A 492,702-nucleotide genomic window follows, 5' to 3' on the forward strand; every position below is an offset into this window, starting at 1 on the left:
GTCCTTGTTTATTTGGTTTCACTGTACACACTAATCTATTGTTCACCCCCAGTGTACTCAATCTATCGGGTTGGGCGATATGCCTCCCCTCACTTTATTTACTTTATTCAGCGATTCTATCACCTCCTGCACTGTTAATTTCGATTAACCCATTTATGTATAGACAATCCTCATACCTAATTAATTCACTCCTCTACAGAGGTCCTTTGGAATTTCTCCACATGGTCACTCTGGGATTACAGTGCTTTAGAGCTCGTCACCCTCGATTAACTGTGGTGCCCTATGGTCCTTGAGATTTCTGCCTCAGCTCCGGAGAAGACTTGTCCTCATAGCGTCCTTATTTGCTAATGGTTTTATCTCATTAAGTTACATTCTCATTGTAGGTAAGAGTGTTTGGGGGAGCTGAGTTTCTCCCCCCCTCTGTTCCTCTGCCCTTTTATGCTTTTCCTGTTTGATCCTCATGCGTTTATTTATCTCTTTGTAGATAATTTTAACCCCCGGAATTGCTCCTGATGAGTGGATGAATTCCACGAAACGCGTAGAGCGCTTTTATGCTACGATCTGCAAGCATCTGTCTGAAATTTCCCCTCCCCTTATTTTATCTACAATGTCATATGCTTCAATTAATGGCAGACTATTCTTGTTCTTTTTACAATTATGGATTTCATCAAGATGTTGATTACTATTGTAAATTATGTTGCAATATGCGCTTGTATATATACCTATATGTAAATATAACCTATTGATACTTACTGTTTATGATGTTATTAATTCAAACTTTCTGAATCTTATAACTAAACCAATCAATTTCAGACATGTCCTTGCATACCCACTGTGCAGCTATGCTTCATTTAAAGTCCCAACATAAAATATTCTTTTTTTATATTGAACCAGGGATGGAGGTAGTTGAATTGTTATATTCAATGCCTCATTTAAAGTCCCAACTTTTCCCCTCCCCCTCTCTGTTTTTCTAATTGCACTACTGTACACACAAGGAGACACTGATGCCCTGTACACACGACCCGTTTACCCGTCGGAATAAACTCTGAAGGTTTTTCCGACGGAATTTCGCTGAAACTGTCTTGCATACACACGATCACACCAATGTCCCATCGTCAAGAACACGGTGACGTACAGCACATATGACGGGACTAGAAAAAGGAAGTTCAATAGCCAGTAGCCAATAGCTTCAATCTCGTACTTGCTTCCCGATAGGAATTGGTTCCGTCTGAAATATTTAGAACATGTTCTATTTCTAGGACCGTCAGAATTTTGAAAAAAAAAAGTCTGATGAGGCATACACACAATCGGAATATAGGATGAAAAGCATCCATCTGACTTTTTCTGTCAGACATTCCGCTCGTGTGTAGGTGGCATGTGAGGAAGGAGAAAAGCCTGTATTTCCCAGATTGCAAACCAAGGAGCTTCCTCTTTTGTTGCATGGAGAACAGAGAGAGCACACCTGCTTTTTCTGGGTGTGAACTAGAGATCAGGGTGTCCTGTGGGTTGGGGACCAGTGAGAGGCAATTAGAAGTGTGCAGAGGCTGAGGACTGAGCTATTAGCTGAACACAGATCTTTGCATACTGGAAGTGTATGGGGTGTTGGGTTGAGTGGACCTACCTAGTGCGGGGACTGTATTTATGTACACTGCCATAAAGAGACTGGGCCCCATCATTAGCCGGCTGAAGAAATTAGGGCAAAGGACTGTTTTGTTAGATAGCTGCTGTATTTGGACTTCATTTGCTGCCATAAGTAAGGGGAGACTTCTACCATAACGCAGTATAGTTATGGTATTTCCAGAGTGCACTCTAACAGCATAGTAGCTGGCAGGAAAGGGGGAGAATTCCTCCATTCACATTGGTTGCTGGCTGAATGAAAAATCGACCTTTCTACGGCTAGCTTTAGACTGTCTGTGAATGGTTTATTCTCCTCTGTAAAGTCCCTTGCCAGTTCTTTATAAATTAGTAAAATAGATATATTCACTTTCAAAATTATTTATGTAAATCCCTTTAATTTTATATGCTCAAAATGCCCTACACACCAGCTATAACTGTACACATAATGGCTTCTGCCCAATAATAACTTACAATCAAGGTTACACAAATGAACAACTCTGGACTGGTTCTTACCTGGGATCTTCCAAATACAGGTATATCCTTATTCATAACAAATAGTAGCCATAAAAATAGCCAAGAAAAACCTAAATGGGGAAGGGAAAGAGATGGCTGATACATTTCACACTATATTAGTGCTTCCTCATATCTCCAAGCAGAGTCTTGTGTTTTGTGCCTCCTCGGAGCAGCAGGTTTGTGTTAATTATAATCAAGGTTAGTCTGCACTATTCAGACACCTTGGAGGATTCTGTAGATGAAAATGTTCAGATCTTTATTTTACCTTGTGTTTTACATCCTTTAACATGACTTGTGTTACTTTGGGAATTAGGGAATTGAAAATAAAATACTGAGAATTATCCAGGACACAGCAAGAAAACAATCAATTGCACACTGTGAACTCCTTCCAGGAGAAGCCTTCAGGCGCAACTGTTCAGTGTACCACAAGTACTGCAGCCTAATCATGTACTATATTTATTCCTTGCCCTTATCTTGTCTGATTGCAGCTTCAAATCAGAGGTAATGCCCTTTATTTGTGTTCTATTTATTTAAAGTCGAATTCTTTAATTAAGTTTGCTGTTTAAAGTTACATCTTGCTGAGAATCATGGAATGTACAATATTCTGGGTATAAGTCCATAGTGCAACTCATAGGACAGGCATCTAGGATGAGAGGCTAAACATTTCTAATGCATGGGAATCAAAAGTTTGCATGCTTGACTACTTTAAAATGAAACTATTGTATGATAGTATCTATTCCGTAAGAAATATTTAAATATTGGTAATCCTAATTGGTATTTTTTTTTTCATTTTGGATAGAGTGAATCTTGGTTTATACTGCTGTGACATGGCATCCAACTTGTGAGACCCCAAGTTGCATGACATGTCAAATTCAATGTTTCCCTATGAGAGCTGTCTTAACTGATACTACAGTCACTCTGATTTTAGAAAAGGTTCCTGCACTATTTTGGTCTGACTTGGGTGTGATTTCAGCCCCTGTACAAGCTCCGAAATAGAATCCAAGTCAGAAGGAAGTTGTATGACTTTGCCGTCGCAGCAGTGTGCACCGAGCCTAAGAAAGGTTATCAGATTTTTCGCCATCTGTGTCCCATTGAGGAAATTTCTCTCCACTCCCTGTCCCATAACCAAAGAGAAAGTGAGAGGAAATCCCTGCAAAGGGAGGAAACCTTGATGTGTCACCAGGATCACCAGAACTAGTGTCCCCTTTAGAAGATTGGGTTGTTCTTATATTAACCCAGCTTTTGGGATTTTCTTTTATTTTCACTTTTGATGATAAGCAGGACAGATAGAGTCCAATCACACAGGGGCAACTTTGGATCCGACTTGAAGTCCTCCCAAGTTGCCTCAAGTCGCGAGACATGATAAAATCAATGTAAGTGAATGAGAGCAGTCTTAATGTACACTACTGAAGTCGCTACGATTTGAGAAAAGGTTCCTGTACTACTTCAATCCGACTTCTAGGCTACTTGTACCCATTGATTTCAATGGAAGTTGCCTCCAAGTCGGATCCCCTGTCTTAACTAAAGCAACTTTCCAGGAGGTAAAAATAGTTTTCTAGGCAAACCCCTCCCTCCCACAGAGCTGATTATTATGTGATTGGCCACTGGCAAAGTCCCCTGTCCTGGAGGCAACTTCAAGTTGCCTTGTAAGCAACAAGTTGCCTTGTAAGTTGCCTCAAGTCGTGCTGTGATTCACACTCAAGTCGTGTCCAAATTGCCTCCCAAAGTCTCCCTGGAAGCCGTGTTGCCCCTGTGTGACTGGACCGATAAAGAGGGTGACTCTCCCTAATAGGGGCACAGGCAGCAATAAAAGCTGAGGTTTTTCTAATCCCTCTCCACTCTACCCAAAACAAAAAAAGTTTTGCCTTTAGTCACACGTTAATATTTTAACTCTTCTATGAATTATTATTAGACTTCAGCTTTGCAAAGCATTCTTTCCCATTACACATATTTTTTCTGTGTTGTATTGAATTGCATCACATTACTTTTGTTTTGTAGAATGTTGATGTCTAGTGGCAATTAAGAGCCACTGCAACTTGTTTAAGTATGTGATTTGGTATTTTCCTCTGTCCTCCTCTCCTGTTTAGTGCTATTTAGTTTAGTCCTAGCTAGACCCTCTCTGTTAATTCTATATTCTATGTTCACTCAGTCAGTGCTGCTAGTACATCACAGAGACAAGGCTTAATCTTATTACACTTCAAAGGACTGGAAAAACTTCTTCTGTACTGCAATTAGCTGAAGTAAAATTGCATTGGATTCAACTTATGCATCTTATTAAAGAGTTAAGCTGCCTGTGGATGGTGCCAGGTCAGCAGGTGGCCATATTGTCCAGACAGACAGGAGGTATAAGTTGGTATTTGAAAAAGAACACACAGAGTAGCTTGAGATAAGGAACTTTTCACAACCCTGCAGGTGAATAGAGAGTAAAAACAAATCCAAAACATAAGTTTAGTACCTATTATAAAAAGCCTTAATAAATAGATAGCGATGTGGAATTGTATTTGTTTTGTATACCTCGTATTGGGATTTTCAAGGCAATTTAAACAGAACTAATTATTGTTCACACAAATGCCTTTCATTGTTTTTTGTACATATGTTTATATACAGTACCCATATTGATGTTCTCATGTACTGGTCCAAGTGCTCTCCTAGATTCAGATCCCCCAGATCTATGTGTTCTCGTGTACATACCTGAAACAGACAGGCCTCTACAATCCTGTTTGGGAGCCTACCTTTCTCTCCAAAATGTACTGAGGGCAATGGAAGATTTTTCCGTACTCCTACACTGGAGATACTCTGTGTCGGCGACTTTTTGTCCCCAATATGACCGTTATACCCATGTCTGGATTTTGTCATCTCAGGGACAGGATATGATGCGGCAACACGTGACGTCACCACAATGCGCATGCGCAATATAGAGGGACGCCAGGGATTGCTGTTGGATTATTCATGATACTTATTTCCCTTTTTTTGCCTGTTTTTTCTTCTCTACTCCCCATCCATAAATCTTTTTTGGTGCTCAAGCTTTGAATATTTATCCAGCAGTCCTTGTATTAGATGAAGAATAAGCCATATAAGATGTGGGAGTTTATTTTGGAGAGCACTCTAGCCGAGGTTGGAATGTAATGTAAGTGTAACATGCATTTATTGTCATTAAAACTTTATGCATAAATTCAAGAAGCATTGATGCTAAAATACAATTACTATGTATTTCAGAAGTGGTAATTCCCTGAAGAAGAATCTGTTTATGCTTACACTTTGAAACGCGTTGGACATCACCTACTGGAAAACATCTCTATTTGATGGCGGAACAACAAGTAGCTGGGGAATACCACTTCAACATGCTCTGATACTTTCATAAATGTAGCAATACTATACAATGTGATGAAATACTTTGCAAAGATGGTTTACTTTTTTTAACAACATCTTATTAAAATTCTTTTTAATTAACAATGAAGGACATTTGTGTAAACAATAATTCATTCTGTTTAACCACTTGCCAACCGCTGCACGCTGATATACGTCAACACAATGGCAGCGGTGGGCAAATGGGTGTACCTGTACGTCCCCTTTAATTGGCGGGGCTAGTGGGTGTGCGCTCCCTCGCTGCGTACAGTGTGACCGTGCCCGTGGTTCCCGCGGACTCCATGTCTGCCTGTGTCCAGCGTTCAGGCCACTAAGCCACAGAACGGGGAGATGCCTATGTAAACAAGGCATTTCCCCATTCTGCCTAGTGACATGACAGGGATCTACTTCTTCCTGTCATCAGGAGCAGTGATCGCTCTCATGTCAGTGGTAGCCCATCCCCCACAGTTAGAATCACTCTCTAATACACACGTAACCCCTTGATCGCCCCCTAGTGTTTAACCCCCTTCCCTGTCAGTGTCATTTACACAGTAATCAGTGCATTTTTATAGCAGTGATCACTGTATAAATGAAAATGGTCTCAAAATAGTGTGAAAAGTGTCCGATGTGTCCACCATAATGTCGCAGTCATGATAAAAATCGCATATAGCCACCATTACTAATAAAAAATAATAATAATACAATGCCATAAATGTATCCCCTATTTTGTAGACACTACTAAATCAATCAATATACACTTATTTTATGTAGATATGTAGAATACATATCGGCCTAAACTGAGGGGAAAAAAACATTTTTTTTATATGTTTTTTGGGTATATTTATTATAGCAAAAAGTAAAAAATATTGCCTTTGTTTCAAAATTGTCACTCTTTTTTTGTTTATAGCGCAAAAAATAAACACTGCAGAGGTGATCAAATACCACCAAAAGAAAGCTCTATTTGTGGAAAAAAAAGGACGTCAATTTTGTTTTGGTGTAACGTCGCACGGCTGTGCAATTGTCAGTTAAAGCGACGCAATGCTGAATCGCAAAAAGTGCTCTGGTCAGGAAGGGGGGTAAAATTTTTCGGGGCTGAAGCAGTTAAATTGCCTTTAAAATCCCAACACGAGGTTTACAAAATAAATACATTCAAAGTGATGATGGAAATCACACACTCAATCACACAAGTCTCTTTTTGGGATGTGAAATTGTTGTCCACAGCCAACACTGATGTTAATGTATAATGCATACATTGTAGGCTACACAGCAAAAGCAGAATCCCAGTGTGAATACTAATGAACTCATTTTCTCCACATATTTTGAAGTGATTCCTCATTGTTTAATGTAATGTGTATTATGGGCTATGCTCCATGCTGTCAATATTCTTTGTAGTAAGAACACAGTCTAAGTAACCTTAGAGAGACCAGATGTCTGTAAATACCAATTATCGAGAATTGCAATAAGATCAAGCCATTGCTCTAATGTAAAAATGGTCCCAGGGTCTTCCAGTTTGTTAGAACACTTTTAATGTACACAGAGACTAGAAAATCGTGATTTAAGAAAGCTTCCTTTAATCAATAAACAAGACTGATACACAATATTCCCTTCACTGTTGTAATAAAGATGCCTAATGGGTCAGCACTTATACCTTGCAAGCACTGGGGTCCTTGGTTCCCACCAAGATGCTATGGACAGGACACAACATATATGGAGATTGCACGTTCTCCCTGTGCTTATGTATGTTTTCTGAGGGTACTTTGGTTTCCCCCTAAACTCCAAACTCATGCTGGTAGGTTAACTGGCTGCTAATCTGACTCTAGCATGTGTGTATGTGAGATAAGGACCTTAAATGGTAAGCTCCTCCATGGCAGGGACTGATGTGAATATATAGTATGTAAAGAGCTATGTAAATTGATGGTGCTTTACCGTATAAAATACCTGTCAGGCCGTGTACACACGGGCGGATTGTCTGTCCAACTTAGTCCGCTGAACCGTGTTTCAGTGGACAATCCGCTCGTGTGTGGGCTTCAGCGGACTTTTTCAGCAGACAGTCTGACGAACAAAGTCTTACGGAATTTCCGTAAGACAGTCCGTTCAAACTTGGTTTTGTCCGTCCAAACTTGGTTTTGTCCGTCCAAACTTGGTTTCAGCGGACAGTCCGCTCGTGTGTAGGCAAGTTGGACGGACTAAGTATGGCGCATGCTCAGAAAGGATTTACACGGCCGAAGGTTGCATTGCAGTGTATAGGACGTCGTTTTTCTAGTCCCATCGTACGTGCTGTACACGTCATCGCGCACGCTTTCAGCGGACTGTCTGCTCATCGTGTGTGGTCAAGTCCGTTCATGCAAATTTTGAACGGACTGTCTGTCGGATTGTCTGACGAACTTAGTTGGGCAGACAATCCGCCCGTGTGTACGCGGCCTAATAGTAAAACCACAAGGTAGTCCTCAAATAATATAACAATAAGCACATATTTAAACCATTAAGACGTGGCACCATATCTGTATCACTACATACCGCAAACTGAATGGTATGTGCTTCCTTAGTTGATGCTCCCTAATACAGTGGATATAGAAAAGAATGACCTCCCTTTCAAATATTTGTGTGATGTTGCTTTGCAGCCTAAAATTAAGACAGACAGAGTTTTTCTTTTATCCAGCTATATTTACTCAGTGCAACCTATAACATCCAAGTGCAAGATATAACACCAAAATGTCAGAATAAACAATAAAAAAAATAAAAAACAGAATTACTAAATTGGAAAAAGGATCACCCCCTGGTGTCAGTCTTTTGTTGAATCACCTTTTTTGCTTTAATTATAGCCTTTAGTCTGTTGGAATATGTCTACTAACATTGCACATCTTGAGTTTGTAATATATGCCCACTCTTCTTTGCAGAACTGCTGAAGTTTAGTTAAATTTGATGGTGACCGTTTGTGGACTGCAGTCTTCAAGTCATTCCACATATTTTCAATGGGGATTGATGGCGACCGTTTGTGGACTGCAGTCTTCAAGTCATTCCACATATTTTCAATGGGGATTGATGGCGACCGTTTGTGGACTGCAGTCTTCAAGTCATTCCACATATTTTCAATGGGGATTGATGGCGACCGTTTGTGGACTGCAGTCTTCAAGTCATTCCACAGATTTTCAATGGAGTACACACGGTACTAGGTACATCTGACTAGGCCATGCAAGGACATTCACCTTTTTCTTCTTCAACCACTGTGTGGTATTTTTTTGCTGTGTGCTTTGGGTTATTTTCATATTGGAAGGTAAACCTTGTTCCCATTGACAAGTTTCTGGAAGAGGGCAGCAGATTTTCCTCAAGAATTATTTTGCTCCATCTATTTCTCCTTCTATCCTGACAAGTGATCCAATCCCTGCTGCAAAGAAACACCCTTATAACAGGATATTACCAACTCCATGCTTAAGGCCGCGTACACACGCGCGGACTGTTTGCCCAACCTTGTTCGTCAAACAGTTTCGTCAAACAGTCCGCTCAAAATTTGCATGAGCGGACTTGCCCACACACGAGCGGACTGTTTCAGCGAACTGTTTGCCAAACAGTTCGCTCAACTTTTGAAATGAACGGACTCGCCCACGTAAGGAGGAGGCAAATCCGCCCATTTCGAGCGCGTGTACAGGTAGGCGGGGCCCGCGAAGGAGACGTCGCGGGCTCCGCCGCCTGGAATGGGCTTAAAGGGGAACCCCAACGCCGAAAAAAATCGGCGTGGGGGTTCCCCCAAAGTCCACACCAGACCCTTGTCCGAGCACGCTACCCGGCCGGCCAGGAAAGGGGGGCGAGCGAGCGCGGCCCCCCCTCCTGAGCCGTACCAGGCCGCGTGCCCTCAACATGGGGGGGCCTTGGGGAAGGGGGGGCCGCGCGGCCCCCCCACCCCAAAGCACCTTGTCCCCATGTTGATGAGGACAAGGGCCTCTTCCCGACAACCCTGGCCGTTGGTTGTCGGGGTCTGCGGGCGGGGGGCTTATCGGAATCCGGGAGCCCCCTTTAAGAAGGGGGCCCCCGGATACCGGCCCCCCACCCTATGTGAATGAGTATGGGGTACAATGTACCCCTACCCATTCACCTGTGAAATAAAGTACAAAAAAAAACACAACACAGGGAAAAAATATTTTATTGCACAGCTCCGGGGGTCTTCCGTCTTTGGGGGTCTTCTCGCCGGACTCCTCCGCTATCTGTGTGTAGCTCTTTTACTAGCGGAGGAGTCCGGCTTTCTTCCTCCCCGCCGCCGGCCTCTTCTCCCGACTTCGGGGGTCTTGTCCCCCTCTTCGGTTCTTCTGCCGGGCCACCGCGCCTTCTTGTAGCTCTTTTGCAGGCGGTGGCCCGGTCTTCTGTCGCCGCTGCCTTCCGTTCTTCTGTCGCCGCCTTCGGTTCTTCTGCCGGGCCACCGCGCCTTCTTGTAGCTCTTTTACAGGCGGTGGCCCGGTCTTCTGTCGCCGCTGTCGTCGCCGCCGCCGCCTTCCGTTCTTGTTCTTCTTCTTGTTCTTCTTCTTCTTCTCCTGGAGATGTTTACTCGACGAGCTCTCCGGCCGGAATGCCAGAGCCGCGCTGTGCGGTCACTTATATAGTGACAATGGTGACCCCGCCCCCTTACGATGTCATAGTCCCCATGTGACATCAACCCATGTGACCAACCCATGTGACATATACCATGTGACACCGCCCCATTGTCACTATATAAGTGACCGCACAGCGCGGCTCTGGCATTCCGGCCGGAGAGCTCGTCGAGTCAACATCTCCAGGAGAAGAAGAAGAAGAACAAGAACAAGAACGGAAGGCGACGACAGCGGCGACAGAAGACCGGGCCACCGCCTGTAAAAGAGCTACAAGAAGGCGCGGTGGCCCGGCAGAAGAACCGAAGAGGGGGACAAGACCCCCGAAGTCGGGAGAAGAGGCCGGCGGCGGGGAGGAAGAAAGCCGGACTCCTCCGCTAGTAAAAGAGCTACACACAGATAGCGGAGGAGTCCGGCGAGAAGACCCCCGAAGACGGAAGACCCCCGGAGCTGTGCAATAAAATATTTTTTCCCTGTGTTGTGTTTTTTTTGTACTTTATTTCACAGGTGAATGGGTAGGGGTACATTGTACCCCATACTCATTCACATAGGGTGGGGGGCCGGTATCCGGGGGCCCCCTTCTTAAAGGGGGCTCCCGGATTCCGATAAGCCCCCCGCCCGCAGACCCCGACAACCAACGGCCAGGGTTGTCGGGAAGAGGCCCTTGTCCTCATCAACATGGGGACAAGGTGCTTTGGGGTGGGGGGGCCGCGCGGCCCCCCCTTCCCCAAGGCACCCCCCCATGTTGAGGGCACGCGGCCTGGTACGGCTCAGGAGGGGGGGCCGCGCTCGCTCGCCCCCCTTTCCTGGCCGGCCGGGTAGCGTGCTCGGACAAGGGTCTGGTGTGGACTTTGGGGGAACCCCCACGCCGATTTTTTTCGGCGTTGGGGTTCCCCTTTAAGCCCATTCCAGGCGGCGGAGCCCGCGACGTCTCCTTCGCGGGCCCCGCCTACCTGTACACGCGCTCGAAATGGGCGGACTTTCCGAGCGGGAACAGTTTGCTCATTTCGAAAGTAGCCTACACACGGGCGGACTGTTCGCTCAAACACAGTTTCAGCGGACAGTTTTTCGGAATTTCCGAAAGACTTTGTCCGTCCAACTGTCCGCTGAAACTGTCCGCTGAAAGCCCACACACGGGCGGACTGTCCGCCCAAACACTGTTCAGCGGACAAGGTTGGGCGAACAGTCCGCCCGTGTGTACGCGGCCTTACTGTTGGAATGCTGTTATTTGGATGGTGAGCTGTATTTGGATTTCTGCCAGACTGATTGTTTGGTGTTATGGGCAAAAAATTCAATTTCAGTCTCATTTGACCATAAAACTTTTTTCCATGTGGCCTCAGAATCTTCAAGGTGTGTTTTAGCAAAGCTCAGTCGTAACTGCGTGTGGTCTTTCTTGAGGAACGTTTTTTTCTTGTAACCCTCCCATGCAAGCCACATTTTGTGGAGAATTTGTAATATTGTTGTCAAATGCACACGACAACTCTTTGTCATAAATACCTCCAACTGCTTCAGAGCTGCTATAGGCCTCTTGGTAGCCTCTCTGGCCAGTTTCCTCCTGATTTTTTCATCCAGTTTGGAGCAATGTCCTGATCTAGTGAGGGTCTGAGATCTTTTGACAGTGCCTTACCACCCATAGTTGATTGTTTGCTTCAGTTGCACTACCAGGGCCTGAAATGCTCCAGGAAAGCTATTTTCATGCTGAGCTAATCAAAATGAGCAACAACAGATGATTTTATTAACCACTTGCCTACTAGGCACTTTAAGCCCCTTCCTGCCCAGGCCAATTTTCAGCTTTCATCGATGTCACAATTTGAATGGCAATTGCTCGGTCATGCAATACTGTACCCAAATTTTATTTTTTTATTTTTTCACACATGTAGAATTTTCTTTTGGTGGTATTTAATCACTGCTGTGTTTTTAAATTTTTGCTAAAAAAAAAAAAAAAGTTTAATAGTTTGTTACAAAATTTTGAAAGCGAGTAATTTTTCTTCTTCATTAATGTACGCTGATGCGACTGCACTGATGGGCACTGATAGGCTGTACTAATAGGCTGTACTGATAGGCACTGATAAGGTGGCATTGATGGGCACTGAAGGGCATTGATAGGTGGCATTGCTAGTTGACACTGATAGGCAGAACTGATCAGTGGCACTGATGATGAGGCACTAATGGGCATTGATTGGCAGCACTGGTGGGCATTGATAGGTGGCACTGTGGGCCCTGGTACTGTAGGTGGCACTGGTGGGTACTGATAGCTGGCACTGGTGGGCACAGAGAAGGCAGCGGCTGTCTGTGTGAGGGACCCATGACCCTCTGACACAAGCCATTGATCAGCTATTAGCGTGAGGAAAAAAAAAAGATTACCGATCTTCTGTTTACAACACGTGATCAGGGGGGATTGGCCTCTTACTCCGATCTGTGATCAGCCGAGTCTCATAGACTCAGTGATCACAGAGTGCGCTGAGGGCACCCTGCAGGGACGTATGCGCATGCTCGGTAGGATATCTATTGACAGCCTCCCAGCAATTAAGGCACACACTGTAGCAGTCATTCTGCTATAGCGCAGGCGGGAGGTGGTTAACCGGTTCCCGACCAGCGCATGCCGATGTACGTCGACAGAATGGCACGGGCAAGCGTATTGGCATACAGTTCAATGCCGCGCTGCCATCGGAAGCGCGCCGCCGGCGGCGCGCTCCAGCGCTGGTCGGGCCCCCCGTGAGTCCGGTCGCGGGACCCGCGGACTCGATCGCCACGGGCATACCCGCGATCGTCTCACGGGACGGCTGAATGGAGGAAATGCCGTGCCATTTCTCCATTCTGCCTAGCAACTAGTGACGCTGATCTCTGCTCCATGTGATTAGAGCAGAGATCAGTGTTCACTAAATGAAAGCCCAACCCCCCCACAGTTAGTAACACACCCCTAGGAACACTTAACCCCTACACTGCCACCCACTGGTTAACCCCTTCACTGCCAGTGTCATTTACACAGGAATCACTGCATTTATATTACAAAAATGTGTCAAAAATGTCCGATGTGTCCCCCACAATGTCGCAGTCACAATAAAAATCGATGATCGCCGGCATTACTAGTAAAAAAAAAAATAATAAAAAATTATTAATAAAAATGCTGTAAAACTATCCCTATTTTGTAAATGCTATAACTTTTGCGCAAACCAATCAATAATCGCTTATTGCTACTTTTTTTACCAAAAATATGTAGAAGAATACGTATCGGCCTAAACTGAGGGAAAAAAATGTTTTTTTATATATTTTTAGGGGATATTTATTATAACAAAAAGTAAAAAATAATGCGTTTTTTTTCAAAATTGTCGCTCTATTTTTGTTTATAGCGCAAAAAATAAAAACCGCAGGGGTGATCAAATACCACCAAAAGAAAGTTCTATTTGTGGGAAAAAAAGGACATCAATCTTGTTTGGTAACCACGTCGCACGACCGCGCAATTGTCAGTTAAAGCAACGCAGTGCCAAATCGCAAAAAGTGGTCTGGTCTTTGACCAGCAAAATGGTCCGGTCTGTAAGTGGTTAAAGGAGGTGATTCTTTTCTATACCTACTGTATCTGGTAGGATGACCACCACTACAATACTCTCTAAAAGATGATTTGCTGGCCAGGTATATTTTTACATAGATACAGTATCTCACAAAAGTGAGTATACCCCTCACATTTTCCTAAATATTTTACTATATCTTTTCATGTGACAATACTGAAGAAATTACACTTTGCTACAATATAAAGTAGTGACTGTGCAGGTTGTATAACAGTGTAAATGTGTTGTCCCCTGAAAATAACTCAACACACAGCCATTAATGTCTAAAGTGCTGGCAACAAAAGTGAGTACACCCCTAAGTGTCAATATTGTGTGTCGCCACCATTATTTTCCAGCACTGCCTTAACCCTCTTGGGCATGGAGTTCACCAGAGCTTCACAGGTTGCCACTGGAGTCCTCTTCCACTCCTCCATAATGACATCACGGTGCTGGTGGATGTTAGAGACCTTGCGCTCCTCCACCTTCCGTTTGAGGACGCCCCACAGATGAGCAATAGGGTTTAGGTCCTGGAGGTGTGTTTGGGGTTGTTATGTTGGAATACTGCCCTGCAGCCCAGTCTCCAAAGGAAGGGGATCATGCTCTGCTTCAGTATGTCACAGTACAAGTTGGCATTCATGGTTCCCTCAATGAACTGTAGCTCCTCAGTGCCAGCAGCACTCATGCAGCCCCAGACCATGACACTCCCACCACCATGCTTGACTGTAGGCAAGACACACTTGTCTTTGTACTCCTCACCTGGTTGCCACCACACACGCTTGATGCCATCTGAACCAAATATGTTTATTTTGGTCTCATCAGAGCACAGGACATGGTTCCAGTAATCCATGTCCTTCGTCTGCTTGTCTTCAGCAAACTGTTTGTGGGCTTTCTTTTGCATCATCTTTAGAAGAGGCTTCCTTCTGGGATGACAGCCATGCAGATCAATTTGATGTAGTGTGTGGCGTATGTTCTGAACACTGATAGGCTGAACCCCCCACCCCTTCAACCTCTGCAGAAATGCTGGCAGCACTCATACGTCTATTTCCCAAAGACAACCTCTGGATATGACGCTGAGCACGTACACTCAATTTCTTTGGTCGACCATGGCGAGCCTGTTCTGAGTGGAACTTGTCCTGTTATATGGCTGTTTGGTCTTGGTCCCCGTGCTGCAGCTCAGTTTCAGGGTCTTGGCAATCCTCTTATAGCCTAATCCATCTTTATGCAGAGCAACCATTATTTTTTTCAGATCCTCAGAGAGTTCTTTGCCATAAGATGCCATGTTAAACTTCCTGTGAATAGTATGAGAGAGTGAGAGTGATAACACCAAATTTAACACACCTGCTCCCCGTTTACACATGAGACGTTGTAACACTATCGAGTCACATGACACTGGGAAGTAAAAATGGCTGATTGGGCCCAATTTGGACATTTTCACTTAGGGGTGTACTCACTTTTGTTGCCAGCAGTTTAGACATTAATGGCTGTGTGTTGAGTTATTTTGAGGGGACAGCAAATTGACACTGTTATACAAGCTGTACACTAACTACTTTATATTGTAGCAAAGTGTCATTTCTTCAGTGTTGTCACATGAAAAGATATAATAAAATATTTACAAAAATGTGAGGAGTGTACTCACTTTTGTGAGATACTGTACATTGTTCCAGCTTGGACCAATGTGACTATGGATATACAGTACCATACCTGATTTATACTAGAAAATACTGAAGTAGACAGTGGAGAGTATGAAGTCACCGCCCTGCCTCTCCACCATGTCCAATAAGAGAACATGTTTCATTTATTCAGAAAATGCATTCTCTGAATGGCACCCATGCTGAGTGGCTGTCATTCTGTGTTTGTAATGTATCAGCCAGCCATCGGATCTGAAGGCAAGTGGAGATCATTGGAGTAGTGGTGGTGTCTACTTCCAGGGCATCGGCCAGGTATAGCACATACATAGTTACATTGATCAAGGCTAGACTAATGTAACTATGTAAAAATATACCATGCCTGGGCATGTTGAAAGGAGATATGTCATACCTTAATAAGTAGCACCATTTATGGCATATTGTGGGGTTTACAGAAAAAAAAAACAATTCAAATGAATAAAATATAGTATATTAATTTGTATTTAGAAGGAATATAAAGGTGACATTTCAGACCCCTTGTAGACAATCACCTAAAACTGTACTGGATACAGAGAAAAATTATTTACAGAGAAATTCCCATTTTTCATCTTGTGTTTCCATGCCAATTGTTGACACATACTATTAACCATAGCACAATATTCACTGGTAGACAGGCAGATAAACAGGATAACGTTTTTTTGTTTTTTTTTCTTAGAAATGAATATGACTGTCCAATGTATAAAAGATGTCTCTGTTCTGATCTCCTTCTGCTATCTGTTCTATACATTTCATGGCAGACATAAATCATTCCTGTAGTGACTTATAAGGAAGTTCATCAGTAATGTAAAGCAGAAGCATCACATAATACTGTAGAACACATTTTAAGCAATTTGTGTGGAAATGTAAAGTGACGTATAGTGGAATGAGTGAAAGCAGAACCCAGTTTCAGTAAAGATTGCACAGTGCCTGAACAGACTAACGACAAGTCTGACAGGTCAGACGTATGACAGGTCTGAAATATGGGATGTGTGTCCCTATTTATTCAAATACTCACCTTGAGAATGTTAGTATTTGCAGAGTAATTCCTGCTGCTCTGGTGGCCCAATACATAGAGACTTTAAGGCACACTATATTGTCCCGGAATGAATGTGCCCGGGAAACAAATATGAATTGAGGGACAATCCCGGGAAATCCGGGACAGGTGGGCACCCTACTGTGGGCGGCGGGCCCCATTCAGCTGCAATAATTCCGCCACTGCTCACAATTACTGGGGAGAAGCAGTCATGACTGCAACCTACCTACAGAACAGACTACCCTCAAAAGCCATTAATAATACTCGAAATGTGGCATGGATCAAAGCCTAGCATAGGGCACATCAGAGTGTTTGGCTGTAAAGTGTATGCCAATATTCCAAGTGAACCAAGCTGGAGAACAGAGCCATAGAGGGCATTCTAGTAGGCTGCAGTGAGCAAACTAAGGGTTATAGAATCCTACACCCAAAGACTGACAAAGTGACAATAAGTTGTAGTGTTTTTTTTGTTTTGTTTTTTATGAGAGCCCATCACCAGAAACACAGATCCTAGAGAGCTGTGAAGTATATATATCAAACAAACCAGAAGAAAAGGTTAACCAATGCGAACCTTTGCTGGAGTCAGAACAAGAGTTTGAACTCACATCTCCTAAATCAAGTTCCCCACCAGATCTTGCTGAACTGCCTGAAATCAGAAGATCCATTTGGATTATAAAGGGGATACCATCGTGCAAGCTGTCATACACTTTCATAAACTGTCAAAACACACAGCATACTTGAAGCAACATCCTGGGAAGAATTAAAGTCACTTCAAGAAAATAAAGCCTGGACACTCATGGAGCTCCCTCCTAACTGCAAAACTATAGGAAGTAAGTAGACTTTCAAAGTAAAGTCAGATGCAGAAATGAAATATCCTCACATACAAAGCCACACCAGTTGCCAAGGGCTACTTCCAGAAATTCAGTGAAGACTACGTTGAAACATTTATTGCCATTGTAAAACACTCCGCCATCAGAGCGGTTCTTAGCGTTGCAGCCGGGAAGGGCATGCATGTGAAACACCTAGACATTAAAACTGCTTTCCTATATGGAGACATTAAGGAAGATCTCTACATGGAGGAACCACCAGGGTTTGAGCAAGGAGACAACCTTGTGTGTAAATGTCAGAAGAGCATCTACGGTCTTAAGCAATCTTCAAAGATGTGTAATGAGAAAGTGAACAAAGTACTTACCAGAGAGGGATTCTCAAGAAATAAAACAGACCCCTGTCTCTACTCCAGGAACCATGAAGATGGAAGGATATCGTTTGATGGCGGCAGAATGGCTCCCCAATGTGAATCGTGGTAGCTGTGCGGTGGCCGCTTTAAAGGATATAGGTGCGCACGCCCACCGCGTCACAGAGGAGCCGATGCGCATGCCCAGCGGCCGCGATGTCCGCCGGGCACCCACGTTCCCTCCTGACAGTGCCAGAACAGGGATATGTGTGTGTAAACGCACACCCCAGTTCTGGCAGGGGAGAGGAGACAGATCGAGTGTTGCTAGTATATAGGAGCAACGATCGATCTCCTCCCGTAGGCAGTCCCATCCCCCCTAGATTTAGAACACAATCAGGGAACTCATTTAACCTTTTGATTGTCCCCTAGTGTTAATTCCTTCCCTATTTTTAGCTCTATAAATGTCAATGGTCCCAAAAAAGTGTCAAATGTGTCCGATCTGTCCGATGCAATGTCACAGTCCCAATAAAAATCGCACATCATCGCCATTACTAGTAAAAAAAATAATAATAAAAATGCCATAAATCCATCCCTTATTTTGTAGACGCTATAACTTTTGCGCAAACCAATCAATATACACTTATTGCGATTTTTTACCAAAAATATGAAGAGGAATATATATTGGCCTAAACTGAGGAAGAAATTTGTTTTTTTCTTTAAAAAATTTGGATATTTATTATAGCAAAAAGTAAACAATAATGTGTTTTTTTCAAAATTGTCTGCCTTTTTTTGTTTATAGTGCAAAAAATAAAAACCACAGAGGTGATCAAATACCACCAAAAGAAAGCTCTATTTGTGGGGGAAAAAAAAGGACATACATTTTGTTTGGGTACAATGTCATGCGAACGTGTAATTGTCAGTTAAATCAACGCAGTGCTGTATCGCAAAAAAATGGTAAATTCTTCCGGAGGCTGAAGTGGCTATATAGTAAAACCTTGGATTGCAAGCAGAATTTGTTCCAGAAACATGCTTGTAATCCAAAGCACTTGTATATTAAAGGGAATTTCCACATAAGAAATAATGGAAATTCAGGTGATTCGTACCACAACCATTAATTCATAAGTCCTTCAGTTTATAGTCCATATAAAAAGATTATAGCAATGTAATAGGTTGTATAACCATAAAATGTCCATTCACAAACGGTAGCCTCCAGAAGGGGATTAGAAGCAAAATCCAGCAGGAGTGACAGAGTGTAAAAGAGAAGAGAGGCATCTCTAAGTGTAGCAATAAGGTTACATTTAATGAAGGTGCAACATTTAGCAACTCACATGGTTGATGATTAAAACAAGCATATCTAAGTATGCAGGCATCTGGGGTAAAGCTGTTCACATTGACCATCCTCTTCACCGCCGGATTCACACAGACCATCCTCTGCACCGCCGTCTCTCACCGATGTCAGTCTGCAATTGTGACCGGGAAGACTACCCTGAAAGTGAGGCTTGAAGTGCTCGTGGAGCGTAGCATGGAGGGGATGACAATGATGGCGGTGCAGAGGATGGTCTATGTGGACAGCTTTACCCGAAAGCCTGCATACTTAGATGTGCCTATTTTAATCATCAATCATGTTAGTTGCTAAATGTTATACCTTTATTAAATGTAACCATATTGCTACACTTGGAGACACCTCTCTTCTCTTGTGACAGTTGTGACACGATGTTACTTGTATATCAAGACATCGCTTGTATATCAAGTTAAAATGTATTAAAAATGTTCGCTTATCTTGCAAAAAGCTCTCAAACCAAGTTACTCTCAAACCAAGGTTTTACTGTACATCCTTATCTATGTTGATGACATTATAACCTGTTTTGACCAAGAAGGGGATTATAATCAGATAGTTAACAAGCTGAAAGAAAATTTTTAAATCAAAGAGCTTGGGAACATTAGTTATTATCTGGGAATCCAAATAGAGTGAGAAGATGGAAATTATCTTCTCAACCAATCTCAGAAAACTCCAAAATCTTGAAACAATTCCATATGAAAGATGCAAAAGGAAGTGAAAACTCCTATGGAACCAGGCTATCAAAAGAGCAATAAAATAGAAAACTTGCTACCCAACAATGACATGTATCGCAGAGTAATCCGTAAGATGCTATATGTTGCCACTGTGACAAGACCAGACATACCTGAAGTAGTGTACATACTATGCAGGAAAGTTTCCGCTCCCTGTCAGTGTGACTGGAACACAGTAAAAAGAGTGATACAATACCTCAAAGGAACAATTCAGATGAAGTTATGGTTACCAGCAACATCACATTCAAAATTGGTCGAATCTGTGGATGCTGATTGGGTTGGGGTCTGCACAGACCACAAATCCACAAGTGGATTCATCTTCCAGTGTGGGGAAGGAACCATAAGTTGGTCTAGTCAAAAGCAACTGCCGCTCTATCTTCAACTGAAGCAGAGTACATTGCAGCAGCACATGCATGTAAAGAAGCAATATGGATTTGTCAACTTTTTGTGGACATTGGAACAGACCAATTCCCATTTTTGAAGACAACCAGGGATGTATATTACGCAACCAGAAAGGGTCAATCCTAGGACCAAACACATTGACGTCAAGTATCACCTTCTGAGGGACAATCAAGAGCAAGGCGTTATTGACATAAAATTTTCCCCTACAGAAGAGATGACTGCTGATGCACTCGCCAAGCCTTTGTTGAAGGAACGTCATAAGTAATTATTTCCAGAAGAAGCTGAATATAATTTGACAAAGCACATGCTATTGAGAAGGGGTGTTGGAAAAGTACAACAGCAAAGTTGCTTATAAACTGTTATATATATATATATATATATATATATATATATATATATATATATATATATATATATATATATACCGTATTTGCCGGCGTATAAGACGATAGGGCGTATAAGACGACCCCCAACTTTTCCAGTTAAAATGTAGTGTTTGGGATATACTCTCCGTATAAGACTACCCCTCTGGTACTGTACTGTAGATACTGCTGTACTGTAGATACTGGTGCACTGTATATACAGGTATACCGGTAGATATTTTACTGGTACTGTATGTGGTATAACAGCCACCTTACCAGCGATTTGCTGGTTGCTTTAAACAAATGATAGTCTGGTAAGCTCTCCCTGCCTGCCCAGCCCTCCCTGTCTCCAAGACTAATGCAAAACACGCCCCTTTCACTTGTCTGGCCCGCCCTTGTATCCTATTACCGTACATCTGCCTCTCAGAACTAGCACATGAGCGCCTGCTCCTCTTCGCTCCAGTCCTCAGGAGCGAAAGCTCGTCAGAGAAGAGGTATGGTAATAGGATAGAAGGGCGGGCCAGATGGGTGAAAGAGGCGTGTTTTGCCGCTGTATGTCTTTTTTTTTTTCGGCATCCCAGACGCCTGCAGCTTGTAGCTTGCATACAGGGCGGATGTCACGGCGGCCGCGGTATTTTGGAGCTCCCTCCACGGCGATCGCAGAAGTTTCCTATAAGACGACCCCCGGCGTATAAGACGACCCCGACTTTTGAGAAGATTTTAATGGGTTAAAAAGTCATCTTATACGCCGGAAAATACGGTATATATAATATGCATTATACCTATTTATGCCAGCATGTGGTGCTGTAGTATTATAGCTTTTAGCTCATCTATTCTATGATATGAGAGGAAGTACCCTCTATATCTAAGTATGCACATGTTTGTGTTCTCTTCCTGTTCTATGATAAAAAGCATGTAATGTATTTATCCATGAAAGTAACGCTAATTGCTGAAACAAGAAGCTTCCAGCTCATAATTATTCAATAACCTGCTAATATCAAGTAGGGTAGGAGACTTACATGGAGGGCCACACATGAAGTGAAGGAGGGAGACATTATACATGTAACAACTTCGAAGCCTAGCACATTTCACACATCCCCATGAGCTTCTGGGCTACACAATCTACAGGCACGGACTGGACTTCACTATATTAAAAGGCCTCATAACTCTATATCAGGGAGTCCTCTCAACTTTGACTCCTCATACTGGGCTGATTCTTTGAAAGCACCACTGGAGACTAGAGATGCATACATTTAATTGAATGAGAAGGAACATTTACCAAAAACTTCTCAACTGTTGAACATAACAACATCTCGATCAGCAGATCTGGCTCTAACTTGAGCAGGAACATTGTTACTCAACTTTAAGTGTTTTTTAAAAAACAAGACTGTCTCAAACATGCCAAAATCCAGAGAATTCTGGAGAAGGCAGACCAGAGTGCCTCCAGCACACAAACAAAGGAACTTAAAAGGAGAGAAGCTGCGCTAGAGAGTCTCAATCAATCAAGTCAAGGCATATAAAGTCCATAATAAATCACTATTTCTTCTTAATGGCATCACAGTGATTATACACAAACAGGAGAGTGCCCAACCACCGTAATAAAGGCCTGCTTACCTAGATGCACCACTTCCCCAAATTCTGGAAACATTTTAAATGCGAAGTAGAAAATGGGAGTTTTTATGTCCAAAAATGTTTCATTTAAAAATGCATAAGTTATAAATAAAGCATAAGCCATACATAAGTAAACAGTAGTATATGTGCAAAGGAATTGAAACTATTTATAGCTATGACAGATAGAAACAAGAACAGAGGCCTTTGGTCAGTTCCGGATCTTTGGTGATGATCAGCTGTCAGTATATATTTAGAAAAACTAAGTAAAGCTGGTGTCGGGTTTCACTCCCCCCCAACACCCCAAGTGGGATCTAACTGTGCTGAAGGGGGGATCCCAGACCCTCCCATTGTTCCAAACCCCTTCGTCCAGGAAGAGGCCTTTACCGGATCTTGAACGTCAGAACATAATAAAATGAATGAATACTCAGACTCTACCTATGATCTTAAACAATAAACCTCTAAACTAATGAAAACTTGAGTAGAGAAAAGAGTGGAAAGAAAGGTGTAGAGGCTCAGAGCGTGCAGAAAGGAGAAAGAAAGAAGAGCGTAGATGAGGAGCATCACCTGAAACACTGAGAGTGTACAATACCCCAGGAGGATGCCCATCTGTTGGGCCCATAGTTCCCATACTGTTTCAAAATTGTTAGTTGTGTTTAGCAATATACTAGATCGTTTTTCTTGCAACATTATCCAGGATATTTTCTTTTTAGCCACAGGAAATTAGACTTTTGGTTGTTTCCAGGCCTTAGCCACTGTGAGCTTTGCACCTAACAATATTAAATTAATTAACCTCCAGGAGAGTTTGGAAAGCATTGGGATCTGTGCATTTAAGAGAGCAATCGTCACGGTCCTGCGGATCAGACTTCCAACCATCCTGTCGATTAAGTTAAAAATGTTCATCCAGAAGGTGCGTGTTCTAGGGCAGTGGTCATCAACCCTGTCCTCAGGGCCCACTAACAGGCCAGGTTTGCAAGATAACTGAAATACATCACAGGTGATATCATTTGCTGCTCAGTGATTGTAGTATTCTAGTCTGCATCTCCCCAAGGTAATACATAAAACCTGGCCTGTTAGTGGGCCCTGAGGACAGGGTTGATGACCACTATTCTAGGGCATTCCCACCATATGTGGGCCATTGTGCCTATCGAGGACCGTCTGGAAGGGGTATAATACCACAGAGAAATCACTTTCAGGCTGGCCTCCATCAGTGCAGTGTTGAGGATACCTTTAAAAGACCTGCAGTAGGAAGCCTGCCAGTTTTCCAGGTCCCACTGGAATTGGAAGTCAGACTAGTGACGAGTAGATCATGAGATCCCCCCCTCTGGTCCATGGCTTGACCACACCACAACTCGTAGTGGGTAAACTTTGGTGGGAGAGGTTTTTCCTTCCAGAGAGAATGTAGAAAGTGTTATTTGGCCAAACCTGAATCACTCTGAGTTAGAAGATCTAGCTTTTTGATACATTGTTTAAGGGTGAAGGGGCCTGCTGCTGTGAGGAATTGACCAATTCGGTAAAGTCCCTTCTCCAACCACCATTTGAATGCTAAGATATTTTACCCAGGGGGGTTGTTGAAGAGATGAGTTAAGGTTCTATATGATGATACTAAAGCAGTTGACGAGCCTTTCGTATCCCCTAGGGGGAAGGAGTGGGACAGCTTGGGGCTAAAATCAGGGGTCTGTCTTTCGGGGGAACTCCAAAGTAGGAAGTCCAGCGTGAAACGAGGTACGGCCTGTTTTTCTATATGTATCCGGTCTGTCTTTTCGAATCTTGAATCAACTATTGACAGCTGAGCTAATCTGGCTGCCTGGTAGTACTTGTGGAGGTGGAGGCTCCACCGGCATTCCTTAGACCATGCCCGGGGAGAGCACACATATATGCTTTGCAAGATGGATGGGTAAGAACGGACATCAGTGTGCTGCTGGGTTTCATTATTGAGAAAATCTATAACTGACTAGTCTATTACAAATCTCTTCAATACAGATGCAGTATTTATACTCTTCTGATCTGAACACACAATTATTTCAACAACGCAATAAGGTATTAATTATTATTTTATTTTTAATCTCTTTTTTTATTTTTTGTTTATGTAATACATGGTCACTCCATAGCACTCTTTGTAATGCTCACCTTCACCTGGCAACCTCTCGCCCTTTTTTTTTGGATGCATTAGTATCACATCACGTATTTTGTTTCATTCATTGTAAACCTTATTGAATACAATACACTTGTACATTTTTGTCACCTTTTAATATTCCTGTTTTATTTATTTTTATTTTTCACTTTTGTTTGCCTGTGTTGTGGTTTGGGCATGAATTGTTTACGTGCACACCCTCAACATATATTTGATTTAACACACATATATTTTCTATTACACTTTTTTTATGACATGAATTTTTCAAATGGATTACACTCATTTGGCCGCCATAAGCGGTAACCACACACACATGCACCTATTTTCAATATCATTGTGTCACTCCCTACTGTTTATAACATACCCAGGTCATTTGTTGTATGTCAAATACTAAGATGATTGTGAGAACAACGCACAATTCACCATCGCAACTAAATAGAAAATGATAAACCATGTACGGTGTGACATGGTTTCTCTTATATAGGGATAGGACATAAACTTCCCAACCACCCTACGGAGAAAAAAACCTAAATGATATACTTATCATTGAAACAACCCTGGCAGCGCACAGAGGGGGACTCCTTTCATTAAGATTCTGCCCCTCTCACAATGTCCTAAAAAACTACCCTTACCTCTTTGGTATGCTAATTATATATAATTACAATTTTCAGGTGCTCCTGCCCATTTGATTCCCCGTTGGGGGGCCGTTAAACATGTGACCACTTGTAAGCCTCACAGATCAGGGTCGCCCCTTGGGTTGAGGGCATAGCCAGGCTCTCAGTGGGTCCAGGATCGCACTTATCTTAGGATTATCTGGTTTTAAAGAAGTCTCTGGTTAAGCAAGCTTTCCTGGCAGAAAGGGTAAATACACTGTGATTACATAAATTAAACACGAAACAATGTATATGTAATAAATGAGACTGTATTGGATAGTAAATGACATGACAATTATAATATTGAAATCTGTGCTCTAGATGTATGACCCCCTGTAGAAGACCATAACCTTTGAGGTCGAAATGCATTGGGGCAATTCCAAGTGTAACAATGTATCACCCTTGATGTATAACCTTTCCTAGCCTAATTTGTCTCGCCTTGTATATACCAGAGCTCATATTTTAATTAATTTTTTATATATGTTTTGTGTCTAACCATCCTTTGAAATAAAAAATCTGTGATTTTTTTTACAAAATATTTGACTCCTATTTGCTGCTAAAAAGCCCAGTGGGGAACGTTCCACTTTTTTCTTTTCAAAGACTTCAATTGGGGTGTGCAGCCCTCTCAGACTCTCATACATGTGTCGCTCTATGATATAGTACTTGTGGAGTTGGGGCAAGCCAAGACTCCCCTTCCTTATATGAAGGTATAGAGCTTTTTGTGGTATCCTATTCCCCGTCTTTCCCCAGGTCAATCTCAGTATTTTACTTTGGAATGATTTAATGTGGTCCTTCCGTATGGGTATGGGGAGAGAGCGAAAGAGGTATAATAACTGTGGGAGTAACATCATTTTTATGGAGTTTACCCTTCCCAACCATGACAGTTTATATTTAGATCAAGTAATTAGGTCTGTTTTTAGCTTTTGGTACAGAGGGGGGTAATTATTCGCATAGATGTCAAGTTGATGCCCAAGTACCTATTGGAGGAATCACTCCAAGCAAATTTGAAGGATTGTTTTAGGAGAGACACTGTGTCATTCTGTAGTGAGATATTCAGGGCTTGGGATTTTGTGTAATTCACCTGTAGACCTGATATCGAAGTAATCTAATGTTTTACATAAGTTTGGAAGGGAGGTGATGGGGGAGGTGACAAACAGCAAAATGTCATCCACAAAAAGGCTGCATTTATGTGTTTGGGGGCCACAGGAGACACCCTTTATGTTCAGATTTTGGCGAATCGCGGTGGCCAGTGTCTCAATGGCTATCGCAAAAATGAGCGGGGATAAAGGGTAGCATTGTCTAGCCCCTTTCTTTATAGGGATGGACTTGGAGTAACAGCCCTGGAGTCTGATATGTGCTGTAGGGTTAGAGTATAATGTGTGCATCAGGCCTAAGAAACGCGTGCCGAAACCCCAGCGTTCCAAAAAGATATAAGGCCAGGACACTGAGTCAAAAGGCCTTGTGTAGGTCCAGAGAGAGGAGCATCCACGATTGCTTAGGACCCCCCACCAAATTTGTTTGGAGAATGGAAACTATATCTATCGCCCGCCATATCTGATTGGGGCCCTGCCTTCCTGGGATAAATCCCACTTGATTCTTGTGTATATACGTGCTAATGAATGAAGCTAAATGGTTCACTAGTATTTTACTAAGATTTTTAAGTCACTGTTAATAAGATAAATGGTCAGTAATTGCCAATCTCTTCCGGATTCTTGTCCGGCTTGGGAATAACTGCAATATACGCTGTGTTGAGCTGAGGATCAAGTGGATCTTCCTGTGTCTTTGCATTTATGAATTTTGTTAGATGCGGGGCCAGGGTTTCGGCAAACGTTTTATAATAGGAATTCGAGAGCCCATCTGGCCCCGGGGCTGATCCCGTCTTTAGGTCCTTAATCCCCCCTAATACCTCTCCATCAGTAAAGGGTGCTTTGAGCTCCCCTTTGTGCTCCAGGGAGGGTGACAGTAAGGGAAGGCTATCCAGGGATTTGTGTAAGAAAGCGTCATTGTCGCATGTGTGGGGACTATAGAGACTATAGAGAAACTAGTCTTGCATACACACGGTCGGACAAAGTTGTTGGAAAATCTGATCGTTCGGAACGTGATGATGTTATTTCGTTACGACGGGACTACGTTCAGGCTAGTAGCCAATAGCTTTGGTCTAGGAATTTGATCTGAGCATGTGTGGCACTTTGTCCGATCAGATCATGTTGTCGGAAAGTTTTATAGCCCAGCTCTAAAACTTTGTCCGTCGGATATTCCGACGGAAACAGTCCGATGGAGCCCACACACAGTCGGATTATCCAACAACACGGTCCGATTGGACATTTTCCGTCGGAATGTCCGACCGTATGTACAAGGGCTAAGAGATAGAATGGTCAGGTGATGCTCAAAAGAGGATAGAATAGAGAGAAAGGGAGATAGAAAAGACAGTACAGAAGGAGGTTCTCCCCCTCCCGACAGGTAAACAAACTCAGCGGAAGAGAAAAGATCCTAAGGATCATCTCACAAAAAGATGTGGGAAAAAATTAGGTAGTCCAAATCTATCCCTCAGAGACCAACTGGAGTCTAAGGCATAGGACAAGGCACATGGGAGCCACCCCAGAGCAGGGCGCCCTGTAAAATTGTACAAATAGGCTCCTAGAGCAACGTGATCAAAAATTTGATCAATTACATTTAGTAAATATGTAAATAAGAATGAGTTGGAGAACCCCCTGACCGCTCCTCAGTGGTGCCCCCCACTCCGCCCACATGTGCCAGGTTATCTTCAAACACCTGTGAGGCAGATCCAGTCACTTTACTGCGGGAAAGAGTCTATAGTTCCTCCCTCGCCACCTGGACGGGGTAAGTGCAGTTAGGGAATCAATTTCTAGAAGCAACAGAGGAAAAAGTATCAAGTAATACAAAATTGTCAATGAACAAAGAAAGAACACCGGAGGATACGATTCCTGGAATCTTAAGAGAGTCAGTCTCTTAGGAAAAGAGAAAAGTCTGATGCGGGTGCATCAGAATATTTAGGACCCGGACTATGCAATAGACAGAGGTTCATGTAGGATCTTTGTGCGAAGATCTTCGGGCCTTGGGTTTGTTCCATAGGGGATCCAGCGGACTAGGCGTTTGTTTGGTCCCGAGGACAATGACGATATCTCCATTTCCATCTCCTGGGAAATAATCTTCAGACTGAAAAGCCCCTTTTCTCCCATGGCGAAGTTGGAGAAGGCTTGGTTTTGGCCTTTGTAGGTGAATTTCACTGCGAAGGGGAAGGCCCATCTGTATCTGACCTCTTTCTGGGTCAGAGCATTCAGTAGCGGTTTCAGGGTCCATCTGTGCTGTATGGTGGATGGAGATCCACATAAATTTGCACCGGGTGCCCATGGCAGATCACTTGGGGTATTGAGCGGGCTTGTCTCATGATCGACTCCTTGACAGCGTAGAAGTAGGGCTTTGCAATAATGTCTGGGAGAGCCATCTTTCCTAGGGGGTCCCAGCGCTTTATGAGCTTTTTCAAAGGCAGTCAGTAACGGCATCCCTCATATTTTTCTTACGAAAACGCTTAGTTTAAAGCTGGTTAAGGTTTTTTTTTTTTTTTTTATCTTGGGATACAGCACCAAACATATTGTGTGTAAAGGTGTTTATTCCATCACCTTTATGTGACCACTTCTGGTAAAAATCTTCCCTGCTGTGCCTCCTTCACAGATGTGCAAAAAAACAAAAAACAAAGTGTATACCGCGCTAAGGTATGGACATTTCTGTAAAGACAAAGCTGCAACATACTACGTGATATTAACATAGTGTAAGAATTATATTCAAAAAATGCTGTGCTAATATATCCATATAAACAAGTGACAGTATCACAAATGCCATATGTGAAATTCACAAGTATGAAAGAAAACATGAAAAAAAAAAAAAAAGAAGAAAAAAGTCCTATGAACACCACAAAATAAATGAAAAAAAGTGCTGTCCAAACGGTGATCAGTAAATGTGTGGCTCAGGTCACTATAGATTGCTGTTCAATCCTCCACCCAATGACACTATGCAATGTTTGTCATAAAAATTTACCATCCGTTACAGATAGGTTCATTTAGGCATGAGGTATGAGGTATATAGGCATCATCTATATCTTCATATGGTAGTCATCAATATAGGTTACAAATGCTACAACCTCACACCAAAGTTCACTCGAAGAACAATATGTTTAGAGATAAATGAGGAGACCCCCATAGTGTACACTGTGTTTCTTTATTATTTAAAAAAGTAATGCACTCACATGTCATCTGGTACAAATGTGCTTATTTCAATAAAACTTAAATGGGTATACTAAAAATGGCTTCCTGGTGACTTCCCGAAAAAACGTGGTGACGTCACAGCAGGCTCCGCTCTATGCATTTCGTCATATCTGCCGTCATCTAGGGCACCACGGTATCCTTCACATATGCAGTATGTTGTGCTGAGTGGATATCTTCATGTGTTTTAAAGGTTAAGAGCTGCTGTTTTTACTGAGAAAAGTTACACCACTTGTGAACCCCCCTCTACCTTCTCCGCCATTCAAAGTGCTCAAATTGCTATTTTCCCACAATACGTAGTGTTCTGTGAATGGGTGGAGATCTTGTCATTCAAATGGTTTTCCTCCATTCACAAAATACAATGTCCTGTGGAATTTAATAGTGGGGGTTCTGTGAGTGGTGGGTGTGTGGTGCAACGTTTCTCAGAAGCAGCAGCTTAACCCCCACATCGCTCAGGACAGTATCCAGCAGCTGTGAAGACAGACCATGCAAGGAAGCAGCTGCCTGCCGGTAATGAGACCCAACCTAATGTGTATGGGGCCATATCCAAAATAAAGAAATTAACTTCAGCTTTAAAGACATCAATGAAGAGCATTCAGAACTGAATACTGTTTAGATTGAATGGACTTCAGTTGCCCTTTCTATACATTGCATATGTTCTGTTAGTGTGGCACAGGAATACAGGCATATTTTGAGAGTCAGTTGTCACAAAGCCTTTATTGTCACTGGTGGGAAAATGAAAAGCGTTTGAAAAGAAATAGCCTGCCAGCATCTGCTGGGGTTTTGCCAGCTTTGCTTTGTAAAAGTGATAAATAATATATTGCTGTCACAACAGAGAAACATTAACATGCTCACTTTACAACCAGAAGACAAAGAGAAATAAAAACCACTTTGAAAAGTGCCAGCACAAATATTGAGGTATATATTTGGACCCAGATCATTTTGTACTTCCATTTCAAACCAGTATGCAATTTAACACAATAACACTGTGCCCATTAAATGTAATATACTTTGTTTTTATGCTGAAGAAAGTGCCTCCTGACACTTACAATATCCACCTTCAGCTTTTTATACTTCAAAGATAGGTAAGAAATGTGTGACTTTTAAGATTATATAAATCTTCACTCCAGACAGATTCCTATGAGTTAGGTATTCATTAACAAATGTTTAAATGTATGTATAAATGCAAGCAATGACTTGGTAATAGCTGTTTGCAATGCATGTACAACATAAAGTGGGGAAGGGAAAGCCAGCACAAGGATACAGACAGCATGAGATGAGCTCATTGGTGTGTTCTCTCTCCTTTTACTGTTCAGTCACAGGGGGGTGGTGAGAAGGAGGCATGTAAAGCTGACCATAGATGATATGTTTCCTTGTGGATGAAAAAAAAGACAAATTGGGGTTGATTTACTAAAGGCAAAAAGACTGTGCACTTTGCAAAGTGCAGTTGCGCCAGAGCTTAGTGAATGAGCAGAAGCTCTGCTGACTTCCGTCATCCAGTCATGTGCAAGCAAAAATGCAGTTTTTTCATTTTCCTTCCTTCCTGCTGAACCAGCAAATCTTCAATCCATCTATGGCCAGCTTTAGTCTTAAGCCTCGTACACACGATTGGATTTTCTGCAGACAAAGCGTCAGACTTTTGTCCGAAGGGCATGTGCCTGGATTTTGTCTTGCATACAAACAGTACACAATTGTCGGGCAACATACATGAACGTAGTGACGTACTAGACATACTACGAGCCGATAAAGAGGAAGTTCAATTGTCAGGCGCCACCCTTTAGGCACTTTCTGCTAATTTTGTGTTCGTACAAGTTTGGTGAGTGTTGATTTGTGCTTTTCATTTCATGTTTTTTCAGTTTGTTTCTGAACGGCTGTTCATCAACCAGACATGCGGAATCGGAGGAGATAATGTGTTATTTATTATTGGACTTGGAGTTATTGCTTTGACCCAAGTCCAGTCCAGAAACAGGAGAAGGAGGATTTCTTGGACCAAAAATTGGTTGCTTTAATAATCGTGACCAATTATGTCATAAGGCTTTGCTGCGGGAGCTCCAAGAGAATAATCCAGATGATTTCCGGAATTATCTCCGGATGACAGACCCCTGCTTTCACCAATTCTTGGCATTGTTGACCCCTTATATTAAGAAGCAGGACACATGCATGAGGCTTTTATTTTATTTTTTGGTTGAATAATAATTATTTGATTTGGTATATTTTCTATATTTTTGGATGCATAGAATGCACTTTTTGGTTAAGTTCTATTGGCAAATAGCATGTCTAATTTTATTTGTTTTCTTTTTTTAATGCACAATAAAAAAATTGTGGAAAATAATATTTGGCTATGTATTTTACTTCAAATGACAGTTTGGGAGTAGGCAGTTACATTTAAAAAAATACAATGTACATTGACAAGGGACACCAACATAGTTGTATCTTTTGATCTTAAAAACAACAGGATAAGAGTGGTGTGGTAACTTGCCCAAAAAAAAAAACAAGCATAATAATATTATTCTTGACATCACTAGAAAATAAAAGCCTTTTAAAATACGTTTGGCAGAACTCCATCAGTATCACCAGCAAAGCAGCATCATTATTATTCCATTAAATAAAGAAGAAGAGAATGTGCGCTGCATTTCGAGATTTCATAATTTGCCATGTCACAAATGTTAATTCTCCATTGCGAATGCTAGTTTACAAGACCGACCGCTTCTGGCTCGTTCTTGCTTCCGAGCATGTGTGTTTGTACTTTGGACTTTTGTCTGGCGGACTTGTGTACACATCAGAAAATCTGACAACAGACATTTGTCCACGGAAAATTTATAAGCCTGCCATCCAACGAAATCTGACAATTGTCCAATGGAGCATACAAACAGTCAGGTTTTCTGCCAACAGTCTGTCATCACACAATTCCCAGCAGAAAATCTGATCGCGTGTACGAGGCTTATGGCCGGGTTGACACTGATGCGAATTGGATGTGGATTTCCTTGCATCCAATTCGCATGACAGGAGAGTGTGCCTGGATCTCAATGGAGCCGGTTCACACAGCTCCGGGGCAGCCACGCTCCATAATAGAAAAGGGTCCTGGGCATCTTTGGCTTTGTTTCAGGTCCGAATAAGGGCAAAAATTTCAGACCTGATTTGTTCCTGAAATGGGGAACAGGGACGCGCCGGACCCCCTGCTACAAGCTGTGCTGCAGATAGAGTGAAGCCGGTCTTATTGAACTTCTGTAGCAGAGAAGATCTAATTTCCTCCCCTACCAGAAAGAACTGTGTAAATCTCAGCATGGATAGGCAGAAATACAAATCCACTGGCAGGTAAAACAATTTCCCTATATGTATTTCATCTGTGTATTTAGCTGTTTGTGTGCACAGAAATAAGGAAGCTGCCATTACTGCATTGTTTGTTAGAGGAGCAGGCTCTGGGGTTCTCACCATGTACCCTGCTTCACTTTTTAACCACTTCACATCCAGGGCAATTTTTAACATTTTCAAACAATTTAAAATCTGCATTTTCCTTGAAAATGACTTAAAACCCCCAAAAAGAGCATCTTTACTGAAAGGAGAGACTATTTAAGAAAAACAAAATGCCAGTTGCAATTTTTTTATGTTGCACAATATTTATGCAAATATTTTTAAAATCGATATTTCCAGGAGAAAATATACTAAATTAAATTTCAGTGCACACAAACACAATATAATACCCAGTTTGTTGGTAAAATATAAAAGATGGGGTTGCAGCAAGTAAATTGTTACCAAACTTGCCTAGTCTTAAAATTGTGCATTCCTGTAAATTGGTCTGTGAAAGAAACTATGGTATCTCAAATTGTCCACAGGCAAAGATTTAAAATTACAGGTTATCAATTCAGAGTTAACCCAGATTTATGGCCCTAGAATTATTGCTCATGCTCTGCCATTTGTGGTGCAATTGCTATGTATATGCATGTGCTTGCACGCTTTGCACAGCTAGATGAGATTGCTTTGACATTTTTTATTAAATTATAATTAACTTTTTTTTTACATTTAACTTAATTGCGATCATATTTGGGCTAAAAATTGATAGCAATGGCAAGTGACAGGTTGTCTTTATTGAGAGATCAGGGAAATCAGCCAGGGAATGACAGCACTAAACCCAAAAGTGATTAAATGCCTCCAGGTTCATTAGTTGCAGCAGAGATCAGGAAGCAGATGTTCCTTGAGCTCCTATCCTTCTATATCAGTGGTTCTCGACTCCTGTTCTGTCCTGACCTTGGGAAGATGCAGACTAGAATACTGCAATCACTGAGCAGCAAATGATATCACCTGTGATGTATTTCAGTTATCTTGCAAACCTGGCCTGTTAGTGGGCCCTGAGGACAGGAGTTGAGAACCACTGCTCTACATCCTGACACAGTTTACAGGGGTCCTGCGGTTTCCCACTGCAACAATGGCACACAGTGGGGATGATTTACTAAAACTGGAGAGTGCAATATCTGGTGCAATCAGCTTATAACGTCAGCAATATCTGGTGCAATAGTGGGGATGATTTACTAAAACTGGAGAGTGCAATATCTGGTCAGCAATCAGCTTGTTCAATTAAAGCTTTGGAAATAAAACCTGAAAGTGGATTGGTTTCTATGCAGAGCTGCACCAGATTTAGTAGTCTCCAGTTTTAGTAAATCAACATCAACACAGCTGTGCCGTAGACAGCGGTGCCTGTCTTTCGGCAAATATCTCCTAAACCATGTAGGTTTATTTCTTGGACCTACAGGTAAGCCTTAATCTAGGCTTACCTGTAGGTCAAAGTGGCTTGTAAGGGTTTACAACCACTTTAAGGGTTTACATTTGCATTCATACAAAATCTAAAATGTATGCCATTAACACTTCAATTCCCACAATGTTCTTCTTAACCCCTATATGACCATTCAACATATATACACTCTATTGTCAGTATTGGGCCACCTGCCTGGCTTTGTTAAAGCTCTCTGAATGCTAGTCAAAGTTGCTGTCACTAAATAAAATGGTTAGTTTACAGTCCTGTTTACGCCTTGCTTTTGTTTTGTGTCAAAAATTATACCCTGTGTAGCTTTAATGGTGCATCAAAGCTTCCATAGAAGTCTATGGCAAAGCTCGCTTGAAGCCCTACTGAAGCCTCATCGAAGCCCCACGAAACCTCACCGAAGCCCCATCGAAGCCTCATCAAAGCCCCACCGAAACCTCATCAAAGCCCCATGAAGCCTCCCCAAAGCCCAATAGAAGCACCAAGCAAAAGCTAGGTGTAAACAGGACTGTAAGCTAACCATTTTATTTAGCGACTGGGGCTTTGACTGGCATTCAGAGAGCTTTAACAAAGCCTGTCCAAAGCCACGTTTTGAAGCAAGTGTAAACTAGCCCTAATTCTGTGATGTTGTTTCAATGTATAATTCTCACAAGATATTTCTACTTTTCAGTTACATCTGTAGACAATTCCCTAAAGTTTGTTTGGGGCAGAATGGTCCGGAACAATACTTGATTAAAATCAGCTCATCAGTTACCAAAACAATCAGTGGGGCATAGTGATAGAATTCATTCGGTGTACAATGTACTTGCTGGCTAAACACTGAAGAATAACTGGCTCCACTTTGGATAATTTACACAAACAATTTTCTAGACTCTGGGTTGTGGATGGAAGTACAAATGATGTATGAAGCATATTACAAACAATTACTCCATTTGAGATGAACAGCTGCAGATACATTCAGTGCCAAGGATGATGAGAAGACAGCTCTCCATAGGATTTGCATCCATCTCTCCCGCAGTACTGTCGCCCGTGGGTTAGAAGCCCCAGACACAGCATCTGTGTATGAAGATTTCGGTTGTTAACTGTGTGTACACACGAATAAACAAAGTGCCCATTATTTCAACTTATTTCCAATTCTTATGATGGATGTAACTAGTTCTTGCAGATGTTTGCAGAGCGATTCCACTTGTAATCCGTAATTTCTCTGGTTAGCTGTGCTTCTGTTAAGAAAGAAAAAATCCCCAGTGAGCCTTGTTATTTTATGTGACTCGTACACTCAACTGGAAAGCAAAAGGTAACAAAATACAATTAATCAAAAGAAAGAGGACCGGCAAACAAACTGTATTTTTGAACAGCAAAACCAAACATCCACCTCAAAGCCACTCTGATAACCTTAGCTGTTTATTAAACCTAAGGGGGCTGACTAGCGTGGCTAGGGTAAAACAAGTCAGCAAAGACAAATAATTTGCATGGTGTTCAAATGTAGTGCAATAAATCTGAACGGTTGATAACAGATTTGGCAAAACAATCAAATTGGGCATTGAGTGAGGGGGACATAGTTGGCATGGGTAAGCTACGAGTGAAAGATAGGAAAGCTGGTCAGGTGTGGTGGGAAAAATCAATTGTACAGGGTTGATGGATCGCATTTTTACATGTAAATGGCTGGTAAGTGATTCACAAGGGCGCAAAAAAAAAAAAAAAAATGCCATCGGCCCTGAATGATTGATATCGGATTTGATCATTTTGTCAAATCAGACATGGATTGTTAAGCTTTATCGCACCATGTATGGCCACCATTACAGGAGTCAGAAAGTGGATGAAGTCTCTCTAATATCTGCTGATTCTGCCAACTGGTCTGTTATGTGCCAGCTTTATTTTACACTGGGATATCCAACCCACAGCCCAAGATGGCTACGAATGCAGCCCAACACAAAATTGTAAACTGATTTAAAAATTTTGATTTTTTTTTTTGTAAAACTGTGTTTACACTATGCAAACCGGTGCAGCCGAATAACAATTTGACAGTGTATCTCTAATGGAATTTCATAAGTTTTATTTTCCCAATCTTCACAATCAAGCCGTATTCATGTCATCAGTTTTCAGCAACACCAATGTTTGTCGCCAACTATTTTCAAGGATGAAGCACCTGAAGGGCAAAATTATAACCAAAATATCTGATGAGCACCTTGAGAATTGCTACTACATCCATCAAACCAGATATTGATGTGTTAGTTTATCAAAAATAGTGTCAACTATTGCAACTAGTTTTATATGGTGCCCTCTTTTACAATAAAAACTAAATTACAAAGAAAATGAAGTTGTATTACTCAGATAGGTACATTATTTAGATCAGTGATTGTTAACTTGTGATCTGCTCGACTTTTTCTGCACATCAGCTATCCTTACTGTTTGTGTATTTTATGTGTGGCCCAAGACAATTCCTCTTCTTCCAACGTGGCCCACGAAGGTCAAAGGGTTGAACACCCCTGCTTTAACAGGATGACAATGATGTCCGATGCTTCTTTGGAAGTGAAATGGAACAGTAGCATTACCCAGAGCCATAGCACCTCTCAAGACTTGCAGCTCCTGCCACACACGAAAAACACGGGTGCTGGCCCTCATAGCCCTTCTCCACTCTCCATCAAAAGATAAACAGCAGCATTCCGATCTTAGCTCTTCTTTCTGTGTTTAAGTGTCATCAACGTGACTGCATACATTTCTCCACCCTAAAATCAACCTTTCTTGGCACCTTTCACCACTCCCAACTTGCCCAGAAGGATAAGGGAAGTCTTCCCCTATCCCTGTGAGCAATCCTGGGGAATTTTTATTTTCCTGGGAGCTAACAGCATCCCTGTAGTTATGCATGCCCATGTTCTGCCACAGAAGAAAATGGCTGTATTCATCTCCATTGTAAATGAGTCTGAGGTCTGTGTTCACATTTATGCATTTACTGAGATGGGGAGGGGGGTAGGGCAAACTGAAAATGTAATTTAAGGCTGAATTTTCTGTGATGCATGCTTACCATGGCCCAGTTGGCACACTGTAGATTTCCATAGCTCATACCTGATGGGCCACTGGAGAGGCTTAAAATCACTCAGTATTACAACTATGATGACTGCAATCTTCTGGCTCCTGCTTGGATTCTGTGCAAGACCCTCTGACCATTGGGGGGGGGGGGGGGTACTCACTCAGTCTTGTATTTTTTTCAATGAATTCACTGGATTAGATGAGTTAAAGATTGTGATGTCGTGGTCCCTTAACGCCATCTCATTCAATCATAGAAAACATTGTGTATTGATTGAAAAAAAAAAAGAGGTCAATGTGCAGAGGGTATGATGCTTGCACAGAACCTGAGCTCACAGCTATCCCTTTAGTAGCAGCAACTACTACAGTGGTCTGCAGCTTACCCAGCAGCCCATCAGGTATGAGAAATGTACTGTATAGTCACATTGTACCAAGCTAGACTAATGTAAGTAGGCATTACAAATAAATCCTAAAACTTTAAATGTACACATACTGAATACACACTTTACATAATTCAATACAATATTTTCACAGGGATAAGCCTGCCACGTAAACATTTTTTTCCCTGTATCACATGTTGCAATCCATAAAATAAATACAGTGAGCTCAGAAGATATAAATTCTGTAAATATCTTTTCTAAAATGCAAGTTTAAATATAATCACATTTTTCATAGATTTCTGCCTGGAACTGGTTCAGTTTCTGTATATTCATGCCTATATCTCAGATCCTTGGCTACAATTAAATGTGTAATTAGATACAAAAGAATCTTAATATAGAATAACAAGAGGCTGGCTAAAATCGGAACAAGATCATACAAATTTCCATAGACATTTCCATAAACAGTAACAAAAGATGAGATAAAATATAGCTGAGATCTGACTTATAGTGTATGTCAATAACCAAGTCTTTCCTTCTGTATAATGTTTATTTATTATACAGTATCTCTACACAACATCTTGACAAGATGAATGGCTTGCCTTGAGTCCTAATGATCCACATTATTGTACACTTCCTTAACACAGTACAGAGACAGGCCTGTCTATATCAAACTTGCCAACTAGGCGACAACTTACAAGGGTTCTAAATCATGACAATGACTGAACCGAGTTATAGATCCATAGGCAAGTAGAACTGTTTATATAATTTTATTTATTATTTTTTTCATTTTGCCTGGAGCTCTCACTTTAAGTATTTAAGTGAAAGCTTCAGGCAAAATGCAAAATCCAAAAAAAAAATAATAATAATAATATAAGCAGTTCTACTTGCCTACAGATCTATAACTAGGTTCAGACATTGTCATGATTTAGAACTCTCTGCCCCACTGCATGGCCACTATTTATTGGTTTGGCTTTATAACTGAACAATAGAAACAAACTCCTGTGCGCAAATGTGGTGCTCAGAGCCTGATAGGTTTCCACTCTTCCAGTTTATAACTATGGCTCCATCATGCTTTGCTGCCCTCTTGGGACTGCGGTTATCCCTTCATATGCGGCAATAAAAAAGAAAAACAAGGTGCACCAGCCTAGCGCATTACCTCGACACACTGTTTATTAATCCATAAAATACAATTTTATACTCTATACCTGTAATATTATACTTTAACTACCTGTGTCACCACTGTTCTTGGCAGTTCTATGAATAGTAAAAAAAAAAACCTCCTTAGCGGTAACCCCGAGCCACACTTGGGATAGCATCGCAGGATCCTGGAAGAGGTGACTTACCTTGTCCCTGGGATCTTGCGATGTACTCCCGCTGTGTACAGTGACTGGACCTTCCGCCTGATGCTCTGTGTGTTCCGGCTTCCCTTCCTTGTGAACGTTGCGTCACAGGGGGGTGGAACTGGCGGCAGATTCAAAAAGTGTAAACCACAACACACACAATACATTGTAATCTTATTGGATTACATTACTGTATAAAATAATTTGACCTCAGTTTGCCCCCCCCCCCCAGTGCTTTGTCCAGTGCCCTTGCCTGCAGTTTTACTGTACTTTCTGCCTGGAAACTGGGAACGACCATGGCATCAAAAAAGTGCGCTCTACCTCAAAAGTGGTTTATGATGTGCTGGAAAACAGTGATAGCTATACAGAATCCCTTTCAGAATTGAGTGATAGTGATTCGTGGGGAAATTCATCATCAGACACAGAAAGTGATTTCAGTGACGATCCTGTGACTGACCTCGGTGATGTCCGGACTTGGTGCTTTATTGACTGCAGTACGGATCACGCAGCACCCCCAAGATTCCCATTTACTGGAGCACCTGGTATCAAAGTGGATGCTGAAGATGACAACCCCTTGGCATACCTCCAACTATTTTTGACTGATGAGGTTATTGAAAAAATAGTTACGGAGACAAACCAGTGCCAGGAGAAACAAGCCGCTATGCATCTGAGGCTTTGAAGAAGCATAAAGTGGGAACCAGTGACCAAAGAGGACATTTGGAAATTTCTGGGCCTAATAATTTTTCAGGGAGTGATAGAGAAACACCCGCAGAAGTGGTATTGGACAACTAATAAATTACTAGCCGCTCCACTCTTTGGCATGGTCATGTCGGAGTACAAATATCCCTGATAATGAAGTATTTGCACTTTGTAAATAATGAAGATTTTGATGAAACTACTCATCCAGCACCCAAACTCAAGAAGATTTGGGAGCTATATCAAATGATTCAGAAAAATTTCCAACAGAGCTATGTGCCAGATAGAGACATCAACATAGACGAAAATGTCTAATGGCCTACAAGGGAAGACTCAAAGAGAGCATGATTTGGCATCAAATCTTTCATGCTACTGTATGTGAATCGAGCACTGGTTACATTTGGAATTCTGTTCTTTACACTGGGAAAGGAACCAAATTCAAACAAAAATACAGTAATTATGGAATAGCAACATCTTGAGTTCTTTCATTAATTGAGCCATTGCTAAATCAGGGCTATTGTGTAACTACAGACAATATTTACATATCTCCTGAACTCTATGCATAGACTACAACAACATCATGGGAGGTGTTGACAGAGCTGACCAGGCAATGACATTTTATCCAACAATGAGAAAACAACAAAAAAAAGTATTACAAGTAGATCTTCAGTCATCTTCTTGAGCAAGGCTTGTGGAATGCATTCATTCTGCTAAAAAAAAAAGTGACAAGCCTGTGGTTCATGCTGACTTTGTTTGGAAAGTTGCCTAACCTAGCTTTCTGAACCACCAAACACCAACGGCTGTATATAGAGCTGGACGTCGTGCTGCTGGTGTTGTTAACCCAGAACACCTGACTGGCCATCACTTCATGGACCACATCCCACAAACTGAAAAAAGTCAGCACCCACAAGGATGTGCGTGGTTTGTTGCTCAAACCGTGATGACACTGGAAGGAAAATCCGAAAGGAAACCAGGTTCTATTGTCCTGATTGTGACCCTGGATTTTGTGCAGTCCCATGTTTCAAAGTTTACCATACCCGGGATGTTTACTGAAGCAATATGACTAGTAATATTGCACCCTTGTTTGGCCCCAAAAACATTTCAGTGTTTTTGATTTGATTATATTATTGAATAAAATGTATTATTATTATTTGCTATTATTTATATTATAATTTATGATTTTGTGTTTCAAACTTTATCATACCCAGGATGTCTACTAGACTCTGGTTTGGGCAGATATAAGTGAGTTATTCCTAAGAATTACAGGCCTACACTATAAAATGCCAAATTTCCATGCAAAATAACTGTACTGCTTTCAGCATCAAAAATCATACCGCCAGGGAGGTTAAAAAGAAATAAAAATCAAGCATAATCAAGCATATATTCTTAGATCAAAGAAATACCTTCTATTGCTCTCTGCTAACTCCAAAATTCATTATTTTTTTATTGCTGCTGTGATCTGACTTCCTCATGGAGGGTGGCTACTTTCATTCTATATGTATGTAGGATCATAGCCACCCTTCACTTGCTTTGATGGACTAGGGACTCTAAGATTTGTATTGTGCACAGAGCAGTTCACATGATCACAACTAATGTGCACTGCTTTCTTAAAATATTGAAAGTGAGGAGTCAAAGGAGAGGTTTAGGAGGTCACGGAAGACATAATAAAGAGGCAGAAAAACACAGTAAGAAACAATTTAATGAAAAATAGATTGCAGGGCCATTATAGTATATGTTAACCCAATCCATTCAGTTTAAAATGGAAATGAAAGAACATCTGTGCATATACAGTTTACAAAAACATTATAAACACCTTTTGCTTTCTTTTTTTAAAAGTGACCACATAATCTCTGTTCTCAGCTGCATAATAGGCTTAGAGAGGTGGGGGTGAAGAAACAGCAATACCTTGATGCTTATGTTCTCAGTAAATGGCTGTGTATGGGGGGGGGGGGGGGGGGTCTCGGCACAAGTCTAAGCCCCTGTACACACGGTCGGAGATTCTGCCAACCAAATCCGTCGGATTTTGTCCGTCGGATTTAGTCCGACGGATTGTGTCCGAAACTGTTGCATACACACGGTCGGGCCAAGTTGTCTGATTTAGTGGTTGCCAAGAACGCTGTGACGTAAGCCGTGTACGGCGGGACTAGAAAAAGGAAGTTTAGCACCACGTCCGGCACCCTTTGGGCTCCTTCTGCTGATCTCGTGTTTTAGTAGAAGTTTGGTGAGAGACGATTCGCGCTTTTCAGAGTAGTGATTCAGATCGCTACTGCTCTTCAGTTTGTGCTTGTCTTTGCGTATCTGATAATCAGTGCGTGCAGTCATTAAGTATTTGCTTTTCATTGTGGACTATATCTTGGTGTAGTACGCTTTGAAAGGCATTATTGTCTGCTTGCTTCTGCTATTCAGGTCGTCCTTTCAGGCCTTGCTGTTTATCGGTGCTTTCTGGTGTCCGTTCTGACCAGCCGACCATTTTCCAAACATGTTTCGTCTACGTACTCATCATACAGTTTGTGCTGTGCAGGGGCTTCATGTTGGGGTTCTTACTTTGACTTTGACACAAGCCCGGTCCATGAACAGGGAGGGGAGGCGTTTGTGGACCTTGAATTGGTTGCGCCAGCGTCACCAGTTCTCCCACATGCCTTTGCTCCGTGAGATCCGCGAGAATAATCCTGATCATTTCTGGATTTTTCTCAGGATGACGGACCCCGTTTTTCACCGTCTGCTGGCTTTACTGACCCCTTATATCACCAGGCAGGATACCTGCATGTGGCAAGCCATCACTCCGGAGCAGAGGCTCATCGCCACGTTGCGCTACTTGGCGACTGGAAGAAGCCTTCAGGACCTCAAGTTCTCTACAGGCATCTCCCCCCAGGCTCTGGGGATCATTATTCCAGAGACCTGTTCTGCCATCATTCAGCTCCTGCAGAAGGACTATATTATGATAAGTTTTATCCTTAAACATCACATTCTATGTATTTCATGATTGCTAATGTCTTGCATTTCTTTCCTCATTCCCTAATTACCATCATTGCAATATGCTCTAATTCATATGCTCTGCCCCTTTGTCCTCATGCATATTTGCCTCACTAACTTCCCCACCATGCTCTTCTTGGCCCCTAAAACTATAGTCTAGTCACTTAACAATGTCTTTTGGCAGCTCCATAGTATTGCTTTCCCCTAAACACCCCCTAAAATCTCTACAAATGTGATGTGTGTGCTTCAATTCATGCAAAGTGACCTTTTTTGGATTTTTGGAGTTGTGCCAAACTCATTAGTAACCCCCCTCTCCTCAACTGCTAGCTCAGCTGATAGCAATCTTCTATCTGATGACTTGACCCAACCCAATACACACTCTAAATACCTTTTTCATGATCACATTTATGGACAAATTCACCAAAGCATGTAGTGTAAGGCTCGGTTCACACAGGGGGCGATGCGAGGCGGCACGACTTGCCGCGCCGCGACCTGCCGCGACCTCAGCGGCAACTTGCAAATGACTTCTGTATAGAAGTCAATGCAAGTCGCCCCGAGGTCGCCCAAAAGTAGTACAGGAACCTTTTTTCTAAGTCGGAGCGACTCGAGTCGCTCCTCATAGAACGGTTCCGTAGTACAGAACGGGTCGACTTGTCAGGTCGCGGCACGGCAAGTCGTGTCGTCTCGCATCGCCCCCTGTGTGAACCGAGCCTAAGGGCCTGCCTCAATACTTTCAAATGCTATTTTGATTTTTTCAACACATTAATTTTCTTGCTATGTAATAGCAGAATGTCAAAATGTGCTTCCATTTTGTTATTATGACACTTCTTACCTGTCGGATGGGCTGCCAATAGTGTAACTAAGGAGGGGCTTCCCAAAGTATCACACATTATTTAGGCATACAGCTCTCAATCAAGTGGAGAGGGTTACCTGTCCTAAACATCCCCCCTCATTTTTTAGCAAGGGCCCATCAGATGGGGGGGGGGATGGGGGGGTTATGACTCTCATAAGGGGACCTTATACTTTAGGCTTTAAATACTCAGTTAAAAAAATGTTATACTAATTTTGTCCAAAAATGTGGGTGTCTAATCTGCATGCAATGTTGATTTGTCAAATTATTAGTTTTTGTTCTTGTGTCACTACACAGTGTCCTTCAAGCCACAGGAATGGCAGACTGTGGCCTCTCACTTTGCCAGTTTTATTAAAGTTGTGCCTTTTTCACCAACAGTGCAAACCCAAGTTCAGAGCGAGATGAGGGGACAGTCTCTTCTTCAGATAATCTTATTATGTTGTGGGTCTGCTACACACACACACACCTTCTTTTTGTTAACTAATGTATGTAGTACATTACTGATCAAAATCATGCTCATTTTCAGCACCATGGCAGGAAAATAGCATGATTGTACAAATTTACACCTCACTGTGGGTGCTTTTTACTAAAGGCTCATCCACTATGCACTACAAGTGCACTGCAAAAGTACACCTGAAACTGCACTTGGAGTGCAAAGTGGAGTTACCTTTAGTAAATCGCACTCCTTCTCAGCACAAACTCAAATTTGACTACAAATACATTTTAGGACCAATGAAAAAGGAAGCCACACATTGTTGACAATTCAACTTTTTAATACAAGCACATTCATATGTGCGTTTATTAAAGGTTTTTACAACAAACCAAGAGATTTTGTGTATCCAAAACAGAGTTTAATCATATTTTTTTTACTTGTTTTTTTTGTGTAAACAGGCATGTATCAAACCGTAAAATACAGAACACAGGAACTTACAAAGTTCAACTTTGAAAAGTGAAGACAATATCAGACATGAGTATGTACAAACTGGGCTGATATTGCCTTCATCACATGGGGTGTGACCCCTGAAAAATCCAAATTTGGAAGATGCACACAGTGTGTCAACATGTGCTATCTCCCATCATGAGGGATCAATGTACATGCTTTGGGGCTGCAACCCCTTCATCTCAGACACTTTACACAAAACACGTACATTGATCCCTCATGATGGGACATAGTGCATGTTTACACACTCTGTGCATCTTCCAAATTTTTAATTTTGCAAAATACAAAATTTTTATGTTAAAAATAAAAAATAAAACCCTATCTAGTTTTTTAGTTTTCACACTCTCCCCAAAACATCAATGATGTTCTTCATTTTATTTTTAACATCATTGATGTTTTGTTGTACAATTTCCAAATCCCGATTGCTCCCCATTATCTCCCCGATCAAGATCTGGGCACTTTCACTGGTAAAACGGGAATCTTCTTCCACATCACCTAGAAAACAAAGCAAACAAACACACCATGTAATCCAAATATGGTGATATACATTGATGAGCTTACCGGAAGCTGTGTTCTCCGACACTCACCTGTTGTGGTGACAATTTGTCCAACCTCCACAATCTCTCCTTCCTCCTCCTGCTCCTGCTCTTGCTCCTCTGTTTCTGCTTTTGGAAGTTGCCCTTCATTGGGAGGGGTGTGGTCCCTGGTGTCCTCATACTTGCCGAGTCTTCTCTCCCCTATGAGAATGTAAACAAAGATTAATTAGTAGTGATGGACGAACGTTTCGCCCGGCGGTCGTTTCGCGGCGAATTTCCGACATTCGCGGTCCGCACGTTCGAACGCCTTTTTCCGTCGTTCGCCGCGGCGGACTTACGTGTTTAATGTATACAAGAACTTTAACCTTTGGTGACACGTTTATCATGTGATACAGGACAGCCAATTGAGACATGACAGCACATGGACACTTGTACATTCCCCCTAACCTATAAATACACCCGATCCGGTGGCCATTTTACATTCTTTCTTCTGTTACGATAGGGACAGGTTCCTGTGTGGAGTAGGGAGAGATAAACCACTAGCTATTTGGTACACAAAAGTTCTTTTCAGGACTGGTATAGGTGTTAGGTGTTGATAGGTTTGCTGTGCTGCTGATTCTTGCAGCAGCCTGAGTGTCTTTTGTTAGTTTAGAGAAAGGGAAAGGACGGTGTATGCTACAGGGACAGCCAGATTAGTCTTTCATCATCATCATCATCATCATCATCATTAGCTGTTACTATCAAGGTCCACAAAAGAGCTGTTCCAGTAACCACTAATCGTTCTCTTTTTTTGCCAATTTGTATAGGGACAGGAAGGAAGCAGTGTTGTCAGGCAGTGAGGGTAATTTTAAAGACTTGCTGTTATTATTAGTTCCACAAAGGTTCTTTTCAGGACTGGTATCAGTGGTACAGTAATAGGCTTGTACATGTATAATATTCTTTCTTCCAAATATAGAAAGGATATTATACTTGACTGCTGCCCTTCTGCTGCAGTCTGCTAAACATTCACAACTCACTTGTTCCACAAAAGTTCTTATAAGGACTGGTAACTTGGTATAGGGTGCTACGGTACATAGGCTTGAGTGCGGTACAGTCTGCTGTTCTGTAAGGACCGCTATCGGTCCACAATAGATAGGGTTGACGTGCACCACTGCTGACCGCTGCCCTATACTGCAGCAGTCCTTCAGCGGTATAGGGACTGACGTACAGTCTGCTAATCACTAACACACAACCTGCTTGTTCCACAAAAGTTCTTATAAGGACTGGTAACTTGGTATAGGGTGCTACGGTACATAGGCTTGAGTGCGGTACAGTCTGCTGTTCTGTAAGGACCGCTATCGGTCCACAATAGATAGGGTTGACGTGCACCACTGCTGACCGCTGCCCTATACTGCAGCAGTCCTTCAGCGGTATAGGGACTGACGTACAGTCTGCTAAACACTAATACACAACCTGCTTGGTCCACAAAAGTTCTTATAAGGACTGGTAACTTGGTATAGGGTGCTACGGTACATAGGCTTGAGTGCGGTACAGTCTGCTGTTCTGTAAGGACCGCTATCGGTCCACAATAGATAGGGTTGACGTGCACCACTGCTGACCGCTCACCTATACTGCAGCAGTCCTTCAGCGGTATAGGGACTGACGTACAGTCTGCTAATCACTAACACACAACCTGCTTGTTCCACAAAAGTTCTTATAAGGACTGGTAACTTGGTATAGGGTGCTACGGTACATAGGCTTGAGTGCGGTACAGTCTGCTGTTCTGTAAGGACCGCTATCGGTCCACAATAGATAGGGTTGACGTGCACCACTGCTGACCGCTGCCCTATACTGCAGCAGTCCTTCAGCGGTATAGGGACTGACGTACAGTCTGCTAAACACTAATACACAACCTGCTTGGTCCACAAAAGTTCTTATAAGGACTGGTAACTTGGTATAGGGTGCTACGGTACATAGGCTTGAGTGCGGTACAGTCTGCTGTTCTGTAAGGACCGCTATCGGTCCACAATAGATAGGGTTGACGTGCACCACTGCTGACCGCTGCCCTATACTGCAGCAGTCCTTCAGCGGTATAGGGACTGACGTACAGTCTGCTAAACACTAATACACAACCTGCTTGGTCCACAAAAGTTCTTATAAGGACTGGTAACTTGGTATAGGGTGCTACGGTACATAGGCTTGAGTGCGGTACAGTCTGCTGTTCTGTAAGGACCGCTATCGGTCCACAATAGATAGGGTTGACGTGCACCACTGCTGACCGCTGCCCTATACTGCAGCAGTCCTTCAGCGGTATAGGGACTGACGTACAGTCTGCTAAACACTAATACACAACCTGCTTGGTCCACAAAAGTTCTTATAAGGACTGGTAACTTGGTATAGGGTGCTACGGTACATAGGCTTGAGTGCGGTACAGTCTGCTGTTCTGTAAGGACCGCTATCGGTCCACAATAGATAGGGTTGACGTGCACCACTGCTGACCGCTGCCCTATACTGCAGCAGTCCTTCATCGGTATAGGGACTAAGAGTTTTGTCACAGGGTCATTTAAAAAATGACAGGCAGAGGAAGAGGCAGGCCCTTCCGCAGGGGTGGTAGGGGTAGGGCAGGAGCAACAGGCTTGAGCCAAAGTGGGAAGTTGCAGAAGGTGCGTTCAATTACTTTAAAGGATGCACCAGACTTGGTTGAGTGGCTCGCTCAGCCTTACTCTTCTGCACCCTCCTCATCCTCTCGATCTGCACCCTCTTCTTCACTCTCTGCTATGTGCACCCCCAAAGACACTACCACCAACAACACGACCACCACCACCACCACCACATACCTTCCGCTTGAGTCACTGGAATTATTTTCCGATCCATATCAAGAGGACATTTCTGATGCGCAGCCACTCTTGGTATTGGATCAGGAAGAGGAGGTAGCAACAAGCGCTACTCAGCAGTCTGACGCCAGTACCCAGATCAGCCCAAGGAGGAGGTTGGTCCCCGGTGTTGCTGCCTACTCCGAGATCTCTACTTATAGCGGTGGGGAAGGTGACGTTGATGATGACGTGTCTAGTGATGTCACGTGGGTGCCCACAAGAGAGGAAGAGGAGGGGAGTTCAGAGGGAGATATGGACCAGCAGATAGGGAGGAGAAGCAGCAATGACTTACATTGCACAGCAGGGACAAAGCAGACTGCAAATGTATCAGGAGCGAGTCATCGACCATGTACGGTCACATCTGGCGCTCCCAGGACACCGGCACATGGCTCCGCAGTGTGGGCTTTTTTTAACGTGTCCGCTGCTGACAATAGCGTTGCCATCTGCAATCTTTGCAGTCAACGCGTTAGTCGCGGTAAGCCCAATACTCACCTAGGGACGACCGCCTTAAGAAGGCACATGAGCAGCCATCACCGAGCCCAGTGGGAGCAACGGAACACACAAAGCCACACTGCAGGCTCTCACCGTCCAGCCTCGTCTTCTACTTCTCCTTCTCCTCTCTCCTCACAATTGTCCTCCACTCCACCTTCCATCACGCCAAGCTCACATTTTTCTGCAAAAAGGCAGGCTTCCGTGGGCCTAATGTTTGAGCGTAAAAAAATGATGACGCCGGATAACCCTCTTGCCCAACGGTTGGCGGCTGGCTTGTCAGAACTCATAGCCCGCCAACTACTGCCATATAAACTGGTGGACTCGGAGGCCTTTCGCAAATTTGTGGCCATTGGAACACCACAATGGAAGGTCCCAGGAAGGAAGTATTTCTCACAGAAGGGCATCCCAGAGCTATATGGCCATGTTCAGCGGCAAGTGAATGTATCTCTGGCACACAGTGTCGGTGCCAAGATACATCTGACCACAGACACGTGGTCTAGCAAACACGGGCAGGGAAGGTATATCAGTTTTACTGCCCACTGGGTGAACCTTCTGACGGCCGTCAAGCATGTAACCCGTGGCACCCGTGTAGATTTGGTTTTACCGCCACGGATTGCATGCAGGCCTGACTCTTCTTCTCCTCCTCCTACTCCATCCTCCTCCCTCTCCTCCTCAGCTGCCTCCTCCTTTTCCGCTGCTAGCGTCTCTTCCACTGCACCGCCCAAGCTCCCCAGAACCTATTCCACATGCCAGGTGAGACGTTGCCATGCCGTGCTGCGTCTGTTGTGCCTGGAAGCAAAGAGCCACACTGGCCCGGCACTCCTTTCAGCTTTGCGTTCACAGGCAGATGAGTGGCTAACACCGCTCAATTTGACAGTTGGTAAAGTGGTGTGTGACAACGGTGCCAATCTGCTTAGCGCATTGAAACAGGGCAAAATCACGCACGTGCCGTGCATGGCACACGTCTTAAACTTGGTCGTGCAGCGATTCCTTGTCAAATACCCTGGGGTCCAGGACATCTTGCGGCAGGCAAGGAAAATCTCGGCCCATTTCAGAAGATCTTACACGGCCATGGCTCGCCTTGCTGACATTCAGCGGCGACACCATCTGCCGGTCAGACGTCTTATTTGCGATTGCCCGACGCGATGGAACTCAACCTTCTATATGCTTGATAGGCTGCTCCAGCAGAAACGTGCAGTTAACGTCTACCTGTATGAACTCTGCGAAAGAAACGGTTCTGGGGAGCTGGGTTTTTTTTCACCGCGCCAGTGGCTGCTCATGCGCGACACATGCAGACTTCTGCGGCCATTTGAGGAGATCACCAAACTGGTCAGTCGCAGCCATGGCGCCATCAGTGACATGGTACCTTATGCCTTCTTTCTGGAGCGTGCATTGCGTCGTGTCATTGATCAGGCTGTGGAGGAGCAGGAGCGGGAAGATGAGGAAGTCGCAATGCTGGATGAATTCCCAGGGGGGGCTACTCTATCTGAGACAAGTCAACAACAGGAGTCTGATGAGGAGTCAGAGGAGGATGGTGCCGGGGCGGATGAGCAGGAGCAAGAAGAGCATGCTTTAAACCTTTCTGGGATCCCTGTTGTGCGAGGATGGGGAGAGGAGAATGAAGAGGACGACATTATCCTGGATGATGAGCAGGAGCCAGGCCACCACACCGCTTCCACTTTAGTGCAAATGGGGGCCTTCATGCTCCAGTGTTTTAATAGGGACCCCCGTATAAAAAGCATGAGGGTCAAGGACCAGTACTGGGTGGCAACGTACTTAGACCCCCGGTACAAACACAAAATGGCGGAAATGTTACCGCCGTCGCAGAGGGCTGTCAGAATGCAGCACTTCCAGGCCTTGCTTCGAGAAATGCTGCATTCTGCTTTTGCGTGCGCTGGCAGAGGAGCAATTCCCACTCCCAGAGAAGGATTTGCGGGTACCAATCCAACAGCGCCTGCAAGAAGAGGCCGGTTTGAAGATGTGTTGGTGACTTCGGATATGAGGTCATTCTTTCAGCCGACCCATCGACAGGTGTCATCCGGATCCAGCATCAGGGAACGCCTAGACCGTCAGGTGTCCGACTACATTGGGTTAACGGCCGATGTGGACGCTCTGAGGAGTGATGAACCCCTAGACTACTGGGTGGGCAGGCTTGACCTCTGGCCAGAGCTTGCCCAATTTGCAATCGAACTGTTGGCTTGCCCCTCATCCAGTGTCCTGTCCGAAAGGACGTTCAGCGCAGCAGGGGGGATTGTGACCGATAAGCGTACTCGCCTAGCTCACGACAGTGTTAACTACCTCACATTTCTAAAAATGAATGAGGCATGGATCTCGGAGGAATTCAACACATGTGACCAGTAGACCATGTATATGTCTATAAACTATTTTTTTAATCAAGCACACAGACCTTCTTAATTCATTTGGCTCACTTCCTTGACCCAAAAAAGCACACCGTACTATATGCCCCTACCCTCCTCTTTGAAGAGGTTGAGCGGTGTCATATTTCTACTGGGGCTGCTTATGATATCCCTGTGCTGTGCTGACTTCCTCCTGGGGGTTCTTATTATGAAGGGATCACACTATCCCTGTGCTGTGCTGACTTCCTCCTGGGGGTTCTTATTATGAGGGGATCACACCATCCCTGTGCTGTGCTGACTTCCTCCTGGGGCTGCTTACGGTGCTGCTGTCAGTGCTGTATGTCACGGTGCTGCTGTCAGCGCTGTATGTCACGGTGCTGCTGTCAGCGCTGTATGTCACGGTGCTGCTGTCAGCGCTGTATGTCACGGTGCTGCTGTCAGCGCTGTATGTCACGGTGCTGCTGTCAGCGCTGTATGTCACGGTGCTGCTGTCAGCGCTGTATGTCACGGTGCTGCTGTCAGCGCTGTATGTCACGGTGCTGCTGTCAGCGCTGTATGTCACGGTGCTGCTGTCAGCGCTGTATGTCACGGTGCTGCTGTCAGCGCTGTATGTCACGGTGCTGCTGTCAGCGCTGTATGTCACGGTGCTGCTGTCAGCGCTGTATGTCACGGTGCTGCTGTCAGCGCTGTATGTCACGGTGCTGCTGTCAGCGCTGTATGTCACGGTGCTGCTGTCAGCGCTGTATGTCACGGTGCTGCTGTCAGCGCTGTATGTCACGGTGCTGCTGTCAGTGCTCTGTATTACGGTGCTGCTGTCAGATGCCTCTATCACGGTGCATGTGTCATTCCGGTATGTCACGCTGCTGGTGATCATCTCCTGCACCCTCTTCTTTGCCTACCCTGGTCCCTGACCTTCCCTCTCCTCCATTGCCTTCATTAGCTCCATAGTCCTGAATTGTTAGAACAATTTCCCAAATAAAATAAAAATGCTTGTAGTTATCGATCCCAAATTCACCTCATACATGTATTATGTCATTGTCCAGATGGTGGGACTACGTTTTACCCCCTAATAATTACCACGTGGCCGCAAATTCGACATGAAGGTTTGCAAAGTTCGCCTCCCATTGAAGTCAATGGGGCCCGCGGCGAACGTTCGGTTTCGCGAACGTTTGGGTCCGTTCGCATTTCGCGTTCGCGAAACGTCCCGTCGGAAGTTCGTCCATCACTATTAATTAGCACACAGAGGGCAGAAATAGAAATATGAAACATTGCTTGGAAGTGTTGCACAATTGTGTTTTTGGGCCGAGTTACAAGGTGAGAACATTATTGGGGACACTTTGTTAAGCTGGAATACTTCCCTGCAGAACGATGTTTCATACAAACGAACGAAACCATGACCTTGAAAGTGGCCATTTTAAAATGCACAACATGAAATCAAAGCAAAATGAAAATAGGTAAATAAGATTGCGCTATGGACAGATATAATGCCTATACACTGCAAAACTGAAAGAAAAACAGGTGAAAATAAAAATAAGATAAAAAGTAAACTCGAGAGGTTGAAGCTGCCTGTGCTTAGAATCTACCCCTTAAAATAAAGGAGTAGGTCAGAGATAAAGTATGAATTAAGCTGTGGCGCTAAAACCTTTTCTAACAGATATCCTGGTGTCAAAAAGGTGTGTAGAGATCTAATCAGTGTAATAAATAGATGGCCCTGTTTATTGCCCCGGAAAATAATATAAATAAATACTGTGAATTGATGTGAAATGTGTGGTCTCCTGAGGACCACCTTATAGGTGGTACCTACCAAATATTATATATATACTTCTTATAAATGCGTGTTGTGTAGAAAGGACAATTTTTCCTGTTGGCATGCAACTCAAAAAGTACACATGTGTTATAACCAAAGAATAGTGAAAATATTTCATAAAAATGTAAATAAATAAACCATATATGCTAAGTGAGAGAGATCATATGCAAACCACAAGCCACTATATTAGTGGTCTGTAAACTGTGCTCTATATTATGAGTCCCAAGAGTGACAGTCCAAGAACAGCAAAAACAAAAAGAATTCTTTCAATGCCCAAACAAACTTTTTCAAATCGCATCACACAGTTGCTCGAAAAAACGCATAAAGTCTCTTCAAGTAAAAAGGGTAGACCAAAGTGACTAGTGCAGAAAGGTTAGGAACAATCTTCTCCGGTGCGCCACTCAGTGTCAGAGAAATAATTGCGCTCACCAGACAGAGAACCCTGAAAGGGTTAGCCGAGCAGTCACAGTATAAGCCACTGTGCAGCTTTCCTTGGGCTCTGCTCCTGCTGTGCTGGGGGAATGTTCGCTCGGCTTCTTCATACATTCTCCATCCTGACAGATGTGGGACAAGAGGGAGCCAAGGGAGGACACGGGAGCTTAAAATGAAGCCTTCCAGCGTCTTTATTATAAGCTTAACTGTGGATGTGGCTGGTCACACTGACACCGTGCTTCTACTGCAACAAGCCACTCATGAAGCTGGCTTGTTGCAGTAGAAGCACGGTGTCAGTGTGACCAGCCACATCCACAGTTAAGCTTATAATAAAGACGCTGGAAGGCTTCATTTTAAGCTCCCGTGTCCTCCCTTGGCTCCCTCTTGTCCCACATCTGTCAGGATGGAGAATGTATGAAGAAGCCGAGCGAACATTCCCCCAGCACAGCAGGAGCAGAGCCCAAGGAAAGCTGCACAGTGGCTTATACTGTGACTGCTCGGCTAACCCTTTCAGGGTTCTCTGTCTGGTGAGCGCAATTATTTCTCTGACACTGAGTGGCGCACCGGAGAAGATTGTTCCTAACCTTTCTGCACTAGTCACTTTGGTCTACCCTTTTTACTTGAAGAGACTTTATGCGTTTTTTCGAGCAACTGTGTGATGCGATTTGAAAAAGTTTGTTTGGGCATTGAAAGAATTCTTTTTGTTTTTGCTGTTCTTGGACTGTCACTCTTGGGACTCATAATATAGAGCACAGTTTACAGACCACTAATATAGTGGCTTGTGGTTTGCATATGATCTCTCTCACTTAGCATATATGGTTTATTTATTTACATTTTTATGAAATATTTTCACTATTCTTTGGTTATAACACATGTGTACTTTTTGAGTTGCATGCCAACAGGAAAAATTGTCCTTTCTACACAACACGCATTTATAAGAAGTATATATATAATATTTGGTAGGTACCACCTATAAGGTGGTCCTCAGGAGACCACACATTTCACATCAATTCACAGTATTTATTTATATTATTTTCCGGGGCAATAAACAGGGCCATCTATTTATTACACTGATTAGATCTCTACACACCTTTTTGACACCAGGATATCTGTTAGAAAAGGTTTTAGCGCCACAGCTTAATTCATACTTTATGAAATCAAAGCACATGGAGCATGTATGCAATCAAGAATAATCATATGAACACATGACAACTACTTACTTTTTTTAAGAACACGCTTGATCCTTAGGTACTGCTTGTGCTCCCTCAGTTTCAGGTCTGACCAGCATTTTCTCAGTTGATCCTTGGATCGGCGTACCCCAAACTTCTTCAGAAGACTCTTCACAACTTTATTCATGATCTTGGCCTTTCTGATATTTGGGTTTGGGTAAGGTCCATACTTCCCATCATAGTCGGTCCTGTTCAATATGTCGACCATCTCCAACATCTCTCCAAAAGACATATTTGAGGCCTTAAATCTTGTCTTCCTGGATCAGGACGTTTCAGGCTCCGGGCTTTCCTCACCCTCCTTATCGTTAGTGGAACTATTAGTGCGCACCTGCGTTCTCTCCACCATGTGCTCTCCCCACTGTGCGGGAAGCGAAGGGGCGGGGAATAGTCTGGAAAGAACGTCAGGGGCGGGTGGAGTTTCAAACATGCGCACTGTATATAAAACGCAACACGTGTGTATCGTCCGTACGATCTGGGAGGAGAGTGTGAGGCACGGACGCGACGAACGTGGAAACGAAGGTAACATTTTTAACTTGGTGCTTCACTAGACTAGACTGCTTCTATCTAGGTCGATGGTGGGACAAGATTAGGAGGGATTTTAATTGCATTATTAGTATTTGAGGGTTTGTCTTGTGTTGTGTCTTGCAGACAATATGGATCCATTCACCAATGCCAACTTTATGGGGCTATTCATAGAACTGAACATGGAGATGCCCTGCCTGTGGCAGTTCCACAACAAGTTTTATAATGACAGATCAAAGAGGAACGCAGCACTGGAGAAACTGCTTGCTTTGTTGCGGATCATGGTCCCCACGGCAGACATGACCTATCTGAATCGCAAAATTGTGGCCATGAAGCTTACATATTTCAGGGAGAGAAAGAAGCACCTGGAGTCCTTGAGAGCAGGTACAGATGCTGTTTATTACCCCAGGATGGTGCACTTTGACAGGCTGCATTTTCTGGTAGACCAAGGGGTACCCAGGCCACCACTCTCCAGGCTTCCTCCAAGGCATCCTTCACCCCAGCTGAGGCTTCTGATGTCCAACCTGGGCCTTCCAGGCAGCACCATGTGGTGGGGCCCAGCTTGAGACAGGTATTGCATTGTTGAACATATTTCTTGTGTTACATTTAATGATGTTAACTAGATGTTCTTATTGATCAGTAAGTTGAGATTTCTCCAAGTGGTTTACATCTCAAGAGACAGTAGTGACCAAAATTGTTTGGGGCGGGAAAGAAAAATGCTGGTGTCAGAATGATAGTCTGTTCTATTTGGTAACATTCAATTAGCAAAAGCCAGGAGCACAAAATGGTGTGATTGATGATCAAAAAACTAAAACTATGTCCCCTTTTCATACACAGGATGACCTCAGATGGGGGGAGACTGTGGCAAGTGGCAGCCAGGAGGTTGACCATCGCCCTCCTCCTCCTGCCCCAGCTACAGGAGCCCAGCCACAGCCTGGGAGGATGCCTGGTGGGAAGTCCCAAAGGAAGACCAGAGAGTGATGGCCTGGGTTGAGTCTGGTGTGCCAGAAGATGCAGCCTCTTGAAGATCCACATCTTGGGGACAGAAATGGCATCTGAATTTCCTGCTCTCTAGGACTTCAGGACCAGACTTCTCTCCCTGAGATATCTACTCCTCAGGTCACCAATTTTTTAATATCTAATTAAGTCATGTCTGCCCTGGGGGCCAAAGGCTGCACCAAAGTTAAGAAGTTTCTCCAGTGCTGCGTTCCTATTTTTAGTTTCTAGCGAACAAAATAAATTTTTTTTTGTTTGATGAAATACTTGTGTAATGTGTTTTCCTTCAAAAAGTACAGTTTATTTGTGAGCAGGCAGGTACATTTCAAAAATACAAAGTGAACTAAATAACAAGGGGTAACAACACTAAACAACCTCCTGTAGATTAAAAAAGAAAAAGAAAATATAAAAAATACAATAATGTTGTTGTAAGTTTACACACAAAAAAAAATAAAAATAAATAAGGAGAAATGAGCAAAGTGTCTTTAAAGGAGATTTTTAGGGAATTCCCCCCCCCCCCCCAAAAACATCAAAAAAATAAAAAACCAAAGCAAAAATTGTGTAGATGTGACGCAAACTAAAATTGTATTGCTGAAATGGTTAAAAAAGAGTAATGAAATCCGTTCGGGAGAAGTGTGTGTGACTATGAGCATCAAAAGAAGTTCGTTCTTGCAGCATTGTAAAGAACAAGAGAATGCGCTTGATGAAAGAATTTTTAACATTGCAGCGTGACGAATGTGCTATATCGCTTACGAGCAGTAGTTTTACCTGAACGAGCGCTTCCGTGTCGGAATTTGAATGTGAGCATGCGTGGCACTTGGTCCGATCTAAATGCTCTACACATGATCGGATTAGGTCCGACCGGCCCAGTTGGTCGGGAAATATTTCCAACATGTTGGAAAATTGGGTCCGACGGAGATTCGGATGGAATCAGTCCGATGCATACCACACACAGTCGGATTATCTGATGACACGGTCCGATAGGACACATTCCCGACGGATTCTCCGACCGTGTGTACAAGGCTTAAGCCTTTGGAGGACAGGAAGTCTGTGCTTCCAGCCCAGCTAGAAAACTAACCACATTGTGATGCATGGTCAGTTTTTGATAGGAAAACAGAGGGACTGGCAGGATCACTTGTATTTCATACAAAGGAAGCAATAGAAAGAGAACAGAATACTTTTTAACCCTTTCATGACTAAGCCTATTTTTGACATTTGGTGCTATATATATATATATATATATATATATATATATATATATATATATATATATATATATTTTAGCAGAGACTCTAGAGAATAAAACGGCGACTGTTGCAATATTTTATTTCACACGGTATTTGCGCAGCGGTGTTTTAAACGCCACTTTTTGGGAAAAGGGACACTTTCATGAATTTTAAAAAAATGAAACAGTAAAATTAGCCCAATTTTTTTTGCATAATGTGAAAGATAATGTTATGCTAAGTAAATAGATACCAAACATGTCACACTTTATAATTGCATGCACTCGTGGAATGACGACAAACTACGGTACCTAAAAATCTCAATAGGTGACGCTTTAAAAAATGTTTCCGGTTACCAGGTTAGAGTTACAGAGGAGTGCTAGAATGATTGCTCTCGCTCTGACGATCGTGGCGATACCTCACATGTGTGATCTGAACACTGTTTACATATGCGACTTCCGTATGTGTGTTTTCTTTGCTGCATGAGCTCGCGGCAACGGGGGGGGGGGGCGCTTTAAAAAAATAAAAAATTCTCTTATCACTTTTATTGCTGTCACGAGGAATGTCCTGGATTGTGGTGATCTCCCTTTCTTAGCCCCAGTATAGCTGCATCAGGGGTCCGGGCGTTAGAAATCTCTGCAGGAGGGACGTTTCGAAGCATTCTAATAGGTCGGCGCCATCACATCACATGGCGTGGCACTGAGCAATCACAACCCGCATAGCCCATCCTCTGTCAGTGGGGAAGAAGATGCATGAATGCTGATGCGGCTATAGTGGGGCTCGGAACAGGAGATCACCGCACAACAGGTCACCGGGACTGGGGGGGTGGGGGTGAGGAGGGGGTTCTGTGCAAGTTTACCTTACAGAGTTTTCTGCAAAAGGTGAACTTACACTTTAAGTAGTAGATGTGTAATGATTACGTTTGGAGAATAGGAATATGATTTAGTGTCACTTTAACCCTTTCGCTGCCAGACCCTGTGCTCCATTTTGTACACTCAGGTGGCCAGACCATTTTTTTTATTTTTCACTTATAGCTTTCAGAATTTGTGACAGACCCACCCAAACCATATATTTTCTGCACATCAGTAGAATAAAAAGAAGGTGCTACTGATGTTTTAGACCCCGTTGTGTTTATCAAACCAATATATTTGCAAAAAACACAATAAAACCATTATTAGCAGATAAAAACACAGCCAATTTTACAAAATTCTTAATAAATAACAAATATTTGTAACTTTTAAATTGCTCCTTTTTGCGAAATGGTGAAAACTGAACAGACACAAAAATTTAAATATCCAATTTCTTAAACAATCTGAAGGTTTTCCTTTTTCCCTTACAGCTTTCAGAATTTGTGAAAGACCCCCAAAACCATATATTTTCTGAAAGCACATGACCTCTAGAATAAAAAGATTTTTTAGACCCCGCTGTATTTGCGCAAATGTTTATAGAACCAATATATTGGCCAAAAATATACTAAAACCATTATTAGCAGATAAAAACACAGCTAATTTCACAAAATTCCTGCTAAATCCCTACTAAATATAAAAGCTTAATCTGTATGGAGTTAATAAATAACAAATATTTATAAATTTTAAATTGCGCCTTTTTTGCAAAATGGTGAAAATCTAACGTACCCAAACATTTCTCTAAAAATCTGGAGGTTTTTTATTTTTTCACTTATAGCTTTCAGAATATGAAATGACCCCTCAACCTAGACATTTTCTAAAAGTACATGACCTGTAGAATAAAATAAAGTGCTACTGATCTTTTGAGCCCCACAATAATTGGGCAAATGTTCACCATATCGCTATTTTCACTAAAATCATTAATATTGCACATAAACACAATGTAACTCACATAATTCCTGCTAAATTAGTACTAAAGCCTCATTCACATGTGGCATACTAAAGTGTACGCCCATGGAGGGGCCATGTTTACCCACACAGGGATGCACGGGTGTACCGTACATCCCCGTACAAGCAATCCAAAGTCAATTGGGATGAAATGGCTGCATAGGCATAGCTGCTGTTCCCAATCTGACATCCGTGTGGGTGTGGGTACATGACCCCGAATGCAGGCAGTGTAAGCTCCGGGACATACATGCGGACCAACATGGATGTAAAATTGGGAGCAATGGCTCTGTTGGTGCAAGTGTTACATCCCAAATGACATCAATGGGACTGCCTGCACAGAGATGCATGGAAGACCTGTGCATCACTGTAAAGGTACTTTGTGTATGCCCTATGTGAACAAGGCCTTAGGCCACTGAGGCTCTAATTGGATTGGAAAAGGTTGGGCTAGGGGGGTGCAGAGCATTGCACCCCGAATCCACCCACTTGTGACAATAGCGAATTAATATTTGCCATCGTCTTCCGGCTTCTCCACCTGGCCAATCAGCACAGATCAGGTTGGCTGGGAGGAGAAGCTGAGGTATCCGTGGAGGGGTGAGTGGGGGGGGTGACTGTCACCTTGGAGGGGTTAGTGCCAGTGGACATGGGGGGGTCTTACTATGTATTTTTTTTACTCTTTACATTTTTTTTTTCGTTTTTTGGGGAGGGCAGCTCTGAGGAAGGAGGTGCGCCTCAAGATGCGTCAGCTGTACCCTGTGTTCTGTGCATATCTATGCATTGTTTTTAAGGCCAGCCTAGCTCTGAGGAAGGGGGTGCACCCCAAAACGCGTCGGCTGTACCCCATGTTCTGTGCATGTCAATGCAGTGCTTTTATGGCCTTTTGTCAGTTGCATTTTGTGAGTACCCACTTTTATATAAAATATTTTTATTATTAAATTATCTTTGGTAATGTACTAGGTGTGCGCGCCTTCCATTTCTTGGGTGGGGGAGTCTTTGGTGAGATATCAGAGGTCTAAACAGACCTCCATATCTCTTTTTTTGAGCCAGAGAAAGGGACTAAAGATGGTCCCTTTTCTCTGTATCACTTTACTTGAATGAATGAGGAATCTGTATAGAGATTCCATTCATTCAGAAAATGACAGTCTGATACATTGTAACACTCGCAGTTACAATATATCAGCTGTCAGTGTCAGTGGGCACATAGCAGTGATCGATGCATATGCCCTCTCTTCTACAAGGCGGAGTTTAGTAAACACATGTTTACTAAGCCCCCCCAAGCCCCTACTTCACCCTCACCCACCCCGGCCCCCTCCCAAGCCTCTACTTCACCCCTACACACCCCGCCCCCCCCCCCCAGCCACAATCTCCAGCCTGACAGATCATAGGAGATCTGTGCAGGGAGATGCTGCAGGTGGAGGGAGGGGAATGAGAGATGCCGCTCGGAGCGGCCATGGATTGGGGGTATGGGGGCATTTGGGGGTTGATCTGACTGGGGGGGAACACATCTGGACCTCCAAAGCCCCATGCAGAACCTGAAGCCAGCAGAAGTGGAAGAGGAGGGAATGCCAGCTAATGATGGTGGTTGCAGGGAGCGGGTTTTCAGGGGTGGGTTGGATCGGGTGGAGGGGGGTAATTTAGTGCTGGGGGGGAGAAGGGGGATGAAGAGGATAGGAGAGTGGGGGGGGCAGTTTTATATGGAAGGGTGCAGCGGGGGTGGAGAGGCAGGGGGCAGGAAAGCTGTGGCGGCCATGGATTGGGGGTGTGCGGGCATTTGGGGGGTGATCTGAATGGCGGGGGGACACATCTGGGCCCCCCAAGCCCCATGCAGCACCTGAAGCCAGTGGAAGTGGAAAAGGAGGGAATGCCGGCTAACGATGGTGGCTGCGGGGAGCGGGTTTGCAGGGGGGGTTGGATCGGGTGGAGGAGGGGGTGAAGGGGATAGGAGAGTATATATAAAATATTTTTATTATTAAATTATCTTTGGTAATGTACTAGGTGTGCGCGCCTTCCATTTCTTGGGTGGGGGAGTCTTTGGTGAGATATCAGAGGTCTAAACAGACCCCCATATCTCTTTTTTTGAGCCAGAGAAAGGGACTAAAGATGGTCCCTTTTCTCTGTATCACTTTACTTGAATGAATGAGGAATCTGTATAGAGATTCCATTCATTCAGAAAATGACAGTCTGATACATTGTAACACTCGCAGTTACAATATATCAGCTGTCAGTGTCAGTGGGCACATAGCAGTGATCGATGCATATGCCCTCTCTTCTACAAGTCGGAGTTTAGTAAACACATGTTTACTAAGCCCCCCAAGGCCCCTACTTCACCCTCACCCACCCCAGCCCCCTCCCAAGCCTCTACTTCACCCCTACACACCCCGCCCCCCCAGCCACAATCTCCAGCCTGACAGATCATAGGAGATCTGTGCAGGGAGATGCTGCAGGTGGAGGGAGGGGAATGAGAGATGCCGCTCGGAGCGGCCATGGATTGGGGGTTTGGGGGCATTTGGGGGTTGATCTGACTGGGGGGGGGAACACATCTGGACCTCCAAAGCCCCATGCAGAACCTGAAGCCAGCATAAGTGGAAGAGGAGGGAATGCCAGCTAATGATGGTGGTTGCAGGGAGCGGGTTTTCAGGGGTGGGTCGGATCGGGTGGAGGGGGGTAATTTAGTGCTGGGGGAGAGAAGGGGGATGAAGGGGATAGGAGAGTGGGGGGGCAGTTTTATATGGAAAGGTGCAGCGGGGGTGGAGAGGCAGGGGGCAGGAAAGCTGTGGCGGCCATGGATTGGGGGTGTGCGGGCATTTGGGGGGTGATCTGAATGGCAGGGGGAAAAATCTGGGCCCCCCAAGCCCCATGCAGCACCTGAAGCCAGTGGAAGTGGAAAAGGAGGGAATGCCGACTAAAGATGGTGGCTGCGGGGAGCGGGTTTGCAGGGGGGGTTGGATCGGGTGGAGGAGGGGGTGAAGGGGATAGGAGAGTGGGGGGGGCAGTTTTAGATGGAAGGGTGAAGAAGGGATGGAGAAGCAGGGAAGCGGTGGCATGGGTGGGAGATGGGACGGTCAAATTAGGGGATAATAACTCTGATCAACGGGTTGTAATCCGCTGATCAAAGTTATAGAATTGTTCAGCAGAGTCTGCTGAACAATTCTAATATAAGCTTATGGTCATTGAATTGGAGAGGGAGAAAGGAGGTCCATATGTCGTACAGACCTAGCCACCGACGGGCACTTTTGTAGGTCCGTAAGGTGTACGGACTTGGCAGTGAAAGGGTTAATCCTCATTTACATAAACACTTAACATAACTTATCCCCTTAAATTTGCCATTAACACTTAAATTCACCCAACACTATGCATTTAACCTATAATCTCCTACTTAACACTTAACTCCCTCAACTGTATCACTTAAAGAGTGTCAGGAACCATGAAACAGACTGAGACAGAAGTACAATCAAATCACACTTGTTTATTAATAAAAATAAAAAGGAAAATGGAAAAAAGCGTAGTCAAGCATTGCCAGAGTCCAGTAGCCAGATCGGGTAGTCAGCCAGTCCAAAGTTCAAAAAACCAGATCGGGTAATCAGCCAGTGCAGAAGTCAGGGATCCAAGGAGAGCAACTGCAAGCAAGATAAGAAGCCAGGAGGGATGTCAGCAAGCCAGTCTTGAAACAAACAGCAGGAGATGGTTCCTTGTGATGTGACCAACGCGAAGGCAAAGGAAAGAGTGAGCTGGAAGGCTTTAAATAGGCAGGTCAGACGAGCATCATCAGGAACAGCTGGTTACTGTGGAAAAAGAAGAGAGCTGGCAATTATCCGACAGCTGAACGGCCAACCCAGAGGAGGAAGGGCTAAGCCAGCCCTGACAAAGAGGAAGTGAATCCTGGACTTTTATTTTTTTGAAAATATTATGATCCAACAATGTATTTGTAAGCCTTACACATTGAAAGGTGACTAAAAAAAAGTTTTGTTTTTTAGCTTTTGTAAAAATTCTCTTCTTCTGGGTATCAACTGTGCCATCTTTACTAGTGATTGCTGGCTTTTGTGTGGACGTAATTTCTGCCCTTTCTTTCCTTCCCTGTCTAAATTTTACGCATGTGCGATCGCGAACACGTCTAAACCAAGCCTCTATCTCGATGTATGGAAGTCTCTGTGCTGCTATGTAATATAGACAAAAACTCACCCAAGCTCTAACGCAAGGTTACAGGATGATGAGCTGAATAATGGTGCTCAGGCCATTGCGTCCAGTACATCAAAATGGCAAAAAGAAAGTTCATAAACCAGATCGGGTAATCAGCCAGTCCAGAAGTCAGGGATCCAAGGAGAGCAACTGCAAGCAAGATAAGAAGCCAGGAGCGATGTCAGCAAGCCAGTCTTGAAACAAACTGCAGGAGATGGTTCCTTGTGATGTGACCAACGCAAAGGCAAAGGAAAGAGTGAGCTGGAAGGCTTTAAATAGGCAGGTCAGACGAGCATCATGGGGAACAGCTGGTAACTGTGGAAAGAGAAGAGAGCTGGGAATTAGCTGACAGCTGAATGGCCAGCCCAGAGGAGGAAGGGCTAAGCCAGCCCTGACAGTACCCCCCCCCCCAATGACCCCTCTCCCTCGGAGGGCCACCGGGCTTGAGGGGAAACCATCTATGGAACTCGCGGAGGAGGACAGGTGCATGTACGTCAGAGGATGAAACCCAGGAGCGTTCCTCTGGACCGTACCCCTTCCAATGCACCAGGTACTGTATGCGCCCACAGAACCTACGGGAGTCAACAATGGATTGTACCTCATACTCCTCATGGTTCTCAACCTAAATAGGGTGAGGACATGCCACCGAGGTGGTAAATCAGTTACAGACCAACGGTTCCAAAAAAGGAGACATGAAACACTTTAGAGATGCGCATACTAGGAGGGAGGTCCAACGCGTAAGCTACTGGGTTAATCCTGCGAAGGATATGGAAAGGCCCAATAAACTGAGGTGAAAACTTCAGTGAGGGAACACAAAGCCGGAGGTTGCGAAATGACAGCCAGACCCTATCCCCAACCTGGTAGGAAGGCGCAGGCAGGCGTCTGCAGTCAGCATGGAGTCTGTACCTATCATTAGCATGACGCAAAGCCTCCTGAACTTGTACCCAAATTCGCCATAAATGGAGACAATCGGGAGGCAGAATTCAAGGCACTGTTGTGAGCAAACTCTGCCCAAGGTAATAGGTCAGACCAGTTGTTATGATGGTCAGAAATATAGCAACGTAGGAATTGCTCCAAGGACTGATTGGCTCATTCTGCGGCCCCCTTAGACTGTGGGTGATACACAGAAGAGAACGCAAGCTGGATTCCCAACTGTGCACAAAAGTCTCACCAGAACCGGAAGACAAACTGACTGCCCCTATCCGAGACAATCGCCTTGGGTAGCCCATTTAAGCGAAAGATCTCCCGAGCAAACATGGAAGCCAGTTCCTTAGAGGTGGGCAACTTCTTAAGTGGAATACAATGACACATCTTTGAGAACCGGTCAACCACCATAAGGATAACAGTGTTGCCTTGGGAGTTGGGCAATTCCACAATGAAATCCATAGACAGGTGAGTCCAGGGCCTCTCTCCATTGGGTATGGGTTGTAGGAGGCCCACTGGAAGGTGTCGTGGAGTCTTACTCTGAGCACACACGGGACAGGCAGCAACAAAGGCAGTAAAATCAGCCCGTAGACTAGGCCACCAGAATTTTTGGGAGATGGCCCAAATGGGTTGATTCTTCCTAGGATGTTCAGCTGCCTTGGGAGAATGGTAAGTCTGGAGCACTGCAGTACGGAGACTCTTTGGGACAAAGCAGCGGTCACAAAGCTTATCAGGAGGAGCATGGACCTGAGCAGCAAGAATTTTGTCACCCAAAGGAGAAGTAAGACTGGTGTGAACTGTAGCCAAGATATGATCAGGAGGAATCATAGGAACCGGAACCGACTCCGACTTGGAAGTGGAGCAAAATTGTCGTGACAAGGCATCAGCCCTTACAATCTTAGTACCGGTTAAGAATGAGACAATGTAATTAAAACTAGACAAGAAAACAGCCCATCGCGCCCTTCTGGGGGAGTCGCTTAGCCTCAGACAAGAATGTAAGATTCTTATGGTCAGTAAGAATAAGAACGGGCACAGTGGTACCTTCAAGGAGATGTCTCCATTCTTTCAGGGCTAAAACGATCGCCAACAGCTCTCTGTCACCAATCTCATAATTGCATTCAGCAGGTGACAATTTCTTGGAAAAGTAACCCCACGGATGCATAGCACTCTCAGAGTTAGGACGTTGAGACAGAAGGGCGCAAACTCCAGTCTCAGAAGCATCAACTTCTAGGATAAAAGGCAACGTAGGATCAGGATGTGCCAACACAGGAGCAGAAACAAAGGCAGCCTTGAGAGTCTCAAAGGCCTTAATGGACTCCGGAGACAAACTCTGTGGGTTACCGTCCTTTCTGGTCATATCAGTCAGAGGCTTGACCAGAGACGAGAAGTTACGAATAAACTTCCGATAGTAGTTGACAAAGCCTAGGAAACGCTGCAGAGGATGTAAACCCACGGGTTGAGGCCACTGTAGGACTGCCAACAGTTTCTCTGGGTCCATCAAAAAACCAGCAGTGGAAATGACATGATCCAACAATGTATTTGTAAGCCTTACACATTGAAAGGTGACTAAAACAAAGTTTTGTTTTTTAGCTTTTGTAAAAATTCTCTTCTTCTGGGTATCAACTGTGCCATCTTTACTAGTGATTGCTGGCTTTTGTGTGGACGTAATTTCTGCCCTTTCTTTCCTTCTCCGTCTACATTTTGCGCATGTGCGATCGCGAACACGTCTAAACCAAGCCTCTATCTCGATGTATGGAAGTCTCTGTGCTGCTATGTAAAATAGACAAAAACTCACCCAAGCTCTAACGCAAGGTTACAGGATGATGAGCTGAATAATGGTGCTCAGGCCATTGTGTCCAGTACATCAAAATGGCAGAAAGAATTCCGGCAACTCGATTGCTTCTTCTTAATTCTTTATTGATCACAAACAGCAGTGCGACGTCAAAACACTAACATGTTTCGGCAAAAGCCTTCCTCAATGAGGATGGAAGGCTTTTGCCGAAACATGTTAGCATTTTGATGTGCCACTGCTGTTTGTGCTCAGTAAAGAATTAAGAAGAAGCAATCGAGTTTCCGGCATTCTTTTTGCAATTCTGTGCTGCTATGGTTCATTCCCCTTGTGTGACGTCTTATACAGTCACAAGGGGAGAACCAGGAAGGAGAGGAGGAATAGCACAGCATCGCGAGGCTTGCTCTGTGATGTTCTCAATGACAGTCAATGACCTGGCATGCAGAAAATAGTGAAACGGCGCACACATAGCGTGCCGTTAAAGAAGCTATGGACAGCGCAAGCGCCGCTGACATCACTAGAGATTGCAGGGCGGATTATAAGGAAACAGAAAGAGTAAGTGAAATTTCACAGGCAGTGATCAGCTGTCTGTTATATATAGATTACAATGAGCTAAAGTGAAAGTGGAGGGTTTGCAACCACTTTAAAGTTTATATAAACCCTTAGCAAATAAATATACTATTCTCACCCCTATATCTTCAATTAAGAATGCTATAGTATTAAAATATGAAAAAATTCACCTAAAAAAAACTTTTGGATTTGAACTGTTTATCGCTACATGAACAAGTGCCTATTGAAGTTACAGATGTTTGTTTTAGGGTGGAATAATGATATTGCAATGAATTTAATTTATCTTGTATTTTTTACTATTTATTTTCAATAAACAGAGTTAAAAAAATAGGATTCATTTACAGTGGACATGTAACTTTTATCATTCTTGCTGAGCTCAAAAGGCTGAGGGCGGAGACTCTTGCCTGATTAGATCACCGCTTCCTGGATAAACTAGCTAACAGAACAGTGCTAAAATTGTTTTAGAAAAAGAAAGCAAATACAATAGGAGGTAGAAGTCTAACCCCTTTTAAAGTGATTGTAAAGGCAGAAGATGTTTTTATCATAATGCATTATATGCATTAAGATAAAAAGCTTCTCCAGTCCCTCTAATACTTACCTGAGCCCCATCTCTATCCAGCGATATACAAGCGTACGTTGGTCACCCTTTCCCTCCTTATTGGCTGAGACACATCAGCTGTGCCATTGGCTCCCGCTACTGTCAATCAAACTCAGTTAGCCAATCAGGAGAGAGAGGGTGGCGGGCCGAAACCACAGTTCCGTGTCTGAATGGATACACAGAGCTGCAGCTCGGCTCAGGTGCCCCCATAGCAAGCAGCTTGTTTTGGAGGCACTCAACAGTAGGGAGGGGCCAAAAGCTCCAGCCTGAGTAGAGGAGGATCCGGGCTGCGAAATCACTGCACAGGGCAGGTAAGTATGACATGTTTGTTATTTTATAAGAAAAAAATACAAGACTTTACAATCACTGGGGTAATCAAAACTTTGGTGGCCAGTCTGCATTAAGTTACAAGACAGATTTTAGACATTCAGTGCAATAGTAATGTAATTGTTGGTGAAATAGTTACCAAGGGTTAAGCACTTTGTTCATAGGAACAGAGAAAGTGAGCTACCGTATCTAATTAACAAAGAAGCAATCACTTCCATTCAGAATATGTGATCAGTCTGGTGAAACAAAGAGTTATTTCTTCAGAGCATGGAAAAGTAGGAATCTGCTACAAATTTTGTTGCAATCTCTGTGATTTATATTGTTTTTCTTTTAAAATGTAGAAGAAAAAAAATGATCTTTTTTTTCCGCACTGCATAGTTCCCATCACAGAGATATCCTTTTCTTACAACTGATGCTGCTTAAAGCAGAGAAAACCTACTACAATGTAACAAGCAGGTGAAACTGAAGGCACTTTAATTAACGCCCTCCCAACACGGGGAACTTGCCGGGAGGATGTTAATTTACAGTTTGGGGGGGGGGGGGGGAGTTGTGAAAGGTTAAAGCAATTTGCTGATGTGTTGATTCATTCCAGGGAGGGACTGGCTCCCTACAGAAGCCAATGTTAATCAAAGACCTCATGTAGACATGGAGGCATGCCCGGTGATGACACAGGCTGCCTAATGGAGCGCTGTCCATTAGCATGGGGTCCTGTAGTTAATAGTGCGAGTGTGTATGTTAAACCTACAACAGGAATCTGACCCTGTGGTGGTCTGCGTTGCCACCCACTACACAGAGGAGGAATATGCTGGTAGAATCAAAAGGGATTTTTACATACTTGTTAAAGAAAAATTGCAAAAAATTATAGATAGTTACATTAGGAATGACGAGAAAAACTATTTAAACAGTAATTACCTGTAACATAAACTCTAGACAGCTAAAAAAAAAAACACAACATTTGGAGCCCAATTGAAATTTCAGTGTAAATCAGCTAAATACATTCCAGTTACATCAATGCAAAATGTGTTCAGTCTTACAGCTTTATTAGACTAGAGTAGAAAAGCCTGTCTTTTGCCAGAATGTTGAGGAGGAGGGCTTTTGTTCTCTGCGTGGAAGCAGTGATCTTTCTGCAGAATTAGATCCTATAGCTATGCCATAAACAAACAACATGCTCCCTGCTGAATGGGGAGCTCTATCTCCGACTCAGCTGGAAGGGAATGATAGGTATAAGACATTCGTAGAGAGACCACTGCTTCCGCACAAGAGTGCTTCCAAGAGCATGAGACCTTCTCTGCGATATACTGGTAGAGGATAGTCTTTTCAACCAGTGGCATCACTAGGGTTGGTGTCACAACATGGTGTCACCCCCCCTTCTGTCTAGCCTGTCTAGCAGGCAGCACACAGTCATGGGACACACCCCAAACCAGACCCTGTAAATCATAGTATAGGTTGGTATAGTGGCAGGCTAGGGTTGTATAGTGGCAGGTTGGGGTGGTATAGTGGCAGGTTGGGGTGGTATAGTGGCAAGTTTGGGTGGTATAAAGGCAGGTTAGGGGGGTCTAGGGCAGGTGGGGTGGTATAGGGCAGGTTAGGGTGTATAGTGGCAGGTTAGGATGATATAAAGCAGGTTGGGGTGATATAGTGGTAGGTTAGGGTGGTATAGTGGCAGGTTAGGGTGGTATAGGGCAGATTAGGGTGGTATAGTGGCAAGTTGGGGTGGTGGTATAGTGTCAGGTTGGGGTGGTATAGTGGCATATTATGGTAGTATAGGGAAGGTTGGGGTGGTATATGGCAGGGTAGGACTCTACGTAGTGACAGTGTGCTCAGTCACTTACAGCATGCCTTGAGATGAAGACACCCGGGGCTGCTATGTCCTCGCCTCTTTCTCCTTCTTCAGCTGAGGGACCAGCCATAGTGAAGCAGTCTGTGGGAGGCAGCCCCATCCTCAGCTCCACCCACCAACTCCAGCTGCCTTGTGAGATATTAGAGATCCCTGAGGGACAGCTTAACCGGATTTAATGACTGGAGAGTGTTACAGGTAGCCTCCCCCCGCACGGCTGGGTGCCCTGCTCGCACTGAAGCTCTGCAAGTAATATAGTACAGTGTGTAGAGGTGGCCCTGTTATCACCCGTTTGGCGAATGACACTGATGCGGGCCGTACCCCCCGCACCCCCATAGTGACATCACTGTTTTCAACCCAGGCTGGGACTGCTTTCTAAAGGAGAAGAGGAGACTTGGGAAATGCTTCCTCCAGCTTGCAGCAGACTGATTAAATCATCTAGCCTAAGCAAAATCACTTAACTGCAGCTGAAGGCCTGCTTCTTAATGTTAAAAAGTAGAACTTAAAAAAATTATAAATCTTACCATTACTGTATATTGTAACACATTAAGAATTAATTCATGCAGACTTTAAAGTTGCTGAAAGGTCTACATTAATTACAGCTCTGACAATATAAAGAAACAGTTGCTCTGATTTAATTATACAACATATATACAAGTAAGCAAAACAAAGCTATTCTGATTAATTCGAAAACAGAGGACGCTGATGACAACTGATCAGCTTAATATTTTATTTAGAAAGCCAAGTATGAACAAAAAAAAAGAAAGAATCTCCCACTCTCCCCGCTGTTTACCAAGTGGAGACCTTTAATTGCTTATTTTGGGAATGGTTGGAGGAATGGCCTCAGGCCCACTAAAGCCCGGAAGTGACTACTCCCACATTGATATAAATAATTTAAGGCTTTATTAGGATTTAACAAAAACTTTGTACAGTAATTGACCAGAACTGTCAAATAACTTTATTTTTCCTCTACTGCACTGAGAACTTTGCACCGAGAACTCACAATGTACAAAGAGGAACTTTTCATACCCTTGAGCGTCCAACCACCCACCTGATATCATTAATAATGCTTGTACAAACTATAAAGGAAAGGGATTAGAAATGACTGGCTCAGGAAAATGCTGAATATTTCTGTGTAGTTGTTTCATCATGCAATTTAAGAAAAGAGACATTCACGATTGATGTATATTTGTAACAATTATAATGTTATAAACGTATGATTCTTCTCAGAGTGGACAATCTGCATGCACATATTCAGACTATAATAACAAGTTGCATTTCACTGTTTTCAAGCTAATTTATTTGTCACTTAAAATGAACCTAAAATGAAGATTTACTATCTTACAGTGAAAATTTTGAAACCAGATATAAAACAATCCTACATAGAATGCATTTGCAGTTTTTGGACCCAGTTTTATCATTGCCCTATCAATAATCCTTATCTTATTAATGTCCTGCACATTACAAGTATTTTACATGAATTAAAGTGGTATTAAACCCAAAACCAAAAATGTAATATATTGCCGTTTACTAAGCCTTGGATGTGGTGGCTGCATTTTTACCCCCTGTTATCACCTGGTGATCTGTCCAGTAACACCCCACCTGTTTTACTGCACCCTGTTCTGAATGATGGAGCACAGGGGGCACAGCAGACAGCAGCATTGTCAGTTTAGAGCACAGGTGTCAAACTGGCGGCCCTCCAGCTGTTGCAGAACTACAATTCCCATGAGGCAATGCAAGGCTGACAGGAACAAGCATGACTCCCACAGGCAGAGGCATGATGGGACTTGTAGTTCTGCAACCAATGGAGGGCCGCCAATTTGACACCCCTGGTCTAGAGGAAAGGGATATTTACCAGCAGATTCTGAGACACTAACAAATTGAAGCCAAACTCCAGCTTATACTTTTTAAGCAGTTACAGCAAACATATTTTTTTTCCTTTTGGGAGAGAGAGTTCACACCAATAAAATAAAATCCATTGTAAGCACCCCTGCTAGTGTTAAATGGTTTGTCTCATCTCTGTAACTGATAAATTCTGATAGAGAGCTTGTTCTTTTAAAAAAAAAAACAACAGAAATACTGGCAGGATCACCAGATGAAAATAAAGGAAAGGAAGCCTAAAGAAAATGAATGCAGCCACCACATCTAAGAAATTGTAATATATTAATATATATACATATATATATATATATATATATATATATATATATATATATATATATATATACACTAAATGTTTGCTTTTGGGTTTATTACTGCTTTAATGGAAATATATCAGCAATTTATGTTAGCTAAAATTTATGAAAAGGAAAATCAAAGCTACTGTGTATAAAATGTTTAGGACAAATAAAATTACAAGAGATGATGAATGCAGCAACAGTATGAGGATCTAAAAACTGATATTATATTAGCTTTAAAGGACAACTCAGTCCCAACACCTGGACACACATTAAAGCAGACCTCTAGCCAAAGGGGGAGCCCTGCTTGTTTGCACCCCCCCCCTCCAGTGCCACATTTGGCACTTTTTGGGGGAGGAGCGGGTGCCTAGTTTTGACAGGTCCATGCTCCCATTTCCAGCTCTGAGCGCAGTGGCGATTTACAAGCATATTCACCCCCTCCTCCCTCCCCCCGTAGTTTTCTGGGACACACACAGGTCCCAGAAGACTGTGGGACCATTCACAAAGTGCAGTGCGACTCGCGTATGCACAGTAGGAAACTGGCTGTGAAGCTAGAAGGCTTCACTGCCAGTTTCCCTTACTAACAATACTGGAGCCTGCACCCGAAGCCGATTAAAGAATCAGCTCGGGTGAGGACATTGCGGGCTCCCTGGACAGGTAAGTGTCCTTAAAATAAAAGTCATCAGCCACTATTTTTTTGGTAGTCTGGAGCTTCTCTGTCTAGTAATGCACTTGCTCTAGTGAGCAACTTATCCCAGATGTGCTATATGTCTTAAAAAACAATAAAGAGAGTGACAACATGTTCAGAGGCTGAAGCTCTGTAGACTCTCTGGGGTTGATTTACTAAAACTAGAGTGCCAAATCTGGTGCAGCTGTGCATGGTAGCCAATCAGCTTCTAACGTCAGCTAATTTAATTAAGTTTTGACAAAAAAAAAAAAAAGAAAAGAAAAAAAATGATTGGTTTCTATGCAGAGCTGCACCAGATTTTGCAATCAACCGCTGTGTCACTATCTCTTGGCTGACCACTAGACTACTGGTGGTGAAAATCAGTGTGGTGATATTTACTGTGAATTATCTTTTTCCTGTAGGCCACTCTATATACGGTACCTTCCCTTCTTTTCAACTCTAAAGATGAACTATTCCAACTACAAGTCTGATTTCAGATTTCAGATGGTTTTTGACTAATCCTTATAAAGGCATTTAAATAATACACACTAGAAAAATGAAAAAAATTATTGAAAATGGGAACCCCACCCATTTATTTCTTGTTTGGGATAGAATCGGTGAAGGCTAGAAACTATGGTAAACTTGTATTGCTGTCTCATGGGCGGAAGGTTCATCCCTACCTGTCCAGGATCTTTGGAGCAGAAAGTTATGGGAAACCCCCCCCCCCCCCCCATTTGGGACACAAACTATAAAAACAAAGAAAATGTTTAATGACTTTGTCAGGACTACATAAACAGGCTAGAAGTCAATGAACATAACATATAGAGTGGTGTCAAGGTGACATCATTATGATGGGAGGAGCCTGAGAATGCGCTTTAAGTACCAACAGGGGTTGCATCTTTGTTTGAACTTGGTCCCACCTGTATAGCGCAAGATTTGTTAAGCATGAGTAAAATGCACATTAGAAAGTGAGTTTTTTTAATGATTTTTATTATGTTATAAAAAGATAGCACTATGGAATTTCCTTTATTTGCCATACAAGCTGTCCTCTCAAGCCGCTTCTTTTAGAGCTTTGCAATTTCTTGTGCTGCCCTCTCTACAAAAAAATAAAAGCAACTGTGTGCAGTATGCTCTCTCCTTCTCTAGCTGAGCTTGTCTCCAGCTTGGAGAAGCCGCTTATGAGCTTAGCTGGAGAAAGAGAGTGCACTGCGCATGCGTGCAGTTTGAATGGCCCACAGCACCCACTAAGAAGCAAACAGGAGGAGTATTGGCCTGTAATTTTTGTGGAGAGACCACCCCAAACCTATGTGTAAAGGAAGGAATAACAGCATTTAGGAGCGCTTTATGGGAAATCTTGCTGGAGGTGAACTTACACAAATTATTAAAATTAAATATAAAACAATTGAAAGTGTAAAAAAAATCCCCTCTGGGTGATCCATGTAAATTTCAAAGATTTAAAAAAAAACCTTTGTTGCAGATTCCTAACTTTTGTTATTCTGAAGAAATCCCTGTGTGTTTGTCTGTATCCATGTGGGAAAGTGAGTCTAATGGGAGTTGTTTCATAATTATCATAAGCTGCTGCACCTGCAGGGCTCTAATGAGGAAAGCCGTGATTTCCTAATGAAAGTATCTCACCAAAAATGCCATTTTTTTTTGCAGGGGATGCCTGAAATCTGACTTGTATCTTAGTGCAGGTTTCTCTGAGAATCAGTAAGCCAAACACACAGGCAGGAAATTATTTTTCGGAGGGGCGTTCTGTACACATTCTGTACAGAACACTTCCAGTATGCCATATGGCATTTTCAGAAAATTACAGAGCTGCAGATTGAAAAGAAAAGGGGATTTTTATTAAAATTTATTTACAATATGACATGCGTTGTGATTGTATACGCTATATTATTTTTTCTTTATTCGCTACTTTTTTTCCCGACGAAAGTGAAGTTACCCTTTAAAGCAAAAAGGTATCCTGGTCTCCATTTCGTTTACATTATACAATCGCAGATGTCTAACAAAGGACACACAAGGTGTGCCAAAACACATGTGGCAGGTATATTAGACAGGATATGTACTGTAAATTGTGGGGTTGATTTACTAATACTGGAGAGTGCAAAATCTGGTGCAGCTCTGCACAGAAACCAATCAGCTTCCAGTTTTTTTTTTTTTGTCAAAGCTTAATTGAGCAAGCTGAAGTTAAGTTGGCTATACACTATAAGAAAATTGGGTGAGCGATTGTTTCACAGCAAGTGGGAACCGAAGAATGACATAATGTACAAAAATTCTTGTTACAAAGGCTTTTTTTTGTTGTTTATTGTTTCTGACCATGAGCAATCTTTCTCTTCTGATTTTTCTTGTATGAAAACCAAATGAAAACGGTACACATTAAACGAAAATCATTCGTTTGGCCCCCGTATGAGAACATTTTTGGCATTTGCCCCTCAGAAATGTTTGTTTTGGATTGTCAGAAACTATCAGAAAATTGTACAATCATTCCTAGGATGACAATGTTTGCCCAATTTTCTTAGGCCCCTTTCACACTGGGGCGGTGCGGTCATTTTAGCGGTGGTCTGCGGGCGCTAGCGGGGTGGTTTTAACCCCCTCTAGCAGCCGAAAAAGGGTTAAAACCGCCCACGAGGCGCTTTGCAGACGGTATAGCCGTGCTGTCCCATTGATTTCAATGGGTAGAAGTGGTTTAGGAGCAGTATTCACCGCTCCTTCACCACTCCAAAGATGCGGCTAGCAGGACTTTTTTTACCGTCCTGCTAGCGCACTGCTCCAGTGTGAAAGCCCTCGGGCTTTCACACTGGAGTGAAAGGGGCTGGTTTTTTCAGGCGCTATTTTCAGCTATGTTGCGCCTGAAAACCGCCCCAATGTAAAAGGGGCCTTATAGTGTGTACAAGGCTTTAGCAGCTGATTGGCTACCATGCACAGCTGCACCAGATTTTGCACTCTCTAGTTTTAGCAAATCAACCCCAGTGTGTCTATTACCTGTTTGCTACAATGTATAAAATGTATCTGAAACTTGCTGTCCCCATAGTCTATTATGGAAAACTGAAGCCTGTTCTTGTGAAGTGTACTGTATGTGCAGGATCTGACATTTGCTTGGTTCTTTAGGGCATTTCAAAAACCATTGACTAGTAATAAAAAGTCCTTAACATTGTGTTAGGCTTCATGCACACGAGACGCAGATGCAAACGCTGCTGGACACATGTTGAAACCGGCGTTTAGAAATGCGCGGTTTGCCGCGATTTTACCGCGATTTAGCGGCGTTTTACCGCGTTTGCGTCTAGAAGCGTTTAGTTAAGCTAACATCATAGACCCTCCCCAGCTCAAAAAAACAGTATTATTAACTATTTCAGCAATTTTGTAAGACCAGAGTGAGTAGCAGCAGCTGTGAGAGCTGCAGTGTACTTGTATTTAGCGTGTCACTTGCCCCGGCACCTGCCACACGTTGTGGATTGTCTACTTGCCACGTGACTTGCCACGTCACTTGCCATGTCATCTGCCACAAGTTGTGGATTGTCCAACTGCCACATCACCTGCCACAAGTTGTGGATTGTCCACTTGCCACGTGACTTGCCACATCACCTGCCACGTCACTTGCCACAAGTTTTGGATTGTCCACTTGCCACGTCACTTGCCACAAGTTGGGGATTGTCCACTTGCCACATCACCTGCCACGTCACCTGGCACAAGTTGTGGATTGTCCACTTGCCACGTCACTTGCCACATCACCTGCCACGTCACTTGCCACGAGATGTGGATTGTCCACTTTCCACGTCATCTGCCATGCCACCTGCCACAAGCTGTGGATTGTCCACTTGCCACGTCACCGGCCACATCACCTGCCACAAGTTGTGGATTGTCCACTTGCCACGTGACTTGCCACCTCACCTGCCACGTCACTTGCCACATCACCTGCCACAAGTTGTGGATTGTCTACTTGCCACGTCACTTGCCACATCCCCTGCCACGTCACTTGCCACGTCACCTGCCACAAGTTGGGGATTGTCCACTTGCCACGTCACCTGCCACAAGTTGTGGATTGTCCACTTGCCACGTCACCTGCCACAAGTTGGGGATTGTCCACATCACCTGCCACGTCACTTGCCACATCACCTGCCACAAGTTGTGGATTGTCCACTTGCCACGTGACTTGCCACATCACCTGCCACGTCACTTGCCACATCACCTGCCACAAGTTGTGGATTGTCTACTTGCCAAGTCACTTGCCACATCACCTGCCACGTCACCTGCCACAAGTTGTGGATTGTCCACTTGCCACGTCACCTGCCACGTCACTTGCCACAAGTTGTGGATTGTCCACTTGCCACGTCACCTGCCACCTCACTTGCCACGTCACCTGCCACAAGTTGGGGATTGTCCACTTGCCACGTCACTTGCCACGTCACCTGCCACAAGTTGGGGATTGTCCACATCACCTGCCACGTCACTTGCCACATCACCTGCCACAAGTTGTGGATTGTCCACTTGCCACGTCACTTGCCACAAGATGTGGATTGTCCACTTTCCATGTCACCTGCCATGCCACCTGCCACAAGTTGTGGATTGTCCACTTGCCACGTCACCAGCCACATCACCTGCCACAAGTTGTGAATTGTCCACTTGCCACGTGACTTGCCACATCACCTGCCACATCACTTGCCACGTCACCTGTCACAAGTTGTGGATTGTCCACTTGCCACATCACTTGCCACCTGCCATGTCACTTGCCACAAGCTGTGGATTGTCCACTTGCCACGTCACTTGCCACGTCACCTGCCACAAGTTTTGGATTGTCCACTTGCCACGTCACTTGCCACGTCAGCTGCCACGTCACTTGCCACAAGATGTGGATTGTCCACTTGTCACATCACCTGCCACGTCACCTGCCACAAGTTGTGGATTGTCCACTTGCCACGTCACTTGCCACATCACCTGCCACGTCACTTGCCACAAGATGTGGATTGTCCACTTTCCACGTCACCTGCCATGCCACCTGCCACAAGTTGTGGATTGTCCACTTGCCACGTCACCAGCCACATCACCTGCCACAAGTTGTGGATTGTCCACTTGCCACACCACTTTCCACGTCACCTGCCACAAGATGTGGATTGTCCACTTGCCACGTCACCAGCCACATCACCTGCCACAAGTTGTGGATTGTCCACTTGCCACATCACTTTCCACGTCACCTGCCACGTCACCTGCCACAAGTTGTGGATTGTCCACTTGCCACGCCCCTTGCCACGTCCCCTGCCACGTCACCTGCCACATGTGGATTGTCCACTTGCCACATCACTTGCCACATCACCTGCCACAAGTTGTGGATTTAAAAATAGAAAAATAAGATTGCGCTATGGACAAATTATACAAAACCTATTAGCTCCTTGGGGAAAAAAGTAGTGAAAAAATAATAAAAAATAAAAATAAAAATAAACAAACTCAAAAGGTTAGAGCTGCCTGTGCTTAGAACCTGCCCCTTAGGATACAGGAGTAGGTGAAAAGTGTACAATATAAGAAATATAAGCTTTGGCGCTAAAACCTTACCTAACGTGCACCTTGGTGCCAAAAAATTTAAATGTGCAGTGTTCTAATCAATATTATTAATAGGCGGCCTTAAAAATAAAATAAATAAATAATGTGAACTAATATGAAATATTAGTGGTATCTACCAAATACCATATGTATACCCCTGATAAATACAGTGGTGTGAAAAAGTGTTTGCCCCCTTCCTCATTTCCTGTTCCTTTGCATGTTTGTCACACTTAAGTGTTTCGGAACATCAAACCAATTTAAACAATAGTCAAGGACAACACAAGTAAACACAAAATGCAATTTGTAAATGAAGGTGTTTATTATTAAAGGTGAAAAAAAATCCAAACCATCATGGCCCTGTGTGAAAAAGTGATTGCCCCCTAAACCTAATAACTGGTTGGGCCACCCTTAGCAGCAACAACTGCAACCAAGCGTTTGCGATAACGTGCAATGAGGCTTTTACAGCGTCCTGGAGGAATTTTGGCCCACTCATCTTTGCAGAATTGTCCTAATTCAGTTACATTAGAGGGTTTTCGAGCATGAACGGCCTTTTTAAGGTCATACCACAACATCTCAATAGGATTCAGGTCAGGACTTTGGCTAGGCCACTCCAAAGTCTTCATTTTGTTTTTCTTCAGCCATTCGGTGATGGACTTGCTGGTGTGTTTAGGATCATTGTCCTGCTGCAGAACCCAAGTTCGTTTCAGCTTGAGTACACGAACAGATGGTCGGACATTCTCCTTCAGGATCTCTTGGTAGACAGCAGAATTCATAGTTCCTTTTATCACGGCAAGTCTTCCAGGTCCTGAAGCAGCAAAACAGCCCCAGACCATCACACTACCACCACCATATTTTACTGTTGGTATAATGTTCTTTTTATGAAATGCAGTGTTCCTTCTACGCCAGATATACTTGGACACACACCTTCCAAAGAGTTCCACTTTTGTCTCATCGGTCCACAGAATGTTGTCCCAAAAGTCTTGGGGATCATCAAGATGTGTTGTGGAGAAATTGAGACGAGCTTTGATGTTCTTTTTGCTCAGCAGTGGTTTTCTCCTTGGAACTCTGCCATGCAGGCCATTTTTGCCCAGTCTTTTCCTGATGGTGGAGGCATGAACTCTGACCTTAACTGAGGCAAGTGAGGCCTGCAGTTCCTTGGACGTTGTTGTGGGGTCTTTTGTGACCTCTTGGATGAGTCGTCGCTGCGCTCTTGGGGTAATTTTGGGCGGCCGGCCACTCCTGGGAAGGTTCACCACTGTTCCATGTCTTCGCCATTTGTGGATAATGGCTCTCACTGTGGTTCGCTGGATTCCCAAAGCTTTGGAAATGGCTTTATAACCCTTTCCAGACTGATAGATCTCAATTACTTTCTTTCTCAATTGTTCCTGAATTTCTTTGGGTCTCGGCATGATGTGTAGCTTTTAAGGATCTTCTGGTGGACCTTACTGTGTCAAGCAGCTCCTATTTAAGTGATGCCTTGATTGTGAACAGGTGTGGCAATAATCAGGCCTGGGTGTGGCTAGAGAAATTGAACTCAGGTGTGGACAACCACAGTTATAGTATGTTTTAACAAGGGGGGCAATCACTTTTTCACACAGGGCCATGATGGTTTGGATTTTTTTTCACCTTTAATAATAAACACCTTCATTTACAAATTGCATTTTGTGTTTACTTGTGTTGTCCTTGACTATTGTTTAAATTGGTTTGATGTTCTGAAACACTTAAGTGTGACAAACATGCAAAGGAACAGGAAATGAGGAAGGGGCAAACACTTTTTCACACCACTGTACGTGTTAATATAAATAAATAAATGACGGTTAAAATGAAGATTAAAAAATAAAGATTGAAAAATGCCCGTTGGCGTGCAACTCAAAAGTGCACATGTGCTATAAAAAGTGAAAATCATGCAAAAATATAAAAATATAAAAAGTGAAAATCATACAAAAATATAGAAATAAAAATTAATGCATATGTGTTACATGTGAAGGATCATATACAAACCACAAGCATCAATAATAAAAATCCATAAACTGTGTTCTATACTGTAAGTCCCAAGAGTGATAGTCCAAAATGATCGTAAAAATAACAAGAAAAAATATGTCAAAAGGAATTCTTTCAATGCCCAAACAAATTTTTTAGAATCGCATCACTCAAATTGCTGGAAAAACGCATAAGATCTCTTCAAGTAACAAAGGATAGAGTAAGGTGACTAGTGCAGAAAGGGTTAAGGAACATTCCTCTCCGGTGCGCCACTCAGTGTCAGGAGAATGATTGCGCTCACCAGACAAAGAACCCTCAAAGGGTTAGCCGAGCAGTCACAGTATGAGCCACTGTGCAGCTTTCCTTTGGACTCTGTTCCTGCTGTGCTGGGGGAATGTTCGCCCTTTTACTTCCTCAAATAGTCCGTTTATCAAGTGCATAGGAGAGGAAACAGAAATACATCCATAGTGCAACACTATTTTTTAAAACGGTTTATTTGTTTAAAATCCAAATTACTCACAATCTCCAAAGTAACAATTCGCCTTTCAAATAGCTGCGCCGGCGTTGTTATCTGTATGCCAATGTAAGGTGCACGTCCTAGGCCACGCCCTACGCGTTTCGTCAGCACGACGTCATCTGGAGCGGCCATGTTGGTGCACCTTCTCATTTATATAGGGTGCAGCGCTTGCGCAATGAATCCGCGCCATTTTGACTATGGGAATGCCCTAACCGTATCGCTACGGGTCCCACTGCGTGCTATATGTTCCCTTCTGGCAGCACAGGTGTGGGAAAAAGTCAGTTTTTCCCATCTCCGCTGCGGGCACAGGGCATAATGATTGTTATGTTATTATATTGAACTATGGAGCACTGCAACCCACATGTTTGACACAGGCACTCAGAACCAAGGCAGACAATGGTAAAAGACTGATAAAACGCAATACACACAAATATGGGTAATAGAATGCATAAAAAAATTTAAACAATATGTGTGCAATCCACTGACAGATTGCCCCATATATATGACCTAAAATACGAAAATAAAATTAAATTAAGATTACAAAAACCAATCTATGTAGTCACTCCCTAGGGAATGAATATAATGGCATTCTAATGAACAGAGAATAAGGAAAAAAGGGGAAGAAAAAGTGAAACAAAAAAAGAGGCTTATAAATATATGTATACACACTTCTTTGTACACATATATGTGTATAAAGTTGCCAACACTATTGTAAATATATTATAAAATTATAAGCATTATTAATACAAATCCATTTAATCAATCAGTTGGTATGGAATAAGGTAGTGTGCAAAGTGTACCTTCAGGTGAAAATAGCTTTACGAGGGAAGTGTATAATGAAGGAGTGTCGGTATGTTTCCTTTTAGGGGAATATTGACTCCCAAGGGTGAAAAGTATGGGAAAGAGCAACAGAATGTAAAAGATTTTTTTTGAATGAAAAAGGGGGGTATCTATATGTGAATCCCTTATTGAAAGGTGGTACCTGATGTCTAATCTATTATCAACCCACTCTTTTTATTCTTTTGAGTGCATATGTGTGTATACTGCCCCCAATTGGGGACATATGTGTATGGTCCTTTGTTTGGGCCCCGATATATATATGTCCCTATCTTAGAATGGGTCCTTTTTTCTATACTGCTATAGCTCATTAATCAATCGATTAAAAAGAGAACCTACCTAGTTTGTATATGGGTCGAATGTTATGCTTAATATGGCGTCGAAAAAACTGTCCAACTGCATCTAAACGCGCGTTTAACTGCGTCTCGTGTGCATGAGGCCTTAAGGTTACAGCAAAAAAACAAAAACAAAGATGACTGAATGTAAGTTGCCATTGTGCAGAGTTTCAAAGCCAAACAAGCTGAATTGTATGAAAATTATGAAAAAAAAATTTTAATTATACAAAATATACACAGAAAGCTAAAGCACAAGAAAGCATCTCACATTTTGTAAACCATGTTATCTTAAAGTGGAACTATACTCAAAAATAGGGATGAGCCGAACACCCCCCGGTTCGGTTCGCACCAGAACTTGCGAACGACACCCGCGTTCGGTACGAACGTTAGAACCCCATTGAAGTCTATGGGACTCGAACGTTCGAATTGGAAAGTGCTCATTTTAACGGCTAATATGCAAGATAGTGTCCTAAAAAGGGTTTGGCGACCTGCCTCCTGCCTCAGGGGACATGGGTCACTGCAAAAAAAAGTTTTAAAAACTACCGTTTTGGCGGGAGCACTGATTTTAATGACGATTAAAGTGAAAAAAAAAAGTGAAATATTCCTTTAAATATGGTGCCTGGGGGGTGTCTGTAGTATGCCTGTGAAGTGCCATGTGTTTCCCGTGTTTAGAACAGTCCCTGCACAAAATGACATTAAACGGAAATAACACCATTTAAAACTGCTTGCGGTTTTAATGTTATATCTGGTTCCTGCAATATGGTTGAAAATCATTGAGAAACATGGCATGGGTAGCCCTCCCTGCCCATTACCAGCCTATTTGGGTCTTGTACGCATATTAAGGGGAACCCCGTACCCATATTAAAAAAAGGAAATGCGTGTGGCCCCCAGGCCCTATATACTCAGAACAGCAGTATACAGGCGGTGCAAACAAGACAGGGACTGTGTAGGTTTGTTGTGTTAAGTTGAATCTGTTTGTCATTTTCAACCGGTACATTTTTAAAGTGTAGCTCCAGTCAAAAAAACTATCTTTAAGCTTTTTGGAAAACATAGGGAAGGGTTATCACCCCTGTATAATTTGTTTTGTCGTCCATCTTTTTTCATCTCACTTGCTGCTGTCTCCTTGCGTTTGCAAGTAGGAGATGTTTGTAAGTTGGATGTTTGAAAGTAGGGGCCTGCCCTATATTATAGCGGTATGTACTGGGTACAGAGCACGCAGACAGCACGCACTATCTCCTAACACTACTGACTGCAAGCTCTATTATTAACCACTTGTTAGCCCAATGTTTGCATAAAGTGAAAGATGAAGTTATGCTGAGTAAATAGATATCAAACATGTCACTCTTCAAAATTGCACATGCCCGTTGAATGGCGCCAAACGTCGCTACTTAAAAAATCCCCATAGGCGACGCTTTAAATATTTTTTTACTGGTTACATGTTTTGAGTTGCAGAGGAGGTCTAGGACTAGAATTATTGCTCTCGCTCTAACATTCTCGGCGATACCTCACATGTGTGGCACATGCGAGCACATGGGGACATGGGCGCTTTAATTTTTATTTTATTTTTTTATTGTTCATTTTACTTTATTTATTTTAGTTTGACATTTTTTTTCCCAAAAATATATTTTTGATCACTTTTATTCCTATTACAAGAAATGTAAACATCCCTTGTAATAGGAATATGGGGTGACAGGTCCGCTTTACAGTGAAATCTGGGGGGTCAATATGACCCCACATCTCACCTCTAGGCTGGGAAGCCTGAAATAAAAAATAAAAAAAAGATTCTGGCTTTGATCGTACTGGCGAGTTGGTAGAAGCACCGGAGGGCGGTGAGGGGTGGGGGGCGTCTATGGCTGGGTATTTCAGGGTATCACCGAGTATGGCTGGGTATCTCTGAGTATGGCTGGGTATGGCAATTTATGGCAGGGTATTACAGAGTATTGGCGGGGTATTGGCGGGGTACTACAGAGTAATAGCAGGGTACTGCACTGCAGAGTAATGGCAGGGTACTGCACTGCAGAGTAATGGCGGGGTACTGCACTGCAGAGTAATGGCAGGGTACTGCACTGCAGAGTAATGGCGGGGTACTGCAGAGTAATGGCGGGGTACTGCACTGCAGAGTAATGGCAGGGTACTGCACTGCAGAGTAATGGCGGGGTACTGCAGAGTAATGGCGGGGTACTGCACTGCAGAGTAATGGCAGGGTACTGCACTGCAGAGTAATGGCAGGGTACTGCACTGCAGAGTAATGGCGGGGTACTGCAGAGTAATGGCGGGGTACTGCAGAGTAATGGCGGGGTACTGCACTGCAGAGTAATGGCAGGGTACTGCACTGCAGAGTAATGGCTGGGTACTGCACTGCAGAGTAATGGCAGGGTACTGCACTGCAGAGTAATGGCGGGGTACTGCACTGCAGAGTAATGGCGGGGTACTGCACTGCAGAGTAATGGCGGGGTACTACAGAGTAATGGCAGGGTACTGCACTGCAGAGTAATGGCAGGGTACTGCACTGCAGAGTAATGGCGGGGTACTGCACTGCAGAGTAATGGCGGGGTACTGCAGAGTAATGGCGGGGTACTGCAGAGTAATGGCAGGGTACTGCAGAGTATGCACTGGTATTGCAGAGTATTGGCAGGGAATTGAGGGGTTAAATTCGGTGAGCAGCGATGTGGGCACTGCAGATGCAGCCCACATCGCTGCTGACACCGATCTCTTTCCCCTCCGCTGTACCGATCGGTACAGAAAGGGGAGGGAGGAACAGGCGTCATAACATGACGCCGGTTTGTTTCCAAGTGATCACTCCGTCATTTGACGGAGCAATCACGTGGTAAACGGCCGCTATGAGCGGCCGTTTACCGTGATGCGCCGGGTCCTATGGACCCGGCGGTCACGGATGCTCTCGAGTGCGCACACCTCGGGGCACGCGAGAGCAGAATTCTGGGAGGCCGTTAATTAACGGCCTCTCTGAGTTAAACAACCGCCCTGAAGCCGTTAATCGGCAATGGGCAGTTGTTAAGTGGTTAAAGCTAGATCACTAGCTATATAGGTGAGGTGAATATAGTGGTGTATACTGCAGTCAGGGCACAGACAACAACCACTACACAGCAGCAAGATAGGAAATCAGCCAAAAACGATTGGTGTGTACTGTGTTGAAGGTACACAGAACACCCACTGCTTCAGATGCAAAGTAACACACTACAGGAGGCCGCCTTAAATAGTGTGGGGCGTGCACTACACAGCCTGAGCTATGATTGGCCACAGGCAGGATGCCTGTGGCCAATCATGGCTCTCCTCGCTGCCGGCGCTGCGATTGGCCAAGCATGCGGGGTCACAGTGCATGCTTGGCCAATCATCGGGCAGCAATGCACTGCGCCAACGCAGTGCATTGTGGTCCGCGCGTGCGTCACTCGAATTTTGACGCGAACGGCCAAAACATTCGGAATTCGCCGAACGGCCAATTTTCGAGTCGAACGTACGTTCGACTCGAACACGAAGCTCATCCCTACTCAAAAATGAAAATCTTCAGTCTTTAACGTGAATGTATCTCTTCTGATCAGCAGGGGATCCATAAACAAGTCCCCCTGCTGTGTCGGAGCAAACCGGAGATGCCATTTATGTGACATTTGTGTTCGTTACATTTTTTTTTCTTTGAAGCTGAACAGACTCATGCTAGGTTTATGAGCGGAAAGGATGTAAATGGCATGTGGCCATTTACCTCTGTTACCTAAGTTACCTCTGATCCGTCATGTCCCGCAAACGGGACTCAGATGTAGTTGGATGTAAATGGGTGCATATCATTTTACCTCTGCCTGTCCTTAGACTAACATTGAGCTTTTGTTTAGATACACCTGAAAAACTGAGAGGCAGATCTGATTAGAACGCTGGTCTGAAAGACAATATTTGGCACTATATACTAAAGACTCAAATTTTTTCTTTTTTTTTTTTACAAAAATAAACATGTTATACTTACCTGCTCTGTGCAGTGGTTTCGCACAGTGCAGCCCTGATCCTCCTCTTTTCAGGTTCCCCGCCATCTCTATGGGCTTCCCCCCCCCCCCGGCGGAGTGCCCCCATACCAATCCACAAGCTATGGGGCACTTGTGCAGGCTTACTTCTGACCCCCGCTCTGTGTGTCCATAAGACTTTTTTAGGTGTGATGTGGTGCATTAAGCAACCCAATACAATTTATTGGGCTTTCTTAACGTATTATGCGTCCACCTAACCCCACCTCCCAGAAAAATCTGTACCAAGTTTTATTCTCATCTGTCTTCAAGCCTTAGGGAGCATCACTGTGTAGTTTGTTTAGTGCCACACAATTACAACAGCAGAATCTGCAGTCTGGGCTCTTATTAATTTTTATGGAGAGGTCATCCATTAAGTATTCCAAAGGTGAAAAGCATGTTTCAGAGAAAGAAGGAGAGCCCTCATTGCAAGAATCGAGATGTGGGGGAATACAAGAAGAGACGAAAGAAAAGTTATTTGAAGGCTAGTTCCAGGTCTATGTTTACCAGGGTACAAGATATAAGAAACCCTGGGGGATGGTATATAGATGGGAGGAAGGTTCCTTTTCTTTTATATATATATATATATATATATATATATATATATATATATATATATATATATATATATATATATATATATATATACACATATACGCATACACAAAGATGAAAATGGGAAGTTTGAACCTCTTGCTGTCCATTATGGCACCACTTAATAGCACATAATGTTCGGGGGTTAAATACCCCAGCAAAAAGACACAAGATTTTGAAAAAATACACCATAACACTGTAAATGTGATATTTACACAAGAAACATACATCTCACATGACTCTGATGTTAAACTGTACTCAAAATACTACCTAACATGGCTTTATACGACGAAACAGCAAGAGGGGTGGAACCAGGTACAATGTATACCATAAAAGAGCAAATGGTTAACCCAGAAGGTCGTTTTTTTCTTTGTGAAATGGTTATTTTATAACCACTTGAAGACCAAGGTTTTCTGGCACATTTTGTTTAAATCAGTTTTTTCTTTGGTATAAAATGACATATAACGTCCATACATTATATATATATTTTTTTTTTAGCAGAAACCCTAGAGAATAAAATGGTGAGCATTGCAATTTTTTTATGTCTCAGCGTATCTACGCAGCAGTTTTTAAAACGCATTTTTTTGCGTTTTATTAAAAAAACAAAAAACAAAAAAAAAAACACAGTATATACCCCAATTTTTTTGTAAATTATGAGATTACGCAAGTAAATAGGTATCTTTAAAAATGTTTACAGGTTACCAGTTTAGAGATACAGAGGTGGTCTTGCACTAGAATTATTTCTCTCACTCTAATGTTCGTGGCTATACCACATGTGTGGTGCAAAAACTGTTTACATATGAGTGCGCAACTTATGTATGTGTTCGCTTCTGTGCACGGATGGATGGGGCACTTTAAACTTTATTTATTTACTTGGATCACTTTTATTCCTATTACAAGGAATGTAAACATCCCTTGTATAAGTAATCAGGTTGACAGGTCCTCTTTTTGGAAAGGTCAAAAATCCCCCAGATCTCTTCTTTACCTTTAAAAGGAAAAAATTTAAATAAATAAATAAAAATACAAACATTTTGATCTTTTGCTTAAAAAAAATTATAATAATGTTTTACTTCTGTCCTAAACCTGCGGCATGATGACCCTCTGGTCCTCTAAGGCCTTAGATCAGGGGTCTCAAACTGACGGCCCTCCAGCTGTTGTGAAACTACAAGTCCCATCATGTCTCTGCCTGTGGGAGTCATGCTTGTAACTGCCAGCCTTGCAATGCCTCATGGGACTTGTAGTTTCGCAACAGCTGGAGGGTCGTCAGTTTGAGACCCCTGCCTTAGATGATCAGAGACGATCTGGTCTTTTTCACCTCTGAGACCAGCTGGCCGCACCATAAGATGGTTTCTCAGGAGGTCCCCTCCCATCGCTTTTGAAAGCATTCCAGTGGCTAATGAGCTGCTCGGACTGCTTTAATGAGAAAGCCATCTGCCGGCTGAAAAAAAGAGATACCGGGCTATGACTGACAGCTTCAACCATAACCCCGGTAAACCACGTGCAAATCATCATGTATATATACGTATTGCAGTCAGCAAGTAGATAATATGGAATGTACGTTAGAAAATATCCATTGCCCCAGTAAGAATCAAATAGTATATTTAAAATGGGTGTAAACTCCCATGATTGTTTTTCTACCAGTAAATATCTCCTAAACATACACCGATATTTACATGTGAAGGCGCCGGTGATGTCACCGGTGCTTGCGCTCCGAAGTAATGAAATACCTGTGCTGTTCCTTCAGAGCCCTGTGCTATTAACAGTGGCTCCCATCATTGTGGTTCATCCAATCAAAGGTCCAGAGCCCGCCAACACGGAAGGAAGATCGGGTAAAGATGGAAGCCCTGTCAGCAGTGACAGTTCACCACTGGAGGGCTTTGTTTTAAGGTAAGTTTCACATAATGTGCTTGTGGTGCTGGGAGAACATCAGCTAATGGAATGCCTAATAAAACCATCTATTACAGTAATTTCACGATCTGATCACACCCCAGTAATGATGAGCATACATTTAGTAAATGAGAAGAACAGAATAAGCTCATGGAAACTAAATGAAGCTTTGATACAGGGTCAGAAGGAAATAATGATGGAAATAGAGAACTTCTTTCTGCTGAATGAGTCCCAGGAAATATCGCAAGCCACCATATGGGAAACCCAAAAGGCTTATATAAGGGTATCCTGATATCTATAGCGGCACAGAATAATAAAGAATGGATAACTAAAATATGAATATTATTGAAAGAAATATACAAGTTGGCGCAATTACATAAAAGGAACGTAGGGTCAGATACACAACAAGCATTAGTTTCAAAGCGAGATGAGATGATTGCCTTAATGGAACAAGAAACAAAACAAGCTTTAAACATGGTGTCTAAAGAAAGATACCAGTGGGGAAATAAATCTGAAAAGTACTTAGCAAGGAAACTAAGGGCAAAAAAATCTTTAAATTATATAGCTAACTTAAAATTAAGTCTGGGGAACTGGTATATAAAACTTTGGAGATAGCAAAAGCCTTTCAAAAATATTATAGTGCATTATATTCAGTAAAACCAACAGTAAAGGCAGTAGGAGATATAACTAGAAGGAATGGAAAGGATATAATCTTATTTAAAGGATACTAGACTAACTAAAAGAAAAGGCATATTAGAAGATGTACTGCAATCCTAAGAGAGACCAATAAAACAAGAAGAAAATGAAGCAGCGATAAAAGATACAGCAACAGGGAAAAGCCTAGGCCAGGACTGGTAATCTTTAGGATATTATAAGAATTTCAAAGGACAGTTTCTGCCTAAATTTTGCTCATATGTGAATTTTACATGAAGGGACTGGTATGAGGAAATGAGGAATGAGTCGTTGCTTATGTACATCACAATTCTACCAAAGGAGGGGGAAGATTCTACGTTATGTTCTAGTCATGGAACAATATTATTAAAAGTAGATACAAAGTTATATGCAAAGGTTTTAGTCACCAGGTTAAAGAGCTTAGTGGAGTCATACTGACCAGGTGGGGTTTATCCCAGGACAATGGCTTGAGTTCATTGTTCCTTCTACATAGAAGCTGAAAAAGCATTTCATAGTGTAGACTGGGGATTTATGTTAGCTACACTGGAGGTACCCTAAATAGGTCCAAGGATGTGCCAATGGATAAAGGCCCTATATGGGCATCCTAGAGCAGCAGTGAGGGTAAATGGCAGCTTATCGCAACAATTTGAATTATTTAATGGAACAAGTCAGGGTTGTCTTCTTTCACCCCTGTTATTTGTACGATCATTGGAACCCCTCTTGGCCACCATTTGGGCTAACGTTGATAAAGTGAGGATTGGCAAGGAGGAACATAAGGTAGTAGCATATCATTAACCACTTCCCCACCGGCGCATGACGATGTACGTCGGCAGAATGGCACGGGCAGGCAAACTGGCGTACAGGTACGTCCATTTGTAATTGTCACCCTGCCATTGCGTGCGCGCCGGTCGGGACCCCCGTGAGTCCGATACCCGCGATCGTCTCACGGGGAGGCTGAACGGGGAGATGCCGATGTAAACAGCATCTCCTCGCTCCGCCTAGCAACAAGTGACACTGATCTCTGCTCCCTGTGATTGGAGCAGAGGTCAGTGTTCACTAACACACAGCCACGCCCCCACAATTAGTAACACGCCCCTAGGACACACTTAACCCCTACACTGCCACCCCCTGGTTAACCTCTTCACTGACAGTGTCATTTACACAGGAATCAGTGCATTTGTATAGCGCCAATGACAATGGTCCCAAAAATGTGTCAAAAACATCCGATGTCTCCGCCATAATGTCGCAGTGACAATAAAAATCGCTGATCGCTGCCATTACTAGTAAAAAAAAAAAGATTAATAAAAATGCCATAAAACTATCCTCTATTGTGTAAATTTTGCGCAAACCAATCAATAATCGCTTATTGCGATTTTTTTACCAAAAATATGTAGAAGAATACATATCGGCCTAAACTGAGGAAAAAAAAGTTTTTTATATATTTTTGGAGGATATTTATTATAACTAAAAGTAAAAAATAATGCGTTTTTTTCAAAATTGTCGCTCTATTTTTGTTTAGAACGCAAAAAATAAAAACCGCAGGGGTGATCAAATACTACCAAAAGAAAGCTCTATCTGTGGGAAAGAAAGGACGTCAATTTTGTTTGGGAGCCACGTTGCGCAACTGCGCAATTGTCAGTTAAAGCGACGCTGTGCCGAATCACAAAAAGTGGTCTGGTCTTAAGCCAGCAAAATGGTCCGGACTGAAAGTGGTTAAGCACATCTGAATGTGTGAAACGCATCTACCAGGCATTCTGGTCCAGTGGTGTTATTTGGGATGTCCAATAAAAGATCTTTACTGTGGTGTGGAGCCGTTTCTTTATATTTATTGTCTGCGGAGGCGAGCCGGGGCGGGCACCCACCACTTCCGATGAGGTGGCACTGATATGCGACACTGATGGGCACTCATAAGTAGCACAGATGGGCACTCCTAGGCGGCACAGATGGGCACTTATGGGTGACACTGATAGGTGGCACGGATGGGTGGGCACCGATAGGTGGCACTGATGACACTTATGAGTGGCACTGATTGGCATCACTGATTAGGAGGCACTGGCAGGTATTGCTGGTGGGCACTGATTGGCTCATGTGTGGGCACACATTGGCATCATGTGTGGGCACAAATTGCCACCCATGGCCATCAGGGATGCCATCCCTGGTGGTCCTGGTGGCATCCGTGATTTTCCTGGGTGGGCATCCGAAGGGGGGCTGCGCTGATAAACAATCAGCGCAGACCCCCCTATCAGGAGAGCCGCTAATCAGCTCTCCTGTATTCATGTTTGTAAGAAGCGAGTGAGGAAAAGGCGATAAATGGCGCTTCCTGTTTACATCGTGATCAGCCGTGATTGGACGTGGCTGATCACGTGGTAAAGAGTTTCCGTCAGAGACTCGTTACCTAGATCGGAGTTGCAGCATACCAGACTGACAAATGATTAAAAAAAATAAAAAATAATTATCATATCACCCTTCTTTTGCACACTTATTTTCACAGAGTGTTAGCATAAATATTTAAATTACAACCATTTATAAATAGGGAGAGGGGGTGGTGTTGCGCTCCTATTTGGTATGTTGGATACAATTATAACAAAATAGTGCAATTGGCTACATATCGCAATGATAGATAAAGTGCAAGACAAATTTCATTCATAAATAAATATATATAAAAACCTAAATTAATTATGCCACTTGTGCGAAAATAAATAAAACAATTATTGGGTGATATAAAAAAATAAATAAATCCACATTAAAAGGTGCAACTGTAGGTGATTATATCACTGTGCAAAATATATACGTGAATGATTCATATAGTGACTGGTATAGAAAAATATATGAAATAAAATTGACAATAGATTTAAACTAACAAAAAATAGTGGTTTCAGATCTTCTAGCTAAACAAATAGCCAGTGCGGTATGGACTTTTTTTATTATTTTTTTTTTTTAAATAGTCCAATGTGCAATATAGGTGCAGACGTGCAAAGTGTTGCGCTGAAACGCTGTGTATCGCTGTCTTTAACTTATAGGTGACACTGTGCCTTTAAGTGCAAATACACAAGAAAATCTTCAGCGTCACTGACACCCGTGGTAAAATTGAATGGTTACCTTACTGCTGTAAGGCAGACAGCATATAGCAGATAAAGGAGGGGGGTAAGGTTCCCTTCAACTTGGTCCTTTCCTGGATGTCCGTTCTCACTCTTAAGTGCAGACAGGGGAGGTAGGGGAAGGAGGTAAGGGTAATCCTTGTTTTCCTCTCTTTCCACTGGGTGCTTCAAATGGTGTAGTTCTCAGTGTGCATTAAAAAGATATAAAGGAGGTCCACCATAGTGTAGTATTTTAAAATCAAGATCAATACTTTAATTTAACATAAGGAAAAGCACTCACATTTTTTCAGGGGGTTGCAGTACTATTAAAAAACGAGCGCCGAGCTCGTGTCACTGCCTGAGCGTTTGTTCCGTTCTGTTCTCTGAATAGCCGCGGAGGCTATTCAGAGAACAGAACGGAACAAACGCTCAGGCAGTGACACGAGCTCGGCGCTCGTTTTTTAATAGTACTGCAACCCCCTGAAAAAATGTGAGTGCTTTTCCTTATGTTAAATTAAAGTATTGATCTTGATTTTAAAATACTACACTATGGTGGACCTCCTTTATATCTTTTTAATGCACACTGAGAACTACACCATTTGAAGCACCCAGTGGAAAGAGAGGAAAACAAGGATTACCCTTACCTCCTTCCCCTACCTCCCCTGTCTGCACTTAAGAGTGAGAACGGACATCCAGGAAAGGACCAAGTTGAAGGGAACCTTACCCCCCTCCTTTATCTGCTATATGCTGTCTGCCTTACAGCAGTAAGGTAACCATTCAATTTTACCACGGGTGTCAGTGACGCTGAAGATTTTCTTGTGTATTTGCACTTAAAGGCACAGTGTCACCTAAAAGTTAAAGACAGCGATACACAGCGTTTCAGCGCAACACTTTGCACGTCTGCACCTATATTGCACATTGGACTATTTTAAAAAAAAATAATAATAAAAAAAGTCCATACCGCACTGGCTATTTGTTTAGCTACAAGATCTGAAACCACTATTTTTTGTTAGTTTAAATCTATTGTCAATTTTATTTCATATATTTTTCTATACCAGTCACTATATGAATCATTCACGTATATATTTTGCACAGTGATATAATCACCTACAGTTGCACCTTTTAATGTGGATTTATTTATTTTTTTATATCACCCAATAATTGTTTTATTTATTTTCGCACAAGTGGCATAATTAATTTAGGTTTTTATATATATTTATTTATGAATGAAATTTGTCTTGCACTTTATCTATCATTGCGATATGTAGCCAATTGCACTATTTTGTTATAATTGTATCCAACATACCAAATAGGAGCGCAACACCACCCCCTCTCCCTTTTATAGTGTACACAATTTGGACGTGAGTTTGGTCCATACGGTGTATGCAGCACCTGTTTCTTTGTTACTCACAAATCCATTTTAGCGCAGGAGTACTCACTTTTACATTTATAAATAGGAGTCTGCTCTGCTTCCCCGGAGAGGACTGGGAGGTAAACCCCACAGGCTCTCCAGGCTTCCTCCTCCATTGGACCAACACGTCAAGTCTAAAGGTCTATAAAGGTAAATAGATTAATTAATTCAGTATAAATTCATATTATAGGTTTTATAATTAACTTTTCAACTGTCCTGGTTTGCCTTTGGTTTATGAGATATTGCTGGACATCAAATAAACCGTATACAATCCTTTTCTGTCAAAGAGTTTTATGTGCTATATTATTCTCATTAGAATACTGTTTGGGCAATTGTGAATGCCCCATAAACAAACACTGTTTTAGAAATTTCATATAAAGAATGTTAATACTGTCTTATAACTTTGTCAATATTGCATTCCTAGGTTACTATAATAATTTAATTGTACTCGTGCTATTCTAAGGCCCTGACGAAGTGGGCTTTCCCGTGAAATGCGTAGGCTATAGACTTGATCCATCGTACCAGGATCAGCACGTCCTGGACCAACATAACAGTAACTGTATCTTTACAACTGTAACGTGTTCTTAATTAATAGATGAAAAATAAGGTTTAAATACATATTTTAAATTTGTAGTATATATGTCTTTATTCAAACCCTACAGAGGTACACTCATGTCTCCTCCAGGCTTGAAAGACAGAGATTTAAAAAAAAAAATGAACTGTCTCTGCCTTTCCAGCCAAGTCCCTGGCTTTGTTTACATCCGCTGGTCCGGATGTGATGTGCCAGGGTCTCCGAGGGTCATAGAGATTGACTGGGGACCATCTGGTCACCAGAAATCTCCATGATCAATTTCTGGCGGCGAGCAAATCGTTTTCTGCCCAGAAAAGCACCGGAGGGTGGCAGGAGGGGGGGGCTGTTGAGTTTTTCTTTGAGTGAACAACAGAAGTAAAAAGAGTTAAAACTGGTATGTGGTCCATCAATAGACATAAACACGACAGAGATTAATTTTAAATGTTTGGAAGATGGCACATCACACCCACTAGAGCACATAAATATCAATGTTATGTAATGCACAGGGAACATGTGGCACACATTTGGTGGGAGTGTACAAGAATACAGCAATTGTGGAAGAGCATTGCACAGATAATAAGGGATATAATCAAAAGATAAGGATACAGATGGGGTTAGTCTCCCTAAAGATCCATGGACTTATTTATTTCATAGCACTGGGTACTTAATAACACAATATAAGAACTCACGTATCCCTCATATACTGAATGCAGGAAAGAGGCTTATTCCAAGGTTGCGGCAGTCACAGGAGATTCCATCAGTTAAAGGTTTAGTAAAGTAGAGTATATCTGTTTTATGGAAGAACTTTATCATTCATGTGAGGATAGGATAGAAAAATCTGTAGAGACATGGGACGGTTGGTTTGAGCGTAAAAGGTCAGTAGTATATGTAGAGTTGATGGGAGTATAGGAGAAAAAATAAAGTATGGAAAGATAAAGTGTTTGAAATAGGGGGTTAATTATAGAACGAAAGGGGTAACAAATTCAGAATATGTGTATAATGGGGGGGGGGGGTGTTGTTGTAACTAATATAGAATGTTAAGATAATGCGTATATTTATTGTTCGAAGCAAGAAAATTAACAAAGAAAAATGAAAAAAAAAAGGAAAGCCTGACGAGAAGATCCCAGAACAGAACAGATCTCCAAAGAGCAGGGACAGGCGGGTACCTTTAGAGACTGCCGGGGGTCATTTAAAGCTGTATTTGTGTACATTTTTTATATACATAGCAAAATAAAAAACATAAAACTACAGTTTCCATTTAAAAGAGAAGTACAGCCAAAGCTTGCTTGGCTGGACTTCCCCTATCACAGGATTGCAGTTCGTTCTGCACTCCTGTGACCCGTTTTCAGCAGACAGCGGGCTGAAGTCCGATCTCTGCTGACATCACAGAGTCAGTCCAGGCTCAAAGTCATCACAACCATGGAGTCATGATCCTCCCACATCCCTGGATCGACACCCGGCTCAGCCTCTCAGCAAGCCGCTGAGAGCCTGAGGTAGGAGCTCCGCCCCCTTCACAGCCCACCTCTTCGGTGAGCAAGGAGGGAGCAGAGCAGAGAGCCGTGACTGAAAGCGCAGTTTGACATGCAAGGATCAGTGTAATAATGAATGACAAAGTAAGGTGATCTAGCAAAATAGAGATAGCATAACACAAAAGCTTATTTATTAACCAATGTCTACATATCTTACTTCTGCACAAACGGCAATTCTGCACTTAAATACATCATATACGTGGCTAAGATAAAAACACAAAATTCCATACCATGAAAGGACTATTGCCAAATGAGGATACAACAGCCACCATTTATACATGAATAAGAATCAAAATAATTATTGCATCACAAACCTATACACAAATACATCAGCCTCCCTTAAGAAAGGCATTATTTTAACATCTTTATCTGTGGTGCTATTAAAGGTTGTTGTGTCTCTGACAGAGTATATTAAAAGATATGTAAATGCTATATTATTGTACTTGTTTTTCTATGTAGAAATTGTTGTGCTGACAAAATCAAATTGAAATCAAAGTGGACATGCACTATATTATCAAAAGTATTGTGACACCTGTCTTTACACACACTTGAACTTTAATGGCATCCCAGTATTAGTCTGTAGGGTTCAATATTGAGTTGGTCTACCCTTTGCAGCTATAACAGCTTCAACTGTTCTGGGAAGGATGTCCACAAGGTTTAGGAGTGTGTCTATGGGAATGTTTGAACATTCTTCCAGAAGTGCATTTGTGAGGTCAGGCACTGATGTAGACGAGAAGGCCTGGCTCACAGTCTCTATTCTAATTCATCCCAAAGGTGTTCTATCTGGTTGAGGTCAGGATTCTGTGCAGGCCAGTCAAGTTCCTCCACCCCAAAATCGCTCATCCATGTCTTTATGGACCTTGTTTCGACTCTGGTGTGCAGTCATGTTGGAACAGGAAGACGCCATCCCCAAACTGTTCTCACAAAGCTGGGAGTATGAAATTGGGCAAAATGTCTAGCTATGCTGATGCCTTAAGAGTTCCCTTCACTGGAACTAAAGGGCCAAGTCCAACTCCTGAAAAACAACCCCACACCATAATCCCCCCTCCACCAATTGATTTGGACCAGTGCACAAAGCAAGGTCCATACAGACATGGATGAGCGAGTTTGGGGTGGAGGAACTTGGCTACCCTGTACAGAGTCCTGACCTCAACCCAATAGAACACCTTTGGGATGAATTACAGCGGAGACTGTGAGTCTGGCCTTCTCATCCACATCAGAGTGTGACCTCACAAATGTGCTTTTAGAAGAATGGTCAAACATTCCCATAGATACACTCCTAAACCTTATGGACAGCCTTCCCAGAAACGTTCAAACTGTTATAGCTGCAAAGGGTGTGCCAACTCGATATTGAAACCTATGGACTAACAATGGAATGCCATTAAAGTTCATGTGCGTGTAAAGGCAGGCACCACAATACTTGTGACAATATAGTGAATGTTCACTTACATCCGACTACCTCTTATACATCATGTGTATGTTTGAAAAGTGAAAAAAGTTGCAAACCTTTGCAGCTTTTTTTTTTTTTTCAAATCTGAATATCTCTAGAGCGTAGTAAAACAGGTGACGCTTTGCTGCCCATCACCATCCAATCATGTGCATGCATAAATGCTGCTTTTTTTTTAATTTTCTATGATTGGCTATTCTTTGCAAAGTTATATCTCACAACATTCATTATGCTCTAGGGAAATTTCCCTTGCAAAGTGAACAGCCTATTTGCCTTTAGTAAATCAATGTCTCCTTTTTTTGAGCAGAGAAATATAAAATTTTATAAAGATTACCTACTTCACCCACCAGTTACATGATTAAAAAAAGAAACATGTTGTATTTTTATTTATGGTACAACTCAAGGATGCAACACCTGGCAGTGTAACAGACAATTTTGGTGAGTGTGCCATGAACATTATCAGTCATTAGTGTGATAGCAATTTCATTTACCTTATATTCAAGCTTCACAATCTACTAAATGCAGCTAATTTTCTGAGCAGCTGTCTTCACTGACGTCACTGTAGCTGTTCCTGTAAAATAATAAGTATGTCATTTGGAGCTGTTGATATTTTATTAGGGTTAGTTTAGCTATGGCGATCTTATATTAAAGAGACCCTGAGACCAAACTAAAAGTCTAATTAAATGCAGTGGCTGTAGAGCAGGAAATATTATATATATATATATTTAACTCCCTTCCACTAATACTGAAGAGGAATTGACGGTGACAGTTGCTTCTGAAACAGACACTTCCAAGAGTGTCAGTCTTCCTTTGTCTCTTGCATAGGGGGAGGTTAAAGGGATATTAAAGTCTTGTTTTTTTTTTCCCTTTAAAATAACAAACATGTTATACTTACCTGCTCTGTGCAATAGTTTTGCACAGAGCAGCCCGGATCCTCCTCTTTTATTGTCCCACATTGGCGCTCCTGGCCACTCCTTCCTGCAGGGTGCCCCCACAGCAAGCAGCTTGCTCTGGGGGCACCCAAGCAGGCGTGCTCCAGACCCGTGGCTTTGTGTATCCATTCACACAGGAAGCCACAACTCGGCCCCACTCCCTCTGTCTCCTGATTGGCTCACTGGCATTGATTGACAGCAGCAGGGGCCAAGAGATGAGAGACAAAGCTCTCGTGGACATCACTGGATCAAGAGGGGGCTCAGGTAAGTATAAGGGGGGGGGGGCATCTGCACACAGAAGGTTTTTTACCTGCATGCATTGAATGCATGAAGGTAAAAAAACCTTGTGCCTTTACAACCACTTTCACTAATACTTGAGTGCGCAAAATTTGGTGCAGCTCTGCATAGAAACCAGCTCCCAGGTTTTATTGTCAAAGCTTAATTGAACAATAATAAGTGGCAGAAGTTTTTTTTTTTTTACCTTACTGCATTCTAGGGGTGGGATTCCTAGCCCTCGACTAAGTAGTCCAGAAATGTTGTCCAGAAACTTCAGAAATGTTGCTAGGTTGAGAATGCTGTGACAAAAGTATTTTTTTTTTTAGCACCTCCTTTTACTGCGAGTATGAATGTCATTGTTACACTAGGGGTATATTTATTAAGAATTTGCAGAGCTGTCCATCCTGTGAAACTGATTGTATATTTGTTCTGTGAAGATGGGTGAAAAACTAATGTTACTAAACTGATTTCTTTACAGATTGACTGTTGTTCATTCATACAGAAAGAGTGAATCAGGGAAATACTGCATTATAGCCAGTAGATGGAGCTGATGATCAGAATAAATACATTTTGTTTCCTGGAAAATAAGCCTGGGTTTTATATTAACTTTAGCAACAAAAGACACAGTAGGGCTTATTTTTGGGGTAGGCCTGATCATGCTATGTGCTGTCTTCTCCCCCCTCTTCCTCCCTGCCTGTGGAACCATGTAAAAGTGCTTGTAAAATACTAGAATCCACTCTATTACAGTATTATATAATGTAAACTGTGTATGTTTCTGTAATCTAATTGTGCCACATACCTTTTTATAGTGCCACTGGGCGCTTCTGTGACCCACCGGAGCTCTGCATAGGGAGGGGGGGCCCGATATCCCCCGCTGACAGCTTAGAGAAGAGGAGAGCAGTGTAAGATCAGCGCTTCCATGGCCACCCGGAGCTCTCTTCCCCGCTCCAAGAACTGCAAGGGCGAGGAGAAATCCCATGCTGACAGCTGGGAGGGGAGGAAGAGAGCAGCAGGAGATCAGCTGAGAGCCGAGCTGTAAACCCTTGTACACACGGTCGGACATTCCGATGGACAATGTCTGATAGGACCGTGTTGTCGGATAATCCGACAGTGTGTGGGCTCCATCGGACTGTTTCCGTCGGAGTATCCGACGGACCAAGTTTTCCAGCTGGGCTATAAAATTTTCCGACAACATGATCTGATTGGACTTTGTCCGATCATGTGCAGAGAATTCCAATCGGACAAAGTGCCACGCATGGTCAGATCAAATTCCTAGACCAAAGCTATTGGCTACTAGCCTGAACGGAGTCCCGTCCTAACAAAATAACGTCATCACGTTAAGTACGATCGGATTTTCTGACAACTTTGTCCGACTGTGTGTATGCAACAGTTTCGGACAAAATCTGTCGGACAAAATCCGATGGATTTGGTTGTCGGAATGTCCGACCATGTGTACAAGGGCTAAGAAGGTATGTGGCACAATTAGATTACATAAACATACACCGTTTACATTATCTACTACTGTAATAGAGTGGATTCTAGTATTTTACCAGCACTTTAAACTAGGGCTTATTTTTGGGGTAGGGCTTATATTGCAGCCCTTCCCGAAAATCACAGTATGTTTTATTTTCAGCATAGGTCAAGGTCTTTTTTTTTCAGGGAAACATGAAAAAAATCTTTGATTGTCAGCTCCATCTAGTGGCCATACTGAAGCATTTTTCTGATTCATTCTGTTGCTTTTTAAAGAAAAAACATCCAAGTCGTATTAAAAATAGCCATAACAACATGTTCTTGTTCTTCCAATACACAAAGATTGTACATGCAATTTTACAGGCTGATTAGCTCTTCAGTTTTTTTTTATTACTACACCCCTAGGTTTAGGTTTCATTAATTGCATGCTTGGGTAACAAAATCACAGAAATAGTTGGGCAGTCTTACATTTTCTGATACCTTCCATTGTTGTAGTATCTCCATGTTCCTGTTACAGCAATTATACAGGGAGTCTAAATATGACTGTGCAGTCCAATGGGAACCAGAGTTAAGCTGGCCATACAATATATATGAAAAATCAGCCGAAATTTGGTCATTTAGACAGTTTGTTCATTTTTCAGACAGTTAATGGGCACAAAATTGATAATTGGGACGTTTTTGAGCCCAAAAAAAAATGAAGGACAGGTTTGGAAATTTTCTGATAAATTGAAAGGTTAATCATTTTCTGATTAATTGAAAGGTTCTCATCTGAACTGTCTGCACTAGGTATATGTGAAAAAATTGACAAAAAATGCATTCATTTATGTCCACTGAACAATTTATCGGTCATTACATGATGGCACTATTGTTTGCGCTCATGGCCGAATGTTTGTTTTTTCGAAAATGGGTTTGGCCGATTTTTGGTATATTGTATGGCCAGCATTAGTCCCAGTGCTCTCAGTAACCAGCACACACTACCAGACCTGATCTGACATTGACACCTATGAAACCTTCATAATGTAAATAAAGTGCAGCGCAAAAAATAACAAATAAAAAGTGACAATGGTTAATAACATAAGTGAGGGGAATAATGAAATCCTCATTCATGTACACAAGTAAGCACAAATGGTGAAAACAATAATGAAAATGAAAAAAAAAATAGGTCCATAAAGCAAAATCCAACAATCAAAGAACGTTCTCCTCTGTGCTCCGTGATAGATGGCAGACAGGTGTAGAAAACTGTGATGCTGATCCAGATTGGCAGCAAAGAGAAACCATAATCCACAAGCCAGACAGATTATTGAAGCTGCTTACCAGAATACACTCACCACTAAATCACAGCTGGTCAGAACAAGCCCGAGGAATTAAGGTCTCCCTCCAACCATAAATAGTTCATAATGTTCCAAGAGAACACTCAAAAACAAGAGAAGCGCTCTCATAGTGCAATATGATCTAAAATGCTTTATTGGTAAGGTAAAAAGAGGCACTTACAAGATTCCAGGATAAAAAAGCTCAGCAAGTGTCCAAAAATGGCTCCCCTCTAGGCATAGATTAAGCCGACCAATCAGGGATGAACAATGTAATGACGTCACCATCATGGGCCCCACCCTACGCGTTTCATCATAGATGACGTTCTCTGGGGATGGGCCTTCTATGATAAAACGTAGGGTGAGGCCTACAACTGAGACATTTTCATGTTGCTCATCCTTCAACACTTGCTGAGCTTTTTAATCCTGGAATCGTGAAAGTGGCTCTTTTTATCTTCGCCAATAAAACGTTTTTTATATCATACTGGCGTTGGAACATCATGAACCATTTATGCTTGGAGGGAGACCTTTATTCCCTGTGCTTGTTCTGACCAGCTGTGATTTAGTGGTGAGTGTATTCTGGTAAGCAGCTTCAAGAATCTGGCTGGCTTGTGGATTATGGTTTCTCTTTGCTGCCAATCTGGATCAGCATCACAGATTTCTTCACCTCTCTGCCATCTATCCGGGAGCACAGAGGAGAACATTCTTTGATGATTTGGCTTTATGGACTTCTGTTTCATTTTCATTATTGTTTTCCCCATTAGTGTTTACTTGTATACATGAATGAGGGTTTCATTATTCCCCTCTCTTATGCTACCATTGTCACTTTGTATTCATTATTTTTAGCGCTGCACCTTATTTAAATTATTTTGATTGGAGTTTTTTTGTATCTTGATTCTTGGTGCTGGCGGCTTTAAATTATCTTTTTTTTTAGCGCAGTGTTTTTCTCCTTTTTTTGACCTATGAAACCTTTGCTGAATCCTGGCTGCAAGGAATTAAAGCACATAAAAGAGAGATTACTGGTAATTTGGGAAGACCTTCTGACACCGCTACAGTGTTTCTAGATAGCTTTTGTAGTCCATAGATTGATTTGACTTGACCAATACCTAGTTAATTCAGAGCTTTCACAAACAATTAAGGTACAAAACCACAAATTTATGCTTATAATGCTTTCCTTATTGATCGCTGTAACATTCTTTCTCTATTTGCACTTTAGTGGATTTTCTTTTTTTTTTTTTTACAGTCTATACATTTTTAGGTCTTGATTTCTTTTTCCTGAACAGACTTCTCTTATATAGATACGTCATTAAATGTGAATTTTGTGGCACATCTCTTTTCTCCATTAGAAAGAATGTATCCACCTTCATCTATAACTTAGAAGCCTTTATGAACGCCATTAAAGCCGTTTTATACTGAGGCAGCATGACTTACAGTGCGACTGCCTCAGGCGACCTGCACACGACAGCAGCGGCGACTTGCAAAACTACTTCTATATAGCAGTCAATGCCAGTCGCCTCAAGTCGCCCCCAAAGTAGTACAGGAACCTTTTTCTAAGTCGGAGTGACTTGAGGCGCTCCTATTAGAACGGTTCCATTGTACAGAACGGAGAGCAAATTGTCAGGCAGCTAAGTCGCCTGACAAGTCGTCCCAGTGTGAACCGGCTCTTAAGGATTATTCTCCAGAAATAAAAATGATGCCCGATGACCGCGATTTAAAATAGATCTTAAAGTTGTTGTAATCCTCAGACATGAAATATAAACAAAGCATATACCTCTATAGTGTATACTTGTCTCAATCCAGAGCACTAAGTGTAATTTCTGTCTGCTGCTTTGTTCCTCTGCTATCAGCATGAGTTACTACTGACAAGTTTTCCTGATACCAAGAAGAAAAGGTGACAGAGGAGGGATTTTGAGGAGACATCCTGTAATTGACAGCCTCACCGCCGTTCCTGTGGGCTGTGGGGGGGGGGGGGTGTCCCTTCCTTCCAATTATCTCTCAGAATTCTCCTCAGTGAGCTCTGCAGAGTGTAAGATTAGCTTTCATTTTCAGAGCTCTTGTTTAGACGAGCTATATATATCTATATATACGTGATCCTGCACTTCCGTGTTCCACTTGCGGCTCACTCCTGCTATGATTCTACATGGCTGGAGCTGAGATCAGTGGATCCCGTGGACCTGATGTCTTCCAGCATCTGCTGATCATTCTGTACACAGGCAGATCAGCAGTCTGCCTATGTACACAAGGCAGATTGCCATTCTGTCAGTACAGAATGCATGGATCCTGTGTTTCTGTAAAGCAGGAAACCCGCTCCATGCCTTCCACTAGTAAAAGCACCTCCTCCACTGTTAGAAAACACAATTTAGGCACACAGTTAACCCTTGGATTGCCCCTGATGTTAACCCCTTCCCAGTCAGTGTTATTAGTACAGTGACAGTGCATATTTTTAGCACTGATCTGGGAAACAGTTCATTTCAAAATAATTATCTGTGCTGCAATGGCCCATCCCACAAAATGCTGGCATCTTCTCCCCAGGCTCTTCCTTTGGCCATCTTAATTTGGCCAGTGCAGGATAGTGTTTCTCTCACACATGCACAGGAGTGCAGTCATCCCGGCACTCTTTTTATTTTAGACTTTTGTTCAATTTTAAATCAGTGGTTTAGTTCTGCTTATTTAGCAAAATATTCACTCATCATCTCTTATCAGCTGCTATCATCTTTTACCCAGACTGCTTCTGGGTTCAGGTTTTCAGCCTCAGGCAATGATGTGATCCCATGCACATGGGCGCCTGTCATTACAGCACATGCCAGGAATGCATGCAGAGCTGCACATGCGCAGCTCAGTGTACGTTCACTAAAAGACTGTGAGAAGACAGGTAAGTATATCTTACAGCATGGCATTTCTCCAATAAACAGCTGCCTACTCCTAATTTTTTTAAAAACATAAGGTTTAGTTCTGCTTTAAACTGGAGGGTTTAGTTCCACTTTAAATGATTGTGGCCATGTTTACCATTACATACCTAGACTGAGTAGCAGGAGTGAGAGGACCAGCACCAAATACAACGACTACATTTTTAGACATAAGGTCCAGCAGCAAAAGTTGAAATGGGTGTTGGATCCATTTAGAGGAGTCAGCAGACTCTCCATAGATCACCTAACACTAAGTCATTTCATCTTTTTCAATTCAGAAAGACAAAAAAAGATTGACTCTTGGAGGTCTACATATGTATCAAACTATATCATACCAAAATTAGAACATTCTGGTTTTAAAACAAATATTTCTGTCTGTGTTGCAGTTGGATACTTTCCATACTTTTGTTCACTTCCTCTTTGGTGTAACTGTTGTCACTATAAGAGGAAGTGATGAGAAATCTTGCTACTTGAGCCCCAAATAGCAGTAAAAGAGACAGGGATTCTAAGCCATCCCTACTCCCTGCTTAAAATAAAACAAATAAAAAAACTGACTGGGCATACACTTTCATTTGTTTTAAATCAAAATAAAATTATGTTCTACATACAAATTTACATGTGCTCTATAATTATAGTAATTATTTCCTAAGTATAAAAGCTTCGCTATGACAGAGGCAACTCGGGGAACAAGAGTGAAGTCACTAACAATATATTAACCAGCTTTTTCAAAAAGGCAGTGTAAACAGCACAGTGCTCAGGCCACGTTCATACGCGTTTTATCCCAAAAATGTATACTAGAAAATCCAAAAATAATCAAATAAAAAATATATAAAAATTAATTGGAAATAAAAAAAATCACCCAACTGCTCCTACACAACAAATCAAATAAAAATGATATAAAAATAATTCAAAGTCAAATATATAACTAATGTTTATTTATAAATACATTTATAATAATTTAAAAATAATCAAACACATAACTAGCTGTTGTTAATAAATTAATTTACAAATGCATAATTAGCTATTATTAATAAATTGATTAACATCCCACTCAATAATAAGTCCAGGAGGGGAAAAAACATGCAAATTGAATATCTAACTGGTCTTAAGTCTAGTTATGCCCCTTTTTACAGAATTATCCCTCTAGTGGGGATCTGTCAGGAACCATGAAACAGACAGAGACAGAAGTTCAATCAAATCACACTTATTTATTAATAAAAATAAAAGGTAAATAGGAAAAAGTGTAGTCAAGCAAGCCAGAGTCCAATAGCCAGATCGGGTAGTCAGCCAGTCCAAAGTTCATAAACCAGATCGGGTAATCAGCCGGTCCAGAAGTCAGGGATCCAGGGAGAGCAACTGCAAGCAGGTTGGAAGCCAGGAGTCTTGAAACAACAGCAGGACATGGTTCCCAGTGATGTGACCAAACGTAAAGGCAAAGGAGAAATGAGCTGGAAGATTTATATATAGGCAGACCAGACGAGCATCATCGGAAACAGCTGGTAACTGAAGAGAGATAAGAGAGCTGGCAATTAGCCAACAGCTGAGTGGCTAGCCCAGAGAAGGAAGGGCTAAGTCAGCCCTGACAGTACCCCCCCCCCCCCAATGACTCCTCTCCCTCAGAGGGCCACCGGGCTTGAGGGGAAACAGTCTATGGAACTCGCGGAGGAGGACAGGGGCATGTACGTTAGAGGATGAAACCCAGGAGCGTTCCTCCGGACCGTACCCCCTCCAATACACCAGGTACTGTATGCGCCCACGGAACCTATGGGAGTCAACAATGGATTGTACCTCATACTCCTCATGGTTCTCAACCTGAATAGGGTGAGGACGTGGCACCAGGATGGTAAATCGGTTACAGACCAACGGTTTCAATAAGGGAGACATGAAACACATTTGAGATGCGCATACTAGGAGGAAGTTCCAGCGCGTAAGCTACTGGGTTAATCCTGCCAAGGATACGAAAAGGCCCAATAAACCGAGGTTCAAACTTCAGTGAGGGAACACAAAGCCAGAGGTTGCAAGATGACAGCCAGACCCTGTCCTCAGGCGCTGGCAGGCGTCTGTGGTCAGTATGGAGTCTGTACCTATCATTAGCATGACGCAAAGCCTCCTGGACTTGTACCCAAGTGGAACGAAAACAACAGAGATGCTCCTCTAACGTAGGAATACTCCGCGGAACAAACGAGTCAGGCAACATGGAAGGTTGGAAACCATAATTCGCCATAAATGGAGACAATCGGGAGGCAGAATTCAAGGCACTGTTGTGAGCAAACTCTGCCCAAGGTAATAGGTCAGACCAGTTGTTATGATGGTCAGAAATATAGCAACGTAGGAATTGCTCCAAGGACTGATTGGCTCGTTCTGTGTCTGTCAGGAACCATGAAACAGACCAGGGATCCAGGGAGAGCAACTGCAAGCAGGTTGGAAGCCAGGAGTCTTGAAACAACAGCAAGAGATGGTTCCTAGTGATGTGACCAAACGAGAAGGCAAAGGAGAAATGAGCTGGAAGACTTATATATAGGCAGACCAGACGAGCATCATCGGAAACAGCTGGTAACTGAAGAGAGCTGGCAATTAGCCGACAGCTGAGCGGCCAGCCCAGAGGAGGAAGGGCTAAGCCAGCCCTGACAGTGGCCCCATTAGACTGCGGGTGATACGCAGAAGAGAACGCAAGCTGGATTCCCAACTGTGCACAAAAGGCTCGCCAGAACCGGGAGACAAACTGACTGCCCCTATCCGAGACAATCACCTTGGGTAGCCCATGTAAGCGAAAGATCTCCCAAGAAAAAATGGAAGCCAGTTCCTTAGAGGTGGGCAACTTCTTAAGTGGAATACAATGACACATCTTTGAAAATCGGTCAACCACCATAAGGATAACAGTGTTGCCTTGGGAGTTGGGCAATTCCACAATGAAATCCATAGACAGGTGAGTCCAGGGCCTCTCTCCATTGGGTATGGGTTGTAGGAGGCCCACTGGAAGGTGTCGTGGAGTCTTACTCTGAGCACACACGGGACAGGCAGCTACGAAAGCAGTAACATCAGCCCGTAGACTAGGCCACCAGAATTGTTGGGAGATGGCCCAAATGAGTTGATTCTTCCCAGGATGGCCAGCTGCCTTGGGAGAATGATAAGTCTGGAGCACTGCACTACGGAGACTCTCTGGGACAAAGCACAGGGTTTATCAGGAGAAGCATGGACCTGAGCAGCAAGAATTTTGTCACCCAAAGGAGAAGTAAGACTGGTGCGAACCGTAGCGAAGATACGATCAGGAGGAATCATAGGAACTGGAACCGACTCCGACTTGGAAGTGGAGGAAAATTGTCGTGACAAGACATCAGCCCTTACATTCTTAGTACCGGGTAAGAATGAGACAATGTAATTAAAGCTCGACAAGAAAAGAGCCCATCACGCCCTTCTGGGAGAGAGTCACTTAGCCTCAGACAGGAATGTAAGATTCTTATGGTCAGTAAAAATAAGAACGGGCACAGTGGTACCTTCAAGGAGATGTCTCCATTCTTTCAGGGCTAAAATGATCATCAACAGCTCTCTGTCACCAATCTCATAATTGCACTCAGCAGGTGACAATTTCTTGGAAAAGTAGCCACACGGATGCATAGCGCTCTCAGAGTTAGGACGTTGAGACAGAAGGGCGCCAACTCCAGTCTCAGAAGCATCAACTTCTAGGATAAAAGGCAACATAGGATCAGGATGTGCCAACACAGGAGCAGAAACAAAGGCAGCCTTGAGAGTCTCAAAGGCCTTAATGGACTCCGAAGACCAACTCTGTGGGTTACCGTCCTTTCTGGTCCTATCAGTCAGAGGCTTGACCAGAGACGAGAAGTTACGAATAAACTTCCGATAGAAGTTGGCAAAGACCAGGAAACACTGCAGAGGACGTAAACCCATGGGTCGAGGCCACTGTATGACTGCCAAAAGTTTCTCTGGGTCCATTGAAAAACCAGCAGTGGAAATGACATAGCCCAGGAATGTAACCTGTTCACGATGGAACTCGCACTTCTCCAGTTTACAATAGAGATTGTTCTCTCTTAGTTTCTGAAGTACACGACAGACATCTGTGTGGTGGCTCTCCAGGGACTTGGAAAAAATGAGGATATCATCGAGATAAACCACCACACACAACTGCAACAAATATCGGAGGACATTGGTAATAAATTCCTGGAAAACTGCCGGGGCGTTACAAAGGCCAAAAGGCATTACCAGGTATTCATAATGACCTGTTCTAGTATTAAACGCAGTCTTCCACTCGTCGCCCTCCTTAATGCGCACGAGATTGTATGCCCCTCTCAGGTCAAGCTTCGTGAAAACCGTTGCTCCCTTGAGGCGGTCAAATAACTCAGTAATCAATGGAATCTGGTAGGCATTCTTAATCGTGACACGATTGAGACCCTTATAATCTATACAAGGTCTCAGTTCACCGCTCTTCTTTTTCACAAAGAAGAAACCAGCACCAGCAGGAGACGAGGATTTGCGGATGAAACCTCGAGAAAGTGCGTCAGCAACATACTCCTCCACGGCCTTATCCTCCAAGACCGACAAAGGGTAAACCCGGCCACGAGGAGGTATGGCACCAAGGTCAATTGTGCAATCATAAGGGTGGTGTGGAGGCAAACTAGATCGCCCCCAAATCACTGGGGAAGCGGAGCAGAACCAGACATACCTCTTATAGAGGTAATACTCGAGGCGGGTGCCTGCACAGAGACTGGCGCAGCAGCAGGGACGGCCTGTGACTCAGGTTGTACCGGAGCAGCCACCGTGGGGGATTTCAGGTGAGCCGTGCGATTCAGGAGCGTTTGTAATGCCAAGGCAAACTGATCCATGCAGTGATCTTGCTCATCCAATCTGGAAAAAATATTACCAACAAGTGGATTGACTGTATCTTCTGAATTCATGACCTTCACGTACTGTCAGGAACCATGAAATAGACAGAGACAGAAGTACAATCTAATCACACTTGTTTATTAATAAAAAATAAAAGGTAAATAGGAAAAAGCGTAGTCAAGCAAGCCAGAGACCAGTAGCCAGATCGGGTAGTCAGCCAGTCCAAAGTTCATAAACCAGATCAGGCAATCAGCCAGTCCAGATGTCAGGGATCCAAGGAGAGCAACTGCAAGCAGGATAGAAGCCATGTTAGCAAGCCAGTCTTGAAACAACAGCAGGAGATGGTTCCTAGTGATGTGACCAAATGTGAAGGCAATGGAGAAATTAGCTGGAAGACTTTAAATAGGCAGGCCAGACGAGCATCATCAGAAATGGATGGTAAGAGGTAAGAGAGCTGGCAATTAGCAGACAGCTGAGCAGCCAGCCCAGAGGAGGAAGGGCTAAGCCAGCCCTGACAGGATCATATTTATCAGTTCCTAAAAAGAGGGTCCCAGATGGGTTCTTATTATGGCACAGCACAACATCTTTAGATACCCTATGCTCCCTGTAACCCCTTTAAAGATTCCCAACAGGTTTCTTCAATCTTACCTGCAGTGCCCTCGTGGTCCTTCCCACATACTGTAAACCACAAGGGCACTGCAGCCGGTAAATAAGAATAAATGTCCCCACATCACACTCCGGAAGTACTGGACTGAAATTACAGAATATTTCAACCCTTAAATAATGTTTACAGACCTTAATCTTTTTACATGGATAGAATCCCCAGAGATTGTAAAAAACAATGGGTCTAATCAGTGGTTCTATAACATTCGGTGCAATTTGATTACTAATAGAAGGGGCTCCTTTAAAAATCACACTCAGATGGTTAGGTAAAACAGACCCAAGGATCCTATTATTCATCATGGATGATAAGATCCTTGGGCCTGTTTTACCTGACCATCTTTATTGCATCAAATGGTATTCAGTTGGGCTGATGTTTGGCTTGTTTTTTTCACCCTGCTTCTCCAAATACTAGATCTGTACTTGGCAAACAAAGTTTCGGTGGTCTCCTGAAGACGTCACAATTTGACGAAAAGTGGCTTGAGTGCAATGAGATTACATACAGCAGTTCTTGCTGGAAGCGGCTGGACTAATGAGATGCGTTCTTTCCATTCTTTTCTATGTGAGTGTTTTTAACATTTATAATGAATGTTTATAATACGGTTTACCACTATTGTGGGCGCATTTGTTTTTACGCATCTTGGGCATTACTTTGGAGCAGAACTGATCCAGTGTTTGAATACTGGAGAAGAGCCAAGGAAGCTGTTTTACATATGCATGCTTACCATGAACACTCAATTCCAGAGGGTCATGGAGTTCTGGTAAGCCTCCATCCAGGTAGGTGAATGGTGACACTTTGCACAGTAGAGAAGCAGGGCCATCTTTTCACATTGGGCAGGCTGGGCATTTGCCTGGGGGCCCCACTTGCCTGGGGGGGGGCCCACCTGCCCAGTGGCCCCACCCAAGCATCATTCACATGTCACAAATTTTGCTGCCACATTGTGGCAGTGCTGTGCGGTTCCTGCCTCCCTCCCAGAGACAGAGTGCCACGCGATCAGTCCCAATATCAGTCAGCGACTCAGCAGCAGGCAGTGTGCAGTGTGAGTCAGCTGTCACTGTGAAGAACGGAGCCAATGCTTTCTATGTAGTTTCAGCTCTTCACAGGTGGATTGATATGAAATGCACTCCGCCTGTGACAAATACAGGAAGCATCGGCTCTGCTCTCTACTGCAGCCGCATGCTGCAGCTTCCTGTCACACTTCTGTGCCTCAGAGGAGCCAGGCAGCAGTACACATGCCAGTATTAATACCCACCAGCACCAGCAGTACCCACGCCAGCATTAATACCCACCAGGCAACACAAGAGTGTGAACATTTATATATATTTATTTCATTTTTTGGCCCAACCAAGTTTTGACTGTAATATCTTATGTGTCCCCCTTATATATCAATCTTAGAGTTGCCGCTATTTGGAAGTGTAAGAAAGGTGAGGGAAAAGAAACTTTATTACGTGTTGGTGAAAATAACCTTTAGAGCAGAAATTAAACATAATGTTTTGAGTGGAGCACAGAAGATGAAAAAGGCTGCAGGGGAGAAAGAGAAAATATGCAAACTTTGCTCAATCGTGCGTGATTGTGTAGACAGGGCCCCAGTGCACTGTATTGCTTGGGGGCCTATAATGCTCTTAAGATGGCACTGTAGATGAGTATGGTGTAAATGCATAGAACAGTTGAGCATGGTCAATTAGAAGCTTTGTTCCTAAAGTTCAGTGACACAAAGCAATCAATCAGAGAAGTGAACATGTAGTTAGCTTAGTAAAAAAAAGTTCCTGATTGGTGGCTATGGGCTACATTATTGCACAATTTATCCCAGTATATGTTTTTTTTTCTTGGTGGACAGATTGTGTACATCTTGTCTGTAAAAAAATAAAAAAATAAAGAAAGCTCCTTTCCCTAACACATTTTTTTTGAACATTGCCTAGCATTTATCATGTCTGTCATATGCTGAATAGTAGAGCCAAATGCTCGGATGGTGCACTCCATCTTTTTTTTTTTTCGCTTTCTGACACAAGGGTGGTTGATTTACTAAAGGCAACTCCACTTTGCACTACAAGTGCACTGAAGGTGCACTTGGAAGTGCAGTTGGAAGTGCAGTCGCTGTAGATCCGAGGGGGACATGCAAGGAAAATAAAAAACAGCATTTATGCTTGTACATGATTGGATGATAAAATCAGCAGAGCTTCCCCTGATTTCAGATCTTCCCCTCAGATTTACAATAACTGTCCTTCCAAGTGCACTTTTAAGTGCACTTGTAGTGCAGAGTGGATTTGCCTTTAGTAAATCAACCCTATAGTGTATTCATAACAAAATCTGCATATCTGTTCAACCTTCGAAACTGCATGCAAATTCCATCTCTGCAAACAAGGCAACAATGAATGTTCTCAAGCTGTAGTCTCTGCAGTTTGAATGTGTGAATGAGAAAAATAAGGTTTTACTGAATTTATGGCCACTAGATGGAGCTGAGGAGCATACTTTTTCTAATGATAGTCAGCACCAGCTAGTGGCCATAATACAATATTTTCCCCATTCACACAATTGATGTGCAGAGAATATAGCCTGGGAACATTCGATTTTGCCCATTCACACAGAACAATTTCCCATTGAAACTGTGGAAATCAATAGTAATTGGATGAAAAAATATCCAACATGTCAGATTTTTATATCCCTTTCCCCCCTAAATTGGTTACCAAAGGGGGCCTTAATTGGTTTTCTAGTACCCGCGCACACACACACATACAACTGTCACCCTATCTTTTCAATGCTTTGCTTATCCTGTGTATTGCTAAAACACACACAAGCGAGCTCAAAAAATCAATAACAAAGTTAATGGAAATAATAGATTTTATGTGTACTGTATGTAGAATGGAATGATTTGGTTCTCTTATATCCTTATGTCTCTAAAGACATTGAAGGCCTCTTTGTGTACCAGAGATATGCACAAATCTAACACATAACATGCCCACACAAACAAAGAAACTTTTATTTTCTATAACAGCATACCACAACATAATGCACTTACCAAGATGGCACATCTCCCTGGAAGGTCACTATTTAAACATTGATGTGTCCTGATGACTACATCAGATTTTCTGTCCATTTTTCATTATTATTTAGATTTTTTGTTACTTATGTACAGTTTCAGGAAAATACCAACCACCACACATAAAATACATGTATTACCTAATAAAACTGTGCTGGTGCAGAGATCTTTGGTGTTAATGTTGGCATAATAAACGTTTCTTGGGGGCATACAGTTGAAATCGCACCTTGCATTAAATAACTAAGAAATGTTAACCACTTCAGCCCCGGACCAATTGTCAGCCTAAGGACCAAAGGTCTTTTTACAATTTCGCACTGCACTGCTTTAACTGGTAATTGCGCGGTCATGTAATGTTGTACCCAAACAAACTTTGCGTCCTTTTCTTCCCACAAATAGAGCTTTCTTTTGATGGTATTTGATTGTCTCTGCGATTTTTATTTTTTGCGATATAAATGGAAAAAGACCGAAAATTTCGAGAAAAAATTATATTTTCTACTTTTTGTTATAAGAAAAATCAAATAAACTCAATTTTAGTCATACATTTAGGGCAAAATTTATTGAGCCACATGTCTTTAGTAAAAAAAAAGTCAATAAGCGTATATTTATTGGTTTGCGCAAAAGTTATAGCGTCTACAAACTAGAGTACATTTTCTGGAATTTACACAGATTTTAATTTATGACTGCCTATCTCATTTCTTGAGGTGCTAAAATGGTAGGGCAGTACAAACCCCCCCCCCCCAAATGACCCCATTTTGGAAAGTAGACACCCCAAGGAAATTGCTGAGGGGCATGTTGAGCCCATTGAATATTTTTTCATTTTTTTGTCCCAAGTGATTGAATAATGACACAAAAAAAAAGTTGTCACTAAATGATATATTGCTCACACATGCCATAGTTATATGTGGAATTGCACCCCAAAATATATTCTGCTGCTTCTCCTGAGTACGGGAATACCACATATGTGGGACTTTTTGGGAGTCTAGCCGCGTACGGCACCCCGAAAACCAATCACTGCCTTCAGGATTTCTAAGGGTGCAAATTTTTGATTTCACTCCTCACTACCTATCACAGTTTCGAAGGCCATAAAATGCCAAAATAGCACAAACCCCCCCTCCCCAAATGACCCCATTTTGGAAAGTAGACACCCCAAGAAAATTGCTGAGGAGCATGTTGAGCCCATTGAATATTTTTTTTGTCCCAAGGGATTGAATAATGACACACAAAAAAAAAAAAGTTTACAAAAAGTTGTCACTAAATGATATATTGCTCACACATGCCATAGTTATATGTGGAATTGCACCCCAAAATATATTCTGCTGCTTCTCCTGAGTACGAGGATATTACATATGTGGGACTTTTTGGGAGTCTAGCCACGTACGGCACCCCGAAAACCAATCACTGCCTTCAGGATTTCTAAGGGTGCATATTTTTGATTTCACTCCTCACTACCTATCACAGTTTCGAAGGCCATAAAATGCCAAAATAGCACAAAACCCCCCCAAATGACCCCATTTTGGAAAGTAGACACCCCAAGCTATTTACTGAGAGGCATGTTGAGTCCATGAAATATTTTATATTTTGCCACAAGTTGTAGGAATATACAATTTTTTTTTTTGCACAAAGTTTTCACTAAATGATATGACGCTCACACATGCTATGAGTATAAGTGAAATTACACCCCAAAATAAATTCTGCTGCTTCTCCCGAGTACGGGGATACCACATGTGGGGGACTTTTTGGGAGCCTAGCCACGTACGGGACCCCAAAAACCAAGCACTGCCTTCCGGATTTAAATATAAAACACTACCAAAAAAAACTGTTAGCGATCGCAGGGATCAGGCATGACTCTGAGAACGCTGCAGTTATGTGTTTAGTGTTTTGTAAGTGTCAGTGATCGATCGATACTGCACTTGGATGGGCTGGGCGGAGGGGCAAAACGCAGGTGCTAGCAGGTATCTGGGCTGATCCGCTAACAATGCGTTTTTTTGGAACCCTAAACTGCTGGGGACGCTAGTATAGATCTGATCAGTCAGATATTGAACTGTTCAGATTCTATACCACTAGGGGAGGTTTATGCTTTGCGCATGGGTGTTAGCGGTACTGGCCCTAACCTAGCGCTGCCTGGGGCGACGCAGACCCTGACCCTAAAACCTAATTGATATCACCCTGGGGTTGATCAGGGGGTTAAACCTTTATTGGGTAATAAATGGTGGGTGCCCTGATGCTATAAAAAGCAAACTAACTAACCAGAGTCACCCATAACACTTATATGGTGATCACTGGTGAAAGGGTTAACTAGGGGCAATCAGGGGGTTCAAATTTATATTAGGTAGTATATGGGGGTCCCTTACGCTATATAAAAACCTGACGGGGAACCTAAATAACGAACTGGCTAACCAGCGTCACCAGTGACACGTATACGGTAATCGCTGGGGAAAGGGTTAACTAGGGGCAATCAGGGGGTTAAAACCATTATTGGGTAGTATATCGGGGTACCTAGAGCTATAAAAACCTGGCAGTGAACCTAAAAAAATAACTAGCTACCTAACAGCACCAGTGACACTAATGCAGCGATCAGAAAAACGATCGCATAGTGATACTGGCAAAAGGGGGTGAAAGGGTTAACTAGGGGCAATCAGGGGGTTAAAACCATTATTGGGTAGTATATCGGGGTACCTAGCGCTATAAAAACCTGGCAGTGAACCTAAAAAAATAACTAGCTACCTAGCGACACCAGTGACACTAATGCAGCGATCAGAAAAATGATTGCTTAGTGACACTGGCAAAAGCGGGTGAAAGGGTTAACTAGGGGCAATCAGGGGGTTAAAACCATTATTGGGTAGTATATCGGGGTACCTAGCACTATAAAAACCTGGCGGTGAACCTAAAAAATAACTAGCTACTTAGCGGCACCAGTGACACTAATGCCGTGATTAGAAAAACGATTGCTTAGTGATACTGGCAAAAGGGGGTGAAAGGGTTAACTAGGGGCAATCAGGGGGTTAAAACCATTATTGGGTAGTATACCAGGGTACCTAGCACTATAAAAACCTGGCGGTGAACCTTAAAAAATAACTAGCTACTTAGCGGCACCAGTGACACTAATGCAGCGATCAGAAAAACGATCGCTTAGTGACACTGGCAAAAGGGGGTGAAAGGGTTAACTCTAGGGGCAATCAGGGGGTTAAACCTTTATTGGGGGGGTAGGGGGCTACCCTGGACCTAACACTAACTGCCCTGACAGTTTTTACTGTCACAACTGACACTAAATGCAGTGATCAGTAAATAAATGATCACTGCAATCAGTGACACTGTGACTGGGAGGGGGAGGGGGAGGGGGGTTGTGTGCCTATGTGTACCTACATGTCAGTGTAGTGTTGGTGCACACTTACTTTCAGTGTTCTCCTCGTAGTCCGGTCAAAAAGACGCCCCGAGGAGAATGACATCACTTCCTCCCTGCCTGTGTTTACTATATACAGCGGGGGAAGCTTCTCATTCGCCAGGAGCGATCGAGAGGGGATGGCCAGAAATCAATGGCCATCCCCTCACCCCGCCTCGCTCCTGCAGCGAAACAGACCGCCGCATCCAGCGGGAGGGGGTCTGATCGGACCCCCCCACCCGCTGGAAGGCGAGCACGTACATGTACGTGCTTGTGCCTGTCAGTGCCATTGCACCGACGTACATTGCCATGCGGCGGTCCTTAAGTGGTTAAGTATGATTTTTTTATTTTTATTTAGCTTATTTAAAAGTTTTGAACATCAGTCTCCAGCAAAGGTGCTGTAACATGCAGTCATTTAAGAAGTAGATATACATTGCAGCTGTATTTACCCCACAAATTTAATAAATTGCAGCTTGCCAATTCTTAGTTGTAGTGGCTGCAATATTTTCCTTTTTTAGGCTTTTTTCCCCTCTTTTCACACGGTGATCCAGCCAGTAAGTCTGCTGTTTTTCCTCTTCCTTTAACAGAACAAGATGTCCAGACAAAGTGGCAGTTAGGGGGTTGGGACAAACTATTTACCACTGATAGTGGTTCCTATAACATTCAGGTTTTAATCATTTATGTGAAACCTTTATCCCAAATGGAAAAAAAACTGCTTTTATAACTGCTTGTTAGTCAAGTCCATCTAAACTTTCTGGGGTATCTAAACACAGCAGTACAATCTGACTGTACAATAGATCTACCAAAAACTATATAGGGCAAGGAGATGTCTGATGGGATACAGTTTGATTGGCACAACTGAGCACAATTATTGCCAGCCCCTCTGTTATAACAAGCTATACTACACAGTGTTTTTTTTTATTCTGCAGCTAAATAACTTTTTTCACATTTCACCGCTTGCCTTCCCCGATCTAAGGACTACAGTGGGAGGGGCGGAGTTTCGCCTCTGAGGTCAGCCGGACAGTCATGTGACCACACACCGACAATGGTATTTAGCTGCAAAATTTAGAAAAAAACACATACGATGTGTAGTATTTCTTGCTATAACAGAGGGCCTGACAGTAATTGTGATCACTAACTGCAACACGGGGTAGCGGCAGGAGGGGTGGGGCAGGTTTGGAGCTCAGTTCACACACTAGGAAGTTACAAGCAGAGGGGGAGGAGGAGAGGGGGAGAAGGAGAGACTCTTAACACAGGGGGATGACGGGGATACATAAACTGACCACAGTATCATGGATCAGCAGCCATGATTACAGTGGTCAGCACACCTAGGGGGACAAAGGAATAGACAGGATCAGCCAGGTATTTTACAGCACAGAAGGGGACAAATTACACTGCATAAGCACTATGTGGTTTAACATACTTTAAAGGAACAGGATTATTATTATTTTTTTTAAGGATCACAACCTCTTTATGGGCATCCACCACATTTCAAGCTGCAATATATTACATTTTTGTATTTGGGTTTAGTACTGCTTTAGCAAAAATTTATTAACATGGAAAAGTGCAGATATGAACTGTAACATAATGATATTGTGTTTCATTAAGATGAAAAAAAAAACATGCCAGAACTGTAACATGCAACCCAACACCACCATTCCAATTTAAAAAGCTTTCCATAAGCGAGGTTTGATGGACCAACACTGATTGCTTACCATAAAATATGATTATTTCAGGAATTGTGCAAAAAACCTATCATGTGACATACTTGTAGTTTCCACTTGTAGTGCAAAGTGGAGTTGCCTTTAGTAAATAACACCCAATATCTTTTACTTTTTACAAAAAATAAATACAATATTTAAAAAAAAAAAAAAGTTTCCTCAGATTAGGCTATGTAATCTTCTACATATTTTTGGTAAAAAAAAACAAAAAAAAAAACTCGCAATAAGTGTATATTGATTAGTTTTTGCAAAAGTTATAGCATCTACAAAATAGGGGAAAGACTTATGACATTTTTATTATTTTTTTATTTTATTTTAGTAATGGTGGTGATCTGTGATTTTTATTGGGACTGCAATATTGTGGCGGACAAATTGGACACTTTTGATACATTTTTGAGACCACTGGAAAATATACAATACGATCAGTGCTATAAAAATGCTGTATGAAAGTCACTGGTGAGGAAGGGGTTAACACTAGGGGAAGATCAAGGGGTTAACTGTGTTCCCTGGGTGTGTTCTAACTGTAGGGGGGATGGGACTGACTAGGGGAGGAGAAATATCGGTGTTCATACTTAGTATGAACACCCGTTCTCGCTCCTCTCCCCTGAGAGAACTGGGCTTTGTGTGCTTTCACACACAGATCCTGGTTCTTGCTCTGTCACGAGCGATCGCAGGTACCCAGCGGGCATACTTGCATCGGATCCGGGCACAAGCTGTGGGTGCCTCCTACAATGTCTTAAAGGGCAGACATACAGTTACGGTGGCTCACCCAGGGGAGCCATTCTGCCGCAGTATAACTGCGGTGGCCGGTCAAACCTGTTAATGTATTACAGGTATCTCTAATACTGTAGCTCCAACAAATTATGCAGCACTTTACATATTGTACATTGACAAGAGCCCCTTCCTCCAAGGTGCCATATACAATACATGCCAATTATCCTACTAGCATATTTTTTGGAATGTGTTTGTAACCCAAAGAATTGTACCTAGATGAACTTGTGTCTTTTTCAACCTGACTAGGTAACTGGAGGAAACCCAAACATGCACAGGGAGAACATGCAATCTCTACGCAGGTAGTTTTCTGATTGGGATTAGAACTAAGGACCCCAGTGCTGCAAGTCACTGTGCTGGCCTATTATTTCAATGAAAATAGGCACATCGTTTTAACAAAAGCATGAATATGTTATAATAATGTGTTACTATAACAACTTGGCATATCCAGTATAAGTATTGTGCAAAAAACCCATGCAGTACAAAAATAAGAAGAAGATGGGAACCCAATGTACTTACTTTCTTCAAGGACATCCGATGGAAGCATTAAAATACAGGTAAAAATAAATTAGACAGTTCAATACTTGCAATCCAACAGCTACATTAAGCCTCCTATACAGAGCATATCTCTAGCAGTCATTATATGGGAATTTACAGCATTCACAGCAAAAAACAGAATGTAACGTGAAATGGAAAACGTAAGTACCTTATAGTAAAGAAGAATACAATCAATACCTGTGACTAGAAAGTGTATTATAAATATAAAACAGGCTAAAAGCATGAGAAAAATACGTGAATTCAAGAACTGATACATCTTCACAGCTTCTCTGTATTGTGTTGAGTTATCCTTTTAACTCTGCTAATGGAGTCTATTGTAGTATTTTATCCCATCCATCGCAGGTAGAACAAAATGCTGGCAATCATCTCATTCAGCAGAGACGAACAATCTTCATCCTTTTAAAAGCATTAGTGCCGCTGGCTTTTTAATTAATGCAAAACTTTACAGTATGATATGGGAAAAGCCTAATGGAAAAACCCACGTGCATAACTATGTTATAGGCATTTTCAATGCCAATTTTATCTGAAATAGGGAAATATTTTACTATATGCTTTTCATTAAACAACTTACCCCCAGGAAAATTTTGACATTTCTGTTATGCATGTACACATTTTCATTTTTTATTTATTTTTTTGCTAGAAAGTTACTTAGAACCCCCAAACATTATATATTTTTTGAAAGTAGAGATGCTGGAGAAGAAAATGGTGCTTGCTGCAATTTTTTATGTCCCATCATATTTGCACAGCCGTTTTTAAAACCCAATGTTTTAGGAAAAATACACTTTAATAAACTTTAGTGCAACCAAATACAATATAATACACATTTTTTTGGTAAAATATAAAAGCTGATGTTATGCTGAGTAAATACCCAACATGCCACACTTTATAATTGCGTACACCCGGTATCTAAAAATCTCCATGCTTTAAAAATCTTTATAGGTTACCAGTGTAGAGGTACACAGGAGGTCTAGCACTAAAATGAGAGCTCTCGCTCTGATGTTCAGGATGATACCCCACTTGTGCGGTGCAAGCACCATTTACATATGCCTGCAGGACTTTTTTACACTGACCCTTTCATTTTTTTATCAACTTTATTGCTATCACAAGAAATGAACAACATCCCTTCTGATGGCTGTAAGCACGAAAGGCTCTCTGTATGGAGAGATGTGGGGTCTATAAAGCCCCAGATCTCTCTTCTGTCCTAAAAAGCATTTGATCAAATCGAGATTCGTTTGGTCAGATGTTGTACAGGCTGGTGACGGCTTGTAAGCATCACAGAGGGAAGGGCCCCTCTTCATCAGTGTGCATGAGTGACCTCAGCCTACCAGGTGCATTGCTGTATAGGATAAAACCGTGTACAGAATATCAAATCCAAAGGATCTCTGAATATCAGAGATTAATGGAATAAAAAATTTGAGGGATAAGACTAGCCATAGCCTCACTATTCTAGGTCAATAAATTCAAGAGAGGTAAGAGAGTCAGTATAACAGCCAGGTAAGTAGCATTTAAAAAAAAGGAAGATTAAGCAATGGCAGCCATGTTTCTCTTGTGACGGGCTTACTTCAAGCAACTAAAGCTGTAATGAGATCACAAAAAAATCTAGCGGTAGTGGAGCTGCTGTGACATAGTATGGAATCTGTTGCATCATTAGTACGTATTGTACAATCAGACAGATTATACATTTATAGGGAAATCCTTGTTTACATTTCAAACAGCAAACAATTCATTTAACCACTTCAATACAGGGCATTTTCACCCCCTTCCTGTCCAGGCCAATTTTCAGTTTTCAGCGCTGTAACATTTTGAATGACAATTGCGCGGTCATACAACACTGGACCCATATGAAATTTTTATAATTTCCCCGCCCACAAATAGAGCTTTCTTTTGGTGGTATTTGATCACGTCTGTGGTTTTTATTTTTTGCGCTTTAAACAAAAAAGAGTGACAATTTAAAAAAAAAAACACAATATTTTTTATTTTTTGCTATAATAAATATCCCAACTAAAAAAAAAAAATAATAATAATAATTATTTTCTTCCTCCGTTTAGGCCGATATGTATTCCACATATTTTTGGTAAAAAAAAAAAAAATCACAATAAGTGTATATATTGGTTTGCGCAAAAGTTATAGCTTCTACAAAATAGGTCATTTGTTTATGCCATTTTTATTTTATTTTTTTACTAGTAATGGTGGCAATCTGCAATTTTTGTCAGGACTGTGATATTGCAGTGGACATATCAGACACTTTTTACACTATTTCGGGACCACTGACAATTATACAGCAATCAGTGGTATAAAAATGCACTGCTTACTGTGTATATGTCACTGACAGGGAAGTGGTTAACACTAGGGGGCGATCAAGGGGTTAAATGTGTTACCTAGGGAGTGATTCTAACTGTGGAGGGAGGGGACTGCCTGGGGGAGGTGACCGATCAGTGCCCCTATATACTAGGAACACACAATCTGTCTTCTCTCCCCTGACAGGACATGGATCTGTGTGTTTACACATCCAGATCCACGTCCCTGCTCTGTGGCTGGAAATCGCAGGGGCCTAGTGGCTATAGCAGCTGCCAGGCACGTGCATCGGCTCCTGAATGGGGCGGCGGGAGCGCACATGCCCCCTAGACCGCCGGGAAGCTGAGGATGTCATATGACAGTTGCCCAGGATGGCAGAGCCACCTTGTGGCCGTCATATGTCTATACGTGGGATGGGAAGTGGTTAAGCATCATTACAGACTTTAAGACTGTCTACATCTCATTCTTCTAGTACAGGGGGTCTCCAAACGTTCTAAACAAAGGGCCAGTTTACTGACCTTCAGATGTTAGGGAGGCCAGACTAAGGCCGGTGGGAGTAGAAAATGTCCTGGTGTCCAGTGGGAGTAAACAATGGGGTTGATTTACTAAAGGCAAATTTTGCAAAGTGCAGTTGCCATCTGCAAGTGCAGGTGCTCCAGAGCTTAGTAAATGAGGTAAGGCTTCACTTTGCAAAGAGAATACCAAATTACGTGCAAGTAAAATAAAAAACAGCATTTTTGCTTGCACATGATTGGATGATGAAAGTCAGCAGAGCTTCTGCTCATTTACTAAGCTCTAGAGCAACTACACTTTGCAAAGTGCACAGTCTTTTTAGCTTTAGTAAATAAACCCCATTGCCCTTTCTTTGGTGTCAGTGTGAGGACTAGTGCCTCATAGTTGATGTGGAAGGAATAGTGCCTGATCTTTGGTGTCAGTGGGAGAAATTGTGCCCTTTCTTTGGTGTCAGTGGGAGGAATTGTGTGACCATTGTTGGTGTCAGTGGGAGTAATAGTGGCCCAACGCTGGTGTCAGTGGGAGTAATAGTGGCCCATCGCTGGTGTCAGTGGGAGTAATAGTGGCCCATCGCTGGTGTCAGTGGAAGAAATTGTGCTCTTTGGATGGTGTCAGTGAGAGGACCAGTGCCCCATTGTTGGTGTTTGAGACAGGAATGATGCCCCATTGTTGGTGTCTGTGGATGGAATGGTGCCCCAAGGGCTGGATAAAGGCAAGGAAAGGGCTGCATTCAGCCCCAAGGAGACCGCTTTTGGAAACTTCTGATCTGGCAGAAACTCCTTCAGAAGTCTGTCCTATGGACAGGCCTAAAGTAGCCTAAAGCAACCGAGTTCACCAAAGACCTACAATATGGGACTAAAAGTCTTTTGAAAAGAAAACGTAATTATTGTCAAGGTGTTTTAATTGCTAAAATCTCTCTGTAGACAACACCACAATGCAGGAACACATAAGCACTAGAAGGCTCTATTAGGCCTGATTCACATCTGTGCAGGTTGTAGTTTGCATGTTGCAGGTGCATTTTGGGTTTTTCAATACACGCTTTTGATCCAATGAAGTCTAGGGAAGCAAAAACCAAAAAAAAGTCCCTGGCCCTTTCCATAAAATGCATAAGTGTGAACCAGGCCTTAGACAGCATAACAGAATTAAAGTAGAATAGGTCTTTGGTCCAAAGACCACTGTTTATTTTTCTATAGTTGTCACTTTTCTAAAAGGGATAAACATGGGGACTTGCAAAAGTTTTGCAGAGATTTACTGCATATATTTTCTCTATTTTTCCCAAACATACACTTTAAGCTTACATGACTCATGAAGTTCAAGTGGTGACTGTGTAACATAAATGCACATAAATTGGAAATTTCCCTTAACGTTAGTACACAACAAGATGTGCTCAAAACAAGAATTACAAAGCAGCGTGACAATTAGCTGGGCGCACGGCATTGGTTTCATAAAACTAAATTTGTTCAATAAAAAGAGCCCGTCATTATGCATTTGCTTTCAGCAGTTTACGAGCATTTAATGAAGCAGGCAATATTTAGATCCTAATAATATGGCTCATCTCCCAAGTCTGCAATGCTGCACATAAATCCGTATGTGTAGGTCTGCTGGGAAGGTAGCAACTTTAATGTAACTTAAAGAGAAAAAAAAAAGCTCCTGGCAATGATGGCCTCATTTATAAGTTGCAAGAAAAAATAAAGCAGACGTACAGCACATTGCAGACTAAACGTGAATGATCTGCCCCATGCTGGTAAAGAATTTCTATTCATCACAAACCGATTTCCTTCCTCTATCATTGTTTATATACAGACAAAGAACAAACTGTTATCAATTTAGAAAAAAAAAAGTCTAAAAAGTAATGGAATAATCTGTGACGTATTCTTATGCCCCGTACACACGATCGGACTTTCCGACAACAACAAAATCGTGGATTTTTTATTTTATTTTGCTGGCTCCAACTTGACTTGCATACACACGGTCACACAAATGTTAGCCAACAATTACGAACGTGGGAACGTGGTGACGTACAAGACTTACGACGAGCCGAGAAAAAGGAAGTTCAATAGCCAGTGCGGCTCCTTCTGCTTGATTCCAAGCATGTGTGAACTTTTGTACTTCGGGCTTGTGTACACACGATCGGAAATTCCAACAACAAGGTTCTGTCGGCAGAAAATTTGAGAACCTGCTAGGCAACATTTGTTGGTTGAAAGTCCGACAACAAATGTTCGATGGAGCATACACACGGTTGGACTTTCAGCCAACAAGCTCACATCCAACATTTGTTGTCGGAAAATCCGATCGAGTGTACGGGGCATTAGAGTGTAAATTTCAGCTTTTCCGTATCAAAAGAGCCAAAGGAAAATTCTGACCTTAACATTTAACATTTGCTGTTTCTTTATCCAAACACAGGGACAGAATTAAAATAGATCTATAGATACAACATACACTTTAGAACCCCGGTGCCCAACACACGGCCCACCAGCACTCTATTGCGCACCAGTCAGAAAGCAGAGTGGCAGCAGGGTGCCGGGCTCTGGAACACTCTCTGGGGTTTATTTACTAAAGGAAAATAGACTGTGGACTTTGCAAAGTGCAGTTGCTCCAGAGCTTAGTAAATGAGCAGAAGCTCTGCTGACTTCCATCATCCAATCACGTGCAAGCAAATATGCATTTTTTTATTTTCCTTGCATGTGATTGGGTATTCTTTGCAAAGTGAAGCTTTACTTCATTTACTAAGCTCTGGAGCAACTGCATTTGCACAGTGTGACTACAATTTGTAAGGTGTTCCAGCACCTGGCACTGAAACACAGAGACTACTGTAGACATTAGGTTATCTCCGGAGTTATCTTCACTCACACTGCAAGTAAAGTCCTATCCTGGGAAGAGAGGTGGAGAGTGGCACGGGTGTGTGTGTGATGGGGCACTTTCACTGCTTGACCACCAGTGTATGAGGTGGGGCAGGGGCTAAAAGTTTCACTTCCTTGTGGGAGACAATGGGTTTTGACTTTTGGTGGCCAGCTAGCTAGGGAGCCATCCCACCAGTGGCCTCTGTTGCTTAATTTTTTTTTGTGAGGGGGCGCCAAACACCCCCCCCCCGGCAGGTTGGACAGGAAGGCGGGGATGCCTTACCTTCCGATGAGGAGGTGGTGCTGGATCTGGGAGTTTTGCTCCTGGAGGCGGCTGTTGCTGCCCCTCCGCCCGCTGCTCCTCGCTCCAGGTTACCAAGGGAAGGGCCACGTCCTTACGTCTCAACAGGAATTGGTTCCTGAGACCCGATTGGCCGCGGCTGACCGGACCCCCTGACTGGACCGGACCCCCCCACAACCGAGAGCACCAGAGGGTGACCTGGGGACCTACAGCGGCTGCAGAGCGGGACATTGTGGTGGCAGAGTGGCAGTAACTAGGGGCAGCATCACCCCACAGACGGGGCAGAGGAGGCGGGAGGAAATCCAGCGGGACTGGAAGGTGGAAGGCTGACAGGGAGAGGTGGCGGGTAAGTGAAGTGCAGACCAGAGGAGAGAGCGAATGAGACTGGAGAAACAGCAGCACTGAAGGTTACTGACTGCTAGTGTCAGATTATAAGGGGAGGCTGTGCAGAGTGACAGAGACACAAACTACAAAACCTGACTGACAGTGTATTGTGAGTGCCTGAGTATTGTGTGTACTGTGAGTACCTGAATATTGTGTGTATTGTGAGTATTGTGAGTACCTGAGTACTAAAATTACCTGTGTATTGTGAGTACCTGAGTATTGTGAGTATTGTGAGAGTACCTAAGTATTGTGTGTGTTGTGAGTACCTGAGTGTTTTGAGTACCTGTGTATTGTGAGTACCTGTGTATGTGATTACCTGAGTATTGTGAGTACCTGTGTAGAGTACTGTGAGTGTCCGAGTACACGGGTGCTGTGAGTACCCTAGTGCACGGGTGCTGTGAGTACCCGAGTGCTGTGAGTACCCATGTTGAGGGTGGCACAGTGGTGTAGTGGTTAGCACTCTTGCCTAGCAGTAAAAAGGGTCGCTGGTTCGAATCTCAGCCATGACACCACCTGCCTGGAGTTTGCATGTTCTCCCTGTGCCTGCATGGGTTTCCTCTGGGTACTCCGGTTTCCTCCCACACTCCAAAGACATTCAGGTAGGTTAATTGGCTTCTAGTATATGAATGGGGACCTTGGATCGTGGGCTCCCTGAGGGTAGGGACTGATGTGAGTGTGCAATGTACAGGGATAGGGACAATTGTAGACACTCACTCTGGTTGAACTGGGTGGACTGGTGTCTTTATTCAACCTTACTAACTATGTGAGTACCTGTGTATTGTATTGTTGAGCATTAGTGTCAGGAAGATAGATGTTAGTTAATAGGACATAGCATAATTTCCAATCCCTATTAAATTAGTAGGTATGATGACTGGCGGAGATGGAGATGCAACTCGGTGTACATCTTGCGGCATGTATGCATTCCTTGATCATCTGATCGAGGGCAAATTCTGCTGTGCAAAATGTAAGTATGTTCATTCCCTGGAAGCCCAGGATCTGAATCTAGGGAAGCAATTGTCAACACTGAAAAAAATCCCCAGCCCAAAGGAGAGCTAGGAACTTACCTTGCAGGTGCCAGCCGAGAGGCGTGTGGAGACAAAGTTGTGCAGGCACCAGAGAAGAGTAGATGGGTGACAGTCAGGAAGAGTAGAGGGGAAAGCGGCAGGGAGGCCGATCCTGAGCTGGAACATCCCAATAAGCATGCCCCGTTGCATGACATTGGTGAAACCAGTCAGGAACCAGCATTGGTGGAGCAGAGTGACGCCCCTAGCTGCCAGGGGAAGAACTCCTCCAGTGAGAGTAGGGGGAAGCCAAGGGGAAGAGGGACAATCTGTCACAAGGACCTGAAGTGCCGAACTGTATGTTGTCTACCGGACGCTTGGGTTTGGCACATCACGGGCTGTTGACACCAATGACAAAGTCAGAGGAAGATGGAGTGTTCAAAAGATGATTTTAGGGATTTAGAAGCTAAATTGAGGAATAGGACCTCCAAGGTAGTATTTTCAGAAATACTACCGGTACCTCGAGCCACACCAGCCCCCCTCACCCCAAAGCACCTTGTCCCCAGGTGAATGGGTAGGGGTACGATGTACCCCGTACTCATTCACATAGGGTGGGGGCCGGGATCTGGGGGCCCCCTAATTAAAGGGGGCTCCCAGATTACGATAAGCCCCCCGCCTGCAGACCCAGACAACCAACAGCCAGGGTTGTCGGGAAGAGGCCCTTGCCCTCATCAACATGGGGACAAGGTGCTTTGGGGTGGGGGGCCGCAAGGCGACCCCCTTCCCCAAAGCACCCACCCCCCATGTTGAGGGCATACAGCCTGGTGCGGTTAAGGAGGGGGGAGGCGCTCGCTCGTCCCTACCCCCTTTCCTGACTGGCCGGGCTGCGTGCTCGGATAGGGGTCTGGTATGGATTTTGGGGGGACCCCCACGCTGTTTTTTGGGCATAGGGGGTTCGACTTAAAATCCATACCAGACCTAAGGGCCTGGTATGCCTCTGGAGGGGAAGCCATGTCGGCTCTATTAGAGAGGCGACATTGTCACTTCTCTCGCGCTCACTGCAATAGGAAAATGTGACATTTTCCTATTGCAGCCAGCGCGAGATGTACAGTGCCCTGTCGCTGAGAACCAGCGCGACCTCATCGCGCTAGAAACACAATCTCGCGCTCAGGTACTATATGCATATAGCTGTCGTAAAGGAGTTAAGTAGGAATGTTCAAAATCATAAATCCAGTATGCAAGTCAATGATCCCTAAGGTGTCTGATGGCACAAATTCCAAACAAGGTTGCCAGCTGATTTTGCTAGACATGTGTGACCTATATAAATGTAGCTTACAACTTCGCAGAGTTTTCTTCATGACTCGATATACACAGCGATTACAGCAAAATTATTCCTATCTAGCCCCGACGTCTGTTTTTACTGGACATCAAATGCCTGAAAGATATGTTCTTGGCATGAACGCACACATCACATCACAGACACATTGTCAGCACCATAGTCACCAGGGAGGGCCAAAATGCTTTAAAATTGCCCCAAATCACCCAAATATAGTCACCAAGCCAGTGGGTAGATCAAACCTGCCACAAAGCCACAAGTTTTTATTGTGCAGCACTACAACCTTGGGCACTGACATCATTGGTTGATAAGTGGCAATTTGGTCGACTGCACAGTGTGCTTGATTGCCCATGTGAACGAGGATCACATCAGCCACACGAGAAAATGAGGGAGACGAGCAATGCTGGAATGCAATCAGTACCAATGTGCACAGGTATATTTGCATTGTGAAAAAAATAATCATCTTCAATGTTGGGTGCCCTACATGTGTGGATATCGCTGCATTTTACATTTTAGAATGTGACACCTTGCAATTGTGCATAGTTTTAAAGGGTTCTTTGAATTATAAACAGTTGAGAAATACTGATCTAGACAAATCTGTGAAAATAACAATATTTAAAAAAAAAAAAAAATCCCAGTAAAACAGCACAACACATTATAAGTAAAAAGAAGTACATATCGTCTCAGATTCCTCTTGTGTATTATATGGTTTCTGTGATCAGATTACAAATTATTTGAAGAGCACCTGCTCATTGTCATTTGTAATATATTGCTAAGATGCAAGTAGTGTGGTTGGATAAGTAACACAAAATCACTTCACAGTTTTTATGATGTACTGAACACACAGCTTTTACTGCAGTGCTATAAAAAACACATTAGTTGTCCAAAAATCATTTGAGTACTTACCTGGGAGATAATTTGCAGCCATTCTGTATGAAAGTAGCAAGTTTTCCAGAGGCAGCTAGCATTAGTCCCAGGTATGGAGGAGAAGGCTTCATAGGTCTGGAGGAGAACTCTGGATGGAACTGCACACCTACAAAGTACGGGTGATCTGCAGGTAAACAATTCAGTTATCAGATCAGGTGGCATCTTGCTGGTGGTTTTGGCACTTTTTGTGTACATGACAGGGTAAGCAAACTAAAGTTACCCAAAGACAAAGTCAAAATAGGATTTGATGCCTTTTCTGTTAATGATTCAGAAGCCGTATGTTTGCCCAAAAAATTAGCTGGTCATTCAGCGAGGAATTTTATGAGATGACAAAGTTCTGTACTCTCTGCCTCTGGAATGTTATCGATGAGCAATGTTCTGTGCCATCTCCATGGACTGCAAAACACCTCTCATTGCTTTGGAGAAGACAGGGAGGTTTTACCTATTCTTTATGTAGCCAAGTTGCCATTAATATAGGGAGACTTTCTCCCCTAGCAATGGCCCCAGATTGGTTTAACCACCTCCTACCGCCTTATAGACAGATGATGGCGGCAAGGTGGCCCTCTTGTTCTGGGACAACGTCCCGCAGGGGGTGTCCAATCACAGCTGATCACATGTAAGTAAGGAAATGCCGCTTATCAGGCTTCCTCTCCTCACACTGACAGCATGAGAGAAGAGGAGAGCCAATCAGCTGCATTTTCCCACAGGGGAGATCTGCACAGATAATCAGTGCCCTGATTATCAATGCAGTCCCAATAGTGCCAAACAGTGATCCCAGCCAGTGCTCATCAGTGATGCCAATCAGTCCTTAGTGATGCCAGTCAGTTCTGCTTTTCAGTGCACATCAGTGCCACCTATCAGTGCTGCCAATTAGTGCCCATTAGTGCTTCCTCATCAGCGTACATCAGTGAAGGAAAATTTTTTTACAAAAACAGAAACTAAGAAAAACATATTTTTTTTCAAAATGTTTGGTCTTTTTTATTTTATTTTTAGCAAACAATAAAAAAGCCAGTGTTGATTATATGCCACCAAAAGAAAGCTGTTTAAAAAAAATGATAAAACTTAATTTGGGTACAGCGTTGTGCATGACCGCGCAATTGTCATTCAAAGTGCGACAGCGCTGAAAGCTGAAAATTGGCCTGGGCAGGAAGGGGATGAAAGTGCCCAGCACTGAAGTTATTAAATTGGCAGGGCGTTAGACTGCTCTTTTTGCAACTATTTAAGGCCCGCTGCCATCTGGATTCCTCAGTCTTCAGGGCTGGACCAGAATGCCCCCCCCCCCTTCTTATTAAAACTTTCGTCATGGTGTTTACAGGAATACCCCACTTTTAAGCACACAATGGGGCTTATTTACTAAAGCTGGAAAGTGCAAAATCAGGATCACTTCTGCATAGAAACCAATGAGCTTCCAGGTTTTATTACCAAAGCTTAATAGAACAAGCTGAGGTTAGAAGCTGATTGGTTTCTATGCAGAAGTGAGCCTGATTTTGCACTTTCCAGCTTTAGTAAATAAACCCCATTGTGTACTTAAAAGTGCGGTATGCCTGTATTCAGTGTGGGTTTAGTCATCCGGTATATCTGGATGGACATTGTGACTTTATTGTATTTGATGTTTTTATATTATGCTAATGGCTGGATATTCATTTAGTATGTCTTTGCTTATTAATCTAAATTTACTCCTTAAATAACACCATGCCAGTAACATAATCCAATAAAGATTATTGTAATAGATATTTGTGCATTGTATTTTATTAGATAAGGCTAAGTAAGCTCCTTTGTGCTGTCCCATGCTCGGTATAGTTGTCACCCTAGGACAGGATGGGAGGAAATGACAGGATTATAAGGTTAAAATAAAGCAAAAATAATACCGTATGTACAAAGAAAAATGAATACAGCCACCACATCTAAGGACCAGTAAGCTGGAGTCAGTTTTTGTTCTTGGATTTAGATAAAGATTTAAGGATACTGGGAATCCATGCCCACAGGTTTATTATATTTTGTTAGGCCTCATACACATGGATACACATGAATGTTTACAGGATGAAAAGTCCTCTAGCATAAAAATCCATGTGCTTTCCTATGCCTGTGGAGTTGCATGTAATGCACTGGTGCTGTATGCGGTCCTGCTTGTGTAAATGGCGATTCTCATGTGCACTGGCGTTTACCTGCACATGTGCATACAGCATACCATATTTGTTGGCGTATAAAACACACTGGCCTATAACATGCACCTTAAATTTAAGAGGGAAGTTTCAGGAAAAAAAAACTTCTGCAGCCTCACCAGTGCCCATCAATGCAGCCTGATCTATGCCCATCTGCAGCCTCTAATATGTGCATTATTGCAGCCTCTAATATGCCCATTATTGCAGCCTCTAATGTGCCCATTATTGCAGCATGTTTAGTGCCCATCTGCAGCCTCTAACATGCCCATCTGCAGCCACTAACATGCCCATCATTGCAGCTTGTTAGTACACATCTGCAGCCTCTAATGTGCCCATTATTGTAGGCTTAGTGCCCATCTGCAGCCTCTAACATGCCCATCATTGCAGCCTGTTTAGTGCCCATCTGCAGTTTCTAATGTGCCCATTATTGCAGCCTGTTTAGTGCCCATCTGCAGCCTCTAGCATGCCTATCATTGCAGCCTGTTTAGTACACATCTGCAGCCTCTAATGTGGCCATTATTGCAGCCTGTTTAGTGCCCATCTGCAGCCTCTAACATGCCCATAATTGCAGCCTGTTTAGTGCCCATCTGCAGCCTCTAATGTACCCAAAATTACAGCCTGTTTAGTGCCCATCTGCAGCCTCTAGCATGCCCATCATTGCAGCTTGTTTAGCACACATCTGCAGCCTCTAATGTGCCCATTATTGCAGCCTGGTTAGTGCCCATCTGCAGCCTCTAGCAGCACATCATTGCAGCTTGTTTAGTACACATCTGCAGCCTCTAATGTGCCCATTATTGCAATCTGTTTAGTACACATCTGCAGCCTCTAATGTGCCCATTATTGCAGTCTGTTCAGTGCCCATCTGCAGCCTCTAACATGCCTGTCATTGCAGCCTGTTTAGTACACATCTGCAGACTCACCTTTGCAGATGATCGCAGCCGCGCCAGTGCTGAATTACTCAGATCCGCAATTCCTTGTGTATCTGGCGCTCACTCACAATCCCGCCCAGCTCATATGATAGACAGAACAGTGGTCCAATGCTGGGCTGGGGGGGGGGGGGACTGTGTGCGACTGAGCCCCGGATACACAGGAGATTGCGGCTGTGTGTAATCCAGTGGCGATCGTCCCCACCTTCCACTCCTAGGCAGTAGGGGTCGGCATATAACACGCACAAACGATTTCCCCCTGATTTTCATGGGGAAAGGGTGTGTGTTATACGCTGATAAATATGGTATTTTCAAAACGTGAGAGCGCCAGGATTTTTATGCTAGAGTACTTTTCAGGCTGTAAACGTCCCTGTGTATGAGGCCAAATCTGTGTGTATTGTGTCCATCTTAAAAACAGCAAAATACTAACATTGATTTATTGAAGGAGTTGAAAATCAATTGTGTGAATATTCACTTTAATTATTCAATCAAGTGCAGATAAAATAAAGAAGCAAGAATTCGGCTTTTACATGATTGGGTGATTGAATATTTGCACAATTTGGTGCGTAAAGATGCTCAGCTTCATTAGAAAATCAGTGCAAATGTTTTGGACTTCTTGTCACATTTTGTACTGGAGCACAGAGGGGGTTAGCTTTCTTTCAGGATAAGGCTGAATAAATCCCAGGTAACTAAAACATTATAGAAACATTAAATATTAACCTTTAAGTTCAACGACTTCCATTCTCTGTCCCTCTGTGTCGTGCCCAACGAATCTTAAGCCTTTTTCTTCAAACTGCTGTGTTAGCGCTGGGTTTACCTGTGCAGAATGATGGAGATTTGTCAATCTATCAAAGCTTCTCTCTCCTTGACTGCAAGTATGAAGCACATAAAGTGTGATAATGCAATGCTTACACCATGAAGGTGACTTTCACAAGTCCCAAACTAGTTACATTTCAGCACTATACATGGTGATGAAACATCTTTACAACAGACAAAATGAGCAAGACCCTAAAGAAAAAGTAAAGCTTTCTATTCCTGGGTCAGTCTGACACAATTCCATTTGTCCTATGAGGTTTCCATTATGTGCTTGTTATCAGACCTCTTCACGATACACCTCTCCTCCCAAATTGTCTTCTGGTGGCGATCCGTAAAAAAATCCATTCCCATGCCATTTTGGGAGTAGGCAATATACATAGCTTACATAAGTGCAAAGTACAATGGAGTACCAGGAGCTGTAATACTTGTACATTTAGAAATGTGTCTGTGCTGTTATGACCTTGCACCTAAAATGCAAGGTCAGCTTTTAAAATGGGCACCCTCCTCCTTCCTGAAGTGCGGCATAAAAGTTCAAAAATTACCTGTAGGGAGAAAAAATTAAATATAACCCTTACCTTTCCCAAAGTTTCATGTCGCACCTAAGTGAGGGTATCATCCTTCTTATGGCAAGATCTGGGAAATGTAGAGTTCTCCCTGAAAATTAGCTCCCAAAACTGTGATACAGCATATTCTCACAAGATTTAGCATGTTAACTTTTCCCAGGAACTCATGGCCTGGAGGATGACTCCATCCTCTGTAACATGGAGGAGGTAAGTATAATATCTAACTTTCTGTCCCCTTCAGTTTTTTTTTCAACTTTTACTCTGCATTTTAACAAGTTGGGCAGCACAGTGGTGTAGTGGTTAGCACTCTCGCTAGCAGTAAAAAGCGTCACCGGTTCAAGTCCAAACCAGGACCCTGCCTGGAGTTTGCATGTTCTCCCTGTGCCTTCGTGGGTTTCCTCCCACACGCCAAAGACATGCAGGCTGGTTAATTGGCCTCTGTCCAAAATTGGCCCTAGTATATGAATTGGATTGTGGGCTCCTTGAGGGTCAGGACTGATGTGAGTGTGAAATGTACAGGGATAGGGGCAGTTGTAGACATTCACTTAGGTTGAACTGGATGGACTGGTGTCTTTATTCAACCTTACTTACTATGTAACTATGTAAATGGGGGTGCAAAAAAGCACAGAGTACTTTAATGAAAGATGCTTAGCTTGGACTACTGCCCTTCACCATTAAAGTTTTACTAAACCCAGCAATATGAAAATAGTTAATCCGCCCCCCGCAGCTTATACACCCCTCACATTTTGTAAGTATTTTATTATATATCTTTTCATGTGACATCATTGAAGAAATTACACTTTGCTACAATGTAAAGTAGTAAGTGTACAGCTTGTATAACAGTGTAAATGTATTGTCCCAGGGATACCCCCGATTGTCTCATGGGGAGGAAGAATGGGGAGATGCTAATGTAAACAAGCATCTCCCCGTTAGGCCTAGTGACAGTGTTACTGATCACTGCTCCCTGTTACGCGTAGCCACGCCCCCCCACAGTTAAAATCACTCCCCAGGACACACTTAACCCCTACACTGCCCCCTAGTGGGTAACCCTTTCACTGCCAGGAATCAGTGCATTTGTATAGCACTGATTGCTGTATAAATGACAATGGTCCCAAAAATGTGTCAAAAATGTCCGATGTGCCCGCCATAATGTCGCAGTCATGATAAAAATTGCTGATTGCTGCCATTACTAGTGAAAAAAAAAATTGATTAATAAAAATGCCATAAAACTATCCCCTATTTTGTAAATGCTATAACTTTTGCGCAAACAAATCAATAAACGCTTATTGCGTTTTTTTTTTACCAGAAATATGTAGAATACGTATTGGCCTAAACTGAGGAAAAAAAATTTTTTTATATAATTTTGGGGGATATTTATTATAGCAAAATGTAAAAAATAATGTTTTTTTTTCAAAATTGTCGCTCTTTTTTTGTTTATAGAGCAAAAAATAAAAACCGCAGAGGTGATCAAATACCACCAAAAGAAAGCTCTATTTGTGAGAAAAAAGGATGTCAATTTTGTTTGAGAGCCACGTCGCACTACCGCACAATTGTCAGTTAAAGCAACGCAGTGCCGAATCACAAAAAGTGCTCTGGTCTTTGGCCAGCAAAATGGCCCGGGGCTTAAGAGTAACACACCTGCACCCCATTCAAATCTGAGACCTTGTAACACTAACAAGTCACATGACACCAGGGAAGGAACATGGCTAATTGGGCCCAATTTAGACATTTTCACTTAGGGGTGTATACTCACTTTTGTTGCCAGCGCTTTAGAGATTAATGGCTGTGTGTTGAGTTATTTTGAGGGGATGGCAAATTTACACTGTTATACAAGCTGTACACTCACTACTTTACATTGTAGCACAGTGTAATTTCTTCAGTGTTGTCACATGAAAAGATATAATAAAATATTTACAAAAATGTGAGGGGTGTACTCACTTTTGTGAGATAATGTACATCTTATTTTTACATTAAAATACTGCCACTATATTCTTTTTTGTATGTATACCACGATTACATGATAAACTGCACAGTTTCTTCAGTGCTGAGAGTTCAGTGCTTGAGTAACTGTTCTTTCAAGCATAAAAGACACAACTGAGCATGTGCAGGTCGGCTACTCTGACTGTTGTGGGTTTAATAATACTTTAAGCCTGTCCATACTTTTGCACTTCATAATGAAGGCAGTACTATAATAAACCCATTATATTATATAATGCACATTTTCAACATATAAAAATGTTTAATCATTTCCATGATCTGTATTCATTGAAGAATAAAAGTATTGCATACAGTTTTTTATGTCTAACAATGTCTTGGGTGCAAAATAGCAAATCTGTTCAGTTATTCATACCAGTGACAATGGCCACCTGGACAGATAGAGAATGTGAATCTTTCCCGCAGGAATGCAGACAGCAATAGAAACAAATTAAAACCAAACATACTAGTGTGCCTCCACCACCAATCTAAATAATGCAATTAATCTATGCACTTGCAGCTTGGAGCCGGTTCACACATCTCCATGGCGGCTTCGGAGCTGATTGCACAGGGGCGTCTTTGGCTCAGTTTCAGGTCCGAATTCAGGCAAAAATTCAGGCCTGATTCGTCTACGCACCAGACCCCTACTGTGAGCCGTGTCGGCACTAAGTGTGAACCCGGCCTCAACGTGTTCCCACACCAACAAGTGATCGAAAATCAAATAACAGTGAAGCGCTATTCTTTTGTGAAAATCCCAGTGCTGCAAACACAAATGTAATCCACTTGTGGTCCACCTCGTGTTTGGGGTGTGCCTTCGCCTTTAATATTTGACCTTTATGTAAATATGGGTTGATCTGTGCCTTCCCCAACTTCAGGGGTATATATAGCACAGAATAGACTCCAATCAATTTGACCACCTTTATTAAGACCCACAGAGCTGCCCCTTTAAATCTTCGGTGTTAGTAGAACAGGCACCGTAAGTCATCAAAATCATGGAGACGCCATCATAGTGTAGTAATAAAATGATTCAGGCATTTATCAAGAAGATAATACACTCACAGGATAAAATTCAAGTCAGGCATTAAGTAAATCAATATCAGCTAGCAGCTCACTGTCTTTCCGGATTACTTTTGGGATCTGCACTGTAGAGCAGACTAGGGCGACATAGAGCAACCATAGACACACACAAAGTCCCGTCACATAGGGCGACGTAGACACTGATACCGAAAGTATGATGAGAAGCCAGTAAGCTGCGAGCTGATGGTGATTTACTTAATGCCTGACTTGAATTTTAAGCTGAGTATATTAGCTTTTTAATCACTTGCCGACCGACTCATGCCGATATACGTTGGCAAAGTAGCACAGGTGCGCAAAGCAACGTACCCGTACATCGCTGCATCATCCGCGCCTAGAGGGCGTGCGCACACTGGCGGCGCTGTGGGAGTGTGTCTGCCGGTGGCCCGCAATCTTTGCACAGAGAGGTAGAACAGGGAGATGCCTATGTAAACAAGGCATTTCCCTGTTCTGCCTAGCAACATGACAGGGATTTACTGCTCCCAGTGATTGGGAGCAGTGATTTCTGTCATGTTCTAGTGAGCCCATCCCCCCACAGTTAGAACATGTTGAGGGAACACAGTTAACCCCTTGATCGCACCCTCGTGTTTAACCCCTTCCCTGCCAGTGACAGTGACATTTTTATAGCACTGATCGCTGTACAAATGCCAATGGTCCAAAAATAGTGTCAAAAGTGTCCGATCTGTCCGCTGCAATGTCACAGTCATGATAAAAATCACAGCTCGCCGCCATTACTAAAAAAATAATAATAATAAAAATCCCATAAATCTATCCCGTTTTGTAGACACGATAACTTTTGCACAAACCAATCAATAAATGCTTTTTTTTTTTACCAAAAATATGCAGAAGAATACACATTGGCCTAAACTGTGGAAGAAATGTATATATATATATATATATATATATATATATATATATATATATATATATATATATATATATATATATATATATTTATTTATTTATTTTTTCGGGGGGGGGGGGGGGGGGGGATATTCGATATAGCAAAATGTAAAAAATATTGCTTTTTTTTCAAAATTGTCGCTATTTTTTTGTTTATAGCACAAAGAATAAAAACCGCAGAGGTGATCAAACACCATCAAAAGAAAGCTTTATTTGTGGGGAAAAATAGGATTTTTGTACTCACCGTAAAATCCTTTTCTCTGCAATTCACCAACCGACACAGCTCCTCTCTGTAACAAAATGGGACGTCCCCCAAGCAGTGCCAAACGAGGGGTGGGAAAAACAGCATAAGAAATTCATCCACCATGGCAAGTGGGAACTAGTGAAACTAAACCCACAAAAAAAACAACAGTGTGTGGAAAACACCCCCACATAACCGGGTATCCTCAACAGGAGCGATCCTCAAGACCGCAACTATTTGAGGAAGTAATGCAACAGTGCAATAACATAACAGTACTGCGTTTTTATCGAAAAACCAGGAAAAAATATCGATTGCATATGGAATTGCAACTACACGGCCGCCTGCAAAACTTTGCAGCCAAAACAGGCATCAGCCGTTGCACTGACGTCTACCTGGTAGAACTTGGTAAACGTATGGACAGACGACCAAGTCGCCACCTTATCCCTGTGGATGACCAGATAAGGCTTGCAAGACAAGGCTGCCAATTCCGAAACCCTCCTGGCCGATGTGATGGCCACTAGAAAGACCACTTTCTGGGAAAGAGTCAACAGGGTATCTCCCTGATATTTTCAAACGGCGGTTTTTGAAGCGCCAACAACACCAGGTAATAATCCCATGGGGGTAACGGTGGGTGCACCGGAGGGACACCATGTCGTACCCCCTGAACAAAGGCACCCACTAGGGAGTGCAATGCCAGGGGTCATTGAAAAAAGACAGCCAAGGCTGAGATTTGCCCCTTGATGGTGCTCAATGCCAATCTCTGGTCTACTCCTTGCTGGAGAAACAGCAGGATCCTTGCTATGGAAAAGGAACGCGGATGCCATCCTTTCTCCTCACACATGGAGATGCAGGCCTTTCAGGTACGATGGTATATCTTCCAAGAAGATGATTTCCGTGCCCTCAACATAGTTGGAATCACCGAGTCCGACAGACCCCGGTTCCTCAACACCTCGCTCTCAAAAGCCATGCTGTTAAAGCCAGCGATGGTAAAGCAGGATGAAAGATTGGACCTTGAGATAGGAGGTCCTCTCGCAATGGCAGTCACCAGGGAGTGTCTGCCACCAGACGCACCAGGTCCGCGTACCAGGGCCACTGAGGCTAATCTGGGGCAACCAGGATTACTGGGATCCCCTCGACTTCCACTCTGCAAAGCAGACGTGGCAACAGTTTCAGTGGAGGAAAGGCGTAGATCAGCTGGTACTGATCCCACGGAGCCACCAGCACGTCTGACGCGTCTGCCCACGGATCTCTTGTCCTGGACATGAATCTTGGCACCTTCCGATTGAGATGGGAGGCCAATAGATCCACATCTGGTGTGCCCCACTTCAGGCACAGCTGCCTGAATATCTCCGGATGCAATGCCCATTCTACTGGGTCCAGCATCTGGTGATCAGGTAGTCCACCTGCCAATTTTCCAGACCCGGGATGTAAATGGCCGACAGGGCCGGTACATGTCGCTCTGCCCACCGAAGTATGTGAGCGATCTCCCAAGCAGCGGCTGAGCTTCTTGTTCCCCCTTGGTGATTGATGTACACCACAGCCGTGGCGTTGTCCGACTGTATCCTGATCAGACGCCCTTGAAGACACATTGACCATGTGTGGAGGCACAGCCTGATCGCTCTCAATTTGAGCAGATAGATCGGCAACTCGGATTCATTCGTCGACCAAAGGCCCTGAGCCGACTGAATCCCAATCACGCCACCCCACCCGGATAGACTGGCGTCCGTAGTGATCACCGTCCATTTCAGAGGAAGGAACGATTTTCCAGACTGAATCACCGGGGACCTCAACCACCAGATCAGAGAGTCCTTGACTGGCTGGCTCCCCTGGATCTGTCGATCCAGGAACAACTGAGATTTGTCCCATTTCAACAAGATCTCCTTCTGCAGTACTCTGGTGTGGAACTGGGCGAAGGGTACTGCCTCGAAGGAGGCTACCATGAGTCCCAATACTCGCATGCAAAACCACAGTGACGACCACTTGCGGTGCATCAGCAGTTTTACAGCGGACCTGAGAGTCTGCAATTTGTCTGAAGGGAGAAAAACTCTCGCTTCCCTGGAGTCCAACAGTAAACCTAGGTACTCCAGATGCTGGGTCGGCACAATTACCGACTTCTTTATGTTCAACAGCCACCCAAATTCTTGCAGGGTCTGCATGGTGATCACCACATCCTCCTATAATTCTAAGGCGGAAGATGCTCTCAGGAGGAGATCGTCCAGGTAGCTCACGATGGCGATCCCACATTGTCTCAGCAACGCTAATACTGAAGCCAGTACCTTGGTAAACACTCTGAGGGCTGATGCCAGACCAAAGGGAAGAGCCAGAAATTTGTTCTGGAACTGGTACAATCACCAACAGGGCCTCCCGGCTAACCGGGGACACGGGTATGCTGGAGGGGAGGGGGTACGCTTTTTAGCACCTTTCTTCCCACGTACCGCCTCTATTTTGGCAACGAACTGAGTACCTCCGGAAGGGTGTCCATAGGGACCGCGCAGTCCGCAGGTGACCCGGTTGCAATTGCCTGGATTTCGGGGGAAGAAACACCAGTTTCTGAAGCCATGCTGACCCTACCCTGTCTACTACCCAAAGGGGACTTAGGACAGTGACAGTCCCACCCTCCTGCTGCCGCTGGCAGAGGGGCTCTAACACGCTGGACTCACCACCCTGGGCCGTCCCACGCTGTATTACCGCAATGCCTGATGATCCCCAGTGCTCCCAGATGCAGAGATAGCAAAAAACTGTGTCGGTGGCTGGCCGGTCACACGATCGGCGAACAATCTGTGGGCGATCAAACACACGTGTTCAGAACACAGGATAACCTACCCAGCACTCTGTGATGACCAAACAGGAAGCAGAGGGCACAGGGGCAGCTGCTAGAGCACAAAAACTTGGTTCGGCTACAAGAAAATGGCCGCTGGTTTTCTCAATAGAGAATCACCAGGAAAATGGCCGCCTGAAGCCAGTCTGACCCTTGCCCATACTTAAAATGGCCGCCGAATTGCGCTATGGGGGACTAGAGAGAACATGTGGCAGGCACAGTGATGCACCCACACAGGGGCATAACTACACAGGCATCCAGCGGGATAAGCTGCAGGACCCAGGCACCCAGCACAGCTAAAACCCCCAGGTGAGATCCCAGGAACACACACCACTCAGCACATGTACAGCCCCCCCCCCCGAGGGGGGAAAGGAGGGAGTCAGGGACAGGGGAGAGAAGAGAGGGGGGTGAGGGGGGCCCCCGAATCGATCTCCCAGGGAATGCCCAGCTGCTCCAACCTGACAGGCAGGGAGAGCTGTACTTACCAGTCCTGAAGCTGGGAGACATTCCATGGTAGCCAGCTCCTGATCAGTGCAGGGAAGACTACTGGCCTTGGCATACTGTGATGCAGACATCAGTAGCCCGGTCATATGTACACCCCGAAGCATAAAGCTCACCGTCCACCTCTGGAGCCGAGGTATGTCGTGGCTTGCCAAGCCGTAGTTGCGACCTGCACACGCTCGATGGCCGGACTGGGGAGACTACAAGGATAAGTGAACCAGCCTGTCACCCAGCCGGCTGTTGATAGAAGATCACAGGATCATTCATCTTGCACAAAAAGCTTCTGCACCAAAAAAACACGGACCTATGGGCCCACAGGGTTCCTAGGTCTTATCTCCTCACTAGGCAAGAAAAAACTGAGTTCTGCTAGAGCAGGCTGTGGGGTGGTAGCCTAGGGACCGCACCCTGGGCGGAACTAAAAGTTCTGAAGTGTTGTATTACAACTTGCCTAGTTATCTCCAGTGATAGGGCTGACATCCCATTTTGTTACAGAGAGGAGCTGTGTCAGTCGGTGAATATAAGAGAAAAAAGGATGTCCATTTTGTTTGGGTACAATGTTGCACAATTGTCAGTTAAAGCGACGTATCCAAAAAAGGGCTTGGTCAGGAAGAGGGTAAATCCTTCTGGGGCTGAAGTGGTTAATAAATGCAGAAAATCAAAACCTGGCAGATACCGTGCATCTGGAAAGTATTCACAGGGCTTCACTTTTTCCACATTTTGTTATGCAACAGCCTTATTCCAAAATTGATTAAATAATTTTTTTTTTCCTCAAAAATCTATAAATAATACTCTATATTGACATTATGAAAGAATTTTGTTTAAAATATTTTCAAATTTATTAAAAATTTATTAAAAATAAAAAATGAAAACACAAACAATCACATGTACTTAAAGTGGTTGTAAACAATCCCCCACAACTTTGTCCTATGTAAATCAGCATAAAAAACCCTAATGAATACTGCTTGTAGATATCTCCTTACTTGCTTAGTATTGTTGTAATCCTTGTTGTTCTGTAGAATGAAGTCACTGAGCATGCCCAGATCTCCCCTGATTTAAGGCACACTCTCTATGTGCTTATCTATCTGTTATCAGGACTTCCTACAGCACACCACTGATTCTGCTAATCACTCAGAGCTTCCTCCTATACACCATGTGACCTCACATACAGTCTAAACTTGACCATTACTGCAGTCTTATCAACTGAAGCTGATAAGTCTGACAAAGGCAAACATTAGACATCAGCACAAGTAAATACTATGAAATAAACAAGTAAGCTATGAACAGGGAAGCAGGGTTGCCATAGAAACATTGGATTGAGAAGGAGGTTTGGTTAACAGTACAGGAAGTGCTCAATGTAAGGGCGTAAATACACTCCACTGTGGACTCAGATAACAATACTTAAGATGGCGCTGCCTAACCCCTGGAAACAAGTTTTTTAAAGTTTCTTTAACCACTTGCTTACTGGGCACTTAAACCCCCCTCAGTCCCAGACCAATTTTCAGCTTTCAGCGCTGATGCACTTTGAATGACAATTGCGCGGGCATACAACACTGTACCCAAATGAAATTTTTATCATTTTTTTCCCACAAATAGAGCTTTCTTTTGGTGGTATTTAGTTACAGCTCGGAGTTTTATTTTTTGCTAAACAAACAAAAAAAGATGCAAAAAAAAAAAAAATCATGTTTTAATAGTTTGTTATAAAATTTTGCAAACGGGTCATTTTTCTCCTTCATTGAAGTGCGCTGATTAGGCGGCACTGATGGCTGCATTGGTGGGCACTGATGGGCTGCATTGGTGGGCACTGATGGGCTGCATTGGTGGGCACTGATGGGCTGCACTGGTGGGCACTGATAGGCATAGTTAAGGCGGCACTAATAGGCACAGATAAGGCGGCACCGATGGGCACAGATAAGGCGGCACTGATGGGCAAAGATGGGCACATAAGATGGCACGGATGGGTGGCACAGATGGGTGGCACGGATGGGCACTGATAGGTACCACAGATAGATGGGACTGATGGGCACTGATAGGTGGCACTGATAGGTGGCTCTGATAGGTGGCACTGCTGGGCACTGATGGGCGGCACTGCTGGGCACTGATGGGCGGCACTGCTGGGCACTGATGGGCGGCACTGGGGTGCAGCACCTTTGAGGCAGATTGGGTGGCACTGTGGGTGGCACTGTGGGGTGGCACTGTGGGTGGCACTGTGGGCACTATGGGCACTGACGGGGGGCACTGACGGGGGGCACTTACTTTTGCGTTTATTTTACTTCAGGATGGCACTGCGGGAGGCAGGTGGGCACTGGCAGGTGGCAGGTGGTCCCTTGTATTGATGGCCGTGATCGGGACTGATGTCCCGATCACGGCCGCCGGTGATCGGCTTTTTTTTTTCTCCTCGCGCTGTCAGCGCGAGGAGGAATAATAGCCGATTACCGGCTCCGTTCTATCACATGATCAGCTGTCATTGGCTGACAGCTGATCACGTGATAAGGGGTCGGGATCGACCCCTTGCACGGATCGGTGATCAGGCGAGTCTCACGGACTCGCCGATCACAGAGCGCGCCGCGCGCGCCCCTCAGGGGGCGCGCAGGCCGCTCGTATCCGGGACGACGTCAATAGACGTAGTCCCGGAAATGTAGGTCCGCGCTGATGCCGTCATTTGGCAATAACGCGGATCTGTAGTGGTTAAACAGTAAGTAAATATGCAATTTGGGCTGGCTTACAATGGCTATAGTCTGATAATTACTTATTATAATGGACTAAATGAAAAGAAGCATCAGAGTGGGAGAGTTTACTTCCTCTTTAAGTATTCACAGGCTTTGCTGTGTTGAATAATATTTGGCACCAATTACAGCCTCAAGTTTTTTTGAGTATGATGCTACAAGCTTGGCACATCTATTTTTGGGTAGTTTCTCCCATTCTTCTTTGGAGGACCTCTCAAGCTCCATCAGGTTGGATTGGGAGCATTGCTGCACAGCCATTTTCAGATCTCTCCAGATATATTCAATTGGATTCAAGTCTGGGCTCTGGCTGGGCCACTCAAGGGCATTCACAGAGTTGTCCCATAGCCACTCCTTTATTATCTTGGCTGTGTGCTTAGGGTCATTGTCCTGTTGGAAGATGAATCTTCGCCCCAGTCTGAGGTCCAAAGTGCTCTGGAGCAGGTTTTCATCAAGGATGTCTGTGCACATTGCTGCATCCTTATCCTTTCCTCAATCCTGACCAGTCTCCCAGTTCCTGCCAATGAAAAACATCTCCACAGCATGATGTTGCCACCACCATGTTTAACTGTAGGAATGATATTGGCCAGGTGATGAGTGGTGCCTGGTTTCCTCTAGACATGTCGCATGCCAGACAAGCCAAAGAGTTCAACTTTTGCTTCATCAGACCAGAGAATTTTGTTTGTCATGGTCATGATGGTCCTTTGGGTGCCTTTTGGCAAACTCCAGATGGGCTGTCGAGTGCCTTTTACAGAGGAATGTTTTCTCTGGCCACTGATACAGGCCTGATTGGTGCAGTGCTGCAGAAATGGTTGCTCTTCCGGAAGGTTCTCCTCTCTCCACAGAGAAACACTGGAGCTCTGTCAGAGTGACCATCGAGTTATTGGCCACATCCCTGACTAAGACCCTTCTCCCCCGATCACTCAGTTTGGCCAGACTGCCTGCTCTAGGAAGATTCCTGGTGGTTCCAAACTTCTTCCATTTATGGATGATGGAGGCCACTGTGCTCATTGGGACCTTCAATGCTGCAGAAAATTCTTATATTATGTGATTCATTTAATTGTGTGATTTACACCCTGTATCAGCCTGTTCCACAACACCGTGATTGAGATTTATATATAATAGGTTCAGTGGCGGCTGGTGCTCAATATTTTTTGGTGGGGGGCAGCAAACAAACCTGGCACCCTCACTTGCACTATAATCCCACCCTCCCATGGAAAGCGGCAATCCATGGCCTTACCTTAAGAGGATGATGATGGATGATGAGTGGTGCTGGATCGGGGGTAGGGCTCCTAGAAGAGGCTGTTGCTGCCCCTCGGCCTCTCCACCTGCTGCAGCTTGCCAAGGGAAGAGCTGGGGCCATTGCTTCTCCTCCCGGCCGAACAGGAAGGGGTCCTCAGACCCGATTGGGTCCTAAGTTTTCCTGGCCAATCGGGTCTCAGGACCCACTTCCTGATTGGCCAGGAGGATAAGCAGGAAGACATTAGTGAATATTAATTTGCTAATGTCACACAAGTGGGTGGGCTCGAGGCACAGTGCTCTGCGCCCCAAGCCATCCGTTTTTAAGCCATTAATCAAGTGCTTAAAAAAAAACCTGGCACCCTGCATGGAGATTTGTGATCGGGCGCACAGATTGGGGGGGGGGCGGTGCCCCTGCGCCCCTAATGGAGCAGCCGCCACTGGATAGGTCATCTTTGAACCTGAAGATTTAACGGAGGAGAATAGAGAGGTAGCTGAATGCCACAAGGTAAATGAATAGAAAGCTATTCTTGTACTCCCTGGAAACCCCCAAACTCTTGTATGCTTTACACAAATATAGAACTAGAATCCAAACTGGATCTGTGGAATGATCCTACCAACCAAAAGCAGCCATGTTAAAAAAAAAATAACTCCGTAGGTAAAAGAAACTGGTCTATATCTGTGAAATAATATTATACCTTTGTTTTATATTTCTCTTTATTCAAATTTTTATAAATAACATACATTAACATTTATCATCCTTTAAACCACACATCCTATCATATACAATCCCATACATCCAAAAAAAAAAAAAAAAAAAAGCGACATACTAAATAATTTTCTCTATTCCCCTCCCTGAACTTCCATTTTACATATAACCATTCAACTTCCCTGAGGTACATAACTCCTCCCATCTTTTCCAAAATGTTGAGATCTGTTCTTCTGCGTATCCCTCTTCTCTTACTTTTTTCTCCAAATAATATATTTCGCTCATTTCACATATCCAATCCGTTAATGTCAAACCCTTTGTTTTCTTCCATTTAGATGCTATTACTACCTTTGCTGCTGCAGTCATGTGATGTAAAAATTCTATTGCCGTCCTTTTCAAAGGCCTTGAAACAAGGGAGAACAAGACAACATTCACATCTAGCTTTACCTCCAATCCTGTCACCAGTTGGTATATTTCCATTATCTTACCCCAGAATCCTTTTAATTTACTAAAAACCATACCATATATGTTATAATGTTCCCCTTTCCACCTCACATCTCCAGCAACTTTCAGAGTTGCTTTTATTAATTTTATTCATTACCACTGGGCTCCTATACCACCTACCGTATATACTCGAGTATAAGCCGAGATTTTCAGCCTCTTTTTTGAGGCTGAAAGTGCCCCCCTCGGCTTATACTCGAGTCATCGCTGTCTGCCTGCCCGATCAGCGTGTCGAGCAGACAGACAGCGGACATTCTACCCTTCAAACGCCGCGCCTCCGCCTTCGCCTGTGATAGGCGGAACACTGAATTTCCCAGCAGCCTGTGTTCCGCCTATCACGGACATCGTCTCATCCTCGTACTACGGACGAGGATGAGACGATGTCCGTGATAGGCGGAACACAGGCTGCTGGGAAATTCAGTGTTCCGCCTATCACAGGCGAAGGCGGAGGCGCGGCTTTTGAATTTTACAATGGCCGCCGAGGCGCCGACGAAGAGCGGCGATCCTGGCAAGGCATGGGACGGAGGCAAGGCAAGGCACGGGACGGAGGCAAGGCACGACACGGGACGGAGGCAAGGCACGGCACGGGACGGAGGCAAGGAGGCAAGGCACGGCACGGGACGGAGGCAAGGAGGCAAGGCATGGGACGGAGGCTCGGGACACAGGCTCGGGACACAGGTAGGCTGGACACACACACACACACACACACACACACACACACATGGACACACACACACAGGGATGGATGGATGGAGACACACACACACAGGGATGGATGGATACACACACACACAGGGATGGATGGATGGATGGAGACACACACACACAGGGATGGATGGATGGATGGAGACACACACACACAGGGATGGATGGATGGATGGACACACACACACACAGGGATGGATGGATGGATGGACACACACACACACAGGGATGGATGGATGGATGGACACACACACACACAGGGATGGATGGATGGATGGACACACACACACACAGGGATGGATGGATGGATGGACACACACACACACAGGGATGGATGGACGGACACACAGGGATGGACGGACACACAGGGATGGACGGACACACAGGGATGGACGGACACACACAGGGATGGACAGGCATGTCTCACCCTCGGCTTATACACGAGTCAATAAGTTTGCCAGTTTTTTGGGGGGTAAATTGGGGGCCTCGGCTTATATTCGGGTCGGCCTATACTCGAGTATATACGGTAATTGCGATCTTATAATTTTTTTCCTGATGTTTAGTTGCTACTGATAATTTATGTATTCTTCCAAATATTTCCTCCCATTCTTTCTCTAGGAGTTTTTTCCCTGTTTCTTCCTCCCATTTTTTTACCCCTAATATTTCTTTAATGTTACCCGAGGGGAGTAATATTTTATATATCTTAGAATTTTTTTTAGTCACCTCACCCTTTTGTATTACCATTTGTTCAAATTCAGTTATCTGTCTATTAATTAACTCTATACTCGGATCCACAAAAGTTCTCAATTGGCGGTATTGTAGCCATTTATTTTTATACTCATGTCCCAAATCCTGCATCTTTGGGATCTTCCCATCAACTAATATTTGTATTATCCATTCATGCTCATTCCTTTCAGAGCTGGCTCAAAATCAGGGTTAGCAAATAGGGGAGTCCTAGGGCCTATCATAGAAGACAGTTTTCCTTTTTTTTATTAGTTTATCCCATATTTTTAATGTACTTCTTACAAAAAAAGGCAAGTCTTTTTCTTCTGGTCTTAAACTCACTTTTATCCATGGTAAAAAATGTAGTTTCATCCCTATCATATCTTCTTCTAGTTTAACCAATTGTTTCTTTTTCTCATTGTGGTGCCAATCAATTATTCTCATTAATGAGGCTGCTTGTGAGTATTTAAGAAAATCCGGCATTGCTAGTCACCCCCTTTTTTTGTTCTAATTAATATTTTCCTATTTACTCTAGGGACCTTATGGGCCCAAATAAAACTTTCAACTATCCTTCCCATTTCCCTCATAAGTTTAATTCCTGGTATAATTGGAAGCGTTTGAAAAATATACAACATAATTACTTATAAATGTACTTATTTACTAATAAATACTTATTCTCCCCAACCATGAGTATGTTATCTTATCATATTTTTGTAATATACCTTTTAACTTATGAACTGCCCCCCTATGATTCATATCCTGTAGTTGTTTTAGATCTTTTGGAATATATATTCCCAGGTATTTAACCACCTCGCACCCGCCCTATAGCCGAATGATGGCCGTAGAGCAGGCGCGTTCGTCCGGGAGGCCGTCCCTGGACGTCCTAATGTTTACTTCCGCAATGCGCGCCGCCGCGGGCGCGCATCGCGGAAGTTCTGTGTTCGCCGTGTCCCCCGGGGACAGGCAAACACAGATCGCTGTAAACGGCCAATCACAGCGGCCGTTTACAGCGTGATCGGCGTATCCAATGGGAGATGATCTCATATGTAAACATATGAGATCATCTCTCAGCGCCGCTCTCCCTCCTCACACAGACAGTGTGAGAGGGGAGAGATTAACGGCTGCAGCGGCAGCCGTTCTGCCTTGAGCTGAAAAAAAAAAAAAGTAAAAAAAGTAAAGTAAAAAGTGCCATCCTCCCCCAGCAGTGCCATCCTCCCCCAGCAGTGCCATCCGCCCCAGTGCCATCCACCCCAGTGCCACCTGCCCCCAGTGCCACGTATAAGTGCCACGTATAAGTGCCATCTGTCATCAGTGCCACGTATTATCAGTGCCACATAGTGCCATCTGTCATCAGTGCCACGTATCAGTGCCACCTTTCACCAATGCCACTTATCAGTGCCATTTGTCATCAGTGCCACCTGTCATCAATGCCACTTATCAGTGCCATCTGTCATCAGTGTCACGCGTCATCGGTGACATGTATTAGTGCCATCTGTCATCGGTGGCACGTATTAGTGCCGCGTATTAGTGCCATCTGTCATCGGTGGCACGTATTAGTGTCGCGTATTAGTGCCATCTGTCATCGGTGGCACGTATTAGTGCCATCTGTCATCAGTGCCACGTATTAGTGCCACGTGTCTTCAGTGCCACGTATTAGTGCCACGTGTCTTCAGTGCCACGTATAAGTGCCACGTGTCATCAGTGCCACATATTAGTGCCATCTGTCATCAGTGCCACATATTAGTGCCATCTGTCATCAGTGCCACGTGTCATCAGTGCCACGTAAAAGTGTCATCATTGCCACGTATCAGTGCCATCTGTCATCAGTGTCACGTGTCATTGTCCTGGTGCTTCAAAAGCGTAATAAATAGTCAACAAGTTAGATGTGTAATTTATGTTCCTAGAACACATGATGGCGCTACCTGCATGTTGGGCCTCTCTATGTGGCCAGGCTGTAAAAAAGTCCCACACATGTGGTATTGTAATGCTCAGGAGGAGTAGCAGAATTTTTTTGGGGGTGTCATTTGTGGTATACACATGCCATGTGAGAGAAATAACCTATTACAATGACAATTTTGTGGAGAAAAAAAATGAAAAATCGTAATTTTGCAAAGAATTGTGGGAAAAAATGACAACATCAAAAAGCTCACCATGCCTCTTACTAAATACCTTGGAATGTCTACTTTCCAAAAAGGGGTCATTTGGGGGGTATTTGTACTTTCCTGACTTGTTCGGGTCACAAGAAGCGAGATAGGCCACCAGCACATCAGATGTGATCAATTTTGTGCGATTCGCACCACAGCTTGTAGACTCTCTAACTTTCACAAAGACCAAATAATATCCACTAATTTGGGTTATTTTTACCAAAGATATGTAGCAGTATAAATTGTGGCCAAAATTTATGAAGAAAAATTAATAATTTGCATAATTCTGTCATAGAAACAAAGAAATATGCGTTTTTTTTCAAAATTTTTGGTCTTTTTTCATTTATAGCGCAAAAAATAAAAACTGTAGAGGTGATCAAATGCCACCAAAAGAAAGCTCTATTTGTGGGAAAAAAAGGAAAAAAAATTAATTTGGGTACAGTGTTGCATGACTGAGTAATTGTCATTCAAAGTGTGAGAGCACCGAAAGCTTTAAATTGGTCTGGGCAGGAAGGGTGTTTAAGTGCCCAGTAAGCAAGTGGTTAATTGCTTTTTGTTTCCATTTAAATGAGAAATCCTTTTGTAATATTGTTTGCATTTTTTCTTCTAATATAATACTAATTATTTCAGATTTGTCATAATTTACTTTAAAATTACTCACTCCACCAAATCTATCCAATTCTTTTATTAAGTTTTGAATAGTTATTATAGGATTGGTTACATATACCAAAAGATCGTCTGCATATGCAGCCATTTTATATTCCTTATCCCCAACTTTTATCCCTTTAATATCCACATTTTTTCTTATAGCCTCCATAAGATGTTCCATTATTAATATATACAGTAGGGGGGATAAAGGACAGCCTTGTCGAGTCCCATTAGAGATCTTTATATATTCCGATAATATTCCATTTGTTCTTACTTTAGCTCTTGAGTTTTTATATAATGCTACAATCCTTCCTAACATTTTTGAGCCCAGCCCTATTTGCTTCAATACTTCCTCTAAGAATATATTATACCTTTGATCAAAATAAATGACCATGACCACTTCACAAGAAACAGATAAAAGAAAAAAGGGTTACCTTGAGTAGCGTTCATTAGAATATTTTTAGATTATATATATTATATAACAATTGTTGATTACAGCACAAACAGGTTGCAAAGAAAATCTGTAAGCATATCATTCATCAGCTTAAATTGTGCGTAGTAAACATAGGGTAGGTTTTAAAAGAAAAGCAAAATCGAATCTATATTAATGCGGAGTTCCACCCAAAAATTGAACTTCCGCTTTAAGGACTCTTTTTTTTTGCCACCTCAGCATACTCGTTCAAGAGACTTGAATCACTTTATTTCTTCTTATGTCTCTTCACAATTCCACATAATTGTGGCCTTTATAACAGTCTTGAACCCCCCCCCCACTAACCCCAACCCCCCCTCCTTACTTATACCCTCCCCTACCTCCGTGCGGACTTTCCGTTCCATATCCTTGGGCTATCTTTACTCTACAGAATCATTTCCTAGGGCCTCAAAGCTTCAGCATAACACCAGGTTTTTTTTTAAATTCCCTCCAGCACTTCCATTTTGTTCCTCAACCCCTCCTTTCTTTCCTCCAAATTATGCTTTAGACATTCCATATTATATGTTTCTTCTATCGCATCTACCCACTCTCAAACTGTTGGACTATCCACCGTTCTCCATTTTTTAGGTATAAGTCTTTTAGCTGCATTCAAGAGGTGTGGGATTAATGATTCTTTATATTGTTTAATCCCTCCTTTCACGCCGTGCAGCAGGATGACCCAAGGGTCATTCTCAATTTCCTGTTTAGTAATTTTTCTTATAAAACATAGGATCTTTTCCCAATAGTTTTTAATAATAGGACATTCCCACCACAGGTGGGCCATTGTTCCTGGCATATTACAGCCTCTCCAACACTCAGCTGAATTATCATTTTGAAATTTACTGATTTTATCAGGGGTGGCATACCACCTAATTAAACATTTATAATTCATCTCGGCCGTTCGACTATCTACCGCCGAGTTATGGGTTAATACCAAAACTTTTCCCATTGTGTTCTTATCAATTTGTGTACCTAGTTCCCTCTCCCATTTTTTAATATATGGCGGAATCTCCAGTTCATCCATCTTCAACAATAAGTTATACATTTTTGAAATAATATTCTTTGTATTGTCCATTATACATAGCCTTTCTAGTGGCGTCAAATCATCACTAGCTCTAATGGGCTGGGGTAAATTTTTTATAAAGTGGCTAAACTGAAGACACCGCCACTCATTCATTTCCATTAAATCCCTTTTCATTTTAATTTACTGCAGTGCTAACATTTTTCCTTCCTTCATAACATCTCTCAATTGTACCCTCTCTCCCTTTATCCAACACCCTCCTATTGACTTTTTCCCAGGAGTGAAATCATTATTTTCATTTAGTGAAATTAGTGGTGAATTATATTTCCCAATAAGTTTTTTTTTATAAATTTTATCCCAAATATTCAGTGTGTTTTGTGTCATAACGTGAATATTATCATCCAGTGCTCTAACATTTGGGTGATTCCATATTATACGATTCAACCTCACCTTACTCAATGTGTCTACATTAACCCACCTCTTTTCGTTTTTTTCCCTAACCCACTCGGGGATTCTTGACAATACGACCGTCTTATAGTATTTTTGAATGTCTGGGATTGCTAAACCACCATGTCTTTTGTCCAGTATTAATGTTGAAAAATAAACTCTATGTTTTCTATTTTTCCATACGAAATTCATCATCAATGGTTTTTAATTCCCTAAAATAGACTTGGGGGAGAGGTACTGGGAGCATTTGAAACGTATATATGTTATCTTGGGAAGGATGGTCATATTTAACGTAGTCACGCGTCCTACCCACGAAAGAGGCCTATTTATTAGTTCTTTGCTTACTTTTTTTTATTTCATCGAATAGGGGACTATAGTTTATCTTATATATCTTATTCATGGAATTCACAAGCTTAACGCCTAAGTATTTTAGTTCTTTCCTCCACGGGAACCTAAATTCCTGCTGCAACCTTTTAACTTTTTTTCTATTCAAGTTGATATTTAAAACCTCAGATTTTGTTAGATTTATCTTCAAATTCAAAATTTCCCCATACTTTTCCAGAGTCTTTAATAATTTAGGCATTGTATTCCAGGGGTTACTAATAAAAAAAAGAACGTCGTTTAGCGAACGCTGCAAGTTTATGTTCATTCTCCCCTATCCTTATTCCTCTTATTTCTGAATCTTTTCGAATCATAGCAAGTAGAGGTTCTAAGGACAGAACAAAAAGAAGGGGAGACAATGGACACCCCTGTCTCATCCCGTTGTTCAACTCAAAGGCTGTGGAGACTGCCCCGTTAATCTTTACCATTGCTGTTGGCTGATGGTAGAGTGTTTTAATACGCAGTACCATTCTCGGGCCAAACCCCATTATTTCCTACGTCTGGAACATAAATCCCCAGTCTACCCTGTCGAATGCCTTTTCTGCATCTGTCGACAGGAATAAACCTGGGGACCTACTGTCCCTTATCTCTTGTAGTATTAGCAACGCTCTTACCCCGTTGTCTTGTCCCTCCCTTTCTGTTACGAAACCAACCTGGTCCGGGTGTACCAGTGTGTTCAGCATGCCCCTCATCCCCCCTGCCAGGACTTTAGCGTACAACTAGAGGGATATTGGCCTATAACTAGAACACAACGTGCCTTCCTTTCCTTCCTTTGGGATAACTGTAATTGTTGCAGCCGATGCCTCCTTGCTTAATACATAGTCTTTTCCTAATCCATTCATAAAGCCACATAACTTGGGGGTTAGAATCTCTTTAAACTTTTTATAGTACAGTGTTGTGAATCCATCCAGGCCCGGGCTTTTGCCCGGGTGAGAATCCCTCAACACTCCGTTTATTTCCTCCTCCGTGATGGGACTTTCCAATATCTCCCTTTCACTTTCAGAGATTTTTGGCAATTCTGCATTTCTCCAAAAAAATTAATTTTATCTCTTTTTCCTCCGCGTGAGCCTTCCTTCTGTTACACAGTGTACAGCCCCTTGTAGTAGTTCATAAATATTTCTTCTAGATCCTTAGTCTTGCACACCATTTCCCCATTTTTAGTTTGTATTTTTTCTATGTAATTTATGGATTTCTTCTTCTGCAATATACTAGCTAGATGTTTACTGGGTTTGTTTCCCCACAGGTACCTTTCTTTAGCAATTCTATTACAAGTTTTTTTGTTTCTTGCTCCAAGAGCTCTTTAAGTTCATCCCTTTTTAACACTATCTTTTGATATATCTCTCTATTTTGGTCCTGCAGAGATTTATGTTCTTGTTCAGCTCTATTAATTTTGTTAGCTAAATCTTTAATTTTCTCCAATCTCTCTTTTTTTTCCTTTGCTCCCAAGGCTATAAGGACCCCCCTAATATATGCTTTATGAGCTTCACACAAGATTTATCCTAGGATTCCTTCTGTATTATTAATAACAAAATATTGTTCAAGTTCTTCTGCCACTCTTCTAGTATCTACCTCTTCTCGGAGTAAGTCTTCGTTTAATCGCCAATTCCCCCTCTGGCTTTGTGTCCCCAGAACTGCTATCTTCATTCTTACTGGTGCATAGAAAGAAAAAGAAGAGAACTGCGCAATCCCTAATATTTCTATTAGGATATAAGCCACTCCACCTTAAAAGAAAGTGTTCCTTGTGGTCTATGATTCTAACAAACAAATCTTATGACTAAATGAACCATAAAACATTGCTTATATCTAGTGAAATAAACATATATATTACCCCTCATAGGTTGTGAACCCAAAAAAAAGGAATATACAATTCTGGGTCAAGATGTGCCAAAAATTCAGAAAAGAAAAACGTATAAAGTAAAATCCAACAGAACTAACAAAATTAAACAATAATGAATCAACATAAATGTGATAATATAAAGTCCATTATGAGTCCAACTGAAGAAGCACCCCGTGTTAAAGGGATCTGTTCAATCCTAAACCTTTCAGTCAGCGTGAAGTAAAACCAAGTGCACCTCCACCAGACAAATAACAATAGCCCCTTACCAGATGCCCCAGTAAGGAGCACTTTATCACAAATCAGGTCTGAAGATAGGTCAAACTTGAGCCATCCGAGTGGAACACTTTATCGTAAACCAGATTAGGGGATACGCCAGTCATGAACCATCCAGCAGGGGAAAAACGCTGTTTGAAGCAGGACTTACAAGCTGTCTGCAGTCCCAGCGATCTCTGCACACATTCAAGAGCAGCAGAGAATAGGGAGGCTCCGCCCACCTTCTTGTCTCGGTGCATAGCCTGATAACGTAGTTGCTTCTATTTTAGTTTCCTGGTCATTTCCCAGAATATTATGATCCACCAAAATATAATCTTTCCTCGAGTAGGTCTCATGTACGAGGGAGTAGAATGTGTAGTCTTGTAGTTTGGGATGTTGGATCCTCCATACACCCACTAGCTGACAAACATGCATTTTTTTTTAATCTTCTTTAGCTGCACGTCAGTCGTCCCCCACACACGAGACAAACTGTCTACTCTTGGGTCCAAACAGAAATTCAGGTCCCCCATTAGGATAACTTGCCCTCTCTTGAAGTCCATATGTTTTTCCATAATTCCCTTAAAATAATTTATCTGTTTTTTATCGGGTGCATATATGTTTGCTAAAGTACACTCCATTCCGCTTAACTTCCCCCTAAGGAAAAGAAATCTACCCCCTGGGTCAGTTTTTCTTTCCTCTAATTTAAACTGTATTCTTCTTGCAAAACCTATTGCTACCCCTCTTGCTCTTTTTGTTATTGTATCCCCATAGTACCACGTAGGGTGACTGTTTGAGTATAGTTTCACTTTAGACGTATGTGGGAGATGTGTCTCCTGAAGGTATACAACGTCAGCCCTGTGCCTTTTTAGTTCTTTTAGGATCTTATGTCTCTTGCTGGGCGTGTTAAGGCCTCTTAATTTATAGGTCATAAAATTTATATTTGCCATCTCCTAGTATTTATAATTCACTTTTAAGGTCCTCGTCCGATCTCCTGCCCACATTATTCTCCTTTCATCCACGCTAACATTTGTCCCCTCCCTCTTTTCCACCCCAACTCCCCCTCTCCCTTTCCCCCCTCCTCATCTCCACCCCTCCCTCTCTCCCCAACAGCCCCAATTGGGCCACAGAGTTGTCAGTGGTCACGAATACCATGGCCATCTCCAACTCTCATTAAAGTGAGGTGAGGCACAGGGAAACGTGTCCCCCCTCCCCGGTGCCCCTTTTGGGGCACTGGGGGAAAAGGACTCTTGACCCTCTGATACGTGGCATTTGGCAAGTCATTGTTTGGGGGGGGGGGTAAGTTTTTTTTAATTATTATCTTTATTACAGTTTTCCAAGGTAGAGTTAAAAAAACAAAGCCTATTTGGGCATACCCAGACCCACTTAAATAACAATAAAAACATAACCAAAAGAACCTAGTTACCTAAATCAAATAGTTACAAGTGGTACGCTCCAACTACCAGTGAAGGCCGAGGTGTATGGACTTACCAATTAGTCTAAACAATCCTCCTCTCAGACATCCTACAAAGCATGAGTCGAAAAAGGATGATAAAAAGCATAGAGTTGGGTACCTAGTTTTGACAGGTACCCAGGTTCCACTTCTGCCCATGGCGCCGCGATGCAGAGCAGAAGTTCTTCTCTCCCCCTCCCTCCTTGCAATCTTTTGGGACACGTCACAGGTCCCAGAAGATTTCCTGGCAATTCTGAACATGTAGAGTGACTCGCACATGCACAGTGCGCACCCGACTGTGAAGCCGCAAGCTCACACTTGCAATACCAGCGCCGTGGAGAGGATAGGGAAAGAAGCGAGGTTTTGGGCGGCTGCATCGCTGGACCATGGGACAGGTGAGTGTCTGTTTATTAAAAGTCAGCAGCTACACTTTTTGCAGCTGCTGACTTTTAATAAACAGAAATGGGTGGAACTCCACTTTAGGTTTGGTTTCCTATCTTACTGGAGTGGATTTACTAAAGGCAAATAGATTGTGCACTTTGCAAGTGCAGTTGCACTAATTTTCACTAATTTTCCCCAGAGTTTAATACATGTGCCAAAGCTCTGCTGATTGCTATCATCCAATCATGTGCAAGAATTTTTTTTTTCTATTTTCCTTGCACCTTATTGGGTGTTCTTTACAAAATGATGCTTTACCACATTACATTTACTATGAAAAATGAGTGCAACTGCACTTGCAAAGTGCACAGTCTATTTGGTTTTAGTAAATCAACCCCACTATATATACAGTATTTCCCACAAGTGAGTAAACCCCTCATATTTTTGTAAATTTTTTATTATATCTTTTCATGTGACAATACTGAAGAAATTACACTTTGCTACAATATAAAGTAGCGAGTGTACAGGTTGTATAACAGTGTAAATTTGCTGTCCTCTCAAAATAACTCAACACAGCCATTAATGTCTAAAATGCTGGCAACAAAAGTGAGTACACCCCTAAGCGAAAATGTCCAAATTGGGCCCAATTAGCCATTTTCCCTCCCCGGTGTTATGTGACTTGTTAGTATTACAAGGTCTCAGGTATGAATGGTGAGCAGGTGTGTTAAATTTGGTGTTATCGCTCTCTCATATTGAACACTGGAAGTTCAACATGGCACCTCATAGCAAAGAACCCTATGAGGATCTGAAAAAAAGTATTGTTGCTCTACATAAAGATGGTCTAGTCTTTAAGAAGACTACCAAGACCCTGAAACTGAGCTGCAGCACGCTGACCAAGACCATACAGAGGTTTAACAGAACAGGTTCCACTCAGAACAGGCCTCGCCCTGGTTGACCAAAGAAGTTGAGTGCACGTGCTCAGCATCATATCCAGAAGTTGTCTTTGGGATATCAATGTATGAGTGCTGCCAGCATTGCTACTATTGCTGCAGAGGTTAAAGGGGTGGGGGGGGGGGTCAGCCTGTCAGTGCTCAAACCATATGCCGCACACTGCATCAAATTGTTCTGCATGGCTGTCATCCCAGAAGGAAGCCTCTTCTAAAGATGATGCACAAGAAAGCCTGCAAACAGTTTGCTGAAGACAAGTAGACTAAGGACATGGATTACTGGAACCATGTCCTGTGGTCTGATGAGACCAAGATAAACTTATTTGGTTCAGGTGGTATCAAGCGTATGTGGCGGGCAACCAGGTGAGGAGTACAAAGACAAATCTGTCTTGCCTACAGTCAAGCATTGTTGTGGGAGTGTCATGGTCTGGAGCTGCATGAGTGCTGCCGGCACTGGGGAGCTACAGTTCATTGAGGGAACCATGAACGCCAACATGTACTGTGACATACTGAAGCAGAGCATGATCCCCTCCCTTCAGAGACTGGGACGCAGGGCAGTATTCCAACATGATAATGACCCCAAACATACCTCCAAGATGACCAATGCCTTGCTAAAGAAGCTGAGGGTAAAGGTGATGGACTGGCCAGGCATGTCTTCAGAACAAAAACCTATTGAACATCTGTGGGGTATCCTCAAATGGAAGGTGGAGGAGCGTAAGGTCTCTAACATCCACTAATTCAGTGATGTCATCATGGAGGAGTAGAAGAGGACTCCAGCAGCAACCTGTGAAGTTCTGGTGAACTCCATGCCCAAGAGAGTTCAGGCAGTACTGGAAAATAATGGTGGCCACACAAAATATTGACACTTTGGGCCCAATTTGGACATTTTAACTTAGGGGTGTAGTCAGTTTTGTTGCCAGCGGTTTAGACATTAATGGCTGTGTGCTGAGTTATATTGCGGGGACAGCAGATTTACACTGTTATACAAGCTGTACACTCACTACTTTACATTGTAGCAAAGTGTAATTTCTTCAGCGTTGTCACATGAAAAGATATATATTAAAATATTTAAAAAATGTGAGGGGTGTACTCACTTTTGTGAGATAATGTATATTTATTAAGCATTTTTTTTATGTAGCTGTTCATCTGCAGTAACAGAATTTCCTGGTGCAGGCTGACAACACTGAGCTGCTGCCTCTCAATTGGTAGCAACTTGTCAGCCTGCCTTGCTCTTTGTTAGTCGGTCAATGAGGTCTGCAGGCCTATAAGCCTATGGCTTACTGAAGGAGCTCACACAGCAGGCTGACAAGGCTGCCTGATGTCAAACACACTCAAAAATATCTTTGGGATTTACACATACTTTATAATCTCTCTTAATTAGGCCTTGTCAAAATCTACAGATGCATTTGACATGTATTCTCACGAGTGCCAAATAAACAGATGTATTATGACAAGGCTGAAAATTTCATTAGTATATAAGGAGAAATCGTTTTGTTATTTTGTTGATTACCGTTAACTTACATGTGCATAACGTGGAAATAAAAAATGTCTTAATGAGTTTAGATGACAATTAACATTACTGTTCAAATTATACTGTGAAGCTTTGTAAGAAATATTGCGTAGTCATGAACAAGTCTTCTAAGCCCATGTACACACGGTTGGAGAGTCCGACACCAAATCCGTCGGATTTTGTCCGAAACTGTTGTATACACACGGTCGGACAAAGTTGTTGGAAAATCCGACGTGATGACGTTATTTCGTTACGACGGGACTATGTTCACGCTAGTAGCCAATAGCTTTGGTGTAGGAATTTGATCTGAGCATGCGTGGCACTTTGTCCGATCGGAATTCTCTACACATGATTGGAGTATGTCCGATCGGAGCATTTTGTCGGAAAATATTTCTGGCAAGTTGGAAAAGTTGGTCCGACGGATATTCCGACGGAAACAGTCCGATGCAGACCACACACAGTCGGAATATCCGACAAAACGCTCCGATCGTGTGTACAAGGGCTAAGAGATGCACTGTGATGATGTAAAAACAATTCTAGCAAGGTAATCCTTTTGTTTTATTTTACTTACTATTATTATCATTCAGGATTTATATAGCGCCAACAATTTACGCAGCACTTTACAATATAAAAAGGAGACAATACTGTTACAATACAATAAAGTTAAGGGGGCCCTGCTCAGAAGAGCTTACAATCTAATAGGGTGGGGCAGGTGGTACAAAAGGTTATAACTGTGGGGAATAAGCTGATGGAAGTGGTAGGAGATTAGTTGGAAAATTATCAATTTTTAAAACAAGAAAATGCTTAGTGTACACAGTGTGACTTGATATGCCAATTAAAATGGAAATAAGGGTTTACCTTACCATAAAAGTCTCTATAATGTTGTAAAGTAATACACACGTGAGATGTACTGGGTACTTAAAGGTAAAACATTTTTACAAAAAGTATGCTACCCATTCCATTTTCATATCTATCCCCAACCCCCCCCCCCCCCCCCAAACCCGCTCCCTCTCTCCCCTCTCTCTCTCTCCATCTCTCCCCCGCGCTCCCTCCCTCATTTCCCCTCGGATCCACTCATTCTGAGATATTCCCTTGTTTTCTTGAACTCCAGCCATTTTCCCCACTTACTGAAGTAAGTTTCCACTTGGTCCCCTCTTCTAGATATTGATTCCTCCATTGATCTTACCCACTCTATTTTGCCTAACCATTCCCTCATAGATGGGGGTTCGGGGGTGCCCCATCTCTTTGGGATCAGGCTTTTTGCTGCAATCAATAAGTGAGGAATCAATGAGTTTTTGTATTCCCCCAGTGTTTTGTCAGTATCGTGAAACAGACATGTCCATGGTTCCTTCTTTACCTCTTCCCCTGTTATTCGGAAAATATTTTCTATAATTTTCTCCCAGTATGGGCCAATCTTTCCACACTCCCACCATATGTGTGCAAAGGTTCCCACCTTATCACAGCCCCGCCAACATAGTGCTGATATACCTGCTCTCCTCTTATGCGCTCTTTGTGGGACGACATACCATCTTGCCATTAATTTAAATGACATCTCTAATGACATATTGTCCCTAGATATTGTACCTGCTATTCTTAAGATCTTCTTTCTACGTTCCTTATCCCCCACGGTGCCCAACTCTTCTTCCCATTTTTTCAGGAATAGTGGTTCCCCTGGATCCTCTTCCTCCTGTAGGATTTTATAAATTTTGGACATACTTTTTTTCTTGCAGCTCGAATCCGAGAGCATTCTCTCCATTGGTCTGAGATCTCCTGTCCCTCGGAGTGGCTGAGGCAGAGTCTGAACAAAATGTTTAATTTGTGCATATCTCCAGCTATCTAAGTTCCTACTTCCCCATCTTTGTCTTATTTCTCCTAAAGTGCAAAATCTATCCCCGTTCATCACATCTTTCAGCAAAATATCATCTTTTTTTGCCCATCTAGTGAAATAAACAAATTCCTCCTTCCCTGGTTTAAAAAAACTTGTGTCTAATAAAGAAATTAAAGGTGAGTTGTACTGCCAGTGATTTGATTCGCCCACTTTATCCCATGTTTTGAACAAATTAGTAGTTAGTGGGTTAGTGCTCCTCCCCAAATCGCGAAAATCCCGTGGTATCCAGATCCTTTTTCCTAGATTAACTCCGCTTTGTGTTTTCTCTATATTTACCCACCCTTTATCCCCTTTGTCATACACCCAATCCACCACTCGTGAAATTACTGCTGCCTGGTAGTATCTTCTAAAGTTTGGGGCTGCTAATCCCCCTCCTACTTTCCCCCTTTCCAGAGTCGCATAAGAAATCCTGGGATTCCTACGTCCCCATATGTATTTTAAAGTTAGAGTTTTAAGTTTCGTGAAGAACTCCTGCGGGACTTTTATTGGGATCATTTGGAACATATATGTCAATTTTGGTAAAATGAACATTTTTAACGCATTTACTCTCCCTATTAGTGACAAGGGTTTATATCTCATACTTTTAATACATTCTTTGACCTTATTTAATATATATGTATAATTGGCCGCGTATATAGATGACAATGTGGGCGTAATTCTTACCCCCAGATAACTCAGCTCCTCCCTACACCAAATAAAGGGAAAAGAGCTCTGGAGTTCCTCTTGTTCTTTTTTAGGTACTGTTATGTTCAGAATTTCAGTTTTTGACACGTTGATCTTAAAATTTGTCAACCTCCCATATCTATGGATCTCCTTAATTATATTTGGGAGAGTCACCCTGAGTTCTGAAGCATAAAATAATATGTCATCTGCATACGCAGACACCTTATACTCTTCTCTACCAATTCTCACTCCCCTTATATCTTCATTTTTCCTGATCGAGACCAACAAGGGTTCCAAGGCCAAAACAAACAGCATTGGGGACAGAGGACACCCCTGTCTGGTTCCATTATATAACTTTACTACCGGGGAAAGGTTACCGTTAATTTTTATTTTTGCCGTTGGGTGGGAGTAAAATGCTTTTATCCATCGCAATGTTTTTTCTTTTAATCCCAGATATCCTAAGGTCTCGAACATGAAGCCCCAGTCGACCCTGTCAAATGCTTTTTCAGCATCCACAGATAACAGGGCGACCGGGGATCCGCTGCTTTCCACTCCATGAATCAACATGAGGGTTTTAAGGCAGTTATCTCTACCCTCCCTTCCCATGACAAACCCCGTTTGGTCGCTGTGGACCCATTGGGGTAGTAATGGTTTTAGCCTTTCTGCTATCACTTTTGAAAATATCTTCACATCTGTATTCAGAAGAGAGATCGGTCTATAACTCCCCGGGGTTGTTGGATCCTTCCCCTCCTTTAATATCAAAGTTATGTAAGCCATCAGTGCTTCTTCCCTGAGTTCTTCCCCTTCTGCGACTGCGTTCATATACTCGCATAGTTTGGGCGCCAGTATTTTTTCAAACTTTTTATAATAAAGGATTGGGAACCCATCCGGGCCTGGACTCTTCCCGATTGCCATCCCCCTTATTGCCCGCACCACCTCGTCTACCGTTACCGGGGCGTCTAACCTCTCTAACTCATCCTCTGGAACTGTAGGGAACTCTATTCCTGTTAGGTACTCGATAGTATCTTTTTTATTCCTACTTTTCTCCTTTCCCTGTCCTACCTTATATAACTGGCTATAATAACCATGAAAGACCGTTGCGATTTCAGGAGTGGAGTGCTTCATTTCCCCCTTTTCATTTTTTATTTTTGATATGAAGGACACATTTCTTCTCTCCCGCACTACTCTTGCTAACCATTTCCCAGATTTATTCCCCTCCTGGTATCTTATACTCTCTATCCAGTGGTTGACTCGCACCCTTTCCTTCTCCATAAGTCCTTCTAATTCTAGCTTCTTATCTTTTAGTTCTACTCTCTCTGGGATCCCCTTTGGTCTTGTTTGTTGCTCCAATTCCCAAATCTCCTTATTTAACTCTTGTAGCCTTTTCCCTGTTTCCTTTTTTTTCCCTGTCCCAATGCTTATTAAAATGCCTCTTATAAATGCTTTGTGGGTCTCCCATATCGTACCCCTCGTAACCTCTGGGGAGTCATTTCTTATAAAGAACTCTTCCAGCTCTGTTTCGATCCTACTTCTAGTCTCTGGGTCCTGAATTAGCGCTTCATTTAACCACTTGCCGACCGCCGCACGACGATATACGTCGGCAGAATGGCACGGGCAGGCATATGGGCGTATATATAAGTCCCTGCCTGCCCGCGGGTGGGGGGCCCGATCGGGCCCCCCCCCCGGTGCCTGCGGCGGTCGGCATTCCTTCGAGAGCGATCCGGGATGAGGGGGCGGCCATTCATTCATGGCCACCCCCTCGCGATCGCTCTCGACGAATGGAAATCCCCGTGACATCACTTCCTCTCCTGTAATGTAAACACAGGAGAGGAAGTGATGTATTCTCTCCTCCGTGTCGGCATTTTTCGTTCTGACACGGAGGAGAGCGGATCGGTGAGTTGCACCAACACTCTACACACACAGTAGAACATGCCAGGCACACTCACACCCCCCCTTTACCCCCCGATCACCCCCCCCAATTACCCCTGCCCCCCAGTCACAGTGACTGATCACCCGGCGGGTGTCATTTGTGACTAATAACTGTTAGGGCAGTTAGGGTTAGCCCCCTTTAGTTCTAAGGTACCCCCCTAACCCCCCCAATAAAGGTTTAACCCCGTGATCACCCCCCGTCGCCAGTGTCACTAAGGCTGGGTTCACATTGCAGCGGTTTGAGAACGGATGTGATTCGCACCGCACTGCAGTGCAAATCACATCCGATCTCTGTGCGATTCGAGTTCAGCCATTCGCCGCACCCGCCGCAAATTCGCACGGGACCCTTTTTTTGGCCCGCAGCAGAATCGGATCGCATGGGTGTTCACACCATGCGATCCGAGTTTGCAGATCGCACTGCGATATGCGAACTGATCTGGGGGTGTCAGTAACATTTCACTGACACTCCCAGCAGTTCGCATAGGGCAGTGTGAACTGCCGCCGGGAGGCATGCGATGCGGGAACCCGCCGCGCATTCGTGGCGTTCCCGCATCGCTCCAGTGTGAACCCAGCCTAATAAGCGATCGTTTTTCTGATCGCTGTATTAGTGTCACAGGTGACGCTAGTTAGGCAGGTAGGTATTTAGGTTCGCCGCAGCTTTTTATAGCGCCAGGGACCCCCATATACTACCGCATAAAGCCCCCTGATTGCCCCCTAGTTAACCCTTTCACCAGTGATCACCATATAACTGTTACAGGTGACGCTGGTTGGTTAGTTATTTTTTTATATTTTTTTATATTATCGCCACACCCGCCGCACCCGCCGCAAATTCGCACGGGACCCTTTTTTTGGCCCGCAGCAGAATCGGATCGCATGGGTGTTCACACCATGCGATCCGAGTTTGCAGATCGCACTGCGATATGCGAACTGATCTGGGGGTGTCAGTAACATTTCACTGACACTCCCAGCAGTTCGCATAGGGCAGTGTGAACTGCCGCCGGGAGGCATGCGATGCGGGAACCCGCCGCGTCGCGGCGTTTCCGCATCGCTCCAGTGTGAACCCAGCCTAATAAGCGATCATTTTTCTGATCGCCGTATTAGTGTCACAGGTGACGCTAGTTAGGCAGGTAGGTATTTAGGTTCGCCGCAGCTTTTTATAGCGCCAGGGACCCCCATATACTACCGCATAAAGCCCCCTGATTGCCCCCTAGTTAACCCTTTCACCTGTGATCACCATATAACTGTTACAGGTGACGCTGGTTGGTTAGTTATTTTTTTATAGTTTCAGGGCACCCGCCATTTATTACCTAATAAAGGTTTAACCCCCTGATCACCCGGCGGGTGTCATTTGTGACTAATAACTGTTAGGGCAGTTAGGGTTAGCCCCCTTTAGTTCTAAGGTACCCCCCTAACCCCCCCAATAAAGGTTTAACCCCGTGATCACCCCCCGTCGCCAGTGTCACTAAGGCTGGGTTCACATTGCAGCGGTTTGAGAACGGATGTGATTCGCACCGCACTGCAGTGCAAATCACATCCGATCTCTGTGCGATTCGAGTTCAGCCATTCGCCGCACCCGCCGCAAATTCGCACGGGACCCTTTTTTTGGCCCGCAGCAGAATCGGATCGCATGGGTGTTCACACCATGCGATCCGAGTTTGCAGATCGCACTGCGATATGCGAACTGATCTGGGGGTGTCAGTAACATTTCACTGACACTCCCAGCAGTTCGCATAGGGCAGTGTGAACTGCCGCCGGGAGGCATGCGATGCGGGAACCCGCCGCGCATTCGTGGCGTTCCCGCATCGCTCCAGTGTGAACCCAGCCTAATAAGCGATCGTTTTTCTGATCGCTGTATTAGTGTCACAGGTGACGCTAGTTAGGCAGGTAGGTATTTAGGTTCGCTGCAGCTTTTTATAGCGCCAGGGACCCCCATATACTACCGCATAAAGCCCCCTGATTGCCCCCTAGTTAACCCTTTCACCAGTGATCACCATATAACTGTTACAGGTGACGCTGGTTGGTTAGTTATTTTTTTATAGTTTCAGGGCACCCGCCATTTATTACCTAGTCTCACTAGTGTACCCCTAAATTTAGGGGTGTCTACTTTCCAAAATGGGGTCATTTGGGGGGGGGTTTGTGCCATCTTGGCATTTTATGGCCTTCAAAACTGTAACGCCCTTAGAAAGCCTGAAGGCGGTGCTTGGTTTTCGGGGCCCCGTACGCGGCTAGGCTCCCAAAAAGTCCCACATATGTGGTATCCCCGTACTCAGGAGAAGCAGCAGAATTTATTTTGGGGTGTCATTTCACATATGCCCATGGCATGCGTGAGCAATATATCATTTAGTGACAACTTTGTGAAAAAAAAAAAAAAAAAAAAAAAAGTTTGTAATTTTCCCGCAACTTGTGGAAAAATATAAAATATTCCATGGACTCAACATGCCTCTCAGCAAATAGCTTGGGGTGTCTACTTTCTAAAATGGGGTCATTTGTGGGGGTTTTGTGCCATCTTGGCATTTTATGGCCTTCAAAACTGTAATAGGTAGTGAGAAGTGAACTCAAAAATTTACGCCCTTAGAAAGCCTGAAGGCGGTGCTTGGTTTTCGGGGCCCCGTACGCGGCTAGGCTCCCAAAAAGTCCCACATATGTGGTATCCCCGTACTCAGGAGAAGCAGCAGAATTTATTTTGGGGTGTCATTTCACATATGCCCATGGCATGTGTGAGCAATATATCATTTAGTGACAACTTTGTGAAAAAAAAAAAAAAAAAAAATAAAGTTTGTAATATTCCCGCAACTTGTGGCAAAATATAAAATATTCCATGAACTCAACATGCCTCTCAGCAAATAGCTTGGGGTGTCTACTTTCTAAAATGGGGTCATTTGTGGGGGTTTTGTGCCATCTTGGCATTTTATGGCCTTCAAAACTGTAATAGGTAGTGAGAAGTGAACTCAAAAATTTACGCCCTTAGAAAGCCTGAAGGCGGTGCTTGGTTTTCGGGGCCCCGTACGCGGCTAGGCTCCCAAAAAGTCCCACATATGTGGTATCCCCGTACTCAGGAGAAGCAGAATTTATTTTGGGGTGTCATTTCACATACGCCCATAGCATGTGTGAGCAAAATATCATTTAGTGACAACTTTGTGTAAAAAAAAAAAAAAAATTTTTTTTTTGTCATTATTCAATCGCTTGAGGCAAAAAAATAAAATATTCAATGGGCTCAACATGCCTCTTATCAATTTCCTTAGGGGGTCTACTTTCCAAAATGGGGTCATTTGGGGGGGTTTTGTACTGCCCTGCCATTTTAGCACCTCAAGAAATGAGATAGGCAGTCGTAAACTAAAAGCTGCGTAAATTCCAGAAAACGTACCTTAGTTTGTAGATGTGACAACTTTTGCGCAAACCAATAAATATACAATTATTGACTTTTTTTTTACCAAAGACATGTGGCTGAATACATTTTGGCCTAAATGTATGACTAAAATTGAGTTTATTGGATTTTTCTAATAACAAAAAGTAGAAAATATCATTTTTTTTCAAAATTTGCGGTCTTTTTACGTTTATATCGCAAAAAATAAAAATCGCAGAGGCAATCAAATACCATCAAAAGAAAGCTCTATTTGTGGGAAGAAAAGGACGCAAATTTTGTTTGGGTACAACATTGCATGACCGCGCAATTACCAGTTAAAGCAGCGCAGTGCCAAAGTGTAAAAAGACCTCTGGTCATTTACCAGCAAAATGGTCCGGTCTGAAAGTGGTTAATCTCCATGTCTCTCTTTTGGCCTGGTCTGTTGCTAGCTCCAGCTGTACCATAACTGGGGCATGGTCAGATAGGGAGATAGGTTTTATTACTATGTCTTTGAGTGCTGGGAGCATTTGATGTTCAATCAGTACATAGTCGATTCGTGTAAATGTCCCATGTACCGATGAGTAGAAAGTATAGTCTCTGCTATTTGGATGTTTAATCCTCCAAGCGTCGACCAACTGAAATTCTAAAAGCATAGCCTTTATCTTTTTATATCTGAGCCCCGTCCATCGGGGGGACCCCGCTGAGGAGTCCACCCGAGGGTCGACGAACATATTCAGGTCCCCCGCCACTATCAATTTACCTTTTCTGAACTCTGCCAATAAATCCAGGACCTTCCTTAGGAATTTATCTGGGTCCCTATTTGGGGAATATATGTTCGCAAAAGTGTATACTCCATCCGAGATTCTTCCCCTTATGAACAAAAATCTCCCTTCCGGGTCGGCCATTTGTTTCTCAACTTCGAACCTGACACTTCTCTCGAATCCTATTGCTACTATATTTCTTCTCTGAAACTTTAACAAAATAAACAAAGAATTAAATAGAGGAAAATGTTAAAAAGGTTTGCATGTGATGTGAAAATAGCACTGCCAACAGGCAAAATGGTGGGGATAAGAAGAAGGGAACTAAAGTAACAAGGGCGCAAAGTTAGCCACAATTTGTTGAAGAGAGATTATGGCGTGCTGTATACTGATGCAAAAAAAAAAAAAAGGTAAAACATTTTTAAAAGTAAAGGTAAATGTTCACCTTTGTATAAAAATAAAAATATAAAAAAAGTTACATTTATTGTTTTTTTTTTACTATGAGCCTGCAAAGCACTGCACACGCGGGTGCAATGCAGGGTTCTTGCAGACAGTCTGGGAGAGATTTACAAAAATGGTAGAGTGCTAAATCTGATGCAGCTCTGCATAGAAACCAATCAGCTTTTGTGTTTTGTTTGTTTTATGTCAAAGCCTAGTTAAGCATGCTGAAGATAGAAGCTGATTGGCTACCATGTACAGCTGCACCAGATTTCACACTGTCAAATTTTTGAAAATAAATGCATTTTGGGGGTTCCAAGAGCCCCCTTTGTCAGGGCTTTATGATGCCTTATTGGACATAAGGTCTAGGCAAAAAGTTTGGGAATCCTTGAGTTATTATTCTGAAAACAGCATAAGGTCTTCTTTGCCAAACCAGTTACCAGAGCACATCTTATATTTTCCTCTCAGAGACCTCAAGAGCCTTGAATGTTTAACGACTTTGACAAATTTTATCTGAACTGTTAAGCCTCGTACACATGATCGAATTGTTTGGCCAAAAAAAGGTGGAATTTTGTCCGAAGGGCGTTGGCCCAAACTTATCTTGCATACACACAGCCACACAATTGTTGGCCAAAAAATACACCAACCTTTGGGGGCTCCTTCTGCTAATTTCGTGTTAGTAAAGGTTTGGTGAGTGTTGATTTGTGCTTTCCATTTCGTACTTTTCATTTCGCACTTTTTAGTTCACGCTTTTCAGTTCGCACTTTTCATTTCAGACTTTTCAGTTTGTTTCTAAACGTGCATTCGTCAACCAGCAATTTTGCGGAATTGGAGGAGACAACGTGTTATTTATTATTGCCCTTGGAGTTATTTCTTTGATATTATTTTTGGGAGTAGGCAGTTACATTTAAAAAAACACAATGTAAAATTGACAAGGGAGGGACACCAACGTAGTTGTATCTTTGATCTTAAAAACTACAGGATGCCCCAATAATAAAATAAATAAATAAAAGCATAATAATATTATTCTTGATATCACTAGAAAAAATGCCTTTGAAAACGTGTTTGCAATAACTCCATCAGTATCACCAGCAAAGCCTCTTCATTATTATCCCATTAAAGAAGAAAAGAATGTGCACTGCATTTCAAGATTTTATAATTTGTCACGTCGCGAATGTTAATTCTCCATTACGAATGCTAGTTTACAAGACCGACCGCTTCTGGCTCGTCATTGCTTCCAAGCATGCCTGTTTGTACTTTGGACCTTTGTCTGATGGACTTGTGTACACACGCTTGAAAAATGCGACAACAGACATTTGTTCGGGGAAAATTTGAAAACCTGCCAGCCATTTGTCTGCGGAAAATTGGACAACAATTGTCCGATGGAGCATACACATGGTCGTATTTGGGCTGCATGTACACTGCTACTGGTAAACGGACGTTTAGGAGCAGTTGGGCATTTTTTCAGCTGCCCCTGAACTCTCCTCTGTTATCTTATCAGTACATGTACATAGGGTCGCTTATAGTCGTTTCTAGGCAGTTGAGTTTAGAAGCATTTTTTTTGGAAAGTCAAAAAATGCATTCAGCACAGATGTTCAGATACATTTGAAACGCCAAATGCCTGTAACAGCTTGTATATGTGTTTAAATGCAGCAACTCGCGTTTATCCATGTTTTGTTTACAGGCGTATTTAATTGAGAATCATTTTTGACTATTTAAAAAAAAAAAAAATGCTTCTAAACGCAAATGCAGCTAAACATGTAATAAGCATGTAAACATGGCAAAACTGATGTTTTTAAATGTCGGTTACTATCTGTCCAGTTAAATAATTCAGGAAAGGTTTTAAAACATCCCGTGTACATTAAGCCTTAAAAGTATCTTGGAACTATTTTCTTGTACATGTTGTAATATTAACCTACACTGGGGCCAGCACTCTGCCACATCACCTCTTCAACTATGAAATATTAAGTCACAGACATTTCACAATGGAGGAACTTTCACAATCAACTTTTCCAGACAGCCATGATGTGACAGCAACATGAATACATTAAAATGCCCCAATATTTCCTCACTTTAAATGTTCAGCAATGCTTTAGGTTTTAGATACTATACTCTATCCAGCATTTTTTTTTTATTATTTATTTAATTCTTTACCCATGCCCTTTTTTTTTGTTTTCAAAAAAGTTTTATTAAAGCGATAAATAGAAAAACAGTGTCAGCAAAAAGGATCACATGACATAAATAGCATAAGTAGTTGGATGACAAGATTACAAGGAGGTGATAAACAGATGACAGAACTCCACAGCTCAAACAACAGATTATAAACATCAGTATGGATCTTACATCCAACAACAGGTCACGAAAAAGAGAGAAGATAAAACATTCAATGTGTTGACCTACATATCCAAAATGCATAGGAAAAGATCATATCGAGAAAGAGAGGGGAAAAAGTACAGAAAGAAAACAAAAAAAAAGAAAAAGAGAAAGAATTGCAGACAGAAAAGAAAAAGAAAAACCCAAGGTGCGATCACTTTAGCAAACGAAATAGGAATCATGGGTTCCACTTCAGGTCATATATGCGAGTCGTGTCTTGCAGAGTGTGGAAAATCTTTTCAGACAGCATTACTTGGTCAATGCGTGAGAGAACTTGAGACAAAGGGATCGACGGGGATTTCCAGTGAAGTGCTATAGTCCATAGCATAGCTACACATATGGAGTGAACTAGCCGTACAAAGTGTTTTGGGGTGTCAGGAGGGGTCTGGAAGAGAAGACAGTGGTGATAAGTGAGGGACAATGCCTGGCCCGCGAGCCCGTCCATCAGCCTTAAAACCTCCTGCCAGACTGGACGAATTAAACTACAATCCCAAAAAATGTGAACAAAGGTGCCCGGGTGATTGCAGCCTCTAAAACAGTTAGGGGATGTATGGGCATAGATCTGGTGCAAACGCACCGGGGTGTAGTACCATCTGGTGAGTACTTTGATGGCTGTCTCTCTAATTGTTAAGGATCTGGTGCATTTGCGCATATTATTCCATCCTTCCTCCCAATCTACCACACCGGTCTCCAGCGCCAACTCCCCCTCCCATTGTGATCTATACCGTAGAGTCTGACCCACAGTATGTCCTTCCAGAGCCCTGTAGATCAGGGAGATCAGGCCTTTTTGGCGTGGGAAGTTAAAACATAAATCCTCAAAGATAGTGAGTTGGGTCTGGGACCGGAGCCCATAGTGGGAGAGAAAGAAGTGGCGGATTTGTAAGTATCTAAAACGTTCAACGTCCGGGAGTTGGTGCTGGGTCTGCAGTGTCGAAAAGGGAACAAAGTCAGAGCCCGTCACAAAGTCCTTCAATTGAGTAAGTTTACATTGAACCCACACTCCGAAAGATTCAGTATGGAGATAGGCTGGGGGGAACCTAGGATCACCCAGGAAAGAGGCGCCCATAGAGTCCCCCAGGGTGAGGTCGTATTTGTGTTTGTAGCGGTCCCACAGTAGGAGACTGTCCGCCACTATAGTATTAAGCGTATATAAAGTCGAGTGAGGTCGATAAGTCGACCACATAAGGCCAGGGAGATAAAAGGGCGTTATCGAGTCACTCTCAAACCTCACCCAAGGGACTCTAGAATTAGGGATCGACCACTGTGCCTGTTGCGTAAATCTGCAGGTAAGATAATACAACCAAATTTGAGGAACCCCCAGACCTCCATTTTTCATAGAGCTGTACAGGACCCCCCTAGCAAACCTGGGAGATCTATTATTCCAAATAAATCTGTTGAAATGGGATTGAAGGTTGAGGAGAAAAAACTTGGAGAGCTTAATCGGTAGAGAGCGAAACAAATACAACAGCCTGGGGAGGATGACCATTTTGAGCGCTGTGATTCTTCCTATAAAGGGGATACGTAAAGAGAGCCAGCCTTTTAAAGTATTTTTAAGTTTGCTAATCAATGGGGGGTAATTGACCCCAAAGAGATCACGGAAATTCCCGGGCAGTCCTACTCCCAAGTAGGGAATGTGGGAGGTAGCCCAAGTAAAGGAGTAGTTTTGTTTAATAAGGGCCAAATCATTGGGAGCAAAGCCTATAGGGAGGGCTACAGATTTGGAAACATTAATGGAAAGACCAGAGACCTTCGCAAAGTGAGACAGTGTTAGAAAAAGGTTGGGAAGGGAGACATGAGGGTTTGTTATAAACATCAAAACATCATCAGCATACATGCAAAATTTGTACATTTCGTTACCCTTAGTGTAACCAGTAATGTCAGGATGTCTCAGGAGGGCTATCGCGAGGGGTTCTAGGGCTAAAGCGAAGATTAAAGGGGAGAGGGGACACCCCTGTCTAGTGCCTCTACCTATTGGGAAGAATTCGGAGCTACAGCCAGGCAACTTAATGCGGTCATAGGGTTATTATAGAGGGCCTGGAAACCCACCAGGAAGCTGCCATGAAAGCCCATGAGTGGCAGGAGTGTGTCTAAGTAGTTCCATGTAACACTATCAAACGCCTTCTGTATGTTTAGGCTCAACAGGAGGAGTTTGCGGGAGAACAGGTTGGCGTCTTGGATAACGTTTGTTGCTAGGTGGATGTTGTCCGTGATGAAGCGATGTGGGATAAATCCAGATTGGAAGGGGGAAATCAAGGAGGGGATAAACTTTGCCAGTCTATCAGCTAAAATTCTACTAAATATTTTGATATCGTTATTTATAACCGAGATAGGCCTAAAATTTTGAGGTAAATTATGATTCTTATTGGGTTTAGGGATCAGTGACATGTTAGCTAACAACATTTCCTCCGGGAAGCAATCGCCAAGCAAAATTGAGTTGAAAAGGTGTACCATTCTAGGGGCCAAGATCATGGAGTATTTTTTGTAATAAAGAGCCGAAAAGCCATCCGGGCCCGGGGCAGAACCCATTTTTAGTGACTTGAGGACCCCTAAGATTTCTGGGACCGTGATAGGGGCATTCAGTACTTCCAATTGCGAGGGGGAAAGTGTCGGGAGGGGGATGTCATGTAACCAGGACAGTTCTCCGGGGGAGGGAAGAGTGTGAGGGGGCTCTAAGAGCTTGGTATAGAATTGCTCAAAGATCTTGAGAACTTCTTTGGGATGTGAAGATACAAAACCGTCTCTATTAGACAGCCGGTATAAATGAGGAGGGCGAATTGAGTTAGTCAATCTCCTAGCAAACAAAGTCGATGCTGAGTTGTTGAATAACAAACTGCGGGCCTTGGCCCAACGTAGTGTATTTTCTACCTTGGATGACAATAAGGAGTCTAGTTCCAGGCGCTTCTGGTCTATGGAACGCCTGGTAGAGTCCAAGTGTAACAAAGACGAATTTTTATATAATTGATCTAGTTCATTGGTTAATTCTACTATTCGGAGTCTGTTGGATTTGTTACGGGCAGCAGAAATACTGATAAGTTTCCCTCTGATGACGGCTTTATGCGCCATCCAGAGAAGTGAGGGCTGCATATCTGGGCGAGCATTCAGGGAAAAATACTCTTCCAGAGACTGAGCCACTTGGGAATCCACCGCTGCATCAGAGAGAAGGGACTCATTCAGTCTCCAAGAATGGGGCGTGGGGGCGAGTCTAATAAATCCCGTAGTAAAGGAGATAACCTGATGGTCTGACCATACACAGGGGTGGTAAACTCTAACTCTAAAGAGTTAGCAAGTATAATTGGGGAGGTGTATATGTAGTCTAATCTTGCATAACTGTTATGAGGATGGGAAAAAAAGGTGTACTCTCTGCAGCCTATGTTGTGTGCCCTCCAGGTGTCAGTGAGTTGCAGATCCCGAAGGCCTCTAGTGAGAGATTTCGGGAAAGCTCTAGAAGCGACCGTAGTCGACGAGCGGTCTAGAGTGGCGTTGGCTACTGAGTTAAAATCGCCACCTATGACCATATGGGGGGAGTGATATTGTGCCAATTTCTCGAAAAATAACCCAAAGAAGGTAGCTGAGCCTTCATTGGGTGCGTAAATACTGGCAATGGTAAGTTCCCTGTTGTGGACAATGCCCTTCACAATAACATAACGACTTTCAGGGTCCCTGAATATTTGCTTAACCTCCATCGGGAGGGAAGAGTGGAGGAGTATGGCGGCACCCCTGGTCTTGGACGAGTGGAGCGAGTAAAAGGCTTGAGGGAAATCTTTATTGAAAAATTTGGGATGGGAGGAGCGGGAGAAATGGGTTTCTTGGAGTAGAAGGATTTTAGCCCTTTTTTTTGGAAACAACAAACAAACAGAATCACTTGCTTTGCAGGGCATGTAACAAAGGAAAAGTTTCCTGTCCAGTGGCAGCAAGGAAACATATTCCTTTGATATATTCAATGGCACATGCAGCTTATGACAGGTAAAACTTAGCTCAACATTACTTCAGCTATCCTATAGTAATTATCTCTGCCAGAATCCCCCCTTGGCATTCAGTCTCAGCAAACAAAGTCAGGTTACCCAGTGACCAGGTAAGAACATCTTACCTTTTTCAAAGCTTTGAATTTTTGTAAATTTTTTTAAAACTTATTTCAGTCAGAACAAAAAAAAAATATTTTGTGGCAAATACAGCTGACTAAATCATTTTAGAAATTCAGGTAGTTCTTGCTACTGCCACTTTAAGAAACTGTTACTATGGCAGTGACAAATTCCTAACCACTTCCCACCCAGCCTATTGTCAAATGTTGGCTGGGTGGGAGATTTATTATTCCGGTTGGACGTTGAATGACATCCTCCCAGAAACGTGCCCTGGGCTGCACTCTGGCATGATCTGTCACCAACTGTATCCACCGGACACAGGCAATGACTGATAAGTGTACTGGCCTGCTGCCAGTACCATGTGATCGCTGTGACCAATCATGCAAATCACTGTAAATAATGGATGGCTTCTTTTCATGCCCTTCATTGTGTACAATTGTCTTACTAGTAGCTGTGATTTGTCACAGTGATCACATGGTACAGACAGGGCCAATCACAGCCTATCTGAAACATGAGATTAGCTGTGTCCAATCACAGCTAATCACAACAAAACACACTGAATGAATCAGTTTCATTCAGTAAAAATGGTTGCTTATACCAGTGAATTTTATTGGTATAAGCAATCATAATGTGTAAAAAAAGAAAACCCTGATCACTTCCCCAGAGTAGTACAATATTACTATGGTAACATTGTATTGCCCTGGTCACAGTGTGTTAAAAAAAAATCATAAAAGAAAAAAGAAAAAAAATTGAAACACATTATAATTTCTTAATTTTTCAAAAAATTGTGACACAAAATTACAACTTCAAAAAATGAGCCATGCCTCTTACTAAATACCTTGGGCTGTCTACTTTCCAAAATGGGTAATTTGGGGGATATTTGTGCTATCCTGGTGTTTTGGGCCTCAAGAAATAAGAATAAGAAATAAGGCCGTCAGTACATCAGGATACATTTTCAGATATATATACAGTATATACCATAGTTTGTGGATGCTATAACTTTTCTACAGACTAAATAATAAACACTGATTTGGGTTATTTTCACCAAAGAAATGTAGCAGAATACAGTTTGGCCTAAATTTATGAAGTTAAAAGATTATTTATTTGTAAAATTTTATAATAGAAATTATGAAAAAGGCGGTTTTTTCAAGATTTTGGGTATTTTTTTGTTTATTTAGCAAAAAATTAAAAACCCAGTGGTGATTAAATACCACCAAAAAGAAAGTTCTATTTGTGTAAAAAAAAAATCATATGGGTACAGTGTTGCATGACTATGACTACTGTCATTGAAAGTGCGACAGAGCTAAAAGCTGAAAATTGGTCTGGGCATAAAGGGGGTGAAAGTGCCCAGAATTGAAGTTGTTATAGAATTACTGCCTGACGGTAATTAAGACCAACTCTGATTTGTTGTATTCTGAGGTACACCTGTACTCAGAGCAGGCCATGCCTATACTGGGAAGTTGTTATATATGTGAAAACTTCTTGCACTGAGCTGCATCCATTGCCTCATTTAGCTGTTGGGCAAGAAATGCCCCAGCCAAAAACTAAATAAATAATAGTGCCAGGGGTACAGCTGAGGTCATTACCCCAATATGGGCAATGCCCATATTTGGAAAATGGCTCATCCCTGATTGGATGGAATCTCATGGTGAACCAGGAGACTAGTTCCCCATCAGGTCTATTTCCCTTTTGATGGACATGAAGATCCATGGTGTATTGGTGAATACATGCATTGATCTACGATATCAAGTTTCCAGCTGGTAGTCGCTACAGCAACTGCTACAGATGAGCCTTGTGATACAGGAATGTTTGTGATGGTAATATAGACAAGACTGATGGGGAACTAGTCTCTCAGTTCCCCATCCTGTTTTGCCCACCCTAATTGAAAAATACCTGTCAGTGTGACAGGTGCAGTGGCCAGCGAGGGTGGGCAATAAGGAAGGAATGTTCAGCATGGACACTCCTTCCTCAATGAAGACATGGACAAATTCATGTAAAATTGGGGCAAGCAGAAGAAATTATTAAAGTTATTGTATACCTTTGTTTTATTTTATTTTTTAAATAACAAACATATACTTATCTCCACTGTGCAGTTTGTTTTGCACAGTGTGGCCCCAAACCTTGTCTTCTGGGGTCACCCAATGGCACTCGAGGCTCCTTCTCGCATCAGTAAACCCCCTGGGAGAAGCGGGCGGGCGTGCTCCCAAGTCCAGCATTTGGGTTCATAGACACAGAATTCTGGACTGGGCCCCGCCCTCCGGCGCCCGCATCATTGAGTTTGATTGACAGCAGCGGGAGCCAATGGCTGAGCTGCTATCAATCTATCCAATAAAGAGCCGAGAACCCCCCGGGCAGAGAAAGTGAGCATGTCTCCGCCGAGGGAACAAAAGGCTAAGGTGAGTAAAATTCTAATTTTCCCCTCCATTCAAAAGTATCAATTTTCAATGAGATAGAAAGCTAAAAGTTTTTTTGTGTGCTTGCTCTTTGGAAAAAAAAAACTCTAGTGTTCCGTGAATCTTGGGTCATGGGTGCACCCTGTATTAAATGTGTATTCACAAAAAACATAGATTTTATATACAGTAAGTAGTAAAAAAAGAAAGAAAATATCAGTTTAAATTTTTATAAATGAATACAAACAAAAAAATGAAATAAAACTGATCCAGAACAAAATGATGAGATTCCTTTTAATCATACTACTGTATGTAATAAAGAATATGAATACTATCTGCACAGAGTACGTGACTCCAGAGAGCTCAACATCAGCTCAGCAGAATAGATATATATTGTAATTTTCTTAACAATCTGTAGTCTGTTCAAAGTTGGTAAAGACATCTGGGAATGTATTAGCACAGTGGAATAAAGGTCTTTGACTAAGCAGATTTTATTTGCAGCCCCAGAAAGTATAAACGTTTTTACCAGTCATCACTTTAACAACTTTCTTATTGAAAAAAGAAAATGAATTGGTGAGAACATGTATTCATCTTAACGTCACATTTATGCCTAATTAACCAGCCTTTTCTACACGTAACATGTACATTCTGATGTTATATTATGTTTCTAACAGATATTTGGCCTTTTTATCTTCTATTACTGCGTGCAGACTGGGAGATGAACATTGAATAATTAAAGCCCAACAGAGACAAGTTAGAAGGGTAGAATAGTAGGGTTGCTAATATCTCTATACCTGTAGTGACAGAATCTCCAAACTTTTCTTTTGACTACAGCTTAGCTCTGAAAAAATCAATTGCTTTGAAGCCAAATAAAAAAGATCTAACGTCAGACCCCCTGTTCTGAGAAGCTCCAGGAAAAAGGAAGGATGGAGAGGTCGGGTGGTAGCTTACAGGACTGGCTCTCAGTTGGGATCCAGGCTAACTATTGCAATAGATATCAAGAAAAGTATAAAGTGGATGTCAAAATAAAACTGCACAGCATGCTTTCCAATCAAAGTATACAAAATTAATACAAATTTTAATTTTATAAATTATCCAAATTCCCACATCTTTGACTGAGTAAAGTTGACTATGACCGATTCACATTTCAGATGATTCCTACTTAATCAGCCAAAATTCAAGCTGGCTTGACAAGATAGATTTAAAAATCAACCGAGCCATTTTGAACATCCCCCCTCCCACCACTCTGCCCGGGCTCTCCCGTCCTATCAGGAGGCCCGAGCAATCAACCAGCACGCCGGCCGCCTGGCTGGAGACCCCAACAAAGCCAAAATTGGCTTTGATCGGGTCTTGGATCTAGTTTACTGGAGCCTTAAAGGTGCCAGATTTTTTAAAAAAATTATTCAAAACAGCCAAACTTGGTGTTTTGAATGCTTTTAAGTGCAAAGGAGGGATTTGATCCTTCCAAAAAAAATACCCGACATGTGACTATTTCTGTCACAAGGGATGTTTGCACTCCTTGTGACAGCAAAAAAAGTGATAACATTTTTTTTTTAAGGGGATAGTGTAAAAAAATAAATAAAATAATTAAGAAAATGTTTTTTTTTTTTAAAGCGCCCCATCCCTCCATGCTAATGCGCCAAAGTAAACGCAAACGTAAGTCACGCCCGCAAATATTCAAACAACACATGTGAGGTATCGCCAAGATTGTTAGAGCGAGATCAATAATTCTAGACCTCCTCGGTGACTCTAAATGGGTAACCGTTAAAATGTGGCCTATGGAGATTTTTAAGTACCGTAGCTTGTCGCCATTCCACGAGTGTGCACACTTTCAAAGCATGACACGTTAGATATCTGTTTACTCGGCATACCATCGTCTTTCACATTATACAAAAAAATGGGGTAACTTTACTGTTTCTTTTTTTTAATTAATTGAAGTGTATTTTTTTCAAAAAAATTGCTTATGAAAGACCGCTGCGCAAATACAGTGTGACATAAAATATTTCAGCAACCGCCATTTAATTCTCTAGGGTCTCTGCTAAAATTATATATATATATATATATATATATATATATATATATATATATATATATATATATATATAAAATGTTTAGGCGTTCTAAGTACTTTTCTAGCAAAAAATTTATTTTAACTTGTAAGTAACAAATGTCAGAAAGTACCCACTTGACAACTGCGCGGTCGTGCAACTCTGTACCCAAATACAATCTATGTCCCTTTTTCCCACAAATAGAGCTTTCTTTTGCTGGTATATGATCACCTCTGCGTTTTTTGATTTTTTGCGCTATAAACAAAAAAAGACAGACAATTTTGAACCCCTCCCCCCAAAAAAAACAACTATATTTTTTACTCTCTGCTATAAAAAAGAAAAAATAGAATTTCTTCATAAATTGAGGCCAATATGTATTTTGCTACATATTTTTGGTAAGAAAAAATCCCAATAAGGCATATTGATTTCTTTGCACAAAAGTTATAGTGTCTACAAACTATGGGAAATTTTTATTTATTTTTATTTTTTACTAGTATTGGTTGCGATCAGCAACTTATAGCAGGTTAGCAATATTGCAGCGGACAATCTGACACTAACTGACACTTTTTGGAAACCAGTGACACTAATACAGTGATCAGTGCTAAAAATATTCACTGTCACTGTACTGACACTGGCTGGGAAAGGGGTTAATATCAGGGGCAATCAAAGGGTTAACTGTGTGCCTAGCCAGTGTTTTACTATACTGTGTGAGGGGCTTTTACTAGGGGAAGAGATGGAAATTATGCACAAACTCCACCCCTTCACCCCTGTCAGAACTGAGATCTGCCTTGACAAGCGGCAGGTACTGGCGATCAGCCAGTACCCACCGAACGGCTTCCGCTGTGCGTAATCACAGCTGAAGCAGCCCGGCAGAGGTGTGCTTGCGCGCCCCCCTACCCAGAAGTTTTGGATCAGGTATATAAACATGACCTATACATATACATGATGCTGGACTCAGGAGTACGCCCGCAAGTTAACCCCCTGGGAAAGCATGTCTCCCAGGGAGTTATCTGATGTGGGGAGGAGCTGAGAGAGCCGCTGAGTGACCCCAGAAGAGCAGGTTTGCGGCCACTCTGTGCAAAACTGGTAGCTGGAAAAGGTTCTAGTGTGATGTTGATGTTCAGTTGCTTCCTGGCTTCTGGACTAGGCCAAAATGATATCATACATCCCAGGAGTCATCAAATGCATTTGTTTTCTTCCATCTCGAAGAGGAAGAAGGGGCTTTCTCAGCTAAGCACATCCTTCTGCCTGCAAGCCTGACCTTGCAAAAATGTACCAGTAGCCTATACATATTGTACTGTGCATGCCCAAGATTTTCTAGGGCATAATCAAAGTAAGGGCAGATGGATTCCAGGAAACAAATGCTACACAAATCGTCTGCCATTACTCAATAATGGATGTTTTTCAAAAGTGATTTATCATCAAAATAAAGCATGGAGCTATGGATGGGTGAGTTTTCTTTGAATATTAAAAATGAATTCAATCGTGATTTTGGTTTGTGGTGCTCAGATACAGTTAAAGGGGTTGTAAAGGTTTGTGTTTGTGTTTTTTTCACCTTAATGCATACTATGCATTAAGGTGAAAAAACACCTGTCAGAGACCGGCCCCCAGCCCCCCCCCCCCCGTTTTACTTACCTGAAGCCTCGAACTTGTCCCATGGGGATGTGCCATTTTTCTGCTAGGGGGTTCTCGGCTGTTGATTGATAGCAGCACAGCCATTGGCTCAGCTGCTGTCAATCAAATCCAATGACACGGCTGCCGGGTGGCCGAGTCCTTCATTCGGCGTCTATAGACGGGGTGGACTCAGGAGTGCGCCCGCAAGGTAACCCCCCCGGGAGAGCGCATCACCCAGGGGGTTATCTGATGCGGGGAGGAGCCGAGAGAGCCGCTGAGGGACCCCAGAAGAGCAGGTTCGCGGCCACTCTGTGCAAAATGAGCTGCACAGTGGAGGTAGGTATCATATGTTTCTTTGCAATTAAAAAAAAAATACCTTTAGTGTCACTTTAAGTTCCACTTTAACAATTAGTTCACAGTTTAACAGTAATTATTTTCTTTATGTTGTTATAATTTATGAAGCTAAGCTAGCCAGTTAAACCATATAAAGGCATATAGTTGAAGCCTAACCTGTCTGGTAAGCAGTCATTTTCCTATTTTTAATATGCATTTAACCTGTTTAATTCATTATTTGTCTTCTGAAAGAATATAAGAGGATCTCCAGTGTCTGGGAATCAAGCTTTGTGCAGTTATATTTCTAGGGAGATCCTATGAGTATGTAAAAGACAGCATTCAGGTTTGTATTTACAGGCAGAGTCTTTAACTTGGGAAATTATAGAGTGAGCTTCTTTCTAACCCCTCTGAGTATTAGCATAATAGATAGATAAAGGATAATGTTGAAAAAATATGCAGCAATGTGCCACGTTTAGTATTTCAGTGTTAACAGAATGAAGGTCGTAAAGGATATATTTTGCTGAGAATCACCAGTGTGCCAATGTCTATCTACAAAGTACATAACATACCTTAAGATTATCTTTCCATTTAGCTTTCAATTTGACAGACATTTCCTATTTGTATTTCTGCAAAGCTAAAGAAATGTGTCAATACATGTAGGACTGCCAATTCCTGGAAAATCGCCAAACAAGTACTTTAGTATGACACCAGAATAGCAAAAAGCCAGAAAAGTCGACATTTCATTGTTCTGTATGATCGTGATTCCAGCACTACACAAAGGCACTGGTATGCATATTCTCCCAATCCCACACAAGTGTCAACACCTACTGTAGTGTTAATGTATGTCTTCCAATGAAGGGAATAAATACATAGGGATGAATAACTTTTCGTAAAGACTCCTCATTATTCCAGCATTATAAAAACACCTGGACATGCCAACATAAAGCCAATCAATTATAGGAATTGTTTCACCTTTCTCCCCTTTAAATAGGTCCATATTCACTTATGCTTTTATCTCTGATGACAAAACTGATGTTTTTATGTTCTCAGAACCAGTGTTGTATAGATGTGATCATTTTCGGTCTGTAAGCTGCTGATCAGGCTTGAACCAGGTATATAGGTTTATAGATGAGAACTGAATGAAAAAGGTCTTCTGCATATTTAAATCACCCGCTGATTTTTATAATATATGTAGTAATAAGGGGACGCGCTCCATCGGCAAAGCTAAAATGGCGATGGAATATATTCATTTTATCATTCTTTTTCGCGGTTCTAAATGGAGGAACATAGTGTCAGACAATACAAGAAAATATTTCTTAGAAAAGCAGAGCTTATCTGCTCCTACAGGCATTCAGCTCCTGAAACCCGCAGTTAAATGCAAGTAGGAACAAATGTAAATGAAGCAACAGCTAACATGTTTCATGAATAGAAAAATCACATTCTATTTTTTATTTTTTTTAGTTTTGCATTGGTTCTTAGGAGTCAAGTGACGTATCTCTTCCGCTCTCACACCTCCAATGCACCAGAGAAATTTTTAAAAACTTTAGTAATAATTTTGTCATTACTTAACCACTTCAATACCAGGCACTTATACAACTTCCTGCCCAGGCCAATTTTCACCTTTCAGCGATGTCACAATTTGAATGGCAATTGCACGGTCATGCTACACTGTACCCAAACTACATTTTTATAATTTTGTTCCCACAAATAGAGCTTTCTTTTGGTGGTATTTGATCACCTGTGTGATTTTTATTTTTTGTGCAACAAATAAAAAAAATAAGAAATTTTGAAAAAAAAAAAAGTTTTTCTTTGTTTCTGTTAATTTTGTTTGTAAATAAGTACGTTTTATTCTTCAATGACGGGCACTGATATGGCTGCACTGACGGGCACTGATAAGGTGGTACTGATGGGCACAGATGAGGTGGCACCAATGAGGTGTCACTGATGGGCACTGATGGGCATTCATAGGTGGCACTAATGGGCACTCATAGGCGGCACTGATGAGTACTTATGGGTGGCACTGATGGGTACTTATAGGTGGAACTGAGAGGTGCAAAGGGGTTGGAGGGAAGCTTCAGATTGGCAAAGATGTTTTTATAAAAAATTATGTAAGCAGACTGCAATTCCTTTTTAACTGGTTCCTGACCGGCGCACGGCAATGTACGTCGGCAGAATGGCAAAGCTGGGCAAATGGGCGTACCTGTACATCCCTTTAAATTTTCCGCTGTGTCATCGCGTGCATGCCGCCGCCGCGTGGCGGCCAGGACCTCCAGGGAGGAAGAACAGGGAGATGCTAATGTAAACAAGCATCTCCCCATTCTGCCTAGTGACAGTGTCACTGATCTCTGCTCCCTGTGATTGGGAGCAGAGATCAGTGATGTGTCACACATAGCCACACACCCCCATGGTGGAAACACACCACAGGACACAGGTTAACCCCTTCACTGCCAGTGTCATTTACACAGGAATCAGTGCATTTGTATAGCACTGATTGCTGTATAAATGACAATGGTCCCTAAATTTGTCAAAAATGTCTAAACTAGACTAGAAAAAGGAAGTTCAATAGCCAGTAGCCAATCGCCTCCGTCTTGCTTAAGATTGTACGTCGTTTTTGGTCCGGAAATATTTAAAACATGTTCTATTTCTAGGTCCGTCAGAATTTTTTTAAAAAAAATGTCCAATGAGACATACACACGATCGGAATATATGATGAAAAGCTTCCGTCATCCAGTCCTGTTCTCACTACATCTCTATAGATCAAGGCTACATTCCTTACATATTTTACAACCCTTTCTTTGCTATTTGAGCTTATACTATTCCCAGAGAAAAGTCTAACTGAACTTTCAGCTTAAGCTAACCACATTCTAGGTGCATCCCAACTAAAGCTGTGCAAAATCCCACAGTTCATTTTTATAAAAAAAAACAGCCACAGCCTAAGTAGAAAAGCCCGTCCCCTGCCAGCATTTTAGAAGTAGGACCCTTACTCTCTGTATGGAAACAGTGGTCTCTCTGCAGAAGCCTGGCACACCCCTCGCTAAGACAAGCCTATCACTCACTGATCACACACTGTATTAATTTGGCAAAAGAAGGGTCCGTTAAATACGATATATTTACTGTCTCCTTCCCTGCTCTCCATCCTGGAACATCCCTCCGTGTGCCGAGTGTTCTATGTACAGCTGGTGGGAGAGAAGGGAAGCTGGCGGTACTGCAGTAGAGGGGAAGAAGGAAGCACACAGGGAAGGGCCCGGGACAGAGAGGGTGATCAGTGCGCCGGGGGGGGGGGGGCAAATTACTGGAACCAATCCCCCTGCAGCAGCTGAAAGCTGGCTTCTCCTCTTCTCCCTCATGCCGGCTTTCATCTGCTACAGGGGGATCGGCTCCAGCAATCCCCTCCTACACACAGCACCAATCACCATCTCTGTCCACACTTTTTTCCACCTGTCACAGCCAGCAGAATGACATCAATTATCTTTTTAGCAGTCTGTAAGGATGGCATTCTGAACACCACTGCAAGGGTTGCATTCTTTTCACAGACCAACAATGTAGTGGGCATTTTTGTCCCTATGTCAGGATGAGAAAGGCTGACAAAGGGAGTGCATTGTTATTAGGAAGACCAATTCAGACACTTGCAGAGTGAGAAGAAGAAGTAAAGCACAAATGGGATGAGCAATATAGCTGTCCCTTGTACATATATAACTCAAATAACAAAAAGAAAGAAGGTTATTCAGATCATTATCAAAAACTGATAAAATTAGTACAAGTTTTTTTTTGCAAGGCTTATCCATAAAATATATAAAGTATAGTATACGCACTTCTAACAGAAAAAAAGTATGTCACATAACTTGGGCTGAAAGGGACCCTAGTAAGTTTTTATATGGGATAAGAGGTGGCCCTCTTAAGATTTTGTGCCATGATTCCAAAACGTTGTTTCATTTATTATCCTATTTGTTATTTCCATAATTATAGTTTTTTATAGAATTTTTCAAAAGAGAAAGTATTGCAGATTGTACAAATAATTGTATCAACTCATATAAGGATACAAATAAAAGTGTCCATGTATACAGATCTCAGGGGTGATCCATATGTCATATCAAAAGGTATTAATAGAGAAACAGAGGTCAAATATGAAGACATAAGCAATTTTATGGTATAGAAATAAGAACGGGAATTCAAATGGGTACTAATCTGTATGCAAAATACATATCCTATATGTTATTAATTTGCACATATTAAAGCCTCAAAAATGGGCCTTTTAGGAATACTTGCCTCATACCGATGCCTATGGCGCTCTTCTATGAATTCAGCATTATTGTAGAGTTTCTCTAAAAATAGAAATTTATAGTGCTAATAAATCAGTGCAAATAAATATACACAATAAAGTCTAATGCAAATTTTACATTTCAGATTTTTAATTGTATTTGAGAAGAGCCTTTTCACCCCTGTGGCCTACTATACTAAATCACCATATGTGGTTTCAGAGTATATCCTGCAAAAACTTTGGGCGACTTATAATAACTATAACTTATAATAACCTCCTAACCCAGGGATGCAACAGGAAGTGAGAAGAAATCTCTACAAAGTGAGGGGAAGTCTCCTCCAGTCACAGCACAGGGGTCCCCATTGGAGAGTTTGCCCTCAACACTTCAGGTGACAATTAACATTTTGCATTTCCTTTTACTTTCTGGCTTGGTAAGGGTTTGTGGTGATGAGCTTTTGTTTGAAACATAGAAAAGTGACGGCAGAAAAAGATTGAGCAGTCTGTTGAATCTGCCCATTATTTTATTTTTTTTGTTTTTTTTTGTTTGTTGTTTTTGTATAGTTGTGTTTTTGTTTTTTTTCGTTAACTTTGTTGTCTGACAATAGATCTACAATATGTTTATCCCAAGCATGCTTGAAGCCATTTACTGTTGACTGTCTCACTACCTCTGCTGGTAGTCTACTCCAAGCATCTACTGTTTCAGTAAAAAAATACTTTCTAATACTAGTTTTGAACTTTCCTCCAGTTAGTGTGCCCGTGTTCTTGATGTTGGTTTCATATTGAACAAAAATGGCCTTCCTGATGTATTTAAAGGTTTCAATCCTGTCTCCCCTTTCCCTTCTTTCCTCCAGTTTACTTTAAGAGGGTTTTGCATTCCTATACAAGTCTATAGCAATGCAAAACCATCTTGGAGTAGGTCAATGTAGGTCAGAAGGTGGTCAACCAGAGGTAAAATGCACTTGTTAATAAATTCAGAATGATTTTAAAAGTATCTCAAATGTAGGACACTGCCCAAATCCTGTGGACACAGGACCTAACAATGGTCACCAGGACATATTGAAAGAGTGGATCCCCCCCAACAGTGACACCGCAAAAAATAAAAATAAATAAATAAAACTTGACAAGGGTTTTAATCCTTTCCTACATTATACAAAACGAACAAAAAAAAAAGGTTGGGTTATACATATACCCTTACCCGGTTTATTAGAAGTGTCTTTGTTCCTGGGGTAAAACCAAAAACATGGCACAGAACAGACATGAAAAATGTTTTCCTGACAGGCTCCATGGCAGCATACGTGTGGGTTAGCCCCGCCTCCATCATTACCCAATAGGACCTCTACTCCAATAAATCTTTGCTCCAAGCTGCTATCCGTGTTCCTTTTTTGTCCTCCTCCATAGGACAGGTGTTTCCTATCTGAAGAGATCTTCACTACGATCAAGTCGGCCGACTATCAAGCTTTTGTTCCTCCGATAGGCCCTGTCTGTTAAGCATGGGTATGGAGTGTATGGCAGAGTACCGCTGAAGGCTTGGTTTGTCCGAAGATAAGTGCGCACGGCTTATTACCTGCTATGTAAGGTGGCCATTATCTGCCCGGTGGATCGGTGGTGTGTGCTTGAACCTGTTCGGCCAGATGATCGTTGGTGGAGTGGTGAGCTGTAAAAATTCAGTTTTTCATGGCAGCAGTGTTTATGTGTTTTCTTTTTTCTACCTGTGTCTTTTTCATATGCCAGCTGGTTCTTGTGCATAGGCGCTGACGCTTCTGCGTTCCAGCAGCCTTTCTCCCCCTGTTTCCGGGTCCAGCGCTGCGTTCTGCGCATGCGCGGACCCAAATCCAAAGCGAGGCTTGGTTCCCGCGCATGCGCGCGGGCATCTCGCGTCTGGCGCCGCTGATGACGTCATGAGCGCCATATTTAAAAACACAGTGAGAGATGTCAGAATTGGGAATGATTGCAGGAAATTCAGCGACTTCCCGGGGCCATTCTCTGGTTGGTGTAAGGTAGGTTATAATCTGCTCTGATGTATTGTTGCTCCTGTGTTTTGTATGGCTGCTTATGAGGGTCTATTGTTGTTACAGTCAGCGATCTTTAGTTATGGATGCCTCACTGCCTACTAGTGACCTGCCCGCTTGTAACAGGTATGTACATGGCTGGATTGCTGTGTATTTGTGGAGTATTCCTTAGCATTTGATACCAGCCTGGTCTGTATCTCTCTCTCTTTCTTGTATATTTCCTTATAGCCCTTCTAGGTCTGAACCGCATTACAGTGCGCATAGTCGCAGTGGATCGTCAAAATCGCACCACCGCAAATCATCGTCAAAGTCTGGTAACCGTAGGTCTTCCAGATCTGAACAACGCAGTGGTCACTCGCACTCAAGCAGAGGACCAGATAATTCATGTTGGGGCTGTAAGATGCCCATCCCATTAGACAAATCGCTCTGTGATCATTGCTTCTCTAAAGTCGCAGATGAAAGAGATGGTGCGGATCAACGCTTGGAATCTATGGTGAGAAGGGTGGTAAAGGAATCCCTGCAGCAGAGGGAAGCTCATCACGCTATGGAATCCCCCTCAGACCCATTATGTCCTTCAGGAGGTGAAGGGCTCTTACAAGAGACTGGGGAATCTTCTCAAACAAGCCACCACTCTGTGCTCTTGTCTGACAGCGAATCGGATCCAGAGGATCCAGGAGTAGGATTTGATTATGCTTTAGTACCTGCTCTTGTCAAGGCAGTGAAAGAAGCTTTAAAATGGGAAGAACCCACTACTTCTCCCCTCTCCAAACAAAGAAAGTTTTTCAAACAACTCAAAAAGGAACGGCAACATTTTCCTTTCCTATCTGAATTGGGAGAAATCATTACTGAAGAGTGGAGCAAGATTGATAGGAAGAGCTCCATGCAATCAAAGGTGTCTAAATTGTACCCCTTTAAGGAGGATGATGTGAAGCACCTTGAATCAGCTCCTCTGGTAGACGCAGCACTTATGCGTTTAGTCAAATACGTGACTCTCCCTTTGGAAGACACGGTATCTTTCAAAGATCCGTTAGAGAGAAGAATTGACTCAGATCTGAAAAGAATTTATCTAACTTCAGGGATGGCTTGTAAACCAACTTTGGCTTTAGCCGCAGTCTCAAAGGCTATTGAAACATGGGCCGACAATGTTGAAGAGTTCTTGAGAGGTATCTCAGTGAATACGGCTAAAGACTCTCCTATTCAGGAGATCAGAATGGCATCAGCCTTTTTGGGGGAGGCATCTATTGACATTACCCGCCTTCTGTCTCGGGGTATGTTGGCAGCAGTCTCGGCACGCCGTGCTTTGTGGCTCCGTCCCTGGTTGGCGGATCCAACATCTAAGCAGGCATGGTGTCGTATACCATTTGAGGGAACCTCCTTGTTTGGTAATAAACTAGATAGCGCCATATCCCGGGCCACAGGTGGGAGGTCTGGGTTCCTCCCTCAAGACAGACGTCTTCAAAACCAAAAACGTATTTTTCCAAGAAGGCAGACCTCGGATCGCGCTAGAGAAGCACGCAGTTATAGACCCGGCAGGGAGTTCTCTAGATCTTGGAGGTCCAGACAATCCTCCCTTAAGAAAACCTCAAAGGGGGCTTCCACAGGTAATCAAGATTCTACCAAATCTTTTTGAAATCGGGCCCGCTCAAACATGTCAGGTGGGGGCTCGCCTTCTTCACTACCGGCATGTTTGGGCGGCCTCAATTCAAGATTATTGGACCGTCAAGACGGTTTCCTCGGGTCACAAATGGACTTTCATCAACACTCCGAGATTAAGGTTCGTTCCCACAACAATTCCAGGCTCAGAGGAAAAGAAACAGGTCCTATTGACCTACGTAAGTTGTTTGCTGGATCAAGGCGCAGCTGTGCCCGTGCCGGAAGACGAACGTGGCGAAGGCATGTATTCTCCTCTGTTTATGGTTCAGAAAAGAAATGGCGCATGGAGGCCGGTGATAGATTTGACCCTCCTCAATTCCTTCATTCGCAAGGAAAAGTTCAAGATGGAGTCTCTTCTTACAATCCAACAGTCGGTGCAGCTAGGGGATTGGTTAATCTCAATCGATTTGAAGGACGCATACTTTCACGTGCCAGTAGCAAGGGATTTCCAGCAATTTCTCCGTTTCGCAGTTGGCGATCAACACCTCCAGTTTACCTGTCTCCCATTCGGGTTGACAACATCTCCTCGGGTCTTCTCCAAGGTACTCCTAGCGATAGTAGCTCTTTTACGAGTCAAAGGAGTTTGTCTCCATCATTATCTGGACGATTTGCTCCTATTATCTCAGGACAGAGATCAAATTCTGGAACACAAGAGTTTAGTCATCTCCACTCTGCAGACGTTTGGTTGGCTCCGGAACCTAGAGAAGAGCCATCTGGTTCCAACTCAAGTGATCGTGTTTCTAGGGGCTCAGTTCAACACATTAAAAGGCACTATCTCCCTGCCGGAGGAAAAAATCAGTGTGATCCGGGACAGGATTCACAAGGCTTGGGAATCATCTCATCTTTCGGCTCTACAATGCTTGAAAGTGATCGGCACAATGACGGCCACCATCCCTATGGTGAAGTGGGCCCAGTGGCACACTCGTCCCTTCCAGAAAGGGTTTCTGCAACAGTGGGACTCGTCCAATCAAACACAGCGCATACGCCTTACACCAGCGATGAGGATGTCTCTCCTCTGGTGGCTTCAAGGGAAGAATCTACGCAACCATCATTCGATAGTCCCCATTTCCTGGGTAATAGTAACCTCAGATGCCAGCAACAAAGGTTGGGGCGCTCATTGCCTTACGGAAGTAGCTCAAGGAAGGTGGTCGTTCCCGTCGCGGTGTGTGGTCTCCAACATCCTGGAGTTGAGAGCAGCCTTTCAAGCACTCATAGCATTTCGCCATCTGGTGGCAGGGTCGTCAGTAATGTTAAGACTGGACAACACAACTGCGGTGGCCTATATAAAGAAACAAGGAGGGACTCGCAGTTGGTCTCTATTACGAGAAGTAGAACCGATAATGAACTGGGCTCAGAAGAATGTGGTCAACATTTCTGCTGTATACATCCCAGGGGTCCAGAATGTTCAAGCAGATTTTCTGTCAAGGGTCAAAATAGACAACAACGAGTGGTCCCTTCACAGGGATGTCTTCGAGTGGCTTCTGACTCTGGGAGTATCTCCAGAGGTCGATCTGTTCGCTTCGCCGTACAATCGCAAGATGCACAGATACTACTCGAGGTTCAGGGATCCTCAGGCGTTCGGGATAGATGCTCTCACGGGTTGTTGGAAGTTCCAGAGAGCCTATGCCTTCCCTCCAGTTCCTGTAATCCTACAGTTCCTTCGGAGGCTCAGAGGGGAGAAGGTGGAGATCATTGCGATAATACCATTCTGGCCCAACAGGCCTTGGTTTCCTCTGCTGTTGCTCCTCAGCTATCAGGATCCAGTTCCCCTGCCTCTCAGGCCAGATCTACTGTCTCAGGGCACACTGTTACACCCGTGCCCATCCTGTCTACACCTCAGGGCATGGTTCTTGAGAGGGGAAGGCTAGAAGCTCTGGGTTGCCCAGAAGAAGCGATTCCAACCCTTCTTAGTGCCAGACGGAAGAGTACCAATAAAGTGTACGAACGTATATGGGCCAGTTCAAGATATCTTGTCTTTCCTTCAGTCAGGGTTAGACTTGTCTCTGGCAGTTAGTTCTCTTAGGCCGCGTACACACGGGCGGACTGTTCGCCCAACCTTGTTCAGCAAACAGTTTCATCAAACAGTCCGCTCAAAATTTGCATGAGCGGACTTGCCCACACACGAGCGGACTGTTTGACGAACAAGGTTGGGCAAACAGTTCGCTCAACTTTTGAAATGAACGGACTCGCCCACGTAAGGAGGAGGCAAATCCGCCCATTTCGAGCGCGTGTACAGGTAGGCGGGGCCCGCGAAGGAGACGTCGCGGGCTCCGCCGCCTGGAATGGGCTTAAAGGGGAACCCCAACGCCGAAAAAAATCGGCGTGGGGGTTCCCCCCAAGTCCACACCAGACCCTTGTCCGAGCACGCTACCCGGCCGGCCAGGAAAGGGGGGCGAGCGAGCGCGCCCCCCCTCCTGAGCCGTACCAGGCCGCGTGCCCTCAACATGGGGGGTGCCTTGGGGAAGGGGGGGGCCGCGCGGCCCCCCCACCCCAAAGCACCTTGTCCCCATGTTGATGAGGACAAGGGCCTCTTCCCGACAACCCTGGCCGTTGGTTGTCGGGGTCTGCGGGCGGGGGGCTTATCGGAATCCGGGAGCCCCCTTTAAGAAGGGGGCCCCGGATACCGGCCTCCCACCCTATGTGAATGAGTATGGGGTACAATGTACCCCTACCCATTCACCTGTGAACTAAAGTACAATAAAAAACACAACACAGAGAAAAAATATTTTATTGCACAGCTCCGGGGGTCTTCTCGCCGGACTCCTCCGCTATGTGTGTGTAGCTCTTTTGCTAGCGGAGGAGTCCGGCTTTCTTCCTCCCCGCCGCCAGCCTCTTCTCCCGACTTCGGGGGTCTTGTCCCCCTCTTCGGTTCTTCTGCCGGGCCACCGCGCCTGGTCCGGTGGCCCGGTCTTCTGTCGCCGTCTTCCGTTCTTCTGTCGCCGCCTTCGGTTCTTCTGCCGGGCCACCGCGCCTTCTTGTAGCTCTTTTACCGGCGGTGGCCCGGTCTTCTGTCGCCGCTGTCGTCGCCGCCGCCGCCGCCTTCCGTTCTTGTTCTTCTTCTTGTTCTTCTTCTTCTCCTGGAGATGTTGACTCGACGAGCTCTCCGGCCGGAATGCCAGAGCCGCGCTGTGCGGTCACTTATATAGTGACAATGGGGCGGTGTCACATGGTATATGTCACATGGGTTGGTCACATGGGTTGATGTCACATGGGGACTATGACATCGTAAGGGGGCGGGGTCACCATGTGACCAACCCATGTGACATATACCATGTGACACCGCCCCATTGTCACTATATAAGTGACCGCACAGCGCGGCTCTGGCATTCCGGCCGGAGAGCTCGTCGAGTCAACATCTCCAGGAGAAGAAGAAGAACAAGAAGAAGAACAAGAACGGAAGGCGGCGGCGGCGGCGACGACAGCGGCGACAGAAGACCGGGCCACCGCCTGTAAAAGAGCTACAAGAAGGCGCGGTGGCCCGGCAGAAGAACCGAAGACGGCGACAGAAGAACGGAAGACGGCGACAGAAGACCGGGCCACCGGACCAGGCGCGGTGGCCCGGCAGAAGAACCGAAGAGGGGGACAAGACCCCCGAAGTCGGGAGAAGAGGCCGGCGGCGGGGAGGAAGAAAGCCGGACTCCTCCGCTAGCAAAAGAGCTACACACACATAGCGGAGGAGTCTGGCGAGAAGACCCCCGAAGACCCCCGGAGCTGTGCAATAAAATATTTTTTCTCTGTGTTGTGTTTTTTATTGTACTTTAGTTCACAGGTGAATGGGTAGGGGTACATTGTACCCCATACTCATTCACATAGGGTGGGAGGCCGGTATCCGGGGCCCCCTTCTTAAAGGGGGCTCCCGGATTCCGATAAGCCCCCCGCCCGCAGACCCCGACAACCAACGGCCAGGGTTGTCGGGAAGAGGCCCTTGTCCTCATCAACATGGGGACAAGGTGCTTTGGGGTGGGGGGGCCGCGCGGCCCCCCCTTCCCCAAGGCACCCCCCATGTTGAGGGCACGCGGCCTGGTACGGCTCAGCAGGGGGGGCGCGCTCGCTCGCCCCCCTTTCCTGGCCGGCCGGGTAGCGTGCTCGGACAAGGGTCTGGTGTGGACTTGGGGGGAACCCCCACGCCGATTTTTTTCGGCGTTGGGGTTCCCCTTTAAGCCCATTCCAGGCGGCGGAGCCCGCGACGTCTCCTTCGCGGGCCCCGCCTACCTGTACACGCGCTCGAAATGGGCGGACTTTCCGAGCGGGAACAGTCCGCTCATTTCGAAAGTACAGCGGACAAGCCCACACACGGGCGGACTGTTCGCTCAAACACAGTTTCAGCGGACAGTTTTTCGGAATTTCCGAAAGACTTTGTCCGTCCAACTGTCCGCTGAAACTGTCCGCTGAAAGCCCACACACGAGCGGACTGTCCGCCCAAACACTGTTCAGCGGACAAGGTTGGGCGAACAGTCCGCCCGTGTGTACGCGGCCTTAGAGTACAAGTTTCAGCCATTTCAGCCATTACAGGAGTTTCGTGGGCGAATCATACCTTAATTCAACAATTCTTTAAAGGAGCCATCAGGCTTAGGCCTCAAAAGAGGCCCAGGTTTCCCAAATGGGACCTTCCGTTAGTATTGGACTTTCTTTCTGATTTTGGGAAAGGTTTGGATGCTCCCCTGTCTTTAGGAGATCTCACTATCAAGACGGTGTTTCTGGTGGCAATAACTTCAGCCAAAAGAGTGTCGGAAATTAGGAATCTTGGGTCTGTTGAACCATTTCTAACTTTCTTTCCGGACAGAGTGGTCCTGATCCATATGCTTGGGTCAAATCCAAAAGTTACATCAGTATTTCATGAAAATCAGGAGATCGTACTACCTACGTTTAGAATGTCAGACAACCAAGAGATTCATCCCCTGGATGTTGGTCGCACCTTGAAGCAATATCTGGACGCTACAGCCTCGTTCAGACGAACAGACTTTCTTTTTGTCCTTCTCCATGGCAAAAATAAAGGGATGCGAGCATCAGTAAGATCAATCTCATCTTGGGTGGTCCAAACGATTCAAAGGGCATACAAGGCAAAGGGCATGGTTCCTCCTGAGGCAGTGATGGCTCATTCGACTCGGGGCATCTCGACCTCTTGGGCAGCAGTTCGACATGTCGCACCAGAAGTTATCTGTAGAGCAGCTTCCTGGTCTTCAATTAATACTTTTGTTTCCCATTATTGTGTAGAGCCAGCTGGTCTTTCTTCTGTTAATTTTGGTTTACAAGTATTGTCAGTGGACAATGAAAAATAAAATTCTAGTTTCTTTGCTCAACATTTTTAGCCCACTCGGGTGTGTTTGGCGAGTTATTTCCCACACGTATGCTGCCATGGAGCCTGTCAGGAAAATGGAAAATTTATATCAAATACTTACCGTAATTTTCCTTTCCTGATGGGCTCCATGGCAGCAGGAGTTCCCTCCCAAATGTTGGAGTAGGCTAGTTACGGAACACGGATAGCAGCTTGGAGCAAAGATTTATGGGAGTAGAGGTCCTATTGGGTAATTATGGAGGCGGGGCTAACCCACACGTATGCTGCCATGGAGCCCATCAGGAAAGGAAAATGACGGTAAGTATTTGATATAAATTTTCCATTTTATACTCAAAAGAAAGCAGAGAACAAAGCTCAGATTTCCCATGGGTGACACTGCTTGCTGTCACAGTGAATACGATTTTGTGCACTGCACGATTCTTCTTCCATTTTATTTCAAGAATTAAACACATTTCAAACATGAAAAGTATAACTAACATGCAGGTATTGCAATTTATGTGCAGCACTGGATGAGAACAGAACACTACAAAGAGGACAACCACCAGAGAATTTAAAGCTAAACTCCAGGAACTTAAAAACACATAGATTAATGAATGTATTTATTCATTATAAATCATGGAATGGTGTTTTAAAAGTAACTAGTACCTTCAATTGACTTAACATCTGCCACTGGTAATCTGAGTGGGGTTGATTAACTAAAGGCAAATAGGATGCTCACTTTGCAAGAACAATTACCTTAATGAATGCAAAGGTTTGCAAATAATATCCAATTTCATGCATGGAAAATAACAAAATAATATTTTTGCTTGCTTGTGATTGGCTGATGGAAGTCGACAGAGACTCGCCTTGATCATAAGGCCCCATTCACATCTCAGCGTTTTGTAGCTTGAAGCCTAAAGCTCCAAAACTCTGGAGGAGAAAAAATCTATTATGCCCCGTACACACGAGCGGACTTTTCAACCTCCAAAGTCCGTCAGACCGAGTCCGTCAGACTATCCGATCGTGTGTGGGCTGCAACGGACTTTAGCTTCGCAAAAGTCTGACGGACTTTAGAAATGAAGCATGCTTCAAATTTTCCCGACGGAACTCCGCCGGACCCGGTCCCCTTCGAAAAATCCGCTCGTGTGTATGCTACTCCGACGGACTAAAACCGACGCTAGGGCAGCTATTGGCTACTGGCTATGAACTTCCTTATTCGAGTCGGGTCGTACGTCATCACGTTCGAATCCGTCGGAGTTTAGTGTGATCGTGTGTGGCCAAGTCCGTTCGGCCGAAAAGTCTGTCAGAACTCCGGCGGAATTCCGGCGGAACTCCTTTGGAAGTCTGTCGGACATAAGTCCTCTCGTGTGTACGGGGCATTATTCTCTATGAAGATGGTTCACATCTCCACTCCATGTTGCCTAAATCCAAACACTTGAAGCTCAAAAAAGTTCTGGAGCTTTTTTTGTAGCTCAATTCGGGCAGATTTGGGCATTTTTCTACTTTTTACATTAGTGATCTTTTGACCTGTACAAAATCTTGGCAAAAACGCAGTGAAATCACTTAAAAAACGCACAAATTTCTGCGGGAAAACTAAACGTTCAGGTGTGAATGCAGCCTTAAAGTGGTTGTAAGCCCTCTCATATACCTAGTGAAGTGAATAGCTTCAGAGGATACACAGAGATGAAACAAAAATCCTCCTACATAAGTTTTACTTGTTTATCAAAAGTACTGATTTTAGCTAAAACCCTTCTGCATTTTTTAGTATCACAGAGGAGTTGGTGGAGAGCTGCAGTTCTGCAGTTAGAGGTCTGAGACACTGTGTGAGAGCTGATTGGAGGAAGGGAACACACAGCAGAACTATGTTCTGAATAGACAAGTTGTGTGCTGAGCTCTCCTCCCCATCACAAATTTGATCTCATGTGTTGTAAAACTTATCAGAAGTGTGATGCTGATAGCAGAGGAACAGAGCCCCAGAGAGAAATAACACTTAGGCCGCGTACACACGCGGGGACTGTTCGCCCAACTTTGTCCGTCAAACAGTTTCGGCAAACAGTCCGCTCAAAATTAGCATGGACGGACATGGCCACAAACGACGTACGAACAGTTTGCTGAAACCGTGCGCGATGACGTGAACGGCACGTACGACGGGACGAAAAATATGACGTCCTATACACTGCATTATAACTTTCGGCGTGTAAAGCCTTTCTGAGCATGCGCGGAACTTAGTTTGTCGAACAAGCCTACACACGAGGGAACTGTTCGCTGAAACAAGGTTTCAGCGGACAGTTTTTCGGAAATTCCGAAAAACCTTGTTCAGCGGACTGTTCGCTGAAACTGTCCGCTGAAAGCCCACACACGAGCGGACTGTTTGCCGAAACACTGTTCAGCGGACAAAGTTGGGCGAACAGTCCCCGCGTGTGTACGCGGCCTTAGAGCTTTGGAGAGACACACGAAAACACTACAGATATATGTGCTTTGTTCAGATTCCACGATGGAGATTAACAATGACTTTAAGCTAAAGGAAAATTCCCTTGCAAAGTGAAAATCCTCCTTGCCTGACTCTTTTGTCTGTAAATTTCGGGATTCAGAAATATAAATCCTTTAGCAAGTAAATTGCTACCATATATGAATTTTTGTGACTTTTTTTTATTGCTATCTGTATCTTTCTGCCCCCAGTGATACCTACTAAAATGAGGGGAGATGAAGGGTGCCACATACAGCACAGCAGACCTTTTAACACTTCCTTACTTTGTACAAGACAAAAAAAAAAGTATGGGCTACAAATGAGCTTTATAAAAACCATACAGAATTTTGGTAATGTGGTTACATACTTAGGACAGAATCATCGGCTGTAAAAACAGTCTTTCTCTTCCCCAACCGCATTGTTCCACCCATGTCACCTGGGTTGTGTTCAGGCATATCAATGATCTAAAAAGAGCCATAAAAAGAAGACATGATGAACAAAAATGCATTATATTAAGACTACTATAAAATAACAGCATTTTCATATTAATTTAGCTTGAATATATGACATATAACATGTAATTTCATGGCCAGCCCTGATCGGCATCTAATAATCTTCAGAATAAACAGTCATATAAATCCAGTACCAGTTCTACTGGCACTAGACATATGAGTCTGCTTTTTCATTCTTGTTCTTACTTACCTCTCTATGACCTTCGGTGTAAAAATCTCCTCTGTTGCTGTCTGCATAGTAACTTTATTAAATAGAATGGGAGCATACTACCAGCATCTCTACAATAGAAGTACAGCTTAATTTAAAGTGGTTGTAAAGGCAGAAGGTTTTTTTTTAGCTCCAATTTTGTTAGTTTTATAAGTAATGCAAGATTCACAGAAGTGAAAGGTTACAGATATAGAAACATTATTTCCAAGAGCCTACAAAGTTAAAGCGGGAGTCCGCGTTTTTTTTTTTTTTTAAAAGCCAGCAGCTAGAAATACAGCAGCTGCTGACTTTTAAAATAGTGCCACTTACCTGTCCAGCGCGCCCGCGATGTCAGCACCCGAAGCAGATCTCTCGGGTTCATTTCCCGGTTCCCTACTGCGCATGCGCGAGTCGCGCTGCACAATAAGGATGGACCCGCTGCCTCTGGGATCTGTGTGTTTCCCAGCAGGCAGCGGGGGACTTTCGGAAAGGGGCGTAATCTACGCCCCTTTCCGCAGAGAGCTATCCCGGAAGTGGGTGCAGATACCTGTACTGTACAGGTACCTGCACCCCCCTGAAAGGTGCCAATTGTGGCGCCGGAGGGGGGGAGGATTCCAATGAGCGGAAGGTCCACTTTAGGGTGGACCTCCGCTTTAACAGATATATAATAAACATAGTAGGCAATACATTTAGAGTTTACATCATATTCTATAAATGCACAATAGGTAATGCATTCTATGCATTAAGAAAAAAAAAAATCAGTGTGCAGCAGCCCCCCAGCCCCCCTAATACTTACCTGAGCCCCTTCGTGATCCAACGATGTGCACGAGAGTCTGGGCTCTCTGGGCACTCTCTATCCTTATTGGCTGAGACAGCAACAAGGGCCATTGGTCCTCGCTGTCAATCAAAGACAGTAAGCCAATGAGAAGAGAGAGAGGGGCAGGGCCAAGCCACGGTCCAGTGTCTGAATGGACAAACAGAGCAGTGGCTCAGGAGCGAGCCTGTTCCGGTGCCCCCATAGCAAGCTGCTTGCTATAGGGGAATTTGGCAGGAGGGAGGGGCCAGGAGCACTGGTAGGGAACCAGAGAAAAGGAGGATCGGGGCTGCTCTGTGCAAAATCCCTGCACAGAGCAGGTATGACATGTTTGTCACTTCTTTTAATATCACTTTAAGTTTATGGAGAATTATTGCTCAGGAGCGGTAGTCAATAAATGAGATGCACTGCACTGAGAATACAAATACCTCAGGCTATCACAGTGATTAAGAGGCTATTATGCACTGGTTTGGGAAGTGGTTCAGAATGGGGGGGAGGGGTGAAGGGGGTTTGTTTTTGTTTTTCCTCAAAGTGTAGCTGTCTATTTAAAGAGAACCTACCATGACAAAATCATGGAGGCTATCATTGCTGACTACTGCTTCTGAACGTGCTAATTGCCTGTTTGTCGCGTTGATGCATTGTCTTCAGTGCTATCTGAATTACCCACCTGGAATTCGTACAGATATAAATAATTCTGCCAATTCTCTGACACGTATTTATGATATGCTTATTCTGGGTCAGTGACCTAACAAGTAATGATGGTAGACACAGAAAGGCAACAAGTATGTTTACAAGAAGTAGTACAAAAGTGGTAGTAACGGCGCTCTCCTACTATTAATTGTACCTGCAGGAGGCTTACCTGCTATTGATTGCACTTAATCTTAAAGTGGTGGGTGTACCGATAAACAGTGTGACTAAAGGCTGCCTACGTGACAATATCTCACACCAAATAATATTATGATATTGTTATAAAAATTTTTTGAAACAACAAATAAATTACTGCCAATATGCGTAAAGAAACCCTGATTCACATTATAAGAACTGCAAAATAACTTATTGCAATATTAAAAGTGCAAATGTGTAAAAATTACAATAAAAAGTGCTATGTGCTTAAAAAGTGCAAAAAAGACATCAATATCAACTATGAAAAAGTGCTACGTGCTACTACAAGTGTCACAATATATAAATCCAGTCTTTTCTATTAAAAAATCGCTAAATGAAAGAATGCGATTTTTTAAAAACATGCGATTTTTTGAAATCGCTAGATGAAAATGTGTAATTTTTGAATAGATGAAAAAAGTCCAGCAACAGAGAAACCAACAATACTCCAATAAGAGAGTTCTTCTTTACCAAAAAGTGCCAAAGTGCTTCACATCCCCAGTGAACTCCTGGATTGCAACCGGTGCGATTCGTATATATAAAGACAATAGTCCGCACTCACCAGCTCCCCCTCCCCTTGGGGGGTTAATGCGCCTTCACAGTGTAAGCCCCTGTGTCGCTGTGCAGAGCTGGTCCGGTTAATATCCAGTAATAGTCCACTAATTTTTCCTCATTTAAAAGCAAAAAAGGCAAACATAGTGTAATCCAGCTTTTAAAATCCCGTTTTTATTAAGTATAAAAAGCTACTCACACTTTAGAAGATAAATATTGCGTCTCAGTAAAATGTACGCCTCAGCGTGTTTGAATTCACAGCCGCCGCCGCTATGCGAGAGGGCATACACCTTAGGCCACGCCCTACGTGTTTCGTCATTGGACGTCGTGATGAAACGCGTAGGGCATGGCCTAAGGTGTATGCACTCTCGCATAGCGGCGGCGGCGGTGAATTCAAACACGCTGAGGCGTACATTTTACTGAGACGCAATATTTATCTTCTAAAGTGTGAGTTGCTTTTTATACTTAATAAAAGCGGGATTTTAAAAGCTGGATTACACTATGTTTGCCTTTTTTGCTTTTAAATGAGGAAAAATTAGTGGACTATTACTGGATATTAACCGGACCAGCTCTGCACAGCGACACAGGGGCTTACACTGTGGAGGTGCATTAACCCCCCAAGGGGAGGGGGAGCTGGTGAGTGCGGACTATTGTCTTTATATACACGAATCGCACCGGTTGCAATCCAGGAGTTCACTGGGGATGTGAAGCACTTTGGCACTTTTTGGTTAAGAAGAACTCTCTTACTGGAGTATTGTTGGTTTCTCTGTTGCTGGACTTTTTTCATCTATTCAAAAATTACACATTTTCATCTAGCGATTTCAAAAAATCGCATGTTTTTAAAAAATCGCATGCTTTCATTTAGCGATTTTTTAATAGAAAAGACTGGATTTATATATTGTGACACTTGTAGTAGCACGTAGCACTTTTTCATAATTGATATTGATGTCTTTTTTGCACTTTTTTAAGCACATAGCACTTTTTATTGTAATTTTTACACATTTGCACTTTTAATATTGCAATAAGTTATTTTGCAGTTCTTATAATGTGAATCAGGGTTTCTTTAGGCTCGGTTCACACAGGGGCGACTTGTCCAGGCGACTTCGCCGCCTGACAAGTTGCGCCCCGTTCTGTACTACGGAACCATTCTAATAGGAGCGACTCAAGTCGCTCCGACTTAGAAAAAAGGTTCCTGTACTACTTTTGCGGCGACTTGCAGCCCCCCCCCCCCCCCTCTTTACCACTAGGGCTTTGTTTTTTACCACTAGGGTTCTGTTTCTTATCATTAAGATTTTTGGATTTGGTTGTGTTTTTCACGTGTTGGTAATTACATATATTTTAAATAAATTAGGGTCCTTAGCGCACCTTACCCCCCCTTTTTTATAATGTTTACAAGAAGACCCGCAATGACAGCCTCCATACTTCTCTTATGACAGGCTCATTTTAAAGTCAGCAACTCACAAAGTGGGGAATCCAGTATCAAGAAGAAGGCAGCCCTGGACCCTGCACCTTTAAATGCAAGTCAACAATTACAGTTTCCAAATTCTTGCCATTGTATAATCAATCTAAGGTACTAACATTACTTTAACAGTCATTTCACCAAAATGAATATTACAAGTATGGGTATATGCCGGAGTATTACTTATCATGTTATATTTAGGATAGTGATGCCCACGGCAGGAGAGCAGACTTTGAAATTCAACCACAAATGATTGACCCCTCCAGGATTTTTACCACAACTGACATATCACTTAAACCTACCTAGAGAGGGGATTAAGCAGCAATATGTCATTTGTATCTTCAAATAAGCCCCAGGCAGATGTTTCTCATAGTTAGCTTGTCACTTGGTGATCTGATAGCTCTGCATAGGTGAACCAATGACTACTGACATTGAGGCAACTCATTACTACATATAAAACAGGCCAAGTCACTGCAAATAAAAAGGCTGGTCAGAACAAAATAATGTAATTCACAAAATAATATATATGATTTAGGTGCAGTTAGATTGTAATGAAGCCGGTCTAAAATAAAACTGGCACATCTCATTTATAGACTAATAAATCTTTTGAAATGAAAAGCATTTATGCCTCTCCAACTGTATGTCATACCCTGATATCCCCGCTGCTAAGATCTGCTCCCACCACTAGGGAAGAGGTTTGGGTTCGCTACTACTATGGGTTCACGATGAACCCGGGATTTTCAAATTTCGTAAACTTCTGACCAACAACTTTGCAGATGTACCACCAGAAATAACAAAAAACCCATAGTGCAGTGCATAGCCTTTTCCCCTGGTCTGCTGAGTCACAACAGCCCCAATTTTGAAGGAATAGATAACCCAAGCCCCTTTCTATTAGAAAAGTGAGCTCACAGCAGCTATATTGTCAATGTGTGTTGGAACTGTTATACACACGACCGGACTTTGACGGACTTGGTCCGGCGGACAATCCGATGGACTTTGCAGCTGAAGTCCACCGGACTTTCAAACAAACGGACTTGGCCACATACGATCACTCCAAAAGTCCGACAGGTTTGAACGTGATGACGTAGAATAAGGAAGTTCAAAGCCAGTAGCCAATAGCTGCCTAGCGTCAGTTTTAGTCTGTCGGACTAGCACACAGACGATCAGATTTTTCAATGGGACTTGAGTCCGTCGGAAAGATTTGAAGCAAGTTTTATTTCTAGGTCCACCGGACTTTTGGGAAGAAAAAGTCCACTGGAGCCCACACACAATCGAATTGTCCGACGGATTCCAGTCCACCAGACCAAGTCCGTCAAAAAGTCTGGTCTTGTGTACGTGGCATTAGGGACAGCTGGTATTTCTGGGGAAGGAGCTGTTATTTTTTTTTTCTTTGTTAATTCCGGCATTAGAATATGTTCAGTGTGGAAGAGCTCATGCTTGCCATGACTTTAAGAGTAGCTTGCTTATTAGCCCTATAGATAGCCAGATATGAATAATAAGACTTTCATGTGGTTCCTGCAAAGTTTGAGCAATGATCACAAACCAGACCTTGGCAGCTTCACTCATCCCTACTCAACACAGTCACTGTACTGACTAGATGAAAGAGAGAAATGTTTGGGGATACACTTGTCCTTTCCCCCAGGCCCTTCTCCCTTGGAGCACAGTCAACACTTTAATTACAAGAACAGTTATTAAACAGCTTTACACTCGTGAAGAACACACTGTGCACCAAATGAAAGTGACTATGCAAAAAAAGGAGACCTAAGCCACACACTATTTGTTTATTTTTTTTTTTCAGCCCGCTAAGCTTAAGTCTGAAGGGCTCAGGAGGAACCGCTGTACTAACTATTCAATGATAGTACATGGATCGCTCATGCTAAGCTATTGTCATCTGAAAGGGGGGTCCCCCCCATCAGAACACACCGACCAGCGCTCTCAGCCATTTGCTGAGAGCACTGATCTGATGCCGATCAGCAGACCTTCTTCTGTAATGCTTCTTCAACAACCTTCAACTTAAACTGTCGTATACACTGGCCAAATGTTGGCCGGTTTCTATTGAACTGGCTGATGCCGCCCGATATTTGGCTCCTGTGTATGGCCCTTTAATGGACAGAGGCCCCCAAAAGACCTATATGACCACTCTGAGGGAGTTAAAAGTCTTAATAGCTATGATTAGAGAGGTTATGCATACAAAATATTTATAGGCGAGCGGCATAAAAAAGCCACCATTAACTAAAACTCACATGTCATCTCACCTACAGTCTGCTAGAAGGTACTTGGAAGACTGAAGTCAACGGGAAGAAGGTTTTATGGCCCGATCAGAACAAAATGTAGCTTTTGCCATAAGACTAAACTCTTATGTTTGTTATAAGGCTGCATTCACATTTTTGCATAGCGGGAACTGCTGGTAATTTTGTTTGAGCGATTTGGACGCGATTTGGTGTGTCACCTAGGGTCAGCTCATTAATTTGAATGGAATGCCCTATGCATGTGTGTCACCTGAAAAGAAGCTCCTGCTCTAATCCGGGCATCAGGTTTCACATGATTTTGGTGATTCTGCCTGTGATTCCAAAATGTGAAGTGTGAATGGAGCCTAATACTGTATATCATGATAAACACACCACCTGTCAGGGAAGGCATGACCCTGTAGCAGGAATTGCACGACAGATGTGCACATTCACAACGCGCGCGCACCTGCATCTGCACGTGCGCCTGTCACCAATGTTGGCGCCAAAGGGGCTATTTAAAGTGAATATACCAAAGACCCCTTGCTGTTTGGTCTGCAGCCTCTGTGTGTCTTGAAACCTATTATCCGTGCTGACCTCTGATCCTTTACCCGGCTTGCTCTTACTAACCCTGTCTGCTTGATACCCCGACTCCCACTTGTTTCTTGGACTCCTTTTCTGCCTGCTGCTCTGCTTGATCCACCAAAACGTTACCGACCTGGCCTGCCTGACTCTGCGTCTACTCCTCCAGCCTGCTGCGACTCTGCTCGGCATATCGCACCTGTTCCTGTTCAATTTGTGATCCAGTCTCCCACGGTTCTAGTCTACCGGTCTGCTTGCTGCACCTCCAGCCACGAGCATCCAGCCATACCGATACTGGACTGATCCTAGGCACTCTTGTGTCACCATGCTTCTGTGGCTGCTGTCCCAACCTCAGGAGCTCACAAGCCGGTGCGGCAAGAGAGGCTCTCCTCTACACGTCAGGCTTACAATCCAGATATGTGTCACCACCTCAATTGTGAAGCATGGTGGTTGCAGTATCATTATATTTTTATGTTTCTCAGCAGCATGTCTGGAACACCTGTGAGGACAAAGTGTAGAAAGAATGCGGCAAAGTACAAGGAAATCCTAGGGGAAAGTGCTGCAGTCTGCAACAAACTTGAGCACTGAGAGAAGATATGTCTTTCAGCAAGACAATGACCCCAAGCATAAAGCCAGAATTTGACATTGCTTAAAGACAACAAACAAGAATGTGTGGTTAACTTGAAAAAGGCTGTTCCCTCATGATCAGAAAGCATCCCAACAGAGTGGAGCAGTTTGCTAAAGAGGAATGGGGACAAATAGCAATGCCCATTTATGCATAACCGATACTGACCTATACACAAAGACTCAAAGCTGCAATTGCTGTTAAAAGTGCATCTGCTAAATACTAAATTGAAGGGGTGTATACTTATACATTATATCACCAAAAGTATTGAGACATCTGCCTTTACATGCACATGAACTTTAATGGCATCCCTGTCTTAGTCCATAGGGTTCAGTATTGAGTTGGCCCACCCTTTGCAGCTATAACAGCTTCAACTCTTCTGGGAAGGCTGTCCATAAGGTTTAGCAGTGTGTCTATGTGAACATTCTTCCAGAAGCACATTTGTGTGGTCAGGCACTGACAGGGCAAGAAGGCCTGCCTTGCAGTCTCCGCTCTATTTCATCCCAAAGGTTTTCTATCGGGTTGAGGTCAAGACTCTGTGCAGGCCAGTCAAGTTCCTCCACCCCAAACTCGCTCATCCACATCTTTATGGACCTTGCTTTGTGCACTGGTCCATATCATTGGGTTGGAGGGGGAATTATGGTGTGGGGTTCTTTTTCAGGGGTTGGTTTTGGCACCTTAGTTCCAGTAAAAGGAACTCTTAAGGGATTGGCATACCAAAACATTTTGGACAATTTCATGCTCCCAACTTTGTGGGAACAGTTTGGGGATGACCTCTTTCTGTTCCAACATGACTGCGCACCGGTGCACAAAGTAAGGTCCATAAAAGACATGGATGAGCGAGTTTGGGGTGGAGGAACTTGACTGGTCTGCAACCCTTAGTGGTCAATAAAAAAGCTTAGGAAAAGAAATAGGGTGGAACCAGGTTCCCAGTATATTGATTTTGCATTATTTGCCTTAAAGTGACACTAAGCTATAGCCTTATTCTCCAAAGTATTCAAACACATCCAGTACTTAAAAGTACAACTAAAGGCAAACCGTTTTTTCTTAGTTTTGGATGGAGTGAAGAGAGATTAGAATGCTTGTCAGTTTTTATTGCTGTCTGTGCCCTGTTAGGGAGATTCACCCTCTCAGTTTGTCCTGTCGTTGAAAGTGAAAGTACAAGAAAATCCCACATTTTTGGGTTGTTCCAGAACAGTAATAGAGGGGAAATCTTTCAATGGGGACACTAGTTGGGGTCCCCAAGGGATTTCCTTAATTTGCAGGGATTTATGATCCTCCCTTACTTTATCCAAAACAAAAACAAAAAAATGTTTTGCCTAAAGTTCTACTTTAAAGTGCTTGTAAAGGCAGAAGGTTTTTATCTTACTGCGTAAAAAACCTTCTGCATGCAGCTCTCCCCTCAGCCCTCACATAATACATACCTGATCTCAGTCCAACGATGTGCACAAGAGCCAAGGCTCTCTCGGCTCTCCCTCCTCCTTGGCTCAGATACAGCAGTAGGAGACACTAGCCCCACCTCTGTCAATCACAACCAGTGATGAGAGGATGAGGGAGTGGGGGGCGGGGGGGGGCAGGGCTCGGAACATAGCAGGTATGAGTTCCCACATAACAAGCGGCTTGCTATGGGAGAACTTGGCGGAGGGCAGGATCCAGGAGCGCCAGTGGGAGACCTGAGATGAGGAAGATTGGGGTTGCTCCGTGCAAAACCACTGCACAGAGCTGGTAAGTATAATATGTTTGTTATTTTTAATTTTTTTTTAACCACTTGCCGACCGCCGCACGACGATATACGTCGACAGAATGGCACGGGCAGGCATATGGGCGTACCTGTACGTCCCTGCCTCCCCGCGGGTGGGGGGCCCGATCGGGCCCCCCCGGTGCCAGCGGCGGTCGGTATCCGTGCAGGAGCGATCCGGGATGAGGGGGCGGCCATTCATTCATGGCCACCCCCTCGCGATCGCTCCTGACGAATGGAAGTGAAGCACTGCATCACTTCCTCTCCTGTAATGTAAACACAGGCAGAGGAAGTGATGTAATCTCTCCTCCGTGTCGGTATTTTTCGTTCCGGCACCGAGGAGAGAGGTTGCACCAACACGACACTACACAGTAGAACATGCCAGGCACACTCACACCCCCCCTTCACCCCCCGATCACCCCCCCAATTACCCCTGCCCCCCCCAGTCACAGTGACACCAATTGCATTTTTTTTTTTTTTTGCATTGGTGTCATTTGTGGGTGTTCACACCATGCGATCCGAGTTTGCAGACCGCACTGCTATATGCGAACTGATCTGGGGGTGTCATTAACATTTCACTGACACTCCCAGCAGTTCGCATAGGGCAGTGTGAACTGCCGCCGGGAGGCATGCGATGCGGGAACCCGCCGCGGATTCGTGGCATTCCCTCATCGCTCCAGTGTGAACCCAGCCTAATAAGCGATCGTTTTTCTGATCGCTGTATTAGTGTCACAGGTGACGCTAGTTAGGCAGGTAGGTATTTAGGTTCGCCGCAGCTTTTTATAGCGCCAGGGACCCCCATATACTACCGCATAAAGCCCCCTGATTGCCCCCTAGTTAACCCTTTCACCAGTGATCACCATATAACTGTTACAGGTGACGCTGGTTGGTTAGTTATTTTTTTATAGTTTCAGGGCACCCGCCATTTATTACCTAATAAAGGTTTAACCCCCTGATCACCCGGCGGGTGTCATTTGTGACTGTAATAACTGTTAGGGCAGTTAGGGTTACCCCCCTTTAGTTCTAAGGTACCCCCCTAACCCCCCCAATAAAGGTTTAACCCCGTGATCACCCCCCGTCGCCAGTGTCACTAAGGCTGGGTTCACATTGCAGCGGTTTATGAGAACGGATGTGATTCGCACCGCACTGCAGTGCAAATCACATCCGATCTCTGTGCGATTCGAGTTCAGCCATACAGATAGTATGGCTGAATTCGCGCCGCACCCGCCGCAAACTCGCACGGGACCCTTTTTTTGGTCCGCAGCAGAATCCGATCGCATGGGTGTTCACACCATGCGATCCGAGTTTGCAGATCGCACTGCGATATGCGAACTGATCTGGGGGTGTCATTTACATTTCACTGACACTCCCAGCAGTTCGCATAGGGCAGTGTGAACTGCCGCCGGGAGGCATGCGATGCGGGAACCCACCGCGGATTCGTGGCGTTCCCGCATCGCTCCAGTGTGAACCCAGCCTAATAAGCGATCGTTTTTCTGATCGCTGTATTAGTGTCACAGGTGACGCTAGTTAGGCAGGTAGGTATTTAGGTTCGCCGCAGCTTTTTATAGCGCCAGGGACCCCCATATACTACCGCATAAAGCCCCCTGATTGCCCCCTAGTTAACCCTTTCACCAGTGATCACCATATAACTGTTACAGGTGACGCTGGTTGGTTAGTTATTTTTTTATAGTTTCAGGGCACCCGCCATTTATTACCTAGTCTCACTAGTGTACCCGTAAATTTAGGGGTGTCTACTTTCCAAAATGGGGTCATTTGGGGGGGGTTTGTGCCATCTTGGCATTTTATGGCCTTCAAAACTGTAACGCCCTTAGAAAGCCTGAAGGCGGTGCTTGGTTTTCGGGGCCCCGTACGTGGCTAGGCTCCCAAAAAGTCCCACATATGTGGTATCCCCGTACTCAGGAGAAGCAGCAGAATTTATTTTGGGGTGTCATTTCACATATGGCCATGGCATGTGTGAGCAATATATCATTTAGTGACAACTTTGTGAAAAAAAAAAAAAGTTTGTAATTTTCCCGCAACTTGTGGCAAAATATAAAATATTCCATGGACTCAACATGCCTCTCAGCAAATAGCTTGGGATGTCTACTTTCTAAAATGGGGTCATTTGTGGGGGTTTTGTGCTATCTTGGCATTTTATGGCCTTCAAAACTGTAATAGGTAGTGAGGAGTGAAGTCAAAAATTTACGCCCTTAGAAAGCCTGAAGGCGGTGCTTGGTTTTCGGGGCCCCGTACGCGGCTAGGCTCCCAAAAAGTCCCACATATGTGGTATCCCCGTACTCAGGAGAAGCAGCAGAACTTATTTTGGGGTGTCATTTCACATATGCCCATAGCATGTGTGAGCAATATATCATTTAGTGACAACTTTGTGAAAAAAAAATAAAAATAAATAAAAGTTTGTAATTTTCCCGCAACTTGTGCCAAATATAAAATATTCCATGGACTCAACATGCCTCTCAGCAAATAGCTTGGGGTGTCTACTTTCTAAAATGGGGTAATTTGTGGGGGTTTTGTGCCATATTGGCATTTTATGGCCTTCAAAACTGTGATAGGTAGTGAGGAGTGAAAATACAAATGTATGCCCTTAGAAATCCTGAAGGCGGTGCTTGGCTTTCGGGGCCCCGTACGCGGCTAGGCTTCCAAAAAGTTGACCACATGTGGTATCCCCGTACTCGGGAGAAGTAGCAGAATGTATTTTGGGGTACAATTCCACATATAACCATGGCATGTGTGAGCAATATATCATTTAGTGACAACTTTGTGTAAAAAAAAAAAAAAAATTTTTTTTTTCATTATTCAATCGCTTGAGGCAAAAAAATTAAATATTCAATGGGCTCAACATGCCTCTTATCAATTTCCTTAGGGTGTCTACTTTCCAAAATGGGGTCATTTGGGGGGGTTTTGTACTGCCCTGCCATTTTAGCACCTCAAGAAATGAGATAGGCAGTCATAAACTAAAAGCTGCGTAAATTCCAGAAAACGTACCTTAGTTTGTAGATGTGACAACTTTTGCGCAAACCAATAAATATACAGTTATTGACTTTTTTTTTTACCAAAGACATGTGGCTGAATACATTTTGGCCTAAATGTATGACTAAAATTGAGTTTATTGGATTTTTCTAATAACAAAAAGTAGAAAATATCATTTTTTTTCAAAATTTGCGGTCTTTTTACATTTATATCGCAAAAAATAAAAATCGCAGAGTCAGTCAAATACCTTTAAAAGAAAGCTCTATTTGTGGGAAAAAAAGGACGCAAATTTTGTTTGGGTACAACATTGCATGACCGCGCAATTACCAGTTAAAGCAGCGCAGTGCCAAATTGTAAAAAGACCTCTGGTCATTGACCAGCAAAATGGTCCGGTCTGAAAGTGGTTAAAGGAAGCTTTACAATTACTTAAAGGCCCTATAATCTATTTTTCATTAAATCATTTCTAACTGTCCTTTTTCAGCATCCTTGTAACATCCTCTGTGAGCTCCAGGACTATATATATATATATATATATATATATATATATATATATATATATATATATAATTTTTATTTTATTTTTTCTATTTAAACCATTCCATTGTCACTTTAAATATATTTTCTGTATGGCACAGCCATACAGAACAGCTTAGATAGAAAAAGGGAGGAACTGCAATGCCAGCCAACCAGACTCTGTTGTATTATACAATGCAGACATTCTAATGAACACATGACTGGACTTTGACCGCAAAAGTCAGACGGAACAAATCTGTCAGACAATTTGATCATGTGTGGGCTCCATCGGACCGATCCAGTTCCTATGGAGAAATCCTCTCGTCTGTATGCTAGTCCGACGGACAAAAAACGACGCTAGGGCAGCTATTGGCTACTGGCTATGAACTTCCTTATTCTAGTCCGGTCATACGTCATTACGTTCGAATCCATCGGATTTTGGTGTGATTGTGTGTGGCCAAGTCCGTTCATTCGGAAATTTTGCTGAAAGTCCGTCGGAAAAAAGACCGCCTGACCTAGTCTGCCGGAAAGTCCGCTCGTGTGTACACGGCATAATAGGTACAATTACCTTTTTTTAAATAAGGACCATCATAGTAAGCTGCCAATTCTTCATTATCCAAGCATTTTAGGTGTATATGTAACACATTGTAGGGGTTCAGCTTTCCATTTATTGTATTCTTTTGTTGTTTTGCTTTTTTTTCCCCAGTATATCTGTGATCTTATTTGAACATATTTCATTTTTTTTCTTTTTTATTCTCAGATCTCTCCAGAAACACAAATAACAAATAACTACAAAGCTACCAGATGCTGTTTAGCTTCAAAGACAGGGAACGATCTACAGGTATTTGTGAAAGCAACACATTTCACTAGAATTACTTTGGTGCTCAAGTATCCTGCAACGTCCCATTTATGTCACATCTTAAGTGCTGCGAGGATTAAACACGATTCCAGCCATGTAAACTGCAAAGGTCTCAGATCAGAGTTGTATATCATTCTGCTTGAACTGTGCTGGCAGGCTGTATCGCTTTTATGGATCACTTGTCAATTAAAATGCCCTGGATGCTTCTTTTCTTTGCTGAGGAAGATGTGACTTCTTATTGGATTTAGAACTTATATTTGAAAAAAAGGTATTTCTATACAAAAATACTCAACTGAGATTGTTTTGTAACTCCCTGTATACAATTGATGTCAGACAGCTAATTTATTTACTTTCTTATCTCTGGGAAACTGTGAAGCTGCAAGTACCATCTGCTTATGGTAGAGTTCAATTATATTTTTGTTGCATTTTTAATAAATTATGGCTTAGTTTACTGCTTGGTATGCAGAATATTTTTTTGACTATCTGGTCAAATTAACAGATGTCCTGTGGTTCTGGAGCAAACAGCATCATTTACTATGTCAAATGTTATTAATGTATTAAGGGCTTTGCGGTAGAAAATTGCTTTAAATGCCATTCTAATAAAAAATATTGTTTTACGATGACTATATTTAGTTCATGCATATAATTATGGTATTCAGTATAGATATTCCTTTTTTGTTTCACATATCTTTATTAATAGTTTTCCCCCTCAGCCCCCCCCCCCCCATACTCACCTGAGCCCGATCCAGCGATATGCACAAGTGAAGCTCTCCCAGGTCTCTCCCTTCTCATTGGCGGGGACAATTCTGTCAATCACAGCCAGTGAGAAGGGAGTGGGGGAGTGGGAGACAGGGTCATGCTGTGCTGTGTGTGTCTAATAGAAGCAGCTCAGGAGCGAGCATGCACAAATGCCCCCAGAGTAAGCAGCTTGCTAAGGAGGAAGGGCCAGGAGCACTGGTGGAGGACCTGAGAAGAGGAGGATTGGGGCTGCTGTGTGCAAAACCATTGCACAAAGCAGCTAAATATGACATTTTTGTTATTTTTTTTTTTATCTGAATCTTTTACAAACCCTTTAACGTTATTTTATATAAAGTAGTAAGATATAAACAAAAACATTCCGAGTTCACTGGCCCGGATTAGGCTGCTTGCAACATACAGCGCTACCCTTAAATGGGTACCCAACAGGTTACTGGAAAAAAACATGTATCAACAGGAGTGCCAGACTAAATGATAGAAAAGTCCCAATTGATGGGTTGGTTTGCACTAAAATAAAATAAAATAATCCAACACGTTTCGGGATCCAGAAAACACTGCTACCTCTTCAGTTAAAGTAAGAAATTTGATTGAAATAAAATAGGGTTTTCCTTTGTAAATCTATGCAAGGAAGTTATTTGCTAAACCTGGTGAGTTACTAGCCTACGTCATCTGCCTGAATGGCAGTAAAGATAAGAACACTTAACTTCCTTACATAAATTAACACAGGAAAGACCTATTTTGAGTACAATCACATTTCTTACTTTAACTGAAGCCCTGATGAAGGGGAAGTATTTTCTGGCTCCTGAAATGTGAGGTTTATTTTTTTAGTGCAAACCAATAAATCCGTTTGGAACCACCATTTTCTATTGGCATTTTTTTTTTCCAGTCTTTGTCAGTGAGACTACACTGGATCCAGTGGCAGGATATATGAAAGCATTAGCAGCGCAGAGCCCCACCACCTTCATGCTTGCTCATGAACCAAGTACTTAGAAAAAATCCTTCTTAACAATAAGAATACCAGTTGCTACATCTCCCCTAATGAAAAGGTGGGGTGAACCAGGGAACACTTTGACTTGCATTTTGCTATCTCAAATTTGGACCACTATAAAAATGAGTATGCTGGAATGCAAAAAGATTCAGCTAACATTACTACCATGTTGGGAAGATGTATGGCAGGATGAAGAGCAAAGTCAATCAGCCGGTGGCCTGTCTCTGCTGCTCCAGTGCCATTTTTTTTTTCCATTTTGCACATACTGTATATACTAAATTACACATTTATTTACATGAAAACACACTATCTATTTTCTGTAAGCAAACACCCAGATATAGCTGATCTGCAGCAGGAGCCTTGCTTCCTATTCAGTATGATCCCAGAGCAAGGATCACGCTGCATATCATTTATAGCGGCGAATATGAATGATTGGTTTGTGTTAAAGGTGGCAGCACGTGGATGATTCTGTCTTCAAAGATTAAATTGTTTGAGTGCTAAAGAATATCGAGAAGCACAAAGCGCTGTATAAGTATGGATATGTATGGACACTAATGATGGACACTTTAGAATTCATTTTATATATATTTATATATTTTTTGGTTATATATATTGAAGACTTGGTAATTAATATCTTTTGGAATGAGTAATTTTAAAAATAACCAAGTGATTTGCCTAGAGCAACTACACTGTATTACTAATATATATACCATATATATTAGCAATTACATTGGGAGTGTAGGAGTTGCAGCAGCTGGGATACACATTTTTATTGTTTTTTGTTTGTGGCGCGGGTTTATTGGTTCATTAATTTAATATTGATGATCTATTGTCTAGCTATTGTGCTGATCTAAAGAATTTGACACTTTTGGTGTCACTGACCTAGAACAAGTATGCAAATCAGGAGTATTGACTTTTCTTGCTCTATGCTTGTTTCTAGTCAATGATTTAAGGAGGTACTTCACTTATATATATATATATATATATAAAATCAGCAGCTATGAATACTATAGTTGCTGACTTTTAAGAAGCAGACACTTAACAGGCCATGGAGTCCAGCACTGCCTTCTGAGTTTCGGCACCCGGGGCTTGGATATGGGAACCAGCTGTGACTTCCTGAAGTCACACGGTCAGCACCCCACTGTGCATCTGTAGGGCACAGCATTACTATGAGGTCCAGCAGCCTCCTGGGATGTGAGGGAATGGGGAAGGGGGGCACCTAGGTGGGGATGGGCACCTGTCAAGGAAAGAAAAAAAAAGCAAAGTTTGTAAATTGGCTAAAGGTGAAGATGAAAGATGACGAGTGGTACTTTTATGTTTGAATGAAGATCCGCTTTAAGTAGTGATGTTGGAGACAGTCAGACAACTAGCATATTAAGCAGGAGGTTAGAAAAGACAATATTCTCAGTACAGGTTTATTTACAAGTTTCATTCTTGTGAGTTTCTGTATTTTTTAAACTATATATTGCACTTTTGAGTAGCTCTGTTATGCTTTTGTGTCTCATTTTTTATCATTGGACTGGCATGCGGGTAATTACAAGAAATGTCTAGATAATGTTACCTATTAGCGTAGTCTGCTTTTTACATGTTTCAACATATATAGATTATGTCATTTTAGTGCTACTGGCCCTGTATAATTAAATCCACTTAATTAGGTTCAATTACCTCTGTTTATTCCTACCACGGATTTGAGTAAAAGAAACAGTAAAACATTAGCTCTGCAGTCAGCATCATTTCAAAATTGCTACTTGCTATCTCAGCCTCTTACAGTGAAAGAGCAAATGCAAAGAATCACACTGACAAGATAACAAACGTACAATGTTCTGATATAAAAATAGGAAATGGAACACCATAACTTGGGAACAGGATGCCTCATGGATGAAAAACCAAAGGGCCAAAAGGTGTCAAGTAAATTGCTACAATAGCAAGAAGAATGAATATTATTAAAACATATGATATTTTTGGCTTTTTCAATTGATATTAGCAGGGCCTTTAGAAAATAGCTAAAAAATTGAGTGTTGTTATAATCATGAGAGCTAATATTTCCAAAATAAACGTAAAACACAATCCAAAAAATAGTTCTCAACATTATATGTGCTCTAACAAACATAAAAAAAATGTAAAGTTATTTTATATAGTATGTAGTGCTTGGTGTAAAAAATCAGTTAATGTACATTATTACAGTGCATCCGGAAAGTATTCACAGCGCTTCACTTTTTCCCCATTTTGTTATATTACAGCCTTGTTCAATAATGGATTAAATTCATTATTTTCCTCACAATTGTACAAACAATACCCCATAATGACAACGTGAAAGAAGTTTGTTTGCAATCTTTGCACATTTATTAAAAAAAAGAAAAACAAAGAAAAAAAAAATCACATGTACATAAGTATTCACAGCCTTTGTTCAATACTTTGTTGAAGCACATTTGGCACCAATTACAGCCTTAAAGCGGGGTTCCACCCTAAAGTGTAACTTCCGCTGATCGGAACCCCCCCCCCCCCCCTCCGGTGTCACAATTGGCACCTTACAGGGGGGAGGGGGGGTGGAGATACCTGTCAAAGACAGGTATTTACACCCATTTCCTGTCCTGCCGCGCTGTCTGCTGGGACACACACACGAGTCCCAGTGACAGCGCGGACAATTCCTATTGCGCTGCGCGACTCGCGCATGCGCAGTAGGGAACCGGGAAGTGAAGCCGATTCGCTTCACTTCTGATTCCCTCACCTAGAATGGTGACCGCAGCAGCCGAGAGCCGAGCGATCGGCCTCGGCTGCCGGCATCGCTGGAACCCGGGACAGGTGAGTGTCCATTTATTAAAAGTCAGCAGCTGTAGTATTTATAGCTGCTGGCTTTTAATATTTTTTTTTTAGGTGGCATCCCTCTTTAATTATTTTTGAGTATGATGCTACAAGCTTGGCACACCTATTTGTGGGCAGTTGCTCCAATTCTTCTTTGCAGGACTCTCAAGCTCCATCAGGTTGGATGGAGAGCATCAGTGCACAGGCATTTTCAGATCTCTCCAGAGATGTTCAATCAGGTTCAAGTCTGGACTCTGGTTGGGCCACTCAAAGAGATTCACAAAGTTGTCACTTAGCTACTCCTTCGTTATTAGGGTCATTGTCCTGCTGGTAGTTGAACCTTCACCCCAGTCTGAGATCCAGAGCACTTTGGAGCAGGTTTTAATCAAGGATGTCTTCGTACATTGCTGCATTAATTTTTCTCTCGATCTTGACTAGTTTCCCAGTTCCCCACAGCATGATGATTCCACAACCATGTTTCACTGTATGGATGGTATTGGCCAGGTAATGAGAGGTGCCTGGTTTCCACCAGACATGATGCTTGCCATTCAGGCCAAAGAGTTCAATCTTTGTTTAATCAGAGCAGAAAATGTTGCTTCTCATTTTCTGAGAGTCCTTCAGGTGCCTTTTGGCAAACTTCAGGTGGGCTGTTATTTGCCTTTTTTTACTAAAGAATGGCTTCCATCTGGCCCCTCTACCATACAGGCCTGCTGGTGGAGTGCTGCAGAGATGATTGTTCTTCTGGAAGGTTCTCCTCTCTCCACAAAGAAACGCTGGAGCTCTGTCAGAGTGACCATCAGGTTCTTGGTCACCTCCCTAAGGCCCTTCTCCCCGGATCACTCAGTTTGGTCAAGCAGCCCACTCTAGGAAGTGTTCTGGTGGTTCCAAACTTCTTCCATTTACGGATGATAGAGGCCACTGTGCTCATTGGGACATTTAATGCTGCCAATGTTTCTGTACCCTTTCCTCGAAAACAATCCTGTCTTTACTGTCTCCTGTCCCTGAGGTATTCAGAAAATTCCTTGAACTTATTAGTTTGGTTTGTGTGCGTGGTATAGGAGAGAAGGATTAACGTGGCATCTAGAGTTCCTTGACCTTTTTCATAAAATAAGAGATCACAGTTTTTTTTTTTTTAAGAGTCACTGTCAGGGAACTCACCATACGTATGCCCGTCCCCGTATAGCGACAGTTTCCCTTCGTTCCAGGCGGCATGCGCGGTGTCCCCGTCAGAGGCGTACGAATTCCAGGACGAACGGACGTATGCTAATCCGAACACGTGGACGTACGCCAATCCGAACACGTGGACGTACGCCAATCCGAACACGCGAAGACACCCGCGCAAACTGAACGGATGTACGTATTCACGCACGGACGGCCACTTCCACCAATCCTGGCTCACTCCCCTCTATATAAACAGGATCCTGGCCTGACATCAGTGCTGGATCGTCTTCAGCTACTCCTGTAGACCTGATCGTTGCTCCTGTGACCTTGCTCCTGTGACCTTGCTCCTGTGACCTTGCTCCTGTGATCCTTGTTCCTGTGACCCGTTCCTGACACCCGCTCTTTGGATACCCTGTGCTACTATCTCCTGGACTACCTTTGACCCCGGCTTGGACTTCGACTTTGGCTTGTCTCCTGAATCTGTACCTCGTTTGCTTGCACGTTGCCAGACCCTTGCTTGTTCCTGATTACGCACCTGCCTCCTGTTATTGTACCGCATTGCCTGCCAGTTGCCGACCTTGCCTGTTACAGACACGCAGTGCTTCCTGCACACCTGCTGATCTTCCGGTGCCTACCTACAACATCTCTTCTACCGTGAGGACCCAGCATCTCCAAGGTCTGCTACCTCCACCTTCAGGCACCTGCACCCTTTCGTGTCCTCACGCGCCCTGTCCCCATCCTCAGGGGCGTGGAGACCGGAACCGTGCGAGAGGCCACCCTCAGCAGTCTGACTCCACTGTAAGGTACGTGACAGTCACACGGTGGATTGCAAATCACAAGAGGAAGTTTCAAGTGACTAGTAGGGCTCATTGGGCACAAATGGAGTGTGGATATAATATATGAACTGATTGTTTACACTAAGCATGACATATGCCTTTTTTGGATTATACATGTATTGTATACAATACTTGCATATTTTTATGCTAGTTATAGCACATATAATGGTGGGTGTTAGAAACTATTTTTTTGGACTGTGTTTTAGAAATATTAGAGCCACTCTCATAATGATAACAATGCACAAGTGTAACTAGGGAAGCACTTTCGTAGTGAAAAAGTGCTTCAAAGAAAACCGGTAGAGAGAAAATACACAGGCTGCTATTGCTAAACTCTTTTTTTGAAAATGTTAGCTAACTTGCTGTAATGTTGATCTAAAGGCAGTACTTTCTGAGTTTATCTAGATTAGACCATTAAGATCAGCAGTTTTACGTTTTCATTGAGTTTATTCATTTCATGCTTAGTCCAGATCAGTGCCCCAGAAAACACAAGCCAGAGGCAGTCAAGCAACTAGCATTCTCATAAGGAGGTCCCCAGTGGCAGTTCTTGCATTTCTCTCTGAATAGGTTTCCTTTACAGAGGCTGCAATTTCTTAGCTTTTACTAGTGCATTCTCCAAGGCTATTATCTTGATCCTTATGGCTAATTTCTGTTTTTCTATTTTCCTTACCCCTCCCATCCTCCCCCAGAACTTAGCTCGCTCCTAAAGGACAATCTTCTGTGATGTCTGAGTGACATCACCCTGGTTTCAGAATTGTCTTTCAGTGGTACAGGGAGGAGATGTCTGTAGGGCAAGTTGCATCGGCAACACCTGCAGCACTACTGGGGGGCACATTTAAAAAACAGTCACCCAGTACACAGATATCTGTCTGGAGTGTCCAGTCTCCTTAACCGAAAACGCTGCACAGTTGGCAGCATTTCCTGATGGATTTTAGGCAAAAAATAAAAAGGGTACATGATAAATACTGGGGCACTTGCTCTATTTCATTTAAAAAAAAGTGTGCCAGGAGAACAGTCTAGATAACTAACAATCATTTGCTGACCTGGCATGCACACTGAGGATGAGTTCAGAGTGTCTAACCCAGAAACCTAGGTCCCAGTGGATATCCTGGCCCAGGTACAACCTTCATGCCTTTTCAGCACACTAGGGGCATAGCCAGCTGTCTGTAGAGCCATCAGGAGACTCAAGTCTTCATCAAGCCATAACACAGGTACTTTTTTTTTTTTATATATTAATCTTTATTAAATTTTCACAATATACAGACCACATCTTAAAATAACATTACCACAATTTCAATACATATTCCTTCCTTTCAGAGGCCTGAGTTTTAAAGTTCTAGGAAAGAGGGGAGATGAAAAAACATCCATACATCACATCTACTTAACAAAATTAAAACAATATCTAGTCAATACCATAATCCCCTTTATCCTTCCTAGAGTATTTTTGCAGTTCCTACATTTTTCCTGATGATATACCCCGCCCCCCTCCCTCCCACCCTTTCTATCAATACAACCCCCCCCCCTCCCCTCCAGTATATATATTTGTGCTTTTATCCTACCATGTGTCGTAAATATGTTATAATGCTTCCCATACCTTTAATGTCCTTCTACCCATCTCCCTCCCACTACCCCTCCCCCCTCCCCCTCTCTTCTATATATATTTGTGCTTTTATCCTACCATGTATCGTAAATATGTTATAATGCTTTTCCTATCATGATTTAAACTGGGGTGTGCATCTCTTCTATCCAATCTCTCCAATTTCTATTGAACTCTTTTAAGTTATTTCGTTTTGCGTATACTGCTCTCTCCTTACATAGATATTCATTTACAGCACTCATCCAATCCTCTACTGTGGGGGCTAGATTTGATTGCCATCTCCTAGCAATCATTCTTCTGGCTTGGAATAGACATCTTAGAATTACCGTTGTTACTCCCTTTCTCTCTACTTCCTCATTTCTATATCCTAAAATACACACTATGGGGTTTAATTCTATCACAGTCCCAAAGGCCCTACTTATTGTCTCTACCACTCCTTCCCAGTATCTGAATAATTTAGGACATTTCCAGAGCATATGTATTAAATTCCCTGACCCCCCACACCTGGGGCAACAGTCATCTGTTCTCTTACCAAATCTAAATAATTTCTGGGGGGTATAATATGCTCTGTTAATTACCATCAGATGGGAAATCCTATGGGGAGGAGAGACCGAGACCTTTGGGCATGCTGATAGAATATTTTTCCACTGTGCCCGTGTTATATTGCCTAGATCATGCTCCCATTTCCCCTTCTCAACCCTCCCTTTCCTCTCGCTGTTAGTCTGTTCACTCAGCTGGGCATAGAATTTAGATATTAATCCTTTAGTGGGTCTTACTTGTGCTACTGGATATAGCAAGGGCAGTTCTTCCCATGTTAATGATACTTTTCCAAACTGGGTCTTTAAGGCATGCCTCACTTGTATATAAGCATAGAATGAGTTTTGTGATATCTTAAATTCTTTTTGCAGTTGATCAAAAGATTTGATACCCCTGCCGCTATATAAATGGCTAAGCCTTACAATACCGCATTTTTCCCATTCTAAAATTTTTCCAACCCGCCATATTTCCTGTAGCTTCTTATTGTTCCAAAGAGGTGTATACTTTGTTATTTTACTATATCCCATTTTTTTTTTTTAACTATATCCCATAGCTTTAACATCATTTTTACTGTAGGACATCTACACTGGAATGAGTCCGCTTCCAGGGTCTCAATCAGCTTGCTATGTGGGGAGCCTGTTAATACTAATCTCCCATTTGGGGTTCCTCCGTTCATCTCATCAATCCCCCCTAGCTGTTGTAATTGGGACGCCCAGAAGTAGCACTCCGGATAGGGGACTGCGAATCCTCCTTCCTCTCCCGATAGCTGGAGCATCCGCAATCTCAATCTAGCCTGTCCTCCCTTCCATATTAACTCCCTAAACAACATCTCGATTTTATTAAACCAACTTCTATTAATCCATGTTGGGGTATTATGCAATATATATAAAAGTTGGGGCATCCATATCATTTTTATCAGATTACATCTACCAGCCACCGAGAGAGGCATTCGCTTCCATATAGCAATTTTTTGTTTAAACTTAACCAATAATGGGGCTAAATTATAACTTATAAATTGCTTAGGATCCCTTGTCAAGGTTACTCCCAGATATTTCAACTTGTCCACTGTTGGTATTTGGGGGGTTCCCAGGGCCGTTTGCTGATCAATTGGGTCCAGAGGGAGACATTCCGACTTTTCCCAATTAATCTCCAGCCCTGAGAAGCCTCCAAACCCTTGCACTAATCCCATTGCCCTTGGTAATGAATACCTCATATCCCCCAGAAACAATAGGATATCATCTGCATAAAGTGAGATTTTTTCCTCTCCAGTTTTTCTTACAAAACCGACTATCTCCCGGTTTGCTCTAATTGCGCATGCCAAGGGCTCTATAGCCAACGCAAAGAGCAGGGGCGATAATGGACACCCCTGCCTAGTCCCTCTCCCCAACTCTATTTTCCCGGATAACTCATTGTTAATTTTTAGTCTCGCACTAGGTTTATCATATAACATCCTAATCCAACCTATGAAGGAAGGACCCAGGCCAAATTTCTCCAAGACTTTCCATATATATCCCCATTCTACGCTATCAAATGCTTTCCTTACATCCAATGCCACTACTGCACCCGGAGTATCATTATCCATTGGAATCTGCAAATTCAAAAAAGCTCTTCTAATATTTATACTCGTTGACCTGTTAGCTATGAACCCTGTTTGGTCCATATGGACTAATCTTGCTATAACTCGATTAAGCCTATTCGCTAATACCTTAGCCAGTATCTTTGTATCGGTACACAGGAGAGAGATTGGTCTATACGCTGCAACATCTAGGGCGTCCTTTCCTTCTTTATACAACAGGATTATAACCGCCTCCATCATTGATGGTGGCAATTTACCCTCCCCACATGCTCCTCTTAACATCTCAAGGAGTTCAGGAAGCAGTATCTCGCCAAAGTTTTTATAAACTTCAATCGGTAGCCCATCCGGCCCTGGCGACTTCTGATTTGGCATACTCGCAACTGCTTCCTGAAGTTCTTTCAAAGCTATTGGAGCTTCCAGTTCTTCTCTTTCTTCTTGTTTCAAACATGGTACCTCTAATTGACCTAGAAATGTTTCCATTTGCTCCTCCATCCCCACTTTCTGTGCAGTATATAATTTTTTATAATATCCTTCAAATACTTGGCATATACTCCCAGTTTCCGTTGTAACCTCACCCTCAGGAGTCCTAATCGCCGATATTGAGGAGGGACCCGTGTTATTCTTCACCAGTTGTGCTAGCATTTTCCCCACGCTTTCCCCTTCAGCAAAGGAGGCTTGCCGTTGGAACATATGTTGTATCTCTGCTTTCTTCAGGGTTATTAGCCTAAGTTCTTCTTGTTTATCTACCCAGATTTTTTCTTTGCCCTGGATGGGGTCACTAATAAAATCTCTTTCAGCCTCTAACACTTCTCTCCCTTTTTGTACCTCCTGCTCCCTAGACTTTCTATTTATTTTTGCTATTGATTGGATCAGGAGACCCCTCACAAAAGCTTTCAGAGTGTCCCATAGGATCCCTGATGTTACTGTGCCCCGGTTATATTTTAGAAATTCTTTTAGTTCCCACTGAATTCTCTCAGGGCGTTCTTCTGTCTCTTTTTTTATCAGTTCCAACCAGAGCGGGTTCACTTTCCACATCCTTTGAACCTTTCGTTCTCTCATTTTTAATACTGCTGTTACTGGGGAATGGTCTGAGATCCCCCTGGGCTGGTATTCAATCTTTTCCACCATTTGTAAGGCCAGGTCATTCCCCAGTATCATATCAATCCTGGATAGTGTAGCATGCGTGACCGAGTGACAACTATACTGCCGGGCTCCCGGGTTCCCAGTTCTCCATAAATCCAGTAGTCCTGCTTCTTCCAGGTACTGACCCATCCTCCCCTGCCCAGCTGGTTCTGCCAGTATTTTTTCTGGGAATCTATCAATTTTAATATCCAAGACCGTGTTGAAGTCCCCTACTATTATTATAGGAACCCCATCTATCCCCACTAAGAATTCCTGTAATTTAAAGAGCACTTCCATTTTAAATGGTGGAGGGATGTAGATATTTGCCAACATACATTCTCTATTTTCTATTAAGCAATGTAAGAAAATATATCTGCCCTTTTCATCCAGGCTGACCCGTTTACATACAAAATTCACCCCCGTTTTTACCAAGACACTCACCCCTCTACTATATGTCGAATAAACAGAGTGGTATTGAAATTGATATTTTCTACACTGCAACCGGTATATTGTATCTCTATTTAAGTGGGTCTCCTGCAGGCAGAACAACTCTACTCCATATCCCTCCAACATAGATAACACAGCTTTTTGTTTCACCTGCGTCCCCAGGCCCCTCACGTTCCAGGAGCCTATCTTAATTTTTCCATCCTGCATAACCATAAGCAAATAAAGACAAACAATAGAGCAGGTAAAAAAGAGAGCAGGATAACCAATCTGCTAAGGATACTATTGAGATCTACTTGTCTCCTAGTACCCCCCAACTCCCCCTTAACTTCTTTTATTAACTTCTCGTATATTATGTGTCTCTTAGTGTAGATTATACTATATAACTGTTTATTACCATTTACCCCCTTGTGCCTAATACATTTTCCTTGTTTTTTACCACCCCAAGTTTTACCACCCCATATTTTGTGTCCTTTCTTTATTTGAGTTATTTCCTGCACCCCATTTATTAGTGCAAACATATTTTTTTTCCCCTTCAACCTCCCCCATATTTTCCCCCCCTCCCCCCCCCGTTCTACCTCCCTCCCACCCCTCCCCCACCTTCCTAGGTGTTACCCTAGGGGCTATTAGTGACCTTATACCACTCTCTTCACGACCTATTCGCCACCCACACCTGTTACACTCGCCGTGTATTACCTCCCTCCCGCCCCCCTCCCATACTACACACAAAAAAAAAAAAAAAAAAAAAACACACACACATACTTCATCCCCCCAATTCATTCTAACCTCCTGTCCCTCTTACTACCAAGAACCCCGACGTCTAAAATTTTTCTTTATTTTCTTCTATCCATTTTTCCACTTCCATTGGGGAACTGAAAACCTGGGTATGCCCTAATGCATTTATCCGTAGCTTTGCAGAATAAAGAAGAGCATACGGCACCCTGAGCTTCTGTAACCTGCGTTTCACCTGGAGGAGCTCTACCCTTTTTCTCTGGAGTTCTGGGGAAAAGTCAGAATATAGTGAAATTCTAACACCCTTATACAGTACATTCCCCATTTCCCTTGCTTTCCGTAATAACACCACTTTATCTTTATAATTAAGTAATTTCATCAATAATGGCCTGGGACGGCCCCCCTCCAATGGTGCTCTAAAGGGTACCCTATGCGCCCTCTCTATTGAGAACGTTGTTGAAAAGACCTCCCTTCCAAACAGTTCTACCAAAAGATGCTCCATAAATTCCGTAGGGTTTACACCCTCGCTTTTTTCGGGAAGGCCCACTACTCGCACATTGTCCCTCCGGAGCCTATTTTCCATTTCGTCCATTCTTGTTCTATATCCACTGAACTGCTCCTTCAGGCTTTCTACTTCTTTAATTAGGAAGGTTGTATCGTCTTCTAATCGACTAGTCCTTATCTCAAGTTCTGTCGTCCTTTCCACCACTTTCTGTAAATCTTGCCTTACCACGATTAGATCTTCCTTCACTCCCTTCATTTGATTACAGAGTTCTTTAAGTGAAATGTTGCATGCATTTACGGCCAATAATACATCCTTTATAGTTGGCTCCTTTTCTATCGGGGGGGAGTCACCTACTGTAGCTTCAATATTCTGTTCCCCTGCTTCCGCATTTTTATTTACTGAGAGTTTTACCACTGCTCCGACTTGTGTGTTGATATTAATATTTGACTGCCCCACACTTTTCCTTTCAGTCATTACGCCTTGCTGCCCTTTTGACTGTCCTTTTTTTGGAGGGGTCTGGGATGACTGAACCGGATTGTGGGCATATTGTTCTAACTTAGCTGCTGTAACGGACTGTTGCAAGCTTTTTTCCCCCCTTTCTTTTGCAGAACGCAAATGTTGCATCTTACTTTCCTTTTTCTCGTCCCTACTTCGGGACAATCCTGGATATATCGTGTTATATCGTGTTTTAAAGGGATACTGATCCAGCCGCCCACCACACAATATTCACTTAATGCAGTAATGACCGTATTCCAATGCTCATTTCAGGTAACACAAAAACCTCCTATTTCCTGGTTCTGCAACTCCACATGCATTTATTTACTCACATTGGCTCATGAACTGTTTAGCCTGTCAGCTTTTTTTTTTTTAAAACAGAGACCGTCCCACTGTTAATAGGTCAATACAGTACTGTACTAATTGTATAAACAACTTTATAGTCAATCCACCCGTTCTCATAAACAGATATTTCTTAAGCGCTGCTTACTGCTTATTCAGATTCTTTTTTGCCAGGAAGTATTCCTTTACCCAGGCTAACAATTTAGCAGTCTCTCGCCTTAAGGCACACACAGGAGGCAGTGGAATCCAAACATCCAGACATCGAAAGAGAGAGACAAAAATGAAAAGATGACCGGGGAGTACAGGTCTTTCTTACCCCATCCGGCTCGTAGGCATCGCTATACCGCAGCCTTCCTTATCAGTCCTCTGCCTGTAGTGCCCCTCTGACTGCCGGCTTCCTCCTCCCCGCGCTCCTGCCGCTTACCTCCTTCCTCCTGTCGCAGCTTACTGGGGATCGGAGGAGCCTTCGGTAACGCTTGTACACGATATCTCTCAGTATCTCACGATTGGAGAGGTTCGGCGTTGATCGGGGGTACTCGTGGGCTCGCGTTTCACTTCGGACGTCGGATACGACGGCTGCAGACTCGGAGGTCAGCGGAGATCCCCGGCGGCGCAGCGTGATAGCGTAGCGCTGTCACTCCTCCTCCCGTCCAGCGTCAAGCGTCCAGCTATGTTATTCAGCTCCGGTCCTCCTCACGCTGTGCTTGGCCGTGGCATTTGGATACATTTGGATACTATATGCTCCACGCTTCCATCATGGGGGCCCTGGAGGGAGTTACACACGGCGTCCTCTCATCATGCTCACTCCACCCTACACATCCGGCCACACCCCCAGCCAAGTCTCTTGCATAACACAGGTACTTAGTGCATTCTGTGATTTTTTTTTAACATAAACTACTGAAACCCTGGAGAAAGGGGAGGCTTTCCCCCCAAAATGTATTGGTTGCATTTGATGCTCTTAATCATTAAATGTTTTTAAAAGGCCTTCAACTGAAATTAATGTTTGTGCCAGACGCTCCTCCATACAAATCCAAGGCTTTGCAAATTACAGGAAGCTTAGTATGGTGACAAAAGGTAAAGTTGTCATCTAAAGCCCAAATAAATCTTCAGTTTCAAACAGCTAAATATTGTACATCCCAGTTGTATCAAATCAAGAGCTTTTTTACTTTCTACAGCAGCCATAGCTTAAGTAGAAAAATATGCCCACTGTCTGCAGCTGCACAGTGGAACCCTTGCTCCCTGTTGGGAAGCTCTATTCTCATTGCAGAGGTCTGACACACCCCTTACTGAGTCAGACCTATAGCTCTACAAGTTCATGCCCCCCACCGATTGGGAAGTTCAGCTTTGAATCCGCAGGGGCATGTCAGACCTCTGCAGAAGAGATCAGAACTTCAACATAGATCATACTCTGAAGAATCCTACGTACTCTGAAGAATCACACATAGATCATACACTGAAGCTGCTTGCCGGTTCCCATTTCTTGTTTAGAAAACAAACTAATACTGTACACCTTTTGTTTAAATGCATCTGACACATATTTAGCCAACTTAAACAATGGATTCCATTGGGTTCTAGCATTACATGGCATCTAGAATGTATTTACCAGGTTTAAACTAAGGGTTTCATTGGGGTTTTTAAAATTAAATGATTATTCTATACAGGTAGAACAAAGAGTCGGTATCTAATTATAACTGATCTAGTTGACATCTAAATACAGGGCTAGAGTAAATACAGGGATACAGATCTCAAATTGCTATCATGGGCCCATGGTCTGCAGTAAATGCTAAGCCATAAAGACTGGAATGGGTCCAGGTAGCTGCACCTCTTATATGCACACAAGAGAAATTGGTTGCCTCCACATCCCTGACTATGCAAGTCTGATCATTTAGCTTTGATCCCTTATGACTGATAATGCATGCAAAAACACACAATGCAACTAAATGTGATTGTGCTGTACAATGTACACCATTAGCTAGACACCTGCTAAGTTAAGCTATGTTAAGCCCTTCACGCTGAATGTACGCAAATATGAGGCATCACTGGACTGGGCTTTTTTCCGTAGGGCCGCATATTTGCGTATCTTCCTTTGTGCTGGGAGCATGCCACATGGCGTGCTCCCAGCACAGAGACCAGCGTCTCACCAAGAGCCCTGGGCCCCGTAGTGTTGGGATCATCTGATTGCTGTGATAGCCTCTGATTGGCTACCTGTCATATACCTGATTGTAGAGCCCAGTATACAGGGAAAGGCCTCTCTTACACCACTGACTCAAAAACTGATAGAGCAGACAGGAAGCTCGGGAGTGCAGAGTGGCACAAGTGCCTGGCTGGATCGCTGATGCAGGGGCTAATCCGAACTGCCGATGAGACAATGCACGCGTGCGTCCCTGTGCGTGTACCATCATTTGCACATCTGCGCATGCACCGTGTGGCTCGTCTTACTGGGAAACCGTGCACAGATGTTCTTCTGACATTTTGGTTACTGGCTTTCCCTTCCTGACACTACCACAGTGATCAATCACTGTGAAGCCCGCCCCCGTGTTTTCTCTCTCTTTGAATTGAGGTGAGAGATACATCATATCGCGATCTCTCCTTGCAGAGAAAAAAAAAGTATGTGTGTAAAAGAAAAAAAATATAATAATAATAATAATAATAGATCAAGGTTTGTGCCAGGGTTAGTGTCTGGGTCAAAGTCAGTAATTTTTTGGACAGGATTTTTATTTTATTTTTTGTGTCAGTGTGTTTTACATAGGATAAAAAAATTTTTAAAAAGCAATATGCGCACTATTGTTTCTGGGTTTTACTATGGGTACAAACAAGAGCTAGTATACTCAAGAAAACAAAATAGTGTATGCCAGCGCTAATTGGTAAGTACATAGCAGCATGCAGACAGTGTAGATATACAAGAACACTGCATCATACATGTAAACAGAAAAATGTAGCGCTCTAAAAAAAATGTACTTACTGTATATCACCCATGAACATTAAATCACATACTAGCCGTATGAAGTGTATTTCAAACAATATTCAATAATAAAGTGACACTATAGCGAAAGTCCATAAATAAGCAGTTTGCAGTGAACAGTTGGAAAATCCTCCACCACTGTGTCTTCTACTATATGTAAAGAATGCAAACTCACCGGACAGAAATGTTGTATAAAATATACTGTAGAACAGCCAAACAAACTAGGTTACTTTTATGATTCTCCTCACAGGAAATCTGTGCAGCATCCAATTAAGATCCGCCTGATACCAACACTCTCTAAAACACATCTCATGGACGTCAAAGGGAATGCTTGCTCTCATCCAATAAAACGAACCACCAATGTCAAAGAAAACACTTATAGTGTAGTATTTATTGGTAATGTTAAATTATAACGTTTATTTAAAAACAATACAATCCTCATACATAAAATACACAAACGTGTCGTTGGTATGCACGAACTTACATCTGGCGCCACCAAACAGGCGTATAAAGATTCAAGTTCTTTCGTACAGCACAGTGGTGTAGTCATTAGCACTCTCATCTAGCAGTAAAAAGGGTTGCTGGTTTGAATCCCAACCATGACACATTCTGCCTGGAGTTTGCATGTTCTCCCTGAGCATGGGTGGGTTTCCTCAAAGTACTCCGGTTTCCTCCCACACGCCAAAGATATGCAGGTAGGTTAATTGGCTTCTGTCCAAAATTGGCCCTAGTGTATGAATGGGTACCTTGGATTGTGGGCTCCTTGGGGGTAGGGACTGATGCGAGTGTGCAATGTACAGGGATAGGGACAATTGTAGACACTCACTCAAGTTGAACTGGAAAGACTGGTGTCTTTATTCAACCTTACTAACTATGTAATTACTATGTGCCACACGTGTCATCAGGAACTTACAAATACAAGAAATTAGCAGACTCACTTATGTAGCCCTCCACAGGATGCCAGGAATTCCAATCGTAGAGACAGCCGGTGTGCACAACGTCACTTCTAGTCCCGGCGCCATGTTATTGTAGTTCACTCTTCCACTTCCGTTTCAGCATCATATTAAGAAAGACTGGAAGTATGTCAGCTAGATAACAAATACAGGCGCCATTTTAAGAAGACCTAGAAGTTAAAACTGCGATCGATGTCCCAGTAAAGACACCAATGTCATAACTATTAATAACATTACCGGAAATTACACCAGAATAGTATGAAAAATAAAAATAAATTATATTCGATCTTAGAAAAAAATATACAAAAGAAGAATATAAAAAAGTAGTTAAGGAATCTGAAATATTGTGTGGGCTACATATTACAATCTAGTGCATTAAGAAATAACCTTCTCCTGAAGGGCAAGAGGGAATAAAATTTGTATTCATATATCTGTAATGGTACCAAATCTAAATAACTAGCATTTTAGTGATGTAGATTTGGTACCGTTACAGATATATGAATATAAATTGTATTTCCTCTCGCCTTATAGAAGATTCCTTAACTACTTTTTGTATTCTCCTTCTTTTATATAGTTTTTTCTAAGATTGAATATAATTTTGATATTTTTCTTTACTGGGACATCCGCCATTATTTTAACTTCTAGATCTTCTTTAAAAATGGCACCTGTATGTGTTGTCTAGCTAACAAACTTCCAGTCTTTCTTAAAGCGGGAGTCTGCCGTTTTTTTTGAAAGCCAGCAGCTACAAATACTAAAATAATGACACTTACCCGCCCAGTGCGCCTGCGATGTCGGCACCCGAAGCCGATCTCTCGATCGTCTCTCGGGTGCTGCCGCCTCCATATTGGGTATGGGAATCAGGAAATGGAGCCTTGCGGCTTAATTTCTCGGTTCCCTACTGTACATGCGCGAGTCGCGCTGCGCAATAAGGATGGTCCCCGCTGTCTCTGGGATCCGTGTGTTTCCCAGCAGGCAGCGGGGGACCTTCGGAAAGGGACGTAGATTCTGTGGAAAGGGGCATAGCTTCTGCAGAATCTACGCCGGAAGTGGGTGCAGATACCTGTACTGTACAGGTACCTGCACCCCCCTCCCCCCTGAAAGGTGCCAATTGTGGCGCCGGAGGGGGGGGGAGGGTTCCAATGAGCGGAAGCTCCACTTTAGGGTGGACCTCCGCTTTAATATGGCGCCAAACTGGAAGTGACATAGTAGACTACAATAACATGGCACCGGGACCGAAAGTGACTTCGGCTGTCTCCCTGATTGCAATTTTTGATATCCTTTGGAGGGCTATATTACATAAGTGAGCCTGCTGGTTTCTTCTATTTGTATGTTCCTGATGATGTGTGTTGTATGCAATGGCCATAGAGCTTTATTCCTTATACTCCTGAGGTCCTGCCACCATATTGTTATAGTTTGGCGGCACCAGGTGCTAGTTTGTGGATACCAGTGACACATGTTTGTGTATTTTATGTATGCAGATTGTAAAAAATTTTAAATAATTTTATCACTTGACATCACCAATAAATAAATACTACACTGAGATTATAATTTACTAAAGGCGAATATACTGTGTAATGCAAGTGCAGTTGCTCTAGATCTGAGGGGAAGCTCTGCTGATTTCTATCATCCAATCATGTGCAAGCAAAAATGCAGTTTTCCTTGCATGTTCCCCTCAGATCTAGAGCAACTGCACTTGAAGTGCACTTGTGGGTGCACTATCACTTTCAGCACATTTACCTTTTGTAACTCAACCCTTACAAGTTTTTCTTTGACACTGGTGGTTCGTTTTATTGGATAAGAGGGAACATTCCCTTTGATGTCCATGAGGTGTGTTTTGGAGAGAGTTGATACCTGGCGGATATTATCTGCATGCTGCATAGATTTCCTGTGAGAAACGAAAGAGAAAAAAAAGTGTAGGCTGTTCTATATGTTATACAGCATCTCTGCCTGGTTTTAGGTAAAAAAATCATCCAAGTCCCCCCAAGAAGGCTGATCATCCACGAAATATGAATGCAAGAGAGGACAGGATAATACGGAGAATGGGCAATTGGTTCAACACTGCAGCAGCGATGCTCTCCAGTTTAGCGATGAACAGGGTAAGGATCTGTCTCGTCATACAGTGTCTCGCCTTTTAAGAGAATTTGGACTGAAAGCCCACTCTGCAATGAGCAAACCTCTTATTAGCAGAAAGAATGAAGAAGGCTAGACTATCCTTTGCTGAGGAGCATGTTGTGTGGACAGAGGGGAACTGGTCCAAAGTTCACTTTAGTGATGAAAGCAAGTTTCATTCATTTGGGTCTGACAAGAAACATTATGTTTGTTGTCAAACTGGGGAAAGACTGAAACCAAAGTGTGTAAAAAAGTCAGTTAAAAGGTGGAGGGGAATGTTTTTTTCTTCAGCAAGAGTTTGACCTTGTATAAAGCTACATGGCAGAGTGAATGCAAATGTTTATCAGAACCTTTGATAACATGCAGTTCTTTCTCTGCATTCCTCGCCCCATCCAGCCAGCAATTTTCATGCACAACAATGCCCCCTATCACACAGCAAAATGGGTAAAGCAGTTCTTTGAAGCTGAAAACATTGAAATAATGAAATGGCCAGCCCAGAGTCCTAGTCTAAACCCAAATTAAAAACTTGGAAGAAGAGTGTAACAAAATCACACCAGAGCATTGTGAGAGACTAGTGATATCCTGTGGGCGCTGATGTGCTGAAGTCATTCAAAGCAAGGGCTTGTACACTTCCTATTAATTGTTGATTGTTGTAACCTCCAGAAATATTAGTTGTAATCTACAATATGCTACAGTCATTGCTGTTCTCTAAATGTGATCATTGTGTTTTCCACAAAATAGGATTTTTATTAACAGCTTACCTGTAAAATCCTTTTATTTGAAGTACATCACAGGACACAGAGCCATAGTAATTACTATGTGGGTTATAGGCCACCTTCAGGTGATAGACACTGGCACACCCTAAACCGGAAGTTGCCTCCCTATATAAACCCTTCCACTACTGGGAGTACCTCAGTTTTTGTAACAAAGCAATACACGTGTATACCAGAAAGAGGGGAGGGACCTCTTAGTCCCGTGATGTACTTCAAAGAAAAGGATTTTACAGGTAAGCTGTTATAAAAATCCTATTTTCTTAATTGTACATCACGGGACAGAGAGCCATAGTAAGTACTATGTGGGATGTCCCAGAGCAATGCCAATTGAGGGGAGGGAGACACAAGTAAAGTAGGGCAACATGAGATCATAGGACTTATCCTGCTGCCTGCAGCACACTGCACCCAAAGGTGACATCCTCATGTCTTTTTACATCCACCTGATAGAATCTGGTAAATGTATAGACTGAAGAACAAGTTGCGGCCTTGCAGATTTGAGCCATGGAGGCTTAGTGATGCACTGCCCACAAAGTACTAACAGCCCTGGAGGAGTGCGCTTTGATTTGAGAGGGTGAAATCTACCTCTTTAAATCATAAGCTAGAATGATTACTTGTTGAATCCATGTAGAAATAGTAGATTTCAATGCTGCCTGTCCTCTTTTAGGACCTTCAGGCAACACAAACAAAACATCCGATAAGGCTGAGACCTGGCCTTTGGAAGTACTCAAGGCCAGCTTCATTTCTAACCCCATCTGCAGAAAGTCAAGGATTCTATGACATATTTCCTGGGGTGCCAACCCCTAGATTCATCCAGGAGACATATCCCTTTCAGACTCTATAATATGTGATTCTGGAGGCCGACTTCCTTGCATTAACCAAGATAGATACTACTGAACTTGACAGCCCACGTTTCTTCAGAATGTGGGTCTCAATAGCCAACCCATTAAATTTAGCGTTTGTACGGTAGGGTGGAATACCGGACCATGCAAGAGAAGGTCTGGACGTGGTGGTAGGGTTCATGGGACCCCTAACACCATCCTTATGATCTCTGCATACCAAGATCTCCTGGGCCACGCTGGGGGCCGCAAGAATCACCGACTTCCCTTCCTGCTTGATCCTGCAAAAAAGTCATGGATGCAGGCAGATTAGGAGGGAATGCATAAATCAGTGAAAACTGATTCCACGGGAACACTAAGGCATCTGTTCCACATGCTAGCAGATCCTTTGTTCTTGACACAAAGTTGTTGATTTCTTTGTTGAACCTGGACACAAACAGATCTTGGTCTGGGATCCCCCACCTTAGGCATATTGACAGGAAGATATCAGGGTGAAGGAACCATTCTCCCAGGAACAACTGCTACCGACTCAAGTAGTCCACCTACCAATTTTCTATTGCTAGAATGAAGACTGCCGATAGGCAAAGTACAGTGTTTTCTGCCCAAGATAGGATATGATTCACCTCTCTCGGTGCCACACAACTTATTGTGCCCCTTGGTGATGTATATAGGCCATTGCTGTGGCATGGTCGGATTTGATCCTGACAGCAAAATTACGTAAACGGAACGTTCAGGTCCTCAGGGCCAAGTGCTCAGCCTGAATCTCTAGACAGTTAATGGGTAAAGTAATTTCTGACCTGGACCACTTTTCTTGGATAGTTGTCTCTTCCAGGACAGCTCCCCAACCTAAAAAAGGTTGGCATATGTTGTTATCACTTCCCAGGTAACTGTAGAAACTGCATAAACTGAGGCTTCGGTGCACCTTTTTTAGTCAGACACATTGGGAAATTTAAAGCTTGGACCTTCTGTTTCTAAGCCGATAGGATACTGTTTTACAGCAGCCTCAAACGAAACTGAGCATAAGGAATGGCCTCGAATGAAGCCACTATCTTTCCCAACAACCTCATACAAAGCTGAATAGAAGGATTCTTCTTTGCTTCGACCACCTGCATAAGTTCCTTTATGGCGTTGATCTTTGCCTGGGGCAAGAATACCCTTTTCTGGGTGTATCTATGATTAGACCCAAGTATTCTAGCCTCCTTCATGGTTTTAAGGAAGATTTCTCTAGGTTGAGAATCCAACCTAGGTATTCCAGGTAGTTGAATGTGGTGACCATACTTAGGTCTAAGCGGCTACCGACTAGTCTATCAAGAGCAGATCATCTAGGCAAGCTATAATCGTTATACCTTGGGCCCTTCCACTGCAAAAAGGAAGACTAGAAAGGAGCTTCTTGCATGGTGCTCAGTGAAAGGCATGAGGCCTGAAGGATAGAATCTCTCAGAGCAACTATTGCAAACATAAAGCTGCTAGTAGCTTGCCAGAGCCTTGGCCTGCTGAACAGGATAAACTTGAGCACTTGTTTAACTGGTCTCTCAAGGATTGATTACTGTCAGCGCAGGCTGAAACACTCAACCTGGCATTGAAAAAAAGTGTTTTTTAATGGGAATTCCAACTTTGTATCCGTTGGATCCCTGAGCATTTGAGCATTGTCTGCCGGACAAGTCAAACTTTTGTCCACAGAGGATATAGCAGCGTCAATTGCTGGTATCCTCACCTTTAGAGAATTTTTTCCAAAATAGGATAAAGTGTGAAAAAACTTTTTAGGAGGGAAAAAAATGCTTGGATGATCCTACTCAGATACAAAAGTTTTTCCAGCAATTAATGGACAGCAAAGACATGCACAGCTTAAGGAGGCTTTAGTGAATTCAAACACTCAGTTAAGGGTAGCATAAAATGTGGAGCGGACCATTCAGTAAGAAACTGCACCATTAATCTTACAGATTATGAAGCTGATCCCCCCGCATTTAACCCCTCAGAAGAGTAGTCATCAGTCTCACCATGGTCCCATGAAGGAATTCATCTTCTCCCGCCCCCAGTTCCTCAGTTTGATGGTCCTGGGTAATGGACGAGAACCTGTCGCATTCTTTCCCACACTGGGATGCGATTAAACCTGTTAACCTTTTTTCCAATCCTATCATGGAGGAAAAAGACCTCTTTAGTAATATAGACAGGGGCTGCAGTGTTGAAAACAGTTGCAAACATTTCATGGCCCCAATGCTCACTCTGTCCAGCCTCCCCCTCTCAGGGGAGGATGCCATTGTAGAGATGAGTTCCAGAGCTTGAGGGAGACCCTTTTAGCCCTTTTTTGGGGGTGTTTCAACCCCCACTTCTGACCATAGCCCGATGCACAAATGCAGAGGTACTACCAGAAGAAATCATATCCACTGCTTGAGCAATAGTCCAGCAACTGCCGCTGCTATTAACGCTCAGCCTGATCCTTTTAGTATATGTGGCAAGGGAATGCCTGTGTCACCAACCTCTTACATGCCCCTTTTTGCTTGTGTCCCTCCGACATCTGCAGCCAGCAAAAACGGAGCTTTTAAATATACTCCCGTACTGGGCATTGCTGCACGCCAATGCCGCGCTAAGCCCCGTCCCCTCTTCAAAAGAGGGTTTTCCCACGCAAGCACGGGCATCCGATCTGACAGGATCAGCGTGTGTGTGGAGGGGGGGATGGCGAGGAGGAGACCTGTGACAAGCCGCCATGTAGGGGTGCTTTAAAAATGGAACGGCATCACCGATCATTTTGGCTTCCCCCTATCCAGGGAGAGGGGGAGAGCTTTGTCCAGGTGGGGGTTTTTTAGTGGAAAAAACATCCCCCCCATCTTATCAGAGGTCTGAGCTGCTCGCCGGAGGGAAGCCTGCTGCTTCTGCTGACACAGCGTTATCTTTGAAGAAAGCCTGACAAGGTACATGTGCTATACAGCCCCCAGTGGTGACTCTTAGGCATGACAACATTTACTTTTTTTAAAGCAGACATTTCATAAGAAAATTAAAAAATTCCTTAGAAACCTCTACTTACCTTTCCCGTCGCAAGGATTTCTGTGGTAAAACCAACAGACACAATCTTCACCCCTCACGTTGGGCTCCGTTACAAAACCTTCAGGAACTGGGGACCCTCGGGGAACCCACACTTGGACCTGTAAAGCATCCCACCAGTAAAAAACGTTATGGCTGAAAACAACAAAGCACTGGATCCCGGGGTCCAGCTCTCTAAAAAGAGAAGCGTAACGGGCTAAACCTCATTCCTTCTGCCACAAGGCCCAGGTACTATTCAATTCGGCCTGAAAAGACACTTTGAATGGATCCGGCTGCATAGCTAGCCCCAGCAAGGATTGCTCCAGTGGAGCTCAGCACAGCACATCTTTACTCGTGACCAACAGCTTAGACACTGGTGAAAAAACTGAGGTACTCCCAGTAGTGGGAGGGGTTATATTTGGAGGCATTTCTCGTTTAGGGTGTGCCAGTGTCCATCACCTGAAGGTGGCCTATAACCCACATAGGTGGCCTATAACCCACATAGTAATTACTATGGCACTGTGTCCCGTGGTGTACGATTAAGAAAAAATTGTTTTTTTATTGAAGTGCCTCAGTTATTTTGAAAAACACTGTTCTATTAGCATGGTATAGCCACAACAAAAATTCTATCAAATGTTGAGCAATGAAGATTACATTATTTCTGAAAATATCAAGTGTTCATAAATTGTTCTCTCATTTTGATCTCTAGTGTACAGCCCCTGGCAAAAAGTATGGAATCCCCACTCTTGGAAAATGTTCATTCAATTGTTTAGTTGCGTAAAAAATACTGATTACAGACATGCCTCAAAACTATTTTCATTCAACATTCCAACCTTCTGGGTTTAAGAAACACTTAACCAACGTTTTTGCAGATCAAGCAGAGGAAAAAAAATATGGAACCACTCAATTTTGAGAAAAATATTATGAAATCACCATGTACTATGCAATAACCTCGTACTTTGCAGTTTCAAGACAAACATCTGCATCAAATTACATCCTGAAAAATGATGTCATCATCACCAAACATCCATTCAATTGATGGAATAAGAAAAGTGTCCAAAATCTCAATATAAACTTCTACATTTTTTGAAGATTTAATGGACTGTCATCTCCCCGTACCTTTACCTGACATGCAACCCCATATCAACAACGACTGTGGAAATGTGCATGTTTTCTTCAGTCGACTTCATACATTTCATTGGAATGGCACAAGTTCATCATTACCCTGCCCAATGCAGATTGGTGATTCATCACTGAATATCACTTGCAACCAGTCATCCACAGTCCATGATTGCTTTTCTTTAGCGCACTGTAACCTTGTTTTTTTCTGTTAAGGTGTTGATGGTTTTTGCTTGGCTTTTCTGTATGTAAATTCCATTTCCTTTAGAAGATGGGATCGGACACGATCACATGGTCTGACTTTCTGACAGGAAATGTTGGATGTCAGGCTGTTGGTGGAAAATCCAACCATGTGTATGCTCCATCGGATAATTGTTGTCGCACTTTTCACCAACAAATGTTGGCTAGCATGTTTTCAAATTTTCCACTAACAAATGTCTGTTGTCGGATTTTCTGATCGTGTGTACACAAGTTCGTCGGACAAAAGTTCAAAGTACAAACACGCATGCTTGGAAGCAGAAGCGGTTGGTCTTGAAAACTAGAATTTGTAATGAGAATTAACATTCGTGACGTGGCAAATTATGAAATCTCCAAATGCAGCGCACATTCTCTTCTTCTTTATGAGATAATAATGAAGCTGCTTTGCTGGTGATACCGATGGAGTTATTGCAAACTCATTTTCAAAGGCTTTTTTTTTCTAGTGATATCAAGATTAATATTATTATGTTTTTATTTTTTTATTATTTGTGCAAGTTACTACAACACCATTATCCCCTAGTCTTCAAGATCAAAGATACAACTATGTTGGTGTTCCCCTGTCAGTTTTACATTGTATTTTTTAACCACTTCAGCCCTGGAGGATTTGGCTGGCCAAAGACCAGAGCACTTTTTGCGATTAGGCACTGCGTCGATTTAACTGTCAATTGCGCGGTCGTGCGACGTGGTTCCCAAACAAAGTTGAGGTCCTTTTTTCCCCACAAATAGAGCTTTCTTTTGGTAGTATTTTATCACCTCTGAGGTTTTTATTTTTTGCGCTATATACAAAAAAGAGCATCAATTTTGAAAAAAAAACACATTATTTTTTACTTTTTGCTATAATAAATATGGCCAAAAAAATATATATATTTTTTTCCTTCAGTTTAGGCCAATATGTATTCTTCCACAAATTTTTGGTTAAAAAAAAAAATCACAATAAATGTTTATTGATTGGTTTGCGCAAAAGTTATAGCGTCTACAAAATAGGGGATAGTTTTATGGCATTTTTATTTATTTATTTTTTACAAGTAATGGAGGCGATCAGTGATTTTTATTGTGACTGCGACATTATGGCGGATACATCGGACACTTTTGGAGCTATTTTGGGACCATTCACATTTATACAGCGATCAGTGTGATTAAAAATGCATTGTTACTGTGTAAATGTGACTGGCAATGAAGAGGTTAACACTAGGTGGCGCTGTAGGGGTTGAGTGTGCCCTAGGGAATGATTCTAACTGTGGGGGGGAGGGCTGGGCTGTGTGTGACACATCACTGATCAGCGCTCCCGATCACAGGGAGCTATGATCACTGACAGTGTCACTAGCCAGAACGTGGAGATGCTTGTTTACATTAGCATCCTCCCATTCTTCCTCTCCATGGGGCAATCGCGGGTATGCCCACGAACATCGAGTCCACGGGACCCGCTGTCGGACTCACAGAGCTTGCGGCGGGCACCGCACGCCCCCAGCAGTGCGCCTGCAAGCCAAGCCTCACGAGATCACATACAATAATGTGATTTTGCGCAGCGAAACCATCCTGCCACAGTAAAACAGTAATAGGCAGCACAGGTGGGCACTAATAGGCGGCAGTGGCGGGCACTAATAGGCAGCACTGGTGGGCACAGATAGGCGGCATAGATAGGCAGTAAAGATGGGCACTGATGGACATTGATGGGTGGCATTGATGGGCAACCGTGATGGGCATTAATGGGCAGCACTGATAGTACTGATTGCCAGCACTGACTGGCATGGTTAATTGGCACTGATTTGTGGCACTTGTGGGCAGTGGTGGACACTGATTGCTGACACTTTATTTCTTTATTGTAATCAGGGAACTGATGATCAATGCCCTGATTACATCCCTAGATGTCCCCCTGTGAGGAGATGCCGCTGATCGGCTCTCCACTCCTCACACTCTGTCAGTGTGAGGTGAGGAGAGCCGATTACCGGCATCTCCGTGTTTACATGTGACCGGCTGTGATTGGGCACAGCCGATCACATGGTTAAAGAACCGCGGAAGTGGGTCTTCACACAGATCAAGAGCTGTAAGCGACAAGCAGTTAACAACCTTTCCATTTTATGAAAACCATCATTAACACCTAAACAGAAAAAACAAGGTTACAGTGGGCTAAAGAAAAGCAATCATGGACTGTGGATGACTGGATGAAAGTGATATTCAGCGATGAATTACGAATCTGCATTTGGCAGGGTGATGATGCTGGAACTTTTGTTTGGTGCCAGTCCCATGGAATGTATGAAGACGACTGCCTGAAGAAAACATGCAAATTTTCACAATTATTGATGATATGGGGTTGCATATCAGGTAAAGGTATGGGGGAGATGACAGTCATTAAATCTTCAATAAATGCACAAGTTTAGATTGAGATCTGGACACTTCTTATTCCATCAATTGAAAGGATGTTTGGTGATGATGACATCATCACCAAACATGATGATGTCGTTTAAAAAGAAACACAAAGGCCAAATTTGACCCTTCATAGTACTCAAGTCTAAACTTTGATCCCCACCAGACTGAAAAAAAAGACAGGATTTATCCAAAGCAGTGTTTTCTGGAATGGACATTTCTTGCAAGTGGCTGTTTAGCACTTTCGCCGGCAGCACTAGGGCTTTCGGTTTGAATCTCAATCATGGCATAAACTGCCTGGAGCTTGCATGTATTCCCTGTGCCTGCGTGGATATTTTCCAGGTAATCGGGTTTCTTCCCACACTCCAAAGACATGCTGGTAAGTTAAATGGCTTCTGTCCAAATTAACCCTAGTAGGTGTATGAATGCGTTAGGGACCTTAGTTTGTAAGCTTTTACATGCACACAGTATGTAAAAGTGCTGTGTAAATCATTGGCACTATATAAGTACCTGTCATTAATAAATAATTATTAATAAAATAGTAGGTAATCTATATCCATTAATCCATCAACATAGTAGAATAGGGTCACAGGAATGAGCTCCAGTTGTTGGTAGTCAGGAGGAAGCTGAGCAAGATAGATCCAGGTTCCTATGACTAGACCATCTGGCAGATGAAGATGGTACCAATGGCAAGTTGCAGGGTAGAGCATGCAAGGAAGAATAAGTCCTTGGAAAGGGCTTATAGCCTTTTGGTCTCATGGTTTTTAAACACTGGGATGTCTTATACAAGGACAGTCAAAAATATGACACAGCTTAATCCACTACGAGAATGGCCCAGTTTTTAAAGTGGAATTAAACTCGCTTGTAAGTTTATTAAAAGTCAGCAGCTACAACAAGTGCAGCTACTGACTATTAATAAACAGACACTCACCTGTCCCACGGTCCAAAGATGTGGCCACCTGAAGCCTCGCTCCTCTCCCCCTCCTTTTTGCGGGGCCGTCATTGCAAGTGCTGGCACCCGGCTGTGACAGCTTGCGGTTTCACAATCTGGTGCGCACTGCGCATTCGCAAGTCGCGCTGCACACTGTTAGTGGCCAGGAAATCTTCTGGGAACGGTGATGTGTCCTAGAAGATTGCAGAGAGTGAGGGGGAGAGGAGGTGTCGCCTAGGGGGCGAGGAGGCGGAAGTAGAAAGTGGGGCTGGGTACCTGTGAAAACTAGGTACCCCCGACCCCTCCAAAAAAAATGACATGCAAATGTGGCATGTAAGGGGGTGAGGACTGCTTAAAGCACAAGTTCCAATTTTGGGTGGGACTCCGCTTTAAGAAACCTCTCAATGTGGTATTATTAAGCAAAGCTGTTGGTGGAAATAAAGAATTTTTCTGGATTAGACCAGTCACTATAAAAAAAATGTTTTATCGGTGAGAGTAGGCTGGAGGCTTCAAAACGCTGATCTCCAGGTTTCCTGCCACATAAAATTATTGGTTTGGACCAAGTTGGTCCGACAAACTATTTTATTCACTAATTTCTTCATTGGCTCTAAGTGCTGTATGAACTGTATGTAGCTTCAGCTACATATAGTACACAATGCTGGGTTCCAGCTGTAAGATGGGTCCTGTCCAGGGCAGACTGACCATTTGGGCACTCGGGCACTGCTCGAGAACCCCATACCACTAAGGGGCCCCATCAGGGTTGCCAGCCTCAATAAAACCAGGGACAGTATGTAAAAATCTGTGTTTTTAAAAAAATCCCAAGATTAAAGCTGCCCTGCTTCTCCAGTACCTTTTCAGTGTGTGTGTATGTGTGTGTGTGTGCGTATTCTGTGTGCGTATACTGTGTGTGTATATTGTGTGTCTGTGTGTGTATACTGTGTGTGTGTGTGTGTGTAATGTGTGGCCCCATAATCTCCTATTGCCTGAGGGCCCCATAATCTCCTATTGCCCAGGGGCCCCATACTCTTCTCCTATTACCCAGGGGCCCCATAATCTCCTATTGCCCGGGGGCCCCATGAGTTGTCAGTCCGCTCCTGGTCCTGTCTCACACCTGGAACAAAACAAAATTGGTCTGAGCGGCGTCATTCAGAGGCAGATTTGTATTCTGTGAATCTATACAAAACTTCCTCTGGCCGAGTTGGAGATCATGATGTTATCAGCCCACCTCTCTGCCTCAGCTTCTTCCTCATAGATAAATCCAGGTATGGCCTACAAGGCTTTTAGCAATATCGGCTGATCTGGAGAGCTGCAGATGAGCCTAACTGGCTCTGCAGCAACTGAAGGAACAGGAATCTTGATTAAAAAGCAGAAACAGTAGGAAAGGGTTGGCTTTTCACAGAGGGGAGAAGATTTCTCTTCTCCAAGGACACTAACGATCAATTGGAGCATGATGAGAATAGGAGGAGTTATATCAGGCTGTCTGTACAGCATTGTTTGCCTGTGTCCAACCTCTTGAAGGCAGCAGCATAACCCTATGTATCTGAATTAGTCATCCCCTGTCCCTTAGTACACAAGTGAAGTGTCTGTAAACCCACATCATTTAATCTATGGGATTCATTTTCTGTATTCTGCAAAAAAAAAAACTGGTTGATATTGCTGTTCATTGACTCTCCCTTCTTGTCTGTGTCCCCACTGCAGCCAAAGATTGTGTAGACTAGCCATTGTCTCATCTGCTCCAGTTTCAGTTACCTTCTAAGCTGTTCATTTACTCCCTTTCCCTTATTTGTGCAGCCCACTTGACTATAAAATCATACACGTGGGACACTCTGGAGAAATGACAGCCCACTTCCTCCATGCCCACTAAACAAGTCCACACTTTTGGGGTGGGATATTACAGTGCCTTGCGAAAGTATTCGGCCCCCTTGAACTTTTCAACCTTTTGCCACATTTCAGGCTTCAAACATAAAGATATAAAAATTTTATTTTTTGTGAAGAATCACCAACAAGTGGGACACAATTGTGAAGTGGAACGAAATCTATTGGATTTTTGAAACTTTTTTAACTAATAAAAAAATGAAAAGTGGGGCGTGCACCTTTTGCTGCGATTACAGCTGCAAGTCGCTTGGGGTATGTCTCTATCAGTTTTGCACATCGAGAGACTGAAATTCTTGCCCATTCTTCCTTGCAAAACAGCTCGAGCTCAGTGAGGTTGGATGGAGAGCGTTTGTGAACAGCAGTTTTCCACAGATTCTCGATTGGATTCAGGTCTGGACTTTGACTTGGCCATTCTAACACCTGGATACGTTTATTTGTGAACCATTCCTTTGTAGGTTTTGCTGTATGTTTGGGATCATTGTCTTGTTGGAAGATAAATCTCCATCCCTGCTGAAGAAAAGCAGGCCCAAACCATGATGCTGCCACCACCATGTTTGACAGTGGGGATGGTGTGTTGAGGGTGATGAGCTGTGTTGCTTTTACGCCAAACATATCGTTTTGCATTGTGGGCAAAAAGTTCGATTTTGGTTTCTTCTGACCAGAGCACCTTCTACCACATGTTTGGTGTGTCTCCCAGGTGGCTTATGGCAAACTTTAGACAAGACTTTTTATGGATATCTTTGAGAAATGGCTTTCTTCTTGCCACTCTTCCATAAAGGCCAGCTTTGTGCAGTGTACGACTGATTGTTGTCCTATGGACAGACTCTCCCTCCTCAGCTGTAGTTCTCTGCAGTTCATCCAGAGTGATCATGGGCCTCTTGGCTGCATCTCTGATCAGTCTTCTCCTTTTCTGAGCTGAAAGTTTAGAGGGACGGCCAGGTCTTGGTAGATTTGCAGTGGTCTGATACTCCTTCCATTTCAAAATGATCGCTTGCACAGTGCTCCTTGGGATGTTTAAGGCTTGGGATCTTTTTGTATCCAAATCCGGCTTTAAACTTCTCCACAACAGTATTACAGACCTGCCTGGTGTGTTCCTTGGTCTTCATGATGCTCTCTGCTCTTTCAACAGAACCCTGAGACTATCACAGAGCAGGTGCATTTATACAGAGACTTGATTACACACAGGTGGATGGTATTCATCACCATCAGTCATTTAGGACAACATTGGATCATTCAGAGATCCTCGCTGAACTTCTGGAGTGAGTTTGCTGCACTGAAAGTAAAGGGGCCGAATAATTTTGCAAGTACCACTTTTCAGTTTTTTATTTGCAAAAAAAGTTTCAAAAATCCAATAGATTTCGTTCCACTTCACAATTGTGTCCCACTTGTTGGTGATTCTTCACAAAAAATAAAAATTTTATATGTTTATGTTTGAAGCCTGAAATGTGGCAAAAGGTTGAAAAGTTCAAGGGGGCCGAATACTTTCGCAAGGCACTGTACATGCTGATTAATGCAGATTTCACCTCTCTGGCTTCACCTATGGAGGGGCATGAAACAAACCGAGATTGGCAGAACCTCCCCTTGACAGTCCATGCCATGTTTTTTCACAAAAATAATAAAGATGAATTAATTATGTATTTTTCCTTTGCATTTTTTTTTTACGTGTGACTGGCCGCAGAGGACTAGAAGCTCCTCTCGCTGATATTTCCCTGCAGATGGAGTGGGAGAAAGCTGGATCACATGACAGCTGTATATCGATTATGAAAATAGGTACTTAGATGGGTTTTTTCTTCAAATTAAAATAAATACAGTGCCATCACCCATATACATAGAGTATGGAAAATGTAATGTAAACAGTGTGGGATTACTTTACTAAATTGGAGAATGTAGAATCTGGTGCAGCTGTTCATGGGAGCTTCTAACTTCAGCTTGTTCAATTAAATTTTGACTATAAATCCTGGAAGCTGACTGGTTTGTATGCAGAGCAGCACCGGATTTTGGACTCTCCAGTTTTAGTAAATCCACCTCTGTGTGTTTAGTACAACTTTAAGGAAAATATATTAAATGGGCCAAAATATCTGCTTGAATATTGCCTCTTTTTTGTAACAAGACTGTAATGAGGTAGAATTAAAGTGTAAGTAAAGCCACCTATCCTTTTTTTAGCCAAGGAAGCTGCCAGTCTGTTTAATCTACAACTACCATGATGCTGCACATGGGATCAGTTATGACACCAGCCATTGGATGGTTTGACAGTTTGGTTGAGAGCACAACCAATTGGAGTGTTACATTTCTGGCACATGCCAGAACTGAAACTGTTTTATGGATGGTATACTTCCACTTTAAGTTTACTTACTGAAGGCTGCTGTTCTGTGCAGTCCGGGCCTATACCTTGACACTTGTTAATAAAGGAAATCAGCTCTGACATGATTTTCTTCAGTTGGACTTTTCAATATGCAGAAGGCAGAGGCAGAAAATTGGACACATCTGAGTAAGTCACTACCATGTATCTATACGTGACATACATTTCACACAATAAACCCCCAAGTCTGCCAGATAATCAATAAGTAATAGGCACAAAAACATTTCTATTTCACTCAATTTTTATAGAGCATGCAGGTCCTGCAAGAGAAATTATCAGTGAAAATGAAGCAATATTTTATCTCACACATCCTCTAACAGATGAAAAGCCATTTCAGAGCTCCTGCCAATTCTCAGTGTCTGATTTACTGCAGAGGAATTTAAATATATTATTCTCCAAGGTGTAAGAGAAAATTACATTATGGTAAAGGGGTTTGGCTTCTTGCAATTTATTTCTTGAAGATTTGTATATTTGTTTAATGATTGGTTTCACAATACATCATGAGGCAATGAATTTTAGAATAGCATGTACTAACATAGCTGATATTTAGATCTCTCCTTTAGGAGATGGTTAATTTTATAGCTGAATTCCAAAAACATATATAAACTAATAATGCAGTTAAATCATGCAAAGTATTTACAAGAATTTGTCTTGACAGCAGCAACCTGTAATTTACAGCATTTAGATTGGAAGAGGGAAAAGCAGAACTAGGAGGCATCATGTCCTGCCTGATGAAGTGCACACATGCTGCCAGGAGGAGAGTGATCTCATTAGTAAAAAAAAAACAAAAAAACAAAACAAAAAAAAACACATTTTTTTTTTCGTTTCTGTCATAAAATTTTGCAAACAAATAATCTTTCTTCTTGTAGGTCAAAATGTATTCTGCTACATTACCTTGGTGAAAAGAACCCAAATCAGTGTTTATTATTTAGTCTGTAGGAAAGATATAAAGTCCACAAACTATGGTATATATCTGAAAATCAATCAATCCTGATGTACTGACAGCCTATTTCATATCTCGAGGCCTGAAAACTTCAGGAAAGTACAAATATCCCTTAAAGTATCCCTTTTTCGGAAAGTTGACAGTCAAAGGTATTTTTTAAGAGGCATGGCAAATTTTTATTAAGTTGTTATTTTTTGTCACAATTTTTGGGAAAAATTAAGAAATACGTTTTGTTTTTTTTACATACGGTCACCAGAGCGGTGATCAGGGACACTGACTGGTCACAGCATGTAAAGAACATTTTTTTTCTCATTTCTTTCTTTTTTATTTTAAACACACTGTGACCAGAGCAATACAGTGTTACCACTGTACTACTCAGGGGAAGTAATCAGTATTTTTTATTTTTTTGTTTACACATTATGATTGCTTATGTCAGGGAATTTCACTGGTGTAAGCAACCATTTTTGCTAAATGAAACTGATTCATTTAGAGTCTTTTGTTGTAATTAGCTGTTATTGGCCAAAGCTAATCACCTGGTACAGATGGGTTGTGATTTGCCCTGTCTATACCATGTGATCACTGTGACCAATAACAGCTAGCAACTCATTTGTATACAATGGATGGCATGAAAGGGAGCCATCTATTGTTTACAATTGTCATGTGATCTGCTGTGATTGGTCACAGTGATCATCTGACACTGGCCGCGGGCCGGTATAGTGATTAGTCATCAGCGGTGTATGGTGGACACTGCCGGTGACAGATTGCACCACTGCGCAGCCCTGCAAGTGGTGTCTTCTGAGAGGACGTCATATAACATCCACTCAGAAGGACAAAAAGCCCGCTCGGCCATCAATCTGCTATAGGCCTGGAGGGAAGGTGTTAAAGAGTAACTCTTTTGTATCTTGGTTCAGAGTTCTTCACCCATGCAGGAAATTAGATTTTTCTACCAAACGACTCCAGGATGCCATATTGCATTGAACTTTACAGAAAATTACAGTGCTGCAGCTTAATTATTAAAAGTTATGTTTCCTTTTTAAACTATAAAATGGCCCGTGTAGCACTCATATACACACTATATTATATATATATATATATATATATATATATATATATATATATATATATATATATATATTTTTTTTTTTTTTTTTTTATTATTATTTGCTATATTTTTTTTTTTTTTAATTTGCTATATTATATATTTTTTCCACAAAAGTCGTTATCCTTTAACTCTACTTTAACCACCAATATCTTTAAGATGGCTTTAAAGTATAACTGGATGATATTTATTTGAAAGTATACCCTTAACTGTTTCCATGCTATTTTTTCTTTTACAACATATTATTTACACCTTTTTAACCTTTCAGCATCTCCACCTCTGCAGCCACTTACTGTTTACTGTACATGTCCTTGCTCTAGAAGCAGCTACATGTCATTGCTAAGGGCTGGCTTTCTGATGATGATAATGGTGGAGCATACTTAGACATTGAGCATCAGCGCAGTCAATTTTACCCTCCACCAAAGGCACATGTCACAGGGTGACAACCTAAGAGAGCAATAGGGGATACGGAGAAATTGTTGCCTCCTTATAAACAGAAGAGCCTGAACAAGGATCTGACTCATGTCAGGATCACCAGTATTGTTTTAATGAAAGCTGTGGATTTAAAAGGTCTGAAAACGATATCTGAATTCATATTAAAGGGTATTTAAGGGGGAAAAAATGAGCAAATAAAAAATAATACAGGTTATACAATTGCGACACAAGTCATATTGTAATTGAATATTATTAAAAATGACCTTTCCCTTTCAATCTGCAGTGCTGTGATTTTCTGTAAAATGCAATGCAATATTACTACTACTGGAAGTGTTTTTGATGCATCTATGGCCATCTTTACTAATAAAGGAGTCTCCCCAATTCTTATTTTGCACTACAGAACAATTATTCCCTATGCTGTGGATATTATTAAAATGAGTGGGACTCAACAGGTATTGGATGAAGCAAATTCTGCTGAAGACTGAAGATAGCAAAGTTTGGGCTTACTGCCCACCAGACCGGTAGGTATTAAATTGTATTCTTTGCTGGGAGTTTTTTTTTCCTTAGGCCTCTTTCACACAGACGATCCGTTCAGGTCCGCCTGTCAGTTTTTCAGGCGGACCCGAACGGATGCTCCATAGAGGTCTATGGAGCGTCGGATGTCAGCGGTGACATGTCCGCTAACATCCGACCCGTTTGACGGATTGAAAAACCTATTTTTCAATCCGTCATCATAATCGGACCGGGCGACGACGGACACTGTGGTCCGTCGTCACCCAATCTCCCATAGGGAAGAGCGCCGCTGTGACAGGTCCGTCCCTGCGCAGTGTGCAGAGACGGACCTGTCATCTTCCTGCTCAGCGGAGATCGCTCCGGCGATTCTCGCTGTGCAAGCGGATATCCAGGGGGCGGATCCGCCCCCGTGTGAAAGGACCCTTAGAAGCAGAGTTTCTTCAAAGTTGTATTAAAGATTCATTTTTCTTATTTTATTTGTTTTTAAATAACAAATAGCTTTTATAATAGTTTTTCACAGAGTAGCCCCAATCCTCCTCTTCTCCCATCCCCCGCATGTGCGCTTCTGTGTTTTTTCCATTAAAATTAAAGAAAAAAAACAGCTCTCCCTCCAACCCTTTCTCCCTCTCCTCCCCCCCCCCTCCCCCGTCTCCCACTCTCCCTAAATCTCCAATATTAAGGTATATCCATCATATTTTCCCCATATATTACATTATACCGCCAGTGAATCCTCTACTGTGTGCATTGTTTCCTCCATGGATCTCACCCATTCCACTGTTACTACCCACTCCTTCACCTTCAGGGCTTCTAGGGTTCTCCATAGTCTTGGATCATGCTTTTGGCTGCATTTAGGAGATATGGGCCTAAGGTGTTTTTATATTGGGAGACCGATTTTCTCGTGTCGTGAAATAAATATTCCCGGGGTCCTTCTGAATCCATTCTCCTGTTATTTGATAGATTGCCCCTATAATTCCCTACCAATAGGGTTGTATTTTTATGCATTCCCACCAAGATGTGCAAAGGCCCCTCGGGGTGTCACAGCCTCTCCAACAAGTTGGAGGGCTCTCTGCCCCATACCTATGCGCTGTTTGCGGGGATCACATACCACCTTGGCAATAATTTATAGGACATTTTCATTGTCCTGACATCCCTTGAGGAGCAGCAAACTATTCTTAATTCTTAAAGATGTGTTCCTCATCTCTAAGGAGTCCTATTTCCTCTCCTTCCTATTTCCCCAGATAAGGTGGGTGTTTGTGTTCTTCCTTAATCAGAATTTTAGATATGCTTTGATTTAAGCTTGAGGGGGAGCAGAATAATTTCTCAATGAATCTTAGGTCTCCTTTTCCCTGCAGTGGTTGTGGGAATGGAGAAACCCCCTAGGAGTGGGACTTTATAGGTACTACCATATCAGCATTAATAGAAAAATATAACATTTATTGTACAAAGAAAAAAATATACATAATTACAATAACAGAAAACACATGAATAATCAAGGATAAATAGTAATGTACAGACAATAGTGGATTGGTATAATGGAATGACCCAAACCCACAGTGGTGGTGGTAGTGATTATGTAAAATGCTGTAATTGTATATACCTCCATTTATCTAATGGTTTATTTCCCCATTTATGTGTAATTTCTGCATACGTGTACAATCTATTTCTTTTCATCACATCTTGCAATAATATTTCCTCTTTTTTTGCCCATCTGGTAAAATATATGTGTTCTTCTTTCCCTGGCTTAAAGTAATTTGTACCTAACATAGACATTCATGGTGAATTATAATCCCACTGGTATAATCGACCTAATCCATCCCATATCTTAAAAGTGTTTCTAGTTAGTGTATTTGTGCTAGAACCTAAATCTCGGTGTTGTGATGGTATTCAAACCATTTCCCCTATATTGACTTTACTTTGTGATATCTCTATGTTTACCCAAATTTTCTCTTCTTTATTGTAAATCCAATCTGCGATCCGGGAGATAGAGATCGCCTGGTAATATTTTTTACAGTCCGGTGCTGCAAACCCCCACAACTTTTTTACTTTTGCCAGTGTTGCATATGCGATCCTAGGATGTTTATGTGCCCATATATATTTTAGTGCCATTGATTTTAATTTCCTAAAATAATCCTGAGAAAGTGTTATTGGGATCATTTGAAAAATGTATATCAGCCTTGGTAATATATTCATCTTTAATGCATTCATTCTCCCTATCCATTAAAGGGGTTTATGTCTCAAGATGTTCAGTTGTTACTTAATCTTATTAAGCATTGGAATATAATTAGAATTAAACATAGTCCCCAGAAATGCAGTCAGCTTTATTCCCAAGTAACCCAGTTCCTCCTTGCACCATACAAAAGGGAATTTAGGCTGGATTGCCTGCTGTTCCTCCCTTGGTGTAGTTATATTCAAAATCTCGGATTTGGACGTTTATTTTAAAGTTAGTCACTTTTCCACATCGACTCAACTCCTCCAATATTATTGGGTTTGTTGTCCTTGGATTAGAGATATAAAAAAGCAAATTGTCCGCATAAGCGGCTACTCTATACTCCCTTTCCCCTACTCTAACCCCTTTAATATCCAGGTTTTTACGGATAGTGGCTAATAGAGGTTACAATGCTATTACAAACAGCATTGGGGAGAGGGGGCATCCCTGCCTTGTCCCAGTAAATAATTAATGGGGAGGAGATTTGTTCCGATTTATTCTAATTGTAGCCGTTGGGTGCTGGTAGAACCTCATCTGTGCTCTTAGCTCCTCCTCTTCTCTGAGTGCCTCCATAGCAAGCCGCTGTGCATGCTTGCTCCCAAGCCCTGCTCTGTGCGTCTTATGGACTTGCCCCCACTTCCTCCTCATAGGCTGTGATTGACAGCAGCGGGAGCAATGTCTCTTAGCCAATGAGGAGGCAGAGACCCAGGAGAGCAGCCGCTCTCATGCACATTGTTGGATCGCGACAGAGCTCAGTTAAGTATTAAGTATTAGGGGGGCTGCCGGGGGGAGCTGCATACTAAAGATTTTTTACCTTTATGCATAGAATGCATTAAGGTGAAAACCTTCAAACTTTAGAACCACTTTAACTTCAAACTTATGCTACAACACTTCATGGCAAACTATTGTGACATTCGGACCTCAAAGAAAGATGACTTATGCTTCTTCATTGCCATGTATTATAAGACTAGTAAAGCAGAAGTTTGAATTTTGAATGGGGTTAGGGTTAATTATTACATCTTCAGATGGAGAATGGCTTCTACGTCACTAATGTGTCTCTAATCAGCGACAGAAAATTGCTGTCGAAGATTGGATTCACTGCTAGCGCAACTAGTAAGTATAATAATGTTCTTTTACAGGCATTTTCTTCTTTTTTTTCAATTTTTCAATTACATGTAATTAGTTTGATGACCGTAGCTTGGCTACAGAATCACTATAAAGCAGTTTAAAAGAGTCACCTACTTTCTGTATTAATGGGAGAAGTGGTGAAATGCCTGCTGTTCTGAAAGCTCAAAAATAAACTGATTTTTTCTAACTTTGTACAGACAGGAACATAATTATCAATTCTTTGGGTTTCAAGAGTGACTTCTTCTCAAGTCAATTATAACATTGGTATAAAATGTAAAACACATTTCTGCATCCATCTAACTTTATTTCCAGCGATGTCCTCCTTCACAGGGTGACATAAGGTTTTATCTACTTACTGCTACCATTATCTATACGGTTCAATGGAGGGAATCAAAACACGACCACTGAGAGCATATGTACAAAATTGGAAGCTGAGCATTACCCGTGTTGCAACCGTCTGCATTGCACATGGTTGCAGGGTCCTGGCAGAGTGGCCCAATTTACACGAATGCGACAGGGGTATAATTCAACCCCTCATTCACTAGTGTGACTGAGCCCTAATGCACTGGCCACTTTATAGAGAACAAACAAAATGACCCCCTCGGCCCAGTACAAATCATCAACCCCCCCCCCAAACATCCCTCATTCTCCCCCCCCCCCCTCCTCCCCCAGTGCGGACTTCAAAGACCAACCCCCTCCAACAGAGACTGACTCTTCCCCTCCAGTACAGACTACTCCCTTCCTCCACTTTCTCACAGGAGAGACCTTACATCACAACTCGACTGCCCCAGAACTGACTGACTTACCTAGCAAAGATCACCTGCCCCCAGCACAGATCGCCTGCCCAAAGCACAGACTTACCTCCCCAGTAGAGCTGAACAATTCTGGCCAAAATGAGAACCACTATTTTTTTGCTTAGGATAAAAAGATCACTATTATCGCGGTGTAAAATCTGTCACGTTATACAAAAAAAATTGGGCTAACTTTACTGGTTAGTTTTATTTTAAATCTTTACAGCATAATTTATGTTATATATATATATATATATATATATATATATATATATATATATATATATAAACATTGCTGGGATGTCACACGCCATAAACTCCCTGTGCTCATAATCGCAGCCTCATCTTGCTCATAATGCAGTCCCCATAATCATAATCTCAGACTTACCATGCCCATAATCGCAGCCCCACCATTCCCATAATGCAGTCTCACCTTGCCCATAATCGCAGCCTCGCCGTGCCCATAATCGCAGCCTCACCGTGCCCATAATCACAGCCTCGCCATGCCCATAATCGCAGCCTCGCCGTGCCCATAATCGCAGCCTCGCCGTGCCTATAATAGACAGAACACTGCATCTATCACAAGCTGATCTAGGAGGAGAGCGGGACTTTTCTCACAGCGTGGCCAAAGTTTTCACACTCAGCTCGGAGACACACAGCGGGAGATGCCCACAGACTGTGTATGACATATAGTGGAGGAGGAGGAGCCACAGCTTGGCCCAAAGCGGCCCCAGGGCAGGCAGCCTACCGATCAAAAGAATCTTGATCGATCAAAAAAATTATTGATTAATCAAGGAATTAACCATTAATTTCCGCAGCCCTAATATATATATATATACAGTATATATATATATATATATATATATATATATATATATATATATATATATATATAAAATGATTGGGGGTTCTAAGTAATTTTCTAGCAAAAACAAATAATTATTTTAACTTGAAACCAAAAAATTTCAGGAAAAGGTGTTAAGGCTGGGTTCACACATGTGCGGTGCGAATTGAAGCTCCGTTTTCACAACTAACTGACAATTTGGTTGTTCAATGTTTCACGTCAGTTTTTGATCAGGATCAGCTCAGAATTGCATCAGTATCAGGTCAGGTATTAAAAAAGGGGGGGATAGTGTTGCGCTCCCAGTGAAAAGCACACATAACTGGTATGTGCAAAAAAAAACTATAGAAAATAGGTCATATGAAAAGTGGCAATGTGCTAATAAATAAATTCATAAATATTAAATAAAGAAAGAAAGACAATAGCCGGTGTGTAAATCCCTATTCAGTAAGTGAACATATAGCTAGTGAATCATTACATCAGTTATATATCAATAATAAACACAGAAGTTATGCATACTAGTACTGTAATACATACGTGAAAGTGTAAAACTAAAAAACAATAGTTCATAAAAAGTGCGTAAAGCATATAGTAATCCAAAATAATTAAAATTGATTAAAAATAGAAATAGTGGCAACGTGAAGCATATAGTAATTCAAAATAATTTAAAATAAAAATGATGGCAACAAACGTCCGTAAACCCACAATGGTGAACCATAAATCAATCACACTCCAAAGTGCAAGTAAAGTGCTTCAACAGAACAGACAGTGATCACAGCAACCAGGTGGCAAAAAATTCAGAGTATTGGTGATCCTTCGGTGCCCAAAGCACCCAGATAAATACAAAATAATTACCTTACTGCTGTAAGGCAAACAGCAAGTCAATGGTAATGGATAGCAGTAGGATAAGGATGCCTCCAATGAACCAACTCCTGTTTCTTTTTCGAAATGGGTCACATAGGTCACTAGTGGTGCTCACAAAAAAGGAATAGAGCCTACTATGGTGTAGTATTTCCCATAAAATGATTTATTTAAAGTATAATAAAAACTACTCACATTGTAACAAAAGAATTTCGCAGTGTATCAACAAACAAGCATCGCGCTCGTACAGAGATTTCACTTCCGGTGTCCGTATGCTCAGGTATCAGGTCAGGTTTACATCAGGATCAGGTCAAGGTTTTATCCTGTTCACAAAGGAATGTATCTGCAAATCAGATGCGTTCCCATAGAAGACAAAGTGCTTGCAATTCGCACCACAATGCCCAAAAAACCCACACGTTTTTTGGGCAATGCGGAGTGTGAATGCAACGCACATATGTGAATCAGCCTCATTCAAATGAACGTATTTCAAAATGCCATAGGTGTGAACCGACCTTAGTGTTTAAATGGTTAAACTTCCCTCATTTACACACCAGTGTATTGCTTTGATCTAAAAGACAAATTGTTACAATGTTTATACTTAAGTTACACTGCTAAAGAATGTTGTGATGCTTGGCAGACTACCCCAGCACAGATGGCCCGCCCCCAGCAGATTGACCTCCCTAGTACATAAACAACCCCCCCGCCCCCAGCAGAGATCTCACAGTACAGAAAACCCCCTCCCCCACCCACTCATCCCCGTCACACCTTGGGAAAAGAACTGTGACAAGAGGCAATATCCCCCCAACTCACTCACCAGATAACATATGATGGGAGCTCAGAGCAGTGGCATATTATAGTGGGTGCAGGCTCACTGGGTGTGCTGTGGCTGCCTGACAGTTCATGTATTGTGTAGCACATCGCTACCCTGCACTGCTGTTTAACATCAAGAGAAACTCCAGCAGTCACGGCACCCCCAATGAGCCAGTACCTGTTACTTTAATGAAAGTGTCCTGTGGACTTTTGGGTAAAAGAACAGTGATTTGTGTGTGCTGCTTATATAGGGAGTAGGCTCAGGTTTTATTTAATTATGCCCCTTTAAGTCCCTCCCATGCATTTTGATCAAATCCACAATTCAGCACGTTACACTGTGTGCGCTCCGATATGGGTTTAAAAAAAGTGACGGGACCCAAGTGCCAAATGTGCTTGGTATGCAACTGGCTCAGGGAGTCCGGATTAAGGAGAGTGCTGGGTGGAGTAGGGTAAGAGACTTCCTCTCACTGAAGCAGCAGGTGTGGGCTCACTGGGGATGCCAAGGCTGTTGGAGTTTATTTTTTGTGTTAAAATGCTCTGCAGGGCAGCAGTGTGCTTAGGGTTGCCACCTGTCCGGGATTCACCCAGACAGTCCGGGACTTGAATCATGTGCCCGGGTTTTGTACTGCCTGTAACCTGGGCACATGATTCAGCCCAGACCAGGGACAAACCATTTGGGCAGGGGGAACCATCAGCACACCTGTCACAGTGAGACAGCAGCAGCAGCATTGCTTGTAAAGAATACACTGTGCCTGCGGTGTGTGTTCAGAATCCAAAGCTCCCTTTCGTCTGCCCCCCCTCCCACCCCCTCCAGTCTCATGCAAGGTCCCAATTATGTCTGACTCACCCCCCCCCCGCCCCCTCCAATCACCAGTGCAATGTGCAAAGAGAACTGGGAGGCGGAGCTCACTGTAGCGATTGCCGGGAATTGGGCTGGCCGCTGCACACATTAGAGGGAGGGAGAAGGTGAGCTGAGGCTTGTCTGAGAGAAGCTTCCTAGGGTGGAAAGTTGAAAACTTTCAGAAGGATGTGTTCTTCAGGAGGTGTAGTGAAGGGTTAAGTTACAGAAGAATCTGAGGAGATAGTGAGTGTGGGGGTGGGGGGGGGGGGGAATATGCAGCCCAATCACATTTGACAGATAACTCCTAAGCAGCACATGTCTGTGTATGAAAACATCCCCCAATTGTTCAAGTAATTTATAGCCATTCATCTAACCCTGTATATATGTGGAGAGTTCACTCTTCTGATTGTACAGACTCAGAGCTTGGATAACACGCGGCTATATGAATGGTCATAAATTACCTTCTCATCATCTGTACATACAGAGTGCTAGGGTTTACATAGATCTGTACTTACATCTTATAACAGATTGTTTCCATTAGGGATGAGCCGAACACCCCCCGGTTCGGTTCGCACCAGAACTTTCGAACGGACCCCACGTTCGTTACGAACGTTAGAACCCCATTGAAGTCTATGGGACTCGAACGTTCGAAATGGAAAGTGCTAATTTTAACAGCTAATATGGAAGATACTGTCCTAAAAAGGGTTTGGGGACCTGACTCCTGCCTCAGGGGACATGAGTCAATGCAAAAAAAAGTTTTAAAAACGGCTGTTTTGGCGGGAGCACTGATTTTAATGACGATTAAAGTGAAAAAAAAAAGTGAAATATTCCTTTATATATGGTGCCTGGGGGGTGTCTGTAGTATGCCTGTGAAGTGCCACGTGTTTCCCGTGTTTAGAACAGTCCCTGCACAAAATGACATTAAACGGAAATAACACCATTTAAAACTGCTTGCGGTTTTAATGTTATATCTGGTTCCTGCAATATGGTTGAAAATCATTCAGAAAAATGGCATGGGTAGCCCTCCCTGCCCATTACCAGCCTATTTGGGTATTGTACGCATATTAGGGGGAACCCTGTACCCATATTAAAAAAAGGAAATGCGTGTGGCCCCCAGGCCCTATATACTCAGAACAGCAGTATACAGGCGGTGCAAACAAGACAGGGACTGTGTAGGTTTGTTGTGTTAAGTTGAATCTGTTTGTAATTTTCAACTGGTACATTTTTAAAGTGTAGCTCCAGTCAAAAAAACTATTTTTAAGCTTTTTGGAAAACATAGGGAAGGGTTATCACCCCTGTATAATTTGTTTTGTCGTCCATCTTTTTTCATCTCACTTGCTGCTGTCTCCTTGCGTTTGCAAGTAGGAGATGTTTGTAAGTTGGATGTTTGAAAGTAGGGGCCTGCCCTATATGCTCTGCAGAAATGGCGGAACAAGGTGTTGGTTTTGCCACAACATTGTAAGCCCTCAAAGTGACTCTTGGTGGGCGCTGGAGCGCCCTGCTGTGAACGATTATATCAAGAATTGTAATTACATGCCATTGTTGAACAGTGGTAGAAAAATTGACCTTTGGTGGTTGTGGTGCTGGTGCCACAACACTATAAGTCCTCACCGTTACTTTGGGTGGGCACAGGAAGGGGCCCTCCTGTGAAATATTATATCAAGAATTGTAATTACATGTCCCTGTTAAACAGGGGCAGAAAAATTTGGCCTTAGGCACTGCTGCTGGTGCCACCACACTGCAACCTCTTCCATATACTCTATTTTTTTTTGCTGGAATTAGCCCTGCTGCAAAGCATTGCATCAAAAATTGTACTTAAATGCCCCTGTTAAACAGGGGCAGAAAAATTGGGCCTTAGGCACTGGTGCTGGTGCCACCACACTGCAACCTCTGCCATATACTCTAGTTTTATTGCAGGAATTAGCCCTGCTGCAAAGCATTGCATCAAAAATTGTAATTAAACGCCCCTGTTAAACAGGGGCAGAAAAATTGGGCTGCTGGCATCACCCAGAACCAAAAATGTTCTTCCAACATATCAGCGGAGGAGGAAGAGGATAGACAATCAACATAACAGGACAGTCACTCAGCATCAGCATAGGCAGTCTTGAAGGGATGTGGTATTTCAAAAAAAATTATTCGGTTACATCAGCTTCAGGTGCTTGGTAGCTGTGGGTGATCCAAGACTGATTCATCTTGATGAAGGTCAGTCGATCAACTGATTCGGTGGACAGGCGCACCCTGTGATCGGTAACAAAGCCACCAGCAGCACTGAAGGTGCGTTCCGAAAGAACGCTGGATGCAGGACAGGCCAGTAGCTCAATTGCATACTGTGCAAGCTCTGGCCAGTGATCCATCCTCAAGACCCAGTAAGCCAGAGGATTTTCGGTGGGAAAGGTGTCCAAGTCTGACCTTGCCCCTAGGTATTCCTGCACCATGTAAATCAGACGCTGGCGATGGGTGCTGGAACTGATCATACCTTGGGGCTGCGGACTAAAAAATTGTCTGAAAGCATCAGTCAGACGGCCACCTTCTCCACCGCTCCTTCTGACCGATGCCTCAGCAACACGTTGTCCAGGACCAGGAGTTTGTAACCTCCCAGTCTCTGGGAACGCGTTGCACAGAGCTTTCTGCAAGGCCTCCCAGAGATGTCTCATCCTCTGCTCCCTCTGCGATGGCAAGATAAGGTCGGCAACCTTACCCTTGTACCGTGGATCAAGGAGAGTGGCCAGCCAGTAATGGTCCCTCTCCTTGATCCGAAGAATACGAGGATCCTTCCGCAGGCTTTGCAGGATCAGGGAGGCCATGCAGCGTAGGTTAGCTGAGGCATTCGGTCCGGAGTCCTCTGGGTCACTAAGGACAACATGATCCGCAGCTACCTCCTCCCAGCCACGTACAAGTCCACGTGTTTCTTGGGACTGTAAATCATCCCTACAAGACTGCTGCTGCTGCTGCTGCTGAGTGCCAGCCTCCACCTCCATGCTGACACAATCATCCTCCTCCTCCTCTTCCTCCTCCTCATCCTCTTCCTGTGTGATGGGTGGCACAGCAGGAACACTGTCTGGATAAAGGGGGCCTTGAGAGGCAAGGAAGTCCTCCTCTTCCTGCCTCTGTTCTGCCTCAAGTGCCCTGTCCATTATTCCACGCAGCGCATGCTCCAAGAGGTGGACAAGAGGTATAGTGTCACTGATGCATGCACTGTCACTGCTCACCATCCTTGTGGCCTCCTCAAACGGTGACAGGACAGTGCATGCATCCCTGATCATGCCCCACTGGCGTGGTGAGAAAAAACCAAGCTCCCCCGACCCTGTCCTGGTGCCATAGTCGCACAGGTACTCATTGATGGCCCTCTGCTGAGTGTGCAGCCGCTGCAGCATGGCCAATGTTGAGTTCCATCTGGTGGGCATGTCACATATAAGGCGGTTCTTGGGCAGGTTCAACTCCTTTTGGAGCTCAGCCAGCCGAGCACAGGCATTAAATGATCGGCGGAAATGCACACAGACTTTCCATGCCTGCTTCAGGACATCCTGTAAGCCGGGGTACCTGCCCAAGAACCGCTGCACCACCAGGTTAAGGACGTGAGCTACACAGGGCACATGGGTCAGTTGTCCCTGTTGGAGGGCGGAGAGGAGGTTGGTGCCATTGTCGCAAACCACCATTCCTGGCTTAAGCTGGCGTGGCGTCAACCACCTCTCAGCCTGCCCCTACAGAGCTGACAAAACATCCGCCCCAGTGTGGCTCCTGTCCCCCAAACAAACCAGCGCAAGCAAGGCATGGCATCGTTTTGCCTGCGTACTTGCGTAGCCCCTGGAACGCCTACGGAGCACCGCTGGTTCTGAGGACAGAGCACTGGAAGAGGCCATGGAGGAAGAAGAAGAGGAGGGGGTGGAGGAGAGAGGTGTGTCACAACCAATAGTAGCATTTTGGAGGCGTGGTGGCGGAACAACCTCCAACACTACTGCACCTTGTCCTGCATCCTTCCCAGCAGCCAGAAGAGTGACCCAATGGGTCGTGAAAGACAGGTAACGTCCCTGTCCATGCCTGCTGGACCATGAGTCCGCGGTAATATGCACCTTACCGCTGACCGCCCTGTCCAGCGAGGCAAGGACATTGCCTTCCACATGCCGGTATAGAGCCGGAATCGCCTTCCGTGAGAAAAAGTGGCGTTTGGGGACCTGCCACTGAGGAACCGCACATTGTACAAACTCACGGAAGGGGGCCGAGTCTACCAACTGAAAAGGCAGCAGTTGAAGTGCTAGCAATTTAGCCAAGCTAGCATTCAACCGCTGGGCATGTGGATGGCTGGGAGTAAACTTCTTCCGCCGGTCCAGCAGCTGGGGCAGGGACATTTGCCTGCTATAATCGGACGTGGGTGTACCACTAGCAGAGTTCCCGGAAGCACTTGGCTGTGACACACCTAATTCTACACCTTCATTCCTCTCAGAGCAGGTTTCAGAGAGGACTGAAGGTCTAGTGGGGTTGGAGATGCCAGCTGATGAGGAGCAAGGAGAGGTCCGCTTTATTCTTTGGTGTGGGTCTTTGAGGTACGCTTGCCAACAAGCTGCATGGCAGGTCAACATATGTCTGGTCAAGCATGTGGTGCCCAAGCGGCTGATGTTTTGGCCACGTGAGATACGCTTGAGACATATGTTGCAAATAGCAGCGGTGCGATCTGATGCACTCGTCTCAAAAAAGGCCCACACCAAAGAACTTTTAGAATAACGCGCAGAGGCAGCACTCTGCACAGGCGGAGCTCTGCGGTGTGATTCAGTCGGTGTGCTGCCCCTAAGCTGGCCCCCGGAGGGCATCCTGCCTCGTTGGACATGTGCCTCCTCCTCCTCCTCCTCCTCCCTCCTTCCAGGCACCCACGTGGAGTCAGTGCCCTCATCATCCCCTCCCTCTTCATCGCTGTAGCAAACCTGGCAGTATGCTGCAGCTTGTGGAACATGACTGCCAGATTGCTGTCCTTCTTGAGCATCCCCTCTCTCTGCGCTCACGCTACTGCCTTCCTCTAGCTGAGTGTCATCATCAGAGCCCACCAAACACTGGGCATCCTCCTGGAGCATGTACCCAACACTGTGCTCAAAGAGTTCAGGAGACTCCTCAGGAGGACGTGGTGGGTCTAGGGAAGGAGTCACTGATGATGACATTGAGAGGAGGGAAGACGATGCGTTGGCAGCTGCTTTGCTACTACCCTGAGACTGGGTGAGAGAGGATGAGGAGGATGAAGAGGGCTTGGTCATCCACTCTACCAAGTCGTTGGCATGTTGCGGTTCAACATGTCCAGCTGCAGAAAAGAAGGACAAGCATGTCCCATGGCCACGTGCTGATGACAATGCACCGCGTCCACGACCAGCACTGTTGTCTCTAGACACAAAGCCTGCTTGCCCTCTTTTATCGGCTCGCGCCTGTCTGCCTCTCCTTGCTGGCCTTCCAGACATGGTAATGGCCTGAAGGGAGTTGGGTAAAACAGCAGTTGGGTAGTTTATATTGTGCTGGAGGCACACAACACCCACTAACTCCTGCAGATGCCTTTTTTATAGAACACCAGAGATAAAGGGGTATATACTGATATATACTGTGCTGTGCTGGAGGCACACACAACTTCCAATAACTCCTGCAGATGGCAATTGGGCTCAAATAGAGAACAGCTATGTAGGTGGATTATAGCGGTATGTACTGGGTACAGAGCACGCAGACAGCACGCACTATCTCCTAACACTACTGACTGCAAGCTCTATTATTAAAGATGGACCACTAGCTATATAGGTGAGGTGAATATCGCGGTGTATACTGCGGTCAGGGCACGCAGACAATAACCAGAAAACAGCAGAGATAAAGGGGTATATACAGATGTATACTGTGCTGTGCTGGAGGCACACACAACTTCCAATAACTCCTGCAGACGGCAATTGGGCTCAAATAGAGAACAGCTATGTAGGTGGATTATAGCGGTATGTACTGGGTACAGAGCACGCAGACAGCACGCACTATCTCCTAACACTACTGACTGCAAGCTCTATTATTAAAGATGGACCACTAGCTATATAGGTGAGGTGAATATCGCGGTGTATACTGCGGTCAGGGCACGCAGACAATAACCAGAAAACAGCAGAGATAAAGGGGTATATACAGATGTATACTGTGCTGTGCTGGAGGCACACACAACTTCCAATAACTCCTGCAGACGGCAATTGGGCTCAAATAGAGAACAGCTATGTAGGTGGATTATAGCGGTATGTACTGGGTACAGAGCACGCAGACAGCACGCACTATCTCCTAACACTACTGACTGCAAGCTCTATTATTAAAGATATATAAATATAGTGAAGTGAATAGTGAATATAGTGGTGTATACTGCGGTCAGGGCACAGACAATAACCACTACACAACAGCAAGATAGGAAATCAGCCAAAAACGATCGGTGTGTACTGTGTTGAAGGTACACAGAACACCCACTGCTTCAGATGCCAACACACTACACGAGGCCGCCTCAATGGCGGCCTTATATAGTGTGGGGCGTGCACTACACAGCCTGAGCTATGATTGGCCACAGGCAGGATGCCTGTGGCCAATCATGGCTCTCCTCGCTGCTGGCGCTGCGATTGGCCAAGCATGCGGGGTCACAGTGCATGCTTGGCCAATCACGAGCCAGCAATGCACTGCGCCATCGCAGTGCATTGTGGGCCATGCGCGCCACACGAATTTTGACGCGAACGGACCAAGTGTTCGGATTTCGCCGAACGGACGAACAGCCAATGTTCGAGTCGAACGTACGTTCGACTCGAACACGAAGCTCATCCCTAGTTTCCATCAAGTAGTACTGTTGTATGATTTATTGTTGTATATGTTTTCAGTAGATGAGCACAAGAGCTTGGTTTGATTATAGACATCACTTCTCCCCCCCCTCCCCGCTCCCCCGCAGCTTGCATCACCCCCAGGCCACTTCATACAGACATCACTCCAAGCTGCTTCCTTCCCCCCAGCTGAGGGACATAATTACATGGTCACTTTCCATCATCGCTCCCTGGTCACCCGCACTCCTCCCCTGTACATACTGCCCCCATCATTCCCTCCGCACTCCTCTCCTGTACATACTGCCCCCATCATCCCCTCCACACTCCTCTCCTGTACATACTGCCCCCATCATCCCCTCCACACTCCTCTCCTGTACATACTGCCCCATCATCCCCTCCACACTCCTCTCCTGTACATACTGCCCCCACGATCCCCTCCCCGATACATACTGCCCCCATCATCCCCTCCACACTCCTCTCCTGTACATACTGCCCCCATCATCCCCTCCACACTGCCCCATCATCCCCTCCACATTTTTGTCCTGTACATACTGCCCCCATCATCCCCGCTACACTCCTCTCATGTACATACTGCCCCCATTATCCCCTCCACACTCCTCTCCTGTAAATACTGACCCCATCATACCCACCACACTCCTCTCCTGCACATACTGCCCCATCACCCCCTCCACACTCCTCTCCTGTACATAATGACCCCATCATCCCCGCTAAACTCCTCTCCTGTAAATACTGCCCCCATCATCCCTGCCATACTCCTCTCCTGTACATACTGCCCCCATCATAGTCGCCACACTTCTCTCCTGTACATCCTGCCCCCATCACCCCCTCCACACTCCTCTCCTGTACATACTGCACCCATCATCCTTCCTCACTCTTCTCATATGCATACTGCCCCCATATTACCCTCTGCACTCCTCTCCTGCAGAATCAGGTGTAAAAGGGGACAAACCCTGTGCATTCAGATATAAAAGGGCACTCTGCAGATTCAGGTCTAAAGGAGAACTCTGTTGAATCTGATGTAAATTGTGACTCTTGCGATTAACTCCATAATGATTAGAAATGTTAATGACAAATATATAAAAAAATTGTTGTGCATTGCTTTGTACAGAGGTAATGAATTTAATGTATTACAAAAAAATTTAAAATATTGGCGTATGCTGCTAATGTTTTTGGGTTTGGCTTGACGAAAAGATGGCAACCCTAAGTGTGCTACACAATAAATTGTGAGCTCATGCCCAGTGCGATCTGCACCCCCATTAGTACACCATCGGCTGACAACATTTTGTAGTATTTGGAGCTAGCTCCACAATCTGCAGCTTAATTAGCTACTTACTTAGCTCTGCTCTGCACAGCAGTGATTTGAAGTTTCATAGACAAGTACTGTAGTCGGCTACAGCAGAAAAGTCATAGCTTATCAATTACCATAGAAAGTACATAGAGATTTGTAGCTTTTACACATTACTGCTACACAATTTCCAGTGTGACAAGGCCCTTTCTATTACATGGAAGCTGATTTTCTTTCCTCTGCAAGAATGTGCTAAGGGGACAAAAAGCTACATACACAGGGTAGAGTTGGATGGTTTGAAAGTCTCCTTGGCCAGTTGGCTCAGATCAAAAATTGGTCTTAGAAATGTTTTCATAAATTCAACAGTGGCTTTGACAGATTGGCATCTTTATTTAAAGAATTGCAAAAGTGGATATTTTTACATTAGTTACATTGGTTCAGCTCAGACCATGTTGGACCATGGAGGCTGGAAATCACTGTAGGGCACTGCTACTCCAGGGATCTATTCTAGCTTCTGGGTCCCGTGCCAAGTGGTTGGCCGGCTGCATTCTGAATGCAGGAGGTTGTCTGCTCAGCAAGCTGTTTAGAGAATGCTTTGTATTTTTTGAATTAATGGAACGCATCCTCTGATCGGAGGAGGTGGAGAGTATGACATTTCCATCTGCCTCCCCACCTCGTCTGATCAGAGAACGCTTTGTATTATTTCAATGCAAAGCATTCTCCGAATGGTGCCAATGCTGAGCAGTCAACCTCATAAACTCAGAATGCAGCAGCACAGCCGCTCGGCAAAGGACCCCAAAGCAAGTGGAGATCACTGGAGTAGCTGTGTCTACTACAGTGATTTCCAGTATCTAGAGGGATCCCACAGTTCTCATACTGTATATGCATTAAATGTACCCATGGACAAAATATCCATACCTGGAATTGTTCTTTTACAAAAAAAAAATTGTAAACACAAAAAACTTTGGATGCATTTGACCACGGTCATATCCTTTTAAAGACGGATATAATGTAAGTTTATCCACAATAGAGAAATATTAATTATTATAGATTAATATAATAGACTAGAAACTATTCTTCATTTTAAAAGCATATTATTTTTTCATCCAGCAACACATAATCTTCTTTCAAATCTCATATCCCTGGTGTAGAGAACATTCTCCTTATTATTTTTGCTTGATGCTTTCTATTGTGAACCAGAATCTTGATTTAACAAAAAATTGTAAACTCTACATCCGTGATAATCTTTTCCACTTGTGATTTCATACACTGAACAGACTGCCCGCGCATTTTAAAAAGCATATAAGCCTATAATTATGCTAAGTGTAGTGAGCAATAGCAGCAATAAGCCATGTTATCTGTTTATCCTAAAAGCTACCTAGCTTAAGAAGAAGTATAAAAATACAGCCGAGAGCTATCAGATTAACATAAATACATTTGGCCCTCACAATCTAAACATACCCCATGACAGACTAGAATATATGAGAAGGTAGAATCCAATATGTTGTATTATATTGATTTGTTGAAGTGGTTCTTTAAACTCAATATGCTGTCTCTAGTGGCTGGAGGCTGTCAGTCAGTGCAGTCAAACACACAAAACAAAAAAAAACATTTGTATTCTTATGGTGCATACCAGGTAGTACAGGATGCACAGGTATTCAATGAGAACTTGTTAGGATAAAAATTTTGTAGCTTCTATTGCTGCATAGGCATTGTTGAACGCAAGCAGCTGAGGCACATGCCCTGGTCACTGGTCTGGGCTCACACCAAATCTAGCAAGACATCTGACAGAGCATGCCACCATGAAAGTGATATCGTGGCCCACAGTGCCTGCACAGTTCTACTGCGATGTCACCCAGCATTAACCTGAGAGTCAGCAACTTTTACCTGTGCAGCTTTTCTCAGGTTCTACTGAAAAAAAAAATTAAAGGGGCACCGACTACTGCTTACCAATGATATGGGTGCACCGTCCACTGCTTACCAATGAGATGGGTGCACCGGCCACGGCTTACCAATGATATGGGTGCACCGACCACTGCTTACCAATGAGATGGGTGCACCGACCACTGCTTACCAATGAGATGGGTGCACCGACCACTGCTTACCAATGATATGGGTGCACCGACCACTGCTTACCAATGATATGGGTGCACCGGCCACTGCTTACCAATGATATGGGTGCACCGACCACTGCTTACCAATGATATGGGTGCACCGACCACTGCTTACCAATGATATGGGAGTACCGACCACTGCTTACCAATGATATGGGTGCAATGACCACTCACCACCAATGTTAAGGGGAAACAGACCACTGAACAGCAAGGTTATGGCATCACGGACCACTGAACATCAATGATAGGAGGGAAAAAAACACTGAAAACCAATGTTATGGGGAAAAGATCATTGAACCCCAATGAAAGGGGGTACAGACTAAAATTAGTGGGTTAACAGACCACTGAACACAAATTTATTGGGGACAAAGACCACATAATACAAATGTTATGAATGTACAGATTACTGAACACTAATGTTATGGGTGCACAGGCTACTGAACACCAATAGTATAGTGGCATAGGCCATGAAACATAAATGGCATAAAGGCACAATTTTCTGAACACAAATGAACTGAGTACATACAATACTAAACAACAATGGGATCACAGACCACTGAACATCAATGTTTTTGGGGCACATACCACTAAACAGCAATGTTATGGGAGCAAAACCACTAGCCATCAATGTCATGGGGGCACACACCTCTGATAAACACAAATGTATAAGAAACCACATACCACTGAGCACCACCCTTTAAGGGGGTGCTCATCAATGATAACCATCATTTGAGGAAGCACTCACCAATGACTTCTAATATTTAAGATGGCACTCATTACTGACCACCAATATATGAGTGAGTGGTACTCATCACTGATCACTAACATAAGGGAACACTTACTACTGGTTACTGCAGTCTCCAAGCTGTGTAATGCATAGTCCTGATGCTGTATATGCTATATTATACGTTACTCTTGACTCTTGTATACGCTGTGATGTACACAATGTAGTCCTGATTTATCCCATACACTATGCTGTATGTCACATACTACTAACTATTGCATTGTATGTGCTATGTTATACACTATACTGTATATACCCAAGGACTGCCCTGTGTATTAGATGATGTTACATAGTCCTAATGCCTGCACTGTATAAATTGTGTTATACATTACATAATCCTGGCCCCTGCACTTAAAATGCTATGTTGGACATTACATACATTGAATGCTTTCTATTAATTTATTTTGTTTATGTTTCTATTGGTTGAACTAGATAGACATGTTTTATTTTCAACCTAAGTATGTGACCTGTGGTTTTAGATCGGGCATTTTGGTACATCTTCTGAAAGTGCACGAAAAGTCCTACATACTGCATCTTTGGTGTGCATTCAGAAAATGCACCAAGAGAACACCCAATCTAATAGAAGTCTATGGGAAAGCACGGGTAACCTGCACCAAAACTGTGGGTACACTGCGCTGGCTGTACCAGCGCTGCAGCGAAACCACAGCGGGGCAGTTTGAAATCTAGAGATTTGACATGATTCTGTTCATGATTCCAAATTGCACAAAAATTGCAGAATAACACACATTGTGCATTTGGGTACCATTCATTCTAATGACACTCCAAATGTAGTGCAATTTTGTCACAACTGTTGCACGACAATGTGTGGAAATGGCAGCAAAATGCTTGTAAAAAATTGTGAAGCACGTCGCCCAAAAAGATGCAGGTGTTTCTTTTGCATGACAAACATGCATAGAGCAGCCCATACAAATGAATGAGCTGCCCTGTGCACAACATGCAGAAATGCATGATGTAAATAGGAAAAAAAAAAAAAACTGAGTGGGAATGCATGTTGCAGCTATGCAGAGTGTCATTGGAGCCTAGTCCGCCCCCCGCCCCCACCCCAGTCACAACGATCGCAACAGTAGTACCTGATCTTCCAAAAAGTAGTGCAAGAACTACTTTCGAAAATTATCTGGATGGATTCCGATGGATTCGGAGTCACACCGATTGGACTGCTTCCATTACGGACTTCATGAGATTTGAAACTATCAAATGATAAGTCGCACCGGTGTGATCTAAACTCCGATGGAGCATACACACGGTCGCATTTTCCGATGAAAAGCTCTCATCTGTCTTTTTCTGGCTGGAATTCCAATCATGTGTATGTGGCATTAGACAAAAAGTGTCTAGTTTACCAGTGTTGGTATTCTAACTAGCTTGAGGAGTCTGGGAGGACAAAACAGAGGAACAAAAGGGTTTCTTTCTATGGGCTCGACCCAGTTCATCTTTTTAGATGCCATTCCTGCCATGTTCTACAAAGACTACTATAACAGCAAGCAATGTCATCTCACACTTCCACTCTACACCATCACGACAAGCACTGCCCCATCGGACTGCTGGGTGGCATTGGGTGGTAGACACAGTGTCTATGTCATGATACCAGAGAAGAGAGAGGAAGCTCTTGCAAGGCTTCTTTAAGAAGAACTCTACATAAAACCAGCATTTTATGGACATTCTTTATTGCTTTCACAATGTAGCCATTATATAGGACAAGGTGTGAGTGTGCATTGACATCTTCTTTAACCACAATTTTTACTTCACTTTTACTCACCACTGGATTCTTTGTATTTGAATCAAACTCTGTAGAATTTGCATCTAAAACAGAGAAAGCTATTAATATACATGTAATAAAAATAATAATTTTTATGAAGGAGACATTAATGCAAACCTACTACTCTACCCTGCATTCAACAGCACAGCTTGGTCAAGGATATTGAATCAAAATACACACCCAACTTGCTGAGTATTGAAGGAGGGGCCATATAATGAGCTAATCCCTTTGTCCTCTTACTATCAGGCAGCACTTGTGCAGGCAGTGAAACCGACTTGGTTTCTATGTCATCCCTCTCTCTTCCACTCTGATTAGAGGAGGTTGATATTAACACCACTTAAGCCCAGGAAAATTTGGCTGGCAAAAGACCAGAGCATTTTTTGCGATTTGGCACTGCGTCACTTTAACTGACAATTGCGTGGTCGTTCGACGTGGCTCCCAAACAAAATTGACGTCCTTTTTTTCCCCTTAAATAGCGCTTTCTTTTGGTGGTATTTCACCACCTCTGCGGTTTTTATTTTTTGTGCTATAAACAAAAACATAGCGACAATTTTGCAAAAAAAACAACACATTTTTTACTTTTTGCTATAATAAATATCCCCCAAAAATATATACATAAAAAACATTTTTTTCCTCAGTTTAGGCTGATACATATTTTTGGTAAAAAAACAAAAAAAACTCAATAAGCATTTATTGATTGGTTTGCGCAAAAGTTATAGTGTCTACAAAGTAGGGGATAATTTTATGGGGTATTTTTTGTAATAATTCTTTTTTTTACTAGTAATGGTGGTGATCAGCGTTTTTTGTCATGACTGCGACATTATGGCGGAAAGATTGGACACTTTTGGCGCTATTTTGGGACCATTCACATTTATACAGTGATCAGTGCGATTAAAAATGTATTTGTATTTGGATTACTGTGTAAATGTGACTGGCAGTGAAGGAGCTAACCACTAGGGGGAGCTGTAGGGGTTAAGTGTGTCCTAGGGAGTGATTCTAACTGTGGGGGGGGGGGGGGGTGCTATGTGTGACACAACACTGATCACTGCTCCCGATTACAGGGAGCTGTGATCAGTGTCAGTGTCCCTAGGCAGAACGGGGAGATGCTTGTTTACATCAGCATTTCCCCGTTGTTCCTCTCCATGAGACGATCACGGGTATCCCTGTGGACATCGAGTCCGCGGGACCTGCAATCACACTCACAGAGCTGCTTCTTAAAGGGTACAGGTATGTTAATCTGCCTGTATGTGCCCTTCTGCCGACGTATATCCGGCGTGAGCCAGTTAGCAAGCGGTTAAGACAAATCTAGTTATTTACGCTAGTTGAGTTAATAAAATACACATAATCAAAGTGATTGTAAAGCCTATTTCAGTTTTCAAAAAGAGGGTATGCTTACTTGCTATGTGCAATGATTGCACAGAGCGGTCTCATACTTCCTCTTCTGGAATTCCCACTGGGGCGCACCACTCCTCTTCTCCTCAGGGTGCGTCCTCACCAAACTGTGTGCTAAGGGGGTGCCCATAGAGGGCACTCCTGAGCCAAGCTGTCTGTGCCCAAAGACACACAGCATGACTCAACCCTTCCCACCACTCCTTCCTTACAGGATGTGATTAACAGCAGTGGGAGCCTTATGCCCTTGGAGTCTCCTGTGAAAGCTGGAAGTGGTGGGAGGCGCAGAGCCTTGCTGTGTGTCTTTGGACAGAGAGAGAAGCTGCAGCTGGGACAGCGCTGGATCAAGTAGTTTTTTTTTTACCTTAATTCAGGGAATGCATTAAAGTCTTACTAAACCCAGAACCCTGCATTCACTATATCTGGTATCCCACAATACACAGAACATGGAAATGCAATTATTTTAGTAAATATAAACTGCTAAATAGCTTTTCTCTGCAGCAGCATATAGCAGTCTTGTGACTTCTATCAGTGTCTGCTTAAAGTTTATAGGAGAGTTTTCATTCTCCCCTGATCCAGCATCCAGCTCTATGAGGCTACAGGACTCCCGACCCTCTGTCTGGACAGTACTGATTGGCCCTGTGCTAATCACATTCCCAAGAAATGAAAACCTCCCTAGCAATACACACCAAACTGAGCATGTGTAGCTTGCCCCAAGGCTCTATTCTATCATGGATGGGGACAGTGGAAGAAGGAGAGGTTCAGAGACGACAGGATCAAACAGCCTTTTTACACAATGCAGATGATTAACATCTTTGGTTCCACAGTGAGGACAACAAGCATGCTTTATCAGTACACACATGCCATCATTTAAGGTGCATCTGATTAACCCCAAATAAAGTTCAACTGTTCTAGTAGGTCTTTCCTGACATTTTCTTGGTCCGCAAAAGCCATGGTGCTCAGAGAGCTTCCAAAGCATCAGAGGGATCTCTGATTGTTAAAATGTATCAGCCAGGAGAAGGGTACAAAAGAATTTCCAAGGCATTAGATATACCATGGAACACAGTGAAGACAGTCACCATCAAGTGATCGGCTCTCCTCGCCACACACAAACAGCCGATCACACGATTAAAGAACTGCAGACACAGCTCTTTACAGAGATTGAGGTTACGCCGTGTCCTAGCAACACGGTCTGTAGCGAACGCCGTGCTGTGTGTCCCCGTGGGCATGCGAGAGTGGCCGTTCTGGGATGCCATCATATGACGCATATGAGCCGCACCGCCCTGCCATAATTTGATGGTGGGCAGGCAGGGACTGGTTAAAGGTACCACCTCCACCTAGGAATCAAGCAATTAAGTTATCTGTTAGTGTATTCAGTAGAATTGACACGATGCTCATATTCTGCTGCAAAAGAATTTGAGGGGAGGGTCTGATTAAGGCTCCCTGTATAGTCCAAATTGCTTGCATTGAGACAGCGGTGATGGTGCTAGCGAGGTTGGAGGTTTTGCGAAGTGTGTCGCTAGCAACAGCCTCCAAGGATTCAGTGGTGTCATCCTCTGTCCGCTGTGTCCACCAGACACAGCAGATTACAGTAATTGGTACCAAGCCGACTGACTGATTGTCCCAGGTCCCATATGATTGCTGTGACTAATCACAATGATCATATGATCACAAGTTAGTAACGGTCATGAATGTCATCCATTCATGATAACATTGTTTACTATTGTGATCTCTGTGATTGGTCACAGTGATCACAATAGTAAACAATGAATCATGAATGAAAGCCATTCATGACAGTTAAATTATTACTTTTACAGTAATCATCACTGTAATGTGCAATCATAGTGTAAACGAAAAAAAATCCCGGCACACCAGTCATATTGTCACTAATCACCGCCACATCAGTTACAGTGTCCCTGATCAACACCACAGCTGTCATAGTGTCACCATCAGACAAAGCCATCCATGTTCCGATCACTCTTCAGAGAAAACTTGATAGGCAGTGAGGAGGCATTTTATATATATATATATATATACACAGTGCCTTGCAAAAGTATTCGGCCCCCTCGAACTTTTCAACCTTTTGCCACATTTCAGGCTTCAAACATAAAGATATAACATTTTTATTTTTTGTGAAGAATCACCAAAAAGTGGGACACAATTGTGAAGTGGAACGAAATCTATTGGATTTTTGAAACTTTTTTAACTAATAAAAAAATGAAAAGTGGGGCGTGCAAAATTATTCGGCCCCCTTGCGTTAATACTTTGTAGAGCCACCTTTTGCTGCGATTACAGCTGCAAGTCGCTTGGGGTATGTCTCTATCAGTTTTGCACATTGAGAGACTGAAATTCTTGCCCATTCTTCCTTGCAAAACAGCTCAAGCTCAGTGAGGTTAGATGGAAAGCGTTTGTGAACAGCAGTTTTCAGCTCTTTCCACAGATTCTCGATTGGATTCAGGTCTGGACTTTGACTTGGCCATTCTAACACCTGGATACGTTTATTTGTGAACCATTCCTTTGTAGATTTTGCTGTATGTTTGGGATCATTGTCTTGTTGGAAGATAAATCTCCATTCCAGTTTCAGGTCTTTTGCAGACTCCAACAGGTTTTCATACAGAATGGTCCTGTATTTGGCTGTAACCATCTTCCCTGTCCCTGCTGAAGAAAAGCAGGCCCAAACCATGATGCTGCCACCACCATGTTTGACAGTGGGGATGGTGTGTTGAGGGTGATGAGCTGTGTTGCTTTTACGCCAAACATATCGTTTTGCATTGTGGGCAAAAAGTTCGATTTTGGTTTCATCTGACCAGAGCACCTTCTTCCACATGTTTGGTGTGTCTCCCAGGTGGCTTGTGGCAAACTTTAAACTAGACTTTTTATGCATATCTTTGAGAAATGGCTTTCTTCTTGCCACTTTTCCATAAAGGCCAGATTTGTGCAGCGTACGACTGATTGTTGTCCTATGGACAGACTCTCCCACCTCAGCTGTAGTTCTCTGCAGTTCATCCAGAGTGATCATGGGCCTCTTGGCTGCATCTCTGATCAGTCTTCTCCTTGTCTGAGCTGAAAGTTTAGAGGGACGGCCAGGTCTTGGTAGATTTGCAGTGGTCTGATACTCCTTCCATTTCAAAATGATCGCTTGCACAGTGCTCCTTGGGATGTTTAAAGCTTGGGAAATCTTTTTGTATCCAAATCCAGCTTTAAACTTCTCCACAACAGTATTACGGACCTGCCTGGTGTGTTCCTTGGTCTTCATGATGCTCTCTGCGCTTTCAACAGAACCCTGAGACTATCACAGAGCAGGTGCATTTATACAGAGACTTGATTACACACAGGTGGATTCTATTTATCACCATCAGTCATTTAGGACAACATTGGATCATTCAGAGATCCTCGCTGAACTTCTGGAGTGAGTTTGCTGCACTGAAAGTAAAGGGGCTGAATAATTTTGCACGCACCACTTTTCAGTTTTTTATTTGCTAAAAAAGTTTGAAATATCCAATAGATTTTGATCCACTTCACAATTGTGTCCCACTTGTTGGTGATTCTTCACAAAAAATAAAAATTATATATCTTTATGTTTGAAGCCTGAAATGTGGCAAAAGGTTGAAAAGTTCAAGGGGGCCGAATACTTTCGCAAGGCACTGTATATATATATATATATATATATATATGTGTGTGTGTGTGTGTGTGTGTGTGTGTGTGTGTGTGTGTGTGTGTGTGTGTACCAAAAGACACACACACACAAACACACAGTGCAGCGCTACTACAGTGATAATCCAATGCTATACTTAATGCTATGTATACATGCAGTAATATTTAGATTCATAAAAAAATTAATAATAAATGTCCCATAAATGAATATCAATTTTGATAGTAGCGCTCCAGTGTTATCATATCACCATGCTTCTCAATAATTCTTATTGCTTGTGCAAACCACCCCCAGCTATTAAATTTGCTGAGGAAGACCATTCAGAGGTTGATACATGTGCACAGGAGAGGATCTAAGCCTGTGACGTTGCACAGCCACGGTGGTGATTTATGGGACATTTAGTATGATTCTGAATTTTCTTGAATGTATAAACAGCACTAAGTATAGCATTGAATTATCACTGTAGTAGCGCTGCACTGTGTGTGTGTGTGTGCCTTTTGGTACACACATATATGCATTATATATATATATATATATATATATATATATATATATATATATTTTTTTTTTTTTTTTTTTTTTGTAGTGATTTCACTTATAGTGTATAGCAGCCGCAAATTGGCACTTGATTAATGGTGGTGCTGATTGTTTCACACATTTGTATTAGTGAGGAGGCATTGCATCACCTCCTCACCAACTGCTTTAACCCATTTGACCCAGCACAAGCTATCCCATTGACTTGAATGGGTCACAATTAGCGGGAGTACAGAGGGTATAATTCTTACCACAACTATGAAGAAAAACATTGCAGGTATACAACCCCCCAGCAGCTGCCTCTGCAGCTAAAGGGCATAGCAGTTGAGGGGGGTGGTAAACCAAAGCTGAACCGCAAGGTTATACTGACCGTCCTCCAAACTCACATGTGAATAAGCCCTAATAATGCAGCCAGTAACAGTTCCCTGATCACCATCACACCAGGTATCACCAGACTAATGTAGAATCAGTGTCCCCATTTTGCTTATTTATTGACCACGTTTCTGCCTGTAGCCTGGACTGATCCTCGGACTGCGTTTGAACTGACCCAACTGCACGTTCAACTGACTATGCGCCTGTAAGACAGCAGTCCCAGCCATCCCCTGTGAACAACAACACTCCTGGAACCACAAGAACACTTTTCTTTTTCTTTCTTTCTTGAGCTTCCTGTACTGGCTTGATTGGCTTATAGGAACTGAGACTACAATAGGTGAGACCACACTAATCTATATTCCCTGACCACTCATATTGAGCTGATCATTACAGTAAATTGGTTTTGATACAATTGGTTTATTTGTGTGATACACAAGATTGTAATTCTAAAGTATGTCCATGTTGTATGTGGGAAATATCTTATTAAATTGACAACTTTATGTAAAACAATAATTATCATTTTCATTTTTCATTTTCAAAAAACAGGGCAAAAAATAAAGTTTTAAAAAGACTTGTCATGCCTCATAGAAAATACCTTGGAGTGTTTGCTTTCCAAATTCTGCTCATTTTATGGGTGTTTCCACTGTCCTGAGGGCCCAGGTTCTACACAAATAGGTAGTGTAGTCATGAAATTTGAAGCAGAAACAGAGGCCCTTAGAAAGCCTGAAAGTGCTCCTTGAATGTTGGGCCCCTGTGTGTGGCTAAGCTGTGATTAAGTCTCACACATGTGGTTATCTCCATACATGGGAGAAGTGTCAGAATGTGTTTTCAGGTATAATTCTAAATATGCCTATGATGTGTGTTAGAAATATTTTATTAATTGACTAATTGGTGTAAAAAATACATTTTCATTTTCTTTCCTGCATTTTCGAAAAACTTGTGGCAAAAAATTATGTTTTCAAAAGACTCATTATGCCTCCTATTAAATACTTTGGAATCTGTGATTTACATACTGGCGGTCTATCTGATTCATAATCATCGTATCACTGTGAATCTATTTCTACCTTCCCTGCTTGCATTTTCTATTACTAGGACTGTGCAGAGTTCACAACTTGGGATAATCCAGGTGATTGATATTTACATCCTAGATAGTCCAGAAGTTAATTATACTGTTCTTTTATAGCCTCTGATCATAGCTGCAGCTGACTATATAATCTCAGTGGACTGCTTATACTGAGTTATCTGGCGATAAGCCCGTCCAGTGCTGCTACAATAAATTTCCACCTAGGTGAATATTTTAGCCGGCTTAATAATCTACTCTATTAGACAGTATGAGAGTTGAGTGTTTGTGTTAGCTACCTGTGTTGTAATAATGTTGTGAATTTTTAACTCTTTGTTGTGGTGGAGGATAAAATTTATGTTTTATGTAGATCTCGCTTTAAAATAAAGTTTATTATTTTTGATATATACCTTCTGTTCCTTATTGAAGAATCTCTTTTTGGATGCTCTTCCTTTTATGTTTATATGCCATTATTGATTCAGAGGAACACACCTCCATTTATTTTTTGGGATTGGTGTTGGTTTTTGTATCTAGGTAGAGAGACGGTTTCCATTGAACCATTCCCTAGGCTCTACTTACTCTAGGTGAGGCTCAAGTGACAGTTTTTATCTTCTTATTTAATATATGCTAAAGATGGTTTTCACCTAAATGGAAAGGAATCTGTTGTGCTAGGGAAGAGGTTTATGGGAAGGCTGGAAGGGTAGTTAGACGAGTGAGGAGGAAGAGTGAATGAGGCAGGCCATACGCTATGAAATTTGCTTTCCGAAAGCAAATTGCTCCATTCCCCATCAACAAAGTCAGTGTTGATGGGAGAATGCCTCCCACAGAGCTATTGCGTTCTTCCAGCAGGGAGTGCAGGGAGCCTACCTGTCCAGCAGAATACAATGATCACTGCTGGTCGCCAACAGTGATCAGGTGATAAAAACCCAACAGGCTGGTTGCACTGAATTTAATCAATGGATCCACCTCAGTACAACCAACCTGCCCATAGACAGATTGAACTGCATCCAGTTTCTGTTGAACCAGCAGAATTTTAATCCAACTACAGTTGTCTTTAGAATATAATGGATTAGACAGATCAGACAGGGATCCGACCCTAATGGTGGGTGGAATGGGGGAAGATGGGGGAGGGCTAACCATTGGAAATTTTAGTACCACGTGTACTACAAAAAAACCGCAAATCACCTGCAAAATATAATGAATTAAAAGGTTTGTTCACAATGCCAGTCTGTTAAGCAAAATAGATGAGTTGGAAGCTTTGGTGCATGAAGAGAACTAAGTTTAATTGGTATTGCTGAATGTTTGCTTCATTCTTCACACAATTGAGCTATGCACTCTTTCAGAGAGACAGGGTAAACATAAAGGTGGTGATGTCAGTTTCTATGTAAAGCAAGTGTAGCCTTGTGGATGGAGACTGTGATGGTTTTGAAGCATTTTGGGTGGAGCTGCATATATGTGTGCATACTTCAAAGTCAATTATTGGAGTTTATTATAGGCCACCCAGTGTTAATGAGGTGGTATTAGCCATGGGTGTCCGCAGGTAGGGGCAAGAAGGGTCAAGTGCCCCCCTGGAATCAGGGATTGGTTAATAAATTCAGCACAGTTGCTTCGCTATCGGGGTGTGGGCTCCATTCCTTCCCTATTGGCCATAACTGAGGGCCAATCAAAGGAGACTAGGAGAGCATCATGGTGCATGGGGATTACTTATCCTAAAGACTGCACTATGTCTGTAGTCTCTGACTGTGATAATGTGATAATGACATAGTCGAAAAGGGGTGGTGCACGGGTAACCCTAAAATGATGCCCCCCTTGAAAAAAGTTCTGCAGACACCCATGGGTATAGCTCCTAGCACAGATAGAAAGGGCTGCAGGGGCTGGGACAGTAATAACAATAGTAATAATAATAGGGATTTTAACTATCCTGAAGCTTTGTGGAGTAATGGCACTACTGGAACACAGCACTCCAATACCGCCCCTGCCCATTGGAATGAATGGGCAGCGCTTCCGAAGTGCTTGTAAATCATTTCGGAAGCGCCGCAACATGGGCGCTTTTAACCCTTTCTTCGGCCACTAGCAAGGGTTAAAAGCTCCCTGCTGGAGGCACAAATAAAGCGCACCTAAAACGATGGTAAAGCACCGCTAAAACTAGCCACCCTTTACTGTTAACGGACACGCCGCCCCAGTGTGAAAGGGATCTTAATGTAAACTGTAAACCACAAACACACACTGGAAAGATAAAACATCAAATTTTAAGAGAGCAAATTTTCCAAGGCTGAGGGCTGCTCTCCAAGATTTAGACTGGGAGGGAATGTTGTCATCAAAGAACGCAGAACAGAAATAGGAATGCTTCAAATCGACTGTATGAAAACACACTGCACAATATATTCCTACGGGCAGTATGTTTAACCACTTGAGCCCCGGAAGAATTTACCCCTTAATGACCAGGCCATATTTTGCGATACGGCACTGCGTCGCTTTAGCTGGCAATTGCGCGGTCGTTTGACGTGGCTCCCAAACAAAATTGACGTCCTTTTTTCCCCACAAATAGAGCTTTCTTTTGGTGGTATTTTATCACCTCTGCGGTTTTTATTTTTTGCGCTATAAACAAAAGCATAGCGACAATTTTGCAAAAAAACAACAACACATTTTTAACTTTTTGCTATAATAAATATCTCCCAAAAATATATATAAACATTTTTTTCCCTCAGTTTAGGCCAATACATATTCTTCTACATATTTTTGGTAAAAAAAAAAAAAAAATCACCTCTGTGGTTTTTATTTTTTGCACTATAAACGAACAAAATCAGACAATTTTGAAAAAAAAAAAAAACACACAATATTTTTTACTTTCTGCTTTAGTACATATCCCAAAAATATATATATTTTTAAAAAAACGATTTTATTCATCAGTTTAGGCCAATATGTATTTTTCTACATGTTTTTGGTTAAAAAAAAAAATTGCAATAAGCGTATATTGATTGGTTTGCCCAAAAGTTATAGCATCTACAAAATAGGGGATAGATTTATGGCCTTTTTTATTTTTTTTAATGCTTTTACTGGTAATGGTGGCAATCTGCGATTTTTAACGGCACTGACATTACAGCAGACAAATCTGACCCCAAGTGACACTTTTTGAGGACCATGACGCTGGCAGGGACAGGGCAGCCATCATAAATTTTGGGGCCACTTATACAGCTTTTGGACTAGGCCCCCCAGGCCTGACCAAAGAACATTCCCCAGGGTCCACCCATTGGTCGTCCCACCGAATCTGCTGTGAATGGAGAGGAATAGAATTTACATCCTACCAATACTTAGGAGAGGAATAAAATTTACATCCTACCAATACTTAGGAGAGGAATAGAATTTACATCCTACCAATAGTTAGATGTGGTGGCTGCATTCGTTTTCTTTTTTTAGGCTTTTTATTTTCTGTTTCCCCTGGTGATCTGGTCAGTAATACACCTCAAGTGCCCCCACTCTAGATGAAGGAGCAACAGGGACACCTTTGGATGGCAGTCTGAGGGGCAGGGAGTTGGGGTGGCGGTGTTAGATGTACTAGCAGTTATAGGTACATTAAACAAATTTTAGCCATACTCCCGCTTACACATTATAATCATTTACAGCAATCATTTTTTTGTCAGTTAGCTTGTTTAATCTTCCTGTCCCCACATCCCCTTCACAGATGCAGCAGCACATAGGCAGGGATAGAGGGCAGAAGAAGGGTTGTGTATGTGAAGCTTGGGCATGCTCTAGGGGATGGAGCAGCATGGGGATCCCCTCCTTACAGGACAGCTGCATCTCCCGAGCTGCCTGTCACTGCACACTGAGACCAGGGTTGGTCAGGAGGAATGAGCGGCCATCGGAGGAAAGGGAGAAGAGTAGGTGCATGGAACCATGGGTTGCACTCATTTCTGCAACCCACTCTGCCTCTCTGTGGAGCGATCGCGGGTGGCCAGCAAACATCTGTTCCATGCTCCCACAGTGTGCATTGGGCACACGCACGCACGCCTACAGTATCTATTGCATGAAGCGATGTACAGGTGCGTTGTTTTGCCATTATAGACTGATCGTTTCTTTGTCAGTAGGAAAACTTAGAAAATCAGCAGGGGATCAAATAATTTTTTCCCCTCACTGTAAATAATAAGAAAATTGCATGTATAAGATATAAAAATGAAAGAACACTCTCATTTAAAGTTACAAAGAATATAACAGAATATGTAATTAAAAAATCAAGGCTGCAAAAACTGAACAAATGACAAGTTGCAATAGAGAGTAGGACAAACCCTCCAGAATCTTCAGATATATTAACAGTAAAAAAGTCAGATCTGAGCATGTAGCCCTTTTACTAGATCATTTTGAGTTTGTTAATGGGGACATAGAGAAGGTAAACGTATTAAACACCTTCTTCAGCTCTGTGAACAGAAAGGAAAATGGGGATGCTCAAGTCCCTAATGGGGATAGTATTGACAGGTTGACAAGGTCCAGAAACATTTAAACAAAATAAAGGCAAATACAGTACCTAGACCAGATGGCTTACACCCGCGGGGCAGGGCCGAGTCCTACTTTCTGTGTCAATAGATGCAGAAGCAGGACACGGGAGAGTGCATGCACTGGTGTCCACGAAGGAGAGTGCTTCTCTGATGGGGCACTTAAGAAGAGGAGCCAGGAGCGCGGCTGAGGAGGAGGATCAGGGCCACTGTGTGCAAAACCAACTGCACAGCAGAGTTAAGTATGACATGTTTGTTTTTTGTTTTTTAACCCTGAACCTTTACAACCCCTTTAAGCAATAGTCAGCATGGATTCACAAAAGACTGAAGCTGTCAAACAAATCTCAATTATTTTGAGTTAAGCAAAAGTTTAGAAAAAGCAGTGCCTGTGGACATAGTATACTTGGCTTTGCCACAGCATTTGACACAGTTCTCCACATGCAGCCAATGTGCAAATGAACTTAATAACTCAAAGACTGTATTCAGAGAGTACTGGTTAATAATTCATACCCCAAACATTCTTAGGTTATTAGAGGTGTACCCCAAGGTTCAGTGTTGAGACCCTTAATTTTTAAGATATTTATAAATGATATAGGGTCTGGGACTAAAAGTCATGACTAAGGACTAATGTCCAAAATGCATAGGCTGTTTTACAGCTCTGTACATGTATCTAAAAGTAAAATTTCAGTGTTTGTAGATGACCCTAACTATGTGGTGGGATTAAGTTCTTACAGGATGCCTCCAACATACAAGTGAAATGGATATTTTGATGATAGGCAACTCCTATCCTCATATTGATTAGTGGTTCCAAATTAATAACTACTGCAGTAGGGAACAGACACAAAAGATACGCTCAGCATCTTTCCAAATAACCGTTGTCCTTTATTATGACGCATGTGAAGGTTTTTATACACATGATTACGTAGGTATCAAATTAATATTACAATTGTACGTTTATGGTAACAAGGGGCGTTACATAGGCAGGCTAATTCTAATCAAGACTTGAAAGAATGCAAAACATGTACTGAAAACATTATAATATAGCAACCGGGGTGAAATGGCGCTGCCTAAAACCAGGCTCTCATTCCATCTGGACTCATAAAGGGTAGATGTAGGTGAAAACCAGGGTTTTTATCCAAAGAACCCAGTGGCCTCCCTAAACCTTATACTAATGGACCCAGGAATAAATGCAGAAAAAAACAGCTGTACCCAGAAAATGTTATAGCAAACAATATGTGTAATATGTCTCCAAAACAGCAGGAATACTGGTTACAAGAACTGAAATTCTAATATCAGGGACTAATAATCAAACAAATTAAATAATATGTCTCCAAATCAACGGAGATTCTGATGACAAAAACTGTTAGTGTTAACTGTGATTCATCACAGAAACATAACAGTGCTGAAATAAGCCAAAAAACAGTGCTGAAATAGGCCAAAAACTCCCCACTGAGTATAATGCAACAACCTCAATCCCAAAAAAACTCCAAAATTTAACCAAAAAGTAGTAAGATCCCACGTGTACCAAACTACATGTATGACCTACTGCGATTATAACTCAAGTCGCATATATACAAATTTACTATTAAATGACACATTTTATATATATGTTTGTATATATGCGACTTGAGTTATAATCGCAGTAGGTCATACATGTAGTTTGGTACACGTGGGATCTTACTACTTTTTGGTTAAATTTTGGAGTTTTTTTGGGATTGAGGTTGTTGCATTATACTCAGTGGGGAGTTTTTGGCCTATTTCAGCACTGTTTTTTGGCTTATTTCAGCACTGTTATGTTTCTGTGATGAATCACAGTTAACACTAACAGTTTTTGTCATCAGAATCTCCGTTGATTTGGAGACATATTATTTAATTTGTTTGATTATTAGTCCCTGATATTAGAATTTCAGTTCTTGTAACCAGTATTCCTGCTGTTTTGGAGACATATTACACATATTGTTTGCTATAACATTTTCTGGGTACAGCTGTTTTTTCTGCATTTATTCCTGGGTCCATTAGTATAAGGTTTAGGGAGGCCACTGGGTTCTTTGGATAAAAACCCTGGTTTTCACCTACATCTACCCTTTATGAGTCCAGATGGAATGAGAGCCTGGTTTTAGGCAGCGCCATTTCACCCTGGTCGCTATATTATATTTTCTTAAAAGAACCCCTATTAGGGGATTCCTTTTCTTCGGGGGGCAGCAGCCTACATAAAGTTTTACATACAGGTATACTAGACATATAGAGTATTCATAACTATCTGGCTAAGGCTTGGGTTTATCTACTCCTGGTGGTGAATAGCGCGGTTCTTTCGTTCTTATTATGTACTGAAAACATTGTTAGTGCCGTGTGCACAGTGAGGGCATCGTGCAATACATATAAAATAGAATACAATTATATATAGAACCTACAAATTTCCATTACATAATCAGCCGGCTGAGGTAAGCCTTTTGCTTACATTTTGAGTTATCAGACTTCCTTGATCGGTAAGGCATTTTTTGGGACAAAGGGTACCTATTTTACTCCCCTTAATTACACAAGCATGCCTCAACACACTTAGGCCGCGTACACACGCGCGGACTGTTCGCCCAACCTTGTCCGCTGAACAGTGTTTGGGCGGACAGTCCGCTCGTGTGTGGGCTTTCAGCGGACAGTTTCAGCGGACAGTTGGACGGACAAAGTCTTTCGGAAATTCCGAAAAACTGTCCGCTGAAACTGTGTTTGAGCGAACAGTCCGCCCGTGTGTGGGCCTGTCCGCTGTACTTTCGAAATGAGCGGACTGTTCCCGCTCGGAAAGTCCGCCCATTTCGAGCGCGTGTACAGGTAGGCGGGGCCCGCGAAGGAGACGTCGCGGGCTCCGCCGCCTAGAATGGGCTTAAAGGGGAACCCCAACGCCGAAAAAAATCGGCGTGGGGGTTCCCCCAAAGTCCACACCAGACCCTTGTCCGAGCACGCTACCCGGCCGGCCAGGAAAGGGGGGCGAGCGAGCGCGCCCCCCCTCCTGAGCCGTACCAGGCCGCGTGCCCTCAACATGGGGGGTGCCTTGGGGAAGGGGGGGCCGCGCGGCCCCCCCACCCCAAAGCACCTTGTCCCCATGTTGATGAGGACAAGGGCCTCTTCCCGACAACCCTGGCCGTTGGTTGTCGGGGTCTGCGGGCGGGGGGCTTATGGGAATCCGGGAGCCCCCTTTAAGAAGGGGGCCCCCGGATACCGGCCCCCCACCCTATGTGAATGAGTATGGGGTACAATGTACCCCTACCCATTCACCTGTGAAATAAAGTACAAAAAAAAACACAACACAGGGGAAAAAATATTTTATTGCACAGCTCCGGGGGTCTTCCGTCTTCGGGGGTCTTCTCGCCGGACTCCTCCGCTATGTGTGTGTAGCTCTTTTGCTAGCGGAGGAGTCCGGCTTTCTTCCTCCCCGCCGCCGGCCTCTTCTCCCGACTTCGGGGGTCTTGTCCCCCTCTTCGGTTCTTCTGCCGGGCCACCGCGCCTTCTTGTAGCTCTTTTGCAGGCGGTGGCCCGGTCTTCTGTCGCCGCTGCCTTCCGTTCTTCTGTCGCCGCCTTCGGTTCTTCTGCCGGGCCACCGCGCCTTCTTGTAGCTCTTTTACAGGCGGTGGCCCGGTCTTCTGTCGCCGCTGTCGCCGCCGACTTCCGTTCGTGTTCTTCTTCTTGTTCTTCTCCAGGAGATGTTGACACGTCGCTCCCTCCGGCCGGAATGCCAGACCGCGCTGTGCGGTCACTTATATAGTGACAATGGGGCGGGGTCACATGGTATATGTCACATGGGTTGGTCACATGGGTTGATGTCACATGGGGACTATGACATCGTAAGGGGGCGGGGTCACCATGTGACCAACCCATGTGACATATACCATGTGACCCCGCCCCATTGTCACTATATAAGTGACCGCACAGCGCGGCTCTGGCATTCCGGCCAGAGGGAGCGACGTGTCAACATCTCCTGGAGAAGAACAAGAAGAAGAACACGAACGGAAGTCGGCGGCGACAGAAGACCGGGCCACCGCCTGTAAAAGAGCTACAAGAAGGCGCGGTGGCCCGGCAGAAGAACCGAAGGCGGCGACAGAAGAAAGGAAGGCAGCGGCGACAGAAGACCGGGCCACCGCCTGCAAAAGAGCTACAAGAAGGCGCGGTGGCCCGGCAGAAGAACCGAAGAGGGGGACAAGACCCCCGAAGTCGGGAGAAGAGGCCGGCGGCGGGGAGGAAGAAAGCCGGACTCCTCCGCTAGCAAAAGAGCTACACACACATAGCGGAGGAGTCCGGCGAGAAGACCCCCGAAGACGGAAGACCCCCGGAGCTGTGCAATAAAATATTTTTTCCCCTGTGTTGTGTTTTTTTTTGTACTTTATTTCACAGGTGAATGGGTAGGGGTACATTGTACCCCATACTCATTCACATAGGGTGGGGGGCCGGTATCCGGGGGCCCCCTTCTTAAAGGGGGCTCCCGGATTCCCATAAGCCCCCCGCCCGCAGACCCCGACAACCAACGGCCAGGGTTGTCGGGAAGAGGCCCTTGTCCTCATCAACATGGGGACAAGGTGCTTTGGGGTGGGGGGGCCGCGCGGCCCCCCCTTCCCCAAGGCACCCCCCCATGTTGAGGGCACGCGGCCTGGTACGGCTCAGGAGGGGGGGCGCGCTCGCTCGCCCCCCTTTCCTGGCCGGCCGGGTAGCGTGCTCGGACAAGGGTCTGGTGTGGACTTTGGGGGAACCCCCACGCCGATTTTTTTCGGCGTTGGGGTTCCCCTTTAAGCCCATTCCAGGCGGCGGAGCCCGCGACGTCTCCTTCGCGGGCCCCGCCTACCTGTACACGCGCTCGAAATGGGCGGATTTGCCTCCTCCTTACGTGGGCGAGTCCGTTCATTTCAAAAGTTGAGCGAACTGTTTGGCAAACAGTTTCGGCAAACAGTCCGCTCGTGTGTGGGCAAGTCCGCTCATGCAAATTTTGAGCGGACTGTTTGCCGAAACTGTTTGACGAACAAGGTTGGGCAAACAGTCCGCGCGTGTGTACGCGGCCTTAGTTTAACAACTATGAGGCAAATGAGGTTTAATGTTGATAAATGTAAAGTTATGTACTTGGGGACTAAACACATGTATGCATAATACATACTAGGAGAAGAACAACTGGGGCAGCCAATAGTGAAGAAAGATCTGGATGCTCTGATAGATCATAGACCTAATAATAGCATGCAATGTCAAGCTGCAGTTTTGTCACTGTACAATATTTACTAAGACCTCGTCTGGAATATGCACTTCAATGTTGGGCACCAGTTCCCAAAAAGGATATCGGTGAACTGGAGAAAGTGCAGAGAAGGGCAACCAAACTGATACGAGGAATGGAGTAGCTCAGCTTTAAGGAAAGATTAGCCAAACTGAATTTATTCTCTCCTGAGACGAAGAGATTAAGTGGAGTTTTGATCAGCATGTATAAATACATTTGTTATCCATATAGTGACCTTGTCGTAAAGTTATTCACTTTCAGGTCATTACAAAGAACAAGGGGGCATGCTTTTTACATCTGGGGGGGGAAAGAGAGTTAACCTTCACATATGGAAAGGCTTCTTCACAGTAAGATCTGTGAAAATTTGGAATAGACTCCCTCAAGAACTGGTTCTGGCCAGCTCAGCAAATTGCTTTAAAGAAAGCCTGCATGCATTTTTTGTTGTCTTTTCCTGGATCAACTGTGGTGTGGTTGTGGGATAGCATATATGGAGGTTTTCTATTTGTTGTCTGGTTGAACTAGATGGACTAGTGTCTTTTTTCAGCCTGACTATGCGGCTATGTTCTTGAATGCTTCAGTTCCAAGAAGCCTCATTCTGTGTACAAGTTATACATTAATGCACAAGGTTATGTGCTTTTTAACAGGAACAGTTGTTGTTCCTTCAGAACAAGAACAACAACTGTATATAATAAAAGTGCGCATTTGTTCCTGATATTACAGTAGTTGTCACAAACGCATTACATTAATTAACTTTTTTTCATTATTTGCTTGAGTTAGAAAAAATGAACATCTACAATATTTAACAACAGTGTTTAGCAATGGAATCCTTTAAAAACAGTTCACTATATGAAGTTGTATATGAGTACGCATACACTGAGATGCACATGTGTTATATACAACTTAAACATTGCCCACCCAACTGCCTTGAAAGAAATTTGTGTAAAATAGTATTTTCCTTCCTGCCAAATGTAAAAATCCCTACATTATTTTAATAAATGATATTATATTCTACAGTTTAATATACTTATCACATTCATATTTCACCCTCATTTTAATTCTATACTTATTCATTTTATTTCATTTTGATATATCCTTCTCATATTTTTTTATACTGCCTGTTTAATATTCTAGAATAATTCCCACGCTCATACTCAAATCCTTATTTTGATATTTATTTTACAAAACTGAAAACTGAAAGTATTAAAGTTGACTACAAATTAAAAAATGAATGTCAAATACGCAGGTATCAGTTACTGGAAAGAGAGCTTGCCAAGTACATCAATGCTGAATTTGTCAACTGTCATTTTAGTAATGGAAATGTTGGAGAACAGAAATACATTTCCTAAAATGTATGCACACTGTTGTATATATTAACACAAGACAAAAATAATGGAAGATAATATTATATTATAGTGATATCCTGAGACTGAGTTCACACTTGTATGACAAACGATCCGACATTGAAGGCTCATTTTGCATGACGTGTGAAAATCAATGTTTCCCTATGAGAGCCATCTTAACTGCTCCGACTTCGAAAATGCTCCCTGCACTACTTTGGTCTGACTTTTATCCTACTTCAGCCCATTGAATATCACTGAAGTCGGATCAAATTCGGATTGCCTTCTAAACTGATCTGACTTGTGCGCTCATGATCTTGAAGGAGAACTCCACAACAAATTTAAAATAAAAACCAGCATGGGTTCCCTCTCCAAGAGCATAACAGGCCCTTCGGCCTGGTATGGATTTTAAGGGGAACACCCATACCAAAAAAACTGCGTGGGGGTCCCCCCAAAATCCATACCAGACTCTTATCCGAGCACGTAGTCCAGCAGGTCAGGAAAAGGGGTGGGGACAAGTGAGTGTCTTCCTGCTCCTGAACCGTACCAGGCCGCATGCCCTCAACATGGGGGGTGGGTGCTTAAGGGCGGGGGGCCTTGCTCCCCCCACCCCAAAGCACCTTGCCCCCATGTTGATGGGAACAAGGGCTAATTCTCCATACCCTTGGCCGTTGGTTGTTGGGGTCTGCGGGCAGGGAGCTTAAAGGAATCTGAAAGCCCCCCTTTGACAAAGGGTTCCCCAGATCCTGGCCTCCCACCCTATGTGAATGAGTATGGGGTACTCATTGTGGTACTCACCTAAAAAAAGTGTCAAAAATAAAACACATTACACATATTTTTAAAGTAATTTATTGAGGCAGCTCTGGCGTCTCTTCTCCCCTCTCCGTCTCTTCCACCTCCTCGGCTGACGTCTTCTGCCTCTATCGGTTCCTCTCCCCTCTCCTGGTCTTCTAGCCCTCTTTGGTTCTTCTCCCTTTGGTCCAAGGTCTTCTGCCTCTGCTGGATCTTCTCTGCTATCTTCTCGCTCATTTGCCAGGTCTTCTCTGCTGTCTTCTCCCTCTGTTTTTCTTCCGACTTGACTCGATGCTCTCTCCCACTCTAATGCCGGGTGTACCATGGGGCGGGGTCACTGGGTGATGTCATCTGGAGGCCCCGCCCCATAAGATGTTACGGACTGGGTATGATGGGGCTGGCCTCCGGTGACCCTGCCCCATGCCAATATAAGTAGTGGCACACCACGCACCCAGTATTAGAGCAGGAGAGAGCGTTGTGTCAACACTGGAAGAAGCAGCAGAGAAGATGCAACAGAAGACAGAGGGAGAAAAACTGGAGAAGGCTAGAAGACATCAGCGGAAAGTGGAGAAGAACCGGAGAGAGGAAAAGAACCGGAGAGAGGAAAAGAGACACCAGAGCTACCTTAATAATTACACTACACTGTTTTATTTTTGACACTTTTTTCAGGTGGATGGGTAGGGGTACAATGTACTCCACACTCACATAGGATGGGGGGTCTCATCATGCCCCGGGACTGTGAGGTCATAAGGGGCGGGGTCACGGGATGACATCACCCGGTGACCACGCCCCATGCCTATATAAGTCGGTGCACACCGCATACACGGCATTACAGTGGGAGAGAGTGTTGTGTCAACATCGGAGGAAGACCGGAGGGAAGAAGACAATGGAGAAGACCGGGCCACCGCTAGCAAAAGAGCAGAAGATAGCGGAGGAGCCTGGCAGAAGACTGCAGGAGAAGAGGTCAGAGAGCACGGAGAAGTCGGAAGAGACCAACGGAGTTGCCTAATAAATTACTTTAAAAACCTTTGTACTGTGTTTTTTTTATTGGCACTTTTCCCCCCAGGTGAATGGGTAGGGGTACGATGTACCCCATACTCATTCACATAGAGTGGGGTGCTGGGATGTGGGGGCCCCCTTATGAAAGGGGGCTGCCAGATTCCGATAAGTCCCTTGCCCGCAGACCCCGACAACCACCGGGCAAGGGTTGTCGGGAAGAGACCCTTGTCCTCATCAACATGGGGACAAGGTGCTTTGGGGTGGGGGGCGCAGGGCCCCCCTGCCCCAAAGCACTAACCTCCCCCATGTTGAGGGCATGTGGCTTGGTATGGTCCAGGAGGGGGGCGCTCGCTCGCGCCCCCTTTCCTGACCTACCTGGCTACGTGCTCAGATAAGGGTTTGGTATGGATCTTGGGGGAACCCCACACATTTTTTTTTGGTGTGGGGTTCCCCTTAAGATCCATACCAGACCGAAGGGTCTGGTATCGTCTGGGGGGGGGACCTCACACAATTTTTTTTTAATTTTCACGGGGGTTCCCCCTTCAACATTGTCAGCACACAAGATGATCCGACTACTGGTGCGACCTCTAATCAAATCAATGGGCTCCCATAGGGAACCATTCATTTTGAATAGAGACGGAAATGCCGGACGAGGCTTAACACAATGATAAGCCTCGTTAATTCGCGTTTAACACCTTTTGCCGCCGCCTGACATTTTTACAGCTCTAGAGGTGGATCCTCAGAATGCACTGGTCATGGTTTTTTTTATTGCAGCCTAAAAACAGCTATGCCATTTACAAAAAATGCCATGGTGCGCATGAGGCTATAGACTAACATGGAGAGGCATTTTTAAGCTGCAAAAAAAACGCTCAAAAAAGCGGCTGTGAAAATGTCCCTGTGCATGTAGCCTTAGAAGGTAATCCCAGCACTGACTGAGTTTATGTTTATGCAACGTAAATAAGCCTGTGCAAAGTTATTTTGTCACATGGAAATCTTTTCCAACATTCCATGAAGGATTTCTTGCTTTTCTGTGCACAAAAGGAAACAAACCCACCGTTACATTTTTTTATAACCCAATATACACACTATTTAGTAAAACAAAAGTGGTCCTAGCATCAGACACCTATTTTCATGTTAAGTGCTGGCATCCTAAGTAATGTCAAAGTATACAGCTCACATATACAGTAGCTCACAAAAGTGAGTACACCCCTCACATTTTTGTAAATATTTTATTATATCTCTTCATGTGACAAAACTGAAGAAATAACACTTTGCTACAATGTAAAGTAGTCAGTATACAACTTGTATAACAGTCTAAATTTGCTGTCCCCTCAAAATAACTTAACACACAGCCATTAATGTCTAAACTGCTGACAACAAAAGTGAGTACACCACTAAGTCAAAATGTATAAATTAGGCCCAATTAGCCATTTTCCCTCCCTGGTGTCATGTGACTCGTAAGTGTTACAAGGCCTCAGGTGTGAATGGGGAGCAGGTGTGTTAAATTTGGTGTTATCGCTCTCACTCTCTCATACTGGTCGCTGGAAGTTCAACATGGCACCTCATGGCAAAGAACTATCTGAGGATCTGAAAAAAAGAATGGTTGCTCTACATAAAGATGACCTAAGCTATAAAAAGATTGCCAAGACCTTGAAATTGAGCTGCAGCACAGTGGCCAAGACCATACAGAGGTTTAACAGGACAGCTTCCACTCAGAACAGGCCTTGTTATGGTCGACCAAAGAAGTTGAGTGCATGTGCTCAGCATCATATCCAGTGGTTGTCTTTGGGAAATAGATGTATGAGTGCTGCCAGCATTGCTGCAGAGGTTGAAGGGGTGGGGGGGTCAGCCTGTCGGTGCTCAGACCAAACGCCACACAATACATCAAATTGGTCTGCATGGCTGTCGTCCCTGAAGGAAACCTCTTCTAAAGATGATGCACAAGAAAGCCTGCAAACAGTTTGCTGAAGACAAGCAGACTAAGGATATGGATTACTGATAAGACCAAGATTAACTTATTTGGTTCAGATGGTGTCACGCGTGTGTGGCAGCAACCAGGTGAGGAGTACAAAACAAGTGTGTCTTGCCTACAGTCAAGCATGGTGGTGGGAGTGTCATGGTCTGGGGCTGCATGAATGCTACAGTTCATTGAGGGAACAATGAATGCCAACATGTACTGTGACATACTGAAGCAGAGCATGATCCCCTCCCTTCTGAGACTGGGCTGCAGGGCAGTATTCCAACATGATAACGACCCCAAACACACCTCCAAGATGACCACTGCCTTACTAAAGAAGCTAAGGATAAAGGTTATGGACTAACCAAGCATGTCTCCAGACCTAAACCCTATTGAGCATCTGTGGGGCATCCTCAAATGGAAGGTGGAGGGGCATCCTCAAATGGAAGGTGGAGGAGCACAAGGTCTCTAACATCCATCAGCTCTATGATGTCATCATGGAGGAGTGGAAGAGGACTCCAGTGGCAACCTGTGAAGCTCTGGTGAACTTCATGCCCAAGAGGGTTAAGACAGTGCTGGAAAATAATGGTGGCCACACAAAATATTGACACTTTTGGGCATAGTTTGGACATTTTCACTTAGGGGTGTACTCACTTTTGTTGCCAGCGGTTTAGATATTAATGGCCGTGAGTGGAGTTATTTTGAGGGGGCAGCAAATTTACAGTTATACAAGCTGTAAACTCACTACTTTACATTGTAGCAAAGTGTAATTTCTTCAGTGTTTTAACATGAAAAGATGTAATAAAATATTTACAAAAATGTGAGGGGTGTACTCACTTTTGTGAGATACTGTATTTATAAACTTCACAGAGATCACAGTACTATCCCCAGGCAATCCCTTAATTTGCTTCTCTATCCATACATAAAAAGGAGCCACACTTTGAACTAGTTGCTGCTGTGTATATTAATTCATCATCCAGTCACTGACAATTCACCTGAGCTCCTCTCTCTTGACGCATTTCATTCACAAAGAGCTTATTCTTACAGTGAGAGCTTAAAGGCAGAGGAATGTTCTTATACACACATCAATGAAACACTTAAGTATGCAAATCACCAACTCTATCCGACACAAATTTCTGCCATTCTACATCATATATAAAGAGTTGGATTTTCTATTTCATGTTGACGTAAAGTATTTTTTCAATTTACACTTAACACACATTTACCTAGAGGTTTAAATTTTAAACTGGATGTATCTTTCTAGTATAGATGATCTAAGAGTCTTGATAAATCAACTTATCTTCTAGCAAGGAAGTGCAAGATCAAATAACTAGGATGAGAGCAGTAAAGATGGTGGTTTCTGTATTTGCAGTGTTCAGCATGAGTACATCCCTTTTGAAAAGTAAGGTTAATAATATAACTTAGATTACAAAATCTTCAGTTTTACTCAAATTAGCTGATGCAAAAATGAATACACCCCACTACAAAAACTAATGCATCCAGTATTTTGTATGATCTGCAAGGACAGCACCAAGTCTTCCAGGCATTGAATGAACAACTTGGCGACATATTGCAACATCTACCTTTTTCCATTCTTCAAGAACAGTCTCTTTTAGGGCCTGGATACTTAATGGAGATTGATGCTCAACTTGTCTCTTCAAAACTCCCTATAGGTATTTGTTCGGGTTAAAATCAGAAGACATACTTGGCAACTTAATCACTTTCACCCTGTTCTTCAGAAATGCAACAGTGAACTTAGATGTGTATTTTGGATCATTGTCATGTTGGAAAAGTGTACAACGACCAATGGCATGGAGTGATGGTAGCATCTTCTCTTTCAATATAGCGCAGTACATCTGTGAATACATGAAATGCATCTCCGCGACACCAGAAGCACTCATGCAGCCCCACAGAAGGACACTGTCGCCACCATGTACACCTCACCTGTATTTATCAACTTTCAAATTTATACAGTGGTTTCACTGGAGGCACCATGCAATTTTCTCTGTACTCCTCACCTTTGAAAGGCCATACAATTTTGAAGACATGGGTTCTAAAAACATCTTGGTCTCATCATTCCAGAGTAGAGTCCCAGTTGTCATATTCTCTTTCAGCATGGGCCCTGGCAAATTCTAGGTGGGCTTTTTTGTACATAGGATTTTCTTCAACCCTGCTCAGCAGAAGAGGCTCCTGTCGAGCTGTCTCTGTGAGATGGTTGCAGTTCCATCTTTGTTAAGTATCACTTTTGCTACAGTATTCTGACTGATGGGTAAAGCTTTGCAGATCTTCTAGTAGTCTTTACCTTTCTTGTGCACAGAAATTAGATTCTTTCTCAGGCTTTGTGACCTTTCCCTCCCATGTGGTGCCATTGCTGACAGCATGAAATGGGAAGGGGTTTTCTTTGTTAAGTAACACACTTTTATAATCAACAGTCTGCTGGACACCTGTAAATGTTTCAAGCTCCTGGAATGCCGCCCAGCATGGGACCACGTATGCCGTTGAGAGAAGGTATGATGGGAGTGAGACTCCCGGGAGCTACCCTGACCGATACAGGGATTCTTCTGGCCCCTCAAGGGTGGTTCGTCCTGTACGCATCGGGAGATGTTGAGGCCCTGGAAACGCTGTGCGGAAAGTGTGACAGACTATTCGTGAACCCCCGGCCATTTGTCTGTTGTTCTGCCTGTGGAGAGTATCTCTTTAAAGTGGAGCAGTCAATCGCACTACCAAGGGCCTAACCCGTGGACTGGGCCACGGGCGTGACAACCGAGGAGTCGGCCATCTTTGCCCTTTCAGTGAGGCCTTCCACAGTGGTGATACCTGTCTTTGCTGACACCTCTGAGAGAGATGCCGCTACTTCCACCACTGTGACTGCCGAAGAGGCCACGTTGAAGCAGATGGACACTACTTCTACTACCATTACTGAAATTACCATGCCTCCTTTAGAGAAAGTGGGGCATACAAAGTCTTCCCGGAAACCGACATGGAAAACCGCTACCGAGTCCGGCTGGACCCAATGGGCGGAAGAAGGTTGGTTCGGGAAAAGCTCAGACTGTAAGTAAATCTCTAGTGAATTATTTACCGGCAGAGGAATATCAAGATTCAGAGTTAGAGTCTTTGTCAGACACTGGGGACGATTACATTTTTGGGACATTGTCTCAGGAGTTGTTGTGGGCTGGAGGGGATGATGTAGCCACCTTTTTTACAGATGTTTCAGACTGGCTATCTTTAACCTCAAGGGGTGGAACGCCAACTGGGGAAAACCCCATTGCGGAAAATGTGACTCTCCCTAAACCCGTGAATTTGCCCACACTTCAAAGGGACTCCGCCGCGTTAGTGTAGCGGTCTCAAAATTCCTGCATACTGTCCGGAGAAGGAAGCGCCCGCACACTGCCAAGACTTGCAAGGTCACAGCGACTTCTTCATAAGAGAATAGCCAATGAGTACAGGCTGGAATTCCTCTATGTCCCAAAGGACATTATGAATAATATTGAGGAGAACCGCGAGGCATGGTACGAGGACGATGTCTGGAACTACTTAAAAGTACCAAAGCCGCTTTGCAAAAAGGCTTTTTCACCGGAGCTGTATGAACGGTTTGTCGGATGTCTACAGCATTGGAGTTATGGTTGGCACATTTATGGAGACAAAGTTGTGATTTGCAGACCAGCAAAGACAGTACTGTTTATTTTGTTGCCACTGTGGATGCACGGGGGAAAGATTTAACTTTGCCTGATCCCAGTTTCTACTGGTGAACTGTTCCTCAGTCAAGTCTTTGAATTTGCAAGGAGAATTTCTCTTGGTTTTTATCTTTTTGCATTTTCTGCTGGAACTACAGAACTATGGGGTAGTTAGACAGCGCCAGTTAAAGAAAAAAAAATTGTCGTGTCAAGATTACTTTACTGGACACAGAACCTGTTCTAGAAAGAGACTGCACTTTAGCGGCTCATACCACTAGGTGGAATGCGTCGGCGAAATTAGCACTGTTTTATAGGGAAAAAAAAGGAAGTTTTAAAAGTTTTAAGGTTTAGAGGATCCATTGAGATTGGATGGAACCCTGTCTTCTAATAGTCTATGTATAACGTGTTGTTTGCATGTTTTCTTTCTCTTCTAGGATTCACCAAGAAGCATCTATCAAGCTGCCGGAGAATGAGTGGTTTAGGTAGATAGGTTTGGGTGGTGATCTTTATGTATGATAATTCTGTGTTTAAACAATGTCTTTACATAATACTGGAAAGTTTATTGTTTTGCTTCGCTCTTCCCATTCCTACCCCAAAGTTCAGGTACTCTATTTATTTATTTTTTTGATAGAGCTACTTTGTTGTCTCTAGGTTTTTTTCCTGCCTACAGTTTGGTTTGGGTACAATTGTCCAAATTTGGACTTCAGCATCAGCCTGACTGGACTATGAGATGTTCAGCCTGACCACAGGGGGCACTGTCTCTTCTGGCAGGCATGGAACTATGGTCTGGTTGGGTGCTTAAGTTACTCTCTCAGGGCCCGCCCAGTGGGAGTGGCGCTCTTACTGTGCTCTCTTGGAGAGGGTATTTAAGATGCAGATGTCACGTGGTTTGGGGTTTCCGGTCCAGAAGGATGTACTGACTTCATGGTCCTGGTCCTCCTGACCAGCCCCAGGAAGGCTATGGCCTGGGGTGCGGATACACCCGATCTTGTTGTCTCTGGGCTGGCTAGCCCGAGGCAAGGAAACTAAAGGAGGATTCTGAGGTGTTCGGGTGCCGTCTTTGGTTTGGGAGAGACCCAGTGACTTCATGCTATCCAGGGCAGGACTCTTCAGAAGAAGGCCACGTATGGGTTGGTTTCTTAGCAAGAGCCTGGAGGAGCTGAAGTACCCAAGAGAATCCTGTCTCATGGAGCCAAGCTGGCTGAAAGATCCAGATATCACACGAGTGTTCTACAAGTTTAGTTTTCCTACGTGTTCTACAACAACATCTGTGGCAGAGACTTATTCTTGTATGTTCTACAACAACGTCTGTGGCAGAGACTTGTTCCTGAGTAAGCACCTTGTTGGCTGCAAGGCCCTGTGACTACCTAGTCCGATATATATAATATAGCATCTACAATTATCACTTGCACTCCTACCCTGGAACCTAACTTTCCATTCATCAATATTGTTCAAATAAATACTTAAAGGTTGGACATATTGTCTTCCCCTCACAGCATGGTTTGACCCCAGATGGGATGTCTGGGGGTTCTAGACAATACACCACACCTTACTTTTAGCACCCGGAATGGCTTACAATGTTCATTTATGTTTCTTTTTATTGATTCGTCTTGTGTACCCTCACATGCGATACTAATAATTATCTTCTGTTGTATAGCTGATAATGTTCATCATTTATGTTCTTTTTGACAATCCTTAATAAAATATTGAACAAGGAAATCTCAAAAAAAACAAAAAAACTGGCCACATTAGGCATGAAAGTGTTACTAAACCCACAATAGTAAAATCAGTCTGTATATGCCGTAGGGCATGCTTGTTATACTCAATTTGATCCTGTCTTCTCTGATCCTCCCCTTCTTCCACAATCCCCAAACAATCTCCTGACAGAGCCTTGGGGGCACTCTACACATGCTCAGTTTGGTGTGTACTGCTAGAGTGTTTTTTTTTCTTGGGAGAGTGCATGTGATCAGCATAGGGTCAATTAGCACTGTCCAGACAGAGGGCCAGGGGTCCTGCAGCCTTATAGGACAGTCAGGGGAGAATGAAAACACCTCCTACAAGCTTTAACCAGACACTGAAAGTCACAAGGCTGCTCTAACAGCTGATGAGAAAAGGTATTTAGCAGTTTATATTTACTAAAGCTATTGCATTTCCATGTTCTGTGTACTGTATGAGACCAGATATACTGAATTCAGGGTCTGGGGTTTAGCAACACTTTAACTATAAAAGGTATATATTTTCTCAGCACTGACAGCAATGAAAATCTACTAATCACTGGACAGCTTGTTAATGTCCATAGACAATATATTATTGTCCATTGATTTTGTGACAGTAGACCACGACCCCACACGAGTGACAACCAATGACACCACAATTCTATAACTGACCATGTGCAGAGGATCTTGATCAGCCATATCAGACAATTTTGGTTAATCATTATTGTTCTTCCCCATAATAGGCAGGCTTTACAGATGTCTCTACAATCTTCCCCTCCCTGCTATAAAGGCTTAAAGAGGAAGTAAATCCTAATGGGTTTACTTCCTCTTTGATTCCCTGCAAAGGTAAAGCATAATGGACTACTATGCGTCGCATTGTAGTCCATTATGTGTCACTTACCTGACACAGGAGCCAGCGAAGGCACCGCTGTCCCCTTGTGTACGGAGCCTCCATCTTCTTGGTGGGTCTCGCTGCTCCAGCGCTGTCATTCGACGAAGCCGCGATGGCGTCACTCCCGCGCATGCACACGGGAGCCGCCACTCGCGGCATATCGCCGTTCATAGCGGCGCGCTCAGTGCGCCTGTGTACCGCTGTCTACAGCGCATGCGCCGTAGACAGTGGTACACAGGCGCACTGAGCGCGCCGCTATGAACGGTGATATGCCGCGAGTGGCGGCTCCCGTGTGCATGCGCGGGAGTGACGGTTTGTAAGGGTGGTTTGTAAGGGTTTACAACCACTTTAAACATGTAAACCCAGGCAATCCCAGCACACATATCTGGTAAAAAAAAGAAGATCTTTCAGCTCTAATGTTCATGATTGCCTCATTGGCTACAGCAACCTGCTAGTTATAACTTTTGAGGTCATAAAATGTAAAAAAAAAAAATTTTGACAACGCAAAGACAAAGCAATTTAAACTTTTCCAATAAAATAATAAAAAAGAAAAATGAATCATAGCTTAACTTAAATTGTGAAATCACATCACTTTAGAAACTTCATAGATCATAGGAAGCCAAGCTCTTTGACTTCTGATCGAGTTCATTCACTGTGTGAATCATATAATATCTCACCTTTCCAATTTAAACAGTTTCTTGCATATTCCACCACTGCAAGCTGCATGCCCAAGCATACTCCTGGAAGAAAAAAAGGAAAATGTAATCAAAAGAACCAAGAAGTTTTCATTACAAGGCAATATAAACCACTTTAGTCCACACACAACCTTAGATTTTTAAACTGGAGAATCAGATCCCCAGTTTCATATGTCTGTCAGGGGCTCCAGTAGTTTTGTTCCCAACCCTGCAGAAGCAAATACAAAATACATTTTCTGGTTGTATTTTAACCCCTTCCCGCCAAGCGTATGCAGATGTGCGTACTCGGCCGTTTTCGGGGGTTATACCGGGACGATGCCCACAGCTGCAGGCATCATCCCAGTACCGTTGTTTAGAGCAGGCGATCGGCTTTCCAGGTATAACAACCGATGCGGCTAAAAGCCACTCGGCTGTTATACTGGAGGAGCGGGAGGGGACGTCCCGCCTCCCGCCGCTCTTCCCGGGCCTCCTGTTCCACCAGAAGGCCCGATCGAACATTCGTCGCTTTCGACGGCTAGTAACAGACTGGAATGAAGCCAGACGCGGCTTCGTTCCAGTCTCCTAAATGTTAACACGGAAGCAATGTCACTTCCTGTTTACTCGGCTGCCAATGGAGACGGTTTTAAAAAAATATACAGTATTCAGATACACTGTTTTTGGTGCTCTGAATACTTTGAAATGCAAAGGAGGGATTGGGGGTCTTTTAGATCCCCGATCCCTCCATAAAGAGTACACGTCAGCACTTATTACTGTCACAAGGGATGTTTACATTCCTTGTGGCAGCAATAAAACTGATCTTTTTTTTTTTTGTTTTCATAACACAATTTAATAATATAAAAAAAAATAAGAAAAAATAAAAATTTCAAAGCACCCCAGTCACTGCGGGCTCGTGCAGCAAAGAAAACGCATAGAGAAGTCACGCCTGCATATGTAAACGGTGTTCAAATTACACATATGAGGTATTGCTGCAATCGTCAGAGTGAGAGCAATAGATATAGCACTAGACCTCCTCTGTAACTCTAACCTGGTAACCGTAAAAAAATGTAAAGTGTTGCCTATGGAGATTTTTAGGTACCAAAGTTTGTCGCCATTCCAGGAGTGCGTGCAATTATAAAGCGTGACATGTTTGATATCTATTTACTCAGCCTAACATCATCTTTCACATTATGTAAAAGAATTGGGATAACTATACAGTTTTTTTTTTTTTATTCATGAAAGTGTCCCTCTTCCCAAAAAGTTGTGTTTAAAACACTGCTGCACAAATACCGTGTGACATAAAATATTGCAACAGTTGCCATTTTATTCTCTAGATTCTCTGCTAAATATATATACATATATACATATATATATATATATATATATATATATATATATATATAATGTTTGGGGGTTCTAAGTAATTTTCTAGCAAAAAAATAGGGATTTTAACTTGTAAACACCAAATGCCAGAAATAGGCTAAAGCCCCATACACACTATCAGATTATCTGCTGAGTTTTTCCTTTAGATTTACCAAAACCATGTAGTAGAAGGGCCTGCCTGATTGCATACACATTGAAACTCCTAAGGTTTGTCCTCATATTATACGGTTTTGGTAAATCTGAAGGAAAAAGTCAGCAGCTAATCTGATAGTGTGTATGGGGCTTTAGTCATGAAAGGGATTGTATGGGGACTGTGAAGGAAAGATCTTGGCAACGTGGAGTTCTCAAAAGGCAAAAGAAGCCAATGGGTGACTCAGACTAATAGACCCCACCCATAACTGTTACTTTTAGCTAAACTGACCTTTAAATTCATGTTTCAATTCATGCAATATTGATATATATATTTTTTTTTTCATAGATGCAGTGTCTTGAAAAAGTATTCATACCACTTGAAATCTTTTCACATTTTCTCACGTTACAGCCAAAAACTTAAACTATTGGGATTTTTGTGATAGACCAACACAAAAGGGCACATAATTGTGATGTGGAAGGAAAATGATAAATGGTTTTCAACATTTTTTACAAAAAAATATCAGAAAAGTGTGGTGTACATTGTATTCAGCCCCCTTTACTCTGATACCCCTAACGAAAATCAAATGGAAACAATTGCCTTCAGAAGTTATCTAATTAATAAATAGAGTCCACCTGTGTATAATTTAATCTCAGTATAACTACAGCTGTTCTGTGATGCCCTCAGAGGCTTGTTAGGGAACCTTAGTGAACAAACAGCATCACAAAGACCAAGGAACAAACCAGACAGGTCTCAGGTAAATTTGTGAAGAAGTTTAAAGCCGGGTTAGGCTACAAAAAAAATATCCCAAGCTTTGAACATCTTACAGATCACTGGTCAATCCATCATCCGAAAGAGTATGGCACAACTCTCAGGAATACAGTTATAAGCTGAAGACCATTCAGCAACTGCTCAGGTGACAGGCCAGTTTAAATAGGCCACTGGGCGCCAAGTGCGCATGCTAATTGGTATGTGCTTGTGTACGTGTCTAAGTCAATGAACGTGTGTGAGCACGATGAAATGCAATAGCATATCTATTGCCTCATTGTCTAGAAGTATGAGCATGTGAGCAACATGCACAAATAAGAGCATGGGGGGGCGTGGCCGTGCAAGCTGTGGGGGCACTCAACAGGAAGGAGGGGCCAGGAGCACCGAAGAGGGACCCAAGAAGAGGAGGATCTGGCCTGCTCTGTGCAAAACTACTGCACAGGGCAGGTAAGTTTGCAATCACTTTAAGTTCACTTTAAAAAAAAAAAATACATGCACATCTTCTTGCAGGTAAAAAAACAAATGTGCATTTATTATTTCTTAGGAGCCTGCAGAGCATTGTACCCACGATCAGCAGATTGCCGATGCAATATCAGGTTTTTGCAGACACTCAGTACAGTTGTCAATTTGTACCTCCCATAAACAGACATATACTGAAGGCTGAATTCACACTACAGTGTTTTGAATCCTGGGCAGATGTGCCGCAAATCTGCCTGCGTTTTGACAGCGCCGATGTGTGAATGACAAATCGCGGGACTTGGATTTGAAATGCCATTCATTTGAATGACACCTCAAATCGTGGTGGGGGTCTGCCGCGATTGTCACGCGATAATTCGCGCTGCGTTCGCAGGATGCATGTCGCCGCAAAGTATCTCCTGGATTTTGCAGATTACCTCAATTGCAGCGTGACAATCAAGGTAGACCTGCACCGGGATTTGAGGTGTCCCGCAATTTGTCATTCACACAATTGAGAACTACAAGCTATCTGCCACTGACTGTGCCTTGAATGCAGGGAGCCCCATGCCAACACTCCCAGAAGGACTACCTCCCACTGGAGGGCTCCATTTGTAAGGCAAGTCTATCATAATGTGCTAGTATGTCATACAGGGGGTCCAGACAAATTTTCTTTTTCACAGAGTTTACTATCTCTTTAACCACTTCCCATCCAAGCCATAGTGATATGATGTCCGCGGGAGGGATCTCCTATCCTGAGCAGGCATCATATGACGTCCTGGACTGTCTGGGGGGCACACCCCGCCGCCGATGCCGAGCCGATGCCGAGCCGATGCGTGTGCCTTGCGGCCGCGATGTCCGCCGCGCACCCCTGATTGCCCGTTAACAGACCAGGTCCATGGATCTGTGTGTGTAAACACACAGATCAATGTCCTGTCAGGTGAGAGGAGACCGATCGTGTGCTCCCAGAACAGAGGAACACTGATCGGCCTCCTCCCCTTGTTGGTCCCTTCCCCCTACAGTTAAAATCACTCCCTAGGTAACACAATTAACCCCATGATCGCCCCCTAGTGTTAACCCCTTCTCTGCCAGTGATATTTATACAGTAATCAAGGCATTTGTATAGCACTGATCGCTGTATAAATGTGAATGGTCCCAAAATAGTGTCAAAAGTGTTTGATATGTCCGTCGCAATGTTGCAGTCATGATAAAAGTAAGTAAAAAAATAATAATAATAAAAATGCCATAAACGATCCCTATTTTGTAGACACTATAACTTTTGTGCAAACCAATCAATACTTATTGTGATTTTTTTTTACCAAAAATATGTAGAAGAATATATATCAGCCTAAACTGAGGAAAAAATTGGTTTAAAAAAAAAAATTGGGATAATTATTGTAGCAAAAAGTAAAAAATATTTCGTTTTTTGAGGCGATCAAATACCACCAAAAGAAAGCACTATTTGTGGGGAAAAAATTATGAAAATTTAATTTAGGTACAGTGTTGCATGACTGCACAATTGTCATTCAAATTGCGACAGCTCTGAAAACTCAAAATTGGCTTGGGAAGGAAGGGGGTGCAAATGCCCGGTATTGAAGTGGTTAAAGCAAGTTGCATTTCTCCATCGAAAAGCCTGTTGACACAGGCTGAAAATATATTTATTTTTTCACAACTAAAGCTAAAGTTTTAAATAAAGCCTTTCTTTTTCAATAAAAACCTTATTTTAGACTCTGTACTTCTCTATGCAACTCATGCAGATTAAGGTTGATGGGCAGGTCCAGTAGAGTGCTGTACTTCCTTTTTTTTCTTTTTTTATTATTATTTATTTATTGAATTTTCTCTATTACAAATTTCACATTTAACAATACAAGGAAAAAAGAAAAACATCAAACTTGTACAACTCAATTTCGAATCAATACAATATGTTTAATTTAGATTGAGCATTTGCATTGAGCATGTAGGGTACTAGTGTTTTATTGTATTGTTTCACTGAGCCCTCTGTTCTGTGGAATAAACATATCCACGGGTCTTCAGGCACTATTTCTCCCGTTATTTACTTAATAAGTTGCAGGATTCCTTTCCAATATTCTTTAATCTTAGTACAGTGCCACCATAGGTGGGCCATTGTTCCTACTGCCCTGCATCCTCGCCAACAGTCCTGGGATTTCTCTGGTTGGAACCTACTAAGTCTATCTGGTGTTGCGTACCACCTTGCCAAACACTTATAGTTAATTTCAGCTGTTCTAGTATCTATAGCCGAGCTGTGTGTTAATTTCAAGATCTTCCCTATCTTGTGTTTATACTCAAGTGATTCAAGTTCTTTACCCCACTTTTTAAAGAATGGCGGTACCTCCAGTTCCTCATTTGTCAATAATATTTTATATAACCGCGATATATCCTTTTTTGCTCGCCCGTCCATTCAAATGGTGTTAAATCTTCCCCTGTTCTTATTGGTTGGGGTAAATTCTCCACAAAATGTTTCAACTGGAGGTAGCGCCATTCATTTATTATCATTAAATCTTAGTTTTATTCAAGCTCCGCAAGTGTGTTTATTTTCCCTTTGATTACTATATCTCTTAATTGTGTAGCTTCCCTAACTCAATTCCTGCCTATGTCCCTTTTCCCAGGTACAAAGTAATCATTCTCTTTCAAATAAATAAAAAGGTGAGTTAAATTTCCATTCAAACTGTTTGTGAACCAAATCCCATATTTTAGGTGCATGTCTTGTCAACTCATGTGTATTTTCCCCCAGTCCCCTCAAGTGTGGAGGGTTCCATATTACCCTATTCAACCGTGGTTCCACTAATATAATTTTCTATATTAACTCATTGTTTTTCACTATTTTCCCGTGCCCATTCTATAACACGTGATAACACTACTGCCTGGTAATATTTTTCAATATCAGGTATCGCTAAGCCTCCTCGGTTTTTCCCTTGTTTCAGAATGGCAAATGAGATTCTGGGTTTTTTGTTTTGCCAAATAAATCTCATTATAATTGTCTTTAAAACTTAAAATAATAGTGTGGCAAGGCGATAGGCAACATCTGGAACCTAAAAGTGATCTTTGGTAGTAGAACCATCTTCACTGTGTTAATTCGCCCCATCAAAGAGAGAGATCTGAATGATATTTTTTTATTTCATATTTTATTTCATCTAATAGAGGAATATCATTTTCTTTGAATATTTTTTTCAACAAAGTTGCCAAAATTACTCCTAGATATTTTAATCCCTTCTTCTTCCAGGGGAATTTTAATTCCTTTTGTAGGCTTTGCTCTTCTTGCTTATTTAAATTGATGTTTAAAATCTCTGATTTGCTCAAATTAATTTAAAAATTTGATATTTCCCCATATTGTTTTAGAGTTTTCAATAAATTGGGCATTGTTAGCCTAGGGCTGGATATGTAGAACAACAAATTGTCAGCGAATGCCGCAACTTTATGCTCCACATCCCCAACTCTAATTCCTCCTATATTGAGATTGGACCTGATTGTTGCTAAAAGGGGTTCAATAGACAGTACAAAACGTAATGGGGATAGAGGACATCCCTGCTTCATACCATTCTTCATTTCGAAGGAAGGGGATAATTCCCCATTGATCTTTATGGCCACAGTCGGTTGTTTATATAACTTTAATCCCATGGATCATTTTTGGACCCAATGCCATGGCGTCCAATGATTTTATAATGAGTCCCCAGTCTACCCTGTCGAATGCTTTTTCAGCATCAATCGACAGGAATAGCCCTGGGGACCCACCATTTTTAATTTTCTGAAGGAGGAGAAAATGTTTTCACTCCATTGTCCCTCCCCTCCCTCCCAGCTGATCGGGGTGGACTAGAGCTTTCATCAGGTCTTTCATCCTATTTGCTAGAACTTTTGCATATAATTTTGTATCAGCATTAAGCAAAGATATTGGTCTATAATTTGAGCAACATGTCCCATCTTTCCCTTCCTTCAAGATTACCATTATCATTGCCGCCTGTGCCTCTCTACTCATTTCATATTCCATCCCCAGGCCATTCATATATTGACATAATCTTGGTATCAGAATCTCTTTGTATTTCTTTAAATAAAGGGTCAAAAACCCATCAGGTCCAGGACTTTTCCCAGAGGCTGTTTCTAGTAGGGCCTTATTGATCTCCTCCTCAGTTATGGGTTTTTCTAGCACATCCCTTTCACTGTCCAATATTCGGGAGGTTCCTGCGCTATCCAAAAACTGTTTTATTTTATTTGCTTTATCCTTATCATTTTGGCCCTCATTTACTACATATAAAGCCCCATAATATTTCTGGAACACCTCCGCTATCTCCTTTGTTTTGTATACCATTCCTCCATGCTTATTTTGAATTTTTTCTATATAGTTTAATGGTTTTTCCTTTTTTAATGTTTTAGCTAAGTGTTTGCTAAGCTTATTTCCCCTGAGGTATTTATCTTTCAATACCCTATTAAATATTATTTTCGTGTCCTGTATCATAAGATCTTTTAACTCTTCTCTTTTTGTCACCAAACCGTATCCCTGCCGCAAATCCAAACGCCACCCCTTTAGCTTTCTTTGTTGTTGAATCCACATAATACCATAACGGAAAATCCCTGGAGAGTAATTTAACATTTGTATCCCGGAGAACATGTGTCTCCTGTAGAAATACTACTTCAGCTCCGTGTCGCTTGGCTGGTATATTCAGTCTGCGGATGTTATATGTCAGAAACTTAATTGTTATTTGCTACTGTTGCCTATTACAATCGATTGACTCCTTCCCCATTTCCCCTCCCCTCCTCCCCTCCACCCCCCTTCTGAGCCACCTCCGGCCTTTAAACCATCGGTGGTTCCGAGCTTCGTTTCCACTGTTGGTCTTCCTCCTCAGAGGTGATTATTTTCCCCTCCTTCCCCCTGTACCCCACCCGGACAAATATGCACATATCCTGCCTATAATGCAATTTCTCTCCAATGCGAGGAAGGGAAACACAAAAGAGAGGGATAAAAAAAAAAGAGGAAGAATTATATAGAAGGGGAGAGAAGAGAGAATTACAGGGAAAATCGTTGATCTACATTTCCCTACTTTAGACTCTCCCTGTCTATCCATTCTGGTATCTCTATAACTTGTAAGTCCAATTTATCACAAAATTCCTGTAATTCTTCGGGGAACCTTAATCTTGCATATCTATCATCCTTATGTCCTATCAGACATGCCGGAAAACCACAGTTGTATTTAATATTTGCTGTTCTCATTTTCTCTAAAAGGGGTTTAAAAAATCATCTCCTTGCTAGTGTTTCAGGAGCTAGGTCTATAAAAATGTGTAATTCCACTCCTCCATATTTCAATGGAGCTCCTCTCCTCAGATTACTCAAAATTTCTGCCTTCTCTTCATAGCTCTGAAACCTAGCAATAATGTCTCTGGGTCGATCTGCAGCTATATTTTGAGATTTTCTAATCCAATGGATTCTATCAAATTTCAAGAATTCCTCTGTCCCTTTATTCAGGAGTGGTTTGAAAATAAAATTCATAATTTTCCTCAAATCTTCACAGTTTTCCTCAGGTAGGCCTCGTATTCTCAGGTTCTGCATGCTACTTTGATTTTCTTGGTCCTCTAATTTCTAGAGGATTCTCCTCTGATTTATCTTAGTCTTATGCTACGTACACACAACCGGACATTTTGACAGCAAAAGGTCAGACGGAACGAGTCGGTCGGACAATTCGATGTGCGGGCTCCATCGGATCTTTGCTTGCTAAAAATCCGGCGGACTTTAGAATTAGAAGGTTTTAAATTTTCCCCACCGAAACTCCGCCGGACCGAGAAATCTGTTCGTGTGTATGCTAGTCCGACGGACAAAAACCAACGCTAGGGCAGCTATTGGCTACTGGCTATGAACTTCCTTATTCTAGTCCGGTCATACGTCATCACGTTCAAATCCGTCGGACTTGGGTGTGATTGTGTGTGGCAAAGTCGGCTCATGTGTACGTGGCATAACTTGTTCTTTTAATTTAGAAAGTTCCTGTGCATGATTATCAGTTTTCTCCTCCATCTCTTCCACTCGGGTCAGCAAATGTCCCAGATCTGTTCGTAGCGCCGTGATTTCCCCTTTAATTGAGTTTTCCAATCTGATTAACATCTCTATTTCTATCTTTGTTATGATTTGCCCGTTTGTATTCTGCTCTTCCATCTTACTAATCTCTGCTTCGCTTTCTGCGCACGTATCTTCTCTGGGGAGGTCGGAGCAACCACTTTGTTCTTAATAAGTTCTTTCTTCTTTCCTTGTTTCACTGACTGTTGTTTTTCCAGTACTGGGCTTTTAGGGCTTAGCCCTTTTACCATATATTGTTTAATCGTACTTGTACTTGCAGTTTCTTTAGGGGTTTTGGGGGCGCTTCCCTTCTTGATTTTCCCTCTCATACTGCTATTTTTTTGTTCTACTTCTGCGTCTCCCCAGTTTAATATCTCTTATTCCTTATTAGTATCCAACCACTAAGGGTCTTACTCCAAGCCTCTATAGCAGCGCACCTGGGTTCAGGAGACTCCCTGGTCTACCCAAAAACTACAGGAACACTACTATTGGCTTATGATTAATCCAATTATGTACTGGGGAAGAGGCCAAAGAAGAACCAAAGGAAAGGGGAACATCACCCCTCTTGCTACTTTCAGCTAGGAGATACCACTATATACTATTCACTGGGACCCATGACCTATTTTAAAAATTTTCTCTTCTTCCCCTCTCCTCCCTTCCCCCCTTCTTGGGTCTATTTGATATCACAAGAACCAAAGGCAGACCAAGCCAGTGAAGGGGTGGGAAGAATGTGAAAAAGGGAGAAAAGGGTAAGCGGGGCCTTATCTCCTGCGAGAAAATGGTGTATACGCTGGTAAAAAAACTATACTTATCTAATCCCTTCCAAAATCGACTCCCCCTACTTCCAACCTCCTCCTATCGGCAATCCCTCTAACACCATACACCATACAGCTACTCGCAGGTTTTCTCCCCCCTTTCCTCTCCCCTCTCTCTCCCTTCCCTCCCCTAACCTCCCCCCCAGAACAAAAACAACTCAGGTCCCAACTTCTATGGCAATATATAACAAAGGAAAAAAAAAAGTCACTCTAAAGTTCGTTCGGGGTACTGTTTAAATTTACCCCAGCGACTTCTCTTTTCACTGTGCCAGTCATATAGTGTGTCCTGAATCCCAGAAAGAGAAAAAAAAATGAAATAATGTCACTCTAATGTTCATTCGAGATATTAATTATATTCTCCCGCCGATTTCTCTTTTTGCTGTGCCGCTAGAGTGAGTAACTTCCCCTTTTTCCTTTTAAACTGTCCAATAATAATTCTTGAACCTTTACTTTTATAAAAACCTTATAAAGTCAATATAAGTATACATCAATGTATATCCTCATCAGGCAGAGTACTTTTCACCCTTGATTACTGAATGTAGCAGTACCTTATTCCTGTATCTTCCACCAACTTCAATCTTTTGGGGAACCACTTACCCCTGATCCCAGGGTTTCCATGGGAAATCTGAAGAATATCCTCTGCGTTCTTTGCAGATCCAGCCGCTTCTCAGCAACTTCTAGATGTCTGTTATAGGAAACTCTGAGACTCTAAGCCGGGCTCATTTCCTTCCTTAAATCAGGCTGTGAGGTGCATCGAGGGAGCTAGTGGGGGAGGGCGGCCGCTCGCTCTCATTCCCCTAGCATCTCTTCCGTCCTGGTCTCCACACTTATCATCTTCTCTGGCAGGGGAATGCGCAGCGGCTTTCTGCAGGCTTCATCCACGGTAACCCCACTGTCTCTCACTCAGAGGGCTTCCCTTCGCTTTACTCAGAGCGTCCTTGTGTGCCTCCGTTAATACCGTGGTCAGGCCCCTCCCTCCATGAGACGCCGCACGTCCTCATGTCCCGCCCATCTCCCCTGGCATTCCCATAGACACACTCCTAAATTTTGTGAATGAGTGCTGTACTTCCTGAAAATATCACAGCACCCTACCTCAAAACTCCTCCCAAGAGTTATGTAAATATCAAAATGCCTTGTTACACGGATGTCAGTCTGGAGGAGTGGATGGTCCTGGATAGACTTTGTTTGCATGCAGACTGCTTTAGACAGCAAGACATGTAATGCTGAAACTTCATGGTTGAAAGTACTGAAATCCAATGGATAAAGGAGGTGACCAGACACACTCATCCTGGCAAGTAAAAGACTAGATGATGCTGAATGTCCTCCAGCCCAGGAATAAGATCTATATAACTAGGCCGGGGGGTCAGAAACAGAAACCAGTAGATAGATTGCGGCCAGGTGACTAATAGAACATGGTCTGGGCTTGCTAACCCGCCATTCCAGAGCATCACACAGAGTACAATGCAGAGGGACTACTTGTAAAGTTGGAGTTGTAGTAGGGAGCAAAAGTCACATAAGCTGATGCCTCCTCTGTAGTGCCGGTTCCTGTACCCCTGCGAAGTGATACTCCACCTCTTATCCCAGCTGGTGGTCTCCAGAGTGGTGCCAAGCAGCAGGAAAGAAGAGATCTTCAGGTTAGTGTGAAGCAATACACTGAGCATAATAGTATCAGGCTGCTTTCACACACATGTGCTGTGGTTTCCCCACACCATCGGTGCAGGGCAGTGTACTTTTGTATATTTTCTGTGGGTTTGCTGCACTTAGCCATAGACTTATTATATCTTGCGAGTTTTGTGCACTTTCTGAATGCAGGAGTTTTGTGCTTTCAGAAAGTGCACCACACCTGCAGGATATAATAGACTATGGCAAAGCACAGCTAACCCAGGAAGGTCGCAGATGCCCTGCACTGCACCCACAATGCAGGTAAACCGCAGCACTTCCGTGTAAATGCAGCCTTACAGGGGGCTCAGAACAGTTATGCCGCGTACACATGAGTGGAATGTCCGACAGAAAAAGTCAGACGGGAGCTTTTCATTGTATATTCCGATTGTGTGTATGCCCCATCAGACTTTTTACGTCGAAAATTCTGACAGACCTAGAAATAGAACATGTTCTAAATATTTCCAATGGAACCAATTTCCATCGGGAAAATCGCTGTTTATGCTGTTCCGACGGACCAAAAACGACGCATGCTCTGAAGCAACTACGAGGCGGAGGCTATTGGCTACTGGCTATTTAACTTCCCTTTTCTTGTCCCATTGTACATGTTGTATGTCACCGCTTTCTTGACAGTCGGACTTTGGTGTGATCATGTGTACGCAAGACAGTTTCAGTGGAATTCCATCAGAACTCCGTCGTAAAAACCTTCAGCGTTTATTCCAATGGGAAAATCGGTTGTGTGTACAGGGCATAAGAGTTCATTTACATTTGTAGTTTGTGGGGTGGTAAAACCCCATAGTTAGGACATATTTTTTACAGGGGGTAGGACCCACCCAAAGAAACCGGGTGTTTAATTCCTGCACGGGGTGTACACCTTTGGCTGCTGCCTCAGCAGATAAAAGGGGGTAGGGATTGGGTGTGGTTAATCTGCAACTCTATGGCAGGGTTTTACCCCCATCCCCAAACTGTGTGTGAACAAGCCCTAAGGGGGGCTGCTGCTGAAAAAAAGGACTCATACACAAGTGCAGCAGACACTGCTGCTTCCCTGAAAAGTGATCTGAGTGTGTTTGACAGGTGGTGTGGGGCGATATGTCACCTGATTTAAACACTTGATTGCCATGTAATGCATGCGATTGCAATGTGTTAGTATGGCAATTATCCGCTTTCCGACCGCCTCACGCCGATATACTTCGGCAGAAGGGCTCGTACAGGCCGAATCACGTACCTGTACGTTGCCCCTTAAGAGGCGGCCAGCGGGTGCTCGCGCCCGTGGCAAGCTCTGTGAGTCGGGTCGCGGGTCCCGTGGACTTGATCGCCGTGGGGATGCCCATGATCGCCTCACGGGGAGGAAGAAAGGGGAGATGCTAATGTAAACAAGCATCACCCCATTCTTCCTAGTGACAGTGTCACTGATCTCTGCTCCCTGTCATCGGGAGCAGAGATCAGTGACATGCCACACACAGCCCCGCCCTCCACAGTTAGAAACACGCCCTTAGGACACACTTAGCCCCTACACTGCCACCTAGTGGTTAACCCCTTTACTGCCAGTGTAATTTACACAAGAATCAGTGCATTTGTATAGCACTGTTTGCTGTATAAATGACAACGGTCCCAAAAATGTGTCAAAAATGTCCAATGTGTCCGCCATAATGTCGCAGTCACGATAAAAATCGCTGATCGCCGCCATTTAAAAATAAATATTAATAAAAATGCCATAAAACTATCCTCTATTTTGTAAACGCTATAACTTTTGCTCAAATCAATCAATAATCGCTTATTGCGATTTTTTTTTTACCCAAAATATGTAGAAAAATATGTATCGGCCTAAACTGAGGAAAAAAATGTTTTTTTTATATATTTTTGGTGGATATTTATTATAGCAAAAAGTTAAAAATAATGTGTTTTTTTCAAAATTGGCGATTTCTTTGTTTATAGCGCAAAAAATAAAAACCGCAGGGATGATTAAATACCATCAAAAGAAATCTCTATTTGTGGGAAAAAGGACGTCAATTTTGTTTGTGACCCACGTCGCATGACCGCGCAATTGTCAGTTAAAGGGACGCAGTGCCAAATCGCAAAAAGTGCTCTGGTCAGGAAGGGGGTAAATTCTTCCGGGGCTGAAGTTGTTAAAGAATTAAATCAAGTGTGAGGAGGCAACACTGCCCAGTGAGCTCTGATTTATCCCATGTTGTTCAGGTAGATCTCTATCTGTCTTGCTAAAGCTTTGAATGCACACTGTGAGAAGCTTACAGTCTGCAGTGAAATCAGAGTAAGCAATATTGGTAGAGAAGAGGAGCCTGTCCACCTGTTTAAGACAGAGGGAAGGCAGGAGTTCAGCTTTATAAAAAAACTTAAAAAAACTCATAAATTAAAAATAAAATTATTTTCTTCTCCCTGTGCAACAATGTATCTGGTACAGAGCGAAGGGTCCAATTAAAAGAATTTATGATCAAATTCATAACAGAACCAGCAGCTACGCCACAAGTAACTCAAAAAGCATAACAGTTTAATGCTGATAAATGAAAATGCGATAGAAATAATTTTTTCATGATTTCTTTCCTACTGTGGGAACACAGGTGACATCACTGTCCATTTAATGCCAGTCAATGGTATTTGATGTGCACAAAAAGATTTCTGCGCTCTGTGCTTATCTCTTTGAATAAATTCTGCTAATTATCAGAAGTAGGACTGTAATATAAATGTACTCATATTGCTTCCTGCTGTTCAGTTTGTGACAAATCATGCTTTAATTGCTGCTCTCTGCTGCGTCACTCCACTGTCTTTTCTTTTATCAACTCCTAATGAGGATTCAGCTCCACTCAAAATTGTTTATTTAATCTTTTCACTGACACTAATTGCCGTGAACGGAAGTGCAATTGGCGATGTTACCTATCCACTCCACTTTCACCTATGATGGCCAGCACAATGACTTTAGTTTTACAATGAAATACATGACTGTACAGGAAAAACTTGGATTGTGAGCATAATTTGTTCCAGAAACATGCTTGTAATCCAAAGCACTTGTATATCAAAGCAAATTTCCCCATAAGAAATCATGGAAACTCAAATGATTTGTTCCATAGCCATTTATTGATAAATCCTTCAGTTTATTTTCCATAAAAAAAGATTACAGCAAGGGGATTAGAAGCAAAATCCAGCAGGAGCTAGATAGTATAAAAGAGAAGAGAGGGACTTCTAAGTGTAGTAATATGATTACATTTAATGAAGGTACAACATTTAGCAACTCACATGGTTAATGATTAAAAGAGGCACATCTAAGTATACCGGCATCCAGGGTAAAGCTGTCTGCAATCGTGACTGGGAAAACGACCCTGCAGTAGAGCGATCTGAAAGCAAGGCTTGAACCGCTTGTGGAGCGCAGCGTGAAAGGGATGAGGTCAATGGCGGTGCGATGGTCTATATGTGGACAGCTTTACCCCAGATGCCTGTATACTTAGAGGTACCTGTTTTAATCATCAACCATGTGAGTTGCTAAATGTTGTACCTTCATTAAATGTAACTGTATAGCTACACTTAGAGGCACCTCTCAGCTCATTTATACTCAGTTTTAACATGATGCTACTTGTATATCAAGTCCAAAAAATTTTTTCAAGTTTTGCTTGCCTTGCAAAATGCTCTCAAACCAAGTATGTATGGTACGCTGGCACCTGAGACCAGATAGAATCAACAAAATTCAGCCAACTCAGTCCCCAATATGTTGGAGGAACTGTGGACAACTAGGCACAACATTCCATGTATGGTGGGAAGGTCCAGAGATAAATGACTAATGGCAAAGTATTTTGGAGTATACGGAAGTGATGACAGGAGAAAGGATTCCCCAACACCCATGGAACTGTTTGTTTCATGAAACAACTAAATCAGTGAAACAATATAAAAAAACACTAGTCCCATTCCTGCTCAATGCAGCAAAAGCTCTCATCCCCAAAAAAATGGCCGTGTTCTAAGAAGCCAAGTATTAATGAGTGGCTACAGGGAGTAGATCACATTGGTAATATGGTGTATTTAAGCTGCGCGGAACAGGGAAAAACCAAAACACATAGAGAAACCTGGGCAAGATGGTACAGACATAAAACATCAGAAAAATATGCACAGGGAATGATTGAATCTGCTTAACCTCGCTGGCGGTATGATTATTTCTGATTTTAGGTGCTGAAAGCGGTACAATTATTTTGTATGGAAATTTGGCGTTTTATATTGTAGGCCTGCAATTCTTAGGAATAACTCTCTTAAATCTGTTCAAACCAGAGTCTAGTAGACATCCCGGGTATGATAACGTTTATAATATAGTAAAGAACTATAAATAATGATAACAAATAATAATAAAAATTATTCAATAATGTAATCAAATCCAAAAACACTGAAATTTGCTCATTTGCAGAATTGTCGCTGTCATTAGATTTAGTGTTTGAAGACGGATCTCCCCACAAATCGCTATCGCTCAATTCTGCAAGGTCTAAAATCACATAATCTTACAGATTACAGTATACTGCATGTGTTTTGTGTTTTTACTTTTTCGAATTTGGTGCCGATCTCCGCTCCTGTTTGTCGTAACGTCACAGGGAACGGAGCTCAACTGCACTCGTTTACTGTGTGAATCGAGCGGAGGAACTCGTACACACAGCGGGGAGGACATCGCAGGATCCAGGGGACAAGGTAAGTAAGTATCCTGCAATGTAATCCCGAGTCTGGCTCGGGGGTTACCGCTCGTGGTACTGAAATTCCACCCCGAGCCAGACTCGGGAATACCGCCAGGCAGGTTATAGAGGATAGCTGATGAGGACAACAGATCAAGGTGGGAGGGGAGGGGGTAACTGTTATTCATTAAATGCTATTTTAAATGTGGAAGTGTTATGTAATGTTTGATAATTTGCAATATGAAATAAATAAAATAATAAAACCAATTTACTCTCAAACCAAGGTTTTACTGTACCTAGAAAAGGCACTTTCCTCTCTCTTGCCCAGGTAATTGCTTGAAGTTTCCCTTCTGTTCCTCGTAATCCAAAACCACCAGGAACCAGGATACCCCTGAAAATAAAACAAAAACTCATGGCAAACTTTATAGTATACAACATCACATCTACAGTGTATCACCATGTTATAATCTTTTTTTTTTTTGGTTTGGATATAGTGGGAAAGCTCTGTCATGTGTTATTGGTGTCTGTCTGTGTGTCGGGGAGAGATTCTATCATTTCCTGACCAGTTGACAAGGTGTCACAAGGACTAGAAATGATGGGATATTTCTCACTGGGGCATAGCAACAAAATCATGTTTAGTAAAGCAAGAAAGGATTGCAACATCTGTAAACGTAATAGTCCTTTCTGTATCTGTCTGTTCACATGACACTTCCCTTTTGTTTTCCTCTGTGATAGCAAGCCAAAAACTACGTGAAATAAAGCTTCCCATTAAGGAAAGCGTTTATAACCCTTCCAAAGTCAAGAAATCTCATCAAAAATGTTTCAGTGTAAAAAATGTCTGCTTACAAATACCATTGCCACTTTGTGGAAATGATGGGTCTATAATTTTTTATAATATGTGTTTTTTAAATGAGAGAGACAGAACATCAACCAAAAATCCAGAAAAACACACAATACAAATGTTATCCATTGAGTTGCAGGTCAGTGAGTATAATAAGTATTTGATCCCTTACCAACCAACAATAATTCTGGCTCCCACAGACTGACTACAGTATGTGCTCATGTGGTACACAGATTAGTCCTGTCAATTTAGGAATGTGCTCCTAACAACAACTCGTTATGTGTATAAAAGACACATGTCCACAGACTCTTTTTTCAATTCAAACCTCACCATCATGGGCAAGACCAAAGAGCTGTCAAAGGACATCAGGGACAAGATTGTAGACCTACACAAGGCTGGAATGGGCTACAAGATCATCAGCAAGAAACTTGGTAAGAAGGAGACAACTGTTGAAGCAATTATTCGCAAATGGAAGGAAAACAAAATAACCATCAATTGCCCTCAGTATGGAGCTCCATGCAAGATTTTGCCTCATGGAGTAAGGATGATCATGAAAAAAGTGAATGATCAGCCCAGAACTACATGGGAGGAGCTTTGAATGATCTCAAGGCAGTTGGGACCACAGTCACCAAACAAACCATTGGCAAAACAATACGCCGCTATGGATTAAAATCCTGTGCCCCCCCCCCCTCAAAAAGGCACATGTACAGGCCCGTGTGAATTTTCCAATGAACACCTAAATGATTCAGAGAAGGATTGGGATCAGATGAGACCAAAATTGAGCTATTTGGCATTAACTATATTTGCCGTGTTTGGAGGAAGAAAAATGCTGACTATATGACCCTATGAACACCATCTCTACAGTCAAGCATGGAGGTGGAAACATTATGCTTTGGGGCTGTTTCTCTGCTAAAGGTACAGGCCGACTGTGCCGCATTGAGGGGCCAATGCATGGGGCCATGTATTGTAAAATCTTGGATGAAAACCTTCTTTCCTTAGCTAGAACACGAAGATGGGTAATGGATGGGTCTTCCAGCATGACAATGACCCAAAACATACCGCCAAGGCAACAAAGGAGTGGCTCAAGAAGAAGCACTTTAAGGTCATGAAGTGTCCTAGCCAATCACACAAGCAGGAAATTATGTTTCTGGGGTGCATTCTGTACACATTCTGTGTACAGAACGCCTCTAGGTAGCCATATTGGATTGCATTTTACAGAAAATTACAAAGCTGCCGATTGAAAAGAAAAGGTAATTTTTAATAACATTCATTCAATTACAATAAGACTTGAGTCACAATTATACAGTATATGCTATATTATTATTTTTTTTATTAGATTTTTTTTTTCCCACGACAGTGGAGTAACCCTTAAACCTCAACCTAACCACAAACTCAAACAGAAAACTAGTGACAAGTTTTATCAAGTTTAAAAAACAGTAGTGTTAAAGTCAGAAACTACAATCAATTTATGTTAAATTGAGTCCTGTGTAAAACCGCGCCTATGTATCATAAGCTCCATAAAAATTGAGCAAGAGGGCAGTAAGACTGTTCTTTTTGAGGTCTGTGCTGCCTTCTCTCATTATCTGCTGCCAGCATCACCAATTTTATTCATATGTCCAAGGTAGGTTTCAATTTGATTAGCAACTATGAGATAATTCATAGTACTGGCTTTCTAGGGTAGGATGTTCCAAAGTTACCACGGGGCATGGTTCAGGGACCCCAAACTACAAACAAAAAGAACTGAGATGGATTAGTGCGGTACAGAAAATTCCTAATGAAAAGCTAAATGTGAATTTAGCCTTATGCCGCATACACGCGATCGTAATTCTCGTCGGAAAAAGCTCTGATGGTTTTCCCGTCGGAATTCCAACAGAATTCTGCTCAAACTGTCTTGCCTACATACGGTCACACCAAATTCCGACCGCCAAGAGCACGGTGGCATACCACACATACGACGGGACTAGAAAAAGGAAGTTCAATACCTAGTAGCCAATAGCTTCCATCTCGTAGTTGAATCTGAGTATGTGTGAATTTTTGCGTGTCGGAATTGCATACACAAGATCGGAATTTCCGATAGAAAGTTTTTCCATTGGGAAAATTGGGAACATGCTGTCAAATTTTTGCTGGCGGGAATTCGGCCAGCTAAATTCCAATGGAGCATACACAGTAGCATATACAGTCGCATTTTCCGATGAAAAGCTCTCATCGGTCTTCTGCTTGCCGAAATTCCGATCGTGTGTACGCGGCATTAGAGAGCACCTGCAACAACACAGTTATAGTGGTTCTAAAGGCAGAAGGTTTGTTGCATTCTATGCATTAACCTCCCTGGCGGTATGATTATGTCAGATTTTTGCGTCTCAAAGCGGTACAATTATTTTGCCTAGAAATTTGGCGTTTTATATTGTAGGCCTGTAATTCTTAGCAATAACACACTTAGACCTGTCCACCAAGAGTCTAATAGATATCCCGGGTATGATGAACTTTGAAACACAAAATCATAAATTATAATATAATAAATAAATATAAATAATTATAAAAAATAATAATATAATAATAATACAATTAATTTCCCCCCGATTCACTATCGCTCAACTCTGCAAGTGTTCTAATTTACTATCGCTGTTTTCTAGCTGGTATAAAACCGCTTTTGACGTAAAAGGGCACTTTTTGGTTACTATGGACAATCTCAAGTTTCCAGGCAGAAAGAACAGTACATATAATATAAAACTACATGCAGGGCATTGGACAAAGCACTGGGGAAAAAGGGATGTGAAATAATTTCACACAGAAATGTAATCTGTAAGATTACAGTTTACTGTATGCATTATGATTTTTCACTTTTTAGAATTTGCCGCCAGGCTCCGCCCCATGCGTCGTGACACTTGCACGGAATGGAGCGCGGCACAGAGAGGCTTCGGGCGGGAGACAGAGCCCGCAGACACAGCAGGGGGACATAGTAAGTATACTGCACCAGGATCCTGCAATGCAAGTGTGTGAGTGTGGCTCGGGGTTACCGCTAATGGTGCTGAAATTTAACCCCGAGCCACACTCAGGAAAAGAACTAGGAAGGTTAAGACATGGGTCTTCAAACTATGGCCCTCCAGTTGTTCAGGAACTACAATTCCCATCATGCCTAGTCATGTCTGTGAATGTCAAAGTTTTACAATGCCGTATGGGATGTATAGTTTCGCAACAGCTGAAGGGCCGTAGTTTGAGGATCCCTGCATTAAGATTTAAAAATTTTAAGAAAACATTTTGTGTGCAGCAGCCCCCTTCAGCCCCCCTAATATTTATATGAGCCCCATCTCAAATTTAGCAATGATGCACAAGAGACTCGTCTGTCTGGGACTCTCCCTTCTGATTGGCTGAGACACAGCAGCAGGTGCCATTGGCTGCTGCTGCTGTCAGTTAAAAGGCAGTGAGCCGAAGAGAAGATAGAGGAGGCGGGGCCGAGCTGTGGCTCTGTGTCTGAATCGACACACAGAGCAGCGGCTCGACTCCGGTGCCCCCATAGCAAGCTGCTTGCTGTGGGGGCACTCAGCAAGAGGGAGGAGCTGGGAACACCATCAGGGGACCCGAGAAGAGGAGGATTGGTGCTGCTCTGTGCAAAACCAATGCACAGCGCGGGTAAGTATATCATGAGACTTTAGTATCCCTTTAAGTACTGTCAACAATATTTTTTTATTTTTGCACTAACAGTTACATTTTCAGGACAAGTTTTAAGGTTGGGCTATGAGGAACCAAACAACACCCTGAAAGCTTGTCCTGAAAATACAACTGCTAGAGCAAATAAAATAAAATAAGTATTACAGACAGTACTTACCATAGATACTGAAGTAGCTGACTTTTTTTAGCACATTTTTTATGCTGAGAAACCCCCCCATCGGCTTTTACTCGAGTGAGGGTGCAGCCTCACTGTGCCCATCTGCAGCTGTACCTTTGATAACCAAAACAGCAGGTGTCTCCCACTGTGTCATGCAGTCTGTTTGGCAGAACGCTGATACAATGGAAACTGTATCAGTGTTCCATCTATTACAGAAGAGGAGGAGGCGGGGCTTTGTTACAGTGGACCGCTGCTGAACAGATTGCATGACACAGTGGGAGACACCCACTGTTTTGGTTATCAAAGGTACAGCTGCAGATAGGCACAGTGAGGCTGCAGATGGGCACAGTGAGGCTGCAGATGGGCATTGTTTACCCAGTAGCTGCTGCATTTCCCACCCTAGGCTTACACTCGAGTCAATACATTTTCCCAGTCTTTTGTGGTAAAATTAGGTGCCTCCGCTTATATTCGGGTCGGCTTATACTCGAGTATATATGGTAACTGTGTTCTTCTGAAAGACAACCCACTTATGTTTTCACTGACATTATTAGGTTCAAACTGTGTAAATCAGATCTGCTGCCTAATTTGTATCACTGCAGTGGAGCAGTTGGGGGCTAATATGTGGGTGAAGGGAGAATGAACTATGTCTTTTAAACTGGTCAGGCTGTTTTTAGAAACAGGAATAAAATTATGTTTAAATTGGAAACCTTGATGTACAAAATGTAACCCCTTGCTATGCCCATCAGCAGCAATTTTTTAGCAGTGCACAGGGCTGGCACATCAGTGCTTTCACACAGAAGTGATCCCTGGTTGAGAGGAATGCCGTATCCTCTAATACCAATACTGGGACTCATATCAGTGCTGTTTACCAATCTGAAAGGACTAAATGTTGGCTAAGCAAGTCAAACCTCTTTATGTAGCTCTCTTTCCGAGTGGATTCCACTTCAAAAGTGATATTGCCACATGCATATAACCTGATACAAGTTTTAACCCTTCTCTGCTTCATGCAAAGCGTTAAAAAATGCTGGCATTAAGTACATTTTAGCAATCACCCTAACACTTAATCCATTCCTTAAAGAGGAAGTAAACCCTGATGAGTTTACTTCCTCTTTCATTCCCTGCAAAGGCAAAGCATAATGGACTACTATGCATCGCATAGTAGCCCATTATGTGTCACTTACCTGACACGGGAGCCAGCGAAGTCACCGCTGTCCCCTGTAGTCCGGCGCATCCATCTTCTCGGTGGGTCCCGCAGCTCCGCCGCTGTCATTCGGCGAAGCCGCGATGACGTCACTCCCGCGCATGCGCACGGGAGCCGAGACGCGCGGCATCTTCGTTATCGTGAATGCCACGCTCAGTGCACTCAGCGGTGCCCGTCTTCGGGCAAATATCTCCTAAACCGTATAGGTTTGGGAGATATTTCTTGGACCTACAGGTAAGCCTTAATCTAGGCTTACCTGTAGGTCAAAGTGGTTTGTAAGGGTTTACAACCACTTTAAATGAACCCCAACACCTAACCTGCCTATAAAATGAGCCCACCCTCCCAGATATACAAACACTGATAACTAACCCTATATTTGACCCCAAACTAAACCCCTTTGATCCTTACACTAAGTTAGCATAAACTCTAAAAACCCTAAGGCCCATTTATATTGTTGTGTTTCAATGCACATGTTGCAATGCGCTAAAATGCATATATTCAACTTCGCCATAATTCAAAGAGTCTGCTCCCAACTTGGTGGTCCAGTGCATTTTTAAAAAAGACAGTGGGGGTTATTTACTACAGGTAAATCCACTTTACACTACAAGTGCACTTGGAAGTGCAGTTGCTGTAGGTCAGAGGGGGGCATCCAAGGAAAATAAAAAACAGCATTTTAGCTTGCATATGACTGGATGATAAAATCAGCAGACCTTCCCCTCATTTCAGATCTCCCCCTCAGATCTAAAGCGACTGCACTTCAAAGTGTACTTGTAGTGCAAAGTGGACTTGCCTTTAGTAAATTAACCCAAATGTGTCATTTTTTTCTGCAATTTAGTACTTGAGAAGCCTATAGAAGTCAAAAGCGATGCAATAAAACATGTTACACGAGTTCTGATAAATTACAGTTTAGGCAGAGTATTGACAACAAACTGGTTTGAATCCTGACCTGTGCCTAAACTGTAATTTGTGACTTTGTACAAGTTTGTGTCCCTTAACTGTGTTTTCTCTCATTATAGTGATTATATGCATAATGTCTCATATAAAAGTTTTCCTGAAGAAGCCTTATATGTATGGTGAAACATGTAGAGCAGGGATGTCCAAAGTCCGGCCCACGGACCAATTGCGGCCCGCGGCCCGGTTTTGAACGGCCCGTCTGGCTATCAGGGATGTCAGATGAGCGATCCCCTGTCGACCTGTACATCGGCACTGTGAGAAGTTCCTCAGCCACAAAAGTGAAAGTAAAATGCAGAGGAGTGTGCTGTGCTCTCTGCTTCCCCCTACAGTGCAGTACCCGGTTGAATGAGGAAGCTGGAAAGGTACAGTACTATGCTAGCAGTTACATTCGTTTTAAAAGTGCTTTATACATGTATGTGTCTGTGTGTGTCTGTCTGTGTGTGTGTGTCTGTGTGTGTGTGTCTGTGTGTGTGTGTCTGTGTGTGTCTGTCTGTGTGTGTCTGTCTGTGTGTGTCTGTCTGTATGTATGTTACTTTTAATCCAGACCCCCCTCCCATTCCTGTACTATTAGAACTGCTTTTGTAGGGCTTGTGTGTGATAGCAGCCATGACTGCTGCTCCTCTGCAAAGCAATCCATGCACAGATCGCTTTTTGAGTCGGTAAAGAGGCATTATGTTGCCTCCTCACCACCTGTTTTAAGCCCGTAAATGCAGCATCACTATAACGCAACTGTGCAATGCACACAGTTGTGGGGTAGTTGCAGTGCAGGTCCATTCACCCTGGGTGTACCTCCAGCTTCAGCCATATCATGTGTACACCCCCAGCTGTTCCCTCTGCAGCTAAAGGGGAAAAGTTGGGGGGGTAAAAACAGCTTAACCATGTAGTTTTACTGCCCCTCCAAACTGACATGTGAACAAGCCCTTGGTTCACATCTGTGTGGCTGTGTGCTGCGTGTAGGGAAGCCCATTCATTTTAATGGACTTCCCTACTCACAAAAATGCAGAGAAAGAAGTCCCCAATCTTTTTTTTTTTTATTGAACTGCACCAAAAGAACCCCACGTTTTCCAATGTGTGGGGTACCATTAAGAATTAATGGTACCCCTAAAGAGCAGAGGCAAGAGAATTCTTGCTGGGCAGTGTATTAGTGCTTGAACGAACACGCAGACAGAATTTTAATGGTTCAATGGTCGGCCCTTGTGCATGTTCACTTCATCAAATCTGGCCCTCTTTGAAAAAAGTTTGGACACCCCTGATGTAGAGACTAATCAGCTTTGCATCTAGTGCTGTGTATTTTGTGATTGATTCTTTGGAATGTCTATTCTATGTATTTTTTTAACTTATTAAAATTTACCGGTATATACTTTTCTATATTCTATTTGTTATTTTTGCGTTTAAAAGGTCCCACTAGAATCTTTCTATATTTGTTCATAATAAAATTTCATCATAACGCATGCCAACCCACAAAAGAAATCCACCTTGACACATGACAATGCACCTACCTAATGGTACAAATAACGCACCTCTGCACACATTAAGATTCTAAATAGGCACTAATCTACCTCCCGTAGGATCCAATGCTCAAAGGTCTCTGTCAAAAAGTGAGAGTGCCAAGATGCTGGCAACAAGAGCTAATGAGCTGATCAGGGAACAGTGAGATCTCTTGCTGGGATTTTTTGCTGTCTGTGTCCCTGTCCCTTAATTGCCTGTCCCAGAGGGTGGTGGGACACTATTGTGAGCCAAAGAGTTTGCTTCACTCATTGGAGTGTACAAAAGAGCCTGCAACTAGTGTTACTAAATCCCTATGAGTTCTCCAGATATATGTATAAGAAGAGTGTGCTCCAAAGAGGAGAAGCTGGAAAATCACAGGATGACACCAGGATAGGATAATATATCAATAAAATATTTACAGAAGGCCTAAACTCTCCCCCATTCAAAAGAAACGACATTTTTGGCTAGACCACTTTTTTTTCTTGCCACCCATAAAACACATATATGTGCACTGGCAAAGAAGTTGGGATTCCTCCTGTATTAAATTGTATTGTAAGTGTTCTGTCTGCCCTCGTGTTATAAAGCGCTGCACAAACTATTGGCGCTATATAAATCCTGTATAATAATAATAATAATGGGCAGGAGAGCTTTCTGAGCCAAGAGAGCATTTCGTCTGGATTCACACCTATGCAGTTTTAGTGCTTTTTGCATTTTGCAGATTTGAACTACAGTCCATTTAACATTGTTTCCTATGGAACACGTTCTGTAGTGCAAATCTGCAAAATGCAAAAAGCACTAAAACTGCGTAGGTGTGAATCCAGCCTTACTGCAGATATCCAGCACAGTGACCAAGCTGTCATGTGCCTGATTCACACCTATGCATTTTTTGTGCTTTTTGCACTTTGCAGATTTGCACTAGAGAATGTGTTCCATAGGAAACCAAGTTAAATGGACTGTAGTGCAAATCTGCAAAGTGCAAAAAGCACTAAAAATGCATAGGTATGAATCACAAGAAAAACAGAAATGGAAGGCGTGCACACCTAGTGATTACCAAAGATAATTTAATATTAAGAAATTTTTATATAAAAGGTGTACTCACAAAATGCAACTGACAAAAGGCCATAAAAACAGAACATAAAAACAGCTAACACGTTTCGGGGGCGCACCCCCTTCCTCAGAGCTAGGCTAGTCATTTAATAATACATTTATTATTATTACATTATCTTTGGTAATGCACTAGGTGTGCACGCCTTCCATTTCTGTTTTTCTTGGAGTTCCTTCTCATCTGGGGAAGGTGCATCCACCAAGTTTTGGATACCATATATATCTTTCACACCCCCATTTTATCTGACATCTGTTACTCCACACCTCAGAAGGCTTATTAGCACTGGAAGTGACTGTGTATAGGTGTGAATCAGGCCATAGACAGCTCCCATTCCTAGTAATGATCGTGAACCAATGTGACTGGCTTCTGATCATGTGACCACTCTGACAGTCAATCACAGTGGTCCCATGATTGGGTAGTCCTCTCAACCCCTGGGCATAAAGACCCAGTTAAAGGGATACTGGGGTTGGGCGAGAAGGGGGCTACAATTTAGCTACAGTATATTCATGCGTTTTTCTTGCAGGTAGAAAGTGCTTATTAATCCAATATATTCATTCCAATATATAAAAAAAACATACAGATACAAGATTAAAGGCACATAAACAAAATTGCACATCCTGCATATACTGTCCTTTTAAATTAAAATGTAAAATTACATGTCTCATGTTTTTAACATTAGTCTTCTGACTATCATATCTTAAATTATTGTTTTTACATTGAACATTTTCTGTCGGCCGCACTCAGAAAATGACAAATGGGTTCTGTGGTTAATACGTTTTATTAAAACGCTATGTTTTGTGCAGTGATTTACTGTAATAACTTCCTTGACAGCACATGTAAATCTTTACCAGATTAAACTGATTGGTATTTAATGCAGGCGAACGTATTAGCAATAATTCCAGCTAAGATATGCAAGCACATCTGCTTATAGGTCGCAGGCAGTCTGAGTAATACTCATAGGAAGCAGACAAAGAGTGGAGTACTATAGAGGAAATGCCTCCAGCTTATGTGATTCTAAAACATTTCGGTGAGCCATCTGTACTGTATAATGGGTCTTCATCAATTGCATGCAAGTTTACAGGGATTTATTTTTTAATTCTTTATTTATTTATTTATTTAACAGCAGCACATGTTGATTCATGTAATACGACACACAGAGTATCCAAAATTCAACAGTGAGGCTTCATTCACACCAATTAGTTTTTTCATGCTTTTTGCAGAAACACAGGATGTTATTTTTAACATGGGTTCCTATAGAACATGTTCATATCAATGCATTTTGCGTGCAGAACGATGCTTTTGTGGCTCAATACAGAAACTGCAGAAAAGCATGCAGTGTGTTGTTAATGCAATTTTGTAGTGATTTGCGTTTTTAAATCTGCCCAACAACACCAAAAATAAATTGCAAAACACAAATCGTGGTAAAAAGCACAGCAAAAAGCACTGCAGAAACGCTTAAAAGCAAAATGCATAGGTATCATTGAAGCATTATGCCGCGTACACACGACCGGCCTTTCCGACGGACTAGGTCCGACGGAATGAATCCCTCAGATATTACGATCGTATGTTGGCTCCAGCTGACTTTTTCTTCCCAAAAGTCAGACAGACCTAGAAATAAAACATGTTTCAAATCTTTCCGACGGATTCGAGTCCGGTCGAAAAATCCATTTGTCTGTATGCTAGTCCAATGGACGAAAACCGGCACTAGGGCGGCTACTGGTTATGAACTTTCTTATTCTAGTGTGCTTGTGTGTGGCCAAGTCCGTTCGTTCGGAAAGTCCGACGGAACTCCGCCGAAAGTCAGTCCGGAAGACCGTCGGACCTAGTCCATCGAAAAGTTCAGTCGTGTGTATGCGGCATGAGGCTTGGTTCATACCTATGCAGTTTGCTTTTGATCCATTTTTGCACTGCATTTTAAGTTTTTGCACATGCACTTTGCCCGCTTTTTTTATGCGTTTTGCAATTTTTATGCTTTCATTTTTTTTTGGCAAATGTGTTGTTGGGCAGATTAAAAAACTCAAAACCCAAATTGCGGCAAAAAAAACACTAAATGCTTTTCTGCAGCTTTTCTATTGAAGTATAAGTGGACCAAAACTGACTGACCCTTTCCAAAAATGCAACAGCTGAAAAAAGCATAGCTGTGAATGAGTCCCATAGGAAATCATGTTAAATGGACTGTAGTGTGTTTCTGCAAAAAGCAATAAAAAACGCACGGGTCTGAACAGAGCCCTAATACCCCGGAATTTCCAACAGAAATAGTCAGATGGGAGCATTTCATCATATATTTTACGACCGTGTGTATGCCCCATCGGACTTTTTATGTCTGACGGACCTAGAAAGAGAACATGTTCTATATTTTTCCGACGGAACAAATTCCTATCGGGAAAATAAAATCATTGGTAAGGAGGAGTATGGGTCTGTAAATATAGGCCATTTTGGGAAAGGTGCATGGGGCTCTAAATGGGTCTGGGTATGGGTCTTTAAATATAGGCCATTTTGGGAAAGGTGCATGGGGCTCTATCATGGTTGGCATTTTTGGGGGTGGCAATAAAAAAGGGGTGGCTGAGATTGACACAGGCAGGTCCAGGTGTAGGGATACAGGCTGGGCTGGATGAGGAAAGAAGAGCAAGTGGAAGGGATTAGCAAAGAAATTGGAAAGAGAATATGGTTAGGTAGGGAAGGGAGAACGGAAGGGGAGAAAGTGGACTCAGTCAGGGTCATGGGCAGAATGTTGAGTTGTTTGAGTACCAATGAGATTTTAACTCTGGTAAGGAGGTAAACTCAAACTAGTAATAACAGGTAGACCAGAACGTTGTGCCTGTGCCCTTGAGGGAACTAGTGAGGGTTTCTATGATTTTAACATCGTTCACCTTATCCAGCCAATGTTCTGTAGTACAAGGGGAGGGTTGTTTTTATAGAGCTGTGTTTATCGTATACTGCAGATTATGAATTTTAGGGATGGAGTTTTGGTGGAGCAAGAGAAAGGCCAGGCTTTTGGGAAGAGATATAAATAACGTATGTGTCTTGATCACTTTTCCCTGCATTTTGATATTACTACTTTTAGCAGCATTTTGGCGCACGTAGATGCATTTAGTCGGGTTGAGGGCCAGCTGCAATGTCCCTTGGATATTCCATTAATTTTTAGAAGAAAAAAAGGGAAAGGGTGCTTTGCATTGTAAAAATGCAAGGCACCATCCCCAAGCTGCGATCACTACTGCCAAAGAATAACTGAACTTTTATTCTTGGCGGATAGTGTGAACCCATCCTTGGAGTGTCTAAATAGATCCTGGACTCATTCCTTTCAACAGAACAATGAATCCCAGTATTGTACTGTGGGATGTGCTGAGAGCACTCTTAGGCACCGACTTTTCAGATAGTCACAAAAGCAGTTCTAATACAAACAAAATCCTGTGCACTCTAGTACTTAGAGCAAATCTTACAAATTTGGAGGCCAAGTCAGCAACTTAAACTTGTGTTCCTCAAACCATTCTTGAACCATTTTTGCAGTGTGGAAGGGAACATTATCCTGCTGAAAGAGGCCACTGCCATCAGGGAATACCATTTCCATGAAATTATATACTTGGTTAGCAACAATGTTTAGGTAGTTGGTGCATGTAACATACCCATGAATGACAGGACACACGGTTTCCCAGTAGAATATTACCAAAAACAGGTCCACTTTAACAACTTTGCTGCCCGCCCTATTACAAATTGACAGTGGCAAAGTGGTTTCATAATCCTGATCGGACGCCATATGACGTGATCAGGATTATGAGCCGCTGCGCGCCCCTGGGGGCGCGCATCGCGGCGATCGTTGTTGCGGGGTGTCAGTCTGACACCCGGCAACTACGATCTCGGTAAAGAGTCTCCGACGGAGACTCTTTACCACGTGATCAGCCGTGTCCAATCACGGCTGATCACAGTGTAAATAGGAAGAGCCGTGATCGGCTTTTCCTCACTCGCGTCTGTCAGACGCGAGTAGAGGAAAGCCGATCGGCTGCTCCTCTGACAGGGGGGGGTCTGTGCTGATCGATTATCAGCGCAGCCCCCCGAGGATGCCCACACTGGACCACCAGGGACGCCACCAGACCACCAGGGTTGCTAAGCAAAAGGTAATCCTCCCTAGACCACCAGGGATGGCAGTCAGCACAATGGATGCCAATCAGTGCCCATAATGGATGCCAATCAGTGCCCACAATGGGCATCACTGATTGGCATGCATTATTGTTTGGCACTGATTGGCATCCATTAGTACAGTATAACACCAATGCTGCCTATGAGTGCCCACCTGTGCCGCCTATCAGTGCCCACCTGTGCTGCCTATCAGTGCCCACATGTACCGCCTATCAGTGTCCACCTGTGCCGCCTATCAGTGCCCACCCATGCCCATCTGTGCTGCCTATCCATGCCCATCTGTGCCGCCTATCCATGCCCATCTGTGCCGCCCATCCATGCCAATCCGTGCCAGCTATCAGTGCCAATTTGTGCCACCTATCAGTGTCCATCCGTGTCGCCCATCCGTGTCGCCCATCAGTGCCGCCTGTCAGTGCCGCCTATCAGTGTCCATCAATGCCACCCCATCAGTGCCGCCTTATCAGTGCCCATCAGTGTAGCCCCATCAGTACCCATCAGTGAAGGAGAAAACATACTTATTTACAAAGTTTTGAAACTGAAACAAAAAAAACAGTTTTTTTTTCAAAATTATCGGTATTTTTTTATTTGTAGCGCAAAAAATAAAAACCGTAGAGGTGATCAAATACCACCAAAAGAAAGCTCTATTTGTGGGGAAAAAATGATAAAAATTTCATTTGGGTACAGTGTAGCATGACCGCACAATTGTCATTCAAAGTGCGACAGCGCTGAAAGCTCAAAATTGGTCTGGGCAGGAAGGTGTTTAAGTGCCTGGTATTGAAGTGGTTAAGGCCAAACTCTGACAAATGCTTTTTAAACAGCTACAACAACCGTTTTTTTTATTTCTTTTATTTGGGATAAAGGTTTTACACAAAGTAAAAAAGCTAATCAATGTAAGCACCCCATCAGTGTTAAATGGCAATGCTCTAACTGCCAATTTTGCTGCACAACTTGATCTGTTAAAGTGGAAATGAATGTTAAAAAAAAAAAAAAAAGATTGTTATGGTCTCTTCTGCCATAATGGCTTTTTCCTGTCTGTCAGCGTTAATGTACACTGAGCCATGCATGAGCAGCTCAGCATACAATTAAGCTCTGTGCTGTGCGGATGTGGCCACCACTGTGCATGCATAGGAGTGACATTATCGTGGCCCGGTCAATCGAGTGGTCAAACTGTCTGAACATGGAAGGAAGCCCAGGAGAAAATGGAATTGAATGTAAACAGTAGGAGCGCTAACAGGAGGGGATTACTTGCCAGGTAAGTCAGCTATAATGTGCTAATATGTGGAGCATACTAGCACATTATGGACGACAAAGAAGACGAAGATGAGGAAGACGAAGACAAGGAAGAAGACGAAGAAGAAGTAGAAGAAGAAGACGTAGAAGAAGAAGACGAAGAAGAAGAAGACGAAGAAGAAGAAGACGAAGAAGAAGAAGAAGACGGAGAAGAAGAAGACGGAGAAGAAGAAGACGGAGAAGAAGAAGACGAAGAAGACGAAGAAGAAGACAAAGTAGAAGAAGAAGAGGTTTATTCTGCTTTAAAGGAAGATGAAAAATAAAAGGCGTATTTGCCATATCAACAGGTGAAAATAAAGGAAAAAAGCCTAAACATGGAAAACCAGGGCAGCCACTACATGTAAGAATTTGTAGGCTGCAATATACTGTATTACATTTTTATTTTTGGCTTTGGTTGAGTTTACTAAACAAAGCAGTACAACCAGCAATAATTGCACACTAACCCGAAGAATCCTTTTGAGTACTGGACTAAGATTAGTAAAAGATGAACTCTGATTGGTAACTCTTTATTAAAGTGCCTTAAACAATACAGCAGTACAATTTTCTGTGAAAATGAATCGTTACTTTGCCTAGGCTCATTTATATACTGAACACGAGATGTCCTCTCCATGGAATTTCTTTTAACAGATGAGAAGTTTTTCTAAGTATGTATCTGAAAAGTCTGTTATGCATCTTTTTTTTTTTTCTTCCAAGGGCAAAAGTTGTAGAAATAAATAATGACCCACAATACTCATTCATCAGTAAAATTTAATAACACTGATTAGGGAACTCACATCAGAACATGAATACAAATAACAGTCTTGGAAAACTCATACATCTACCTTGTCTGCTTAATTAACTGAGTCGCATAATCCTTTCTCGTGTTTTCTGAGAGATATATGCACCGGCTGTACAGCCACTGCTGCTCTCGCTCATGAAAAAAAAGGAAATGGAGAATATTTAAAACATCAAAGAATATAAAATGGGGTAATTGAAAAGGAAATGTCACCTACTGTGCCCGAGATTAGTTCACAGGTAGTCACAATTCCCCACTGATAGAAGCATGGCAGCAGGGTGCAGGTTTTAGTTACCAGGCTATCTTCATATATATATTTAACGTATAGAACTGAAAGTGACACTAAACAAAAATTTTTAATTAAATAAATCGAATATGTTTCAATATAAATAGAATGTATCTTCTATCTCTCTCTTCCCTTGTTTCATCCTTAATGCTGAGTTCACATATTCAGTGCCTTAAAAAAGTGTTCATACCCCTTGAAATTTTCCACATTTTGTCATGTTACAACCAAAAACGTAAATGTATTTTATTGGGATCTTATCTCAAGGGGGATTTTCTATTGTAGTTGTTGATATGCGATCACGTCACATTCCCGTCGACTTAAAATGTTACTTACAGTGCCTTGAAAAAGTGATCATATCCCTTGAAATGTATCACGTTTTGTCATTTTACAACCAAAAACGTAAAAGAATTTTATTAGGATTTTTATGCAATAGACCAACACAAAGTGGCATATACTTGTGAATTGGAAGGGAAATGATAAATGGTTTTCAAAATTTTTCACAAATAAATATGTGAAAAGTGTGGTGTGCATTTGTATTCAGCCCCTTTACTCTGATACCCCTAACTAAAATCTAGTGGAACCAATTGCCTTTAGAAGTCACCTAACTAGTAAATAGAGTCCACCTGTGTGTAATTTAATCTCAGTATAAATACAGCTGTTCTGTGAAACCCTCGGAGGTTTGTTAGAGAACCTTAGTGAACAAAAAGCATCATGAAGGTCAAGGAACACACCAGAAAGGTCAGGGATAAAGTTGTAGAGATGTTTAAAGCAGGGTTAGGTTATAAAAAAATATCCTAAGCTTTAAACATTTCACAGAGCACTGTTCAATCCATCATGTGAAAATGGAAAAAGAGTATGGCACAACTGCAAATCTACCAAGACATGGCCGTCCACCTAAACTGACAGGCCCGGGCAAGGAGAGAATTAATCAGAGAAGCAGCCAAGAGGCCCATGGTAACTCTGGAGGAGCTGCAGAGATCCACAGCTCAGGTGGGTGAATCTGTCCACAGGACAACTATTATGCACGCCACAAATCTGGCCTTGGAAGAGTGGCAAGAAGAAAGCCATTGTTGAAAGAAAGCCATAAGAAGTCCCATTTGCAGTTTGCAAGAAGCCATGTGGGGGACACAGCAAACATGTGGAAGAAGGTGCTCTGGTCAGATGATACCAAAATTGAACTTTTTGGGCTAAAAGCAAAATGCTATGTGTGGCGGAAAACAAACACTGCACATCACCCTGAACACACCATCCCAACCGTGAAACATGGTGGTGGCAGCATGTATCTTAGTAGATAACCTGTTAGCCCTTGTACACACGGTCGGATATTCCGACAACAAAATCCGTTGGATTTTGTCCAAAACTGGTGTTGCATACACACGGTCGGACAATGTTGTCGGAAAATCCGATCGCTCATAACTTGATGACGTAATTTAGTTACAACGGGACTACGGAAAATTTTATAGCCAAGCTCTCAAACTTTGTCCGTCGGAATATCCGATGGAGCCCACACACGGTTGGATTATCCGACAACACGGTCCGATCGGACATTTTCCATCAGAATATCTGACCGTGTGTACAAGGGCTTACAGTCTGCAAAAGACTTGAGACTGGGGCGGAGATTCACATTCCAGCAGGATAACGATCCTAAACATACAGCCAGAGCTATAATCGAATGGTTTAGATCAAAGCATATTCATGTACTAGAATGGCCCAGTCAAAGCCCAGACCTAGATCCAATTGAGAATCTGTGAATGGGCAAAAATGTCACTCTGCAGATGTGCAAAGCTGGTAGAGACATACCCCAAAAAAACTTGTAGCTGTAATTGCAGTGAAAGATGTTTCTACAAAGTATTGACTCATTTTCCTTCCACTTCATAATTATGTTGTGTAGTGGTGGACAATCAAAGGATCCTCTTTATGGTAAAGAAAAACCCATTCACAACATCCAGATAAGTGAAGGACACTCTCTAGGAGATGGACGTATCATTGTTAAAGTCTACAATCAAGAGAAGACTTCACAGGAGCAAATACAGAGGGTACACCACAAAGTGCAAACCATTCAAAAGCCTGAAGAATAGAAAAATCATATTAGACTGCCAAAAAACATTTAAAAAAAGCCAGACCCATTCTGGAAAAGCATTCTTTGGACAGATGAAACTAAGATTAACCTGTACCAGAATGACGGGAAGAAAGAAGTGTAGAGAAGGCTTGGAACATCTCATGATCCAAAGCACACAACGTCATCTGAAAAACATGGTGGAGGCAGTGTGATGACATGGGCATGCATGGCTTCCAGTGGCACTGGGTCATTGGCGTTTAAAGATGAGGTGACAGAAGACAGAAGCAGCCGCATGAATTCTGCAGTCAGCCCAGATTCAGCCAAATGCTGCAAAGTTGATTGGATGGCGCTTCATAGTACAGATGGACAATGATCCAAAACACACTGTAAAAGCAAACCAGGAGCTTATGAAGGAAAAGAAGTGGAATATTCTGCAATGGCCAAATCAATCACCTGATCTCCGCCCAACTGAGCATGCATTTCACTTGCTGAAAGCAAAACTAAAGGCAGAAAGAAAAGAACAAAGAACAACTGAAAACAGCTGCAGTTAGAGCCTGGCTCTATGTATAGTCCATGGGTTCCAGACTTCAGGCAGTCATTGCTAGTAAAGGATTCTCAAAAAAATAATAAAAATGAAAATTCTATTTATGAATATATTCATTTGTCCTATGACATTTCAGCCTCTGAAAATGTGTATAAAAATGGTGCAGTTCCTAAAATTTGTACTTGATATTTAAGTCCAACCCCTTGAATTAAAGCTGAAAGTCTGCACTTCAGAATTCATTTGGATTGTTTCATTTTATTTTATTCTGGTGGCATACAGAGCCAAAAGTATGAAAATTGTGCCTGTGTCCAAATATACAGTATATGGACCTAACTGTAATAATCACAGAAAGGCCGCACCACGTTTTGATGCCACTGAAAATGAATGACACCTGAACATGTGTTTTGTGATTGGAGTGTGATTCGAGATTGTGGGCAGAATCGCCGTGAATCTGCCCGAGATCATAAACTGTCAAGAAAAAGTGGAGCCTTTAATTGCAAGCTTTTTTCTGCAATTCTCTGACTTCCTGTTCTAGGATGGCTATGTTTGCTCTCCATAAACCCATGGTGTATGGGAACATAGCCACTATTTCCTGCTGTCCCCTGAGATGGACTTCCACCCGAAGACACATTCAGGTCTATGGGAACTGTGGTACACAGTTCCCATAGAAATAACAGTGTTGCTTGCTCTAAACCAGTATCAGTGAGGTGCATCAATAGGGGATAGAGACCGTGCACAGGACAAAAAAGAAGCCTAAAAACAACTGTAAGAAATTAAAAAACAAAACAATGCCATGGTACATTTGTTTTAAAACAAATAATGCAAAAAAATGTATTTTAGCGTCACTTTAAAGTAAACATGTTGTTATATTAAAGCATCTGTAATGGTAATATAATTTAATATTAGGCATCATGCCTGCAGAATTCTTCCCAGGAGACCTAAAATTCAAGGTAATTCATGTTGCATCTGAAGACTATTTAGGAAGTTGGTCCTGTGATTGCATCCCTTTATTTGGGCTTCTGCCTATCAGGATGCTAGGGAACAGGAACAACAGGAAAGCCGACGGAAGGGATTTAAAGGAAAGATCACCCAGATGAAATCACAGTTGCATAATACAGAAAAACAGCTTTGGAAGCTCCCCAAGGGTTGTAAAAGAATTCTGCAGGCACTTAAAGGCACATCTGTATAACCAGTTTAGCGTCTTTGGGGCTCATTTACATTTGTAGTTAGGGGGTTAAAAATAGGTAGTTGAGCTGCATTTTTACTCCCCCCAATAAGCAGCAAAGGTGGTCAGATTGGCATGTACACATGCTGACGCAAAAATTACACCTCTTGTCATGCTCGATGAGCAGTACTGCAATGAATGTATGAATGAATTAATGATGTCATGCTGCATCCACCTAGCAATGTGGTGGTGTGGGCTTTACATGGTTAAAACAGGTGCCTGAGGAGGCAACAATCCGCTAAGGATCACTTTTTACAGGGGCAACAGGTTCTGTGCATGTGTAAAACGTACACATAATCTGACTTTACGACGGGAAATGTTCGATGTGAGCCTGTTGGCGTTAAATCCGACCATGGGTAAGCTCCATCAGACAATTGTTGTCTGACTTTTCTGCCAACAAATGTTGGCTAGCAGGTTTTCAAATTTTCCGCAAACAAATGTGTGTTGTCGGAGCATGTGTACACAAGTCCGTTGGACAAAAGTCCAAAGTACAAACACGCATGCCCGGAAGCAAGAACGAGCCAGAAGCGGTCGGTCCTATAAACTAGCGTTCTTAATGCAGAATTAACATTCGTGACCTGGCAAATTATGAAACTGCGAAATGCAGCGCACATTCTCTTCTTCTTTAATGGGATATTAATGAAGCTGCTTTGCTGGTAATACTGATGGAGTTATTGCAAACAAATTTTCAAAGGCTTTTTTTTTCTATTGATATCGAGAATAATACTATTATTTTTTTTATTATTATTTTGGCAAGTTACCACAACACCATTATCCCACAGTTTTTAAGATCAAAGATACAACTATGTTGGTGTCCCTTGTCAATTTTACATTGTATTTTTTTTAAATGTAACTGCCTACTACCAAACTGTCATTTGACGTAATACACATAGCCAAGTATTATTCGCCACAATTTTTTTATTGTGCATTAAAAAAAGAAAACAAATAAAATTAGACATGCTATCTGCCAATAGAACTTAACCAAAAAGTGCATCCTATGCATCCAAAAATATAGAAAATATACTAAATAAAATCAATATTTAACCAAAAAAAAATGTCCAAGCAATAACTCCAAGGACAAAAATAAATAACACGTTATCTCCCACGATTCCGCAACATGTCTGGTTGACGAATGGCCGTACAGAAACGACCTGAAAAGCACAAAATGAAAAGCACGAAATGAAAAGTGCAAATTGAAAAGTGCTAAATGAAAAGTGCGAAAAGAAAAGCGCGAATCGACACTCACCAAACTTCTACTAACAGGAAATTAGCAGAAGGAGCCCAAAGGGTAGCTCTAAAGAGCTGAAAATAACACGTAGTTTGTCAGTACGTTCTTAATTGTTGGCCAACAATTGTGTGGCTGTGTGTATGCAAGACAAGTTTGGGCCAACGCCCTTCGGACAAAATCCATGGTTTTGTTGGTGGAAAGTCCGATCGTGTGTACAAGGCTTTAGTCTTAGGCTGGGTTCACACTATTGTGATTTGTCAGGAGATTGTGACCGGCTCTGTATGGATCCAGCTCACACATCTCCGGAGTGGCCCCAGGACAAGAGTCGTCTTCTGGTCCGTTTCAGGTCTCAATTCAGCCAAAAATTCAGGCAGAAATAAGACCTAAACTGGTGAATGGAGACAAACCAAGCTCCCTGCTGTGAGCCAATCCATGGAGAAGGGTGAACCCAGCCTTAAAGTAGTATTAAAAGAGAAGTGTAGGATTTAAAAAAAATAACATACATGATCACCTCAATGCCATCTATCCAGCGATCCACTGCTGCATCTGTCCACCGCCAGCTTTACCCCGAGAACTGAGCAATCAAAAACAGCTCAGTTCTCGGGTCCACTCTGAGCACAGATTGGTGACTGTCCATCACTAGCTCTCTGCTCTGCCCCTCCAGTGCTCACTGGAATGGCAGGCTGGGGAGGAGGTGGGAGTGGCTGGCTCAACCCTTCAGCGGTCAGGCATCAGGGTGGATCCCAACATTATTGTCAGGATCTCTACAGAGCCTTGAGCGGCATTGTGATGTCAGCCAATAGCAGACTTTGACCCGCTGTTGGCTGAATCTGGGTCACAAGGGTGCAGAACTAAGTGCACTTCTGTGACCCGCAGGAGAAGTATGGCCAAAAGAGATTTGGCCATACTTCTTTAAATCAAAAAACAAAACTGTTCTATATTGCAGCTTACCAATCAATAGATGTAGATGAGTTTTTACTTTTTGTTTTTAAGCATGTTCACCTGGTGATGTGTCCACTTACACACCTCCTGTATGATATTGCTCCCCCCCCCCCGGAAGAAGGAGCACAGGGGGCGCTTTTGGACAACGGCATTGTCAGTCTGGGGAGAAAGGGGTGTTAAATATACTAGCAGATTTATATACACTAACAAATTGAAACCAAACTCGAGCTAACACTTTATAATCAGTTGCAGATTTATTTTTTCCTTTTTAAAAAAAGGTTTTACATAAATAAATAACATTTTTGAGTTACTATAATGCATTTAGCCACAAGTCCCTTGAGGCGCCTTGGTAGGCTTATCTCATCTACTATTTCAGGGATGATTTCCTTGTTAGGGTTTACACACACTTTCAATTAAAGTATGCAATCTTCTGCAATTAACAATAATTTACTTTAGCCACTTAAGTACCAGAGCATTTTTTTCCCATTATAGAAATGTGTTGGTTCTGCGCCTTATAAATGTGTTCCGGTTACATATTATACATTTCGCTTTGACACACATGGGTTTCTAATTTTGTAGCAAACTTAAATAAATATGTTTTTATTTTATAGGTTTTTAAATAGGAAGAAATGGACATTACATATAGTGGCAAGAAAAAAGTATGTCAACTTCTGCAGTAATTTGACATAAAATGTGATCTGATCATCATCTAAGTCACAAGAATAAATAAACACAATGTGCTTAAAGCAGAGTTCCACTTGTTTTTCTGTTTATTAAAAGTCAGCAGCTACAAAAAGCGTAGCTGATGACTTTTAATAAACACAAACTCACCTGTCCCACGATCCAGCGACGCGCCACCCAAAGCCTCACTTCTCTGCCTCTCCTCTCTGTGGCGCCGGCATTGCAAGTGTGGGCACCCGGCTGTGACAGCTTGCGGCTTCACAACCAGGTGTGCCCTGTGTGTCTTGAATGGCCAAGCTATTTTCTGGGACCTGTGACGTGTCCCAGAAGATTGCAGGGAGGGAGAGGGAGAGGAGGAGGAGGAGTCGCCTAGGTGGAGCGAGTGGAAGTGAGATCTGGGTACCTGTCACAACTAGGTACACATTCCCCCCCAAAAAATTACATGTCAAATGTACAATGTCAGGGGGTGGAATTCCGCTTTAAGCTAATAACACACAAACAATTCTAATTTCTTGTGTGTATACTGAACATACCCATTAAACATTCACAGTGCTGGAGGAAAAAGTAAGTGCACCCTTGGCGTTAATAGCTGGTTGAACCTTCTTTGGCAGCAATGACTTCAAGCAACTGCTTTTGGTAGCTCTGGATCAGACCTGCACTACCTTCAGGAAAAATTTGTAACCGATGTCTGGTGTGACTGGGCCACTCCAAAAACTACAATTTCTTTTTCTGAAACCAGTTCGTGGTGGATTTACTTCAATCCTTAGGGTCATTATCCTGCTGCATCACCCAACTTCCACTAAGCTTCAGCTGGCACACAGCCACCCTGCAGGATATTTTGATAAACCTGGGAATTAATTTTCCCCTCAATGATGGCAAATCCAGGCCCTGAGGCAGCGAAGCAAGCCCAGATCACATTCCCTCAACCATACTTCACTATTGGGATGATGTTTTGATGTTAGTTAGCTGTGCCCTTTTTGCGCCATACATAGTACTGAGTATTCTCAAAAAATTTAACTTTTTCTTCATTGGTCCACAAAATATTTTCCCATTAGGATTGCAGTTTGCCAGGGTGCTTTTTGGAAAACTTTAGGTGCACAGCAATGTTTTTTTTGAGAGCAGCGGCTTCCTCCATGGTGTTATGCCATGGACAACGTATCTGTTCAACGGCAGTATGGTAGACTCATGAACGTGAGGTCTTCAAGTCTTTAGATGTTACTCTTGGGTTCTTCTTTACCTCACTGAGCATTCTGCGTTGTACCTTGGTAATCATCTTGGCTGGGCTTCCACTTCTAGGAAGAGTAGCCAAAGTACTAGGTTGTCTCTATTTGTAGACAATTTGTCTAACTGTTGATGGATGCCCAAACACTTTGAGAATACTTTGTATCCCTTTCCAGCCTTATGCAGGTCAGCTACTCATAGGTCTTCAGAAAGCAATTTTTTGTGAGGCAGGATTCCCATCAACAATCTTTAAATGTTTGAAGTAGCTCTAAACCACATCTCCAAACTAATTTCATAATTTGAACTCCAGGTATGCAAACTACTAACTCCAATTAACTTTCACTATGGGTTCACGTACTTTATCCTAAAGCACCGTGAATATTTAAAGGTTGCAAGCCATGTTCTAAAAAAAAAACAAAAAAAAAAAACAGGTCCCCTTGCAGGCTCATGTGATGACGTGCTAGCATGCACCGCATTATGACAGACTTACCTAACAACTGAATACCTCCAGCGGCATCGATTCCATCTTCACCCAGTCTTCCTTCTAGGTCTGCAGGTCATTTGAAAGGCTGAGCCGCAGTGATGTTACTCCAGTGCATGCGCGCAGGAGTCACAGTAGAGGCACAGCATGCCATCCATTAAGAGTGCATGTGCGTACAGATACAAGATTATCAAAGTTTACTACCATGGGCGTATTCAATAAAGACACAAGGAATTCAAATTGTTTGTGTATAAAAGCTTGCATTTTAATTTAAGACTTCGACAAGCTTGTGTTCATTAAGGCTGCATTTACACCGATATTTAGCCATAGTGCATATACCAGCATCATTAATCTACTGATTCCTGCTGCTGGGTTTGACAGCTGCATGCGGATGGCATACCAAGCCCGTACACTGCAATGACAGGCTGCCTGCAGCTGCAGCTATTTGTGGCTGTTCACACTGCCAGAGATTACCTGGGGGGTAGATTCCTGCTGTTGGGATTTGCACCATGGCTAAACATCCATGTGAATGCAGACTAGGGCTCCTTGCACACAGGAGACATAATTTACTGATGTTTATGCAGGAACTTGTAATGCCTGTGTGCAAGGGGCCACAAACTGTGTTAAGACCTTAATAATGTTGAATATAGGCGAGAATAGGCAAGTAAAAGGTGTGCAAGTATATAGACGAGTAAAGCTTAGATATGGTGGCTGCCTTTGTTTTCTTTTTAGACACGTCCTGTAAACACCTAAAAAGCAATTAAACACACATTAGATTGTAGCCACTGGCTCCAATCTGTCAGCAGTACTTTCCCAAAAATTCCAGCCAGGGAGTGAAAACTGAGCACATCACATGATGACCCTCATTAGAACTATATGTCCCATCATCCCTATACTGGGCACTTGACTGCTACCTCCCCATCATGATTAAAGGTCCGCAGCTGGAACAAGATGTAACGTCAAGGAATGGCACAAATCAGGGCAACCTCAAAGTGTGCAATGGGATAGTGGGGAAAAGCATAAAAACAAAACACACTCCTGGAAAAAAAACTTGAATCTTGTCTATGGATAAAGGGTCTATACAGGGCTGATAACAAAATGAGTTCCAGAGGCCAACAACAACAAAGGCCAGGTGTCCAAATAAAAAGTCAAAAGTTTATTCCAAACAAATTAAAACCATAACTGGATGTTGGACAGCATTACCAGCGGTGGACCAGAACTTGTGGCACTGGGACACAGAGGTTGGCTGATGCAACATCGGAATGCTGGGAGACCAGGAAGTTAAGCCTGTTGCAGGACTACATGTTTTGGGGCACACCCTTTTGTCAAAATTGGGGCATGCCCCGAAACATATAGTCCTGGCAACCGGCTCAACTTTCTGGTCTCCCGGCTCTACCGGTAACTTGGGTCCCCCTGCTGTTCGGCCACAGCAGGCAGCCTCCCAACCAGGATCTTCTTCCTATCTGGCTCTCCCGGAACATTCAAGGATCTCTTTGCCATCTGGGTCCCCCGGCATATGCTGTCCAACATGCAGTTATGGTTCTCATGTTTTTAACTTGTTTGGAATAAACTTTTGGCTTTACATTTGGACACCTGGCCTTTGGTGTTATTGGACTCTGGAACTAATTTTGCTATCAGCCCTGTATACACCCTTTATCCATAGACAGGATTCTTGTGTTTTTTTGTGTCCATTTGTGTTTTGTTTTTATCCCTATCTCCGTGCCTGTTCTCCCAGACCTAGCATCAGGAGCCACAGTCATTTATTTACACTGGAGGAGGAGCAGGGGTAGGGCTTGCATTGCTTCAGGGCTGCATGTGTGGGCATACAACTGTAGTCACAGCCAGGAATGTGCTCACAAGACTCCATGGGACTCTTAAAGGCAGTGGAGCCACCCTAAGCCCTCATTCACACTGAGGGCAGGTTTGAAATCACTTTTATACCGGCATTTCAGTCTCGACTTCGGAGGAGATTTGAAAGACAACTGTGCGGGTTCATGCAAGAAGTCTATTGAAAATGACCTGGAAGTCGCTAAAAGTAGTACAGGAACTATTTTTGGGAATCGGTGCAGGGATTCGGGTGGTGCCAACAGGCTTCAATTTGGCATGCGATTGGACATGTCAAGTCACAAGTGAAATCAGCCCTTTGTGAATGGGGGCTTATACTGGAAACAAGGGAGGAAATATTTTGGGCTAGGTTCACACTATTCTAGTTTCCCAGCAGCTGTGTTTGTGTGGAAACAGCAGCCTATTAATTTGAATGGGCTTCTGTATCTACGGAAAACACAGAGAAAATTAAAGAAGCACTAAAGGCAAAACTTTTATTTTTATTTTAGGAAGAGTAAGGGAAGATTATAGCCTGTATCAGAATCATCCTAAAGTGGTATGTGACTTTGACATGTTTAAAATTTAGCCTAGCAAGACTTCTGCCTTTATCAGTGTTAACAGCACGTTTTAATTAGGTTCTATAACTAGAGGGAGAAAGGCTGTTTCTTTATAGCTTACTAGATATAAGATATAAGATATAAAACTACAAGATATAACCAGAAATGTTTGTGCTCAGAGCACAGAGAGTTTAATAGCATCCCAGGGTATTACAAGCCACAGCTCATTTAAGTTGAGAGTCACCATACCAGGCCCTTCCAAAATGGTTAAATCATTTGATTAAGTCAATTAACCATTTCTACTTAATAGCCATACACATCCAGCTAGGGTGGGCTATGACACTCACATACATTATTAGATATTAATTGTGCATATTAATTGCGTGATCAACATAAAAACCTAACATTTCATTTTTGCGTTAATGTGTCATCATCCTACACTATCACATTTCAGACACCACATGTGGGAGCTGGAGCTCAACACTATTCATTTATCTTGTTATCAACTTCTTCAGGAGCTATGCCGGGTAAACACAGTACCAGTAATTATTGCTAGTGGCTATAGTGGCAGAAATCGCATGGTAGAAATCCGGCATGCTGGTTGCATTATGGATCTTTTTTGTATCAGGCATAATCGAATATGGCTGCCTGTATGGAATTGTCTGTGGTCTTCAACAAAATGGCGGCCGGAATTTTATCCAGGGCAAAGATTTTTTTTTTTTAAAGGTAACTTTAATGTTTGCAAATAAGCAAAAAGGTTTGTACAAACACAGAAACAGCGCTCACCCAGAAACGGTGAGCAACATAAACTCGAAGTGCCCATTCAGTGTAACGGTGGCTGATGAAAAAAAAACACATACTCAGTAAAAATAAAAAAAGGAGGGTCAAAATGATGCATATCGTACGTAGATAATTTAAAGGCCTAAGATGTGGAAGAGTACAATCATAATAATATCGAAAAGTTATAAATGACATAAACAGGATACAGTATGTAACTGAAATAATCAAAGTGAGAACTAGAATGTTATGACCGAGATACAGATATTTATCATCAGATGATACAGTCTGTTCACAGTCTACGCAGAGGGACCAGACTTTGTGGAATTTCTTAGGATTACCTCTAACTTCGTAGGTCAATTTATACATTGGGGTGGTCTGATTTACTAAGGCAATAAAATCCAGGGCAAAGATTAGTATACCATAGATAAATAGTGGCATGGTCTGATTGGCTCATTATCCAACCGAGGAAGTCACGTGACTCTGTGATGATACGTGTTGGGAGGAGCCTATGACCTTGTGCTACAAAGAAGAAGTTTGCGGGCCGCCAATTTGGTTGAGCCATTTCTGATGTACTTGTATGCAATCTGTTGTACACCTGCAAATGTCCACTTTTTAAATTAAGTTTTTTTTTATGTTGGGCTTTATTTTTATTAAAAAAACAAAACAAATCTTAAATTAGAGGCAGGCAGAAGGCAGGGAAGGTCACAGGTCAGGCCGGGTCAATACACAAACAGATCAGATTTGGGTAATAGTCTCAGGAACGCTGTAGATCAAGCAGCAAGATCTGAAGGGAGAACTGGGTTTGAATAGCCTGCTTGGCGCCGGTAACCGTGCGCGCACCCGCGAACGCGCGCACCCGCACGACCGCGATAGCGCGCACCAGGCACCCGCAGGCACGCACAGACAGGTGATGGACCACTGTCCCCAGCCAGCCTTTCCTGACATTGCCCCCGGATGCCCAGCCGGGCCATTTTCTCAGGATGGGATCTCTTGAAGGCTTGTATCAGATGCTTGGCATGTATGTTGCTTTCAGGCTCCCATGAGTTTTCCTCTGAACCGTACCCCTTCCATTTAATGAGAAATTGGACACAGTTATTTCTCTTCCTGAAATCCATTATTGCCTCCACTTCAAACTCCTCTTCCCCATTGACCAAAATAGGAGCAGGGGGATCTGTGGCTCGTCCTGGGAAAGGATTAGAGATGGTGGGTTTCAGGAGAGAAACATGAAAAACGGGGTGTACCCAAAGTGATTCTGGCAGTTCCAGTTCGTAGGCCATCTCATTGATTCTCCTCTTGACTGTGAAGGGACCCAGAAACTTAGGGCCCAATTTCTTTGAAGGGCAAGCGAGTCGGAGAATAATTGTAGACAGCCAAACCTGGTCTCCAGGTTTCAGAATCAGTTCCCCCCGTCTGTTTTTATCAAAAGTCTCTTTGTTTAGCGCTTGTGCTCTGGTCATGGTTTCCTGCAACAGTTAATTGTTGGTACTGAAAAATTCCACAGTCTTGAGAATGGTTGGCACAGAACATTCAGGAACAGAGTTAGGTAGAAATGATGGGTGGTAACCATAATTGGCAGAAAACGGGTCTGCTTGATGGTAGAATGGATGGAATTATTATAAGCAGACCCGGCCAGTGACAACAGAGAGAACCAGTCGTCCTGAGAAAAGGAGGAAAAGCAGCGATGATACTGCTCAAGAGTCTGGTTAGTTCTCTCTGTCTGCCCATTTGTCTGCGGATGGTATGCAGAAGAAAAAGATAGCTCAATGCCAAGGGAACTGCATAGTGCTTTCCAGAAACGAGAGGTAAACTGCACCCCCCTATCTGATATGATGTTGGCTGGAACTCCATGAAGTCTGATGACTTCCCTGATAAAAACTTGTGCAGTTTCCGGTGCCGACGGTGTTCCTTTCAAGGGGATGAAGTGTGCCATCTTGGACAGCCGATCCACTACCACAAAGATGGCCGTATGGCCTTCTGAAGGGGGCAGTTCAACAATAAAGTCCATGGAGATTCATTTCCAGGGTCTCTCTGGAGCATGTAAAGGTTTGAGCAGGCCCCAAGTCCTGGCCTTATTACCCTTGTTGCGATTACAGATGGTACAAGACTCCACGTATCTTTTGCAGTCCTTTGCAACTTGTGGCCACCAAAACGTGCGTTGTACGAGGTCAGACGTCTTGGAGACACCGAAGTGGCCGGCTAGTACATGGTCGTGGCAGAGCTCGAGTATGGTGGCCCGAAGATTTTCTGGAATGAAGATTTTGTCCTCAAGCCAGAACAGACCGTCTTTCGCAAGCAGCCTTGCTTCTGCAGGAGGGGGGTCTTCACTGGAAGCTTGCTTAATCCGACTTAAAAGATCTTCTTGAAGAAGGAGAACGTTTTCCGCCGACAGAATAGTATCCGGAGAGGTAGGTACTTTGGGATCATTGAACATGCGGGACATTGCGTCCGGTTTGGTATTTTTTGAACCCAGTCTGTAGGTGACATGGAAGGAAAACCTGGAAAAGAACAGCGCCCACCTGGCTTGATGCGGCTTCAACCTTCTAGCAGATTTCAGGTACTCCAGGTTTTTGTGATCCGTATAGATCAGGATCGGGTGAGCTGCTCCTTCCAGAAGGTACCGCCACTCCTCCAAAGCCGCTTTTATTGCTAATAGTTCTCTGTCTCCCACATCATAGTTTCTTTCAGGAGCAGAAAGCTTGCGTATAAAGGGAACAGAAGAGACTTGGGACCTTGTCCTTGTGAGAGTACTGCCTCAACGGCAACTTCGGATGCATCAACCTCCAGAACAAACGGGAGAGGCGGGTCAGGGTGTTTCAGTACAGAAGTGGAGGTAAAAAGTCTCTTAAGGGTGTCAAAAGCAGTTTGGGCTTCGGGAGTCCAATGAAATCGAACTCCCTGCTTGGTCAGCTGGGTAATAGGTGAGATGATTGCTGAGAATCCTTTAATAAATTTCCGATAAAAGTTCGAAAAGCCCACAAACCGCTGAACACCCTTTTTATCCACAGGAGCAGGCCACTCAAGGATAGCGGACATTTTTTGAGTGTCCATTTTAATGCCCTCAACAGAAATGATTAGTCCCAGAAACTGTATGCTCTGTTGTTCAAATTCACATTTCTCAGGTTTTGCATAAAGGCCATGCTGACAGAGTCACTCTAACACACACTTGACATGTTGACGATGGCTACTGATGGAGGCAGAAAAGATCAAAATGTCATCCAGTTAGATGATGACGAATAGGTCCAGGAAGTCTCTGAAGATGTAATTTATAAAATGCTGGAAGGTGGCAGGGGCGTTGCAGAGCCCAAAAGGCATTACTAGGTATTCGAAATGTCCGAATCGGGTGCGAAAAGCTGTCTTCCATTCGTCACCCTCCCTTATGCGGACCAGATTATAGGCCCCCCGTAGGTCTAATTTAGTAAAAATGACTGCTGCCCCCAGTCTCTGGAAAAGTTCCGGCACCAAAGGGAGAGGATATCGGTTTTTAATAGTCAGCTTGTTTAGTTCCTGGTAATCGACACATGGCCGAAGGGTATGGTCCTTCTTTTCCACAAAGAAAATGCCAGCTCCTGCAGGGGATGTGGAAGAGCGGATGAATCCTTTCTTAAGATTTTTGTCAATATAGTCCTTAAGTGCTGCCAGTTCCAGTTCAGTTAAAGGAAAAATTCTTCCAAATGGTACTTCGGCCCCAGGGAGGAGCTCGATAGGACAGTCATAGACCCGGTGAGGGGGAAGAGTCTCTGCACCTTTCTTGCTGAAGACATCCATGAAGTCATGGTATGCCTCTGGAACTAATTAGCGAGCTTCCGTATCCAGGCACATCAGAGCTGTGGGCTGGTTGGAAGTCCTTGGTAGACAATGTTGGAAGCAATAAGGTGAAGGAAAGGTAATATCTCTGGTAGTCCAGTCAATGCAAGGGTTGTGGGCCTGGAGCCAGGGCATTCCCAGGATAACTGGAAACAAGGGTGAAGTGATGATGTCAAGACATAAAAGTTCATGGTGAAGATTGGATATGCTGGCAGAGATGGGGATGGTTTCCTGGGTGACAGGACCAGACCGGATGGCAGATCCATCGGCAAGATGTATCAGTAGTCCTTGGGTCTTGGAGCGTAGTGGTATGTGGTGTTTCGCTGCCAAAGCAGAGTCCATAAAGCAGCTGCATGCTCCCGAGTCAACGATAGCGGGAACCTGGATGTTCTTTCCGGGGAGCTGCAACAAAACGGAAAGAGCAAGATGAGGGGAAGCATTGGTGATTGCAAGGACTTGATCAGCAGAAGGAGGAAGCCACTTACGGATCTTGGTTGGGCAGGACCTCACGTAGTGCCCAGGCTCCCCACAATACATGCACAGATCATTCATGCGGCAACGCTGACGTTCTTCAGGTGTGAGCGTTGGTCGTAGCAAACCCAGCTGCATAGGCTCCGGCTCATCAGTAGTAGGAGTAGACTGAGCTGGTGGCATAGTACTTGAGTAACTGGGCACTCTCGGCAACATCCAGGTGGGACGTGACGGACCTGCGGCTCTCTCCGACCTGCATTCACGTAGGCGCCTGTCAATCTGTATGGATAGATTGATTAATTCATCCAGACTCTGAGGAACCCCTACACGGGTGAGTTCATCTTTAAGGGGATCAGACAGACCCAACCGGAACTGGTAGCGGAGAGCAGCATCGTTCCAATTGGTGTCTGCACTCTAACGCCTGAGCTCTGCAACGTAGTCCTCTGCGGCCCTGCAACCCTGCTGTAATGCATGGAGAGCAGCTTTGGCTGTTGCTGAGAGCTGAAGGTCCTCATAGATTCGGGCCATCGCGTTAAAAAGGTGGTCAGGTTGGAAAGTTCGTCAGCCTTTTGTTCAAGAAGGCGATGTGCCCATGTCTGGGGTTCGTTCTGGAGCAAGGAGATTACAAAGCCCACTTTGGTGGCCTCCAAAGAAAATGTCCGTGGCTGAAGAGCAAAGTATAGCTCGCAGGAGTTGCGAAAAGGCCCTGAATTTGCTGCGTTCACCAGAAAATCTTTCAGGCGTGGGCACTCGAGGTTCAGGGGGTAACATCACCACTGCTGGTGGAGCAGGCATGCTGGCAGAGGCAGATGGTGAGCCCTGGGTAGTAGCTGGCGGAGAGAGGGCTTGAACACCTTCCTCCAAACGGGAATAGCTTTCTTGAAGACCTTTAACTGCCTGGGTCAAACCCGCCAAATGCAAACACAGTTCATCCAAAGGAGAGGCTCCCTGCCCGGGCTCGGACATGGCTGCTTGATACTGTCACGTACCTAGTGGTGAGCCCAGAATGCAGAAGGAGACCTCTCTTGCTTCCCCGACTCACGGTGGTGACAGGAGGCACGGGAGTCAAAGGTAGCACGAGTGCCTGGCAGGATCAACAGCCGGAGGATGGATCAGGCTGACTTCAGGAAGTGTAGCTGGACAAGCAGGCCCCAGTGGCAGCAGACAGGAACCAGTAGACAGCAGGAGACCAACAGGAACAGGTGGATCACTCAGGAGCAGGCATGCAGAAGAGTCGGGCAAGCCAGGTCAAACCAGACAGTCAGTACAGGAATAGATGCAGCAGGCAGAGGCAGGAACGTGGAACAGGCCAGGTCGGTAACGGATGAGCACGGATGGACCAGAGGATGAGACAGGTGCAGAGTCGTAGACAAGCCGGAGGTCAGAGGCAGGCAGAAGGCAGGGAAGGTCACAGGTCAGGCCGGGTCAATACACAAACAGATCAGATTTGGGTAATAGTCTCAGGAACGCTGTAGATCAAGCAGCAAGATCTGAAGGGAGAACTGGGTTTAAATAGCTTGCCTGGCACCGGTAACCGTGCGCGCGCACCCGCGATATCGTGGAACCGCTCGACCGTGAACGCGCGCACCAGGCACCCGCAGGCACGCACAGACAGGTGACGGACCACTGTCCCCAGCCAGCCTTTCCTGACAGTATTGGAATGTCAGTGATGGGTTTTGCACACGAGTTGATTCATAAAAACGTTGCAGAAAGAATACAGTATTTATGGCACAAGTGGAAGAAAGTGATAATGGACACATACATTGATAGTTGAAGGACTTTTATTTTATAATTACTGTGAACTTGCACAGGTGATTTTGTTTTTTTTTAATGTATGATTTGTGGCATTATACAAGTTAATTTTTTATTTATTTTATCTAATACTGCGCATCACTATTTAATATATTGTTAACATCAAATCACTGTCCTGCCCCCAGCATTAGGTCAGAACCTGGTCCCTAAACGCTGGATAGACATTCTTACAATGCTGCAGCTGTGAGTGAAGTGAGGCTGCAGCACAGGCACAGGACCGAATGCCGTTTCCCTGCATTTGTTGTTGAGAGCACAGCCTCACCCTCCTTGGGGACCCTGTGCATCCAGCACACATTGTACCAATGGAGGTTATGCCACTTTTTGAAGGTACATACACCATTTATGAAGGTACATACAGTACATGGCTGTTTAATGTTCATGTTTATTCTAGGGTGAACTTCGACTTTAGCATTAAACACTTTTATTTACTTTAAATGCCAGTGAGAGATATAGGAAGTGTAGAGAGTAATCCATTCAATTTCGTATACATTAACTTAAAATTTGACAATTTTCAAATCACAGTAAAATAGCAAAATTGTGTTTCAGAAACAATATGTTCTCCAGAACAAATATACTCAATTCAGATGAAAATACACCCACAGCCCATTAATGTTTTTTTATTTGGTCCCTTGTTGGGTATTATATCTTTCTTTACTAATTTCTATACGCCATTACTAGAGCATATTGAAATAGAATATAACGCATTTATCAGCAAATAACACACATATTCATTTTAAGAGGGAAGTTTCAGGAAAAAAACTAAAACTTTTAACCATTAGGCGTCCGCTCTATAGCCGAAAGACGCCAGCGAGCGCGCATCGGGGAAGTTCTGTGCTGCCCGTGTCCCCTGGACACAGCCAGTCACAGATCGCTGTAAATGGCCAATCACAGTGGCCGTTTACAGCGCGATCGGCATGCCCAATGAGAGATCATCTCATATGTAAACATATGAGATCATCTCTCATCGCCGGCTCTCCCTCCTCACACAGACAGCGTGTGAGGGAGAGATTAGCGGCTGCAGCGGCCATAAGTCATCTGTCCCCAGTGTGCCATCTGTCCCCAGTGTGTCACCTGTCAGTGCCATCTGTCCCCAGTGCCACCTGTCAGTCCCATCTGTCCTCAGTTCCATTTGCCCCAGTGCCACCTGTCGGTGCCATTTGCCCCAATGCCACCTGTCAGTGCCATCTGTCCCCAGTGCCACGTATAAGTGCCATCTGTCATCAGTGCCACATAATGCCATCTGTGATCAGTGCCACGTGTCATCAGTGCCACATAGTGCCATCTGTCATCAGTGCCATATCACTGTCACGTGTCATCAGTGCCACATATTAATGCCATCTGTCATCAGTGCCACGTATTATTGCCATCTGTCAGTGCCACGTGTCATCAGTGCCACATATTATTGCCATCTGTCATCAGTGTCACGTGTCATCAGTTCCACGTATAAGTGGCATCTGTCATCAGTGCTACATCAGTGTCACGTGTCATCAGTGCCAGGTATCAGTGCCATCTGTCATCAGCGTCACATCAGTGTCACTGTCCTGATGCTCCAGGGCATTCAAAAGTGTAATAGTTCGTCAACAATTTAGATGTGTAATTTATGCTCCTAGAACACGTGACGGCGCTCCCTGCATGTTGGGCCTCTCTAAGTGGCCAGGCTGTGGAAAAGTCCCACACATGTGGTATCATAATACTCAGGAGGAGTAGCAGAATTTATTTTGGGGTGTCATCTGTGGTATACACATGCCACGTGAGAGAAATAACCCATTACAATGACAATTTTGTGAAAAATCTAAAAATCAAAAACAAAATCTTCATTTTGCAAAGAATTGTGGGAAAAAAATGACAACACCAACAAGCTCACCATGCCTCTTACTAAATACCTTGGAATGTCTACTTTCAAAAAATGCATCATTTGGGGGTATTTGTACTTTCCTGGCTTGTTTGGGCTGCAAGAAATGAGATGAGGCCACCAGTACATCAGATGTGATCAAATTTGTATGATATGCACCACAGCTTGTAGACTCTCTAACTTTCACAAAGACCAAATAATATCCACTAATTTGGGTTATTTTTACCAAAGATATGTAGCAGTATAAATTATGGCCAAAATTTATGAAGAAAAATTAATCATTTGCAAAATTTTAACAGAAAGAAAAGAAAAATTAGTTTTTTTCAACATTTTCAGTCTTTTTTCATTTATAGCGCAAAAAACCCAGAGGTGATCAAATACTACCAAAAGAAAGCTCTATTTGTGGGAAAAAAAGGACAAAAAATTCATTTGGGTACAGTGTTACATGACTGAATAATTGTCAAAGTGTGAGAGCACTGAAAGCTAAAAATTGGTCTGGTCACAAGGGGTGTTTAACCCTTTCATCAGGGCTCGCCAAACCCCAGGCGCCAGGTCGCCAATGCGACCAGAAATCGCAACCTGGAGCCTAAGCTGCCACCAGCCCACTCACTATCGATGCCCCAGACATGCAGCAGCATTAACACTGACTGCCATCCTCCTCCCTCCTCCACACTCAGCAGCGTCGTGCTGAGTGTGTGAAACTGACAAGCAAAAGAGAGAGGAGGATCTGTCAGCCTGATGTCGGGGTTGGCGGGACCCGGCCGGGGTGGGGGCGGGACCCAGCTGTCAGTGCCGAGTGCCACCGCCAATCAGTGCCACCTGCCACCGCCAATCAGTGCCACCTGCCACCGCCAATCAGTGCCACCACCAATCAGTGCCATCAGTGCCACCGCCAATCATTACCACCTGCCACCACAAATCAGTGCCACCTGCTAGTGCCAACCAGTGCCACCGCCAATCAATACCACCTGCAACCACCACCCAGTGCCACCTGCCACCACCCAGTGCCAATCAGTGCCACCTACCAGTGCCACCTGCCAGTGCCAATCAGTGCCCCCTGCCAGTGCCACCGCCAACCAGTGCCACCTGCCAGTGCCGAGTGTCACCGTCAATCAGTGCCACCTGCCACTGCCATCTGCCACCGCCAATCAGTGCCACCTGCCAGTGCCATCTGCCACCGCCAATCAGTGCCACCTGCCACCACCAATCAGTGCCACCACCAACCAGTGCCACCTGCCAGTGCCACCTGCCACCACCTACCAGTGCCACCACCAACCAGTGCCACCTGCCAATGCCAATCAGTGCCACTGCCAATCAGTGCCACCTGCCACTACCAATCAGTGCCACCTGCCAGTGCCACCACCAATCAGTGCCACCGCCAACCAGTGCCACCTGCCAACACCAACCAGTGCCACCGCCAATCAGTGCCATCTGCCAGTGACAACTAGTGCCACCGCCAACCAGTGCCATCACCAACCAGGGCCACCTGCCATCACCAACCAGGGCCACCTGCCACTTCCAAACCAGTGCCACTGCCAGTGCCACCTGCCAGTGCCAATAGTGCCACCTGCCAGTGCCAATAGTGCCACCTGCCAGTTCCAAACCAGTGTCACCTGCCAGTTCCAACTAGTGTCACCTGCCAATGCCAACCAGTGTCACCTGCCGGTGCCATCTGGCAGTTCCACGTGCCTTCCAGTGGCAACCAGTGCCACCTGCCAGTGCCAGCCAGTTCCATCTGTTGCCAGCCTTACTCTTTCTGGTCAGCCCATACCCCTGATGTAACAGCGTTCCAATGGAGTAATTGACTGGGTGCTCCATTGTGAGTTAGCGATAGGGGGAGAAAATGAGTGGCCTTACCTCGGGAGCTGAAAAAAAAAACTGGCTCCTAACTTTTTTAACTGGCTCCTAAATTCAAAGCAAATTTGTCAACCCCTGCCTTTCATGACTAAGCCTATTTTTGACATTTGGTGTTTACAAGTTAAAATCCATATTTTTTGCTAAAAAATTACTTGGAACCCCCAAACATTATATATATTTTTTTTTTAGCAGAGACTCTAGAGAATAAAACAGCGATTGTTGCAATATTTTATGTCACACAGTATTTGCGCAGCGGTGTTTTAAACGCAACTTTTTGGGAAAAGTGACACTTTCATGAATTTAAAAAAACGAAACAGTAAAATTAGCCCAATTTTTTTGCATAATGTGAAAGATAATGTTACGCCGAGTAAATAGATACCAAACATGTCACACTTTATAATTGCACGCACTCGTGGAATGACGACAAACTACGGTAACTAAAAATCTCAATAGGCGGCACTTTAAAAAAAAATTCTGGTTACCAGGTTAGAGTTACAGAGGTGGTCTAGTGCTAGAATTATTGCTCTCGCTCTGACGATCACGGCGATACCTCACATGTGTGATTTGAACACCATTTACATATGCAGGCGTGACTTCTGTATGCGTTTTCTTTGCTTTGCGAGCTTCGCGAGACGCTTTAAAAAAAATGTTCTTATTTATTTTAAAATTAATAAATTGTTTTTTTTTTGATCACTTTTATTGCTGTCACAAGGAATGTGAACATCCCTTGTGACAGTAATAGATGGTGACAATAGGTGGTGACAGGTACTCTTTATGGAGGGATCGGGGATCTAAAAGATTCCCTCCTTTACACTTCAAAGTATTCAGATCGCCGTTTTTGGCTATTCTGAGTACTGCATATATTTTTAAATCCGGCGCCATTGGCAGCCGAGTAAACGGGAAGTGACGTCATGACGTCGCTTCCATGTTTACTATTAGGAGACTGGAATGAAGCCGCTTACGGCTTCATTCCAGTTCCTCCCCAGCCGCCGGAGGCATCGGATTCGCCATCAGTGCTCCCGATTGAACGGGAGCCCCTGTAAGAGTGGCGGGAGGCGACGGGAAGGGGGACGTCTCCTCCCGCTCCTCCGGCATAACAGCCGAGCAGCTTTTAGCCGCATCGATTGTTATGGCTGGAAAGCCAATCGCCCGCTCTGAAAAACGGTACTGGGATGATGCCTGCAGGTGCTGGCATCATCCCGGTATAACCCCCGGAAGCCGAGTACGCACATCTGCGTAAGCTTGGCGGCAAGGGGTTAAGTGCCCAGTTGTCAAGTGGTTAATGAGGAACTTTGAAGCAAAATAAGGGTCAGGGCCCATCTGCAGCCTGATAAATGCCCATCTGCAGCCTCACAAGTGTCATCAATGCAGCCTCATCAGTCCACATCAATGCAGCCCCACAAGTGGCATCAATGCAGCAGCCTCACCATTGCCATCAGTGCAGCCTGATCGATGCCCATCTGCAGCCTAGAGGGGACAGGGAGGGTGGGCGAGACGAGAGCCGACAGATTGCATACAGTGAGAATCTCCTATGATAGACAGAACAGTGGTCCAATGGCGGCCTAGGAGACGGGATTTCTTATTAGAGAGGACGCCAAGTAAACAGGAGATTCTAACTGTATGTAATCTGACGGCATTCATTCCGCCCACCTCCATGTCCCCTCCGAGGCAGCTAAAATTGGAAGTATTGGCGTATAACAGGCACACGCTATTTACACATGATTTTAAGGGTGAAAAGGTGCGTGTTGTATGCCAATAAATACAGTAATCACTAAAAAGATATTATAGTTTGGAAATAGGACTGAACATTCCAAACAGAAAAAAGACAAATTAAATCTTTGCCTCGATCCAGCCACAAAATTAATGGATCAGGCAACTGACCTCTCATGCCTGCCGGCTGCTTAACCACTTTCAGACCGGACCATTTTGCTGGCTAAAGACCAGACCACTTTTTGCGATTCGGCACTGCGTCGCTTTAACTGACAATTGCGCGGTCATGCGATGTGGCTCCCAAACAAAATTGACGTCCTTTTTTTTGCCACAAATAGAGCTTTCTTTTGGTGGTATTTGATCACCCCTGCGGTTTTTATTTTTTGCGCTATAAACAAAAATAGAGAGACAATTTGGAAAAAAACACATTATTTTTTACTTTTTGTTATAATAAATATCCCCCAAAAATATATAAAATATATTTCCCTCAGTTTAGGCCGATACGTATTCTTCTACATATTTTTGGTAAAAAAATCGCAATAATCGATTATTGATTGGTTTGCGTGAAAGATATTTTTATGGCATTTTTATTAATAATTTTTTTTTACTAGTAATGGCGGCGATCAGCGATTTTTATTGTAACCGCGACATTACGGCGGACACATCGGATATTTTTGACAAATTTTTGGGACCATTGACATTTATACAGCAATCACTGCTATAAAAATGCAGTGATTCCTGTGTAAATGACACTGCCAGTGAAGGGGTTAACCAGTGGGTGGCAGTGTAGGGGTTAAGTGTTCCTAGGGGTGTGTTACTAACTGTGGGGGGGGGTTGGGCTTTCTTTTAGTGAACACTGATCTCTGCTCCAATCACATGGAGACGATCGCGGGTATGCCCACGGCGATCGAGTCCGCGGGACTTGCGACCGGACTCACGGGGGTCCCGACCGCCACGTAAGCGTGCCGCCGTTGGCGTGCTCGCGATGGCAGGGCGGCATTAAAGATTGGACTTACCTGTACGCCAATATGCCTGCCCATGCCATTCTGCCAACGTACATCGGTGTGCGCCGGTCGGGAAGTGGTTAAAGGTTTTTTTTTTTTACCTTAGTGCATCCTATGCATTAAGGTGAAAAAACATCTGATGGTTACCGCCTCCTGGTTACCGCCTCCTGGACACAGAGTGTATGAGATGAGAGCGTGCCCGCAAGGTAACCACTCGGGAGAGAGCTTGCTGAGGGGGTTATCTATTGCGGGGAGGAGCCTAGACAGCCACCATGGGACCACAGAACAGCATGAACTGCACAGTGGAGGTAAGTATAACATGTTTGTTATTTAAAAAAAAAAAAAAAAACCTATACAACCACTCCACCTGTATATTTAAGTTGACAGAATGGCACGGCTGCGCAAATGGGCGTACCTGTACGTCCCTTTGAATTTGCCACCATGCCATCGCAGATAACCACGTTCATCTCACGGAGAGGAAGAATGGGGAGATGCTAATGTAAACAAGCATTTCCCCGTTCTGACTAGTGACACTGGCACTAATCACAGCTCCTTGTAATTGGGAGCATGATCAGTGATGTGTTACACGTAGCCACGCACCCACACAGTTATGATCACTCCCTAGGGCACACTTAACCCCTACACTGCCACCTAGTGGTTACCCACTTCACTGCCAGTCACATTTACTCAGTAATCAATGCATTTTTAATCACACTGATCGCTGTATGAATGTGAATGGTCTCAAAAATCTGTCAAAATTGTCCGATGTGTCCACCATAATGTCACAGTCACAATAAAAATTGGTGATCGCCTCCATTATTAGTAAAAAAAAAAAATATTAATAAAAATACCATAAAACTATCCCCTATTCTGTAGACGCTATAACTTTTGCACAAACCAACCAATATACGCTTATTGCGATTTTTTTTTTACCCATAGTATGTAGAAGAATACGTATTGGCCTAAACTGAGGAAAAAAAACTGTTTTTTTTATATATTTTTGGGGGATATTTAGCAAAAAGTAAAAAATAATGCGTTTTTATTTCAAAACTGACGTCTTTTTTTGCTTATAGGGCAAAAAATCAAAACCGCAGAGGCAATCAAATACCACCAAAAGAAAGCTCTATTTGTGGGGAAAAAAAATACGTCAGTTTTGTTGTTTGGGAGCCACATCGCACGACCGTGCAATTGTCAGTTAAAACAACGCAGTGCCGAATCGCAAAAAGGGCTCTGGTCTTTGGCCAGCCAAATGGTCCGGGGCTGAAGTGGTTAAGGAAGATCTCCATTAAGTCCAGTCATTAAAACCTCATATAAGCTTTAACACGTTCATTAAATTTCAAAAGTTATTTTTAATCCTCTTAAATGTGCAGGTTGTAATACAAGAAGTCCTGGTGATCTAGCTGTAAAGTTCTTCAAACAAATCCTGGTATGGGGTGACAAATCTATTCCTATTAGACCCCTTTTCACACTGGGGCATTTTTCATGCGCTTTAGCATTAAAAAAAGCGCCTGTAAAGCGCATGAAAGAAGCCTCATCTGCAATCCCAATGTGAAAGCCCAAATGCTTTAAGAGCCCCGTTCACACTGCCAGCGCAAGAAAAACGCTCGTAAAGCGCTGCTTAAACTAGCGGTGCTTTAACAGCGTTTTTTTAGCACTATTGTGGCGCTTTTAACCCCTGCTAATGCCCAAATAAAGGCTTAAAAGTGCCCCCAAAGGGCTGCTGCTAAAAGCAATTTGCAGGCGTTTTGCAGGCGCTTCCAATTGATTTCAATGGGAAGGGGCGCTTTAGGAGCGGTGTATTCAGCTCTCCAAAAGCGCAGCAAAGAAGATGCTTGCAGGACTTTTTTTTTACGCCCCGCCAGCGCAGCGCCTCAGTGTGAAAGTACTCGGGCTTACACATTGGGTTTGCAGTTGAGGCTTCTTTCAGGCTCTTTTTAACGCTAAAGCGCCTGAAAAATGCCATAGTGTGAAAGGGGTCTCAGTGTGAAAGCACACTGAGGCTTCTTTCAGGCGTTTTACATGTGCTTTTTTTTAACGCTAAAGTGTGAAAGGGGTCTTATACTTCTGAATTGTCACCCTGTCACATGCACCCTTGGTGAAGACTACGCATTGTGCAGGCATGATCCACCACTGACACTATCAGGACAGTGTTCCAGAGCACTGATGTGTAGTCAATGTTGGACGAAGTGCATACAGACAGGAAGTAGCCGGAAGAGGCCGTGGAGGAGCAGCTGAACTGATTGTAAGCTCTAATGAGCAGGGCCCTCTGATCCCTCCTGGATTAATTTGTATTGTAAGTGTACTGTCTGCCCTCATATTGTAAAGCGCTGCGCAAACTGTTGGCGCTATATAAATCCTGAATAATAATAATAATAATAATATGCTAAAAAGCATAAAATAAATATGTCATCTTGTTTGGATTGGATCCTGTGACCTGCTACAGTTTCATTATCAACAAAAATATTTGATAAATGAAGTTTGGTGTAGCATGAGCTCTATAATTGTGCATCTTGCAATGTTTCTCATGAACATCTCCTTTTGTTCTGGTAACCACCCTTGTACATGATACTTTATGAAATGTAATACTTACTGAGCTTTGCACAATTTCTCCCAGGCCTTATGGAATTTTACAGGGTCTTCAGCTTTGGTAGAAGGTTCCAACTCAGCAGAGTCTATATACTGCAAAAGTATAAGAGATATGTTCACTATTTACAGGTATCTGGAGACTCTGATAGAAAGCAGGCAATGTATGAATACGCAACCATTTAAGTGCTTCTATATCTAGCTAGAGTAAAGCTAAAAGTTGAACATAGGGGAAGGACACTAAGTAGGTACCCACAGGTCAGACTTTTGAGCCATGGGAACAATGAGAAGATAGCAAAAAAAAAAATTATTATTGAAAAAAATACATAGTATAGTAACAGTGTTCAAACAATTAAAAATCATATAGAATGATACAATTTGTACATTGAGCCCTTGTGCGTTGCGTCAAAAAGCAATGCACAAGGGCTCAATGTCCAAATTGTATCATTCTATATGATTTTTAATTGTTTGAACACTGTTACTATACTATACTACTTCTAATTGTTTCCATGCCTTAAAAGTCCGACCTGTGGGTACCTACTTGGTATCCTTCCCCTATGTTCTCCTTGATGTATACGGATGTGGTATTGTGAGTGCTTTTCCTTTTTCTATTTTCTAAAGCTAAAAGTTATAGAACCTTTGAGAAAAATCTCAATGTGTGAATATGTGAAGAGAAGTTGGGAATTAAGGCTTGTGTTAATGGGTTTTGGGCTTGTCAATGAGCAAATTAGGTGTTCTTTTAGGTGCCTTCTGCTTGGATTTGACATCATTAGGGGTCAGTTCACACCAGATTTGTTAAATCACAAGCCGATCAGTGGGTCCTGGCCAATGATTGATCGCTAGAATCTGCTGATCGGCCTGTCGTTCATGGAAGAGAGCTCTGTGTTGTAAACAACACATAGCTCTGTACACTGGCAGGCGATCGTGCTGTTTTTCTATATATAGCAAAACAAGGGGGAAAAAAACTAGATAAAAAGGAGCACATATTACACACAGGTAGGTATACAGTTAACCCCTTGATCAGCCCTAGATGTTAACCCCTTCCCATCATCCAGTGTCATTAATACCGTGACAGTGTACAGTATTAGCACTGATCACTGTATAGGTGTCACTATTGATGCCAGTGTCAGTTAGTGTACTCCCCATCCAGCATCAGCTAGTGCGAGATTGCGTGCCCCCCCCCCCCCAACACAGTCCCACTAGAAGACACTGATCACTGCCATTACTAGTATTAAAAAAAAATAATAATCCAGTACCTATACCATAGTTTGTAGATGCTATAAACTTTCATGCAAACAAAATAATTTACACTAATTGGGATTTTTTTTCCAAAGATATGTAACAGAATAAATGTTGGCCTAAATTCATGAAGAAATTTGATTTTGGATATGTTTTACAGAAAAATCTCAGTGGTGATAAAATACCACCAAAATAAAGCTCTAATAATAAATGTAATTTGCGTACAGTGTTGCATAAATAACAAAAAACAGTGCTGCGCTACTAAACAATTAAATGTGCAAAATCAATAAAATGATATATAAATTAATAAAGTACTAATAAGTCCAAATAAATATGTGAGTAAATACAAAGTTCATTAAAATAGCCAGTGCTAGTGCATGCAATGTGTTCAAATGAGTGGGCTGAAATGGTACTGCCCCTGGATCGCCTGTGAATCGCAAAAGAACATACAGCAGGTTCCTGTGCGATTCATGGTGTGAACCGGCTCCAATAATTTATTGACAGGAACATTTGATCTGCAGTTAACCTCATTCTTAGCCCTTGTACACATGGTCGGAGAATCTGTCGGAATGAGTCTTATCGGACCGTGTCGTCAGATAATCCGACTGTGTGTGGTATGCATCAGACTGATTCCGTCCGAATCTCCGTCCGACCCAATTTTCCAACATGTTGGAAATATTTCCCGACCAACTGGGCCGGACGGACCTAATCCGATCATGTGTAGAGCATTTTCATTGGACCAAGTGGCACGCATGCTCAGATCAAATTCCTACATCAAAGCTATTGGCTACTAGCCTGAATGTAGTCCCATCGTAACGAAATTACGTCATCACGTTCTGAAAGATCGGATTTTTCGCCAACTTGGCCCGACCGTGTGTATGCAACAGTTTCGGACACAATCCGTCGGACTAAATCCGACGGGCAAAATCCGACGGATTTGGTTGGCAAAATCTCCGACCGTGTGTACGTGGGCTAAGATGTATCAACCTGTTTTAGGGCCTTTAAGCAGGTTTTGTATTCCAAAAAAAGTCTATAGGAATGGAAAATGCCTTTGAAGCAAGTCAAATGCAGGTCGGAAGGAACTCAACTGCAGACCAAATGCACCTGTCAATGAGTTCTGAATAATCTCAGAAGCATCTTAAACTGATGTCAAAGTGATGCCATTGATAGCCCACGGCCACAGGACCTAAAAGAGATCTATTATTATAATGCATTATAGTTGTTTAACTAGCAAGCCGACCAGGCCCTTATAACACTAATGCCTGATCAGAATTCTCGTCAGAAAAAGCCCTGATGGTTTTCCCGACAGAACTCCGCTCAAGCTGTCTTGCCTACACACGGTCACACCAAATTCCAATTAGTTTATAACGCAGTGATGTACAACACGTATGACAATAGCTTCCATCTCGTAGTTGAATCTGAGCATGCGTGATTTTTGGCATGTCGGAATTGCATACAAACGATCCGAATTTCAGATAGAAAGTTTTTCCGTTGGGAAAATTGAGAACATGCTATCAATTTTTAGCTGGTGGAAATTCAGACAGCTAAATTCCAATGGAGCCTACACACGGTCGCATTTTCCGATGAAAAGCTCTCATCTGTCTTTTTCTGGCCGTAATTCTGATCGTGTGTACGCGACATTACACTATAAAGTAAACAGACAGCTGGAAAGAAAATGGTGGAGTCATGGTTGGGCCCTTGATCATAAGTTTTTCATCAATACCTCTCTGTACTCCCTCATTTTATCAAGCAATTTAGAAAACTCTCTTACAAAAGCACATTGTTGGTGTAACCATGCAGGGAAATAGCAAAGCCAAATCTAGTTCTTTCAATTTTGAATTGAATTAAGGAAGGCTTAGAAGATCTGCCAGGTTGATATTGCTTTCTGTATCCTTAGTGAAAAGATGTTCGCTTATTTCCAGTGTACCAGGACAGGAAGACAAAGGAAATCTTACCAATTAGAACACAAGCAGCTATACGGATCTGAGAGTTTTAGAGACTCTAAGCCCTTTCCACTCCACCCAAAACTATAAAAGTTTGTCTGAAGTTAACTTTGAACTAGCAATGTTACAAATATTGAGATTACTTTGTACAATGGCCATATTATGCCCAACTTCAGGAAATATTGTTTAAATAAACATTAGTGGGTGCCCCATTTTTATGCAGTGCAGCGGGACGGCCACTCTGCACCCGCACATGTAAATATACGTTATCTGATAGTTTCTGTTGGGGGGGGGGGGAACGTGCCCCTCCCATCTGTGCTGTCATGGTTTATGGCCAGGACCTGCTGATCAGCTCTACTCACAGCACAGAGCCCTGTGTTTACTAACAACACAGCACTCTGCATAGAGAGCAGCAATGTAGCTGAAGTGAGCCATGTTTATTAATAAAAGCAGCACATATTGCATACATTACACTTGTTAGACACACAGTTAACCCTCTCATTGCAGATGTTAACCCCTTTCCAGCCAGTGCCATTAATACAGTGACTGTGTACAGGGCAGCAATCAGAAATTTTTGGGCCACTTACACAGCTTTAGGCTTGACCACTAACATTCCCCTGGGCTTGCCCAAGGGCCATACTACTGAATCCGCACACCGGCCACCACACCTGTATGCACTCCCCCCCCCCCCAACACTGTATATATGTCAGCCTCCCTTACACCTGTATATCAGTCAGACCCCCTCACACCTATATATATGTCAGCCCCCCCACAAACTTGAAAATTTGTCAGACCCCTCACACCTATATATGTCAGCCCCCCAACACACCTGTATATATGTCAGCCCCCCAACACACCTATATATATATGTCAACTCCCCTCACACCTGTATATGTCAGCCCCCCTCCCCAATACTGTATATATGTCAGCCTCCCTTACACCTTTATATCAGTCAGACCCCCTCACACCTATATATATATGTCAGCCCCACCACAAACTTGTATATTTGTCAGACCCCTCACACCTGTATATATCAGGGCCCCCCAACACACCTGTATATATGTCAGCCCCCAACACACCTGTATATATGTCAGCCCCACTCACACCTGTATGTTAGCCCTCCTCACACCTGTATATATGTCAGCCCTCCAACGCACCTGTATATATGTCAGCCCCCCAACACACCTGTATATATGTCAGCCCCCAACACACCTGTATATATGTCAGCCCCACTCACACCTGTATGTTAGCCCTCCTCACACCTGTATATATGTCAGCCCTCCAACGCACCTGTATATATGTCAGCCCCCCACATACCTGTATATATATCAGCCCCCTCACACCTGTTTATATGTCAGCCCCCCTCACATCTGTATATATGAAAGTCCCTTCCCCCCAACCACACACCTGTGTGTGTGTATGTATATAAGTATTATTATTATTATACAGGTTTTCTATAGCGCCAACAGTATATATATATATATATATATATTTATCTATCTATCTATGTGTATATATATATATATATATATATATATAGCAGCCCCACATATACACAAATCTGTAAACACACAAGGCTCTGGCCCCTCCCTGTGTACGTAAACAGCCCCCTCCCTTTCCTTCACACCCCTACCTGGTCCCAGCTCATTTCACAAAGCTGACATGATGCTGGCACAGAGAAGCACAGTACAGGAGAGGTGCAAATGCACATAGTAGCCAGAGGTGGCAGTAAAGAGCTTGATGTCTGTGCTCAATGCCAATGAGAGTAGAATCACCAGATCGTTTCTGTAATGTACAGCATGGCTCCCCTTCAAACGTCCTGCCTTCTTCTGGCCCGGGCAGGCCCCCTCGGCCCCCTTACAGTTGTAACGGCTGTACCCCCCTGACGGCGGCCCTGACTGTGTATAGTATCAGCACTTATCACTGTATTAATGTCACTGGTGATGCCAATGTCAGTTAGTCAGTTCCCACCAAGTGTTAGTGTCAACTTGTCCACCACACTATTACAGTCCCACTATAAGTTGCTGTGCATTGCCATTACTAGTATAAAACAATAAATTAATAAATATTATGGTATATATACAGTATCTCACAAAAGTGAGTACACCCCTCACATTTTTGTAAATATTTTATTATATATTTTCATGAGACAACACTGAAGAAATGACACTTTGCTATAATGTAAAGTAGTGAGTGTACAGCTTGTATAACAGTGTAAATTTGCTGTCCCCTCAAAATAACTCAACACACAGCCATTAATGTCTAAACCGATGGCAACAAAAGTGAGTACACCCTTAAGTGAAAATGTCTAAATTGGGTCCAAACTGTCAATATTTTCTGTGGCCACCATTATTTTCCAGCTTTGCCTTAACCCTCTTGGGTATTGAGTCATTATCCACTCCACCATGATGACATCACAGAGATGGTGGATGTTAGAGACCTTGTGCTTCTCAACCATCCGTTTGAGGATGCCGCACAGATGCTCGATAGTTACATACGGGATATATAGTTACAAAATAGGGTTTAGGTCTGGAGACATGCTTGGCCAGTCCATCACCTTTACCCTCAGCTTCTTTAGCAAGCAAATGGTAATCTTGGAGGTGTGCTTGGGGTCGTTATCATGTTGGAATACTGCCCTGTAGCCCAGTCTCTGAAGGGAGGGGATCATGCTCTGCTTCAGTATGTCACAGTGCATGTTGGCATTCATGGTTCCCTCAATGAACTGTAGATCCCCGGTGCCGGCAGCACTCATGCAGCCCCAGACCATGACACTCCCACCTCCATGCTTGAATGTAGGCAAGACACACTTGTCTTTGTACTCCTCACCTGGTTGCCGCCACACATGCTTGACACCATCTGAACCAAATACATTTATCTTGGTCTCATTAGACCACAGAACATGGCTGAAGTAATCCACATCCTTATCATGCTTGTCTTTAGCAAACTGTTTGCGGGCTTTTTTGTGCACCATCTTTAGAAGAGGCTTCCTTCTGGGAAGACAGCCATGCAGACCAATTTGATGCAGTGTGCGGCGTATGGTCTGAGCACTGACAGGCTGATCCCCCACCCCTTCAACCTCTGCAGCAATGCTGGCAGCACTCACACGGCGAGGCCTGTCCTGTGTGGATCCTGTCCTGTTAAACCGATGTATGGTCTTGGCCACAGTGCTGCAGCTCAGTTTCAGGGTCTTGGCAATCTTCTTATAGCCTAGGCCAGTGATGGTGAACCTCGGCACCCCAGATGTTTTGGAACTACATTTCTCATGATTCTCCACTACACTGCAGAGTTCATGAGCATCATGGGAACTATAGTTCCAAAACATCTGGGGTGCCAAGGTTCACCATCACAGGCCTAGGCCATCTTTATGTAGAGCAACAATTATTTTTTCAGATCCTCAGAGAGTTTTTTGCCATGAGATTCCATGTTGAACTTCCAGTGACCAGTATGAGAGAGTGAGAGCAATAACACCAAATTCAACACACCTGCTCCCCATTGACACCTGAGACTTTGTAACACTAATGAGTCACATGACACCGGGGAGGGAAAATGGCTAATTGGGCCCAATTTGGAAATTTTCACTTAGGAGTGTACTCACTTTTGTTGGCAGCTGTTTAGACATTAACGGCTGTGTGTTGAGTTATTTTGAGGGGACAGCAAATTTAGACTGTTAGGCTTCATTCCCACGAGGCGGATCCCCTGTCATGGAGTCTGCCTCTGTCCGCCAGCTCAGCGGGATATCTCTCCATTGATCTCAGCTGAGCCGGCGGATGACAGGTCCCTTTCTGCAAACTGAGCGGGGAGGGGCTTGTCAAGCGCCGCTAGTTGCTATGGAGAGATCGGACTAAAAGGAACAGCATGTCCATTTTCATCAGATCTCACCCGATCCGATTCGGCAGGGACGGATGCGAACGTAGGGCCATCCGTCTGATTTTAGAGGATCAGACCGGGTTGGATGTCAGCGGACATGTCACCGCTGACATCCATCACTCCATAGACTAGCACGTTCAGGTCCCCCGACAAAACTGACAGGCGGACCTGAACGGTCCGACAGTGTGAAAGGGGCCAAAAATGCGAGGGGCGTACTCACTTTTGTGAGATACTATATATACCGTAGTTTGTAGACATTACAACTTTCACACAAACCAATTAAGATACACTTTGGGATTTTTTTTTTTTACTAAAGACATGTAAAGAATACCCTTTGCATACATTCATGAAGAAATTTGATATTCTTTTTTATTGGATATGTTTTATAACACAAAAAAATATTGTTATGGAAAATATTGTTTTTTGTTGTTTTTTTTTCTGCTGCTCTGTGTGTCCATTCAGACATGGAGCTGCAACTCAGTATCAATAGCCAAATGTCTGTCAATGACCCCTACACTCTATTTTTTCCTTTCCTTAAAGTGGTTGTAAACCCTTACAAACCACTTTGACCCACAGGTAAGCCTAGATTAAGGCTTACCTGTAGGTCCAAGAAATATCTCCTAAACCTATACGGTTTAGGAGATATTTACAAAAATACAGGCATGCGCCGTAGACAGCGGCGCGCAGGCGCACTGGGCAGGCCGCAGATCGCGGCGATATGCCACGAGTGTCAGCTCCCATGCGCTTGCTCCTCTCTCTGCTGTCCTCTCTCTGCTGTCTTCTCCCTCTGTTGTTCCTCTGATGTTCTCTCAAGGCTCTCTCCAGGTGTAATGCTAGGGCCGCCGTGTGCCGATACCTATATAGCCATGGGACGGGCAGTGATGTCACAAGGGGTGGAGTCGACTGGTGGCCCTGCCCCATGGCTATATAAGTATCTGCACATGGCGGCCCTACCATTGCACTGAGAGAAAGCATCAAGAGAACATCAGAGGAGGAACAGAGGGAGAAAACAGCGGAGAGAGGAGAACCGGCGGCAGAAGAAGTCATCAGCGGTTAGATGAGAAGAACCGGCGGATGAAGACATCGCCTGAGGGAGAAGAAATCGGAAGGAGAAGAGATGCCAGAGCTGCTTTAATAAATTACTTTATTAAAAACCTTTGTGCTGTTTTTATTTTTGACACTTTTTTTGGGTGAATGGGTAGGGGTACAATGTTCCCCCATAATAATTCACATAGGGTGGGGGCCGGGATCTGGGGGCTTTCAGATTCCGATAAGGCCCCTGTCCACAAACCCCAACAATCAATGGCCAGGGTTGTCGGGAAGAGGCTCTTATCCCCACTAATATGAGGACAAGATGCTTTGGGGTGGGGGGCGCAGGGCCCCCTACCCCAAAGCACACACCTCACCCATGTTGAGGACATGTGGCCAGGTATGGTCCAGGAGGGGGCGCCCCCTTTACTGACCTGCCGGTCTTTATGCTTGGATAAGTGTCTGGCATGGACTTTGAGGGGGCCTCATGACATTCTTTTGAATTGGGGGTTCCCCTTAAAATCCATACCAGACCCTTAGGTCTGGGGGGGGACTCAACAATTAACTTTTTACTTTTGGAGCGGGGTTCCTCTTCAAGGTCTTCTGTGCACAAGTCGCACCCCAATTCAGATCATTAATGATCTGACTTCTGGTGCGACTTCTATATAAATCAAAGGGCTTTTAAAGGGAACCACTGACTTTGACATGTAAAAAAAAACAAAATAATTGATGCGGCTTAACAGTGTTAAGTTGCATTTAGCACCATTTAGCGGCATCAGACGTTTTTACAGCCTATGCTCCTGAACGCACACAGGCTCTCATTTGTGCTTGAGCAGGGTGGGCCAACTCAATATTGAACATTGAACCCTATGGGCGAAAACTGGGATGCCATTAAAGCTCATGTGTGTATAAAGGCAGGCATCCCAATAGTTTTGACAATATAATATATATATATATATATATATATATATATATATATATATATATACACACACACACACACACACACACACACACACACACACACACACACATACTGTATACATATACTGTATATACACATTGTATTTTTGGATATTTGGGGAGAACTGAAAAAGCTATTAACGTGGTTGTTAAGCCACTATGTTATCTTTATATTATCCTCTCTAAATAACAACACGTGTCCTAATGTCTGTGCTTTATAAAAAAAAAATGCAGATTTCTATCTGATTTCACAGCGCCTCCTGGCGCTCACATGACTCCTCTGTTCTCACCTCTCCCATCTGACAGCTCCAGTGGGTGGGGCCGAGAATTCCCACTGACGTCAGCCGGGGAGGAGAGAGCCGAGGATTCATGTGAGTGCCGGGCAGCTCTGTGAAATCAGGTCGAAATTTGCATTTTTTTTAATAACGCACAGACACTAGGACACATGTTATCTAACAGAGGGGATGGTATAAACAGAATATAGTTTTATAGCAGTGGGGAGGGGAGAAGCGCGGCTGGTGTGAGCTGACAGGCAGGGAGGGGAGGGGGAGAAGCACAGAGCAGGGCTGTGGATGACAGAGGAACGTAAACTGACCACTGTGTCAGGGCTCAGCAGCCATGATAAATCGTGGTCAGTTTACAGAGGGGAGGGAAGAACCAGGCAGGATCATCCAGGTATTTCACGGGGCCAAATTACACAGCACAAGCACTGTGCTGTATAACATGCTTTTAGGCAACAGGATCCCTTTTTCCTTTAGGGTAAGAAACAATAACAAACAATACCAAACAGAGGGAATCAATATCTTGCTCTGCGCACAGTAAAATGTAATGTGACTGCTTGCTATGGCTTAACACATCTAGCACATCTTAACTATTTTGCAGCTGATCACTTTTATGGCCTCAGTGGACATCTCCAGTCATAATGTAATAACACAGTGCATAGAATCCTACTTGACAGTCCTCAGCATAACACAGAGGATCCTTACCATTAAATTCAGCTTGTGATTGATGGCCAGCGCTGAGTGTTCCAGAGCCTTGAACACGGATGTGTAGCAATCACTTAACTTTGTGTATTTTCCAACCAGGGCAATTGAACAGGATTGCAGCAATCTTTCATATCTGATGGGAAAAAATGTTTATTGATTTGTGTTAAACTATAATTTGTTTTCATACAAGTCAAAATCAAAAAAGTGGAAAAGCAGCAAAAGAAGTCAGCATCGTCTTGATGTTGCAGGTGGGATATGCAAAGTTAAAATAAACTTCTGGCAGGTATAAGAAATAATTAATTCAGTTAAATAGTTAGGAATTCATCATTAAATATATTTTTAATGCAAACAGTATAATTAACTTTCTTGGCCTGGAATTATACTTTTGCAATGTCCTGTACAACAGAGCTTAGAGTGGGGGCAAGAGAAGCAGCAAAAGAAGCCAGTCAGTTGTGTTGCCTGTTCATATTCTACCAAGGAACATGCTGATAGCAGGAGAGAGCAGGGTGACAGAGAGATGAGCCCATCAGTCTGCTGCTTCTCCTACCACTGTCCAGTCAAAAGCTGGGAGACGGACAAGACTTGTAGGTGCTACATAACTGCAGCAGAGACAAATTATGCCGCATATATGCGATCGGACATTCCGGCAGACTTGGTCCGGCAGGCCCGGAATCCGTTGGGCAAATCAATTGTGTGCGGGCTCCAGCGGACTTTTTTCCCCAAAAATCCAACAGACCTAGAAATAATACATGTTTCAAATCTGTCCGACAGACTAAAAAATCGGGAAGACCGTTCGTCTGTGTGCTGGTCCGACGGACCAAATACGACGCAAGGGCAGCTATTGGCTACTGGCTATTGAACTTCCTTGTTTAGTCCCGTTTACGTCATCACGTTCAAAGTTTGTTCGTTCAGAAAATCCATCGGACCTCTGCCGAAATTCCGTCGGACCTAGTCCGTCGAAAAGTCTGTTCATGTGTACGCGGCATAAGGTACTCTACCCTGTCAGACAGGGCTGTACTGTGTAGCAGAGCTGTATAAATCTCAGAACTGGAAGGACAGGAATGTATATCTATTGAGAGGAAAAGCAGCTGTGCATTTAGCAGTTTGCCAGGAGCTCAGCTTTAAAAACAAAATAAAGTATATTTTTATTGAAACCACTAGGAAATATAAGAAGGTATAGGTGATCATTCATTGGCTTCTAGTCGTTTTTAGTGGAATGACCTTTTCCATTTTTAATAGTTTAACTGACTTGGACTAAGTAAAAAAAAAACATAAGATGCTTCCATAATAAGTACACCTTTGTATGCACCTTCCTTATCCTTACACCGGATGACATTTACACTTGGAGATAAGTATATTCATTGGAATGTCTGTACCATTTCCTACACCTGGTATAAAGAGGATGAAAGCACAGCCATCAATTTGCTCCGCTGTCAGAGGAAAAATGTCAGTCACTCTGTCATATTCAATAATGCTGTAAGTCGGGAAGTGAGCAGGCACTTATGGAGAGAAAAATAAAGGGCATTGCATATACTGTAGGTTTCACTTGCATTTACTTTATCCTTTATAGTATAGTCACATAGGCACTGACATGAAGAAGAGATCATAAATTCCTACCAAGACTGTCAATCCTATGCAAAACAGCATGATCACTTATGCCGCGTACACACGATCAGACTATCTGCCGGACCAGAGTCCGCCAGACAATCCGCCCATGTGTGGGCTCCAGCAGACTTAGAAAGTAGTTTTGACTCAAAAATTGTCCACAGGACTGCGAGTCCAGCGGACAATCCGGCCGTCTGTGTGCTAGTCCGCCGTACTTTTGAAAGGAACGGACTTGCCCACACATGGAGTAAAGTCAGTTCATTTTGAAAGCGGCGAGATTGACACGTCGCTGGCCCCGTCACCTGGTATGGACTTAAAGGAGAAGCCCTATGCTGAAAAAACTGCGTGGGCCCCCCCCCCAGGTCCATATAAGACCCTTATCCGAGCACGCTATCCGGCTGGTCAGGAAAGGGGGTGGGGACAAGCAAGTGCCCCCCCCCCTCCTAAGCCGTACCAGGCCGCGTGCCCTCAACATGGGGGGTGCTTTTTTTGTCATTACGGCCAAAGACAGCGTCGAGTCAACATCTCAAGCAAGAAGAGGAAGGAGAAGAAGAGAAAAAGAAAAGAGAAGGCGGCGGCAGCAGCAGGGGACAAGACCCCCAAAGTCGGAAGAAGAGGCGGCGGCGACAGAAGACTGGGGCACCGCTAGTAAAAGAGCTATAGAGTCCCCACCCCCTTTCCTGACCGGCCGGATTGCATGTTCGGATAAGGGTCTTATATGGACCTTGGGGGTGATCCCCACGCGTTTTTTTTTGTGTAGTGCTTCCCCTTTAAGTCCATACCAGGTGACAGGGCCAGCGACGTGTCAATCTCGCCGCCGAAGGAGGCAACATTCACTTCCTTCGCTAGTCCCGGCTACCTGGAGCCGCTTTCAAAATGAATGGATTTTCCTCCGCGTGTGGACAAGTCCTTTAATTTCAAAAGTACGGCAGACTCCCGCCATAGTCCGGCGGACTTCCGCCGGAAAAGTCCAGTTGTGTGTGGGCAGGTCCGCTCATTCGGAAAGTCCGGCGGAATTTCCAGCGGTTTATCCGCTGGGCTAAGTCCGCCGGATACTCTTATCGTGTGTACACGGCCTTAGAAACACATTGTTATCCTGCAAATGATAAATGCAAAGATTCTTACAACGGATTTCCCAGCGGGAGACCAAGCACCTTATCTAAGTATGCTGATTTAAGTTGCATATACTGTAAGTACATATAGGGTTGATTGCGTAAGGCTGGATTCACACCTATGCAGTTTTAGTGCTTTTTGCACTTTGCAGATTTGCACTACAGAACGTGTTCCATAGGAAACCATGGTAAATGGACTGTAGTGCAAATCTGCAAAAAGCACAAAAAAAGCATAGGTGTGAATCCCGCCTAAGGGAGTAAAATTTGTTTACTTGGCAAAGTGAATTTTTATTTAGCTTAGTGGATGAGGTGAAGCTGTGCTGACTTCACTCATCCAATCCCCTGCAGACAAAAATCCTGTGGTTCTAAAGGCTGAAGGTTTTTTTTACCTTCATGCATTTTATGCATGAAGGTAAAAAACCTCCCGGATCACTCCCGGATCTATGCCTCCTCATTCGCTCAGCAACTGCAGCAAGAGCCATTGGCTCCCGCTTCTGTCAATCACAGCCAGTGAGGAGGAAGTGGGGGCAGGGCCTTGTTCTGTGTGTCTTATGGACATACAGAGCGTTGCATGGGAGCAAGCATGCAGGAGTGCCCTCAAAGCAAGCGGCTTTCTATGGGGGTGCTCAGCAAAAGGGTGGAGACAGGAGCACCAGTGGGCGACCCTAGAACAGGAGGATGGGGGCTGCTCAGTGCAAAACTATTGGACAGGGCAGGTAAGTATAACGTTTGTTTATTTTTAATTTTTTTTTCAATTTTTACTTTTAATATCACTTTAAACCCAGCCTTATTCTAACAAATAGAGTCCACCATGTTTCTATCTGTATTAAACTACTATAGACTGTAAATTGTTCATGGTTTCAGATGATGTCATATGCATATACTGTATGGGAACTGGAACACAGGTGCCCTGGTAAATGATTTAATAATTTAATTTATTTTCTAAACTAGATAAATACAGTTTGTTTCATATAAATCAAAGGCAACACAAGCACCAAGGATAATGAAAAAGTTCTGTAACTTGCTGAAGCCAAATCGAATGTCATTTAGACTCATCAGGGTGCTGTATGGTGGAACCTAAATGGTTTCTATGTCTAGTCTGCTTTGCACATCTTCTTAGTTCATTGCACAGTATGTAATTGAATATACACTGTTCTGTGTGCATGCAGCATGCCTAGTAACACACGTGTGTAGGCGTCAATGGGCTCATACAGCTTCCCTTTTTCGTTCACACTAAACTGCAGTACATATATGTGAATCAACCACATAGAAAAGAATTGGATTTCTACTTGATATGCCTTTTTCAATGCAGCACATATAATGCCCTGTACACACGGTCAGACTTTCCGACGGAAAATGTGCAATCCGACTGTGTTGTCAGAAATTCCAATCGCGTGTGGGCTGCATCAGACTTTTTCCGTCGGAATTGCCAACATAAAAAGTTTTAGATTTGGATCTAAAATTTTCCAACAACAAAATCGGATAGTTTAAATTCCGATCGTGTGTATACAATTCCAAAGTGTCACGCATGCTCAGAATAAATTACGAGATGAAAGCTATTGGCTACTGGCCTCTTTATAGTCCGGTTGTACGTGGTTTACGTCACCTCGTTATGAAGGTTTGGATTTTCCGACAACTTTTTGCAACCGTTGTGTATGCAAGACAAGTTTGGGCCAAAATCCATTGGAAAAAAACTGATGTATTTTGTCGTCGGAATGTGTACACATGTACAGGGCATAAGAGTTTTGATGCACAAAAATGCAGAAATGTGGATAGGACCTAAATATACATAATAATGATATCACAAATAAACCACCAGTTTGAAATATAAAAAAAAAAAACTCTCAGCTCCCCTTGCCATATTTATTAGTTGTCAATAAAGCATACATCAATATCTCCACCTAGAAACCAAACTTCCTTAATGCATTTCTTTACTTATGGCCTGCTCACAAGGACTGGACTGCCCCTATCCTTGTGAGCAAGCCAGGAGTGGTGAAAGGCCTCAAGGAATGTTGGTTCCCAGGTGGAGACATTCACTTGGTTGACAACTAATAAATATGGCAAGGGGAGTGAAGAGAAGAATGTGCCAGAAACATTTTTTTGTATTTTTGATGAGGAGTGGAGACAGAATACAATGGCCGACAGCCAGGTTGTCCATGTACAGGAGGGGCGAGTCTTGAGTAGATCTGTGGATTTGGGTATACAGCACCAGTTTGCCTGTTATTTCTAATTTATAGTCTGAACTGTATAACTTGTACAACTCTCACTAGTTTATTTTCTAAAATGGAATACGAAATAGATAAACTATGGTTGCTGGTATGTGGCAGGAAGATGACAGTCTGTTTTATAGTTATTTGTAATTCCTTTGCAAATATAATTTTTCTGATCTCAGTATTCGCATATGAATGCAACCACCCCTCCCCCCCCCCCCCCCCCCCAAATATGTCTGCATGTTGCTTGGGTATTGTCACAGTTGCAAATGTATTGTCAAAGGTAATTGCTTGGGTTTCTTCTATGAAACCGTGGGACCAAAACTGCACTGTTTGTTTAGATTAACATATTGTTATATTTGAATGTCCTGAAGGCATGCCACTACCAAACCGCACCCCCAAAAGACGATTTTGTTCATCATGCTACACGCACTGCTATAACCCCCTTCCATGATGAAAATCAGGCTTATGACAAAGACTAGAATGCTGATGCATAAGCTGCTCACTGGCTGTAAAGATTAAGTGCCTGTTGTGACATTTCTAGTCCATTGGACCCTGCAATACTGCAAACTTTTTATGATAACAAGTGACCAGTTCAATGTTGGCATGTGGTCAAGTGCTAATACTCGAAGCTCAGAAACTGGTGCACCAACTGGCTGATTGCAGCAGTGACATCATCGTTGCAGCTCCTGATGCTCTACCAAGGGAGGTTACTACATCTTCCCAACAGAGAGGGGAGACAGATAGTCCTACAAGTAACAACTAAAAAGCAAATCATCACCTCTGTGACAGTATGGCACATTCCTGTTAACATGGCTTCCCTGCCAGACCTTATATCCCCCAGATATATACACTATATTGTCAAAAGTTTTGGGATGCTTGCCTTTACACACACTTGAACGTAAATGGCATCCCAGTCTTAGTCCGTAGGGTTCAATATTGCGTTGGCCCACCCTTTGCAGATATAACAGCTTGAACTCTTCTGAGAAGGCTGTCCACAAGGTTTAGGAGTGTGTCTATGGGGATGTTTGGCCATTCTTCCAGAAGCGCATTTGTGAGGTGTCAGGGAAATGGCCGAAGAAGCTCTGGCAATCCCACCCAAGATAATCATGGCCGCCACGGCACACAGTGTGACTGATGTGGGCAGTACATCCAAATCTATTTAAGCCTGCTGTTGGAGCGGTCCCTTGCTGGTCTATTGTCAGTTTCCCAGTGTTTTCTCTGCTCCTGTGTTTTTGTGATTCCAATTCCCCATTACCGATCTGGCTTGTTCTGACTTCTGCTTTGGATCCTCTCCTGATTAACCTCTGGCTTGCCCCACCGACTACACTCTTGTCTGCTTCCTCATCTGTAATTCTCATCTGATGTGGATATGTGGACTGATTTCATGTGAACGACTTCTGGCTTGTCTTCAACTTCCATTCCCGGTATGCCCTACTGGAGATACCTACCGGACCGAGCACTCAGAGGCCCTACAGATCATCCCAGTAACTATCAGTTCTCTGCAAGTGGCTGGCTCATCACCAGCAACACCTGGAAAACTGTGCACGTTTGGGCACTGCTCTCCCTGTATCACTACCAGGGAATCACTGCACTTAGCCGCAAGAGGTGCCCTCTCAGCAATTGGCCTCTTACCTGACTCCTGACATGAGGTCAGGCACTGACGTTGAACAAGAAGGCCTGGCTAACAGTCTCTGCTCTAATTCATCCCAAAGGTGTTTTATCAGCTTAAGGTCAGGAATCTGTGCAGACCAGTCAAGTTCCTCCACCCAAATATCATTCATCCATGTCTTTATGGCTCTTGCTTTGTGCACTGGGCTTGGCCCCTTATTTCCAGTGAAGGGAACTCTTAAGGTGTCAGCATACCAAGACATTTTGGAGACATGCTCACAACTTTGTGGGAACAGTTTGGGAATGGTCCCTTCCAGTTCCAACATGACTGCGCAACAGTGCACAAAATCAAGGTCCATAAAGACATGGATGAGCATGTTTGGGGTGGAGGAACTTGACTGGCCTGCACAGAGTCCTGATCTCAACCCAAAAGAACACCATTTGGGATGATTTAGAGCGTAGACTACAAGCCAGGCCTTCCCATCCAACATCAGTGTCTCACAAATGCGCTTGTAGAAGAATGGTCAAACATTCCCATAGACACACACCTAAACCTTGTGGACAGCCTTCCCAGAAGAGTTAAAGCGGTTATAGCTACAAAGGGTGGGCCAACTCAATATTGGACCCTGCAGACTAAGCCCTTGTACATACGGTCGGAGATTCCGTCGAAATGTGTCCGATCTGAGCGGTTTGTCGGATATTCCGACTGTGTGTGGTATGCATCGGACTGTTTCCGTCGGAATATACGTCGGACCAAATTTTCCAACTTGCTGGAAATATTTTCCGACAAACTGCTCCGATTGGACATACTCCGATCATGTGTAGAGAATTCCGATTGGACAAAGTGCCACGCATGCTCAGATCAAATTCCTACATCAAAGCTATTGGCTACTAGCCTGAATGTAGTCCCATCGTAACGATATTACGTCATCACGTTCTGAAAGATCGGATTTTCCGACAACTTTGTCCTACTGTGCGTATGCAACAGTTTCGGACAAGATCCGTCGGACAAAATCCGACGGATTTGGTTGTGGGAATCTCCGACAAGGGCTTAGACTGGCATACCATTAAAGTTCATGCACGTGTCCCAATACTTTTGACAATATAGTGTATGTTGTATCCCTACCAACATCGCACATTTCAAGTGATACTGTATATTAACTCTTTGCCTGGAAGAAACATAAAATAGGTCTGTAAAAATTGTGCCCCTGAATCCTATAACATAGAACCTGTGTATAGACCACTGGCTGTTGCTAAAACCTCCGGCATCATTAGACTCCTGTGAAACCATGGCTGCCCACTGGCAGCGTGGTATACTACTGGTAACATATTACTAAACTCTGCTTTTCATTTTCGCTATATTGCAAAACCACTTATGCTATACTTATTGGGAATGTTGTAATAAAACTTTACACATGAATCCAAGCCTGCAGGCAGCATCATCTGGCAAACTATTTTTCATTATGATGAATAATAAACTGCAGAAGAGTAATACTGATAGGGAAAACTGTAAAATACAGAATTGTGAGGATCCTGCTGGGTACAAGCTGAGAGAGACATTTTTTTTTCATGTCAACAGCAGAGCCATTCACTTTACACTGCTCAGAAATGCTGTACTTACACTGGACTATGTACTAACTTGATGCTATATTTAATTACATATGCTGCCATTTTCTCTTCAGCTCTGCAGTCCACAAATGTCTTTGAAAAACAGCTGGAAATAATATTAAATTCCCACTGAGAGAATTACCATCCAGTAAAGTACAAGATCAATACACCTGATGGGTAAATAACACCTATGTTACAGCTATTACAAGCTGAGCAATGCGGCTAATACAATAGTGATCAAAATCAGAAACCGCTTGCAGTCCTAATATCAAATAGGATTTTAACTTTCCTATCCTGTGAAGGGAACCTAAGCATATTTCCGTGCCTAGATTTGCTTGAAAATGTTGGTTCCTCATTAAAAATAAGGTAAATGTGCAGTGTGGAGGAGATTGCAAAGATTTGCTATCTCCAAACAACGTATGTAAAAAAAAAAAAAAAACAGGTTGGGCTGGCAGTGGTAATTATAATTGCATTATCAACCATTTGCTTACTGGGCACCCTCCTGCCCAGACCAATTTTGAGCTTTTAGCGCTGTCACTTTGAACAACAATTGCGCGGTCATAAAACACTGTGTACCCATTTTTTTCCCTTAAATAGAGCTTTCTTTTGGTGGTATTTGATCACCTCTAGGATTTTTATTTTTTGTTAAAAAAATGTAAAAAGACCGAAATTATAAAAAAAAAAAAAAAAACATTTTATTTTTTGTTAATACATTTTGCAAACAGGTAATTTTTCTCCTTCATTGATGTACGCTGATGAGGCTGCACTGATGGGCATTGACAGGCTGCACTGATGGTCACCGATAGGCTGTATGGATGGGCATTGATAAGGCGTGACTGATAGCCACTAATAGGCGGCACTGATGGCCACTAATAGGCGACACTGGTGGACACTGATAGGTGGCACTCGTGGGCACTGATAGGTGGCATTGGTAGGCACTGAAGGGTACTGATGGGCACTGATAGGTGGCATTGGTGGGCACTTATGGGTGGCACTGAAGGGCATTGATAGGTGGCACTGATAGGTGGCAGTGATGAGTGGCAGTGATGGGCACTGATCAGCACTGGTAGGTGACACTGATAGACAGCACTGCTAGGTGGCACTGATTGGCACCACTGGTGGGCATTGATAGGTGGCACCTGTGGGCACTGATAGGTGGCACTGATTGCTGGCATTAATGCAGATTCGTGGAAGGCGGTATTGGTGGGCACAGATGAGGCGGCTTCGCCACTTTCTCTTCGGGACCGATGTCCCTTGCACTTAATTCGGGGATCAGCTTTTTTTTCTCCTCCCACTGTTAGCAGGAGGAGAAAAAAAAAGATTACCAATCTTCTGTTTACATCACGTGATCAGCTGTCATTTGCTGACAGCTGATCACGTAGTAAGGGACCAGGATCAGCCCCTTACTATGATCTGTGATCACCCGAGTCTCATTGACTGCAGGGGGCATGCAGGGAGCAGGCATGGGGGAGGGCATCTATTAAGTAGATCCGTGCTGTAGCTGTCATTTGGCAATAGCCCGGATCTGAATGAGTTAAAGGGAAACCATATAATGTTGGGCCCATTAAATTTTTTTTTTTTTGTAATTTATTTATTAGGCAGTCAAAGAACATACAGGACATTGGGTAATGGCTTCAAGTAAAGCCAAGTTACAATGTAGCATCATATGGTATATGTTGATAGGGAGAACAAAACATATGATTTGTGCACGTCATCCGATTATGAAGCAGGTATGCTAGTACAAAGCTACCATAATGGTTATGTAGAAAAGAGGGTAATACCAACATGACAGACTCTTAAAATTAACACAAAGGGTGCATTACATAACGTACAAGTAACTAGATCCAGGGTTACAACAGCAGGAATAAAGCAAGCCCCTTATGTTTCCAACTGGACTTAGTAGTGGACTAAAGATCACACATTGGTACCAAAAGGTATGCTAAGAGGTGGGGGTGAGAGGGAGAGAGAGGGGAATGAGTAAAGGGAGAATGAGATAAGGAGGAAAGAGGATAAAGATTAGACGGGGGGTCAGGGAAAAGGGAAAAATAAAGGGTGGAGCTCTTCCAGGCAGAGGCATCCATGCGCCAAGGCATGTCACTCAATTGGAGGGAACTCGCTGAGATTGGCTTCAGTATATGTGAAATATTGCCAAGGCCTCCATATCTCTTGAAAGGTTTCTTCCATATATTGCAGGGTAGCTTAAGGTCTTCCATGTCCCTAAGTTTGATTACTTTGGAAAACTTAAAAAGTGTCAAGATCAGGGGGTCAGGCTCAAAGACCAGTTGGCTATAACAGTAGCGGAACTGCCACAAACCAGCAAGATAAGTACACAGGCAGTCACCCTGGTGAATGATGCAGGCTCACCTGAAGTGCGGAGTCTAAGTACTTATTCGGTCTTCACCAGAGTTCCTGATGGTGGATATGGATTTTGCTGCATGTTGGTAAGAGGTTGCGGTCCTCAGGATCTCCCCACCAGGAGGTGAGCAAGCCAAGGTCCAGTAGTGGATAAGCAGGTAGGGATCAAACAGAAGCATAGCCAGCAAACAAACCAAAGGTTGATAATAAGTAGTTGCAGGCTAGGATCAGGCAGAAGCATAGTCAAGGAACAAGCCAAGGGTCAATAACGAGTGGTAGCAAAATATGGACGGCAGCAGGGAAGATAGGATCAAGATACTGGCTGGAGAGAGCACAATAATCTGGCAAACAGGAAGTGCAGAGACCTGGCTTAAATCAGGAAGTTCATGACAGGAGCAAAGAGTTCAGAGTTCAAGACAAACAAGGTTCAAGACAGGATCATGCAAGGAATTGTCCAGAGAACTGTCCAGAGGTTCTGGGTTCAAATCCAGGCCCTGGCAAAGAGACTTTGAGGGCAGCATAGCATCCCGCCAGTGCAATGGTATACAGCAACTTAACGGTAAGGGAGGCCTTTTTTACGAGCCTCTCCGATAGATACAACATGAACCCCTATGAGCTGTTTGATGGCCAAATTTTTCTATAACTTCGTTTTTAAAGGGTAACTCCTCTTTTGTGGAAAAAAAAATATATAGCAAATTGAAAAAATGTAATAGCATAAACAACTGCTACACAAGCCATATTGTAATTTAATGTTATTAAAAAATACTTTTCATTTTCAAACTGCAGTGCTGTAATTTTCTGTAAAATGCAATGCAATATGGCAGCTTGGAGATGTTCTGTACACAATTGGTGTCGGAAAGTCTACAGAAATGTTATTTCCTGCCTGGGTGAAGAACACCGCACTAAGATATAAGTCAGGCGTTAGGCGCCCTCTACAGCGAAAAAAAAATCATTTTTGGTGAGATACTCAAGTTTGTTAAAATCCTTGCAATGTACATCCAAAGGGGAATGTGTTCCTCAACAAAAGTGAACTATCTTCAGTGTAAAGAAGAACAAGGAGTACTGGAAGTGATGGTTTGGCTCCCACAGAGCCCTGATCTTAACTTCATAAAGTCTGTCTGGGATTACATGAAGAGACAGAGGGATTTGAGGCAGACTATATCCACAGAAAATCTGTGGATAATTCTTCAAAACGTTTGGTACCAACTACCTGCTGAGTTCCTTCAAAAACTGTGTGCAAGTATACCTAGAAGAATTGAAAAAGTGATGCTGTTTTGAAGGCAAAGGATGGTCACACCAAATATTGATTTGTTTTTCTCTTCTGTTCATTTAATTTCCATTTTGTTTATTGGTAAAAATAAACTATTAGCACTTCTACTTCTGAAAGCATTCTTAAATGTACCACATTTTTTCATACCTGCTGAAAACGTTTGTACAGTACTGTATCCATCTATCTATCTCTCTATCTACACAGACCAACACACAATCTATCTTACACTCCTACCTTTCCCTCTTTTGCTGCCCGCTGCTATGCCTCCTGATGATAAACATGATCTGTCATTATTTGTCATCCCTCTCCATTGAGAAGGTGCAGTAACCTTCTTTGGCACAGGATCCCATGACTGCGCTACATTGGCTTCTGCGCTGTCAGGATTCATTTTCAATCACAAGCCAGCATTGCCCTGTTAACCTGTCATATACAGTATACAATTTCCTAAACAACTGAATGTTCTAAACAGACAAGTTTGCTTCCAAATGTCAGCAGTGCTCTTCAGAGGGAGGAGTATAGAGTTCAATTGTAAAAACAATTTAATTTAGGACACTTTGCACCGCAAACACTTTGGCCAGAAGGACTGAAAAAAAAGGATTTATGCTTGCATTGAACTACATGGTGATTTTAACTGAAGGTTTTTGTTTTATGAAACATTGATCCTAACGACCATATTTATTAGTTTATATCACACACAGGCGTATAACGCGCGCCCCAATTTTAGGAGGGAAGTTTACAGAAAAAAAACGTACATTTTTAAATAAAGAACTTTGAAGCAAACTTGAAGCTCATCAATGCACCCTACTCAGTGCCCATCTGCAGCCATTAAATTGTTCATCAATGCACACTGCTCAGTGGCCATCTGCAGCCATTAAATTGCCCATGAATGCACCCTGCTTAGTGCCCATCTACAGCCATTAAATTGCCCAACAATGCAGCCTGTTCAGTGCCCATCTGCAGCTATTAAATTGCCCATAAATGCACCCTGCTCAGGGCCCATATGCAGCCATTAAATTGCCCAACAATGCACCTGCTCAGTGCTCATCTGCAGCCATTAAATTGCCCAACAATGAAGCTTGTTCGGTGCCCATCTCTAGCCTCACCTTTCCCATCATTGCAGCCTTGCCAGTTTTGGATTATCCCTGCTGTCTCCGAGGGAAGAGGAGGAGCAAGCGCTGCTGAATTACATAGAACCGCGATCTTCTGTGTACCCGGCGCTCCATCACTCACAGCCACGCCTCCTGGCCCTGCTCATATGATAGGTAGAACAGTGGCCCAATGCGGAGCCAGGAGATGCAGCTGTGAGTGACGGAGTGCTGGGTACACAGGAGATCGCAGCTCTATGTAATTCAGCGGCGCTCGCTCCTCTTCCCTCAGAGACAGCAGAGATCGTTGTATAACACGCACCCATGATTTTCCCCTGATTTTAAGGGGGAAAAAGTGCATGTTATGCGCCGATAAATACAGTATATATTTATAGTAATAGAGAAGATATATTTCTTTGTTCATGATTGGTATTATCAGACAACAAAGTATCACATCACCTGTCAGACATTCTTTTCCACTTGAGAAGCTGTGTGCTTTGGTGACCATCAATAGGAAGGTTCAGTCTGTGTTTAAAATACTCGATTATCCCCTGTTCCTCTAACAAGACGGGAACTCGATATGTGGAAGAGACATCATGAATGAAAATGACCTGAAGAGTGAAAAAAAAAAAGAATCTGATAAGTAATTTGTTCATAGTTTTAGATACCCGGCTACAATGCTGACCTTAAAGCGGGAGTCCGCCGGGAGTTCCGCCGTTTTTTTTTTTTTTTTTTAAAAGCCAGCAGCTACAAATACTGCAGCTGCTGACTTTTAAAATAAGGACACTTACCCGCCCAGCGCACCTGCGATGTCGGCACCCGAAGCCGATCTCTCGATCGTCACTCGGGTGCTGCCGCCGCCATCTTGGGTATGGGAATCAGGAAGTGGAGCCTTTCGGCTTCATTTCCCGGTTCCCTACTGCGCATGCGCGAGTCGCGCTGCCCAATAAGGATGGTCCCGCTGTCTCTGGGATCCGTGTGTTTCCCAGCAGGCAGCGGGGGACTTTCGGAAAGGGGCGTCGATTCTGCAGAATCGACACCCCTTTCCGCAGATTGCTATGCCGGAAGTGGGTGCAGATACCTGTACTGTACAGGTACCTGCACCCCCCTCCCCCCTGAAAGGTGCCAATTGTGGCGCCGGAGGGGGGGAGTATTCCAATGAGCGGAAGGTCCACTTTAGGGTGGACCTCCGCTTAACCACTTCACCCTTGGAAGGTTTACTCCCCCTTCATGACCAGGCCATTTTTTGCCGATACAGCACTGGTTACTTTAACTGACAATTGGGCGATCATGCAACGCTGTACCCAAATAAAATGTAGGTCCTTTTTTCCCACAAATGGAGCTTTTTCTTTTGGTGGTATTTAATCACCTCTGCGGTTTTAATTTTTTGCGCTAGAAACAAAGCGACTAAAAATTTAAAAAAAAAAAAACTATATTTTTTACTTTCTGCTCTAAAACACAATTATTTTATTTATTTTTTTTAATCTGATTTCTTCATCAATTTAGGTCAATATGTATTCTGCTGCATATTTTTGGTAAAAGAAATCCCACCAAGCGTATATTTAGAATGTAGATGCTAAAAATGTTGCACAAAACAAAATATGGGATTTTATTTTTTTTTTTACTATAATGGTGGCGATCAGCGAATTATAGTCGGACTGCGATTTTTCGGCTGACCAATCAGACACCTAACTGACACGTTTGACATTTATGGGGACCATTGACATTATTACAGTGATCAGTAGTGATGGACGAACTTCCGACGGGACATTTCGCGAACGCGGCTGATAGTTCGTGAACCGTAACATTCGCGGCGGGCCCCATTGACTTCAATGGGAGGAGAACTTTGCAAACCTACAGGTCAAATTTGCAGCCACAAAATAATTACTAGCTGTGCAAACATAGTCCCACCACATGGCCAATGACATAACACATGTATGAGGTGAATCTGGGATCGACAACTACAAGCATTCTTTTTTTATATGTGAAATTGTTGTGACAATTCAGGACTGTGGAGCGCATGAAGGCAATGGAGGAGAGGGAAGGTCAGGGTAGGCAAAGAAGAGGGTGCAGGAGATGATCACCAGCAGCGTGACATACAGCAAAGACACCTGCACCGTGATAGAGTGATCTGACACCAGCACCGTAATAGAGAGCACTGACATCAGCAGCGTGACATACAGCACTGACACCAGCACCGTGATATACAGCACTGACACCAGCACCATGATAGAGAGCACTGACATCAGCAGCGTGACATACAGCAATGACACCAGCACCGTGATATACAGCACTGACACCAGCACCGTGATAGAGAGCACTGACATCAGCACCGTGACATACAGCACTGACACCAGCACCGTGACATACAGCAATGACACCAGCACCGTGACATACAGCAATGACACCAGCACCGTGATATACAGCACTGACACCAGCACCGTGATATACAGCACTGACACCAGCACCGTGATATACAGCACTGACACCAGCACCGTGATATACAGCACTGACACCAGCACCGTGATATACAGCACTGACACCAGCACCGTGATATACAGCACTGACACCAGCACCATGATAGAGAGCACTGACACCAGCACCGTGATATACAGCACTGACACCAGCACCGTGATAGAGAGCACTGACATCAGCAGCGTGACATACAGCACTGACACCAGCACCGTGATAGAGAGCACTGACACCAGCACCGTGATAGAGAGCACTGACACCAGCACCGTGACCTAAAGCACTGACACCAGCACCGTGATATACAGCACTGACACCAGCACCGTGATATACAGCACTGACACCTGCACCGTAAGCAGCCCCAGGAGGAAGTCAGCATAGCACAGGGATGGTGGGAGCCCCTCATAATAAGCAGCCCCAGTAGAAATATGACACCGCTCAACCTCTTCAAAGAGGAGGGTACGGGCATATAGTACGGTGTGCTTTTTTTGGACAAGGAAGTGAGCCAAATGAAGAAAGAAGGTCTGTGTGCTCGATTAAAAAAAATCGTTTCTAGACATATACATGGTCTACTGGTCACATGTGTTGAATTCCTCCGAGATCCATGCCTCATTCATTTTTAGAAATGTGAGGTAGTTAACACTGTCGTGAGCTAGGCGAGTACGCTTATCGGTCACGACCCCCCCTGCTGCGCTGAACGTCCTTTCGGACAGGACACTGGACGAGGGGCAAGCCAACAGTTAGATTGCAAATTGGGAAAGCTCTGGCCAGAGGTCAAGCCTGCCCACCCAGTAGTCCAGGGGTTCACCACTCCTCAGAGCGTCCACATCGGCCGTTAACCCGATGTAGTCGGACACCTGATGGTCTAGGCGTTCCCTGATGCTGGATCCGGATGACACCTGTCGATGGGTCGGCTGAAAGAATGACCTCATATCCGAAGTCACCAACACATCTTCAATCCGGCCTCTTCTTGCAGGTGCTGTTGGATTGGTACCCGCAACTTCTTCTCTGGGAGTGGGAATTGCTCCTCTGTCAGCGCACGCAAAAGCAGAATGCAGCATTTCTCGAAGCAAGGCCTGGAAGTGCTGCATTCTGACAGCCCTCTGTGACGGCAGTAACATTTCTGCCATTTTGTGTTTGTACCGGGGGTCTAAGTACGTTGCCACCCAGTACTGGTCCTTGACCCTTATGCTTTTTATACGGGGGTCCCCATTAAAACACTGGAGCACGAAGGCCCCCATTTGCACTAAACTGGAAGCGGTGTGGTGGCCTGGCTCCTGCTCATCATCCAGGATAATGTCGTCCTCTTCATTCTCCTCTCCCCATCCACGCACAACAACAGGGATCCCAGAAAGGTTTAAAGCATGCTCTTCTTGCTCCTCCTCATCCGCCCCGACACCATCCTCCTCTGACTCCTCTTCAGACTCCTGTTGTTGACTTGTCTCAGATAGAGTAGCCCCCCTGGGAATTCATCCAGCATTGCGACTTCCTCATCTTCCCGCTCCTGCTCCTCCACAGCTTGAGCAATGACACGACGCAATGCACGCTCCATAAAGAAGGCATAAGGTACCATGTCACTGATGGTGCCATGGCTGCGACTGACCAGTTTGGTGATCTCCTCAAATGGCTGCAGAAGTCTGCATGCGTCACGCATGAGCAGCCACTGGCGCGGTAAAAAAAAACCCAGCTCCCCAGAACCTGTCCTGCCGCAGAGTTCATACAGGTAGACGTTAACTGGACGTTTCTGCTGGAGCAGCCTATCAAGCATATAGAAGGTTGAGTTCCATCGCGTCGGGCAATCGCAAATAAGACGTCTGACCGGCAGATTGTGTCGCCGCTGAATGTCAGCAAGGCGAGCCATGGTCGTGTAAGATCTTCTGAAATGGGCCGAGATTTTCCTTGCCTGCCGCAAGATGTCCTGGACCCCAGGGTATTTGACAACAAATCGCTGCACGACCAAGTTTAAGACGTGTGCCATCCATGGCACGTGCGTGATTTTGCCCTGTTTCAATGCGCTAAGCAGATTGGGCACCGTTGTCACACACCACTTTACCAACTGTCAAATTGAGCAGTGTTAGCCACTGATCTGCCTGTGAACGCAAAGCTGAAAGGAGTGCCGGGCCAGTGTGGCTCTTGGCTTCCAGGCACAACAGACGCAGCATGGCATGGTAACATCTGACCTGGCATGTCGAATAGGTTCTGGGGAGCTTGGGCGGCGCAGCGGAAGAGACTCTAGCAGCGGAAAAGGAGGAGTCAGCCGAGGAGGAGAGGGAGGAGGATGGAGTAGGAGGAGGAGAAGGAGAAGAAGAGCCAGGCCTGCATGCAATCCGTGGCGGTAAAACCAAATCTACACGGGTGCCACGGGTTACATGCTTGACGGCCGTCAGAAGGTTCACCCAGTGGGCAGTAAAAGTGATATACGTTCCCTGCCCGTGTTTGCTAGACCACGTGTCTGTGGTCAGATGTATCTTGGCACTGACACTGTGTGCCAGAGATACATTCACTTGCCGCTGAACATGGCCATATAGCTCTGGGATGCCCTTCTGTGAGAAATACTTCCTTCCTGGGACCTTCCATTGTGGTGTTCCAATGGCCACAAATTTGCGATAGGCCTCAGAGTCCACCAGTTTATATGGCAGTAGTTGGCGGGCTATGAATTCTGACAAGCCAGCCGTCAACCGTTGGGCAAGAGGGTTATCCGGCGTCATAATTTTTTTATGCTCGAACATTAGGCCCACAGGAGCCTGCCTTTTTGCAGAAAAACGTGAGCTTGGCGTGATGGAAGGTGGAGTGGAGGACAATTGTGAGGAGAGAGGAGAAGCAGAAGTAGAAGACGAGGCTGGACGGTGAGAGCCTGAAGTGTGGCTTTGTGTGTTCCGTTGCTCTCACTGGGCTCGGTGATGGCTGCTCATGTGCCTTCTTAAGGCGGTCATCCCTAGGTGAGTGTTGGGCTTACCGCGACTAATGCGTTGACTGCAAAGATTGCAGATGGCAACGCTATTGTCAGCAGCGGACACGTTAAAAAAAGCCCACACTGCGGAGCCATGTGCCGGTGTCCTGGGAGCGCCAGATGTGACCATACATAGTCGATGACTCGCTCCTGATACATTTGCAGTCTGCTTTGTCCCTCCTGTGCAATGTAAGTTATTCCTGCTTCTCCTCCCTATCTGCTGGTCCATATCTCCCTCTGAACTCCCCTCCTCTTCCTCTCTTGTGGGCACCCACATGACATCACTAGACACGTCATCATCAATGTCACCTTCCCCACCGCTATAGAGATCTCGGAGCAGGCAGCAACACCGGGGACCAACCTCCTCCTTGGGCTGATCTGGGTACTGTCGTCAGACTGCTGAGTGGCGGTTGTTGCTACCTCCTCTTCCTGATCCAATACCAAGAGTGGCTGCGCATCAGAAATGTCTTGATATGGATCGGAAAATAATTCCTGTGACTAAAGCGGAAGGTATGTGTTGCTGGTGGTGTTGTTGGTGGTAGTGTCTTTGGGCGTGCACATAGCAGAGAGTGAAGAAGAGGGTGCAGATCGAGAGGATGAGGAGGGTGCAGAAGAGTAAGGCTGAGTGAGCCACTCAACCAAGTCTGGTGCGTCCTTTAAAGTAATTGAACGCACCTTCTGCAACTTCGCACTTTGGCTCAAGCCTGTTGCTCCTGCCCTACCCCTACCACCCCTGCGGAAGGGCCTGCCTCTTCCTCTGCCTGTCATTTTTTAAATGACCCTGTGACAAAACTCTCAGTCCCTATACTGATAAAGGACTACTGCAGCAGAAGGGCAGCAGTCAGCAGTAGTTCACCTCAACCCTATGTAGTGTGGACCTATACCAGTCCTTACGGAATAGCAGACTGTACCTCACTCAACCCTATGTACTGTAGTACCCTATACCTTACCAGTCCTTATAAGGACCTTTGTGGAACAAGTAGGTTGTGAATGATTAGCAGACTGTACCTCAGTCCCTATACTGATAAAGGACTACTGCAGCAGAAGGGCAGCAGTCAGCAGTAGTGCACCTCAACCCTATGTATTGTGGAGCTATACCAGTCCTTACGGAATAGCAGACTGTACCTCACTCAACCCTATGTACTGTAGTACCCTATACCTTACCAGTCCTTATAAGGATCTTTGTGGAACAAGTAGGTTGTGAATGATTAGCAGACTGTACCTCAGTCCCTATACTGATAAAGGACTACTGCAGCAGAAGGGCAGCAGTCAGCAGTAGTGCACCTCAACCCTATGTATTGTGGACCTATACCAGTCCTTACGGAATAGCAGACTGTACCTCACTCAACCCTATGTACTGTAGTACCCTATACCTTACCAGTCCTTATAAGGACCTTTGTGGAACAAGTAGGTTGTGAATGATTAGCAGACTGTACCTCTGTCCCTATACTGATAAAGGACTACTGCAGCAGAAGGGCAGCAGTCAAGTGTAATATTCTTTCTATATTTGGAAGAAAGAATATTATACGTGTACAAGCCTATTACTATACCAGTCCTGAAAAGAACCTTTGTGGACCTAATAGTAACAGCTACTGATTAAACTGACTGTCCCTCACACACAGCTTCCTGTCTGTCCCTATTTAAACTGACAAAACACAGGCTGCTGGAACAATAACTTGAATAGCACTTTTGTGGACCTAATAGTAACAGCTAATGATTAAACTGACTGTCCCTGCAGCACACAGCGTCCTGTCCCTCTCTCTACACTGACAAAAGGCAGGCTGCTGCAACAATCAGTAGCACAGCAGTGCCTCAAACCTAGATCCTGAACTACACCTAACACCTATACCAGTCCTGAAAAGAACTTTTGTGGACCAAATAGCTAGCGATCAGTAGCACAGCAGTGCCTCAAACCTATATCCTGAACTACACCTAACACCTATACCAGTCCTGAAAAGAACTTTTGTGGACCAAATAGCTAGCGATTTGGGTCACTGCAGTCTCTCCCTGCTCCACACAGCAACCTCTCCCTATAGTGACAGAAGAAAGAATGTAAAATGGCCCCGGATCGGGTCTATTTATAAGTTAGGGGGAATGTCCAAGTATCCATGTGCTTTAATGTCTCAATTGGCTGTCCTGTACCCCATGATGGATGTGTCATCATAGGTCAAAATTCTTTTACACAGTAAACACGGAAGTCCGCCGGGCGAACGACGGCAATAGTCCGCCGATCGGGCGGACGGCGAACAGGACGAAATTTCCCGCAAAACGACCGCCGGGCGAACCGTTCGTCCATCCCTAGTGATCAGTGCTAAAAATATGTACTGTCATTGTACTAATGACACTGACAAGGAAGGGTTAACTTCAGGTGTGATCAAAGGATTAACTGTGTGCCTAGCTAATGTTTCAGTGTAGTGGGGAAAGTACTTTTACTAGCAGAAGACATGAATCAGTGTTTCTGCTTTACAGAAACACAGGATCCATGACTTCTGTAGTGACAGAATAGCAATCTGCCATGTTTTTATATGGAGGCTGCGATTATTTATCTTCTTCTGAAAATGTAAGATACCTGGCAACAATATAGACTTTTGGAGTCATTAAAGGGACCAGGCCAGGAATTGAGGGAAATTCTTCCCAACAAGGTCAATCAAAGCAGAGAAAACCTGATGGAGGTTCAAATCCTTCCCCGCTCTATATATTTCACAAAAGGCAGTGTACCCTCTGGTTTGTTAAAGGGTGAGAACGAATTGCCCAGATCGTGATCTAATACAGTACAGAATCCCAAGGCAGGAACTAGCTAGACAGACTGGAGGTCAAAACAGGTGTCAGGCAAGTGTGGTCAGGAAACAAGCAGATCCAAATGCAGGCAGCAAGCACAATTAGTAAGTTAGAAGCAATAAGCAAAAGTAATTCACAAGTATAAAGTAGCCAAACAGGTAGAAAGACTGATAAGACGCTAATTTCATTGTCTGCACTCCATTTAAGCACCCCAGACTTAGGCCAGGTGTGCACCTGCATAGTGACCACTTTGCAGTACTGAATATCATCCAGCAGATGGAAGAGGCTGCCGACTGATTATTATGACTACATTCACACGCATGTGCTGTGAACAAGGCTCATCGCCAAAACGAGTCTGCTGCTGACTGTACTTACAATAAATACGCTTGATGTTATGGAGTTGCCAACTGCTTCTTTTTCTTGATGACAGTATATTCACTCTGTGACCGCTAAAGCGCTGCTCGTTTTAGCGTTGCTTTAGGACCATTTAAGCGGTGCTTTTTGGGCACTAGTGGGGCACTTTTACCCCGCTAGCAGTTGAAGAAGGGGTTAAAAGCGCTCATTCATTTCAATGGGCAGGGCGCTTTGAGAGCAGTGTATACAGTGCTCCCAAACTTCCCCAAAGATGCTGCTTGAAGGACTTTTTCTAACGTCCCGCAAGCGCACGGCTCCAGTGTGAAAGCACTCAGGCTTTCACATTCAGGCAGCATGGGAGACAGTTTGCAGGCTCTTTACAAGCCCTATTTCTACTGCTAAAATGATGGAAAACTGTCTCAGTGTGAAAGGAGCCTTAAATGTAACAAAGAAAAATATTGGCTTTAGATGGAAGTTGGCTTATAGAGCTACTAGACAGGCTCAATTTTGTTTTAACAGGATATATTTGGATTTAGGGTGTCAAGTCATAGGCTATAATTGAGATTAACCATTTGCCTACTGAGCACGTTTACCGCCTTCCTGCCCAGGCCAATTTTCAGCTTTCAGCGCTGTCACGCTCTGAATGAGAATACGAGATTTTAATATTTTTTTCACACACATAGAGCTTTCTTTTGGTGGAATTTATTCACCACTGGGTTTTTTATTTTTTGCTAAAAAAATGGAAAAATTATAAAAAAAAAAGTTATAAAATTTTGCAAACAGGTAATTTTTCTCCTTAACTGATGTGCGCTGATGATGCTGCACTGATGGGAACAGATAGGCAGCACTGATGGGCACTGATGAGGATGCACCGATATGCGGCATTGATGGGCACTGATAGGCGCACTTATGGGCACTGATAGGCTGCACTGATGAGGAGGCACTGATTGGCAACACCGATTAGCACTGATGGGCACTGATTGGCATCACTGGTGGGCATTGATTAGGAGGCACTGATGAGGCTGCACTGATATGTGGAGGCACTGATTGGCCCTGATTTGCATCACCGATGGACACTGTTGGGGCTGCACTGATAATCAAGACACTGATGATCAGTGCCCTGATTATCAATGCAAATGTCCCCTTTCACACTAGCTGGTTATCATCTCTCTCCTCATGCTGTGACAGCGTGAGGAAAGGAATGCCGATAAACAGCAAGTGATTTTACATCGTGATCAGCTGTGATTGGACACAGCTGGTCACATGGTAAAGAGCAGCTGTGATTGACTCTTTACCCTGATCCTGATCTGTGATCAGCTGTGTCCAAAGGACACAGAGACATGCTGTAAAATGCAATGCAATATGGCTACCTGGAGGTGTTCTCTACCCAGAAACATAATTTCCTGCTTGTGTGATTGGGTCACTAATTTTCTCAGAAGTCTGCACTAAGATACAAGTCAGATATCGGGCATCCCCTGCAACAATAAGGTAATTTTTGGTGCGATACTTCCAATAGGAAAACATGTCTAAAGGGATGCAGACCCAGCAATTTTCCTCATTAAAGCACTGCAAGTGCAGCAGCTGATTTATAATTATGAAACCACTCCCATTAGATTAACTTTCCACATGGACACAGACAAACAGGGATTTCATAAGATCAAAAGGCAAGGATCTGCAACAAAGTTTGTTAAAATCCTTGTAATGCACACAGATGACCCAGAGGGGAATGTTCTTTTCTCAACAAAAGTGGAGTTACCAGTACTTTTTAAGCTTGTTAGTCTCACCTATATCCCTCACTGTTAATACTCTACACTCGCAGGGGTCTCAAACTGGCGGCCCTCCAGCTGCTACGAAACTACAAGTTCCATGAGGCATTGCAAGCCTGACAGTTACAAGCATGACTCCCACAGGCAGAGGCACGATGGCACTTTTAACAACAGCTGGAGGGACATCAGTTTGAGACCCCTACTCTACATAACTTATTTACTCACCATAACCTAATCCTCAACTGGTACCAGAAACTAGCTGATTCTTTTGTTTCCCTGTTAAACGCATAGTCCAGATGTTTGGTATGCAGTATGTTTTGTAAACCTCCTTGTCTCAATGCTTCCATCCAGCGTGTTAACTTGTTCAATGCGCCGTGTCTTCAATTAGAAGACTCGAGAATTTTTTTACTTCTTTGCTTGGTCTCTTCTGTGCATTTTTCCCTTATGTCCAACCTCTTTAAACTTCAATATAAAAATTTGTTAAAAACTATAGCAATTTTTGCTTAAATTCAGTCCATACAAGTGGGGGAGTGCTTTCTCAAAGATGAATTCTTAGCTAAATGACTCAAAAAACTGAAGTTTTTAGTGAACCAATTTCTTTGCTGTGTACTTGTGATAATGGTGCTCGCAGTGTCAGACATGCACTCTTTTCTAACAATGGCTCTCTTGGGAAAGGATATCCAACTAGGGGTTTAAGTGCAGTCAGCTTTAAACTGGATATGTCTTTTAACCCTTTCATGACTAGGCCTATTTTTTGACATTTGGTGTAGTTTACAAGTTAAAATCCATATTTTTTGCTCGAAAATTACTTGGAACCCCCAAACATATATTTTTTTAGCAGAGACTCTAGAGCAGTGATGGCGAACCTTGGCACCCCAGATGTTTTGGAACAACATTTCCCATGATGCTCATGCACTCTGCAGTGTAGTGGAGCATCATGGGAAATGTAGTTTCAAAACATCTGGGGTGCCAAGGTTCGCCATCACTGCTCTAGAGAATAAAACGGCGATTGTTGCAATATTTTATGTCACATGGTATTTCTGCAGCGGTGTTTTAAACGCAACTTTTTGTGAAAAGGGACACTTTCATGAATTTAAAAGAAACGAAACAGTAAAATTAGCCCAATTTTTTTTTTTTGCATAATGTGAAAGATAATGTTAAGCCGCGTACATACGGGCGGACTGTATGGCCTACTTAGTCCGTCGAAACACATTTCAGCGGACAGTCCGCTCGTGTGTGGGCTTCAGCGGACTTTTTCAGCGTGCAGTCTGGCGTACTAAGTATTTCGTAATTTTCGAAATTCTGTCCGTCATACTTTGGTTTCAGCAGACAATCCGCTCGTCAGTAGGCTAGTTCGACGGACTAAGAATGGCGCATGCTCAGAAAGGATTTACACGGCGAAAGGTTGCATTGCTGTGTATTGGACTTCCTATTTCTAGTCCCGTCGTACGTGCTGTACACGTCATCGCGCAAGCTTTTGACGGACTGTTTGTGCATCCGTGTGTGGTCAAGTCCGTTCATTCGAAAGTAGGACGGACTGTCCGTCGGATTGTATGACGGACTAAGTAGGCCATACAGTCCGCCCGTGTGTACGCGGCTTTACGCTGAGTAAATAGATACCAAACATGTCTCACTTTATAACTGCACGCACAAACTACGGTACCTAAAAATCTCAATAGGCGACGATTTAAATATTTTTTCCAGTTACCAGGTTAGAGTTACAGAGGAGGTCTAGTGCTAGAAAAGACCTCCAATCCCTCCCTTTCACTTCAAAGTATTCAGATCGCCGTTTTTGGTGATTCTGAATACTGTATATATTTTTAAATCCGGCGCCATTGGCAGCCAAGTAAACGGGAAGTGACGTTGTGTGTTTACAATTAGGAGACTAGAATGAAGCTGCTTACGGCTTCATTCCAGTCCCTCCCTAGCCGCCAGAGGCATCAGATGTTTGATCGGGGCTCCCGATTGAACGTAAGAGTGACGGGAGTTGGGGAGAGGTCCCCTCCCGCTCCTCCGGCATAACAGCCAAGCGCCTTTTACCCACATTGGTTGTTATGGCTGAAAGCCAATCGCCCGCTCTAAAAATCAGTACTGGGATGATGCCTGCAGGTGCGGGCATCATCCCGGTATAACCCCCGGAAGCCGAGTACGCACATCTGCGTACACTCGGTGGGATGGGGTTAAACTTCATCTTTAAATCTCAGGATTATTTGTCAGTAGACTAATTAATTAGCTGTTTTGTTTGATGCATCTGTCTGCCAGACCCTCTGGCATTCTCATTTAATGACTTCTTTTAACAAAATATATCAGGTCTTGTGTGACCTTTTCCTGGAGCTGTCTATGTAAGTCATCTAATAAAGTGAACTGCAGAAATAAAAACCACACCTCAAAACTACTGTGCATGTTTTTCCAAATAAGTTCTAAAGTTTTGCAAATGATTTTATATAACCTATATCTATTGATGAATTACATTTCTATTGGAATCGAATATGTTTGTTTCATAGCCATGGCAATCACTCCTTACATTACGTACGTTTCATCATTAAGGGGTGACGCAACTTTTGTGGGAAAAAAAATAGCAAATAATAAAAAAATAAATAGTATATACAATTGTTACATATGATTGTGGAGGTGTGTTATTGGACAGATAGCCAAATGAAAGCAGAGGGAAAAAAGCCAAAGAAAAGAAAACTGATGCAGCTACAACATCATTGACAGTGATTGGACAATGTCGTTAATGCAAGTGGTTGCGGCCCTTAAACTTTGGGCCCCAGCTTGTAATCCTGACAACTTAACCAATGCATCTTCCTTCTGAGAAAGAGGGCTTGCCTCTTAGATTGTAAGCTCTAAGGAGCAGGGCCCTCTGATTTCTACTGTATTAAAGTGTATTGTATTTGTACTGTCTACCCTCAAGTTGTAAAGAGCTATTTAAACTGTTGGCGCTATATAAATCCTGTATAATAATAATAATAGGTTCCTAGGGAGTGCTTTCTTACTGTGTGGTGGTGCTTGTACTGTGGGAAGGCAGAGATCCGTGTTCCTGCTTGGCAGAAACACAATATCACTGCCTTTCCTTGTCACAGAACGGCAATCTTCCTTGTTTACACTGTTCTGCCTATGCCTTGAGCGATCAGAGTCTGCTAGAAACCGCTGATTGGCTTCCGCTGTGCCCAATCACAGCAGGAGTGGGTTGCCAGCAGCATACGTGCGTGCCCCAGACTCGAGAGTACAGCATTACATACCTGTACGTAATTCTGCACAAAGCGGCCACAGTGAATGTACAGTGGAGGTCCGTATCAGGTTAATCAACACACTCTGTTTCATTTTACTATGTAAGTCAAAGTATTTAAAACATACAGTATTTAGCACTATTAGACCATAAACCTTTAAAAGCCCATCTCGGTGCAAAACTTAAGGGTTAACATTTTTTTTTTATCCTCTCTTTCCAGTCATGCAGATTTGTCCTCCACTCACACATTCACCTGCTCAGTTTTTTTATTGTTGTCCTGCTGTGATCTGCTGCTCAGGTGTGTTGGCCTGGGTCCCATGTCACCATCTTAGTCTACCTCTGTCCTCGTGAGCCTCCTGCCTCTTCTGGGAGTTTGTCCTACCTGCAGCCTCATGGGATATGTAATGTATCCCAGAAGGCTGCAAGAGCAGGAGCAGGACATGTCATTCTTGCCTAGGCTAGAATGGTGCCGTGGGGTGTGGAGTGGACAAAAAAGTAGAAAAGAAAAAAATAAAGTTGGGGGGCTTTTCAGAATGTACCGGGGGGATGGAGCCAGGAAGGAAGATTCACTTGAAAGCTGACATTTCAAGTGTTTAACCACTTTCAGACCGGACCAATTTGCTGGTCAAAGACCAGACCACTTTTTGCGATTCGGCACTGCGTCGCTTTAACTGACAATTGCGCGGTCGTGCAACGTGGCTCCCAAACAAAATTGACGTCCTTTTTTTCCCACAAATAGAGCTTTCTTTTGGTGGTATTTGATCACCCCTGCGGTTTTTATTTTTTGCGCTATAAACAAAAATAGAGCGACAATTTTGAAAAAAACACATTATTTTTTACTTTTTGTTATAATAAATATCCCCCAAAAATATATAAAAAAACATTTTTTTTACCTCAGTTTAGGCTGATACGTATTCTTCTACATATTTTTGGTAAAAAAAAAAATCGCAATAAGCGATTATTGATTGGTTTGCGCAAAAGTTATAGCGTTTACAAAATAGGGATAGTTTTATAGCATTTTTATTAATAATTTTTTTTTTTTTTTTTACTAGTAATGGCGGTGATCAGCGATTTTTATTGTGACTGCGACATTGTGGGGGACCCATCGGACATTTGACACATTTTTGGGACCATTGTCATTTATACAGTAATCACTGCTATATAAATGCAGTGATTCCTGTGTAAATGACACTGGCAGTGAAGGGGTTAACCAGCGGGTGGCAGTGTAGGGGTTAAGTGTTCCTAGGGGTGTGTTACTAACTGTGGGGGGGTTGGGCTTTCATTTAGTGAACACTGATCTCTGCTCCAATCACATGGAGCAGAGATCAGCGTCACTAGTTGCTAGGCAGAATGGAGAAATGCTGTTTACAATGGCATTTCTTCATTTGGCCGCTCCGTGAGACGATCGCGGGTATGCCCGCGGCGACCGGACTCACGGGGGTCCCGACCAGCGCGGGAGTGCGCTCCCGATGGCAGGGCGGCAAATTTAAAGGGACGTACATGTACGACCATTTGCCTGCCCATGCCATTCTGTCGACGTACATCGTCGTGCGCTGGTCGGCAAGTGGTTAAAGAGCCACGGCCATGGCTCTTTACAGATATCGGGGTCGCGTCATGTCCTAGCAACACAGCGCAGCTGTGAACACCCCCGTAGGCAGGCTAGAACTGATTTAGACAACTTACTCCAAGCAGTAAGAATATAAATGCACATCAATGAATCAGCCAAGCTTTACCACTTTATTGCATTGTGCAATAGATGCCATTCATTTGGTACAAAATAAACCTTTGACTCAGAATTAGAAGATATTTGATATAGAAAAAGTGTAGACAGTCCAATATTTTAAAGCCCAAATCAAGTCAACCTTTTTTGGTAGTTTTGGACAAAGAGGAAAGAGGGGTTTGAGCCTCTCTTGTTTTTTTTTTTGTTTTTTTGCTATTTATGTACCTATTGGGGAGATTTTACTCCAGAACATTTAGTGCCAGCCACAGATGGTTCGAATCTCAGCCAGTTTAGCAGGAACCGGACAAGATTTGAACCATGTATGGGCAGGCTAAAAGAACACAAGTTGATTGATCAATCAATTTGGGTACAACCAGCCTGTCTGATTTTACATGAAATTATCACTAGCGGCTGTTATAGCCGCTAGCAATAATCACTGTGTTCTCCTAGTGGGTATGGCTCCCCCTTACCACCCCCGCTGGGAGAACACAATGGCTCGGGCGGAGAGATTCCCCTGTCAACACTGTCTGTGTCGATGGGGGAATTGAGTGAATTTCTTTCCTACAATCCATGGTTGCAAGAAAGAAATTCACTCCATCTATGAATGGCCTAATGCCGCGTACACATGACCGGACTTTTCAACAGCAAAGGTCCGACGGAACAAACCCGTCGGACAACTCGATCGTGTGTGGGCTCCATTGGACCTTTGCTTACAAAAATCTGATGGACTTTAGAAATGGAACAAGTTTCACATTTTTCCGCCGGACTCAGTTCCTATCGAGAAATCCGTTCATGTGTATGCTAGTCCGACAGACAAAAACCGACACTAGGGCAGCTATTGGCTACTGGCCATGAACTTCCTTATTCTAGTCCGGTCGTATGTCATCATGTTCAAATCCGTCGGACTTTCGTGTGATTGTGTGTGGCCAAGTCCGTTCATTCGGAAAGTCCTGTCGGAACTCAGCCGAAAGTCCATCGGGAAGACTGTCGGACCTAGTCCGTCAAAAAGTCTGGTCGTGTGTACGCGGCATAAGGCTGTTAAGGGATACAAAGCAATCTCCAAGTGTTTAGGCATCTAGCAGTAGACAGACTGTCTATAAATGGAGACAGTTTAGTACTGTGGCTTCTCTTCCGGCCATGGTGCAGAATCCTCAATGAGGTAAAAAAAAGAACCCACGAGTAACAGCTAAAAGCTGGAAGACATCCCTAGATTTAGTAGACATCCCTATTCATGAGTCTACAATACATAAGTCTTTGATCAAGCAGGTTGTCCATGGCAAAATAGCACCAAGAAAGCCGCTGCTCTCCAAATAAAGAAACACATTGCTGGGAATTTCACATACTTTTCCTTGCCACTTACCTGTTCTGGTTCAACATGACAGAACATAGAGATCTTCTGTTTTACAGCCATCTCGATTGGTTTGGTACTTCTGCACACAATCTGCCAAGAAAAAAATAATGAACATTGATAAATAATTTTGTATCTTTAAAATGGTTACAGCATTGGCTGTTTTTGAATCCTTGCACTAAGGTGGTGATGAAGCTGCATAGAGGTCTATGGCCCGATGGAATAAAATATTTAAAGCATAACAAAACCTTCCCCTCCGGGTGATCTATGTACATTACAAGGATTTTAACAAACTTTGTTGCAGATTCCTACCTTTTTTTTTTTATTCCTGAAGAAATCAATGTCTGTTCCTCTGTGCCCCTGTGCTTTGTGAGTCTAATGGGAGTGGTTTCATAATTAGCTGCAGAAGAATCAGGGCTCTAATGAGGAAAATCGCAGGGTCTGTACCCCTTTAGACGTAATTTCCTTTTGGGAGTATCTCACCAAAAATGTCATTTGTGTTACAAAGGATGCCAAAAATCTGACTTGTTTCTGCAGACTTCTAGGAAAGTCAATGAGCCAATCACACAAGCAGGAAAATATGTTTCTGGGGGCGTTTTGTACACATGCTGTGTACAGAACACCTCCAGGTAGCCATGTTGCATTGCACTTTACAGAAAAGAGCTGCAAATTGAAAAGGAAAGGTAATGTTTAATAACATTCAATTACAATATGACTTGTATCGCAATTGTATACCTTTATATTAATATTTTTTTTATTTGCTTTCTTTTCTTTCCCCACAAAAGTGGAGTTACCCTTTAAATGAAGAGCTGTTCAGTAAAAAATGCTGTATTTTTAGGAGGGATGCTACAAACATATGTACATCTCCACTGTGAAATTTAGGCAACCAGTTCTAAAGACATTCAGACTTTTTAAACACTTTATTAACACATATCCTGGTCAATGCAATAACACCTCAATGTAAAATAAATATTTGTAAATCTCTCGCAGCGGAGACCAGGGTAGGTATTCATATAGGGCTCACAGTGTCTGTATGCAAAGGGCCTAAGAGCCGGTTCACACAGCGGGCGATGCGAGGCGACACGACTCGCCTCGCCTCGCTCTCGCAAGTCGCCCCCGTTCTGTACAATGGAACCCTTCTGAGAGGAGCGACTCGAGTCGCTCCGACTCAGAAAAAAGGTTCCTGTACTACTTTTGGGCGACCTCGGGGCGACTTGCATTGACTTCTATACAGAAGTCATTTGCAAGTCGCCGCTGAGGCCGCTGCAGGTCGCGGCGAGGCAAGTCGGAGTCGCCTCGCCTCGTCTGCAGTGTGAACCGGCCCTAAGTGTCATGTGCAGTTTATGAGCAGGGAAAGGTGCCGAATGTAAAAAAGACAAAGCGAGAAAAACGTTTTCTTTGCAACAGTTGGGTAGGATTAGGAGGCGATTGGTTTTATTAGGTGGGATGATAACAATAAAGCATTATTTTTGTGCATATTCATTACCAAAAGCAATAAAAGAGGTTTATGTAATCTCTGTGCAGATTTGTTTTTAAAAGCAGCTGCATATGCATACCGCAAATCCTTACGTATATTCAATGCTAAACACAATCTCCTATATTTATAAAACATTGTAATCCTGCATATTTGTTCCAAAAATCAGTTGCACTTATGTAAACAATACAACTTGTGAGTACATTTTTTCCCACTAGAATTGCATATGTTTACACAGCAGAGAACCTGAATATGAGAGCATATTAACAGGTGCCATCACAATTGGCTGTGATGCATTAATTCTGGTAAATTCAGCAGCTGCTCCAGTTGTCAGCTGGATATTAAAAAGGAGACATTACAACAAGTTCTTATTGCTGTCTGTGTCCTGACTATGGAGATTCACCCTCTCTATTGGTCTGGGTAACTATTGTTACCCAGACAAAAGTTAGGGCAACGATCAAACAGTTTAATTTGTCATCAGAGCAACAAGTAAGGAAAAATCCTCAAATGGGTATACGTGGCCTTGTGACATCTCTTTAAGCTGGAAATTCTCTTTAAAGAGTAACTCCACTTTTGCTGGGAAAAAAACATTCCCCTCTGGGTGATCTATGTACATTGCAAGGATTTTAACACACTTGTTGCAGATTCCTACCTTTTGTTATTCTGAAGAAATCCCTGTTTATTCCTCTGTGCCCATGTGCTGGGTGAGACTTACAGGCGTGGTTTCATAATTACAGTGTTTTCCCAAAAATAAAACCAACAGTTTTTTTTCGGGGAGGGCTGCAATATAAGCCCTATCCTGAAAATAAGCCCTAGTTTTAAAATGCTTCTAAAATACTATAATCCACTCTATTACAGTAGTATATAATGTACAATGTGTGTGTTTCTGTAATATAATTGTGTCAAATACCTTCAGTACAGCGCCGCTAGGTGGTCAGCTGACCTCCCACTGCTCTCCTCCTCTTCTTCCAGCTGTCAGCGGCACATCTCATCCCCTCGGAGTGGGGAAGAGAGCTCTGGCGGATCATGGAAGCGCCAAATGGCATGACCCGCTCTATTGTAATAGAGTGGATTATAGGATTTACAAGCATTTTTACTCAGTTCACACTGGGGATTCCTGACAGTCAGAGAGGGAGAGGGGGAGAGAAGACAGCACATTACATGGTAAGTGAAACCTGGGTTCCGCTGATAAAGTCGCCCAACGTGGGATACATATAGTCACAGCTCAACTGTGCTGCTGTCTGGTCGCATAGGATTGACTGCTGGACGACTGAAAACAACAAAGGCTAACAGCACTCCGGGGCTGGGATGGTCAATGATCAACAATGGCTGCACAGATCCGCAATGTAAACTTGGCAAGCTTGTTGGAAATGTATTCAAAATAAAGTTAAAAACAGTACATAATACATTTAACATGATGTAAAAACATTTCCGCGCTGGCTGTGGGCTGGGTTGGGCACTGGTAGGTCATTGTAATCCGGCTGGAGGTGCCGATCATTAGAGCCACAAGATGGAACTGATAGGCAATGTATCAATGTCGGACCTGCCCGCGTATCTGGATTGTGTCAGTGAAGCCCTGGGCAAACGCAATTGGCAGAGAGCGTTGATTTGGAGCTGGACAGACCTTTTTCGGCCATGAGCCTCTAAAAGAAGCCGCCCTCCATGCCACTGTCTTTCTGCCCGGCTTCGGGTTTAGTCCATTTTTTTGTTGCATCCCCATTACAGAAAGTCAAGAAAAATCTCCCCAGTGTGATACAGGCAACAAAAAATGTACTTGATGGGGGTTTTCCCCACTCTTATACAAAAAAACGTTGATTCTAAATAAACAGAACTATCAACTGATCAGGAGATTTCTTTTTTTGCTCTAAAGGACTAACAAGAACTAGAACACTAAGTTCATTTTACTGCAGGTACAGGCAGTAAAACGTATTATAGGATATGATGGATATAGAAAGACCTTTTATAGGGAAATCCACTGTAATTGTGATTTTCCTCTAAAGAACGACATAGCTAAGTAGACAAATTATCATAGCTTAAAATAACTTTAATAAATCATGAACACCAATTACAATACTCAGCAAGACCACACAACGTGCACATTGTATATGCATCAACGGTCAGATTTACACATCATATAAATACCAAAATCCTAACATCTCCATTATTTATAAATTGGAATAAAGCTATAGCTATAATAGCAGCTGCCATTTTAAGTCCATTCCAGCTAAGAAAGCAAAAGCAATAATGGTTCCTTAGTGATGGTAATCCTAAGAAAAAACTAAATAGGCTAGATAAAATATTCATATCACATTGTTAAATATCCAGTTGTAAAGTTAGATGAGTCAAAACAACTTCATTTAATACCATGAAAATATACTTGCAATCCACAAGGATATGATGCTCAAAGCAAAACTGTGCTTTAATCCTTGATGATAAGCAATGGGTTTCCTATACCCCCAGCAGCAAATACTTCCCTTCTCTTTACTCCCCCATTGCTATATTCAGTGCCAGAAGCAGATTACTGGTATGGAGCAGCATGCAATTTATACTTTGTGGCTTATAACCTGTGTAAACTAAAATTTTTTGCTCCCGGAGGAGGTCTGCAGTAGAGAAAGCCCTTGGATTTGTCCTGCATGGGCAAAGTGGTTGTAAAGACATAAGGTTTTTTTTTACCTTTATAAATTCTATGCATGAAGGTAAAAAAAACCTGGGCAGCAGCCCCCCAAATGCTTACCAGAGCCCCATTATGATACAACAATGTGCACAATAGCCTTGGTTGTCCCGGGACTCCCTCTCCTCATTGGCCGAGAAAGCAGCAGGAGCCAATGGCTCCTACTGCTGTCAATCACAGCCAGTAAGCCAATGAGGAGAGAGTGGGGGGCGGGGCTGAGCCACAGCTCTGTGTCCTACTGACGCATAGAGCAGGGCTCAGGAGCGGGCAAGCACCAGTGCCCCCATTGCAAGCGACTTGCTATTGGGGGCATTGGTCAAGGGGGAGGAGCCAGGAGCCCCAGTGGAGAACCCAAGAAGAGGAGGATCAGGGCTGCTCTGTGCAAAATCTTTACAAGTATACTTTTTTTTTTTTTTTGTTAAGGTGACCCTTTAATACCACTTTAAAGCATGTGTTACCACAACACTTCATATTCCTGATATGTGCCTGCTGTGCCATGTACGTGTATGAGAAAGTATCTTGCTCTCTTTGTATTGCTTCCTTTGAAATCTTGCTTTCCTAATAAAAACTGACCACACTAAGCAGGAAAATGCACCGTGGTCAGTTCTCTAGCTATGCTGGAAACTCAGTGTACTCTCCTCCAATGATCAGACTTGTCCTGGCATGACCGCGCTGCACAGCCATTCACTGGCAAGCTCAGTGCACTGTTTCTCCTCCTCCCAATTGGAGTTGATTTACTAAAACTGAAGTGTGTAAAATCTGTTGTGGCCCTGCATAGAAACCAATCAGCTTCCAGTTTTTTTTTTTGTTTTGTTTTTTTGTTTTGTTTTTATCAAAGCTTCATTGAACAAGCTGAAATTGGAAGCTGAAATTGGAAGCTGACTGGCTATAATGCACAGATGCACTGGGTTTTGCACCCTCCAATTTTAGTAAATCAAGTACATTGTTTCTTCCGGGCAATTCATAAAAAAAAAGTTTGTGTCCCCTAATCCCAAATATAAATGTCACAGATATAATGCCTCCAACTGTACAGTTGTTTTTCCTACATTTGGAAAGTGTGCTTACCATAGACAGTTTCAAAGATATAAAAATCACTGCGAACTCAAAATTCAAAGTCAGGGTATAATGCAGTATTTTATAATTCATTCAATCCAGCGCCGTGCACATCTGCAGCTCACCGGTCTTGCTGGGCCACCGGGAGCCATTAGCTGTCAATCAAAGCCAGTGACGAGGGAGTGGGGGGCAGAGCTGAGTTCCGCTTTCTTTTAATGGCCGCAGCAGCTGGGCTCAGGAGTGAGCATGCATGAGTGCCCCAATGGGAAGCCACTTCCCATGGTGGAACTGGACAGAGTGGAGGGACCAAGAGCACAGACGGGGGACATGAAAAGAGGAGGCTGGCGGGCGTTCTGTGCAATTCCATTGCACAGAGCAGATAAGTATAGAGATGTTTGTTATTTTAAAAAAAAATACCTTTGCAATCACTTTAAAAAAAAAAAAAAAAAAATATATATATATATATATATATATATATATATATATACGTATACTGATGCTGCCCTTCTTATGCTGCCTTTTGTCAGTAATAGGCCTGAAGTTTTCTTCACCCTCTCACACTTTTAGGAGGATCAGAGGCCCTCTGTCGTAGGCCCTGTACTGGGTCCTGACGTCACCAAGTCTACTGGTTGCTATCTGTAAAGCTTACCCACTCCGCAATCTCTTTATATGGGAGAATGCCTGTACATTATCAGTAATAGTAGTTGACTTAAGACTGGCCACTCAAAGAAAACTACTTTTTTCCTACTGTCACTTACAGAGTGCTGGAGGTTTCAAAGGCAGCAGCCGAAAACCTTTGCGTGGGCCAGGACAGGAGGGGGGAAGGCTGCTCCCCAGCCCTAAATTGGGTCATGAAAGGTTGGGTACTGAATGCCAGCAGGGCATTATCCCATGCTCCACATACTGCACAAATTCGAAGGAAAAGACCAGGCAGAGACTCTCCAATTATGTAGTCCAGATGAATAAATTTACCAGCATTTGAATATTTTGAGGAGTGCAGCTGATCTTTTCCTTATTGTCAGAGATTGAAGATAACTACATGGACTATTACTGACATAAGGCATAATAAATTGGTATAGTAATGGCAGCATCAGTCCCATAATGCCTCTGCCTATTGGTTTCGTGCTTGTAGCTGTCATCCTTGCAATGCCTCATGGGAATTGTAGTTCTGCAACAGCTAGAGGGCCACCAGTTTGAGACCCCTGTATTCGCTCCTCTGCCCTTGTTGGTTTAACTTTGGATAGTAAAATATTTTTTTCAGCCAGTAAATACCTTATACAGCCTACTTATTGTTTCTTGTTTGGTAAAAAGCCTAGGCTTATGACATCATGTATAGCTCTCTCTCTCTCACTCTAGTGAGAGTTTGCAAGGAAGGGAGGGGGTGAGTCATAAGAGGGCCAATGAGAGCTGCAGAGCTGGAGGTGTGACTGTGTAAATCCAGTAAGTGAACAGCTGCCCACAGTTTAAATGTTGCAGCCAGACTCAGTGGAGGGAGATTTCTGCATCATATTTGGCAAGTACAGAATCACAGTATATATAAAATATTATGCAGCATGGTTGTAGGGAAGCTTCAGAATGGCAAAGATGTTTTTATGACAGATTATGTGAGCAGACTGCAGTTCCTCTTTAACGTCTAAAGCACAAATGGATAACATTAAAGGTAATGCAATAAAGTCTGATTGGCTCATGTGGTTGGTGCTTCACTCTATGGGCAGATCGTATAAAGAAATAAAAGTATTATACCAGCACTAAGTAATGGATGTTTAATGAAAAGGACATACCGTATATACTCGAGTATAAGCCAACCCAAATATAAGCCGAGGCACCTACTTTTACCACAAAAAACTGGGAAAATGTATTGACTTGAGTATAAGCCTAAGGTGGGAAAAATGCAGCAGCTACTGTAAGTGGAAAAGACGGTCAACAATGCACATCTGCAGCCTCACTGTATCCATTTGCAGCTTCACTGTGTCTATCTGCATGCCTCAGCTTCATTGTGCCCATCTGCATGCCTTAGCCTCACTGTGCCCATCTGCATGCCTTAGCCTCACTGTGCCCATATGCATGCCTCAGCCTCACTGTGCCCATATGCATGCCTCAGCCTCACTGTGCCCATATGCATGCCTCAGCCTCACTGTGCCCATATGCATGCCTCAGCCTCACTGTGCCCATATGCATGCCTCAGCCTCACTGTGCCCATCTGCATGCCTCAGCCTCACTGTGCCCATCTGCATGCCTCAGCCTCACTGTGCCCATCTGCATACCTCAGCCTCACTGTGTCCATCTGCACATAGTATAATGCCATATTGGATAATAAATGGCCTTCAGCTTTTACTTGTACTTGTTTGGAATCCATAGATATACATTAAAATATCCAGGTTATGCTATTATGGAAGCTGCGCCTCATCCTGACTGTGCCCATCTCCTTGCCTCGTGTATCTGATCCTGGCGCTGTGCCCATTCTGTAGCCTTATTAACTCCCAGCACTGTGATATATTCAGTCTAGTCGGCAGCCATGCAGTGTACCAAAGCTCCGCCTCCTCCTCGTCCGTGACGAAACACTCACTTGGTTTCCCGGTGTTGTGACATATTCAGTCCGGCCATCGAAAAGCGTCCACCCCGTACTGTGCAGGCGCAGAAGGAGATTCGGAAAATCTCCAAAGAGGAACGGCGCCTGCACCGTGAGTCGAGGTACAAGCCCCACCATCCAAGTGGACATAGGGCTGCACAAATTAGAGGGCCACTCGCCACGCTTTGGGCACGGCCTCGCTTCGCTCGGCTCTTTTTATTCTCACTCTATGTCCACTTGGATGGTGGAGCTAGAACCTGGACTCACGGCACAGGCGCCGTTCATCTTTGGCTATTTTCGGAATCTGCTTGTCCTGTGTCCTACGTATGCGCAGTACACAGCGGACACTATCCGATGGGGGAGACTATCCGACAGGACACCGGCAGTGAGTCAGTGTTCAATCTATCATGGACGAGGAGGAGGCGGGACACTGCAAAGCCGCGCCGACTAGACTGAATATATCACAGCGCCAGGAGATAATAAGGCTGCAGATGGGGACAGCGCTGGGAAGACTGAAGAATAAGCTGGGGGGGGGGGGCATTTTCAGCTCAAAAAAAGTGCTGAAAGACTCGGCTTATACTCAAGTATATACGGTATATTAAAGATATTATTTATAAAGGATATTTATTCAACCTACCAAATCTGGAGATAGGCCAAGACCTCTGAGAGCACGAACACTGTTCTGTGTTGGTTTTGTTTTTTGTTCTCCCGTTGCTGTTGGCTAAAAAAAGACACAAAGTAAGGTCAGAACCATTAAAACACAGAGACAAGAATCTGAACAAAAGGTCCTCACAATTCACACAAACACTTCTGATGCTTCAACCTTTTGGCTACAAATAAGCAATAAATGATACTTTTTAAGTTTCATGGATCACTGCTAGAAGTTTACTAAAAATTTAAAAATGAGCTGTAAACAGAATAGAATAAATAGGACATAAAGGAAAGAGTTTTACATATAGAGACTATAAAGTGAGCACACAGTTGGTTAATAACATGGGAAGGAGCAGTCATGGTTAAGCCCTGTAAACTCACAGGCCAAGAAATAGCTCCACAGTACATACTGCAGTCCCTTATATACTCACTAGATTAAAGTCATAAGAAAGTCCTGCCACCTTTTTTTCTTTTATTAAAGTGGTTGTAAAGGCTCAAGGTTTTTTACCATCATGCATTCTACACATTAAAAGGTAAAAAAACATGTACAGCAGTCCCTTCAGCCCCCCCTAATACTTACCTGAGCCCCATTGCGATCCAACGATGTCCATGAGAACCTTGATGCCGTCAATCACAGCAAGTGAGCCAATGAGGAGAGAGAGGGGGCGCTTCACCTCTCCAGTACTTGCTGATGTCACTGGCCCCGTACTGATGCATTTTATCAGTACACATGACTGTATCAAGGGGGAACGCATGGGGCGAAGCCAATGACGTCATCAGAAAGGACATCAGAAAGTACTGAAGAGGTGAAGCCGATGTGTTTTGCTCCTTAAGGGGCTAGTGTCTAACCTTTACATGTTACGTTACCTGTATATCTGTGTGCACTAGATGCAGTGCACATAAAAAAAAAGTGAGTGTATTTTGAATGATTTTGCACAATGATAATTCCATTTATGTTCCTTTGAGTATCTATATCCAATATTATGAGGAGTGGATTTTGAAGAGGATTGGCCGCTGTGGACATCGTTTTAAGGTGTCTTTTACCAGAATCTACAACCAATACTCATGCTGGTTCCAAAATAAAGGGCAAAAGCGCTGTTGACCAAAGATTATATAGGCCCACATATACAGGTGAGCTGCTAAGAATAGCGGTGGAAGATTCACGTTGTGTCTTTTAATTTTAGGTTATAGCACTGAGTTCCAAAGCACATTTAAAGGAGAATGGCACTTTATGGATTTTGAGTGTGTAAGTGTACAGAAGTAGCAAGAGAGATACTAAGTGCAGCACAGTGTAGCTCATTACAGGACTGTTTATATAGAGAATAATGTTTATAACACGTTATAACAGTTTGTGTGAGGGGGTGACACCATTATTGTTATATTTAGTTTTGAATATTGTTTTGAGTTTATTTCAGGACTATATTTACTGATGTTTTTAATACATGTTATACCATTTTGTGTGAGGAGGTGACACCATTATTGTTATATGGCAGTTTGGCTGTATTTGTCGGCAGTTTACAATAACAAGGAGGTACAGTATTTGTAAGCATATAAGTAGTAGAGGATGTCACCACTATTTGTTACCACTCATTAACATGTAATCATGTTTGTTTCGGATTTTTTTACATGGTAGTGCAGCATTTCTTTCTTTTATACTTTACATCGGTGTCGGGACATATTCAATGTTAGCAGCTACCCAGTTTTTAACTATTTGAGCACATTGAGGTGATTGTGTGGGTTGGCTTTAATTATTTCAACAGTGTGCAGATAGAAGAGCTTTTCACTGCCTTCCAAGCTGGGCCAGGGAAGTGAACAAGCGTTATTATTTATTCTTCAATAGAGAAAAGAAAGATCATTAACAAGGGCTGTGCTGCCTGGTTTGACTATGTAGATAACTGCACTTCTATTCGTGTAAGCATTTATGACTGCAGGCCAGTCAAGTTTCTCCACCCCAAACTCGCTCATCCATGTCTTTATGGACCTTGCTTTATGACTGGTGAGCAGTCATGTTGGAACAGGAAGGGGCCATCCCCAAACTGTTCCCCCAAAGTTGGCAGCATCAAATTGCCCAAAATGTCTTGGTATGCTGAAGAGTTCTCTACACTGGAACTAAAGGACCAAGCCCTGAAAAAACAACTCCACACCATAATCCTACTGCCACCAAATGATTTGGACCAGTGCACAAAGCAAGGTCCATAAAGACATCAATGAGTGAGTTTGGAGTGGAGGAATTTAACTGGCCTGTACAAAGTCCTGACCTCAACCTGATAGAACACCTTTAGGATTAATTAGAGCGGAGACTGCAAACCAGGCCTTCTCTCCAACATCAGTGCCTGACCTCACAAATGCGCTTCTGGAAGAATAGTCAAACATTCCCATAGACACACTCCTAAACCTTGTGGACAGCCTTCCCAGAAGAGTTGACGTTGTTATAGCTGCAAAGGGTGGGCCAACTCAATATTGAACCCTACGGACTAAGACTGGGATGTCATTAAAGTTCCAGTGTGTGTAAAGGTGTCCCAATATTTTTGGTATTTTTTTTTATATTTTATTTTTTATTTTTATATTTATTCCATGATTATGCTCCTGATGAGCGGCTGTCGTGCAGCGAAACACGCCAAGCCTTTATCAAATTTTTTATCTTCACTTTAATCATGGAACAAGAAGATATCATTTGATTTTATTTATATTTAAAATAATTTATTCATGACCCATATATTATATGTAGTTATTGTCATTATTGTTTCTTTCAAATGTTAAGGCCTATTGGATTGTGGTATTTTACATATTGTAAGCTGATCCAAGATTTACCATGTAGAGGCTTGTTGCCCAAAATGTTTTTTAGAGGCTTGATGCCAAAAATGTTTTATGGTGGATTAAGGATTATAAAATATCAATAAATATAACTTTCCAGTCACTTGACCAACTTTTTTACTTGCTGTGTGCTTCATTTAAAGTCCCATTTCCCTCTTTTTTTCCCCCTCCCTTCTTTTTATATTAATGATAGGGATGTCGGGGCGGGCACCCCTTTGATGCTCGCTTCATTTAAAGTCCCAAAAATGTATTTTCCTTATTTGATACCTTTGGGATGAATTGGAGCGGAGACTGCGAACCAGGCCTTCTCTCCAACATCAGTGCCTGACCTCACAAATACGCTTCTGGAAGAATAGTCAAACATTCCCATAGACACACTCCTAAACCTTGTAGACAGCCTTCCCAGAAGAGTTGACGTTGTTATAGCTGCAAAGGGTGGGCCAACTCAATATTGAACCCTGCCGACTAAGACTGGTATGCCTTTAAAGTTCCTGTGCATGTAATGGCAGGTGCCCCAATATGTTTGGTAATATAGTGTACAGACCGGGCCACCACCAGTAAAAGAGCTGGAAGAAGAACCGAAGAGGGGGACAAGACCCCCAAAGTCGGAAGAAGAGGCGGCGACAGAAGATCGGGCCACCGCTAATAAAAGAGCTAAAGGAAGAAAGCGGAGGCCCGGCAAGAAGAACCGAAGAGGGGGCAAGACCCCCGAAGTCAGAAGAAGACCCCCAGGCGGCGACGAAGAAGAAAGCCAGGCTCCTCCGCTAGTAAAAGAGCTAGCAGAAGATAGCGGAGGAGCCTGGTGGGAAGACCCCCCCAAGACGGAAGAAGACCCCCGGAGCTGTGCAATAAATGATTTTGAAACCTTGTGTTGTGTTTTATTTACATTTTTTTCACAGGTGAATGGGTAGGGGTACATTGTACCCCATAATCATTCACATAGGGTGGGGGGCCGGTATCTGGGGACCCCCTTATTAAAGGGGGCTCCCGGATTCTGATAAGCCCCCCGCCCGCAGACCCCGACAACCAACGGCCAGGGTTGTCGGGAAGAAGCCCTTGTCCTCAGCAATATGGGGACAAGGTGCTTTGGGGTGGGGGGGCCGCACGGCCCCCCTTCCCCAAAGCACCCCCCCATGTTGAGGGCAGGCAGCCTGCTACGGCTCAGGAGGGGGGGGGCGCTCGCTCGTCCCCACCCCCTTTCAAAACGACTTTCTAAGTCCACCGGAGTCCACACATGGGCAGATTGTCCGGGGGACTCTGGTCTGCCGGACCAAGTCCCCCGGATAGTTTGATCGTGTGTACGCAGCATTAGTGTGCATTAGTCAAGTGGAGACAGGTCTAGGCACTAGTTGCTGCTCTATCCAATGCCAATGCCACCTGCTTTGTTGCTTACTCTTGGTCCCACTCGTCCCCAGCACCTGACTTATACCCGTCGTGTTATAAATGAGCTGAGATGTACAATACATATTGCATGTGCTGTGCATTGTACATACAAAAAAGAAGAATCGCAAGTCGCATTGGGCAAAGTTTTTTTTTGGAAAAGAGACTTTGCATATCTCTTGTGACAAAAACTCTAGCTCCTTGAACTTTTTCACAGTGGGTCTTTAGTTTTACTTTAACATTCATGTGAACTGTGTTCCTACTGTTAGTTTGCTGCGATTAATGGCTAGGGACACCGCAATGGCAAGGGTCACCTGCACAGGTTGCAGGAAAGGAATTTGCACAATTGCCCTATTAACAGAGACAGTGTTGATGCTGTAGTAGAATTTCATACCAATATATATATTTGATGTTATTTATATTATTATCATTATTATTATATAGTAGTAGTTTTATCAATATTATTATTCAATAAGTAAAGCAATAGTTATTAATATTAATGTATACAATGTTTTCCATAGATTTAGAAAGACTTAATTTTAAATGTTAAACTTTAGATGACCTTTCTGCTTCTTTCTCATACTTTTTGTAAGATAGTTTACAGGGTGAAAGTTCATTAGGATAGTTAATTTTTCATTTTTAAGTAAGAGCTAATTAGAAAAGAAAACACTTGACAATAGATAAATCACAGAGATAAGATAAGAACATCTTATACAGGTGGTTTATAACAGGTTCATTGGCGTCTGTCCAAAATTGGCCCTAGTATATGAATGGGGACCTTGGATTGTGGACTCCTTGAGGGTAGGGACCGATATGAGCGTGCAATGTACAGGGATAGGGACAACTGTAGACACTAACTCAGGTTGAACTGGTCCCGACTGGTCCCTATAAGGTGATGGGTTCCCAAGAATTGGCAGAAAAGACCCATTCTAGTTCAAGGTGAGAACAATTCACAATTGTTTCAATTTGGGTAGAGGATAAGAATACCTACTGTATATCTAATATGCTTGCAGTGTAAGAAACTGTATAAATTAGACCTGTATCTTGTAATACTTTGAACATAAACCTGTATGTTACAAGCGGTTAATAAACCTGCATTGCTGAAGTCCTTCCTGGTTCGATACGTTATTATTCTACTTTAATGCGGGAATCTCTCCTGCAAAGCAATTGTCTTCTCCCGACAGAGGCAGCTTCCCCTGGACAGTGATTATTACTAGCAGCTACAGCAGCCGCTAGTGATGATCACAAGAGAATCCGATAGGCTGGTTGTACCCAAGCTGCTTACTCAATCGACTTGGTACATTCAGCCTGCCCATTAACAGTTCAGATTTCAGCTGGTTCCTGTTGAATCAACCAAGATTCGAACTGTGTATGGCTGGCCTAACCCTTGGCTGGAGAAATGCATTGGGGGTGTGGCCTGGCAGGAGACAAGGCTGAGGTTGTCTCTCTCATACCACCATAGGACTCCGTGGATGTGTGCGGCACCAGGGATCTTTCTTCTCTTATTCCTTGGTTGGAGAACCCGGTTATTTCTCATTAATTACCTAACAAAGAGTGTTGTTTCAAAATTCATCTCTGCCCCTGATTCATTTAAAAAAGCAGAAGCAGGAACACAAAACAACCTAAGCAACTTGTGGTGTTTTACAAAAAGAAAGAAAAAAAATGAAAAAAGCTAAAGCCTTCAAACCAGAATCACTCTTCCTATGAAGACACAAAAACAGTAATAAAGGGGTTAAGCATAAGTTTTAGTCAAGTTGTTCACTTGAAAGATAAATGATTTGTTCCCTGATGGAAATTTCCAAAAGCTATACCGTGCCTTTTTTTTTGTTGCAAGAAACCTAGAATAAAAATTCAAAGGCCAGCTTTGATGGTGTCTGACTACTTTGAAGAAAGAATTTTGAAAATGAAAACTCTGGACTTCAAGTAGAACTATAGGCAGAATCAAAAGTCCCCCATAGCACAGTCTTATTAACTGCCGATCCGGCCAGCAAGTCTGTTATTTTTTATCTTCCTTTAATATATCAAACAATCCAGCAAAAGAGGCAGTTAGATGGTTGGGACAAACCATTTAACACGTACAATAGTCAGCTTATTTACTTGTTACAGGTAATTGTATAGCATTGTCAATTTACACAGAGCTTCACATATATATATATATATATATATATATATATATATATATATATATATATATATATATATATATATATATATATATATATATATATATATATATACATACATACATACATACATACATACATACATACACACATACACACATACACACATACACACACACACACACACACACACACACACACACACACACACACATATATATATATTAGGGCTGCGGAAATTAACGATTCATTCCTCGATTAATCGTTAATTTTTTTTTGACCGATTCGCTGGCTTCCGGGTCTTCAGGGAATTTCGTGATGTCACGGACATCGACGTCACCGGACTCCTCCCCCCCTTCCCTAAGTGCCTCCGTCTACTGAGGAGTCCGGTGAAGTCACGGACATCGACAGCCTGGACAGTGATGGTAAATATGGATGTGGTTAACTGGGATCATTCGGTGAGCTAAGTGTAGGCAAATTTTTTGATAACCTCCATTTTTAACATTGTTGTCCTTAGAGGCTGATAAGCTGTGATATTTTTGCCGTGTGGATCGGCTTCTGCTGTTGCCATGACAGCGACTCTTGCTTTCTGATTGACATGTGAAGTTCTAGCCATGCCCCGCTATGTCCGGCTTCGGCCGTTGCCTTAACAACGGTGCTATTTAAATAGACTGTAGAGTGATGCCTACTATAAAGTGACTGACTGTCAATATACTAGATATGTTTTATAATTAAAGTTAAACTAACTATGTTAATGTTCTACGTTTTTCTTAAAGTTTAATAAAAAAAAATTACTTACATCAGTCAGTGCTACAGTTTGAATTTAAAAAGTATTTGTATGAACTGTGAAGTTAAGTCATGGATTGTGGAAACTAACTAGTGTTGGGTGATTGTATACAGTGTATACTACATTTACCACTGACTAATGCAGAGTTGCAATGCAAGGAGATAAGCTAAAAGTAGTTGGATCTGGATGTGCGTTATAATTAATCAAAATTAGTCGATTAATTGATTAAAAAACATGAACACGAAAATTTTAATCAGTAACAGCCCTAATTGTAGCTGTCACAGTGTAACGGAGAACCGCTGGGACAATAAGCGAAGATCCACTGTACAAGGACTTTTCTGAGGCCCCACCTCCTCTGGTGGCCTGACAAAAGAAGGTGGGGCCTCAGAAACATGTTGCGGCCTGCTCCTTCTATTGCTTGTTTGTCATTTCCTCTGACCTAGACAGTGGCGTGCAAGAGTTTAAGATGCTGCCGGAGTCAGCTCCTTGTATAGTGGGTTTGAGCTTATTGTCAAAGCGGTTCTCCATTTCATCATGACAGCTGCTTACCTTCATGGCCTAGCGCACTACCCCACTTTGCTAATAAAGTGTAATTGCTGTTTTAACACATACTCACCTGGCACCCTCCCTTTGCTGTTTTTTTTCTGTCAATTAAGGCAGGCGCCAATTAACCTACCAGCATATTTTTGAAGCACCTTTAGCTTTTCTCTTTGGCAAGTCCCTGGACAACTTTATTAACCTCCCTGGCGGTATGATTCAGTCTGGTTTTAGGTGCTGAAAGTGGTACAATTATTTTGCATGGAAATTTGGCGTTTTATATTGTAGTACTGTAATTCTTAGGAATAACTCTCTTAAATCTGTTCAAATCAGAGTCTAGTAGACATCCCGGGTATGATAAAGTTTATAATATAATAAATAATAATAAAAATTATTCAATAATGTAATCAAATCCTAAAAAACTGAAAAAGGGACACTTTTTGGTTGCTATGGACAATCTCCAAATTTCAGGCAGAAAAAAACAGTATTTATAATATAAAAGTGCATGCAGGGCATTGCACAGACCACTAGAAACAAAGGGGGTGTGTAATTTTTTAATACAGTACTGTAATCTGTAAGATTACAGTACTGTGTGTGTTTTGTGTCTTTTTACTTTTTTGAATTTGCCCCCGTTCTCCGCTCCCGTGCGTGTTAACGTCGCAGGGAACGGAGCTTGGTGGCATTCGGGCACTGTGTGAATCGAGCAGAGGACAGCTCGATCACACAGCGCGGAGGACGTCGCTGGATCCAGGGGACAAGGTAAGTAACTCTCCCTGTGTCCTCCCTGCATCCAGCGATGCGATCCCGAGTCTGGCTCGGGGTTACCGCTCCTGTTAGTAAAATCCCAACCAGACTCGGGATTACCGCCAGGGAGGTTAAGTTCATCACTAAGACAAACAGCACCCCTTTTGCCCCATAAAAAATGGCTAAGTCTCAGCCTGAAACATCCATTACCTCAGAAAGTGTGGGAGGAAACTGAAGTGTATCTGGAGGAAACCCACACAAGCACAGGGAAGAATCTAATCCAGACGAAAAATTAAAACTGTATCTGCTTAAAGAGTGCAAGATTGAGTTAGGCTTTAATTTTTTTGTCATATATGTAAAAATCAACAAGTCTGACACTATCCTCTCCACAGGCTGACAATGTTATTGTCCAAGAATGTCTACATTGCTCCTCCATATACAGTATAGAGTGGACTGAGTGTAGTCACCCTACAAAAGGAGATGTGCTACTGGCCAACTGAAGATTTAAAAAAAAAGTTTAAAAAAGGAAAATTAATGCCCCATCTAAAATGTGGTAAGTTGGTAAAAATTGGTAAATTGAAAACACATTATATTTTTTGCCTTGGGATTTGTTAAAGTACAGGTATGCTTTCGAATGTGACCTTTTGGACTTGTGGTGCACATTTTTTATAAGTTCTCTTTAATTCATAACACCATCATTAACCGCCCAAACTCCCAAAAACGTCCGTTATGAGCTTCTGTGTGCACACCTAAAAGGCGTTTAAAGAGTGCTCATGAAGAGTTTTAAGTAGCGTCATTTGTCGCCATTCCACGAGCGTCCGCAATTTGGAAGTGCGACGTGTTAGGTTTCTATTTACATCATATTTAACATTATACAAACAAATTGGGGTAACTATTGTGGTTTTTTACATTTATTAAAATTTATTTTTTTCAAAAAATATTGCGTTTGCAAAACCGTTGTGCAAAAATACAGTGTGACAAACAATTGCAATGATCACCATTTTGTTTTCTAGGGTCTCTGCTAAAAAAAAAAAAAAAAAAAAAAAAAAAAGGGTTAATAGCAAAAAAATACTTATTTAAACAAAAGGTGGCAGAACAAGCCTGGTCCGCAAGTGGTTAAGGTAAAAAAGACAGAATCTGTCCACACCCATGATCATCATTCTTCAACACACAACAGTTATTAAACAGAAGAATCATAAAACTTCTAGTTATATGCAAAATTTGATTTCATGCTGTTCTGTTCCCTTTGCAGACCTTTTGTACAAATGTAGTCTTCAGAAATGAAGATTTACAGATTTTTCCCAAATGAAACACCTACTCTGAAAACGCAGAATGTTTGGTAATGTGTTATTATAATATTTACTCAGCTTTGTATCACAGCTTGACTCCATACCAATTTTCAAAAGAAGTGTATGTACCAACAGAGTGCCCCATTTTATGTTGATATTTTATCCGTAAGAACAGTTTTCTTTTACATGTTTTATTTATGCAGGATGTGACACACTGGTGACAGATACTAATGATAGCTATAAGCCAAATGCAAAACATCCGATATTAGTGCAGTCTGTTTGCTAATACATATACAGTACATCGGGCGCTTCACTGCAGTGAGACAATGTCATCGCTTATAGTAAACCTAACTGCAATATTCCAAGTCGTCATTCATATTCATACTTAAGCTGATCTGGTAGAAGAAAGCCCCTGTATGAATCAGTCTTACTAAAGAACTGGAAAATTAGAAAGACAGAAGAGAAGAGATTCATAGAAATACTGGAGACTTGCGCTCATGGCGGACCGGGTGGGTGTGTGTTCCAACATGTCTGTGCAACTTATCTTGTAGCAGGGTTGAAAGAAAGCAAAGTAACGGAACGTAATTGGTTTTGAAAGTAAGCTCTTTGCAGTAGAACCAATTTTTTTACATTTTGTCTTGTGTGACTCTTTCAGGGGCAATTAGGTTTTCCATTCATTCACTTTTGTTACCCACATGATTATGGGAGATGCCTAGAGTTGTTTCCAACATCTCGGATGGCAACTTTTGGCAGGATTAATAAAGTGTGTGAGAAGCGATCTGTTGTATGTTTGAGGACATTGTTAAGATGTGAAAGGAAAAAAAGCTGGTTTGGGTAGAAGAGGATAGTCAGTAAATCTCTGTAAGGTGGTGCGAACAGTGGTTCAAAGGGATTGGAGAACAAGGCAAGACCACAATATGAAAGATATTGTCCAAATCTGAATTGAACCTCCAACAAATGTTAGGGAGTGAAGGTAATATAGCATGTAAATTATTAGGCGTCTTATAAATCAGGTGAGGATTTTAAAACTCAATCCTTGGTACTTCCATGTTTTATGGGCGTAGTATAGCATTTTTACCCTTTGTTCTGGGGTCAACTGAAGATGAAGATCTGATTCCCATTTCGTTAGGTGTGTGTGTGGGGGATAAAATGTTTTACATGATTGAGACTGTATGTTCTAGTGGCTCTTGATTTACACACTCTTTTTTTGAATTGTGTGTGTGTGGTCTAGAGCAGGGGTCTCCAAACTATGGCCCTCCAGCTGTTGCAGAACTACATGTCCCATGAGGCATTGAAAAACTCTGACATTCACAGACATGACTAGGCATTTTGGGAATTGTAGTGGACAACTGGAGGACTATAGATTAGAGACCCCTGGTCTAGCGAATGAGGAGACAGTTGGAGATACCGGATATAGGGATCTGATATATTTTGCCCCAGTGAGGGCCAGTGTTGTGTTGTCTGGAAGGAGTGTGATCGGTATTGCTTCCTTTATAGCATGGGTCTTCAAACTATGGCCCTCCAGTTGTTCAGGAACTACAATTCCCATCATGCCTAGTCATGTCTGTGAATGTCAGAGTTTTACAATGCCTCGTGGGATGTGTAGTTTCGCAACAGCTGGAGGGCCGTAGTTTGAGGATCCCTGCTTTATAGGAAGAAGTAGGAATTCTGACTCCAGCTGTTGCATTAAAGACTTATCTCTAGCTGAGACCTTTATGCCTGGCCTTTATAAACAGATACAATCACCACAGACTGTCTTTATCAGATAGCTGAACTCACTAAATACCTGTTTCCATCAACGAAGATCTTGATTACAAGCAGGAGGCATAGCAGATAACAAGATGTGGCAGATGATAGAAAGACGGTATTTGCAGGTCAAAACTAGAGGTCGACCGATATGGGTTTTTCTCTGGCCGATGCCGATGCCGATATTTAGAAATCATGGCGGCCGATAGCCGATATATGATGCCGATTTTTTTGGGCCGATATGTTAGGCCGATTTTATTTTATTTATTTATTTTTTCCTTTTTTATTTATTATTATTATTTTTTTAATCCCCCTTGATCTAACACACCTTTCCCATTGGGGCGTTTTTCAGGCGCTTTTGGGCTAAAAATAGCGCCTGTAAAGTGCCTGCAAAATGGCTCCCCTGCAGTCTGTGTGAAAGACCGAGTGCTTTCACACTGAGGCGATGCGCTGGCAGGATCTTAAAAAAAAGTCCTGCAAGCAGCACGTTTGGAGTGGTGTATACCGCTCCTCCACCACTCCTGCCCATTGATATGAATGGGCACCACTGCTGAAGCGCATGCAATGCGATTTGGCAGCAGTGCTTCATGGGCGCATTTAACCTCTTCCTTGGCCGCTAGCTGGGTTATATGTGCCCCACTAGCAGCCAAATAGCACCGCTAAAATGATGGTAAAGAGCCGCTAAAACTTGCGTTTTAACATCAACGCTCCAGTGTGAAAGCAGAAAATTTCTTACATTTAAACATTTATTAAACAAAACAAACCTCCAATCAGTTTACTTGTATGTATGATTTAGATAAAAAAAAAAAAAAAACCTATATATTAAATAAAAACAGGTAGTCAAAACTTTTGGACGAAAAAAAAAAAAATGGGCTAACTTTACTGTTTTTATTTTATTTTTAAATAGTGTATTTTTTTCCCAAAAAAATGCATTTGAAAGACCTCTGTGCAAATGCCGTGTGACATAAAATATTGCAACAACTGCTATTTTACTCCCTAGGATCTCTGCTAAAAAATTATATATAATTTTTGGGGGGTCTAAGTGATTTTCTGGCAGAAAATACAGGATTTTTACTTGTAAGCATCAAGTGTCAGAAAAGATTTAGTCTTTAAATGGTTAAACTGAGAACTTCTACACACTGAGATGATTTCATTCATTCAGAAGTGTAAACATTGTATCATTTAGTTCTTTTCTTGGCAGCCTGCCCAGAGAGGAGGAAAGTGTTGCTATGACGACTCAGGTAACTCACACTGACTTCTTACAGAAGTCATTTCAAAGTCCCGCTGTAGTTCTAAATCGGCTTTTTATCAGCAAAATCGGCCGATGCCGATTATTTAAAAAACGGCAAATATCGGCCGATATATCGGCCGGCCGATATATCGGTCGACCTCTAGTCAAAACATGAAAATGTGTTCCCCGTTTCAAGTAGATTGCATAGGCCTAGTGGCCATCTTTATCTCAACAAGACAGAAGGGAGGAACAGGAAGTACATCACAAGAATGGGTGGAACACAGATAAGAAACCAGGAAAAGATGGTGCTATAACCAAAATAACCATAAGATGGCAATATAATGACCAACTACATAAAAGCCAAATAAACAATGGCGTGGAAATGAATTACCTATATTCTGACTTCACAGTAACATGAACATTAACATGACTATGCATTGGATAATACATTATATTATCAAAAGTATTGGGACACCTGCCTTTACACGCACATGAACTTTAATGGCACCCCAGTCTTATTTCGTAAAGTTCAATATCGAGTTAGCCCCCCCCCTTTGCAACTCTAACAGCTTCAACTCTTCTGGGAAGGCTGTCCACAAGGTTTAGGAGTGTGTCTATGGGAATGTTTGACCATTCTTCCAGAAGTGCATTTGTGAGGTCAGGCACTGATGAGGACGAGAAGGCCTGGCTCGCATTCTCCACTCTAATTCTTCCCAAAGGTGTTCTATCTGGTTGAGGTCAGGACTCAGTTACAGCTGCAAAAGGGTGGACCACCGCAATATTGAACCCTAAGGACCAAGACTGGGATGCCATTAAAGTTTGTGTGTGTGTGTAAAGGCAGGTGTCCCAATACTTTTGGTAATATAGTGTATTTTTACACAGCAAGTGTAACAGCACAGTAGGTTTTAACCCCTGGTGGAAAAAAAGGGTTTCTAATAACAGGGACAAGAGAAGGGGGTTTGGGGAATACTCTGTGTGGTTTCCTAAACAAATTTTTCTACTATCAATCACAGAATGAGTTTTTACAGAAATGGGGAATTTATTGTGGCACAGAGGGATCGTCATCAATGAAATTTTAGTGAAAGTTTGATCCAATTCTGTCCAATCCCACTGTTTCATGTCGCCATGTCAGCACCAGTCAACCACTCTCGTGAGAGGACATGCTGAATAGTATAGGGCAGCCCTTCTCAACCTTTTTACCCCAGGGGAACCCTTAAAATAACGTTCAGGTCTCTGGGAACCCCTAATAAACATATTCATTGGGGGTCAGTGGGAACAACGCCCCTTACTTTGGTGGTCAGTGAGAAGAATGCCCTTTTTACAGTGGTGGCAAGAATGGCCCTCTTACAGAGAGCTATGAAGATCATTGGTGTCATACCACTGTCTCCTCCAAGTGGCATTGGCTCAGAAGTATGTAGGCACCATCAAACAGGAGGTACATCAGCCACAGCTCAAGGAACCCCTAGCCACCTCTGGAGGAACCCTGGTTGAGAATGGTTGGTATAGGGAGATATCAGGTAGTGCAATTCCTCCCTTATCTTTGCAGACTGCCAATCTGAAAGGTTTATGGGCCCACAGAAACTTTTCAAAGGCATGATGAATTGCCTTGAAAAATGAAGAAGTGCAGGTTCATAATGTTATCAATATATACCTCTCATTGGAGAACAGAATACAGTAAAAAGTAAGTTTAGAGGGACTCACTTTGAAAAAAGCCTGCAGACATCTCTAATGTGCAGGCACATACCGACAATTCTTTTCAGATCTCTTGCTCCCAAATGCTTTCCTATTCTGAAAAGACAAAGCTTTGACCCCTACTAGAATTACCGAGGCTTGTCTGCTCCCCCACACACATTCCATTTGGTCCACCACTATGATAGGCTGCCTCTCTGGCCAATACGAGAGCATTGATGAGTGGAGTGGACAGGCAAGCTTTGCCATTGCTGCAGTACTGAACTGGAATATCCAGGCATTTTTGCTGAGCCTTTAGATGCCTATACTACACTCACTGGTCACTTTATTAGGCACACCTGTTCAACTGCTGGGTAACACAAATTGCTAACCAGCCAATCACATGACAGCTACTCAATTAGACATCTAGACTTTGTGAAGATGACTTGCTGAAGTTCTCAAACCCAGCATCACAATGGGGAAGAAAGGGGATTTAGGTGGACTGGGATTTTCACACACAACCATCTCTTGAGTTTACAGAGCATGGCACGAAAAAGAGAAAATATTAAGTGAGCAGAAGTTGTGTGGACCAAAATGCCTTGTTAATGTCAGATCAGAGGAGAATGGGCAGACTGGTTTGAGATGATAGAAAGGTAACGGTAACTCAAATAACCACTCATTACAACCAAGGTATGCAGAAAACCATCCCTGAATGCACAACACATCAAACCTTGAAGCAGATGGGCTACAGCAGCAGAAGACCACACCGGGTGCCACGCCTGTCAGCTAATAACAGGAAACTGAGGCTACAATTTGCACAGGCTCACCAAAATTGGACAATAGAAGATTGGAAAAAGTTGCCTGGTCTGATGAGTCTCGATTTCAACTGCGACATTCTGATGGTAGGGGAAGAATTTGGTGTACAACATGAACAACATGAAAGCATGGATACATCCTGCCTTGTATCAATGGTTAAGGCTGGTGGTGTAATAGTGTGGGGGGATATTTTATTGGCACACTTTGGGCCCCTTAATACCAATTGAGCATCATTTAAACACCATGGCCTACCTGAGTATTGTTGCTGACCATGTCCATCCCTTTATGACTACAATGTACCCATCTTCCGATGGCTCCTTCCAGCCGGATAATGCACCATGTCACAAAGCTCAAATCATCTCACCACTGGTTTCTGGAACATGACAATGAGGTCACTGCACTCCAATGGCCTCCATAGTCACCAGATCTCATCCAATAGAGCACCTTTGGGATGATGTGGAATGGAAGATTCGCATTGTGGCTGTGCAGCCGACAAATCTGCAGCAACTGCGTGATGTTATCATGTCAATATCTCCGAAACGCGTAGGGTGACAAGCTCTATTATATCCTGTATTGGTGACAAACTTACCAGCGAATTTGTATCATGTACATTGTTATGTTGTTCATAAACTGCTTCATGACATACTTTATGCTAATTTTTTGAATAAATAAAATTGTTGTTATTCTATTCTATTGTTGTACGTGCCTCCAAAGTCCACCACTAGGGGTTTTTCCTTTCTTCTATCATGTCAATATGGACCAAAATCTCTGAGGAATGTTTCTAACACCTTGTTGAATCTATGCCACAAAGAATTAAGGAGGTTCTGAAGGTAAAGGGGGTCCAACCCGGTACTAGCAGGGTGTACCTAATGAAGTGACCGGTGAGTGTATATACAGGACCTATAGCAGCATAAATGGGATTTTAAAGCGCATTCCAGCCTCCAAATATACTTGTTTATTGATGGAGTTCTAAAAATGCTCTTCACACGGTAAGAAGAATTATCAACATGGAGTGAGGTCCTCTGTTGAACATACACGTCCTTTTAATAATGCATGAAATGATAATATTAACAATAACAATTTGCAACAAATTGGCCACTATACTGATTTACAACCCATCATTTTTGCACAGTTACTGATCCTACATTTGTTTTTATTAATAAATGCTCTCACAACAATGTGCTTCACTTTAAACAAACCTATAATTCAGAAAGCTATTGAAAATAATAGCTAGGCTGCATAGTTAGCACCATCAGAAGCATAGCGCACCTTTGGTCGTAATGTAAACCTCTATAAAGCATGGCTGTAGACCCCCAAACACTGACTTCTGGGGTACATCCAATTGATGGTTTTTTTTAAATGCATAGTTGAGGGTTATGTGCTTAAAATGATTGTAAATGATCACCTTGTAAAACAACCCATTCAGTTTAAAATTGAAATGAAAGGCAAAAGATTTATGTATAGATATATAACAAACATAATAAATACCTTCTTTCCCTTTTTTATAAGTAAATCACATCCCCTCTGTTTTCAGTTGCATAAGAGCTGGGGGAGGAGAAGCAGCAGCACACTGAGCTTCACAGTGAATGGCTGTGTGGAGGGGATGTGTCAGGACAAGTCTGATCATTGGAGGAGAGCAGGCTACCTTCCCAGCATAGCTGGAGAACTGACCACGTTGTGTTCTCCTACTTAGTGTGGTCAGTTAATAGGAAAGTAGAGGAACTGTCGGGACCACCGGAGATTTCACTCAAAGGAAGCAATATAAAGAGAACAGGAGACATTCTCATACAAGTACATGGTACAGCAGGCACATATCAGGAATATGAAATGCTGGGGTAACAGGCGCTTTAATCCTATGCAAATACTGACCTTCAGAAAGTCAGTATTTGCATAGATTATTTATCAGTTTACAGTGGTGTTTTTTTGCATTAACGGAGTTGTAAAGGCAGTTTTTTTTTTAATCTTAATGCATTCTATGCATTTACTGGTTCCCGACCAGCGCACGCCAATGTACGTCAGCAGAATGGCACAGCTGGGCAAATGGGCGTACCTGTACTTCCCTTTGAATTTGCCACTGTGCCATCACATGCACGCCACTGGCGGCCGGGAGCTCCGTGAGTCGGATTGCGGGTCCCGCGGACAAGATGTCTGTGGGGATATCCACAATTGTCTCATGGAGAGGAAGAACAGGGAGATGCTAATGTAAAGAAGCATCTCCCCATTCTGCCTAGTGACAGTGTCACTGATCATAGCTCCCTGTGATCGGGAACTATGATCAGTGATGTGTCACAGCAAGCCCATCCCCCTACAGTTAGAACACATCGCTAGGACACACTTAACCCCTACAGCGCCACCTAGTGTTAACCCCTTCACTGCCAATCACATTTACAAAGTAATCAATGCAATTTTAATCGCACTGATCACTGTATAAATGTGAATGGTCCCAAAATCACGCCAAAATTGTCCGACGTGTTCAGCCATAATGACGCAGTCACAATAAAAATAGCTGATCACCACCATTACTAGTAAAAATGTATAAAAATGTATGCATAAAAATGCCATAAAAATGTTGTAGACACTATAACTTTTGCACAAACCAATCAATTAAATCTTATTGCGATTTTTTATTTTTTTTTACCAAAAATATGTAGAAGAATACGTATCGGCCTAAACTGAGGAAAAAAATGTTTTTATATATTTTTGGGGGAGATTTATTATTGCAAAAAAAATAAAGGCCGAAGAGGTGGTCAAATACCACCAAAAGAAAGCTCTATTTGTTGGAAAAAAAGGACGTCAACTTTGTTTTGGAGCCACGCCGAACGCCCGCGCAATTGTCAGTTACAGTGACACAGTGCCGAATCGCAAAAAGTGCTCTTGTCTTTGGCCAGCAAAATGGTCCGGGGGTTAAGTGATTAAGATAAAAAACCTTTTGTGTATAACAGCCCCCTCAGCCCCCCTAATACTTTCTTGAGCGAGACTCTCCCTCCTGATTGGCTGAGACACAGCAGCAGAGCCATTGGCTCCCGTGGTTGTCAATCAAAGTCAGTTAGCCATTTAGGAGAGAGAAGGGGCAGGGCCGAACGGCAGCTCCATATCTGAATGGACACACAGAGCTGCAGCTCGGCTCACTTGCCCCCGTAGCAAGCTGCTTACTGTGGGGGCACTCGACAGGAGGGAGGGGCCAGGAGCACAGAAGAGGGACCTAAGAAGAGGAGAATTGGGGCTGCTCTGTGCAAATCCACTGCAACAGCGGACGTAAGTATAACATATATAATATATGTTTGTTATTTTTTTTTTAAACAAGACTTTACAATCAGTTTAATGTTGAAGGTACACTCATACAGCAGCATTACTGTTAGTTTCAAGCAGCGTTATTGACTTCAATGTTCATTTAATTTTGTATTTGTCACATAAAATACAACAAAGTTTTCAAAACTTGAACTATTGATTAATAAAATACATTTTTAACTTTAATGTTCATCTAATAAGACAGCAGCAAAATAAATAACAACATACCGGGTCCATTAATAACACTAAAACAGAAATAAACTCTCTCAATCAACAATAAACCCTTACAACCAACTTTGACCTACAGGTAAGCCTAGATTAAGGCTTACCTGTAGGTCCAAGAAATATCTCCTAAACCTATACGGTTTAGGAGATATTTACCCGAAGACAGCCACCGCTGTCTACGGCGCATGCTCTGTAGACATCTGCACGCAGGCGCACTGGGCAGGCCGCAGATCGCGACGATATGCCGCGAGTGTCGGCTCCCGTGCGCATGCGAGATCCGGAAGTCTCTCCGGGATACATGGCAGCGGCGAAGAGGAAGACGGAGGACCGCTTCAGGGGCTTCGTTCTCAGGGAAGTTATTCATAATGAGCTAGTATGCTATGCATACTAGCTCATTATGCCTTTGCCTAACAGGGTGTATTTTTTATTTTTGCCTTTACTTCCTCTTTAACTATTTGTAATCCTTATGCTGCTAGCATTAGTAAATAGGTAGTAAGTTATATTACATGTATGTGTTTTAATTTACAATTTTTTTTACATTTCTTGCTTCCTGGTTTCTGGTCTAGGCCAAAATGAAGTCATACATCCCAGGAGTGAATGGGCATTTTTTTTTCTATGCTTGCCCTGGGGAGGGGTTCATATTAATTTCTCAAAAAACAAAACAAAAAAAAGCATGGAGACAGGGATTGATGGGTGAGTTTGCTTTGAATAAAAAAAAAAAAAATGAATTAACCTCAAGGTCATATGGTGTCCTTGACTTTGAATGGGGATATCTGAATGATGCCTGCGTCTACAGGCATCATTCAAATATCGTCTTTTTTTAAGCCAACGATTCCCTACACCATAAGAAAGATCATAGTGGCTGTTCTGTCGCTTGATCATCGGTCTAACGGGCGGTGAGAGGGGACGTCTCCCCCCTACCGCCACCCTCCGGTGCTTCTACCCACCCACTCACTCACTGGTGAGTCGGAAAACGGATCCGCCAGCCCCAGATGTTTACCATAGAGATTTATATGTCTCTATGATCGTTCGGAGGCCGACGTCACACCCGGCCTCTGCATTCAAACAAATGGCGCCGCCTTGGCTGGGAACCTGAGGTTGTTTATTTATTTATTTTTATTTCAGGCTTCCCAGCCTAGAGGTGAGATGGGGGGTCTTATTGACCCCCCATCTCCCTGTAAAGAGGACCAATCGTGCCATATTCCTATTACAAGGGATGATTATATTCCTTGTAATAGGAATAAAAGTGATCAAAATTTTTATTTTATTTTTTAAAAAGTGTCCATCTAAAAAAAGAAAAGTAAAATTAACAATAAAAAAAAAAAATGTAACGTGCCCCTGTCGCCATGTGCTCGCACGCAGAATCGAACACATACGTAAGTTCCACCCACATATGAAAACGGTGTTCAAACCACACATGTGAGATATTGCCGTGAATGTGAGAGTGAGAAAAAAAATTCTAGCCCCAGACCTCCTCTGTAACTCAAAACATGTAACCAGTAAAATATTTTAAAGCGTCGCATTTGGGGATTTTTAAGTTCCGAAGTTTGGCGCAATTCCACGAGTGTGTGCAATTTTTATGGGTGGCATGTTAGGTATCTATTTACTCTACATAACTTCATCTTTCACATTATGCAAAAAAATTGGGCAAAACTTAATTTTATTTATCTTTAAAGTCTGAAACTGTTTCTTTTTTTTTTCCCCAAAAAAAACATGTTTGAAAAATTGCTGCGCAAATACCAAGTGAGATAAAAAGTTGCAACGACCGCCATTGTATTCTCTAGGGTCTTTGCTAAAAAAAAACATATATGATGTTTGTGGGTTCTATGTCATTTTCTAGAATGAAGAATTTTACATGTAGGAGAGAAATGTCAGAATTGGCTTGGATGGGAAGTGGTTAAAAAGCGTTTTCAGTTTGTGGTGTTCAGTTACAGTTAAATTCCGCTTCAAGATTTAACTGTACTCAGAGCAATTAAAAAGTAAATTCTAATTGGTTGCTATACGTTTGTGTAGTTTGCCCTATGAAATAAAGCTTGCAGGTTCTTCAAACAATACTGCTTAATTTTACAGTGATAGGATACTGCCTTCAGTACGCGTGGTATTTCAATTCATTTATATGCGATTGTGGCACTGGTGAGAATACAGTTTAAAATGTATATATAAAGGGAGCCAAGCATCGCACTGAGAAGAAATAAAGAGTTTGAGAGCCATCTATTGGGCATTTTATATGTCACAATGTGCATTACAGATTAAATACTCCACATTTTTCAATGCTTTACTCATAGAACACCAATTCTTAACATTAGTGTTAGAGGCACTCACACTTAGGGCCCATTCACACTATGTACATGTGTTAAGGCGACTGCGTTAAAGCGTTATTAAACCGATAACCAAAAATGTATCATATCGCAGCTTACCAATCCTTAAATGTGGTGGCTGCATCCGTTTTTTTTTTCTTAGACTTTTTTCCTCCTATTTTCACCTGGTGATCTGAACTGTATTAGAGTGCTCCCACTCTGGATGAGGGAGAACAGGAGGCACAGCAGAAAGCAGCATTGTCAGTCTGGGAGAGGGGGTGTTAAATATACTAGCAGATTTAAATACACTAACAAATTGAAGCCAAACTTCAGTTCACACTTTAAATCAGTTACAGCAAACAGTTTTATTCCTTTTGGGATAACAGTTTTGAGTCAATTAACTAAAAGCCGATCATTTTATTCAGTGCTGGGACAAGGTCATCTAGAGCCCATGGTGAAAATGCTAAACTGCACCCCCCAAGATGTATGAGCATTATGTTTCAGTAAAAATCCCCTCCAAAAAAAAAGAGAAAATTGAGCACTAATCTGCAAGCCTACCCCCTAAGCAAAAGTTCCACCTCCTCCTAGTACAAATCTGCCCCTTGCTGATATTCCCCCTATAAGCACAAAATCCCCCCCACCCTAAAAAAAATTCTCTACCCTTAAAGTTCTCCTCCGAGTAGACATCCTCTGCTCCTACTCCTAATCCCCCCTCTGAGCACAAATTCCCCCCTCACAAATCCTCCACCCCCCAAATTTCCGCTCTCAGCACAAATACCCCTCAGTCATCCCTATTAACATAAATTCCTCCCCCACGGAAAGAAAATTTCCCCTCCTAGCACAATTCCCCTCCCCTCTCTACCATAGCACCTCTTCAAGCACAAGCCCTCCCAAATCCCCCCTCCTAGTACAAATCCTATTCCCCCATCCCTGCTCTCAACGCAAATCCTCCTAAAGAACTCTCCCCCCCAAATATCCACTCCTAGAACAATTCTTACCCACTACTGCCCCTCAAATTTCCCCTCTCAACACAATTCCCCTCCAATTTCCTTGCTGCACCCCCCCCCCCCCCACCTCACATGATACCACAATGCCCAGGGCAGCCACCCCTCTTGACCCACCCCTTGTCCCTGCTGTGATTTTATTCATCCCTTACAGTTCATCTCATTCATGTAAATTGATACATTCTACTGGGGAGCTGCTGAAAAACAAATCAAGTGCTCTGGAGCAGACCTGCACAATGTTCAGGAGGAATTGTTGGCCATTCCCCTTTTACAAAACTGTTTCAGCTCAGACACATTTGTAGGATGTTTGGTGTGAGAGGCAATCTTGAGGTCATTCCACAGCGTCTCTATGGGTTTGTGGTCTGGACTCTGACTGGACCACTCCAAAAGGCACATTTTATTTTTCTGAAGCCGATCTGTGGTGGATTTACTTTGATGCTTAGGGTCATTGTCCTGCTACATCACCCAACTTCTGCTAAGCTTCAGCTGGCAGACAGCTACCCTTACTATATCCCAGAGGATATTTTTTGTAAACTTGGGAATTAATTTTACCCTCTATGATGGCAAGTGATTCAGGCTCTGAGGCAGCAAAGCAAGCCCATAAGACGAGGTTCCAGGCTGCTCTGTGCAATACAATGCACAGAGCAGATTCTGTAATGCCACATGCACACGATCAGAAAGCTCTGATGGTTTTCCCGACAGAATTCCGACGGGATTTCGCTCAAGCTGTCTTGCATACACAGGGTCACACCAAATTCCGACCTTCAAGAACGCGGTGACGTACAACACGTACGAGGGGACTAGAAAAAGGAAGAAGTTCAATAGCCAGTAGCCAATAGCTTCCATCTCGTAGTTGAATCTGAGCATGCGTGAGTTTTTGCGTGTCGGAATTGCATACACATGATCGGAATTTCCGATAGAAAGTTTTTCCGTCGGGAAAATTGAGAACATGCTATCAATTTTTTGCTGGTGGAAATTCGGACAGCTAAATTCCGAAGGAGCGTACACACAGTCTCATTTTCCAATGAAAAGCTCTCATCGGTCCATGTACCATGTACTGTATATTATTTTAAGGGATGCACCAATATCATTTCTTCTACAACAAGTATGAGTACCGATACTTTCGTTTTAGTATTCGCCGATAACAATTACCGATACCTACAGCTACTGTTTTGTTTTAACTTCAGCTGTCAGCAATGGTACAAAGCATTGAAAAGTTATTTACAAAATGAAATAAATTAAAAAAAAAATTAATTTAGTGCTTTGTCAATGTGAAATGTGTAAATATGTGTTAATATATATATGTGTAAAAATATTCACTAACAAAGCAAACAAAAAAAACAAAAAATTGTTTATAAAATAGACAAACAAAAGAACAACAAAAGAAAAAAAGCAGGGAAATAATAATTAAATAGACGAGAAAGGGGAGTTAATTAAGGCTGATTAGAGTAAATTAAGGGTTATTAAGGGGTAAAACAGAGGAACATTTGTTCTTCATCTGATCTGCAGATGAAGAAACAAAAATATACAAAAAGAAACAATGTTTCTTTCTATTTTAGTGTTTCAGCTGAGAAACGTTGTTAATAAAAATTGCCGGCTGTTTTTTGTTTGTTTTTTGACAGCGCCAATTACTAGACTTCTTTAACACTGGGGAGACCCACTGACAGCTCAAAGAGTCGAGCCTGAAAGTATCGGTTTTAGGTATCAGTGCATTTGCACGAGTGCCGATACTTGTGCAAATACTCGGTATCTGCACTGATCGGTGCAACCCCAATTTTTTTATTTAAAAGAAAAAGTTTTGACCACTTTAATTCCAAGGGGTTTGCATACTTTTTCTTGCCCGATGTATAAAATGCTTTCACATTACTCTGTTTTCCAATAACAAGCCCAGCATTAGCACTGCATTTGATGGCTGCTGCAGAATGAAAATTCAGTTTTCTTTTTTTAACAGCGAGGGAGGGTTGTGCATTATTCTGAGTTCCTGCTGTTCAGATGTAGGGGTCTATTAGCAACACAGTAGTAAACCAGCTTTCTGAAGCCAGCCAGTATCACTGCTGTTTACAATTAATAAATATGAAATATTTAGGTAAAAACGTCATATTAAGTGTTTAACTGTTTATTTTCCACCAGTGTGATTGTTTGAATAGATCGTCTTTCCCACATCTGTATATCCATATCCAATATTTTCCTATATTTTTATGAATGTACACAAACGTAAACATGGAAATATCAGAAATATTGTTTGCGATATTATTTGATATTATTATATGTTATTTAGTTTTTATTTTTTGGATAGCAAGACAGAATTTTGTGTATCTTCAATATTTGTCACTTATAAAGAAACTGTGAGCTGAATCATATTCTTGACTTCTTACTTTGTCGGTTCACTGACAATATTCACTGATCATTCAGCGAGAGCATCAATCTACAGACCAGTGAACTAGAAAACTGTTACTTTTGAGAAATTCTGCAAACAAAATCAATGCAACAGACGGAAAGTCGCAAACCACAACAAAATCCACAGATAAACTTGTATTAGCAGTAAATACTATCATAGCAGTTGAACTCATTTTTTTTTTTTTTTTTTTTTTTTTAAAAGACCAATTTTACAGATTTATCATGGTTTTAATACAAAAACAATGGAATCAAACTACAGAAAAATCACACAAAAACCTGTATGCAGAAATGCACCGGACATGTGTGAAAGACTTTTTGAGTTTCCGAACAGTAATGCCCTCCGCTCCATCCCAATATTTTTATTTATTTTTTTGCAAAGAATAATGTTACAGATTTATCATGGTTTTAAAGTGGAGATCCACCCTAAAAAAAAAAAAAAAAAAATACATAAAAAGGCTCCTAAAATGTGAAAAAATAAATATCTATTTTTTTTACTTACCAGAAATGGCTGTTGCTACGTAGATCGTCCTAATCTGCCACTTCCTAATCCACGGTAAGCCGCGTACACACGGGCGGACTGTATGGCCAACTTAGTCCGTCAGACAATCCGACGGACAGTCCGTCATACTTTCGAACGAACGGACTTGACCACACACGGATGCACAAACAGTCCGTCGAAAGCTTGCGCGATGACGTGTACAGCACGTATGACGGGACTAGAAATAGGAAGTCCAATACACAGCAATGCAACCTTTCGCCGTGTAAATCCTTTCTGAGCATGCGCCATACTTAGTCCGTCGAACTAGCCTACTCACGAGCGGATTGTCTGCTGAAACCAAAGTCTGACGGACAATATTACGGAAATTCCGAAATACTTAGTCCCCCAGACTGCACGCTGAAAAAGTCCGCTGAAGCCCACACACGAGCGGACTGTCCGCTGAAATGTGTTTCGACGGACTAAGTTGGCCAGACAGTCCGCCCGTGTGTACGCGGCTGTAGTCTTCATTCTTCTCCTCCTTGCATTGTCTTCTGGGACCTGTGTGTGTCCCACCATTCACGAAGCGCCGCGTGACTCGAGCATGCGCAGTAGGAAACGGGCAGTGAAGCTGCAAGGCTCCACTGCCTGTTTCCCCCAATTTTTAATGGCGCCGCTGGGACCCGATCCGATTTCAGCTGGAACACTGCTTTAATACAAAAACAGTGGAATCTAACTACTGAATAAAAATCATGAAGAACAACCAAACTAACACCCCCTCCCCCCACTGATTGCTAGTCAGTCCACGGACACTTACCCCATCAAGGCAGCGAACATTGGCGGGCATCCGAGGAGTAGCGGCGGGATTGGGCAAAGGGCCGTCTTTAGTATAGATTGGACCCTGGGCAAAAAATTTCTTAGGGCCCCCCATGCAATTTCCCTCTCCATCTACTCTAAGACATACAATAAACAGCAGCTAGACTTAAAATCAGTTTTCTGTATCAGATCAGGCAGCAATTGAGATTAGTTGCCAGCAGTTACAGCATATCATTACTGCTTACTGACTAGTTGCTAGAGGTTACAGCATCACCTCCTCACAGCAGGGGAGCATGATATACATAGGAATGCTGCCTTTATTTGCATACCAATGCCGCCGGGCGCAGCTATTTACTTAGTATTGTCGCCACTATTTACATACGAATGCCGGTTATTTACATGTAAACATAGGATCTGCAGGTGAGTCATCTACACACAACAAAAGGGCAGAGCTGGGCAGCATTAGTACCAGCACTGCACACAGATATTGGGGCACAGGAATAAAACGTCAAGGGACAAGGGAATTTAAACATGGATAGTTGGCAAGTATGAGGCAGCTGTTTTGGGCCCCAAAACAATGACAGGGCCCAGGGCAGCTGGCCCTTTTGCCCTGCCTTAAAGACGGCCCTGATTGGGCATCCAGACATCAGCAGAGACCAGGCATTGACCAGCTATTCTTCTCTTCCTCGCTTCTGCCGTGTGTCTCCTCCCCTCCTCCTAGGCACCTGGGTGGGCTCCGGTCGCACTCTCTGCAACCTAAGCCCACCCTTATTTTGAAGCCTATTAGAGCCTCTGAAACCTGGCCGCTGAAATTAATGCACCCGGTGCCCTGAAAGGGGCAGGACGCATGAATAGGGGGTGGCTGCGGTGGCCATGGAAAGTTTAATGCTATGCATGAATCTATCCATTGCATATAGGGGGTAGCTTGGAGAGAGGGAGCAGCGCCTGGGCGTCCCTAATGGATGGGCCTCCCTGAAATTACCACTTTTAGGCCTCATGCACACTGGTGTCAAAAATGTTAAGGGTATTCATTTTTTTTTCTGCCACTAAATGCCCTTCTATGCACGCATAGTAGTTTGAGAGGCAGAAAAATACAGAGCCCGTGCATTCAGGATAGAAGCATTTTGTCGCTAAAAAACACCTGACATGCCTACATGTGCGTTAACGCTAGGTACGTGCATTAATGCTAGGTCCATCAAGCCTTTGAGAGTTTATTAATTTCAGCAACCACAATAAATTTATATTCTGGCCGAGTATTTCTCAACTCCAGTCTTCAAGGAGTCCCAACAGGTCATGTTTTTAGGCTTTCCATTATTTTGCACAGGTGATTTGATCAGTTTCACTGCCTTAGTAATTACCACAGCCATTTCATCTGATGGAAATCCTGAAAGCATGACCTGTTGGGGCACCTTGGGGACTGGAGTTGAGAAACACTGTTCTGGCCAATTAAATAAATGAATGCCAAAGAGCCTAAACGCTTTTGCAGAAACGTGGCTTTTGCCACGTTATAGGCGCTGCTTTTCTCTTGCCAGAGGAAATGCTTTTAGAAGAGCTGAGCAAACACCCAGTGTGCATGGGACCTTAAAGTGGATGTAAACCCTCACATATACCCAGTGAAGTGAACAGCCTCAGATGATACACAGGGATAAAAAAAAAAAACCTCCTACATAGGTTTTACTTGTATATCTGCAGTCTTCTCTTCCCTACACTCCTTCAAAAGGGCAGATCGTGTTAAAAAATATTTTTCATCTGTCAGGAGCACAGAGGAGGGGGCAGAGAGGCTGCAGTTACAGTGTGTGAGAGCTGATTGGAGGAAACTCCTTCACATAGCAGAAGAACTATGTTCTGAATAGACAAGCTCCCTCTGAACTCTCCCCCCCGATGTACGTCGGCAGAATGGCACGGGCAGGCAAATTGGTATACAGGTACGTCCATTTAAAATTGCCCCCGTGCCATTGCGTGTGCGCGTGTGCCGGTTGGGAACCCCGTGAGTCCGACCACGGGTCCCGTGGACTCGATCGCCGTGGGGATACCCACGATCGTCTCACGGAAGGGAGAACGGGGAGATGCCGATGTAAACCGCATCTCCCCATTTTGTCTATTAACAAGTGACACTGATCTCTGCTCCCTGTGATTGGAACAGAGATCAGTGTTTTGTAAATCACAGCCACGCCCCCCACAGTTATAAACACTCCTCCAAGACACACTTAATCCCTACACTGCCACCTCCTGGTTAACCCCTTCACTGCCAGTGTCATTTACACAGGAATCAGTGCATTTGGATAGCACTGATTGCTGTATAAATGACAATGGTCCCAAAAATGTGTCAAAAATGTCCGATGTGTCTGCCATAATGTCGCAGTCATGATAAAAATCGCTGATTGCCGCCATTGATTGTAAAAAAATTTTTTTTATAAAAATGCCATAAAACTATCCCCTATTTTGTAAACGCTATAACTTTTGCGCCAACCAATCATTCACTTATTGTGATTTTTTTTACCAAAAATATGTAGAAGAATACATATTGGCCTAAACTGAGGGAAAAAACATTTTTTATATATTTTTGGGGATATTTATTATAGCAAAAAGTAAAAAATATTTTTTTTTTTCAAAATTGTTGCTCTTTTTTTGTTTATAGCGCAAAAAATAAAAAACGCAGAGGTGATCAAATTCCACCAAAAGAAAGCTCTGTTTGTGTGAAAAAAAGACGTCAATTTTGTTAGGGAGCCACGTTGCACGACCGTGCAATTGTCAGTTAAAGCAAAGCAGTGCCGAAACGCAAAAAGTGCTCTGGTCTTAAGCCAGCAAAATGGTCCGGGGCTTAAGTGGTTAAGAGCTATGTGTGGAAGTGACGTTTTGACGTCGCTTCTGCCCTGCATTGTTATGGAGACAGGTGGGGGCCATCTTCCCCTCTCTCGTCTCCATACCTAACAGTAGACAGGATGCGATCGCCTCCGCCGCTGCCTCCGTTAAGCAGCAGCGAGCACAGGAGGGCAGCGGGAGGGGGGTAGCCCTCTCCCACCGCCGATAATCGTGATCTTGTAGCTAATTCGCCGCAGAGACCACTTTTATCTTACAGTGGACCATCCACTGAAGAAGAGGATACCACAAGCTGCTGCCATAACAATATCCTCCTTCAAACAGCCAACGTAAAACTGCAGCGGGCGGTCCGTAAGTGGTTAATTTTTCTTTTTGACTTTTCACTTGGCCTCTGGTCTGTGTGCGCCTGGATTTTTGTTTTTAGCAACTAGAGAGGGTGAATCTCCCCAACGGGGGCACGGACAGAAATAAAAACCCTTTACCTTTAGTTATACGGTACTAGTTATTACTAAAACCAGTAATAATCTAATGCAGATGCCTCTCACCAAAAGAAAGAAAGCCTAAAAAAGGAAACTAATGCAGCCATCACATCTAAGCCCTTGTACACACGGTCGGAAATTCCGACGGAAAATGTCCGATCGGACCATGTTGTCAGATAATCAGACTGTGTGTGGGCTCCATCTGACTTTTTCTGTTGGAAAGTCCGACCAACAAAGTTTGAGAGCTGGATATAAAATTTTCCGACAACAAAATCCGATCAGACTTCATCCAATTGTTTATAGAGAATTCCAATCGGACAAAGTGCCGCGCATGCTCAGATCAAATTACGAGACCAAAGCTATTGGCTACTAGCCTGAACGTAGTCCCGTCATAGCGACCCAACGTTATCACGTTCTGTACGATCGGATTTTCCGGCAACTTTGTCCGACCATGTGTATGCAACACCAGTTTCGGACAAAATTCATCTGAAAAAATCCATCGGATTTTGTTGTCGGAATGTCTGACCGTGTGTACAAGGGCTAAGAATTGGTAAGCTACAATATAATAAATGTTTGTGGTTACTATTGCTTTAAGGGGCTCTAGAAGAACACAACAGGTGGTGGCAAACCTTATGTCTCCATATGCAATGGATGAAGTGCACACACCACCATTACGATCCCAAATTTCCTATGTTTCCATATGTGTGCTTTGGTCACCAGTATAATGACTAATTGTCATTATACAACAAATCAATGATGCAACTATTTTCACACCTGTTTCTTTCCTAAAATATTCCACTACATTAATATAAAAGAAGCTAGGCAGAGGGAATCAGACATCAGTGCAGAGAATTTTCATTTTCATGTTACAGGCTTATGTTATACTTCAGTATTTTAAAATCTGAAATCTTTTCAAAGTATGTTGTTGACTAATGGTCTCCCAGGAGTAGATTAGTTCCCTCAACACCTAGCATTAAAGTAAATAGAATTTTAAAGTACATCAGAAAATGGTTGCTGAGATTCTATTCTTGTGTTTCAAATGCTGAAAAATTCACGGCACATTTTCCCTTTCATTAAATGAGCAGTGTGGCAATATTAATGTGTTTACAATATGTGCAAATGGCCACTTAAAGCCAACAAATAATGTAAAATACCCCAATAAATACAGCGATTTATTCATTAAAATTTATAAATCTATTTTATATATACTACAAACCCGATTGACAAAATCTGACCTAGGCACATACAGTATATCTGTAGTGTTTACTTATCTCTCTCCAAAGCTTTAAGTCCAGTGTCTTTCTGCTGCTCCATTCCTCTGTTATCAGCATTACATTGTAGATAAAACCTGCTGGAATTTTGTTTTGGGGAGGTAACTTAGAGATAGATAGGCAGAGAGCACAGCTCTGCAAGTTGCTTTGTTCCTCGGCCTATGTAGAGGGGCGTGCCTTTCCCCTAATCAGCTCACACACAGTGTATGCCCAGAGCCCCCACTCCCGTCCTGTTGCTGAAACAGGAAGAACATTTTCTAACACAATGTGCACTTTCTAAAGAATATATAAAGCTGAAGACAGCAGATATACATGTAAAACTTATGTAGGGAGATTTATTTCATTTCTGCGTATCATCTTAGCCTGTTCACTTCCCTGGGTATATATGAGAGTTTATAACCACTTTAAGTCTGTCCTGATATCTTGACACGCCTGTAACCCTCTGAAAAGCAGGATTTATGCCTAGTACACACGGGCCGAATGTCGGGAGACATCACCGGTTCAATAAAAACCGACTGAGATTCGGCCCGTGTGTATGTTGGCCGATCAGAATGAAGCCTTTTTGGCGAGCTTCTTATGGATGAGCATGTTGGAAAAGCGATCAGCGATCTCAGCCAATGTTCTGATACAACAGCTCAGCGGAGGAGATCTATGTACTAACGTCGAACTGTTGGAACAGCAGCTCCACCCAGAGCAGTCAGTTTTTATCATTTACCCAAAAGATGTAAAGAGCTCTGCACTGTGTGGTGAAAAATTATATTTAATTATCAGAGGCAGCTAACACATAAGTAGTAAAGCCAAAACCAACTTATATCACAAATAGTATAAAGAGTGTAGCCCCCAAAAACAATACTAAAGTAACTGATCAATAAAAAACCAGGTGAAAATGAGATCATATAGACATAATAGTAATGTCTCTGAACTGTAGAGAAATAGTCCAAAATAATATCCGAGAGGCTGGTTTAAATCGATGAAAAAGCATTCTATTGCTGAAGCCACCATTCCAGTGAAAAAGATGTACAGGCATACCCCACTTTTAAGTACACAATGTTTTTTTTTTACTAAAGCTGGAAAGTGCAAAATCAGGCTCACTTCTGCATAGAAACCAATGAGCTTCCAGGTTTTATTACCAGAGCTTAATTGAACAAGCTGGGGTTAGAAGCTGATTGGTTTCTATGCAGAAGTGAGCCTGATTTTGCACTTTCCAGCTTTAGTAAATAAACCCCATAGTGTACTTAAAAGTGGGGTATGCCTGTATAGTAGTAGCGTCCAACCAAATAGACCACCACCATGAAGTGAAATGCAAACTCACCGGACTTAATGACTGCCGTTACAGCAGCACAGAAGCCTTAAACACATATGGAAATCCCTCTGGAAATGTCACAGTTGATCAGTCCCGCAAAGAGCTCTGGCCAGAACCCAGCTAGGGATAAATAAGCTCATCAAGAGCCCAGAAGGAATCTCATAGTGTAGCGAGTTTATTGCAAGCTTGGAAGGGACGACATTGATGGCGGTGAGGAGGATGGTCTATGTGGACAGCTTTACCCCGGATGCCTGCATACTTAGATGTGCCTATTTTTATCATCAACCATATGCTAAATGATGTACCTTCATTAAATGTAACCATATTGCTACACTAAGGCTTCTTTCACACTGGGGCGGGAGCGGCGTCGGCGGTAAAGCGCCGCTATTTTTAGCGGCGCTTTACCGTCGTTTTAGCGGCGGTCTGCGGGCGCTAGCGGGGTGGTTTTAACCCCCGCTAGCGGCCGAAAAAGGGTTAAACCCGCCCGCAAAGCGCCGCCGCAGCGGCGCTATGCCGGCGGTATTGTCGCGCTGTCCCATTGATTTCAATGGGTAGGAGCGGTATAGGAGCGGTGAATACACCGCTCCTTCACCGCTCCAAAGATGCGGCTAGCAGGACTTTTTTCACTGTCCTGCCAGCGCACCGCCCCAGTGTGAAAGCCCTCCGGCTTTCACACTGGTGTTAAAGGGGCCGGTTTTTTTCAGGCGCTACACAGGCGCTATTTTTAGCGCTGTAACACCTGAATACCGCCCCAGTGTAAAAGCAGCCTTAGAGGCGCCTCTCTTCTCTTTTATACTCTGTTGACATGACGCTACTTGTATATCAAGACAAAATCATTATTTTTATTATTATTTTTAAAATGTTTTCTTGTCTTGCAAGATGCTCTTAACCCAAGTTACTCTCAAACCAAGGTGTTACTGTACTTTAAAGTTGTTGTAAACCCACTGAAAAAAAACCCTCTATAGTGTGTACTCAATCCCAAGCCCCGAGTGTGATTTCTGTCCAATCTCTTTCCCACTGATATTTGCATGAGTCACTTCTGATATGTTATGCCCACACCATAGAAACCCGGGGGGTGGTCTCACCCTCCTCCAGCACACAGAAGGAAAAGTATGGCAACCTCTTTTGGGTAAATAAACAGAAAATGGCACCAGACAAGAAAACAGTACAGTAAGTAGATTTTATTGAGTTTAAATAAAAACAAAGTTGATGCACTTACTAGTGGATAATTATCAGGTCATATCATAGATTGGTGTAGTCCTGAGCATGGATGCGTAGGGGGATGGATTGGTTGAGTCTGCAAGGAGTAAGGAGCTTGTCAGTAGTGGAGAGCCGCTGGACTCGCCAGGAAGCTGGATTCCACTGGTACTAGAACCTCTGGACATGCCAGAGCCACTAAGGTCATGCCAACTGTGAAGGGATTCCACAGACTGTGACACCGCTGTGCACAAGGAATACTGGGAGCGCATTTCAGGAGACAGCACGCTCAACCTGCTCTGATAGCTAGCCTGAGCGAATTAGAGTTAACCCTTAATGAACTTGATTGGCGGCTAAGGATGCTACAAAATCTAAATGCTAAGGGTTGTACAAAAGAGTATTTTGAATATACTTTGAGAAAATGTGCAATTAAAGATCTTGTAAAAAAAAAAAAAAAAAAAAAAAAAGAAAGAAAAAAAGTCTTGGCCCTTGTACACACGGTCGGACATTCCGACAACAAAATCCGTCGGATTTTGTCCGGAACTAGTGTTGCATACACACGGTCGGACAAAGTTGTCGGAAAATCCAATCGTTCGTAACGTGATGATGTTATTTTGTTATGACGGGACTACGTTCAGGCTAGTAGCCAATAGCTTTAGTCTCGTAATTTGATCTGAGGATGCGTGGCACTTTGTCCGATCGGAATTCTCTACAAACGATCGGACAAAGTCCGATCGGATCATGTTGTCGGAAAATTTTATAGCCCAGCTCTAAAACTTTGTCGGTCAGATATTCAGACGGAAACAGTCCGATGGAGTCCACACACGGTCGGATTATCCGACAACGCGGTCCGATCTGACATTTTCCGTCGGAATGTCCAACCGTGTGTACAAGGGCTAAGGCCGCGTACACACGCGCGGACTGTTGGCCCAACTTTGTCCGTCCAACAGTTTGAGCGAACAGTCCGCTCAAACTTAGCATGGACGGACATGGCCACACACGACGAACGAACAGTTTGCTGAAACCGTGCGCGATGACGTGAACGGCACGTACGACGGGACGCAAAATACGACGTCCTATACACTGCATTATAACTTTCGGCTTGAAAATCCTTTCTGAGCATGCGCGGAACTTAGTTTGACGAACAAGCCTACACACGGGCGGACTGTTCGTTGAAACAAGGTTTCAGCGGACAGTTTTTCGGAATTTCCGTAAAACCTTGTCCGTCCAACTGTCCGCTGAAACTGTCCGCTGAAAGCCCACACACGAGCGGACTGTCCGCCCAAACACTGTTCAGCGGACAAGGTTGGGCCAACAGTCCGCACGTGTGTACGCGGCCTTAGAAGCTAAATCTTTTTCTTTTTTCTTTTTTTTATCAAAACTTGTTTATTTATCCATTGCTATACAATAAACAATCATATCAGTAGATGAAATTGAACATTACAGGCATAGGCCATATCATAACAGGAGTCCATAATATTTTAGCAATAACAGGATACAATCGTATATAACATTTCTGAAACCTCCCTAACCCCGAACACTAGCCAGCACTTATGACCATTTATAACATATCAGAATTATTCACTTCTTCAACCAACGGATCCTCCTGGGTCCAGAGCATAACTGTAAATATAACCAAATCAGTGACCCCCCCCTCCCCCCATCACAAACAGTAAATCTCTACATAAGAAGTCTGTCCAATACTAGCTGTGGCAAGGCTAGGATCCTCCAGCTACAGTTGCCAAATGAGGCTAAATTAACCCACTGCCTTCCTGTGGCTGTATGCCAGGCATTCTCTAAGAAGTAAGGAGTTTACATAACTGGTCCGTTGTTTCCCAGTGGGGACCGTAGATGCCATCCAATATCGTGCACTATTTTTTCTAGCTAAATACATAACCTAATAATCATGTAGTACATTCCTTTTGGATACATTTCGACACCAATGGCCCCTAGCAAGTGCACCAGGGGGTTCAATGGAACATGTGTTTGAGCTAATCTAGCAATACACTGGGATACCTCTGCCCAATACCGATGGAGCTTCGGGCATCTCCAGAGTAGATGTATAAAGTCCCCCTGGTGTATTTTGCATTTTGGGCATAAGGGGGAATCCCTTTTTCCCCACCTATGTGATTGCACTGGCGTTCTATAGGCTCTATGCAGGATAAATAGTTGTAGGTATAGATTCTAAAGCCATGTCCCATTGGTCCTCGTCTATATCCCCTACATCTTCCCCCCACTTACTTCAACCTTTGAAGGAGGCATGATCTTGGACCAAGGACAATAATTCTGCATAAATCCTGGATATCAGTCCTCTCCAGGCATTTGCCCAGAGGACTTCCAGCAACAATGGCGATGATGATACTGCCAGGGATCAGGTCTGTTCCTGTGCCCACAGGGCATGCCAGAGTTGAAGATATTGATAAAAACCCCTTGAGGCTAATTGGAATTCCTGACATAATTTTTTATAAGTTTTTAGTACCTCCCCCTCATATAGCAGTGGAAAGAACCAAATCCCCTTCTCCTTCCATGAGGTAAACCCCTGCAGATCAAGCTCTAAATATTTAGAGTTATTCCAGACAGGGGTAAAGGGCAATGGGCCCTTTATTTTCAAAGCCTTCTGATATTCTCTCCACACCTTCCTAGGGAGGACACCAGTGGGGGCGGTATGCTTGGCAAGTCCATCTCCATGTGGGAGACCGCCTTCAGTAAAGAGCCAGGCACAGTCACCAAATTGATCACCGGGCCTGCACCCGCCTCCCATCCCCACCCGGCCTGTTGCTGAAGCTGTGAAGCCAGAAAATACATTTTAGGGTGGGGTACTGCCAACACCCATCCAATTAGGTTTTATTAGATTCTGCCTATCCAATAGTGGACCCAGGTTCAGCCAAAGGTATTTGGCGGGATTCGGGGACACCACCACTCCCAGGTATCGAAAGCTAGTTACTATGGCTATCTGGGGAAAGGGGCAAGCTTGAAGGAGCAAAGCCAGGTCTGATGGGGCATAGCAGGTTTTAGAAGTATATAAATGTTTATAGAACCGATGAAAGTCATTTAAAATATCAGAATTGAGAGTGTGTGTCTCCCCTGTCTCCGCCTGCACAGCTAAAATGTTAGAGGACTCCCGCAGCAAGAAATATAGGTTCTATATGATCGACTAGTAAAACAGTATGTAAAAGAGTGTGTATGGAATAAATTAAATGATGAAGGAGCATGAAATATTATGAATAATGATCTAAGATTATCAATAATAAATTTTAAATCATAAATTAACAACAATAATATTCACCACTGGCTTAAGGTGCGCTCTATAAAAATATGTGTGAATATAAAATCGAGGTTTGTACCTGGAGTAAAACGAATTATGGGCTAGAAGATCATGCAAGAATAAAATACTGATACCATCAAACTGATGGACAATAAAATAAGGAGGATAAAATCAAGATGGGACATAAGAGAATGAACACGTGGGTGTGTATGCGCATATAAGCATGCATATGCATGGATGCACAAAAAAACGAGAGGGAATGTAATAAGGTGGATGTGGAATAAGCATATTTCTCTTGTGGGTCACAGGAGTACACCTAGTTCTGCACTGTGACCCAGATTTAGCCAACAGAGGGCTAAAGTCTGCTGTTGTCTGACATCACAGAACCGGTCCGGGCTCCACTCAGGAGCCTAACAGGCAGCTGACTCAACCTATCAGTGTGCCCCTCCACAGTCTGGCACTTCAGTGAGCGCTGTAGGGGGAGAACAGAGAGTGGTGACTGACCGGGATGCTTGCACTGCAGGCCCTCAGATACAGGGTCCTCTCCAGCAAGGAGAACAGTGAGCCACACAGTAGGAACTTTACCAAATACGCTACTAATCTGCTGAGACAATCAGTTAGAATCAGCAGTGCCATTGATCTGTCATTGCAAATTTACAGATTCAGCCAACAGCAGGCTAAAGTCTGCTGTTGGCTGACATCGCAGAGGCGTTCCAGGCTCTGCAGGGATCCCCACAATAATGTTTGGTTCTCCCTGGAGCCTGATAGGCAGCTGACTCAACCTCTCAGTGTTACACTGAATGCCTGAGCCAGCTGCCTTGTCTCTCCAGTGTCTGTAACTCCATTGAACGATATAGGGGCAAAGCAGGAAGTGGTGACTGACAGTCGCTGCTATGTGCTCAGAGCAGACTCAAGAACAATCAACATTCTCTGATCACTCAGTTCTCGGTGTAGACCCAGCAGGGGACAACTGCAGCATCGGATCAATGCTGCAGACATCTAGGTGAGCATATATGTTTATTATTTTGGTCTCTCTGACTTCTTTTTTAAGGCAGCCATCTTGATAGAGGAGTGGGCTTTGCTACCTGTCAGAGCTGCCTTCCTGTTGACTGGTTCAGATTGACAGAATGGTTTAAGTAGAAGCATGGGGATGCTTGCACTGCAGGTTCTCAGATACAGGGTCCTCTCCAGCAAGGAGAACAGTGAGGAACACAATAGGAACTTTACCAAATACCCTTATCAGGTGAGACAATCAGTTAGAGTTAGCAGTGCCATTGATCTGGCAGTGCATATTTACAGATATGAGGCTCAAAACAGGAAATGCATTGCTCTTCTCAGGAAAAATTGGGGACAAAAATGTACAATGTTCAGGCTTACTGCATAGACCCAATTAACATTAACTAGTCATTTACTTTAAATTATCAAATCTTTACATCTGTAGTTCCAGCACACTTAAGCTCAGTTACTCATACTTCTAAAACTTATTTCCATGAGTAGATTATTTTCCTCACACGCAGTTGTCTTTTTTTGGACTACTGCACATTTATCAATCCTGATAATATCAGGATTAAAACATCTAACTGTGGCTATAAACATATGAAAAATAGACTTGGATACACTATCCAGCTGCCCGAATGCTCTGCCAGATTGTCACATAAGCATGTACACGTGCATAGCTCAAAGGTGTATCCTTATGCCTATGCAGGCTAGAGAAGGAACACAGACAGACACATCTACTCTCAGTTATCTACAGGAAAAAATAGAAACCAGCCAAATATCATCCAAAATGGCTGATCAATTCCATCAATTGGTTCACCCTAAAGTACTATGTTGGTCAGGACCCTAAGACCCCATTCACACCTGAGCGTTTTGTAGCTTGAAGCCTGAAGCTACAAAACGCTAGAGGGGAAAAAATCTATTATTCTCAATGGAGATGGTTCACATCTCCACTCCATGTCGCCTGAAGCCGAACGCCTGAAGCTCAAACAAGTTCCGGACCCTTTTTTGTCGCTCGAATCGAGCAGATTTGGGCGTTTTTCTTCTTTTAACATTGGTGACCTTTTGCCCTGCACAAAATCGCGGCAAATCACGGTAAAAAACGCAGCAAAAAACGCTGCAAAATCTCTGTAAATTCATGCGATTTTCTGCTTGAAAACGCTACGCTCAGGTGTGAATGCAGCCTGAGACTTAATCAGACACCTTCTCTTTTACATCATCCACCCTAATACAAGACGTATTCATAGGTAGTTTGGTCAGATGGAGGCCCTAAAACACTAAATTACACAGATTTCATCATTTGTATCCACGTCTGTGTATTGCTTTACGAACTAATTTTCCTTTCCTACTAGATATTTACTCCCATGATTTTTTCTGCAGTTTCCTTTCTCTCACCCAAAATATCCAAAAATATCCAGACTGCAGTCCTGCATTTATGATCTGAGTGTATTGTGATCTTAAAGTGGAACTTTATCCCCAACAATTTGATAAAAAATAATGTTCTTTAGCAAGGAACATACATTCCACATTAATATGTATGCTACCAAAATTAGTGCGTGCTGTAAATTGCCTCCAGCATTGCTCCTGTTTCTAGCTAGAGGCTGCCATTTTGCTGAAGCCCAGAGCCCCTGAACAGCGGTAAATCTTTAGGCTGTCAGCAGATAGGCCTCTACAAATCCTGCACGGTGCCTAAAAATAAAGAGTAACTGAGTATGTGCAGAGTAAGGTGAGACAGTGTATTACTGGATTTTAAACAGTATAGGCACTTTTTTTTATGTTTACATACGTAGCTAAACCTGCAAAAGGGGCCAGCATGAAGTGATCGAGCAAGACTTAAGTTCCATTTTAACTTGTGGCTAAAAGCAATTGCTTTTAATCTTTGGGCTGGGGAAGGGGGCATTCAACATTTACAATGCAGACTTTGAAAAAGTCACGAGGTCGTGACGCAACGCGTCAGGGAGGGAGCTTTTGGTGTTGCATTCATCACTTCCGTTCGCGGCCGAGACCGGAAGTTCCGTTCGTATTTGCGTAGTTTGTTGTCATCTGCTCCGTTCGTACTTGCGAAGTTTGCTGTCATTTGCTTTAATGTAAGTGATTTATTTTATCTATTAAAACGCTGCTATTGATTACTACCCATGAGAGCCTCCCCTTATCTTTCCTATGTACCACGAACGATAATTTTACCTGTTTGAAGACATTGGGGAAACACTATTCCTACATATACAGTGGTATCCTGCTGAAGCTGGACTGCTAAGGACGAGTGAATATCGGTTTTGTTGCAGTGCTTATATATTTGATTTCTGAGGTGAGAGGCTGGGGGAAACAGTGGGTGCACGGAGTTGTGGCACTGAAATTGGGCACTGAAGTTGATCGGTGGACAGTCACGGATTTGGAGAACACTTTATTAATTTTGCATGAACTGAGATACATGCTCACTATTTAATTGCATGGACTTCATTAGAGAAGCACTTTTGATTTAGCATTTGTCATTTTATTATTATCCGTCATTTCTCGGACTGTTTTCATAAGAGTATTTATTCAGCAATTTTCACATTTAATATTTTGTTAATATTTCATGCATGATGATGTTTTGAAGATTTATACACTGTATTTTATCAGGATACTATAATATTCACGGTTGAATATTGCACATATATCACTTTTAGTGAGGTGAATTCACTGTTGCACTACATGTGTTTGAGTATTGTATTTTATTTTAGGTAGCGCCGCATTTCTAGCATTTTTATATTTCTTTTGGTGTTGAGATCACTATTTTTTGCTGGCGGCTTCCTACATATGTACACGTATTTGGATATTTTTTAGGTTCACATATATATATATTTTGTAGGTATTTTTTACACATTTAATATTAGCCAGGTGGAGCGCATTAGTTTCGTGCATTCAGCCTTTCTATTATGATATATTTCTAATAAATTAGGATTTTTTCTGGTTTTTGTTTTTGGATACAAATGAATGAAGCTCTGTAATCATTAATACAGCATTACATGTATTTTTACATAAATGAGGATATATATTTTTTCTGCTTAAAAGCATCATCTTTGAATTATTTCAATACAAAAGCGCTTGTTTACCTACCTGGGGAACAAGGCTGACGTGTATGTTACAGAAGTTCTCTCTTTTTGCCTTGAATTGGAATTGCCTGAAAGCTTCGATGAATGCCATTCCCTCAATATCTCCAATTGTGCCACCCAACTAAAAAAAAGTAATATAAAGTAAAAAAATAATAAGTGAGTCACACTACCATAACAAAAGCCATACACTACCAATTATAATGTATACAAGGAGGAGGGGATATAATGTGTAATCCTGATGTGAGGGTTGGACCCAAGAAGGCTGCCCTTTTGGTGTTAGGTCAGAAGACATCTGTGTGACTTGGCCAGCCGTTCCTTTTTATAAAAGAAAAGGGAAAGGAGGTTTTTTTATCTTCGTCAAGAGATTTTTTTATTGAAGAAGAGAAGACTTCAATGTTTGCAGTTTTGTAGTTACAGAAAAAGAGAAGAACAGACAAAACAAAAACAACAAAGCCTATACTTCTGGAGACCTGAAGTGCAGCCTTGAATCTACTAATTGCAAAGAAGCTTACAGAGACTTCAAACACAACCAAAGAGCTCATCATGTTAATATATCATGAGGTTACAGAAAAAAGTGCTATAATTATGAACAAAAGAAAATAATAAACAAGGCAATACAATAAAGTATGTTTTTACTGCATATACAGGAGCTAGAGCTGCACAATTCTGGCATTTTTTTTTGCTTAGAATAAAGATCACGATTCTCGCAGTGTAACATCTTTCGCATTATACAACAAATAAACTGGGCTAACTTTACCGTTTATTTTTATTAAATTGTATTTTTTTCCAAAAGAATTGCTTTTGAAAAACTGCTGCGCAGATACAGTCTGACATAAAATATTGCAACAACCACCATTTTATTCTCTAGGGCAGGGATATGCAATTAGCCACTCCAGCTGTTGCAGAACTACAAGTCCCATGAGACATAGCAAGACTCTGACAGCCACAAGCATGACACCCAGAGGCAGAGGCATGATGGGACTTGTAGTTTTGCAACAGCTGGAGGTCCGCTAATTTCATATCCCTACTCTAGGATCTCTGTTTAAAAGAGATATATATATATATATCACGTTTGGGTGCTCCAAGTAATTTTCTAGCAGAAAATAATGATTTTTACTTGTAAGCAACAAATGGCAGAAAAGATTTGGTCTGTAAGACTTCATGTACACAGGACGTTTTTACAACTTCTCCTGAATGATTTAACTTGACAAATAGTAACCTACGTTTAAAATGTCCGTTTTGCCACATTCACGCGCCGTGTCTTATGGCGTTTTGCAGCGTTTGCGTTTAGAAGTGTTTCTAAAAAAGAAATATATAAATTTTATTTTTATTAATGGACAAAAATGAAACGCGGCTAAGCACGGGTTACTGTGTTTAGCCATGGTTGGCGTCTTAAACGTTGGAAACTTCAGCATCTGAACTCATTTTTATAAACGCAATTGCCTAAAAACTACAGTAAATGAACCTGTGTACATGTACACATAAGGTAACGCGGAGTGAGTTCAGGGGCACATGAAAAAAAGTGTCCAACTGCCTCTGAATGTCCGTTTAGCAGTAGAAGTGTACACAAGGCCTAAATGGTTAAACTTCCCTCATCTACATGCAGAGTTGTGATAAAAAGATGAAAATATACTTTGTTTCTACTTATTCCCCTGTTATAATAAAACTTGGCAGGTTTCTTGGATTTTTTTTCCTGCTGTGAGAACTCTCTACACTTGTTAGAAAGATCGTGACATGCTGTTTTGAAGATCGGGAATAGAAAAAGATCGCAATTTTGATTCTAAACGATGAATCCCGTCGCTCTAACAGGAGCTGTGGTCTGAGCTCTCATTATTTTGCCAAACATATATAACAGTAGGAGATGCAGGAGATTGGTTGAAGGTCTGAAGAACAGCAGGAGGAGGAGGATGTGGGGCTGCAGCTTGAAAGATGAATTCCTTCCCTGGTTGTTCTGAATATCTGATGTATACAGTATGTGGAGCTGGGCTTTGTGGTTCCTCAGAGAAATACTGGCTATACTTATGGGCTGAATCAGATTGAAGATGACAATTCCTTTCTAATCCAAGTGCTTTCTGGGTAATAGTGCTTGATCTGTGTAATAAGGGTCGAGGGTCAGTTATACTCACCTTGGAACCCCTTAGGTACCACAATGAGTATAACCAGCATGCTTTACTGCATATTCAGACAGAATTTACTGTTGTGGGTTTAGTAACACTTTAAGAGCATGGCAGAGTTGAATAGATCTAAAAAACAAAGACCTTGGGAAAGAAAACTCCATCTGTAGTTGCTAAAAGCACCTGAGCATATTAGGCTCCATGTACACGGGACGCTGGGGCAAACTCCTTTTTTTTTTATTTCACAAGCATGTCCAAAAGTACGACCCAGTCTGACATGCATGGACACCAACATGAAGAAGAGTGTGTGACCAGAGGAACGTCTGTTGGTGATGATCAGGTATGAGCATATTTTCTAAATATAGATAGATAGATAGATAGATAGATAGATAGATAGATAGATAGATAGATAGATAGATAGATAGATAGATAGATAGATAGATGCATTTGTTTTTCCTTTATTTTTTTGAAAAAGAAAATCATTTTGTCTATTTTACGCAAGTTTAAAACGTTAATTAAATTTTTTACAATATATAAAACATTTTTGTCAATTTTTAAAAATATTTTTAATAATTAAATATTAATTGATTAATATATTTATTTGATTTTTTTCTGTTGTATATGGTATTTTTGTTTTTTAATTACTTAAAAAAAATTAGTTTATTTTATGCTAATTTAAACGTTAATTTTATTTTTTATAATATATCAAGTCAGGGGTCAAGCTCAGTGGTGGGGGTCATCTTGGTCAATTCTGAACATATGGGTCAAATTCCAATTAAAATTTGGATACAGCAATGCTAGTGGTGTATTGCATTGCATCAAGGGCTATATATGGGGTCTATGAAGCATCGCAAGTAATTAAAACATTTTAAACAATTTTGTTTTCTATATTTTTCATTGTTTTCCATCATATTTTTGTCTTTTCGGGTCTAAAACATAGGGTAAAAATGCGTATAAACGAAAACGCGCCTTAACGCCGATAACGCGTTTAGTCGCGTTTTGCCGTCTGAATCGTGGAAATCTTTGGCGTCTGAACCCATTTTTTTGCTTTAGAAGAAACACTGTTAAACGCAACTGCCTAAAAACGTCAATAAACAAGACTGTGTACATGGTCACATAGGATAACATTGAATGAGTTCAGGGGCAGTTGAAAAAAGCGTTCAACTGCCTCTGAACGTCCTTTTAGCAGCGCCCCGTGTACATGAGGTCTAGAAAGACATAAGAGAGAGAGATTGGAGACACCAAACTTGTACCACCAGTCTTAACTTTCCAAGGCAATCAACACCATACGATGTTTGTTATTCTATAGAGGGGTATACTTATAAAGTCAAGAATTCATTTCATATGGGATCAGGTGTTTTGTTATAAGGTGAGGCTGGAGTGATCAGTGTGGTTTAGTAAAGCACACATCTATAAGGCTGAAACGGTAGTCTGTTTCTTTTTAATGTCAGCATTTGGTTGGACCATACGGGTTAGATATCATCCCCTTAAGCTGTGTGCATGCATTGGCAAACAGTACCTGCAAGCCACTCTTCTGCTCCCTCCTCTCCGAAATTTGACTGATGGCAGCAGGAGCCTACCACAGCACAGCCCTCAGTGTCTTCTGCAGATTCAGGAGTTAGGGGAATGGCGGTGATCAATCCCACACCTGGCAGCTGTGACGAGGGCAGCAGATAAATGTTTGGGGATGGGGGAGGGAAAAAAAGTACTGGTGCATTTTTGTACCTTAACCGCTTGCCAACAAACCGCCGCAGTTGTACTGCGGCAGCATGGCTCGGCTGCGCAAATCGCCGTTATGTTACGTCGCTCCCTCTGGTGGCCACTAGGGGCGCTGGCGGAGGTGCACACACGCAGTTCGCCCGCAGAACTGTTGCGAGTGCCCGGCGATCTCAATGACCACCGGGCTCCCGCGATCACTCGTAACATGGCGAGAACCGGGATCTCTGTGTGTAAACACAGAGATCCCAGTTCTCTGAGGGGAGAAGTGGCAGATCGTCTGTCCATACAAAGCATGAACAGCGATCTGTCATCTCCCCTAGTCAGTCCCTTACCCCCCCCTTCAGTTAGAACACAATTAACCCCTTGATCGCTCACTAGAGTTAACCCCTTCACTGCCAGTGACATTTTACAGTAAACAATGCATTTTTATAGCACTGATCGTTGTATTAATACCAATGGTCCCAAAATTGTGTCAAAATTGTCCAATGTGTCCGCCATAATGTCGCAGTCATGATAAAAATCGCAGATCGCCGCCATTACTAGTAAAAAAAAAAAAAAAAAAAAAATGATATAAATGTATCCTCTAACATGTAGACGCTATACGTTTTATGCGCAAAACAATCAATATACGCTTATTGCTATTTTTATTACCAAAAATATGTAGAAGAATACAGAACGGCCTAAACTGAGAAAAAATTTGCTTTTAAAAAAAAATAGGGATATTTATTTATTGCAAAAAGTACAAAAGATTGTTGTTTTTTTTTCAAAATTGTCAGATTTTTTTGTTTATAGCACAAAAAATAAAAACCGCAGAGATGATCAAATACCACCAAAAGAAAGCTCTATTTGTGGGGAAAAAAGGACGTTTGTTTGGGTACAACATCAAACAACCGCGCAGTTGTCAGTTAAAGCGACGCAGTACCAAATTGCAAAAAGTGCTCTGGTCAGGAAGGGAGTAAAATCTTCTGGGGATGAAGAGGTTAAATACCTGCTTGTACACACTTAGAGGTGAAAATAATGCTGCTGCAGACACGATCCCAAACTAAGGGTTACACATGGGAAAAATAAAATCACCAGAACAGCTCAAATGCAGGACCATTAAACGCGGCTTCATCCACAAATTTAAATTTTAGCTTTTAACAAATACATCAGAGGGCTGGTAGGCTTTGTTTTAAGTCATTGCCAAGTCAATCCCATTATCTATTTTAATAGTTCTTTCTGTCTTTGAAAGTCAGAATAATATATTACCCGCAGAAGCGGTACTGTGGGCAATGAACCAGAAACCAGATGACAGTTTGTAACATTACATGCATTCAGTTAGGTTAGTCAGTAGAGATATGTTGATAGGAATGCAATTAGGTGAAAGCCGAGAGGCATCCAAAGCAAAATGCAACAGGCTGGCAAGGATTCTATTTATTTAGGTAAGTGTGCCATCTAGTGGTGAATATATAGTTGTTCATCATAACCAAACTGCATTTGGATGAGATATTGAGGTTGATTTCCTAAAGAGACATAGGCTGCAAAGTTTAGAATACCCAAGCATGTACAAGTAAATAAAAAAAAAAACTAAAGAAACAGCATGTTTGCTTGCACATTATTGGATGATTGATGCCAGAAGAGCTCACCCTCATTTACTCAGCTTTAGCAAAAAACAAATTGCAAAGCGAATCAGTTTTTTGCCTTTATCAAATCAACCTCTAAATTTTCATCCTTTGTGAGACCCAAAAAGACATAGTAATCAGCATTTTTTTTTGCTAGAAAATTACTTAGAACCCTCAAAGATTTTATATATATATATATATATATATATATATATATATATATATATATATATATATATATATTTTACCTAGAGACCCTAGAGCAGTGATGGTGAACCTTGGAACCCCAGATGTTATGGAACTACATTTCCCAGGATGCTCACCTAAGCTGCAGAGTGCATGAGCATCATGGGAAATGTAGTTCCAAAACATCTGGGGTGCCAAGGTTTGCCATCACTGCCCTAGAGAACAAAATTAATAAAAATGATTGTGGTTGCAATTTTTTCTATGTGCTGCATATTTGCGCGACAGTTTATAAAACGCATAGTTTTAGTGCACACAAGTATAATACCCAATTTTTGGGTAACTTATAAAAGATAATGTTATGCCAAGTAAACAGATATCTAACACTTTAAAAGTTCACACTCCTGTGGAATGGGGACAAACTACAGTACTTTCATGGGTGAAGCTTTAAAAGCCTTTACAGGTGACCCATTTAGAGTTACACAGGAGGTCTGGCACTAGAATTATTACTCTCACTGGAACGTTTGCCATTTACATTTGTGTGCAGGACCTAAAGTCCACGTTTAAATTTGCACGTGAGAATAGGGGGATGGGGGAACTTACTTTTTTTTATTATTTATTTACATTTAATTTATTTACACAGTTTAAAAAAAAAAGTTTTGTCAACTTTATTGCAAAGAACATTCCTTGTGATAGCATGGGCCGTGACAGGTCCCCTTTATAGAGAGATCTGGAGTTTATTAGACTCCAGATCTCTCCTTGGTCTGACCGTCTGCTCCACTAGCAGATTAATTGGCAGGTAAACAAAAAATCAAAACCAGAAGTGACGAAATGCTCGTCACTCCAGTTCCTGATGTCACAAATGGTGAGGAACAACCAAAGTTCCTCTCACTCTGTCTCAGGCATTGGATAGCCAGACGGATCATTTTTACTTTGTTCAGAATCTCCTGCTCTAAAAAAAAACAATGCTGCAGCAATGACCAAAATATCACCGCTCCCATCCCAGGGCATATATATGTACGGTGGACAGCAAGTGGTTAAAGCTGAACTGTAGGTAGATAATAAAAGACACAAATGAATGAAGCTCTGTAATCTTTAATACAGCATTACATGTATTTTTTCACTGCAAGAAGTAACTGAAATTGATATGGTTATCAGCCCCTTGCAGTCCCTGTGCAGCAGGGTTAGAGTGTGGGGGGGGGGAAGCAGCACAAAAAGGGAATCAGTTCATGTGCTGGCAAGAAGTATGCTATGAATGGAGAAGGCAGACCTTTCAGTCCAATCCTAAATAATTTTTTCATTCATAGAAGCTATAGTACAGCTTCTGTGAATGGAGGAGGTGGGCAGAAAGGGCAGACAGTTGTTACGCTTGAGGTCTGTTGGCTGTATTTGGTGAGACAATCAGTTAGAGTTAGCAGCAGAGCTAGTACAAGGGGGGGGGGGTCAGAAGGGGCCGATGCCCTGGGCGGTACAATTTATTGGGAGTGGAGTGTGCAGTGAAGTATCCTTCTAAAAGGTGGCTGGACTGGAGTGATTTCTTGGAGGCTCCAGCCGCTATAGCCTGCACTTGTAACAATGTGCCGAGTGCGCTGAGTCCTGCGCAACAAAAGCCTACACAGACAAGCTTTTCATTCTCATTCTGGTGGGGGTCAGTCAGTGGTGGGGGGGTGTGGTGGTGCTGGCGGGGTGTCTGGCTGGTCGCTGGCTGAGAGGAGTTGGATTCTAATTAGAACATAAAACATTTTCGTTTTCTGACTCTCTACCTAATGGATAATATATTACCTCTGAAAGTATTTCAGCTACAGTCTTTGTTCACATTCAGATGAACAGTGCCAGTAAATGTACCCCTTTGTGCACCAGTGGCACCAGTTTCAGTGTTACACTGCTGCCACTAATGCAGCACAAAGGGGTTAATTAACTGGCACTGGTCGCTAATGTATCAGAAACCAGTGGCAAGGACTTTGAGTTCCTCTCTGGCCCTGTTCTTGTCACAATGACTGTGTCAGAATTACAGAAATCTGCATTTAACTTGGCTTCCAAGTATAACAAAGATCTGGATGGCTTGGAAATTTCTGCTGAGATTGAAAGCATTACATTTTTCATTGAGTCTATACCGTCAAATGTAAAACCTGCAACACCTCTTGATCTGTGTCAGATAATACACGACTGTTCTCTTACTGCTTGTTATCCGAATATTGAAACAGCATTGGACATTTTTTTGACTCTTCCTGTTACTGTTGCATCTTGTGAAAGGAGCTTCAGCAAGCTGAAACTCATTAAAAATGATTTACCATCAACCATGGGTAAAGACAGGCATTCAAACCTCAGTATACTTTCTATTGAGTATGCAACTGCAAAAGACATTGATTTTTATAGTGTCATAGATGATTTTGCTTCTATGTAAGGTGTCTTTGTGATTATGTCACTAACTTTTCCATAGGAGTATACTTGACATTTTCACAACTGTTTTCAGCAAGTTTACAGAAATTCATTTATTCCCTTGATTTCTATTTTGCACTTTTTTAAATGAATATTTTATACTAAGGGGTTCTTTTTGGCTGAAGGCTCTATATGTTGTTTAAAATATGTCTGTTTATTGGTTTGTTTGTTTTTTGCACTTTTCATATTTATATGAATATTTGGTATTGGGGCACTGACTACCTTTAGGAAAGATTACAGTTGAATGTTATATGTTTCACTGAGAAATAGTGTTATCCCTTGATTTTGCACTTTTATATATTAATATTTTGTATTGTGGGTTCCTTTTTTTGCTGAAGGCCATATATGTTTTTTGAGAAATGTGTGTTTGTTGTTATTGTTTGCACTTTTCATATTTATCTGAATATTTTGTATTGGGGCACGGACTACCTCAGGAAAAATTACAGTTGAATGTTATATGTTTCACTGAGAAACAGTGTAATCCCTTGATTTTACACTTTTATATATTAATATTTTGTATTGAGGGTTCTTTTTTGCTGAAGGCAATGTATGTTGGTTGAGCAGTTTGTGATATTTTTTGATTTTGCATTTTTCCTATTTATGTGAATATTCGGTATTGGGGCAGTACCTCACACAAAATAATGCAAAACTGAAAACTTTAGTATGTTCACACGGGCCTTGACAGAAAAAAAACAGTTAACAGGCCTTTCTACAAGCACATTTGTTGCATTATTATTTCAAAGTGCCTCCAATAAAAATACATATAATTACAATGTGTGAGGGAACTCTGTTTCTATGGCATTAAACCTAATTGAATTTGTATTGTTTTAAGTATATTCTTGTTTTAAAATTACATTGATTCTTTCTTAAAAACGGGGGGGGGGGGGCGTAGCACAGTTTGCCATCTTCGCCATGGGCACCAAATGGCCCTGTCCCAGCACTGGTTAGCAGTGCCATTGATCTGGCAGTGCATATTTACTGATATGAGGCTCAAAATAGGAGAATTGCATTGTTCTTCTCAGGAAAAATTGGGGACAAAATTTACAATTTTCCGGCTTACTGCATAGACCCAATTAACATTAACTAGTCTTTTACTTTAAATGATCAAATGATTTACATTTGTAGTTGCAGCACACTTAAGCTCAGTTACTCATACCTCTAAAACTTATTTCCATGAACAGATTATTTTCCTCACACGCAGTTGTCTTTCTTTGGGCTACTGCACATTTATCAATCCTGATAATATCAGGATTACAACATCTAACTTTGGTTATAAACATATGAAAACTATACTTGGATACACTATCCAGCTGCCCGAATGCTCTGCCAGATTGTCACATAAGCATGTACACAGCTCAAAGGTGTACCTTTATGCCTATGCAGGCTAGAGAAGGAATACAGACAAACACATCTACTCTCATTTAAAGTGGGCCAACCGGCCAAACTGAGCGCTCGGGGGAGAAGGGCCTTAATCAGGGAGGTTCCAGAAGAACAACCATCTGTACAGCACTCCACTAATCAGGCCTGTATGGTTGAGTGGCCAGACAAAAGCCACTCCTCAATAAATGGCACATGACAGCCCCCCTGGAGTTTGCCAAAAGGCACCTGAAGGACTCTCAGACCATTAGAAACTAAATTTGCTGGTCTGATGAAACAAAGATTGAACTCTTTGGCCTGAATGGCAAGCGTCATGTCTGGAGGAAACCAGACAAAGGCTCTTCACCTGGCCAATACCATCCCTACAGTGAAGCATGTTGGTGGCAGAATTATGCTGTAGGGATGTATTTCAGTGGCAGGAACTGGGAGACTAGTCAGGATCAAGGGAAAGCTGAATGCAGCAATGTACAGAGACATCCTTGATGAGAGTGCCAGAGTGCTCTGGACCTCAGACTGGGGCGAAGGTTTATCTTCCAACAGGACAACGACCCTAAGCACACAGCCAAGATCAAAACAGAAGTGGCTACAGGACAACTCTGTTAATGTCCTTGAGTGGCCCAGCCAGAGCCCAGACTTGAACAAGATTGAATATTTCTGGAGAGATCTGAAAATGGCTGAACATTGACGCTCCCCATCCAACCTGATGGAGCATGAGAGGTCCAGCAAACAAGAATGGGAGAAACTGCCTAAAAATAGGTGTGGCAAGCTTGTAGCATCATACTCAAAAAGACTCTAATTGGTGCCAAAGGTGCTTCAACAAAATATTAAGCAAAGGCTGTGAATATTTATGTACATGGGATTTTTTTTTTTTTTTTTATAAATTTGCAAAGATTTAAAACAAACGTCTTTCTCGTTGTCATTATGGGGTATTGTTTGTAGAATTTTGAAGAAAATAATAAATTTAATCAATTTTGGAATAAGGCTGTAACATAACAAAATGTGGAGAAAGTGAAGCGCTGTGAATACCTTCCGAATGCACTGTACCTGTACAGTCACAGTTTGTCCGTATGGATTTAGGGCCTTTCTTATGATCATATTAATTAGGGGTAGTAAAAATGATGTCAGTGTCTTCATCCTCAAATACAAAATGTAGTAAGAAGTGATGTTGCTGTAGGTTGCTGTGTAGCTGCTGCATTGTGTGTTAGCATGCAAGACTTGGTTACAAAATTCAGAATAAAAGACACCAGCGGTTTCTAGCTAAAAGTTAAATGCACTTGCCTCTATAACGCATATTTGTGGCTCCTGGTGGTCTCTGTCCACAGGGACCTTTGCTTGATTCATCACCCACTCCTGAATGGCATCAGTGACATGTGGGACCACTGCAATAAAGAGAACAGATTTAATCAGACATGAAGGACTTTACTAAATAGGAATAGAACATATAAGTGGTTACAGATTATCCCAGCTCAGCAGCCTCAGGGCTAGTTTCAGGCACATTTGACCTGTGGCCACCCAGTAACAGGCTATTCTACATAATGGGTTTATTTACTGAAGGCAAATCCACTTTGCACTACAAGTGCACTGATGTAGATCTGAGGGGAACATCAAGGAAAATAAAAAAAACAGCATTTTTGCTTGTACATGATTTGATGATAAAATCAGCAGAGCTTCCCCTCATTTCAGATTCCCCTTTAGATCTACAGCGACTGCACTTCCAAGTGCACTTGCAGTGCAAAGTGGATTTGCCTTTAGTAAATAAACCCCAATATCTTACAGCTATGCACTTTCTTCTTGAGTAGACCAAGTACTTATCTATGACTTACCTCCCTGTCACTGTAAGTCTCTGAGCATACCTCCCAGTCCCAACAATTTTAGATGGGAATGAGGGACATCTACTAACAAACGTATTTAGGCATAGGACACGCCCCCTGCCACACCCCTTTAAAAAGGAGAATTAACCAAAAAAAAAAGATTAATTAAATCCACAAGGACTTTTTTTTAACCACAACTATTCCTTTATATTGGCTTTTAAAATGTACAAATGCAGCAATTTAGAAATTGGATGAAAGGTTCAGCTCTGGGAAACACTTTTTGAAAGATAAAAAGTGCATTTTACATACAACTATATAGATCAGACCAAAATGAGGGACAAATGAGGAGGGAAGAGGGACAGAGGGACAATGCTACAAATCAGGGACAGTCCATCGAAATCAGCGACAGCTGGGATCTACGCTCTGAGTGCGTTGCCTCACTTAATCCTCTCCCCGCACCGCCACTGCTCATATATCCCATTGATCATGAAACCAAAATTATGGCAGAGGGATACTAACTCCTGATTGGATGGAGTGACATGTAATTACAAGGCAGGTTGTACTGTGTTCAAAGGGATATATGAGTAGCTGTATTACAGGTAGAAAGTAAAGTATGCCCCCCCAATATATCAGAGACACTGTACTGCCAGCAGGTCCCATCCATAGCTAGTAGGCCACAGAGGGTGTCTGGGAGCGAGTAGTCCACTCGTTCCATTATAGCCCTCCTGATCTTCCACCAGATCTGACTTTGTACAGCTATTTGTACACATTCATTTAATCTTAATCTTTTTCTTTTTTCTTTTGCATCATTCTAGATAATAAAAATATAACTTTAGGTGATAATTCAACTCACTGCTGCCCAATTAAATAGAATTCACTCTCTCTGGGAACTGTCCACGAGAGCTTGGCAGCATTTTAAAGCCTTCAAGCACCCCACTAATGGCTTGTACACACAATCCGAAAATCGTACGGAAAATACAGATTTCTACACGATCGTACTATAAATCGGATCATTAGTACACAGCTTTTCTAGCACCGATCACGGCAGCTCATCAGATATTATTCGATCGGACATGCACGAAACTGTACCTTGTACGATACCAGATCGTACGATTTTCGTTTAGTCAGTACAGTTGTTGTCCGAAAATACAATACAAATAAACTACAACACATTACATCACTTCTGATTTTTTTTTTTTCTGTGGTACGAGATTTTTCCTGATTTTAGTAACCTATTTAATTTGTACTTGCGACTAGTAAGCAAAAAAAGTCGGACGATCTGTCGTCCCTATTTCTAATCGCGTGTACGGGGCATTAGTCTCCCATAGACCGCTCCCATTTAACAGCTCTTTGCTGTATTTTTGTCTATGTACCATTGTTGCAATCTGTTGAAACTGTCATCTCTGGGTTAATACAGGGCTTGACAAATTTGCTTTGAATCTAGGAGGCAGCTAAAAAAAAGTTGGGAGCCAGGATTTTTTTTAACTAACAAATCTTATGGGTAGAACACGTAACATGTTCCCGAAGGTGAACTTATGCTCTAACCCTTTCACAGCCAGAGCTGTTTTTACATTTTTTGCACACGTTTAACCTCCCTGGCGGTATCATTATGTCCGATTTTTGAAGCGGTACAATTGTTTTGCATGGAAATTTGGCGTTTTATATTGTAGTCCTGTAATTCTTAGGAATCACTCACTTAAATCTGTCCAAACCAGAGTCTAGCAGACATCCCGTTTATGATAACATTTAAAACACAAAATCATGAATTATAATATGATAAATAACCATAAGTAATTATAACAAATGATAATATAATAAAAATTATTCAATAATGTAATCAAATCAAAAACACAGAAATTTGCTGAGTTGCCAAATTGTCGCTGTCGTCACTTTCACTATTTGATGACGGATCTCCCCACAAATCACTATCCCTCAATTCTGCAAGTGATTCTAATTTATTATCGCTGTTTCCTAGCTGGTCTAAAACCACTTTTGATGTAAAGGGACACTTTTTGGTTGCTATGGACAATCTCCAGTTTCCAGGCAGAAAGAACAGTTTTTATAATATGTCAGCATGCAGGGCACTGGACAAAGCATTAGGGACAAAAGGGATGTGAAATAATTTGATACAGTAATGTAATCTGTAAGATTACAGTGTACTGTATGTATTGTGTATTTTTCCCTTTTTGAGTTTGGCGCCGGGTTCCCTCCCCATGCGTTACGACGCTCGCAGGGAACAGAGCCCGGCACAGTGATAGATCGAGCGGAGTACACAGCCAGCATACACAGCGGGGAGACATCACAGGATCCTGGGGACAAGGTAAGTAACTTTTGCCTGGATCCTGCGATGCGATCCCGAGTGTGGCTCGGGGTTACCGCTTTTGGTGCTGAAAATTCACCCCGAGCCACACTTGGGAATACCGCCAGGGAGGTTAAAGATTGAAGATTACATAGAACCCCCAAACATTATATATTTTCTGAAGGCAGACACCCTAGAGAATAAAATAGTGGCAGCTACAATTTTTTATGTTACACGGTATTACCGCATAGGAAAAACGCATTTTCAGTAAAAAAACAAAACACATTAAATGGTCATTTTAGGGGACACAAAACGCAATAAATTATCCAATATTTTGTAAAATAGAAGCCAGGGCTGCAACGAGTAAATAGATGCCCAACATGTCAAACCTTAACCATGTCAGTACCCTATATGTTTTCCATAGGCGATGCTTTAAAAGCCCCCTATAAGTAATCAGCTTAGCGTTATGGAGGAGCTCTTGTGCTAGAATTATTGCTCTCATTTACACATGTAACATGTATTGCAATCAACGTATTCAGAAGTAGGCACCCCGCCATGTGCGTTTATGTTTGTATGTGTGTATATATGTGGAGGTGGGGTGGACTTCAATTTTCTTGGGGGGGGGGGGGGCTTTTATGTGCTTGGGTGTTACTTACATTTTTTTACAATTAAAAAAAATAAATTATATATATATATAATAACTTTTTTCCCATTACATAGGGGACATGTGATGATTGTTTTTAATGACAGGTTCTCTTTAATGAGACATCCAGGCGCAAGGTCAAAACTTCTGGTCACCATAGCGACCTGGTACCTGGGGTTTGTCAATCCCTGGGTTAATGTAACTAAAATTCAGTAAAAATTACCAACTAAAGCTGAGCTCCATGCAGATATAAAAGGCCAACATTACTGCTACTCTGAAATCATTAAAGATGAATAGTTCACTGTAGACGCCACTACTATAGTGATCTCCACTAGCTTCAGGTCCCATGCTGGGCGGTTGCCCTGGTGCATTCTGATCACAGGAGGTCAGCCACCGGGCATGGGTGCCATTTACAGAATGCTTTGGATGAGATGGAGAGGTAGGGGTGTTCAATCGCAAGATTGCATTGCATTAATTGAGAAAATGCAAAGCATTCTCCGAATGGCACACATGCACAGCGGCAGTGTTCACATTGCAGGAGGGCAGCTGCTGAGGGCAGGACCCAGAAGCTGGTGGAGATGACTGGAATAGCGGGGCCTTCTACAGTGATTTCATGCTTCTTGAGACATCCCACAGGAATGGTATCTGCATAGTTACTGTATCATTCATCTTTAATGATTATAAAGCTGCATTAATTTGTGCCTTTTAAATCTGCCTGGAGGTCAGCTCTATATTTCAGATCTACATTACATTTTGCCAAGTCTGGAATTCTTCTTTAATACATAACTAAATGTATTTTTTTTGGCAGGGTTTGGAATTTTCTGTCTAGTGTACAGCAGAGCTTAGATAAGGGAAGGGGAAAGAAGCATAAACAATCATGTGTGCTGCAGTGCAATGAGCAGGTTAATAAAAAAAAAAAAAAAAAAGAGAGAGCAGAGTAGCAGAAAGATGAGCTCATCAGTCTGCTGCTTCTCCTTTCACTGTCCAATCACAGGGTAGAAGTGGAAGGAGGCTGATAACTGAAACCGTAACAGCAGCAGGAAAAGTTAATATTTAAGTGGGTGTAAACCCAATGAAGTGACTGGCTTCAGGTGATATACAGAGATTATTATTATTATACACGATTTATATAACGCCAACAGTTTATGCAGCGCTTTACAATGTATAGGGGGGACAACACAATTACAGTACAATACAAAAGGTACAGGAGGGCCCTGCTCATAGAGCTTACATTCTAAAGGGAGGGGGTGGTGGTACAAAAGGTAACAGCTGCAGAGAATGATTTGAACAAATCCCCCTACACAAGTTGTACCTGTTTATCTGTTTATTGCAGTCTTCTCTACTCTACATCTGTTTGCAGTCCAGAATTTTTAAAGCTTGTCTGAGCTGTCAGAAAAAAAGGGTGCAGGGAAATGACACTCTGCAGATCTCAGTGAGGAGAGCTTTGAGAGTGTATTGGAGGTAAGGGATATACCCTCTTCACACAGCACACAGGAACAGAGCTGAGGTTATCAATCTGCTGGAGGTCCCCTCCCTGGCACCATTTTTCTCCTGGTGTCAGGAAAGCTTGTCAGAAGTGATTCATGCTGATAACAGAGGAATGAGGCAGCAGACAGAAATGACACTTAGTGCTCTTAATATTTATAAATATTCCATATTTCATGTCTGAGGTTTACAATCACTTTAAGATTATTTAGTCAGAGATAGATCCAAATATTTGATCAGATAATGATGATTCACTGCTCTTTATTTAAGCTACTTCAAAGGCTGTTTTGTCTGGCATTTTTATTGAGCAATTTCTTGTAATGACATCTGTGCCAAAAGGGAGAAACTTTAGACTTACAGTAGCTGAGCAACCACTTATAAAGCCAACAGGCCATCCATCATATTCAAGCCGCAAGGCAGCAGCTTTGTCCTTAGTTAAACAGAAATAGTATCAGCATTCTTCTCAACTTTGTCAAAAGACTTTTGTCAAATACTCGGTCCTACAGACACCTAGCTACAGCTTCTTATGGAAAAAAAAAATATCAAAGGCTGAAGCAATTGTGCCATCTCAGGCAAGACTGGGTGCCAAGCTGGGGTGCGCTTGGTTTAACTGGGAGGCCATGAGACCTGGGGGACCTTGCTCATCTTGTTGTCTATTATAGTTGAGCTTATGCTTCCTTCAAACTCATCTCCAGCTGAACTCTGAACATGCACTCTTTTTTTTTACTCCAATGAGCTGCTGATTTGTTTATGTAAGTCGCAGGGTGGCAATTACCTGGCTGGCAGATCATTGAAATAAAGAAAGAGCGCAAGTTCAGAAGTTGGCTGGAGATGAGTTTGGAGGAAGAGCTAATTTCTATTGTCTATATGGGTCTTACTCTTTCTCAAGCTTTTTGCCCCAGATGAACCCTTGAAATTAATTTCAGTTTTTGGGGAAACCCTGCTAAACCAATTGGCAGTCAGTGGGGAAAATGCCTCTTACATTGATGGCCAGGGGCAAGAATGCCCCACTTACAGTGGTGGTCAGACTACCACCCTTACAGACAGCTAAAAAGATCATTGGTGTCATGCAGCTGGCTTTGCCAATAGCACTGGCCCTGGAACTACGCTGGCATCAACAAATGGGAGGTCAACTAGCCTCAGCTCAAGGAACCTCTAGCAGCCTATGGAGAAACCTTAGAGTTCCACAAAACCCTGGATGATAATGACTGGTCTATATATACAGCTAGTAGCAAATACTATTTGTATATAACAAGCAGAATTTAACACAATGTTTAAAAAAGACTAGAGATAGTTTCCAATATGTGATATACAACAACTTAAAAAGGTAACTGAAAAAATGAATTTGTTTCATGCAGTCAATGAACTGAAAACAAACATCTACAATGCCAGGCCAGAGATCCTGGAAGAAACAGATAAGAGCACAGAGCTGGCCATAAAAAGCAGATATAGACACACCTTACTTCAGTGAGCTGTACTTCATTTAGAGTCAATTATATTTTTATTGTATTTTACAGACTAAAAAAGAACAGCACATGGGTGATGATCAGATGTTCTATACATTAAGCAATACAGTGTGGGATTCATGTCAAATACAAGTTCGTATGCCCTTTAGTGTGGCACGCGAGCGTACCCATCTTTCAAACCAAAAGTGGTTAAAACCATAGTGTATTGCATGACAGATTTATAGAGTATGTAGGAGATAAGGTGGATGGTGTTAGTGGTGTTGTCCCTGACCTCCGGGCCAGGGACGAACCCCACCTGATCTTAACCACTTCAGCCTCGGACCAATAAACACCTTAAGGACCAGGGGTCTTTTTACAATTTCGCACTGCGCTGCTTTAACTGGTAATTGCGCAGTCATGCAATATTGTACCCAAACGAAATTTGCGTCCTTTTATTCCCACAAATAGAGCTTTCTTTTGATGGTATTTGATTGCCTCTGCGATTTTTATTTTTTGCGATATAAATGGAAAAAGAGCGAAAATTTTGAAAAAAAAATGATATTTTCTTCTTTTTGTTATAAGAAAAATCGAATAAACTAAATTTCAGTCATACATTGAGGGCAAAATTTATTCAGCCACATGTCTTTAGTAAAAAAAATTTCAATAAGCGTATATTTTTTGGTTTGCGCAAAAGTTATAGCGTCTACAAACTAGAGTACATTTTCTGGAATTTACACAGCTTTTAATTTATGACTGCCTATCTCATTTCTTGAGGTGCTAAAATGGCAGGGCAGTACAAACCCCCCCCCCCCAAATGACCCCATTTTGGAAAGTAGACACCCCAAGGAAACTGCTGATGGGTATGTTGAGCCCATTGAATATTTATTTTTTTTGTCCTAAGGGATTGAATAATGACAAAAAAAAAAAATGTACAAAAAGTTGTCACTAAATGATATATTGCTCACACATGCCATGGTTATATGTGGAATTGCACCCCAAAATATATTCCGCTACTTCTCCCGAGTACGGGGATACCACTTTTTGGGAGTCTAGTCGCGCACGGCATCCCGAAAACCAATCACCACCTTCAGGATTTCTAAGGGTGCAAATTTTTGATTTCACCCCTCACTACCTATCACAGTTTCGAAGGCCATAAAAAGCCAAAATAGCACAAAACCCCCCAAAATGACCCCATTTTGGAAAGTAGACACCCCAAGCTATTTACTGAGAGGCATGTTGAGTCCATGGAATATTTTATATTTTGCCACAAGTTGCGGGAATATTACAAACTTTTTTTTTTTTTTGCACAAAGTTGTCACTAAATGATATATTGCTCACACATGCTATGGGCATATGTGAAATGACACCCCAAAATACATTCTGCTGCTTCTCCTGAGTACAGGGATACCACATATGTGGGACTTTTTTGGAGCCTAGCCGCGTACGGGACCCCGAAATCCAAGCACCGCCTTCAGGATTTCTAAGGGCATAATTTTTTTATTTTACTCCTCACTACCTATCACAGTTTTGACGGCCATAAAATGCCAAGATGGCACAAACCCCCCCCAAATGACCCCATTTTGGAAAGTAGACACCCCAAGCTATTGGCCGAGGGCCATCTTGAGACTATTGAATATTTTTTTTTTTGTCCCAAGGGATTGAATAATGACAAAAAAAAAAAAATTTTTTTTACAAAAAGTTGTCACTAAATGATATATTGCTCACACATGCCATGGTTATATGTGGAATTGCACCCCAAAATATATTCAGCTACTTCTCCCGAGTATGGGGATACCACATGTGTGGGACTTTTTGGGAGTCTAGTCGCGTACGGCACCCCGAAAACCAATCACCACCTTCAGGATTTCTAAGGGTGCAAATTTTTGATTTCACCCCTCACTACCTATCACAGTTTCGAAGGCCATAAAATGCCAAAATAGCACAAAACCCCCCCAAATTACCCTATTTTGGAAAGTAGACACCCCAAGCTATTTACTGAGAGTCATGTTGTCTGAACGAAAAAAAAGAGATTGATCGGTGGGTATGCCCACCATTAGATACCTCCCTTCATCCACCCACTTCTAATGATGGACATACATGCACCATTTATATATGCCGAAGCATGGGGGCATCCTCCCGCAAAAAAGTTATGCCGCGTACATACGTTCAAACTTTTCCATGGGCAAGCCCCCTGTCGGAATTTTGACCGTATGTACGCGGCATTAGGAGCAAAATCGCTCCTCCACCCCTTATGCCCCCATGCTTCGGCATATATGCTCTTTTTTAACTGTGGTGGTGAAATCACCTCCTACAGCACTGGAGTCACGGCTTTATATATCGTGGGAGCAAACGCTGTTGCTGTCAAGATAAATAAATCCACGCTGCAGCTGAATGGCGTACCTAAAAACATGAAAAATGGTTAACAATAACACAGTAAACAGTAAAGTATAAAAAATTAGAGAGAAGAGAGAGAGAGAGAGAGAACAATAAAACGACAACTATTTTTGGTTTTTATATTTTATATTTTTTTTGGTTTTTTTTATTTTACTTTTTTTTTTTTTTATACACTTTTTTTTGAACTGTAAACTGTAACTGTAACGGTTCGGGTCTCTCAAAATGCGATGGCATCTTGGGAGACCCTGTGTAAGTGTGCCTAGCCTGTGAAATGCTGTACCCTACGCTAATACTTCACTAGTTCATGGTAGCGTTCAAAACACTCACCCTGACAAAGACCAGGATTGCCAGGACAGCGTGGACAATAAGAACGGGTGTCACGCCTATATCCGCGCTTGCTACAGACACGACATCTTTTTTGGGGGGCTTGTTGGGTAGGGGTACTCGGGAGGACATAAGAATAATCCCTCTCATGCAGCCGGCTTACTGCATTTGGTTGGGAATGGTGAGGTACAGGACCCTCTGGATACAGAAGCTCTGTGACAACCTCTCTTTGGAAGAAAAGAAAGGTTAATGTCCCGCCTGAAGTTTTGTATAGCACAAAAGCATTCAGCAAAGCCAATTGAAATAAGTAAGCAGACACTTTTTTGTACCAGCGTCTGGTCTTACGGGAAGTTAGATACGGCGCCAACATCTGGTCATTGAGGTCCACCCCTCCCATATTTTTGTTATATTCGTGGACACAGAGGGGTTTCTCCACAATACCAGTCGCCGTAGAAATTTGGACCGTCGTGTCTGCATGAAGGGAGGTAAGAACGAAAACATTCTTATTATGCCTCCACTTCATAGCGAGCAAATTATTACACCGATAGCAGGCTCTCTCCCCCAGCCTAAGACGGGAATCTACAAGCCGCTGGGGAAAGCCCCGGCGATTAGGTCGCACGGTGCCACATGCTCCAATCTGATGATCAAATAAATGACTAAACAGTGGCACGCTGGTGTAATAGTTGTCCACGTACAAGTGGTACCCCTTTCCGAATAAGGGTGACACCAATTTCCACACTATCTTGCCAGCGCTTCCTATGTAATCAGGGCAGTTCTCCGGCTCTACGTGACTATCTTTACCCTCATAAACCATAAAGCTCCATGCATAGCCTGTGGCCCTGTCACAGCACTTATAGAGCTTGACCCCGTATCTGGTACGCTTGTTGGGAATGTACTGTTTGAATGACAAGCGACCAGTAAACTTAACCAGGGACTCATCAACGCAGACAACTTTTTGGGGAGTAAACAAGTCTGCAAAACGTTGGTTGAAGTGGTTTATGAGGGGCCGAATTTTGTAGAGCCGATCGTATTCAGGGTCTCCACGTGGACGACAAAGTTCATTGTCACTGAAGTGCAAGAACCGCAAGATCTGCTCGTATCGTTTCCTGGACATGGAGTTAGAGAACACGGGCATGTGGTCAGCCGGATGCGTGGACCAATAAGCCCGCATCCGCATGAATTTATGTGTGCCCATGTTGGGGGAAAGGCCCAGAAACGTCTTAAATTCGGAAACCGTAACTGGTTTCCAATCTCTGGCAAGAGACGGCAACTGGGGATTAGCGGCGATGCGTTGACCAGCATATAAATTGGTTTGGTCCACAATAGATCTATAGAGATCTTCCGTGAGATACAGAGAATAAAAATCGAGTGGCGTAAAATCATCTGTATCCACCTGAATACCGGGTTGGGCAGTGAATGGGGGAAGTACGGGTTCTGCAGAAGTGGTGGGCACCCATTGGGATAGGCGAATTCTGCAGGAAGGGCACTATGGGTACGACGGGCCTGTCTTTGTCTTCTTCTTGGTGGCAGCGGGACACTACTTGTGCTTGCCACCTCGCCAGCTTGAACTGCACTTATGGGACTCGCCACGTCACCACGTGATACTGCAGTGCTGGATGTACGTCCAGGGTGTACTAGGCCGCTGGTGCTTGCCAGTTCACCAAAAGGATGAGCGGCGCTAGTACTGGCTCTATACTCCATACGAGGGACTTGCGGTTCCTGCACCTCAACATCATCAGAAAATCGGGGTCGGGTACGCCTGACGTTAGCAGGGACCTCTTCTTCGTCGTCAGAGCTATCTGACATGGAGGCACTGTCCTCTACAGGTTCGTATTCTGAGCCTGAATCTGACAGATCAGTGTCTTCCTCTTCACTATCTGTCATGCTCAGAAACGTGTAGGCCTCTTCACTAGTGTACCTTCGCTTTGCCATTTTGGGCTCTAAATTTAGGGGTACAGTAGTGAGACTCACAGGTAAAAAAGCACCTAGCCTGTCAGCGACTGTATAAAACGCTACAAAAAAAACTGTTAGCGATCGCAGGGATCAGGCCTGACTCTGCGAACGCTGCAGTTATGTGTGTTGTGTTTTGTAAGTGACAGTGATCGATCGATACTGCACTTGGGTGGGCTGGGCTGGGTTGGGCTGGGCAGAGGGGCAAAACGCAGGTGCTAGCAGGTATCTGGATTGATCCTGCTAACAATGCGTTTTTTTAGAACCCTAAATTGCTGGGCACGCTAGTATAGATCTGATCAGATCAGATATTGATCTGTTCGGATACTATACCACTAAGGGAGGTGTATGCTTTGCGCGTGGGTGTTAGCGGTACTGGCACTAACCTAGCCTGGGGCGACGCAGACCCTTTCTGACCCTAAAACCAAATTTATATCACCCGCCGGATGATCAGGGGGTTAAACCTTTATTAGGTAATAAATGGCGGGTGCCCTGATGCTATAAAAAGCGAACTACCTAACCAGCGTCACCCGTAACACTTATACGGTGATCACTGGTGAAAGGGTTAACTAAGGGCAATCAGGGGTTAAAACCTTTATTGGGTATTTATATGGGGGTACCTGAAGCTTTATAAAAACCTGACGGGGAACCTAAATAACTAACTGGCTAACCAGCGTCACCAGTGACACTTATGCAGCGATCGCTGGTGAAAGGGTTAACTCTAGGGGCAATCAACCTTTATTAGGTTATATATCGGGGTACCTAACGCTATAAAAACCTGGCGTTGAACCTAAAAAAAAAACTAGCTTCCTAGCGGGACCAGTGACACTATTGCAGCGATCAGAAAAACGATCGCTTAGTGACACTGGTAAAAGAGGGTGAAAGGGTTAACTGGGAGGGCAATCAAGGGGTTAAACCTTTATTAGGGGGGGTAGGGGGCTACCCTGGACCTAAAGGGGCCTAACACTAGCTGCCCTGACACTTTTTACAGTCACAACTGACACTAAATGTAGTGATCAATAAATAAATGAACACTGCATTAGTGACACTGTGACTGGGGGGGGGCGGGGGTCCGATCGGGGGGGTGATCGGGGGGTGACTGGGGTGAAATGTGTGCCTGTGTGTACCTATGTGTCAGTGGACTGTTGGTGCACTTACTTGGACGTCTTCACTCCTCGCTGTCCGGTTCAAAAAGACCGCCACGAGGAGTGTGACATCACTTCCTCCTCCTGTGTTTACATTTTCACAGGGGAGGAAGTTCGTCACTGGCCAGGAGCGATCGAGAGGGGATGGCCAGAAACCAACGGCCATCCCCTCATCGCGGATCGCTCCGGCACCGAAAGGGACCGCCGTATCTAGCGGGAGGGGGTCCGATCGGACCCCCCACCCGCTAGAAGGCAGGCACGTACATCTACGTGATTGTGCCTGCCTGTGCCATTGTGTTGACGTACATTGGCAATACGGCAGTCCTGAAGTGGTTAAGCTGTACTTCATTTAAATCAAAGGTCTTAAGCCAGCAAAATGGTCTGGTCTGAAAGTGGTTAATGAATTTTTTTTTTTTAAATTCTGTTTATTGATTTTGCACATAACAAATAAAACAACTTACAGCCTATTGGGCATACCCAGGCTGATTATTACTACACTCCCTGAAGCAAACAGTCAGGGAACAAACAAACCCCCCCCCCTCCCCCCCAACATAAACAACCAAAAAAAATCCACCGTACCCTCTAGCACCACCACTCATTACTCAGGACAGTTTGCAAACTCGTTCATGCTCTACTGCAGACTACAGACAACCACAGGATGAACTATGCAAGCGGTGGTTAATGAATTTTAAAAAATCTGATACCTCTAACTAAATTCTAGTGGAACCAATTGCCTTCGGAAGTCACCTAATTAGTAAATAGCAAGGCAAGCATTCAAAGCATTCAAAAAAGCAGCCAAGAGGTAACTCTGGAGGAGCTACAGAAATTCCACAGCTCAGCTGGGAGAATCTGTCCACAGGACAACTATTAGTCGTGCACTCCACAAATCTGGCCTTTATGGAAGAGTGGCAAGGAGAAAGCCATTGTTAAAAGAAAGCCATAAGAAGTCCAGTTTGCAGTTTGCCAGAAGCCATGTGGGTGACACAGCAAACGTGGAAGAAGTTGCTCTGATCAGATGAGACCAAAATTTTAGTTTTTGGCCTAAAAGCAAAACGCTATGTGTGGTGGAAAACTAACACTGCACATCACCCTGAACACACCATCCCCACTGTGAAACACGGTAGTGGCAGCATCATGTTGTGGGGATGCTTTTGTTTAGCAAGGACAGGGAAGCTGGTCACAGATGGGAAGATGTGAGCCAAATACAGGGCAATCTTAGAAGAGTTGGAGCCTGCAAAATACTTGAGACTGGGGCAGAGATTCACTTTCCAGTAGGACAGTGGCCCTAAACATACAGCCAGAGCTACAATGGAATGGTTTAGATCAAAGCATAGTCAGGTGTTAGAATGGCCCAGTCAAAGCCCAGACCTAAATCCAATTGAGAATCTGTGGCAAGACTTGAAAATTGCTGTTCACAGATGCTCTCCATCCAATCTGACAGAGCTTGAGCTGCTCCCGAAAAAACGTCTGTTTTTAAAACTTTTTTTTGCATGGATACATGTCTCCTGGGGCAGGACCCAGGTCCCCAAACACTTTTTAGGACAATAACTTGCATATTAGCCTTTAAAATTAGCACTTTAGATTTCTCCCATAGACTTGTATAGGGTGTTCCGTGGCTTTTTGAATTTGCCACGAACATCCCAAATTGTTCACTGTTCTCCGAACAGGCAAACAGCCAATGTTCGAGTTGAACATGAGTTTGACTCGAACTCGAAGCTCATCCCTACTGTGGTCTGCCCAAATGACCACAGACTTTTCTCGCCTGCCACAGGAGATCTTGTAAGCCTGGGTACCTGCTCAATAAATGCTGCACCACCAAATTGAAAACGTGTGCCAAACATGGAACATGGATCAAGTGTCCCTGTCGGAAGGGCGGAGAGAAGGTCGGTGCCATTGTCGTATACAACCATTCCTGGCTAAAGCTGGCATGGGGCCAACAACCTCTGAGCCTGCCCCTGCAGAGCTGACAGAATCTCTGCCCCAGTGTGGCTCCTGTCCCCTAAGCAGTAGTTTAACCTTAAACTACGCAGAGGTTTCTTTACTGTAAGAGTGGCAAGGATGTGGAATTCCCTTCCACACGTGGTGGTCTCAGCAGGGGGCATCGATAGTTTCAAGAAACTATTATATAAGCACCTGAACGACCGCAACATACAGGGACATACGATGTAATACTGACATATAATCACACATAGGTTGGACTTGATGGACTGTCTATTTTCAACCTCACCTACTATGTAACTATTTAACACTGCACTGCCCTCAACTGTATTTAGGCTACAAAACAAACCATGCCCAATCAGAAGCTTTCACTTATAAAGTATATGGTCACATACACACAATGCGTTTAGCTTGTATCTGTCCAATCCCAGTGTTTTAAAGCAGTCGTAAACTGCATACATTTTTTTAAATAGGGCCCTGAGCAGCTTAAGTCATAATGTGCTAGTATGCATCACATACTAGCACATTATGACAGACTTACCTGAAAACAAAGCCCTCCAGTGGCACGCTGTCATAGCTGAATGCGCTTCCATCTTCACCTGGTCTTTCCGGGGTAACATGCTTCGGCAATATAAATGGCTGAGCCAGTGATGATGTCACTCCTGAGCCTGCAGGAGTTGCTCTTTGTGGTACGGCTCTGAAGAAATGGCATGGGTATGCCATTCCTTCAAAGCGCATGTGGCGGTGACATCACCAGCTGCATCTAAAGTAAATATAAAGAAAATATCTCCTAAACGGGTCATGTATCTATACTCCCAGTTTAAAGTTCCTGGAAGGCACAGGTGCAGCACCAGCCCTGCCAACGTCTATGACAGGCTGAAAGCCAACGCAGCTGGATGGGACAAAGCACTGTACCGAGTGGCACTCATGTTTAGGGCCCAATGCCTGGATAAATGCCTGGAACGCAACTATTTTGGACAAATGAATAGGGCCCTCAATGAGTGTAATGCTAAAACCGCTCAGCTCCATCCAGCTGCGGCAGCTTTCAGCCTGTCATAAATGTTGGCAGGCTGCAGGCAGCAGGGGTTGGACATGTAACCTGTGCCACCCAGACGCACTCAAACACCAGGATTGGCCACACACAGGCTAAACACCTAGTGTGCATTTGTCCTTAATTAGAGCTCAGGTTTGTTTTAAGATCTTTTAATATTTTACACATCAACCTATAATTAAAAAAAAGAGCATAGATTTTATTAAAACAGTGTACAAAAAGCCCAATGTGTCCTTATTTTTTTTTTATATATAGGCAAGCAAAATATGACATAGTTATTTTTCAGTTAACCGACACATGCTGACACTGTTAAATTTGGCCTGGCATCTAGGAATCAGTGACATCTGGTCACAAAAGGTTTAACAATCCATTTATCTACAAACAGGCAGTCCCTTATGCCCCATACACACGGTCGGAAATTCTGATGGAAAAAGTCAGATTGGATTATGTTGTCGGAAAATCCGATCGTGTGTGGGCTCTATCGGACTTTTTCTGTCGGAATTGCTGATGGAAAAAGTTTGAGAGCTGGATCTAAAATTTTCCAACAACAAAATTTGATCAGATTTTTTCAGATCGTGTGTAGAGAATTCTGATGCACAAAGAGCCAAGCATGCTGAGAAAAAATTTGGAGACGAAAGCTATTGGCTACTGGTCTCTACGTAGTCCCATCGTACGTTTTGTGCGTCACCTCGTTTCGAACAATTGGATTTTCCGACAACTTTGTGCGACCGTGTGTATGCAAGACAAATTTTGGCCAAATTCAGTTGGAAAAAATCAGACGGATTTTGTGGTCGGAATGTCCTACCGTATGTATGGGGTATTATACTGCATTGATCGATCTTAAAGAGTTTGTACAATTAAATTGTAACATGTATGGTCATCTTAAAAAAAATCTTTTACATTTTTTCATATTAGATTTGGTTAATTCAATTATGTTTAGATGCAGCAAGTATCTCATTATTGCACACAGGTAAAGTCTAGTACTCACGGGTCAAAGGTTGAGCTGCATCGGCTTTTTCAATAGAAACCGACCAGCATTCAGCCCGTGAGTTGGCCCATTTGGCCAGCTTGTGGGGCATGACCGAAAAGGGTCTCCCGACCAGCTCCTTATCGGCACTCTCAGCCAATGGCTGAGAGCACTGACCCGAGTGTTCTGGCAGAGGGGTAGTCCCCCTGTCAGAACACAATAGAACAGTAGGGGAGATCTCTGCACTAACATCGGATAGTTAGTACAGCGGCTCCTCCCGAGCTGTCAGTTTTTTTCCATTCACCCCTGCTGTGTTAAACCAAAAAAAACACCAGTGTGTACTAGGCTTAAGACACTCAAAGCACAGCTCACCTTGAACGGTTTTCCCCAGGTAATCTCCTCTCCGCTCTTTGTTGATTACATGCTGATAAATCTTCCCTGTGGTGATATTATTGTCCTTGTAAAGGCTGATGTCTAGGAATCTCTCGTAATTCCCCAAATCCAAATCCACCTCTCCCCCGTCATCCAGCACAAAGACCTCTCCTAGAAAGCAAGAAAACAACATGGCAGAAAATATGAAGATAACATAGCGTATAATTATATTATAATATTACAGGCCATCTGGAGAAGCCTGACAAGAACGGGAGCTGTAGAGCCAAAGTGAGCACAAGCGGTCCCTTGTACACTACGGAGCTTATTCAGGCTTGGACTGACAACTCATGGGGCCCCCAGGCAATAAGAGATTATGGGGGCCCCCAGGCAATCCGAGATTATGGGGCCACACAGTATACACATACATGTACACACAGTATACACAGACATGTTTCTATTGGCTGGGAAGGTACTGGAGAGGTGGGGCAGCTATAATCTGAGGATTTTTAGACCAAAAGGACGTCGGTAGGGGACATTTCAGAGACAGATGTAAAAAAAAATACACAGATTTTTACATACTGTCCCTGGTTTTACTGAGGCTGACAACCCTGATGGGGCCCCCTAGTAGCTCGGGGCCCTCGGGCAGTGCCCGAGTGGCCCAATGGTCAGTCCACGCCTGAGCTCATTAATGGCCTCACCAGGATAAAATAAAAAAATAAAAACTTGTAAAGCACAAGAGGTATTACAAACGTGCCCCACTGGCTTCTGGTCTCCCAGCCGGCAGACAACGTCTGGCAACAGAACAGACAAAAAAAAGCCTGGAAGAAAGCCCAGTCACATGACCTGCCAAAGTCTCATGACTGACTCTCCTCCAATCACAGGGTTCTCTGCTTCATTAAAAAGAGAGAATTCATTGGGGCTCTGCCAGCCCAATTTTAATGAATGGCCCTGGTTTAAATACCACAGCAGAATATATACAGAAAGAAGCATAGATCAGGCAAGTTCAGGTGAGATGTGATGTCTACCTACAGTGAGATCTGCCCCTACTGGTGGCCCTTTAAATGGGCTTTAACCATTTTACTGTCACTGACATATGTCATACATCAGTGGTAGTGTGTTTATGTTTAACAAGCCAACTGCCAGCTTTCTGATGAAAGCAATTAGAGGTTTGTTCAGCCACATGAACGCTTTCACTGATCCCCAGAAGTGGGATTCGCTGTACAACCTGGGACCCACATGGCAGGTATCGGTAGGTGGAGAGGAGGGAGACCAGCGAGTGTCGGTTTGCTGATCTCCCCTACCTGCAAAGAACCCAGAAGAGGTGCATAAAATGTCACTTCTGGTTTCAGGTGTCCCTTTCCCTGGCCAGGGAAGAAGCTGATGACGTGTGATCTGCACTCCATTAGCTTCAGTGGAGGGCAGATTAAACTTTAGGGGTCTAATAGACACCTGATGTCTCATTAGAGAGAACCTGTCACAAAGACATATCACATATGGGCGTTTTGTTTCCTTATGTAATATAATTAAAGTTTTAGTGGAAAAAAAAAAGTCAAATAATAAAAAGGTATAACCAAGCATTTAAAGGGGAACTCTATTTTCATGGTTAAAAAAAAGCAAATAAAAAATGATATAGCATATACAATTGCTACACAAGTCATATTTTAATTTAATGCTATTAAAAATGGTAGTGTACGGAACACCCCCCAGAAATGTAATTTGCTCAGATCTTGGGCATCCCCTGCAACAAAAATGACAAAAATGCCACTTTTTGTTGAGATACTCCCAAAGGGAAATCACTTCTAAAGGGATTCAGGCCATGCCACTTTCCTCCTTAAAGTCCTGCAAGTTCAGTAGCTGATTGCTAATTATAAAATCAATCCCATTCCTAAAATAAAATGTAAGCTCCTTGAGGGTAGGGACTGATGTGAATGTACAATGTATAACGTATATGTAAAGCGCTGTGTAAATTGACGGCGCTATACAAGTACCTAAAATATATAAAAATATATATTTTTTCTATATTAATAATTATTAGTGAGTATATACCATGCTCATAAGGTGAAAAGGTCCCAGCATCAATATTAATGTATGGGTCGATTTTAATGGCAGTTACTCTCAGACCACAGGATTTCAGGATTGTGCCAATACTACTTGCAATGATGCCTTTTCCAATGCCAGATATGACACCACCAGTCACCAGTATGTACTTCATTGGTTCTCTATGTACCGTGTAGAAACGTTGAAAAAGAAATCTGGAATGTACAAAAGAAAATAAATATTACAGTGGAAGAGATAATATTATACAAACGTGAAAAGATATCTACACTCCGATTTAACCACTTCAATACAGGGCACTTATATACCTTCCTGCCCAGACCAATTTTCAACTTTCAGCTCTCTCACATCTTGAATGACAATTGCGCAGTCGTGCAACGCTGTACTCAAACAAAATGTTTTGTTCCTTTTTTCCCCACAAATAGAGCTTTATTTTGGTGGTATTTGATCACCTCTGGGGTTTTTATTTTTTGCGTTACAAATAAACAAAGGACAAAAATTGTAAAAAAAAAAAAAAAAAAGTTTTTCTTTGTTTGTGTTACAAAACTTTGTAAATAAGTACTTTTTCTCCTTCACTGATGGGTACTAATGAGGCACTGATGAGGTGGCACTTATATGCAGCACTGATGGGCACCGGAGGGCATGTATAGGCGGCGCTAATGATAGATGGTACTGTAGGCAGCACTGATCAGAGGCGCTGGCAGGCATCTCTACTGGGCAATCACGGGTGGACTCTAGTGGGCTTACCTGGTGGTCTTGGGTTGGCATCCCTGGTGCCCATGGGTGGGCATCCCTGATGGTCCTGGGTGGGGGCATCCTCGGGGGGGGGGGGAAGCTGTGCAGCCAATCAGCTCTCCTCTGCTCGCAGCTCCTCCTGTTCTCACTGTGATTGGGCACGGCTGATCATGTGGTAAACAGCCTTCGTCAAAGGCTCTTTACCTAGATCGGAGATCTGGTGTGTCAGACTGACACACCACACCACCGATCCCTGTGGGCGCGAGATCGCAGCTTATCCTGCTGGACATCAAATGACGCCCAGTCAGGATAACTGAACCACTTGCGTCGGTCTGTGCATGTTAAACTGCAGGCTCAGGAGTGTGCCCACGGGTCCTGCGGACTTGATGTCTGCCAGTGACCCGCGATACACAGAGGCAGAAGGTAGATCCCTGTTCTGTCAGGGGACATCATGGATATTTGCTGTTCTCAGTGATTGGGAACAGCGATCTCTGTGGTATTCCAGTAAGCCCATCCCCCACACAGTTAGAACACACCCAGGGAACACAGTTAACCCCTTGATCGGCCGATAGGGTTAACCCCTTCCCTGCAAGCGCCAGTGTCATTTATACATTGATCAGTGCATTTTTATAGCACTGATCACTGTAATAAAGCCACTGGTCCTATAAAAGTGTCACTTGGGGTCAGATTTGTCTGCCGCAATGTCGCAGTCCTGCTAAAAAACACAGCTTGCCGCCATTACCAGTAAAACCATTAAAAAATAAATAAAAGTCCATAAATCTGTCTTCTATTTTGTATACGCTATAACTTTTGCGCAAACCCATCAATATATGCTTATTGTGTTTTTATTTTACCAAGAATATGTAGCAGACTACATAGACATTGGGATGTCTCCAGTCTGCAGTGGTCGGGACCTACCAAAAGTGGTTCAAGGAAGGAAAACATGCAAACCAGCTACAGGATCATGGGCACTGATGCACTTGGGGAGCGAAGTGTAATCCGATCCAATAGAAGAGTTTCTGTAGCTCAAATTAATGAAAAAGATAATCCTGGTTCTGACAGAAAGGCGTCAGGACACACGGTGCATCACACGTTGTCGTGTATGGGGCTGTGTAGCCGTAGATCAGTCAGGCTGACCCGTGTTCACAGCTAAAAGCACCTATATAATGGGCACGTGAGCATCAGAACTGGTCAATAGAGCAATGGAAGAAGGTGTCTTTGAGGTGTTAACTTGGCCTCTAAATTCTCCAGATTTCAATCCAATTGAGTATCTGTAGAATGTGCTGCAAAGACAAGTTTGATGATCCATCCACAAAACCTAAAGGATCTGCTACTGATGGCTTGGTGCCAGATACCACGGCATACCTTCTAGTGGATTTTATGCCTCAACGGGTCAGGGCTATTTAAGTAGCAAAAAGGGGACCTACTCAATATTAGTTGGGTAAGCATATTATAGTGGGTGGTCATAAAGTTATGGCTGATCGGTGTATACTATAAATAAGTGGAAAAATTAATTACCACTATACCTGTATCAGGTCAGTGACTTAGAATGAATGGAAGCTATTCCGATAGTTTGACAGGTTAACAATGGCAACCTAGATAAGTGTCTCATGACAGTCGTATTTACTGTGCCTTGGGAAAGTATTCGGCCCCCTTGAACTTTTAAACCTTTTGCCACATTTCAGGCTTCAAACATAAAGATATAACATTTTTATTTTTTGTGAAGAATCACCAACAAGTGTGACACAATTGTGAAGTGGAACGAAATCTATTGGATATTTTAAACTTTTTTAGCAAATAAAAAACTGAAAGTGGTGCGTGCAAAATTATTCGGCCCCTTTACTTTCAGTGCAGCAAACTCACTCCAGAAGTTCAGCGAGGATCTCTGAATGATACAATGTTGTCCTAAATGACTGATGGTGATAAATAGAATCCACCTGTGTGTAATCAAGTCTCTGTATAAATGCACCTGCTATGTGATTGTCTCAGGGTTCTGTTGAAAGCGCAGACAGCATCATGAAGACCAAGGAACACACCAGGCAGGTCCGTAATACTGTTGTGGAGAAGTTTAAAGCCGGATTTGGATACAAAAAGATTTCCCAAGCTTTAAACATCCCAAGGAGCACTGTGCAAGTGATCATTTTGAAATGGAAGACCTGGCCGTCCCTCTAAACATTCAGCTCAGACAAGGAGAAGACTGATCAGAGATGCAGCCAAGAGGCCCATGATCACTCTGGATGAACTGCAGAGAACTACAGCTGAGGTGGGAGAGTCTGTCCATAGGACAACAATCAGTCGTACACTGCACAAATCTGGCCTTTATGGAAGAGTGGCAAGAAGAAAGCCATTTCTCAAAGATATCCATAAAAAGTCTCGTCTAAAGTTTGCCACAAGCCACCTGAGAGACACACCAAACATGTGGAAGAAGGTGCTCTGGTCAGATGAAACCAAAATCGAACTTTTTGCCCACAATGCAAAACGATATGTTTGGCATAAAAGCAACACAGCTCATCACCCTCAACACACCATCCCCACTGTCAAACATGGTGGTGGCAGCATCATGGTTTGGGCCTGCTTTTCTTCAGCAGGGACAGGGGGAAGATGGTTAAAATTGAGGGGAAGATGGATGCAGCCAAATACAGGACCATTCTGGATGAAAACCTGTTGGAGTCTGCAAAAGACCTGAAACTGGGATGGAGATTTATCTTCCAACAAGACAATGATCCCAAACATACAGCAAAATCTACAAAGGAATGGTTCACAAATAAACGTATCCAGGTGTTAGAATGGCCAAGTCAAAGTCCAGACTTGAATCCAATCGAGAATCTGTGGAAAGAGCTGAAAACTGCTGTTCACAAACGCTCTCCATCCAACCTCACTGAGCTCGAGCTGTTTTGCAAGGAAGAATGGGCAAGAATTTCAGTCTCTCGATGTGCAAAACTGAGACATTCCCCAAGCGACTTGCAGCTGTAATCGCAGCAAAAGGTTGCTCTACAAAATATTAACGCAAGGGGGCCGAATAATTTTGCACGCCCCACTTTTCATTTTTTTATTAGTTAAAAAAGTTTCAAAAATCCAATAGATTTCGTTCCACTTCACAATTCTTTCCCACTTGTTGGTGATTCTTCACAAAAAATAAAAATTTTATATCTTTGTGTTTGAAGCCTGAAATGTGGCAAAAGGTTGAAAAGTTCAAGGGGGCCGAATACTTTCGCAAGGCACTATAAACTTGAATATAAAAATCAACACTGAACAAATCCAAAGGAAAAGGTTAGCAGTGTGCCAAAGAAAATTCAAATGCTGGTAACTTCATTTATGTGGACAACATGAACAGAGAGTCCCCACCAGGAACCTCCTCCTCTGGAGGCGTATTCATAGAAGTCCGGTAGTAGTAGACTTCTACAACTAAGCCCAGCCTTGTGAGTGACATGAGTCAAAGAAGGAGGTCCTGGACAGGGACGGTCTCCTTATGTGGTCCAGATCCATAAAGTAACCAGGATATGAGTTTTCCTTGGAGTGTAGCCAGTTGTTTTCTTTAGATTTGTGCAGTCTGTGGGGCATAAGATGAACCTTGCTGGTATTTAAGACCTGATCTTCCATGAAGGTGATCTTATTCAAGGCTTGGGAGCAGCATAACCTATACTTCTTCCAACATACAGACGCCATCCTTTTACTCCCTATATCTCAATCTCACTTCATTACCGCTGAAAACAATGAGACCATGCTGCTGCTTGGATAAGTAATGTATATCTGTAAATGAATTATGAAAGCTTAAAGTGGATGTAAACCTGATGCATGAAATTTGAACTGGGCACATATATCTGCAGTGTTTTTTTATCTCCCTCCAATGCCCTAAGTCCCGTGGCTTTCTCCTGCTCTGTTCTTCTGTTATCAACATAATAACTTCTGAAAAGTTCTCTGACACATGTGATAAAACCAGCCTGAAATTTGTGTCAGGGCAGGTGCTATAAATAGATTAGCACAGTGGTCATCAACCCGGTCCTCAGGGTCCACTAACAGGCCAGGTTTGCAAGATAACTGAAATACATCACAGGTGATATCATTTGCTGCTCAGTGATTGCAGTATTCTAGTCTGCATCTCCCCAAGGTAATACTTAAAACCTGGCCCGTTAGTGGGCCCTGAGGACAGGGTTGATGAGCACAGGATTAGCAGAAAGCTGGTCAATTCACGCACAGCTCTGCAAGTCTCTGCCTATGGAGAGGAGGAGTGTGTCTTTCCCCCAATCAGCTCTGACACAGTGTAAGCCCAGACTCCACACCCACTGCAGAAACAAGAAGAGAAAATTATAACAGGAAGAGCACTTTCTAAACAGTATATAAAGCTTAAAACGGCAGATATACATGTAAAACATATGTAGCATAGTCCTGATTTTCCCGAGACAATTTCGATTTTGGGCCTCTCGTCCCAATTTAAGCTTGTCCCGATTGTTTTCCCCGGATTTTGGTTTTGTCCCGAGAAAAAAACAGCAACGGCTACACAAAAATGGCAGCTGTCGCCTCCATGAGTGTTGTTTCCCCTTGTGTTCAGTGCAGAGGAGAGGGGCAGCCAATCGGCTTCTCTCTTCAGTGTACAAATAGAAAATTCTATTGTACACTGAAGCCTATTGGCTACAGGGATTGGCGGCCCCTCCCCGCTCTCCACTGAACACAAGGAAATGTTCAGTCTCCACATGCCGCCGCCACCGCCAACCCCCCGCTTAGCCCAGTGTGTCACACAAGTGCACCGATGTACGTCAATGTGCAAGTAACTGCTAACTAGAAATTACAGGAGAGTTCATAACAAAATGTAAGAAAACAAATCATATTACATATGTAATACATTATATGACATGTTTACCAATCATACAGTCAGAACATACCAAGAAAATAAATGGCTTCAGACTATTCAAAAAAGAAAAACAGGAGATTTTAAATCAAATGCCGATGGGATTTAGATTTGTGTCTTAATTCTCAGAGTTAAATATTTCTCTGCCTTGAAATAAGACTCCAAAAAGTCAACATGTAAAAAATGTGACCTTGAAATACCTCTCTGTGAACGCTTCTTATTTAAGAAAAAAACGTAATGCTTCATTTCCGAAAATAAACAGGTGGCTGTACATTTATTCAAAAGGCTGGATAAAAGATAGATGTGTATAGACTTTTTATTTCACCATTGTACACTGATAGAAGAACAGGGGGTGATTGTACCATATACATGTGCCCCAATACACCGTCCCAATATTTTTTTTAAGACCAACTGGTATATGATTAAAACATCTGAAAGTAGTTCTACAGACTAAGGTTTTTTACCTTTATGCATTCTCATAGTTGCCAACAGTCCTGGCTCCCCCCTTGCGATGAGCACGGACACAGTCACACTGATGAAAGGACTGGGGCTCCGCTGGCTGGGGACAGTGCACTGATGGTCTTGGCTCCCCCTTGCACCCTGTCCCCCGTTTCTCCACCATACCTGCGCTCCCCTCCCCATGTCACCACCATACCTGCACTCCCCTCCCCCCAAGTCACCACCATACCTGCACCCCCTACCCCCACGTCAACACCATGCCTGCACCCGCCTTCCTCCCATGTCAACACCATGCCTGCACCCCCCAGGTCACCCTCATGCCTGCACCCCCAAATCACCACAATGCCTCCACCCTTCCCCAAGTCAGCCTGTAACACCCCAAGTCACTATGCCTCCACCCACACACCTCTTCCCCCCTTGTCACCACTCTTGAGGATATGTAGCTAGACTGCAGCCAACACTCCGCTGGGGACACCTGATGTAAGAGGCACTCCCCTGGGGACACCTGATGTAAGGAGGCACTCAGCTGGGGGTGCCTGATGGAAGGACAGACTCTGCTGGGGGCACCTGATGGCATCTGGTGGCAGGGGACGTGGCTAGTGACACGCTCAGTGGTCCCACTGATTATGCATTATGGTGAGTTTTCATTTTATATTACAATGTAATAACAGAAATAATGCGCTTCAATCATCCTGACACCATAACAACCATGGTGCCCAGATGATTGAAGCGCTAACACCAGGTGTTTGGAGTATCTTTATCTGCTGATTGTTAAACTCTGGAATACATATTGCTATTGTGGTGTAGGATCTGTGACTGCTGTACCTCCATCCCTCTACCTCTACACCCACTTTCCCTCTCCATCCCTCATTCTTCTCAGACTCTAACCACACCCCATTTGAGCCACGCCAATTTAAGCCCCACCCACTATTTCACATAAACCACGCCCGTTTTGGGCCGCATTTTTTTGTATCTATGCCACGTCTACAAACGCATGCCCCGCCCCCTAATTATAGTGTGACTCCGCCTACAGCCCAAAAAGTGTCCCAAAATTTTTTTTTTACAAGGTTGGCAACTATGACATAGGAGGATTTGTTTTATCCCTGTGTATCATCTGAGGCTGTTCACTTCATTGGGTATATGTGAGGGTAAACAATGGCTTATAGATATGTTTTCTCTTCTACAGTGAGTTCAAGTAGCTGCAGAAAGGGATCTTACTACAGTAAAATGTAAGATGGCTATCACTTTAACCTCCTGCCATGCACATAATACCACTGCAAAGTGGGTGAACTTTACCCCCTTCCTGACCAGAGCACTTTTTGCGATTCGTCACTGTGTTGCTTTAACTGACAATTGCGCAGTCATAGGACATTGTACCCAAACAAAATTGACGTCTTTTTTTTCCCACAAATAGAGCTTTCTTTTGGTGGTATATGATTGTCTCTGCGTTTTTTATTTTTTGCGCTATAAACAAAAAAATAGCATCAATTTTGAAAAAAAAGCTATATTTTTGACTTTTTGCTATGATAAATATCCCCCAAAAATATATAAAAAAAACTTTTTTTTTTCCTCAGTTTAGGCCGATATGTATTCTCCTACATATTTTTGGTTAAAAAAAATAAAAATCGCAATTGCGCTGAATTTATAGCGTCTACAAAATAGGGGATCATTTTATGCCATTTTTTTTTTTATTAGTAATGGCGGCGATCTGCGATTTTTATCGGGACTGTGACATTATGGCAGACAAACCGGACACTTTTGATACTATTTTGTACCATTGTCATTTATACAGCAATCAGTGCTATAAAAATGCATTTATTACTGTGTAAATGACACTGGCAGTGAAGAGGTTAACCCCTAGGGAGCGGTGAAGTCGTTAAGTGTGTCCTAGGGAGTGAGGGGCTACACCTCACATGACAGAGATCCCTGCTCCCAATGACAGAGAGCAGTGATCTCTGTCATGACACTAGGCAGAACTTGGAAACACTTTGTTTACAAAAGCCTCTCCCCGTTCTACCTCTCCATGACACAATCGCGGGCATCCAGCGGACATAGAGTCGGCAGGACCAGCGGTCACGGAAACCGCAGCGCACGCCTGCGACACCGCTTCTTAAAGGGGAGGTACCTGTGTGCCCTTTTGCCAACATATATCGGCGTGTGCTGGTCGGCAAGCGGTTAAAGTGGATGTAAACCCTCACATATACCCAGTGAAGTGAATAGTCTCAGATGATACACATAAATTAAACAAATCTCCCTATATAAGTTTTATTTGCATATCTGCTGTCTTTAGCTTTCTACACTGTTTAGAAAGTGCACATCATATTACAAATCTTTCTTCCTGTTCAGCAGTGGGTGTGGAGTCTTGGCGTACACTGTGTGAGAGCTGATTGGAGCAAAGACACATCCCCCCCTCTCCACATAGGCAGAGGAACAAAGAAACATGCAGAGCTGCACTGTGAATAGACAAACTCCCTGCTTATCTATCTCTATGCACCCTCCCCGACACAAATGTCCAGCTACTTTTATCTCCTGTGTTGGAGAATAAAGATAAGCTCAGGCGTGTTCGCATGGTACACGTGCCCGCCAGGAAGTCGGCACAGCGCTGCGCTAATCACAGGCAGTGAGACATGTGAGCCTGTGATTAGCGCAGAGCTGCACCAACTTCCTGGCAGGCTCTGCACGTGGACCATGTGAACATGCTTGAGCTCATCCCTATTGGAGAACTTGTCAAAAGTTATAATGCTGATAACAGTGGAACGGAGCAGCAGAAAGACACGGCATTCAAAGCTTTGGAGAGAGATAAGTAAACACCACAGATATATGTGCCCAGGTCAGATTTCATGAATGGGGTTTACATCCACTTAAATGCCTACACACCGCACATATGCGTCAATAGATGGCCAAGATTTCTGTGCCCCTAGCTTAGTGACCAAGCATAGACCGCTCTTGGTCTCTAATAGAGATCATGTGACCACTGTGGCAGCCAATCACAGTAGCCAAATGATTAGGAAGTCTATCCCCTGAGAGCAAAGGACAAATTAAAGGGATGCCAGGACTGGATGGGAAGGAGTTAAACAACAAGAAAGGACACACAAATCTATTTTAATCAGTTTATTTTACATATTAGTGCAAACTATAAGTTTAAGGTCCATTTTACCTCTATGGAGTGGCAGATGACACCCATTGACACCCGCCGACATCTGATTCAATCCTATCAACTAAAAACAGAGGAGAGGGGATCTGCTCCTTATCCATCTGGCAGATTAGATCGGATGACAGTTGGGTGTAAACAGACAGGCTGTCCGTTTACATCTAGCCGCCCATAGAGTAGAACGGGCTGTGTCTGTGTCTGCTCTGCATAAGTGGAGTGGACACGGACTAGCCATCTGCCTGCTCAGTGGGATCAATGGACAGATTCTCCACTGAGAAGGTGGATTTCAATGCAGCCCGCCCTGTATGCAAGGGGCCTACTGGAAAAGCTCTATTCAAAATGGTGTTTCTTGTGCTGGGTCTGTTTAATGTTTGTAACCCTGAAGGGAATCTCCCCTATATCCCTATACCTGTCACTGGCTTCCAACTGGATTCTTCATAGGAAGCCGCCACTGGGAGCTGATCACATGACCAGACCAGAGCATCCTGAGAATAGGTATGTATGTGCACCTTCCTTCTACACATCAGGGGTCTCAACCTGGCGGTTCTCCGGCTGTGGCATGACTCCCACAGGCAGGGGCATGATGGGACTTTCGCAACAGCTGGAGGGCCTCCAGTTTGAGACCTCTGTTCTACACAATAGTTAGTATTAGTGTCAGGAGGAGGGTGAAAGTCGTTTTAAACTTAGTTAGTAAAAGCCTGGAATTTCACTTAAAGAGAGAGAAGTAAATGCGAGAGTTATCTTGACTGGAAATATTACCTTTTTCCACGTGTAAAAAAATTCACGACTTTCCTTCCGATCATTGACTGATTTCTTCACTGTAAAACAACAAAAGTGCGTTTTCCAAACATAAAATGAACCACATAGAACAGCTCTTAATACTTTATTTCATTTTAGTCATTTTTCAAGCTTCTGATAAACTCACTTTTCTTTGTAAGAAAAGGCAAAAGAAAGGTTTGCTTCATATTTTATAGTTTTTGGTGGAGGATTCCTGATTAATGTTTTTTGTTTCCCTCTTTTTTTCTGTTCAATAACAATTCTGCATTGATGGACTGATTCACAAACTGCAAGCCAAGTGTCTGGCTCCTGGTTACAGCACAGTCCCATTCACTTACATGGGAAAATGAGGCAGATGGTGCCGCCTATAAAACTCTGCATTTCATGTTAAAACTGCTGCGGCATCATGTATTCAACTGAGTGGAGTTTCGTCTTCTAGGTGAGCCGCTGTGGAGCAGCAAAAACGCAGATCAGGGCTCAGTGTCACTGCGAGAGGCAATTGTGTGTGTGTGTGTCTGTGTGTCCCCTTCTAATTTCTTGTCCTCTTGAGTCCTGTCCCTGAGCCATTTACTACAGTGGAACCTTGGTTTACGAGTAACGTTTTAAAAGACCAGCAACTTTTTAAAAAAAAAAATTATTTTGACTCAGTTTGCGAGTGTTGTCTTGCAAAACAAGCAGAATTCAAACTAATGTGATGTGCAGTACCGCATTTGGCCAGAGGTGCGGGGGCGCCAGTGACATGCGGAACGGTTCGGAGCCGTTTGGATATACTAGGAAATACTCTGTTCCCAAGTGTTTCTGAGCCTGAGTTCAGCCGAGCTGTCCTCAAGTATTTCCAAGACTCTATCTCCATGACTTCTATGGGGGAAACTTGCTTTGATATGCGAGTGCTTTGGATCACAAGCATTCTCCTGGAACTGATTATGCTTGTAATCCCAGGTTCCACTGTAGATCGAAAAAAAAAATGTTTTTTTGCCTTAAGGAGGAGTTCCACCTAAAAATTTCACTTCTGCTGATCCAGTTCCTACCCTGCCCCCCGTGTCACATATGACACCTTTCAGGGGGGGAGCAGATACCTGTCTAATACAGGTATTTGCTCCCACTTCCAGCAAAAGATCGCCTCAGTATCTGCAGCGATCTACACCATGTCCTGTCCCCCGCTGTCTTCTGGGAGACACACAGGTCCCAGAAGACAGCAAGGACCACTCAGAGCATGCGGTGCGACTCGCACATGCGCAGTAGGGAACCAGGCTGTGTAGCCGCAAGGCTTCACTTCCGGATTCCCTCACTAGCAATGGCAGCGCCTCCAACCAAGAGCCGAGGGACAGGTCGGCTTTGGGTGAAGACATCACTGGTACCCTGGACAGGTAAGTGTCCTTATTTTAATAGTCAGCAGATGCAGTATTTGTCCACGTATCCGCTTTAATATCACATTTCTATTTGCATCTTGTACTTGTTTGTAGCCTAAATACAGAAATTTACACATAAAACTAATTTTGTAACTTTTGGAAATGCCAGTACAAACTTGGCTGTGCCAGTAAATTTTGGGTGTGGTGTCAGTAAATTTCAGTTTGGTAGGTTGTCAACACTGACCTACATCACTAACTAATGGATCTCTATGTTCTGTCATACATTGGGATCTGCTGGTAATGCAATCAGATGGGAAGGTATTATAGGGAGGCAGTGCTGGGACTTCCCCTGGTGTAGCAGCATGGTGTCCCTGGAAGGAAGCAGCCCCCCATCTTACCTGGAAGGACCACATGGAAGTCTTAAAGGTCACTGGAAGTCCTGATCACCAATGACAGCCTGATACACACAGCAATCAGCTGCCAAAATAACTGCATAGCCCCTCCCCCTCCTGTCAACAACCCTTAACCCCTGCACTGCCAGGAAGCACGCACAAGGAGACAGTGCCAGTCCTGCTGATCCCCCGCAGTAAAGTCATGATTATACCTGGAGTCAGCTCAGTGTGACTGCTTACAGCCTGTCCATGGGAAGCCGGGTGTCAGTGTGTCCCGTGCAGCAGCCGAGTCAGCTCGTTGTGTTGTGGCCCCCGAGCTGAGTGTAGTGTGGGGCCCGACTGTCCACTACATACACAGCATGACAAGCGCCTGACAGCTGCAGACGGCCAGCAGGTGGCGCCACACTCCATAGCAAACGTGTAAAAATATTACAGCACATGGAGAACGCCCCCTACTCAGGAAGGTGTTTTTTTTTTTTTTGTTTTGTTCTGTAAGAGCTTTATTGATATGAAAACAGTACAATCGCTGTGAAGCTGTCCAAGGCAGAGAAATTGAATGACGTCTTCCAAGATGCATTGGGTCTTGTTTTTTGTTTTGTTTTCATTTTTTTCTTCTGCTGCATTGACCCTCCATGTGTACCCAGTTTATGGTCCATGTTGTTGGTAAACTCAATAATATCCCAGTTTAGAACATGACAAAAACAGGGACGATGCTGTAGTAGGTGATATGTGGGCAATGCAACATGCCATAGCAAGAGCCGGGCACGGCTACAATGTGCCGAGGTGCCAGCCGTATGTTACATCAAATACAGTGCCTTGAAAAAGTATTCATACCCCTTGAAATGTTACACATTTTGTCATGTTACAACCAAAAACCTAAATGTATTTTGTTGGGCTTTTATGTGATAGACCAACACAAAATGAAGTGGAAGGAAATTGATAAATGGTTTTTAAATTATTTTTTTACAAATAAATATCTGAAAAGTGTACCCCCAACTAAAATCTAATAGACCCAATTGCCTTCAGAATCATCTAATTAGTAAATAGAGTCCACATGTGTGTAATTTAAGCTCAGTATAAATGCAGCTGTTCTGTGAAGCTCTCTGAGTTTTGTTAGAGAACCTTACAAACGAACAAACAGCATCATGAAGGTCAAGGAACACACCAGACAGGTCAAGGATTAAGTTGTGGAAAAGTTTAAAGCAGGGATAGGTTATAAAAATAAATAAATATATATATATATATATATATACACAGTGGTGTGAAAAAGTGTTTACCCCCTTCCTCATTTCCTGTTCCTTTGCATGTTTGTCACACTTAAGTGTTTCGGAACATCAAACCAATTTAAACAATAGTCAAGGACAACACAAGTAAACACAAAATGCAATTTGTAAATGAAGGTGTTTATTATTAAAGGTGAAAAAAAATCCAAACCATCATGGCCCTGTGTGAAAAAGTGATTGCCCCCTAAACCTAATAACTGGTTGGGCCACCCTTAGCAGCAACAACTGCAACCAAGCGTTTGCGATAACGTGCAATGAGGCTTTTACAGCGTCCTGGAGGAATTTTGGCCCACTCATCTTTGCAGAATTGTCCTAATTCAGTTACATTAGAGGGTTTTCGAGCATGAACGGCCTTTTTAAGGTCATACCACAACATCTCAATAGGATTCAGGTCAGGACTTTGGCTAGGCCACTCCAAAGTCTTCATTTTGTTTTTCTTCAGCCATTCGGTGGTGGACTTGCTGGTGTGTTTAGGATCATTGTCCTGCTGCAGAACCCAAGTTCGTTTCAGCTTGAGTACACGAACAGATGGTCGGACATTCTCCTTCAGGATCTCTTGGTAGACAGCAGAATTCATAGTTCCTTTTATCACGGCGAGTCTTCCAGGTCCTGAAGCAGCAAAACAGCCCCAGACCATCACACTACCTCCACCATATTTTACTGTTGGTATAATGTTCTTTTTACGAAATGCAGTGTTCCTTCTACGCCAGATATACTTGGACACACACCTTCCAAAGAGTTCCACTTTTGTCTCATCGGTCCACAGAATGTTGTCCCAAAAGTCTTGGGCATCATCAAGATGTGTTGTGGAGAAATTGAGACGAGCTTTGATGTTCTTTTTGCTCAGCAGTGGTTTTCTCCTTGGAACTCTGCCATGCAGGCCATTTTTGCCCAGTCTTTTCCTGATGGTGGAGGCATGAACGCTGACCTTAACTGAGGCAAGTGAGGCCTGCAGTTCCTTGGACGTTGTTGTGGGGTCTTTTGTGACCTCTTGGATGAGTCGTCGCTGCGCTCTTGGGGTAATTTTGGGCGGCCGGCCACTCCTGGGAAGGTTCACCACTGTTCCATGTCTTCGCCATTTGTGGATAATGGCTCTCACTGTGGTTCGCTGGATTCCCAAAGCTTTGGAAATGGCTTTATAACCCTTTCCAGACTGATAGATCTCAATTACTTTCTTTCTCAATTGTTCCTGAATTTCTTTGGGTCTCGGCATGATGTGTAGCTTTTAAGGATCTTCTGGTGGACCTTACTGTGTCAAGCAGCTCCTATTTAAGTGATGCCTTGATTGTGAACAGGTGTGGCAATAATCAGGCCTGGGTGTGGCTAGAGAAATTGAACTCAGGTGTGGACAACCACAGTTATAGTATGTTTTAACAAGGGGGGCAATCACTTTTTCACACAGGGCCATGATGGTTTGGATTTTTTTTTCACCTTTAATAATAAACACCTTCATTTACAAATTGCATTTTGTGTTTACTTGTGTTGTCCTTGACTATTGTTTAAATTGGTTTGATGTTCCGAAACACTTAAGTGTGACAAACATGCAAAGGAACAGGAAATGAGGAAGGGGGCAAACACTTTTTCACACCACTGTATATCCCAAGCTTGAACATCTCACGGAGCACTGTTCAATCCATCATCCAAAAATGGAGAGAGTATGGCACAACTGCAAATCTACCAAGACATGGCCATCCTCCTAAACTGACAGGCCGGGCAAGCAGAGCATTAAATAGAGAAGCAGGTAAGAGGCCCATGGTAACTCTGGAGGAGCTGCAGAGATCCACAGCTCAGGTGGAAGAATCTGTCCACAGGACAACTATTAGTCATGGACTCCACAAATCTGACCTTTATGGAAGAGTAGCAAGGAGAAAGCCATTTTTGAAAAAAAGCCATAAGAAGTTTAGTTTGCAGTTTGTGAGAAGCCATGTGGAGGACACAACAAACATGGCCGCGGTATAATGTTGTGGGAATGCTTTTTTTTCAGCAGGGACAGGCAAGCTGGTCAGAGTCGATGGGAAGATGGATGGAGCCAACAGGGCAATCTTAGAAGAAAACTTGTTATGCCCTGTACACACGATCGGATTTTCTGACGGAAAATGTCAGATCGGATCGTGTTGTCAGAAAAGCTGATCGTGTGTGGGCTCCATCGGAATTTCCGACACACAAAGTTTGAGAGCAGGACCTAAAATTTTCCCACAACAAAATCCGATCGTTTAAACTCCGATTGTGTGTAGATAAAGTGCCACGCATGCTCAGAATAAACTAAGATGAAAGCTATTGGCTACTCGCCCATTTATAGTCCAGACGTACGTGTTGTACATCACCTCGTTCTGAACGATCGGATTTTCCGAAACTTTGTCCGACCATTTGTATGCAAGACAAGTTTGGCACAAAATTTGTTGGACAAAATCCAATGGATTTTTTGTCAGAATGTCCGACCGTGTGTACAGGGCATTAGAGTCTGCAAAAGACTTCAGACTTGGGCAGAGGAGGTTCACCTTCTAGCAGGACAATGACCCTAAACATACAGCCAGAGCTACAATGGAATGGTTAAGATCAAAGCATATTTGTGTGTTAGAATGGCCCACTCAAAGTCCAGACCTAAATACAATTGAGAATCTGTGGCAAGACTTGAAAAACGCTGTTCAGACGCTTTCCATCCAAACTGACAGAGCTCAAGATAGTTTGCAAAGAGTGAGCAAACATTTCACTCTCTAGATGTACAAAGCCGATAGTGACATCACCAAAAAGACTTACGGCTGTAATTGCAGTGAAAGGAGGTTCTACAAATTATTGACTTAGGGGGGCTGAATTCAAATAAATGCCACACTTTTTACAGATTTATAAAAAAAAAAAAAAAAAAAAAAAAACATTTATTATTTTTCACTCTACGTCACAATTTTGTGCCACTTTGGTTTGGTCTATCACATAAAAATCGCAATAAAATACATTTATGTTTTTGGTTGTAGCATGACAATATATATATATATGGAAAATTTCAAGGGGAATGAATATTTTTTTCAAGGCACTGTACAAGACCACAACAGCAAATTGCGACCACATAACAATAAATAAAGTGATTTTGTTTCTCATAACAAATGATCCTCTTCTTAGAACACATATCCACTTCATAATGCATACCGCCTGATCGTCCATGGATTTTAAATATATCCTGGTGTCCCGGGAATCTGAGCTCAATCCCACACTGGAGCCCAGTGCCAGAACAAGTTTTAGCACTTGACTCCACTAGTGCACCTGGCAGATGGGCTCCGTGCTGTGCAGCAGTTTTCAGCCAAGGCCGAGACTCGCCCGCTGCACAACTCTTACAAATGGGAGAGGCGGGAGGCTAGGTCAGCTCCACCTCCTCCCCATGTGCCCACTCACAAACCAGTGTTCAGTCAATCCTGTGCTTGTGAAGGGGTTGTGTGGGTAGGAATTTTAAAGCAGTGCACACGTCACTACCTGAGATTCTGGAGACCGGCCAGCCTTGGATGAGTGAACTCTCCCCTCTCCCTTGCCATAGTGATCCCCCTTCCTGCCTTCCATGTGCCATAGTGATGCCCCCTTCCCCCTTCCATGTGCCATAGTGATCCCCCTTCCTGCCTTCCATGTGCCATAGTGATCCTTTGCACGCCACAGGTCACTGTCTCCCTGAGATGTCCCTCATGCTCAAGTTCAAAAGTCGGGAGGTATGCATAATGCATATTCCACTATAAATTGTGCGTGTGCCACCAACTCTCAATCCAGCCGCTCACCTCAATATTTGACCCACACCAAGGTAAGGTCAATATACACCTTGCCCTGAGACCCAGGTAAATGCTGCAGAAATGCACCAGATATATTAATAGCTGGTCTGTAATCTTCTACATCCTCTAATTCCGACCAATTTACCCAGAAAGAAGAAACAAGCCTCTCATAGTATAGCATTTAGGACAAATGCCACTTTTAATAAACTAAAGGAATGAAATGACAATCAGGTACACTAAACACCAATGCACATAGTATAATCCGCTTTTTAATGAGAAACACATTGGCTCTTTGGATGTGTGTAAAGATGGTCTTCTTCCATTTCAGGGTCCGATTACGTCACATGGCTCCACCCGCTGCGTTTCAACGGTGCCAGGTGTCCTGGATTTGCTGAGACAGTCTACCATCCGAGTGCTGGTTCCCAATAATGCTGTGAATTACCAAGCATGGCCAGCAACCTAAAAAGCATAGTTCACCTTCTCTCCGCGCCCCCCGCCAAAAAAAACTGAATATGCAGTTAAAGCGGTTGTACAGTCTCAAGGTTTTTCCCCTTAATGCACTCTAATGCAGCCCCCCCCCCCACACACACTTTTATTCTTACCTGAACTCATCCGTTTCAGCAACAAGCATGAGCCTAGCAGCTCCAGCCGCTGTCTCCATCCCCATTGGCTCCCACTGCTGTCAATCAAATCCAATGACACGGGGCAGGGTCAAGTCTTGCTGTCTGCGTCAATGGACTTGTGAGCGCACCCACATGGGTTCCCCCAGAGATTGTTGCTCTCCGTGGGGGCACCTGAGGAGGAGCCAGAAGTGCACCCAGGGCACCCTAGAAAAAGAGGATCGGGCTGCTCTGTGCAAAATCCTCACACAGAGCAGGCAAGTATAACATGTTTGTCATTTTAAAAAAAAAAACCCTTACAATAGCTAAGGGCTGTATATTAAAAACAAACTGTGCAGATTTGAGTAAAGTTGAATAATGCCCCTGCTACAGGTGTGGGCTGTTTATGTACCTCATGAAGCCTGACAGAAAACCCCCCAAAGATTGCTTCTCCTCATTCTACCTTGTTGCTCTTACTGTTCACTTTTCACCATCACACGAGTAAGCTCTCAAGATAATGCATCAGAATATAGAAAGAGCAAAAGAGGGGGTCCAAAATCAGAGAAAGAGCTCACTCACAATCTCAGAGTTTTCCAGTCAGGCTTCATGAGGTATGTAAATGGCCTACAACTATAGCAAGGACATTTAACATTAGTCAAAGCTGCCCCGTTTGTTTTTATACACAGGTGTATGATTTCTGGTGAAGGTGAACTATGCCGTTTAAGGCTTAAGCTGCATTTGCATGGACATCCAACCACGCTGCAAATCCCAGCAGCAATAATATACAGATTCCTGTGGCTACCTCTCTAGGTCTACCCTGGTTAGAGACCAACAATTCCCAATGCAAAGTCTGCCCTATCTAATTGACTCTGCCCCAGCTTCTGGCTCCTGGTTCCATCTGACTCCACAGCCAATGTCAATCCCTACTGAAGTATTCATATTACCTTCAGACCAGATGTTCTTTTATGGTGTACAAAGAGGGATCAACATCCAGCCTGCTACAGTTAAAGTCTTTTAGAGCGCCTATAAAGTCAAAAGTTTTTGTTTTTTTCTAACCTTTAGGCCCCTTTCACACCAGCAGGCCAATCGGGTCCGCCTGTCCGTTTTTTTAGGTCGACCTGATTGGACCATCCATTGTGTCCACTGACACCCGCCAGCATCCGATACATTCAGTTCCCCATTTTTCCAGCAGATCAGATTGGTTGACAGTCGGATGGAAACAAACAGGCAGTCCACTTCCATCTAACTGCCCCATAGAGAACAGCAGGCTGTGTCCGTTCTGCATAGGGGCGCGGACACGGACCTGCCACCCGCCTGCTCAGCAGAGATCCCCTGCTGAGCAGGCAGATCTGCTCGACTGATTTTGCGCTGTCTGAAATCTCTGCATTATATATAATAATAAAAAACACCTTCCAGTTGCTGTTTCTAGCCCCCCCCCCACCCCCAAATATTTACCTGGGTCCTGTAAATAGATCCATCAATGTGCTCATCTGCAGCAGCACTCATTTTCTCTTACTCACTTTTCTCACAAGCACAGTCAAGTCCTGTGATGAGGGAGACATGACATAGGGCTGAGCCTGTGTGTTAATGGACACAAACATAGCCCAGCTCGGGAGCAAGCCTACAAGTCTGCCCCATAGCAAACAGCTTAGTATGGTGGCAGACACTGAAGAGGAGGAGCCAAGAGCACTGCTGGGTGACCCCAGAATAGGCAATATAGAAAAAAAAATGCACATGTATCCACTTGCTAGTCTAACAAAAAGATCAAAGGGGTAATCCATCAATATGACAGGCTTCCTCCCATGGAGCGGAATAAATATGCATAAACAGAAGAGGGGAGAAATGAGACCATAGCGGGCTCACGACTGCTCACAACGGGTGTGCAGTCATGAGCCCACTATGGTCTCATTTCTCCCTTTTTCTGTTTATGACCCCAGAATAGGCAGTTTGGGGCTGCTCTGTGCAATGGCATTGCAGGTAAGTACTGTCCAACTCGTTTATTTTTTTTACAAATAAAAAAATGTAAGGGTTCACAACTGCTTTAACTAAACATTGCTGGCAGGCAGTCTTGCATTGCAGAAAAGATGCTGGAGTTTTTTTTTTTTTTAGGCAATAAAAGCTCTTCTGCCCATCAGCAATATTTATGATTGTACAATGGGCCAACTCTTGCACGAGTTACCCTGTTCCAGCCAATGAAGATAGCTGAAGATGCCAAGGGGCAGTGACTGATGAGGGATATCATAGTTGTCACGGTGCTGGAGGGGTATGTCAGGCAGGTAAATCTGCCATAATATACAAATATGCTGTGCACATGATACAGTACCCTACAGAATAAGGCTTCCTTACTAAAGGAGTTGGGCATTTTCACTCAAAACAAGTGAAGATTCAGTTCAGTTATCCAATCACATGAAAAGCAGACTTTGAACAGTGGCAATTCTCTAAGGTTATGTTTAATGATATTCTCAGAATTAGAGCTTCAACGGGATCAATTTTTTCACTTTATAGGCCACTTACTGCAATGTCAGACAGGCAATTCTGCTGCTAGAGACACATTTGCAATGGGAAAAACACAGAGAAGAGACTTCCACTTACTGTACACTAATGGAATCGCTCCCTTCTTGGCCGGATACATTGTTGAATTTTAAACATTTGCAAAGTGCAACATACTGCTGGGTCTGGCTAACAAGGGAGAAAGTAGCAAAAGCAAATGCTCTGTTAGCAGCAAAACTACTTGTGTGACATTAGCTTCAGGTTAGCTATACACTGATATATATTCTGAATCTAACACTAATAATAGATTCCTCCTCCTGTTCTTTAGAGTGGAGAACGAGTCACCCCCCAGCAGGGCTATTGTTCTGACAGCCGCCAGCAGCTTAAGTGTATCCATTTGAATGTAGCCGTTGTTCAGTCAAGAGCTCCTTAGATTATTTTTTATTCTTTTAAAAGAACCCTCCAGACCCAGCGATGTCGCAGGAATGCCTCGGCTGCCCAGGATTCCCCTCCTCATTGGCTGAGCCAGCAGCACTACACCATTGACTCTCGTTGCTGTCAGTCAGCCAATGAGAAGAGAAAAGGGGCAAGGGCCAGGCCGCAAGTCCACTTCTGAACAGACACACAGAGCTGTGGCTCGACTCAGGTACCCCCATAGCAAAGCATAGCTGCTTGCTGTGGAGACACTTAACAGAAGAGGGGGCCAGGAGCACAAAAGCAGGACCCAAGAAGTGGAGGATCGGGGCTACTCTGTGCAAAACCACTGTACAGGGCAGGCAAGTATAACATTTTTTTTTTTTTTTTTTAGTTTAAAAATAACAAACGACGACTTTAAAATCACTTTAAGTCTGTTAACGATATAATTGAAAATGTTATTAATACTGTATGTGTAAAATAAGTGCAACAAAAATAAATAATAAAATTGTTGATCCTTCCAGATGCTCAGTGCTGCCTGTGAACCTATATCAGTGATGGCGAACCTTGGCACCCCAGATGTTTTGGAACTACATTTCCCATGATGCTCATGCACTCTGCAGTGTAGAGGAGCATCATGGGAAATGTAGTTCCAAAACATCTGGAGTGCCAAGGTTCGCCATCACTGACCTATATCATGCATAGTTATTAGCTCTGTCGAGTTCTGCTCTGTGAAATGCAGATCACCTACCTGCCATACTAAAGAGGAACTGCAGTCTGCTCACATAATTTTTAATAAAAACATCTTAGCCATTCTGAACCAAATATGCTGCAGAAATCTCCCTCCACCGAGTCTGGTTGCATCCATTTTAACCGTGGGCAACTGAAGCTGCTGCCTGTTAACTTCCTGGATTTACACAGACACACGCCTCCAGTGTGACAGCTCTCATTGGCCCTTTTATGACTCATCCCCCCCCCTCCCTTCCTGGTAAACTTTCCTCTTATGACTCATCCCCCCTCCCTTCCCAGCAATGTGAGCAAGAGCCGAGAGCCAAGAGCATGATGTCATAAGCCTAGGGTTTTTACCAAACAGGAAGTGGGCTGTATAAAGGTATTTACTGGCAGAAAAAATGTTTTACTATCCAAAGTTAAAACAAGGGCAGTAGATTTAATAGATGGAAAGATGAAAAAAAATGACTGGAGATCCGCTTTAAGGAGAAGTAGATGGGTTTGCTCTATAATCCTGCCCTAAGACAACAACACGGTTGCTCCATAGATATAGTCTGATTAGTGAATGCAGTCACTCTACAGCAATACGTGTGTTACTGGCTGGATCATTGGAAAAAAGGAAAAACTGCCACAACCACCATATCTAGACTGGTAATCTGCATTATATTAATTAGCAATTAAAAAAATATAAAAATAAAAACACAATAATGCAAGTCTGCTTTTGGGTTTTGATACACTTTCAATTGAAGTGGCTTGGCCTGAAACTGTATTAGATAATAGTCTTGGAGAGTACACATACAAACACAATGAAAAGGATAGACAACACTTTTAATATTTTTCTCTTATATATTCTCAATTTAACACATTTAAATAGATGAATGATTAAGTACAGGAATACTTGGGCATGAGAAGGTCATGGAAGAGGTACATAGTACCAAAACAGCTATTACACAGCCTCCTTGTTTTGTATATTACCAGACAATACATAAGGTAGTTTTAACAAATCGCAGCTCAAGGATGTTATCTAGATAATCAATGATGCCTCCATTTCTGGAAACATTTAATAATATTACATAAAGTGATTCATAGGGGAAAGGGGAAAAAGAAAGCATATTAAAAAAAAAACATACAAACAAGAAACAAGCTCCCCGAGGTGCCTCTTCTCTGGAGAATGTATTCTCACTACTAAAACTACAGCATATAACGGAGTGTTGCATCAAGAGCATTGCTCATGTCCTGAATCCGTATGGAGTCTTTTGGTGTGCCGTGCGCGCTACGTACTTTCAAGATGTATTTTATAGCACTTCTATCTTTAAGATGTCAAACAATGGAGTACAAGCCACCTGGGTCAGTGCGCAACTACAAAAGTTCATACGAGCATTACAAGCTCCTCCTCCGAAAAGCAATCAGTTTTCCAAAAATGGAATTGCAATTTAAATATAAAAATACCTATAAACAAATAATTCCTTAAGCAACCTTCAATGTTTTATTACTAGATTCCTCAAACAATCTGTGTACGTGCAGACATCACATATCCACCCTAGACAATACCTTCAAAAGTAGTTTAAAGGAAGGTCCAATTCTCCATCAGTGATTGCTATGAACGTTTTATCAAAAGAAGAGAAAAATGCTGTAAAACAGACACCATGAATTGTGCCGCCCCAAGGCTGTAGGTCCACCATATTTATTAGGTTTTAACAAAAGAAAAGGTTCCCAGGAGTTGATAAAATAACAATGCAACTTAAAAGTTGCAGGAAGGTCTTCAAGATACTGTTTGTAGGCCACAAAAGTAATTTCACCTACACACGGGATACTTAGGATAACGAATATTTTGCACATTGAGATACATGAATGAAACGTCATTATTAGGCCAAGTCTGCTTAA

The 492,702-nt window shown here is 43.0% G+C and overlaps 1 protein-coding gene across 7 annotated transcripts; it reads right to left on the reverse strand.

The window, feature by feature from the left end:
- Positions 1–28,911: 28,911 nt before the first annotated feature.
- CTPS2 (CTP synthase 2) lies at positions 28,912–481,952 on the reverse strand. 7 transcript variants are annotated; one of them, XM_077480250.1, is made up of 20 exons: positions 481,770–481,951; positions 479,799–479,857; positions 469,840–470,045; positions 467,794–467,964; positions 451,248–451,348; positions 440,541–440,657; positions 400,463–400,546; positions 392,071–392,151; positions 375,904–376,055; positions 362,589–362,721; positions 352,569–352,657; positions 310,326–310,420; positions 294,118–294,180; positions 265,339–265,382; positions 195,086–195,182; positions 183,323–183,378; positions 130,950–131,046; positions 127,121–127,265; positions 96,179–96,258; positions 28,912–34,950 (listed from the first exon to the last, which is right to left on the reverse strand). In XM_077480250.1, exons 2-19 carry the CDS (start codon positions 479,840–479,842, stop codon positions 96,213–96,215), a joined length of 1,821 nt encoding a protein of 606 aa, XP_077336376.1. In that variant the 5' UTR covers positions 479,843–479,857; positions 481,770–481,951; the 3' UTR covers positions 28,912–34,950; positions 96,179–96,212. The 7 variants fall into 7 exon arrangements, with proteins under 7 accessions (XP_077336376.1, XP_077336379.1, XP_077336374.1 ...); XM_077480251.1 differs by lacking the exon at positions 28,912–34,950 and adding an exon at positions 61,676–62,011 and having other exon boundaries at positions 481,770–481,952; XM_077480252.1 differs by lacking the exon at positions 28,912–34,950 and adding an exon at positions 62,702–62,720 and having other exon boundaries at positions 481,770–481,952.
- Positions 481,953–492,702: the final 10,750 nt, after the last annotated feature.

The sequence above is a fragment of the Lithobates pipiens genome, unplaced genomic scaffold (genome assembly GCF_037356315.1).
Source record: "Lithobates pipiens isolate NorthernLeopardFrog02 unplaced genomic scaffold, aLitPip1_a1.2 Scaffold_16, whole genome shotgun sequence".
Lineage (NCBI taxonomy): Eukaryota > Metazoa > Chordata > Amphibia > Anura > Ranidae > Lithobates > Lithobates pipiens.

What these genes read in the sequence shown, in the direction of transcription:
- CTPS2 (XM_077480248.1), bottom strand. Translation starts at nt 479,842, where the DNA reads ATGATCGGAAGGAAAGTCGTGAATTTTTTTACACGTGGAAAAAG. An exon ending in CTTTTCACCTTATGAGCATG is followed by an intron (nt 467,965 to 469,839) that starts GTATATACTCAC and finishes CTTGCTTTCTAG; the next exon opens with GAGAGGTCTTTGTGCTGGAT. An exon ending in GAGAAATTGTGCAAAGCTCA is followed by an intron (nt 310,421 to 352,568) that starts GTAAGTATTACA and finishes TTTTATTTTCAG; the next exon opens with GGGTATCCTGGTTCCTGGTG.